This window comes from Manis javanica, chromosome 5, assembly GCF_040802235.1.
Source record: "Manis javanica isolate MJ-LG chromosome 5, MJ_LKY, whole genome shotgun sequence".
NCBI lineage: Eukaryota > Metazoa > Chordata > Mammalia > Pholidota > Manidae > Manis > Manis javanica.
The window spans coordinates 104,539,828-105,116,543 of record NC_133160.1 but is presented as its reverse complement, the minus strand read 5'-3'; the positions used below and the strand labels follow the sequence as shown (position 1 = coordinate 105,116,543).

The 576,716-nt window shown below is 38.1% G+C and overlaps 3 protein-coding genes across 13 annotated transcripts; 1 reads left to right on the top strand and 2 right to left on the bottom strand.

Annotated features, from left to right (window-relative positions):
- Positions 1-27,194: 27,194 nt before the first annotated feature.
- CDS1 (CDP-diacylglycerol synthase 1) lies at positions 27,195-109,820 on the top strand. Of its 3 annotated transcripts, XM_073237359.1 has the most exons (14): positions 27,197-27,863; positions 41,352-41,405; positions 45,049-45,176; positions 47,386-47,482; positions 67,935-68,032; positions 70,391-70,530; positions 82,225-82,283; positions 83,917-83,999; positions 85,301-85,388; positions 87,769-87,837; positions 98,561-98,713; positions 100,087-100,206; positions 102,211-102,314; positions 107,113-109,820. In XM_073237359.1, the coding sequence occupies exons 1-14, from the start codon at positions 27,747-27,749 to the stop codon at positions 107,240-107,242; spliced, it is 1,440 nt and encodes a 479-aa protein (XP_073093460.1). In that variant the 5' UTR covers positions 27,197-27,746; the 3' UTR covers positions 107,243-109,820. The 3 variants fall into 3 exon arrangements, with proteins under 3 accessions (XP_073093461.1, XP_073093460.1, XP_036877046.1); XM_073237360.1 differs by lacking the exon at positions 87,769-87,837 and having other exon boundaries at positions 27,195-27,863; XM_037021151.2 differs by lacking the exon at positions 41,352-41,405 and having other exon boundaries at positions 27,200-27,863.
- Positions 109,821-139,830: 30,010 nt separating this feature from the next.
- Positions 139,831-421,675, bottom strand: WDFY3 (WD repeat and FYVE domain containing 3). 9 transcript variants are annotated; one of them, XM_073237349.1, is made up of 68 exons: positions 420,339-421,675; positions 393,892-393,986; positions 322,311-322,521; positions 314,314-314,437; positions 306,921-306,977; positions 303,278-303,387; positions 299,548-299,709; positions 295,556-295,748; positions 294,026-294,212; positions 292,021-292,187; positions 277,733-278,200; positions 276,769-276,870; positions 274,120-274,313; positions 267,478-267,935; positions 265,960-266,043; positions 261,345-261,522; positions 260,345-260,559; positions 259,045-259,157; positions 256,792-257,023; positions 255,478-255,578; positions 255,116-255,334; positions 251,760-251,941; positions 249,842-250,073; positions 248,351-248,511; positions 245,992-246,103; positions 244,104-244,294; positions 242,839-242,991; positions 230,463-230,536; positions 230,218-230,379; positions 228,766-228,860; positions 225,746-225,866; positions 225,312-225,529; positions 221,839-222,074; positions 220,589-220,723; positions 218,358-218,537; positions 216,696-216,929; positions 210,748-210,847; positions 208,643-208,803; positions 207,393-207,622; positions 206,213-206,322; positions 204,498-204,680; positions 203,523-203,680; positions 202,333-202,410; positions 200,719-200,946; positions 194,214-194,267; positions 191,839-192,007; positions 189,371-189,534; positions 186,738-186,886; positions 185,501-185,621; positions 184,877-184,962; positions 183,267-183,347; positions 181,022-181,076; positions 180,641-180,760; positions 173,643-173,760; positions 172,270-172,376; positions 170,606-170,759; positions 160,749-160,840; positions 160,313-160,525; positions 157,580-157,727; positions 156,387-156,541; positions 155,309-155,467; positions 153,296-153,475; positions 150,186-150,368; positions 147,865-147,961; positions 145,200-145,523; positions 144,559-144,670; positions 143,979-144,176; positions 139,831-141,048 (listed from the first exon to the last, which is right to left on the bottom strand). In XM_073237349.1, exons 3-68 carry the CDS (start codon positions 322,488-322,490, stop codon positions 140,922-140,924), a joined length of 10,644 nt encoding a protein of 3,547 aa, XP_073093450.1. In that variant the 5' UTR covers positions 322,491-322,521; positions 393,892-393,986; positions 420,339-421,675; the 3' UTR covers positions 139,831-140,921. The 9 variants fall into 9 exon arrangements, with proteins under 9 accessions (XP_073093450.1, XP_073093454.1, XP_073093453.1 ...); XM_073237353.1 differs by having other exon boundaries at positions 221,884-222,074; XM_073237352.1 differs by having other exon boundaries at positions 306,921-306,974.
- LOC108386380 (cytochrome c oxidase subunit 6C-like) lies at positions 306,985-309,377 on the bottom strand. The gene has a single exon (XM_073237358.1). The coding sequence runs from the start codon at positions 307,853-307,855 to the stop codon at positions 307,517-307,519; it is 339 nt and encodes a 112-aa protein (XP_073093459.1). The 5' UTR covers positions 307,856-309,377; the 3' UTR covers positions 306,985-307,516.
- Positions 421,676-576,716: the final 155,041 nt, after the last annotated feature.

The window sequence follows — 576,716 nt, the reverse complement described above, 5'->3', positions numbered from 1 at the left end:
AATGGCTACATCAGCGTTTGTTGCACGCAGGGAAAAAGAGAATGTGGGCTGTACCCCGTCAGCGGGGCTTGCCATTGACCTTTGAAGAAGTCAGCTGATCCCAAAAGGAGTGCCCTGCATGTTTTGCAGATCAGCAAACCACCAAGAGGGACCTAGAGCATCTCTTTGCAACCTATGGCCTGTTGCCAGTGATTGAGAGCGATCAAGGAACCCCCTTTATTGGACATGTGTTGCAAGGATGGGTGCAGCAATTAGGAATAAAATGGGCATGGCCTTGGACATTTCAACCGTGGATCAGCGATGTATGGCTCTTCTGTCACCTTGGGGAAAAGGCCTGGAAGCTGGCCTCCTGTGTATTCCTGGAACAATAGAAAAGTGGCCCCCCACAATCACGGTTATTTGCTTCTACAGTCCTTATGTCCTGCATGCACCCCCTGGCTGCAGCTGATGCATGATGGCTGGAATAGATGAGTTTTGGACTTAATCTACATGGGAATTTGAACCTAGCTGAATCCTCTGGTTTGAGAATTATCATGATTGTGTTGCTGTTGTCAAGAAACAAATGCTTAAAGAGAGGCTTGACTTTGTCTAATGTTTGGTAAATGTTTTGTGAGCACTCTAGCATGGTTGTTAGAAATGAGTAAACAAATATAGAAACATATTTTGTGCTTAGGGAGAGATTGTACTGTAAATACATTTACTTAATCTGCAGAGGCTGAATCCTCTGGCTTGAGGATCATCAAGATTTTATTGCTGTTGCTATTGTATGTTCTTAGATTCGTGGGAAGAGGGGGAACAAGTAAATTGTAAGGCGAGATTTCTGGGGGGGTGGCCTGTGGGTAAAATTGTAACATTTCCAGAATATCTCACCTGGCTTTATTACATCTGCCTATCAATAGGTGTTCAGAAGTGGAAATAAGTATGGCTTTAGTGCACTTGCATCATTCCTCAGGGGTGGAGAGAAGTTCGTGTCCATATCAGTGGGTAATTACCTGGGCAAGAAGGGTTTATCTGTCCCAGAGAGGTGAGGCAGGGCTGGTTTCTGGCTTCTGCTGGAGCAGGAAAGAGAGAAACGGCCCCAGAGTGCAGTTTGTGAGCAATAAATGGATTTTAAACTTTATTTCCCTCTTTGATTTCAGTTTTTAGAGGTATTTTGCCCCAGGATTTCCTCTCTTTGGACTTACAATACTGAAAACTGTTTCCTAAAATTCCACAAGAGAATGGGATACAAACAAAACAGAACAACTCCATCTCTGTTAGAAAGTTGAAGGAAATTTGGTACCCTTATGAATCCTTATGAATTATCAGTGGAAGATGTGTCATTGTTGAGAAGGTTTAAGGCATTATTAGTAACTGATAGGACCAGAAAAGCAAAAGTTCTCTGAAAGGAACTGTGGCTGGTGATCAATTTTTAAATACATTCAGAGTCATGTAATGATTATGTAGCTCACATGATTAAGTGAAATTATTTCCCAAAGCAGGTTCTGGGGAACAGCAGTCCTGAGAGATTCTCTTTCCCCAAAGAAGTCTAGGGTTAAATACGGTTGGAAAACACTGCATATTCTTGGAAAACACAGCATGTGAATGACTTTGAGAAGATCTACAATAAGGATAGTTATTCAACTATTAACACATGGTGTCCCAAATTTATTTGACTGGGACCACTTTTTGTTGTAACACTTGCTAAGATCTTTTACGACTGGTGTCCTGCAAACACAGTTCGGCAAATACCTTGTCGTAATAAAGGAAACAAAAGTAACATTTGCTGAGCACTACCATTCATGTCACTTAATCCTTGTAACAACCCCATGGCTAGTATTTCTGGATTTTGGCCACTCTTTCTTTTTGAGATTTTATTAACAGCCCTTACATTCTCAACTCAGGCAGAACTTTCACCACTTGACTGCTATACACAGCACTATCCATGGCTGTTTATGACAGCATTTGTTTTGACTTCAGTTGTGGTATAATTGAATTATTATCAACAAGTTTGGAGACTCCTAAGGCAATTCAAAGACATTTTTCAGTGTCTTCAAACAAAGCTAAAGAGCAGCAACTGAAGACTCAGAGCCTCAAGGCTGATGCTGATGGTGATCGTGGGTCATAGTAATTACAGTTTTTTTTTTCTATTCTTTATTTTTTAGAGAGCCTTTGGCTATCTCATTCTAACAGCCTACATCAACGTTTTGTCCCCTTGAAGGTTTTGCTCTCTCTCCTGCTCTTCAAATCAAACTTCTGAAAAGCATGATCACCACTCACTGTCTTCATTCCTTACCTTTCACTCCTCAACCAACTGCAGTCTGGGTTCTGCTGCAATATTCTTACCAATGTACTCTGAAAAAGGTCACCCGAAACTTCCTAAAGCAATTTTATGGCCATTTTAAAGCTTTTTAATGGGAGAAATTTCAAACATACATAAAATAGACCAACTAGCATAATATATTATTTGTCCCAGGTGCCCATCCCCTAGTTTCAACAATTACCGATTCATAGTCAAGCACTTCTCATCTATACCATTTTGCAGTATTTTGAAGCAAATCCCAGACATTATGTCATTTCATCCTTAAATATTTCAGTATCTGTCTCTAAAAAATAAGAACACTTTTAGAAAAATCATAACCACAGCATTAATGGCCGTTTTCTATTTTTTCTCTCATTCACCCTCTGCATCATTTTAATGCTGACAGTTCCTTTCTCCTCCAAACTTCCCCTGTCTTGTCTTGTCAGTTCTTTCCCTGGATTATTTGATTTCCTGTTTCTCTCCTACCTCTCTAGCTCTGCCACTGTTACTCTTCCTATCTCTCCCACTTTTGAATAGTGTCCCCCCTCTACCCAGCCCCACCTCACACCAGTACTGTCTTGGGCACTCTCATCGTTTTTACTCTTTATCAGAGCTTTTTAAGTTTAATGTGCATAAAAAGCACCTGGAACTAAAACGCAGGTTCTAATTCATTAGGTCCTGGATGGGAACTGAGATTCTGCATTTCAACAAGCTTCCAGGTTACATATTTGATGCTGTTACATTAGTTACCTATTGCTGCAGACAAATTACTCCAAGATGTAACAGCCTAACACAGCAAATGTATTATTTTGTACAGTTTCCGAGAGCTTAGATGGCTCTGGGTCAGGGTTTCAAAAAGGCTGCAGGCGAGATGTTGGCAAGGGCTGTAGTCATCTGAAGCTCCAGTGGGCCTGGAGGACCACCTGCTTCAAGTACAGCTCACCCACAGCACTTTTGGGAGCCCTCAGTTCCTGATGCTGGAGTGGTTTCAGTGTCCTCAGGGCATCACAGCTGACTTCCTGCATAGCTGGTGATTTAAGAGAGCAGAAGAGAAGCCATAACCACAACATCTCTGTAACACGGGGGAAAAATACCTCTAAAACCGAAATCAGGCAAAGGGAGAAATTAAGTTTAAAATTTGTTTATTGCTTACAAACTGCAGTCGGGGCTCACTCTTTCCTGCTCCGGCAGAAGCAAGCAAGACCTCCCCCTAACCTCTCAGGTTCAGAGTTATCCTTTCAGGACAAGAAGCAGTATCACCATCTAAACAGGTGTTCAAGAATCTGAGCATCAGTGACTCTTTTTGTGTAACCTTCACATACCTAATCTTCCTGCATTTTCTGCCTGCTAAATATCACCCCTTTCCCCAACCTGACTGCTCTTGCCTTAGGGTCATATCAGTGAACCTTAAGACAATTTTTCTTAGTCTTTATATCCTAAAATTATTTACATAGTGTAACTCCTGGGGGAAAATCCCAGGGCAAAATAACTTTGAAACTGAAGGCAAATTCTGGCGCCCTAAGACCCCCACCCCTTAAGAGCCAATCATCACCAACACAGAACACGCCCTACCCCTACTCCTTAAAAACATGCTTCCTCACCCACGAGCAGCTGCTCCCTCTCTCCGGGGGCAGTCATTTTTTCTTTCAGATAATAAAATCTCTTGCATGGGCCCATGTCTCCTGAGTCGTTCTGGGGTAAGGAGGGCCGCGGTGAGATACCCTTTCAGAAACTGCAATCAGTCAAAGGGAGAAATTAAAGTGGGAGAAATCCGCTTATTTCTTACTAGCAGTTCCCTTCAGCTCTCCCCTGTGTCCCTGCTGTAGAAGAGGCCCCAACCAACCTCTCCCATCCTGATAAGCCCTTGTTGCCCTTGTAATTACCTATTGATATGGAAATAACCTTTTCTCCTCCCCTTGGAAACACCTATTGATATGGAGATGTACTAAAGCAAGGTGAGAGATTCTGGAAATACTGCAATTTTACCCACACATGGTCACCTAAATTCATTTGAAGCATTACATATATGATAGGCAAGTATCAACCCCAGTGAAGAATTTTTGTATACTTTCTGTGCATTTTTTTTTCTATTTCTCCTACTATTTTGCCTTAAGAACTTTTTTAACATATTTGTCTAAGGACATTTTTAATGAATGCCAGTCTTCTAATATGATTTTATATCATCTTAATACATTTTATATACAATATGATGTTAACCATATTTATGGTTTTTCTTGTTTTTCCTATTTTGAAAGTTTCAAAGACTTTTAGCCATCCAGTTGAGACAGGGACCATGGATGTAGTCACTAGGGTGAGGGCCTCTGGAGGGGGAAGGGCGAGATATCGGCAGTCAGAGCAATGTAACTACATGCAAGGAAACCCTCCTACTAAAACTTTATGTTAAACATTGAGCTCTAGAATCATTCTTCAGTGAAATCAGTTAATATTTCCCAGATAAAGAAGAGTAGCACATGCTTTATTATGCTAACCATTTATAGTCATGTGTAAGGTTTCTTTAGCATACTAAAAGGCCCAGGCCTATGTGCTGTCTTTCTCCTTCAGATCTGATGAAGTGATTTTGCAAACTGGACAACTAATTTAGCAGGTAGGCCCAGGCATAAACAACACAGTAAAAGGCAGGAAGGATTCCACCTTAACGATAAGATTGCATTTTAATACCCCAGAAGTTAAGACGTTAGAAATTCTTAGCTTATTCTTTAGCAAATAATACCTCAGCCCACCTTGGGGGCTGAGCAGGTGGCCTTGTTTCCTGTGCCCCAGACCAAAATGCTGGTATCTCAGGGAGAAATCATCAGAGGAAGTTGCTTGTGTTAGTTAATTCTAAATATTCAGAGACCACTTAACAAGTCCACACCCCTAAGTTTTTTCACGTTCTCGAAAAATCCTCAGCTGCCTATAAAACCCCCCAGACAACGCACCACTACGGACTCTCTTGTCCCCTCCTGGCGTGAGCCGGGAGCTCTGTCCTTTCACTGTATCTCTAAATAAAAGCCTGTACCTTGCTCTCCTGCCTTGACTGTTTGTGAAGCTCATTCTTCAGCTCCACAAACAAGAACCGTGGCATCACAGTGATGCGCTTTTTTTTTTTCAGTTTTTTCATGTATTTATCAAATCTGTGGTCAAATCCAGTATGTCAAGTGTTTTCAATATTCTTGCCATTTTCAAACTTTTTTTCCCTGGTTATGCATATCTTTGCCCACAAAATGGGTTTATTTCATAAATTAGCACATGCTCAGTGTTCATTTCTGATCAGCCTAGTATGCTGAAAGTAAGAGCAAAATGATATTAATGGATACATGCAGTGCAAATTTGGGGTACTGTTTTACTTTTCACACTTTCTAAATCATAAACTAAAACTGGACTTGAAAATATTATTCAGTATAAGCAACATCTTTTAACATAGGTTTTACATAAATATTTTAAAAAACAAAATAGAGCTTATTCTTTCATTTGAAAAATACATACAAATTTTTTAAAAATCAGCCATAATTAGAAGCTGTAAGCCCTGAACAGATCATTTGTCCACTCCCAGTGTAATTCTATTTAACCACAAAACCACAAAATTTGCGTATGTGTTCACATGAATAGGCTATTTCTTGATTTTTCCAAAGCACTATTTTGAAACTGAAATTTTCTCCTTCCTCTTGCTCACTTTCTCTTTCTCTCTTTGTTTTTGTGTATTTGTCCTCTTTCTCTCTTGTCCTAACTGAGGTTTAGTTTACCTATTGCAAAACCCATCATTTTCCATGGCTCCAGTCCTTCACTTCACAAATACATACTGAGCACCTGCTATGAGCCAGGCATTGTTTTAGATGCTAAGAATACAATGGTGAACAAAAGAGAAACAGTGCTCCCATTCCTGGAGCTTATAGTCAGGCAAGGGAGCTAGTTGTTTATAAAATAATGCCATGAATAGATAGAGAATTTCAGACTGTGATTGAAGGAACAAGGTAGAGTGCAATGAGAATCCACTCCACCTAATTTAGCATGCCAAGAGACTGTGGTCTCCTGAGAAGAAGGCATTTTGGGATGGAGGTTTCAGTAGTAGGTAGGAGGTAGCTGTGCAAAGAAAGGAAGTCCCGAGGCACGAAGGAGCTTGCTGCACTTGACGATTAGAAAGGAGCCTGGTGTGGTTGGAGGCCAAGGAGGAAGGAAAGCTGGAGAGGCAGTTGAGGCGGGATCTTGCACAATTGTTAACGTCTCAAGGAGGATGTTGGTCTTTACCTTTTATTAACAATTGAGAAACTATGGAAGAAGTTTAAGTAGGGAAATGACATCTGTGTTTTTAAAATATGCTTGGGCTGCAGCATAATGAATGATTTTGAGAGAGCAAGAATGAAGTAGAGGGACTCTAGGCCAAAACTGATCAGATAAAAAGGTAGCTTGGGCCGGGATGGTGGCACCAGAAGGACACCCTTGACACATTTTCAGGAGGTAGAGTTGCACTGGAAAGGGACTGACTGCATATGGAGGCAATGAGGAAGAAGGATAGAGCCAAAGAGTGGTCATCTAGAGAACAGAATCTAGCAAAAAAATCTACATAGGTACATATAATGATAATTGGAAGGGCAATTTTGTGTGAAGTCTTTCTCAAATCTTTTACGACCTTAAAAAGTGTGTGATATCATCATTCTATTTCTTGAGAGAGGAAAATGAGGCTCAGAGAGTTTTTGTTCTGTCCAGAATGATAGCCACTAGCCACACATGGCCATTTATTTTAAATTAAATTTAAAGGACTAAAAATCAAGTTCTTCTTGCACACCAGCCCCACTGCAAGTACTCAACAGGTATGTGTGGATTATAGCCACCATTTTGGACAGTGCTGAAAACAGAACATTTCCATTCTTGCACAGGTGATACTGGGTAACTTGACCTAAATTATGCAATCTGATCCCATATCTGGTAAGTCATGAAGTAGTGGTTTGAGAGCACATTTCTTTGATCACAAAACTTGTTCTTCCTACCAGCAGGAGAATGGGGACCAAGAATGCTGCTTGATTCTTAGCTAAACATGTCCTACTCAAGGACTCAGGATGGTCTGACCAGGCCAGAACAGATCTGAGAATACAAATGAATGAGCTTAAGGCTTAAGGTGCTAAGCAAGTAGGTCTGATTGAAATAGGAGTTGATGTTGTAGGAAATAAGCAATTACTAATTTGTTGACTTGGGCTATCCATAGTGAACACATAATTCATGGTCTATTTTTAAGAGTGAAAGAGAGCACTGTTAATAATTATGCCAGACAACAGGCAAGAACAGGACTGTACCGAGCACACCTTTGTCACCATACTAATCAGAACGCCGTGCATGATGCAAATACACCAGTCATTTCAAATTTACCTTCATTTTGCACAATTCTTATGTAATTATTCTTTTAGAATAATTAATGACTGCAAGGATATTGAAAACACATTAGTTCTTCATTTTCCTTGAAAAGAGAATTCATTATGTTCCCAAGAAAATGTGTCACTGATACGTGATGTTAAAATAAGAAGAAAATACAGTTACAATCTTTACTCAACAATACCCCTTGCTTGCCAAGTGTTCTTTCTCAACTTTACAGTACCTCAGTTTCCTCGGTTAACTTCCTACTGCTGCATAACAAATTACCCTGAAATGGAGGGGCAGTGTTGCTGGGTGGATCTCGCTCAGCATCTCCATGAGATTGCACTCCAGATGTCAGCTGGTGTTGCAGTCATCTCAAGCTTGGCTGAGGATCTTCTGCAGTCAAGAGGCCTCAGTTCCTCCCTCCATGGGCCTCTTCACACTCTTGCTCTTGATGTGACAACCAGCCAACACCAGAGAAAACAACAAGAAAAAAAATAGAGACAGCCACCAAGATGGAAGCCATAGTGCCATTTCTAACTCAGTCTTGGAAGGGATATAATATCATTTCTGCCATCTATTATTGGTCACACAGACCCACTGGCCCAATTTGAGAGGGGACCATATAAGAGTGCGAATCCCAAGAGGCAAGGATTGGGGGCCATCTTGGAGGCCAGCTACCACAATTACAAATTTTGGATTTCTTATAAAAAAGCAGTCTTTTGTTTTGCTTCAAAAGTATAACAAAAACAGAGCAGGGAATTATCAAATGATTGATGAGTGGATTCCAGATAGATGTTTGCTCTTAGAATAAGGGTCCTGATGAATTACACATTGCATTATGCTCCTGAAATCCTAGAGGAAGAAGTCATTGTATGAGAACAAACTGGCACTGCCACTCAGTTGTCTGTCATACCTTGAGACACCATTGGGGAATAAAAGAATGAAAGAAAAAAGAATGAATGAAAAAAGCAACATATATTACTTGGATGCATTTCATTGACCTGAAACTTAACTAAAAACAGTACTGCAAAAGCACCTCATTGAAAGCTGGGCACATCCTCATTTGAGGCACCTCCCTTTGGGTGAACACAGTGTACAGAATTATATTGCTGAACAGGATTCACCAGATAATCTAGTGCTAGTCCAACCTCATGGCCTTCAGACCCAGAGAGTTTACGAGGCTTATTCAGGTTACATAACTGATTCACGGCAGAAGCAGTGGGGAGAGCATGGTCTCCAAATTTCCAGTTCAGAGTTTGTGCACCTCTTACCAGCAGGGCAAACTTGACCCTCTTACTCAATTTCTGTTGCCTCAGTGACCTCATCTCCAAAATGGAGATAATATTAAAGCCTATCTTCTTAAGGTTGGTAAGGGTAAAACAACCTGAGGATGAAATTGGTCAAGGCATATAAATTAAAATTTTTAAAAATGCTTCTCTTTATTATTATGTCATCCAACATTGGAAATGTAATAAAAGCAAATGGGGTCCTTTTTTAGCAAGAAAGTATATGGCCTGCTGTCTGCTCCTCTGTAGGGACAGCTGAGCAAGGACCTAATCAGGGTCAGTCAAAATGAAGGCTTAAGGAGAGGATTAAGATTAAGCCAGAAAAGCCAGTCCAATGCAAGTGTCCAGTCCAAAGGAGTCCAAGAGTGTATCAGAAGGTGTCTTGGGAGATGGAAAGAAGAGAAGCAAATTCAAGTGGACAAACAGAAAACAGGTTTGTATTAATACCTGAGATGGGTGTTACTTTCTGGAATGTTTTTTGCTATTCCTATTCATGCTTTTGTGGGAAAGCCAAGTTTTTACATTTAAAAAAAATTTCATCATATTTGCATTCTTTTCATTTTTACACAAATAAACATTATGTGGCAAGACACTGATTTTAATTTTGACCTGTGATTTCTGACTCTTAACTATATGATGTTCTGGAAAAAGCAAAACTATGGATATGGTAAAAAGATAGGGGGTTGTTAAGGCATTAGAGGGACAGGCATGAATTGGTAGAACACAGAACTTTTAGAGCAGTGAAATTATTCTGTATGATATTATAATGGTGGATACATGTCATTTTACATTCATCCAAACTCACAGAAAGCACACCACGAAGACTGAACCCTAATGTAAACCACAAACTTCAGATGATAGTGACCTGTCAGTCTGGGCTCAGTGATTGTAACCAATGCAGCCGTCGGGTGTGGGATTTGATAGTGAGAGGGGTGGAGGGTTGGAAGGGGGCAATAAGTATACAAGAACCCTGTAATTTCTGCCCAGTTTAACTGTGCTTCAAAATGCTTCTAAAAATAAGATCTAATTTTTAAGTGATTTTTCTCCTTTTAAGATTTTATTATGAATTTTTTCAAAAGTAGAAAGAAGAGAATGAATCCATCAAGCCAGCTTCCGTAATTAACAATACATGGCCAATCTTGTTTAATCCATACGTCTACTCACTTCCCTCCACCCTTTCCACTGGGTTATTTTGAAACATATTCCAACAATCAAACGATCTCATCAAGCCAGATTAATTTTAGGGATCTGAGAAAGCTTGGAGCAAGCATAGCAGAGATTCCTTGTAACAAAGGCTCCAATGTTCTCACCATTTTCCTTATTATACAATAAGAGCTGAAAATAGAAATTTGAAAATTAGCAGCAATTTATATTCAATCACCTAAATTAATATTATAAATCAGTTCTACATGAATTATTTTACTGTATTTGCCTTTATATTTCTTCCTTTTTTTTTGTCTAAACATTTTTGGATAGTGTTTCCCTAGATACAGTATCTCCATCTTCCCAATCTCCAAGTTGGACTTTTCTATACGCTCCAAACAAAATCTATAAAAATTGAGAAATAACATGACCACCATACTGACAAAGCGAATAACTTATGAAAGCTCTAAAAGAGAAAAAAGTAAAACACTAATAATAGAACAATATCTAAATTTTCTTATGACCCTTTAAGAAGTTTTAAGAAGTAAGGAAAGCCCTCATTTTTATTATCATGTTTTCTTTGGCACCAGGGTATCCCTTTATGGGCAGGGTTGTCATTGAGCCCTCAAGGAAGCTATTATGAGGCTCCACGTGGCCAACAGTCCTGGAATGCTGAAGTCAGTGACCCGAGCTTCCTCAGGGACTAGCTAAGTAACTTCATATGATATGCTTAGGAGCACTGACAATAATATCACTTAATAAATAATGGCAGGGCTAAAGATCTTTTTGATAAATACTATTGAAGGGTATATTACAATAGGGATCTCCATTTAAACATGGCATATTTAATACCATGTTTATCACCACTACCTACCAAGACTCCACAGAAACTACAGGAAGGGAATTACAAAGATATAAAGTCAAAAGAATAAAGAAAAGTGGAGATAAAAAAGAAAGGAAGAAAGAGGAGATGAGAAGAGAGCAGATGAAATGTCAACAAATTTTTGGAAACTCCAAAGTAGATAAATGAATAATAAATGATATAGCAGACCAGAGAAACTGGAATTGAATTAAGCTAGTATAAAGCAAGGTATTTTTCACTACAAGGCACATCCAACTCTTTCTCCTGACCCAGAAAAGATGTGGAAGCACCAGACCCGCCTGCAGGTGGGATGTCGGGTGTAAGGCTCAAAACTGGACGATTGATTGAAAATCTATATAAGGATCAGATATAATTATAAGGAGTTTAAGATCCGTTGCACACCCTAGGTAACCAGGCTAGTACCATTCCCCATTCTGGCAGAAGACAGGTTGATTCTCTTTGAAGCAAGGAGTCCATGGACTTGGAGACAGCAGACACAGCTGAAAGCAGTGGTAAGGGACTGAGTAAAAGTACGAAGAATCTCCATCTCTAAAAGCAGAACTTCCAGATCTACTCCCCTCTACCACAGCTATCTGTATGACTTCCAGAACACAAGAGGCAGACTGCAATCTATCAGTAGAAGACTTGACAGTTTCTCTCTGGGAAAACTGACAAAAAAACAAAAAGGAATATTGATAATTATTCAGGGGCCTCCATTTGATCACACAGTGATGGTGTCCCAAGCCTACCAGGCACAGGATGCCTAGAAGCTTTTAGGGGCCATGCTGCTGGCTGCAGAGCTTCAGAGATTGGCTTTCTGATTGTCCCAGAGATTTCTTAAGCCACTCAATAGTCTTCCACAGATTCCCTTCTCTTTAAATCATCTGGAGGAAATTCTATGGTTTACAACTAAGAATCATGACAAATACTATACAATGAAAAATGGAAGTCTTCCCAGTCATTAAAAGTAGGAAATTCATTGAGTTGTCCTCCTACATAAAGAGCTCCAAAATATATTATTAAACTAAAAAAAAAAAAAGAAAAGATGCAGAATGAAGTGCAATATTCAAAAATAAATAAAATAAAATGTGTAAGAAGGGCCCTTGGGAGTCACTGAAATAAATTAATTTGACAGGATTCCAAAATATCTCCATGTACTGGGAGGCAGATTATCATAGTGAAAAGAACAGAAAACATTGTCATAGTGGAAAGAAGTGTTCAGTATAAAAGAGACCTATTCAAACCCTAGTTTTGTCATTTATTAGGTATTAAGGCTTTGGCAAATCTCTTAGCCTTACCTTCTCTGAAGCTCAGTGTAAGCACATGCAAAATAATGACAACATCTGATGTTGTGTAAGAACTAAAAGTGAATGTAGGTAAAGCTCTGACTATAGCGCCTGGCTGGGAGTAGGCTCTCAATAAGTGGTACCTCACTTAGCTACTGATATTCCTTCCTCTCTTATCTCATGGGCAGAAAACCCTAAATCCTGCTTTGGTTTGCATCATGGGGTGTGTGAGGGATGTGGCGGAAGCCTGGAATGGGCAATGGGTCTGCTTGTCTACCCTGCATCAAAGCTGAATATGGATAACTGGCAATTACACTCTGGGAGTGGGCTCTTAGCATTATGAAAAAGAACTGGCTAGCATTCCTTTCCTCAATTTTCCTCATCCCAGAAGTTCTGGCAATCATCCTGCAAAAATGGACACCCCCTGCCAGTGGAGGGGACAGGCACGGGTCCTTGTGGGAATGGGTTTGAACAGCTAAGCCATCTAGGCTTGAGGTTGTGTGAGTCTAAGTGCCAGCCGGGATGACAATGTAGTGGTAAACTGGAAAGCCAGCAGTGAGCAGGAGGGATCCACCAGAGACCAGAGAGAGCCCACCAGACTCCTCGTAGCCCAGTCACAGATGTGACACTGCCACATCCAGCCAGTTGCTGAGGGTCCACTTCAAAGAAAGGTAAGAACAGGAAAACACAAGAAATCTCCTGTGTAAGCTAGTCCTTAAAAGTTGTGCTTGGGAAAATACTTATGATATAGTATTAAGTGAAGGCAAAAAAATGATTAAAGTACAGTGTATGGAGATATTGTGTGTATGTGTGTGTGTGTGCATATGTCCATAAAGACAATTAACATTGAATACGCCAGAAGATCTGCAATAATTCAAAGTTTAAAGCAAGATCTCAGAGAAAACCAAATCCTGGAAAAAGAATATAACCATTCCTAAGGGTGAGAGTTAATCAAAACACCAACCAAAACCCCGTAAAATTCACTTCAGTTTTTGCCGAAAAATAAAACAAATCGAATTAATCATCCTAGTAGCAATGAGATAAATAACCCATAGGCTCTTAGTGTTCTTGTCCCCCAGCCCTCAGGAGGCCTGCCGCTCCGTGGACTTTGATTCGGATAATAATCTTTAAGATGGTTTCTGGGTGTGTCTGGAGAAGCCAGCAGGGCAGTGAAAGCTGGAACTCCAGAAGCCTACAATTCTTATTTGTGTTTCTCCTTTTACAAAGAAAGCTGATACCCTGAGTTCAGTGTTTTCCTTTGAATTGCAAGGCTCAAGAAGAAAAAAGAAAACTTCTACTGATAAACATATTGGAAAGAGGTTGGAGAAGTTAGGCTGTCATTATCTGTTTTTAACTTCCTCCTGGAAAGAGATACTGTTTGTGCTGATTTTTCAGAAGGGCAATGATCTGTGGCATTGCGAGCGTCTGTGAAAACAGGAATAACGTGTTTAAGTGGTAACATCCTACTAGCTATAATTAAAATAATACTTTTTTCCCCCTGCCCAGCTGAGCCAATGGTACTGAATAACTGGAATGTCTGAATAAAATTGCTAGTGAGAACAGTAAAAAGTCTTAAACACTAGTGTAAATAGAAAGTATTTATTGTTTTATAAATGTCATGCTAACCCTAAAAGGTCAATAGTATTATTCATTCAATTTTGCAGATGAGGAAATAATATTATGGAGATCAAATGACTTGCCCAAAGCCACATGTCTGGACATAAAAGAGCCAGAATTATAAACCAGGGTGGTCTGCGTAGGAAGCCCAGGCTCCTAATCACCAGATGACATGGCCTAATCACAGCCAGCTACTGGAAGCCAGCACCTAAAATGGCTCAAATGGTCGGGTCACCTCTTCTTCACACCCCAAACCTCTCCCTCCACCGCCCCACTTCTTCCTGCCTCACACTGACAAATGATGGCCAAGGACAAGTGTAGAACTATTGAAGTTTACTCTCCTGAGTGCCAATGGACTGAGGGCAGAGAATAGATATTTTCTTTAAAGTATGGGTATTAGGACAAGATTTTAAATAAGCCAGGAGAAACTTGCTCTTTAAAATAATACCATAAATAAATCATTTCTCAGGCAATGAGTGTGTGTGTGTGTGCATTTGCATGTTAATTTGGGCAGATTTTAATTTCTTATGCTTCATCATGCATCCAGACAGACATCCAGCCCACTAGTTCAATGGCTCTGGGGACAGGAAGACTGATTGGTTTCTGCGAAGTGACAGCTTTGAATTCTAAGAATTCTTCACATGGAAAACAGGTGCTTTTGTGATAAGTCATGGTTTACTAAATTATCTTAATCTTTTGCCTTGAAGGTATTTGTGAAATGGTTTCTAATAAGAGTGGTTTCAGGAAATGTTCAAATTGATTTGTATTCCAATGTCCTTCTAGATTCTTGCTCATATTTTATAAATATACATAATCAAACATAAGCACTTTAGATTAGATTATAGTTACTGTGATAGATACACCAGTATCTGTGATTTCTTAAATATTACTTCTCCCTAATGAGATGAAAAATAAACTCCCAAATATATATTCACATACTTTGAAAGTTAGGTACATTTGCCTTTTATGCATCAATTCTGGGTTTTGTACATAGCGTTTATATTAAAGGAAATAGTGTCTGAGAGTGTTGTCAGGGGCAGGAAGGCAGGAATCCTGCCTGTTTCTTCATAGTGTAGCTGTACTTTGTAAGAGAGTCAGCACCAACACTGAAGGGCCTGAATACCACCCTGCCACTGACACTTTCTAGGAATGGAGCTACCTTGGAAGTGTTATTCAGCTTTCTGCATTTCCAGATGAGTGATTTTACAGATCATCCATCTAAAAAATTGGAGATGATTATTGAAGCCTCTACTTGTAAGAGTGCTGATGGTGTTTAATGACTGACAGGTAAAGCAGGTGAACAGTGGATGGCACAACTAAACATTAGCTTTCATTCCTCATAGCTGGATCTCCAACCAGGCTTACAGGAAATAAGTGTTGGCTGAATATATGAATGACAAAGAATCGATTCCTTATATTCCTCATTCGGATTTGTTAATGAGTATAAACCGTATGGCAATTCCATGGTGCTGACATACAGTAGGTACTCTTTACTGTGAAAATGTATAAGGATATTAGATCTGCCAGACTAAAAGAAGGCTAACTTCGGAAAATCACACATATTCTATCCATCTCAACTGCAATCATGTTTGTTTCTGACTGGATATCTTAAGTAATTTTTTATTTAAGAAAAAGGGCCTTAAGTTAGTATGCTGAGTAGTATACAAAGTGAGAAAGGGGATGACTCAATAAACAACTATCTCAGACTTAAACCAGATATTTAAAACTAAAAAAGGAGAGGCTTGAGGGGGACTTGAATAGTTATTTACTTCATTTAAATAAATTTGAAAATTGCAGAATTGACAATAATTTTCAAGCGGACAGATTTAGCCCAGTGAATACTCAAATTCAATGTGAAACCAGGTAGTCATGAGCCACTCAGACTCAAATTACAGCACAAATAAAATTTTGTTCAGTGTTAGCTACATTTTATGCTCCATTCCCTGGGGAATGTGGGAACCCTATCTCCTGTTGCCCATGGAATCAGAGTACTCAGGAAGTGTGGTTTATAAATATCTTCCAGTAAGTTCAAATGGGATAGAATCTCAGAGGCATCATTTTGTACCATTTCTCACTGTGTGCCATTAGTTGCTGGCTGAATTTCTTTGCATTGCCAAGTCTGAGAAAAGATGATCTGAATTCATAGTCTGGTTCAGTTGCCAGATAAAATACTGGTGCCCAGCTTAATTTCTACTTCAAACAAACAGTGAATATTTACTTTTAGTATAAATGTGTTCCAAATACTCTGCATGGGACATACTTATACTAAAAAAAACAGATTATCTGAAATTCAAATTTAACTTGAGGGCCTGTATTTTTATTTGCTAGATCTGGCAATCCTACATTCTGCTCATAATAAGCACATAAACTCTCATTTTCACCACTGCTGCCCTATCTATTCAGGGGAGGAAAGAATACTGGCCTAAGAGGCAGTGGAAAATATTTAGTATTTGTCCTGGCTTTGATCAAAGAGGAAAGGAATGGAGAAGAAGCAAGGAAAATAACATCTACCCCATCAACATTTTTACCTCATTAAGGCAGTCAGCTGTTTTCTACTTTCAACTAAAATCCACTCAAATGAGACTATTGGGCTCTTCAGAAACTTCAGGCCTGTGATGGCTGAGCAGGACAAAGAGGAAAAAGGTTGCAGGAGACCATCATGAAAGGTGTAAGATAGCGTGATTTTTCTCAGAGGCTGAGCCTGCAAGATGGACACAGTGTGGCCCTAGATGATAGAAGGTAATTAGAAGGTAATATCTATTTCACAGTGTGGCCCTAGATGACAGTGGCTTTTTGAAGTTTAGTCCCGTGGAACAAACATATTGCAGAGGAAGAAAGGGGTTGATATTTTTTAACTGCTAAAATGACAGAGCTCACATCCCAACTCCATTATTTAACAACTGTGTGGTTTTGAGTTGCATAATGCCTCTCTGTACCTTCTTTGGGGAATAGTAGATCTGGAGAGTATATAAGAATTCACTAACTACATAAGAGGCATGTAACAGAACCTGGTACACAATTAGGATTATATAATTGCATAGAAACTGTATTCTCAATACATTTTACAGAGTAACGCTTAAGGGCCTGGATACTTGGGTCCCCCAATTGTGATTATATTACCAGTTATGTGATGCCAGACAAATTACATGACCTTACTAAATCAGTTTCCTCATCAGTGAGGACAGGTATCAGTACTTTGATCATATGGTAATAGAGAATTTTAACTGAAATAATGCATGCCATTATTAAAGGTTTACAAATGTTAGCTGTTGTTGTCAATGCTTTTCTTCTTTGGCTCCCATAATGCTACAACGTTCTGATTCTCTTCTTACCTCTGCATCCTTTCTTTGCTTGTGGAGGCTCTGAATTCTTTCCCTTTTCCTGCCCCACCCAGCCCTACTTCTGCACACTCAACGTTTGAGGATGACTGTCCAGCCTCTCTGTTCCAGCCCAGACCTCCTTGCTGGCAATTGCTGAATCTTTCATCTTCAATTTTTGTTTCTGGTCTCATATAACTCCTGTGACCTCAAATTTTTAACTGTAGTTTTACTATCATCTCAAAATGTGCATGTTCAAAATAAAATTCTCAGCTGCCATCCACTGCTGATTTTCTTGGGGTAAGGGAGGACAAGCCACTCTTTCCAATTTCCCTGCTTTTGGCAAACACAGTCATTCTCTAGGAGTCGTAAGGTCAAAACCTTGGAATCATCATTGACACATCCCTTTCTATCATCCTTCATGTCCAGTCAATTACCAAAGCCCTAGGCCACCTACCAAATACATAGAAAGAGAGGAATCCCTGTAAAACAAGAACAAAACCAACATCTTACAAAGATGCATCTGACAAGAAAATAAAATAAATTATTTAAAATCCTCACACCTCCTGCCCCATGTACACATTCCATCTACCCTTCTCAGGAAGGTGGATAATGGTTGGTAATTGGAGTACTTTTGGCTTATCATCTTCAGGATAAAGACTTCTGCATATTTGAAATAGTAGAAGTAGGAAATACAATTGAGAGAGATTGGTTAGAGCTCTGCTGTACTGCATCAAAAGGAGGAGAGGTAGGAGGGTCAAGGGGTAGAGGTTGGGGAGGTGCAAATACTGCCGGGGAGGATGAGGAGGCCCCTGCAGCGATGGATACAGAAGATGAAATACAAGGGAAAATATTAGTAGTGCTGACAACCTCTTCCCTTAAAATGGGACTGGGTTGGGTCCTGGCTCTACCACTGTGATGGTTAATTTTATGTGCCAACTTGACTTGGTTAAGGATGCTCAGATTGTTGGTAAAACATTATTTCTAGGTGTGTCTGTGAGGGTGTTTCCAGAAGATATTAATATTTGAATCTGTAGACTGAGTAAAGAAGATGGTCCTCACCAGTGTGGGTGAGCATCACATAATCCTTTGAGGGTTAATAGAACAATAAGGTGGAGGAAGGGTAAATTTGTTCTCCTGCTTGAGCTGGGATAGCCATTGCCTCCTGCCCTTGTACATGGATGCTCCTGGTACTTGGGTCTTCAGGCTTGATGGGGATTTACACCTTTAGCCTGTTATTCTTGAGTTTTGGGAGTCAGATTGGGACTTAGAACTACTGGCTGCCCTGGTTCTCAAGCTTTTGGCTTTGGGCTGGAATTACACCACCTGGCATCCCTAGGCCTCCAGCTTGCAGGGAGCAAATAGTGGGACTTTTTGACCTCCATAATCCCATAAGTCAATAATTTATAATAAATCTCTTTCTAGAGGGGTATGTCTGATTGGCTTTATTTCTCTGGAGAACTCTGACAAATATATCTACTACTGTATATTTTGTTTTATTTTTGATAATTGAATTTTCCAAGAGCTCTTTCTAAGAGTTCTTTCTCATTCTGTTTTCCTTTTATAGCATTTTGTTCTTATTTTAAAATTTTCTTATGCTTTTTAAACCTTTGCCATGGGGTAATTATTGTTGCTTAGATATCTATAGCTTTGTTTTGCGGCATATTTTCTTTAAATGTCAGGCACCCTTTTTTTCCCCCTTCATATTAAAGAACAAGGTGAAAACATCTGATTGTGGTACTGCATGTGGGAGGGGTTGGTAACAAGGGGACCTTGCTTCAGAGAGCTATATGAGATGCAGGCAGTGGAGGATTTTCTTTTCTCTGCAAAGATCCATTATCTTTAGGGAAATAGTCTCTGATATTTGCCAAGCATTCTGTGCACAAGGATTAGGAAGAGACATGATGGGATGAAGTCAATTGTTCAATACAGTGGCTTCCAACTAAACCCATTTCCAGCTCAAGTCTCATTCCCCATCCTGATAGCTGGCCTATTATTAAAATAATATGCTCCAAGACATACTATTAAGCATAAAGTAACCTATAATATTATGTAGCATGTATGCATTTGCATATGTACTTAAATACATATATAAAAGCATAGAAAAAGATCTGCAAGAAAATCTTGCAAACAATGAATAATGGTTATTCCTAAGAAAAGTAATATTTTTCCAGGAAGAAGGAATGAACAGTTTATATGACTGTATACTTTAGATAATACTGTGTTGTTTAACTTTTTAACTTTGAGTGTATCATCATGTATCATTTGTAATTAAATGTGTGTGTATATATATAGGTAATAAAAAACAAATCCATGTATGGGAATTTCAGTTGGTTCTTATCTTTGAATCCCATAAAGTGTCTGACATTGTAGGTACTCAAATATTTGTTACATAAACAGATGAATATCTATTGAATGAAAACAGACATGTGCTATTATTGCTGCTAAAGTATAATTCTCAATTCATGAATCATAAATCTCGTACAAATATAAAATGAACATGTCAAGGATTTTGCACCATGCATTAGTTAACGAGGGAGCCAGAAAGATATGAAAATTAGTTAAAATGGAATTTTGATTTAAAATGATTTCTGTTTTCTATCAGACAAAATTCACTTACATTGCCATGAACAAGAACCATGTGCAAGGTTATCAGTTTCCCACAAATTAACTTCATCCCTAGAGAATTGCAGAATAGCTTAATTGATCAAAGACAATTGCTCTAGACTGAATGTTTGCATCCCCTCCAAATTCATTTGTGGAAACCCTATCCCCTCAGTGTGATGGTATTAGGAGGTGGGGCCTTGGCATTGATTAAAAGTAGAGGAGGTCGTAAGAGTGGAGTTCTTATGAATGGGATTAGTGACTTTTTTATAAGAGTCATGAGTTTGTTTCTTCTCTATGCTCTCTGCATGTGAGGATACAAGGAGAAATAAGAAGTCTACAACCAGAAAAAGCACTCTCACAAGGACTCAACCATGCTGGCACCATGATCTAGACTTCTAGCCTCCAGAACTGTGAGAGATAAATTCTGTTGTTTATAAGCCACACAGTGTATGATACATTCATTATGGCAGCCTGAGCTGACTAAGACTACAATCAAAGGTGCATCTCCCTATGGTACCAGATGATCCCCAGTGGAGCTGAAAGGCCATGCGCGATACCCACTGCAAGGACAGCCAGGAATCTTTTTTGCTCATTTCCAAAACTATGCATTTTTCTTGACACTGCTATGTTAGCAATCATCTGTTCTCTCGGTGTTTTTAAACACTTGTGAATCTCTTTTTCAGTAAATGTCAATGATTCCATAGTTGTGAGTAATTTCTCTAATCCACACATCTGTGTAGATTGATCCTACCCATGTACTCTTAACAAGATTGCTAAGTGACAAAGTCATCTAAATTTGCTTTGCAGATAAGGTAATTCAAAGTTTTGCCTTATAAAATATCTTAACGTCCTTGTTTTAATGTTTTTATTGCACCACCAACCTGCTCAAATATGCTGGAAATACCTTAGCAAAATCAATTAGTAAGTCACTTTGGCATTTGTTTCCTAAACACAGCAGTTCAGTATTCACAGTCTGAGGGGTATACTGCTAAACCAGGTCTGCTGACAAAACCGAAACTGCACTCTTAGGTCTTTCTTAAGCATCTTAGGCTAACAACCACTACTGGTGTGGCCAAAACTACTCTAATAGATTTGCTGTCCTAGGCTCTTTCCAACTGCCTGGGGTCACAGGGAAGGCCATGGTCCCTTTCCCCTGACACATCAACCCCTCCCAATTAAACACAGAAAAATGCATTAGATACCAAATAATCAAGGCATAAATTATTATTAAGAGGATGGATGAGATTAATCTCTGTAATGATTTGGGATATAATATTAATTTGGGAAGCAAATCAATTAAATCTCTTAAAATATGATAAAAATATTTTTAGTAAATCAAACTGAAAAGAGAGGGGCAACAGACAATAGGTATTACTAAGAATATGTCTAACTTTAAAAGTCTTTTGTAATATACAAAAGTAAAATAGAATGAAATAATTCATTAGTGAATGAAATAATTTTTAAAACATGCTTGCTGGCAATATTTTCCAAACCCAAAATAATTAGCCTTATATAATCTAGCAAAATGTGGGTCTTTTTTTGCTGTTGTTTTCTTTTTGTTTGTTTTGCTATGAAAATAAATAGTTGTGGAAAAAATTTTTGAATTTTTAAAACCTTAATCATATAGAGTTACATATTTAATAAATACCCTGTACTGAAAAAAAATATATATATATATAATTGGGACCATCTAGAAAAATCCAAGGAATGTGATCTTCCTAACCAACAATAGTCAGTCTTTAAGGTGCTGTACTTCATCAACTCCATTAAAACATCATTTAAAAAATGCATCATTGTTGGAGTGAGCATCCAATAATGTAGGTAACAGCTGGATCCCTATGTTGTACACTTGAAACCAATATAATATTGTCTATCAACTATACTTCAATAAAAAATAAAATAAAATAATGCACATTTTATGTACTGCTAAGAAAAATAAAATGTCCAATTAAAATATGGCATGATGTTTTCTTATCACACAACTATAAAACACATTATGATCTCAGAAAGGTTAAATGTAAATTAAAAGGGTATCTTATAAAGAAGAAATATGGTATTTGTTATGTCTTCCAACAGCCATGAACAATAGCTTTAATTTCTCTAATCAGTAAGGCATTTTTCACAAAGAGATCTTACAGCTATTATTGCATCCTAAGGAAATGGCCCCCATTGTGAAAGTAGAAGTAAACAAGAATTTGTGACAAAAAACTAATGGGAAAGTGTGGGCAATGGCAACTGTGGTGCCCAGTGACTGGTGCCCTGAAGTGATGGTGCAAGTGGTGGCCTGTTCCAGTGGGTCTAGCCTTGGTGGCCTCAGCAGGTTAGTCTGAGGTGTGTCTTTGACTGTGGTCCTGGCTGCTGCTTGGCATCTTTCTTTTCTACCAGTTTTCTCTGCTGGGTCTTCTGCTTTCCCAAGAGTTCTGGTGAGCTTCTTAGCATCTTTCCAATGAATTATTTTTTGCCCAAGTCAGCCAGACTTGCATCTAAGAACTTTGACTGATATCTCTGGATGTCAGCAATTTGTTGACCAGAGATAATTGATATAATTTGAAACAAATCAGGGATTCAGTCCTTCTAAGGACAGTTGGCAATCTTATCCACTTATCTAAATGACCACTTCCAAAAAGATATAAATCCAGCCATATACATTAACAAATAGTTGAATCATGCAGTGTCAAAAGCATATGTATATACCCATTCTTTTAGAAGATCATTTATAAAATTATAGAAGGAATATGCTTCCTGTTTTACAAAGGAATTAAATCACCATAATATGGTTTGCTCAGTTACTCTGATTCAGTGAAGAAGCTGAAAATGGAAGGAATTTGGCAGTCATCATATCATAACCAAGATACATGGTAGTAACTGATTTCAGTTAATAATAGGGAATGCCAATTTCACTCATCTTACTACTGCTGCAGGATAAAGCAAAAATTAGTTAATCTGATGGGCTAATGGTTTCTTGGTACTTATTGTGAGGTTGCCCCACCCCATTTCAAGATTCCTACGCACCTCACCAAAGAAATGCCAGCATATCCTTTTTCTAAAGCCTTCCAGGGTGTTGTAGCTTCAGTGAGTTTAGGAGCCAAATATTGTTCTCCTTGAGAAATACAGCTTTCAATAAACGGTAGCAATAGGTAACCTTTGTACAGTGCCTCACTAGGACCTGGCACTGTTCTAAATATTTTAGATGTGTTAACCAATTTAATCTTCATAAGCGTTCTAGGAGGAAAATAGTATTAATTTTATCCTCACTTTATATATGAGAGGGGTCAAGTTACTTGAATGAGGGCACAGTCAGTAGGAGGGAGAGCTAGGACTTGAGCTCAGGTTGACTCCAGAATTCTTGTGCTTGGTTGTTATAACAAGTCACCCCCTCTTAGAATTTGTTTGTTTCTGCTATTACCTATTTACAGTACCTAGTGGACCTGGCAGAACTTAAAGTACAAAAATCTAGGTTTCAATCCCAAATTTCCTCTGCAACCTGGGCAGTTCACCTACTAAAACTCAGATCTTTTCTGCTTGTAGGATAGGAATCATATTTGTCCTGTCTACCTCAGAGGTTGTTGAGTAGAATCAATAAAATAATCTATGTGAAAGTGCCTTTGTAAAGTGTTAAGTGAAGAGTCATTACTTAAACTTTGAATGGGCATGTCAGTAGGATGAAGCTTCAGCCGTGTGTGATGAAATGTTCTATGAAGTCAATTGGGTCACAGCTAGATGATGGAGCTATGACTGGAACCCAGGGCTGCCCATGTATAAAACCCACTCTTCTAACTACACTACTCGCTTCTCTGATACTCTGTCACTCTAAGACTTGATGGTGCACTGTTGTTTTTCTGTGCAGTTTCATTAAAAATAAGAATGTAAGTGAAAATTGTCTTTCAGGGATTTCCCACATAATGTTTCTCTGGTAGGCCTAAATCAGAAATTAAATTAACTGATAGACGGCAACCGAGAAAGACAGAAAGGTAAAGTGATGAGAGCTTTAACCTGAGTGTCCAAGCAACTGGAAACACTTGGCCGAGGAAGATTTCTTCTTCCTGTGACAAGTGGGGGACATTCCAGTCAGGTGCCTTTGAGCCTCTGATGTGGAAAGCAGCTCAAATTCCCTCCTCATCAGCCTGGGAATGCTCTGATAACAGAGAGTTGTAACAGGCCTCTTCATCTCTTATGCTTACTACTTCAGGCAAGTTCTCTCCATCTTTGGGCCAAAGGAGAAGGTAAAAAACAATCAAGCTAAACTAAACACGTGTAAGTTAAAATGTTAGCTCTCTCTATTTTCCCCCTCTAGCAAATCCCTCACTAAGAGTTATGAATCATTTCAGAATCACTGAGCTAGGAAGCCTGGAAATCAGTCAAGAAGTATTGAACATCTCCTATGTGATTAGCCTTCATGTGTGGTGTACATCCTTGGGGTGTACATGATGCCTTTCAGCAGATTAAAACGGTAAAACTTACAGGTGAGACCTCAGGAACCACAGCATTCTGGATTTTGTGTCACTGAACATAAATGTAATCAACTTCGAGAATGTAAGCTCCCTGAATGAAGAAGAAAGAAGATAAAAATGGAAAAGAAAGAAAAGAAAAAAGACACTGAAAATTCAAGAGCACAGAACTCAGTAAGGCCAGCTGTGGTTGACTATATCATAAGATATCTTAAAATGTGTGAGTCATTACTGGACCCCCTTTTTAATACATACTTAATCAATCTGTCTCTTTTTCACAAAAAGTGAATATGGAAGGTACCTAAGGCTAATGTAAATCTTTTTATTAAAAACCACAAAAAATATACCTTTCCCTGATTTTGTTATACCTCTGCCATTCATTCATTTTTTTCATTCACTTCTTCAACAAATATGTTGACTATATGGGAGTGGGGGCCAGCACTGTGGCAAGGGCTTGGTCTCTGAAGATGAATGAACTATGGTGCTTGTGTCTGGGCTCAGTGTAATCATCTGTGGAACGGCAGTAACTATAATGAAGAAGACAGAAATTACTATCCCAGATGAAATACAGAAAGTGGGCCAAGCTTAAGGAAGGGTGAGATAAAGTTTACAGCACTCTATTTTAGCAGCCTCTGCACTGGCCCCACTTTTCCTGGGTCAGGGAATACAATTTCTCTTGTTAGGCTGTTCCGTCTTCTGTTGTTCCCTAATGCCAATTCTCTCTTTTTTCCTCCTGCAGCAAAGGGAGAAGTACATCAAGGAAACTATTGGGTTGCCTGGGGGAAGGGGGAAAAGGAAACCACTGCTTTTTTCTATTAAACAAATGTTTATTAAACACCTGCTATGTGTCAAGTATTGTCCGAAGATGTAGGTATGCAGACATAAGCAGGACACAACAGCTGCCCAGGAGGAGGTTTCATAATGAGGAAGACAAGCAAAATCCCAGACAGCACTGGGGTATGGTAGTGTTCACCAGGATGACTGACATAGTGGGTTAGGAAGGCAGCGCCCTACAACAGAACAACTACTGGAGATCTTGTTTGATGAGAATCAAACCCTTGTATAATTGATCATTTTTAAAGACTTTTCACATGTTACTTCATTTTATTCAATAACAAGTCTAGAGAGTAAAGACAGATGTCACTAGTCTCTAGATGAGGAAACAAAATGAGGCTGTGACCTGCTCAGGGTCACATCAAGTAACAGTCCTGCCTCCAAGTGCTCTTTCCTTTTATTCTGACTCCAAACTTCACCCTATGACCTTGGACAAGTCACTTGGCACTTCTTTGTCATAGCTTCCTCATTTGAGGTGACAGACAGGTGGGGCCTGCATGGCTGTGGAGGGTGCCTTCGCCTGCAGCACTGGGCCTTTGGCCTCATGGCCTCTTGCCACCTGCTCCATAGAGCCAGCGTTTTGCTGCCCTGGCCAGCTGTCCTCAGACTGTCAGTCTGTTCACCCATTCAGTGACTGCGAGGTGCCTTGCTAGGTCTCCTTTTTTTGGGTTATGAAAGAAAGAAAGACTGGATTCTGATAAAGTGAGGCTTTCGTTGCAGAATTATGTGTGAGCTGGAAGGGGCAGTCCTCCCTACTATCCGTTTCATAGCTGGGGACGTTGAGGCTTAATGACCTAACCCAGGATCACACAGCCAGTTAGTGGCATGGGTGGAACTGGAACTCATGCTTAACTTCCATGAAGGTTGAATGGACCAATGGAGCACTTCTAATGTCCCTTTTTGTTGTGTGGGGTGAACTCAGAGATGGAAACTCCATTACTGCTTCCAGCAGCCTCTTCAAATTTATGGTCACTTCTGGTCTTGTCCTCCAAAGAAAGGCAGAACAAGCAATTGACCTCGTGACCCCATAGTCTTCTGTTCCTTAAGGAAAACCACACCATGCTTATCACTCAAAGGACTCATTTTCATATCTTTTATATTTTTTGTTATTCTCCCCATAAGAATAAATGATTTCTCTATATGCCTCTGAAATGTCACCACCCAATCAGAACCCAGGCCTTTAAAGATTTGTTTGGTGAAGTAAAAAGATGTCTTTATACTGTTTTTTAGTGCATCCTATTTTGACTTTTTTTTTGCCTGTTTGTTACTAAATTTTCAGAATAACATTACTTATTTTCAACATGCCAGAAATTACCTTGAGAAATTTGTATTGGCTTTATTTCTACAAAAGTGCCTTCTTGATGCTGCCCTGTTTGTGGTATATCCTGTCTTCCTTTCTCTCTCCCATCTGTCAGCTTGTCAGTAAATGACCAGGTGGCGGATACATGCCAAGAAAACTAATCACCTTTTAACAGGATTTGGAATGGAATTAATTCGGATCTCGTGCACTTCCTGCTCCAGCTTTAGCCGCCCAAGGTTCATGACTGCTCAGAGATTAGCTGGTTGGTAATTGCACCACCCCGGTCCCCCCAACCCAATCTCAGGGTCTGGATTCTCTCTTCGGATCCTCTGCAATGAATTTTGTGGGATTCAATACTAGAGTTTCTCAGAGACAGAGCTTGGGTTTGTGACTGAAATCGGCCAACCCATCCCGGGACGCCCAGTGAGGCAAACGCATCTCCTATTTTCAAGGTGATGACACTGGGTTAGAATGCCGCGAAGTCGATGAGTCTGTCTTGCCAGACAAGTTTCTGCTCCTGGAAGCCTCTGAACCTCGGACACGTCGCGGTGTGTCAAGCTGCTGCGGCCGTGGAGTCAATTGAAGAGATAATGCTGAATGCTGTCAATATTTACCAGGAGCCTGCGGGCAGTTCTTGCAGCCCTCCCAGTTGCTGGCTGACGAGCCCACGCGTTCTCACTCCTCACGCCCAGGGCTGGTGCTGGTCCCGCCTCCACCTTCCTGCTCCTCCCCTGTGCTCCCACCTTTCTCAAAGCCCAACCTGTGTGCTCGCGGAGGTGGGGACGGTGCCCGGGGCCGGCTCCTGACGTCAGCGCTCCGGAGGGAGGCGGGGCTGTGGGAACCGCAGTGCAGCGCAGAGGGGCGGGGCGGGGCCTGCGGCGCGTGACCTGGCTGCGGGAGGCAGGAGCCCGGCGAAAGGTGTGGGGAGGCCGCGGCCGCCGACTCCGGAGTCCGCAGGCGGGGCGGGGAGTGGCAGGGCCCAGGCGGCCGGCGCCCCACGAAGCGTTAAAGCGGGTCACGCTTCCTGCCTCCCTCCCCGCCCCTTCTTCTCCTCCCACCTGGGCCTCTGCGGGGAGACGCGCACCTGGCAACCGGCGGCCGCGCTGGGCCGCGTCCCCGCCTTCCCCGCTGGGTCCAGGCGCCCCGAGCCACCCCCAGGCCCCGGCGCCCGCCCCTCGCCCCTCCGTCGGCGCGGCGCTCCCCGGAGGCTGCCTCGAGCGCTCGTTCGTTGATGCCGTTTTGGGGGTGACCTGACGCGGCAGGGCGCCTCCATGGTGGGGGCGTGTTAGTGGCCGCGGCTTGGCCTGACGTCGAGTGCACGGCTGCGGGGTGGCAGGGCGGCCGGCCGGAGGGACCCCGCGCATCTCGGGTTTCGGGGCGCTGGAGGAGGCAGCCAAGGCCACGCGGGAGCGGGAGATGTTGGAGCTGAGGCACCGGGGAGGCTGCCCTGGCCCCGGGGGAGCGGTGGCGCCGCCACCCGGCGAGGGAGAGGCGGCCGGCGGCGACCACGAAACCGAGAGCACCAGTGACAAAGTAAGTCGAGGCGCGAGAGGCGCACACTCGCGCCTCGCCTGTGTTCTGGTCTGAGCCGGGACGCCTGGGAGCGAGGGCGGGGCCCACGGAATGTCAGGTGAAGCTGTCGGCTCCTGCTGCGCCTCCCCGGCCTGGCATTAGTTCCTCCTTACTCTAGTGGGGTCGAGAACCCGGACTCCAGTGATGGTGTGTTCCCCAGGATGACCGCGACCGCTGGCCCGGATAGCTGGATGATTCAGTTTGCCTGCAGTCTTATTCCCAGTCCAGTGCCCCTCCCTGGGGCTTTGGGGCCCAGCCAAAGTCAGGTTGGGACCTGCCAACCCAGGAGCTGCACTTCTGTAGTTGCTGGCACCTCACACCTCATCTCGGCGGAGGAACAAAGTTAGTAAGGACTGAACTTAAGACATGCACCTTGGGTTCTAACATGTCACTGGATCCTGACGCTGGAGGCCCGGCTTCTCGCGCTCCCCCATCATCACTTTCATTTCCTCTGTACTTTTTCAGTGTAATAGATTTTGGAGGTTTGAGAATATTATACACGTGACACAATTGTAATCCTCCAGGTTCCTTTGAGTTCCTGCCAGACACTGGCAGTTCTGTGTATCAGTAGATTTCATTTCACCTGACACGTTAATTCATGAGGACTTTTAGCTTATATTACCCTTGCTTCACATTTCATAATAAGTAAATGTAATACCACTATTCTGTATAGGTAGAAAAAGACTCAAAGTTCCACTTATTTGAGAAAACTGGTGCAAGTAGTAATTTTTTTTCTTTTAAATGAAGCTTTATGACCTTTTAGACTGGACAATTCGGGATGGTTTCAGAAACTGGGCTCGAGAATAGATTGGTTTAAAAATTCCATTTTATTTTAGAAGCTCAAAGGGCTTAAACTATTCCTAGAAGCATTCTGTTTTGGAAGCAGGTATTGCATTTAAATTATGGAAGTGAAGTGGACTGCCCAAGGTCAAGTCAGTGGCCTTTTGGAACTGGAAGCTGTTTTCTGATTCCCCTTCTCTGGTTTCTGCTGTTGCTGAGACTCACTGTCATCTCTGATTTGGGGAGGGTTCCACTTGAAGCTTGATGGGATGAACTTGATGATACCCACGGTACAAAGCCCTGGTAGGAACATATCACATGATGTCATGAAGTAATAAATTTAACAGTGATTTGAGGACTGAAACTTTAGAATTAGTGGTATGACATTTTTTTTTCTACCCTTGATAGCGGAAGGAATACAATGAGTCTGATAGAATGTGTCAAGGAATTACACAAAACAACAATTTCCATGTACCCAGTGTTGATGTTACAAAGCTAGAAATGGTGGGCTGAAAATAGTCTTTGTGAAAACTGCCTTGGAAACTAAACCAAAAATAGAATTAATTAGGTTGGGATTTGTTTTGTTTTAGCACTCGTATAGTTTAGAATCAAGGAAATACCAGCTTCCCCATGCTGACTTCCTTAACTAGAACATGTTAACAAGCTTTTAATAAGAGAAAACATGTTAAGGAAGCCATGCATAAAAAAATGTTTGATTTTATTTTGTTTCTTAACACCCTAATGTATTTAAAAGGGAAACAACTTCTCTGGTTTGATTTGACTTGTTAGAACTGTTGTCTAACTGTTTGGGACTGGGTTACCTCACTATGTTTCTATTTTTTTATAAACACTGTACTATATCAGTTTTCATGAATACATGCCTGGCTGGAATTTGTTTTCTGAAGGTAGATGTTGCCACATATAACCTGCTCTTCTTAAGATTTCTTAGACAAAATTGAGCGTTTTCAAACAGCATCTCAGTATATTGATGTACTTGAAGCATTTCACAAGGAACTCTTGACTTGGCAAGCATTGAGCCATTGATCTCTCTCCTCTGGCTGTCCTTTCTTATCAGGGTGTATGTTTGAATGCACCTGTATTTCCAGGTCAAGGGCTATTTTAAAATCAGTTTGCACATTGGAAGCTGGTTAATATTTGGTCTGTCTGAACTCCGTATGTGCCTTCTCTGTTCAAGTTTCAGTAAAGGCAAAACTGGTGGGGATAATGAAGAAGTGGAGGAGATACAGTATATTCTGCCATTATAGAACACTCCCATGCTATTTTGTAGTCTTTTTATAATGGTGTTATTAACATGACATTTTTGTGGTTTAGAACTTGGAGACTTATGCTGAGAGACTTATGTACGCCAGAGAATTAGCAGTGAAGAAGAGTTTCTTACTGCAGGGGAATGCTCCCAATTGTTAAGTAATGGGTGGTACTTGAAAGATGACAAGATCAGCCCTCCAAGGAGCCCCTCAGGAGATGTATATTTGAGTTAGGTTTATTAGAAGTCTGAACAAGGCTCATCATTAGCATAGAGGGTGTAGTTGGGCTTTGCATGGAAATAACAAGAAAAGCTGTAAAAGGATGTGGGTGTTGAGCTTGGAATTAAAAGATGCCTAAGTACTCATCAGGTGGACAGGTGTTGGGGAAGGCCAGGCAAACAGGTGGAGCTGTTTCTTCAAACAGCATTCTAGGCAGGGAATGGAAATTTGTTTGAATATCCTGGGGTTGAAGTTGTGCATGTCGGAGAAGTGGGGGCGAGTGCTTTTGTGTCTTGTGAAGGAGGATAGGCCGTGTGCATGGACTGTCGGAGCCACTGTGCAGGTTTTGTAAAGGCTTTAGCCTGTCATTCTAGCAGCAGTCTGGAGAAAGTGTTCGAAGTGGCAGACACTTGCCATGAAGAAAGCGAAGATAGGAGCATATTGCAAATGCTAGGTATGAAATACTGAGGGCTTGTAGTAAGTCTCGTAGAGGCAGGGGAGAAGCGTTGAGAGGGAGGATGTATATTTTAGACAGTGGTGATGGGACCTAGACTAGGGTCATCAGAGGAATAAAAGTAATAAAAGAACCTGCTGGGAGTCATGTTTTGATCACAACTTAAGAGATTTTGGGGAAAGAAGCAAAAATTCTGGGGCAGTTTTGCATGTTAGTAGTGAGCATGGGTGAGTTAGGTTGAATATAAGATTCTGGAAAATAGAGAAGGTAGTTCTAAGTGGTGATGGGAACTGAACTGAAAGGTCCGGTCTGGAGATGATGACTTTGGTTAGGATAGAGAGGGGAGAGAACTGAAGGCAGAGCCTTGGGAGGTGCCTATGTTTAGAGGCGGGTTGGAGATGTAGGGAAGGAACCAAAATAATGAGATCCTAGGAGCTAAGCAGGGTATTGCTTAGAGGATATCATCAATACTATATAGGAATGAGGGTGAGGCATAGGACACTGAGGTTAGAAAAAGGTCTTAGTAGAAGCCAAGTTTGAGGATGAGGAATGTGAGAGCTGAAATATTGGTAGTTATTGTCAGGAAGCGCTGGTGAAAGGGAATACTGGATAGCAGCTGGAGAGGACTGGAGGCTTGAGTGAAAAATCTCCTTTTCCCTGGGGGAAGATGGATATTTGTATGAAAGGAGTCAAGTGAGAGAGAAGGTGCTGAAAAGGACAGGAAGGCTCTAGGAAGAAGAAAGAGACATGGTATGGAGAATCCATGTATTGGTGTATCCATGGAAAGGAAAGAAAGCTTGGAGGGTGGATACAGAAGCATTTTGAAAAGCGCAAGAGGGAAGACCGAAGTGTCTGATGCTTTCAGTTTTCTCAGTAAAGTAGGGTCTCAGAACCAGAGAGTGTCAGGGAGTTTTAGAAACAATTTAGTTCAACCCAATCATTATATATATTTTACAAAATAATGAACTTGCTCTAGAGTGCAGTTGCTATTGCCCCAGCTGACTTAGAGCAGGTGGCAAAACTGAACCAGGCTCATCTCTGACTGGCACAGTGTTGGAGTGTCATTTTTGGGAGTGTGATATGAAATGACCAAGAGGCAATCAATAGAATTGTCAAACCCAGTGAAGAGTCAGTTGAACTAAAGTAACACAAATTTGTTGTGTATGGAATTAGTATCATTCTTAACTCAGTATCAGGATTAGTCACAATAGTTGATGCTTGTAGAATGATTTAGTGTTCACCGAGGACTTCTACATCTTACTTTTGCTTCTTACAACAAGTGTATGTGTTAGGCATAACCCCCAATTAATACCTGAGAATAAGAAAGACACTGGGAGTGATTTTGGCCCAGGAATGCCAGGTCCAGGGTGCCAGAGGAGTGAGTGAGGGGGTGACATACCAAGATTAAAGTGACTGACCACAAGTTATGGTGGGCAGGGAAGTGGACTAAAGCCCAAAGTGGGTTATTGAAGCTCTGGCTGGATTGAGAGGAATTGAGCAATTGGGAGTGAAAGTAAGACCTGAGTTACTGGGCCGGGAGTGTGAGAAGAGGGGGTGCCATGTGGAACTTGTGGCTAGGAAGGGGGAGCACATGTGGAATTGTGAGCTGTCAGACAAGTTCCCTGGCTCATCTGGGGGGCTGCTACTTTGATACAGATTTTAGTTCATGCAGTTGAGGGTGTAACAATCCAGAGGTCGGTTAACTTCTGTCCTTCCCTGTTTGAGACTGTATAGTTTGTTTCATAAGTACTCTAATTTTTTTAAATAAACTTTTAATTTTGGAACTTGTGCTTTTGTAAATTCTTCATTTTGACACACATCACTCCAGGTTGTGTTGGTGTCACTTGTAGGTGTAATAAACATTTCTATTTTTTTTCACCTAAATGTAGACCATTAATAAAATACTAATATTTAGATCTAGACCTGTAGAATACTATTTAAGCTGATAATCCCCAATTATTGATCAGTTGTTAGTATTGTTGTATGGCAGCTGCATCTGGCGAGGTCTCTCCCTACACACCAGGTGAAACCTCAACCTGGGCAGGGGAGGGTTCTTGAGTCTGAATGAGAAAGAATTCTTGGGCGGATGAGACAAATGTAGGTAAGAAAGAATTCATGAAAGTGAGAGTAGCAGTGAATGGCAGCTATTTTGCAGGCTGCAGAGAGCAAGAAAGAACAGAGGGATAAAAGAGGAGCTCATTGAACTCCTGCTCGGCATAGGGAAGATCCCTTGCCAACTCCTGAAGCCAGGGTCACTTGGCATCCAGTGTCCGCTTGAGTCTACACGGCATGGGAACTAAGCCCCTGCCTGCCCAGGATTTGGGGTAGCTGCAGAGCACTGGATGGAGTGAGACTATGTTCTGAGAACTTCCGCTCCCCTACTGGTCTGAAATAAAACAGGGAGAGAGAAGAGGACTGTGTTAAGACTAGAAAGCTGAATGAAATAGTAATGTGACAAAGACATTTACCACCAGAGGTGGAAGGTGGTAAGTTCTTGTCTTTATCATTGAAAGGAGCTGAGAGACAAGGGCAAATGGCTTATCCAACAAGAAAGTTTATTTGATATAAGACAGTGCACACACAGATGGGAATGTGGGTGACCTCACAGAGGAGGCACACTTAAGGATTTAGGGCCTTTTGGGTAGGGGTCAGCATAAGGCATGATGTATACAGGTGATTCATAATTCCTTTGAAGTTTTGTCTTAATAGGGTTACTTAGGTGACTGTGTTTGCCGGGATCTCAGCATTCTTTATTCACATAGATACATTTACACATCGGAGATCTATCTCCTGTCCTGGTTACAAAGTTACTTAATTAAGTGGCTGGAATAAGAGGAAGAAAAGCTATAGATTAAGTTAAAGAATTAACTGGGCCTTTTTTGCAAGCTAAATTGATTTTACAGTGGCATGACCCTTGTCCTATTTTCCTGCCCTACCTCAGTATTATCACCTGATTTCCCATGGTTCTTTTGTCATTTGCAGCATATTCATTTGATTTAACATTTCTTGAATGCTGGCTCCTCAAATATCACCTACCAACCAATTGACTGAACCAATAAGACAAAGTTGAGTTTGTGGCTTCCTGCAGTGAGGGACAACACCACAGAGCTTTGGCAGTCTGGAGTGGGTTCAGGCAAGGCTGGATTTATTGAGAATTGGAAGTTTGGTTCAAGGCAGGTCTTTCAATGCAGGGACGGGATTAGAATTGGGTAAGGACCTTGATGCAACAGTTGGGATTAGTGGCCATAGCCAGGCAGGGACTTTTGAGATAAAGGTTCAAAGAGTCTTAGGAGGAAACTTGTTTGTTGATGCTTAAAGAGTTTGTGTGTCAGTTCTTGTGATGAGCAATGAATTCCAGAGCAAATCTCCAGGAGTAGAATTATGCTACTAAAGATGGTTGAATTCTAAAGTCATGTTAATGTAGGCAGTACACCATGTGGGGGTGAGAGTGGGTAGTTACTTTCTTACATCTTTACAGTATGTTTTATATGGCACTTGGGACTTGTAAAGAGTATCCTGGTGTTACCACATGAATTTTTACTTACTGTTTGTGATTGTGACTTTAATAAAGAGTTTATTTCTTAATGTTTTTGAGAAATTTTACCTTAGGATATCATCAGCTGTATCAAACTTTGTGACTGCAATGGAGTTTTTAGTGCAAACAGTATTTTGTCTGAAATGTACTAGGGAAAAGTGGGACACTTTAAAGTAATACTTTGAAAAACTAGCTTGTAAAGAAAAAATATGACATATACACATTCACAATGATTCTTTATGCAAAAATACATATGCATTTTTGTAAAACAGACTTTTATGTGTTTTTTCATGGGTAGTAAAGCTTAATACAGAGGTTTTATGTGTTTGTTTTCCTTTAATCTGTGTTTGGGGATGTCTTCTTAAAAAAATACAGATTTTAATTCAGTATAAGGAAAATAGGTCATTTAAGAATTTAGACATTTCCCAAGGTTTGTCTTTGTTCTGTGCATTCAGAAAATGGGTGTTGGGTGCCTGCTATATTTGAGTTTCTGACTGAGTGTTCTTTTGTTTCTTATAGCTTCAGAAAAGGGGTGAGGCCAGGATTTGTTTGTTGCTCAACAACTAATTGTAAAATATATAATATATTTTGGATTGTGGACTTTAACTGCATGGAATAAAGATAATAAAGTAATTCATAGGGTGCAAAATACTCACTTGCATATGGTAACCAATTTGAATCTTAACAATTGTGGAGACAAGTAAAATAGCCTTAGTTTACACCTGAGAACACTAAAGTTTAGGAACCTAAATTCCTTTCCCAAATTGCACAGTATTTAGAGCTGCGATTTACCCTAAAATTTTTGACTAAAAAAATGTAAAGGAGAAATTAGGTATGTGGTCCTAAATTTGTAAAATTAAAATACTTAGGAACTTTTTTTTACTGTTACTATGTGGAATTTTTTAAAACTAATTTGGCCTTTCTGAATTTGGCTTGGAACTTTCAGCTAAACTTATAATTCTGTGATTTCAGGCACCCATATTTAAATCAAAATAGTTTCTAGTAATTCCTCACTTATTTTATGATTGATTAAAAGAAATCATTTTTATTTTATAGCTGTGTTTATATACTTGGTTCATTTAATTGAGAGTTATTTCAGAACCTGTTTAATGAGAATGACATCACTTTTGGAAGTGACTCCAGAAAAGGAGATGAACTAATTTCATTAATAACTAATTGGTGGTTGATCATTCCTGAGGTATGCCAAGTTTAGTTATCTTTCTAAATGTTTACTTATTTTCTTGTACACAAGGAGAGTCAAGGTTATTTTTCATATCAAGTTACTGAACGTTTGCTCAAGACTTTGTGAGAACTGTCAAGGTTTTAAGTTTTCTTTTAAATATAAAATCAGAATGCACATGAAGGGAGAAACAAGACTCGAATCTAGTGTGAGGAGCTCATACCTATGGACATTTAAAACTGTTTCTTGCAGACTTGGTGGCCAGGAAGGCAGTGTTGCTTTTCTGCTTCCTGGCAATGCTCGCAGTTGCCTTTATTTTCCAGGACCCAGGGCCAGCTGTTTAAAAGCATTATGTAAGGCCAATGAAACAAGTGTAACTTCATCATCTGACTGGCCCAGGTGGGACCAGGTACCTTGGCAGTTAAGATTGGGCTTACTGCCACCTTCCTATTCCAAGCAGGTTATTTGAAAACAGTGTGGTGCTGTGGAGCAGCAAATATTTACTAAACCTATCTGGGGCTTAACATTTTACCTTGAAATACAAAAATCCAGATCTGAAAAACAAAATTAGACTCATGTTTCTTTCAAGGTTTTGTCTTTTCTTTTCACCCACTGACTGTGTTTGCCCAAGAAAGGCTTTTCTGGGTTGAGGATTTGAACAACTGTGGGACACCGTTGATGTTGAGTTCACTGTAGATGGTGCTCCCTGGAAAGCTGCATGTGGCAGTACTACTTGTAGTAATTTATATTGCTGTTCATAAATATGGAATCAGTACAAAGGGGCCATGATGCAAGGAACCCCAGAGGCACCTAGGGAATCACAGCTTGAATTTTGTATTCAACATTGCCTTCCTTCTCTTGATAGGTTGGCAACATATTTGTATCCCCAAACAGTATATTGTTAGCTTTGACTTTTTTCATAGGTTTTCATTATAAACATTTTTAATGCCATAGAGAAGTTAACAGGCTAATACAATGATCATCAATATATCTGCCACTGGGATTTCACAGCTGTTAAGATTTTGCCAGATTTGCTCCATTTTGCCATATATGTGTATGCAAATACTTTGTTGGTGAGCCATTTGAAAATAAATTGCAGGCCTCATGGCCCTTCCTTTCTAAATATTAAATCATAAATCTCTTTTAAAGACATTATCCTACAAAACCACAATACCATTATCATATCTAAGAAAACTATCAGTAACTTCCTTATCTACATACAATTCATGTTTGAATTTTCCCAATTGACACCAAAATGTCTATTCCCATCTTCCTCCCCCAAACCAAGATGCAGTTTGGGTTTACAATGCAGAAAATATCCAGGGAGGGGTGTAATCATAGTTCATGTACTTGGTTTTCCCTAATACTGGGAACAAGGCAGGAGAGCCATGAGCACTATTTCTCTTAGCCCTAAAAAAGTGATGTACCTCTGAAGAGCCCAGCACTAATAAGATTGCAGATAAAATGCAAATTTGTGATGATAGTAATATTTGACCTTTGAATAAAACTCAAATTTCTAAGTTATTTTGTATTATCCCATGAGATCTTTATTCCTAATTTGGAATTTAACACTTAAATGAAACCATAAGAGTATGATTTTAATGTATAACAGAATTAGGTATCACTGGGGAAAAATCATAATGAGCCAGAAATTTAGGAAAGACTTAAAAGACGTTGAAATTAGATAGGATTAAAATATTGTAATAGCATTTTAGGATTGGCAGAAAATAGAGCAAATGGTTTTTGCAGACCAGGAGAACCAGCCTGATTCCATTTTGGGATAGAGAAACAACTGGTTATCGTTCACTTAGCACATGTTCACCAAGCTCCAGGCTGCAGGTAACTGGTGAGCAAGACTTTGGTGAATGAAGCAGAAATCTGAACATGTGCAATGTGAACTATGGCAGAGGCAGATTGCTTGGGGCATGCAGAGCTGCACAAACTGGGCTGAGGGGCTCTGAGTACAGTTTCTGATCGCTGCTGCAACAGATGGCCACAAATTTACTGTCTTATGGTTCTGGAGGTTGGAAGTCTGAAATGGATCTCACTGGGCTAAAATCAAGGTATTGGCAGGACTTTGTGCCTTCTGGAGGCTCGAAGGCAAAATGTATTTCCTTTCCTCTGTAGCTTCGAGGTGCTGCCTTCTTGCCTTTGTTTGTAGCCCCTTCCTCCTCCTTGAAAGCAGGCATCACTCCATGCTCTGTCATCACATCTCTGACTGAATCTCCTGACTTCTCTTTCACTTTTAAGGGCTCCTGTGATTATGTTAAACTCACCTGGATAATCCTATGGGCTAATATTCCCATCTCAAGGTCAGCTGGTTAGCAAATTTAATTCCATCTGTTATTTTAATTCTCCCTTGCATTGTGACACAACATATTAACAGGTTCCTCAATTAAGACATGGATATCTTTGGGGGCCCTTTATTCTCCTTGACAGGCTCCCTGAAGAAAAGTTTTCTGGAAGTGATAGCTAAAATGAGACCTTAAGGATAAATAGACATTAGCCAGCAAGGCAGAAGAGTGTTAAAGACAGCAGAAGGTCAAGAGGTTAAGACTGTCCACTCTGGGGAGTGCGGGAAGTTTGGTTCTGTGGAGCAGGAAGTGGTAGTGTGGGCGTGCCAGGAGCCCTGGCTGGAGAATAATAAGAGGTTGGATTTGAGCAGTGGGGAGCTCCTTGAAGATTTTAAATGGATAGTTGATGTAATGAGATATCCCTCTTACAAAGGCATTTCATGTGCTGCTGATGCACATTGCGTTTCCTCTGATCCTGGCATTGGGATCTACTGTTGTGGTATAATGCCTGATCAAAATCGTATGGTAGTGCACTGGACCATCCAGTCATCTCTTTCCTGCAGGGATAATAGAACAGGGCTGCAGAGAAAGAGTGGGAGGACCAATCTTTTCCATTTCAGTTTAAATTTGGAAACCATAGAGGCTTAATCATAGTAAGTGTAGAATAAGACATTAGAGCTGATCACTGAAATGATCAAAATCCTAGCTATAGAATACAATGCTATGAAGTCCCTTGACCATTCCTCATCATCACAGAGGTCTTGAACACCCCTGCACGCTGCTCTTGGTTCACAACACTGCTGACTTGCTAGGAAATAAATCAGCCAGTTCCTCTCCCAAGCGCAGATAGAGGCAGTTCTGTTCACTTCCTGTCCTGGGAGAAAGAGAAGGAATCCATGTCTATATGGAAATAAGGAAGGAACAGAGAAAATGCTGAAATGGGAAATATAACCTAATGTTCTTTCAAGTAACAATTGCTTAGATTCAGAATTTTTAAAAGACTGCTTCCTTTTAGGCACAGAACTGTGTCAGTTGAGGGTTTCCTCTTGCTTGTTTGCAATTTTAATGGTGAAGTTGGTACAGGGATCAATGTGAACCTCAATGACCCACCAGGGAGAAGCTGAGTCTAGTGGTCTGACTCATTTTTTAGGGGACCAGGTATAAAATGGGGGGAAGTGTGAGTGATATAATTTATTACTCTCTGTTGAATTCTGAACCACTTTTTCACCTTCACTATCTTGGAGACTTTTCTGTGGAGCCATCATCTTGAATGGACTGGAACCCCATTCCCTTGTTCCTGTCTTTCTAGTTCACAGTATTAGGAAGCACCTGAGTCCTCTTTCCCTGCCCACTGGCCCCTGTGTGCTCTTCAGGAGCCACCGTGAACTGTCAATGATACACAGAATTGACCATACTTACACTTCACAATTTGATAAGTTTTGGCATATATGTGCACCCATGAATTCATTACTGTAAGTCAAGGTGATGAACGTACTCATCACCACCAAAAATTGCTCCTGTCAAAAAGTAATTACCCCCTTAGCCCCAGATAACCACTGATCTGCTTTCTGGGGCCATAGGTGAGTCTGTATTTTCTAGACTTTTATATAAATGCAATACTATACATACATGTATGTACACACACATATGTGTGTGTGTACTTATACATAATGTAAGTACATTTTGTCCGACAGCATAATTATTTTGACATTAATCTGTGTTGCATGTATCAATAGTTCACTTGTTTTTATGGCTGAGTGTATTCCATTGTACAGATGTCGCCTAATTTGTTCTTTTTCCTCTTGCACATTTGAGTTGTTTCTAAGTTTGGAGCTATTACAAATAAAGCTGCCACGAACATTTGTTTATAGGCTTTGGTTGTATACTTCCATTTCTCTTGGATAAATAGCTAGGGATGGAATGACTATGTCATATGGTGGATTTATATTTAACTTCTAAAGAAATTGCCAAATTGTTTTCCAAGGTGGTTGTACTGTTTCATATTCTCATTAGCAGGGTGTGAGAGTTCCAGTTTCTTTACAGCTTCTCCAACACTTGCGATGTTCAGTTTTTTAGGTTTTAGCCACTAATAGATGTATAGTAATATCTTACTGTGGTTTTGATTTGCATTTCCCTAATCATTAGTGATATTAAACATTTTTTCATATGCTTATTTGCTATCTGGGTATTGCCTTTGATGAAATGTCTGTTCAAATATTTTGCCTATGAATTTTAATTGAGTTCACTGTTTTCTTATTCAGTTTTTAGAGTTTTTTATATGTTCTGGGACAAGACCTTTATTTGATATGTGATTTGTAAATATGTTTTTCCACCTATAACTTGTTTTCTCATTCTCTTTAACAATTTCTTTCAAAAGCAGAAAATTTAAATTTTGTTGAATTCTATTTATTAATTTTTTTTTGTGGATCATACTTTTATTGTCATATTTAAGAACTCTTTGCCTAGCCCGAGATCCCAAAGATTTCATGGAAGTTTTAGAGTTTTATTTAAATGTCTCCGACCTATCTTGATGGTGTGAGGTATGGATCAAAGTACTTTCTTTCCCTTTTTGTTTTGGCATATGGATATCCAAATATTCCAGCTACTGAATTACCATAAATAAGTTGATCATATGTATATATATATATATGGGTTTATTTCTGGATTCTCTGTTCTATTGATCATTTTTTCTTCTATACCAATATCATTTCATGGCTTGATTACAGCTTTATAATAACTCTTGAAAACAGGCAATATAAGTCCTGCAACTTTGTTCTTTTTCCAGGCTCTTTTGGTCTTCTAGGTCCTTTGCCTTTTCATATAAACTTTGAAATCAGCCTGTATATTTCTACAAAAAAATGCCTGTTGCGATGTTTATTGGGATTGCATTAAGTCTGTAGATCAATTCGTGGGAGAAATGTCATTTTAATTTTCCATCTTCATGTTTTCAAATCCCAGCTACATTGCTTATAGCTGTGTAAACTTGGGCAGCTTAACTTTTCTGAGCCTAAATTTTTTCACTTACAAAATGGAGGTGATTATTTACCTACCTCTACAGTAATGTGAGGAGTAAATAAGTATATATATATAAAGTGCTTTGCCATTTTTTTCTAAGTAACTTTCACATAGAAATTGAGATTGACAGGGTACTAATTTATTTCTTCAACTATCAGGCATCAAGTACCAGACATATTTTCATTAAAATTTTGTATTTGGAAAAGAGTAGTCCGTAGTAGTCAGAAACCCTTTTTTTACATAGGTGCAGCTGGGGTTCCAAGCAAGGTGGCTTAGCTAATACCACTCAGAGAAAAAGAACATGAGAGAACTTCTTATTTTAATCTTAAATGTTAACATGAGTAGACAGACTCAGTTCATTCAACACGTGTTTATGTAGTGCATAATAAATACTAGCCACTGAACAGGTCCTCTGGTGGCCTCTCAGGATTCGAGTGAGGCCAGTCGATGATATTTCCTCTTCTCACAAAGTTTATGGATTACTAGAAAATACAGACAAGCAAACATCTTTTATTTTTTCCTTTTTTTATGGTTAATGATAATTAAGTGAGATACTGTGTGAAATTAAATGCATGGTAAAAATTTTGTGGATGGGATTATGTTGTTTTTGATTACTGTTATTGACTGTTTTTTCCCCTTGAATCGTTTGTTTTATTGTATTTATTTAATTGAAGTATAGTTGATACAGAATTTTGTATTGGTTTCAGATGTACAACTTCATTGATTTCAACAATTATGTACATTACAGAATGCTCACCACAGTAAGTGTAGTTACTGTCTTGTCACTATACAAAGACATTGCAATATTATTGACTGTTTTCCTTATGCTCTACTTTTCATCCCAGTGTGCTATTTATTTTATAATTGGAAGATTATACTTCTTTATCCCCTTACACCTATTTTGCCCATCTTTCCACTCTCCTCCCCAGTGGCAGCCACAAGTTTGTTCTCTGTATTTATAAGTTTATTTTTGCTTTGTTTGTTTGTGTTAGATTCTACATATAAGTGAAACCATATGGTATTTTGTCTTTCTCTGGCTTATTTCACTTAGCATAATACCTTCTAGATCTGTCCATGTTGTCACAAATGGCAAGATTTCATTCCTTTTTATGGCTGAGTGATATTCCATTGTTGTATATGTACCATATTTATTTATCTATTCATCTATCAATGGATGCATAGGTTGCTTTCAGGTCTTGGCTATTGTAAATAAAGCTGCAGTAAACATAGGAGTGTGTATATTTTTTTGAATTAGTGATTTTGTTTTCTTCAGGTAAATAGCCAGAGGTAGGATTTCTGGGTAGTATGGTATTTCTCTTTTTAATTTTTTGAGGAACATCCATATTGTTTCCCATAGTGACTGTACCAGTTTATATTCCTACCAACATTGTGCAAGGGTTCCTTTTTTTTTCACCTCCTTAACAACACTTGATATTTCTTGTCTTTTTGATACCAACCATTCTGACTAGTGTGAGATGATATCTCACTGTGGTTTTAATTTGTGTTTCTATGATGATTAGTGATGTTGAACACCTTTTCCTGTGTCATCTGTATGTGTTCTTTGGGAAAATGTCTATTCTGGTCCTCTGTCCATTTTTTAATTAGATTATTGGGGTTTTTTGGTGTTGAGTTGTATCAGTTTTTGATATGTTTTGGATATTAACCCCTTGTTGGATATGTCATTTGCAAATATATTCTCCCATTCAAATGGGAGAATGTTACCTTTGTTTTGTTGATGGTTTATTGCGTGCAGAATCTTCTTAGTTTGATGTAGTCCCATTTGTTTACTTTTGCTTTTGTTTCTCTTGCCTGGGGACATATATCCAGGAAAAAAATTGCTAATGCTGATGTTAACTGCATATATTATGTATTTTTAGCAGTTTTATGGTTTCAGTTCATCTGTTAGGTCTTTAATCCATTTTGAGTTTATTTTTGTGTGTAGGTCAAGTGAGTGATCCAGGTTTGATTTGCTTATGTTGAATTTTAGGTGATGCTAGTAGGAAGCCCACCTGGAGATGGCCTGTTGGGAGGTTTACGCAGAGTCATGAGTGAGTAAGAGATGGAGAGAGAAGCTGTGAGGTGTATAGATCACCTGGTGGGTAGTAGGAGAACGTGGGCCCAAGATGTAAGATGGAGGATTGTCATCCTCAGAAGAAGCTTGAAAAGAAGCTCCTAATTTGGCTTTCTTAAACATTTTGAGTAGCTTCTTTCAGCATGCACACTGCGTCATGTCTTTAGTTGATCATTAAAGCATCCCTTCTTTCCCATCATCTCCAATCACACTCTGTTTTCCTTGTCAGGTCTTGCATCTGTGTAGCACAGGATCCATACAAGAAATGCAGAAACACAAGAATCTCTGCTACTAATTCCAGTAATTGAGTAACATTACTCTAAAATGCCACTGTTTAGGAATTATCTGTTTTTCTAGTTATTAGAGTGAAATTGAAGTAGTCTAGTTTAATCTTAAGCTTTTCATTTTGTGTTTCTCTCAGGTATATAAGATAGAAATCAGAAGCTTAATAATAAAAATAAAAGCAGCACAGATTTCTTGAGGAAGTGAAGGGAGGGTCTGGCACATAACCATTATTACCCGTGGACTTTGAAATGGCTTGCTGAAAGCTTTAGTGTTTTGAAGAGCATGATTGGTAGTGCAATGCTTTTTATTTTATGAGGAAACCAAAGGCTGGGTTTCTTCAGGGTTAAGTGATTTGCCTTTTGCCACACTGCCAGTTAGAGTAGAGGTAGAAATGGTACTGACAACTCCATGTATGTTGCTTTATGGAGCCACTCCCAATAGTCACCATCTCTACTACCACTCCCACCACTCTTGGGGCTATTGAAAGTGCAAAAAGAGTAGCGGAGGAAAGAAAAAAAAGGAGATATGTTCTATTGTTCTAGATGTCAAAGTCCTGGCATGTTATACTGACAGCAGATATCCTCACATTTTCAGGGGATGTTTTGTCTTGTGGTTTATTAGTCAGCACCTCTCTCTGTTTGAGCTGTTTTGAGTCCAACTTACTCTCAAAGTCACAGTGGGAATTCGACATGTCTATTTTATTTGTTATTTTTGTTGTAATGACACATTTAATTTCATATTGTTTATAAGAGAGCGATAGTAAATTTATTGTTGCTTTATGAAAACTGAAAGTACTCCTCCCAGGCTAAAATTCTATTTGGTAAGCCACTTAATAGCAATGGGAAGACTTGATTCAGTTAACAATAACTTACTTCTTTTTTGACTTTACTAATCTTTGGTATTACATTAAATGCTGCTGTTTTATGGATGAAGAAGCCAGTTAAAAGGGGTGATGAAATTTGCCAAAACTTTGGCACTGATAAGGGCTGAGTATGGTTTGAAATTCCTAAACATCATGAATTCCTAGGCACTTTCATTCCTAGGATCACTTCTGACCCAACATTCTGCCCAGTGTTCCATCTGCTTGCATTTGCTTCATGAATATTTTCCCTGCACCGCACTTTAGCCCCCTTGCCCCAGTTTCCCCTCTGTAAACCACTCTCCCAAAGCATGTGTGTGTGCAGCACTCTTTACTGAAGGTTGCTGGGGGAATGCACCTACGAGAGGGGTGGACACTATTAAATTACAGCAAAAGGAACAACTTCAAAACTGAGCATTAGGCCACTCTAGTCCTAAAATTCTTTGGCCACTCTATCCCTGGAAGTTCTACAGTGATCATATTGGTCTAAAGGCCCCAGCATATACAGCTTCTTTAATCTTAATCTTTTAATCTTAGAAATCAGTTTGGGTTATAAACATTCTTACCACCAAAGCAAATACTTTTAACATTAGTTACCGATCAGTAAAACAGAGGTGATCATTTCTATTTGACCTACTTCATTGGGATTGGGATTATTTCAAGGATCTAATAAAAATTATAGAAATTAAAATGCTTAAAATGTATAAAAATATATAAATACTAAAAAAATTTTAAATATGTAAGAAAAATGTATGAAATTCTATGCCAGTGTAAGATATTATTCTTGTTTTTGCTGCTTTGATTGTAATTAAAAAAGGGACTGTGAGCAACTGATCAGAATCAACATGAAATTAACACTATGTTCTTCCAGTTAAGTAGCAAAATAATTAATATTTGATTCTTATGGAAAATTTATGATTTGGCTAATACAGAATTTTCTTTTTGTGTCTTTTGTTTAAATTAATCCTTTACATTGATAGATTTTAGCAAAGACAAGCAAAGTTTCCTAACAAGGAAGTGCAACAGTGCTTGGTTATTGAAGATAAGTCAATACATGTTTCTTTGTTTCAAGTTTTGTAACAGAGATTTGACACATTGAACAATAAATAAATGCATTGGCAAGCATGTGTTTTTTTGTTTTTGTTTTTTTCTATTTTGCAATTTGTGATTTTCCTTTTTTTAATTTTAGGAAACAGATATTGATGATAGATATGGAGATTTGGATTCCAGAACAGATTCTGATATTCCAGAAATTCCACCATCCTCAGATAGAACCCCTGAGATCCTCAAGAAAGCTCTATCAGGTTTATCTTCAAGGTATGATTGGATGAAAATGAATAAAATGGGTGCACAAGATAAGTTGTGAGGTTATCCTGGTCTATGTAATATATTTTACTTTAAATTTTGGAACTACGAGAGAGAAGGCTTATGCTTTTTCACCATATGTGAAGCATGGTGCTAAATGTTTGATTTAGCTTGATTTAAATCCTTTCATTTAATCCTTAAAATCTTGTGAAGTATGAGAAAACCAAGTCTGAGAAGTTAATGATGAAGGTTACAATGCTAGGAAGATGTGGACCTGGGATTCTTGCCCAATTTATCAGATTTCTGAAGCTGGTAGTCCATTTACCACATCAGGTTGCCTTTTCTGGTATTATAACATTTACTAAAAAATTCTGTATTCTCTGTTCCCTGTTTTTCAAATGCCAGGCAGAAACAGGTCATATTTTTTTCTTTGAACTAAGTTTGAATTTACTATCCAAAATTCCACAGTCCTTTGCATGTTATATTTGTGCTGTATTTTTAAATGTTTAATTGCCATCAAATTTCAGCTAATTTTATTTTCTTTCTATTGTGTGCTTTAGTAATATGAATTATAAAATTTTTAAAACCAAAATAAATGTAAGCTTTTATCCAAATAAATATGACATCTTAAATGTTAGTATTTAACAGTGTTGTTCTGACTTTTTTGACTCTAACACAGTATGCGATAGATTTTATACCACATCCCAAGAGCACATGAATATATATTATAGTGCTGCAAAAATGTTGTGAAGCAATTCTTGCCATTACTGTATATGATGCCCTCTGATTTCTTTTCTGTGTGACACTGTTCTATGTTATTGAACAAAAGTGCTGGATGTGACTTTAACTAAATAGATTTTACTTCCCAAGGGTCATTAATGAAAAACACTGGGGTAATCTTATCTAGTAAATGTAATATGAATTTTTATGTTTTTAATTTCTAGGAGATAACCATATTAGAATAAATTGGTTCAAAGCGAAGTTTTCATATTTTTTTGATGAACAGAACACATTTTTTTGCTGTCCATTAAGAGCATGATTATTATTTTAATAGTTCTGGATCTCAGTTGTTTTTATGACCTTGTTCACAGATGTGAGCCTAATTTTTTAATTCAGTACTTCTCCCCTGAATACAGTGCATATGTTACTTTACTTAAAGGTAAATCCGGATTTCTTGTAACATAATTAAATGCTGTCATACAAATTAATAGAAATCAAGAAAGTTCCAAAGAAAAAACTTTATTGTGAGTATACTGTAAAACGAGTGTAGAATGAATGAAAGCAGGGAGCAGCAATTTTAGATCAGAACTCATCATCCATACATAGGTGTTATTATGATCATTTTGGATGTTTCATGCAATAACTGCTGATTTTTCCCATGATGCAGCCCCAAAAAGGATGACCGTTTGTAAGGTACACTGGGACTGAAGTGTGAGGCTCCTGGTGGGGGTGGCATTTGGGCACCTCAGGCCCTTACTGGTTGCCAGAGGACTGGGGGAGATCAATTCTTGGCCTGTGAGAACTAGCAGGGTGTACCAGTGGGGAAGCGCTGCTCTAAGGAACAGATAAGGCCCAAGGTAAGCGAATGCTTGGCTATTAAGAGCTCTGTTCCTAATCAAGAAAAGCAGGCAGCATACTTCATGCAAGAGAAGGAAGCGACCTTACGTCTGACCTTGCTCCCTGTGACAGATCTGCCTTTGCTTCTTCCTCATTTTGCTGAAGTCCTTGTGCTCTTTAGTTTCACTTCTGTATCATCCTTCCTTTGCTTTTTCTCATTGGAAGGCCACACTCTCTCTCCATACCACCTTAAAGTCATTACTGTTTTTATCTGCCACCTTATAGGATTGATTATCTTTCCAGAGGGCTTTGCACCTGGCTCCTCCTTCCCTCCCAAATGACCCCTGGTGGGATGTGCACTCATCCACATGGACCACCTCACTGCCTGTACTCGTGATTCATCTTCATTCGTGTTGAACAAAAACTAGTTTGGTTCTTTGTCTAATGTGACTTTTACATTTGGCTCTCGGTGAGAGAACCAGTGCTATGTGGTTGGCTTTTTGGGGTTTGGGGTTTTGTTTTTTATCCTACAATATAAGGGGAAGTAAAGGATTCTTAAAAGTATGTTAGGGAAAATCCCTAAGTCTGGTAACACAGTACTGAAACCATACAAAAAACTCTAAGAACACTTTAAATGCTAATTTTATAAACATTTTATTTTTAGGTGGAAAAACTGGTGGATTCGTGGAATTCTTACTCTCACTATGATTTCATTGTTTTTCCTGATCATCTATATGGGATCCTTTATGCTCATGCTTCTTGTAAGTGTTCCATGTTTTTCTAAGTATCTCTTATTTTCAGCATTGATATTGAGGTAATTTGAGCATGTTGTAAAAAGAAAGGTAATTAAAAACTTTGTAACAGCAAATTTAGTTCCTTAAAGCATCTTCTAGTTCATGAAGTGACCTGGACTAAATTTCTCTGCAAAATGGCCATCCAACATGTTTATTCAGCAGGAACTGAGTATACATAGTAGATATGTGTCTTTTGTCAGACATTGTGCCAAGCATTAGATATAACAGACACACACACTCATGACTTCAACATGTATGACTATTAGCTAGATCCCTAACTTCAGGAAACTCAACCTAATGGCAGAGATTGTAAGTAACCATATGAATAAATAGTATAGAAAATAAGTGGGACAAGTCCCATGATAGAACTGATTGGGAAAGCATAGTGAAAACCTACCTACTCCAGCCTGAGAGAGAGCAGAGGGAAGACTTCCAGAAGAGGTGATACCAAAGCTGAGTCCTGATGAAGCGAATGACAGGGGAAGGCATTCCAAGGTGGGGACATCACGGGCAGGGCATGGAGGTGGTGGGAGAAGACGGTCTGTTGGGGGATTCATACACATGGAGAGTGTCTAGGGATGAAGACAGAGAGGCATGCAGAAGCCATTGTGGGAGTTTGGTAGTTGTGTGTGGGAAACCCAAGAAGTCATGAAGCCAAGTATTTTAAACTTTTAATTCATTCATTTAGCAAATGCTTCTAGGATGCCTGCTGTGTGCTGTTGTGCTGGTTCTGGTGCTGCACAGAAAAATGCACCTGTCTCTGCCCTCATGGAGCTTACTATCTGCACTTTAAAGAATTGATCAGATATAAGACTACAAACTGCAATAAGCACTTGAAAAAAAAAAGACAGTATGCTGTGAGGCCAAAGGGAGAGCCAGGAGACTTTTCAGAGGCATCCAGTATAGCAGATGTGCTAAATCTGAAGGTTGAATAGGAGTCATCGAGGTGAGAGGAAGAAGGAGGGTCACAGCAGAGCATTCCTGTGGGTAAAAGCCTTGATAACTACTTACTGCACTGATGAACAGTGACTGCAATGGGGTGTGGGAGTGGACTTGATAATATGGGTGAATGTAGTAACCACATTGTTTTTCATGTGAAACCTTCATAAGACTGTATATCAATGATACCTTAATAAAAAAAAAGCCTTGATAACTAAAGAAGCATGAAATATTTGAAACCCAAAGTGGTGGGACTGAGAAGGAGAAATGGCTTGTTCAGCAAATTCATCAAGCACTTACTGGGTGCCGAGCAAGGTCTAACACTGAGCAGTGAGCCTGCTGTCACTGCTGTCCAGGTGTGACGGAAGGGAAGGGCCCTCCTCCCAGTCTTCTCAGTCAGACCCTGCTGGGTGCCATGCGTGCCAGTGACCACACTGGCATTGGACTTGGGCATTTAAGGAGTGCGTGTGTGCAGAGGACTTTGCAGTGCTGTGCAGTGAGGGAGCAGGCCTGGGGAAGAAGGGTTTGCATGATGGCAGACAGCTAAGTGAGGCTTGTGGGTGAAGGGACCTTTGAGCAGAACTTGAGGCTCTATCAGGGTGGAGGGAGCACTGAGCAGAGGTCCAGGGGTGTGTCAGAAGAGGTAGATAATGCCCTTTCCCTGGAGCACAGGGCCTTTGGACCTGGAAAAATGCTTAGGGATCAGATTCTGGAGTATTATGTGAAGAGGTTTAGGATTTATCTGTAAAGCATTGAGGAGCCATTGAAAATATTGGGGGTCATTTGAATTATTATCCCCCTTTAGAAGATAGTTTTGATCTAAGACATTGTGAAGCACCAGTGTCCTGCATACATTGACAGGTTGGCTTGGCTGGCTCCCTGTAAGAAGTTACATAGTTTTCCAGACTAAACTGTTTGGTGTGGTAACTAGGGCCAGACTTTGTGGATAGAGACTAATTTTTAACCATTCTATTATGACAAAATTCAGAGCACCTTTAAACACATCTTTGCATATTTGGATTCTGATTTTTTAAAAGAATCATAAGTATTATACTAAAGTATTTGGGCTTTTTTTTCATTTTTTCTTTATGTAACAAATACCATTTTATTACAAGTTGTTTCTTTAGTGAGTTTAATCAGAGAATATTAAAGATTTAGTTAAAAGTAGGTTTGAACTATTATTGCTTTTATTAGGTTTATTGGATATGCATGCACACACATGTACACATGCATACATAAATTTTTTTTCCAGTTTATCTGTCTGTGTATATGTTCTTTTTCTTTAATTTTTTATTAAGGTATTATTGATACACACTCTTATGAAGGTTTCACATGAAAAAACAATGTGGTTGCTACATTTACCCAAATTATCAAGTCCCCACCCATACCCCATCGCAGGCTCTGTCCATCAGTGTAGTAAGAAGCCACAGATTCACTGTTTGCCATGTCTGTGCTACACTGTTTTCCCCGTGACCCCCCACACTGTGTGTACTAAACATACTACCCTTCAGTCCCTTTCTCCCTCCCTCCCCACCTGCCTCCCACACCCCTCCCCTTTGATAACCACTAGTCCCTTCTTAGAGTCTGTGAGTTTGCTGCTATTTTGTTCCTTCAGTTTTGCTTCGTTTTTATACTCCACAAATGAGGAAAATCATTTGGCACTTGTCTTTCTCTGCCTGGTTTATTTCACTGAGCGTAATATCCTCCAGGTCCATCCATGTTGTTGCAAGTGGTAGAATTTGTTTCTTTCTTATGGCTGGATAGTATGCCATTGTGTATATGTACTACCTATTCTTTATCAATTTATCTACTGATAGACACTTAGGTTGCTTCCATATCTTGGCTATTGTAAATAGTGCAATAAACATAGGGGTGCATGTGTCTTTTTGAGTCTGAGAAGTTGTATTCTTTGGGTAAATTCCAGGGAGTGGGATTCCAGAGTCAAATGGTATTTCTATTTTTAGTTTTTTGAGGAACCTCCATATTGCTTTCTACAATGGTTGAACCAGCTTACATTCCCACCAGCAGTGTAGGAGGGTTCTCCTTTCTCCACATCCTCACTAGCATTTGTTGTTTCTATGCTGGCCATCCTTACTGGTGTGAGATGATATCTCATTGTGGTTTTAATTTGCATTTCCCTGATGATTAGTGATGCAGAACATCTTTCCATTTGTGTGTTGGCCATCTGAATTTCTTCTTTGGAGAATTGTCCCTTCATATCCTCTGCCCATTTTTTAATCAGGTTATTTGCTTTTTGGGTGTTGAGGCATGTGAGTTCTTTATATATTTAGGATGTTAACCCCTTGTCAGATATGGGTAAATATGTTCTCCCATACTGTAGGATGCCTTTTTGTTCTGTTGATGGTGTCCTTTGTCGTACAGAAACTTTTTAGTTTGATATAGTCCCATGTGTTCATTTTTTATTTTGTTTCCCTTGCTCGAGGAAATGAGTTCAGGAAGAAGTTGCTCATGCTTATATTCAGGAGATTTTTGCCTATGTTGTCTTCTAAGAGTTTTATGGTTTCATGACTTACATCAAGGCCTTTGATCCATTTCAAGTTTACTTTTGTGTATGGGGTTAAACAATAATCTAGTTTCATTCTCTTGCATGCAGCTGTCCAGTTTTGCCAACACCAGTTATTGAAGAGGCTGTCATTTCCCCATTATATGTCCATGGCTCCTTTATCATATATTAATTGACCATATATGGTTGGGTTTATATCAGGGCTCTCTAGTCTGTTCCATTGGTCTATGGTTCTGTTCTTGTGCCAGTACCAAATTGTCTTGATTACTGTGGCTTTGTAGTAGAGCTTGAAGTTGGAGTGTATAATCTCCCCAGCTTTATTCTTCCTTCTCAGGATTGCTTTAGCTATTTGGGGTCTTTTGTGGTTCCATATTAATTTTAGAACAATTTGCTCTAGTTCATTGAAGAATGCTGTTGGTATTTTGATAGGAACTGCATTGAATCTGTAGATTGCTTTAGGCAGGATGGCCATTTTGACAATATTTATTCTTCCTATCCATTAGCCCGGAATGTGTTTCCATTTATTGGGATCTTCTTTAATTTCTCTCCTGAGTGTCTTGTAGTTTTCAGAGTATAGGTATTTCACTTCCTTGGTTAGGCTTATTCCTAGGTATTTTATTCTTTTTGATGAAACTGTAAATGGAATTGTTTTCCTGATTTCTCTCTCTGCTAGTTCATTGATAGTGTATGGAAGTGCAACAGATTTCTGTGTATTAATTTTGTATCCCGCTACTTTACTGAATTCAGGTATTAGATCTAGTAGTTTTGGAATGGAGTCTTTAGGGTTTTTTATGTACAATATTATGTCATCTGCAAACACAGACAGTTTAACTTTCTTCCTTGCAAATCTGGATGCCTTTTATTTCTTTGTGTTGTCTGATTGCCATGGCTAGGACCTCCAGTACTATGTTGAATTGTGCTTTTCAATGATTGGATCTCCAACCGGAATTCATTCGTGAGTTCTTGAATATTTTTCTATACCTCCGTGAGCATGTTAATGATTTTTATTTTGAAATCCCTTTCAGGAAAATTCATGAGGTTGATTTCTTTCTCAGGTGTTGTATTCATAATTTTACTTTGAACTAGGTTTCTTTGGCATTTCATATTTGTATATGGTGCCCTCTAGTGCCTAGAAGCTCTACTCTCTGGAGCTACTCTGCCCCTGAAGCAATGTCGGGGGTTGCAGGGGAGCAGTATTGGTGCCTGGAGGGAGGAAAGAGCTGTTTTCTGCTTCCTGGCTGCTATGCCTGCTTCCATTGCCAGAACCAGTGGGCCAAGCACACATGTATAAGCCTCTATACTTTGCGTTTATAGTTGTTGTAGAAGGGGCTTCCCTCTGGCTGGCCTTATGCCAGGGTAGGGTTTGCCAGTTTGCTAGCCAGGTGGGGCTGGCCGGGAGAAAGGTGCAGAGACTGCCTATCATGGAAGGGGTACTTCAAGCTGTGTAGCCAGCCAGGGAGCTAGAGCTCCTCAAGATCAAGAAAGTTCCGAAACTGCTGGGCAGAGTGCACCCAGACAATTTTGTCTACCTGTCCTTTCTCCTGAGCAGTAAGCTCTGTGCAAATCCTGCCTCTTTAGCAGCCCTCTTGCTGTTAGGAAGTCTCCCAGACTGCCTACCTTTCTTTTATCCCAGAGTAGCTATGTATGGATCCCTGCTTTCCATAAGCAGCTGGAATCTCAGTCTCTCCAGGTATTCTGCCTCTGTCCAACCCCCTAATCACAAGAGTACCGTGAAAGCACCATGAAAATGTAGGTTTGTGCTCCCAGAGCAGATCTCCAGAGTTAGGTATTCAGCAGTCCCAGGCCTCCACTCCCTCCCTGCTCCGTTTCTCTTCCTCCTTCTGGTGGGCTTGGGTGGGGGAAGGGCTTGGGTTCCACCGGGCCGCAGCTTTGGTATGTTACCCTGTTCCATGAGGTTTACTCTTTTCAGCAGGTGTGTGCAGTTTGGCACAGCCCTCTTTCCTCTTGCTCTTTCAGGATTAGTTGTATTAATTATATTTTCATATTATATGCTGTTTTAGGAGGAAGCCTCTGTCTGTTTCACCTCTCATGCTCCCATCTTTAATCCTTTCTTGTCCATACATACATATATTTATGACATTTCTATTAAGGGAATGTGGATCGGTATACACATATACACACATACTGTTGGTACTTCATTGATATTACTTTTATGTGATTTAAAGTCTTATTTACACTCATATTCCCAACTATGCCATTTATATTTTGGTAAGTACACATTGTTACTTAGCTTGCATTTGCCTTATGTTATCATTACTCAAAAATGACTAATTCGATAAGAGTTTTATGAGAAACTTCTAGGAAATTATAGCAACTATTTAAGATGGAACTCTTACTCATGGTCCTTAAAAAAGAAGCTTTTTTCCTTCTACTTTCTAATTATAGTTCTTTAATTATTACATTACAGCTTGGAATCTGAGTGATAGACTAAAGCATATTTTGATGTAAAGGCAGCTGTGAACATAGAAAATATACTGTAAGAGTGCCCCCCCCAACCTTCTTGAAAAAGCTTATAATGATTAAGTTTTAATTCATATTTTATAATTTACTTTTAAATAGTGTGTTTGTTTTTTTCCCATTGTGAGAGTTATAAAAGTACATTAAAATTACTTTGGAAAATACATAATTTTAAAAAATCACCCCTAACCCTATTATCAACCACCAAAACCCAGTTAATTCCTCAATTTGATGTACTTCTTTTCATCCTTTTTTCTTTTATGTCTTACAAACATAAGCTGTAATCATAATGTGACTAGAATTTTGTGTTCTGCTATTTTTAAACTAAATATCGTACTGAATGTTTTGTGTTGTCCACAGTCTCTGCAACCATCAGCTCTAATACATTCATCTACTCAGTGGAAATGGCATGCATCAAAAGTTATTTGAACCACTGTGGTATTTTTAGACATTCAGGTTATGTTCTGTTTTCATTGTGCATAACACTATTCTGGACATATTAGAATGTAAAGCTTTTATTCACGTGCAGGATTAGTTTCTTTGAATAGATTTCCAAAGTGAAAATAGAATAGGTACTTTATTTGGTAGCCACAGGTACCATAGTTCAAACTCAGCATACCAAATCTGAACTTTGATTCCATCCTAGCAATTCGGCACACATCTGTCCACTTTCCCAAGACTTCACTGGTTTTATTCCGTGTTCCCCTCACTCCCTTAACTTCCCAGTTTCCACAGCCACCAATCCAGTCATTCTACCTCCTCAAGGTCTCTTACCCTATGTACTCCATCGCTCTGCCACAGTTCCAGCTGGGCGGTCATCCACACTCATCTGGGTCCTGCTGTCTTGTGTGCCTTCCTGTCTCTACTCATGTTACCACTCCAGTCAGTTCTTCCCACTCTGTCATCCCCAGACACTCATAGCTGACCATATCCTTCCGGGACCAGCACAGACTCCTTTGTGCTATCTCCTGGGATTCTGTGACCTTGCTTGTCTCTCTACTTCTAACTCCACCTCTGTATTCCAGCAACGCTGAACTGTTTGTAATTCCCTTAACATGTCTCATCTTCTCCCATGTGCGTGAGTGTATATTTCCCAGGTGTATATCCTCCACCTTTGCCCTACCTGTGGCCCAGTCCACTCCTGCCCAGGTTCTTCTTTCTGCCTGTGCTTACATCCATATGGCTGTTTCCATGTGGTGGTGTAGTGGTGTGTATCCTTCCTAATGGACTCTGCCTCTCTGAGAACAGATGCCTGTGTTGTTTCTCTGACTCTTCTCTAGAAAAGTAGGCATTTACATGGTGGTAGCGGCTTTTAAGGCCCTTAGCACATTAACGAGACCAAGTAAGTCCTACCAATATGCACTGGTACCCATGTCAACGTCGTAGAGCATCAGTTTCTCTGTGATTACCCAGCCCTGGAATTTTGAATTTCCAGTCTTTTATTTTCCCAGAATTTTCATATTAATATTACTTACAAGCTGTGATTGACAATTATATAAATATATATGTGTATGCTACTAAAAGTACTTGTTTTCCTTACTCTCAGTAAAATACCATATATATTGTTACCGGTTGTTCTTGGGCCAAAGTGTTCATCCAGCAAACAAATGGCATCAGTGTGTTTGTTATTTTAAAAGCCCTCATTTCCATAAATAGCATTGCTTTGCCTTTTTATCTTAACACCAGCATTGTCTCCATTCTGTGATTAGTTGTATTTAAAAAATGGTATTATATACATAGGTTATTTGAAGGACAATATTTACATTTCTTGTTTTTATATTATAACACATTCATGGCTTTTTCTTAAAGAACTATTTATAGTAGTTTGGCATAATATTTTCTTATCATGGGGCTGAGGGCACACAGTTACATTTTTAAAGTATATGATTGGACATGTAATAGGAGTAGTGGGGAAAAATAGCTTAAGACTATCCTGAGCAGTAGGTTTGGGAAAGCTAAGTTGTGGAGCATTAAAAAGAAATTCCAAAGGGTATCCTTGGGCAGAGTTTAGTAAGCTTTTTCTTTAAAGGACAAGATAGTAATATTTTAGGCTTTAAGGAGCCACATAAGTCTCTTGTCACATAATCTTTTTTTTTTTTTTTTTTTTTTAGGCAAAAAGACACACTGTGTGTGCGTGTTTTATTTAGGGATACAAAAACAAATCAAAAGAAGAGTTCAATAACCAAATGACAGTCAGGACAGGAAGGGCCTGGAATGCCACCAGGGCTCTCTCTCTTGCTCTCTCCTCTCTCTGTTGTTTTTTACTGCAGTTCGGCTTCCTCCGCATGAGATAGCACAGATGCCACAGACAATACCAAAGCCTCATGTTCTATAGCTCTTACCTCCAAGAAGGCCCACCCTTGTTATTTATTTATTTATTTATTTATTTGAGAGGGCATCTCTCATATTTATTGATCAAATGGTTGTTAACAACAATAAAATTCTGTATAGGGGACTCAATGCTCAATGTACAATCATCAATCCACCCCAAGCCTAATTCTCGTCATTCTCCAATCTTCTGAAGCATAACGAACAAGTTCTTACATGGTGAACAAGTTCTTGCATAGTGAATAAGTTCTTACATGGTGAACAGTACAAGGGCAGTCATCACAGAAACTTTCAGTTTTGATCACATATTATGAACTATAAACAGGTCAAATATGAATATTTGTTTGATTTTTATACTTGATTTATATGTGAATCCCACATTTCTCCCTTATTATTATTATTATTATTATTATTATTTTTAATAAAATGCTGAAGTGGTAGGTAGATGCAAGATAAAGGTAGAAAACATAGTTTAGTGCTGTAAGAGAGCAAATTTAGATGATCAGGTGTGTGCCTGTAGACTAAGTGTTAATCCAAGCTAGACAAGGGCAATAAAACATCCACGGATGCAGAAGATTTCTCTCAAAACAGGGGGGGTGAGGTTCTAAGCCTCACCTCTATTGATCCCCAATTTCTCATCTGGTGGCCTCCCTGCGATGGTGCCTGTCTTAGGTTGTTCCTCCCTTGAGGAATCTTACCCGTCTCTGGCTAACCAGTCATGTTCTGGGGCCATACAGGGAAATGTAAAGTTGGTAAGTGAGAGAGAAGAAATATTCTTTGAAAAGGTTAGCTTTTTACTTCTTTGCAGATTTATGCCCTGTGGCTTCTATGCCCAGCACTTATCTCGAGGTATCTTTACCACTTGGAAGAACTGTGATACACGGTAAATTCGATATGAGGCACGAATTCTACTAAAGGGTTGTAATTAGGAAGGAAGAAGAAAAGCTATAGAAGTAGCAGAAGAAAGAAAACATGGGAAGATTGATTATTTCTTTGACATATCTTCTTGTAGAGTAACATAAGCATGTATAGGTTTTAAACTACTAATTAAATTGCGCACATACATTAACATAATAGGAATACAGCTACATAACAAAAGCAGACCTACAATTACCAGCCATCTCCAGTGAAACCAAGAAAACCAATTAGGTACCCTAGGCATTTGTGAAAACTTATCGATGATATGATGGATATTGTCTAACTGAATTTGAATAGTTTGGGAAAAATCAGACAAATTAAAACAACACATTCCTGGGAACTGTTCACATCCCATGTGTTCTTTTAACAGTAGATAGTCTATAGTTGCATGATTTTGGAGCACTGCAACTTGCACTTTTCCTAATTCTTGGTTGAGTTCCGACAGTATAGATCCAATCAAATTTGTTGTTTTACTGTATGCACAGGCCAGCTTAGATATCTCCTTCTTCATTCCAATGGCAAGTTCAGGAACTGGTGGGATGACTGCAGCTACAACTGCAGCAGCGCCAGGATCTTTGTTGAAGTTTTTTGATGTTCATCTTCTGGAATGACTCTTCCAGAGGATGTTGATGTTGGAAGTTCTTCTTCATATCGTATCTTAATTTGTTTTCTGTGTAGCCAAATTAGGCTTTGATCCTCTGCATAAACACAAACAAACCCTTTGCCCACACTTTGATATGACCTTTATACCATTGTGAAGAACCTATTGGAGATCACCAGACAGGAACTGCTTTTATTATTTTTATTTTTATTTTAAGAGAAAGGAATATTTTCAGAAAAATGTACTTCTATAGCTGATTATCTGACACCCTTTGAAAGATCAAAATTAAGGATATGTAAAGCATGCATTAATCATTGATTTGCAGTTAGTTTTTCCTATCAGGGAGTAATCCCCCTTTTCTTTCTCTCTCTTTTTTTTTTTTGTTATCATTAATCTACAATTACATGAAGAATATTATGTTTACTAGGCTTTCCCCTATACCGAGTCCCCCCCCACAAACCCCATTACAGTCACTGTCCATTAGCATAGCAAAATGTTGTGGAATCACTACTTGTCTTCTCTGTGTTGCACAGCCCTCCCCTTTTTCCCACCCACCCCATTATGCATGCTAATCATAATACCCCCTTTCTTCTTCCCCCCACTTATCCCTCCCTACCCACCCATCCTCCCCAGTCCATTTCCCTTTGGTACCTGTTAGTCCATTCTTGGGTTCTGTGATTCTGCTGCTGTTTTGTTCCTTCAGTTTTTCCTTTGTTCTTATACTCCAAAGATGAGTGAAATCATTTGGTATTTCTCTTTCTCCGCTTGGCTTATTTCACTGAGCATAATACCCTCTAGCTCCATCCATGTTGTTGCTAATGGTAGGATTTGTTTTCTTCTTATGGCTGAATAATGTTCCATTGTGTATATGTACCACATCTTCTTTATCCATTCATCTACTGATGGACACTTAGGTTGCTTCCAATTCTTGGCTATTGTAAATAGTGCTGCGATAAACATAGGGGTGCATCTGTCTTTTTCAAACTGGAGTGCTGCATTCTTAGGGTAAATTCCCAGGAGTGGAAATCCTGGGTCAAATGGTAAGTCTATTTTGAGCATTTTGAGGAACCTCCATACTGCTTTTCACAATGGTTGAACTAATTTACATTCCCACCAGCAGTCTTGTCACATAATCTTTGATTTTTTTTTTTTTGAGAGGGCATCTCTCATATTTATTGATCAAATGGTTGTTAACAACAATAAAATTCAGTATAGGGGGGTCAATGCTCAATGTACAATCATTAATCCATCTCAAGCCTAATTCTCGTCAGTCTCCAATCTTCTGAAGCATAACGAACAAGTTGTTACATGGTGAACGAATTCTTACATAGTGAATAAATTCTTACATGGTGAACAGTACAAGGGCCGTCATCACAGAAACTTTCGGTTTTGATCACGCATTATGACCTATAAACAATCAGGTCAAATATGAATATTCGTTTGATTTTTGTACTTGATTTATTTGTTGATCCCACATTTCTCCCTCTATTATTATTATTATTTTTATTTTTAATAAAATGCTGAAGTGGTAGGTAGATGCAAGATAAAGGTAGAAAACATAGTTTAGTGCTGTAAGAGGGCAAATGTAGATGATCAGATAATCAGGTGTGTGCCTATGGACTATGGACTAAGTATTAATCCAGGCTAGACAAGGGCAGCAAGACATCCACGGATGCAGAAGATTTCTCTCAAAGCAGGGGGGGTGAGGTTCTGAGCCTCACCTCTGTTGATCCCCAAATTCTCACCTGATGGCCCCCCTGCGACTGTGCCTGTCTTAGGTTGTTCCTCCCTTGAGGAATCTTACCCGTCTCTGGCTAACCAGTCATCTTCCGGGGCCATACAGGGAAATGTAAAGTTGGTAAGTGAGAGAGAAGCCATATTGTTTGAAAAGGTTAGCTTTTTACTTCTTTGCAGATTTATGCCCTGTGGCTTCTATGCCCAGCACTTGTCTCGAGGTATCTTTACCACCTGGAGGAATTATGATACTCGGTAAATTCGATATGAGGCACGAATTCTATTTAAGGGTTGTAATTAGGAAGGAAGAAGAAAAGCTATAGATGTAGCATATGGAAGGAAACATGGGAGGATTGATTATTTCTTTGACATATCTTCTTGTAGAGTACCTTAAGTATCTGTAGGTTTTAAACTACTAACTAATTTGCACACACATATTAACATAATAGGAATACAGTGACATAAACAAAGCAAATCTATAATTACCATCCATCTCCACTGAAGCCAAGAAAACCATTTAGGCACCCTAGGCATTTGTGAAAATTTATGTATGATATGATGGATATTGTCCAATTGTACTTGAACAGTCTGAGAAAAATCAGACAATTTAAAGCAGCCCATTTCTGGGATCTGTTCACATCCCATATGTTCTTTTAACCGTAGATAGTCTATAGTCATGAGATTTTGGAGTGCTACAGCTTGCACCCCTCCCAACTCCTGGTTGAGTTCCAACAGTACAGATCCGGTCAAATTCGTTGTCTCACTATATGCACATGCCAGCCTAGACATCTCCCTCTTCATTCCTATGGCAAGTCCAGGAGACAGTAGGCTGGATGCAGCCACAACCGCAGCATCGTCCGGATCCCTGTGGAGGCTTTTTGATGATCATCCCCCGGCACAAGTCCTCCAGAGAGTGCTGATGCCGGAAGCTCCTCCTCATATTGTATCTTAGTTTATTTTCTGGGTATCCAAGCTAGGCCTTGATCTTCTGCATAGAAACAAACAGACCCTTTGCCCATACTTTGACATGCCCTCTATACCACTGTACAGAACTCATTGGAGGTCAGCACACAGTAACTGCTTTTTTTTTTTTTATTAAGAGAAAGGAATATTATCAGAAAAGAGTACCTCCATAGCTGATCATCTGACACCCTTTAAGTGATCAACATTAAGGATATTTAAAGCATGCGTTGATCTTTGATTTACCAATAGTCTTATCCTATCAAGAAGTAATCCCCCTTTTCTTTCTTCCTTTTTTTTCTTTTTTTTAATCTTTAATCTACACTTACATGAAGAATACTATGTTTACTATGCTCTCCCCTATACCAAATCCCCCCTAAAAACCACATTACAGTCACTGTCAATCAGCATAGCAAAATGTTGTAGAATCACTACTTGTCCTCTCTGTGTTGTACAGCCTCCCTCCCCTTTCTCCCTCCCCCCCCATGCATGCTAATCTTAATACCCCCTTTCTTCCCCCCCCCTTATCCCTCCCTGCCCACCCATCCTCCCCAGTTCCTTTCCCTTTGGTACCTGTTAGTCCATTTTTGGGTTCTGTAATTCCGCTGCTGTTTTGTTCCTTCAGTTTTTCCTTTGTTCCTATAATTCTCAGATGAGTGAAATCATTTGGTATTTCTCTTTCTCCGCTTGGCTTATTTCACTGAGCATAATACTCTCCAGCTCCATCCATGTTGCTGCAAATGGTTGGATTTTTCCACTTCTTATGGCTGAGTAGTATTCCATTGTGTATATATACCACATCTTCTTTATCCATTCATCTACCGATGGACATTTAGGTTGCTTCCAATTCTTGGCTATTGTAAATAGTGCTGCGATAAACATAGGGGTGCATCTGTCTTTCTCAAACTTGATTGCTGCGTTCTTAGGGTAAATTCCTAGGAGTGGAATTCCTGGGTCAAATGGTAGGTCTGTTTTGAGCATTTTGATGAACCTCCATACTGCTTTCCACAATGGTTGAACTAATTTACATTCCCACCAGCAGTGTAGGAGGGTTCCCCTTTCTCCACAGCCTCTCCAACATTTGTTGTTGTTTGTCTTTTGGATGGCAGCCATCCTTACTGGTGTGAGGTGATACCTCATGGTAGTTTTAATTTGCATTTCTCTGATAATTAGCGATGTGGAGCATCTTTTCATGTGTCTCTTGGCCATCTGTATTTCTTTTTTAGAGAACTGTCTGTTCAGTTCCTCTGCCCATTTTTTAATTGAGTTATTTGTTTTTTGTTTGTTGAGGCATGTGAGCTCTTTATATATTCTGGACGTCAAGCCTTTATCGGATCTGTCATTTTCAAATATATTCTCCCATACTGTAGGGTTCCTTTTTGTTCTATTGATGGTGTCTTTCGCTGTACAGAAGCTTTTCAGCTTAATGTAGTCCCACTTGCTCATTTTTGCTGTTGTTTTCCTTGCCCGGGGAGATATGTTCAAGAAGAGGTCACTTATGTTTATGTCTAAGAGGTTTTTGCCTATGTTTTTTCCAAGAGTTTAATGGTTTCATGACTTACATTCAGGTCTTTGATCCATTTTGAGTTTACCTTTGTATATGGGGTTAGACAATGGTCCAGTTTCATTCTCCTACATGTAGCTGTCCAGTTTTGCCAGCACCATCTGTTGAAGAGACTGTCATTTTGCCATTGTATGTCCATGGCTCCTTTATCAAATATTAATTGACCATATTTGTTTGGGTTAATGTCTGGAGTCTCTAATCTGTTCCACTGGTCTGTGGCTCTGTTCTTGTACCAGTACCAAATTGTCTTGATTACTATGGCTTTGTAGTAGAGCTTGAAGTTGGGGAGTGAGATCCCCCCTACTTTATTCTTCTTTTTCAGGATTGCTTTGGCTATTCGGGGTCTTTGGTGTTCCCATATGAATTTTTGAATTATTTGTTCCAATTCATTGAAGAATGTTGCTGGTAATTTGAGAGGGATTGCATCAAATCTGTATATTGCTTTGGGCAGGATGGCCATTTTGATGATATTAATTCTTCCTAGCCATGAGCATGGGATGAGTTTCCATTTATTAGTGTCCCCTTTAATTTCTCTTAAGAGTGACTTGTAGTTTTCAGGGTATAGGTCATTCGCTTCTTTGGTTAGGTTTATTCCTAGGTATTTTATTCTTTTTGATGCAATGGTGAATGGAATTGTTTTCCTGATTTCTCTTTCTATTGATTCATTGTTAGTGTACAGGAAAGCTACAGATTTCTGTGTGTTAATTTTGTATCCTGCAACTTTGCTGTATTCCGATATCAGTTCTAGTAGTTTTGGAGTGGAGTCTTTAGGGTTTTTTTATGTACAGTATCATATCATCTGCAAATAGTGACAGTTTAACTTCTTCTTTGCCAATCTGGATTCCTTGTATTTCTTTGTTTTGTCTGATTGCCGTGGCTAGGACCTCCAGTACTATGTTAAATAACAGTGGGGAGAGTGCGCATCCCTGTCTGGTTCCTGATCTCAGAGGAAATGCTTGCAGCTTCTCGCTGTTCAGTATAATGCTGGCTGTGGGTTTATCATATATGGTCTTTATTATTTTGAGGTACTTGCCCTCTATTCCCATTTTGCTGAGAGTTTTCATCATGAATGGATGTTGAATTTTGTCAAATGCTTTTTCAGCATCTATGGAGATGATCATGTGGTTTTTGTCTTTCTTTTTGTTGATGTGGTGGATGATGTTGATGGATTTTCGAATGTTGTACCATCCTTGCATCCCTGGGATGAACCCCACTTGGTCATGGTGTATGATCCTTTTGATATACTGTTGAATTCTGTTTGCTAATATTTTATTGAGTATTTTTGCATCTACATTCATCAGGGATATTGGTCTGTAATTTTCTTTTTTGGTGGGGTCTTTGCCTGGTTTTGGTATTAGGGTGATGTTGGCTTCATAGAATGAGTTTGGGAGTATTCCCTCTTCTTCTATTTTTTGGAACACTTTAAGGAGAATGGGTATTATGTCTTCTCTGTGAGTCTGATAAAATTCCGAGGTAAATCCGTCTGGCCCCGGGGTTTTGTTCTTGGGTAGTTTTTTGATTACCGTTTCAATTTCTTTGCTCGTAATTGGTTTGTTTATCTTTTGTGTTTCTTCCTTGGTCAGTCTTGGGAGGTTGTATTTTTCTAGGAAGTTGTCCATTTCCTCTAGGTTTTCCAGCTTGTTGGCATATAGGTTTTCATAGTAGTCTTTAATAATTCTTTGTATTTCTGTGGAGTCTGTCGTGATTTTTCCATTCTCATTTCTGATTATGTTGATTTGTGTTGATTCTCTTTTTCTCTTAATAAGTTGGGCTAGAGGCTTATCTATTTTGTTTATTTTCTCGAAGAACCAGCTCTTGGTTTCGTTGATTTTTGCTATTGTTTTATTCTTCTCAATTTTGTTTATTTCTTCTCTGATCTTTATTATGTCCCTCTTCTGCTGACTTTAGGCCTCATTTGTTCTTCTTTTTCCAGTTTTGATAATTGTGATGTTAGACTATTCATTTGGGATTGTTCTTCCTTCTTCAAGTGTGCCTGGATTGCTATATACTTTCCTCTTACGACTGCTTTCACTGCGTCCCACAGAAGTTGGGGCTTAGTGTTGTTGTTGTCATTTGTTTCTATATATTCCTTGATCTCTATTTTGATTTGTTCATTGATCCATTGATTATTTAGTAGCATGTTGTTAAGCCTCCATGTGTTTGTGAGCCTTTTTGTTTTCTTTGTAGAATTTATTTCTACTTTTATACCTTTGTGGTCTGAAAAATTGGTTGGTAGAATTTCAATATTTTGGAATTTACTGAGGCTCTTTTTGTGAGCTAGTATGTGGTCTATTCTGGAGAATGTTCCATGTGCACTTGAGAAGAATGTATATCCTGTTGCTTTTGGATGTAGAGTTCTATAGATGTCTATTAGGTCCATCTGTTCTAGTGTGTTGTTCAGTGCCTGTGTGTCCTTACTTATTTTCTGCCCAGTGGATCTATCCTTTGGGGTGAGTGGTGTGTTGAAGTCTCCTACAATGAATGCATTGCAGTCTATTTCCCTCTTTAGTTCTGTTAGTATTTGCTTCACATATGCTGGTGCTCCTGCATTGAGTGCATATATGTTTAGAATGGTTGTATCCTCTTGTTGGACTGAGCCCTTTATCATTATGTAGTATCCATCTTTATCTCTTGTTACTTTCTTTGTTTTGAAGTCTATTTTGTCTGATATTAATACTGCAACCCCTGCTTTCTTCTCACTGTTGTTTGCCTGAAATATGTTTTTCCATCCCTTGACTTTTAGTCTATGCTTATCTTTGGGTTTAAGGTGAGTTTCTTGTAAGCAGCATATAGATGGGTCTTGCTTTTTTATCCATTCTATTACTCTATGTCTTTTGATTGGTGCATTAAGTCCATTTACATTTAGCATGACTATTGAGAGATATGTACTTATTGCCATTGCAGGCTTTAGGTTCGTGGTTACCAATGTTCAAGGTTAGCTTCTTTAGTATCTTACTGCTTAACTTAGCTCGCTTATTGAGCTGTTATATACACCATCTGGAGATTCTTTTCTTCTCTCCCTTCTTATTCCTCCTCCTCCATTCTTCATATGTTGTGTGTTTTGTTCTGTGCTCTTTTTAGGGGTCTTCCCATTTAGAGCAGTCCCTGTAGGATGCCCTGCAGAGGTGGCTTGTGGGTAGCAAATTCCCTCAGCTTTTGCTTGTCTGGGAATTGTTTAATCCCGCCATCATATTTAAATGATAGTCGTGCTGGATACAGTATCCTTGGTTCAAGGCCCTTCTGTTTCATTGCATTAAGTATATCATCCCATTCTCTTCTGGCCTGTAGGGTTTCTGTCGAGAAGTCTGATGTTAGCCTGATGAGTTTTCCTTTATAGGTGACCTTTTTCTCTCTAGCTGCCTTTAAAACTCTTTCCTTGTCCTTGATCCTTGCCATTTTAATTACTATGTGTCTTGGTGTTGTCCTCCTTGGATCCTTTCTTTTGGGAGTTCTGTGTAATTCCATGGTCTGTTTGATTATTTCCTCCCCCAGTTTGGGGAAGTTTTCAGCAATTATTTCTTCAAAGAGACTTTCTATCCCTTTTCCTCTTTCTTCTTCTTCTGGTACCCCTATAATACGAATAGTATTCCTTTTGGCTTGGTCACATAGTTCTCTTAGTGTTGTTTCATTCCTGTAGATCCTTTTGTCTCTCTCTATGTCAGCTTCTATACGTTCCTGTTCTCTGGCTTCTATTCCTTCAATGGCCTCTTGCATCTTATCCATTCTGCTTATAAATCCTTCCAGGGATTGTTTCACTTCTGTGATCTCCTTCCTGACATCTGTGATCTCCTTCCGGACTTCATCCCACTGCTCTTGCATTTTTCTCTGCATCTCATCCCATTGCTCTTGCATTTTTCTCTGCATCTCTGTCAGCATGTTCATGATTTTTATTTTGAATTCTTTTTCAGGAGGACTGGTTAGGTCTGTCTCCTTCTCAGGTGTTGTCTCTGTGATCTTTGTCTGCCTGTAGTTTTGCCTTTTTATGGTGATAGAGATAGTTTGCAGAGCTGGTACAAGTGACTGCTGGAAAAGCTTCCCTTCTTGTTGGTTTGTGGCCTTCCTCTCTTGGGAGAATAGGGACCTCTAGTGGCTTGTGCTGGGCAGCTGTGTGCAGACAGGGCTTCTGCTTCCTGCCGGGTTGCTATGGGGTTTATCTCCGCCGTTGCTGTGGGCGTGGCTTGGCTGGGGCTGCTCCTCCAAAATGGTGGAGCCCCGTTGGAGGGGGAGCGGCCGGGAGGCTATTTATCTCCGTAAGGGGCCTCTGTGCTCCCTGCGGCCCAGGGGGTTAGAGTGCCCAGAGATCCCCAGATTCCCTGCCTCTGGTCTAAGTGACCTGTCCTGCCCCTTTAAGACTTCCAAAAAGCACTCTCCAAACAAAACAACAACAGCAACAATGAGAGAGGGAAGAGGAAAAAAAAAAAAAAAAGGAAAAAGCACGCGAGTTTTTTTTTTTTTTGTCCTCATGCGCTGGTCCCAGGCACCCGCTCAGTGGTCCTGCTGTCCTGCCTCCCTAGCACCAGGGTCCCTGTCCCTTCAACGCTTCCAAAAAGCACCCGCCCACCGGTCCCGCAGGGAAAAACGCGCGATATTCTTTGTCCTCAGGCACTGGTCCCAGGCACCCGCTCACCAGTCCCGCCGCCCTGCCTCCCTAGCACCGGGGTCCCTGTCCCTTTAAGGCTTCCAAAAAGCACTCACCAAAAAGAGAAAAAAAAAGGGGAAAAATGCGCAATTTCCTCCGTCCTCAGGTACCGGTCTCAGGCACCCGCCCACCGGTCCTGCAGGGAAAAATGCGGGATAATCTTTGTCCTCAGGTGCTGGTCCCAGGCACCCGCTCACCAGTCCCGCCACCCTGCCTCCCTAGCACCAGGGTCCCTGTCCCTTTAGGGCTTCCAACAAGCACTCGCCAAAAAGAGAAAAAAAAAACAAAGGGGAAAAACATGCAATTTCCTCCGTCCTCAGGCGCTGGTCTCAGGCACCCGCCCACTGGTCCCGCAGGGAAAAATGCGGGATATTCTTTGTCCTCAGGTGCCGGTCCCAGGCACCCACTCACCGGTCCCGCCACCCTGCCTCCCTAGCAACGGGGTCCCTGTCCCTTTAAGGCTTCCAAAAAGCACTCGCCAAAAAAAATACCGCTCCGGTTTCTTTCCACCCACCGGGAGCCTAGGGGAGGGGTGCTCGGGTCCCGCCGGGCCGGGGCTTGTATCTTACCCCCTTTGCATGGCGCTGGGTTCTTGCAGGTGTGGATGTGGTCTGGATGTTGTCCTGTGTCCTGTGGTCTCTATTTTAGGAAGATTTTACTTTGTTATATTTTCATAGCTCTATGTGTTTTTGGGAGGAGATTTCCACTGCTCTACTCACACCGCCATACTGGCTCTGCCCCCCAATCTTTGATTTTTTTTTAACTCTTTAAAAATATAAAAATCCATTGTTGGCTCCAGGGGTGTACAAAAACCAGTCCTTGGGTATACTTTCTAGAGGCTAAAAAAGTTAGTCTGCTATATTTACAACTATTTAAATCTCTTAGTTCATGGTAATAAGTGTTCAACTTGCCATTTGCTCTTTGAGTCTTGGAATTGACTTCAGCTAAGCACTGATAGATTCTCAAGAATTACCTTTGCCCAGATTGGTGGGTGCAGCATTTCAGAGGACTACTACATAGACCATCAGAAAAGGATTTATGAACATAAACCCATTCAGTAGGCATGTTTATATGACGCTTTGCAAATAGAACTGCATAGATGCAATTGAACAGCCTAAGTGGCTGTAAATGTGGAACACTTTGTGACTTGCTAAGGCAGTGTCACTCGGGTTGATAGGGATGGATATGGCTGGCAGTGTGAAAGTTGGCACAAGTGGAGGAATGACCAGACCCAAAGCCCTGGGTGACTGGCAAAGAGGTTTGAGCCATTTGTCCTGACAGTATCTTTATTCTTGGCAAGTACACCAGAATGTATGGTTAAAAAATATATACAAGCAAGCTTTCACATGTGATCATTCTCATAGGGTAACTCAAGAAACAAAATAGACAGAAAGATTGTCCATCTTGAGGTCAACCTCTAGAAATGAAGTAGTAATGAAGGATAAAGCATAGTAAACTGTAACAAACCAGACTATATTTTTCAAAATTTAAACTACAATGCCATCTCCTACCCCAGGAAAGATCTCTGAAAATCTTTTTGAATAAAACATTGGTTTTGCTTATCCCTTTGGGACATCACTTAATTTGAGAGACATTGAATATTGAATATCTGCTCCTAACTTTTAGAATAATTAAAAATGGGTAGGCTAAAGATTCTTAAAATATATATGACAACAAGCTATGTATTCAGTGACTAAGCACAAATGTATTGTTAACATTTTCTTTTGGTTTCAGGTTCTAGGCATTCAAGTGAAATGCTTCCATGAAATTATCACTATAGGATATAGGGTCTATCGTTCTTATGATCTACCATGGTTTAGAACACTAAGCTGGTAAGTAACTTAAAACTGAACTGTGAAAATCTGACTCTTTTCTAAAGTTTGCAAAGGAAGCATCCTGTCGGTATCCATACTGTTGACCTTATAGATTGATTTTGGAGAAAGATAAATAAATATTGATTGATTTTGCAACTGAATTTTAAAAAGAAGAAAATCACCTTTAACTCTCCCATTTCTACACAATTATTTTCAAAGCTCATGTTTTACTCATTGTAGAGCTATCTGATTTATACTGAATATATACGCCATTCTTGTATGCTTTAAAAAAAACCCTCAACATTATATTGGACACATTTTTGTATCCTTTGTAATTGTAATTTTAGCTAAATGTTATGTTTTATAAAATGTTACAAAGATGTGTAATCTTTTGCCTTATTTGTCCTCAGTTGACATGAGACCACACACGCAATTAGATTATCTCCACAAAGACTGAAAGATGAGATAAAAGTTGTGGTTTGTTGTGTTGTTGTTGTGATCAGTGGTTTATATATTTAGGAGGGGAAAGCCCAAGTTGAATGTCTGGCTCCATCACACGCACCCTTCTCCACCCCTGCAAGCTGGCCCACCCGCCCCTGTAGCCACTATGTGGGTTGGGGGGGCAGAGCAATGGGAAGAGGGATGGCCCCCACTTTTGCTGCTCCTGGTTTAATATCCTCTCTGGGCCCCGAGCCCCCATGACATGCAACATGGAGAGTAGTCAGAGGGAAAAGGAAGAGGGGGTAAGTGTGGAAGGCAGCTTGTGAAAGGGGAGGAAGTGTATAAGGTACCCTTGTAAACAGCACCAGCACTTACCAGCCCATGAAATATGGAATATGTACAAATGCATGTAAAATTAGTAAAAAAGAAAATCACCAAATGATGTTAATATTAAGGTTTTGTATCTTTTTTAAGCTTGTTCAGGCATAATTCTTAGTTATCAAGACCTTGACCAGGAAACAGAGTAGTATGATAGTTCGTCATTAACCTAACTGCTGTGCCTTTGAATATAGTTGTTTGATTAGTATCAGCCACAGGAGCCATTGTCCCATTAAAACAAGTATATCACCATAGGGATTTAGAATAGTCAAAAAATAGTTTCTTGATTTTGGTAATAGCTGATTTTCTTTCTAGCACCTTTCTTCACATGTGGCAAAGTATACAGGGAATGTTAGGTAGATGAAGTAGTTGGAGAATAATTAAATACTAAACTATGTAGGATTGATTCTAAGTGTAGAAGAAAAAGGTCAGGATGGGCTCCAGTGATTACAGAAGGCTTCATGGAGAGGATAAGAAAGAAACTATCATTTGGAATAGAGACAAACATTGGATAGAGAAGAGTGTTCTGGGTTGGAAAAGCAGCACCCATCAGGTCTGGATGTGGGCCTGAGAAGACAAAGCCACAGATGGCAAGACCTTCCTGGTCTCCTGAGCAGAAGGCATCTATTAGGGAATAGTGGGCAAAACGTTGGGTTGGTGGCTAGAGTAGGCCCTGGTAGCCTTGTAGAGGAGTCAAAGACAGTTTCCATTGTAGGAGACTAGAAAATGGTAATGCAGCTGATAGAAGTGGGAATATGGTAGTTGCTCTTTATTTGGGAATAGTGGGTCCATTATTCCATCCATGAGGACCAGAGGGAAACCACCCCTTCCCTCTGCTTCTGCTCTCCTAGCTACTTAGGACTTTGCCCTTCAAAGGAGGAGGCATGGAGAACTCTAAGGCAATGTTTCTCAGCCTTTCTTTCTGGCTCATGAAAGCTCCCATCGGCAAAATCTTGTGTGTTCAACCTCTCCCTTGGGGACAGGATATACCAGAGTTGGGGTAGGGGAGGACAGGTAATTTATATAGTTTTAAGTAATTTCTTGTAGAGATTTTTACCTGCTAGTAGCTACCAGGCCCCCCTGCTACCCTTGAAGAATCACCGCTCAACTGGAGTCCATCTGGAGCATTGAGGAGAGGGAGAAAGATGCCAATACATGCTGGGCACTGGGGAGGGAGGTTAGAGGCTGAATTACTTTTCTTTTCCCTGTTGATCTTACTTAGGGCAGGTGGGAATTTGGTTTATATGCTTGATACCATGTGTGTGTGTGTGTGTGTAGGAGATATTTTTCTGCATTGTTTCTTGATTATCTGTCTCTGGCGTTAGATTTTGAACTAAATAGAGGTGTGAGCTATGTTCAGTAAGGTTTTGTTGACTGATAAATTTGAAATAAAATTTGAAACAGGAAAAAGGCATTTTGGTGGAATATGTCCTGAACTGGTCTTCTGAATTTAGTTTTGGTTTTTATGTCATCATCAAATTGTGGAGAATGGTTTTGTTGAGTTTGAGGGGTAAAAAATCTTCAAATATAGAAAAGCTAATTGTTTTGCAATTATAGGTACTTTCTACTATGTGTAAACTACTTTTTCTATGGAGAGACTGTAGCTGATTATTTTGCAACATTTGTTCAAAGAGAAGAGCAACTTCAATTCCTGATTCGCTACCATAGATTTATATCATTTGCCCTCTATCTGGCAGGTAAGTTAAGGAAGATATTCTGTATAGGTATGTAGTAATATATTTTATGTCTTTATTTTTATGTTATTTAAATTCATCCTTAAGAATGTCCTTTGTTACATTTTAATCCAGCTTCTTTTTAATTGTCCCACATATAAAGCTATTTTTTTCATTATAGTCCTAAAAAGCAATTACTCCCTAGTAGTGGTTAAAAAAAAGGTGCTTGCTTAATAGTCACTCAATATATTTGAAAATTTCTTTGCAAATTATAGTAAAGAAACTTTAAATATATAGATTATTAACCAAGTATAATTTATAAGGAGACTTCCACATACATATTGTTTTATTTGTCCCTAGGACATAGAGTTTTCATATAGAACTAATCAGGGTACTTGGTTTCCCTGACATGGGCTATTATATATTCATAATATTCATATGTACATATAAAATATACATATATTATTTATAGTGTGCTATGTCACATGTTTTATTATTTTAGATTAGGAGTCAGATACTTAGGATAAAGTTAGAATTAACACATTTCTCTTCCATAAAAGTTTACCAATCAAAAAAATTTTAAGAAATTTATTTAGATATGTAATTTTTAGTTAATTTTTTTTTCCAATATGAATCCTGGCTCTACTACTTACTAGCTGAATAAACACTGAGAAATTTAATGAATTTATCTGTACCTCAGTTTCTTTGTAAAGCACCTAAAGAGTATTTAGATGTTATTGTTTGTATTTAGATATTTGTTACTCTCATTTTTCACTTTTAAAAGAGGAAATGAAATTATTTGTGAATTTTCAGTTTAGCTTTTAACAGTTATTGTTTTAGCTCTTTGGAGTTCCTCAATAAATTCTTCTCCCATTAGTATAATTTGGAAACAATACAATATGGGTGAATCTATTTCTCATTAAACTAAAAAATATACAGAGTGTATGGAGGAGTATGTCGGTCCTTAAAAAATGTGATTTTATTCAGTAATTAAGATGTTCTTCTTGGTCCTTCTCTAATTAAGGCCTCTTCAAATCCTGGTCTCTTTTGTTTCTGATTCTAGAAAGCCAGAGAGTGACACAATTTGGAATGGTAATAGTAATTTTCAGAGAATCACTTTAGGGGCAGGGGATCTACATTTTCTAGAGTTTTCTTCTTTACAGTCAAGTTTTTGTTCAGTACAGATTTTTGAGTATTCATTTTATTAAAATTATTGCTGATATAGCTAAAGAAAGTGTGTTCTTGGAAGTAGATGTTGAAAAGTGTTTCTGTTCTTCCAAGAGCAAAAGAAGTTCTTCATTTTATGGTAGTCATTTCATTTTAAATTCTCAATTTAGAAGGATTGTCATTATAGACAGATTAATGATGACTGTAACAGCTAAAATTTTGCAGTGAAACTATGTCAAAGTACATTTGTGACATTTTTTTCTTGGTAGAAACTTTGAGTAGTTTCTTTGACTTATCAAACCAAGACATTTGATTTATTTGGTTAAATGTAAGGTAGATTCTGGGATGGATTCTTTACTAATACAGTATCTTCTCAGTTTATATTTAGACTGGCAAGACTTTTCTGGCATTTTGAGTTTAAAAATAATATTAGCAAGAAAAGTGTTTAGAGTGGTTTCTGCTATTGAACCCAACAATTTTATTTTTCACTTCATATGAGTATTCTTATACTTAATAACAAAGTATGCTTCATTAAAACATTAATAATTTATTTCATTAATATATGTCCATTATTTATAAAATCAGATCATTTCAAAAAACTTACAAACAACTCTGCACCCCACCACTTACAGATTTTTTCTATTTTTCTAAGTAATATGTCTATTTCTTCATTTATTTTAGGCATTATCTTTTGCCTTCCTGTTAAAACCTCTCTCTTCTTTACACTCATTTTTTTATCATCATTGTTTACATTACTAAACAGGTTCCTAAAATATCACCTCCTGTAGAACAAACTATCTTGTGAGCACATTTCCATTCTTTTACAACTTTTTGTTTCTCCTGAACTTAATAACTGCTTTACCTTCTCTTTTCCACATCTGTGAATTTTTGTGTAGGAATTTTTTATATTTCCTTTGTGTCTGTGCCATGTCTTTTGGTAGTGCTTTCAAATGTTCACACATATTAGTGTACTAATTCCCTTTTTTTCCTTGAGACCTCTGCCATAGAGAACTCTGAGGTCTTGTTTCTGGACCGGCTCCTTGCATAGCTATCTTCCTTATTTGGCTTCTGCATTTCTTCCATCCTTTGTCTTCCAGTTTCTGGGTTAACACCCTCATTTTGCTGAAGCCTGGCCTCCAAAAATTCCTATGAAATGTGCTTAGAAGGTAAATGTTTTATGTTCATACATTTCTAAAGCTATCTTTATTCTGTCCTCACAGTTGACTGCTTTGGCTGGGATCCCACTTACTTTAGTAGACTTTTACTTAACACTCTCATTTAGAAACCCAGGCCCTTGCCTTTTACTGAACCTTTTCTGTTCAGTTTTCTCTAGAAAATACTACTAGTTGTCTCCAACTTCTCAGCTCTGCTGAAAGTTATTCAGTTTGTTCCCTAGCTTCCAAATCTCGCAGCCACATCTCTTCTTTTTGCCTTGACATTTCTGCAGGTCTCTGCTCTGTGGGTTTCCACCTTAGTTTCTTTTAATGTTATTTTAGTGGGCTACCAGGGTGGAATAGAAGTAAAGTCATGTGATCAAGCTGCCATTTTAAGACAGAAATTCTTAACTTGTATTTTATTCTTCTCTTGGTTTAAAATAGTTTATTTTCTCTCATGGTCCTGTGGATTGGCTGGGCTTCACTAGGCAGTCCTAACAGGGCCTCTCTCACGGTTGCCGCCAGATGGAGGCAGTGCTGGTCATTTAAGTCTTGAGTGGTCCGGGTGTCCGAGATGGCTCACTCTCCTGGCCTCTGTCAGTGCTGACTGTGGACTTGAGCACCTCCATATGCCCATCTGTGGGACCTGGATGTCTTGGTACTGTGGGTGCGCTCTGAATAGGGAGTTTGCCAAAAGTCAAGTGTTTCAAGAATCCTTAACTAGGTTTTTGTTTCTTTTTTTAACTAGTTTTAAAAATGAAAACATATCACATGTCCATAGTAAAATTCAGACTGAAAAAGTAGTATTTGGTGAACTCTCCCTCTGGTCTCAGGGCTGCCTTACTATCTCCAGGGGCTCAGTACTGCTATTGCAGATATTTTTTGAGTATTAAAGCTCAAATGTGTATATCCTCCCATCCCCAACCCCCCATCTTTTTTGCAAATGAAAGCAGACTGTTCCGTGCTTGTTTTTTCCACTTATTAATTACTTATGGATAATTTTATATCAGCACATCTAAATCTATCTAGTCTTTTCCATAACTGCAGTTACGTATATAATGATGTGCATACAACAATATCTGATGGGTACAGTGTCAGAAAATAAGGTGACTACTATTTCTTTGGCTTTCTTTTTTTCCCTTTGTAGTTTGCTATTACTTAGAGTTGAGAATAAGTTCTTCACTGGGTAGATAAAGACAATAATATAATTTATTTTCTTTATGGTTTCTTTTTATACATTTTATACATGATAGCCTCCCAGCCAAGCCTTTTTAGTAATGGTTTGCTTTATATGCTAAACTTCTGGACTACTTTTATAAAATAAGAATCAATATTTCTTCTTTCTTCCAACTGATTTCTGTCATAGAAATAGCTTACCACCACTTACTGTTCTATGCTGTTGGAATCACAGAAGTTCATTAAAAGTTATCAGTGTCATTATTTCAGTAAACATTTGAGTGCTTTCCAAATGTTAGGTACTGTGAATGATGTTGAGGATACAAAGGGAGCTGAGGCTGGCAGCACGCTTTTGAGTCTTGAAAGTACTGAGACATGAGTTGCCTTGCACATTGCTGAACCATGAACAAGGAGCATGAGGAGAGGGAAGGAAGGCCCTGCTGTAGTAGTGGGTGGGAAGAGCTTTAAGAAGAGATGAGAAGTGTTATGAAAGGTAAAGAGCAAACAGACATTTGCCAGGGGTATAGTGGGAAAGGGCAGGACATTCCAGGCAGTGGGAACAGCTATGTAGGCTTGGAAATGAGAGAGGGCTGCATATCCTGGGGCCAGTGGTAGGCATTAAAGGTTGGGAAGGTAGGCAGGAGTCTCATCGTGAGAAGCTTTGCATACCATGGGAAGGGTTGGTCTCTGTCCCTGGGAAACCATTGGAGGATTTTAAGCTAAAAGATAATATAACCAGATTTGTCATTAAATGAAGGATGAGTTGGGAGATTTTAATAGGGTGACCAGAGAGGAAACTGCTACTGTAATTTATACTAAATACAATGAAGGCCTGAACTATTTACGTTGGTATTTAGTACTAAGAGGGCTATAGATTAAAAAATAAAAATACTGTGGGCTGATCTTAGGAACCAACTGCTTTTTATGTCTATAAATGATTGCTATGTCTATAAAATGTCTGTAAATAATTGCTTTTGTATACCAAATTGATTGGTTTAAGAGGTATTTTTTGTTGAGATAATTTTATATTTACATGCAGTTGTAAGAAATAACTGAGACATCCCTTATACACTTTGCCATTTCCACCAGTGGTAATATTTTGCAAAAATACTGTATAATATCATACCAGGACATTGACATTATTACAGTCCTACAAACATACTTTTAAAATGCAGCCTTGTAATAAACAAGGGACTGGGTTAAATGATGAAACTTCCAATATAAATCATATATCATATTTTATAGGTATTATCATTTTACATGTGAACTAAATATAGTCCTGTTAGACTATGAGCACCCATTTTGTGTGTCTGTTTTTTAAATTCCGAGTGCATAGCTCAGGGTCTGGCATGTGGATTTCCAATACACATATACTGGATGAGTGATCACAAGGTTGACAACATGCACATCCTCACAGAGTACTTCTTAGAGATATTTTCTCAGCATCAGTGTTTGGTTGCTGAATCTTGAGATCTTACCAGTGGTTCTTGAAGTGGTTAACAACATTCATAAACTTGGTTTAGCAAATGGAGTCAGACTTTGAAACAGTAAGGGCATAGGAAGCATGCTGTGTTGAGATATTTGTACTTTTCTCTTGAATTATGCTGTGAAAATCTTTGGAATTCTTTTTGTTAAATAATATTCTAAGGTTCCTGTCAAAATTTTAGCTCTGCAGTGGTCAGATGACTTTGGAAAGTATCAGTTTCACTTTGTAGATTTAAAAAACAGACAGCCCAAACTCTGACATTGCATTTTATTAAAATAAAATACAGGTATCTCCAGGTCTGACTCCCTGCACCAAGGCCCATATTCAATGACTTGCTTAATATCATACAAAATAACTCACTGACTAGGACCCAGGAGTCATTATGACATTTAGATATTTTTGTTGTAAAATTAAGTTGACTGATAATAGGGCAAACATTTTCTTTACAATCTAGTTACATTTTAAAAATATCTTGGTAATTTGGATTTGGGGCTCTTTAGAAACCAGAGCAGCCATGTGATCACATGAATAGTAAGTAGTAATGGGTGAATAAGCTTAAGATGTTTGACTCTTAATATCATCACCTTAAAATCTCTTTAGCCAACCAGGGATATGCATATTATATTTCGATTTATTTTTTGCTTTTATTTCTGCATGGCTAATTATTTTGACTCTTTAAAAACCCTTAAGGAGATGGTGTGATTTAAATACATTACTTTGAATTCAAGAAAATCAATAGACATATAAAATTAAATTATAACTAAAATTAATGCATAATTAAGAATTTTTCCTGAACATCTTGAATGTCTTTTATCTCAAAGGATGTTGATGAAATCTTTAGAAGGATATCACCAATAACTGTTCACAAAGATCTGTATCTTCAAAACAACTTACAATTTTTGAATCATGAAATATTTATTTATTCTTTGATTATATATATTCTATATAAAGAATCTAGTAGAATCTATATACATGCTGGTGTTGGTCTACACTTTAAACATACCATCCGGATTAATAGAAAATACTTCCTTACCCTGATAAATTGTTTGGTTGGTTTGATTATGTCTACAGTGCATATTCATTTGAAACTTTTTAAACAACTCAGCTGTAGTCTAGGATCTGAATATGGGCACACATAATGCAGTGTGCTTCTGATTTTATTTAACATGGTGTTTGAAACATTTTGGGGTTTTGATTAGTTAGGTAAGTGTAATGAAGAATATGAAAGAGTGAGGGATGAGTCACTAAGTACTGGTATTTAATCCTGGGTCCATATTAATGTCTGGTTTTTTACTTCAGGACTACATGTGTTTACTGAACTGGTTAATCACCAATAGTAAATTTTAAAACAATTTTATTATTTTTGTTATATCATCTGTCTCTTCAACTTGATTATGAGCTTCTTGAATGGGAATACCTGTCTTATTATATCTTCTTTCTAGTGCATCTTAAGTGCTCAATAAATATTTTTTGATTGTTTTTCTGAAATTCCCTCTCTCCCATCTTTTGGATTTTTCAATGTTTTATTTTCCCTTTTACTTCTCCTATACCTTTAGAAATCTCATTCTTTTTTGTTCCTTTTGAACAAAAGTCCTCTCTTTAGTTTGTTGGGTAAGTGGATCTCCCTAACTATCTGGGGACCCCTTGATACTGAAGAACAGGATGTACGTCTTTCTATGGTCAGCACCAGGCAGAGTGCTGTGAACATAAATGGCGACCAATAGTGTAACTAAACATAAGTATATGAATTTTATATTAGGAAGCTTTTTCAGCGAATACTTTTATTTCCAATGCTGTAACAACTCCAACTTTTTTGGTAGTAAATTATTTTTCATTGAAGTATAGTTGATATACAATCTTATATTAGTTTCAAGTATATAACACAGTGGTTCAACAATGACCCATATTATGAAATCCTCACCCCTACTAGTGTGGTTACTATCTGTCAACATAGAAAGATGTCACAGAATCATTGGCTATATTCTCCATGCTGTACTAACCATCCCCGTGACCAACTTATATTATGATTGAGAATTTTTATGATACTTTATCCCCATCACCCTCCCCAACCACTCACCCTAACCTCTCCCCCATAGTAACCACCAGTCATTTCTCAGTGTCTATGAGTCTACTACTGTTTTGTTCATTTTGTTTGGTTTTTAGATTCCATAAATAACTGAAATCATATGGTATTTGTCATTCTATGCCTGGCTTATTTCACTTTGCATAATACCCTCTAGGTCCATGTATATTGTCCAAACGGCAGGATTTCCTTTTTTTTAATGGCCAAATAACATTTCATTGTGTATATATATATACCACATTTTCTTTATCCATTCATTTATTGATGGATACTTTGGTTGCTTCCATAGCTTGGCTATTGTAAATAATGCAGCAGTAAAAACAGGGGTGTATATGTCTTTTCTAATCAGGGATTTTGTTTTCTTTGGGTAAATTCCTAAAAGTGGAATTACTAGGTTGAATGGTATTTCTATTTTTAGTTTTTTGAAGAACCTCCACACTGATTTACACAGTGGTTGCACCAGTTGACATTCCTACCAACACTGTAGGAGAGTTCCCATTTCTTCACATCCTTTCTAATATTTGTTGTTTTTGTCTTCTGGATACTGGCCATTCTTAACTGGTGTGAATTGGTCTCTTATTGTGGCTTTGATTTGCATTTCCCTGATGATTAGCAATGTGGAGCATCTTTTCATGTGCCTGTTGGCCATCTGTAAAATGTCTGTTCATGTCCTCTGCCCATTTTTTAATCAGGTTATTTACTTTTTTGGTGTTGAGGCATATGAGTTCTTCATATATTTTGAATATTAACCCTTTATTGGATAAATTGTTTACAAATATATTCTTTTATACTGTAGGTTGCCATTTTTTTCTGCTGATAATGTCCTTTGCTATATAGAAGCTTTTTAGTTTGATGTAGTCCCACTTGTCCATTTTTTATTTTGTTTCCCTTCCCTGGGAAGATGTGTCCATGAAAAAATTGCTCAGCTTAAATGTTCCAGAGATTTTTGCCTATGTTTTCATCTAAGAGTTTTATGATTTCATGCCTTACATTTAGATCTTTAATCCATTTTGTTTACTTTTGTGTATGGAGTGGGACAGTAATACAGTTTCATTGTCTTGCATGTAGCTGTCCTGTTTTTCCAGCACCAGTTATTGAAGAGACTGTCTTTTCCCTGTTGTGTTTTCATGACTCCTTTATCATATATTGATTGACCTTATATGTGTGGGTTTACATCTGGGCTCTCTATTCTGTTCCATTGATCTCTGGGTCTCTTCTTGTGCAGTACCATACTGTTTTGATTACTGTAGATGTGTAGTATAGCTTGAAGTCAGGGAGTATTCTTCATCTCTGAGTAGCTCTTTTCAAATCTCTTTGTTGAAATTATCCCTGAGATAGTCAGTACTTTTCTGCAGATCAGTGAACATATTTATGACTGTTACTTTGAAATCTTTATCAAGAATATTTAGCTCTCTTTCTGGTATCTTATCCTGTTCTTTTGTTTGGAACATATGCCTCTGACTCCTCTTTTTGTCTGGATTTCTGTGTTTCTTCCTTTGTGTTGGATGGATCAGCTATGCCTCCTGGTCTAAAGAGTGATGGCTTTGTGAAGAAGGTGTCCTGTGGTGCCCAGAAGCTCAGTACTCTTTACCCTCTGGTGCTTGGTTCTCCTTTGCTGGTGGAGCTGCAGTTGCTATTGGTGGGCTGTGGGTGGGTCTCAGTTTGCCCTTTGGAGGTGGGCGGAGTAGCGTTCAGGGGAGTGCAGCACAGGGGCTGCCAGCAAGGAGGGAGGAGGGTTTGGAGCTGCCTCCTGCAGGTGCCTCCCCAGTTGGGCTGGGAGAGGGCCAAGAAAGCAGGGAAAGCCTCCCTCCATTTGTCAGGCAGCAAAGTCTGACTGCTGCTGGGCTGAGTGGGCCAAATAGGTGGGTTGGCAGGTGTGCAGAGATGTGCCTCAGGGCTGAGCCACCAGTGTGGGGGCTGGAGCATTTGGGACTCCCATGTATGCCTGCCCAGTTGGGCTTCAGGAGGGCTGCGGAAGCATCATCTACCTGCCTTTTCTCCGCCAGAGAGAGCTCCGTCAAACCCCCACCCCTCTGGCACCCAGTCCACTGCTGGTCAATCTTTCAATTTCAATGCCTGTGTTGTGTCTCAGAGGACCAGCAGGGTGTGCTTGTCCTCCACAAGTGGCAGGAGTCTCAGCCTCCCAGAGTGCCCCACCTTGTCTCCCTGGTGTCCAGCCCCATTAATCACCAAAGCCTAGTGCAATGTGGACTCATGTTTCCAGAGCAGATCCAGGGCCAGGCATGCAGGATTCCTGAGTGCTTATCCCTCTCTGCTCCATTCCTCTCCCTCCTGCTTGTGGGCTTGGATGGGGGAGGGCTTGGGTCCTGATTCATCACGACTCTGCCACTTTACCCTTCTGTGTGGCCTTCCCTTTTTCATCAGGTGTAGGTGGTCTGTTCTTCAGTCTTTGGATCATTTGCAGGGTTAGTTCTTTTTGCTGTAGTTATTTCCTTGCTGTGTATGTGGGAGGAGGTGTCTGCTTTGCCTTCCTACACCATCATTTTTTGCTGAAAGTCACAAATCCTTCGATTTTAATTGGAAACATAATCATACAAATATTCTTTGTTAAATCAGGAAAAAGTAAAAACTATGGATCCAAATGTACAAAGTTATCTGTTCCATAGATTTATTGAAATATATAGTATATGTGCATTTTTATACATTTAAGCATAAAATAAACATAGTTATATGGTTGTGAATGAATAAGTTCATGTGTTTTTCATATTGTTTTTCTTTAAAATTAATATTTAACCTTAGAATGCTAGGAAAATAGTTTATTCTTCCCATACTAAATTCAGAGAACTGTACTATCTTAATATATCTCACAGTCAGATAACTATATCTTTTAATAGAGCACCCTAAAAAGTTGCTTGTTATTGGTTGATTTAATGGTGAAATTGGATCATGTAAAAGTGAGTTGCCAAGATTGTTCTGGACAAAATTAGGAAAATATTGAATGATTCTGCTGGTATTTTGTTTGAAGAAATGCTTAAGGATGAATGTGGTATTATATAATTTCAAGAAAGAGAAAACTATCCTTGTTGGAGTAGTATTTATGAGGAGAAAATTCATAGTTAATGACGTTGAGAAGTTCCCAAGGCTGTGCGGGGAGAATCAGAGAGGTCTGTTTGGGCCAAATGGTAGGTTCCAGAGGCACCTGTTTTGCCTCTGCTTTGCTCTTATCTCATTAACCTCTGAACCAAGTTCAATTTATATTCTAATTTATCCATGGACCAATGGCATGAAGCAGCATAAAATTACATTATTACTTGATCAAAATAAGTCTGCTTGCTATATAGAAGAAAAACTTAGAAGCAGTAATATCTTATACCACTGGTAGTTGCAATGCCATGAGTTCTTTGTTTTAATCCCCATCTTCTTTCTTTTTCTCAAGAAAGTAACCATAGGCTTTCAGTTGTACCTGTACTCAGAAAATGTTTTCTTTTGCAGTTCAGTTAGATTACTCTATAGGTGACAAATAGGAGGTGAGGCAGGATCTGGAAACCCTTATGCAGCCCCTTCCTTTCCCATTATTCTTTACACTGACATTTCAAATCAACCATCAAAAAACAGCTAAAGGCAGCTGCTATTTAATTCTTTGGTCATAATAGTATCAACCTTGCTTACTCTAGTAGGTGGAGTAGCCTTGGTAAGTATAACTTAGATGTACATTAGTTGACTGTTTTCTGTCTCAGAGAACTCATTCTTAAATATGCTATAGAATAGAATGCATGGGAGGCTGTTTATCTGAAATTAAACTTGGTTTATCCATTTCCAATGTCTACCTCTATAAAAAAATAAGCTTTAGAAGTTAACTGAAATATTGAGCAAAAATATCTTCATATTGCCTCCCATTACTTTAGTATATGATTAATTTCACTTAATTAGGTAGAATTTTTATTTAGTAAAATTTCATTGTAATAAATTTAAGATATAGACACAAATGCTCTTTGGAAATCTTGAAGTTAATAATATATCTTAACTATAACAATTATAATACGGTTCTGAGAAATTTCAAGTTATTCTTAACCTGATCTTGCTGATAATGGCTTGTGGAGCCATATGGCTCTTGGGGATCAACAGGATCTGAGGGTTTAACTGCTTTCTAGCCCTGTGATCCTCAGTAAATTAATAAAGTCCTTTGCTCGTTTTTCTTCATCTGTAAAATGGAGATAATAGGTACCTACATCATAGAGATATTGGAAGGATTAAATGAGCTAATACTTTTAAAATACTTAGACGAGTCTGGAACATATAAGCGTTCAAAGATGTTAGCTAGCATAGTAATTATTAAATATTTTTATATTACACAGAGATAGAAACATTCTATATATCACTTGATGGGTTGATGTAGCAAATACATTTTATTCAACTGAAATAAAATAAAATAAAAAGTCTGTTTTTCCATATCCACAGAATAGCAAGGGACTAATTCACATAATTAATGTAGAAGATTATTGAATTTGTGCAATGGAATGTATTAGGCATTTTGGTGAATTCAAGAAACTTTTACTTAAAAATGCTTTGAGTGGAGAAATGACATTGAGTTGTGTACCTCCATGTGCTTTAGAAAATTGTCTTATTTGAGCTCAGTGAATCTTATACTTTGTAACAGTTGCACAACAAGTATGTTTTTGGTTCTTAAACAGGTTTCTGCATGTTTGTGCTGAGCTTAGTGAAGAAACATTATCGTTTGCAGTTTTATATGGTATGTATTAACCATTGCTCTGTAGTCCTTACATAGTAAGAGCCTTTGCCTTTACTTTTTATTCTATAGTGAGAAGATACCTAACCTGGTAGCTGATATCTTTCCTAAATGTGAGGAGGGATAGTTCAGTTTTGGGTGACTGTTAAGTACAAAAGTTTGAAGTTGAAAATTTTTTGAGGATTTAAAAATTTTAACTGTTTTCAGCATTTTTAAGAAGCCTTTTCTTTGAATATTTTCAAAGGCTATAAATTAAAATCAAGTGTTTGAATTGTTTCCATAGTTTCCTGAATAGTTGCTAAGTGTGGGAAACATCTACCATATTTTTTTACAGCAGGTAACTCTATTTACTTGCTCTTAGCTTGAGCATAAAGGGAACAAGGAAATATGCTTTGGTAGCTGTTAGTCATACCACTGCATAATTCTTTATGGCCTAAGATATTTTATTCAGTGTATCACTGAACAGTATTCAGTGTCTTGTGAAATTTATAACTGAAAATGATTAACTTATTTCCTTTAAAGGTAGTAATTATAAGAATGCAAAATACAATATTTAGATCTGTGAATTCATGTATTAGTATAACTTATTTTAAATTTGGGGTGTATTTCTTATTCTTTATGTTTTGCCTTTCTCCATTAAAAAATCCTGCTGCCATTATTGCTGGGAAAGTGTAGTATTTCTTAACACTTCTAAACAGTAAAAACTTTTTTACTGAAAATCTAGAAACCATCAAGACAAATTAGAAATAACAGAATCTCCTATGAAAATATAGATGGTGGCTATTGGGAAAAAGCATTTGTACATTTTGAAGCAGCTAGGGTAAAAGAGAATTGGATCTTTTAAGCAGATAAAAATAAAACAAAATAACCAATATATTGTTTGCTGAAATGGGAGATGGGTTTATTATGAATAATTTACAATCCTAAGAATTTTGAGAAATCATTTTATTCCAATCAAAATTACGAAACTAGTACATAGAAACTTTAGCTTTTTTTTGTTTCACATTCTGCTTCTACTTACGATGCTAAAAGTTGTTAAAGTGGTCATCTCTTAGGTCAGGTGGAATTAATAAAACAGAGAGGCCTTTAAAGTTTTGAAATTGAATACTGTCATTAAACAGAGCTGTGAAGATTAACTTTCAGGAAAAGATGGAGTTTTAGGGCGACTGATCCTTAGTGGTTTGAATCATTTGAAGTTAGAAATATCCTTATTAGAAAAAAGTTACTATACTAAACTCTGAAAGGAAAATAGTTTTTAACACTTTTAGTAACTGCAGAATGCAGCTAGAGAAAAATGTTCCTCTCTGAATGCCATAACACCACCATGAATTTCTCATCATTTTAATCTGTTTCAAGATTATGGTTTATTTTTTAGATGTTTATAATTTAGTTGTATATTTCAGTATTGTTTCCATTCCATTTGTGTATAACCCAAGATAAGTGTTTTCATAGTTTTAGGGTTCTAATCAGTACCAAGATGAATATAATTTACTAACAGCATTTATTTTGTATGGCCTTACCTTGCAAAATTTGACCAAAGTTGTGCTAGAAATTTGTGTTTCAAAATTGCTATTACTTCCTGGGCTGCACTGATGAGTTGTGTTCACTAATTGTTATGTTGTTGGGCTATTAACAGTTCGCATGGACTCATGTCACCTTACTGATAACAGTTACTCAGTCACACCTTGTCATCCAAAATCTGTTTGAAGGCATGATATGGTAAGGGGACAGTATTACGCTGCTTTCTACTACTTCATTGCACTTTTAAGGCTCTTTTGTATTGGACAGTGTCTTACAGATTTCTACTAAAATGTACTATTTGTTGTTGTTCTATTCCACTAAAATACCTATGAAATTATCTTAGTGAGTTTTGCCTACTGTTTGACAACTGAAGACAAATCCTTGAAGACAACTGGAAACCTTCCTTATTCAGGTTCCAGATAAAATGCAGAGTCCTCATAAAAGGCCCACCTGGCTGATAACACTTTCAGGTAGCACTACACCTTCAGGTGACTTCTTACAAAGCACAGACTTTATGAAGAGTATATTATTTCTGTGGAATGGAAAACGAATGAAGTGTGCTTGTCAGCAAACAGGGTGCTGTCAGTGCATTTTCTCTAGGCAGAAGTTGGGTAGGTTCAGCTCTGCCATTACATAGGAACAGGTGTCCAGATTTCCAGTGTATGGAGTACTTGCTAAATAGTGGTGACTTGCAGATTCAAAAAGCATTTTTATTAGTTAAAAATCCGTTTAAAATTATAAAAAATATTACTGGTTAAAAATAAGAGTGGAGAAAAACTTTAGATTTTAAGAAACCTGACTATACTTTCCCTACATTTTTAAACTTATTAATTAAAATTTTTTACAGTTGATGGGTTTCATCAAGATAAATTTATTTCCTTGCCAGCATCTTGTTTTTTTACAAAGGTGTGTGTTTGGGGGTGCAAATAATTGGAATCATTTCAAGATTGTCTTCCGCATAGACTTTTAATTGATGGGGGTAGTTACTGTAATTAAGTATGGTACAATTAGTAGGTTTTAATACAACTATAGACTAAGATAAGAGTTGAAATTGTTAATACAAATTCTCTTTAAGGAAAAATAAGGGTTTTGTATAATTTTATCAGATAAAACTGTTTCTAAGTAAATGACTCATTTCCAGTTCAAAAGGTTGCTTTAAAGAAAAATTCTTTATACCATTATAACTGGTTCCTCATATAACTGAAATTGAAAGCCCATAGGGATAGAAATTGGTGACTGAATATAAAATTAAGTTGGTTGATGATTTAATATTTTCCTTAGGAATATTCTCCCAGGAGGTTAGTTTATAGATTATGAATTGCTTATTGTTGAATGGGCAAATTCAGTTGATACTGTTTCTACTGATGATTGGGAAGTGTTAGGCTCTGGACTAGGCTACAGTATAATCCAAAGGGTTATTGCATTGGTTCATTATGAGTCATAACCTGTATAAATATTTACCACTTAATTGGACCTTTTTCTGCCCTTTTTTTTTAAAGGTTCCTTGTTCCAATATCAAGTGTTATCTGCAATGACATAACTGCTTACCTTTTTGGATTTTTTTTTGGGAGAACTCCATTAATAAAGGTAATTGAAAGAAAACACAAGCAAGCCACTACCACAACCTTAAAGATGAGCCACTGGAGAAAATGTCCAACAATTTGGTGCTGTTGCACATTTCTGATGTCAGTGGGGGTTTGATTTTTCCCTGGCTGCACTTGCTAGCAGCTGGTGTAGAGCAGCGAGTTGCATCTCCCCGTGATTGCACCTCGGTTCTTCTTCAGATATGCTGCTGGCTCCTCAGGAAGGACGTGCCTCCTTGCGCAGCTCCTTTCCTCTTTCTACTGGTTTCCTTCCTTCAGTCGCTGTGACCTTTATTCCACCCCCCCCCCCCCCCAGCTGCCTGGTAAATGAGCCTTGATTCTGCTCTCCCCTGAAGGTGTATCATCTACCCCTTTCTTTTTTTAAGGGTACATTCCACCATCTTCACATACTTATGTCCATCTGTAAGAGTTTTAACACCCAAACTCACTTAAAAAAATGAGGCCCTACAATAAAATACCGATAATGCAAGTAAGAAGGAAAGATTAAGGTGAGGGAAAGGCAAATACACGTGAGGAGGCCATGTTGTTTTGCTTTATATTAGTTCTTTTTTCAGTCAGCGGAGGCAAAGAAAAAGACGGGTAAGTTGTATGGGTCTCATTTGTGGGAAGAAAGAAAGAAACCAAGCAACCATTCCTCATGGAAAAAGAGACCTTTTTCTTGAACTGGTTTCTTTTTAAAAATAGGCTAATCACATTGGGGCTTTAGATAGGATTCACTAAGTTCCTATATTGGACAAAGTCCTTAATAATATTCTGACATATATATTAATTGGCTGTTTTGATGTTATTACATGAAGGCAGTTTTGGACTGAGGTAATATTTGTTTAGATAGAAAACCTTCTGTTTGTTCAGAGTGATTAGAAGGGTAGCTTAGCATTCCCAGAAGAGTGCAGGGACCACCTGTTCTTCAAAAAACCTTCCATAAAATTTTCCCCACAGAGGCATCCAGGACAGCATCAGGCTGAGTTGTAGGGATACTGGCAAGCTAGCGATATATACTTTCATCATTTCTAAAGCTGCTTCAGCACAAAAGCAAGTGATTAAGTATTCAAGTCTATACTGGTTGAGAAGTTTTTGGCTTAGGAGGTCTTCAAAGAGGCTGAATGTCTGTAGAAGAATCCCTCTGTCTGAATTTGAGCATAAATTTCTAGTGAATTTATAGGGCTGGATTAGTGATAACATACCCAGATGTAATTATAATAATTAAGCAAGTTAACCCCTAAATCAGCATAATATGAGTCAATTTGGTATTTTAAAATAATCAGCAGGCACGTTTATAGTCAACTCCAACCAACCTCATGACACTAATGCTCGATTATCCTAGGAGAAGGTGTATATCACTCTCCTCTCCATGTCAGAATTGCTGTCAGATTTGTTAAACTATTTCTGCCAACACTTCTGGCTTTGGGCTTTATGAGCATCAGGATGAGAAGTCTGTAAAGAGTTTATGTAGTTGAGACCATCACCTGTTTCTATCTGTAGGAACTTCTGCTACTTATTTGGCTTCTGTTCCCATGTGATCCACTGAAAGCATCATCAGAGGCCATCAGTCATGTCCTGATGAGGAAATCCCTATACATCAGTCATTATCTTAATAGGGCATCCTGGGTAGTTAGCGCTGTTCACTCTAATAAATCTTTTCCTCCTGCCCCTGCACCACAAAGTTCCAGACTTTCCTCCAGATTTCTCTCCTGAATGGCCCATTGACTGAAAAACAATAGCCTGAATCTCAAACAAACAGTATCTGCTCTTAGAGGCACAACCTGTTCCTTTCTTCATGGAGACAGACATAGATTGTGACCAAAGGGAGAAGGATATGTGAGTATTTGTGGAGCAAATACTGTGTCTGGGGCTGTGGAGTATTTTGCCATTTCAGAAAGAAGTCTGGTACACACATGGCATTTTGGGAATACATGAAAATCTGGTTGCTGCAAATTTATTCTAACTTTTGGTCTGTAGTTGGTCAACACAGACCATGTATATTGGAATGAATATATTTTATCCTATTTCAGGAACTAAACTATTATGGGGATTTACATAAGCATAAAAGTAATGGGATAATTAGTATAAAGTTTACAGTCCTTTGAGAGAAAAACAAATAAATTGAGGCTGCAGAAGCAAACGGATATTCACAGTATGTCAAATGTTGGAGGGCTTAATATGTGTTAGATAAACCACCGGCGAGATTTGCACGAATGAATCTGGATCATGGATGAAGGAAAATGAGTTGCAAAGCTATTTCCATAAGAAAAAAGCATGGAGAGATGTACAGGGAATTGTGGTGATTCATTGAAGAGTGCGTATGTTTTTGTGAGTTTTGTGAGTGCAGTTAACTCTTTTAAATTTTATTTGACCTTTTGTAGTTGTCTCCGAAAAAGACCTGGGAAGGATTCATTGGTGGTTTCTTTTCCACAGTCGTGTTTGGATTCATTGTGAGTTTAATTAGGATTTTTACTTTATTTGTATATTGAAAAACAGTAGCAAGTTTATTAGTGTATTCTAAACCTAAAAGAATTAAACCGTAAAATGCTAATAATGTATTTATTGAAACCAATTGAACAGAACCTATTCTGTACCCCAGTAGCTTTCATCCTGGCCTCATATCAGAATCACCTGGAGAGCTAATACAACATCTGTGTCTCAGCCCTAGCCCAGATCAGTTAACTAGCCCAGCTGACTCTAATGTACTGCTTGGCTTGGGACTGCTCCTGTGCTCTTGGGTTTTGGTAGTTCCAACAGCTCTTAGGCCATGTTGGTGATACAGGTGTGGGGACAGGTGGTGGTTTTGAGTAAAAGCAGAGAAGGCAAATACTGTTGAAGAGCTCTGCCTCCTTAACACAAGCCAGCTACTTGGCCTAGTGAGAGCTTACTGCTGTGAGCCCAATATGTGGGAAGAGTTTGTTGAAAATAATTGATGCTCACTTTTAGACTTGAATATTGGGTATTGTTACTATTTTAAAAATTAGTTTACAGTTAAAGAATACAGATTTTTATTGAGATGTCTTGTGAGAACCAATAAACGTACAATAAAATGGTTGGATAATGATAACTATGCACCAAAAATGACTTTGTAATTTTATTTTTTTAAGAGTCTACTCACCTGACAATTCTAGAATATATTCTATAGCCAAATACAGAGTAACTAGTAACAACACGGAGCTTTGAGAGGGAACAAATAAGTAGAAATATGCAAGACTCCTGGGTGGGAAAACCACTATAATTCCTCTGTTTAATTTGTAAATTTAGTTCATTCTCAATGAAAATTCCAATAGAATTTGATAAAATTATTACACTGTTAATGTGGTAGAATATTGATGAGGTGATAATTGATAACTAGAATAATGAAAAATCCAGTCCTGTTCCATGTTTATACATTGCAAAGCTGGGATAATTAGAACATAATACTACAAGAAACTGGTATTATTAAAGACTAATTTAGAAATACTACAAGAATGGCCATATCATTGGATAAAGATAAAGAGCTACCCTATAAGAATGTTTTGCATGAGAAAATGAGGATGGAAATTGTATAGTTTTTTTCATAAATGATTTTGAGGAAACTGGTTGTTTGGAAGCAAAATTAGTATATCATTCCTAGCATCATGCTTGGTGGTCTGTTACCCTTTCTTGAATAATATAACGGGGTAAATGGCTGCAAAAGAAAAGGGATAAACTGTTGTCTAGTAATTTAAATTTGTAATAAGATATTTTGTTTTATGTATCTGCTTCCATAGATGAGAATAGCTAGTTCAAAAAATTGCAGTGATGTGGCCCCGAAAGAATAATTTAGTCAAAGTTTTCTGTGTTGTTTAAGAACAATGGTATTTTTCACCTCTACTATTTTCTTAATAATTTTGAATCACTGCCTGTTTATTAAATTAATGTAGCCTTTATGCATTTGACTTGACCCCTGTATTCTCCCATACATTTATGATTCTTAGCTTCTGTTAACATTAATTATGTGTAAATGTAATGAAGGTAAAACCTTGCCCTGATGCTTGTCTGCATGTTCACAACAGCTTTTATCTTCCCCTTCCCTCTTTTGTAGTCATACAGAGATTATAATCTCATGATTTCCAAATCCTTTCTGTTTTCTAGTAGCTTTTTTTTTTGTATCATTAATCTACAATTACATGAGGGACATTATGTTTACTAGACTCCTCCTACCACCAAGGCCCCCACTCCACATACCCCACCACAGTCAGTCCATCAGTGTAGTAAGATGCTGTAGAATTACTACTTGTCTTCTCTGTGTTGTACAGCCCTCCCTGTGCCCCCCCATTATGCATGCTAATCATAACGCCCCCTTTCTTCACCACCCTCCCCTACCTTATCCCTCCCTTCCCACCCATCCTCCCTGGTCCCTTTCCCTTTGGTAACTGTTAGTCTATTCTTGGGTTCTGTGAGTCTGCTGCTGTTCTGCTCCTTCAGTTTTTTCTTTGTTTTTATACTCCACAGATGAGTGAAATCATTTGATACTTGTCTTTCTCCGCCTGGCTTATTTCACTGAGCATAATTCCCTCTAGCTCCATCCATGTTGTTGCAAATGGTAGGATTTGTTTTCTTCTTATGGCTGAATAATATTCCATTGTGTATATATACCTCATCTTCTTTATCCATTCATCTACTGATGGACACTTAGGTTGCTTCCATTTCTTGGCTATTGTAAATAGTACTGCGATACACATAGGGGTGCATATGTCTTTCTCAAACTGAGCTGCTGCATTCTTAGGGTAAATTCCTAGAAGTGGAATTCCTGGGTCAAATGGTATTTCTATTTTGAACTTTTTGAGGAACCTCCATACTGCTTTCCACAATGGTTGAACTAATTTATATTCCCACCAGCAGTGTAGGAGGGTTCCCCTTTCTCCACATCCTCGCCAACATTTGTTGTTTGTCTTTTGGGTGGTGGTGATCCTTACTGGTGTGAGGTGATATCTCACTGTGGTTTTAATTTGCATTTCTCTGATGATTAGGATGTGGAGCATCTTTTCATGTGTCTGTTGACCATCTGAATTTCTTTGGAGAAGTGTGTGTTCAGATCCTGTGCCCATTTTTTAATTGGATTATTTGCTTTTTGTTTGTTGAGGTGTGTGAACTCTTTATATATTTTGGATGTCAAAGCCTTATCGTATCTGTCATTTATGAAAATATTCTCTCATACTGTAGGATGCCTTTTTGTTCTATTAATGGTGTCCTTTGCTGTACAGAAGTTTTTCAGCTTGATATAGTCCCACTTGTTCATTTCTGCTCTTGTTTTCCTTGCCCGGAGAGATATGTTTGTGAAGAAGCCGCTCATATTTATGTCCAAGAGAATTTTGCCTATTTTTTTTCTAAGAGTTTTATGGTTTCATGACTTACATTCAGGTCTTTGATCCATTTTGAGTTTACTTTTATATATGGGGTTCGACAATGGTCCAGTTTCATTCTCCTACATGTAGCTGTCCAGTTTTGCCAGCACCATCTGTTGAAGAGACTGTCATTTTGCCATTGTATGTCCATGGCTCCTTTATCAAATATTAATTGACCATATATGTCTGGGTTAATGTCTGGATTCTCTAGTCTGTTCCATTGGTCTGTGGCTCTGTTCTTGTGCCAGTACCAAATTGTCTTGGTTACTATGGCTTTGTAGTAGAGCTTGAAGTTGGGGAGTGAGATTCCCCCCTACTTTCTTCTTCTTTCTCAGGATTGCTTTGGCTATTCGGGGTCTTTGGTGTTTCCATATGAATTTTTGAATTATTTGTTCCAGTTCATTGAAAAATGTTGCTGGTAGTTTCATAGGGATTGCATCAAATCTGTATATTGCTTTAGGCAGGATGGCCATTTTGACGATATTAATTCTTCTTAGCCACGAGCATGGGATGAGTTTCCATCTGTTAGTGTCCCCTTGAATTTCTCTTAAGAGTGACTTGTAGTTTTCAGAGTATAAGTCTTTCACTTCTTTGGTTAGGTTTATTCCTAGGTATTTTATTCTTTTTGATGCAATGGTGAATGGAATTGTTTTCCTGATTTCTCTTTCTGTTGGTTCATTGTTAGTGTATAGGAAAGCAACAGATTTCTGTGTGTTACTTTTGTATCCTGCAACTTTGCTGTATTCCGATATCAGTTCTAGTAGTTTTGGGGTGGAGTCTTTAGGGTTTTTTATGTACAGTATCATGTCATCTGCAAATAGTGACAGTTTAACTTCTTCTTTACCAATCTGGATTCCTTGTATTTCTTTATTTTGTCTGATTGCTGTGGCTAGGACTTCCAGTACTACGTTGAATAACAGTGGGAAGAGTGGGCATCCCTGTCTTGTTCCCGATCTCGGAGGAAATGCTTGCAGCTTCTCGCTGTTCAGTATAATGCTGGCTGTGGGTTTATCATATACGGCCTTTATTATGTTGAGGTACTTGCCGTCTATTCCCATTTTGCTGAGAGTTTTCATCATGAATGGATGTTGAATTTTGTCAAATGCTTTTTCAGCATCTATGGAGATGATCATGTGGTTTTTGTCTTTCTTTTTGTTGATGTGGTGGATGATGTTGATGGATTTTTGAATGTTGTACCATCCTTGCATCCCTGGGATGAATCCCACTTGGTCATGGTGTATAATCCTTTTGATGTATTTTTGAATTCGGTTTGCTAATATTTTGTTGAGTATTTTTGCATCTACATTCATCAGGGATATTGGTCTGTACTGTTCTTTTTTGGTGGGGTCTTTGCCTGGTTTTGGTATTAGGGTGATGTTAGCTTCATAGAATGAGTTTGGGAGTATCCCCTCCTCTTCTTTTTTTTGGAAAACTTTAAGGAGAATCGGTATTACATCTTCCCTGTATGTCTGATAAAATTCTGAGGTGAATCCATCTGGCCTGGGGATTTTGTTCTTTGGTAGTTTTTTGATTACTGCTTCAATTTTGTTGCTGGTAATTGGTCTGTTTAGATTTTCTGTTTCTTTCTGGGTCAGTCTTGAAAGGTTGTATTTTTCTAGGAAGTTGTCGATTTCTTCTAGGTTTTCCAGCTTGTTAGCATATAGGTTTTCATAGTAGTCTCTAAATAATTCTTTGTATTTCTGTGGGGTCCGTCATGATTTTTCCTTTCTTGTTTCTGATTCTGTTGATTTGTGTTGACTCTCTTTTCCTCTTAATAAGTCTGGCTAGAGGTTTATCTATTTTGTTTATTTTTGTCGAAGAACCAGCTCTTGGTTTCATTGATTTTTGCTATTGTTTTATTCTTCTCAATTTTATTTATTTCTTCTCTGATCTTTATTATGTCTCTCCTTCTGCTGACCTTAGGCCTCATTTGTTCTTCTTTTTCCAATTTCGATAATTGTGACATTAGACTATTCATTTGGGATTGTTCTTCCTTTTTAAATATGCCTGGATTGCTATATACTTTCCTCTTAAGACTGCTTTTGTTGTGTCCCACAGTAGTTGGGGCTTTGTGTTGTCGTTTGTTTCCATATATTGCTGGATCTCCATTTTGATTTGGTCATTGATCCATTGCTTATTTAGGAGTGTGTTGTTAAGCCTCCATGTGTTTGTGAGCCTTTTTGCTTTCTTTGTACAGTTTATTTCTAGTTTTATGCCTTTGTGGTATGAAAAGTTGGTTGGTAGGATTTCAATCTTTTGGAATTTACTGAGGCTCTTTTTGTGGCCTACTATGTGGTCTATTCTGGAGAATGTTCCATGTGCACTTGAGAAGAATGTGTATCCTGTTGCTTTTGGATGTAGAGTTCTATAGATGTCTATTAGGTCCATCTGTTCTAGTGTGTTGTTCAGTGCCTCTGTGTCCTTACTTATTTTCTGTCTGGTGGATCTCTCCTTTGGAGTGAGTGGTGTGTTGAAGTCTCCTAGAATGAACTATTTCCTCCCGTAGTTCTGTTAGTATTTGTTTCAGGTATGCTGGTGCTCCTGTATTGGGTGCATATATATTTATAATAGTTATATCCTCTTGTTGGACTGAGCCCTTTATCATTATGTAATGTCCTTCTTTATCTTTTGTTACTTTCTTTATTTTGAAGTCTGTTTTGTCTGATACCAGAATTGCAACACGTACTTTCTTCTCTCTGTTGTTTGCATGAAATATCTTTTTCCATCCCTTGACTTTAAGTCTGTGCATGTCTTTGGGTTTGAGGTGAGTCCCTTGTAAGCAGCATATGGATGGATCTTGCTTTTTTATCCATTCTATTAGTCTGTGTCTTTTGATTGGTGCATTCAGTCCATTTACATTTAGGGTGATTATTGAAAGGTATGTACTTATTGCCATTGTAGGCTTTCAGTTTGTGGTTACCAATGGTTCAGGGTTAGCTTCTTTACTATCTTACTGTCTAACTCAACTCGCTTATTGAGCTATTATAAACACGGTCTGATGATTCTTTATTTCTCTCCCTTCTTATTCCTCCTCCTCCCTTCTTCATATGTTGGGTGTTTTGTTTTGTGCTCTTTTTAGGAGTGCTCCCATCTAGAGCAGTCCCTGTAGGATGCCCTGTAGAGGTGGTTTGTGGGAGGCAAATTCCCTCAACTTTTGCTTGTCTGGGAATTGTTTAATCCCTCCTTCATATTTAAATGATATTCGTGCTGGATACAGTAGTCTTGGTTCGAGGCCCTTCTGTTTCATTGCATTAAGTATATCATGCCATTCTCTTCTGGCCTGTAGGGTTTATGTTGAGAAGTCTGATGATATCCTGATGGGTTTTCCTTTGTAGGTAGCCTTTTTTTTCTCTCAGATTGCCTTTAATACTTTGTCCTTGTCTTTGATCTTTGCCATTTTAATTATTATGTGTCTTGGTGTGGCCCTCCTTGGATCCCTTGTCATGGGAGTTCTGTGTACCTCTGTGGTCTGAGAGGCCATTTCTTCCCCTAGTTTGGGGAAGTTTTCGGCAATTATTTATTCAAAGACACTTTCTATCCCTTTTTCTCTCTCTTCTTCTGGTACCCCTATAATGTGGATATTGTTATGTTTTGATTGTTCACTCAGCTCTCTCAGAATTCTTTCATTCCTGGAGATCCTTTTATCTCTCTCTGCATCAGCTTCTCTGCATTCCTGTTCTGTTTTCTAGTCCATTAATGGTCTCTTGCATCTTGTCCATTCTGTTTTGAAGTCCTTCCAGAGCTTGTTTTATTTCTGTATTCTCCTTCCTTAGTTCTTGCATATTTCTCTGCAAGTCCATCAGCATGGTTATGACTTTTGTTTTGACTTCTTTTTCAGGAAGACTGGTTAAATCTATCTCCCCAAGTTCCTTCTCAGGGGAAGATGTAGCAGATGCCGAAGCTGTCTGGGTTAGTCTTGTCTGGATCACATTTTTTTGCCTTTTCATGTTGACAGGTGCTATTGACTGTCAGCTGGGAGGGCCAAACTTTTCACTTGCTACTGGCCTTTCTTTACTGGGACAACTGCGACCCCTAGAGGCTTGTGTTGGGTAATTGTGTGTAGGCTGGGTCTTTGTGTCTTGCCCAGCTGGTATGGAGGAAGCTCCCTTTCTGAGGGCGGGGCCTGCCTTAGGCTGCTTCTCTGCTTTCGCAGCACCCAGAGGGGTAATGGATGGGGGGGCTGTTTGGCTGTTTACCTCCGTGAGGGCTCTCAGAGCTGTTGCCCAGGGGGTTAGTGCACCCGGTTTTCCCTGTAATTTCCAGCCACTGGGCTGTGACTTGTGTTGTTTCCGTCCAGCTGTTATGTCCCTGTCCCTTTAAGACTCTCAAAAAGCACTCGCTTTTCTTTGTCACAGGGGCATCAGCTTCGGAACCCGCTCAGAGGTCTTGCTGCCCTGTTTCCCTAGTTTCCAGCCCTCCACGCATGCACTGTGTCTGCGCTCTGCTATGGGTGGCTGGGGCTGGGTGTTTAGCAGTCCTGGGCTCCCTCTCCCTCCCACTGGGAGCTGAGGGGAGGCGTGCTCGGGTCCCACCAGGACGGGGGTTGTATCTTACCCCTTTCACCAGCTGGGCTCTCGCACGTGTGGATGTAGTCTGGCTCTTGTCCTGTGTCTTCTGGTCTCTCCTCTCTTTTAGGATTAGTTGTATTTGTTGTATTTTCAAAAATATATGTTTTTGGGAGGAGATTCCCACTGTCCTACTCACACCACCATGTTGGCTCCCTTTTTGTTTTCTTTGTACAATTTATTTCTAGTTTTATACCTTTGTGATCTGAGAAGTTTGTTGGTAGAATTTCAATCTTTTTGAATTTACTGAGGCTCTTTTTGTGGCCTAGTATGTGGTCTATTCTGGAGAATGTTGCATGTGCACTTGAGAAGAATGTGTATCCTGCTGCTTTTGGGTGTAGAGTTCTGTAGATGTCTGTTAGGTCCATCTGTTCTAGTGTGTTGTTCAGTGCCTCTGTGTCCTTACTTATTTTCTGTCTGGTGGATCTGTCCTTTGGAGTGAGTGGTGTGTTGAAGTCTCCTAGAATGAATGCATTCTATTTCCTCCTGTAGTTCTGTTAGTATTTGTTTCAGGTATGTTGGTGCTCCTGTATTGGGTGCATATATATTTATAATAGTTATATCCTCTTGTTGGACTGACCCCTTTACCATTATGTAATGTCCTCCTTTATCTCTTGTTACTTTCTTTGTTTTGAAGTCTATTTTGTCTGATACTAGTACTGCAACACCTGCTTTTTGTCCCTATTGTTTGCATGAAATATCTTTTTCCATCCCTTCACTTTTAGTCTTTGTATGTCTTTTGGTTTGAGGTGAGTCTCTTGTAAACAGTATATAGATGGGTCTTGCTTTTTTATCCATTCTATTACTCTGTGTCTTTTGATTGGTGCATTCAGACCATTTACATTTAGGGTGATTATTGAAAGACATTTATTTATTGCCATTGCAGGCTTTAGATTCATGGTTACGAAAGGTTCAAGGGTAGCTTCTTTAGTATCTAACCAACTAACTTAATTCACTTATTAAGCGATCATAAACACAGTGTGATGATTCTTTATTTCTCTCCCTTCTTATTCTTCCTCCTCCATTGTTTGTATGTTAGGTGTTTTATTCTGTACTCTTTTGTGTTTCCTTTGACTGCTTTTGTGAATAGTTGATTTTATTTTTTGCCTTTAGTTAGTATTTGGTTCGTCTGCTTTCTTTGCTGTGATTTTATTTTCTCTGGTGACATCTATTTAGCCTTAGGAGTGCTTCCATCTAGAGCATTCCCTTTAAAATATCCTGTATTGGTGGTTTGTGGGAGGCAAATTCCCTCAACTTTTGCTTGTCTGGAAATTGTTTAATCACTCCTACATACTTAAATGATAATCTTGCTGGTTACAGTATCTTTGGTTCAAGGTCCTTCTGTTTCATTGGATTAAATATATCATGCCATTCTCTTCTGGCCTGTAGGGTTTCTGTTGAGAAGTGTGATGATAGCCTGATGGGTTTTCCTTTGTAGGTGACCTTTTTTCTCTCTCTGGCTGCCTTGAATACTCTGTCCTTGTCCATGATCTTTGCTATTTTCATTATTATAAATCTTGGTATTGTCCTCCTTGGGTCCCTTGTGTTGGGAGTTCTGTGGGCTTTCATGGTCTGATAGAGTATTTCCTCCCCCAGTTTGGGGAAGTTTTCAGCAATTATTTCTTCAAAGACACTTTCCCTTTTTCTCTTTCTTCTTCTTCTGCTACCCCTATAATGTAAATATTGTTCCATTTGGATTGGTCACACAGGTTTCTTAATATGCTTCATTCCTGGAGATCCTTTTCTCTCTCCCTGCCTCAGCTTCTCTGTATTCTTGTTCTCTAATTTCTATTCCATTAACAGTCTCTTGCACCTCATCCAGTTTTCTCTTAAGTTCTTCCAGAGATTGTTTCATTTCTGTGATCTCCCTCCTGACTTTAACCCTTAGCTCTTGCATATTTCTCTGTAGGTCCATCAGCATGGTTATAACCTTTATTTTGAATTCTTTTTCAGGAAGATTGGTTATATCTATCTCCCCAGGCCTTCTCTCTGGGGTTGTCTGGGTGATTCTTGACTGGACCAGATTATTCTGCCTTTTCATGGCAATAGAGGTAGTCGTAGGCAGGTGGTGTGTATGTCAGCTGGGAGAACAAAGTCCTTTCCTGCTTGCTGGTCACCTTGCCCTTCTCCGCTGCCTGTGTTGTTTACCCACACACCGGGAGGAGCCTCTGGGCCATCCCTGGAGCTGCTGTGAGCAGGGCAGCCCTCAGGGTAGCCCAGAGCCCTGCGGGGTGTGGCAGGCACACCGCGTGTGTTCTCTTGCAAGAACGCCACCCTTTCGCGCCTTGCTCCCACTTCCTCTGTCTGTGCTGGGTAGCTGTGCATCTGTGGCAGTCTCAGGGTCTGTCTCAGGCAGCTGTGTGCTGGAAGAAGACTCTGGGAGGTTGCTGTGGGTGCAACCACTGTCTGGCCGCTCCGCCACTGTGGCGGGGCAGTGCTGGCTGGGGGCAACGAATGGCAGGCTGCTTATTGCCGTCAGGGGCTTTAAGGCTGTGTTGCCACCCAGGAGGTTAGGGTGCCTGAAGTTCTTCAGGATTCCCAGCCTGCTGGGCTGAGTGTGCCAGGATGATTCCATCCAGCTGTTTAACCCCTATCCCTTTAAGTTTCAAAATGCACTTGCTTTTCTTTTGTCCCAGGGGAGCCGGCTGTGGGGACCCAGTCGCAGATTTTACTCTTCTGTTTCTCCAATATCCAGCACACCATGCAATGTGCGTCTGTCTTCCCAGTGCAGATTACTAGGGCTGGTTATTTAGCTGTCCTGGGCTTCCACTCCATCCCCACTCTGATTCTTTTCCTCCCGCTCTCCCGCTAGTGAGCTGGGGTTGGGGGAGTGCTCAAGTCCCATTGGGTCATGGCTTTGTGTCTTACCCTTTTCATGAGACGCTGAGTTCTCGCAGATGTAGATGTAGCCTGGCTGGTGTCCTGTATCTTCTGGTCTCTCTGTTAGGCATTTGTTGTATTTTCAAAAATACATATGGTTTTGGGAGGAGATTTCTGCTGCCCTACTTATGCTGCCATCTTGGCTCCTCCTCTCTCAATTCTCTAGTAGCTTTTCAAAGTCTTCTATTGTGCCAGTCATGACCATTTAACTTTTAAGATACATAGCAAAATAGGAATGCAGAGAAATTTTGGTATTCTATCTGTGACTTTTTTTGACACACACATGTGCATATTTATTTATATATATATATATGTATTTTTTCATTCAGTGTTTCACAAACCCTTGCCTTGTTATGCAGGCTGCCTATGTGTTATCCAAATACCAGTACTTCGTCTGCCCAGTGGAATACCGAAGCGATATAAACTCCTTCGTTACAGAATGCGAACCCTCAGAACTTTTCCAGCTTCAGAGTTATTCACTTCCTCCCTTTCTAAAGGCAGTGTTGAGACGGGTAAGATAAACATGCCTAGGGATCCTCTATCTCAAAGATTAAGCTTCCTTTAAAAGTAGAATTAAGATTTTTATAAGAAATTGATTTCTGAAGAATTTTTAACTCAGAACTTTTAGTTTAATACAGAAGTGGTTTCACTGTTTCCTTAGCATCAGCTATATATTCTATCTCCTTGTGATTTCCCTTTCTTGAACATAAAATGAATATTACTATCACAAACCAGTTCCTTAGATTTTTACAAATCAAATGGGTTAAAATGAGTTTCACATGAAACTGGTTTGAATTGACTCAATTTAAAACTTAATTAAGATTCACTAGCTCAAAGATTTCCTGATTTTTAGGGGAACTTTACCAGTACAGAAAGCTGTACTTCTAAAAATCAGTTTCCCTTCCAAAAGCACACTGAAGCCATTTAAAGGCAACACTAGGTCTCTCACTGAAGGATACTGACATGCTGCTGTCTGGTAGAACCCTGCTGATGTGTGCCATCAGGACTGGAGGGTGGTTGGTTAGAGTGAGGAATCGAATGTGTATTTGTGCATGCATACCCATGTATCTGAAACATTTTTAACAAAAGTCCCTATTTTTGAGAAGCAGGTTAACCAACAATTATTTCTCTTGTTGAATGAGTGTTCAGTACATGGATTCCAAGAATTTTCAATGTCCAAACCATCTGTTACCTGCTGTAAAACTTTTTGATACTGACAGTCTTGATTAGACCAAGGCCATTGCTTGAGAACAGTTCCAAAGATTGGTGTTCCCAGAGATTTTTCTTAAACCATACCTGTTATGCATTGTCTACAATTTGTAGTTTTAATTTGTTTAAAGTGGAACAAGAACTAAGAATTTATGAAATAATTTCAGAATATATCTCAATATTTACAATTCCCTCCTCACATCTTCTATGATCATCTTGCTGATGCTCACTTTGGTAGTCCTTTTAGGCAACTTAAAAGAAGGACCAACTTTTCCCTCATTTTGTCATATAAAATTAAAATGAAAATACATTATAATTACAAAAAGTACTACTGGTAAAAAACAAATTCATAAATGAACTGATTCTTGGTAAGCCTGCAACTCAAGTGTTGTAGAAGTGTCTAGATGAACTAGAAAGTAGCCTATTAGCTGCAAGAGCTTAGTGTGCCAGGTGCTATCATTGTGCGTACTTAGAGAATGGAGAATTATGGCCAAGTAGAGCATGGTAATGAGAGCTTACAATATGTTTTTCTCCATAATTCTGAAAGTTTGTGAAACTAACAAAAATGTGATATATGCTTTGACTTACTGTTTATATCATGGTTCTTAGTTTAGGTGGCCTGCTCAAATACAATTTTAAGGCAGTTTAACCCCCCAACCCTTTTTTTCCTTTTCAGGAAACAGTAAGCTTGTATCCTTTCCAGATACATAGCATTGCTCTTTCAACGTTTGCATCTTTGATTGGCCCATTCGGAGGCTTCTTTGCCAGTGGATTCAAAAGAGCTTTCAAAATCAAGGTGTGTGTTTAGATTCTTTGTTACATTTTTAGAGAATATAATTAGGAAATACAGTTGGAATATGGTTCTCTGTTGGTCCTACACAACCCGTAGGCAAAAACTTTTACAAACTATGGCCACACAGAAATGCTTGCTGGCTGATTTGCATGTGTTCCTTCTTTTTGGGTTTTTGTATGTCATAGAAACACAGTTTAAAGTGTCTTGCCAATCTCATTTATAGAAATGGCATGTTTCCCATAATGTGGGAACAAACACAGAATCTTCGTCCTTTAAGTGCTCATCCTAGAATCCAGCCATGAATTGTCTGAAGTTTAGTATCTTGCCACGATCTCACTGAAGCACAGGCGAGAAAGCCTCGGGATATGTAACTGCTGGAGGTTGGGGTTGGCAAACTCTGAATAAAGGCCAGACCATACATTTATAATCCTATCACAACTACTCAACTCTGCCACCGTAGTGTGAAAGCCCCATGGACAGTGTACAATGAATGGGCATGGCTGGGTTTTAGTAAAATTTTATTTGCTTAAACAGGCAGTGGGCTAGATTTGGTCAATGGGACAGTTTGCTGATTCCTTTCCCAGATACTTAAAATTATCCCCACATTTTAAGTTTTAGATTCTCATAAATAAAGTGATACATTATTATCTCAGCTCTCCTCACATGGCCTAAGTTAGGATGCAATATTGTGCCATTAGGAGTTAGAGAGTGGCTACTGAAGGTGGGGTGGTCAGGCAGGCTTCTCTGAGGAGGTGGCATTTGAGCTGGGATCTGAGAAAAGGAGAGTCCTACAGAGAAGTCTAAGGAGGGAGCTCCACTGAGTCAAAGGAGTTCAGAGAAGCTCAGTCTTGCTTGAAGGGCAGCAAGAACGGTGTGGCTATGGTAGAGAGTAGATCAGTCTGCAGAGGCTGGTGGAACCAGATCATGTAGGGCCCAAGGAGCCAGGGAAATAAACTCATTGAACACCTGGAGAGGGAAAGATACTCTGTTAGGTGTAATGCAATATAGAAACATGTGTAAGATGGTATCCCTGTTCCCAAATGCTCACCACCGACTAGCGGAGATATTAACTGTCCACAAAGAACCACAGCCACAGCCACACATGACAAGTGTCCTAGGAAGGCTGCCAACAGCAGAGGAGAATTGAGTCATCAATTTGACTTTCTTGTAAGTTCAGTTAGTATGGAAGAGAAGGAAGGAAATGGGTTGGCAAAAATTAACCAAAGAATTTTTCAATAATTGTTTCAAACAGTGAAATGTTATATTTAGAATGATATTTCTTTTATGGTCTCCAGTCCAAGGTATCTTGTTGAATGGTGAGACTTTTTTGCATGTGTGAAATGAAGGTGTAATTGCTAATGCATTTTAGATATTTTTAGCTTGCCTGAGTAAAACAGAGGAGCAATTAGTCCTTTCCATTTGCTGGGTACTCAGACATGTGGATATGTCTCTACAAAGTCAATTTGCAGAGGCTTACTAACCATTCCCTCGATTTGGCCACTTAATGGACTGAAGTGTCCCAAAAGAACTACTTTCATTTTCTCTTTACCCTAAAACTTAAGAAGAAAAAATAATCATCACAGGAGTAAAATGTCTATTTCAGAGTAAGATATGAGGATAAACATGAGTTAGAACCAATTTTACATCTATCAACAACACTAAAATAGCTCCCTAAATAGTTAAACAGAAAAGTAGGTTATAACCATAGTAGATTAGTAAGAGCTGATAGCACTTTTAATTTCAAAAAGTTTTATTAACTACAAAGTGTTAGTCCTAGATTTAATATTTAATTGCTGTTATTTGAATGCTGCTGGTCAACTTGGTAATCATTCTAATATGGGCATATACTGGAAAGATGTGATTTTAATCTGTTGCACATGTTTTAATAAGTTTGTATTTAGTGGGGAAATCCAGTGGTAGAGTCTATAATGCCAAAGAGACATTTACAGATAGGAGTTTTATAGCAAGTGATTTTTAAAAAAATTGCTAATATGTTTGTTTCTGAAGGATTTTGCAAACACCATACCTGGACATGGCGGAATAATGGACAGATTTGATTGTCAGTATTTGATGGCAACTTTTGTTCATGTGTACATCACAAGTTTTATAAGGTATTTTTAGACTTTTAAAAACTGATTTATTAGATGATTTCTTTGAGTTCTCATCTTCATGGGCATTAGTTTGAATGAGTCACTCTTTCTGTCATTGGTAATCTATAATACCAAAAGGGAATGGTGGGCCCTGGAGTTATGTCACACTTTAGCCCTGAGCAGTATGGTTAAATTATAATAACTTAACATACATTTGAACAATTTAAAAAAACAACAGTGTATGCCATGATCTTTAATAGCACTGAGTTAAAATCCAGTTATGTGGTGCTGGATTGGAGCATCAGAAGACTTAATTTCTCAACTGTGGGTATTACAATGATAGTGAATACCAAGAATTAAAAAGGAGAGGGATGTTATAATTTATCCAGTCCACCAGTTATTACTTGAGTGTCTATTATGTGTTGGGGAATATCCTGGTCATGGGTATAGCAGAGAACAAACCCAACAAGTCCCTGCCCTCAGAGCTTACATTTGTATTGGGGAGTTGGAGGAAGGAGGGGAAGAAGCAGAGAATAAGCAAATAAATATAGTGCGTTCAGTGGGTTAAGTGCCATGGAGAAGAATAAAACAGGCTAGAAGAATAAAGCTAGAAGAATAAATATGTGGGGTATGAGGAGAGGTGGGGTGAGTGAGGGGTATTGCTGTTTTATTCAGGGTGGTTTATTCTCTTTTATTCTTTAATAAAAGCTTAATGTTGTAGATCTGCTCTGAAATGCCAGTTAGGGGTGGGAAAGCTAACCATAGCAACCATGTGAACTTCATGGTGTCTCTGCTAATTAATGTCTGAGCCATAGAAAACATGGATTTCCTTTGTAGAGTTATTTGGAGTGAAAGTCCTGATTTTAAATCCCTAAGTACACATTATATGTGTATACCCATAGCAGCATGAAAATTTTTGTATTGACTTTTATTTTTCTTGAGCAATCTATTAGTTTTTTCTATTTCATCCATCTTTTCAAAGTATCAGATGCTCGCGTTGGTAACTTCCTATGTTGTGTATTTGTTTTGTGTCTCCCTGCAGGTCAGGTTCACCTTTCATCCATTCCCCTTTCTTTAGGTTGTTTGTTATTCTGCCTGGAGCTTCTTGAGATAAAACTTAAATATATTAGACAAGAAAGCTGAAAATCAATGATCTAAAACTACGAATTTCCTCTTAATACTGCTTTATTATCACCCTACACATTGCATTTGTATCTTATTCTGTTACAAGTATTTACTAATTTCTAGTGTTATTTTTTCTTTGACATGTAGATTATTTAGAAGTATATTGATTAGTTTTCAGACAAATGTAGATTTTCATTCTCTTCGCTTTGATTTTTTGCTTTTCTCCAGTAGAAATATAGTTAATATACAGTATTATATTGGTTTCAGCTGTACAACAGTGATTCAACAATTATATTCACTGCAGGTGCTTACCACAGTGTAGTTATGTCACCATACAAAGTTATTGCAATATTATTGACTATATTGCCTATGCTATATTTTTCATCCCTGTGACTTATTTCTTCAATAATTGGAAGTTTGTTTTTCTTTCTTCTTTTCCTCCATGATAACCACCAGTTTGTTCATCATGTTATGAGTCTATTTTGTTCTTCATTTGTTTTATTTTTTTAGATTCCACAAATAAGTGAAATCATATGCTATTTGTCTTTGTCTGACTTATTTCACTTAGCATAATACCCTCTAGGTCCATCCATGTTGTCACAGATGGCAAGGTTTTATTCTTTTTTTATGGTTGAGTAATATTCTTTTGTGTATAATATACCATGTCTTTATTTATTGATGGAGCCTTAGCTTGTTTCCGTATCTTGGCTATTGTAAATAATGCTGTGATAAACATAGGGGGGCATATTATCTTTTCAAGTTAGTGATTTTGTTGTCTTTGGTTAAGTTCCCAGAAGTGGAATTCTGGGTAGTATGGTATTTTTAATTTTTTGAGGAACGCCCATACCTCTTGCCACAATGCCCGCACCAATTTACATTCCCACTGCAGTGTAGGAGGGCTCCCTTTTCTCCACATCCTCGCCAATAGTTGTTGTTCTTATCTTTTTGGCAACAGCCATCCTGACTAGGGGGATGTGATACCACATTATGGTACTGATGTGCATGTCCCTGATGATTAGTGGAGTATCTTTTCATATGTCTGTTGGCCATCTGTATGTCTTTGGAAAAATGTTTGGGTTCTCTACCCATTTTTTAGTTGGATTAATTGTTTTTTGGTGTTGGGTTTGGTGAGTTCTTGATGTTTTGGATATTAATCCCTTGTTGGATATATCATTTGCAAATATATTCTCCCATTCAGTAGGTTGTCTTTTTGTTTTGTTGATGGTTTCCTTTGCAGTGCAGAAGCTCGTTTCATGTATTCCACTTGTCTATTTTTGCTTTTGTTGCCCATGCCTGGGGAGACATCCAGAAAAAAATTACTAATGCCAGTGTTCAGGAGTTTACTGCGTGTGCTTTCTTGTAGGAGTTTTATGGTTTAGGTCTTTTATTTAGATCTTCAGTCCATTTCAAGTTTATTTTTGTGTCTGGTGTAAGACAGTGGTCCAGTCTCATTCTTTTGCATATAGTTGTCCAACAGAAAACATGCTCTTTATTATTTGAGTATTTCATATTTGTTGCAACTTGCCTTATGTCCCAGCATGTTGTCTGTTCGGTATGTGTTTCATGTGCAACTGAAATGAATGTGCATTCTTCAGTTTCTGGATATGATATTATATATGCCAATTAGGTGAAGTTTAAGTAAATCTTCTGTACTGATTTTCTGGTTTGTTTTTTCCATCTGTTCATTCTATCAGTTTGTCTATAAACTGACAAAGAGTTTTGTCGATTTTTAGTACTGTCAGTTTTTGCTTTATATATTTCGAGGTTGTCTGAGCTGTACATACATTTAGGACTGTCATATTTGTTTCCCTGTTGAATCACTCCTAATGTTATTGCACAATATCCTTCTTTATATACTAGTTGCTTATAGCCTATTTTGTCAGATATTAGAACAGTACATAAGTCTTCTTTTGGTCAGTGTTTGCATAATACTTCTTTGTCCTCTTATTTATAGCATTCCTTTATGCTTACATTTAAAGTGTGTATTTCTCTTGTGACAAGCATATAGTGGATTTTGTTTTTTAGAATCTAGTTGACAGTCTTTGTATTTTTAATTGGAGTACTTAACTCATTTACTTAGTGATAATTTGAATATTAATAATTAGTGATTAAATCCTTGGACCTCTTTATTTTCAGAACATGGAAGCTTTAGGGCATAAATTTTTTTTTAACCTGCTGTTCTCTCAGTAGAGAGCAATCATGCTGAGCCATGTTGCCCGCCATTTGGAAACAAACACTTAGATGGTAAAAATACAGTGCTAGTGCCAGAATGTGACTAGCTGGGAGCCCCTGCTGACATAATTTTGCATTTAGCTGAACTTGCTAGAAAAGCCTTCCTTTTCTCTGTGGGCCCCTATGCTGGATTTATGTTATGAAGTTGCTGAATCTTTTGAAGAAATGTAAGACAAGCTGTGTCTTGAATAGACTGGCTGTGAGAGACATACGGCTTCTGTTTTTAGCAAATGAGTTGAGTCCATGCATGAAGGTGACCCAGGGATGGCTAATGCTCACTATTCTGCAGTTCTTTAAATCAAATATTTTCCATTGTGATATCACTATATAGTAGACATTTCTTTATTACTGGATTTTCTACTTCCTGTAATTCCATTTGAACAGTCCTTATTAGTCATCAATTTAGTTACCCATGTAACTGTTGCAGAATTCTGTGCCATTCTCCACATATTACTGTCTCGCTTTTTCCCCATTAGGTTTTACTCATCACTCTTCACAAAAAGTAAACCATACTCTGCTTTTCTTATTCAAAGGGACTATAGAAATTGCAAAGAACAGTATACACACAGTAAAATCTGAATTTGACAAAACTAGCACTTAGAAAATCACATATGTGAGCTCTAGCTTATAAATGGGTTGAGTTCTAGAGTCCAGGTGTGGGAAATCGCAGTCCCCTGACTGGCACAGGGTCACAGCAGTGAGAGGGGGAGGGTGGGAGTCCTGGCCAAGACCTCTTCCGACCCAGAGTGCACTACTGAAGGCTGGAGCAGGGATGTCGGAGCTGCTCACTGGAGGAAGCTGCTTGAGGAGAGGTCTCTTGCCCTCCTTTCGTCTAGAGCAGATCTGCTTTTTTTTTGTTGTTTCCTGTATTGAGAGCTGACCTAAGGCTTTCTTTGAATGAATGCTGGGGTAGCTATTTCAGATCCTGGGTAAGGGCTTCAGTGCCAGGCTTAGGACCTTTGTGTTCTGTCTCTTGAATGTTCATTTCCCCAGGGAACTATGAACAAAATACCTTCCATTGTCTGAAGTTTCTTAGAAGATAAAAATTTTAAAGTGTATTTTCTTGTCCCCTTTGGATTTATCCTGATCCATCAGGAATTTTGCTCCTGTCCTTACAGGAGTTTTCGTGTTGTGTCCAACCAGTCTCATGACCCATTATTTATCCCCACCTGTAACTCAAGTTGCCCTTTTGAGAACTTAGGTCTGCACCCCTTAAATTGCCTACTGTTGTTCCTGGGTTTTGTGTTTGTGAGATGTACACCTCTCAGTGCAGTGTAGTTCCGTGTTTTTTCTCCCTTGACACTAACGTTGGGTTTTGCAGTGAGTTCTGAGCAAGAGTTGTTTCAATTCTGTGAAGATTGCTACTCTACACTTAAATCCATGGTTTATTTAAATTGCAATTCTGTACTTCCTTTAGCTGTCTTAAAATAGTGCAACTTTGATTTTTCTGCTTTGTTGTCAGGGGTCCCAATCCCAGCAAAGTGCTCCAGCAGTTGTTGGTGCTCCAACCAGAACAGCAGTTAAATATATATAAGACCCTGAAGACCCATCTCATTGAGAAGGGGATCCTGCAGCCCACCTTGAAGGTGTAACTGGATCCAGAAAGGAAAGAACTGTCAATAAAGAATTCTACAGAAAAGCACTGATAGATGAACTTATTTAATTATTTAAAATGCAACAGATTGAAGTTTTACAGACATGAATGCTTCTTCTCTGAAATTACTGTGGATATTTAACACTTACTTGCTCTAAGTTAAGAAATAAGTAGCAAATTGTTGGCAAAATATCCTGTACTTCTTCTAAAGTGTATTTGCTGATGTGAACTTCCTTCCCCTTACTTGCTAGGTTTTGTAATTTTAAAGATTTAGTGTTTTAAAGAGTCAAACAGTATAAAATAAGTGAAATGAGATGTCTTAAGATTGCACCTGCCAGTGTGCCCTTTACACAAATATTTACTTTTGCACTTGGAACTGCTCTTAATTTTAGCAAAATATTTTGAGTAAGGCACAAGAGGACGTTATTTCTCCTGTAGTCCCTCTTCTTTAAACTGAAGTATTTTCTGAGGGGCTGATCTGGCCCCCCCACTCACGAAAAAAATGTCCACTTCTCAAAGAAGTAATCATTTGCCAAGGAAGAACTTTGAGGTAAGTTCAAAATTCAAGAGAGGGAGGCTTGAATTTTCTACCATTATTGGCCTGCTAGAGCAAGTAGACATCATACACTACTTCTGATAAAATTGTTTGGAAAAACAAGACCTCACAAAAACTTTCAGGAGAAACCAAGGGGAATTCTGCTGTGAAGAATGTAATGTACATATTCCCCCACAGGCTATCTCAACAGATGATGGTGCGGGAGGCAACCTAAGACAGTGACAGGTGGCACAGGCCACCTCTTGGTTCTCTGCCAACTGGTTTCCCTAACTAACTTCTGGATCTGTAAGCACGTAAGATCAGTAGAGAGGGTAGCAACCGGGATGATAGCTGAAGCCAAGAAGAGGGTTCTCGGCCAAGCTCAAGTGGCCTGTCTGCAGAAGAGGCTGTGCACATCTGTGCCCTAGGTGCCTCCTTCCCAGTTCCCTATGTACCCCCTGGACCCTCACCAAGAAGGAAGATCTGCCTGGAGACCCAGTCTCAGAACAACTCCACGGTAGCAGCTAATATTCGTTTCATTTCTCTTTCACATTATGTCATAAAATCTGAGAACATCAGCTGGTTATTTTATTTTCTTCCAAGAAGGAAAATCAAGCAGAAGTGATTCCCACCAAGAACAAAAAGCACACAAATGTCAAGCCTTTCCTTTGGTGGACTGGACACTGTAACCAGATAAGAAATTTATTCTCTTCAGTGAATGTAAATAAAATACCATTGCTAAGTGATCTCTACAAACGTATATATTGTACTGAACAGCACTAAACCTTTCAAAATTGGCTGGAGGTCCTTGGCTAAATGTTCAGAGAGGAAAAATATATTTTTAAAAGAGTAAATATTTTGGTCTAAATCAGAAATGGCTCTCAATTATTTTGTATTTCTGTTCTACTACAGCTAAAATAAAAGATTATAGATATGCCTGGTTCCTACAGATGTAATATGTAACTAGCAGTTTTATCATGTCATGTGTACTGCATGGTTATAGTATAGTTGAACTTGGTACCAAGAGTCTACTTTCTTGGCATGCATTCAGTAGATTTATCATCAGCACTGGATGTGCTCAGTCAGTGATGTCACACTGCTCCATAAAAACCTAGAGTTGGCACTGGATGTTTCTGCAGGAGGGAATGACCACTTGTAAGATCAGGCTACCTGCAAGTTAAATTTTCAACATCTCTTCTTATTTTTATTTGCTTCATTTATAGCTCCAAATGTTGATCATAAAAAAAATAAATGAAAATGTTATGATAGGAACTTATGTTGAAAGCTTGAGATTTACATGATAAGAATTCCTTGGAGATACACAGTTCCTTCCATATTCTTATTTAAAATGATGGGTGAGGCCCTGCAATACAGAATTACAAGAAAGCACTACTGAATACATGTATTATAAAATCAACATTATTTTAAACAAAAAAGGAAACAAAATATTTGGGGTTACAATAGTAGCTTTCCTCAAATGTGCTTTTAGAGTTGGGTGTACATTACTCCATATGTAAAAAAGTAAATTCTTACTTTTAACAGTTCTAAAGATGGACCTTTTCAGTGTACTTTTATAGCACATATATTAAAATACAATATATTTTAGCAAAAAATTGCCATAAAACCCTGACTTTGATCATTTTTATATTTGCACTGTGAAGAGGGTTATTTGTAGCAAGGTGATAGAAGAAAAAAATCGAGTTTAGAAAGTTCCTTCATAGTAATGGCTAATTGTTCCATACTTGCTATTTTTGGAGGTACTCTGATGGTACTAACTGCTTGACTTTTTAACCTGCGGGATGCAAATGGTTCCTCAGTGTTTCCCTCCTTGTGGTGGTGTGTATACATTTACTGTCTGAGAATGAAAGACCCCCTCCCTTTTTTCTCATTTATTGTATCTTGTACTTTGAACGAAGTGTCACTTTGTCAGTGGAAAAGTAGAAACTGTATATATATTGTATATGGGCGTGATAGCTTATATGTCAATCAGTTCTTTGAATCTTTTACTGAGATAGGAAAATAAATCATATTTTGACTTTGTTGTGCTGTTTTCTCATTGGAGACGAAACATTCATTCAACTAGTGCTTACAAAATGACAACAGATGTATGTAAGGATTGCATATTGTATATATTCCATCACCAGTAGGTACAGCAACCAGTAGGGCCGAGCATGGATGCGCTCTGGTGATGGTTGGACATGCGTGTTTTTTGGGAGGTGGTGCCCTCTTAACAGAGTCCTGAATGTCTGTCCTTGCCACAGCTTGTAATTACACACTTCTTGTGGCTCTCTGATGAATGGAACATTATCTGATGATGGGCCTCATGAGAGTTTGAAGCTGTGTGGAGGCTGAATGGCATCAGTATTAATTGGCCATTGTGTTCTTAGTATCTGGCTCAGTGCCAGCACTCCCTAGGCCCTCAAGCTTCTGAACAAATGAATGGGTTTGGTGTCTGAAGACCCAGCTATGCACATTCCCACTTGTTTGTCTTGGACAGCCTTTCTCCACCCATCCCAGTTTTCACTTAGTATGCTCTAAGATCATTCATTATTCCTAGTTCCTAGGATTGTTTTTTTAAGGATTAAATGAAAACTCATATGCACATGCCTTGATTTGTGTCCAGGAAAGAGAAGCTGATTAGTAATCCTTAGTTTCTTTCCTCCTTCCTATCTGCTCCTCTCCTCTGGGAAGTAACAGTTTGATATGGCCCAGAAAAAAGGTAACCACATCTTTGGCTGCATCTGATTTACATGGTGTTAAGTGTCCCTTGATTGGTAGACAGCCCATCAGTTCACCTCAGCAAATCTCGAACATACACCAGGTACTTTGCATTGTGCTTTGTTCTGGCACTAAGACAAACGTTAGAACCAGAAGTTCTTCACCTCATCACAGAGCGGGAGACGGAGGTAAATGCCACACGAGGTAGACTATTGATCAGGGTGAGGACAAATGTACAGACCAGGTGTGGGAGACAACGGTAGACTCCCCTTCTGCCTCCTTGGAGTTGTCTGTCTACTAGATAGTCCACAGCCACATCTGTCTTCCTCGTTCCTGAGACTTTCATGAAAGTTTAGAATTCACTCTTGGAGGAGGGACTCTGGGCATTTGTATATAATGGCTGAAAATAAGAAGGTCGAGACAATTTAACCAAAATCAGAAGTCTGTTCCACCTAAACCCTGTTGTCTTCCTTTTCCTATCAGAAGGGGAGAGAAGCTTCCTGAGTCATCAGATAGCCTTGGGCGTCATTTCGTCGGGGATGACGAATGGAACATTCTCTGATGATGGCAAAGATAGTTTCCAAAAGCTGAGAGAATATGGCCTGGTTCTGTTAATTTTTACAAAGATTTGGGTGGGTAAAACAAAAGACTGGTTGCCGAGAAATAAAAAGCAGTGAGGGCATTAAAGATGGCAGCATGAGAGGAGAGACAGAGGCTTCCTCCTAAAACTGGATACAATTAGAATATTTAATTGGCGCAATTAATCCTGACAGGGCAACAGGAAAGAGGATGCATCAGACTGCACACACCTGGAGAAAAGAGCAGACCTCAGTGAACGGGGTAACGTATCAGAGCCGCGGCTCCGCGGGACCCAAGCCCCTCCCCCACCCCAGCTCATGGGGGGGAGGGGAGGGGACAAATGGAGCAGGGAGGGAGTGGAAGGCTTGGGACTGCTGAATACCTAGCTCTGGAGCTGGGAGCACAAACCTACATTTCATGGTGCTTTCATGAGACTCACATGGCTACCGGGTTGGAAAGTTAATACAGGCAGAGTTCCTGGGGAGACTGGGATTCCCACTGCTTGTGGAAAGCAGGGATCCATATCGGGCTGCTCTGGGACAAAAACTTATACCTGTCTGACCCGCCCACTGGCTCAGGCAGTGGAGACAGGCACAGCAGCCAGGAGGTGGGGAAGAGATCTTTCCTCCCCTCAGGCACCAGTACCACTCTCCTGCGACCCCTGACATTGCTTCAGGGACTCAGCAGCTCCACAATAGAGCTTCTGGACACTAGAGGGCGCCATATACAAACATGAAATGCCAAAGGAACCTTGTCCAGAGTAAAATTGTTAATACAACTCCCAAGAAAGATTTAAATGATATGGACCTCGTGACTCTTCCTGAAAGGGAGTTCAAAATAAAAATACTCAACATCCTAATGGAGGTACGGAAAGACATCCAAGAACTCAGAAATGAATTCAGGTCAGAGATCCAATCGTTAAAGAACACAATGGAGGGTATTAAAAGCAGGTTGGATATGGTGGAGGAGACAATAAATGAAATAGAAACTAGAGAAGAGGAATACAAAGAAGCTGAGGAACAGAGAAAAAAGGATCTCTAAAAATGAAAGAATATTGAGAGAACTCTGTGACCAATCCAAGCAGAAGAATATTCGCATTATACGGATACCAGAAGAAGAAGAGAGAGAAAAAGGGATAGAAAGTGTCTTTGAGGAGGTAGTTGCTGAAAACTTCCCCAATCTGGGGAAGGAGATAGTCTCTCAGGCCATGGAGATCCACAGATCCCCCTACACAAGGGACCCAAGGAAGACAACACCAAGACACATAGTAATTAAAATGGGAAAGATTAAGGATAAGGACAGACTGTTAAAAGCAGCCAGAGAGAGAAATAAGATCACATACAAAGAAAAGCCCATCAGGCTAACATCAGACTTCTCAGCAGAAACCTTATAGGCCAGAAGGGAGTGGTATGATGTATTTAATGCCATGAAGCAGAAGGGCCTAGAACCAAGATTACTTTATCTGGTGAGATTATCATTTAAATTTGAAGGAGGGATTAAACAATTTCCAGATAAGCAAAAGCTGAGAGAGTTTACCTCCCACAAACCATCTCTGCAGTCTATTTTGGAGGGACTGCTATAGATGGAAGTGTTCCTAGGGTTGGATAGCTGTCACTGGAGGTAGTAAAATCATGGTAGGGAGGGTGATTGCGAGGCAAATGCAAAATTAAATAGACTATCCCCAAAGCCAATCAAGGGATAGAGAAAAAGTATAAAATCTGATACCTAATATATAAAGAATGAAGGAGGAAGAAAAAGGAGGAGAAATAGAAAAGAACCTTTAGATTGTGTTTGTAACAGCATACTAAGTGAGTTAAGTTAGACTCTTAGATAGTAAGGAAAGTACCCTGGAACCTTTGTTAACCATGAATCTAAAGCCTGAAATGGCAATAAGTACATACCTATCGATAATCACCCTAAATGTAAATGGACTGAATGCACCAATCAAAAGACATAGAGTCACTGAATGGATAAAAAAACAAGACCCATCTATATGCTGCTTACAAGAGACTCACCTCAAACCCAAAGACATGCACAGACTAAAAGTCAAAGGATGGAAAGGGATATTTCATGCAAACAATAGGGACAAAAAAGCAGGAGTTGCAGTACTACTATCAGACAAAATAGACTTCAAAACAAAGAAAGTAACAAGAGATAAAGAAGGACATTACATAATGATAAAGGGGTCAGTCCAACAAGAAGATATAACCATTATAAATACATATGCACCCAACACAAGAGCACCAGCATATGTGAAACAAATACTAACAGAACTAAAGAGGGAAATAGACTGCAATGCATTCATTTTAGGAGACTTCAACACACCATTCACTCCAAAGGACAGATCCACCAGATAGAAAATAAGTGAGGACACAGAGGCACTGAACAACACACTAGAACAGATGGACCTAATAGACATCTATAGAACTCTACACCCAAAAGCAACAGGATACACATTCTTCTCAAGTGCACATGGAACATTCTCCAGAATAGACCACATACTAGGCCACAAAAAGAGCCTCAGTAAATTCAAAAAGACTGAAATCCTACCAACCAACTTTTCAGACCACAAAGGTATAAAACTAGAAATAAATTGTACCAAGAAAGCAAAAAGGCTCACAAACACATGGAGGCTTAACAACACGCTTCTAAATAGTCAATGGATCAATGACCAAATTAAATTGGAGACCCAGCAATATATGGAAATAAGTGACAACAACAACACAAAACCCCAACTACTGTGGGACGCAGCTGAAGCAATCTTAAGATGAAAGTATATAGCAATCCAGGCATGTTTAAAGAAGGAAGAACAAACCTGAATGAATAGTCTAACATCACAATTATAAAAATTGGAAAAAGAAGAACAAATGAGGCCTAAAGTCAGCAGAAGGAGGGACATAATAAAGATAAGAGAAGAAATAAACAAAATTGAGAAGAATAAAACAATAGAAAAAAATCAATGAAACCAAGAGCTGGTTCTTTGAGAAAATAAACAAAATAGATAAACCCCTAGCCAGACTTATCAAGAAAAAAGAGAGTCTACACACATAAACAGAATCAGAAATGAGAAAGGAAACATCATGACGTACCCAACAGAAATACAAAGAATTATTAGAGACTACTATGAAAACCTATATGCTAACAAGCTGGAAAACCTAGAAGAAATGGACAACTTCCTAGAAAAATACAACCTTCCAAGACTGACCAAGGAAGAAACACAAAATCTAAATAAACCAATTACCAGCAAAGAAATTGAAGCAGTAATCAAAAAACTATCCAAGAAAAAAAACCCCTGAGCCAGATGGATTTACCTCAGAATTTTATCAGACATACAGAGAAGATATAATACCCATTCTCCTTAAAGTTTTCCAAAAAATAGAAGAGGAGGGAATACTCCCAAACTTGTTCTATGAAGCCAATATCACCCTAATACCAAAACCAGGCAAAGACCCAACCAAAAAAGAACAGTACAGACCAATATCCCAGATGAATGTAGAAGCAAAAATACTCAATAAAATATTAGCAAACAGAATTCAAAAATATATCAAAAGGATCATACACCACTACCAAGTGGGATTCATCACAGGGATGCAAGGATGGTACAACATTCGAAAATCCATCAACATCATCCACCACATCAACAAAAAGAAAGACAAAAACCACATGATCATCTCCATAGATGCTGAAAAAGCATTTGACAAAATTCAACATCCATTCATGATAAAAACTCTCAGCAAAATGGGAATAGAGGGCAAGTACCTCAACATAATAAAGGCCATATATGACAAGCTCACAGCCAACATCATACTTAACAGTGAGAAGCTGAAAGCTTTTCCTCTAAGATTGGGAACAAGACAGGGATGTCCACACTCCCCGCTGTTATTCAACATAGTACTGGAAGTCCTAGCCACGGCAATCAGACAAAACAAAGAAATACAAGGAATCCAGATTGGTAAAGAAGAAGTTAAACGGTCACTGTTTGGAGATAACATGATATTGTACATAAAAAACTCTAAAGACTCCACTTCAAAACTACTAGAACTGATATCAGAATACAGCAAAGTTGCAGGATACAAAATTAACACACAGAAATCTATGGCTTTCCTATACACTAACAATGAGCCAATAGAAAGAGAAATTAGGAAAACAATTCCATTCACAATTGCATCAAAAAGAATAAAATACCTAGGAATAAACCTAACCAAAGAAGTGAATGACCTATACCCTGAAAACTATAAGACACTGTTTAGAGAAGTTAAAGAGGACACTAACAAATAGAAACTCATCCCATGCTCTTGGCTAGGAAGAATTAATATCGTCAAAATGGCCATCCTGCCCAAAGCAATATACAGATTTAATGCAATCCCTATCAAATTACCAACAACATTCTTCAACGAACTGGAACAAATAGTTCAAAAATTTATATGGAAACACCAAAGACTCCGAATAGCCAAAGCAATCCTGAGAAAGAAGAATAAAGTGGCAGGGATCTCACTCCCCAACTTCAAGCTCTACTACAAAGCCATAGTAATCAAGACAATTTGGTACTGGCACAAGAACAGAGCCACAGACCAGTGGAACAGATTAGAGACTCCAGACATTAACCCAAACATATACGCTCAATTAATATTCGATAACAGAGCCATGGACATACAATGGGGAAATGACAGCCTCTTCAACAGATGGTGCTGGCAGAACTGGACAGCTACATGTAAGACAATGAAACTGGATCACTGTCTAACCCCATACACAAAAGTAAATTCAAAATGGATCAAAGACCTGAATGTAAGTCATGAAACCATAAAACTCTTAGAAAAAAACATAGGCAAAAATCTCTTGGATGTGAACATTAGCGACTTCTTCATGAACATATCTCCCCGGACAAGGAAAACAAAAGCAAAAATGAACAAGTGGGACTATATCAAGCTGAAAAGCTTCTGTACAGCAAAGGACACCATCAATATGTCGCGTGCCCTGTCCTCGCCGGCAAGAACAGCATGCAACAACAGCAGGATTCTTCTGCAGAAAGCTTTATTCTTCAGCTCTTTGTGAAACAAATGAGTTGGGCAGGACCCAGAGGGGAAGGAGAGGCTTGCTTATATAGTTCTCATGCTCTGACCTGGTTGGTGCGGCTCCATATGCCTTATTAGCATAACCATTTGGTGGGTCTCATTGGTCCTTATGCCAAGGCGCAATTAGCATGTAGTTTAGTGGTGTGGGATGATTTGTCATTAGGAAGTTCGGGGCCTTCCGGCTGCCCTGCATGGGGCGCTATTTTCTGAGCGCGGCTGCCAACATCTCCCCCTTTTTTGTCTAACAGAAGCTCAAGGCGGAACTTGCCAGCAGAGGCGGAGACAGAGGCCTGACCTCCATCATACTTCCTGATGCCCCCTTTTTGGAGAGGGGTTCTGGGCATCTACCCCTATGCAGTCAGGCATGCCTCTCAGAGGGGTCCAAGACCTCTTGCAGTGCTTTGCCTCGCATCCTCTGGCTGGCGTTGGGACCGCTTGGTACAAAGGGTTTGGACCCTTTTTCTCAACCCTCTTGCACCATGAGCTTCTTAAAGAAAGCTGTGATTAAGCATTGAGGTACTCGGGCCTGGTGCAGTGCCACATGGGCTCAGGGTGCAAGAGCTACCTCAAGCTAAAGCCGAGCTTCCTTCTTAAGCATGTTGAGCCACACTTGGGGAGAGGCGCCAACGTCTATCGCCATTAGGGCTTGAGCAAGGATCACCTTGTCCTGCTTATGTTGGTTGCGGAGTCTGCATAACAACCAGAGTAAGAGCATGAGACCTCCAAGCAGGAACACGCCCATCCCAGCCATGCCCGCCCACTCCTTGACGTGGGAGAGAGCTCTGAGGAACCAGGAAGAGAGTCCTTCCGCTACGGAGATATCTAGACGGGTGGAGTTGATGTGGATAATTTCTCGCCGCAGCTCTTCTAGTGTCCCATCGAAGTCTTGGGACCAGTTTCCTGAAAGATACTGGGACAGGTCTTGTGACAGATTAGCTGCCCGTGTAAAATTTTTATATTGAATGCTAGTGATGCAGAGGGCACGATATTTCCGCTCACATCCCAACTGGGCCATTTGCCAGAGCACCTCCATTTGTTCCTCCACGAGATCTATGCGTTGATTGAGGATCATTATTCCTCCTTTCAGTTTGCCATCAAGTGTGGACTGTTGGTCCAGGGCAGAAGCTACTGAGGCTGCAAGGTTATTGAGCTCTGTAGCCGATTTGATGGAGGTGTCTAAAGCTATACCAGCGGCGGTGGCTGCGACCGCGGTCGCGGAGATCAGGAGCACTATGGCGGCTGTAACACCGAAATCACGCCTTTCTCGAAACAGAGTCATGGTGTTAGGGGCGTCTACGGGAACAGGGACCCAACGGGGGATGCGGACTACCAAAGCATTGGTAAAGTTACGCGCATCCCAACACTGAGACAGAAAGCAGGTTTCATTGGAGCAGGAGTCAAAGCTACTATTGGATAAGATAAACAGAAATGGGGGGTATACGCATACTGGAGAAGGTGGAAAAAGGGAATTAGGTGACTCTGGACCTGATTTTGCTGAACACGTGTAGTTCTCGTTGTTATGGGTCATGATCATGTTCCAGTGTGCGCGCATGTGGTTATTCTCGCACCAAAAGGTGATATTTTTTACACCGATTCCCCCACCCTGGAGGGCGGAAAAGGGGGAGAGGTCAGTACACGAGCCATTGACTCCACACAGCATCCATTTATGGAAGGGGTTCATGCTCAGCTGCTGACGAAACTCGCCTTCGAGCACCTTTACTGGCCACCAAGCCTCATTGGCTGGCCGTCCCTCCATATCTGGGGAGATGGTAAACTCCTGCCTCTCAGTTGCCCACGTTACTACAGTTGACTGACAGTCAGTCCAGGGCCACAGCTCTCCCTCATAGTCGCCCACACAATGGGAGGCATATTTGGGTTGACGAGGCCTGTCGGTGGAATTGTTCCTGGGAGAGTGTACAAATGTGCCATTGATCCAGAGAACCATCTGGTGGATAGTCATGTTCTTATAGGACGGGCTCCCTTCCTTATTAGGCCCTTCAAATTTAGCTGACATAACGGGGAGGCTACTGGCCTCTAGAATTATGTCACTGAACCATCCGTATTTCCTCCGTTTCAGGGAGATACAGCCAGCTAGATTCTGAGTGGTGAAGCATAATGACCCATTAGTTACGAAGGATCGGTTTTCTCCCAGGGGAGCTACTAGGGTGTCTTTAACTAAGTAGGGCAAGTTCATACTAGTATTGGTAGTGAAAAAGCGCGGAAAAACGGCTGCATTGAAACGGACAGGCATAGGCTTAGGAAAGGCAGACAGGATTCCCCATCTCAATACTCCCTGAGTCGGGGTCTCCAGTGTCAGGAGCAGGGTCAGGAGGTACAGCGAAGTCATCTCCTTTGTTTAGGACTTTCCTCGTTAGGCGCTCCGGGATCCAGAAGGGATTTTCTTCACCCTGGGGGAAAACACACACAGCTCCCCTGGATCTGATTATGATTGGATCCGGGCCCTTCCATTGGTTAGATAACACGTCCTTCCATTTTACTAGTTCTTGTGGGTCTTTTGGCCACTGATTATGGCGATCCGCTGCTGTATGGCTTTGAGCATCCAGATTCAAAAAATTTATAGTGAAAAGTGCTAGGGCTATGGCAGTTTTTGGTGTGGGGGGTATATCTTCAATTCCCGCTTTTTGTTTAAGTAAATAGGATTTGAGCGTGCGGTTCGCGCGTTCCACAATCCCTTGACCCTGTGGGTTGTAGGGAAGGCCAGTGATATGTTTTATCCCCATGTGATGACAAAATTGAGCAAATTTTGTAGAGGTATAGGCTGGGCCATTGTCTGTTTTCAGAATCTGTGGTAACCCCCATGCGCTCCAAGCTTCAAGGCAGTGCTGGATGACATGGGAAGCTTTCTCTCCTGACAATGGGGAGGCAAAGATGACTCCTGAACAAGTATCCACGGATACATGTACATATTTCAGTTTCCCAAAAGACGAAATATGCGTCACATCCATTTGCCAAACTTGTAAAGGCCTAATACCTCTGGGGTTGATCCCAACATGAGGTGTGGGAAGGAAGCTGCAGCAATGTTGGCAGCTAAGGACAATGTTCCTAGCTTCGGCCCTGGTTATGCTAAACCGCTTGCGCAGTGTTTCGGCAGTGACATGAAATTGTGTATGGAATTTTGAAGCTGTGGTGATAGGGTCTAGCAGGGGAAAAGCTATATTTCTGGTTGCGAGGTCTGCCAGGTGGTTGCCTTGGGTCATAGGCCCGGGAAGGCCTGAATGTGCTCTGATATGAGTTATATACAAAGGAGATTGCCTATGAAGTAGTGCTGATTGTATCTGTTTGAACAAAGTGGCTACTGGGCTGGACGCTTTGATTAGCCCGGCCACTTCTAGAGATTTGACTGCATTAACTACATAACAGGAGTCAGACACAATATTTAAAGGTTCAGGAAAGATTTGTAGGACCTCTAAGACTATGCGACATTCCACTATTTGTGGAGTGTCAGGCGTGTAGCCTTTTGTCACAACTTTGCCATCATGGACATAGGCACCTGTGCCTGTCTTAGACCCGTCCGTGTAAACTGTTTTTCCATGAGGCAGCGGGGTTAGGCTAGTGACCCGAGGAAATACTAGGAGATGATTTTTGGCGAAGTTGATGAGGGGATGTTTAGGGAAATGATTATCAAAGGTTCCTGAGAAACTGTAAGCAAGTATGGCCCAATCATCGTTCATAGCACATAATACTTGTATCTGTTCTACGCTGTAAGGGGTTATAATTTTAGCTGGAGCCTCTCCGAAATGTGTCATGGAGGTTTTTACTCCTCTCAAAGCAAGTTTGGCCACGGCTGCTGGATAGTACTCTATTGTCCTAGCCTGAGAGGCTTGGGGATGAATCCAGATCAGTGGGCCGTGCTGCCATAAGACTGCTGTTGGCAGCTCTGGGGTGGGAAGGACACACAACTCAAAGGGTTCATTCGATTGCACTCTATTTAATTGTGCTGTCATCAAAGCCTGTTCTACTTTGCGAATGGCTTGTAATGCCTCAGGTGTGAGGGAGCGCGGTGACGTTAGTTGTGGGTCTCCTTCTAGGGTTTTAAATAGTGGAGTCAATTCAGTGGTGGGTATCTTTAAGTATGGGCGCAACCAATTAATATCCCCTAGGAGTTTTTGGAAGTCATTCAAATTTCGCAATTGATTATGTCTTATCTCAAGCTTTTGGGGGCAAATTACATCTGTGTAAATGGTTGCTCCTAGGAATTTGCTAACACTAGATTTTTGGACCTTCTCGCTTGCTATATTCAGTCTCCAATTTTCTAGGGATCTAGTGAGATCTATATATGCTTCTTCTATTTCCGCTGGTTGTGGGGAGCAAAGAAGGATGTCATCCATGTAATGGATGATCTTTAGCGTGGGATAGGTCTTACGAATTGGGTCTAGCGCTCGCTGAACGTACAGTTGACATATGGTGGGGCTATTTGCCATTCCTTGAGGGAGGACCTTCCACTGAAATCTGGCATCGGGTTGTTCATGGTTAATAGCTGGCAAAGTAAAAGCAAATCTTTCCCTGTCCTTGGAGCTTAGAGGTATAGAAAAGAAACAATCTTTAATATCTATTATGAGCACTTTCCATTCTTTGGGTAAGGCAGAGAGGAGTGGCAGTCCCCGTTGTACGGGTCCAAGCATTCTCATTTGAGCATTTACTGCTCTCAGATCATGAAGCAACCTCCATGATCCTGACTTTTTCCTGATTACAAATATGGGTGTGTTCCATGGGGACACAGAGGGTTCTAGGTGTCCCACTTGGAGCTGCTCTTGCACTAAGCAATGAGCTGCTTCTAATTTTTCAGAGGATAGGGGCCACTGAGGAACCCATACGGCCTCCTCTGTGAGCCAAGGTATGGGCATGGCATCTTCAATGGCCCCTATGAAAAACCCAGGCCGTGACGGTCATTCTTTACTTTGGGCAGGATGGGCTCTATGTGTCCCTGTTGGTGTTTCCCCAGCCCCTTGCCAGGGATGTATCCCATGTCCATCATCATGCCTTGGGCGGGGGTGGAGTATTCATTAATGAGTTTGAGGCCTAAGTCTCTCATGACATCCCTCCCCCATAAATTGACCGGTAGAGGGAGTACATAAGGGGTGACTGTACCCTCTTGTCCTTCAGGGGCTCGCCATTTCAATGGTTTGGCACTAATTGAAGGGCTTGACTCATATCCTAAACCTTGTAATGAATGTGAGGATTGGGTCACAGGCCACTTGGAGGGCCACCAGGTTGCAGAGATAATACTTTTATCTGCTCCAGTGTCTAGGATTCCCTCAAAGCTCTTTCCCTCTATTTGAAGAGTTAATTTTGGTCTGTCTGCTAAATCTAATACTATGAAGGCTGAATCCCAGTCAGAGGAGCCGAAGCCCCTTTCTCCCCTCTCCGTGTTGGTAGCAGGATAATTGGCGTGGAGACTAGGTAAAACTAAGAGCTGGGCTATGCGGTCTCCTGGGGATATAGGATAGATTCCTCTGGGAGCCGAACACATGATTTTTACCTGTCCTTCATAATCTTGATCTATGACTCCGGGATGAACTACCAGGCCTTTCAATGCAGCAGAAGAGCGCCCTAGGAGTAACCCAATGGTATTTGGTGGTAGGGGGCCTTTAAAGTCTGAAGGGATAGGCTGAACTCCCATCTGTGGAGTCAACACTATTCTGGTGGTGGCACGGATGTCCAATCCCGCGGAACCTGAAGTGGCTCTCCTTGGGGGGCCTGGTTGTTCCCGAATGACACTTGCGTGCTGGTTGCCCCATATATTTGCGGGCCCTGGTGACGGGGGCCCCTCTGGGCGTTTTTTGGCAACTCTAAGGGTTTCCCTTCTATATCTTTAATAGACCGGCACTCATTAGCCCAATGCCTGCCTTTCTTACACTTAGGGCACAACTCAGGGGTCTTTTGGGTTGTTTGTTCTGAAGCTGGGCTCCTACACTCTCTCTTTATATGTCCTAATTTCCCGCATTGAAAGCATTTGATACTTCTGTTAGTGATCCTGGCTTGTTTGTGGCTCTGTAATATGGCCGCGGCTAGGCCCGCATTGGTGAGTGGCCCTCCTATTTCTCTACAGGCTTTCAACCAGGCATGTATCCCTTTTTGTTTCCAGGGTGTTATCGCCTGTCTGCATTCCTTGGTACATTGTTCAAACACTAATTGCTCCACTAGGGGCATTGCTTGTTCTTGATCTCCAAATATTCTGCCTGCGGCCTCTATCATACGAGCGACAAAGTCAGAAAATGGCTCGCTCAGCCCCTGAATAATTTTTGTCAAATTGCCTGATACTTCTCCTTTGTTGGTGAGGGCTTTCCATGCCTTGGCGGCGCACGTGTTTATTTGTGCATATACCTGTAAGGGGAAGGCGGTCTGGTCGGCTACCCACTGTCCTTGGCCCGTCAGCATATCATATGACCATGCAGGCTGTCCTTCGGCCGCGTTTGCGCGTGCCTGGGTCATGCTGATATCATGCCACAATGCCTTCCATTCTATGTATTGCCCCATACTAGAAAGGCATGCCTTAGTTACATATTGCCAGTCTGCGGGTGTCATGGCTGTCTCTGTTAATCTCTCAACTTGTGCTATGGTATAGTTAGCACTGACTCCATAAGCCCGAACGGATTCTGCTAACTCCTTAACTTGTTTATGGCTCAGGGGCTGATGAGAGCGTACACCGTTATCCTCAAATACAGGAAACATTTGTCTAATTGCCTGAAGAGTATCTGGGTGGCAAAAGGAGAGTGCGCCACTCACGTAAGGTGGCGGGGCAAAGGGCGTCTGGGGACACCCTGCTTTTATTTTTTCCTTGGTCCGCTTTTCAACTTTGCTGGTTCCCTTACTTCTACACTCTGCGGTTTTATTTTCTTCCCCTTCCTCTGCGGATGCTAATTCCTCCTCAGATTCCCTGTTGGAGAGTTGGAGGTCCCTCAACTCTTTCCAGGGGTATTTACTATTTTCTCCGAGGCGATTGTCACTCGCTTCTCGGGGCTCTTTCGCTTTTGCCCTAGGCGGGCTTTCTCCCTCACTCTGAGGTTTCTTTACCTTCGTTTTTGTGGCCTTTTTTCGGCCGCGCGCGCTCTCTGTTTCCCGTTCCGTTTCTGACATGCTCTCTTGGATATCTGTCAATGCTCTCTGACCTTCTTTTATTACCTTTTCACATCTCTCATCTTGCAGACAAGCTCTAATCAGTTTCCAGAGGGGCCTGGTGCCTCCCCTCAGGCTACCCTCCTCCTCCTCTCTATCAAGATCTTTCCCCAGTTTGTCCCAGCTCGGGATTGAGAGGGACCCTGAACAAATGAACCAGGGGGCCACACGGTCTATCTCCTTCACAAAAGATCCTAAGACTTTGCTGGAGACCTTCAAGTTTCGCTCTTTGAGAGCTGTCTGCAGCGCCGTGACTAATGACGGTGCATTCCCCATGGTGCCTCCTTATTTACAGAGAACCATCAACCATCATCCTAAAAAGCAGGGGCCTCTCGGAACTTACCCCTCCGGGCTTTCTTCTGACCTGCAGTTCTGAATCCTCTCCAGATGTCTGAAGGGTCCTCCCTGTGCCGGTGATGTTCTGGTTCCCGGGTTTCGGCACCACTTGTCGCGTGCCCTGTCCTCGCCGGCAAGAACAGCATGCAACAACAGCAGGATTCTTCTGCAGAAAGCTTTATTCTTCAGCTCTTTGTGAAACAAATGAGTTGGGCAGGACCCAGAGGGGAAGGAGAGGCTTGCTTATATAGTTCTCATGCTCTGACCTGGTTGGTGCGGCTCCATATGCCTTATTAGCATAACCATTTGGTGGGTCTCATTGGTCCTTATGCCAAGGCGCAATTAGCATGTAGTTTAGTGGTGTGGGATGATTTGTCATTAGGAAGTTCGGGGCCTTCCGGCTGCCCTGCATGGGGCGCTATTTTCTGAGCGCGGCTGCCAACATCAATAGAACAAAAAGGTACCCTACAGTATGGGAGAATATTTTCGTAAATGACAAATCCGATAAAAGCTTGACATCAAGAATATATAAAGAGCTCATGCTCATGCTCAACAAACAAAAAACAAATAATCTAATTTAAAAATGGGCAGAGGAGCTGAACAGACAATTCTCCAAAGAAGAAATTCAGATGGCCAACAGATACATGAAAAGATGCTCCACATCGCTAGTTATCAGAGAAATGCAAATTAAAACCACAATGAGATATCACCTCACACCAGTAAGGATGGCCGCCATCCAAAAGACAAACAACAACAAATGTTGGCGAGGTTGTGGAGAAAGGGGAACCCTCCTACACTGCTGGTGTGAAGGTAAATTAGTTCAACCCTTGTGGAAAGCAATATGGAGGTTCCTCAAAATGCTCAAAATAGACTTACCATTTGACCCAGGAATTCCACTTCTAGGAATTTACCGTAAGGATGCAGCACTCCAGTTTGAAAAAGACAGATGCACCCCTATGTTTATCGCAGCACTATTTACAATAGCCAAGAAATGGAAGCAACCTTAGTGTCCATCAGTAGATGAATGGATAAAGAAGAGGTGGTACATTTACAGAATGGAATATTATGCAGCCATAAGAAGAAAACAAATCCTACCATTTGCAACAACATAGATGGAGCTAGAGCGTATTATGCTCAGTGAAATAAGCCAAGCAGAGAAAGACAAATACCAAATGGTTTCACTTATCTGTGGAGTATAAGAACAAAAGAAAAACTGAAGGAACAAAACAGCAGCAGAATCACAGAACCCAAGAATAGACTAACAGTTACCAAAGGGAAAGAGACTGGGGAGAATGGGAGGGTAGGGAGGGATAAGGGGCGGGAAGAAAGGGGGTATTATGATTAGCGTGTGTAATGTGGGGGGTGGGGGAAAGGGGAGGGCTTTGCAACACAGAGAAGACAAGTACTGATTCTACAACATCTTACTATGCTGATGGACAGTGACTGTAATGCGGTTTGTGGGGGAGACTTGGGGTAGGGGAGAGCCTAGTAAACATAATGTTCTTCAAAAAAATAAAAATAATTTTAAAAGAAAGCAGCGAGGGGCAGTCTGCTTGAAGATGTCCTCTTAGGGAGAGAAGGAAACCTCACACTGTGCTCTGTCACTCACAGCGGAGCAGGGGCGAGGGAGTGGAGGTTTAAAGCTGTCACTGTATCTACGTGGTTTTCTATTGAAGAATGAGCAAAGACAGGACCTAGAAGAATGATAAATTTGGAGAACATTCTTAAGTAGTTTTAAAATGTGTTTCTGATTGGTTTTAATAAGTCTCAAAACCTTGTGAAGAAACCTGAGGCTTCAGCTAATACAGGTAAGACAGACACTTTGAATTGTGTGCTATTCTATTTCTCTTTTGTCAACAGCATTATTGTGATACAGTTTACATACCAGAGCATGTACAGTTGTCACCATGTCCAGTTGGAGAATTTTCCAAGAAGTTCCCTGGTGCTTATTTGCAGTTAATCCCCACTCTAACCCCCAGCCTTAGGCAAGCACTTTCTGTCTCTATATTTGCCTTTCCTGGACATCCCATATAAACAAAATCATTCTCAATGTACTGTTTTGCATCTGGCATATTTTACATGTATCAGTATTCATTCCTTTTTATTAATATAATATCTCACTGACCCATTTACCAGTTGGTTGACATTTGGGTTATTTACTATTTCTGGTTCTTAGGGAAAATGTGGCTATGAATATTTGTGGACATGTCTTTGGGCATGTATTCATTTCTCTCAGATTCCTAGAGGTGTAATTGCTGGGTCATATGAAAAGTTGATGTTAAATTTTTCAAGAAATTACTGACTGTAAGAAATTACAACCTTCATTGCTGTCTGCAGTGTACAAGGGATCTAGCTTCTCTACTTCCTCACCAAACCCCAGCATGTCTGTCTTTTTAAGATAGCCATTCTGTCTAGTTGGTGTGTAAAGGTATTGCAAGTGGGTTTTAGTTTGCATTTCTCTAACAGCTAATAGCATTGAACATTTCTTCATGTGCTTATTTGCCATTTACATATTTTCCTTGTTGAAATGTCTATCCGTATCTTTGTTCATTTTTACATGGAGGTTTTTCCTTCTAATTGAGTTATATGGTATGTCCTGTATACAAATCCATTGTCAGATAATAGAACTGGGAAAGATTTTCTCCCAGGCTGTCTCTTCTTGTTGCATTTTTTTTTCATTCTTGAGATTTTAAGAGCAGTTTAAAGTTTACAGCAAAATCAAAGAGAAAGTACAGAGATTTCCCATATACTCTGCTCTGCTTCTCACCATTCCCTCCACATGCAATAGTCTCTCCCATCAACATAACTGGCTGGGATGGTGTATTTGTTACAACTGATGAACTTACACCAACACAATACTATCACCCAAAGTACACAGTTTATATTGTTTCATTCTTGGGGTGCATTCTCTGGATTTGGACAAATATATAGTGACATGTATCCATAATTATGGCATCATACACTTTCACTGCCCTAAAAATCCTCTGTGCTTCCTGTTTTCATTCCTTTCCCCGATTCCAAGCCCTGATCTTTTTACCAACTCCATAGTTTTGCCCTTTCCAGAATATAATCTAGCTGGAATCATACAGTATGTAGTCTTTTCAGATTGACTTCTTTCACTTTGTAATATGCATTTACGATTCTTCCCTGTCTTTTCATGGCTTCATAGCTCCTTTCTTCTTGGCACTGAATGATACTCCATTGTTTGGATGTGCCACGGCTTTATTACCCACTCAACTACTGAAGGACCATCTTGGTTGCTTCCAAATTTAGCAATTATGAATAAAGCTGCTGTAAACATCGGTGTGCAGGTTTTTAGGTGGATGTAAGTTTTCAATTCCTTTGGGTAAATACCAAAAATTGTAGGTATGACCTTTGGGTCATATGGTAAAAGTATGTTTAATTTTGCAAGAAACTGTCAAACTTCTTCCCAGGTGACTTGTACTATTTTGCATCTTACCAGCAATAAGGATAGATGCTTGTTCCACATCTTCACCAGTATTTTATTTTGTTGATGTTCTGGATTTGGGGCACTCTAGGTATGTAGTGTTTTAACTTGCATTTCTCTGATGGTAGGGTAGAGAATGTGGAGCACCTATTCATATGCTTATTTTCCATTCTGTATAGTTTATTTGTTGAAGTGTCTGTTAAGGTCTTTGGCCCACTTTTTAATCAGGTGCTTGTTTTCTTATTGTTGAGTTTTAAGAGTTCTTGCTATATTTTGGTTGACAGTCCTTTATCTGTTGTGTCTTTTGCAAATATTTTCTGCCAGTCTGTGACTTGTCTTCTCTTTTTCCTATCTTTTGAAAGACAAGTTTTTAATTTTAATGAAGTCCAGTTTATCAATTATTTCATGGACTGCACTTTTGATGTTCTAACTATGATGTAGTTATATGTAGTATGTAGCTCCTATGTAGTTAATATTATTTATTAACTATGATGCAACAACTTAGATGTTCTCATTGCCATGTCCAAGGTCATCTAGGTTTTCCATTATATTCTACTTTTATAGTTTTGCATTTTACATTTAGGTTTATCAGCCATTTTGACTTAATTTTTTGTGAAAGGTGTAAGGTCTGTGTCTCAAATCATTTTTGTGTATGTGGATGTCCAGTTATTCCCACACCATTTGTTAAGACTATCTTTGCTCCATTGTCAAAGATCACTTGATTTTATTTATGCGCTTCTGTTTCTGGGCTTTTGTATTTTGTTCCACTGATCTATTATCTGTTCATTTACCAATGTTACTCTTTATTATTGTAGATTGTATAGTGCCAGTCTTCCAACTATGTTCTCCTATATTGTGTTGGCTTTTCTGGATCTTTTGTCTTTCTATATAAACTTTAGCATCAGTTTATTGATACTGATACAATAAATTGCTGGGATATTGATGGATATTACATTGAGTCTATAAATCAAGTTGGTAAAAACTGACATCTTGACAATATTGAGTCTTCTTATCCATGAACATGGGCTATCTCTCCATTTATTTCTTTGATTTTATCTATCAGTGTTGTGTAGTTTTCATCATAGGAAGTTTGTACATATTTTGTCAGGTTTATACCTAAATATTTTAGTTTTGAAAAGTGCTAATGTAAGTGACATTGTGTTTTCAATTTCAAATTCTACTTGTTCATTACTGGTATATAGGAAAGTCATTGACTTTTTTATATTATTCTTATATCATGCAACCTTTCAATAATTGCTTATTAGGTCCAGGAGTTTTTTTGATAAATTTTTTTCAGATTTCCTACATACAATCATGTCATTTGTCAACAAAGACAGTTTTTATGTATTTTTTTCCAAACTGTGTACTTTTTTTGGTCTTACTGCATTAGCTAGAACTTCCATTGGGATGTTGAAAAGGAGTGGTGAGGGGGTATCTTGACCTTGTAGCTGATTTTAATGGTAAAACTTGGGTTTTTCTCACCATTATCTATGATTTTACCTCTAGAATTTTTGTCTTTATCAAGTTGAGGAAGTTTCCCTCTAATCTTAGTTTACTGAGTTTTTATCATGAATGGATGTTTGGTTTTATAAAATGCTTTTTTCCATCTACTGAAATGATAGTTTTTTCCCCTCTATTGATGTGATAGATTACATTAACTAATTTTCAAATGTTGCACTAGTCTTGCATACTTAGGATAAATCCCACTTGGTTATGGTGTATAATTTCTTTTTATAAATTGTTGGATGTGATTTGCTGATATTCTGTTGAGGATTTTTGCATCTATGTTCATGAGTGAGATACTGGTCTGTAGTTTTCTTGTAATGTCTTTGGTTTTGGTGTTAGGGTATGCTGGCCACATGGAATGAGGAAGTATTCTGCTTCTATCCTCTGAAAGAAATCATAGAGAATTGGTTTTATTTCCTCCTTAAATGTTTGGCAGAATGTACCAGTGAACCTATACAGGCCTGGTGCTTTTAGGAAGGTTATTAATTATTGATTCAATTTCTTTAATAGATACAGACATATTCAATTTATTTCTTCCTGTGTGAATTTGGGCAAATTGTAGCTTTCAAGAAGTTGGTCCATTTCATCTAGCTCATCAAATTTGTAGGCACAGAGTTGTTCATAGTGTTACTTTATTATCCTTCTAATTTCTATAGGATTCATAGTAATGTCCTTTTCTGATATTAATAATTTGTGTCTCCTCTCTCTTCCTCCCTCTCTCTACACCCCTACCCCCTCCACCCCAGTCTCCCTTTCTTAGTCTGGTAGAGGCTTATTAATTTTATCGATATTTTCAAAGAACCAGATTTTGGTTTCATTGATTTTGTTTTCAACTTCATTGAATTTTTCTTTTTTTTTTTTCAGGAGAGCAAGTGAGAGGCTTTATTTAGAGATAAAGTGAGAGAGGATGGAGCTCCTGTCTCACACCAGGAGGAGAAAAGAGAGCCCCCTCAACTTCACTGATTTCTACTCAATACCTTATTCTTTCTTTCCTTCAGTTTACTTTGAATTTAATTTGCTCTTCTTTTTTCTATTTTCACAAAGTGGAAACCGAATTTTTATTTTATTTTCTAACATATACATTCACTGGTACCAATTTCCCTCCAAGCACTAGTTTCACTGTATCCCATAAGTTTTGATAAATTGTTATTTTCATTTTCATTTAGCTCAAAATATTTGAAAACTTCTCTTGAGATTTCTTCTTTGGCTGGTACATTTTTAGAAATATGGAATTTAATCTCCATGTAGGGATTTTCCTGTATTTATTTCTAGTTATTTTTATTTCTAGGATTTTCCTGTATTGATTTCTCTTGTGGTCTGATAGCAGACATTATATGATTTCTATCTTTTCAGTAAGCTATGTTTTATGGCTCAGAATGTGGTCTATCTTGGTGAATGTTCCATGTGAGCTTGAGAACAATTGGTGTTATTACTGGTTTTCTGCCTGCTAGACCTATTTCTGATAGTGGCATGTTCAAGTCTCTAACTATGATAATGAATTCACCTGATCTCCTTGTAGTTCTATTAGTGTTTGCCTCACAGTTTGATACTCTTATTATTAGGTACATGGCTTGACTTTATTTCTTAATGGTGTCTTTTGAAGTTTGGTACCTTTTAATTTTGATGATGTTCAATTAATCAGTTCTGTCCATTGAGGATCCTATGGGCAGCCTCAGGGTTAGCCGGAGGGAGTATGTGGATCACCTACACCTTCTCCAGGTTTCCATTGCACATGTGCATAGCCATATCCAGGAGTATGCCTGGTCCAATACAATTCTAGGCTTATGGGGCTCTCTCTACTCTCTGCTGAGATTGTCACTCTCACTGAAAACTTCACTGGGTACAAGCATCATCCACTGTTTCAAATTGGGTGAATCCTCTGACTGCTGGGGGTCCTCACAGTTCTGCCCTGCTCTGAGAAAACCTCCATGCCAACTAAGCTGACAGTGGAATGAGAGCAGCCTGGGGAAAAAACCCCAGAATCCCACAGTACAGCAGTTTTTCAAGCATAAATGCTTCTCAGATTGTTGTATATCCTTCTTCGATTTCTATAGCATGGAAATAATTTTGTCCAGCTTTATATATCCTTTCTGGAGAGAGGCTATGCCAACCTCTCCCTCAGCCTAGATGGAAATCTTAGCTTGGCAATTCTATGCTATAATAGGAAGAGAAGGGATAGGTCTCAATCCAAGTATGACACCCTCAGGTGAGGAGGAGTGATCATGTGTACACACTAATATGAAATAAAATTAAAACCAGGACCAAAAGAACTTCACAGAAGTTCTGAGAATCTTTACATACACACTCTTGCCCTCATAGCCATTTCCAGGTTACCTGGGGAGCCCCTGCGGTAGGGGCTGTGACTGTGGTATGCAGCAGGAGGGCCCGCACCTTGGCTGCAGCTGGGCAGGCAGCGAAGAGACGACAGGAGAAACCCAAGAGGCCCAGAGACTCCGGTGCACTTGGAGGCTGTTGGTGCAGGCTGTCACTGTCCCCTTGCTTACCAGAAACCTTCCTGAAAGCCCACTGGAAGGCAGCCTATCTGGAGACATATTAGATATCAAAGACACATTTTAATGAGGACCTGTAGGTGGCAGAGAGGACCTGGGTTGGCTGACACTGTTCCCTGACAACAAGAACTGACTGTGCACACTGTGGGAGGGAATATAAAATGGGGCAACTGTTTTGGAAAACAGTTTGGCAGTTTCTCAAAATGTTAACATAGAGCTCCTAGCACCCAGCAATTCCACTCTTACGTATATACCCAAGAGAAGTGAAGACACCCATCCACACAAAAACCTGGACATGTTTACAGCAGCATTATTCATAACAGTAAATATGGCAATGACCTAGGTTACCCACCAAGTAGTGAGTGGATAGGAAAATTGGATCCACCCACACAATGGTCTAAACTACTTGACAATACAAGGAACAAAGTTCTTATATGTGCTACAATATGGATGAACCTCAAAAATATGTGAAGTGAAATAAGACTGTCATTAAAGACCCCATATTGCATGATTTCATTATACAGAATTGCCCAGAATAGGCAAATCTATAGACAGTAAGTAGATCAGTAGTTGCTAGGGGTTGGGGACAGGGAGGAGCATGGCAAGTGACTACCGATGGGGTGAGGTTTCTTTTGGGGTGATCAATGATTTCTACAATTAGATCGTGCTGATAGTGACACAGCTCTGCACTGATGAATTTTATAGTATGATACTTATATCTTAATGTTGTTTAAAAAACCTGATTAGAGAATCTCTAATGATGGGATCCAGGCTTGGAAAGGGTCAGGGAAGGGCTGCCAGCTGACTGCATATCTGGGGACCTCACACCCGATCCAGCTACCCTCCTGGGACCACCTGATGAGCAGCCCTGAGGGGTGGGGACTGCTCTGGAACACGGAAGCCTCCCGGTTAGGCTGGGCTAGGAGGGCAGGCCTCCTTCTCTGGCATCGCTGCGGAGACCACATGGCTTCTGTCCCAGGCTGGCAGGCAGGTAGTGTGCCTTGCTCAAGGGAGGTCATCAAGCACTAATGAACTTTGAATGTTTAAGATCAAACCCCAGTGAGTCTGAAACACAAGTGATTACGTATGTGGAATGTTCAAGCCTCAAATTCAACACAAGAAAGATGATTTAAGATTCCCACAAAAGCAGATTATATTGCAATTGAAGACCTGTAACATTATGCTAACTGAAATAAGGCAGAGAAGGACAAGCACAGTATGATTCCACTTATATGAGGTATCAAAGGTAGTCAAACTCACAGAAGTAGAGTGTAGAATGGTGTTCACCAGGGGCCAGGAACAGGAGTAAATGGGGAGAGGCTGTTCTACTAGCATAAAGTTTAGTTAGGCAAGATGAACAAGCTTAGAGACCTGAGGTACAACATTGAACCTTTAGTTAACATACTGTATTGTACACTTAAAATTATTTAAGAGAGTCAATGTCATTTCTACATTACTTTCGTTACTACAGTAAAAACAGTTGGAAGTTGATAAGTCACGGGCTGCCTTGATTCAACAAATTCCCTGAGCAGCTACTCTGCTAGGCACAGTTGTGATAAGAACAGACAAATCTCAGCCTTCAAGCAGCTTACATTTTACTGGGGAGACACCACAAACAAGTAATACCCGGCATGTCAGATTGCGGCAGATGCTATAGGGAAGCACAGAGCAGACAGAAGGGTGACCAGGGGGCACGTGGGGCAGGCAAAGCGCACACCCTGCAGCATGGTCAGGCAAGCCCTCCCTGAGAAGGTGACAGTTGAAAAAAGACTGAAGCAGGTGAGGGAGGAATAAGAGCACATGAGGATCCAGATTCTCACAGGCAGAGGTTAGAGATGGGGTGAAGCCTGGCCTGTGGGAAAGCGGGTAAGGGGGAAAGAGGTTTGGAGTCGGCGGGGTTTTCAGCAGACTGTTGATCGGGCATCTTAGTCAATAGCATTGACTGCGGCAGGTGCACGCAGAAGTACAGCAACCACAGCCAGGCCTCAGGCTGCGGGAGGGGTGGTGTCATGGAGAAATCACTCTCACTGTTTCTCAGCAAACCTAAATTCAAGCAGGAGTACCCATATTTAAAAGGAGGAAGATAAATTATGATTGGTGTACATGGTGTGCAGGGGTCACGGGGAAGACAGTGTAGCACAGAGAAGACATGTAGCGACTCCTCTGTGGCATCTTACTACGCTGATGGGCAATGACTTTGATGGGGGGTTGGGGGGACTTGCTAATATGAGTGAATGTAGTAACCACAATGTTTTTCATGTGAAACCTTTATAAAAGTGTATCAATGAAACCTTAAAAAAAACAGGAATGCATTTCTACTATCTGATAATCAAAATAATAAAAGGAGGAAGATGAAAATCAGTGGCACGACACCTACACAAAACAAAAGGAGGCAGGTGAGAAGATAGGAAAATACTTGCGAAGGACTAAGAATCCAGTCTGAGGAAAAACAACCCGAATACAAGAGAATTTTCTGAGGCTTTGGATTATATAAGTTAGAAGAATATGAATTTAATAGATAAAAGAGGAGATGATAAAATAACAGAATATGACAATGAAGATTGAGAGCTAAGAACACAAACTGTGAAGGCAGTGTCTTTCTTGTTAGAAAGAGGAAGAAAATGGAACAGACTTGCTGAAAGCTGAATTATAGAAACCCACACAGACAAGCCTATTGTTTATAGGCTAGAAAGTTCTTGAAGAGGGCAGTTATGTCATTTCTGTCTCACCCTCAAGGCCCACTAGAGTATGTACTAGCATTAATACAGAAATTGCTGCCTTAGGAGAAGGAAAAATAAACCTCCAAGTTTGGTGGATCGAAGCTTGAACCACAGGCATGCTTGATGACACCATTTCAGTAGGTCTTTGTTTCTTCTTTTTGGCAGAATCAGCCTGCAGAGCCAGACTGGGAGGATCCTTAAGTTTACAACCAGTGTCTTCAGGCTGACCTCCAGGGTTTATTTCTCTCTAACCAGGTTGCAAAGGAGTGGCTTCCTTTTCTTTACAGAAATAGCATTTTAAGGGCATAGCTTTTGAAATTTGTAGTAGTGCTTGAGGGCAAGTTCATAAACGAGTTTTCTTTAAGTAACTGTCCTCTGCTCTGGAATGCAGCTTGTAACTTTCCTTTGTTGTTACTGAGCAGAAAGTGTGATAGCTTAAGGTCAAGGTTGAGATTCGAATGTTTTATTTTCTTGATAAAGCAGAGCATGGTTATGCATGGATGATACTGAAATAACATCCTAAGGTCATTTTCACTGGAAAAACAGAAAAAGGGAAATGCAAACCGGGAACCGTTTGTCAGAGCACTGGCCTGGGAGTCTGGAAGTTCGGGGGAAGCGCTGGGAATTAACATTCACACGAAGCAGGGCTTTGGGAACCAACCACCTCTCTGAGTCCCCTTCCTCTGGCGCTAAAAGGGGGTTTGGGCAGGATGATTTCTAAGGGCTCTTCCCACACTAACATTCTGCCTGCTGTGTAGCTGGTTAAAGAGGCTTTTAAATTGCTTTATTTAGGCTTTTAAAAATGTTTTAGTGAATCACTTCTTTTATGTTCATATTTCCAAATTAACACAACATATTGAAAATATAATTGTCAAGCACTGCTGTCCTGGATATAGTACCTGCATGTCCTGTAGGTATTTGAGTCTTGACTGAAATATGACTAAAAAAAGACCTTTTTAGAAACTGGCACTTCAGAGACTGCTCCTGGTCTTTGCGCTGCCTTGGGCCATGCCGGTGCCAGTCCAGCCGCAGGATCGCCCGACACGCCCCGTCTTGCACTTGGCGGCTTTCAACGGGAGCCCAGCTGAACGGGAGGCCTGTGATCAGCAACACTGTTTTCAAGTGAGATGCATACATGCTACTTCCCATGTAGATAATGTCCCACACACCTTCTCTTTGGGGCTAGTGCTTCTTAAAGTCTGCTTCACAGACCCCTGGGGGTCCTGGGCGCCTTTTGTGGGGTCTGCAAGATGAAGACTGCTTTCATTATAATACCACAACACAGTATGCATTTTTTCGCTGCCTCGGTATTTACACCGAACTGAGGTACAAGAAGCAATGGTGAGTGAAGCAGCTGGGATCACAGCGAATCAGAAGTAGCACCCACCGGCTTGCCCCACCCTGATGTCCTTCCTTACCAAGCACCCGCAATAAAAATAGTGCCCGTCGCACTTCAGAATGTCCTTGGAAAGGTAGCAGAAATCAGTAGTTTCATTCAATGTGGAACTTGAAGCTGTGTGATGCAAAATGAGCAGTACCCTAGGCTCCGCACCCTTGGCGACCCTGTTTGTCTCCCAAGCCTCGGTGCAAGTGTGCTGGGGCCCAGCCAGCAGCTGCAGACCAGCTCTGCTTAAAGGAATAACCGACACATCGCAGTTCTTGGCAGAAATGTTCTTTGATAAAGTGTGTCTGTGGCTTCAAAGAAAACAGCAAACAGATTTACTGCCAAGGATAACATTTTAGGCTTTAAGCAAAAATTCTCTTTTTGGAAAACTTTTTTCCACAAGTGTGACTTGGAATTTCCTGGACTATTTTATATATGATGTGTTTAAAATTTTTTTTATAATGAAATACGTCAGTTCTTGTAATAGCTATGTACACTACAATAGTATTAGTGATGTAGTTCACTACTACATCAGTGAACCAAGATTATCTAAATGACCAATGCATGCCATAAAATATGCACGGGTAAAAGATGCATTTGAAGTGCAAGGGAGACCAATGGATTTTAAGGTAACAGTATGTGAAGCTCACTGAAGTTTCAAATGCCGTATAGTGATCAATCCTTAAGAAACTATCATTTAAGGAACAATGATCCAAACAGGATATTAAAATATCCCTTTTCCAACCACGTACCTGTGTGAAGCTGGATTTTCCTCATGCACTTCAACCAAAACGAGGTTTCACAAAAGACTGGACGAATCCACCTGTGTCCAATTAAGCCAGACATTAAAGAGATTTGCAAAGTATAATTCCACTCTCTTCACTAATTTGGGGGGTGGGGCTTGGAAGGTGTTTTTCTCATAGAAGTATGTAACTGATATTACTATATAATGGTTTCATCAGTTTTTTTTTAATGAATTTATAGACATATCAAATTTCAGTTTTGATTTCTAATACAATGACTGCAGATACAAACCATACAAGCAAAAGCAGTTGGGAGTCCTTGATGATTTTTAAGGACCCAAAGGTCCTAAAGACCAAAAAGTTAGAGGCACTATCTTCAGCCCCGCCCACCCTCACAGGCAGCTAGTGACAGGGGGGCTACCATGGGGGGCTTCCACCCTTTACAAGCCCGGGCCAGCTGCAGCCTTGGTCTCTGAATTCCTAGGCCAGGCTCTCCCAAACACCACGCTGTCTCTGAGTGTGGTAGCTTGGCTTGCCACTTCTAGCGAATAGTCAAAAGGAACCACAAATAAAAGGGAGCTTTGAACGGGCAGGGGAAATGCGGAGAGTGATGAGGTAGAACCGCCTAAGCCGATGCTAGGCTGACTCCATTGCACACTTCCTCTGTTGTCCCCAGTGAGGGGTGAAGAGGAAACATTTTTTTGAAGATGAGAAACAAATGGCAGAAAAGGGACTTACTTATTGAGAGTTTCATGTTTGTCCTTTAAACACTGACCGCGTTTGTGCACTGCCCATCTTGACTGCAGCTCTTCCCGAGGTCATTAGAACTATGAGAGGGGCTGCATTAAAGAAATGGGAACCACCCTACATTTTCTCCCTTACCACTTTTTTTTTTTTAACAAACATCTGTTGTCTTAGCAGTTCTTGGCATTCCTACATCTTCCACCTCTAAGGTAGAGTTGCATTGAGGTGGAATCTGTAAAAAGCACAATATCCTCAAATTTAGGATTCTGCTCTTCAAGCTAAAAATTAACTGAGATTTTTTTATCTTTAGAAGGAGGAAAAGTCACTAAAGCAGGGTAAACATATACTGTGTTTTCTACATTCTCCTTTACGGGGAAGGCAGTTTTAAAACCAAATAAAGCAGCAGCAATAAAAATGGATTTGGGACTTCTAATACTCTCAGATTGAAGACTGAACTGGAAAGAGTAGCTGGTGAGAGTGGGAGCTGTGCCTCAGGAATGTGGCAGGACAGGAGAATACTCATGACGGGAACATGGTAGGGGCAGGAGACAGATGATGCACTGTTGCTTACTTTTTGTAATACGATGGGCAGGGTTTAAGGCTCAGGGAAAAAAGAGCCAAACCCATCGACGTGGTCTTTGTCCACAGGTCTGTTCAGGTGTGAGGGTCTTGTCTCCCAGAAGTCACTTGCCTCTCCTTGCAGCCGTCCACACCCACTCATCAGCCCTGGAATCCAGCACAGTTTGTAAGCTCAGAGTGCAGAAAGCCTGGTTTTAAAACACGGATTAAACTACAACTTGAACCAGGTCCTAACAGACAACATGTCTGTAAAGCAGGGATTGTAAGCAGGTACTTCTAAAAGGTATATTCAGAACTACACAAGAACCACACAAAATTTAGGGAATCAGCAGACCTAAGTTTTGTTTTGTTTTTCCTTCCTTGAAGAACTGGCTTAAAAACAACTTTTTTTTGGGGTGGTAAATAGTAGGTATTTATTTGAAATGAAAAAAAAAAAAGTACCTGGACTATTGCATTTCATCATGTATTGTAATTGTGTTACTCTACCTTTTTGCGTCAGACAGATATACATTGAACATTCAGTTATCACAGAGTGCACACGAGATAGTAATTCTTCAGGCCTTTTACATAACCACCAAGGAACAGGTATTGGATTCTGCAATATAGTACAAAGTCCACAATAAATCCAGTCTTAGCCAGTATCTTCAATTTACTTCTGTTGCTGTACAAATAATTGGCCATTACTAGGGCTTACAAGTTAATAACAGGACAAAAAAATATACATCGCACTGACACAAAAAGTCAGTTGTGTTAATAGTCATGCAACAAGTAACCAAACTTGCTGAAATTAAAAATACTTTCTAAAAACAGTTTTAACGGCATAAATATTTTATACACAGTTCATTTACCAAAACAAAATGTATTTAAATGATACAAAGCAAAAATAAGATTCTACCAACTTTACACATAAGAAAGTGCAAAATAACTTATCGAGAGTGTTTTGCTCTTATCCAGATGGATGGCTGCTATGGGCAGATGTTCTCATCAGAAGCATGACATTACAGCGACATGACAGCTGCATCTGACACATAAATGTTAGAAAACATGGATGGACGATGGGTGGATGGACAGAGGGATGGACTACAAAGGTCAGGCAGGAGCCCTGTGCGGTGCTCTTGGAGAAAGAAGACACACCGCAAAAAGGCAGACACATGTGCTGAGAATGTATGTTGGTGAACAAATTGACCCGGAACACAGGACACCCAGAGGAACAACTAGTTTGTGTATACGAGTGTACTTGTATGTGTGAGTGATCTGTGACTTCTGCACTAGAAGCAAAAAGAAAAGGAACCCCACAGAACGAAGCGGCTGCCCACAGCACCAGCTGCCAGAGGAAGTACTGTCATGAGGGTTTGGTTTCCACTTAGTAGTTATGGAAGTGGTGTTGGAAAGTTTCAAAGTGTTCATCCCATATAACTGCATATTACATAGAGGAATAACCTTCAAGTAACCACATATACACACTCATATATTCAAGTCTTTAAAGAACACCTCTGCCATTGGGTTTGGGGTAAACAGGGTTCATGGACACACGGAGGATGCTTCTTTTAAAAAGTGTAGAATAACACTGCTACAAGTCTTCTACAGGGTGGGACAGGGGCAAAGCCCACAGCCATGTGATAGCACAATTCCTGCAACTGTGAAACATCCAGCGTTACTTATCAGAATTGAAGTAGGATTGGCGGGTGGGGGGAAGTGGGAGGGGAGGGGGAGTAAGACACAAAAGGAAAACAGAACACAGCTTTTCTTCAAGTTAAAGTATTAATGCCAATAATCCTTTTATGTTAACAAGTATATCTGAACTTTTAGAAATGGAAGTGTTTTAATCAGTTTTGATATGTGATCATAAATAGACTGTAGGCTCAAACCTAAGTAAATAAAAGTTTAAATTTAGTAAGCATAAGGCACTAAAGCAGCCTTTGTATTTTCTCTTGGAGACCTAGTTATCAGGAAGAACAAATCTGTTCTTAAGCTGGTTTCAGCCCATTAGGTACAAGATTACTATTGTACCAATGCCTATTTTTGAATGCATGTGCATATATGTGCATTTTAGTGCATAAGTGTGCCTGTCACCAGGGCCTAAAGATGAGAATTTGGGCAAGCCAAAGCCACTGTCCTTTGTATGATACCTCCATGAGAGTGTGAAGGCCTGTTCTTCCTTTCTTGGGCCATAAATGATTCTACATTTTTCAAATCACAGGGCTTTAAGAATTGTTCATAATATTATCACTAAATATCTGAAAATGTTAAAATCTAGATTAACTGTTTCATTTGTTTTATATATATATACATATATATATGTACATAACACACATTTTTAAAAAATTCCACCACCAAAGCCTTTTTTCTGTAAACTAAACTTATCTCTTAGCCCCTACCAGCTTTAGTCTCCCTGGATTTGTGTGTTCTGTATCCAACTAGTAGAACAAATTAAATAACTAAATATTAAAATACTGTAATTATATTCATAGCAAAAACAAAAAAATAGACATTGATACAGTATAAATCTCACTGTTTTCAGGTAGATGGCATTAAATGGTAAAGATTAATTATATTATAAGCAGTTCTGACATGATCCAGTTTTACAACAAGGTTTATTATGTTACTTCTATACACTTTTTTCTTTTTTACCCTTTTTGAAAATAAGTTATAGTAGAACATTAGTGTCACCAAAGACACATACTAATTATGTTCTATGCAAAAGAAGCTAATTTGGGTTACATGCAAATATATTTCCATTCCTTGAGGCAGGGCCGTGTCCTGCAGGGCATAGATCGCCTGACCACCACTGCGATGCCGAGAAGGTGCTCTACGACCAACTGGCAGTCCCGACAGACTTTAGCAAGCAGCCTCATGACACGGGAACAACACTAAGGTGGTAAGTAACCACGTGCAAGATGCCCCAATATTCCCAGGGTGCCTTACAACGGGACTCTTATTCTCCCACACTGTTCCCTAAAGAAGGTCCATGTTATTTTGGTTACTAGCCTAGTTAAAGTAGAGATACTGCAGGCAACTTGAAAGAAAGAAAGGATATCAGGTACACAGGCTGGGTTTGAAAGGGGGAAAAAAAAAAGACCACAGATAATGTCTTTGAGGATTTAAAAAAACATATTTATAATCAATTGGTGAGCGATGTCAGACAAACCATAAGTAGTTCACTGAGTTAGTGGTTTAGTTTGAAGTCTCATGTTACAAGCAATTAAGTCCTTATTTAGAAAAAAAGGCCTTTACACCTATTTACAATATACAGTTACTTGCAAAGAAGTCAGATTTACAACCATTTTCTAAAAGCCTCTTTTTGCTGTTGTTGGTTTTTCCAAATAAGGATGAGTAGCTCTACAAAAATGAGACGCAAGAAAAGACAGTTAATAAGTGAGGATTTTCTCTTGGAGACAGCAATTGTTAACAGGGAGAATCAGAAATTGAAAATGTTGCTCCTACAAACCACCTCATATTCTTCTTGTGCTGTTCACCTGAATAGTGTCTGCCCCTCTACTGTACTCTACACCTGTTTATTCAATGATCCCTTTGAAATCAATCCTTCACACACGTGGTATGAAGAGATGTGTAAACAGAGCCTGTTCTGATGCCTTCCGCGCTGAGCAGTGACAGGGAATCAGGAAGGGCGTCTACAGACCACGGTCTCCCATCAGCCTGCTGACTTCAGCAATTCCGAGGCCCATCTTCAGAAGAACCCCTCTCGTGCTGTAAGTTGTAGTAACAGTTCTGACAAACACGTACTGGGGATGAGATTTTCAAGCGTTTGATTTCTGATTGGAACCGACTGCACCTAAAGGAAAGACAAAATCAAGCAGTTACAAGTCCTCTCCATGTCTTATCACTGTGCCGAGAAATACTCATTTGAAAACCAAATGGACCACACGGACAGCTTGCAGGGCAATGCCAAGGATCACGCTGGTTCATGTCACGTGGTGGACCAAGGACCAAAAGGAATGATATTATTTGTTTCAGTCCACAAAGAAAAGTAATTATTAGAGCAAGGCAAGCTATTTCTATGGCTGAAGAGAATTAAAAAGAAGTGCCGCTCTTCCTACAGGATGAAGCCCAGGGGTCTGACTGCCCAGTGGCCATTCTCCCTGTGCGGCCCATGCCCTGTGGGCCTGGGAGGCACGCCCAAGTCTTACTTGGAGCCTTTATCTCTTGGCAGAAGACAACTTACTACCCACTTAAAAGACACTCTCCTCACTATCAAGTTCCTTTGGGCTTTTAAACAGTGATCCACTCTTCAGTCATTTCTTAAAACAGGCAGTTTGGCTTTTCTGTCTGGTCCACACATTCTCATTTTCTATTTATCTTGACAGAATTCCTTGAAGTAGACTATATTTAAGAGATGCTCAAAGTATTTAGTAAGTATTCCTATTCCTGGAATAAAGCAGGGTGTGACCTTGGATATGGCACTTAATCACTTTAAGCTTGGCTTTTCACAAGACTGAAATAGAGTGGTCTATTTCCTCCATGAATCTACCAGGAAAAGTGTCCAGAAATAAATGAAGTGCTGCCAGCTTACAGGGCTTGAAGAGATGCTGTTGGGCTCTGAGGAGACCCCCAGGAGTGCTGACAAGCTCTCTCAGCACCTGGAGGGTCTGCATTTCAGGGCAGGGTGACAGCCTCCTGGACGGCTTCTTCGGTGCCTGCTCTATCCTAACCAAGCACTGTTTGGTAGGTTTTTCAAATAAAGCCTCCATCCAATGCCTGATAGCAGTGGATGATTTAAATAATTACTTATATTCAAACAATATTTTGAAAATAAAATGCTACAAAGAACAGATGTGTGCCAGGGTACATACGGTGGTACTGACTATCAGAAATTACTAGGTCACCAGATTCCACAGAATGGGCTTCACAAAGCATAGAACCATAAGACAGAGTGCTCTGCCAGCTCCACAGAAATTCCTCTAAGGACGGGCTGGCACCAACACTGTGGCTACCTCATCTTGAATCAGACATCCCAAGAGGAAATGTTTAAGACATTAACCTGAAAAAAAAATTAATAATTGTAACACCTTTTACTGAACACCTATACTGCCAGACTCTGCATTAGTACTTTATAAAACTCGTATACATGATTTCACTGAGTTCTCTCAACACCTCTGTGAGTATGAGGTATAATTACCCACATTTTACAGATGAGGAAACGGAAGCTCAGAGGATCAGTAAGTTGCCTGAGATGACACAATGGACAGCACCCAGTGAGCAAACGAGTGTAAACCCAAACACCACATCCTTTCCAGTAAGTCAATGCCCAGAAAACCTCAACAACTGGCTTAGAAACAGTTACACAATTCGTGTTTTCTGGAAAGCATCTCCATAGTAAGGCAGTACAAGTGCTGGGGACTGCTGCCTCTGGACCTTTCCTGTTTTCTGCCATGGAAAGTCTATAGGCCCCCTGTGTAAGACGGAGATGACATCCAGGTCAAAGGTGATGGGACAATGAGCTGACTTTTCATACGGGGGAAATAAAAAAGAGCCTGCCCCATACCATACCCATAATAAATTCCAAATGGATTTGGACCTAAAGACCTCAATGTGAAAAACAAAACTTCGAAACCTTTAAAGAAAATTAGAAAGGCTCTTTTTATGATCTCACGACAGGGGCAGATTTTTTTTAAGGTAGAAAAAAGCAGAAGTCATAATAAGTGATAAATGTGATATCAAAATTAAAAACTTGAGTGAGAAAAAAACATATGAAAAGTTAAAACACAAGTCACAGACTGGTGGAAGCTATGTGGCAAGACTTAACGACAAAGGATTAGAGCCCAGAATATACATAAAGAACTCAAGTAGGGAATAAAAAGACACAAAACCTAAGAAAAAAATGGCCCAAGTTACTACCCAAAAGGAAATTCAAACAGCCAATAAACAAAAGAAGTTCCACCTCACTAGCACTATAAGTTGAAAAAACAAAGGACTACTGCAAATGTGAAAACATTTCAAAATACCAAGTACAAATAAGAACTGGGAGGCCTGCATGTCTTGCTGGAGGTAGTGGAGGCTAACAATGCTGTTCTGGACAGTAATTTGGCAACATTCAGTTAAGCTCAAGAGCATGTGTATGACTGATTAATTCCATTGAGGTCTCTCCTCTGAAGAAACTCCACCTGATGAGTTAGAGAGCATTTATTAGCATGTGCATGGCAGCTAATAAATAATTGTTGATAGGGAATAAAATGGAAGAATCCCTTAAAAGTCCAGCACAAGGGAAGTAGATAAATTCTGATATATTCATATAAAATACGTGACAGCAATTAAAATGAAAATATTTGAATAGTTATTACATGGATGGATTTCAGAACCAATGCTGAGTAAACAAAGCGAGTTACAGATGGTGGACAGTACACTAACTGTAAAACTGCACACACACAAAGCTGTAGTACTGTGCATATGGGTGACCACACGCACTCAAAGTATAACATGGAGAAGAGATGGGGCTGGGAGGGCACAAAGAAGACTTCAAACAAATCTACGTTTTACAGGCAAAGATGAAACAGTATCACCCTCCCGTTCAGAGCCATGGGGGACTAGGTATTTCCGATGACTGTTTTTGTATTTTTCAATGCGACCGGAGTATTTCACAATTGCAATAAAAGAGAGGCAGTGGAGACTGGCTTACACTGAGCCAGAAGCCTGTGGCAGAGGCCCCAAGCACATCGGAGCCTCTGTGCCAAACCCACGGAAATAAAAGCTTGGAGCACATCTTACTTCTGGCAGAAGAGCTGCCCGCAGTTCCTGCAATGGTGCCGTCTTTCTGTCAGAGAAAAGCGCACCGAACAGCCCGAACAGCTGTCGCCGCCTTCATCCTTCACCCAGTGGTCAGCGGCAGAACGGCCCGGCTGGTCACTCACAGACCAGCTGAAAACTCGGCCTCGACTGTCACCAACCAGGATCCTACTGTGATCCCTGCAGAGACATGACACAGAGCCACCTCAGGGGAGGCCTCGGCACGGCCACGTGCGCACGAGCCGTCACTCTGGAGGGCCTCAGAGGGTTCCAGTGGGCGTGTGCGGTTGGGGGGGCGTGTGTACGAAGAGACCAAAACAGAACTGAGCCCAAATTTACACTTCCATCTCAAACTTCTCTGGATCAAAGACTGCCATATCTTTGAAGAACAAAGCTTTGTTTTAAATTTGGAATTAAAATGCACACACTGTCAGGTTTCTTCTTTGTGTTTGGGCCATGTAAGATAATGCAAATGAAACCTGTTTTCCCCCAAGACCTGCTGTGCGTGGGCGAAGTCAACGACTCCCTTGGGAAGAGGAGCAGGAGAAGGGCTGACACTCACTTGGAGACGCCCAGGGCGGTGATCTCTGCCGGGTGTGCGTTGTCCTTCCGATCGAAGGCGGTGTGCATAGTGAGCTTGCTCCTGAACACCAGCTGACGCTCCCACCGGTACCCTGGAATGGGAGAGGGCAAGGCAGGACACACTCAAGGGTGAGAAGCCACCATTTGGTAGGTGTATCCTAATTTATGGCGCTCTGAAAAGTTAAGGCGCTGCAACACGCAGTAGAGCAGCTTTTCCACTTCACCCACAAAGACAATATATAGAGGAGGGGAAATCTTCAATGCAAGAAGATATAATTTCTCCAACTGAGAACCTTGTTTCTAACTTCAACATAGTTACCCATAACACAGTTTTATTTATTTATCTGTAAGCAATAACTTGTCTGTTTTTCAAAAGATTTCATGACTTGTGAATGAATATGAAGTTTCTGGTTTGAGATGTTTCTCTTTTAAAAATTCCCCACATATTGCAAAGACCATTGTGGGACAGAATCTTTAAGTCCACTTCACACAAGAGGAAACTTAAGAGGCCTTCTCTGTGGGTGGTCCACGTGACAGGGATGGGCATGGGGAGAGCTAGAGTCCACCGCCTCCAACCCTCCATCCACAGGAGCAAGAAATAGACACCAGACTTCAAGTTACCAGGCTTCAATCGGCTGTAATTCCGCATTTCAATGGGACTGAGGTGGGGGTGGCTAAGGGGACCCTGCAGATGGGCTCTGGTCTGGCCCTCTGAATAGTTCACGAATATGAAGCCGTCTTTCTCATCCAGACTGAGCTGGTCAGACCAGCGCCTGGAGTCATCAGAGCCACTGTCAGTACACCAGACGGCTGTTGCTCGGCAAGAGGCTGCCCGGGGCCTGTGGCTGGTGCTGCTGGGCTGGCTGGGTGTCTCCTTGGGATCCTGGATAATGCTCTGCTCATCTGCTTCTGAATCGCTGCTGTCCTCGTCCTGGGCTTCGTGCCCTGGGTAATGCATTTGAAAATCAAGAAACACACACACGTACCATAGTTAGACCCAGCTTTGCCCCACTGGTATTTTAGTACTACCAGTTAAGATGTAATAGACATAGTATTTTATTCTAAATATGACAATAAAAGAAAAAAGTTGCCAGAATTTTCAGCTAGATTACATACAGTAAAAAAAGAGGTAGATACTCTGAGTTCATAGAATGCTTTGGCCAAAATCCTCAGCCTGGTCTTCATTCTTTCACAATCTGGCCCAAACCTGCCTTTGCGCATCTCTCCACCGGCCTCCTGCTCCCCACTACAGACAGCCCTCTCCACGCAGCCCTGCTCCTCCTCATGGCTAATTCTGCACGTGCTGTTAGACCTATGTAGACTCATCTTCTTATCTCTGTGTATTCTGATGTTACCTATCTTTCAGTGCACAGTTCAAACACTCCTTTCTTTAAAATCTTACTTGATTCCTGCAGCAGAAAGCTAATACTCCATTTCTTCTGAACCCCATTAACATTTGTATGCTTCTCATGTATTTGAAATTCTCACCCCAAACCATGACTTTTGGACATTCTTTCTACAAGACAGTGGCAGTGTGAGAGGGGACCCCAAGAAAGTGCCTTCCATAAAGTGGTCAATGTAAGTAACAACATATATGAATGAATTGCTCATGAACGTTTTAATTTAGGATTTTATTTTTCCCCCTTTTTGTCATTTTGTCTTTTTCCATCTTTGTTATTTTGCATTTCCTCACATCAACTCCCTACTTTGCAATAAAGTCTACTAGTGGGAAAATCTGTTAGAAATAAATGTATGTAACTGGAAAAAAGCAGAGAGACCAAGTACAAATTCGCAGGTACCAGCACACTATACATACATCATTTTTAGCAAGACAAACAATTTGTCTCTCTTCTACTCATTAACACTAGTAGTCTACGTGACTAATTTGAGTAAATTTTTTCCCCCAGCCCAATGGCTTACAATCATAAGCTTTAAGGTCTTCAAACAAGCAGACTTGGGAACAGCTCTGATTTCCAGTGAACCACTGGCTTCCCTTCCCTTTCACCCAGGCAACTGCTCTTAAGCTCTACCATCTCTGCTCTGTCCAAAGCCAATCTTTCCCTGTGAGCTACTTTCCCCTCCACCACTTCTGCCAGACTCTGTCCACAACACAAACATATATGGAGGAAAAAGACATACAGAAGTCTGTCTTCCCTGAATTTGAACCACTCATCTATCTCACTTACCCCATCTTCCACTGTTATTCATGTAAAAGCTTTGTTAAGGGAAGGGAAAGTGACCTACTTCTCACTGGACCACTTAATCAAATGTCTGACACATAATAGGTAAACTCAAATACTTACTGAACTGAACTGAATTTTTATGCCCCCAAACACCCAGATGGCCTTTTCAATGAACTGTAACTGACAATGTAGAAATTTATATGCATTAAAATAATACAAATATTAAAATGTCCTGCCCTTCAGCTCATCTGTTTTCTGGCAAAGAGTATAAACTACTTCAGCTTACAAAGAGAAGTGATTTGTGCCTTTCTGATAGTAAGCTTTTTCCCTTAGTAAGTCTCTCATATTGTCAAACTTACGGTGCATTCTCTGTGTGTAAAACGTTAACCACAATGAGATAATCCAAAGGTCAAACTTAAAAACACTGCTCCTTTCTGATAAATCTTTTTTCCCAATTTTTCTAAATCAAAATTGGGTAACTTCTCTGGAGACTAGCAACCCAAAGTGGGTCTCAGGCTGGTTCTATGATATTGATTCTAATAATTTTGTAAAGAAATAATCTATCTTTATATTCCACTGAAAAATTTGAAGTGCTTCACAACAGTTAACAGACCTCAGAGCACCAGGTTTCTGTTGGAATGAGCAGGCCCTTCCTGAGCAGACCCAGCTGGGGGCACTCGTCTGCCTCTGTGAAGTGTGCAAACACGATCAGCCACCTTGTCATCTAGCCTAAGCCTGCTGAGATATAGGTGGGACAAATGTGGGACTGAGGGCTGCCTCGTGTCCATACTGTGCCCTCCATATCTGCTTCTTACTTTAGAACTGAAGGCCCAAGCTTCTGGTACTTCAGAAAGCTAATCACTCTATTAACTAGGGGCAAGGGAAGCCGAGCATGGGACGGTAGCACACAGAGGGTTGCCCAGCGGACTAGAGGAAGGTTTGCAAGCTGGCCCTGCTACCTCCCCCAGCAGGCAACAGACTGCTTCTGCCAGCAACGCTCAACCTTGACCTACTGTTTATGTTGTTTGCTCTAAGTTTATTTGTGACTTACCAAAAAAAGGATATGAAAACCATGAAATAACTTTTTAGAAAGTATTAAATACCTATTTGTGCTTCTGGACAGTCTTCCTGCATTTCTAGGACTTCAACAGGCTCGGGAGCTGGTGTTTCAGGAACTTGCAAAAATTCCATTCTCCAAAACTGAATTTAAGTAAATATAAAAAACCCAAACAAACAGTTAAACAGCTTTCAGAAACAATTTACATGGTACTGGATAAAGAGGGACTTTTGGGGTTAAATAGATAACTTAGTTTCTATTATTGCGCTGAGGTAGATTTCCCTGTATCTTCAAAAATGAGGCAGGAGACTGTCTACACATAACAGTGCTTCCCCAACTGTGTTCCATGAGATGTTAACGGGTGTTCCACGGTGGAGGGAAAAGGCTGTGGTCAAGTTTGAAAAACACAGCTCAACTAAGTACATTTTTTGTATCCTACAAAAGCCTCTCGGAGCCTGGTGTATATGCTCTAAACCTCCCAGAAGGCACACAGTAAGCGGGATCCCCAGTGGATTTGGCTGTGAGGTTTTCAGTGACATCTCACAGATGGACTGATCTGAAGTGCTGCTCAGGTACAGCAGCCTTGGGTACAGCCTCATGGTCACTCAGCCTACAACTGCGACCGTTAGGGCAGCAATTAGCTGCTCTCTGCTTTTGCATTTTGTTTTGCTGACCCTTTCTTTAATTTTACTTTTAGCTGTAAAATGGGTTTAAAAACTTTTTATATTGTATAATTGACATATTGTATTAGTTTCATATATACAACATGGCAATTCAACATTTATATACATTACAAAATGCTCACCATGATAACTAGAGCTACCACCTTCACCATACAAAGTTATTACAATATTACTGACTATATTTCTTAAGCTGTACTTTTTATCCCTGTGACTTAATTCATTTTGTAACTGGTAGTTTGTACCTCTATATCCCGTTCACGTATTTCTCCAACCCCATACTCCCATTCTCTCTGGCAATCACCAGTATTTATGAGTCTATTTCTGGGGTCTTGTTCTTTTGTTTTTTAGATTCCATCTGTGAGTGAAATCATATGGTACTTCTTTCTCAGACTTATCTTACTTAGCAGAATACCTTCTATGTCCATCTATGTAGTTGCAAATGGTGAGCCTTCATTCTTTTTTATGGCAGAGTAACATTACACTATATAGATGAACCACATCTTTATCCATTCATCTATCGATGGACACTTAATGCTGCTTCCTTATCTTGACTATTTTAAATAGTGCTGCAATAAACAGGGGTGCATAAATCTTTTCAAATTACTTTGTTTTCTTTAGGTAATTCCCAGAAGTGGAATTACTGGGCTGTATGGTTTTCCTACTTTTAATTTTTCAGGAGCCTCCATACTGCTTTCCACAGTAGCTGCCCCAACTGACATTCCCACCAATAGTGCAGAAGGGTTCCCCCTTTCTCCATGTCCTTATCAACACTTTTTTTTTCATCATTAATCTACAATTACATGAGCAACATTATGGTTACTAGACTCCCCCCATCATCAAGTCCCCACCACATATCCCATTACAGCCTTATCATCACTTTTTTTTTGTATTTTTGACATTAGCCATTCTGATAGGTGTGAGGTGATATTCCATTGTGGTTTGATTCGCATTTCCACGATGATTAATGGCACTGAGCATCTTTTAATGTATCTGTTGTCTATCTATATGCCTTCTTTTGGAAAAGTATCTACTCAGGTTGTCTGTGAGTTACTACTCTCTGCTTTTACAAAGAGCACAGTTAAAGAAAACAGGCACAGAGAAAAATCTCCTGAGAGAGAAAAATGAAATATCTGAAAACCCTACAAAGGTAAATGTTCTGTGGATTCTATTTTCTGCAGAAGCCCAACACATAAAAAAACTAAGAAATGGATAAACTCTCTAGGATTCAAGTGAAATTATCTAGGATTCTAGACAGGGAATGGATGACCTGAGGCCTCTGGAAGTATTTTCTAGTTCTGTGAATCTTTGCAGAGAAGAGACGGTCCCTGTTTTCCCTATAAAGACATCTGATGAGCTGAAAAGCCAGTACTTTTACAATTTACACTTTTAGCAGTCCTCGTGTGATACAGGAATCGCCTTTGGGTAATCTTCTGTGTTATGCTTTCAAATGGTCAGCTGCACTAACAGATCTACTTAATGGGAATAAAAGCAGCTGAGTCCCTAACATTCCCATCCATGTCTGACACAGTGACCAAGGCTTGTTTGGCTCTGAGTGACAGTTTGTAAATAATATTATAATCTGTTCCGGTATTTTCAGCTGTGGAAGTTGAAGTTGAACTGAGCTTCATGTTTCAGGTGAACTGACGCAGCAAACACCTAAGGCGTTTCCTCCCAGCTGACTTACCCGGACCACGCCATCTGAGTGTCCTGTTACTATGACGTTCTGCGTATCCCATTCGTTCATCTCTGACACACAGCAGCAGATGATCTGTTGGCTCCTACCTGTGAATGTGTTTACACTCACGATAGGGTTCCCATTGATGCTCCACACATGGATGTAAGTGCCAGCACAGGACACAATGTCCCCCTGTGAATGGAAGGAAAACTCTTCACACTTGTTGCTCCCTTCCTATCACAGTCCTTTTTCAGAAACAAATTCTATGCTTGGCTTGATATCAAAAACCTTAGTCATTCAACTAGCCACTGGGTACGTTCTGAGGTAGCCTGGAATTCAGTGCTTGCTGACTCAAAAAAATACCCTTGACAGAGGCCTCTTAAAGAATTCAAAGTTGAGTGGATGCTGTGGCCAAGGTGATCTCAAGTGAAAACAAAGGCAAGAGCACTTCTACTCTCAGTTTGTTCCCCAGAACACTGCTTAGTGATGTTTTTCCCTGTCAAAGTCATCTGCAATCTAAGGAGAAGAGCAACTACTCTTCTACCTCCCACTGTTTACAAAATCTACTTATACCTTTCATTTGGAGGCAGGAATCTATCTCCATTTAGTTTTACAAAATGAGTCTGACTACCAACATCACATGGTAGAAGAGAAATCTTTCAGTCAAGACACAGTTGTCTCTCTCTCTTCAATAAATGAAAAGAGAACCTTGGTAACAATATGTCCTTTTTGAAAATTTGTATTCACAGCAGTAGGGGGAATGAAGAAAAAAGAAAACTGGTATATTGGTCACTCCTTGGCCAACTGAATAAACCTTAAGACGCCCTGTGCTGATAACTCACACTTCCACAAGTTCCAAAGACAGAAAAGAACAAGCTTCTCCCTCAAGTTCTACCAGGTCGGGCTCTACCCAACCTGGTAAGAATACACCCACTGTTGTTAGAGGAATTAAGATACTTTCAATAGAATCTACTGAGTGACAGCTGGTGGGACAGACACTTTGACATTTCACTTCACACTCAGAATCACCTGTGAGATCAGCTATGACTAGCCCTGCCTCATACAGGATGAAACTAAGGCACAAAGAGCTTAAGTACCTGGCGTAATATCAAGAAGATGTGAACCCAGTTCTTTCTGGCCCCAAAGTTTACACACCATTCCATGCCACCGCTCCTTTCCCTCAGCCTGACTGCCGTGATGGTGGTACTGTCTTTAGGAATGACCTAGTGAATTTTAGCATAGCCATCAGGCAGACAAGAAATTATAGTAACTGGAAGATGATCATCAAACACAGAGGGAAACTAGAAGCTGAACAGCAGCACCAATTCAAGAAAGAAGCTACGGGGAAGGCAGAGGCGGCCTGATAAAGGGCCTGGGGCTTTTCCACACCACTGCCTGTGCCGATCTTGCTCCTGTTCTCTTCCCTCTGCTCTTCTACCAAGATGGCAAGAACCACACCAAAACACAAACACAAATAATACTGAGCAAAGCACTGCTGTGACCACCTGTCAGCCACTGAACCACCTCTGATGATGTCAGCAGCGGAGCTTTAAGCTGCTCCATGCTGCATGACGGCAGACTTGCTCCAGTTACTCCTCGGTGCCTCAACTAGAGTGCGTTAGAGCAAACCCTGTGGTTACGAGGGCTGAGCAGCAAGAGGAGGAATTAAGGGCAGCTGCAAAGCAGCTTAAGCCCAAAATGTACACTGAAGTAAAGTTGACTTGATATTGGCTATAAAAATACAACAGAAATAGGAATCTTTTCCTGAGTTTAGAGCTTACAAATGCATCTTAAAAAGGAAAAAGGAAACACTGCTGCAGTGTTTGCAGCAGCTGCGGCAATCCAGTGGGCGTGCGGTCACTCGCTGAACACCCACTGGGGAGAAAACTCTCCGTAGTTAGTTAAGAACCACCTCAAAACAAAGTGCTTGAAATAGTTCAGGTAAAGGACTGGACTTGGAGCATCACTGCCTGATCAGAGTGGTTCTGCTGCACTGACATTTTCATAAAGCTCTTAGGAATAAACGTTTGCAGGACCAACCAACAGGGTTTTTCTAAAAACACTGTAAACCTCTCAAATACACCCAGAGTGATTTGACTCTCTTACCCCTACTTACTGCCAACTCTGATCACTCCTACTCCTATCAGACGCTCCAGTGCGATTCACAAGAACTGATTTTCTCTTTTTCCTTTTACTGCGACTACAAGCATTTAATTAAAGCATAGTGCTTAGTATCTTCTGGTAGAAATTAAAGACGTAGCAACTCTCAAAAGGAAAGCTGTGTAGGTGATGATAGGATGGGGCTGGAACTACTCAGTGTCATGTGGCTGACTCTGAGCAGGGCTAAAGGTAAGGGTGGGAGTAGTATGTATAGCTAAGCAGTGATGGGGTGAGGGAGGGGCATGTTTTGGTTGATTTGCAAGACAGATCTGCACATGTGGGCTTCCTCAGTCTATGAAAGTGATGCCTGGTTCCTTGGACACAGAGATCTGTCTTCGTAAACCTACCCTTAGCTTGCCTGCACACTAAAAGGCATTAGCAATGATTACCTTCCCATTGCCCCACTTCAGGTGGGCTGGGTCTGCAGAGGGGCTCCTAGGCCTGTGCATTTATTTTATGATAAATTTTTATTTTATGAGACTTTTTTAATGTACTTATATATAAAATATTTATTTATGAGAAGAGATATCATTTGATAATTTCGGTATCTTTTTTGAAAATAATTCTATAATAATTTTTCTCGTTTGTGTACCCAAATGTTGCTTTTCATTTTACATAATAGTTTGAATATATTTATAAAAATTTCAACACAATTTTAACATTCTGAACAGGTCCTACAAATGTGTTTTTAAAAAAGCCTATTCTAGAATTTTTGTTTTCAACAAAGTCTTGTTCTTTAATGTATGCAGCAATGAATGGATTTTAAGACAAAATTGCTCTCCAGATTACAAACTTCAATATCCATTTGCTTTTGCAAACAACATATAAATCAAGGAAAATGTAGTAGCTTTTATAAAACAAGTGCCTATCAACTTAGAAGACAGAGTCACTTTTTATTTACATTAGCCAAAACTACTTGTTTTCCTAAACATAAACCAAGTAGACAACTGATGACTTACTGTTAATTCATTGATACAAAGAGCAGAAACTGGAGCTCGGTGGCCTCGGAGCTGGGTTAGAAACGACAGTTTGTTCAGATCCCAAATGATACAGGTTCGGTCACGAGACCCGCTGACGATTATGTGATAGGCTAACGATGCTGTGGCACAGGTGACAGTGTCAGTGTGGCCAAGTAAGGCCTAGAAAGGAGAACAGAGAAACCAGGCTGGTCACAGGGACAGAGCTGCGGGAGGGATCCCTGAAGGTCGCGTGCACTGGGAGGTGACAGCAGCGCAGGGAAGGCGCAAGTGCGTGAGCAGGGCGGTCTGCCATCTTCCTTCTCCTCTCGCCCACTCTCCGAGCCTCATCCCACAGGGAGGAGAGAGAAGTCTAGGGGGGGCCTCTGGAGGCTCTACTCTCCATTTTTACATTACTTCGTTCCTGGACTTGTTCATTCCTTAGAAGGCAGGCAGAATAGCACTGCGACTCAGTGTGGGTTTCTCCAGGCCATTTTCACATGGGCGTGTATCAGTTATGGTCCCCAAAGCACAGATTTTAAACTCCGCATCAATTCTTTCATGCCATGAACTATTAGTCTTAAGAAACTACAACTGAGTCAATTTTTAAAAAACAAACAAACTGTGAGGACTATGGTCCTTCCTAGAGGAAATAGGTTCTTATGTGTCTTATGTGTCTGCTGAGCTGTTAATGAACTGGAGGCACCTGGGCATCTGCTGCACCCACGAGGAACAAAAACTTTTATGGTAAATTCACTCACAAACTAGAATAAGAACTCTTCCCTTTTGCTGGAATATGAAGAGAAACAGGATCCAAAGAAATGGCAATGTGGGAAAACACGTATTTTGAAGAAAAAGATTCAGATTCTGTTAGGAGTCTAAAATAATGAATTGGCTTAAAATTTTGGTTATACAGGTATCCTTATTGTATGCTTAGCAAATCCCGGAGGGTTTTTAATAAGTGTTTTAAGTAAGAAGCGATTTTACTGAGGGTTATGACACACTAGCTTCAAAGCCTATTTTCTAAATTAAAAACATTATAAGCAGGAGAGTTTGGATCAACAAACTACACTGTCAACACTGCACCTGCTCTTCGGTACTGTATCTTTTTATGTGGTTTGTCTTTAGCTCCAGCAACCAGTGAAGTTCTGGCCTACAGAGATGGCTGATGGTGTTAAGTACAAGGGGTCCCATTTTTTCCACACATAGTTAAGACACCACTGTTTGAATTTGGCTTTAAAATAGCTTTGGAGTCACACAGGACTAAATTTACATCCTTGATTTTCCAAGTGTGACTTGGGCATTTGTCTTAACTACTCTAAGCTTTGTTTTATTTTTCAGGTACAAAAAGGGCTAATCACTACCTTGCAGGATTGGATTGGAGTTTTACATTTATAAACACCCAGCACAGTGGGTGTTCAATAAATGGTAGATATTATGATACAAATTAAAAAACAGATGTATATGCCATTAAATAAAAAACTTTATGGTAAATTCACTCACAAATCAAATATTAAAAGTTGATAGCCTAATTATAAAAGGAATCTTGCTTTAAGTAAAAATTTATAATAGTCAGTACAAAGTGATCAAAAGTACATATTCTACTGAATACATTCATGAGTTTTTTATGTCCTTAAGGGAAAAATGAAACTATCAAAGATTTAGTGAAAAGAAATTAGTTGAATCAATAGCAAATACAATTTTGTTTGCAAAAGTTCTATTTACATATAACTTCTGAGAAATACTTAATATATTAAAATATATATTATCTAAAATATATACTAAAAACATATACTTCAGCTTGCTTCAAATATTAAAAACAGACCAGCTTAGATCACTTTTAGAAATAGTGTCTTCTGATTTCATTCCCTTTTTTTTTTCCAGACCATAAAAAGAACATATATTTTGGTTTTGGCCATTATGTCTATATTACCCTGGAATTATGGAAGCTTTTTAGTTTCTCTAGAGTGTAGGCCGTGGAGACGGAACACATCCCTCCTCCATATGCTCTGTTACCTGTTTGAGGGTGAGGGCCTTCGCCTTCTCCTTGGAGGTGCCCATCTCCCACACACACACCACTGTGCTTGTTCCACCCGTGATGACCAATTTGGGGTTGGGGCAGATTGCACAGAGAATCTGGCCCCACTCAGACAAACATTCGTAAACAACCACTGCCTGTAGAATGAAACAGATGTAAGACACACACGCCGCCAAGTACTACAAACTCGTGAAACACAAGGAGCATATTGAGTGAGGGGAAGCCTCTCTGCAGGCACATCGCCGGCAAACACCCCTGGACATCCTGGGCTGGTTTCACTTTAGCAACATTTCTGCTGGGGCTCTCCTCTGGACAACCCTCTACAGCCTTCCAACTCTAGTTACTGCTAAGCACTGTAATGAAAAGGGCTTTGCTCATAATGGGGTGGGTCTCAAGTTTCCCCAGTCTGGGGAAAATGCTGTTCAGATGGTGTGATATTATGTAAACGCAGGTGATAACCTGGTAAAAGGATGTGTCTGCTGTACCAGTCAGAATGTAGAAGGAAAGCATCACAGACACCGTCTACGAGAATGTTAACTAAACAGAACTGTTAACAGTGTAACACCCAGACTTGCACAGACTACACGCCTAAGGCATCCAGGAAGGGACTGTCAGAGGGCAAACGCAGGACACTAAAGGACCACTACAATCTGCCTCTCCATGAGACATGTACAGACTCTGTTGCTTGGGGAGGGGGGTGACAGGTTTTCTCCAGCCACTTGAGAATACTGACATGCTAAGTGGGCCAGATGTGACTCACCAAAAGGAGGCTCTTTTGGTTGGCAGAAATGCTGAATACCTGCTGGTTAAAGCCTTCTGGAGGAATTCTTTGAGCGGGAAGGAAACTGCCAGCCCCTGGGATACAACTTCCCAAAGGAAGCCTGTTCCGCAGGAACATGCCTTGTGCACTCGCTACTTCACCCGGATGTGATGCAGGGACGCCCTACTTCCACTGGGCTGGGGAGGAACAGCCGGCAAGCCCCTGGCCTGGACTTACCCACCCCCATTAAGCAGGATAAGATGGGACTGAGTGAGTGAGCAAGAAATAGTGCAAACCTTGTCTGACTCGTAGGTTCCCAGCCGGCAGCTGAGGTCTGCATAGCCCCAAGCCAAAGTTTTGTTCCAGGTTGGTGGGATGAGAACCTTATTCTGTTCGACTGCAAGAATGCCTTTGTCTGTGCACACTATCTGTCCCACAGGCTCTTTGAGCTCTATGAAAAACAAATCAACACCTTTAGAATATGGACAGGTAACATGAACTTCATTATCCCACAGTGGATGGTGAGGTAATCTCCAGTGTTCATACAAATCAAGCACGCTGACACCTACATGAAGACAAATTGACCTTAGAGGTAGAGCCTGGCTTTTGAGTCTCTTGCAGGACCTGCGGGGTGGATGCTGACCCTGACCGCTGTTCTGCGGGGCTTCCTGCCGTCTGGACACTCGTGGGTTTGGCTCCCAGCGAGCAAGCCTGCTTTCTTGATCATGAGGATGAGCACACTGTGACCTGCGATGCTCCCCAGGATGCCACACAAAGACCTGCCATCAATCCAGGCCTTGAGCACATCCTAAGTTGTACCCAGTCCTCAGACGTCCTAGAGGAAGGCCATGACATTCCCCAAGAGCCCAGAAATCTGCTGATCACACCAGTGCTCCAGTGCTGGGCAGTGACCAAAGTGGCACAGGGCAGGGCCTATGTAATGAAGCAAAATGGCATAGAGGTGGTAGCCAATCCAATTAGACTTTGACACTACACTTTTTGGATTTAAATGACAACTTCAAAACTTTGTAAAACATTTTTTCACTCTAAAGGGAAAAAAAATCTACTTGAAAAAGTACCTTTAGATAACTCATGTTAACAGTTAAAAGACGTCCTGAGTTGGCATATTAAAAATGCAGTCTTCTTATGGCTATTTCCAAATTGGCAGAACCTATATATGTGAAGACAACAGAAGTTTTTCTACATAATTAATATAAAGTTGAGCTATAAGATTGGTATATTGGAGTTTTCACTATGTTAGCAAGAAGAAGAAACTGGTTTGGTTCCTTCTAATGAAAAATTCAACAGGCCAAAAAAAGAAAGCGAAAGAAACAGGACGAAAATCTAACAAGTATTTGGTGATTTATCACAGAAAGTCTAACACTATAAATTACAGTACTGTTCAAGAGCAAATATGTTATTGCTAAACTAGGATTATTAAACAGTCCCACAGAATCATGAATCAAAAGCTTATTTCCTCTCATCTTACCCTTGACAGGTGTGAGAGAAGGCCTCAAGTTGTCTAGATGATGGAAAAAGATCTTGTCACTTGTAGATCCTGGCAGGACAGAGACTCCTGCATTGTCTCCGTTGAGTCGACTCCTTACTCGCTTTGGTGGGTGAGGCTTTTTAAATAACTGGTATGAGAGAAGGTGACACATTTTATAATGAAAGCTAACATTTATTAAGCCCTTTATAGTATGTGCCAATATTATGTTGTTATTTCATTTAAACTTCACAACAACCATGAGGTACTGTATTACCACATTTGACATCTGAGGAAAGGAATTTAAAGAGGCTCAGAAGGTTGCCCGAGATCTCAGACCGCAGGAAGTAGGGACAGAGCTATGACCCTAAAAATCTGGATTCACATCATGGTCTATGCTGCTCTGATTTCATGATAACTGTTTAAAAGTAAGCCACTCTAACTCAAACTGTAGTCGACTGACAATTATTTCCAATGATGTTCAAAAATTCATTAGTTCTTTATAGCCTGACACTTTTCTGTGCCACTGAGGGCAGGCAGGCATTCTCTCTAATTGGCCTATTTCTGGCTTCAACCTGGCCTTTCTCTGTGCCACTTCATTTTGGTGTCTTTTAGGTGCTACTAATTTGCAAAAACTGTCAACACTGTTGCCTTCTTTTATGCAAAACTGTAAAGGAGAAAAAGGAAGTGCAACCTTTTCTACAGGATTAAAATGAAACAATGTACATTTAAGATTATTATTTTTCAAATACTATATAGTTCTTCAAATTAGGCATAGAGTCACTTCTGTTGGAAAACTGGTATTCAAGGGAAGATCTTTAGAAAACTTTAGATGAAATGAAATTTAAGATGACTGCAACACCATCACACTCTGAATTTGACATTCTGGATTTCTAGGAGAAAAAAATGCTTTCTATAGAGAAATATATATATTTTTTAGGCACCCAAACCTTTAAATATATTGTTCTTATTTTATCTACATGCAGGGGCAAAGAGTCAGAGTTCTTTTATTTTTTATAAATGTTAACAATGACACAGACTCTGAAGTTGTATAAAAAGGTCCATATGCTTTAGAGCATGTTTATGAATGAACATTTATTGTCGAACTTTTATATGAGGACCTAAGGTGGAATCCTATGCCTGGACAGATGTATAAAGATGAATGGAAATGGTGATCATAAAACCTAGATTTTCTAGGATGGCTACACAGTTCACCCTTGAATAACATGTGTTTGAACTGCGAGGGTCCACTTACACACACATTTTTTTCAATAATTACATTTGATAATTTTTTGGATATTTGCAACAGTTTGAAAAAAACATTTTTTCTAGCTTACTTCGTGGGAAGAATATAGTATAATGCATATAACATATAAAATACATGTTAATCAACTACTTACGTTATGATAAGGCTTCCAGTCAACAATGAGCTATTAGTAGTCAGGGAGTCAAAAGTTATATGTAAATTTTAGACTGCACGGGCCGTCAGCGCCCTTAAACTCCTGAATTGTTCAATGATCAAATGTACTTGGAAGTACTACTAGTAACTGGAAGGTCTGGGAAGTGTCGGCATCCACTGTTAGCTCCCAGGCCAAAAAGTGGAATAAAAATCCCGTGACAGTGCATGTCTTGATCTTTTTGTTCAGAATATTTGTGTCAGAGTTCAAAACAGTTTCCTGTGCTTGTAACCCTCAGAAAAAAGAAAAGGTTTAACTACGATTCTTCAGCTATGATCAGTTTATCACAAGCACTTTGCTTTAAAAGTGGATATGGCTCTTCCCTTGGCAGACAGACTGCAGTGTGAGTGCTGCTGTTACAGGCCACCCCACCAGCATGGCTTCCCCATGGAAAGGCTGGGCCATTGTTCTGTGTGCTCCCAACCTGCACGCCTGCAAACCTACGGAAAAGGAGTCCAGGAGAGAGCTCTGAAGCAGGAGCAGACAAGGACAGCTAGGGCCAAAGCACAGAGCCCACAGCACTGGGAAGGTGAGTGGTTTGAATGGACCAGCAAAGCATGCCTCCTCCATACTGCCCTGGTCACTCCTGGCAGGCCCTGGACGTGGGGATGAAAGAAAGGCTGGTGCCACTTCACCAAGCATGCTCATGACTAGCAGTGAGAAACTACAGCATCTGGGTGCTCAGAGGCTGAGCTGCTGGCTTTCCTCTCCAATGCCAAGACGTTCGTTAGACAGCTAGCGCAGGACTGGCTTCAGGCATTCCCGTGGCATGTATGCTCCCTTCACAGCAGTTCCACCCACAGCAATAATCCAGTCCAACCTCCACTGTCTGTTCCCTGAACCACTGTAAGAGCTTCCTGGATAGACTCCTGCTCCCAATTTGGCTCCCCTACAGTGTGTGCCTGTATGAGACTAAAGACAGAATGGTCTTCAGAATCTAAACATGAACATGTCATTTCTCTGCTTAAACTGAGCCCTGGCTTCCCAACGGCCATGGGACAAAACCCCATCTCTGTGTATTCTGTGGCCCCCGAGAACCCATCTGCTTCCCTGACTGTGCTCTTCTTCTCGTCCTCCTGCCAGGTCTCTGCAGACACAGGAAAGCATGTAAGGTAAAATACTCTTTTTAAAAAGAGCCATAATCTAGGAACTTGGACATAGTCCTTCATTAAAAACTTAGTCTAAACTTAGTTATTATATGATCATTCATAACCCACAGAAATATTACAGAGTTTAAAAAATGAAGAGATCATTAGTGGTAACAAAAGAACATCCATACCTGTTTAGGGATCTGACCAAAGTTATTAATGAACCCTATGGTGGCTGTCTCCTTTAGTGGGTCATTTATGTTGTAGATATCCACTTGACCCTCATAAAAAAGATGATGGAAGACATTTACAGCTTCTACTGCAGCAGGGCCTTGCTGTTTATAGCCAAAGATTAAGTCAATCCACTCATGCAAATGGGCACTCACATAATCACATTCCAAAGCCTGTAATTTCAAAAGACAGGTTCAGTTATAGACTAACTTTTATTACTTCTTCAGAAAGTAAAAGAATTGGCCAGTGGTCAAGAGAAACTAGAACAACTAAAAGTCATAAAACAATATTAGTAACTTGAAAAAACAAGGGATATATTGTTCAAGGTCTTCTCTTTGTATCGTGGGTGATGACCCAGGGAGATCTAATCCCAGCTGCAGAGGGCACTCCCATTACCTCGCGGTGGACTCTGATGAATTCTCGTGGGTCTCCTTTTGCCCAAGGTGGGAGGATGACATCTCCAAGCTTGGTGCCATTTTGTTTACAGCCTGTGTAATTGGATACAAAAAGAAAAGGAAAGGATGGGATAAATGGTAGCTTCACATTAAACTAACATAGAAATAGTGGGTTAGATTCATTACCAGAACTATGAAATTTTATCACCAGAAAGGACCCTCGGAGGTCATCTGCTCTGGTATTTCCTTAAGACTGCTCCTTAGAGAATTCCCTCAGAGAGACTAGTAAATGTCAGCAGAACTGAGAGGCCCCCACTGTCAAATCAACTTAGGAAAATGCTGAGTTATGTAAATTTAAATACCTTTCTTCCTACAAGATTCCTCGGAGGCTCTGCCCCTCTCTAGAAGGGATATTAGACCAATCCTTCTGAAATTTAATTGATCACAGGATTCCTTTTTAGGGAAACATTCTGTGGGGCTAGTGTTTTGTTTGGAAAAAACACTCAAATTCAATCCCCTCAGGACTGCTCATTTACCATTTCTCTAAAATCTTCTTTCATTTAGATTTTTCAGAATGCTTAAGGCTTGGTGAGTCATGAGCAGGTAACCAGTACTGAACTTCCTGTCTTCATGTTTTGGCATAATTTTGCCACTCACATCAAGGAAGTACTGAAGGTTGCCTACCTCCTTGGTCATTTTCAGTGTGAACACTATCTTAGGAGGAAATGAGAAGTACCACAGTCTCATAGAGATACCTGTAATACACATGCCTTCTTGTATTTCCGAATTTTAAATTCTTAAGAGATTTCTGTAGAACTGACATACATTTTGCTATAAGGATTCTCATTAAAAAGATAAAATCTGAAACATAACTTTTTGCTGTTGGTATATCATTTAACAGGAAAAACCCTTGGAAAGGTGTGGGGACTACCTGGCAGAAACAATTCATATCAAGTGGTATTTATTCCATGTAATTTGCAATTCTGAGTCATAGCCAGATAATTTCTAACATATTAAAGAAGCCATCACCTAGGAAATCTATCCACAACAAAACACATTAAATGGGACTGGCATCTGATAAAACAGGTTCTTCTTCTTTTTTTAATGTAACAACAAAAAGTTAACTTCAGCTTATACTTTTCCTAGGCACAAACCAGACAATCATTGTAAAAAGATGACTCTATAAACAGTAATGCTGACTCACTAGCTTAATAGAAGTTGGCTAAATAAACAGTTGTATTAAGAATTTTCATGTCTATTTCAAGTGCAACTGTTCAAATTTTAGAGGACACAAAGGCAATTCTAAGTGAGGGCTGATAAAAATATTTCCCTAAAAAATCTTGTTTTCATCGTTATTTGATTGCTTATTTATAATGTGTATTAAGTGATAGACACAAAAAGTAGTTTACTATTTAAAGGAATGTTTTGACTTGGATGGAAAAATTACCCTATGACTTAAGAAAAAAAAATAGCCCCTCCCACCCTTTCACAGCTCACTCCAATCCCCTTGAAATGCCCTTGAGGCTTAATTATTTTTATAAGAAGCAAGTAATAATCCCCAGACTACCTGAGATATAATCAACTTAAAAAATTTTTGCTCATACTCCCTAAATATCTGTAATATGATTTTATTTTATCAGCACTATTTGCAATTTTAAATGTCATTTAAAGGGAACAGTCCATAGAAAACCCTGGGTCTGATTGAGATCCCCTGCAGCTCCCCTTCATGTATAGCCAAGGCTGTAAAGACCAGAAGACCAAGGGGGTATGTTACTTACTGCAGACACAGGATAAAAACCCAAGTGCTTTTTCTTTCACATCATTTACTATCTTTTCCATATGGAGAGCCACAGCGCTTTTTGTTTTATTTTTTTAACTTAAATTCAATTTACTTAACATAAAATCAGCCATTTTAAAGTGAACAATTTAGTGGCACTTAGTACATTCACAATGTTGTGCAATCACCACCTCTATCTAGTCCTAAAACATTTTCACTACCAAGAGAGAAATCTTGTACCCATTAAACAGACAATAATCATTCCTCTTGCCCCCAGTCCCTGAGAACCAGCAATTTGTACTCTGTGTCTGTTACCTATTCGGGACAGTCCATATAAATGACATTATACATTCTGTGATGTCGTGTGTCTGGCTTCTGTTGCTGAGCATACTGTTTGTGAGAATCATCCATGCTGTAGCACTTATCAGTATTTCAGACTTCGTACAGCTGAATAATATTCCATCATATGTATGTTCCACAAGGTACCCACTGATAAACATATGTATTGTTTCTATCACTTGGCTAGTGTGAATTATACTTCTATGAACACGTGTGCACGTGTTCTTGCTTGAGTCCCTTTTCAGCTCTTTTAGACATATACCTCAGTGTGGAAATGCTAGGTCATATGGTAATTCTATGTTTAACTTTCTGAGGAACCATCAAACTGCATTCCACAGCAGCTGAACCATTTTATATTCCCACCTTCAATATACGAGAGTTCTTTCTCCACATTCCCACTATTCCTTATGATTTTGTTTGTGTGAGTTTTCATTTTTTTATTATCGCTATCCTAATGTATGTGAAATGGTACCTCACTATAGTTTTTTTTATTAAGGTATCATTGATATACCCTCTTATGAAGGTTTCACATGAGAAACATTGTGGTCACTACATTCACCCATATTATCAAGTACACCCCCCGCACCGCCCCACTTAAATCACTGTCCACCTGTGTATTAAGATGTGATAGACTTGCCCCTGCTTGTCTTCCCTGTGACCCCCTTACATTGTGTCTGGTAACCATAATGTTCCTTAATCGCCTTCTCCCTCCCTTCACACCCACCCTCCCTAGTCCCTTTCCCTTTGATAATTGTTAGTCCATTTTTCGGTTCCGTGAGTCTGCCACTGTTTTCTTCCTTCAGTTTTGCTTTGTGGTTATATTCCACAGATGAGTGAAATCATTTGGTACTTGCTTTCTCCACCTGGCTTAGTTCACTGAGCATAATACCCTCTAGCTCAACCCATGTTGTTGCAAGTGGGAGGATTTGTTTCCTTCTTATGGCTGAATAGTATTCCACTGTGTATATATACCACCTTTTCTTTATCCATTCAACTACTGATGGATACTTGGGTTGCTTCCGTATCTTGGCTATTGTAAATAGTGCTGCAATAAACATAGGGGTGTACCTGTCTTTTTGAATCAGGGATCTTGTTTTCTTCTGTCAAATTCCTAGGAGTGGAATTCCAGGGTCAAATGGTATTTCTATTTTTACTTTTGTGAGGAACCTCCATATTGCTTTCCACAATGGTTAACTAATTTACATTCCCACCAGCAGTGTAGGAGGGTTCCCCTTCCTCCACATCCTCGCCAGCATTTGTTGTTCCTTGTCTTCTGGATGTTGGCCATCCTAACTGATGTGAGGCAGTATGTCCTTGTAGTTTAAATTTGCATTTCCCTGATGATTAGCGATGTGGAGCATCTTTTCATGTGCTTATTGGCCATTCAAACTTCGTCTTTGGAAAAGTGTCTGCTCAGATCCACTGCCCTTTTTTTTTTTTTTGCTATCATTAATCTACAATTACATGAGGAACATTATGTTTACTAAACTTCCTCCATCACCAAGTTCCCCCCACATGCCCCATTGCAGTCACTGTCCATCAGCATAGTAAGATGCTGTAGAATCACTACTTGTATTCTCTGTGTTGTACAGCCTTCCCGGTGCCTGCCCCCCGCCCCCATATTATGCATGCTAATCATAATGCCCCCTTATCCCATCCATCCTCCCTGGTCCCTTTCCCTTTAGTAACCGTCAGTCCATTCTTGGGTTCTGTTAGTCTGCGGCAGTTTTGCTCCTTCAGTTTTTTTCTTTGTTCTTATAGTCCACAGATGAGTGAAATCATTTGATACTTGTCTTTCTCTGCCTGGCTTATTTCACTGAGCATAATACCCTCTAGCTCCATCCATGTTGTTGCAAATTGTAGGATTTGTTTTCTTCTTATGGCTGAATAATATTCCATTGTGTATATGTATCACATTTTCTTTATCCATTCATCTACTGATGGACACTTAGGTTGCTTCCAGTTCTTGGCTATTGTAAATAGTGCTGCAATAAACATAGGGGTGCATCTGTCTTTTTCAAATTGGGCTGCTGCATTCTCAGGGTAAATTCCTAGGAGTGGAATTCCTGGGTCAAATGATATTTCTATTTCTAGTTTGTTGAGGAATCTCCATACTGCTCTCCACAATGATTCAACTAAGTTACATTCCCACCAGCAGTATGGGAGAATATATTCCCCACCAGTGTAGGAGGGTTCCCCTTTCTCCACATCCTCGCCAACATTTGTTGTTGTTTGTCTTTTGGATGGTGGCGATCCTTACTGGTGTGAGGTGATATCTCATTGTGGTTTTAATTTGCATTTCTCTGATGACTAGTGATGTGGAGCATCTTTTCATGTGTCTGTTGGTCATCTGAATTTCTTCTTTGGAGAACAGTCTGTTCAGTTTCTCTGACATTTTTTTTTGTTTTGGTATCATTAATCTACAATTATATGAGGAACATTATGTTTACTAGACTCCCCCATCATCAAGCCCCCCCACAAACTACATTACAGTCACTGTCCATCAGCGTAGTAAGATGCTGCAGAATCACTACTTGTCTTCTCTATGTTGCACAGCCCTCCCCATGCCCCTCCAAAACATTACACATGCTAATTGTAATGCGCCCTTTCTTTTTCCCCCCTCTTATCTCTCCCTTCCCACCCATTCTCCCCAGTCCCTTTCCCTTTAGTAACTGTTAGTCCATTCTTGGGTTCTGTGTTTCTGCTGCTGTTTTGTTCCTTCAGTTTTTTCCTTGTTCTTATACTCCACATATGAGTGAAATCATTTGGTACTTGTCTTTCTCCGCCTGGCTTATTTCACTGAGCATAATACCCTCTTGCTCCATCCATGTTGCAAATGGTAGGACTTGTTTTTTCTAATGGCTGAATAATATTCCATTGTGTATATGGATCACATCTTCTTTATCCACTCATCTACTGATGGACAGTTAGGTTACTTACATTTCTTGGCTACTGTAAATAGTACTGCAATAAACATAGGGCTGCGTATCTCTTTTTCAAATTTGGCTGCTGCATTCTTAGGGTAAATTCCAAGAAGTGGAATTCCTGGGTCAAATGGTATTTCTTCTTTGACCTTTTTGAGGAACCTCTATATTGCTTTCCACAATGGTTGAACTAATTTACATTCCCACCAGCAGTGTAAGAGGGTTCCCCTTTCTCCACAACCTCGCCAACATTTGTTGTTGTTTGTCTTTTGGGTGGTGGTGATCCTTACTGGTGTGAGGTGATATCTCACTGTGGTTTTAATTTGCATTTCTCTGATGATTAGCGATGTGGAGCATATTTTCATGTCCCTGTTGGCCATCCGAATTTCTTCTTTGGAGAAGTGTCTGTTCAGCTCCTCTGCCCATTTTTTAATTGGATTATTTGCTTTTTGTTTGTTGAGGTGCATGAGCTCTTTATATATTTTGGGTGTCGACCCTTTATTGGATCTGTCATTTATGAATATATTCTCCCATACTGTAGGATGTCTTTTTGCTCTGTTGGTGGTGTCCTTTGCTGTACAGAAGCTTTTCAGTTTGATGTAGTCTCACTTGTTCCTTTTTGGTTTTGTTTCCCTTGCCAAGGGAGATATGTTCATGAAGAAGTTGCTCATGTTTATGTCCAAGAGATTTTTGCCTATGTTTTATTCTAAGTTTTATGGTTTCATGGCTTACATTCAGGTCTTTGATCCATTTTGAAATTACTTTTGTGTATGGGGTTAGACAATGATCCAGTTTCATTGTCTTACATGTAGCTGCCCATTTTTCCCAACCCCAGCTATTGTAGAGGCTGTCATTTCCTTACTGCATGTTCTATGGCTCCTTTATCATATATTAATTGACCATATATGTTTGGGTTAATATCTGGACTCTCTATTCTGTTCCAGTGGTCTGTGGCTCTGTTCTTGTGCCAGTACCAAAGTATTTTGATTGCTATGGCTTTGTAGTAGAGCTTGAAGTTGGGGAGTGTAATCCCCCCAGCTTTGTTCTTCCTTCTCAGGATTGCTTTGGCTATTCGGGGTCTTTTGTGGTTCCATATGAATTATAGAATGATTTGTTCTAGTTTGTTGAAGAATGCTGTTGGTATTTTGATAGGAACTGCATTGAATCTTTAGATTGCTTTAGGCAGGATGGCGATTTTGACATTATTAATTCTTCCTATCCGTGAGCATGGGATGTATTTCCATTTATTGGTTTCTTCTTTAATTTCTCTCATGAGTATCTTGTAGTTTTCAGTACAGGTCTTTTACCTCCTTGGTTAGATTTATCCCTAGGTATTTTATTCTTTTTGATGCAATTGTGAATGGAATTTTTGCCTGATTTCTCTTTGTGTTAGTTCATCATTAGTATATAGGAATGTAACAGGTTTCTGTGTATTGATTTGGCATCCTGCAACTTTGTTGAATTCAGTTACTAGTTCTAGTAGTTTTGGGGTGGATTCTTTAAGGTATTTTATGTACAATATCATGTCATCTGCAAACAGTGACAGTTTAACTTCTTCCTTACCAATCTGGATGCCTTTTATTTCTTTGTGTCGTCTGATTGCTGTGGCGAGGACCTCCAATACTATGCTGAATAGAAGTGGGGAGAGTGGGCATCCTTGTCTTATTCCTGATCTTAGAGGAAAAGCTTTCAGCTTCTTGCTGTTAAGCATAATGTTGGCTGTGTGTTTGTCATATATGGTCTTTATTATGTTGAGGTACTTGCCCTCTGTACCCATTTTCTTGAGAGTTTTTATCATGAATGGATGTTGAATTTTGTCAAAGGCTTTTTCTGCATCTATGGAGATGATCGTGAGATTTTTGTCCTTTTTGTTGATGTGGTGGATGATGTTGATGGATTTTCAAATATTGTACCATCCTTGCCATCCACTGAATAAATCCTATTTGATCATAATGTATGATCTTTCTTCTTCATTTTTGAATTTGGTTCACTAATATTTCGTTGAGTATTTTTGCACCTACGTTCATCAGTGATATTGGTCTGTAATTTTCTTTTTTTGTGGTGTCTTTGCCTGGTATTAGAGTGATGCTGGCATCATAGAATGAGTTTGGAAGTAATCCCTCATCTTCTACTTTTTGGAAAACTTTAAGGAGGATGGGTATTAGGTCTTCACTAAATGTTTGAGAAAATTCAGCGATGAAGCCATCTGGTCCAGGGGTTTTGTTCTTAGGTAGTTTTTTGATTTCCAACTGAATTTCATTGTTGGTAATTGGTCTGTTCAAATTTTCTGTTTCTTCAGGGGTCAGCCTTGAAAGGCTATATTTTTCTAGAAAGGTTTCATTTCTTTTAGGTTTTCCAATTTGTTAGCATATAGTTTTTCATAGTATTCTCTATAATTCTTTATATTTCTGTGGTGTCCATAGTGATCCTTCCTTTCTCATTTCTGATTCTGTTTATGTATGTACAGTCTCTTTTTTCCTTGGTAAGTCTGGCTAGGGGTTTATCTTTTTTTTTAATTTTCTCGAAATACCAGCTTCTAGTTTCATTGATTCTTTCTATTGCTTTATTCTTCTCAATTTTATTTATTTTTGCTTTGATATTAATTATGCCCCTCTTTCTACTGACTCTGGGCTTCATTTGTTCTTCTTTTTCTAGTTTCATTAATTGTGAGTTTAGACTGTTCATATTGGATCGTTCTTTCCTGAGGTAGGCCTGTATTGCAATATAGTTTCTTCTTAGAACAGCCTTTGCTGCGTCCCACAGGTTTTGGGGTGTTAAGTTATTGTTTCCATTTTTCTTCATATATTGCCTGGTTTGTTTTTATTTGGTCATTAATCCATTGATTATTTAGGAGCATGTTGTTAAGCTTCCATGTGTTTGTGGGCTTTTTTCTTTTCTTTGTATAATTTACTTCTAGTTTCATACTTTTGTGGTCTGAGAAGCTCATTGGTACAATTTCAATCCTTTTGAATTTACTGAGGCTCTTTTTGTGGCTTAGTATGTGATCTATTCTGGCTTCATTGTATTTTTTATTTGCATTTCCCTAATGACTTATGATTTTCAACATCTCTTCATGTCCTTACTAGCCTCCTGCTTAACTTCTTTGGAGAAACATCTCTTCAGGTCCTTTGCCCAGTTTTTAATTGGGTTTTTATCTGTTCTTTGTTGAGTTTTAAGAATTCTTTATATTCTGGATGTTAGGTCCTTAAAAGATGCATTATCTGCAAATATTTTCTCCCATTCTGTAGGTTTCCTTCATAATTTTTTTATAATGTCTTTGGATTTAGAGTTTTAAATTCTGATCAGGTCCAACTCAACTGTTTTTGTTGTTGCTGCTTGTGCGTTTGATAGCCTATCTAAGAATCTGTTGCCAAATACAAGATCATGAAAATTTAACCCTATGTTTTCTTTGAAGGCTTGTAGCTTTAGCTCTTGTATGTAAATAGTGTTTTTTAACATGTGATTTCATGGAGAGAAGATGATTCGTTGTGAAGGTGAGCATGAAAAAGATACATGACCGTTCTTTATTTAAAGTGGATCATTTGGTTTGGTTTGGAAGTGGTCTGATCTAAGACAGTTTTGCAACACAGATTATTATAATTGATCAAGTGTTTCTGGAGAACTGGGCTCTCCTTTTTTTCTGCACTTCTCCATGTTTGTCTCTTTGAAAGTGGTGTCCCTAGGGAAAAGGGTAGCATTCTCTGAATTTGAATTTTAAATGAACATAATAAAACACTTAGGTGAATTCATATTCAAATGTTGCATACACATTTGTTGGTTTCTATTCTATTTCATCAAGGAACCACGACTCTTTCCAACTGTAAGTCCTAGAACTTTGTGTCTAGCTGTTCAGGGCTGAACTCCATGCCCAATCAGAGGTAAGAGCACTCTCAGTACTTCTGCTAGGGTTATTGAGAGGCCCTATTATCTTTCCCATTGGACCTGCAGCTATAATTTCACAAAGTTAGAGCTTCTGATAATTAAATACATGAAAATTATTTTTAAAAAAAACCACTTAAAAAAGACAAATTTCTCAAATGTATTGGATATGAGTATTTGAATTCTCTATTAGCAAAACTTTTTGAGGTAGGATGGTAATGATTTATATAGGTTGAACTCAAATATGGCATGATACAAGGCATGAAAAATCTGATCTGTTTCTAAATTAGAAACAATGGGATTTTAATATGCTTTAAAATAAATATTCAGAAACATAAATCAGCAAATTGTGTTTTAAGAAACTGTAGTGGAATTCAAATCTACTTCTTGTAATTGCTGGATAATATAAAAGAACAGAGTACTGATGAAATTTCTCTCCTTTTAGTAAATGTTGATTTTGTTCTGTTTTTCAAGAAAATAGTACCCTAAAAGGATAAAGAAAAGGCATTTATGTTGTTATTCTGATATTCTAATTTTAAAACGTATTAGCATGGAAGCTAAGAATGCCTCAGGCAATATAGAAGAGTAAAACAATATTCGAAAAAAATTTGGATATACCACTGTTGGTTATTAATTTCAGTTGTAATAATGTTCAATTGAATTTTTATCTCATCTTTGTTTTCACTGAAATAAAAATATGCTGACCATTAGGTGTCATCTGTGTCAATTTAAAAATTTTCCAAGACTCTAGATTTGAAACATAAATTTGGAGCATCAATCTACTTTTCTTTGTATATTTACTCCACACACCCAATCACAGTAAATAACAACAGCTGAAACCACCAGGAAATGTGTACAATAGATAATTTTCAGAAAAGTGACTTACTATTGGACCTTCACTGGTTAATGTTCCTGAGACAGTGCCATAGCTTTACATACCTAGATCAAAGTTGTTGGAATTGAACAGGAATTCTGGCAAATAAAAAAATTCTGGGATAAGTTCTTTTACGTCTGCCATGTTGTGCTTTGATGCTGAATACCAGGCCTCACGCACACTGTGAAACATCCGGTCAGCCAGGTCAAAGTGGCCTCCCTGCGGACAGAGTGAGAAGGCACCTCTCTGTTAGAGAACCATTTCCACCTTCTGTCAAGCTTAACAGCTTGAAAACCCCAAATAAATGTTTGGTGATAATTCAATTTCCCATAATCCTATGTCAAATACATAAAATGTTCAATAATCTCAAAAAGAAAACTAATTCTCTTTGGAGTACTCCTTACAAAGGATGCTCAATATGTTTGTTTTGTAATCAAAGTGAAATCCCAATATAAGGACTTTAAAAAGTCATTTAAAGAAATACTAGTTTTTGGAGAGAGGACAATACTATAAGGACATATAAATTTTTCTATACTTTGATGACACTCTCTTAAAAAAATAAATAAAAGATTCTAATTAACCCTCCACAGTTGGAAATATTCAAGTTATATATGTGTTTGTCCAATTTTATAAATTAATATGACATTTAAGTTTTCACACCAGTAAGAATTAAGTGGCGAACTATAAGGTGATCAAAAGTTATAGATTAATAAAACAAATTCAAATAGAAAAGGGGTTTCTTTTGATTATCCAGCTGACAGATATACCACCTCCTTCCTCAAATTCCGTATGCTGTGTTTTAAGAGAACATAGTGTATTTGCCATTATGATGAAGTTCACTGTGGGGAAACACTGAAGTCCATATGATGGACTCCAAAACCTACAATTTGGCCCATTATCTCTGACCTCATCTTCTATGACCTTCCCCATACTTACTCTGTTCCAAACACATTGGCCTCCTTATTGTTCCTTAAACATCTCAAGCACACGCCTAACTTAGGGCTCTCGCAGGCACTGTACCCTCTGCCTAGAAAACACTTTCTGCGGGTATCTGCATGAGTAACTCCCTCGCCTCCTTCAAGTTATTGTGCAGATGTTATCTGTTCAAGGAGACCTACTTTGACCACTCTACATAACACTGCACTGTGCCTTCTCCAACCTCCCAGTCCCCAAACTTCCCATCCCCTTCTTTGATTCTCTATTTTTCTGATATTCTTCAACAATTATAATGTACTCATTTATTGTGTTTGTCTTGCTCAACAAAAACAAGATAAGCTCCTTAAGGCAGGGCTTTTGTGTTTATTCACTGACATGCTCCAAGCACCTAGAATAAGTAGTGCCTGATACATAGTATGCATTCAATAAATATTTGCTGAAGGAAGAGAATATGGAGAAAAAGTTACAGTAAAGAAGAGAGCAAATGAGCCAGACTACATTACTCTTGTTTTAATGTTTGCTAAATTCAGCCAGTTGAGGCTGAGTTCCATATACCTGGCTGGAAACCATACACTGCTAGCTTATCTGACAAAAGGACCCTGCACATGTTTACTGTACACAGAGTCTAGTTTGTTCATCAATTTGGCTCAGCAAAATTTCACTTTAATTATGTTGTACTAATTTTGTGATTAAAACTTCACAGGGCTTCTTGTAAAGCAAGCTAACATTATAAAAAAAGAAACCATTTTAAATAGAAAGTTTAAGTGGAAAAAATCTAAATTTAGAGTTTTACCTGTAGCCTTAAGAATATCTGTGTGAAAGGTTCCATCCTTACTAGGTATGAAGCCACAATCATTGCAGATGAATAGTGGGTCCCATAGTGGTAAGCTGGTGTTTCTCCTATTCAAGAAAATTAAAGCATAATTGAAAACCAAACAGTGTATATGAAAAACAAAATTGGTATTAATAGGCTTGGAAATGCAAATGTATATATTAACTACATTACTAACTGCAGTTTGCACTGGCATTTGTAGCATGAAAGCTTTATGATGACACTCTAACCTTCACTTATATACTGGGCAGTCATCCAAAGTATCGATAATTTAATGCCTTTCCCCCAAAACTTGGCACATCTAGCAATTCATGTTCTGAGGCTTATTGTAGTAATGAACTCTTAAAGCCAATCATCTTCCACTAAAGCAGGATATTGACTTATAGCTACTTTTAGTAGGTTCTGGCTTTGCAATGGCATTTAAGGGTACAGCTGACTCTAAACAATATGGGTTTGAACTGTGTGGGTCCATTTAAATGTGATTGTTTTTACAAAATAAATACATTTGAGATTTGTGAAAATTTGACAAAAATTTTTTTCTCAACCTTATTTTAAGAATACAAAATACTATATATGTAACATATAAAATATGTGCTAATTGACTGTTTATGTTATTAGTAAGGCTTCCAGCCAATAGCAGACTATCAGTAGTTAAGTTCTAGGGGAATCAAAAGTTTTACGTAGATTTTCAACAGTATGGGGAGTCAGCACCCCCTATCCCCATGTTTTTCAAAGATTGACTGTATTTCTGTCTATGAATATTATGCAATTTTTGTTCCACATTCTCCTTGGAAGAGAAAAAAATAAAAAAAGATTCCACACAGGGACTATTGTTAGGCTTAGGTTTCGTTTTTACCCCTTTCTTATTTTGCCTATTTGAGAGGGGACACATGTAAACATTAAACATAATAAATCATAGGTAAACTTACAGTGTTTTAAGAAGGTAGTTTATTATTATTATTTTTAATACAGAAGAGTTCCAAAAACTGCCTCATATAATTAAAAGAGAGTCAGTAAAGGATAGTTCCTGGCTTAAGCACAATTAGAGATAAAGGCAGGTTATAATGGGAAATTTCTACCCTATACAAACATACCTAGTTTTCTGCCAATACCTGACAAGCTACCTAAAAATCCCTTCCAAACCATGGCTACCAGTTGGCATGCAAAATCTGATTTTTCTACTCTGATAGTTGTACATATATGTGCATACATAATATAATAGATGTAATAATATATAAGCAATTTGGAGAAAACTGCAAGGATATCAGACCACCAGATAATGGCTTACTTTTGAAACTCAGGTACCAAGTCCAATGACAAGAAAAGTTACTTACCATTAGGGTCTTCCCAATCTTTATACCGTTTCTTATACTGAGCTAATCGTTCATCCGTCTGTGCTCCCATTGGCTTAGCCAGGTTTCTAAATGTTTTGGGATTAGTAAGGTCTACCTCCTAAAATACAAACAAAATCAAGTCGTAATTACTATATACTTTCTATTCTCACCAATGTAGATACAGTGGTTATAGCAGAAAATGAGGATTTATAAATGATTTATAAACGTACTAGAATGTGGGGTCACACTGGCAGAACTGGACCCCCAAAACAAAGTTAGGTACCTCTGGTTATCCACACTTAAAAAACAGTCAAATGGCAGGGCTCTCTTGTCCCCTCCTGGCATGAGCCAGGAGCTCTGTCCTCTCACTGTATCTCTCAATAAAAGCCTCTCAGCCTCTCCCTAGCTCTCCTACCTTGGGTGTTTGCTAAATAAATTCTTCAACTCTGCAAACAAGAACCCTGGCATCATTTTTTGGGGCTCGTCTGGGATAACTTCAGAGGTATCAGCATCAGAGCCTGCCTTTTCTTTCACTGTCCTTATAGAAGGCAGCCATCTACGGCACTCAAAATCGGATGTTAATCTGCCACTTAAATGGGACTAACCCGGATGCCATTCTCTAAGTCTCGAGTGACAGGCTCCTCTGTGTCTCCCTCAGTGGATCCCCCGTCTCCCTTGGGAGCTGGGAAAGTCAGCTGACTGGAGGCCAGGATTCCCTTTCAGAGGCTCTCCTTGGATGCGAGGGACTGAGGAAGGCTGTGGGCAACTGCCAGATTCTAGGCTGAGGCATCTCAAAGGTCCACGTGTCTGGAATCAGACCCCGACAGCCCGACTGGGTATCTGTGAGGAGTGTCTCTCTCTCTTTCTGACTTCCAGCCTGCCTCTTCAGGCTGCCCTGGCCTCAGTGAGGCAGGGGGAATCCCTAACTCTCTCCTAACTTCATGAATCTCACGGAACCGGATGCTCACCATCGCAAGGTAGGAGATCCACGCTTTGCTCTTATTCCTGACTAAATGCTGTACTTTTTATCTCATAAAAATGTGTCTGGGCACCCATTAGCCACTTAAAAGATGATTAGCATCGGCTACTAGTCTTAATTCTCGGGTGAAGGGTTTCCTGGTGTCTGCCGCTCCTTGATCCCCTGCCTCCGTACGGACAGGAATGTCACGGAGTGGTTGAGCCAATTTCCTACTTTCCTATCCTAATCTGCGGACTCTGAGGGCAGCCGGGACTAGTAGACGGTGGTCCTGGATCTTGGCTCCAGCTGATTGATCCGATGGCGCTGAGTGAACCTCCGGCTAGGCTGCTGTCTATGCAAGACTCGCAGATGACACCTGGTGTCTTGTCTTACAGATCAGATTTCTTACAGTGGGTGACTAGCAGGATAATTACCATGCAGAGGCAAAAACTGGTGTTTAAGAGTACAGACACACCCAAATGTCCATGGGAGCCTCTGAATTTTATCTCAGGCTTTGGAAAAAGTTCCCCTGTTCCTCATTCAAAGCAATTCTCTTTGGCCTGCACTATTTTCTCCTGTGTAATGTAAATGAAGTCTGTGAAGTAATCAAGCTGAAACCTTGAGCCCAACATGTAAATGGCTCTATTCTAACCTCCCTTCCTTAGAGGCAGTCATCCTGGGGCTAGGCATTTCCTTTTCTGCAGCCCCCAGAGAAGGGAAACAGGCTTGTGACTCTGACCAAGGCTCTGGTAGACAGAGATCACACAGTCCCCTCCACTTATCCGACAGGCAGGGGGCTCTCAAGGAAGTGTCTTATCTTCTGCACACAAGCCTGGCCTCAATACAAACTCTCTGATTAGAGAGGCTTGGCCCCTGAGAGAAGTGTGCAATATAATAAGGTTATGCAGTTAAATTTATTTCGCCACAAGGAAAATAGTCAAAAGTCCTGTGGACTATTACAATATAAAATTGGGCATTCTAAAACTTTCAGAAAATTCTAATAGAAAATATTAAGCATTAATGCTAATTTAAGGAGCTGAAATTGACATGTCCTTATGGTTATCATCTGCTTAAGTTTACCGAAAGCCACTTAAGTTGATGTTATCTGTTAAATCTTTCAAGAAAAAGTGCTTTAAAAGAGGTTGACTTTGTCTAATGTTTAGTGAAGATTTTCTGAGTAATTTAGCATGGTTGTTAAGGAATGAGTAAACTATGTAAGTGTAGCAAGTGAACATCTTAATAATAGTGTGTTACGGTGTGTATACCTACAAACAGCCTGAGAATCTTTGTGGTAATCTAAAACCTTAAAGTTTTGCTAAGTTGAGTAGACATATTTTGTGCTTAAAGATTGTGCTGTAAAGCACATGGTTCCAGAAATTATAAAATGTGTTCATAAATTTGTCAATCTAAAGAATGCTATTGTAACAGTTTACAATAGCCTACTTCTCAGTGTTCACTGAAAATTAAAGTTCCTGATGGTTTTATGTTCTAATTAAAGCTACTTAAAATAATAAGGAAAACATTTCTGCATGCTAAAGAATGTGTCTTTGATAAAAGAAGGTAACTTTGTTCTAAAGTATAGCTGTTTATTTAAAGAGGGAGAACTCTGAATGTAAAAAGAAGGTTGTAGAAAGTTTGTGGAATAATTTAATATGGTCATGCTATGTGAAATTAAAGCAAATGAATCTTAGTATCAAGTGCACAGCAAAACTAAATTTTTTTTTGTAAAAAGGAAAAAGTTTTTTTGAACTATTTGTCTGCTCTCAATGTTGAATGATTGCAAAGTGTTTTCTAATTGTTTTATCAAAGTTTAGATGAGTGGTCTGAGTACTTAAAAAAATAAGATCTTAATATTAAAAGGACTAAAAACTAAGTTTTGCTAATAACTGTGTAACTTCTGTATTTGCCTTTAAAATTTATTGTCATTCTGGTTAAACAGGTAAGTATAGTTTCATAGTAACCTATGATTCTATTTAGGCTATTTAGGCAAGTGCCTTAAAAATTTTCTTTTGACAGCTTCCCAAAATCAAATTCAAAAAGGTGTCTTTACTTCTAGTTAACTCTGATGTTTTCCAGAGGGCCACTGAAACATGTCAGAGGAATTTTTTCTCCTCAATGGGGAAAACAGTTGGCTAATTTGGCTTATTTACCTGCTTAATTATCTGGAAAGTACTGTCAAAGGGAATGATGCTAAACTTTGTTACTCAATGTTTTATGTTACAGAAATATCCAAATTTCCTTATGTCAACTGTCTTACAGTAAGTTTTCATCAGATCTTTAACCAGTCATTTGTAAGTCTTATAATTTATAGTCATTATTTTATTACTCCTAAACTCGTTAAGAACTAAATTCCAGCAGAGCAAGTATCCTAAACTAGTAAAGAACTAGATTCCACCAAAGCAAGAATTAGTTACATAAGATTAAGGAGACTAAGGAAAATAATTTTATGACTTGTTTCAAATGTTGCTGATAAAGTGTTTTAAAACTGTTTCTCTTAAGATGACAACAGTTTAGTTAATGACACCTTTATAAGCAGAATTGAATTATTTATTTTTCTCTGTACCTGATCCCTCCAGAATTTAAAACTGTCAGTGAATATTTTTATATTTTATGGCAGTATGTTTATTTGCATAAGCTCAATGAGAATCTGCCTTCCTTGTAACAGGACCAATTAAAAACACTGGTTATATTACCAAGGCTTTCACTGGAATGTCATACCTGAGAGACACGTGCGTAACCTCAGATATAAAGAAGACAGCTTTAAGGAACTTAGATTGACTTTATAGAGCCAACAAAGCCACTTGGAAGAACTGACCTGGTACATTGCTTACAGGGTTCCCAGCAGCCTTACCAGGTGAGTAAAGGAAGGTCACTTTATGGCAGGTGCAGGAACCTCGGAATGCCTTGGGGACCTCGAGAAGAGAGTAATTCACCCAAATCTACAGGTACTGCAGGCAAAACCTGATGGCAAGTCTGGCTTGGCTTTCTGGCCTCAAGAGGACTTTAAAAGTCCAGTCTAAAGTTCCTATAAAAAGTTCCAGCAAGGTACATTTAAAAGATCCTATGTAATCAATTGCTCTTCTTGCTGCACTTATGCAAATCATCAAGCTAAGTGTTAATTATTTTCTTAATCTGGTTACTTCTAATAAAAATGAGGGTGATTTTTAGAGTATTGTTTCAATAATGCAGACTTATCTATACTAAAACCTAATACTAGTCATTGGGACATAGACTAAATCCAGAATTCTAGTTTCTCCAAGGTCTTTAGATATGATTCTACAGATATTTTAGTTTCCTCTTATCATTTCAATTAAAGTTTTACTGTTTCTAGTCCTCATATTCAGCCATGCATTCTTAATCTCATCAAGTTTGTCCTTCCATAATGGAAAATTCAACTCCAGATGTTGCTACTTAACCTAATAACACGATTTGTTCTATCTTGCCTAGAAGTGATAAAACTGCAAATAGTAATAGAAATGGAACCCAGAATAAAAGTGCCCATCTTCTGAGGCCCTCTCAACCAACCAGTGAGGGAGACCTAACTGCACTCCTTACTGCGCCACCCTCTCAGCATGAAGCAGCCAGAGCGGTCGTCACCCCCTTTCCCTGGCAGTAGCTAGGGTCTCTTTCTGTAGAAGGGGGAATGAGACAGGGACCTTGGGTGTAGTCAGAGTAGAGTGAGGGCCTCTGGAAAAAGCAAGGCAAGATATTTACAGTCAGAGCAATGTAATAAAGTGCAAATTAGTCCCTATTGAAACTGTGTGAAGCATTATGCAAAGTCAAGGTCACTCTAATTCTCCAGGGTAAAGATAGAAGACTAGGAATATAGACATCTTCAGTGAGACCAGTTAATGCTCAAAAAGCCAGGAGTAACTTGGCCTGGAATGTTTGAGTGTTCCACAAATAAAGAAGGGTATCTCAGCATAACCAGTGACTTCACTGTATCTCAACTATAAACAGCCCTAGCAAACAGACAGCAACCCAGTCCACCTTGGGGGCAGGGCAGGTAGTATAAGTCTGCACCCCTAACCCTTTATCCACATTCCTGAAAATCTTCAACCGACTATAAATCTCCTAGACAACACACCATCATGGGCCTCTTGTCTCCTCCTGGCGCAAGCCAGGAGGCTCTGTCCTCTCACTGTGTCTCTCAATAAAAGCCTCTCCGTGGCTCTCCTAAAAAACAACAAAAAAACAGTCAAATGGCAGTTTGTTAACTGATACAGTATGAAGACAACTGCCTCGGAAATTTAGTGTTCACAGAGAAAGGCACTCAAGACCCAGGCCTGGAGGTGAGCAGTAAGAGGAACAGCCTCTGCTGGTCTTGGCAAGGGGACAGACAGCAGAAACTGACTGTACACAGCAGCTCTGGTCGTCTATGCCCTCCATTGCCCACATAACTGGAAGATCAAATCTCCTCTCCTCTGTTTCACTCCAACTTCACTTCTGAGCATTTTCTCCTTAGAGGTGGTCAGGAAGTGAATAACTAGAGCACCTAGGATTTCATCACCTCTAAAAGACAACATCATACTAGACCAAGTGACTTCCAAATGACACGGAATCCTTCAAACCAGAGATTATTTTAAAAGCTCACCTCTAGCTGGGCTAATTCATATGTTCAAAAGAAAACCACAATTTACCTCCTGAGGGTTTTAAAAGTAGAAATTTGAAATATATACCCATGGGATATTTAATCTGTATCCTTTTTATAGGACATTATGGCTGATCAATTTTTCCAAAGTTGTATTTTAAAAGTCTTGGGCAGAAGAAATGTATGCACATCAGGTCAGTATATTTGTCAAAAATCTTTATGCAAAATTCATCATTAATACATTTCTGGTTAATTCAAAAAACACTCAGGTGGAAGGCAGCTATGTTCACCACTATACCACCAACACAAGCGCCAAGTATAAAAATCAAATGAATAATCATATCTGACTTGATTGTTTATAGTTCATGATGCGTGATCAAAACCAAAAGTTTCTGTGATATGACTGCCCTTGCACTGTTCACCACGTAAGAACTTACTCACTATGTAAGAACTTGTTCACCATGTAAGAACTTGTTCGTTATGCTTCAGAAGATTGGAGACTGTTGAGAATTAGGCTTGGGGTTGATTAATGATTGTGCATTGAGTCCCCTATACAGAATTTTATTGTTGTTAACAACCATTTGATCAATGAATATGAGAGATGCCCTCTCAAAATAAAAAAAAAATAAAAAGAACCATTCAGGTGTATACTAAGTACCAGGGGCACTGTTCTAGAGGTTGGGATTGGGAATTGAGAGCTACATGAGACAGTCTTCGTGCTCAATAACCTCATAGTTCAGTAGGGTCAGACAAAAGTCATGATTGCAACACACTGGAAAAGAAAATACCACTAGACAACTACAGGGCAGTGTGGGAGCAGTGGGACCAGAGGAGTGAGGAGGAGGAGGAGGAGAGAAAGGACAGAAGGCTCCCTGGATGTAACACCTGAGTGTGTCCTCCAGGATAAAATGCGCTGGCCAGCTGAACCCGCAGGTGGCAGAGAAGATACACATGGGCGCTGGGGGAGAATTCCAGACAGGGGGAGTAGCACCTGCCAAGCTACTGAAAGGCACAAGGAGGGAAGTGGTAGCCCTGAATAGCAGTCCTGGGAGTACGAAGGGGATATATATGTAGGAGTTGCTTTGTAAGGGCTTTTTAGGTTTTAAATCCTCTCCAAATTGTGATGATGAGTCACTGAATAATTTTAAACAGAGGGATGACTCCATTAGATTCGTTTTTTTGAATCTGGAAGCAATGTAGAGGACAAAGTGATATCCACCAGTGGATACAAATTAATCAGCACTTAAGGGAACCAAATAGATATTCTGAATAATATCTAAGAAGGTGACCAATTACCTGTACTTTGCACAAGTTCAAGCTAAAACTCTCATCTTTGTGGAATAACTGCCTGCTGAGAACTTTATAAAACAAATAGAATATCTGAGCAATTGTAGTATCTTTTAATTACTTTTGAAAATGTGTACTATTTACACACAATCTGAGACTTACCTCTGAGTCATAATCTGCAAGGATCCAGGGGAAGACAGGGTACTGCATGAGATCATTATAGGATCTGCCAGCCAAAGTGTTCAGATGCATTAAATACTGGAAGTTGCTGATTTCACCTCTCTTGGGAAAGATAGAGATTCATTTAGACCAATCAATTATTTCTACTATGTTCACTTTTTAAAATGTTATATGCAAAATGAGGCAAAGGACAGTTTCTTCTTACAGATTTCAGAATGAACTGTTTTTTTTCCTAGAAAGAACAGAAACATAGCACTTTTCCTATGGTATATATGTTATGGATTATTAAAGTGATTTTAACTATATGATTTATGCTGTCTAACTATAAATTCCAAAGGAACCTGACATTTTTATTAAGCTTACCTCCCATCTCTGAGTCACAGACTTCTCTCCAACCAAAGTGCTAAGCAACCCAGATCTAAAAACAACAAATAATTAAATAAACTGTAGGCAGTGTAATTTTAAATTTGAGTAATTACAAAGTTGAAAACTTTAAGTCACCTGATCCAGACTTCTTCAAACTATGGAGGACTGATCAGTGGGTCATGAAGTTTGTTTAGTGGGTTGTGATCAACATTTGAAATATGAAATAACCACAGACTCAAAGTAAAGGGAAGAGAACATGGAAGGCATTATATATAGTAAAGGAAAATATTTCACTGAATTTTGTTCTAGTGTTTGTAACAGTTTGTGTGACTTGGGATGCAATGTAGTGGACATCATTTCAACTGTGGGTTATGACAAATGAATTAGAAAGACACTGATCTAGTCCAACCTTTTACCTTTTCCAATAATCCTTACATAAACATATTTAAAGACATTAAATTGGAGTAACTGAAATAGTACAGTATATTTTGTACCTAAAAGGTATATGGCCCATTTCCTAACAGAGATGTTGAAAAAGTGATTGAAAATATTAATAATTTATGACAGGAAGGACTGCTATTCAGGTCATTTAAAATTATGGACTTTTTTGAATAGCAAACTTTCCTAGAGTGCTATTAAAAAACTTCTTAACATTCAACAGCTTTGTAATGTTGATAATTAATAATGTGAAGATGGCATATTTGTCACTGAACCAGCATTTACCTATACTTTTTGTCTGTACGGAAATTAATAGATTTTTAAACCTTAGTTCATAAACATCCAGCTCACTAATATAGATACTGCTTTCCACATCTAGATAAATTCTTCTCATCAGCCAAATTGAATACAAAGAATACTATCCCTGGTAAAAAAAGCTATGATCACCCCTGAACTTTATAAGATGATTAAAGTTGGAAATGAATTTCTAGTTCTTGACTTTGAGCTTTCAAAAGTCATAAGCATAGAAAGTACCAAGAACAGTGAAACAGCAAATGGAAAATTATTTGGCCAGGTGAAAGTACCAGCAATTTGATTGCAAGTAGAAAAAAGGTTCAACGTGCTCTAAGGGAGCCTGTCATTTCCTGTATTTATCTTCACAACACAAATGAAGGAACAGGCATGTTTCCAAGGTTAACAAAAGCATATACTTGGCATTTATATTTGTTAAACCTCAGCTAAAGAAAAATAAAAGCAAAACTTAAAGAAAAATATACAAATGTAATATATTTGGATATACAGACTGGAATAAAATCTTATTTCCAAATTATAGAAACCCTGGTAAAGCTTTAAGTCATATTGTTGCATGCTGTTATGATTAATTTATAGCCCAAAATCATTACTTCTTTTCCAGTGTATTATAAGGGGCTACCAGTTCCTGAAGGCTGTATATGGGGCTGGGTATATGGATTCCTGAAAAGGCATATCATCCAGAAAGACTTTAGGTTAAAAGAAGCTGAAAAGAGCATAAAGGAATCACTGATAGGTTTGAACATATTCAACTGGAGGTTTAAACATCAAAAAACAAAGTTAAGAGGAAAATTGGGTAATTTGCAATAAGTATGCCAAGCAAAGGAGATACATTACAGAGAAAAATCCCACATAGACTAATAAGAACTCAGAAGAGATATTAACTAGATTTACTGTGATGACTTCACAATATACACAAATATTGGAACATTATATTGTACATCTGAAACTAACATGTTGTATGTCAATTATATCTTGATTAAAAAAACAACATCCACCCCCCTACACACACACACAAAAAGAACTCAGGGAAAAAATGGGCACCACTATGGATCATTCACAAAGGAGGATTTTAAATGGCTAACCAACATGAACAGAGCTCAAGATTACTAATACTGAAAGAAATGCACATTATGGAGAAAGCATTTTATAAAATCTGTAAAAATTAAAATGTAATATAAAAAGCTGACAAGCATCTACTGAGATAAGTAAACTTATCCACTCATGGTGGAATATAAACATATAATTTTTATGGCAATCAAGTTGGTGTTGTGTATCAAAAGCCTTAAAATTCATCCCCTCTATTTTACTTAAGGGGACTTTCCCCTAAAATTATAATGAGGAATCACACTTGCAGTATTATTAACAAGGAAACCTGATAAAGATGAAATTATCCACACAAAAAGAAGAATGCTTTATACATATGATAGTTTAGTAAGTAAAAGTAATGTTTCTGAAGTATTTTTAAACTATAAGGAAGAAGCAAACAACTTACCCCTGCTCCACACTTGTGTTTGGTCGTTGCCCAGACACAGACTCTGAACTGTCAGTCAAAGAAGGCACTACAGCCAAAAACCTAGAAAATTTAAAAATAGCATAAAATTGGAAATGAAGTCTTGGTCAGGATCTATTGGGAGCCTAAGAAAGGATGATTCATTTAGGTCTTAATTGTTGCATTTACCCCTCCACTACCCAGTAAATGACAGACAATGGGAGCGTACAGTAATGAGAACACTCTGTTAAAAAAGGGTGAGATGTTGGCTTCCAATGCCAAATATAAAGGGCCACAGCAAAATCTGTCACTCTGGGTTTTTACTGATGTTGCCATATTACCAGAAGAAAGAGCCTTGCAACATCGATTCACAGGAATTGAGTTAAATGAATGAAATCCTAAAGAGGGATTAACAGCTAAATGTTCACATGGCAGCAAGGGATGAGGGCTGAACAAATGACAAAGCAGAGACATCACTAAAGAAATTAAGACACAGACAAGAGAAGAACCTTCCTGTGACAGAGATTTAAAAAAGCTCCCAAGGTCAACATATATTTTTTAAAAGCAAAAGAGAAATATGGGGAAATTCTTGGAACGGAGATGGTCCTTGAACCTGGCACACACTATCTCAGAGGAAGACACTCATTTCCTTAACAGCTTCTCGTTATGAAGAACAGATAATTTCCTAGTGTTGAAAACACTATCATCTTTAGAAATGAGTAAGGTAGCTAAAGTTTCAGTCATTTTTCTTAGCACTTCCCATATGTGAAAGGAGTTTTGGATGACCAGTCACCAGCTTCAGGCACTTTACTTGAAGAACCACTTCATTCCCATGCACTCACAGGTATTATTACTGTATCGCAATTACAAGCAATGCTGTTTGGCCTTAGTCATTCCCAATGGAGGTCATTTGAAATACAAAATTTCCCTTATTAGACGGTTTGCTGGGATCTCTATTACCTTTCAAAGAACAAGAGAAGGGCTCTCCTATCTTGATCAATTCATAAAAGGCTTATCAGCCATGTATTTAACAGAAATATCTTTGAGCACCATGTACATGTACTTTTCTTTTACAAGGTAAATCAGAAACACACTTACCAAAAATAAAATATGGTCAGACTAGATTAACTGCTTTATTTGGCTGTGTTATTTTTTCAAGGGTGAAAGTATCCTGTTTCCCTTCCAAGGCCAGACAAAGTCTCATGTGACTAAAGTTCCTAAGGAACTCAGTCTATGCATTCAACAGCAAGGCACAGCATAGTCTTCTTTTTGGTAAATATGAAAGAAGCCTATTTTGAGCCTGAAGTATTATTTTTTTGATTACAGTTTCATCATCCTTTTATATTTAGAGACATGGGGCTTAAGAGAGAAAAATGGCTTTTGCTGATATCTACTATTAAGTTACCAGAAGGAAAAATGGTATTTCTCAAGAGAATAACATCATTTTAAAAGCTAGTTAGAATTATGTTTCAAGAGGTTGGAAAAAATGAAACAAACATTTTCTTCAAAGAAGTCAATTCACTAATCTGATTCTAGTTGTTTAGAAACTAGGTGAACTAGTACTAGTTTTCCTTCCATCTCTTCCCATATAAAGTATTCCTAATAAACAATACCTTTGATAAACTTTATTTCTAATTCCTTTCTGAAAGGCAAGGAGGTAATTCCGTCCATCTCCAGAGAAAACTTCCACAGCAATAGGCTGAAATGAGCAGAGAGAAAAAGCATTAAGGAAAAAACAGTAAGGTCATATATTAACTTTCCACTATGAATTTCTACAGTGTTTAAGAAGTTTACTAGTCTGAAGAATATTTTGAGTGAAGAATTTTCAGATTACAAAATAAACTGAGCCAACTAATTCTTAATTTGTTTTGCTCAATTTGCTTCTAAAATCTTTAATAGAATAATGATAAAACAAAGTATTTATAAAATTATCATTTTGTATAATGGTACTATGTAATTTCTATATTAAAAGACAATTATATACTGTTAATATGGAGAGTTATAGGGAAAATGGATAACAAAGATATCACTCAAGAGTTAAATTGTGCTTAGTAAGAAAGTGATACATTATACATTGTTATGCAACCCGTGTGGCACGACTCTGTCTATCATACGACCAAATCTAGGGATAATGTGGATTCTATAGAGGGTTTTCACAGCATGTATCAGTTTTAAAATAATACATTCTCTGAATAAAGGAATCTGACAGAACATTCAGTACTACTAAATCCACCCACCTGCAGGAGATACCTCCTCTTATGTACTTCCCTGATATCTTCATATGCAAAAATGCTGCATGTCCTCCTGAGCTGGCTGGGGCCTTGCCTGGCCCCTCTTGGGATGATGGGCTCATGCATACTATGGGCAGCCGGAAGAAGGGAGGTGAACAAACACACGGCAAAACATGAATTCACTGTTCAACAAAGAGTATGTTATTTTCAACATATGAATGCGAGTGGGGAACAACATATCAGAATATTCAGTTAAAAAAATGTTTAAGAGGGTAATCTGTCAGCTACTCAGCATACAAGGAAACCCCTCTGATGAATGTAATTTTTAAAATCCCATTAGTGCTATAAGGGCCAATATATCTACAAGCACAGCAGGCACGGTGCCTAGACTGACATACTTCTGGGGCTCAAGAAAATGTTTGAATTTTTTTAGTATCAGAAGAAAAAAATCATACTTTTAGTCAGAATATCTTAAAATATGAATATATTAATCTTTAAATCAACAGTCCCAAAATATAATTTTTAGCATTTTTATATAGAGGAAGGGACCCAGGACAGTCATAATGTGGCCCTGATTGTTGCTGAAGGTAATTATTTGAAGTCTCCCCCAGGGACAAACTAAGGAGACCATGTGAACATTCACCAGTGTTAGGGGCTCAAAATGTAAATGTTAAAGGAAGACAATATTGACTTCCTAAGCCTTAAGCCTTTTATCTTCCTCTTAGCTTTGTCTTCTGTCTTTGGGTTTTCCATTACCTATTCTCATGTCCATCATAGGACTGGTAGACGAAAAGAAGGATGGATAAAAAGTTAATTTCTGCCTGAACTTCAGTCACCCTGGTCCTAGGGTATCCAGAGGGCATGGACAATCTTCCATTTGCTATTTTGCAGGTTCTTGTATTTTCTCTACAACTGTGCTTACACTGAAAATATTTTTAAAAAGGATAATGTGCAAATTCAGAATAAGTTTATAAATATTAGATTATAGTACAAGGAATGAGGTATCTAATGCTGTTAATGCACAGCAATAAATTTTTATTTAGTTTTCATTTTGATAAATATGGTAAATTTTTCCTATATTACCTTGAAATAATTGTTAACCTTAATGGAATATTTAATAACAGATGCACACAAACTGAGAGACAACATGACTTAAAACACAATTTTTGTGTTAAAAAAAGAAACCATGTAAATATACTGCTTTCTAAAGATAGCTGTACCTTTTTTCTCTTCATTTACTTACTTTGGAGGTAAGGTTTCAATATCTCTTATTTCCCTGGTTGCTGTCATTGTAAATCCATCAATCACATAAAAATGCTCTTTACCAAAAAGAAGTAGCCCCTCACTGGTATCTAGGCCCTGGACTCGAGCAGAGCGGTACATGTGTTGGATCTATAAAGAAAACCATTAATCCAGCTTTAAAAAAAAAATTCAGGTAATTTTTTTGATATAATTTAAATAAAATGTTTTCAAACATGGGCAAATAGGATTCTACCAAGATATGACTCTTATGGCACCCCAAAATTAAACCTGAGGTATTCAAAAACAATCAGTTCTGACCGCAGTCTGACCTTCAACTGACGTCAGTAAAAGCAAACAGCCACTTAATCTTATTTGTCCACTTCCTGTCCATCCACCCATTCATCCATCCATCTAATCCATTTCTCCCAATATTCACAGAGTATGCACTGGGTGCCAGGCACATATGCACGAGGGTCTGCACGTGATGAACAAGTTGGATAAGGAGGAAGACACAGTCACAACAAACTTGGCAGGAAAGGGAACTGAGACAGACATGTAAGGAGGTCGGGACTGTATCCTTTGTGCAGACCTAGCAATCTTGAGCAAATTCCTACTCTGTCACTTAGTTGTAGATATAGCCAAATACCTTAATTTCTGTGAGCCTCTGTGTCTTCATTTGTAAATCTCAAATACACATTGGTTTGTTGTGAGAGTTAGCAAGATAATGCATATAATTATGTTAGGAAGTGTTGACTGTCTTGCCTTCCACTCAGCTCTTTCCTCTTTTTCAACAACAGCTCCTGGAAGTGGACCTGGGGAATCTGTCCCTACTATTCCCTCCCCACCTGGATCCTGCCTGCCTGGCAGACTGCTGTGCTGCTGTAAAAAGCCAAACTTGGCAGAAGTTGTATTTTCTTCATAGGAGGGAGGAGCTGCTAAATTTCTCAGTGTTAAGTATTGTTTACTTTCCAACGGGTAGGATTTAGTTCTCAGTAAAAATTCTTTCTTACTTAAACTCAGCTCAATATGAGTCAAGGAAAAAAAAATCAGCAACTACACCAGAGTCAAACAAATGTCAAATAAATATCAGCTTTGAATACATTTTCTATACTATTCAAACTTAAAGCAATTAGGACAAAAACTGTACTGATGAGTCAAAGGGTTAAAAAATGACATTAAAAAACATTTTGTGCAACATGCAAATATAAGTCAATTTTCAATGACACACTTGAACTACTTCAATGATAAAATAAAGATTACAGGGAAAATACTGATGTTCTTTTAAAATAACTATTGTAGTGTTATATACATACAGAAAATAATTATTTCATAAATACACAGCTCCATGAATTTTCAATGCCAAAAATATGGTACAACAAGCATCTGGATCAAGAAAAAGAACATTCCCAAGACCCCAGAAGCCTCTCTTGTGCTTCATTCAGATTTAATGTCCTTTTGTAGTTACATGAATTTTTTTTTTGTATTTGCATTCAAGATTAATTAGGCCAAATATCTGAACAGAATTTTAAAAATGATGGCCTAATTTCTGGTAACTACTTCTTAGTGGGTAAGATTTCAAGAGTTATGTACCAACATCTAATATAAAAGGCAAACAGAATAACATTTAAAAAGTGATACTCACTACTCATTCATTCATTTATCCTTTTATTTACTCAGTCAGTCACTCATTCATTCAAAGCTTTATTGGGTGTCCATTAGGTAATCAGAGCTGTGTAAAGCAATGGGATAAGAATAGAAAACAGTGCCTCCCTATAAGGAGCTCCCTATTTAAGGGAAGAGACAGACGCAAGAACAAATAATCATGACATGACGGAATACAGCGATATGTACAAGGCATTATAAAGCACAGAGGAGGAGTACTAACCAAGCCTGAGCGGGCGAGACAGTCAAGGAAAGCTTCCTACAGTCAAGTATTAAAGACATCCAGATAAATGAGGCTGTATCAAATGGGACTTACTAGAGGTTATGCGAGTGATGGAGAAAGGGGTATTTTTGTAGGAAACACAATGGGTAAGGCACAGAGTAAAGAAACAACATCATCAATGTAGTGACCTGCAAGGCATCCCGTGCTACAAGGGGGCACAGGCTTCTGGGCAGAATCAGGAAAAAGGCTGGAGAGGCCAGCAGGGTGTAGGACGGGGACAGAGAAGCAGGAAGGTTAAGGTAGTCTCTGGGAATGAAGGAGAGAAGGGATTAAATACAAGGCTGAGAGGGTGTACAGATGGGCTAAAGCTGCTTGTGGGCGGTGACTGGAATTACAAAGGTGCAGAAAAACATAACAAGGACAGATTTTGGAATAGGTTATACACATGGGCTTGGAACAGAGAAATAGAGCAAGAACTTCAGTCTAATAAAGAGTATAGAGGAAGAATGAAATTGGTGTCAACTGTTAATATTGTATCTGATGAAACTTTCTGCTGTTTAGTGTGCTCAGGTCAGAAAATCTTGCAAATAAGGGAAGCAGAGTACTAAACCCAAAAGGTTGCTTAACACTAATACTGTATTTCATTATAGAGGCTAAAACATTTATCTTCTCCCACCAGATAAATATCCTAACTAGTCAATGGCAACAGATTACTTACACACAATCTTTACTTTTTAGAAGCACAATACCTTTTCTCCGTCCTCCAACAGGCGCAGTAGGGTGGCATTGTCTGTTTTCTCCTCCTCTTCTATAGAGCTGCCTTCAGCAATCTGCTCTTGCAGCTGCTCCTGGTTCTCCTCATCTCCTCCGTCAGGTGCGGATCGAGCCCGTTTTAGAGGAGGCTTGACTAGACCTGCGGGAGGATAATAACCAGGAGAGCCATGTGGCCTCGTGCGGGCCATTTGGGGAGTTTAGTCCCATGTGGTCCCTCCTGTATATTTCCCATTTGAGATAACTCTGGGGAACAAGAGCAAGGCAGCACAGTTCAGTAGTTAACACAGGCCCTGGAGTTAAATAGGCAGGTGAATGATATGCCCTCTCTGAATCTTAGCTTTCTCATTTATAAAACTGGGACAAAAATACTATCAAAGAGGACTGCTGGAGGACTAAAAATGAGGTAATGCATGTCAAGTGCTTAGCATCATACCTGATAAAGAGTAAATTTCAAGTGTCACACAATAACAATGAACAGAAGCTTAGCACAACTGATGGTAAGGACAGTGCTGCTTATGGCCAGGCGTCACTGAGGGGATATTATGAATAAATAATGGATTACTATCAGAAACAACAATAAAGACAGCAAATTATAAACATGATTATAAGAGATACCACACACTTGGAGGGCCCATGAGAACTCCTTCATGGCTCATGTCACAAGTGGCAGTTGGGTCACTCATACATGAACAAATCTGATCAAATCATCAGGTCATAAAGAGCATAATTCTTTATAATACAGGGACAGATCATTTAATTTACAGATTAAGATAACACTTTATTGCTTATATTTTGATGATTTTATTATCACAGGAGGTAACATTAAAATCACTTGATGAGATTCCAAAGTATGAGAAGCATTCAAAATAAACTCTAAATCCCATATTTAATTAATGTTTTTATTTTAGTTCTACCATAAAAAGTCATGTTAGACGTACCAATGATAGTTGTTCTAAAAATTCTGGGAAAAGCAAAAGTTAGTCTGTTAGAGTCTTATCCTTGCACGTTATCAGAGGTTCTTCTTTGCCCTATTTTCACATATGAAAAAGCATAATAAGTAAACAAGAGAGACCAAGTCCCACTGAGAACATCCAAAGGGAGAAAAAGCTTACTGCTGCATTACTTTTAGTCTAATGACTGAAAATCTCCAACTCTTAAGTCTAGCAAAACACCTTGCATATTACTCAGGTCACAACAATATTGTGTGGTTTTGGGCTCAATGAGACATTAGGAATATGAGGTAAAGAGAAGTTGAAGTGCCAATGATCTAAATACAAGTCATCTGACTAACTCTGGATTGCATCTTGGGTTATATTATATCCAGTAAATACAGCTTTGGATCCATCTCAATAACTGCTCATGGAATGTCAAGAAAAATCAATAGAACTGTAAACTCTGATTAAGTTTCAAGGATTCTATGATAACATTAAATCAATTATAAAATGTGTAGTAAGTCATGATCATGAGAAAGAATAGGTGGATTATAATAATAGGAAAAATGGATCACTATTTTCGATGGAGTTTTTTTGTTGACATGGTCATATACTATTAGTTTTTTAATCAATGGGATCTGAAACTAATTTTTAATTTACAGTTCTTAATTTACATTCTGGAACTTTAGTTATAGAATATGCCAAGACTTTTGAATTTATGGTCAAAGGCTTAAAAAAAGTTTAAACAGCAGATTTACTTATTCAACATGAGTGGAATTCCCATTTTGTGCTAGGCATGTGTCAAAAGCTATAAAGAGAGAAGAAAAATAATATTTGCCTCTGAGAAACTTAGAATTTAGAAAAACAGTGAAAAATCACTGAATTTGCTGTAAGAGATATGAGTAAAGTACTAGCAGTGGACAGAGGAGCTGGAAAAGGTTCAGGGAAGGAGTTTCTGTTATCTGACCAGTGCTCTTGAGATGAGATATGGTTTGTTAAAAGTCGAAATCATGCAGAGGCTGTTGGAAGAGGGCAGAAGGCATATGTATGTAAAAGGACAGAATCAAAAAGTCCATGGCCATTTTAATCCAATTTATCATCTTATGTATGTTTACTAAACTCATTAAGTATAGGTTTGGACTAATCTGTCTTAGCTCATAGGAAGAAAGATCATTATTTCTTACGGCTGGCTAACATGCAGTAATGACATATCTGGTAGTTGCTTTAATTTTGTAAGTATGTATCTAGTTATTGGGGGCCTTAACTTGAAATATCAGGTGCCACTGAGAATTCTGAATACAATAAAAAAATTATCAAGCCAGTGGCACGTAACATTTATATGAAGTCTTTTTTAGTTCTGATATAGAAATCAATCTTTATGAAGACATAGAAAATGTATGGTTATTTTAAAGGTTGGCCCTACTCTTTACAGTAGCTCTTATTTTCATATAAACTCAAATATAAGAATGCTCTGAAATGATCGTTAATTAAAATCAAAGAGAAAGTCTGACCTTTGACTTTAGCGATAGTGTCTTCACCATGTTCTGGTTCTTGCTGAGTGGCTTCACCTTCTGAACTCTCTACAATGGCATCTTGGACAATGGCTGGATTGCCAGAGGCCAGGCGCATGTAGTATTCTTTACTGTCATAACTTATGGCTCTTCTGTACCGAGCAGGTTTCTAAGAAATAACAAAAGGACTCAGATAATTATCTTCACGAATTAAAATATCAGCTTCCTGAGGGAAGGTATGGTGTCAAGATTTCTTTATGTGTTACCTTATTTTAGGGATTTTTAATAGACTGTATTTATACACAGTCAGTCGATAGACTTTTGGGTCAAGTTTCTCTATTTTCAAATTCCACTGATTTTTAAAAAGATAATATAAAACAACAAAACTCACAGTTTTATTCTTCCTAAAATAGAAATAAATCGCCTCTAGTCAAGTAATATTTCCAGGTTAGTATAGTACAGCCTCACTGATTTATCACAAAACCTTCCCACGTGGTAATACAAGAATGATAAGGCCCAGTGTTGGAGAGCATCAAGCTGCAAGGGGATGTCTTGTCTGTGAGGAGCCTGGAACTTTGCTTCTACCCCAAGTAAAGTGAGTAGGTCAGGCCTAAAGGGCCATCCATTCAGTTGGGGTCATCTGTGCAAGCATATACTTCTGATACTTGGAAGCACAGACTCAGAACTGCCCTGTCCTTTTCCATATTGCAGATCTCCCTGGAACTCAGGAACTGGCCCAAACCTCCACAGAACTAAGCTGCAGGCTAGCTGGCGCTCCCTGATTGACCCATTACCCTGAGCTGCTATTTCCACTTTGCTGAAACATCCTTATTGCTTATTGGGTAAAAGAGTATCAAAAACTTTCTAACTAAATAAGTATGTCTAGAACATACAGGAGTCCATTTTGAGGGAGAAATTAATTACCTAGACACATAAGAAAAATTTAAGCTTTTGGCATATAAGAGCATTTCTTTTTCAGAACAATGCTTATCCTAAAAACAAGTTCTCCTATTAACCTTTTAAAATTTTTTATCTTAAACCATAAGGTAATGAAAAATTGAGGTCTAAAATTTCCTACAAAAATGTAAAACCATAGGGAAGTTTATATGTATATAGGTTTCTTGATCACAATTAGATCCAAACTTTGGATTAAAAAGATGGGAGTTTGAAATGTGCTTAAAAATCTTCTCTTTCTAAACTTTTATTTTTCCTTTCCTATGAATATCTAAATGAAAGTATTCTATCAACCTGCTCTTCAACTCAAGTAGTCAATACATATGGCCCAGAATAATGCTTATTTCAAGCAAGACTTAAAAAAAAAATTCCAATTTTAAAGAGGAAAACAAGTGTGCGACTATTGGAAATTTAGATTGAAACAGTGAACTAGTCTGAGATAAAAAGATACCTAACTGAAGCCATAGTTGCCCTTCTTTTAACTTCAGGTACAGAAAGTGAGCTGCAGGCTAACTAAGGAATGGTATACAGCAAATGTAAATTGAAACCTATTATGTAACATAGGGAAGTATTAAGATGATATAAAATGTTACAATTATGGAAGAATTAATCTGATGAACAAACTATTAAGAATACTGCAATATTTTTGAAATGAAGTAAACTTTGTATAAAAATTCTTCTCATGAAGTATAACAATTATCTTCAACTCAAAATTGTTCATTTGTAAAAAGATGATAGCATAGTTAGTGATGGGCATGACAATGAATTTAATACATGTGGGACAACATCTACTTGGTTACTGACTTAAACTTGGAACTATAAGCATTTTTCCCTAAATATTTTAAAGTACATTTCTGTGTTACAAAGAACTACTTTTTTTAAAACTGCATTAAGTATTCAATCTTTCTGGAAAAAGAAAACCATTATAAAATTTTAAACTAATTAAAATTGTATTTATAAAAATGATCATACATTGTTAGTTTCCAGTAGTTCCTTCTGATTCAAAAAATAATTAAAAGAGGATACTCTTGCAACCTCAAAATACACACTGTTTAGTATCTAGAAGAATAAAATGAGTAATTGAAAAGAAAAGTTGAAGGTGGCGGGCTGCCCATTACTAACATGCATCAGAACTTGTTAGCTTATGCGTGTTGCAATTCACGTTTTACGGTGAGAGCAGTGAATACTCAGCCTGTTAGTGAGCAACATACAGACCCCTGAAAGCTAATTAGAAGAACAAAGCCGAGAAAGACTAAAGGATCTCTCAACATGAGTGAAACCAACCTTTCAACTGCAAGGAACTTACAGAAAGAACAAATTGAAAGTCAATCTTTGAAGTTAGTCTATTCTATCATGCACTAAAAAAAACAACAGAAAAACCTGCAAGTATTTTGCATTCTTTTAGGTAATTTGTGTTTTACCTTTTGAGGAATGATATCATCGGGTGCCTCAGGCTGTTTAGTTGGGATCTCAGACTGAAAACAGGGTATTAAGTATAGAAACATCAGAAAAAATTAACAAAGAACAACACAAAAATAAAATTTTCTTGAGGATTCGATGAAATATGGAAGACGTATTCACTCAAAACTGATATGATATTCTGAGCTGCTTGAGATAATCACTCAGCACCTTTGACTGTTTTCTCCATTATCAAAAGTAGTCTTAAAGTAAAACTTAAGTACACTAAAATTCTCAAAGCTACTGAACAGGACAGACTTAAAAATCACACAGGCAAAACTTCAGCACCAGTGTCACAGATCATATACAGGCAACAACTTAAATGGATTCAAAAGGTAAAAACTGAGAACCAGACGATAGAACCTAATGCTAGCTAGTATCTTTCACCTACCTTTCACTGTGCTTATCTCTAGATCTGTTTTGTACAGGAGCAATACTGGTATTACCTACAATACCCCATGCCGGGAGTCAGTCAGTGCTGGTAAGAACACATCCTCCCATAGAAGCCTGAGGACCTCCTTCCTTCACTATCTTCACAGCTGTGACCCCAGAAAGGCTGAAGGCAGAAGGGAGACTGGACCATCAGCCTCTAAAATAAACTTTTTATGAAGGAGTACTTTTTAAGATATTATGTGGTTGCTTTATATTTTATTCTCAGAATAAAATCCGGAATAACAAGAACACAATTTCTGTTGTGCGCTGTAGCGTGTGGCTTATGCATGTAAACACATAGATAGCTACAAATGTTTGCTTCTGTAGGCAAAACAAACACTGGACTACTGGGCATAATCTCAAATACTTCACATGGTTTTAGTAAACCTTTCTCTTTAAAAGCAAACTTTAAAAAGCATATTCTTATACTGAAAGACCTTTAAAATACACATAACACATCCTTTGTCTTGGTAAAGGTTTGGGTTAAATAGTATGTATTATACATTTGTTAATACTGAATGGTACACTTCAGATTTGTGTATTTCAATGTATATGAAATTTATGACAATAAAAAAAGAAGTATAAATGTATCAAACTATAATTATTGATATACAAGTGGAAGTGTTTAGGGGTGACACTGCATATAATTTTGAAGTTAATTAAAAAAAAAAAACCAAGATAGATGCTGGGTAGGTAATGTGACAAACCAATATAGCAAAATGGACCAATTAATACTGTCAAGCCCATCTTGCTGTCCACCATATAATCCCCAACCAGAACATGGGCAGGCAGGGTCTGACCAGTATACCCCTGTGCATTCCCTATGTAGACCAGCACAGTGCTGGTTTAAAACTTATTTGATCCTTGATCCACTGACTGAGATTCTTATTTTACTAAAAGGCACAGCATTCAAGGGCAAAGATATATGTTATACTAATAATCTTAGCGTTATTACACCTCTCTCAAAATTTTTAAAACTACATTCGCATAGAAATCTAAATTTCTCAAAGTCGTAATTTCTAGGAAATAACTTTATAGTCCCTTTACTTCAAAATTTTCTGTAATACTGGCAATGGAAATCCTGAATTAGAGAAGCTGTTTAGTTTCTCTAAGTTCTGTGGCACCTATGTATTATATACAAATATATGTGGAGGCAGCTACAAGAGACTCTGTTCACTAGAAAAGGAGCCCTCTTTTAAGTCATTTTTCCCTTCTGCCCTGAACAGCCCAAAATTAGGCACTGGGGTGTTTTCCCAATGATATTTGCAAAGAACAGTAAATATGCTTGAGATTATTAACTGGTGAGAATAAAGGGATTACAAAATTAAAATCTGATTTTAGTATTAAAATATGATTTTTTTAAAAATGGCAAAATAGGGAATCTTATTCTCCATTCTCAGGATTCAGAGTAAGATGAAACAATTGGTTAAAACAACAAAACTTTGTATTTTCATCATATCCCAGCCTCGTATCTTAACAATATCTATACTTGATACTACCACTTAAAATATACTTATAGTACAATTTAGTATAGCTATTATAGTTAAGAAAATTAATCCCCAAGAAAAGTCATTGTGCAAAGAGGATAAATTATTTTCATATGAAAATTTTCATATGAAAATAGTTTTCCACATGTACCTAATTTTCTCAGGACAAAAATAATTGCAACTACTGATGCTCCTGTTAAAATAATTTCAGTTGATAAACTTTCAGAGCTTTTATGTCTGTGGAAAATGAAACACTAGAATACGTTCTATTTTCTATAAACAAACATCCAATTTAAAAATTTAAAAAAAAATTGAGAAGAACAGTTCAAAACTGAACAGGTAAGCTATGTTTTACATAGTAAGTAGTATTATCAAGGGTTAAGAAATAAAACACTAATGACTAACAGAATAATCATTTGATTAATTTCTAATACATTAAAGATTTTAAAACAAGAAAACTTAATCATCACTGTATTCCTTTAGCTTAAGCATTGGACTAAAAATTCACATGTTAATTATATACAATTATTAATAAATAAGGCAAAAGAGCAAATCATTTGCCCTTGCTACACATAAAACCTGTTTTACAAATCCAGAGGCTTCAAAAGCAATTTTTAGGTTGGCATATACCTGTTATGTACTTTTTTTTATAAACACGAATGCAAGGAAAGCAACACATTTACAGGTGTGGAAAGAGAATCAGTGATTGATCTCAAACTCTGGGAGGTGATGTTTAATATAATTCAGGGCTGAGGAGGATTTACTATGAAGTTAGTGAAGCTTAAACTTTAACAGGCCTCAGTTCCTATGGGTGTCTTTCAAAACCCTGGAAGAGGGGCCCTAGTAATTTGTATTCTTTTCTTACGGGGTGCTCCCTCAAGTTATATAAACTTCAGGACCCATAAAATGTGGCTCTTGCTCTCTTTCAGTGGCAACATTTCATGATTAGGAGAATTCTATAGGTTGCTAAATGGGAAGCAATGGAAAAAACTGTATAACTTAAGAGAGAGAGAGAGCTGGTAGTCTATTCACTCAACATTAATTACGTTCTAGATACTCTGTTAGCATTAGAGAGACAAAACCTAGGATATGGTTTCTGCCTGGAGGAAGTTCACTGTCTACGTGTAATGCCACAAAACCACTAAAGATCATAATCTTTTCTTTCTCAAAAGTGATTTAACTTCTAAGGAACTGTCAGCGTATCCTCAGTATACCTTACTTATACTTAGTAGATGTGACCTAGAAGGGGATCCTTAACTTTTTTAGATTTCTATTCTTCATCTGTAAAATTGGGATAATAATATTATATATACTTTGGAGGGCTGTCATGAGATGTAATGAAACTGCATATAAACTGCTCTGCAGAGCACTGAGCTCACTGTGCCTTTTAAATAGAACTGACTCTTGAACAAGAGGGTCAAGGGCACTTATCCCCAGCCTGTGAAATAAAAAATCTGCAGATAACTTTTGAGTTCCCAAAAACTTAACTACTAATAGCCTACTGTGGTCTGGAAGTCTTACTGGCAACATAAACAGTTAATAACACATATTTTGTATGTTATATATATTATGTACTGTGTTCCCACAATAAATTAAGTTAAAGAAAAGTGTTTTTCAAATTGCCACAAGTCTCCAAAAAAAATTTTCCAATATATTTGTTGAAAAAAATCCATGTATAAGTGGACCCGTGCAGTTCAAACCTGTGTTGTTCAAGGGTCAACAGCAGTATTTGCTCTTGTTTTTTGATTTCACAATAAAAATCAGCGGAGTAGCAGTTGCTTCTACTTTTTGGAAGTTTCCTTCCTATCAGTATTGCCAGACTGTATACTTTCAAATTTACAAAAGATTTTGAGCTAGCAAAATCAAAATAATTATTCATTCAGAAAATTTCATTAGAGCAGATTAACCTTGATTCATGTAAGAACTAAGCAGCATGAATTCCACATTCAGTAATCGTCTCCCTATCCCATCCGCTTTTCCCTTTTTTGGTAAATGTATCTCCAACATTTCTCGACTGCTTTGTATTTCCTGCTTTGTATTTCCCAATATGGAATCCATCTGGTTAAAAAATAAGTTCCATATGGTACATACTTATTTCTAAGACTGTTTAAATTTCATACGCCGGTGAACTACTTTTCTTAGATAAACACTAATGATAGTAAGGTTGTTAATATGAACCCTGGATAGGTTATTATTTTGTTCTTATCTGATACAGAAGTTTAAATATACTTTTGTCAAACAAATGACATTGATACAAAGAAGGAAAGGAGAAGGCAAGATAAAAATATTATGGTTACGTAACTCAAAGTATATGGCTCAGTTAAATAAAAATCTCAAAAATATATGCCTCAGTTAAATAAAAACAGTGAGTTGGTCACATATTTAAGAGAGCACATTCATCTTATATTTTAGTATTGCTTGAATGGATTCAATTTAAATGAGTGTTGACTCAACAAGAAATATTTTATCAAATTGATACAGGCTTAAATTCTTATTTATTGGGGGGAAAAAGTAAGAATTTAGAGATTGTACTGCTTGTCTGTTCTGACAAAAGTAGGTGCTATAAAAGGCTACAGATATATATGGGCATATTAACCTTTTTACCTTGTGTGCTAGGTATTAGAAATCAGTATTTGGAGTTACAGCTGTACCAAGTAAGGCACCTTGACAGAATGGAACAGCTTTGAGAAAAGTAAACTCTAAGGAGCTATGTTGAAAATTCTTAACTATGTAACAGTCTCTAAAACCTATATTCTAAGTAGGATCAGGACAGAGGTGAAATCAATGAGTACAAGATAAATGGAGCCGGGGTTTTGGCAGAGACAAAAAAGGCTCTGGAATAATGTAAGGTGCCTCACATCTGAACTACTTATTAGAAGAACCATGTTCCAAGTCTACTCTGTTATGTCAATTTCTTCAATTATTGAGAGAATAAAATAAAAAGTCAAGAATGTGAAAGTATTTAAACCATGAAGATCTTTGAAATGATGTTTTTAATAAAATATAATACAACTTCTATACTGGGCAGTGTTTGGACTTTATGACCTCTCAGATTCTAAAATCCTATTAACCAAATATTCAAGAAGAACAAACACAAAAAGTTCTTCAATGGATGACTCTTTGTAGCGATCTGAGCTTCTAACTGGGTATAGTTAAGAGGCAGCTAAATACCAGCGTGAAACAAAACGTGGAATACATTCCTTGGACATGGGTTAATCATCAGGCACAGTGTGGTCAGGTTTTTGGGGAGGGAAAGAATCTCAGAACAATACTTTCCAGACTATATGTTTTAGAAGTTATAATACTGATTTTTTTTTTTGAAAGTTTAAATGACAGTGAAGAAAGGCAAGAGACTTTTATCAAAGAGAAGTACAGATTTAAAAAAAAAAGGGCATAACACTGGTCTAAAGTCAGGGATTCTCTAGAGCTCCCTTGTCCGGTACAGGAGCTGCTATCCCCAGGTGGCCACTGAGCCCAGGAAATGCGGCTCATCTGTGATATGCTGTTCATGTAAAATACATATTGCATTTTGAAGACAAGGTACAAATAAAGGTAAAATATTTCATAAATAATGTTTTTATAATTGATGACATATTGAAATGATAGTATTAGGAAGCTAGATGAGATTATCTGTGAGATTCCCTTTCAATTCCCAAAGCTGTGGTTCTATGACAAGACTGAATTTCTAAGGAGGAAAGCACCCTGCATTTCGGAGGCAAGGCATTACTGTTGGACACTGAAGAGTTGGATTACCATTTAGAAATGTGAGAATTTTCAGAATTAAATTTAGTGGATGTTATACTCTCATGTTTTCTTTTCTTAAATTTGTAGTAACTTTATTGGGAAAGACTATTATTTTCCCAAACTTAAAAACACGTTCCTTGGAACATTATCAACTTAGACAAAAGCTTTCTGGTCATATGCAAAAACATGGATGAAAGCCTTAGAAGGGTAACTTGTCTGAATTAAAAAAAAAATGTAAACAAATGGTGTTTGCTTTAAACCCATGGAATCAGTGATGAAGAGTCTCCAAGTAAATGGTATGATCTACATATTCAGGCTATTTTTCTTTAGCTGCTCTCTGTTTCCTCAAAGAATATTGCTTAGTGCCAATATTTATTTTCTTAACTTTCACTTATACTGTGCTTATTTTGTGCACACTATTCCAAGTACTTCACTAATTTTAACTAACCTAATCCTCTTAACAGCTTTTGAAATGATCATAGCTGTTATTTTCTCCATTTTAGGCATGAGGAAACAGAAACCTAAAGTGGTAAAGTGATCCGTGTGAGGCCACCCAGCTAGTAAGGTGGCAGAGCCACATTTTAAACCCGGCAGAAGATGTAAACCACTTCACTACGACGTCTTCCTGCTGCACTGACCCATCTTTTTCACTTCACTGCCACCACTCTGGTGTTACCAATTTAATATAGTTTACTGGATTTCCTAAATTAGATATTTTAGGTAGTTGACCTAATAAGAAAAAAGCTTCCAACAAAGAAGAAAAACTTGCAAGAGCCATTACAAACATTTAATTCTGCACACTCACCGCCACATTCGCCTCTTGTTCTGTTTCCGGCACATAAGGGTAATGGTTATAAAACATATCATTTCGCACCATTTTTTTCCTCATTCTGCAGGGCCCTTCTGTCATCTCCAACATCCATTTGTCTAGATGGGAACCGATGGGGGGACCCCACAACCCTCGCTCCCGCAAGAGCTCGTACTCGATTTGGCACCACTCTTCTGTCACGTACTTCAGGGCATTCTGCTGGCGCTACAGGGAGGGGGTCAAGGTTGGTTTTCAAGCACAAGGAGGAGTAACAATTAAAAGTCTACAAGTAACTTAAAACCAAGTTAGTATTTAGAAACAAAACCAATCCATATCATTTCGGTCAATTACAAAAGTAAAATTACATTTATTTACAGTTAAAGCAAGCTACTGATTTTGTGAGACTGTGGGTTTTTATGGTAGTCCAAGATGATTATTTTAGCACCAATGAAATGACAGATATGTACAGGGGTAAATGTGCAGTACATATAAACAGAGAATTGAAGGAACTATGTTATTTGGGCACAGAAAAGATGGCAATATTACTTATGAAAATATATTGAAATGGTTAGTATGAATTAATAGAGAAACATGGTAATTTAAGGATGAATCCCCCCCATCCACCCTCAAATAAAATAGCTACTAGAACATGGATAGGAGAGAAGCTAGAAAATCATGGTAACATTTCCAAAGATTTTAGGTAAATATAAACATGGAACTCTGACAGGGAACTTGACATTCCTATCAAAATAAAAGAAAAACCATTTTTCAACTGGCCACTAGGATATAACCAAACTGTTTTACTTAAATGAAAATGTACCTCTTGCTGTTAAATACGAAGATGTGTAACACTTCAACTGTAGATGATTATAACTTATTTAACGATTCATGAACTATAAGTACATGATTTAAGTCTAAGAATAAGCATCTCTTTATACCACTAACAGTGAAGAATGAATAATCTTGAAATTACATGACATTGTGGTAGTATGTACGTGTTCCTGGCAGGGCGGGGAATCCCCTATAACAACTAAGGATCTACACTTATGCCCAAAAAAGATTAGCAGCTTTTCACTCAGAAATCTTTAACAGACCTAAATCAGCCACTCTGGAAATAAAATATTTAGGATAAGTTAAGTGATTATGAATTCACCAAGGGGATCTCATTGAATTTATTCCTTACTGACATAATCAGCAAGCACCAGTAACAGAAAATAACAACTTTATCTTTCAGTATTTTAGAGCTTTAAGAAACTTAAGACTGTGATGCACATTTTCATAGTCTCCTTAACTCTGAAAGAGGGATCTTTCTTATACTCTAATTTTTATGATGAACAAACACATGCAGTATGTAAGGAGTGAATGTCAACATGATTCAGAATTCCAGTTTGTTGCTTTTAAATGCAGTTTTCCTATACAAAGTTCAAATTTTTAAATCTTAAAACCAATGGCCAAAGTAGCTGCTGGCAGGGAGAATTTAAAACACCACCTGATGCTGAATGTAGTTCAGCAGGTTATCCTTAAGAGAGGTGGAAAGATATCAGGAGAAACCAAGTCCTTACTCACTCAAGGGATGCAAAACAGGCCATTATTACGGTTATGAATTCTTACCTCCTGATATTCCTTATATTGTGTGTCTACTAAGTCACGAACAACAGCAATATGTGTAAACATCCACTGAGAAATCTCCTAACAATGGATGGAAAAAAGAGTCTTAATATTTCATAAATTTTCCTGGAAAAATGTTAACTAGCTTTAAAATAATGTTGAACAATGAGTTAAAATTCTGTTAAAGGCAGCCCTTCAAAAGACACAAGAAACTTTGCAATGTACATTAGATGATGAACTGAACAGAGGCTTGTGTGATGGACACCCACCTGGCCCTGCCATCCCTGCCGTGCCCTCTCTAGGAGGGGCCTGCTGCTGAGGCTGCTGGGAGTGCTCTCAGCACCCTCGGAGGGGCTCCTCAAGTGCAGAGCTGCCAGGGCAGTGCACAGCCAGTGACCAGCTGGCTGATGGAGGGAAGTAGGCTTAGTCCTTCCAGCTCAGTACAGCTGAACTCTGACAGGCCATACTGGCTCCAGCACTCTACCGAGGTCAGCTGAGGCTGTCATCAGACCTGCACTGTAGCCTGGCATTTCCCTGTGACCAGTTCTGCTTACTTCGGTTCTCTTCCACAAATATTGACCTCAAGATTTCCTCTAATAAACACCCTGTACTCTTCACGTCCTCTCAGAGTATCCTTACTGGGGAATCCAGCATGAAGGCAGCATGGAATGACTGACACACATGGTTTCTCTCAGACCCTTCTCACAGCTGCCACTAAGATTCTGGGATGGCAAAGGCAGTGTGATGTGGAAGGAATTAATGCTGGAGGTAGTCATGAGTTAAAAAAAAATCAATCACAAGATTTTATACAAGATTATATACAAGAATATAAAAATATCAAATGCCATTTTGTTCTGCAATTGCTTTAAAATGTATATAATTACAACAATACTATTTATAGTTTGGAAAAATTGGGGGAAAATTTACTAGAACCTGATCATATATCACTATCGGAATCCCATGTCCACTTATGATATGGATGTAAATTCACAATACTCATAACGCAACTTATCTTAATAAAATGGGATAAGTTCCCATATTCTGCGTTATTTCCATTTCTCCTCTAAGGCAAAAATGCAGAAAGTTCCATTTCAAATTTTATGCTTCTACATGTTAGTTTATTATATACAATGCTACAACTAAACCTTGAAATATAACTTTATTAATATCATCAACGAAACCAAATCATGTACCTGGATGGAAAGACTGTGTTTGTTAAGACCACTTTCCTTTCGATTCCTTCTTGATCCTGTTAACTTGGAAAGACCAAAGCCACTGCTGACACGGGACAGTTTGGATTGCGTGGTGGGCACTAGAGCTTCGCCTCGGCTTATGCATTTCTTTTCATGGGCTATGTAATTAAAATTAGATTATTTTACAATTTCTTCATATATCTGTTAGTCTTACTTTTAACACCTTTGCATCATGGTTACAAAGCACAATTCTGTAGTTATCAAAGCAGCTTACATTACCGACAGACATTCTCTTAGATATCATACATTTACTTGTTGGTAATCTTTATGAGGATAGCTGCTTGACAATATTATACTACTTGAGCTTACATTTGGCTGAAACTTCACAGCTTTGCAATAACATGCAAATTTATTTTGGCTGTAATCAGTTTGTATTAATTGAAAATCTTTGGTACTGGGCATACTTAGGAACTTAAAGTGTTTTGCATTTTAAAAAGGTGGTATGGTACATATACTGTATACTAAACAGTAGACCATCAGAGGGTCTAGGGTAAAAAACCATAATTTAACTCATTAATTTTTCTGCAGGAAAATATGTGAATATTCATACCAAGTAGGATAGATATAGGTAGGTGAGGTATTGCTACCAAGTAATTTCTGTCACCAAATTAAGGGAAAAAACCTTGGTTTTCAGGGTTTTTTGAATTTCATAATTATAGTAGAGATTTTGGACTCACAGCCAAGATACTGAACACACTAGAGCTGTAAGCAAAGTGTAATTTTCCAAGCTCATAGATGCCTGACATGTAACATACCTCAGATGAAAAGCCAAATCTCAGTGTAAGTATTCAGAATGAGCCACACTGTAATGATTTTCATTTCTACTGCTGTCAATATCCTTTTGAGAAAGTTTTCATTACATATTAAAGTGCACCTCTGTACAACTGTTTGTAGTCACAGGTTAGACTTTCTTACCCAAATGATTCTGCCAGCACTTCAAGCCAGCCTCTTCAATGAGGGGCCGTGCTATAGCTATGTCCACGTGGCCCCTTTCGTTCACAGGTAGAGTGACTTTGAAAAGCTCCTCCAGAACTTGTTTCTTACTATGAATCAGTTCAGTCCAAACTCTGTTGACAGCTTTTATGAGAAGCTGACGCCCTAGGAAACGTAAAAAAGCAACTGATGAAGGACACAATACATAAGCAGTATTTTTCTTCATACTTTACATCTAAGAATTTCAACTATTGTACTTAATTGTCAAAAAACTGCTTCATATCATATCCAGCTCAGTAAAAAGGATTATTCACATAACCAAAACTGTGGTTGGCTCCTTGGAGAACTTAAAAAAAATCTTTATATTCATGCAAAAAAGATTGCATTCTTACTACATACACATTTCATTGTCTGGATTCTTCTACATGCAAAAATAATTTATTCCACGTTTAAATGTAATTTTTAGATTTGAATCCTTAAATTCAAAATTAAGTTAGCTCCTGTTTATTTTGCAAAAGGAAAGAAATACTTATTAAAATATAAAGGAATTTTCCTATTAAATTCCATTTTGCTTTGGACGCCTTGCTAACTGGACTCCACATTCAGACCAGTGAATCTTTTTAGCAAGCACCAGAATAACCTAGAGGACTTAGTACAACACTGATGGTCTCTACCCCCAGAATTTCCTGATTCAGTGGATCTGAATGAGTCCAACACATTTTGCTTTTCTGACAAATTACCAAAGGATGCCGATGTTAGCCTGAGCACCTTGCTTTGAGAACCAATGTTCTAGACTGTCAACTCCTCAGGGGGTAGAAACAATCACCGTGTCCAGTGTATGGATTCAAGAAATTTTAGTGAAGGGACAGGAACAGATTAATGCGTAGTGAGTCAAAGAATGCATGCTGGACATCCAAAGGATAAAATCAGAGGGAGAACTACTACATTGTATTACTGTTGGGGAAACAAATAATACCATAATTACCTGATCTTTCCTATTCAACATGGAAATCAGACAGCAACCAACCCAAAGACTTCAATGCACAATACTTACAAAAATCAGTGGGAAAACTAGGTTTAAAGAATAAAAATGGTCATACCGACAAGACCATCTATCTCAAGCAATGTCTGCCTCTAATGGGATATGCCTAATACAACAATAGGCAGTTCTCTCTCTCTCTCTTTTTCCAATCAGGGTTTATTTTATTAATTTTATTTAAGTATAGCTGATACACAATCTTATATTAGTTTCATGTATATAACACAGTGGTTCAACAGGTACCCATATGATTAAATCCTCACCCCCTACTACTGAAGTTATTATCTATTAGCATGGAAGATGTTACAGAATCACAGGCTATTTTCTCCATGCTGTACATCCCCGTGAACAGGCAGCTCTTAATGGCAAATGCCAAGTTAGTATTTGCACTGGTACTTGTGCAAAGGTAAGTATCAGTCTCCCAGGGTTATTCTGAAATGCTGAGGGCTAGCAGGGTCAGTGGTTAGTGGCTTACCCATGAGGACATGAGGAGATACGAAGCTAGCATGTTGGTGGGCACACTGGTGTATGGTGGGTATGTCCTACTAGGTGACTGGCTGTTAATGTTGGCAGTTTCTGAAGTCAGTCTGTTTTGGTGTGTTTTGAAAATCGGAAATGAATGAGTGGAGAGAAAAGGAAAAAAAATGGAGGTAATTACCTTCACTAATATCTTGGCTGTAACCACCATCTGGTTCAATGTCAGAGGGGATCATAATGTGCCATGTAGTCATGCGGGCTTCTGCTTCCAGACCAAATCCATCCACATTGCTGAAAAATTCCAGTCAGTTTAAACTATATGATGGAAATTATGGTAGCTGAAAACTCTAATGACTAAGAATTACTCCGCAGACACAAGTACATGCTGGCTCTGTCACAAAGTTCCATGACTGGCAGACAGAAGTTCAGCAGACACACAAAGAACATCTAGTGTATTATGAAAGTGCCATTTTTAAGGGGTGATCTCCCCAATCCACCGAAGTGTAATTAAACTACAGCATCAAGATGAACATTACAAAAAGTTCTTTAAGCATATTCTCCTCACAGGCCTCCCCTCCAGTCCCTTAACTCATCACTCTTTGCTCAGGAGCAATGAAATACTTGCAGCTTCCCAAACATGCCATATCTTTTCCTCCCCCGGGCAACCACATAGATATGCTTTTTCCTACGTCAATCATTCTTCCTTGGCTCGTTTCTGGAGGGTTAGCCTCCTTCTCACCCAGGTTCAAGTTGTACCTCAGCAGGTTATGTCTTCAAGGTTAGGAGCACCTGTGAAGTGCTCTAGAAGCACCATACTTCCAGGAGAGCACTTAGCTTAGCACACCTGGTTTGTCTAGCTTAGTTGTCTGTCTTCCCTTCTAGAATGCATGCTTCAAGACCCTGCTACAGGGCTTTCTTACTCACATGCCATCCCAGTCCCTAACTGAATGCCTGGCTCCCAACAGACACTACAGACATATCTGTCAAGGCAATCAATAGAAAAATAATGATTTACCCATTTAACACATACCACAGCACTTATTCATTGCATTCTTTTCTTTTCACCCCATTTAACCTCTAATAATGTGTATTTTATTTATACTTTAAAAGCGAACTTTCTTTTAAAAAATTACATATGACATAAGGTGATTAATAAGAAACTTAAAGATACAGAAAATTAAAGGAAAAAAAATGCTCATTTCATTGCAAAAATGCAACACTTATGTTTGTCCTTTGCATGAAGTTTTAAAACTGAGACTCAAGGAAAAGAAATGTCACTATCAAAAAGTAGAATGAAGGGTTCTGGTGAAAAAAATACCAAACACAAATTCTAGGTGACAAACTGAACCTAAAAGATTTACCTGCCAACATGTAGATTAATAAGGCAGTGAGCCAGACAGCTAATGAATTCTTGGTCATGGTTCCCGGGTCCCAGGATCAGGTTCCTGTTTACAGTTAGAACTCTGAGTGAATCCAGGAGAGCTACTTGCTGTGGAACAGTTTTGTGTGCCCGAGAGAACTGGTATAAGATGGTCCTATTCAGGCAGTGGTAAACTGCATCCAGTGACAGTCCCTGTGATCTTCGTTTTGACTGAAGATATGAAAGATGCTTTATTTAGTAAAATGGACACAAATAAAAGATTTGCTTATCATTCACGTGTGACCATTAGGTTTATTATGTACCAGATGCCATGCTGAGCACTGGGTGCTAAGTTAAAAATAACAAGCTCTTGCTATAATGAAGTTCAGAACCCAAGAGACACATAAACATAATTTAATGAGATGCTATGTACAAATGCACATTCCAGTGAGAAGAGCTGCCAACACTCTTGTGGGGCAGAGCAACCTGAGAACATGAGAAAGTGCCAGCTGGGTAGAGCTGCCTACTACACAAGTTTTGTTAGGGTGAAGAGTCTCTATTCAAAATTACTTTGAAAAGTTATCTTAAATGTTAGTCAAAAGCTTTTTCTGACATTCTCGTTTCATGCCCTCACGTGAGAATTTTTCTCTTTGGCTTAAATACAGTTTTAGCTCCAAAAAAATCCTTAGGTGGCACGAAAGAATCTATGCACCATATGCTAATAACACATACTTAACACTATTTTCTACTTTCTACATTGTATGTTGAATAAGATTAATCACTTGTGCCAAACCAGGCCAATATTCCTTTGCCCAAGGCACCATAAACACTAAGATGACATCTTCAGAGACAGAAGGACTAAAATGGCCCTTATAAAGATCCAATTATAGGAAGAGACTATTCCTTTAATACCAACTCTTCATGCTGCAAACCTTTACAGTTTTACATACTGTAAAAACCTATCAATCATATTAACTTCAGGTATTTAAACCAAAAGGAAGCTATCTAGCTATCTTGGTAGCGAAGAGTGATACCAATGAGAGCCCACAGCTGAGAGAATAGGCAGCGTTACAAGGGACACACAAGCACCTATTCTCAGATTCTACTCACTTGTAATAAGCTGAGCTTTATATTAATTGTTAACATTCATTTTCTTATTAGTTACACTTATTTCCAACAACTTTGACACTTTAGGCAAAGTTTTTCAGCAGGAAAACATGTATTCCACAACTCATAGTGATAATGGATTACCTGTGCAATTAGTTGAATTATAAAATCTATAAGAAGTTTAGATTCTTTGTTGAACATGCCTTGCCAAAGCTTGTCCACCACACGTTGTGTGAAATAAAACACATTGTTCACCAATACCTGGTAGCTTCCCCCACTGGTAATAGGCAGAGATGCATCTTCCCCTAAGTTCCAGCAAGAAAAAAAATGTCTAAGAAAATGGGTATCAACCAGCACAAGACCAGATCTGCAAATAATTCAGGTGAAGGCAAAATGAGTACACCCCCTAGATTAAAAAATAAGACCACTAACTCTTATGTACTAGCTTAAGAAAATGATGCTCACGGCCAGAAATCATGATAAATGTTGAAAGAAATCACTTTCACAGGATAAAAGTGTTATGGATTGAGACTCCAAAGTCTCTTACTGCCTTAAGAGTCTGAGGTAAGCAAACAGCTTGAATTCTCAGTGACAGATGGTCTCTGAGAAAAATAAAGTCAGTTCATCAGCTGTAAATTGATTCTGTGAAACTAAACAAAGGGTAAAACAAACCATCAAACAAAACTCTGTATTTTGGAGTATACCTTTAATTAAGCACAGTGAAGTAATATGGGCAAAAGAGCTTCAGACGAACTGGGAAAAAGGAACTATAATCACTAGTGGTGGTGCCAAGGGGTACCTTTTGCCTTGATTACCATCATGATTACCATTGCACTGTTTCTCTTCTCAAGGCTGTCTCAGTGTCTTCAGTGTGTTTGCTATGAATATACTGCAGCAAGACTAATCCTCCAAGCTCCTCCTCCTGACCACAATGTTCTCCTTAAGACCCTTCTTCCTAGAAATTCTGGAGCCTCCATTGATTGTGATTTTTTTCCCCACCTAACTCTAAACTATTTCATACACAAAACTGCCTTTTATGTGTTTATGTATTAAGACTAATACTACATAAGACTAAAGTGACAAAAACAAATACAAAAGTTTGACTTGACACACGCTTGCTAAGACAAAACTAATGATTCCTTGGCAAATTTACTTTGCAAAAAAAGAGATAATTTAATAGCATGGAGGTTCTATCATTAACATCATTACTAGGAACTCAGCAACAAATAGCTAAGTCATTACTTCTCCTTTGAATTCTATCATTGTTCATATATATGTTACTTAGCTTCACTGTAAGTATATTGTTTTGTATTTTTACTGTATCTAGATAAACATACACTGAAAAAAAATGATAGTGTGTTTTGAATTTATGTCCTGGAAGCCACTCTAAAGAACATATACAAACCTATGACCCAACAGTTCCTCTTACAGGTCTATATCCAACAGCTATGTATAAATACTGTGCACATGGGCTGACCAACCAACAGGGTAAGTTTACAGCAGCTTTATCTCTAATTGTCTCAAAGTGGAAATTATCAATTGTCCGTCATCAGCAAGACAGGTAAATTTATATATTCACATGACAGAATACTACATAGGGATGAAAATAAATCGACTTTTGCTACATGCAACATGAATAAATCTCAAAAATATAATGTTGAGTGTATGAAGCTAGACTAAAAAGAATACACATCATGTGATTCCATTTATGCAAGTTCAAAAGCAGGCAAAATTAATCTCTTGTTTAGAAGTTGGGACAGTGACTGGGTTGAGAGTGACTGGGTTAGGGCAGGAGGGCAGTCTCTGGGGTGTTGGCAGTTAGCTTCTATCTCTGTGGTCTCACACTGGCATGCTGTCTGAGTGGTAATTCAGGGAGCTCTATATCTATAATTTATTTGTAAGCATATTATAGTAAATTAATTGGAAGGTATAACATATTCATAATACAACCTATTCATGAAATATGGTTTTTAGAACATTTTTTTTTCTTTCCTTGTCCTCTTCCTGCCACCTCTGGGTGTACAGATATGAACAAGCATCTGAAGTTCTTCTTGTGGCTGATTCTTTATCCCAGATTCAAAGGGAGAAGCTGGACAGGACTTTCTCTCATTAGAGAAAAATACAAGTTAAGAGAGGGAAAAAATGTGAAGATGAAGATAAAGTTAGAAAGGAGATATACTTGGGGTTTAAAAAGAGAAGGAGAGTGATTACAGGTACTTTCACAAAGTGAAAAAAAAACATCGCATTACCCAATAACACATCAGCGGCAAGCAAATGATCCATCACACTATCCAAAATGTAAGTCTGAAATTCTTTTTGCTGAGTTCTTGTAGATCTTTCAGGGGATGCCTAATCAATAAAATTTAAAATTAGAAACAGAACCAACTAAACAAAGACAAGTATTACAAAACTATAAAATTTTAAAAACCTACTGACAAATAAAAAAATATGAGAGATGGTATATATATGATTATACTTTTTCTCTTGTTTTTCTGATCACAGAATAAAAAAAAACAAACCTGACACACTTGAATATTTTCCTCCAAAAAATAGTATTCTAAACATTTTAAGTATTTAATAAATATTTAATAGTTTATTATTATAACCTCACTTCCAAGACAGCTGTAAATTTATTATGAGACTATAAATCATAAAGCCATTAAAACAAACACAAAAGCTCAGGAATCTAGTAATCAAAAGGGTAAAGTCAATGGGGAAAGAAATATTTAAATCAAAAAATTAATTAAGCACACAATTTAGCTCTGAACTTCCTAGGTATCAAGGAGAAAAACAAGACAGTATTGTTCACAAAGCATTTTATTTTCTACAAAGGAAGCACACACTAACACATTGTTATCAAGGATGTTTTCCTAAAATTGTTCTAAGGAATGTTCTCTGTGGGTTTTTATAAAGAGGACAATGAATAACCCTGTTAACAGTCTTCACAGTATTAAATATTTCACAATTTTTACAGTATAAAGATGATTTTAAAAGTTATCTTGAATAAAAGCTTAGGGCCTAAAGCTAAACTACAGTCCTTTGATGGCATTTCTATGGGTAATTAGGGTAATACAGTTCAGGTACATAACTTTCAAGTTCTAACTTGAGTCATGGTGAAACACTAAAAACACAGAGATGAAAGGTAAGAAAGATCCCTTTGTCATCCTTCTCAAATGCTAGTATCTTTAGCTGGCTTTTGATAGGAGTTGTATATTGGAACAATTCAACAAGTTTATATAAAGTTGTTTCTTGAAAAAAAAAAAGAGATCTGTATGTTCTAGATACATAGTATAGCGTTAATGCTATCCTAGGCATACTACTCAACAGGCACAACATTAATGCTTTGCAAGTGAAATTAAAGAACATATTTCTTCTTACACAGATCCAAGACTATGTTTATGACCATGATACAGAAGTAGACTTTAGACCACTGCTCTGCTTTCTGCATTTAAGATTAAAATTTGCTCCATTTAGAAAAACCATTTCTTTTTACCTTTTTTTCAATATGGTACTATTAAATATTTTAAAGGAGCAGTTAAAAATCTCAATTCTGTGTTTAGATCAAAGATATTACTCTAAGGATTTGAAAACCAACAGCTAAACCAAAATTCTAATGAACATTTTCCTGTTTTGCTGATAAGACATTATTTAAAAATGATATAATATGGGATTAATAATAGTTAAAAGAATATTGGTGCTTAGGAGTTCCGTTTGGTATTAGAATAACTTGGGGAAAAGTGAAGGACATATCACATTGGTTTTAATCTTCATAAATTTTCCTATGCAGTTGAACAGATGAATGCAATAGTCAGCAAGAGAGTTGTGGCCAAACCCTGCCTCTGCCTCATGCTGAGAGTGACTTTGAGAACCCAGCCCTACCAACTGAAGGGAAACAGAGAACTTCTAAGTGATAAGCAGCAGACTGATAGGTCACCAGATCAGAGATCATTTTATAAAACAGCCTGAGTGATCAAAATTTACTAAGGAGTAAGGCCCTCCACTTTCAGAAAGATTTAAGCACCACTGAAGACAGCAGTGTTCCTTCAGGATCATAATCAACTCAAGAAGGGTAATGGGACAGATAAGCAGTAATGAGTAGGGTTTATCACATATTAACTAGACAGTTTTGGAGTCTGCAAAAGAGACTATAGAACAGAGAGAAGTAGCTTGACCAGTCAACAATATTTATTTGTGCTTAAAATTATAAATATTCTTTTGTATTCTATAAGCATGTAAGCCTGGCTCGGTCACCAATAGGCATTTGATCCTGTGATTCCTCTCATTCAAGTGGTTACATGAGTGATCATGACCCAGAATTTACACTTGTTATTGGTTTTAATTGCTGAGTTCAAATGCTCTAGCTGAGATTTATAGTAACCTTACTTTTCAAGGACTTCAGACTTTATGAAGGCATGCACAGTTGTCTCAGAGGTGCTTGTTTTTTTTTAAAACAATTAAGGGATTACTATTACATACCAAACACAGTAGTTGCTTTTATACACGTTATCTCAATCTGCAAAAAAATCTCTCTGAAGTAGATACCATACCCGTTTTAGAGATAAGGTAACTGAGGCTTCAAGAGGTTAAGTCACTTGGTCAAGCACAAGTAGGATTCAAACCCCAGTTTCTTTGATGCCAAAGTACTAGGCCTCACCTGCTATATACCATACTCTTGGGGCTCTACTAACAATCTCCATGTGGAAGTTATACAAGAGCAACTCTGCTGCAATCTCCTTCACATTCTTTTAGCCCAGGAGACAACCAGAGTGAGTTCAGGGCAGAGTGAAGAGAGGATAAGCACTAAGGTCTGCTCTAGCCTCTGGCTGTCAGATCCTTCTTCCCTGAAAACAGTGCAGCCAGCCAACATCACCAATCTTTAAAGACTCACAGCCTCTTTTCTGAAGCCTGGGGACACCACACAGAATCTTCACACGCACCCAGGTACCTGCAGCCTCGGTGACAGCCCTGAAGCTCTGGGGGCCTTCTGCTCTGTGTCTGTAATGGTCTGAAGCCTTTAAAGAAGAGGATTTGGGGATTCTTCCCTCTGACTGCAGGATTCCTCAGACCAACTTTCTTCTCTGCTGTTTTATAGTGCTCTCTTTGCCCACTTTTGCCACTCTTCTTTTTTGTGCCAGGCACTGTGTATGAATCCCAAGTATAACAACTTACTTAATTCTCATAATAGTTGGCCGAGACTGTTTCTATTTTAATACTATTTTTAAAATGGGCCAACTGTAAGGGGTAAAGAGAACTGAGCTTGGCCATACAGCTATAACTATCACACATTTAATTTCTCAAAGTAGTTTTTGCTGAGTGATTTACATTTATTTAACTCTTACAACAATCATCCAGGGGAATCTGTGTGAGTGAGAGTGTGTGTGTGTGCGCGCGCGTGTGTGTGTGTCTGTGTATCTTATTCCCCAGAGAACTAATTTACCTCAGTGAGATTAAAATGATTATATAGTAAACAACAGGGACACAATTCAAACCAGGTATTTCTCACTCCAAATCCCCTGCTTTTTCTATTACACCACACTGCCTCCCATGTATCTGGCCTCAGCGTCACACTCAAGCCACTCTACACAAATGGGAATCTTTTACTTTGACAGACTGCTAATAAAGTAACTTCACATGTTCTTTGGTAGATAGGACCAGGTAGATTCTCATATGATGAAATTCCAACAATCACAGACTGAAGATGGACCGGCTCAAGCGTACTGAACTGGACTGAAGAGCAGTTGGTTCAGACCCCTTTCCTCAGGTAGGTAAGACATACAATAATTCACTTTTTGAATTTCGTCAGAGACAAAGTCTTCGTCATCATAACAATCAAAATCAAATGTAGTTTATTTCTTTACACCACAGGAAGACATAGAGTGCAGTAATATTTTCACTAAATATTTTTTGTATGTGTATTCTGTAAATGTGCATTAGATTTGAAGTTCCTCAAAGTATTAAGTTAGTTTTTAAAAGAAAATTTCTCTTATTAGATGGTATTGCACCTTCCTGTTTGAGAACCGCCAGGGATGTAATTACAGTTAAGTGATTTGAAAACACTTAAAAGAACACATCAAATTAGCACTGTGCTAATTTGGTGAGAGGAAAGGACACATGCAAGTTGGTCCCTAACTTTAAGGCCTTTGTAATCTACCAGTGAGCGCCACTACCTCTCCCTGAAATATAACCCTTGCATTGCACCAGTTCCCTAGTACAATCAGACACAATTCCACTATTGGGCAAATTAGCACCCACATGATGAGAATGTTACTTCAAGGTTTATATATGTTATGTGAAATTTTCCCTACTGATAAACACAGAAAACCAAAATAGATGACATTTATATCATTTATCCATGGTCGTTAATTAGCTTTTAGGGATTCTAAAAGACTGAAAATGCTGTTACCAGATTATACATACACTTACCCCAACTTCCACATATATGTATTTTACTTTTTGGCTCAGTTATGCCTTCTTACACACACCTCTTCTGAACTTTATTCTGTTATTTTCTGATTATCATTTTATTTTGCACAGAATGCTTCAAACTCTTACCCAATACCCTAAGAAACTGGCCCTCTCTTATTTTTGAAGTTTCCGAAGAGGACAAGCTCTACCAGGCATGCTTTTAAATTCTATCACAAGGATTCTAGACGAAATAACTATTTTTCTGCCAATATCAAACATTGTGATCCTGTTTAAACTGTTAAGCATGACTGGTACTTAAATCAAATAAGCAATGTCTTTCAATTGACCAAACAGACATTTTCATGAGTAAGATTAAAAACATCAGCTGTGGGTTTAAAGTTTCAAATAAGAAGATAACTGTATTAGCCACTAGAGGGAGCAAAGAGCAGGTTTAGTTGTCAAGCTGTTGAGAAAAGGTAGAAGTTGCTCAGAAAGAAAAGTCATCTGTTCTGATTGAATCTTTCATGAAACATTATTTTCAGAACTTTGGCATATACTGCCTAACCCTATTTATATGAATTGGCCAAAAGAATATGAATATATAGGCTACTAATTTTACATTAAATTTCCTTTCTGTGATCTTTATTTTTTCTTGAGATTTTTCTAGGTGAACATTGGGTTTTTAGGGATGGACAATTCCTAAACCCAGCAGTGTGGCCACTTCAGGGCTCATTTTCTGATGCACCAGCTGATTCGCATCACTTATCGAGCAAGTGCAATGCACTAAATGTTTATCCCACACCTCCTGCCCCACACCCACAGTTCAAGGGCAAGCCCTAATTCTCAATGTGATAGGAGTAAGGGGGAGAGCCTTTAGGATGTAATTAGGTTTAGATGAGGTCACCAGGGTAGACCCTTCTGCGGGGATTTTTGCTCTTATAAGAAAAGGAACAAACACCAGAGCTCGCTTGTGCTCTCACTCAGCCATGTGAGACAGCGAGGCAGCCATCTGCTAGACTGGCACCTTGATAGCAGAGGCCACCAGCACCTGGCCCCTTGATAGCAGACTTCTCCGTCTCCAGAATTGTGAGAAATAAATGTCTGTTTTCAGCCACTCAGTCAATGGTATTTTGTCCTACCAGCCTGAGCTGACCAAGATATAGCAAGCAACCTGGACGTTTGCTGCCTGAAGTAAATCCAGGAAGTGCCTATGGAACTCCTACTAGGTACAATGAATTTATGTCATAAGCTGCAATGGGTACTAAGAGTAGCAATACCAGCAATGATACTTAAGAGGGAGTTATAAGCTGAGGAGACAATGCTGCTGTAAATGTCTAGGGAAGGAGTTGGCATGCTAAAGCCCATGGGTCACATCCACCCTGTGCCTGTTTTTGTAGATAAAGTTTTACTGGAACAGTTATGCTTATTCATTTATGTATGGCTGCTTTCTAGCTACAATGGCAGAGGTGAATAATTGTGACAGACTGTATGGCCTGCAAAATGTAAAATACTATTTGGCCCTTTACAGAAAAGTTTGTAAATTCCTGGTCTAGGAAAATGGTAATAAAGGACTGAATCAGGGACATACTTGCAAAAAATGTAATGAAGAGAAACAAATTGGTAGGGTACATGGTACATCTGGGATAAAAAATTCCCATAGCCCATGTTATGTTCTGCTATACAACCCAGAATTAGAAATCTGAAAGGTATTCTGCATAAAACTTGCTTGGTTACTAATGTTCTAATCATAGAAACAATGCCAAAGAAAAGAAATGCATTTCTTAGTCTTTACCTCCAACAAAAGATCAATTAGTGGAGTCTGCTTGCTGGCAGGGGTAAGACAGAGGTTGTCTATTATTAAGACCCGCATGAAATCAAAAACGAACTTTTTAGCTGGGTGGTTGGTCAGATACGTCTTGGCGCCCACATTGCAGTACTCTGACTGGCTCCTGTTCATCCCTGTGTCTGCTGCAAAGGCTTTAAATTCTTCTGCTGGAGATCCTACTTCATCATCGAGATCAGTCACCTGGTAATATCAAGTGGAAATACATGCTAGTCACATTCAATTTTGGTATTTTTACTTCTGCATCTCCCAAAAACCAAACTATAGAGCAACAGTATTTTCTTTCAACATTTACCTCCTACTAAGCTACTCAATGATTACCCCACTTTGTTTTACTTGACCCTCCTTTCAAGATAGTGATCAGGTACAGTATGTCACAGTTACTCAACACATGCTTCTAATATCAAACTACTGACTGGCCACTAACCATGTATCTGTTTTATGTTGAATTTTATTTCTATTATGGAAAACTACATTTAAAATAAACTAAATGATGAGAATGACTGTACCTGCATATTTGAAATATACCTACTGAGAAGCCAAAAGTCAAATAATTTCAGATAAAGATCTGGCATAATGATAACACCTAGGACTGACCCATTTCTGCAGCTTAAAAAAAAACCAAAAACAAAACAACAACATAACTAGTGTCAATTCTGAGCCACTAGGAAAAAGAAGATGGAATAGAAGAGAGATTACAAGATGTTGACAAGGAAGACATTGAGATATTATTGAAAGTCTATTTTAACCAAAAAGGAAGATTATAAAATTATAAACAAGTCAGAGTTTTAAGGTCATATGCTGTACTTGTCTTAAAAACTGCCACAATTTTAGAATGAATAATTCACCTTTATACATGAAGAAAAATTAATATGAAGGTAGGTTTTTAAAAAAATGTCTTAAATTTTTTTATCAAAGAATAGTTGATATACAGTATTATATTGGCTTCAAAAGAACTCCAGGTCCTAGAGTAGATGGTGGAAATAGGGAAAACATCATAAAATTCTGAAGTACTCTGGAGGAAAGACTCTTATTTGGGCTTGTTTGAAAGGACAAAAGAAGCATCAATCCTATATATGTTTACAGTGTATTAAATTAGTACAGAATATGAAAAATTCAAGTTGGACAAAATAAGAATTGAATGGAAAAGACAAACATATTTCATTTTTTATAAAGATAACCAATCCCATAATTTATTTGCAAAGACTAAAGATAGGAAATGCCTCATTCCTGAGGTAAATAGAGATAAATTGGTCTGATTGGTCGGACTGGAGTTCTGTAACCTGGGAAGAACATTTCACAACTACATAGCTATCATCACATTAAAGTAAGAAATGGATCTACAACAACTTGGGGAGGGAAGTTACTAAAAACGGACTTAGAAGAATATGATAAATGAAAACAGAGGTAGAGTTCACTACTATTTCAGGGGAAAGCAGGAGAGTTGGTGGGGGGGGGGGGTCAGATGCCAGATGGTGATATAAGAGGTGAAGCAGAGAGTCATGGGGCTGTGACGTGGTCAGAAGCTTCAAAGAATGGCAAAAAAAAAAAAATCTGCTAACCATTGGAGCAGACTAATTGCAGTTTGACATTTTCCTCCCCCTTTCCTACCATCTCCGAGTAAGGGCGGATGTTGAAGGGGAAGACGGTTGCTGCTAGAGCGCACAGGAAATCAGGGCTCATCCACATGGAGGCCAGGTCTGGGACGTTGTGATATAAGTATCTGAAGAACTGCATCAGGGTCACCGGGTATTCTCGGAGCCAAGATCCCTCCTCTTCTGACTGCCAAGGCTGCCGCAGGGACAGGAAAATAAACGGTATGTTAAAGACACTGACACTAAAAATTACTTTAAACTCCAAGATATCTCACTCTTCCTTGGAGTACTCACAGCTCCATCCATAACTGGAGTCAGTGGTTTTGATTTTCATTATTCGGCATGACTACAGCCCACAGCGGCTGTGTCACCAACAGAGCTCCCCATCCTCCAGCCCGCCAGAGTAGGGAGTGAGGTAAAAGATGGGGAAGTTACTGCGCTTCTCTGAGCCTCACTCTGTAACATGTAAAATGACAAGAATAGTGCTCTTAACCATTCAGCAATGTGATACTGTGATTTATAATAAGAAATACATATGTGGTTTTTGTCCCATTCCTGGCACAGAGCTCCAGCACCCTTAGAATTTCCTAAGTGATGAGAGCCATCCCAGTGCCTTTTTGGCGGTCAGAACAGCCCCTTTCAACCACAACCAAGTTAATGCTACTGAGGTGACTCTGGGGAAGCATGTGAGGATAGAGTCGCCCAGGGGAACCAAACCATATGATCAGGAGGTTGGAACCTTCAGCCCAAAAGCTCAACATCCCCCAGCCTCCAGGAGGGGAATGGGGACTGGAGATTTCGCTCAAGCACTAAATGACCAATGATTTAATCAGTTGTGTCTACATAATGAAGCATCCATAAAAAAACAGAAGGAGAGGGTTCAGAGAGCTTCTGGGCTGGTGAATACATGGAGGTGCTGGAAAAACACAGGTTGGAGAGGACATGGAAGCTCCATACCCCTTCCTACATACCTTACCCTATGAAGCTCTTCCATCTGGCTGCTCCTGAGTCCTATCCTTTTATCATAAACTAGTGATCTAGTAAGCAAAATGTTCACCCAAAGTGCCAGTAACAACCTGGACTTGTGATTGGTGTCTGGTAAGTCTTGTGGGACTGAGCCCTTAACGTCTGGGATCTGATGCTATCGGCAGATAGACAGTGTCAGGACAGAACTGAACTGTGGGACACCCAGTTTGTGTGGCAACTCCCCTCTACCCCCCAACATATTTGATGACTTGAAGCATCAGAAGTAAAGCAGTATTGTAGCAGAATACTGAGAATAGAGAAGACACACAAGAGTGTGTTTTTCCTTAAGAGCAAAACAACAGAAACAATTACAGAAAAGTTAAGAAAAACTAATATATTTGAATAATGCCTACCTTCTGATACTTGCCCACAGAACGGTGTTTTTTTAAAATCTTAGATTTGTTTTGTATTTGTCTATGAATAGGAACCAAAACAAAACTCCCCAAACATTCTAAATTAATACATTTAATCATAATGTTTTCTAAGATTGCATAAGAATAGCTTTGACTAAGAATAGTTAGGTGCTAGGAATCCAAAGTGTCTCATTAATAATTCCTCTTACAATGTGGTCCTGAATTGTGTAAACAAATTAAGTCATTATTCACAGTATTCCTAGAAGATAGGTACATACATTTTCTCATTCAGTCTTTCAATTCTTCATATCTAAGAAAAAATTAGAAAAACCAAAAATAGATATAAAATAAACTAGCCCTAACATTAACCTCTAAATCAAAGTGTTTTAGAAGTTCAAATGATGTGTTATTTTAATGACATATACTACAATAAATATTCATTATATATGTGTATACATTGTAATGTGTGTTTTATAGCATTAACATCAGTTAACAATCACAAAGCACTTACTATATACTAAATACTCGTTAGTGCTTTGTGTATACATTAATTCATTAAATCCTCACAGCAACCCTAAGAGATAAAATTCTATTATAACTAGCATTTTATCCATGAGGAAAATGAGGCACATAGAAGCTAGTATGTCTGAAGTACCAGAGATGGGGTCCGAACCCAGGCGGGGCTCCAGAGGCCATGGTCTTAACAACTGTGCTATCTGTCCTTACAGGAGGGATAACAAAACAGAGTTAAGTTTCCAGAGACCATGCAGTAAATAGGTAGTTATGATACCAAAGGCATCCTCTATGTAAAAAAAAATACCACAGGCAGGAGGATCTGTCAAGAAGCAACCTCGCTCAGTAAACTTACTGAGTTGAGCATGCTGCGGAGCATTCCCAGTAATAAAAAAGCAGCTTCTGTGCACACGTTGTGGATAGAAGAGACCACAGTTCCACAGGAGGCAGGGACTCCAAAGATAAATGTCCAAATGGAATCTAAATCAAACTGCAGAGGTAAAAGTGAATAAAGATTAGCCACTGTTGATTTTTTTCAGGAGAGACCCTCATGAGTTCTAATATTCTAAAATTTCTTCGAAACTAATTCATGCTTTTGATAAAGAGTAAAAGACCAGAACTTCTCCCTTGTATATTTAAAACTCATTATTACATTTATGAAGAATATGTGAATACTATCCATCATCCTTTCTTAGATTCCTATGCTAACAACATTGTTTTCCACTTTCTTTCTCTAAAGAAAACCAAAAAATAAAATATATGCCAGAAGATGAAATAACAGAACTGATGATTTTAAACAGGATTTAACAGTACACCCAATTCACTTTTAGATTATATACAGATAAGATCTGACAAAATAAAAATCAGTTGAGATTTATTCACAGCAGTTTTATGTAACACTTTACGATGTGGTACCATGCTTATTTTGAAAATTACATAACCAATCAAACTCTAAGCATGAATCTGTATCTTGATTTAAGGTAAGGATATAGATTTTGTGTTTTAATTTAAAAGGTTTTGTCAATTGCTAGAACTGATCTGAATTGCATTTGGTACAATGATGGAAGTAGAGTTCAATTCCAAAGTAAATTCCTACCCTTGCCATGCCACAAAAATAAGCTATGTACAGGTACCCACAAGTCTTCACCATTAGAAATCAAAGAAAGCCTTACTGTTTGCCTAATGTGGATATTCTCTTTCATTAAGAAATTCAAAATATTTTTCTCATCAGAACTTATACTAAGAATCCTGTCACACCCACCCAAGTAATTTATGGCATACATTACACCCCATTTTTAATTTCACAAAAACGAAATTATATTTCTAGATTAAAAAAATTACATAACTCAAAATAATTTTTTAGATTACCAATATAATCCAAAGTCTTTTATGCACATATAATCACAGAGTAACCATAAAGAAAAAAAGACCAAATGGGGAGAAAGGACCTCTGGAAAAATTTTCTATGGGATTTTCAGATTTTTCTGTCCTAAACAAAATCCGAAATGTCAGAAAGGGATGGAATCAATTGTGATTAACCCCTAACCCTATGGTGATTTTTTTGGTGTGTTTAATTACATTTATACCTTACTAGATAATTCCTACCTGGCAACCCTGCTTACATCGGCTGCTGGTGACAGGCACACTGACCTGCAGGTTCTCAGGCAGCTCACTAACTGGCTGCTGCAGAAACAATGCCATGAGAAGAAAATAGAGAGCGGGGACATTAGTGTGTTTGGGAAGGAATGACTGGAGAACTGGAAAACCAGGAGAATGACAGGCATCCCGGTTAATCTCCCTGACCGTTGATCTCCCACCGGCACTCCTGCCCACATTGAATCCTAAAAGAGGAAATTTAACAGTAAGTATAAAACTAATCATCAACTACCACACTACATTAACAAAAGGAGTAATTCAGTATATGTAACATTTCCATCCAGAACACTCATATTAATATAGTCAATTAACTACTCAATTGCTAAAATTAATCTGTGAGTCACAAGTTTTACTTTACTATGTCTTTGACTTAAGCAAGCCTATCTACTAGGATATAGGTCTTGAAAACATAGCTGACACAGTCAGATATGAGAGGTAATATAAATTCTACTCTTAAAAGAATTATCTCAAAAGAGCTCTCACATTTCCCTAAGAAGGTAAAATGCAAAATATAAGCAAAATTCAGGATGCTACAAAAATGTAACTTAAAAATATAATTGCTACAATATACTTAATATATTTCGATTATCCAGAAAACCATGATAAAACTAGCTAACCTAAAATAATCTACAAATTTAAAGACCAAGTGAATAAGCAAAAGAATCTTTTCTTACAGCATGGTCTGTAATTCTGATGGAAGGTTGCCCAGCAATGGGACAGCAAATCTGAGCTCGCTGTGACTGTGGCTACCTGAACATCCAGAGCCCTTTCTAGAAATAGAGCTCTACCAGGAAATGGTTGTTTCTTATTACTGTAGGTTACAGCATCAACCTATCAATCCTGTTTCCTCAGTTACATAACTAATTTCAGGAGCCAGCTCAAGCGTTTAGTTCTTTTGCCACCCAAACCTAGTAGAGTGCTCAATGCAGGATAAACAGTGGCCAGTCTCAAAGGAAGACCTTAGTGAAATGATTAAGTAAGCACATACTTGATACCATTTATATAAAAGAGAAATTTGTGTCCAGGTGGCATTTAAAATATTTTATCCTAACCAACTGCTCAGTGTGATGTGAATTCATCTTTTGATGTGTGCTCTTCTAACAAAAATTTTTACAGCAATCTATGAACATTTTTCATCTCATTTCTTAAACACAGTGAACATGTGAATTAGAAATTGCTACTATCCTTTTTGTAACATAAAAAATACGCAATTTGTTGAAAGTTGTGAAGTTAATGAGTGGTGGCACTAGGACTTGTTCCTGGCATCACTCTTTTAGAGCCTATAAGGTATTCTGCAGCCCTTGGCCTTCTTAATGACATCGCCACATTTCTGAAAGACTGGCTGCATTAGGACACTGGGTGATTTTGTTAACAGTGAATTCTAAATGAATTTCTAAGTTTAAAAAACTCTAGAGCTTTAAGAGCTTTTGAATAAGAAATCAAAAGACAAAGCATATTTTACACATTAACTAGGAAATAAATTTTGATTAAACTACAGGTCCTTAATGAAAACCAATAGTGGCATTTACCTTCCTAAATTCTCATACTCTGTTTTTCCCTATAATTACTCTTAAGGAATACTTAATATGTTACAACATACACACACACACACACACAAATATATATGGTGTATATACACACATATGATTGAGATAGATACTCAGACAAAATGAAATTGTGAATCATCTTTAAATTAAACACCTAAATTTCTCATTCTGAACCAGAGCAGTATATGCACGGTGTAAGCAGGTATCAATGAAGGACAAAGAAATTCTAAGGTATGAAGTTAGGACGCTCAGACAGTAAAAGCACATTTTTATGATGTGAAGTGATGTAGGGCAGGAGGAAAGATAAGACTAACAGAAGACAAATACTTACACATTATTACTATCTGACTCAGGAACCTTATGTATGTAACAGTCTTAACTTCCTAGTTAAGGAAATTAATCCTTAATGTGTATTTGTCAGGCTTACTTCCCATAAAACAGAACCTATATACCATAAAATATACTTTTCTCTGGAATCATTAAGGCCAAATGAGATGATATATGCTAAGGAATCTTGCAACATGAAAGACTGTGCTATATGGATCTTAGGTGTTATAACTATTGCAGTGTTTGGCCTTCAATGAGAAGCAATGCTGTCAATTAGCACTTAAAACTCTCATATTCAGTTGTGCTTTCTCACTGTTTATTCTGTAAGTAGCTATTATTAAAGTCATTAAACTAAGTTTCTTGCTACCAAACTGTTTTATAATAATAATGTTTGTAGGCTATATTCCTCCCCTTAGAGTCAATGCATATCTATGAAGATAATTTAAAATGCACATTTTAAAGCAGACAATTTTGAGAAATCATTTGTTGAGTTTTTCTTCACATAGTTTCTTCAGACATTTCCCACATGTGAAATGACAACAATCCTATGCTGTAAGCTGTCTTATCATTTGCTTCAATATTTGACAAAGTAGTGCAGATAGCACTGAAGTCCTGATACTTTTATTTTTTTTTAAGTTGCACATTAAATTCTAATCCCTAATTTCCTCACTTGACAAGACAAAGTCGGTATAGTCTTGATGTTTGTTGCACAATACAATTATATAAGATTTTGACTGTAATAAGGACAAATATATTTTTTAAATACTTTAAGAACTGAATTACTATAATTTTCAGTAAAAACATTATCTTAAATATCTATTTTTTAAAGTAAGATCATTAGTATGAGCAAAAATATAGTAGCTCAAATGAATTTAACATAGGAAAGTATAATTTCTATACTTAAACATTTAGTTCTGTGTTTGAAACAGCATAAAACTAGTTGTGTTTTGGCTGAATAAGGGGCTTTGGCTGAAACTGAGCTTGAATCCTCGAGTGGCAGTATAACCTAAATGTTAAGAAAGTATACGCTTTGGATCTGAGCAACCTGGATTCAAATTTTGACACCCCTTAGCTGGTGAGTGACTTCACCCCTATGTCTTTGCTTTCTCGTGTAAAATGCATATGACAGGTAACATTTACACCTTGTAGGGTTATGGTGAAAATGAAATAAGTAATTGTGGAAATCAAAGTATTTAGTAACTAGCACAGAATAAGAACTCAAAATACTAATCATTATTAATTCAATTCTGATAATTAGTAAACTATTTATATAGAGATCAGAAAAGGAAATATACAACAAAAAGATCACAAGGAATTTCCTTGAATTTTCACATCTTAATATCCTGTTTCTGACTTGTTTGTTTGATTTGCAATTTAAAAAGCCAAATTTGAACCTTTATAAGCTTTTTATCTTTCATTAATTCATGATAAACTTATGATTCTTACTGCTTGTCAGATTAACTGAAGAGTATAATCTTACATAAGGCTTAAAAATAAAACAAAACACAACAGCCTATTTTAAAGCCACAGACTGTGGAAGTCGCATACCTAACACAGTTCCGATCTTATTAGTTAAGACAGAATCCGTCTGCTCCAGCCACCCCCCACCGCTGAGTCCCTCCTTAAACTTGATAAGCACAGACTGATTGCTCAGCAGGACAACGAGGACCCTCACGGCCGCTGTGACTGTGGTGGGGTGCAAGTGCTCCTCCATGAACATCGTGATCCAGTCAAAACCCAGGGTCTTGACCAGTTCTTCACAAGCTCTGTTCAAAAAAACAGATTAAAAGATAAGACGAAACACACTGATTTCAAGGATTATGACCTCAAGTTACAAAGAAAAATAAGATTATGTTTTATATAAATTTCAGGGTCTATAAAAAAATCTATTATATTATATTGTCAATGGCAATTCTTTCATCTACTATGGATTAACTAGTAAGAACAACTGGTACCATCAATTCTGAAAAGATTTTACTTACTGCAAATTAATGCTTGTCTTTTCTTTAGATGTGTAAACTAGTTTTAGCAAGATATCTAGAAGTCTGTTCCTCAAAAGTATAAGATTAGCAGATACAAGACCTCCGAATTCTTCTTCAGTTCCTACAATGAAAATAAATACATTAAATTGCTCTAGCAGATAAACTACGATAAAAAAGCCAACACTGTTTCAGATAATCTGAATGGAAAATAAAACTTTAAGAAAATACTTTCTCTAGGAATACTTTTCATTAAAGTGGGTAACAAAAAGGGCCTATTAAATCCTTTCTCTTTGGAATCTTGAAAATTGTTCATTTATATCTGACATTATTCTAAACAAGTGACTATAAAGTCTGTGAGCCCTTTTTACATTAATATTCCACTCCTTTACCAATGGGGGGTGGTAATCAAATATGGATCACGTGATTAAAATAGTCCAAATCCTTAATTTCCACATTATTTTTGAAGGACATAAATAAATTTACCAGTTAAAATAGGAAGCATATTAAGTAAATATGATTCATAAAGGAAAGTTAGAATTAAATAGCATACAAGAGAAGCAAAAGGCATTCAAATGCACAACAGAAATAAGAAAGGGGAGGAAAACAGTAAGCTTATGGTTCTCAATGGACAGTGGCTGGGAACACAGAGGACTGAGCATCAATGGCCCAGTGTTCTAGGTCTAATTCTGACACTGACAGGCTATGGAAAATAAAACTTTAAGAAAATACTTTCTCTAGGAATACTTTTCATTAAATCACATTAAATAAATCACAATCCACATGCTTTCCCTTATTCCAGAATTAAAGCTCAAGCTAAATTTTACCTACCATGTTTATATGCTTTTACTTGTCTGGGCAAGGGGCTGTTTTTACCTTTAAACACTATTGTTTCAAAATGCTAATTTAGTGTCTTTATTATTGGGGAGGGTGCTTTAAGCTTACCAAGGGGAGCTCATGATTATCTCCCCTTCTAAGATGCATAGGACCCATCAATTTATAAATTTCCTTATGGAAGCATATTACACAACCTAAATCAATACAGGAATTATTTCCTTTTTTCAATTATTTCCTTTCAATAAAATGACAATCTACACAGAAATGAACAATTCTCCTTAGTTTTTATGTCTGGCTTTCTTTCAGTTATGCTTCTCCTAATTTTTAAATATTGTTTAAGACAATTAACTCTGAAAAGAATTTCCAGGTTAACTTCTTCCCACTCAATATGATACTTCATTCCATACTGCATTGCCTTTTATGTTATTTATTTCATTTTGCAGTGATTATTATTATCACCATTCAGCAACATTCAAACCATTTTCTTTTTTGTAGGTATGCTCTGAATACTGTGTAAGCTATTAGAAAGAAAAAAGTATGGTTTTACATAATTGGAACATATTATACTTAATATAGTCTTCAGTTTGTAGCAAATAAACAATAAATGTTATATATTAACAAGACCAGCAATGTGTTTCTGATTTCCTCTATTATTTTAAAGGGCAGTGATGTGATGAGGAGAAGACTAATCAACCTGTCAGGTGAACAAAAAAATTGGCAATTTATACATCTTTCCCACTACGGTCTTAACTAACGGAATTTTTATAGTACTTGCTGTGGTTACTGAATTCAAATGGTCAAGAAGAAATACAGAGAATAGAGAAATATTTTCCTACATATTTTTTATACTTGAAATAGATGCATCATGTTTCCAAAGATTTTTAAAGTACTTTTTGCTTTCTAGTTCCTGTTTAATTGGCATATATTAATTCAGAACTTAAATACAATCTTTGCATATGGTAGAAAGATACAGTGGTTAAAAGCTTAGAATGTTGGTGCGGACTACTTGAATTCAAATGCAGTAGCATGCTCTCAGGTGAGTTTCTTCTGCTTAACCCTTCTGGGGTTCAGTTTTTTTCCTTGTAAAATTGGGATAACAACAGTACCTATTTCATAAGGTTCATAATATTACAGGAAGCACCTGAACAGTGCATGGCAGATATTAAGCACTCAGTGTTATCCACTGATTTGATCTTTATGCTCCCCATCCACTGCAACTTGCTTTACCAAAGAAATGTCAACCAAATAAGTAGGCAGTAGTTTAAGCAGTCATTGGTCTTCTGTGATATGTAGGAAGTCACTTAGCCTCTCAAATCTCTTAGTTTCTCCTTTGAAAAACATGTTTATACCATTTCTCTTCTTACTCAGAAAGCACTGGAGAGGCTGTGCTCTGGATAGTACAGCCAACATGGAGAACTTCTTTATGGGGCACTGAAGTAAGAGTCTTCTTCTTCACCCTCAGGTTGCAAGTGTTGTAAGGGTGTAAAGGAAATCATTTATATGATATTATTTTGGAATAACATAACAGGATAAAAATGTAAATAATGCTGAACAAATATAGATATTCTGAATTTAATTACAGGTCAATCTAAAAGGTACTTTTCAATGCTTTCCAAGAAAATCTCCTGTCCTAGAATACATAACAGGAAAAATATATTGGGAAAAAAAATGCACCAAATGAGGTAAATTAAAAGGAAAAAAATTGTCACAGGTCCATAATCTCAAAACTTATGAAATCACTGTTATATAAAATAATTGTAGGAAAATGTTCTTTCCTTAAGTGACTACTAAATATTTAACAGAGAAATGAAAATAATAGTAATATAGATATAATTCACATCAGCAAGTGACTGTTTCTGAAGAGACATATAGAAACTTATAAAAATCAAAAACTATTCAGAAATCACAGAGTAAGAGTCTGATATTTAAAGGAACATTTCTATGAATTCTCTAAAAACAGGAAACTATTTTATTTCTAGTAAAATACATACCCTGTTAAACTCTGTAGGTAATTCTGTACTTGTGCACACTGTACTGGCTTGATTAAACACGAACACATTTGTGAAAGACCAAAGCAAGTAATGTAAGGAGAAAAGTAACATAATAGTATCACATATAATTTACGTCTACCTGTGCCAGATGAAAATAAGGTAGTCATTAGTTGTCAAGTTCCAGCATTGACTCACCAGTGTCAAGCTTCTCTTCGTGCTTTATTTCCATAACTACAAATTTCTCACAAACTGCAAAGGTTGGTAAAGTAGAAGAAATAAACTGGCCAAACCTTTAAATACAAGAAAAAAAGGTGATGGATTTTATTTTTTCTCTCCTTAAAACACAGCAAAAATGTGAAAAAAAAAAAAAATGAAATGAAAAACATAAAATAGTATTTCTCATTTTAACTCATCTTATACAGACCTTTAAGTGATTACATTTGGTTTACTTCCCTTAGGACCATTACAATTAACATTAAATATGTTATTATATTTTAAAGTACAGGGAAGAATATATGTTTCCAGAAATATGAGTCCTTTAATGCACTAAGGTAAATGATTTCAAGGACCAAACAGCATGATCAAAATTAGAATGTCCTAACATTATCTACATGAATCCACAGTAGCCTTGTAGTTAAGAGCTTGGGTTTTGGAAACACAGGTTGAAGTTTAAATCCTGGCTTTATCAAGTTTTCGTTACTTGAGGCAAGTAGCTTAACCTCCCTAGGCCTTGGTTTCTTAATTTGTAGAGAAAAATTAAAAACTTGATAGGTTTCAGAGACAATTTTAGCAAACTGATCATTATAGTATTAAGGTAAGATCTAAATTATTGTTCATAACAACAATCTCCAAAATTTTTAGACTCTAGTTTTAAATCTGTCATCAAGTTAAAAAAAATGTTTTCAAGGTAAATCACATAAAAACGAGTGATTTACATGCTGTACAGAGTACAAATTAGTCTCCTTGGAATGCTGTAATAAGTGGGTGTGGTTTTACCTGACACTTGTGCAATTACAAGAAAAGTGGTAGTCAAGTCCAGTTCAAACAATTCTCTACTAGGAAAATACTCTGGTTAGTTTTTTTCCTTCCTTTTTCAGTTACGATGGGAATTACCAAGTGAATTGTAGAACATTTCTACAGACAGTCCATGAATAGGCATTACACCATATTTCACATTAGCAGCAAAATCAACCTTACATCACATAAAAGGTCTGAATATACAAAAGTAAAATATCACCATCTGTTTGGGTGGTAGAGAGTAAGTATAAAGGAGAGGGCATGTCCACTATGGGTGTGTGCCTGTGCGTGTGTGTGTGTGTGTGTGTGTACACTTGTACACATATCTTTGAGAAGTACCAGGGCTTGGGGAAGAGGGACCAAGAACTCCTCTGTTGAACGGTTTCTTTGGGCTCATACCCACATCCTTTCTCACCTATATTTTATTATACACCAATGGTAACAACTGGGTTTGCTTTATAAAGGTAAGATACTGAGACACGCATGTTTTCTGTGCCTTACAAATATCCTGAAGAGTATTAACATTGTAGGTGTTAAAGAGGCATAGGAACCAATTACACTCATCTCATTCATTTTCACTTCACTGGTACTCTTAGTTAATAAACAGACAAATACAGAAATTTTCAATACCTGAGCAGATCATTGCTATTGGGAAAACCTTGCAGCAAGAAGCTCAAAACATTACTGATAGCAGCAATGGTAGGCTGGGATAAAGACATATCTCGAAGGGTCAGTAGCAGCTTTGGGATTAGCTGGAATTCCCTCATTAATTTGGCATTCTTTGATGCTTCACTATAAAAGAAAGAAGACGTTATACACTATACTATCATCTCTTCCATAGCTGAACAACTCATTACATCATTATTAACTGATACCTGGACTCTGTGAGCAGCTCAATAAAATGTTCAAACAAGGAAAGATGAAGTTCATAGGGCGCATGGAGCCAGACCTACAATAAAAAGAAAGAATAGTGATATATTTTGGGTTAAAAAGTATTCAAAATGCCAATCAAACAGCACAAATGCAGTATACCAACTTACTTCACTTACATAATTAACTGAATATAACCACTTTACTAATTTTTGCTTAGTGAAGTCCTATAAAAACTGCTTGCATTTAGGACTTCAGGTTCTACTGATAAAGGAATAATTGCTATTATAATTACCCTCTCAGTAAACAATCAGAAAGGCAAGCTTCCCTGGGCTCACTGACTGAGTACTTTTAATGAATATTCAACAAAATACACTAGACAGAATGAATACTGAATGCTATATATGGAATACAAGGACTGAATGACTGGAATCCTGTGTGGGTCCAAAACGGGAAATACCACTGCAAAGCAGTACACCCAGCAATTCCTGGAATTCACAAAGGGCTGAGTTCTTGTCTGCACTCTGACCAATCAGAATGCAGAGACTCTGTAATACACAGAGAGCTGGGGAGGGGGACTCAAAAGTATAATACCCAGTAGTGGGGCCTATTAGTACTGTACGCCAGGTTACTCTAGGTTTATCCTAACAAAGCTTAAAAGCAACCAGAAGGATCAAGATAACTGCAACACCAGAGCAAAGTTCAACACTCTTTTAAAGGAATACAACAAAATCTAGCACTCAACAATGTAGCATTTAGCACCCAGTCAAAAATAACCACGCATGCAAAGGGAAAAATATGACCCATAAGTAGGAGAACATTCAGTTATTATGAATAGCCCAGAAATGACAGAGACGATGAAATTTTCACAACCTTACATAAACTATTAAAAATGTGCCCCCATATGTTAAAGAATGTAACAAAGAAAGATCAACATGACGATGAAAGAAATGGAAGATAAAAACAAAGATGCAAAATGAACTTCTACAGATGAAAAATATCTAAAATGAGAAATACACTGGATAAGAGTAATAGCAGATTAGACACTGCAAAAAAAAATTCAGTGAACTTCAAGACTTAACAATAGAAACTTTTCAAAATGAAGCATGAGAAAAATACTGAAAAAAAAATGACTAGATAGAGCATTAGTGACCTGACCCATGGGACAGTATCAAGCAATCTAGGATATGTGGAATTGGAGTTTAGGAAAGGTTGGGGGTGGGCACCAGGAAACACAATACATGAAATAACAGCTCAAAAATTTCCAATTTGATGAAAATGACAAACTCACAGACCTAAAAATGCCAAGAAACTCCAAGTAGAAGAAACAGAGCAGATAATGGAGTGACTGACATCTTTGAAGTATGAAGAGTAAGGAAATATCAATTAGAATTCTATGGAAAAATCCTTCAAAAAAGTAAAAAGACTGACAGGAGAATTTTTTGCTAGTAGATAGGCACTACAAGAAATGTTGAAGAAAGTTCATCAGGATTAAGAATTACACAAGATGAAATCTGGATCTACACTGAGGAATGAGGAACTCCATGAACTTGACATATATGGGCAAATACAGAAGAATTTTTAAAATGTCTTTAAAAGATAACTATGTAAAACAAAAATAAAGTATTGTGCGGATTATGAACATAGAAATGTCTGACAATAAGAGCACAAAGGACAGGAAGAGAGAGATGGAGGTACACTGTTGAAAAGATTTTATAGTATAGGCAAAATGATATACTTTGTGAACATAGATAATAGTTATTCATGTATAAGTTCTAGAATAACTGCTAAAACAAAATGCTTGTACGCTCTGACAATTATTTCACTTATACTTGCCAAATGACTCCTTAAAAACAGGGTGAATTGGGGGGCGGAGCCAGGATGGCAGCGTGAGTAGAGCAGTGGAAATCTCCTCCCAAAAACACATAGAGCTATGAAAATATAACAAAGAAAACTCTTCCTAAAATAGAGACCAGAGGACACAGGACAACATCCAGACCACATCCACACGTGCAAGAACCCAGCGCCTTGCGAAGTGGGTAAGATACAAGCCCTGGCCCGGCGGGACACGAGCACCCCTCCCCCCGGCTCCCGGATGGTGGAAAGAAACCGGAGCAGTTTTTTTTTTTGGCGAGTGCTTTGTGGAAGCCTTAAAGGGACAGGGACCCCGGTGCTAAGGAGGCAGGGCGACGGGACCGGTGAGCGGGTGCCTGGGACCAGCACCTGAGGACAAAGACTATTGGGCGTTTTCCCTATGGGACCGGTAGGCGGGTGCCTGAGTGGCGCCTGAGGACGGAGGAAATCGCGCGTGTTTCACCTTTTTTTTTCTCTTTTTCGCGAGTGCTTTTTGGAAGCCTTAAGGGGACAGGGACCCCGGTGGTAGGGAGGCAGAGCAGCAGGACCGGTGAGTGGGTGCCTGGGACCGGCGCCTGAGGACAAAGAATATCGCACGTTTTTCCCTGCAAGACTGGTGGGCAGGTGCCTGAGACCGGCGCCTGAGGACAGAGGAAATCGCATAATTTTCCGCTTTTTTTTTTTCTCTTTTTGGCGAGTGCTTTTTGGAAGCCTTAAAGGGACAGGGACCCCGGTGCTAGGGAGGCAGGGCGGCGGGACCGGTGAGCGGGTGCCTACGACCGGCGCCTGAGGACAAAGAATATAACGCATTTTTCCCTGCGGGACAGGTAGGAAGGTGCCTGAGACTGGCGCCTGAGGACGGAGGAAATCGTGCATTTTTCCCCCCCTTTTTTTTTCACTTTTTGCTGAGTGCTTTTTCGAAGCCTTAAAGGGACAGGGACCCCGGTGTTAGGGAGGCAGAGCAGCAGGACCGGTGAGCGGGTGCCTGGGACCGGCGCCTCAGGACAAAGAATATTGCACGTTTTTCCCTGTGGGACCGGTGGGCAGGTGCTTTTTGGAAACCTTGAAGGGACAGGGACCCCGGTGCTAGGGAGGCAGGGCAGCAGGACTAGTGAGCGGGTGCCTGGGACCGGCGCCTGAGGAAAAAAAAGAAAAATCATGTGTTTTTTTCTTTTTTTTTCTGTTACCTCTCTCATTGTTGCTGTTGTTGTTTTGCTTTAGAGAGTGCTTTTTGGAAGTCTTAAAGGGGCAGGACAGGACACTTAGACCAGAGGCAGGGAATCTGGGGATCTCTGGGCACTCTAACCCCCTGGGCAGCAGGAAGCACAGAGGCCCCTTACGGAGATAAATAGCCTCCCGGCCGCTGCCCCTCCAACGGGGCTCCACCACTTTGGAGGAGGAGCCCCTGCCAGGTCACACCCACAGCAACAGCAGAGATAAACTCCATAGCAAACGGACAGGTAGCAGAACCACTGTCTGTGCACAGCTGACAAGCATACGCCACTAGAAGTCGCTATTCTCCCAGGAGAGGAAGGCCACAAACCAACAAGAAGGGAAGCTCTTCCAGCGGTAACTCGTACTAAGTCTGCAAACTATCTCTATCACCATGAAAAGGCAAAACTACAGGCAGACAAAGATCACAGAGACAACACCTGAGAAGGAGACAGACCTAACCAGTCCTCCTGAAAAAGAATTCAAAATAAAAATCATGAACATGCTGACAGAGATGCACAGAAAAATGCAAGAGCAATGGGATGAAGTCTGGAGGGAGATCACAGATGTCAGGAAGGAGATCACAGAAGTGAAACAATCCCTGGAAGGATTTATAAGCAGAATGGATAAGATGCCAGAGACCTTGAAGGAATAGAAGCCAGAGAACAGGAACGTATACAAGCTGACATAGAGAGAGATAAAAGGATCTCCAGGAATGAAACAACACTAAGAGAACTTTGTAACCAATCCAAAAGGAATAATATTCGTATTATAGGGGTACCAGAAGAAGAAGAAAGAGGAAAAGGGATAGAAAGTCTCTTTGAAGAAATAATTGCTGAAAACTTCCCCAAACTGGGGGAGGAAATAATCGAACAGACCATGGAATTACACAGAACCCCCAACAGAAAGGATCCAAGGAGGACAACACCAAGACACATAGTAATTAAAATGGCAAGGATCAAGGACAAGGAAAGAGTTTTAAAGGCAGCTAGAGAGAAAAAGGTCACCTCTAAAGGAAAATCCATCACGCTAACATCAGACTTCTCAACAGAAACCTACAGGCCAGAAGAGAATGGCATGATATACTTAATGCAATGAAACAGAAGGGCCTTGAACCAAGGATACTATATCCAGCACAACTATCATTTAAATATGATGGCGGGATTAAACAATTCCCAGACAAGCAAAAGCTGAGGGAATTTGCTTCCCACAAACCACCTCTACAGAGCATCCTACAGGGACTGCTCTAGATGGGAGCACTCCTAAAAAGAGCACAGAACAAAACACACAACATATGAAGAATGCAGGAGGAGGAATAAGAAGGGAGAGAAGAAAAGAATCTCCAGACAGTGTATATAACAGCTCAATAAGCAAGCTAAGTTAGGCAGTAAGATACTAAAGAAGCTAACCTTGAACCTTTGGTAACCACGAATCTAAAGCCTGCAATGGCAATAAGTACATATCTCTCAATAGTCACCCTAAATGTAAATAGACTTAATGCACCAATCAAAAGACACAGAGTAATAGAATGGATAAAAGAGCAAGACCCATCTATATGCTGTTTGCAATAAACTCACATTAAACCCAAAGACAAGCATAGACTAAAAGACAAGGGATGGAAAAACATATTTCAGGCAAACAACAGTGAGAAGAAAGTAGGGGTTGCAGTACTAGTATCAGACAAAATAGACTTCAAAACAAAGAAAGTAACAAGAGATAAAGAAGGACACGACATAATGATAAAGGGCTCAGTCGAACAAGAGGATATAACCATTCTAAATATATATGCACCCAATACAGGAGCACCAGCATACGTGAAGCAAATACTAACAGAACTAAAGAGGGAAATAGACTGCAATGCATTCATTGTAGGAGACTTCAACACACCACTCACCCCAAAGGATAGATCCACCGGGCAGAAAATAAGTAAGGACACACAGGCACTGAACAACACACTCGAACAGATGGACCTAATAGACATCTATTGAACTCTACATCCAAAAGCAACAGGATACACATTCTTCTCAAGTGCACATGGAACATTCTCCAGAATAGACCACATACAAGCTCACAAAAACAGCCTCAGTAAATTCCAAAATATTGAAATTCTACCAACCAATTTTTCAGACCACAAAGGTATAAAACTAGAAATAAATTCTACAAAGAAAACAAAAAGGCTCACAAACACATGGAGGCTTAACAACATGCTTCTAAATAATCAATGGATCAATGAACAAATCAAAACAGAGATCAAGGAATATATAGAAAGAAATGACAACAACAACACTAAGCCCCAACTTCTGTGGGACGCAGTGAAAGCAGTCTTTAGAGGAAAGTATATAGTAATCCAGGCACACTTGAAGAAGGAAGAACAATCCCAAATGAATAGTCTAACATCACAATTATCAAACTGGAAAAAGAAGAACAAATGAGGCCTAAAGTCAGCAGAAGGAGGGACATAATAAAGATCAGAGAAGAAATAAACAAAATTGAGAAGAATAAAACAGGAGCAAACATCAACGAAACCAAGAGCTGGTTCTTAGACAAAATAAACAAAATAGATAAGCCACTAGCCAAACTTATTAAGAGAAAAAGAGAATCAACACAAATCAACATAATCAGAAATGAGAATGGAAAAATCATGACAGACTCCACAAAAATACAAAGAATTATTAAAGACTACTAGGAAAACCTATATGCCAACCAGCTGGAAAACCTAGAAGAAATGGACAACTTCCTAGAAAAATACAAACTCCCAAGACTGACCAAGGAAGAAACACAAAAGTTAAACAAACCAATTATGAGCAAAGAAATTGAAACGGTAATCAAAAAACTACCCAAGAACAAAACCCCGGGGCCGGACGGATTTACCTCAGAATTTTATCAGACACATAGAGAAGACATAATACCCATTCTCCTTAAAGTGTTCCAAAAAATAGAAGAAGAGGGAATACTCCCAAACTTGTTCTATGAAGCCAACATCACCCTAATACCAAAACCAGGCAAAGACCCCACCAAAAAAGAAAATTACAGACCAATATCCCTGATGAATGTAGATGCAAAAATACTCAATAAAATATTAGCAAACAGAATTCAACAGTATATCAAAAGGATCATACACCATGACCAAGTGGGATTCATCCCAGGGATGCAAGGATGGTACAACATTCGAAAATCCATCAACATCATCCACCACATCAACAAAAAGAAAGACAAAAACCACATGATCATCTCCATAGATGCTGAAAAAGCATTTGACAAAATTCAACATCCATTCATGATAAAAACTCTCATCAAAATGGGAATAGAGGGCAAGTACCTCAACATAATAAAGGCCATATATGATAAACCCACAGCCAGCATTATACTGAACAGCGAGAAGCTGAAAGCATTTCCTCTGAGATCGGGAACAAGACAGGGATGCCCACTCTCCCCACTGTTATTTAACATAGTACTGGAGGTCCTAGCCACGGCAATCAGACAAAACAAAGAAATACAAGGAATCCACACTGGGAAAGAAGAAGTTAAACTGTCACTATTTGCAGATGATATGATACTGTACATAAAAAACCCTAAAGACTCCACTCCAAAACTACTAGAACTGATATCGGAATACAGCAAAGTTGCAGGATACAAAATTCACACACAGAAATCTGTAGCTTTCTTATACACTAACAATGAATCAATAGAAAGAGAAATCAGGAAAACAATTGCATTCACCATTGCATCAAAAAGAATAAAATACCTAGGAATAAACCTAACCAAAGAAGTGAAAGACTTATACTCTGAAAACTACAAGTCACTCTTAAGAGAAATTAAAGGGGACACTAATAAATTGAAACTCATCCCATGCTCATGGCTAGGAAGAATTAATATCATCAAAATGGCCATCCTGCCCAAAGCAATATACAGATTTGATGCAATCCCTCTCAAATTACCAGCAACATTCTTCAATGAATTGGAACAAATAATTCAAAAATTCATATGGAAACACCAAAGACCCCGAATAGCCAAAGCAATCCTGAAAAAGAAGAATAAAGTAGGGGGGATCTCACTCCCCAACTTCAAGCTCTACTACAAAGCCATAGTAATCAAGACAATTTGGTACTGGCACAAAAACAGAGCCACAAACCAGTGGAACAGATTAGAGACTCCAGAAATTAACCCAAACATATATGGTCAATTAATATTTGATAAAGGAGCCATGGACATACAATGGCAAAATGACAGTCTCTTCAACAGATGGTGCTGGCAAAACTGGACAGCTACATGTAGGAGAATGAAACTGGACCTTTGTCTAACCCCATATACAAAGGTAAACTCAAAATGGATCAAAGACCTGAATGTAAGTCATGAAACCATTAAACTCTTGGAAAAAAACATAGGCAAAAACCTCTTAGACATAAACATGAGTGACCTCTTCTTGAACATATCTCCCCGGGCAAGGAAAACAACAGCAAAAATGAGCAAGTGGGACTACATTAAGCTGAAAAGCTTCTGTACAGCGAAAGACACTATCAATAGAACAAAAAGGAACCCTACAGTATGGGAGAATATATTTGAAAATGACAGATCTGATAAAGGCTTGACGTCCACAATATATAAAGAGCTCACACACCTCAACAAACAAAAAACAAATAACCCAATTAAAAAATGAGCAGAGGAACTGAACAAACAGTTCTCTAAAAAAGAAATACAGATGGCCAACAGACACATGAAAAGATGCTCCACATCGCTAATTATCAGAGAAATGCAAATTAAAACTACAATGAGGTATCACCTCACACCAGTAAGGATAGCTGCCATCCAAAACACAAACAACAACAAATGTTGGAGAGGCTGTGGAGAAAGGGGAACCCTCCTACACTGCTGGTGGGAATGTAAAATAGTTCAACCATGGTGGAAAGCAGTATGGAGGTTCATCAAAATGCTCAAAACAGACCTACCATTTGACCCAGGAATTCCACTCCTAGGAATTTACCCTAAGAACGCAGCAATCAAGTTTGAGAAAGACAGATGCACCCCTATGTTTATCGCAGCACTATTTACAATAGCCAAGAATTGGAAGCAACCTAAATGTCCATCGGTAGATGAATGGATAAAGAAGATGTGGTACATATACACAATGGAATACTACTCAGTCATAAGAAGTGGAAAAATCCAACCATTTGCAGCAACATGGATGGAGCTGGAGAGTATTATGCTCAGTGAAATAAGCCAAGTGGAGAAAGAGAAATACCAAATGATTTCACTCATCTGAGGAGTATAAGTACAAAGGAAAAACTGAAGGAACAAAACAGCAGCGGAATTACAGAACCCAAAAATGGACTAACAGGTACCAAAGGGAAAGGAACTGGGGAGGATGGGTGGGCAGGGAGGGATAAGGGGGGGAAGAAGGGGGGTATTAAGATTAGTATGCATGAGGGGGGAGGGAGAAAGGGGAGGGTGGGCTGTACAACACAGAGAGGACAAGTAGTGATTCTACAACATTTTGCTAAGTTGATGGACAGTAACAGTAATGTGGTTGTTAGGGGGGACCTGATATAGGGGAGAGCATAGTAAACGTAGTATTCTTCATGTAAGTGTAGATTAAAGATTAAAAAAAAAAAAAAAGAAAGAAAGAAAGAAAGAAAAGGGGGATTACTCCTTGATAGGATAAAACTATTGGTAAATCAAAGATCAACGCATGCTTTAAATATCCTTAATATTGATCACTTAAAGGGTGTCAGATGATCAGCTATGGAGGTACTCTTTTCTGAAAAGAAAGCATTTCCTGTGTGCTGACCTCCAATGAGTTCTGCACAGTGGTATAGAGGGCATGTCAAAGGGTGGGCAAAGGGTCTGTTTGTTTCTATGCAGAAGATCAAGGCCTAGCTTGGATACCCAGAAATGAACTAAGATACGATATGAGGAGGAGCTTCCAGCCAGCACTCTCTGGAGGACTTGTGCCAGGGGGATTATCAGCAAAAAGCCTCCACAGGGATCTGGGCGATGCTGCAGTTGTGGCTGCATCCACCCCACCGTTTCCTGGACTTGCCATTGGAATTAGGAGGGAGATGTCTAGGCTGGCATGTGCATACAGTGAGACAACGAATTTGACCAGATCTGTACTGTTGGAACTCAACCAGGAGTTGGGAGGGGTGGAAGGTGTAGCACTCCAAAATCTTATGACTATAGACTATCTACGGTTAAAAGGACATATGGGAGGTGAACAGATCCCAGAAATGGGCTACTTTAATTTGTCTGATTTCTCTCAGACTGTTCAAGTACAGTTGGACAATATCCATCATATCATAGACAAATTTTCACAAATGCCTAGGGTGCGTAAATGGTTTTCTTGGCTTCACTGGAAATGGAATGGTAATTATAGATTTGCTTTGTTTATGTGACCGTATTCCTATTAAGTTAATAAGTGAGCGCAAATTAGTTGGTAGTTTAAAACCTATACATGCTTAAGGTACTTTCCAAGAAGATATGTCAAAGAAATAATCAATCCTCCCATGTTTTCTTCCATATGCTACCTCTATAGCTTTTCATCTTCCTTCCTAATTACAACCCTTAAATAGCATTTGTGCCTCATATTGAATTTACCGAGTGTATCATAATTCCTCCAGGTGGTAAAGATACCTCGAGACAAGTGCTGGGCATAGAAGCCACAGGGCATAAATCTGCAAAGAAGTAAAAAGCTAACCTTTTCAAACAATATGGCTTCTCTCTCACTTACCAACTTTACATTTCCCTGTATGGCCCCGGAAGATGACTGGTTAGCCAGAGACGGGTAAGATTCCTCAAGGGAGGAACAACCTAAGACAGGCACAGTCGCAGGGGGGCCATCAGGTGAGAAATTGGGGATCAACAGAGGTGAGGCTCAGAACCTCACCCCCCCTGCTTTGAGAGAAATCTTCTGCATCCATGGATGTTTTGCTGCCCTTGTCTAGCTTGGATTAATACTTAGTCCATAGGCACAGATCTGGTCATCTACATTTGCCCTCTTACAGCACTAAACTATGTTTTCTACCTTTATCTTGCATCTACCTACCACTTCAGCATTTTATTAAAAATAAAAATAATAATAATAATAAAGGGAGAAATGTGGGATCAACATATAAATCAAGTATAAAAATCAAACGAATATTCATATTTGACCTGATTGTTTATAGTTCATAATGCGTGATCAAAACCGAAAGTTTCTGTGATGACTGCCCTTGTACTGTTCACCATATAAGAATTTATTCACTATGTAAGAATTCGTTCACCATGTAAGAACTTGTGAACTTGTTTGTTATGCTTCAGAAGATTGGAGACTGACGAGAATTAGGCTTGAGATGGATTACTGATTGTACATTGAGCATTGACCCCCCCTATACTGAATTTTATTGTTGTTAACAACCATTTGATCAGTAACTATGAGAGATGCCCTCTCAAAAAAAATAATAAACAAAAAAAAACAGGGTGAATTAAGTACTTACAGGCTACTGTGGTTTGGAATAACTAGGAATGCTAGATGAAGCCATAAAGTGAGTAAGGTAATTAAAATGAAGCCGCAATTTGTCAAGAAACTAGATTTCTGATATTTGTATGTTAGACTTTAAGCAGAAATTTGAAACTAAGGATAATCCTTGATTTAAATATATTGATTACCAGATAAAAACAAAGCCAGGCTTGGTTTATATCATAAAGGAATAATTGCTATGATAATCTCTCCTCATTTTTTCCATGTATCTTTATCTCTGTGCTTTCACAAGTTCTTAATTTTCTTTTTGAATAAGTGACATGATGAGACCTTAAAAATGAGGTCAAAAGATACAGGAGTGAGAAAGGGGGAAAGAAGTGATAGTTGTCCTAGCAGGTAAGAGGAGACTTGACATAAGGGCTTGGATTGGGATGTAGCAGGAGAAACAAAGAAGGTGGACTAAATGAAATAGGGAAGTATGATTTATAAAGCCTAATATCATACTGTTCATTAACAGGAAGAGGGAAGCTGATTTTTCAATTTCAAACCTGGGTGACTGGGGGAATGGCGGTCTTATTAATAGAAAAAGAACTTAGAGGGAAGAACTAATTTGAGAAGGATGTTAAGTTCAGTTTAGGTGTTGCTGGGACATAAAAATGGAAATGTTGAGTAAGAAGTTAGAAATAGGTTTGGAATTTCTAACTAGATATTTCTAACTACATAAATTTCTAACTAGATAAAGCTAGAGATTTAGATTTGAGAATCCGCTCTGCAGAGACGAGTCTGTGAGGCTGGGTGAGAATCTACAGAGGGAAAGAAAACAACAAATAAAGGAAAAGATTAAGAAGCACAGTTAGTTACTTTTATATAAAATAATGGAAATTTCATAGATAGAAAATTATGGGGACAGAGTGAGAAAAGTAAGAACCAGACAGTGGTGCCTAAAAGCTAGCACAAGAACTCCGAGATGCAAGATGATGGAGACAGGCTGACCTGTGCCTTGAGAGCCACAGGTGCTAAGACGTGAGCATGGGCCAAGCTGCTAATAAGCTCTCAGAATAGTGTCAGTAAACCCAGAAGGGCACAGTCTGTTTGTTAGGGATTTAAAATAACTGGTAAGTCAACTTTCAGTAGTTATGAGGAAGAAGAATTAGGGCCTTGACATAGGAGCTGGCAGATGGTAGGTGCCCGCCTCATTCGGGACAGCACAGACACAAAGGGGAGGAGACAGACCTGATCTCTGGCTCTCTGGCACAGACAGAGCCTGAGTCTCACAGGCAGAGGGTGGGGGGTGTGTGTGTGTGTGTGTGTGTGTGTTTAGTGGGGGGCTGTGGGTTGAAGTATATAGTGACAGATATGCAAAGTGCTGTGAACAAGGAGTTTAAATGGGGAGAGGATACATGGACACATGGGATTAAGTGGTGCCTTGAGAAGACAGAGTGGAAGCTCTTATGGTAGTAAGGCCAGAGTAAGGAAATCTTATTTTGGTGAAATGAATGGTATTTTACTGTGTAGCTCCTATTAACCAAAATTTCCAGTCTAGCCCCTATTTATTGAGAAAAAATTTCTATCAGATTTGACAACTATGTTTGCCTCAGGTAGTGCCAGAGGCAGCAGCCAGTGAACTGTCGTCTGGTCTATGCACTGTACCACGTCACTTCTATGCTCTTCGTAAAATCCTATATCCCTGGGGAGAAGGAACCCATTCATTACCCTACTTCTTGTATTTTACTAATGACACTAACACAAGCATAATAAAATGGCAGAACTTAGAAATAAAATTATTTAAGAGTTAACTCCATCAATATACAGAGTAAGAAATAGATGAACTGATCATACATTACCAGTGTTTATATACATACTTCAAAATCACAAAGTAGATCCTGGAACGCAGTTGAATTTGGAATAATGGAGGTTTCATGTCCACTATCAACAGTTCCCACCAAGGAAAAAGTCAGATGGAGAATGTGGCTGTTAAGAAGGGAGCGTTTCTTCTTAAGCAGCATTGCCAGCAACTAAAGGAGAGCAAAACCAAATGCCTGTTGTCAATCATTCTCTATCTGCAGATAGAGATATACATACTGAAGAACCCTATGGAGAGCAATTCCTGAGATTCCTAAACTGATTTCTATATTTTTATTATGGCAATATAGCATTAGAGGAAAGCAGGGTAACCCCATCACTTTATTACTAAAATATCCACTTTTACATAAGCCCTTTGAATTTACATGTAAGTACTTAAATTGTGGCCATTATGTGTATACAATTATCTACTGTTTTTCTCTACCTAACATTTTATCAAATGGATTTTTTCTTTTGCAACAGTCTTCATAATTACAATTTTAAAAGATTGAATGATATTCTATGGGATGGTTAAACTACTATTACTTACACTCTGTTGGAACATTTAAGTCATTTCTATTTTTTCATGATAAACAATGCTGCAATAAAAATTTTTTAAGTTTTGCAAAACAAAACGTCTACCAAAGTAGTGTGGTTAAATGTACTAAAAACAGTAAACTGTTTAATGGTTGTTTCTCTTCTAGTAAATAACTTTCTGCCTAAACCTACTAGAGATTGTAGATACATGAACACTGCATATTTTTTATCCCCCGAGTTTTCAGGAATAGCAATGCCACACACATTATATAGTGGCTCTCAGATCCCCTAGCAGGGTACAAGATGACCGGGTATAGAGGGAAGAGACAAGGAAACCATGGAGAGTTACTACCGATTTGGTGGCAGTATCTACAGCAGGATACATGGACACATGGACCATATTTCATTTTCACTCCTACTTCCATAAAGAAAAGTAACTGCAACTAACAAAGAGTTGTTCTAAAAATATATTCAAATACATCAAAGCTACATGGAAATAATGAACCCTAATTCAAAGGTTTATTAAGTGAGATTTGATGAGATAGGAGAAAAAGGATGAATCAAAATAAAAAAAACAACTAATCATCTCATCTGAAGTATGTGAGTTTTATTAAAAGCTACTGACTTTCTAAGTTTTCTTGGACAACACAATTCTTCCAGAGTGTGAAAAGGTATGAATAATAATGAAAATTGGGAGGTTTTTTTTTAATGCAAAATTAAGTGAAAACAAAGCTTTATGCTTACAAACCTGGTAGCCCTTGATTCTTTCCATTTCTTTGCTGGCTAATGGGTTACTCCTGACCACACAAACCAGGGCCTTGACCGCTGCATACAGCCCTTCCACATCGGAGGCCATGGCCACCAGGCCCAGGATGGCTGCAGCACCACCAATGTACTGCAAAGTAGTGGCAACAGGCTTGGGGACAAATATTCTTACTCCTGATTAAAAGACAGTGAAAGATATTTAAAATGAATTCCCCATGTAAATAAGAACTGAAAAAATCATTGTTACGTATTTAATTGTAAGTTACACTTAACAAAAAACGAACTACTATCCTAAAAAGAAAATTCTACAAAAAAACTCAAGGCAGAATTTGGAAGAAGGCCCTAAATGCTAATGCACACACTGTCAGAGAAGAGCTGGGAATAAGGAGCGAGTAGGCAAGAGCTGGTCTGAGAACAAGCACAAAGGCTACCACTGCGTGGCTTTGGCCAACTCACAGAAGCTGTGGGGAGGCATTTCCCAAGTGAGTGAGAATGCTTTCCTAGGTAACGTTGGGAATGAAATGGGGGAAAGCAAAAGCATTTTAACCCCATGAACTGGGGAGTGGGGCGGAGAAGTCATCCCGGTGAGGATGAAGGATTCCCCATGCAGAAGCCAAGCAGAGCACACTACCGACCATCACTCAAAGCTCCTCCTAATTATGTGATCTGAGTAAATAGGTCATCAGTAACCCCAGAAAAGCATAATTATGTGGAAACACAGTACTGGAACTAATGTGTCAATAAAAAAAAAAAAAAATTCACATTTATTTCTTAACCTTATTTTTTAAAAAAGGCATTGTTTGAATGTCTGTCTACTCAGCAAGATTTGAGCTTTTTAAAAATAAAACTAATATGGATTACTTTCTATGTGCTTTGCAGCATTTATTATACTTTCATATATTATGGCACTGGATTTTGAAAACTACCTTCTAAGGTAGTGAGGGCCAGTATTACTAGCTTATAGATAAGCAAACTGAAGTCCACAGCACTCCAAATGCTGACATAAAGCCACACAATGACAGAACAGGGGCTAGAACCTAATCTCTGAATGCCTCATCCACAGATCTTCCTACTCTCCCAGGGCTACTGGGAAGGACACAGAGAAATGCTCAGCAAATATTTGAACTGAATAAAGAAAATCTGCCATGTACTTGAGCACAAAGGACACTTCTATCAATGCAACGTGGTCAAAAAAGAAGATAAAGTTATGTGTACATCACTGAGACAATAAAGATTGCCAAGGATTGATAAACATGTAGGATTCTGACAGGCACAACACTTTTGTTACTCTAAACAGGAACCAATATTACAGTACTGACTTGCTCATTAAAATATATAATCACTGCTCATGAATTTTGAATGACCCGATTTATGTCTCAGATTCTACTTGGCCAAAAAAATCAAGTCTTTTTAAGCAGAACTCAGGCAGAAGGATCTGCAGATCACCCACCAGCTCTAACTTACTACTGTGGAGCCCCAGTGCTTATACTCAGGAGCCCTTCTTGCTAGCTCATCTCCAAGTAACAGAGGCACTCATGAGACCCACCACTGCTGCACATGATCACAAAACAATCATCAGTATTTCTAAGTCTGTATGTCTGTCCCTTAAGGGAGTGTGAAATTATACACAAGTATGTAGTCAGTGCTCATCAGTTAAAAGAGGGAAAAAGTTAATGGGATTTTATAAAAGGTTGTAATTTTTAAAGTTGACTGGAGTTTGAGATTGTTACATTAATCTCTAAATATTGAGAGAACGTTACAGGTCAGCACTATAAAGTAACAACGTAAATACCACCCCTGCTGTGAGGAAAGTGATTGCAGAACTGCAGGCAAGTAAAGAAGTTTGGAACAACAGAGACAATGCGACTCACCCAAGTACCCAATCAAGGTAGCCCCAACTGTCCGGGCAGGTCCACTCAGGTGTCCTGCTGAATTGTGGATCACCTTCACAGGAGTGGCATTCTCATGGGAGGAAATGCCTAACTGAAGAACAGGAAAGGAAAACATGTAACTATAGAAGAACAGTCTGAACATTTTGACTGGTAAAGAAAGAACAAGATTTGATTAGTGACATGTCTTCTCTCTCTCCCTTTACCAGAACATTAAAAGACATGAGCATTCATGTTTTTTAATGTATAAATACTTCCAAAGGTGTGGAAACTAATAGAAATAAGTTAAATATAATCTACGGAGATAAAGATGGTGAGGGGGACTTGGGAAACAGCTTCAGGGGTTTTTCTGAATGAAATTCTGTCAGTTATAAGGTTCTCATGACTCACTGCCTCACAGTGTCTCTCATCAGTGAACATGTATTTGCTTAGGTCTATATCCAAGTAAACATCACACAGATGTATCCAAGAGTTTACAGACAAAACATGAGTACATAAAAGGAATGTTAAATTTTGTGCACACATTCAATGTGCTTTCAAAGCAAATACTAGCACAAGACTTTCTTTTGTTACCTGTAGAACTACATTTATGTATAGTTTATGTTCCTTGGAAGATGGTGGGTGTATTTACAGACAAACCTCTGCTCAAGAGTCATCAACACTTACTATTCCCAAATCCTTTCTTCCAGTCTCTTGATTTCCATCCCTCAGGCTTTGCCTCTAATCAGCCAAAACAACTCTTCAAGCCCCTTGATGACTTCCACCTTGCTGAACCCAAAGTCCTCAGTTCTCAGTCCTAATCTTTCTTGACTGTTCTAGTACATTTGCCCCAGTGAATCACGGATTTCAGCAACTCCAGAGTTCTCCTAGCTTTTCTCCTTTCTTGCTGGCTGCTACTTCTCAGTCTTCCGTGCTGGTTCTTCATCTCCCCAACTCCATGACCCTGGGACATCCCAGGTCTCAGTCTGTAAACCTCTTCGCTAGCTACATCTGCACTTTGGTGAATGCATCTAGTCTCATGGCTTGAAACACTACCTCTGAATATCCGTAACATTCAAACCTCTTCCCTGGATCCAGATTCCTTTTTCCAATGGCAAAGATCTCTAATATGCTTCTCAAACTTCTCCGAAACATATTTCTCAATATTCCCTCCCCAAACTACTCTTCCTGTAGTTTTCTTCAGATCAGAAAAAGTAACTCCATTTTCCCAGTTGTTAGAGCAAAAAACCTTAGAGTTATCCTTGACTACTTTCTTTCTCACATTTTACATCCAATCACCAAAAACTGTTAGCATGATCTGCAACTATACCTCAAATCTGATCACTTCCTAGCACGGCCACTGCTATCTGGAGTACCCCACTCTAACCACCATCATCTCTCCTATGAATTATTGCACTGGCCTCAAAACTGGTTTCCCTGCTTCTACCTTTTGCGTCCCTTCAATCTATTCTCAGAAGTCATAGTGATCCTGGTTAAAAAATAAGCCACATTCCATTCCTATGTCTGGAACCCTATAGTGCTTCTCATCTCACTCAGTTAAAGCCAATGCTTTTACAACTTCTTATAAGTCTGAACAATGTAGTCCCCATTAACTATGTGAGTTCCTCTCTCCACCCAGGCCTCCTGTCATTTTGCTTTATCCACATCTGCGTCTCTCACAGGCATGCACTTTCCTCAGGGCTTGTATTTCTGGAATACAACCCCCTCCCCTTACAGGTACATCCCATTCTCCATAGGTATATGCCGTTCTCCACAGTCTCATGACCTGCTGCCTCATCTCTTTCAAGCATGCTCAAATTTCACTTCTTAGTGAAATCTTCCCTCACCTTCCTACTTAAACCTACAAGCCTGTCTCTTTCCCCCTCCATTTGATTTTTCTGCATAGCACTCTTTACCTTCCAAAATGTGTATAATTTAGGTTCTTAGTTATTATTTTCTATTTCTTCTACTAGAATGTAAGAACTGTAAAGGCAGGAATTTTCTTTATCCACTGTTATGTCCTGTACAAAATGGCACCTGACACATAGTAGGTGATCCATAAAAAAAGTTAAGTTATAGTCTTAAAAACAGCAATTGTTTTTAGTTTCTGATGTTTAATTTCTTAATTGCCAATGAAAATATAAGAATATAAGCCATGCACTAAGAAGGAAGTTTTTCTAAGTTAAGCTAAATATTTAAATATATTTTGGCTTAAATGCAAAGCCAAAGAAACTAAATATAGACAATACATGAGAGGCAATGCTATCAGCTACTACTCAGACTTGGGTGGTACCCACGACGAAACTGAAGCATCTTTCTAGTGAGAATCAGCCACAACTTACCAGGAAATCATTCTGCTTACCTGCTTAGCAATGGCTTTGCTGTCCAATTTGTTGTAAACTTTCCGAATTCTTGCCACTGTCAGGGAAGACACAGAGAGTGTATAGAGGCCAAATGACACCTTTTCCTCTGGTACTAATGACACAGGAGATGGGACGACACCTTCGGATTTTGCATCCTTACCTTCAAAAAATGAATAATCCTTCTAAAAATCATCAGTATTTCTCCTTTTCCTAACACAAATGTTTTATTCTTAGTAACATTTTAAATCAGTAGACTTCAAAATCTACTAAAGAGGAACAAGGGAGCTGAATTTAAAAGCTATCTTATTTCATTTTCAGCTCTTCATTTATTTAGAAATAGAAGTCATCTAGTCATAGAACTTTAAATTCCAAGTTTTACTCTTAAAATATGCTTACCATGTAGCATAAAAGGAAAGAGTTTTAACTGTTATCAAACAAATCACACACTTCCCTCAAGTTCAAAGGAAAAAGAATGACAGTGAGTGGAATGAGACCGGCGGCACTCTGTGTCCTCGCTGGTGAGACCCTCACATATGCCTCTCTATGTTCCTCCAAACAACAAGGCAGGGTAGTTAAGAACACATGTTTTGGAGCTAGATGGCTTACATTTCAATCTGCTTTACCACCTGAAGATGTGTGACCTATGAATCTCTGTGCCTCAGTTTCCTCATCTACAAAATGGGGATGATAACAATAGTACCTAAGGTCCAGTGCTTCAAGGAGATGAATAAATACATGTGAATGGCTCAGAACAGCTAAGGCCTTCATGCACATTAAGTTACTTGGAACATACCACAGTGCTCTGTAAGTGGTAGCTTTTATTAGACACTATCAAAACCATGAACTTGAGTGAGAGGCGAATTACTGAGCCATAGGATTTTACCACTGACAATACAGTCACAGTAACTCTTCTGAGAACTTGGACAGAATGAGAACTAGGGAATGGAGACATCACGGGAAGGAATGCTAGAAAGGAATCGTAGCTTAACATCAGTTCCTTTGTTTCTTAGTTCCTTTTGGGAGGGAGGATAACAAGCAGTGGACTGTAGGAGTAAGGGAATGAGGAAAACTGATGTTAACTGGTCTATCCTTAAGATTGTGTGTGTGTTTTGTGGATCTGTCCTCCCTTCCTTTGACCAGAGTACATACACACTTGAAACTGCTTCATGTAATACAAAAAAATTATAGAAAGAGAAGGTTGAGGTTAGACTTACAGAAAGTATACACCTACATCTTGGATCCAGTAAGAGAAATTGGAAAATTAGTGATCAAGCATGAAGACAAAAGTCAAGAAAGTACAGTATGATCAGCAGAAGAGAGCATTTTGAATAGGAGCAACGGATAAATAATATGCTAAAGAAAAGGTGAGGAGAAAGCCCTTTTATTAAGATAAACAATGTGTAACCTTATATACACATATGCACTTACTCATGCATCTACGCTGCAGTTGAGATTTATAAAATTTTAAGAACAAAGAATAAGTTACTCACATGGCATACATACAGCCTGAAAGCTCCCAACATAATTTGGTCCTAGTTCATAAATGGTAGTAACATTTGAAGGAGGTAAAACTTCTTCCAGAAAATGTGTGGGTCCCAGGCGCCAAACCAATGAAGCAATTTGGCGTTGGGCAGGTGGAGTACCAATGTACGCATAGACTGTGCTAACCACTGGGGGATTTGCAGAACCGGACCCCCCAGGAGTACTGTGAACATAATGAAGCTGTAAAGAAAATGAAAGAAAATGTGTGAAATATGACAAAAGGAAAAACATTTTCCCCAGGGAAATAACCACTGGTTGTATTTTCATTATCCCAACAAGGTCATACAACTTTACGAATGTGCAAAAGCAATTGGGCTGAAAAACGTAAGGGCAGACCAGGATTCTGGAAGTCAGAAATTTGTTATCCAACTCTCTAGTACAGATATCCTCCCTAATTCTAGAAAGGTCCACATTCAAACATAAGGATACTGTTATTGTCTGGTTGGTTTACAAATCAAATTAATCACGTTTTGATGAAATTTTTTGGGGGGTTGATTTAAAAAGACAGCTTTCCAATTATGGGATTTAAGTAGTCTGAAATTAGATATGTTACCTTCAGTGTGAGTCTGTTAAATAAAATTATTCATGAAAAGTGTTTTATAATTGGTAAAGTGCTATAAAAAATTAGAAAAATGAATAGTCTATTATACATTATAATAAGTACACATATTTCAATCTCAATGTAAAATACATTCCCAGATTTGAAATTACACTACTGTTTACTGACAAGGTGCTTAAAAATATAAAGAGTATAAGAGAGAAGGAAATCAAGTAGTTCTTGTGGTAAAGGGAACTTTCATCACTTGGTGGAATGGAGGACACTTCCATCGATTGTCTGGTCATTACACATCCTGGCTCCAAATCACATCTATTATTCCATGTATTAAAGAACAGATCCTGATGATGTTAATAGTATGAGTGTGAAGACCAAAAGTTCACAGGACTGTGATTTCTTAGGCACAGTGATGATGACAATGTAAATATATCAAGAAAAAATCTCCCATGTCTCGAATCTAGAAGCCGAGGACATTTATATTTTCAATAATACTAAAAACAGCAAAGGGGCAACCTACTGGGGAATCTACAAACCTATTTCAAATGCAATCATGTATACATAAGAAAAATAAATTACTGTCTGCACAGACTGCAACTGGGTTTATCACATTGAAACATAATGTCACAATAACAGCATTATGCACTCAAGGAAGATGCTGACTTCACTGCTTTTTCCACTTTAATTCACACAAAAAGACAAACTTTGCCTTTGCTGCTTCTGAGCACTATCACTGTAAAAATGCGTACCACATTTTAGAGGTTAAAGAATTTGAAGATTCTGAGTTCAGTAGAAAGTAACTAGCAGCATTCACCCTGATTCAAAAAGGAACTCCCAATTCTTTACTGGTTACTTCAACTTCCTTGTCTCTCTTCTGACTACTATGTAATAGCTACCTAGGTTAATGTAGGCACTCATTCCATCAACACACAGTAAGGGACCACTACTTATCAGGGGCTGATCAGGATCATCAGAAAACAAAGACAATAAAAACAATGCAGATCCAAAGTCCAGAATCTACTGGACTGCATACAGTAATAACAATGAAGTGACAAAATAGCATGTTCATCATTTATTTAGGCATTCCTCAACTGGTGCAACTATGTGGCAGAGTGCTGATTCTCCAGTGAGGTAACAGGAGTTAGTTAGCCACACGACTCTAATGGATTGGTCTAATGGGTATGAAAGGTTAATTTAAAACAACGAGAGTAACTTTTAAAAATCCCTGCAAACACACACACACAGACATAAACACACCCAGCCCTAAACTACCCTGTAAAGCAGCTGAGATCTACGAGCACAAGTGTGTTTACCTTCACAGTGCTGACAAGCTGTCCATCAATATAGAGGGCCGCAGTACTGTTTTTCAGCATGCCTTTGCTCATCACCAGAACCAGATGATGCCACTGGCCCTCAACTATAAGTTCTCCACATCGAAAGCGAGCACAGCATGGGAGAATTTCATAAAAAGAGGATTCTTCACTAAAATCATCAACTAAAATAAAGAGGGCAAAAAAACTCAACATCATCCTCATTCTAACAACCATTCATATCTAGACCTTGACTTTATGTTAGAATAACATGATAATATAAATGAAAACACCCTGTTTTTCAATAACTAACTGGGGTGATAAGTACAAACTGGAAGATATTTTGCTTTCTTTTGCTCCAGATACAGTTATAATCAAAATGAAGTTATAATGGCTAATAAAATAAGAACTAAAATAAAACAGATTAATAAAGTTAAAATAGACAACAAAAAGAGACGAATTGATTATTATTACCTGTCATGGTCTGTTTATAAAGGTCTGTTCAAATTCTAGAACATGCATTTGATTATAGCATTGGTTAGAAAAAGAAGCAAAAAAAATTAACTTTATTCTTGCTCTATGCTCTGCTCAATGATACAAGTGGCTAATGAACTGTTCTTAGTCTGTGGTTTTACTGCCCTGACCCTCTGCTTGACAATAGCTGGAGGTAAAGAGGTGATTTATGGAATGGAGAGGTACTTGTTGATCTAAGTTTCCTGCTTCACCAGAATGTTTTCTAACATTCTGCAATCACTTCCTGACTACAATCTGGCTTCTCTCTGCTACCCAGTAGGCTGACAGATCATGCTAGGAAATAATGGGTTTATATTAATTTAATCTTAATGTTAGGCTAATTAAAAATTACCTTTTCTAAGTATTCAAGAAGGGGTGGGATAGCAGTGAAAATCTGCATGTTAAAACTCATTCCTAGCCCTCCACCCAAAAAATAAAAAAAAACAAGCTAATCTGTAACCATGTCACTTAAAGCAAATCTACCATTTTACAGTACAAACTCTTATAAGTGAATATACCACACGTTAAAAGTTTAAATTATATGTAGAACTACAAATATACTATTAATTTCAATTTTGGGAATCTGAAAATTATCTGCATATACTGAAATGCCAAAATTATATTTTAAAATGACAATTAAGAATATACACTATTGATGAGTTAAGACTACTACAAAGGCAGAATCTTATCTACAGATGACCTAATGTAGAAACAACTGAGTAACAACTAGGCACAAAGTAGTGTCAAACAGCTTTGCAAGGTCTGGTGTAATGAATCAAGGAATATTAAAAATAAGATAAAAGGCATGGGTGAAACTAGGAACCCCCCCACTCCCGCCTCCTTTCCCTGATGAATATACTGAAACTTCTCGAGGATTGTAGAAGATACTAGTTGTAAAAATTCTCTGAGTCTCTTACTCTGACTCAGGCTTACAATTAATTCATGTCTACCATTCAGTGGTATGTGTCAGGATATTGTGGTGAGCCAACTGGTTTCTGAGGACTCTTAATTAGCTAGGCATCTTAACCAGCTACAGCTGTTCAAAGGATGGAATCTTACAGTATTAACATGATTTACAGTACTCATGTATGTTACTGTAACTTCTGGTGATATATGGGCTATGATACTCTTGCAAATTATATTCAGTCAAAATGATAATTTGAAAATATTCTCATAGTTCATTGAAATACCCCTAGATCCATTCCTTAACTTTCCCAATAAATTCTATACTCTTTCCAAATTTTCCATTATTATTTACTTTTCTCACTTCTTCCCTTTTAAACCATCTATATATTTTTCCCTTTATTTTTCTTCTCACTCATTCATTTATATTTTTTAATATTTGTGAGCCTAATATGTGCTAGGAACTGTTTTAGGGGACATGGCTACCTAGATTACAAATAACACTGGGTGTAGGAGCTTACAGTTCCAGCATGGTAGACAAAACAAAGAATTAAAATCCATGAAGTCCAGATAAATGATAAAGAATATTAAACAGGGCCTATGACCAGAGGTGTAGGGAGAAAGGGAAGATCCAAAGAATATTAAGGGGGCAGAATACATTAAGACTTAGTGGAAGGAATGGTATTTTCAAGGTTGACTTAGGGTTTCTAGCTGGGCTAAATAGCAGTACAAGACAGGACAACAGGAGATGCAGGTTTTGTAAATAAGAAACATTACAGAGATGTTTACAGTAGATTATTCATACGAAGATGTCTAATATGCAGTTGGAAATATGAGGACAAAGCCTGGAACACACAAAAATTTTAATTTCAGAATCCCTGAGACAAAAAGATATAAAGCTAACAGAAACATGTTTTTTTTTTCTCATGAAGAGCAGGTTAAGTGCAAAGATTGAAGACTACTATCTTTGCAGGGTGCTGATTTTAGGGGAAAGATGGAAGAGAAAGCTGTTGAAGGAAACTGCAAAAAAGAAGTCAGAGAAATAGTGAAAGAACAAGAGAGTAGACATCCTTAATTGCAAGACTAGAGACAGTTTTAATTAGGAGGAAAATATCAATGGGACCAAATAACACAAAAGAGGCAAATAAAGTATCCTAACAAGAATTTTAGAGCAATTACTGTATTGATGCCTAATTTTGTGCTACATGATGAGGAACACCGAGAAGCCCTAAAATCTAATTGGGGAGCTAGTATTCATATTTAATTATTATGTGAATACCAACCACATGTGAAGCAATATATGGTACTTAGTTAAGACAAAATTAGAAGATGATAAAGAAAAGATGTATATTTATATATAAATGCTTATATTCAGAGCAGATAAAATTCAGTAAGTTGAAATTTATATTTTATGTAATTTACACCATTAAGGAAGATCTTCAATGTTTTGAGTTTAAAGTTCTATCGTATAGCAATGTAACATTATGACATGTTAGAGAGAATTAGAATTGTTAAAGAGTATGTATTAAGTCTTGAAGGTAAGTGATGGATAAAGTAATTAAAATGTTATTGTGTCTAGCACAGAGTGGCACATATGGTAGGCAGGTGCTCAATGAATATTTATTAGTTAAGAAGAATTCACAGCCAATGAAAATCCTTACTAAAATATATCAAACAAGCAATCTGCTCTCCTAGCAAAAGCTGTTATTTTTTGGCAAGTAGAGATGAATCCTTATTTTAGGAGCTCTCTCCAGTGTTTTCTATCTAAGTCTCTTTTGCAAGTGCCTTAAAATTCACTGGGAAACAATATTTAAGATTTCACATAACCTGTTCTACCCTGTAATTTAAAATGGAAAACAATTACTAGCTGTATCTTAAACATGAATATTCAAATGAAGTTTAATACTTTTAATAAATCACAAGAAGCAAAAGAAGATACTGACCATAGTTTTGGAGTAGTTCCTCTTTGGTGGAAACAATCAGAGATCGGTCTTTTGCTGACAGAACTATCGCAAGGCACACGTAATGCTGCTCAGAGGAATTTGCTCGGCGCACAACAGTAAGAAGTCTGACAGGGTGGTTATTTGGGGGAGAACTAAAATGTTCAATACAAAACCAGCTAGAATAGCTTAAGCCAGATGGAGGAGGGAAAAACCTTTCACCTAAGAATAGAAAAATAACAATGGAAGAGTTTGTGCCAATTTTTATTCACATTTTAAAAAGCAGCTAAAAAAGCAATGAACTCTAAGAAATATATATAATCTCCTAAAAAAACAACCTCATAAGCAAAGAAAGTAATAATTACCGGAACCAATGCCACTGATCACAGCACAATCAGTGAGACCTGTTGTTACGGCATTGTTTGTAGGGGCGTTATGAGGGGCCAAACTGGGCAAGAAGAGGCAGCTATTAAAGAAAAGATGAGACATACATATTAGAGACCAACTGTTTCCAACTCTTATCATTATGCCCTCACTACAGTGAAATGAACTGCCATTTTTCAAGGGTAACTAGAGATAGGAGATCATGGAATACTGGTTGCCTAACAAAATCCCTCCCTTCTTTTAATTATGAGGGAGTAGCAAAAGATAAACATTAAAAATTTCTGATAGCATCATTTTTCATTTAAATTACAATTTACAAAGTATATTTATATACCTTATTAAATTATAATTTAATAAGTATAATTTACATATAGTAAAAATGCATCAATGTATATAACTCTTGTTTAAGACATTGGAATAATTTCATAACCACAGAAAAATTCCCTTGTGTTCCTTTTCCAGGGAGTCACTCTCCTGTTACCACTGTCTGATTAATTTTGCCTATTCCCAAATATGTTTTAATCCACTGTTTGGTAAGAACCCACGAAAATGTTCTTAAAATACAATTTGTAGTTTTAGGTCAATGTATAAGAATCCCATAAACAACCAGTATAGACAGAGATCTGTTCTATTAGCATCTGTGTCTATTTCAAGGCTGAAGGACTCTAAAACACTATATATATTCTTCATTGCTTCTGCTACTAGAGCCTTTTCTGCCACTTGAAATTGATAGTCACTGGATATTTACAATCTATAAGATACTAAGCTAGGTACTTAAAGGGAAAGAAGATGATAAAACCCAGTTAAAGAGTTTTTAATCTAACTTCCACTTGCATATTATCTATAAATTTACTATACTGAATCAGGGGTTGGCAAGCATTTTCTGGAAAGTGCCAGACCATAAGTATTTCACATATTGCAAACCAGATAGTCTCCACAACTCAACTCTGCCACTCTACTATGAAAGCTGCCAGAGACAAGACATACAAATGAGTGTGGCTCTATTACAGTAAAACTTTATTTACAGAACATAAAACAAAATTTCCAAAAACAGATCTGGGCCATGAGTCTCAGACTGCTGACTCCTTTACTACATCAATTTATTTAGTACAATAAATAATTAAAAATAATTTAATCTAAAAATCTTAAAATAACAGGCTCAAAGAACTCATCGTTTGAAAATATATAGCATTATAGTATACTTTAATCAGTAGATTTAAAACCAAAGATCTATTTGTCAAAGGCAAGCATGAGGCATAAAATAATAAGGCTTTGCTACCTTGAAAATTCCTTACCCAAACCCTTCAAGGGATGTGTCAAACTCAACAAAAGCTGGAGTAACTGATGACCCATGAAGTCTGATGTCATGTGGGGTTGTCATGGAGACCAGACACTTTACCCTGGTCAAAGGTACAGTACTTCCTTCTGCAGATTTTACCAGGCTCTTGCTTATCCGGTAATGGTTATCTTCATGCAAGCTGAAAACATTATCAGAACCCAGACCTTCCACAGATGTGATCATACTACCTGTTAAGTCAAAGAAAATCTCTTGGGAAAAATCTCATGTTGATTGCTAAAATAATGACATTACAAAGCTGACTTATTTTGAAATACCACTCTTCAGTTTGAAAATACAATAATTTTAAACACCAAAGCTATTATCCAGTTTTAATGTACTTTACAGTAATTTTTAAACTTAAATAGCATGTGTTTCCTTTTTTAGTTATTACTAAAGTAATAAACACATGGCAAAAGTATGGGAAATACAGAGTAGAAATAATAAAAATTACCAGTAACCATTATCTAAGGGATTGCTACAGTGTACTTTTATTATAAATTACATGTATAATGAACGTATTTTTGATTCACTGAATGTTTGAAGTATTAAATGTTTATAAAACCAGACTTTTCTATCACAAAATTATTTATTATTTCTCTTTGAGAAGGAAGTAAAATATCCTACAAGCATTATAATAGAAAGAAACAGGTCATCTTTCTCATAAAAAATATCATAAATAGCAGAAACTTGTCTCTCCCATCTTACCCCATTTTTAGGTCTTCCATTAAAACTATTAAAATTAAATGTAATAACAAAAGTGCTTAAATTTAAAAATACCTATATGCATATAAACAGTAATCATTTCAAGAATTAAAAGAAAAATTTTTAATAAACTTCTATTTTTCAGGAATAATTACAAATGGAGAAAATATTCCCTCTCAAGATAAACTACATAAATGTAACTATTGCCCTCTTAAATGTGCTAAGCATTCAGGCCACCATAAGAAATATTTCAATATTCTTTTAGAGAAAGGAACTCCTTTTATTTCTACTATTTGCAAAGGAAATCACAATTCAATTCTAACTATGTAAAGTACAAAAAAAAAACAACAAAAATACAAATCTACATTATTTGACATGACATACATTAATCGACATGAAAACCTGCAATACTTCTGTTTTCCAATATAACTGTGTTGGGGCTAAAGAGATCTTAAAAGTTTCCAAAATACAGTATTCACTAGTCACTGATAATAATCTGCAGGAAGAAAAATTAAGATTGAAATAATGGTTGGAGGTTGTCTAATCCCTGATTCTCACCTGAAAAAAACCAGGGGTTGAACTCAATGATCACTGCATCCTTTCAGAGCAGCCAGTCTACTTTTCTAAGTTTATTCTTTCCTGCTGCATTAGTAATGGTCACATCAATCCGTCAAAACAAATGCCTCATCTCTATGGCTAGCAATGATACAGAATGAATTGTAAAGTAAAAAAATGAACCAAAGAACAGGATTAACAATGGCTGGAAATCCAGTGCAAGTGATTCCCATGCACCTGAGCTTTCTACTGAGAAGCCTCCCTCCCTACGGACTCTGCACCAATTCTTGCCAATGTGCTGGGATGTCAAAGCCCACATGCACACCAAAAACACCTCACTTCTAAGTTCACTGATTGCCTTTCCTCCAACGAGCTCTGCTGCTACTTCACTCCAGAGCTATAGTCTGGGGCATGGACTTTTTCTTTGCTCTTTTCACTGCTCCAATTTTGATTGTATTCACTTATCCACCCGACCAGCTTCTCCCAAACCCTCCAGTTCTCTCATTCCTTTCCTCTCACTCCATTTCCTTTTTGGCCTAGTCATTATTTTCCAGTCCAGTGATAAATCTCTTTTATCCCAGCCTATCACTAGCTGCTTGGCTTCACTTCTTTCCGTATCCATACTATACTCTTAGATGTAGCTCAACTACTTTTCTCAGTATTTTTAATTCTGTGTCTCCCTTAGCAGAAACTGCCTAATTAGCAGCAATTGTGCACCTAATTCTCATCTCTTCCAGATTGCTTAATTACATCAATGATTTATTCCCTGGCCCCATTTGTCCCCTTCTTCAGTCAACCAACCACATTTTGTGTTTCTCCATTTAAGTAACAACACACAACAACAAAGCCTTCTCTTACTCTAATAATCAAACTTCTTAAAATAATATTCATCCCCCAGATGATTTTCATTTATAAAATAAACCAAAAACAGGAACTTCAAAGGTCAACTTACTTCTCATCTCTGGCTCATAACTCAGTGAACTTGGTTTGTGGACCCTATATTGTTTTAACAATTTTTTGTCCCAGGCACCACAATTTAATGGACTTGCCAAACGCAAAAATTCCCTAAAGAAGAGAAAAGGCAGTTATTCCTTGAGTGAGAAACATTACTGTGTGGGTTTTTCTTAACCCACCATTAGTTTAGAGACAGTTAAAAAACATAAATCACAAATAAAGTCCAACCATTTTTAAGAAAGTTCCAAACATTTTTATAAAAAAGGAGTACTTTAACAGCAGAGAAAAATTATAAAGAGAGCTGTTTATATTCTGAAAGTGACAAGGCAAATGACTATATTTTTTGTAAGGAGGGACAAGATGACTTACATTATCAAATGTTTGGATATTTTTCAAAATGTTGTTTCATTCCTAAAACTGAGTGTGCTACTTCACTTGCATTAAGAAAGGTTTTATTTAAGTATGTATTTCTTGGATAGTGACACTATACAAGGTATACCCATACTAAGGAATAATACTCAACAAAAAAACAAACTATTGACACATAACAATTTGGACGCATCTCAAAGGCATTGTAAGTTAAAAAAAGCCTATCTCAAAAGGTCATTATGTATAATTTCATTCATATAACATTCTCAAAGTGACCAAATTATGGAGATGAAAAACAAATTAGAAGTTTTGAGGGGCTAGGATGGTGGTGATTAGAGGAGTGGATGAAGCACTAGGGAGGTCTTTGCGACACCCCGATTGTGCGGTGGTTAACATATATCTAGGATAAGTGGATAAGTAACAGAACAGGGACTATAGCAGGTATTGTACCAATATCAGTTTCTTCGTTTTGATGTTATTACTATAGTTACTTAAGATGTGACCACTGGAGGAGACTTAGGAAAGGCTCACAGAACCTATCTGACCTATCTTTACAACTTTCTCTGAATAGCTATTTAAAAATAAAAAATTTAAAGAATTATTTCTTAAAAGAATCCTTATATATGAAGAGTTCTTAAATATAAAGTAGATGCAAATCATAAAAATTTCACTTTATTTTTAAAGGTAAGTGAAGAGTTCACTAGATTCAAGTGGAAGAAATGATCAATGGACAGAAACATCTTTTGTTTACTAACAACGAGATTTATCTGTTTTTTAAGCATTTTGCCTATTATTTTGGTGTGTTTTGTTTTTTGCCCATAGATACCTGAATATACATCTATGAAAGTAAGAACTCTTGAAATTAAGACTCTGGGAACTGCCATTACTAATTGTGGCTTATTTGTATGTGAAAAGGAGAATGTACTGACCTGAGTACCATGGGCTCCAGAGCCTGAGAGGCTAATCGCTCAAACATCCGCTGGAGGGGTGGGTGCAGAGAGTGGTCCTCATCGGCCAGCGCAGCACTACACCGCTGCAGCAGCCGGGCATGAAGCCCCGCTTCACACATGACCTGCTGGTTTCTTTCTGTGTGCACCAGGGATTGTAAAATGTTTGCCACAGCAAGTTGAAGGTCCAAAGCATGCTAGAATTAACAAAGAAATATATGCTACCAGGGCATTCTTAGTAAGATAGGTGATAATTCTCTCCCCATGTAGCACACCTTTTGATAAATAGGTCTCTCCATGCTTCGTGCTACATTCAGATGGATAAGGCAGCTGGCTGAGGGTGATGCAACAACTCCAGAACAGGGCTCGCTAAGCTCTCCCTCTTCTTATTTTACTACAAGCGTAACCAGCTGGACTCCATTCTCTTTCAAGTCTTTTGTATTACATGACTATGTAACTAATGGTATTACTATTTTTGTAGAAATAATGGGTGGAGACTTATTCATGGTGGGTCAGTAACCAGTTTAAAGGAAGGCCTGCTGTTGACATTTGTGACATTTTAGGCTTTAAAGCCCAGACAACACTTGAACAAAATAAGTCACCCAAACTCCAATTCACCCGAACTCAATTGCTATTCAGTCAAAACAGAAAAATAGCCTCCAAGTGATATCTTCAGTCATTTTTCTTTTTGTACTATTTATTAACAATTCCCACTGCTGAGCTGGATTTCCAGAGAAACAGATTTTAGCACCAGATGTCTTGGTTGCATTTGTAACAAATGAACTGTATTCTAAAACATACATATCTACCATTCATGAAGAAAGTTAGGACTCAAACAGAAAAATCTGCTTTCTTTCCTTTACCTACTTAAGTACCGACACATCACCCTTCCCATCTTCCTGGGCCCGCTCCCCTGATCACGCAGCCACACACAGGCCAGTCCACTCCTTATAGACGGGGAAGAGCTAACGTCCATGCTTACTTCTGGCTGTGTCACTGACCCAACAGAGGCCAGGAGGTCCAACATAGCGAGCATGGCTCCAGGGTGGATGACGACGGCATCTGAACTCGGGAAAGAGGAAGTTGCCACAGGCAGTTTCAGGTCAGTAGCATTTTTAGGAGGGTAAGTGGGAGGAGTTGAAACAGAATGATATGCATGCCTATAAAAAAGAAGGGTAATTTGGTGTTTAATTCTAACCACATTTTCTGTACATTTTCTTCATCTTCTGTTACCTTTATCCACGATAAGCAAAAAAGCCTTGTAATTCATATTTACATTACAAAACACTTTAAGGTAGGAGATAAAAAAAGCAATGTATTACCAATTATTAATGTCACATACAGACAATTTAACTATCAATTCTTCTGGGTTTTTATATGTCTTCACCATTTCCTATTTGGATTGTTTCATTGAAGAATGGCACATAATGACTACTGCTAACACTGCACTATAGTATATCTGAAAGTTGCTAAACGAGTAGATCCTAAAAGTTCTCATTGTGAGGATAAAAACATTTTTCTTCCCCTTGTATCTGTATGAGATGATGGATGCTAGTGAAACTTACTGTGGTAATCATTTTGCAAGATACATAAGTCATTGTGCTACACACCTTAAACCTACAGAGTGCTGTATGTCAATTATAGCTCAATAAAGCTGGGGGAAAATGGCACCGTACATACTGGAAGATGTAAGAGTAGGTGAAGGCATAGTTAAAACTATAGGAAAGGTGATAATTCTGATAACAGGTGATGAGAGTGTAAGTAAAATCCCTCAAGAGATTTTTATTTTGAAACTACCTGTTTGTTTTTTTTAACCTTTCCTTAAACCATAGGTAAAATAATCAAGACTAACAAGATCAAAGTGGCCTACTTTATAATGGGGTCAACTGAGTCAGGGTTGGCTCAGAATCTTGGCTACCTGACAATGAATATATTAGCATCAAGGAGTTTTCCTTTAGCTTCTTGGAGCTACATTCATTTCCTTTTGCATTATCCTCCCTACCACTGAAAATATTCATCGCAATTTTTAAGAACTTAGAAAGCATGTTTTACACAGTAAGTTTCTTTGAGTTAGAAAGCCTAGACATGTCCTGAACATACATTTCTTCTCATCAATGACCCCCACTTTCTATTTCATATTCTTCTTCTACAATTTATGAGTTTTGCACATTTTGTATCTCAGCACGAGGAAACAGATGCTTGGGGCTTCAGCCTATGGGAGCTCTTTGTTCTGATGAATCAGTTCCAGCTTGATTTGTCTAAGGTGGAGCTCTGTCTCCAAGAGCAGTACAGTTTCAGCTCTCTGGCACAAGAGCAGCTTGGCAAACAGACGCTTTAAGTCATTGATTTAGTAGCAAAGAATTGGCACTGCATGTTTAAAAAAAAACATATCATTCTCTTTTTAAGAGATTCTAGGAAAGTACTGTTTCCTTTATAAAAAAGGACACGGACTCTCCTAGTTTATTTAAAGTCAGCATATCTTTTCACCCACTCATTTTTTCACTCCTTATTTTTATTTTTTTGCTGTTTTTGTTTAGAAAGATTTCATTTCTAAACAAAGGTAGATTTCTAAATGCTTATTACCAATAGTATCCTCTTTCTACATTGCTCCCTTTATCTTTAAAATATTTTAAATTAAATATTTCAGTTATTTTTTAAAATATTTTTAAATTATTCTTTAAAATATATTGTTTTAAATATTCTACCTAGAAAAAAGATTTGTTAATTCCTCTATAATAGGAATCTGTAACCATTAAAACATTTTGTAAAAATTGTTTTCATTACAGACAAGAAAAGCCCAAATTTGAGGAAAAAATAGATTATAGTTATATATTTTAGTTATAGGCCTTCCAAACTATTTGAGTTGGCTGATTTAATATAGATTTGAACTTAAATTATGGATATACAAGGACTTTATGTCTTTGGCAGCCAAACTGTTTACTAATACTAGCTATTACAGTAGTAAAGGTTTTGATCTTAAGAAAATAATATTCTGATACAGGAATTACATTCATCCTCAAACTAGAAAAATATTGCAGACACTATAGGAATCTAAATCATGATTATTAACTAAAATTAAGTCTACTTAACAGGCATCATATAACAATTCTTACTAAGTGACTTAGGTATCAACACAGACATGTATTACTACTTTTTCAATTTAAAAATCATGGTAAGCTTATTAAATGGAAAATTCCCAAGCAAGACCGAACCGTTTGCAAAGACAGTATAAAAGTGACATTTCAAAATTCAGTGAATTTTGTTACAATTACTTTTAAAACCTACAGCAACTGCTACTTGAAATATAAAGACTTATCTACCTCTGTTGGTATATATATTTAAATATTTAAATTCTGAATTTCCTTTGCCTTAATTATCATCAAGTGTGTACAGGCAAGACTAAGTAATGGACACCATGTCTGAATGGTAACTAGTACTTTCCACCCTTTTCTCCATTGCAGACATTCTAGAGAGTCTTGGTTATTACTTTGTTTTCACTTCCTCAAACTCTGATTGAATATTGTATGGCTTTTAATTCTGTTCTAGTAGTCCTGAACAATACTGAAAAATTATTAATTTTAGTTTTCCAAATATGAAGTTTCCTAATTTTTTTCTCCAATTCTTAAAATAGTTAAGAGAAGAATCTCTGGGATTTCACAAGTATCACAAGCTCTGAACTTCCCCAGTATCTGAATACACCACAAGCCATAATAACTAATACAACATTGGTTTCTCCTTTTGCCAACAAAAATATATTTTGCCACAACATGTCCATGAGCTTATATAATTTTTTGAGATGTTTCATAGATATTCTAATTTCAAAAGTTCATATTTGAGAAAAACATTGTATTCTTTATTAGCTTATGATTCTTATCACTGAGCAAAATGTATGTAATCAGACCAGAATGGCAGCCTGAAAATGTCAACATTGATCTTATTATTAGTGTGAACAGTACTGGGAGCATCCTTGAGGTACCATCAACTTGTAAGTCTGATTAGAATTCCCAAGGATAAGAGTCACTCAACTCTGCTGATTCAGTGACAGCTTTCCCCTTAAGTCAAAGACATGGCATTGTTACATGCAGCTGTGTTGCAAATTTGACAAAAGGCCTTAAATAATTCTTTAGAACACAGAAAAAATGCTGTCTTCTCTTTGACAAATTACCATTTAAATAAATAGTAACGTCTGATGGATTTTTTTTTCAAAAATATGTATTCCTTTAATCTACAAATTTCTATTTGAAGTATGATTTTTGGCTAATACTCGAAAGGGTTAAATATTTTTAAAGACAGCAATTGTAAAGCCTTACCATTTACGATAGAATTGTAAATGTGATTTTCCAAAAATTAAAACTATTAGTAATTGAAACTATTTCTAAAATAGTTCTGTGGGGTAGTAGTTCTATGGGATAGTGGATACACATGAATCTTCAAGCAGCAAGAATACCTTCTACTTCATTCTTTAGCAACAGAAAATATACTAGGTGAACTTAATTCTTGAATTAAGAATTGCTCTTAAAAAAATAGTAGTTTTTAAATACAAAATATTGAACAACATTAAATTTAAGACTATTCTGAACTATGCCATGATTTACTGGAAGAAAATGAGCTGTAAGCCCTGGTGTAAATTTAAAAGAAAAAGGAAAATTCAACTCCATGTACCTAATGTTACTATCGCAATACACTGAAATACAGAATCTGTAACAAATTAGTTTTAGTTTATAGTAACTCCAACTATATTCAAGATTCAAAATCTGAATAGCAACAAAATTAAACAACACAGCAGAACCTAAGAACCTCATTTTTAAGAAACCACAATCGAAGAATATTAATACAAGACTTAAGGACTTGACCTTGGTTATGAGGAAAAAAGGGGAAGAAGAGTATTTGGTGCCAACTGCACAGAGTATGACCACTCTTAAGTACAGGTTGCAAATGGAATCTTAAATGGATCTTAATTGTACTCCAGTCGATCAACTGCTGGTTCTTTATATTCATAAATTTTATATATGACATAGACTAGATCAGCTTAGAAAGAGATTTATACAGAACTGATGAAAGCCAACAGCTGGCGTGGGTGTTTTATTCACTTTTTCAAAGGTTGGCTATGACAAGCCTTCTTAACAGCATCACATTTCAACTGGTTGAACCTGGTTGAGAAAATGCATTTCCTTGCCAGCGCTGTGATGCTCACTTTGGAGTAACAGTACAAACCAAAGAATGATGATCCCAACCACATATAAAGGAAAAAGGAAAAGTAGAAAAGTACTCCACCTAAAGGAGCACTAAATCCTCATTTCTAAAGAAACTTTAATAAAAGATATGCCTGCTCTCAAAGCAAAATGTGTACCTTAGTCTATAATACAGCTGAATGATAGAACTCTACATGTCCTTTGTGTCTTCATAGCATCAACACAGTTTACTCTCATAAATGTACTCAGGAGAAGTTGACAATTTGAAAACCTAAAAAAATTAAAAGATCAACTAGCCAAAAAAAAAGGAAGTTACAAAGCACAATAACTATATTAACATATAATTAAGCACAGAAGAAAAAAACCCACACAAAAAAAGATTCACATCTGTTATAAGATCAGTACCTTTTCCTGGACAAAGCTGGTGTACCCCAAGGAGAGGGGAGAGAAGACTCACTTGTCAGGCAAGGAGGGATCTGTTCTGCACGACTACAGACAACAAAACAGACAGGGTGGTTTAGAGAGGTTAGAAGAGAACACCAAGTTGGCAGTTGGTTAGTTTCACAAGAAATACCAGTTAAAAAGTTTAATAAGGAACATCCTCCATTCTCCGCAGGAACAAGGAACAAGACTACAACACATGCACTGAGGGAAACAGAGAAGCATGCTTAAGGCAGGTGCTTATCCACTAAGGTGAACATTTAACACAGAGTTAAACAGAGTGCTCTAGCCCTGTTTCTGACAAAGTGAACTAAAAATTAGGTATACTTAACTAACCAGAAAGTAGAAAACAAGGGAAAAGAGGTTAAATCTAAACATACAAATTTCAATTTTAAACAGCTTATTTCTTGAACACTACACTATCTCATGTTTCCTATAAATTGATAACATAAATGCATTTTTATTTAAAGATGGGAAAAATTGGAAAACAATTTTATTACCTATATTACCTGCACTTTCTTATCTAAGTATTAAGGTCTAAGAAATATCTCGGTATATACTTCAAAGTAGGTATTCCATAGACGTAAAGCCTAGCAGAGCTCTATCTAATAGTTATGTGCTTTATTTATGGGGGCAATATAGAAACAATTGATTTACTTCATGAAATAAAACTATGGTTAACTGCAAAAGTGATAATGGTTGGGACAAATTTGCAGCATGACTACTCAACATGATTTTCAAAGTGGGAATTTAATCGAAAACACAGTGTAAGAACTGAAAGTAAGCTATTTAGGTAAAGGGCACTCCTACAATCTCCCTTATAATGCTAGATTCCCATATCACAGATTTTATCACCATATAATTGTTTATTTAGGTGTCTGTATTTAAGCTAAATGATGGCCATGACCAAGGCAGTCTTGTGCTGAGCTGAACCCTCAAGGCCCAGCACAATTACTTGGCACAGGAAAGGTGTTCATTAAGTACTCATCAACAAAGGAAATGAGTAAATGAATCTGGTGGAGTCTTGAACTATTAATTAATGTCTCTTAGGAAGCTCTATCATTTCTCAACAATTATAAAATGTTGAGAATGGTTATGAATGTTGAGAATAAATCATCTGTCTGAAAATACATAATCACAACCATGTTCTGTTGATAAATAGTATCAGTAAGTCTATACCTAATGTTGAAAATAAAGAAGAAAAAGATAACAATACTTAACACCATTAAAGTGACTTCATAGAAACTGTTTCATTAAGTGTATTAAGAATTAACTGACCCTGGGTTTACAAATAATACACAAATGTCCATGTTGGAAAACTTAACATCAGAACAATAGTAATATGCACAAATAAAGTGAAAGACAGGCAAATAAAAGATTCATTTGTTTTCATTTTCATTCAGGTTAACTTATCATTCAAGCCTTAATGTTGAAGTCATACTTAGTACTCCCTTTAATTCAGAGCACAGAGCAGAGCCATACCTGTCAAAAGTATCTGTGGCAACTTTGTAGAGATAAATAAAGAGTTTACTGCAGTGCCGTAAAGTGGGTGACACCGAGTCTATGGAGATCGTGTCTTCCTCTAAAAGTCTTTGAAATGGTTGTGTATTTGAGGGAAAGACATTCATAGGGTTTATTTTTCTTAGGTCTGAAAAGCAGCCAAGAAATCGAACAGCATCTGCCAACTTCTCATACTGAATCTCTGTCTTGAAGAAATGAGAGTTGGCTGGCTCATAGCGCATTGCTGCAGTCAATGTGCAGAACACCGTGTGGAGAAGTTCAAACACTTGATTCTGGTTCACTTTCTCCCAGCCATTCTTGGGTGGTGAGCTCAAAGATCTTTCCATGGCAACAAGCAAGGACGTAATGTACACAAATCCTCCAACTTTCCTAAAAACTGTTCTTGAACGATGGCTTTCTCGAAGGACTGATAGGAGGGCCTATAAAGGAAAGAAAAAAAAAACCCAAAATTTATCATTCGAATTAAAAAAATAAAATGTCAAAGGAGAACACCATTCTGTGAACATCTGATATATTTGTCATTTATCCAATAGTCCTATGACTCTATAAATTATTTTACTAAAATATTTTACTAATTTAAAAATGCCATATTAAAAGAAGAAAACTTTCATTGACACTACCATATATTTCCTTTGACAGAATAAGGCTGTATCCAAATCCTCGCTGAAAAGCTTTTCCTATGTCTTTGATGGATGACAACATCACTGAATTCATGATTTTTACAAGATAATTTTATTAAGTAAAAGATATATTCTAGTATAATTTTACACAATCATGAACACTTAAGACTGTGCATGTATACAAACTGATTTATTCTAGAAAGGATCAAAGAGATGGTTATGGCAGATAAAACATGAAATATTTCAGTTCATAAAGTGACCATATCCTGATGCTTTGGAAAGAGGAATCACTTCAGAGGACTTAGCTCCAAGCATGCTCTTTCTCAGAATAGCTGTAAATGCTAAGAATTAACACCTGAAAGCCATACAAGTAAAATGATCTTTTACAACTATCAGTTATTTCCTGGACTGTCCACACTAAAAGCAACAAATTATGAAACTATCTCACATAGTTTTATACAGCATTCACTATGTAGTAGGCACTTAAGTGTTGTTATACATTAGCTTATTTAATCCTCTCCATGATCCTATGAATTAAGCACTATTATCCCCATTTTATAGATGAGGAATTAAGGCCCAGTGTGGTTAAATAACTTGCCAAAGAATATATAGCTTACTTAATGGCAAGGGCAGGATTTAAATGCAGGCTGCTGGATTCCCTTGCTCAGGCCCTTACCCATGACACTATACTGCCTAAATCAGCAATATGCAATCTGTTTACAGACCCATGGGCAGCTTTTCCCTGTTTCAGCAACTGGTAACACCACAAGTACCTAATATTAAGACAGAATTTATAATATCCCCAATCATAACATTTAATACAATTATTATTAAAATATCTCAGACATTTATAATGATATTTGAAGAAAGGAAAGGCTAAATATTAATATATATATTTACCATATTGAAATATATTGCTTTAGGAATTAGGAAAATTTTATTGTATGTACCTACACCTTAATTTATTATTTTGAAAGACAGGAACTATGCAATCTGTATATGCAAATAAAATTTAGAAATATGACATATTCTATTACTATGCAACAAGACACTTCCCTTTTAATAGGATTTGGTAATGATACAGTTTCCGTATCCTGTCAGACTTAAAAAACTGTACTTATGCAGGGGGGCCATCAGGAGAGATGAGGCTTAGAACCTCACCCTCCCTGTTTTGAGAGAAATCTTCTGCATCCGTGGATGTTTTGTTGCCCTTGTCTAGCTTGGTTTAATACTTAGTCTATAGGCACAGACCTGATCACCTACATTTGCCCTCTTACAGCACTAAATTATGTTTTCTACCTTTATCTTGCATCTACCTACCACTTCAGCATTTTATTAAAAAATAATAGTAATAAGGGAGAAATGTGGGATTCACATATAAATCAAGTATAAAAATCAAACGAATAATCATATCTGACTCGATTGTTTATAGTTCATGATGCGTGATCAAAACTGAAAGTTTCTGTGATGAATGCCCTTGCACTCTTCACCATGTAAGGACTTATTCACTGTGTAAGACCTTGTTCACCATGTAAGAACTTGTTTGTTATGCTTCAGAAGATTGGAAACTGTTGAGATATAGGCTTGGGGCTGATTAATGACTGTGCATTGAGTCCCCTATACAGAATTTTAATGTTGTTAACAACCATTTGATCAATAAATATGAGAGATGCCCTCTCAAAAACATAAAATAAAATAAAATAAAATAAAATAAAATAAAATAAAATAAAATAAAATAAAATAAAATAAAATAAAATAACATAAAATAACATAATAAAATAAAATAAAATAAAATAAAATAAAATAAAATAAAATAAAATAAAATGAAATGAAAGTAGTTATGAAAAACAAAAACAAACAAACAAAAAAACTGTACTTATGGTTGCAATTATCAGTTCGGATCAACACAAGACTTCACAACTTTTTCCTATTTTTACACCTTATAACCTAGACTGGAGATAAAATGCAAGCACTGTGTGAGAGAGAATGCCAGGGTTGAAATTCTGACTCCCACATTAAAAAGTGTTTTACCACGTTCAGTTACTTAACCTTTCTGGGTCAGAATTTCCTGTGTGTGTAATAACTTGTTTCACAGGAAATACAGGTAAAATTCTTAGCAGAGTTCCTGGCATATAATACAAGCCCATCACCATTATTACCTTCACAACGTAGTTGGGGAGAAACAGGAAAAGAATTATCTTATATATTAGGAAGGATAAATTCAGAGTTAAAGTAATATGTACAAAATCACCTAGCTGGTGAGAATTATGACATGGGTTAGGAAAGCCATGCTTATTAATCTTTAGCCCAGTACTCTTTAGCATGTACCTCTGGGTAAGTCTACTACACTACTTCAAAACCTGCCCTCTGTTGACACTCTGACATTATCACAGTATAACATAAGTACATGAAAATTTTCAAATACCATGAATAAGTTAATATCCTGCTTAAATCAGTAATTAATGGTAAGTAGCAAACACCAAAATTACAATGAGATGTAGATGCTAGGTGGTTAATTAGACAAAACATCAGCTATGTTATCTACATTTACATAAATATAACGCATATAACTCAAATTTGTGCATAAGCAGAATTTTAAAATACTACATACATGTCATGGAATTTTGGGTTTATGCACAAATAATTACAAATAAATTATACAGGCCTACGATTGTATCAGTTGAATGGAGGCACTGAGAAGCAGTTCTAAATGCAGCAAAAATGGAAACAGGGGTTCCAAATTCTCCTCACTACTGTTCTCAGTGAGGTGGAATGAACAGCCAGCTCATTCTGGTTGTTCAGAACCAACTGTTATATTTTTGGAATTTTGCATGACAGTGGTTGAAACACAAGAATAATTAAAAAATGAAGTTCTATAAATTAATAACTAAAAAAATATTTTAAAAACAAAAATAAATCCTTAAAACTCATAATTCTTATTTATTTTCAATATTTTATTACTACCTGTGCTCTTGAGATACTACATAATGGGATGCTATTGTAAATCTCTTCCCAATCCACATTAGTTGCCTGCAATAGGTCAAGTGGGAGTATTCACGCCACGGAAATCAGTAAATGCAACACATCAGGACTGTCCTCCCTTACCTCCCCCAGTCTGAGAGTCAGTACGGCCACTGACCAAAACAACACTGCCTTAAAATTACGGGTCAGCCAACTCTTCTTGTAGGCTTTACCAGTGTTTTACAAACCCAATTTTAAAAGGTAGGTACCAAGAAAGGAGGAAAATGTATCTTTAAAATGCTGGCAACCTTAACACCCTTTGAAGTCACTTGTTTTTTTCCCCAACAATCCCTCCAAATGTCCAAATGTTCTCCAACAGAACCATACATGTAGGTTTCCTTCTTGTTTTAAGAGAAAACTGTGGTCAGGTTAATCTGGCTTTTAAAATAAAATTAAAAATTATCATAATCAAACAAGAGGAAATAAATAATAAAGAAAAGAATGCTAACTTCTCATCATGAGACATTAATTGAATAAACAAGTTAATAAAAGAAATGCCTGCCTGTGGGAGGCAGCTGTCCACTCTCTGACGGCAGTGGCAGGAATGAGGTGAGGGCACCAGGAGGGGAAGTCAGAGTTCAAGAGCACGGTGCCCTGAGGGCCCTGGAGGTCAGGGTAAAGACCCCGGCTTTCTTTCTGCTATTATTACTTTGACATCATTTTTGACTTCAAGAAAAACTGCCAGAAGAGTTAACCATAGTTTTAAATCACTTAAAACTACCAACAGATGTTAGTAGCAAAAGAGTAATACTGACATAAAAATTCCCAGGAGGGAGGTGGAGCCAAGATGGCAGCATGAGTAGAGCAGCGGAAATCTCCTCCCAAAACCACATATATTTATGAAAATATAACAAAGACAACTCTTCCTAGAAGAGAGACCAGAAGACACAGGACAACATCCAGACCACATCCAGACCACATCCACACCTGCAAGAACCCAGCGCCTCACGAAGAGGGTAAGATACAAGCCCCAGCCCGGCGGGACCTGAGCGCCCCACACCCCAGCTCCAGGTGGGAGGAGAGGAGTCCAAGCGGGGAGGGAGAGGGAGCCCAGGACTGCTAAACACCCAGCCCTAGCCATCCACACCAGAGCGCAGACACAGTGCATGCGTGGGGTCCTGGATACTAGGGAAACAGGACAGTAAGACCTGTGAGTGGGTCCCTGCGGCTGGCGCCCTGGGGACAAAGAAAAGCGAGTGCTTTTTGGAAGTCTTAAAGGGACAGGGATCCCACAGCCGGACAGAAGTGTCCTGGGACACTTAGTCCAGCAGCAGGGAATCTGGGGAACTCTGGGCACTCTAACCCCCTGGGCAGCAGGGAGCACGGAGGCCCCTCACAGAGATAAATAGCCTCCCAGATGCTCCCCCTCCAACATGGCTCCACCATATCGGAGCAGCAGCCAGAGGCAGGCCACGCCCAGAGCAACAGCGGAGATAAACTCTATAGCAGCCGGGCAGGAATCAGAAGCCCTGCCTACGCGCAGCTGCTCAGCATAAGCCACTAGAAGTCGCTGTTCTCCCAGGACAGGAAGGTCACAAACCAAAAAGAAGGAAAGTTCTTCCAGCTGTCACTTGTGCCAGCTCTGCAAACTATCTCTATCACCATGAAAAGGCAAAATTTCAGGCAGACAAAGATAACAGAGACAACACTTGAGAAGGAGACAGACCTAACCAGTCTTCCTGAAAAAGAATTCAAAATAAAAATCATAAACATGCTGATGGAGATGCAGAGAAATATACAAGAGCTAAGGGATGAAGTCCGGAGGGAGATTACAGACGCCCGGAAAGAGATTACAGAAGTGAAACAAACTCTGGAAGGATTTATGAGCAGAATAGATAAGATGCAAGAGGCCATTGATGGAATAGAAACCAGAGAACAGCAACGCATAGAAGCTGACACAGAGAGAGATAAAAGGATCTCCAGGAATGAAACAATATTAAGAGAACTGTGTGACCAATCCAAAAGGAACAGTATCCGTATTATAGGGGTACCATTAGAAGAGAGAGAAAAAAAGGGATAGAAAGTGTCTTTGAAGAAACAATTGCTGAAAAATTCCCCAAACTGGGGGAGGAAATAATCGAACAGACCACAGAAATACACAGAACTCCCAACAGAAAGGACCCAAGGAGGGCAATACCAAGACACATAATAATTAAAATGGCAAAGATCAAGGACAAGGAAAGAGTTTTAAAGGCACCTAGAGAGAAAAAGGTCACCTATAAAGGAAAACCCATCAGGCTATCATCAGACTTCTCGATTGAAACCTTACAGGGCAGAAGAGAATGGCATGATATATTTAATGCAATGAAACAGAAGGGCCTTGAACCAAGGATACTGTATCCACCACAATTATCATTTAAATATGATGGAGGGATTAAACAATTCCCAGATAAGCAAAAGTTGAGGGAATTTGCCTCCCACACACCACCTCTACAGGGTATTTTAGAGGGACTGTTCTAGACGGGAGCACTCCTAAGACTAAACAGATGTCACCAGAGAAAATAAAATCACAGCAAAGAAAGCAGACCAACCAAATACTAACTAAAGGCAAAAAAAAAATCAACTACCCACTAAAAGCAGTTAAAGGAAACATGAAAGAGCACAGAATAAAACAACCAACATATAAAGAATGGAGGAGAAATAAGAAGGGAGAGAAGAAAAGAATCTCCAGACAGTGTATATAACAGCTCAATAAGCGAGCTAAGTTAGGCAGTAAGATACTAAAGAGGCTAACCTTGAACCTTTGGTAACCAGGAAACTAAAGCCTGCAATGGCAATAAGTACATCTCTCTCAATAGTCACCCTAAATGTAAATGGACCGAATGCACCAATCAAAAGACACAGAGTAATAGAATGGATAAAAAAGCAAGATCCATCTATATGCTGCTTACAAGAAACTCACCTCAAACCCAAAGACATGCACAGACTAAAAGAGTAATACTGTCACACCTATTGAACTTACTCTTAGGATATCCGTCTTCAACTGCAGGTCTGTTGGTGGGGCTGAATGCATTAGCCCCAGGAGGGTGCCCATGTCATCGTCCCCGTTGGGAGAGAGCACCAGCTGCTGGATGATCATCAGGGCATGCTGCCGGCACTGAGGGTACTTCACTATATTATGTGCACATCTTGCACCTCCAAATTCTCGGAAAATACCTTAAAAGAGGGAGAAAAAGGAACATGGATTACAGTAAAACTTTTGAAGACAAGTCGTATGAATTAAAATTTGATCTTTTTTTTAGGAAGAGAAATGCAAAAGAATGCAAATAAAACTACCTAGCCATTTCACCTTTTATAGAACTGCACTGTGGGATGCCGGGCCATGGCACATGCAGATCCTCTCTGCATTCCCTTGGGGCATAATGCCCTGATATGGTCACCGTGCCCAAATTCTCCAACTTTAGAACATTCTAGGAATTCTCCAAATCTAGAAATTTCATACGTGAACACCTAAGAGACTCCAAATTTTTATGTAAAAGCTTTAAGCTGAACAGTGCTTGAAATCAATTTATGTAAAAGACTTTTAGATGAACAATACCCCAAGGGAGTTTTAAACTGAACAAGGCTTCCAAAATTATAGCAAGAAAGGAGTGGAATTATTCTATGATGAGAAAAATTACAAGGAACCAAACTTTCTAGTTAGCTATTAACAAAAAAGGCAAACTCTATAGTAGAAAGCATCATTGTTTGGCTCTGAAGACTTTTATGTGGATTTATTTAATCTTCATCCCCTATTGTACAGACAAGGAAATGAGACATACAGACGTTAGTAATGTGGCCAAGGTCACACAGCTAGCAAGCAGCTGAGTAGAACTGATGCCTAGATAGCCCAGCTTTAAAGCCTGTGCTCCTGCCCATGAGTGATAATGCTCTCACATCACATTCCACCTACAAGTAAAAAAAAAAAAAATGGACCAAGTGACCTAAATCACTAATTAGTATTTCCTCCAATGTAACGGTCCAATCCCTTATGCTTTTAGAGTAACTTGTGTATGCCATGGTTATACTAGTTTATATCAAATGGTCTTAGTCTTATTTGTTTACATGTTTGGTCCCTCATTAAACCAGCTTTCCTTAGCTTTCAACGATTCCTGAGTGAATAAATGTGTTTTGCTATAGTGGCTACTGTCCTCTCTATTTAGTGACTTTCTATTTTTTCAGCCTTAGAACAGTTATATGACCTTGAAGTAAGTATAAGTTAAACGCTGGAGATTTAGCACATAGAAGGCCATGTTTACTTCCTGGTTGCCAGTTAGTGCCCGTTAGATAATCATAATGGCTAATATTTTCTAAATACTTGTTACAAGGAAAGCACTGTGCTGTAGGTGCCTGAGATCACACAGCTAGTGACATCTTTCTTGACAGGGAAAACACAGTCAGTCAGATCTCTGTGAAAAGTTTTAGTCATGTAGAGTAAGTGCTCCATTAGAGTTGTTCAGACCCTTCCTGTGTAACTGTGTCATGTCATTAAAAGCTAATTTGCCAAATAAATTCCTGTTAGTACATCCTTATTATATTTCTCACTATCTCAGCTAACTAAACTTAGTTCTTGGAAATAAGATTATGCATTATAGCCAAATAGTTAATACCATAACCATTAAACTTCACCAGTTATTACCTGAATTACTTACTAAATTTATAAAACTCTGTCTTGGCATGTGTTAAGCTATATTTAAATAATTATATAACTACATGTTTACCTCTCTCTCCACCAGATTGTAATTCCTTTGAGGCAAGAATTATTTTATCTTTGTGTCTCTGCTCTGGTGCTTGGGACACACAATATATTTTAAATATATTAAATATTGAGTTCCTCTGCAATCAGACAAATAGGCAGGCATTTGTGCATTCGCTACTCCCTCCCTCCCTCCCTTCCTCCCTCCCCTCCTTCCTTCCTTCATGTGTGGCTTCCCATAACACTTAAAATACAATTCAAGTTCCTCAGCATAGCCTAAAAATTGTGTATGATCTCGGCCCAACCTACTCATCACATACTCCTCTCATGTATTGACACTGTTGTCTGTGAGGTTTTGATGGTGGCTAGAATTTCAAGTGATCTTTTAAAAAGCAAGAGTGATATTTATAAATATAGTTGGACTGCCAATGATAGGTAGAAAGGACTGAAGAGAAGTTGAGACTAAAGATAAAGCAAAAGATTTAATGAATCCAATTTACCCAGGAGAGGGAAGTTTTATTAGAGAATAATTTTTCAGTATTTTCCTAAGGTTGTAGCATTATAATATTCTTAACATGAATTACTAAGAAAATTAAGAAGATCACCATATGAATCAAGTATTTTAGAAAATACTGAAATAAGCAAAATTATTCAACTAAGAGCCTATATTATGTAAATGAAAAATAGAATAAACACAAAGCATGCTATAAAAAGAATTAAAAACAAGAACATATTTTGAAGTAATAATGCTATTTTGTCATTAATATACTTATAAAGGTCAAAAGTATTGCATTTCTAGAGAGATGATAGCACCATCACTGAATCCATAGTTTTTTCTCTATGTGATACGAGCATTTCAGAGGCAAGAATCATTAGAAAAGATATAATCAGAGATACTGTCCTGCCAAAGCTTTTGCTAGTAGCTTTTCTGATCACCTGCATTTGTGTTGGATCCTTGAAGAAGCGCTGTCAGAGTCTCCATCACCAACAAAGCCAGGTGCTTCTGGTCTTCAATGGAACTGTTATTTCTTGAGTCCCCTAAGACAAAGAATCAGAGGTTCAAATCACCAAAGTTATGAGCTAAGTTTTTCTTGATTCAGTTTTGTTTTAATAATTTAAATATTATTTCATTAATACTCACTTTTACTGCTAATAGAACAGATATAATACAACCTTTAAAAATGAACACATGTCCACCAGCTACCAAACATAAGGTTAAAATCAATGTTTACAGACTTTGGTGTGGCCAGAAAGTTATCTCAAAAATATTCAGAAGGAAAATGCCAATCAAAGTTAAATGTATCCATTTCACATGGCTTTCCTAATCAAGGAAATCAACAGGAGAATGCTAGATAGTAATGCACCAAAGAGAAAGAAAAGTTTATGCATAGTGCTATCTCTTCAACTTGTATTCAATTCATTCAACATATTTAACATTTACTAAGTGCCACATACTACTACGCTCTTATCAGATTTACAAGGACAAAAAACATAAAATTTGAGGCACCTAATGATCATTAATGTGTGTATACATAACAACAGTAAAGAGATATATATTTATTTCCTCTCTATAATGCATAAAAACATTTTGAAGCATCAAAACATCCCAATTGTTTCTAGAAGCTTTTTTATTCCCTCACAGAAATAGAGAGATGTAGATACTAGTTTTTACTTCAAATTTTCTTGCACCACAATGACATATTTCTAGGCTGCCACCCCTCCCCCAGTTCTCTAACAGAAGTTGAATGAACAAGTTATCTCTGGGAAATATTTGGAAGAATGTCACAGTAATGCACAGTAGGTCACTAAAACCCATAGCCAAATAAAAGGCAAAAATGAACAGAACACCCTGCCCAAACCCTTTTCTCAAATCAAAATAAAATGACAGAAAATACTTTACCTTGTTCACTCAGTGCCTGAGTTGGATCCTTCAGGAGGGCAGCATATTTGTGCAAAAGGTTTACCATGACCTCCAGAAGGCCCACCTCCCTGAATACATCTTTGAATATGTAGTCATGTCGTGTGAACTTAAGAAGTGTTTTCATCGCAATAATGCTACAGTGGTAAGAAGAGCTAGATTTTAGGAGGATGCTAACACTAATAAGTTCTTTACAAGGAATATAATTTAAGCTAAAAACGACAAACTCCAGCATCTCAAAGTATTTGTTTTGTACTTCTGGGAGTTTAGAGATCTTTTCTGCAAACTGTGACAATGTGTGCTGTGACTCTAAGATGAAATAATTGGCATTGTCAGCCATGTAAATATTTGTGATAGCATCAAGGATGATTTGGGCAAGGAAGTTGGTTTTTGCTTTTAAAAATGCATTCTGAAGAACTGCAAAGGCCTGGATGTTTCTCACACTGTGACCTAAAACAGAAAACAAGAACACAAAAGTAGGTGCTATGTGATATTTTAGTCATGGCAAACTAGTCTATTTAAACAGACCATGAAGTGTAAAATTATCAACTATTTACTAAGAACATGTCCTTTTACCACAAAAGGTCTCAACTGTTCTTCATCAGGTTCAGCCTTTTAATTAAAAATAAACAGATTACACTTTTAATGCATCATTATGAATATTTCAACTCAAGAATAGTGTATGTTGAAACACTGGACTGCTTTAGAGAGAGTAAAGCGTAATACAAAGTCAGAGTTTTTGAAATATGCATGGGTTATACTTTTTTACTACCTGTAAGATTGACCTTGACTGTAAGAACAGTTACCTCTCAATCAGAAAGGACTTTCAGGCTCAAGAAGTAATAGGCCCCAGAGCAGCAAGACTGACAACAAGAAAATAGGAGGGTGAAAATTTTCTTAAGTTCCAGTTTTCCCTTTAAAAGTACAACACTAGAACGTTCAGAAATTTTAATTTGGAATGTTTTGTTTAGTTTTCAAGCTTTAATACATTTGTTAAAGCAATTTATGGCTAGCTACTAGCTGTATTTTTAAACATCTTGCTTTCAAAAACAAATCTGCATACATGGCCCTTGTGAGGCAAATCGGTAACAATAATAATGAAGAAATTTTCACAGAAATAATTTGAGGCACATAAAAACAAGTATTTGCCTCTAAAAATTGTCCCCGGGTTCATAACTATTAGGAGTATACAGCAAAAAATTAACACAGAACCTAACAAATTAAGTTGGATTTTAGAAAGAGGATTAAACAGAACTAGGTAAAATACAGCATGGGTTAGAAAGGCTGCTCAGAAATCCTGGCTTGGACATTATCTGAAAAATACAAAGATTTCAAAAAGGTCTTCGGAAAAATGCAAAGATTTCAAAACTTTACTTCAGGTCCTTATTAATAGAATGCTTGTTCTTTCCGAAGACACCGTCACTTTTTTTACTACCTGCAGGTTGCCACAAAAACAAGCTTACACAGACTGACGGACATACAAATGTAAAAGGTCTGACTACACATGACAGAAAGGTGACAATAAGGTTAAAGAATAACTCTAGCCAATATTTTACATCTTTCAGTTAAGAGACAATATCAATTTTCACTACAAAGAAAAGAGTAAAACAAAGCTGAATTTAAGGTAATACCAGAAAATTTAGATTTTCCCAAGTTTCATCATTATTTGGTTTCAATTCATGTCACTGACAAAAGATAAGGCCTATTAATAATCAATCCCAAGAACAAATTGTCTACCACAAAGAGCTGAATTGAATACAATGTATAAACATACACAATTAAATGTCAGATGTGGTCATCTTTGCATACAAAGGTAACATGAGAAATATGGTGGTTAGGGGAACATTTGGGTCTTAGTAATTCCTTTTTATTGTAATGAATCTGCTCTGATTCATCTTTAATCCTATTTGTTATCCAATTCATTTACAAACTATTAGCATGTAATTGAAAGTGGTTGCTCATAGTAAATGACCAAGAAACATAGAGACTTCATGATGGGCTTTAAGGGCAGAACATTGACCAACAGAATGGCCAATCAGTCTGACACTAGTTGTGAAATTCGGTCATTTTCTGTGACTAACCTAGAAATGATTTTCTGTTTGTGATGTTATTTCCAAATTTAGTAATTCTTATGTACAATAGAACTAAACAGAATCTGATAATCTGGTTTTCTGAAAGGAGAAAATATCTAAAGGAATGGCTGAATAATAATAATACCAAAATAAACGGCCTATAAGTTTGAAGTGTATTTTGAATTCTGATGTTATCAGGAATAGTTATTCAGCACTGTGATAGCCATTAAATTCCTACAATATTCAATTAGGAAGGAAGAATAACAAATCTAAAAATAACTTGAATCACTGTGTTGCATATTTGAAACCAATATAGTATTGTATATCAACCATATTTCAATAAAAAAATAATTAAAAGACTGTACTCTATGACACATAAATGCTCTAACATTTTAATTAAACATGTATCCTGCATAAGTTTCAATTTTTGCAGGAACTGACTTTAATCTGTTTTACGGAGACAAAGGTAAAGTGAGAAACTCATTCAAAAAGATGTAAATCAACATCTCATTACTCTCAAGATCATATGAGCAGAAACAAAAGAAATGAATCTGGAATTTAAAGATATCCATATATACAGCAAAGAACAGAGCTTTCCTGTTTTCAGAATCTAATGTAAAATGTAAAAGTGAATGTTTGATAAATGAGACTAAATAATACAAGCATTAAGAGAAATGGAGTAAATAAAGGTCTAAAAAAAGAAATCCAAGAATTCATTTGGTAAGTAGACACTGAATATTATTTTTCGGATTCTAAGTCACCAGAATTAGATTCTATGCGACACTGCAGAGGACAGATCTGAACAGAGATGAATGGAAAGGGGAACAGTCAAAGAGGCACCTGTGGTAGTCCATGTGAATGGCCTATGAACCTCAACTGAGGTAGTGGCAGTAGGGCTGGTAAAGAAGAGAGGAATCAGCAAATGTTCCAGAAGTGTAAGAGTGAATTACACGTGTAATGTGTAATGCTTTAATGGGTAATGCATAAATTACACATGTGAGTAACCAATCAGAATAGAGGCTGGCAACTGACAAGCCACAAGGTTACACTCTGCAAGCCAGCTGACCGGCACCCCAGCCACATTCGCATCCAGCATTTACCAAGTGGAACAAGAGCTTCTTCAACGAAGGCCCATGCTGAAGACTGCAAGGCACTTCAGTTACTAGTTGGAACAAAAATACACAAAAGGGAAGGTAACACATTATCCTTTTATACCTTTTAAATTGGTGCTTCCAGAATTAATGTGTTAAAAGGAAACTTACAAAGGTGAAGTCACAGAAGCATTTTGAAAAAGACAGGCATGATCTTTTCTTGTGAAGACATAGTCTTTATAAAAAGTATTTTAAAAACACTGTTGAGGGAACAAATTAGCAAGCTACAGAGAGCTATGAATTACAGAGCACAACCTTGCAAAGGTGTTTCTAGAATAGCTAAGATAAAATTTAACCACCATGGAGTCATTAAACAGAAGGCATATTTCTTAAAGGAAAGGACTGCAACATTTTAAAATCTTTCTTTAGAAAAATATCTGGCAGTAAGGATACAAAGTTTTATAAGAGCTCTTGCTATGCAATAAAGAAACAGAAGTCATTTTCAGGCTTTAACTTATGCAAACAGACATGTTTACCAGCTTCATTAATAACTCAAGTTTACTTTTTCTTTTAAATTTCTATTTCTACACTGTTGCATGTGATAAAAAATAAGGTAGGTAAACTATATCTATGTATAGAGCAACATAAAGCAAATACATTCATGTTTCCTCTCTTACATGTAACTACCAATGAGTGTGTAAAAATTCTCTGCTACCAGGAATTTTCATAAATGAAGGGAAAACAAGGAAAATATTCCCCAAATTACTCTGAATAATTGATAAAAAGTAAGTTAAATATTGTCAAATATGTCAGAATGGTCACAGATATAATTTATAAATAGTCCAAACTAAAAAGTTAAAATTTGTGAAGGATTATTCCTGCCTTGGTCTATCACTGCTACACACAACACAGTCACAACTGGCTTTCCTCATCTCCATTCCTGTGCAATGGTCCATCATGTCTTTTCTAAAACTAGATTAATAAGAAATGCATCCCCAGCCAAAAAAGACACTAAAACTAATCATCAAATGTAAAGGCATAGGTAAAAAAGGATATTTTTAAAAGTAACTGCATTTGTATAAACAAGCAACAAGCAATCCAAAATGAAGTGAGCAGCTTTATTTACACCAGTATCAAAAATAATAAAATACCTAAGGACAAAGTTAACAGAACAAAGACCTATGTGATGTACACTATAAAACAGTGCTGAGAGAAAACAGACCCAAACAAACAGAAAACTATATATTCATGGATTGGAGGCCTCAATATTGTTAAAATGTCAATTCTCCACAAATTGATCTATAAATTAAATGTCTTCCCAAACAATATCTCATTTTTTCTTGTTTTCAATAATTGATGTGATTACTAAATTTATAAAAGGAGCTCAAAGGGTGAGGCTCAGAACCTCACCACCCCCTGCTTTGAGAGAAATCTTCTGCATCTGTGGATGTCTTGCTGCCCTTGTCTAGCCTGGATTAATACTTAGTCCATAGGCACACACCTGACCATCTGATCATCTACATTTGCCCTCTTAAGGCACTAAACTATGTTTTCTACCTTTATCTTGCATCTACCTACCACTTCAGCATTTTATTAAAAATAAAAATAATAATAATAATAGGAGAAATGTGGGATCAACATATAAACCAAGTACAAAAATCAAACGAATATTCATATTTGACCTGATTGTTTATAGGTCATAATGCATGATCAAAACCGAAAGTTTCTGTGATGAATGCCCTTGTACTGTTCACCATGTAAGAATTTATTCACTATGTAAGAATTCGTTCACCATGTAAGAACTTGTTCGTTATGCTTCAGAAGATTGGAGACTGACGAGAATTAGGCTTGAGATGGATTAATGATTGTACATTGAGCGTTGACCCCCCTATACTGAATTTTATTGTTGTTAACAACCATTTGATCAATAAATATGAGAGATGCCCTCTCAAAAAAATAAATAAATAAATAAAATAAAAATAAAAGGAGCTCAAAGGACCCAGAATATCCCAAATAATTTTGAAAAGGAGGAACAAAATTAGACAATGTAATGACTTTATTTCAAGACTTACTTTAAAGATAGTAATCAAGACCATGTAGTATTGGCTTAAGGATAGACACACTAATCAAGGGAGGAGCACTGAGAAAGAGTCCCAAATATAAGGCCTTTTCAACAAAGGGTCCTGGCACACTTTGATGTCCATATTTAAAAAAAAACTTTAAAACTTTACTTCCTACCATGTGCAAAAATTAACTTAAAACATATCATATACTTTAATGCAAGAGTTAAGATATGAAAATCCTAGAAGAAAACACAGATTTTAGCTAATTTAGGTTAATATTTCTTAAATATCAAGCAAAAGCCACAAAATACTGTTTAAACGATCATTTGGATTTCATCAAAATTAAAAACTTCTGTTCTTCATAAGATTCTACTAAGGAAAGTCAAGACTAGGAGAATATACTTACAGAAATATAGATCATATAAAGTACTTATCCAGAATATGTGAAGAACTCTTAAAATTTAAAATGAAACAAGAAGATTCCTATCAGTGGCACAAGATCTGAACCAATATAGATATATATAAGGCAAATAAGGTCATGAAAAGAAGCTCAAAATCATTTAGAAAAATGCAAATTTAAAAGCAATTACATACTTCTACACATTCATTAGAATATCTAAAATTAAAAAGATTTTTATACTACCAATACAGCAACATTACCAAACGTTGCTGAGGGTATAAAGCAAACTTCCATACATTGCTCATGTGAATGCAAGTGGGATAGCCACTTGAGAAAGCAGCTGGGCAGTTAACGTCTCATAAAGCTGAACATACATGTACCTATGACCCAGCAATGTTTGAAAATAAGTGTCCATGCAAACACTTGTTTTACAGGAATGTTCCTAGTAGCAAAGGAGAACAAGGAAATTTTTTTTAGAAGAATGGGAATATTTTATATTATAATTATGGAGGTGAGTACACCATATATTTATCAAAACTCATCAAATTCAACACTTAAAATGAGTAATTTTAATATATACAAATTAAGCCCTTTTTGGAGACCAAAAAAAAAGATATTCCATATTCTCTTCATGTGGAATAGAAGTATCTCCTTTGGTCTGTACAATACCCTAAAGAGCAAGAGTTTTTAATCTTAGATATTCTAGTGAGTATGTCGTAGTATCCATTCATTTATAGATTATCACATCGATTTTTCTGAAGAAGAAAATAATATTTAAAAAAGTTAAGTCAGGGAGTGAAGCCAAGATGGACACGTGAGTAGTTCAGTGGAAATCTCCTCACAAAAACATATATATTTATGAAAATACAATAAATACAACTACTCCTAAAAGAGACACCAGTGGATACAGTACAAGAGCCAGGATACATCTACATCTGCGAGAACTCAATATCACACAGAGGGGGTAAGATACAAGCCGTGGCCCGGTGGGACCCAAACACCCACCTCACCCCAGAACCCGGAGGGAAGAAAGGAGTCAGTACAGGAAAGGAGTGAAAGCCCAGGACTGCTAAACAACCACCTCTAGAAATACGCACCCAGAGCGCAGACACAAGGTGCATGGGGTGCTAGATATTAGAGAAATGGAAAAGCAAAATCTGTGGGCAGGTCCCCGCAACCGGCGCCCCTGAGACAAAAGAAAAGCGAGTGCTTTTTGCAAGTCTTAAAGAGACAGGGACCCCACAGCTGGACGAAGTCATCCCGGCACACTTAGCCAGCAGCTGGGAATCCCGGGGAACTTAAGGCACCCTAACCACCCGGGCGGCAACGCAGTTCTGAAGCCCCTCACAGCACTAAGCAGCCTGCCAGTCATTCCCCCAACTGGCGCAGACCCTGACACACCAGCCCAGTAGTGGGAGATCGGCAGCATGCATCAGGCACAGCAGTACCAGAGGGGACTGGGAGTGGCACGCATGCACTGGCAGCGCCAGAGGGAACTGGGAATGGCATGCGCGAGCCTGCCGCGGCGGTGACTGAGCAGCCCAGGAGCTGCCCACCTGCGCCGACTCTAGCGGCGCCAGAGGGGCCTGGGAGAGGCCCATGCGCACCTGCAGTAGTGCAGAGGGAGCAGCCACGCACCCAGCAGCTGACCGGAATCACAGCCCGACGCACAACCGCCTGGGCCAGACCCAAAGGCCGCTGCCAGCACACAGCTGCCTGGCAGGGGTGCTGCTATCGCGGAGGAGTGCACCTGGTGACCCTGCCACTCCACGCAGGGCTCTGTGATGCTCTGACGAAGACCCCGCCCGCAGCACTTCAGGGGATTAACCTGGTGGCTGCTCTGGGACTGCGGGTAACTGACACAGGCAGCACAGAATGGCAAGGTGTCCAGCAAGCAGGAAAGGACTTTCTTCTCCCAGCAGACACACCCGCAATCTGTCTACAGCCATCGCTATCACCATGAAAAGGCAGAAAAATTTAGTCCAGTCCAAAATAATCCAGACAACCCCTGAGAGAGGATCTGCACAGACAGACCTAACCAGTCTCCCTGAAAAAGAATTCAAAATAAAAATCATAAAAACGCTGATGGATCTACAGACAAATATGCAAGAGCTAAAGGAGTACAGAGGGAGACTACAGAAATAAAACAATCTTTGAAAGGACTTAAAAGCAGAATGGACGGGATGCAAGACTCCATTAATGGAATAGAAACCAGAGAACAGGAACGCATAGAAGCTGACGCAGAGAGAGATAAAAGGATCTCCAGAAATGAAATAATACAAAGAGAACTGTGTGACCAATCCAAAAGGAACAATATCTGCATTATAGGGATACCAGAAGAAGAAGAGAGAGGAAAAAGGGATAGAAAGTGTCTTTGAAGAAATAATTGCTGAGAACTTCCCCAAACTGGGGGAGGAAATAGTTGCTCAGACCACTGAAGCACACAGAACTCCCGACAGAAGGAACCCAAAGAGGACAACAGCAAGACACATAATAATTAAAATGGCAAAGATCAAGGACAAGGACAGAGTTTTAAAGGCAGCCAGAGAGAGAAAAAAGGTTACCTACAAAAGAAAACCCATCAGGTTATCATCAGACTTCTCAACAGAAACCTTACAGGCCAGAAGAGAATGGCATGATATATTTAATTCAATGAAACAGAAGGGCCTTGAACCAAGGACACTGTATCCAGCATGATTATCATTTAAACATGAAGGAGGGATTAAAAAATCCCCAGACAAGCAAAAGGTCACGAAATTTGCGTCCCACAAACCACCTCTACAGGGTATTTTAGAAGGACTGCTCTAGATGGGAGCACTCCTAAAAAGAGCACAAAACAAAACACCCAACATATGAAGAATGGAGGAGGAATAAGAAGGGATAGAAATTAAGAATCATGAGACAGTGTTTATAATAGCTCAATAAGCAAGTTAGACAGTAATGTAGTAAAGAAGCTAACCTTGAACCTTTGGTAACCACAAACTTAAAGCCTGCAATGGCAATAAGTACATATCTTTCTATTATCACCCTAAATGCAAATGGACTGAATGCACCAATCAAAAGACACAGAGTAACAGAATGGATAAAAAAGCAAGACCCATCCATACGCTGCTTACAAGAGACTCACCTCAAACCCAAAGACATGCACAGATTAAAAGTCAAGGAATGGAGAAAGATATTTCATGCAAACAACAGAGAGAAAAAAGCAGGAGTTGCAATACTAGTATCCGACAAAACATAGACTTCAAGATAAAGAAAGTAACAAGAGATATAGAATGACATTACATAATGATAAGGGCTCAGTCCAACAGGAGGATATAACCATTAGCACCCAATACAGGAGCACCAACATATGTGAAACAAATACTAACAGAATAAAAGGAGGAAATAGAATGGAATGCATTCATTTTGGAAGACTTCAACACACCACCCACTCCAAAACGACAGATCCACCAGACAAAAAATAAGTAAGGACACAGAGGCACTGAACAACACACTAGAACAGATGGACCTAATAGACATCTATAGAACTCTACAGCCAAAATCAACAGGATACACATTCTTCTCAAGTGCACATGGAATATTCTCCAGAATAGACCCCATACTAGGCCACAAAAAGAGCCTCAGTATATTCCAAAAGACTGAAATCCTACTAACCAACTTTTCAGACCACAAAGGTATAAAACTAGAAATAAATTGTACAAAGAAAGCAAAAAGGCTCACAAACACATGGAGGCTTAACAACATGCTCCTAAATAATCAATGGATCAACAACCAAATTAAAATGGAGATCCAGCAATATATGAAAACAAATGACAACAACAACACAGCCCCAACCTCTGTGGGACACAGTGAAAGCAGTCTTAAGAGGAAAGTATACAGCAATCCAGGCACATTTAAAGAAGGAAGAACAATCCCAAATGAATAGTCTAATGTCACAATTATCAAAATTGGAAAAAGGAGAACAAATGAGGCGTAAAGACAGAAGGAGGGACACAATAAATTTCAGAGAAGAAATAAATAAAATTGAGAAGAATAAAACAATAGAAAAAATCAATGAAACCAAGAGCTGGTTCTCTGAGAAAATAAACAAAATAGACAAGCCCCTAGCCAAACTTATTAAGAGAAAAAGATAATCAACACACATCAACAGAATCAGAAATGAGAAAGGAAAAATCACAATGGACCCCACAGATATACAAAGATTTATTAGAGAATACTATGAAAGCTGGAAAACCTAGGAGAAATGGACAACTTCTTAGAAAAATACAACATTCCAAGACTGACCAAGAAAGAAACAGAAAATCTAAACAAACTAATTACAAGCAAAGAAATTAAAGAGGTAATAAAAAAACTACCCAAGAACAAAACCCCTGGACCAGATGGATTTACCTCGGAATTTTATCAGACATACAGAGAAGATATAATACCCATTCTTCTTAAAGTTTTCCAAAAAATAGAAGAGGAGGGAATACTCCCAAACTCATTCTATGAAGCCAACATCACCCTAATACCAAAACCAAGTAAAGACCCCACCAAGAAAGAAAATTACAGACCAATATCCCTGATGAACATAGATGCAAAAATACTCAACAAAATATCAGCAAACCTAATTAAAAAATACATCAAAAGAATCATACACCATGACCAAGTAGGATTTATCCCAGAGATGCAAGGATGGTACAACATTTGAAAATCCATAAACATCATCCACCACATCAACAAATAGAAGGACAGAAACCACATGATTATCTCCATAGATGCTGAAAAAGCATTTGACAAAATTCAACATCCACTCATGATAAAAACTCTCAACAAAATGGGCATAGAGGGAAAGTACCTCAACGAACATAATAAAGGCCATATATGATAAACCCACAGCTAACATCATAGTGAACAGTGAGAAGCTGAAAGCTTTTCCTCTGAGATCGGGAACAAGACAGAGATGCCCACTCTCCCCACTGTTATTTAACATAGTATTGAAGGTCCTAGCCACGGCAATTAGACAAAACAAAGAAATAAAGGAATTCAGATTGGTAAAGAAGAAGTTAAACTGTCAATATTTGCAGATGACATGATACTGTACATAAAAAACCCTAAAGACTCCACTCCAAAACTACTAGAACTAATATTGGAATTCAGCGAAGTTGCAGGATAGAAAATTAACACACAGAAATCTGTGGCTTTCCTATACACTAACCATGAACTAACAGAAAGAGAAATCAGGAAAACAATTCCATTCACAATAGCATCAAAAAGAATAAAACACCTAGGAATAAACCTAACCAAGGAAGTGAAAGACCTATACCCTAAAAACTACAAGACACTCTTAAGAGAAATTAAGGGGGACACTAACAAATGGAAACTCATCCCATGCTCCTGGCTAGGAAGAATTAATATCACCAAAATGGCCATCCTGCCCAAAGCAATATACAGATTCGATGCAATCCCTATCAAATTACCAACAGCATTCTTCAATGAACTGGAACAAATAGTTCAAAAATTCATATGGAACTACCAAAGACCCCGAATAGCCAAAGCAATCCTGAGAAGGAAGAATAAAGTTGGGGGGATCTCACTCCCCAACTTCAAGCTCTATTACAAAGCCACAGTAATCAAGACAATTTGGTACTGGCACAAGAACAGAGCCACAGACCAGTGGAACAGAATATAGACTCCAGAAATTAACCCAAACATATATGGTCAATTAATATACGATAAAGGAGCCATGGACATACAATGGGGAAATGACAGTCTCTTCAACAGATGGTCCTGGCAAAACTGGACAGCTACATGTAAGGTAATGAAACTGGATCACTGTCTAACCTCATATACAAAAGTAAATTCGAAATGGATCAAAGACCTGAATGTAAGTCATGAAACCATAAAACTCTTAGAAAAAAACACAGGCAAAAATCTCTTGGACATAAACATGAGTGACTTCTTCATGAACATATCTCCCTGGGCAAGGATAACAAGAGCAAAAATGAACAGGTGGGACTATATGAAGCTAAAAAGCTTCTGTACAGCAATGGACATCATCAATAGAACAAAAAGGTATCCTACAGTATGGGAGATTATATTCATAAATGATAGATCCGATAAAGGGTTGACATCCAAAATATCTAAAGAGCTCACACACCTCAACAAACAAAAAGCAAATAATCCAATTAAAAAATGGCAGAGGAGCTGAGCAGACAGTTCTCCAAAGAAGAAATTCAGATGGCCAACAGGCACCGGAAAAGATGCTCCACATCATTAGTTATCAGAGAAATGCAAATTAAAACCATAATGAGATATCACCTCACACCAGTAAGGATCGCCACCATCCAAACAACAAGCAACAACAAATGTTGGCAAGGTTGTGGAGAAAGGGGAACCCTCCTACACTGTTGGTGGGAATGTAAATTAGTTCAACCATTGTGGAAGCAGTATGGAGGTTCCTCAAAATGCTTAAAATAGAAATACCATTTGACCCAGGAATTCTACTTCCAGGAATTTACCCTAAGAATGCAGCAGCCCAGTTTGAAAAAGACATATGCACCCCTATGTTTATCGCAGCACTATTTATAATAGCCAAGAAATGGAAGCAACCTAGGCGTCCATCAGTAGATGAATGGATAAAGATGTGGTACATATACACAATGGAATATTATTCAGCCATAAGAAGAAAACAAATCCTACCATTTGCAACAACATGGATGAAGCTAGAGGGTATTATACTCAGTGAAATAAGCCAGGCTGAGAAAGACAAGTACCAAATGATTTCACTAACATGTGGAGTATAAGAACAAAGAAAAATTGAAGGAACAGAATAGTAGCAGAATCACAGAACCCATGAATGGACTAACAGTTACCAAAGGGAAAGGGACTGGGGAGGATGGGTGGGAAGGGTAGGATAAGGGCAGGGAAAAAGAAAGGGGGCATTACAGTTAGCATGTATAATGTGGGGGTGGGTACGGGGTGGGCTCTACAACACAGAGAAGACAAGTAGTGATTTTACAGCATCTTACTACACTGATGGACAGTGACTGTGAAGGGGTATGTTGGGGGGACTTGGTAACAGGGGAGCCTAGTAAACATAATGTTCTTCATGTAACTGTAGATTAATGATACCAAAATTTAAAAAAGTACAAAGAAACAGACAAAACTAAATTTAATAATATACTTTATTGAGCTCAGTTAATCTGAAATATATCATTTCAACATGGCATTCATTAAAAATGTTAATGAGGTAAAAAAAAAGGTTAAGTCACTAATGGTCACTTGAATTCTGACTCAGGGCAACATTCTTTCTAGTAACCTTGCTTTCTAGACATTATGTCACTGGATTCTCAGAAAAATATATAAGCTAGATTATTATTTATTATCCTCATCAGAGGTGAGACAACACCACACAGGCATATGAGGAAGGTTAATTTGTTACATTAATTCTCTCATTACAAAATTATATATATAATTACATAATTAGCTATTATGCCTGTGTCATGACCAGATGCATTAACCAAATGAAATAACAATAAAGTCTAAAAGAGGAAGTACACTGCTAAGCTATTTTTAAAGTAACTCCTAGAAAGAGTTAATTATGGAATAGTCAAGCTAGATTTATTAATCAGAAAATTTTTTGAAATCCCTATTTTTTCTTAGATAAAATAAAGCCTTGAATTACTCAGTAAGAAATAACAAGTTCTATACAACCTACACACGGAGGGTACACCTTATCGCAGTGTCTGATGACTCCAACCTAAGTCATAACTTTTCAATATAATTTTCTCCATTAAATTAAATTTAGGATCTTCTAGTAAATTCATATATTCTCTGACTTAAAAACTCATAACTGCTGATTACTATATCATAAAATATATAATGTGCTGTGAAATTTAAATAACCAGCCATATTAATATTTTTTGCTAGTTGATATTTATATGAAATATCATAACTGAACTGAACACTTAGGAAGTAATAATCATGTATAAGAAACTGTTAGACACATCCAGGCTCAGATTCTTTCAGAATGGTTATTACGCATTTTAGAAAATTAAATAAACTGTAAAACTAGCCTGCATTCTGATGTAATTAAATGTTATTAACTATAGAATAATTTTTCATAGTAAAAGATACCAAGCAGCTGAGGAGTCAGGAAATCTCAACTATAAAATTTATTCTCTGAAGTTCAAAAGAAATAATGTAATTTCCTTGTACCTACATTTGTTAACTTTTAAATAAAATAGAGAAGCCTTTGCACCTGGTTCTTTCTATATATACATATATATCACATTAGAGAGAGGCATACAGAACAGTGTGAGAATCAAGTGCCATCCAAAGTGGATATGTGCGGAGTGCCGACATTCAAAAGAAGCATATTTGGATTAATAAGTTGTTTGAATATTAAAACAAAATACAAAAATATAAATTTCATTGTTTGATTCTGTGATATTTTTCCAGTATTATTTTCAAGTATTTGATCTGCTAAAGACTGTTACTCAAGAAATTACATCATAAAAAGCACAAACTTTAATGAAAAACAGGGTATTACCTTTATATAAGTAACATGAAGAGCAATGAAGTCAGACAAATTTATTCTTTCTCTATTTTTTTGAATCAGGGGAATCAGACTGGGGAGGAGAAAAAAAAAAAGACTCACCTTTGCCTGCAGGTTGAGGTACTGCAAATCCAGGCAATAAAAAGGGTGCCCCCGTCGTAATACCAGCTGGTTTTAGTTCATTGACACCGTATGTTGTTAGGGAAGTTATCAGATTAACCAGATCTTTCAAGGCATCTTTGGATTCTGCCTCTTTTGCTTGTTCCAATCTAGGAAAAGTATGATTCAGCAAAAATGTTTTCTTTTTGTTGTACTCTCAAATTTAATGCAGAAAGAAATTTTCAATTTTTATATGCAATAATAAATGTATAAAGTACTCCATTTCTTCTCCTATTGTTAAAAAAATCTACAAATTTTATTATAAGCCATTATGGTATATTTGAAAGAATATTACACCAACAGTCAGAAGACATGTTATAAATGTTGATTTTCCTGCTAGCAGTGACATTTTACATAAATCACTAATCTTTGGTAGAAGTGTCTATAAAATTAAAATATTTAAATAGCTTTTAAGTTCCTGAAAGCCCTAAGGTTATATAAAACTTCAGTTTTCAACCAAAAAGCTTACTAATCACTTCTATTTTCTCTGTTAATAGTTTTTAAAAATGATTTCCTTGATAAGAGTTCTAAGACTTTCTCTGTATTTCACTAATTCAGGTACTCTCACTAGAGTACATTTAAATAAAGTTCTGAGGGTCTAACAATTTCTGAAAAAATCTTAATTCCTTTAAAAGAAAACTTCAGTCACTATGGGATTATCTTTTGACTGTGGCTTTACTGAGAACACAAAATGGGGTACAAAACTATCTCTTTTAAATAATAAGATTTATTGAGGCTTCCCCCCATCAGCACTAATTATTCTTATTAAAATAAACCTGGAGAATGCACAAAAGTAGAAAAGAAAATATATGCTTAACCTCAAACCTCTTGGACACTTTTAATATCCTGACATTTTTTAAATTTCTCTTTTTCTAATGTGGTATGTTTTATTTTAGTAAGTTATTTTCACATCATAGACAGAATTCTGTAACCTATTTTGTTCACCTACCAGTGTTATACACATGCTTCTCCGTTAGTATAAGCTCTCCATAGATGTTTACAATGGCCATGGAGAGCCATCCACTGATTTGGGCCAGAGGGAGGTAGGACAGCTATTATAAAGGAGCACTAACACACATAAAATTTTGTCTATATTTATAATTACATATTTAGAATCACTAACCATAGGTGAAATTATTGTTTCTAACAGTATCAACATTTTTGAGGCTCTTAATAGTATTTGGTCAACCTGCCTTCTCAAAGGATTACACCAATTACTAGGATTATACCTAGTAATGTGAAATAGTTATTTCATCAACTTTCATGTCCTCATTTGTAGGCTACAGTACATATGTGAAATTACATTCTTGGGGGTTGCCTAATAGTAACTAATGGCAACTACATTAACTAGTGTTAGGAATAAGTTTACAAAATAATAGTTTACAATAGATTAAATGATCTATAAATAACCAATGGCCCAGGAACAATTAGTGAGGCATGAGTATCTTCTTCCTAGTAGATTTGTAACCAGCCATTTTCCCAGGATATACACGGAACTTTTGGCATGAAAAAGGAGGCTAAGGAAACATTTTAGATTGACTAATTTGTTTTATATATACAATCTGTATAATTATTCTTGCTATTAACTATATTAATAACAACACTGAAATTACTAATTACTAAAAAGAAAAATATAATTAAGAAGAGTTTATGTTTAGGTAGATGTTAATTAGTTCATCTAAACTCCTCTCCCTCAGCTACAAAAGAGCAGATTTATTCTTCACATCTAACACCGATTCCACCATGTCTAAGTCTGTATTTGCCAATTTAATTCTAAATTCACTTTATGTATTCTGCTGACAGAAAAGGAATAAAAGTAACTGACTAAAGCCAAGAAAATAAAGTATACATGACTGATTCTTTCCTATAACCCTAAACCATATTGCTTCCTTTGATGAAAAAGATTGAGAAGACATTTAAAATATATTCTTAACCTGTGAGGTTTTACCTAAGCAAGAGATCACAAAGGAAATTATATCCTTGCCATATTCGAAAATCATCCAAAAGAGTTTGGGAGACATCACTGGAATCTTTGAGGAAACAAGAAAGCCCAGCAAACATTTCAACAATTTCTAGGGGAGACAGGTCATCTGATTGCTGCATATTCTGAACACATGTAGATAAACATTCTTTTTCTGTAAGAAAAAATAATTAAATATATACTCTATCAATTGCTTAAGAAAATTTTCTTTACTCTTAACTGGTATGTAATGACACATTAAATAAAACATTTATATCTTAGTGTATCTATAAAATACTGTAAGATAAATGTTACACTTTCTAAAAGTAAATGTAACATTCAACTCATTAGGAAAGCTCTGCCTCTAAGTAGTAAACAAAGGGTAATATAAGAAGTATTGAAAAATAATTGACGTTTATTATAGTTTTTACATCATGTTTGGATGTTATATTATTAAACAAAATTATTTCCTACTGCCAAATGACTTTCTTGTTTTTTATATTAATATAGTAAAAAGATGGGGAAAAAAACTATCTCCTAAGTTTAGGAAGAAAAATCCAGTCATTAGTTAAAAGTACAAATTAAGAGTGAATAGAGAACAGTGAGATACAAAAATACTTCAGGAAATAAAATTTTAAAAGTTATGTTTGTACTCACTATTAAAACACAGTTGAACCCCATCATTGACTTTGGAGATTGGAGGCATTTCTGAGAAGACTTTCCCTCTCGTATCTTAAATATAATTTGCCCTAAAGAAACCCAGTATCACATAACAAAAGCTAGAAGGATTTAACATAGAAATGGAGGCAAGAAACATTTAACGACTAACTGATGTTAGGTAAGTAAGTGAACAAGTAGTTGTATTAAAAATTATTTTGAAAAATTTTCAGATGTGTGTGTATAAAACAAAGTTTCATTATGTGGAAGTTTCATATATATAAACAGAATTCAGGATTACTATGTGTAACATTCACATGCATACATCACACACACACACATAATGAATAGAGTTTTTGAGATGCTATAACTGTCTCCTACTTAGACATTTTAAAGAATAGTTGATACTCACACATAATTTAAACAGAATGGACCATTTCTCCTTAGTACTGATAAAAATCCACCTAATTTCATTTATGCTGCATTGGACAGATTATTATTTGTCTACTAATGAAATATTTTCAGAAAGACTTCTAAGTAAAACATCTCAAAAAAGAAACTTTTTTGTTTTAGTAAACAAGGAGGGAAGAATAGGCTATGACACAGAACTTATATTATGATTGAACATTTACATGACGAAATTATGCTAACTCATACATATCTACTGTTAGAATATGAGAATTTCTTACATTTCAATTGCCTCACAAATAAAAAAAATTTTTTTTCCTCCTGGCAAATATAGTTTTCAATTTAAAACAATTTTGGAGAACCGGGAGATAAAAATAAATTTGTCATCCTATGAGGAAGAGAAAATGGAAGAAATTTAGAGCACCTAAAATGAATACATAAAGAGATATTTACCATGAATATACTTCACTACATTGACGCTAAGTCCATGCCGGGAGATGGTCATAAGGACTTCTCCAGCACTCTTTCTCCAAGGCAGGTTATAGGGAGGGCACCAAGAGGTTATTGCACTGAATAAAAGCTGGAGATCATCTTTTTGAGCCAGCTCCTCTGCTGGAGAAACAAAACTGCAGAGTTTCACTAAAATCTAAAAAACAAAACAAAACAAAGGTGTATATAAATAAATGAATGGATAGGGAAAGGGAGGCGCTAACAAAGGACTAGATCTGATTATTAAAAACTGGAAGTTCAGGGTTAATACTGAGTGATATCATTAAAGCCACAGTCATGAGTGATTTAACTTAGGCAGCAATTTAAAAAAACCTCTATAATTTAGAAGTATGTTATGGTTAAACAGTAAACCACCCCTATTTTTATCAGCTTATTTCTTTTTCCAAATGTTCTGCATTTACTATCTACTCTTCATCACGGTACTTTTGCTTACCTTACCCTGAAAGGGCATGAATCAACAGCACCTTTCAAGGTCAACATTTTAGTTTTCTAATTTACTTCTTTAATTCTTGGTTTTTCATTGGTGAAATGTAGTTTTCTTCTCTAAAAAGGGTTGTTTCAGGGAGATGGGAAAGTAAAACCAGTGTTCAAAAGTAAAAGTATTTTCAAATTAGTCCAATTTCTGCTAAGTAGAAGGGAGTGATAAAATCACCTTCATTCAGAAATATCTTTCAGTTATGTTCAGTACCTAAAAATACTCTAAATCCTGGCTTTCAAGAAGATTCAGAACTCCTTAAACTCTGGAATGAGAACTAATTCCTTAACTATGACTTGCAAAATATACATTACACAAGTGCTCACAGCACTAAGAGCCTGCTACTTGGGGAATTCAGCTCTGGCTTCTGTCCTCTATGGCTTTTTTTATTCTTCTCCCAATTCAGTGTCAGGATAAGTTAACTTTTCATCTCTGCGGTAAATTTCCTCATCTAAATTTTAATATCTATAATTTGAGTAAAATAACTACAATTTATTAAAGTTTTATTCTCTTTTGAAGGAAAAATGCTTCATGAAATTTGAGTATTTCAGTATCTGTGGAGAAACTGCTAAACAGAAAAAGGTATTTGAATATCATGTTTTGCCTGAGAAAGAGATCTTGCTATTCCTAATTTACTTCAATGAAAAATTTACTTAAGTACAAGAGCTTTCTAATTCATAGCTACCAGATATCAGGAAGGAAAAAAAAAAGACTAAGAATTCAGAGAAACAAAGTATTTATAAAATTAGTAAATACAGGCATCCCTCCATTGGCCCCAAAATGCTCAGAGAAACTATTGGATACCAAATGTCCATTAACATGGGTAATGTAAGTGTCTTTTCCCATGTGTCACACGAAACAAAAAGTATTTATGAAAGTAGTCAATTAAAGCAAAATACAGACACACACACATATATATACAAATATATGCTCATAACAGTATAATATTGATTATATGCTTCATTGGTTCTTACACTGCTCTTACACAATTAGAGGAATGGATGTCTTTTCTCTAATTTATAACATAAAAACAAATCCAAAAATAAAATACTTTTTCTAAATCAAATCTTTCTCAAAAATAAACTAGATTTAATTCCTTGAATTTACTGACTCTTACAGTAACTTCTTCTTAATCTTTAAGGGCTAAAGGATTCTTACACATGATCTAGTACTTATACATTTCACACAGTAGAAAGCTGGAGAATCTACATTTCATTCCTTTTTTGTCCATACACTAACCACTTCTATTTTGCCTACATGAAGCAGAACCAACTGCTAGGGTCCCAGGAAACCATCTGTCACATAATATAAACAAAGGGATTCCATCTATCATAAACCCTGTGTATTCTGAAAACAGTGAATAGGTTTGTCTCCATTGGTTTTCTAGACAAAACGATAAAAACAAAGTCCAGTCTGTGATGAGGAACTAAAAAAAGGAAGTGATGCAGTGAAGCAGCTCTGGACGAAGTGGCAGGACACTCGGGTTCTGCTGTGGATGGCAGAACAGCTATCAATTTGCGTAACGTAAATTGGTGAGCTCCATTTAAATTCTTGAGTTCCTTTTGGCCTTAACATTCAATGACTCCAGTGAGCTGAAATGAATCCCACATTAGCGGAAAATCAGCACTCACTGCTTTCAGGTATAGAAAAAATTTTTTTTAGTTTTTGAAGAAATCTCTGCTATACTTACTAGTATTCAGTATGTAAAATTCACTTCCATTTATTGCCTGAGACACTAATTAGTTTTTTTTAGAAGGGCTTTATTGAAATGGAGCTCCTAGTCTAATTAGACTAACCCACTACACATCAGCAATGCCTTGAAGCAGCGTTAATTCCTATGTGGTTTTTTTCCTTTATTTATTCCCATTGCTTTTCTCTCCCAGTGTAACTCCTGCGTCAGATAAAACTGAGTTCTAATCCTACTGCTGCCATTTATTTGCTCACATCACCGTTTTGGGCAGAAACAAAAGCTCTAAAGTCATGAGATGTCTTGCAAATTATATGAGGTAATATGTTAGCCACCAACACCAATGCATCGAATAAATTGAGTATTCAATAAATATTTGTTGAATTGGTATTTTAGTCCTATCTTTTCCTTTCTAAAACTGACATAATTTCTCTCTCCCCTGTCCTTTCACTGCTAGCACCACTACAAAGCTGGGTCATTCCTGTAGTAAAGATCCCAGTAATGAGGTGCAAAGGTCATCTGCACCAGCCTCTACAAGCTGGCCCCAAGTCTACCACAAATCCAGTGGTCGGTGGCTCCTCCCCATGCCCCCCACCTCGCCAACCAGCCTTCTCTCTTCTTCCTACTGTCACTGACAGGTTGTGGTAATGGCAGCCATCAGAGGGACCTTAATTTCAGGTTTACTACATCCTAAGCAGAGAAACACAGCTTTGTGCATTATTTCATTTGATCCTCACAAAAACCCTTTAGGTAGGTATCATTATGCTCATTTAGAGGTAAGACATCTACATCTTAGGTTAAGTAATTGCACAGAACTGGATTCAAACAGGTGCAGGGTTTTTTTTTTATTGAGGTAAAAACATGTAACATAAAATTTACTCACTTAATCATTCTGAAGTATAGATACAGTTGTGTTAGCTATCTGCACTTTGTTAAGCGACATACCTCTGGAACATTTTCATCTTGCAAAACTGAAACTCTACACCCACTGTACAACTCCTCATTTCCCCCACTCCCGACCCCTGACAACTGTCATTCTACTTTCTAAGAGTTTGATCTTTGGAGACATGTAATATATTGGAAACATACAGTATTTGTCTTTTTTTTGTGTCAAACTTTTTGAAAGCACTTTTTAGTCCCACGGACAGACTATGTTTTCTAAATGTTTGTAGTTTGCTTGTTTTGAAAAATTTCTCCCAAGAAAGGATATCAATATGATGACAGTATTTCCAGGCTGGCTAACAATAACATAGGTCTAGTTGAGCCTCTGTGAAGCACTGATGCCATTTAAAGAAGAGTGACAACAGGGGAAAAGATTTTACAGGCAGGGAGCAGAGGTGGCAGCGTACACCAAAACAAACTTTACAAAGAAATATTTATAGGCTAAGGACTTCCTGTATACAGACAGTAACAAAACAATTCCTTGACATTATTACCCAATTACCCCCTTGAAATATTACCCAAAACTTAATATGATTGTCAATAAAAGTTTTCTTGTTTAGTTCACTTTGGAGATGTTATGTTATTGCTATATCAAAGGTAACTGTAAAGTTGAATCTCTTCAGAGAAACAGACTTATTTCTCACTCAACTATTCCTCAAAAGAAAAGTACAGATTCAAGAAATGTGACAATTATATGAGAAAAATTCAACTTAGTATAAACTGCATGAAATACTATAGGAAATGGAAGCAGGCAGAACATGTACTTAAGGAGTACACCTGGTCCCCTCTAAGTAGAGTGGTATAGACGGCAGGAAACAGCACCTTCCGTACCTGTACAAAAACTTTCTGGAGTAGTCCACGACGTTCTGCTAGAGGTAGCTCATTCTGTGCACCTCCAACTGCCTCAGGCACATGTGGAAGGTCAAAAAACAGATATAGACATTTAACCAGGGTGGAAGGCACTGACATCGTTGTCATGCAGTCCACGGTTTTCTGGAAAACAAACCAATAAATGAGTGAATAAACAGAAAAACCTTACTGTAAGTGGTACAGCTAAGTAAATTCACAAATTTTAAGCCAGAAATCAAATCACTTACTCACAAATTTTAAGCCAGAAAATTGTATGTTAACAAAATACCTCTTTAAATGCCAGAAAACTTCAAAAAAAAAAAAAAAAAAAGGACTCCATGCCAACAAATACTACTTTCCCACTTGGATAAATTTTCTTTAATCAAATATTGAGATGTGCTTGTTATCAGTTAAGGTTTTTATTAGGTTTTCTACTTATTTATTAAGAGGCAGCATGTTTCAAAGAAGATAAGCTATAGGATTTAGAAAAGAGTAACTTAACCATGAACTTGGGCAAAGTTATCACTGGACCTCACTTTCTCTTCTTAGGATTACTATACTCCTTATGATAAATAAAAGGGTTACATAAGATAACAAATTAAAAGAGGTACACTAAATTACATCTAAGTAGTTGCTTTACTATCACTTTCATTCTTATTGTGGATTCTTGGGGCTGGCAGGACACGAGGGATAGAGCCATCACTGACACAAAACATCTCTACATTATTTTCAAAGATTCCCAGAGGAGGACATTGCCAACCTTATGGTGAACACAGCAGTACTGTAAAGAAGTATATTATAATAATTATCAAAATTGCTCTACAGTGCAGTTTGGAATAATAAGTTTTACCATACTAGAGATATCAGGTTGGCATCACCTATAGGTTAGCTTATTAACTTTTTCATCAAGCGTTTCCTGCATGCCTGGCTTGTGTCTGGCAGTGTGCTGGGAGCTGGGCACGCAAAGACAAAGCATCCCTGCACCTCAGAAGGGGTGTCTTACAAGCAGAACCAGGTTCATCAGTAACTACAATTGAATCTCTTAAGGGTAACAGTGATATTACCTACAGGCTAATATAAAAGGGAATGATCTACACTGCCAGGAGTAGAATGGAAAAGTGTAGGAATTAAAATAAGAGGGGAAAGATCATCTGGAAGATAGAAAGGAGGTTAGACCATATGATATAGTATGTTTCAGGAACCTAAGTCCAAAATTGCTGGCTCCTGAAAAGCCACAATAATAATGTCTTATCTTTGACGAGTCTTTATTATGTAACAGGCATAAGGCTAAGCACTTTAAATACATTATCTTCTCTATTTCTCAAACAACCATATGAGGTCATTACTGTATGATCCTTACTTTACAAATGAAGCAACTGAGACACATTGCACACTCTGCCTTTGGTTAGAGGGCTAAGTGGTCCACATGTGTATATGTGCTCAATGACCTATGCCAATGTCTCTCATTCTAGTTTACTTTTAGTTTGCTGGCACTGGAGACACAATGAAGTGTTATAAAGAATAGAACCAGATTTCAGAAAAGTAGCTGGTGGTAGTAGATATCATAAATTAGATATAAAGAGCAGGAAGGCCAGGGTAATTAGGAAACTAAAACAGAAAGCCAAATAATGAGAAGTGGAGCCGAACTAATGCAGTAGCAGGATGATGAGAGGAGAGACTAGAACAATCCCTTGCAAGATGTGGTCCCTTTCTACATACCCAGTATCATTTCCTGTCTCTAATATTAAAAAATCCTCTACTCTTTCCACTTACGATTTATTATTTCTAGTACATCGCATGTTCAGTTTAAATGTTTGCTCATGTCTGAAATTTTTCTTAAATCCTCATCTTTCCTCCTCTGCTTTCCTACAAAACTTCTAACACATTTCTATTTGAATAGCACTACATATACCCCATTATTGCATTTTATAGTATTATCTTCATCCACTTCATCTCTGTCATATACATTCTGATTCAGGACCATGTTTAGTCATTTTTGCATCTCACTGCTGCCAAGAGAAAATGGCATGAAAAAAAAAAAGCTCAAAGCATAACCCTGATTTTTCTTTTAAAGTGTCTCTTTTTCAGCTAAATTATTACTAGTTTTCTCTTCCCATTAACCAAAGTATGATTTTTCATTTTCATCTTATAACTGACAGATTAAAACACAACTTGGTATCCAAACTGGTAGTTGGCAAAATCTGTTATTTGTTTTAAGTTATTAAGTTTCTCCTGATTCTTTTCTTATAGTTTTAGTCTATCCATCTGTGCAAGTTTAAATTAATCCACATTTACTGACTTCCTACTCTGTGTTAGGTAATACGGTAGGACACAGTCTCTGCCCACCACTGAGAAAGAGAAATGTAGCATCTGTAGAAAATGTGAATAAAACTTAGAAATATTCCAGTTAAAAATTATTATTTACATGCTATTCTAAACCAAACCAAATTTTGGTAAAGTAATATAGAGGAATTTAAAACTACCATCAGTGGCAAATGAAATTGGCATTTTAATAGTTATCTGGTATGGTCACAGATATATGGAAATAATGGTCCACCTTAGAATTATTTGAAGGTTACTTAGGGTGCATAAACATCTCCATTTGTCCAGGACTGAGGGACTTCCTGGGATATGGGCTTCTACGCTAAAACTCGGTAAGTCCCAGGTAAGTCAGGACTAGTTGGTCTGATTACTTTTCTGATGTTAAAAACAAAACAAAACAAAACAAAACAAAACAAAACAAAACAAAACACAAAACAAAACAAAACAAGAACAGGAAACAGGCCACTCCAAGGAAGAAAAGTCTACGTGGTACTTTGGGCTAATGACTAGTTTCAGGACACAGTTACTAAGAAATACGCCTTATTTCTGCTGTGACTTGTCACCATATTATGACTGGTACCACAGTCACCTTTGTAAATTCCATTACTAAATGATGTGAGTTGTTTGAAAGCCACTTATAATTTAGACAACAGCCACTCACAAGATTGGTACTCACTTTGATAGGTAAGTTTTACTCTGGATTTTAGAAGGTTAAATAAACTTCCTTCATTCCCTAAAATATTACAGGCCAAAAATCAGGTATCCAAACATCTCATAAATGAGTGCATTCAGCATATATCATGACAGATGTTTAAAGCTGATGGGGTGTATTGAGGTTGGGGAGCAATCTCCAGAATAAATTAAGTGGGAAGGGAATATATATAATCCTGAAGACGGCAAATTTTCTTATTTTCTATGAAAATTAGAAAAATTTAAAGCATTTCCCAAGTCATTTATTCTCATTAGCTAAGCAACCTTAGATGAACCTTAGATGATTCTTCTAATCCAATGTTTCCCTGACATGGGTTACAAAAGTGTAGGGGGCTGAGCCTGATGGAACCAGAGCTCCCAGGCTACTCGCCTGCAGCCACAGTCAGTTCACCTCTCTGCCCAGTGAGCTGTATGAATGGTATATTCTATGTGTGTTATGACATGACAAAGATGGAAACCCCTGCTCTAAGTTAGGCATTTTCTCTTTTGTAAAATGCATAAAGCATTAAGCTCCTCATAGAGATGTTGTGAGAATCATGAAATAATGTGTAAGAAGAATTAGAAAATACCATGATTAACATAAAATATTATTTAGATATGAGGACAAAGTTAACTTCACAATATCCCTAGAGGATAAAAAAAGAGGTTAAATTATCAAATAAGAAAACAAAGAACTCACCTGACCAGAGGATGCTAACAAATTAATTGTCGTCAGAAGCATCCAACCTCTACTGGCTTCTTCACTCTGATTGATTTCTAGGAACTGGACTATGGCCCGACTTGCAGCTTCTATAAAACCAAAGGAAAGCCATTATTTGGGAGGGAAATCATAAATCATACATAAAAATTTCTCCTTAAAACCTACAAAGAAATGATCATTTACTAAGAACATCTTTTATATAAGCACTATCAGATGCTCTATGTAAGACATGTTAAAAAGAGCAATGTCTTAATAGTATACACCTAGACCCTTACAGCATATCATCATATCAACACAAAAATGTAAACACTAACCTACATATTCTAGGGAAAGGCATCTCATGAACTAGTCAAAAACATTCATGGAAAAGGTAAAATTTGAGCTAAACCTGTCTGGAAAACAAATTTATGTTTGTCTGGAAGTGGGAGGAGGAAAGGGCACAGGGATCCCACGAACACAGTATAAAAACAAAAGTATAGCTAGAGGAATGAGCCTAATATGTACAGATCAAGATGAAGAACTGTAATAATGCTGGGTTATATTCTAGAAGAGCTTATATTGAGAATTAGAGTCTAATATCAACAATGATAGAAAACTGATGTCTATTTATGAAGGAAGGTAAGCTAAGGACTGTATCCGACTCCACAAAAGGGAGAAAGTAGAAGATGAAAGGATTATTCTACAACTACTCATTTAGGAGTGATGTATATGCCAACTGGAAGGGCAAAGAGACTGGGGCAGGTAGCAAATTAGGAGGCTACCTCAGTGATACACACATGGGGTGACTTGAGTACCTGACAGTAAGAACAGAGAAACAGTAAGAGAGTCGCTCATGGAACTGCAGTGCTGGAAGAATCTTTAAAGTAAATTTAGTTGGTTATGTTTTTAGAGATAAGGGAAAATGTGTAAATCCCTAACCACAGACTTAATTTCATCAGCACAAAGTTCATCCACTTTTATACTGACAACTAACATACATTAGTGTTGCTGGAAAATAAGACCAATCTGTTCACTCCAAACTAACCTGTTAAGTTACTAATGTACACTTAACACATACCATAAAGATGTAGGAAGTAGAATAAATACAATCTAGACTATCTTAGTGGTATTTGTTTCTTCCATTTAAGTCAATTAAGATAAAGGTGGTTATTAAGTAAAAGAATGCATACAAGACATACATATGGTACTGTGTTGGGCATATTTCATCCTTATATACTTCTGTTTGAAGGAATATTTTAAAAGGAAATTTTTTTCAAGTTATTTTTACCAAATCTTAACTATGTAACAAGTATAGTTTTAAGTACTAGTAGATTTAGCTCACTTTACAAGAACCTTAGGAGTAATTTTCTATTATTATGCCTCCTATAACAATATAAATTGAGAAACAAAGAAGACAATTTGCCTAGAGTCACAAAGTTAGTTAGTGAAAGAACTTATATTCAGCCTCTGTACCCCATAAAGGACAGTGATTTAAAAAATCTTTTTTACTGGAAAAGAGGGAAGCCTGGCTTATTTCTAATATTCAACATCTCATGAGTGTTGAAATTACTATCTTTGTATGTTCACTGATTTGTAATCTCTCACCTCTCTAGAAAATAAACACCATGGGATCAAACTCCTCTGCTTTATTTACCATCTATCTCCATAGTGAAACACATTGCTGGCACTAAGTGAGCACTCAATAAACATCTGTTAAATGAATGAATAAATCAACATAGGAAGATCAAAGAAGGACACACTGAGATCAATTTTCTATGAACATCAACAGGTTTGGATTTACTATGGTTAATAGAGATTTCTGAAAGTTGTGAAAAGGGGAGTGACACAATGAAAGCAATGTTCAAGGCTGATAAAATTGTGAAGGCCTCATTAGAGAGGAAACAGATAAAATAATAAATACCACCAAGAAACCTTCAGCAATTAGTTTGCAACCACTGGTGAAAATTGACCTGCAAATTTTTCTTGCAAGCCTATAATGGACACAGACATTTGCTACATAACGTGAGACTTCTTTCCTTAGAATTAAATGCTCATGTAAGGAAGTCAACTTCTTCACAGTTAGTTAAAATTCTTAAAGGCTGACATGCTATGCTTTCATTTCCTAGGTGTCTTCATGATTAGGCACTTTCGTATTAAATTGTGCATTTCCAATTTCATAACTAAACATTTTTAAAAAAAACAACTTGCAATCTTCAAATCATTTCATAGTTAGGTCAATGTAAAATCCTATTTCATAAAAAAAATTGATTAGTAAATGAACTGGTTAATACCACCTCGGCTGCTCACAGAGGGGGGAAAAATTGAAGAACCAAATCTACTTTAAAGGAAGAAAAAAGCTGTATTTCTGGTACAAAAGCTATAAACCTATGGATCAGATACACATTGGTGAATTTGGATTCCATCAGTTTTATTTAACATAACACTATTAACATTACAAGAAAACTGAACAAAAAAGAAATTGGACCAATATGTATTTTTGCTGCTATTCAGTAAGTTGTCAACTATAAACAATGAACTAATGCTTATTTTAAGAACCAAAACACCAAAACTGTAGTCTTGGCTTCAAACAGTTCTATTTTTTTCATCAATGGAAGGCATTTACACAAACTTGTGGTTTCTTCTGTTTTAGTTGATAGTGAATATCATGGTATTCCTCAAGATAAAAGACAAGTAATAGATTTTTTAAACCCAATGTTCTATTTATTATTAACCATTACAATAGTTTGATGGATTGCTATACTTATTAAATCAGGTCATACATGTGAAAATAAAACTTGTAAAGGATCAAGGCAGCATAATTATTAACAGTATCTCTTTAACAACTCTATCAAAATAATAATGACTACTCTTTTTAGGTAGAGAAGATGTAAATTACATCATCAATAACGCAGTATATTACCTGGCTTTGAGTTATATGCTCACACAGATATAGAGTTTTAGATAAGTGGCTGTGGTTGAATGATATGGGAGCAATCCAAGCTCATTAACAGAATAAACTATTTAGTCAATGAAAAAGTCCTAGTCAAAATAAATACTGTATTGGATCTTTCCATTTCACTAATGTTTAACAATTACAAATACAACTTAAGGTTATGAGAGTTAATGAAAGAAACATTAATATTAACCCATCTTGAGCGTTGCCAATCATATGATTCAAGCTTTAGCTTTCACACTGCATTTCAAAACATTTAGTTAGACTATATATAGAAACAAAGTTAGTAAAGAACATTATTAGCTTAAAGGAGAAACGAATGTATACAATTAAAGAAAACTAATTAAGTTCCAGTGCACTAAACGAATATAAGTGGAGAATACAGGTGAATTCAGTTAGATGGTATTAACAAATCAGAATGTAAGATTTGTTAACAGTAAGTGCAATACAACAATATTTCCTCTGCAGATTCCATACTCAATTTCAAGCTTATGCTTTAGGATGATAATATGAGACACATTTATAGTATTATGCTTCTTCTTTCATAAACAACAAAAGCCCGAGCCCTAAGCCTGTCCCATCCCAAAGGAAAACTTGCACAAGTGAGTCAGAAAAGCAATATTAGAACTCATAGCTCCCATGCTTCTTTCCACTTGGTCATACATAACCACACCTTGGCAATGAAATTACCTGAAGGTGTTGTGGCTTGGAAATCCTTGGAAGGCAGCGGGGCACACTGTTTTTCTGCTTAAAAAAAAAAAAGGCTGTGTTGTCTAACTGGAAATTCATTACATTATACTAACCCCACGACAGATGCCGCACAAGATGCCAAGCATGGTCAGCATGACCCAGCTTCTCCAGCACCAGGCTGCCATCCAAGGGGATCGCACCACTGTGTTTAACAGTGACACCTAGTGTGCAGCAAGGTCAGTAATAGTAAACTGAAGATACTATTTTTATTCAGGTGGGAATTTTTTGCTTCAGTGATGTAAATCAGCCATGTGCTGTCAGAATTAAGCAGATTGCATGGTTGAGCTTAACAAGAAGAAGAGATGGGAAAAAAATCTTGAGCTACACCCTGTACACAATATGGGCACAATATCATGTATTTTCTCAAATTAGTTGAGTGGCAATAGATATTTTGTCTTCCACAGTGTATATTAACTATTTATTTATCAAGGGGAACTATTCTTTACCCCAAATATTCAAGTTTCATAGTTCAGGAACACAGATCAGTAAAAAACTTCCATGGAATGCAACCTAAATAAATTCTTCACATTCTAAAATCACTTTGCATTCTGAAAGATACCAGCCTTGCTCATCTCCTCAAAATCTTTCATGGAATCACAATTTCTGTAGAAATCTGCATATGCCTTCTTTCTTGGTTCAGCCACAGCGAACTTACAGAAAGCTGCAACCCCCAGGGATACAATAAATTCTCTGACAATATGAAACCACAGGCACTTGGCCAGAAGGCCTTGCATCTGAGGTTTCGTCAAAGCACTGGAAGCCATGGTAATTTTTATCCCCGACACCAAAGACCCTCCTAACCTACGAGAAAATGGATGGCGCTTGGGCAGAGCACAGGCATAGAAAAGGCAATATATATTTTTAACAAAAGCCATACAGAGGCAACAACCAAGAGAGAATTACTGGAGACAGAGAAAGAACTAGAACTGGGAAGTTGCCCTAATGTCTTATAAATCAGTCTGTGTATCTAGCCTAAATGTTGATATTCCTTAAAAGTTCCCATTTTCACAAACTTCTGATGGATAGATTTAAAAAGCAGAATTGCAGATAAGCATGTCTTCCTATTGAGATATCTACAATCCATGTTAGAAGTCATCTGAGAAAAAGACTTGACACATAAGTGCTGATTAGGTGACAAACCAAAAAACAAGGATTTCACACCAAATTCAGGAGTCCTGTAAGAATAATCTTATGCTAATACACAACAAATACAGCTAATTTTCATATGAATAATAGGGGATTCTTTTGGAGTAAAATTATGTGCATGTAAATTATAAGAAAATTACTTACAGTGATAGCTTCCTGTAAAATAAAAGGGAGGTAAGGTATTGAAAGCAGCCAAATTCATAGAAGCAGAAAGTAAAATGGTGGCTGTCAACAGCTGGGAGGAGGAAGAAATGGGGAGTTAGCTTGTTTCAATGAATACAAAGTTACAGTTGTGCAGAAGGAAAAAGTTCTAGAGATCTGCTGTGCTTACAGTTAACTATACTGTACACTTAAGAATTTGCCTAGGGTAGGTGCCATGTTATATGTTTTTTAATCAGAATAAAAATCAATCATTTGTGGGGGGTACTTGGTGATGGGGGAGTCTGGTGGACATAGTGTTCCTCATGTGGTTGTGGATTGATGGTACCAAAAAAAAAAAAAATCAATCAGAAAATAAAGATGAGATATATAAGAGGTGAGATGACTAAGGATGTACCTAGATCCTGAAAATCAAAAAAAATTTTTACTAGTAAAGTCAAAAGATAAAAAAAGACTCTGTAAAAGTAGTTGTGATAGCATCACTGACCAAAAGAAACTTCCAATGTTCAAGATTAAAGTAAAAGAAGAGATCACGGATTCCCACAGCCAGGGTTCTTTAAGGCTGACTGAAGAGATAGTCTAAAATTAGGCTGTTTTCTCTTAAACATCAATAAGGCTGGGTTTTTTTCATACTACTCCAATTCTCAAAGAACCAAAATAAAACAGACAACTCCTTTGTCAAAAATCAGTAAAAGTGTATTAGTACCTCATCTAGAAGCACAAGTAGTCTTCTAGGTGACACAGGATGAGCACAAGAGACAATGGAATTAAATAAGTAAATGAACAAGATACTTTCAGATGCTGACAATGCTACAAAGTAAGTGTTCAGTATGACTGAATACTAACTCGTGTGGGGATGGAGTATAAAAGATCTATTTGAGACAGGGTGATTTAAAAAGGTTCCTCTTGTGGAGATACAATCTACACAAATTAAATCTTAATTCAATGGATTCTAAAGTTAATGAATTTGAAAAGTTTAAAATTAAAAATAATATGGAATTACACGATATGAAAAAAATATCTTTAAAATACCTGGGAAGCAAGATGTCACCAATGGAGGAAGGTAGATGAGGGGCACAAGGGTCCCTTTGTACTTACATTTGCACCTTCCTGTGAATCTGTAATTATTTCAAGATGAAAAGTTAAAAAATAAATTGTGCAACTATTATTGTGATTAACAATGAGACATTTTCTACTTCATCTGAGATAACTTTCTTTATGTCTAACAATTGCCTTATGTATGTAAAATCTTAAGGGGAAAAACAAATCTCCAATGTAGAAAAATGTTTTCTACAACCATGCAGATAAGGTATTTAAAAATACAGCAACAGAGAAAGCAAGTATTAATACAGTTCTAGGAATATTTTTATTCTAATATAGCAATATCACTCAAGAAAGAAAATGCAATGACAGAACTCTATGTAACAGAGAAATTTCTCTTCATGTTAACCTGTTTAAAATAGCTAAGAAGGCAAAAAAAAACAAACCTTATACTTAAGACCAGCTTCTCACTTCTTCAAGGGAATTGAACTCAGGAAAATTACAAAGCATGCAGGCCCATTTTGGGTAGAGAAGGGAGAAAACAGGGTAAGAAGTTATCTTAAACTATCTTATCATCTTTCACTGGACTTGCTACAAAGACTGAAATATAATTAAAGCTGTCTCATTTCAAAATCCATACACCAATTCATATAACATACTTCTGAATAAAGGATTTACTTCTAATATTTTAATGGCTGTTGCTCCAAAGACTGGACAATGGGCTCCAATTAAAGATAGAAGGTTGAGCCCATGCATTTATCTCTGCTCTCCCTTGAAGCCCCACTGCTATGGACTGAATTGCGTCCCCCTGTTCCCCACATTCCTATGTTGAAGCCTGACTCCTAATGCAACTTATTTTGGAGGTGAAGCCTTTGGGAGATAATTAGGTTTAGGTGAGGTCATAAGGGTGAGGTCCCCATGGTGAGATTAATGCCCTTTTAAGAAGTGACACCAGAACTCTTTCTCTCCTCCAAGTGAGGCCACACACAGAGAAGGTGCCACCTGCACACCAGGAGGGGAGATCTCACCAGACCGTGATCATTCTGGCACTCTGAGCTTAGACTTTTTCAGGTTCCAGAACTGTGAAGAAAAATTTATGTTATCTAAGCCACTGGTCTACTGTATTTTGTTACAACAGCCAAAGCAAACTAATACACCCACTAAAATAGTTTTAAAAGGCTTTTTTAAAAAGCCTAAACTCATAAGAACAGAGAGAATAGGAAAGATGAAAACAACAAAATTCTGAGTACTAAAATAGCACAGAGATTACTGGTAACTCATTCAGCAAACTCTAGAACCTTAATTTAAATCAGGTCCAATGAAAATGGAAAAGCAAATGAACACCAGAACCTCCAAGAGGCTCAGGAATAGGTGGCACTAGGTACCTTTGGAAGCAGAGGTAAATGTGAGACTGTCGACAGAAGGACTGTGAAAGTACGTTTAAGAGCAGCTAGACCCCCAGGTCCCCACTATTATGTGGGGACAAGACTGGAGGTTTATGCACTGGGAAAAGTGAGAGAGGGTATTTGGCCTGGAGTAGGAGTAAGGGGATGAGGCACAGCTGTGGGCTCACAGAAGTACAAAAGAAACTTATATACTGAGTGATGAGGGTCCTCAGATTATTCCCCTACTTGACTTCCAAAGTGGTGAGAGTCAGGTATGTATCTTCTTAGTTAGCAGAGACTGGCATTCTCTGGAGACTGCGTCCTTCAGGGAAGACAGTCAACAGAAAAGTCCAGTAAGAGCACATTGTGCTGAAGTCTGCAGTTTCAAGCTCAACCCACAATTACAGAGTTACCCAGCAGCTTTCTAAAGCTTCATTCTTACATGGGACAAAAGGCCAATGTGAGGTAATTATCTGACATAAGTGACAGAGACAAAAAAAAAGAAGAAACTAACAAAAAAGGCTACCTGAATGAAACAGACTATTTAGGGAGACAAAAACCCAAAAGAAACCAACACACCTTGGTGACCTACAAAGAGATGAAAGAATAAACCCCAATTAAAAAGTTTAAAGCACTTAAAAATTAAAATTATAATGTCAAAAATTTAAAAAACTCCATAGAAAGGATGATGATAAAAACTGAAGAGCTCTTTGAGCAAGTAGAGTCAAAAACCACAAACAGAAAATAAGAGAGGAAAGAAAAGAAAAATAGAGGAAGTTTCAGGAGTACATTTGCCTAGAAAGAGAAAAAGAGTTGGAGGATAAACAATGCATGAAACTTTCCCCAAATTAAAGGATATTAACTCCAGACTAAAAGAGACCAGTAAGTACTCAGCATAACGCAGAGAAATACGCCCACTCCGAGGCGTGCCCCATGACATTTTAGAACAGGAGGGCCAAAGAGAGAGGATCCTAAATGCTTCTAGAAAAGTCAACAGGTCACTAAGAAAGAAGCAAGAATCTAGGCAGCTACAGATTTCTCAACAGCAGTAAACGACTAGAGTATCTGATGGAGAAAGAATTCTCAGATCCTGAGAGAAAATGATTTCCAGCCTAGAACCTGATAACCACTGTGAGGAGTACCAATGTACTGCACGCTGCAAGAGTTCCCAAGGTGACCCTGAGGGCTCGCCCTGGGCTGCCTAGAGAAGGACACTGACCAGGAGTGCTGCTGCACCTACACTCAACTTCCCACGACAATGGTTTTTGGCCACTCTCTGGGTAGGAGGACCTGTAACTTCCTTCCTGTAAGCCTCAAAGTGTCCTGAGACTAAACAGCTGACAATCACAAACAACTCCCGTAAACATCCAGCAGATACTCAAACCGGTACTCAAACAGCCTAGACCACTGTGTGTGTCTCCACGGGTTAATGAGGACTGCATCATGCGTGTACTTTAGGAACTGGGCGGGTCCTCTTAAGCACACTTCTCTGTGAGAGACTGAGGATGGTTAACCTGTGCTTCTTTTTTTTCCTTTTCTTGACCTCTGGCTTTTTAAGTTTCTCCTTTCTGCAATTAAGCCACACGATATGATGTGATAGGATCTGTTCTAAGCCCTGGTACCTCAAAGACTTCAGCCCAAAGGCATGCCCTTCCTTGGTGAAGAGCAAGGAACCCACCTTACAAAGCAACAGTCAAAGAAATCTTCACTCACTGGATTTCTGAAATAAATAAATAAATAAACAAACCCCAAACCAAAAATGTTAACTCCCCTCCATCCTTTCTCATGAAGGGGCTGGAAAAAATGCTTAAACAAAACTAAGATAATTTGAGAAAAAATGATATGAGATTTAGGAAAACAGCCTCCATCTCAAAGTAGAAAGGCATCCCAGGAAGATGTGAGTGGAGATGTAAAAAGGACAGTGGTGCGCCTGGCCTAGAGAACTATCTGCTACAGACTAACGCAGGCCAGAAGGCTCTAGAAGAGCTATTTGCAAGAAGGTGAAACTCAAAGACCATCTGATATCTTCAATTATATTGAGGAGAGATTCAGAAAAGTGGAAACAGGTGATGAATGTCTGATAAAAATGTAAAAAACAATAGGTAAATGCTAACTCTTATGGGGGGGCAGCAGTTTTCAAGAAAAGTAATCATAGGATGTCATATGGCTCATCTTAGAATAGTGTTTCAGTCACAATAATATAATGAATACTGATCTAAATTCAATAATGATAGCACAATATTGGAGGGGTAGAGGAAGTGTGAATGTGTGGGGTAGTCGTGGTGAAGTTAAAAGAAGAAAAGTCTCATTTTCTCTTGTGGCAAGTCAGAAGATAGTACCTAACTGTGAAAATTCAAGGGCACATACTCTAAGTGTGTTATTTAGAGACAGAGGTAAATATAAAAAAATTTAAGGGTTAATAAGTGATTGCCTCTCAGGAGTAAAGAATGGAGTAAAGATCAGAACCCAGATGGTGGAAGGGAGATGCTGTTTTTTTAATAAGTCGTTTAACTATTCTACCCTTAAAACTATGTGCTAATATAATTTTAATCAAAAATCAAAAATAAATTGATAAAAAAGGATTATATACAAAGGCATTACTGTTACTAATGGAAAAATAATAACCTGATGGGCTGAAAAATGGTTTTCCAAAGAAAACATTAGATACAGAACTTAAATTAACTTTTCAGTCTAATACTTCAATGAGAGCTCTCTCACTCAAACCACCATTAAAAAAACAAAATAAAACAAAATTTAAGATAAAATCCCTCATACTTATTACTAATTTAGAAAATGACTGATGGTGATTAAAAATTAAGAAACCTATTTTAATCTTCTGCAAAAGGGATGATAATTAATGATATTTAAGATTATTTATGAATAATAGCTATTCTGGTAGCATTCATAAGAGGCCTACTGTACATAAAGCACTGTGATCAAGACTGTAGGTTACATAAAGACCCCTGAAGAGTTTATGGTCTAATAGGAAGATACAGACACACGTACAAAGACACACACACACAAAGACTACTGCATTGAGAAACAGAAAGTAGTTTAGGAGAGAAAGCTATTTTTTTGATTAAGGAAATCAAGAAACATTCCATCAACGAATTATAACTTAATCCAAGTTTGGAAGATTCTGACATACTGATATGGGGTAAGATTCTCCTTTCTAGGTGAAACATAAATAAAGGATAGAAATAATAATATAGACATGTCTGATCATAAGCAGCTCAGTTTGGTTGATATATAGAAAAGGAAAAAAGAAAAAAAAAGGGTAGGCTAAAAAAATATGTATGGCCAGATGCTGTGTATGGTATGAATGTCATGCTAAGAATTCAGATTTTGTTCAGAAGGAATCAAGAGTGTTGTTAAAAGGGCTGGCATGGAGGTCATAGGTCCAAGGAGAGCAGCTTTGTATCCTTCCTGAAATTAAAAGACAGTGAGACCAATAGAAGCATGTGATGTAAGAATGGGAATGGGCACAGGGGACTGAAATTCATGTGCTTAGAATCAGGTCAATTTTCTACTTAATTTTAATAGAACTTGTACGAAACTGTCCATTCAACTAAATCCGTTTTTGCTGGTTTCTGTGAACATACCTGTGGACTTGTTTGATGCTCTCCTTCGAATTTCTGTCACCATCAGTCTTGAGACTTGAGTTGTGAACTGCAGAAGATCAGAAAATTTTTCTGTCATTGTATTTGGCGGAGCATTTCCAAAAACCTGTGGATGAGGAAAATAATTTTAATGAAGCATTGCCAACTTTTAAATTTTATTCTGTGCATTTCAAAGTGTGTTATGACTTGAAAATCAAGTCAAAAAAGTATGCTTACAGTTACATCTGATTAAAATACAACCCTTGCAATAAATCACATCTAGCCACATTTCCTTATACATATTAAATAATTTGTTGAGTGAAAAATTAAATAAATGAAATCTAAAAACCAAAGACTAGTTTTCTATAAAATTTTAATCAATCTTACTAATAAACTTTAGAAAATACCATTTTTCTCAGAGGAAATCTAAATTAAGAATTTAGAGAAAAATGGTACAGTTCTTTGATGGTACACAGATAAATCTGCTTTTCACCATCTGAAAAGTCCTAGACTGAATATAGACTCATCTTGTGGCTCAGAATTTCTAAATTCTAACCACAATAATTCTCAAAACAAGATCGTTAGGGAAACAACTAGAATAAATAAAATGAATGAGGTCATGAAATATACATGTTTTAACGAAAACCTAAGACAAATGAACTTTAGAAGAAATAACTCTTAAAGATAAACCAGTGTAGGTTCACAAAGAAAATAAGAAAATGAAACCTGGATGACTGTCATATGAAAATGGTATTATAATGGCTATGTAACTAGATAAATTTTGAAATATTGTTTTAAAAAATGTGCTTCATATCTAGAAGAAAATTCTGTGCCTTCTAAAACTATTATGGTATCTATTATAATACTAATCACACAGTTTTTATTCTTATTATCCGTTTAAATGTCACTACAAAGGGAGGAAACCCACCTTGCTCAACTTTGCATTCTGTAGCAAGCCAGCACCCTGCCTTTTATGGGGATGGCCCCTAAATATGGCTGTTCATTTATATGCTGCCTGCCCTATTCCCAACCAAATTCTAGAGGACATTTAGGCAACACTGAAGGACACATAAACTATAACATGAGAATATAATCAAAAGTAAGAAAGAAAACAAAAACAAGGAAATAAAAAACCAAGGCTAGGGAATGGACTGGAAAAAGAGTAAATACAAATCTAAAACCAGAAGACCTATAATTTGCCCTATTTTGGTCATAAATCCTGATTCAAGTATACAAAAAAGAAAATCTAGTCAATTACATGGCTCACACCATCCTTAGGTAAGAAAAGTACACGTTAAGGAAGTACCTCTATTCTTCACATCATAAAAATTTACTTCCAAGTATCCTGATAAAAGATTATTACTTAAAATGTAATATCTTTGTAATAGAAATGTTTCTTACACTTTTATAACAGATAAACTAGTGGTTCTTATAACCTCCCTCAAATTGACCTGGAACTACCAAACAAATACAGGGTATACTTCTGTCCAAGTATTTAAATCTTTGTATCTAAGTCTTTTTATTGACTTGACACAGGATTAATTTTAAATTACCTCAAAGAATAAATAAGCTTGTACTTTTCAAGAAATTCTCAATAAACTTTTTTTTTCTGTTGAGATTTTGATAAATGTTGTGTGCTTACAGTTAAAAACTGTGTCACCTATTAAATGAGACCCATATTCTTCAGCAACCTGGAAACAGGTTAGAAATTCAGAAGCCTAAAAATGACACATGCTCGAACAACCATTCTTCCACTCACAGATGATATGTAACTGTTTGGTGAAGGTTTTGTAAAACAATTGTGTATTTTCTCAGGTAATTAATTAGGCGTTTTGTCAAACTAATTAAAATTTAAAGTAGGTAAGTATTCCTATTACTCAAAATATAATGATACATACTTTGCTCTGAAGAATTATTAAGAGCTATTTTATTCCTTATAGTTATTAAGACAACTTTGTAAAATAAATAAATCACTTTTTAGACAGTACAAAGATATGGTTATTCAAGCAGTCTTCATGCTGTTAAAAATGCATCTAACTTTCCACACAATCCTGATACTTACTGCTTTATTTCCACAGGAAATTTTTTCAAAAGATAAATCATGCTTGGATTGACCAATCTAAAATTACACTTATGGAAAAAGGACTATGTTCTATTTCTAGTCTGAAATGAACAACTATTGCTTTCTTGACATAAGCAATTTTTAGTCTAGTGATCCAACACCATTGACTGACTCATTCCTCATTCTTCCATGCATAAATATTTAATGATCTCATGTATATGCCAGACAATATCTGGAATCATGAATACAAAGGGAAATAGAGCAAATTATGATTCCTGTACTCCTGGAGACATACATTAAACAAGTTAATGTAAAAATGAAAATTATGGTAGATACTGATGTGTCATAAAGGAAATAAACAGAGCAACCGAAATGCAATGCCTGGAGTGGGGAAAGATTGTCAGAAAAGGTCTCTCTGGGATGATACTGAACAATGAGAAAAAGTCACAAAGGGAAGAGGGTTCTGGGCAGTGAGAAGAGCTGCTGTGCTAAGAACTCAATGTGGTCCTGAGATTGGGACAGGTGAGGAATACAAAGCATAGGGAAGCTGACTGTTCTGAATGAGAGAGGAAATGATATAAGATAAGGTTGGAGAGGTAGAGACTAAAACATGAATCTGACATTTCAGATAAGGCTAAATGTATCAGGCAGCAAAGAGTAGATTTTGCTTGTGACTGACATCAATAATTAAGTCTAAAAATATTAGCTATGTATTCATCACCTTTCACAGATAGTGTTATACTTGAGTATACAATGCTTCAATCATGTACTTAAATGTGTGCCCTAGAGGACGGAGCATGGAGCTGGAAGTCAGGAGGCTTGGATTCCCTTCATCCTCAGAGACTACAAATTTTTCTGATTCTTAGTTTCCTCAACTGCCAAGGAGGAGAGCTGAGTAAGTGACTGGTAAGCAATACATTCAACTCAGAAAGGACAATTCCATAATAGTTATGTGACATTCTTAACTCAGACTGGAAAAGAAAAAACACAGTACTGAGGAACAAATATGACTTTTAATAAATTCAGTAAAAATAATGATTACCATATAATGACCATTTACGTGCTTAGCAGTATTCGAACATTTGACGTGTAATGTCACTTAAATCTCATAAAAACCTATACAGTATTCCCATTTTATTGATAAGGAAATTAGGGGTTAGAGAGGTTAAACAACTTAAGCTAGGATGTGGTAGAGAAAATTTAAAACTAGGTCTGCCTGATTCCAAGCCATGTTCTTAATCACTCAGTACTATGTTGTCTCAATTAAACTTTGCACGCAGACCTATAGCTGTCACTTTGCAAAGTATTCATCTTAAGAGGGAAGAGAATGCTTTGACGTTTTTAGACAGATCCTTTTTAATATCCATCTAAATAAATTTCAGAAATCTCCCTGGTACTTCCTCAACTATTTTTGGTATGCTTGGGGAGCACAAATTAGTGATGCTATCTAATGGCATGAATAAAGTAAAGGCTCAATATGTGTTTGTTGCTGAATGAAGCTACTCAATAAAAATTTATTAAATATGACTAATAAATGAGAGCTTGAAATTTTAAGTTTTCTAAATTGTGTCCTGTTTCCTAAATACATGTAATATCTAAAATTGAGTTAGAGTACTAACCATCTACTTGAATAATTTGCTATATAAAGTATATTTTAAAATTAACTATGTGAAGATGCAATTGCATCATTTCATATTGTAAATGAGTTAAGATTTCTTATCAATAATATTAATAATTAGGGAAACACTTTTATAATCTTGTTTCTAAGAAGGACAACCTTAGGGGAGAAGAAAGTGAAGAGTGCCTAACTCAGTCCCCTTCCCTCCTTTCTTTCCTGTGGGATATGCCTGCTTCACGAGAACAACACTGTCTTCTGCTCTGGCTGTGGCTTGCAACTGTCAGTTTGGCCAACGACTGGGTAAGCAAATATAACAATTTCAGGGGTGAATTTAGCAAGCCCTTTGTTGCACAGTCCTAAGCTACATTCTCTACTATCAACTGTATTGGTATTATAGAATGAGTAACAAAGCTGTATGTAAGTAAACATAAAGCTGCACATATGTAAATAGTTCATCTTTCTGACTCCCAATCTGTCACTCATTTGGTTCTAAATGTGACCATCCTTCCTCTAAAGCCAACAATTCAAAAAGTAAATGTCACCTATAACAGATTAAAAAAAAGTCACTGTATTCAACTTGGATGCTTCTCAAATATAAATTAGAATATAAAGATGAAAAACAAGGGGAGTTACTAAAAGAAGAGCTAGTTAGTAAAGATTGTATTTTAAAATGAGGTATGATAACAGACACCGAAGTAATTAACAATGGCCGTTAATTTTTAATGACTAAAATGCTGTTTATTTTTGAATAAGCCTAAACCAAGTACTTTCTCTATAAACTTTTGTTCTTTGTTAATTATTTTTAAGAATGCTGGATAAACAGTGTTCAGTTATTCCCAGACTCCACCATATTCTTTCAGTTGGAAGGATCTGTGGGAGGAGGACAGCAGCAGTCTCCCTGCAGACCTGCGATGAGGGCCACAGGCGGCAGCTCAAGGATCCAGCATGGGGCCTGGCCCAGAAAAGGGAATCAACACATGTCATTTCTCAACCTGTGTGTCTTAAAGGCAAAAACCACACACTGAAAAAACACTACTGAGCACATTTTAAAACAATTCTGCAAATAGATGCCTATATCTACCAGTAATATGGTTTATTTGCCATTTAGCATGAATCAAGCAGTGTCAAAAGCCAATAGTACAATTCGATTTTAGCAATCATGGCAGGAACTCTAGAACCACACTGAGCTATTCATTCATCAAACCTCTTTCTTACTAGAAGACAATGTTCATGTATATACGGTCAAACATTAAATATGGCTTTAAATTTCAAAATTTAATGGATGTGATAATATCTTACCTAAGGACAATTCTATAATATTCCAAAGAACATAATTTATATATTTGTTTAAACTGATCACAATGGTACAAAAATAACCTATCTTTTCATTAGTTAAAGCCAAATGACCTTTGTATTTAAATCACTCATTATATTAGAGGTTGAAGGCAATGCATCTATATGTGCTTTTTAATCAGCCAATTAAAGACTTCAACACAAAAGAATAGTTAGACTTATGACAACACAAGAGAATTTAGTCAAACAGACTACGCAATGAGAATAATCACTAAAGCATCTCAAATCTACTTTTTTAAAAAACCAAATACTTGCACTATTCTTCTAATCTTAAGAATCAATTGAACTGACTATGGAAGCCTACCTATTGAAATACACTGGCTACACATGCAGGATAATACTTATTAATTTCCAAACCATCACAATTTCCTTAAGTCCCCTAACCCAAACTACCTACTCCAGGCTCTCAACAGACCTGTGGACCTGTTGATGACTACAGAGAATAAAGGTTATCAAGCAAGATTCTTATTCAAATTCCCACTACCTTAACTACAAATTTATATTCATACCCAACAAAATATGCTTTCTTACAGGATGAGGTGTCTTTCTTGGGCTCAAGGCTCACTCACCCACCCATTTGTAATTTGACTCTATGCTCTCCTTCCCCAATCAATATGAAAATTTTCTAATTTCCCCCTCTGTTGGTTTCTTCCCTTCTCTTTATAAGCATGCCCAGATCTCTTCCATCTTTAAAAACAAAGCAAAATACTAGAAGCATACGAACAAAACCACTCTCATTGCCAAGTTTACATCCATCGATCTCTTTTGTTCTCTTTTCTCTCAAATGTTTACAAGTCCAGTATGTTCTTACTATCTCTTCTCATCTCCCATTCACTCAACTCACTATTTTCTGGTTCTGCCATTTTAATAACTTCCAAACTGGCAAATCTCATGACTATTTTTCAGTCCTCATTTTACTGGGTCTCTCTGTTGCATGTGATGCTGCTGACTGCTCTCCTTACAACTTTTATCTCTTGAGTTCTACAACCACCCTCTCCTGATTCTTTCTGTACTGCCATTGACCAGCTCTGGTTTTGAATCCTTTATGAGTTTCCCTTCTTTCATTAAACGTTCATATTCTAGATGGTTCATCCTTAGCGTACTGATCTTCTTACTTGGCAGTATGAGCCATGAGTAATCTCTTGTGCCCTTCCAGGGTTTCAATTACCACATCTCTGCCAATGAGTCCCAAACGTAGGTATCCAAATCCCCTTACCTGAGCTTCTAACTGCCCACTGAATCCCTTCACTTGGAAAGATCACAAATAGTTCAGACATCATGGTCCAAACTAAATCTATCCCCTAAACCTTTCTTTCTCAGCTACTGGGAAAAATACTCACCCACTTTCCCAAATTAGAAACCTAGGAGATAGCCTTGCCTTGGCCCCTTTTACTCTTTATTCTATTGCTTAAAATATTTCATTGGCTCTGTATGCCTACAGGAAAGAAGTATTAGCTCTTTACTTGACAAACAAATCTGTCATGATATCCTTCCTATCAATCTTAACAGTCTTACTTTTGGTCCCTCCTTGACATAAAATCAACTTGGACTGCTTATAGATGTTGGCATATATTAAAATGTTTGTTGCCTTTGACCTTGACTCATGCTTTAACTTCTTGCTCTAATTACCTTCTTAGTTAATTTAGCCCAGTTTTCCAATCTAGCTAATGCTTATCTTTTAAGGACCCAAGTATCACATCACATCTTTAGGGAGACCTCCCTGCCTTGATCCCCACAGACTTTAGATAAAAAGTCTCTTCAAGGCTGACTTTCAGTGCCAAAAGAGCTAAAAGAGCTAAAAATGACAGCAGCAATTAGCAGCAGAAAGCAGCAGGGCACTATAAGCCTATGGGATTCTTTGCCTTTTTAAAACTACATACTTGTATATCTGTGAAAATATTATAAAAATCCCCCCCAAGATTGCTACATGAATTTGACAAAATACATTAAAACATTGACTCTAGACTCTCTAGGGCCTTTAACTATCTTTTTTCAAAATCTCTTATAGAAAACCTGTCAAACAGCACAGTGACCTGGGATGATTCTTTCAAGCGCACAAACCACTTGCGTGATTACACCATGTGGTTCAATAAACTGTAACTGCAAAAAATTACAGAGATAACAAGTGGTAATTGACAATATATCCCTCTTCTGAAATTCAATCATTAGAGAACTTTTTAAAAAATGCTCAAAAATGCTCAGTCTTGTAGATGAATGGATAAAAAGATGTGGTACATACACACAACAGAATACTATTCAGCCATAAGAAAGAAACAAATCCTACCATTTGCAACAACATTGATGGAGCTGGAGGACATTATGCTCAGTGAAATAAACCAGGCAGAGAAAGACAAGTGCCAAATGATTTCCCTCATTTGTGGAATATAACAATGAAGCAAAACTGAAGGAACAAAATAGCAGCCGACTCACAGACTCCAAGGGACTAGTGGTTACCAAAGAGGAGGGGTGCGGGAGGCCGGGTGGGAAGGGAGGGAAATGACGATTGAGGGGTACTATGTTCAGTACACATGGTGTGGGGGTCACGGGGAAAACAGTGTAGCACAGAGAAGGCAAACAGTGAATCTGTGGCATCTTACTACACTGATGGACAGTGCCTGCGATGGGGTATGGGTGGGGACTTGATAATATGGGTAAATGTAGTTACCACCTTGTTTTTTCATGTGAAACCTTCATAAGAGTGTATATCAACAATACCTTAATAAAAAAAAATTTTTAATGCTCAGTCTTCTTTTTTTATCTGTTAGAACTAAGTGGAGTTCTTTCTGACTAGGTCTCTTATCAAGTAGCACTGTTTCATAGCAAACTGAAAGATGGACTAAAAACATTGCTCTTCTTAAAAACTAACTCATTCTATCAATTTCTTCCTAATTGTGACTTATTATAAACCTAAGATTCCTACCACACCTAAGATTCCTGGAAGCCCTGGGCTTGGCAGCCTGGACATACCCTGTTAAACACCGGCAGCATCATGTACAGCTTCTCTTCTTGCTCCTTCTGCGTCATGTGACGGGGAGGATGGCACAGCTCGGTGAAGAGGCGGCGGAGGTGCATCAGTCCTAAGGCATTGTCTTGCGGGCTGCATTCTTCCTGCCTCGGCCGCCCCATGATCCTCTTCACCATGTTCATCTTGGCTGGCTGGTGATGAGCACTTCTAATTCTGCAGGAAGATGTTCAGACACAGTCAAAACATCACCGTCTTCACCAGGTCAAGGGTGTACGAAGAACTTATAAAAAGTTTGAAAAATAGAAAATTCTGTCAAAGACAATTTTTCTACTTCTTTCAACAGAAAAGATAGAGAGGCAAGCTAATTTTGATAAATCTCCCTAAATGATAAATTGGAATCATGGTCCCCACTGTTCCCACTGGCTTTGCCACAACATGTGTAGAATGTAAAACATTAACTGGACAATTAACAAATGCTTCCAACTAAGTTGGTCATATCAAGATCAACAAATAAAAGGATCATAACTCTTACTATCAATATGTAATAACTCTCAGTACTTAGTAGCTGGGCATACGTGAAAAGAATAAAAGAACAGGAAGTTCAAAACAACAAAAAACAAAATTTTTCTGTTTAGTTATTTAATTTTTTTTCTAGATGAAGGATTATACTTTGGATAACTACTGAAGAGTTTATGTTATAGTTTGAAAAGTATGCAAATTAAATAAAATGACACCCCAATATATTTTACAGATCATAAGAAGACAGTGAAAATTGCCATACAACTTAAGACCACTTTTTCAAAATAGTCTGAAATCCTCTGGCAGGTCAGGTTAATACATTAAGTGGGTCAGGATGAGAATTTTTTTTTTAATGAAAGAGAATAGAAGATATTGAGATACATATAGTGGGGCAATTACTATTTCATGATACTTATTTTAGGTAAATTATGTATACTAAATCACAATGTAAAATGTATTCCTGGCTAGATCTTCAGCTAATAAATAAATAAATAAACCAACCACTGAGCTAGAATACATACCAACATCAATAATACTAAGCTTTTAAAGAGCATCATGGTATCTTTTCAACTACCACTAATTCTGCCAGCAATCAGCTGATTTTGACACAAAAATGCGTTATCTTACAGAAGGAACCTAGGAAGGCTGGGAGAACTTTATGGATATACAGAATGTAGATGAAAGGCAATCTGCTTTTAACCTATAGAAAAGCAGGAATAACCTGAAGATTAACTTTCTAATTTCACTGTATAACCACTCAAACCAGTATGCCATTTCTTAAGAGAAGGAAGACTACTGCAAGGCTAGAGCTTTACTTACTAACCATCTGTCTACTGATTATTAAAACTATGGGAAGAACTAGCATTTTAAACATGCTCATCCTTCAGAATTTTGGGTAGATTTCATTATTTCACTATGGGGCACGTGCTTAGGAACTCTACCTTGACAGTAACAGGAGGCCATGACATGATTAAGCACAGGCAAGGAGCAGAAAGACTCCCACCTAGAGCTCTGCCAGTTGGATTGTCTATGCTGAGTGACAGCTGTGCAAAGAGCACTCAATATACCCTAAGGTGTCCAGTCACAGGGAGGAATGCTTAGTCACAGAAGTAAAGGGCTGAGGAGAACTATAAACTACAAAATGGCAAATGAAAGCCCAGTTCAAGCTGCTTACCATATTTCATTCTTGGAAAATAAGTAAGTCTTCTAAATATAAATGTAAAGATCTCAACAAATGCACTCAACATTCAAGTAGCTGAAAAATTAAACAAAGTGAATTATAAAACTTTTGTAAATTAGATAAAATTTTACATTACACATTATCTGTGCTCTTTTTGCTTAGCCCATAGCTAAAGTTCATAATCTAGAGTGTGTGGATAGGATTTAGGGATTCATGATCCTGTAACGCTTCAAAGCACTTTCAGACAATCTCCTTTGCACCTCATTCCAACTTAAGGGGGCCAAAGAAAGCATTAATTCTACCTTTAAATGACACCCAAGACAAAAACTTGCATAAAATCTCCCAGTGAAAAAGAACTGGGGAGAATCCAGGCCTCCTACCTCCTGGTCAAGTGTCCTTCCTAGCTAATCCATACTCATGTGCCTATTTTACATTACAGAATTCTTGGAAACTGTGACTCTATGCAGCATATTTATTTATTGGGCATAAAGTAGCAATTAAACTTGGAAAGAAACCTTTCAGTTTTCCTTAAGACAAACTAAACTGTCAACTTTTACTTCTCAGTGATGGAAAAAAGATTCACATTCCTTCTTTTCACCTAATTTACCAAGACACAAGCATGATTGCTGAGGACTGACTCATCTGCACTTCAATGTTTAGATTTTTAATTCAAGTATCACTGATATATAATCTTATGTCAATTTCAAATGTACAACACAGTGGTTCAACAGTTACCCATATTATTAAATCCTCACCCCCTCAAGGGTGGTTACTGTCTATTAATGTAGTAAGATACAGAATCATTAACTGTATTCTCTGTGCTGTACTACCATCCCCGTGACCAACTTACATTGCAAATGCAAATTATTGTGCTCTTTTACCCTCTTTCTCCCCTACCCCAGCTGAAAGGAAAGGAGCGACACACAGCAGCAATTCACCGGAGAGTTCTGCTTTATTAGGGAAAGGTGCTGGTTTATATAGGAGGGGGCATGAATTGATTGAGGTGTCACTTCTACGGGGCTGGTGGCTGTTGGCTAGGTGCTGGGATTGGGAGGGGGGCGAGAGGTGATTGGGCTTCAGGTGGCGCCGGCGGGAACTGAGGACCCCGAAGAGAAGCTGGAAGTTTGCCATCTTACTGGTGGGGACCCTTCACCAGCCCTCCCCAACCCCTCCTGCTTGGTAACCACTACTCCCTTCTCAGTGTCTATGAGTCTACTGCTATTTTGTTCCTTCTGTTTTGCTTTGTTTTTATACTCCACAAATAAGTGAAATCATATGGTATTTGTCTTTTTTCCACCTGGCTTATTTCACTGAGCATAATACCCTCTAGATTCATCCAGTTGTTGCAAATGGAAGTTTTCATTTCTTTTCATGGCTGAATGATATGCCATTGTGTATAAGTACCATATCTTCTTTATCCATTCATCTATTGATGGACAGTTTGGTTGCTTCCATATCTTGGCTATTGCAAACAGTGTAGTGCTAAACACAGGGGTGCACATGTCTTTTCGAATCAGGGATTTTGTTTTCTTCAGTTAAATTCCTAGGAGTGGAATTCCTGGGTCAAATGGTCTTTCTATTTTTAGCTTTTTGAGGAACCTCCATATTGCTTTCCACAATAGTTGTACCAATTCAATGCTTAAAGTATAATTCAGACCTCTTTTTAATTGAAATACAGTTGACACATTATATTGGTTTCAGGTGTACCACACAGTGACTCAACGAGAGCTATCATGTTTAAAATACTCTTCAGTAGTGTTAGAGTAGATAAGAATAGGTACTTTTCAGTGAAACCTGTACAGACATGGCCATGTGATAGGTTACTTCAGGTGAAAGGCTCTTAACCCATTTGAATCTTAGGTTTCTCTCATCTGTAAAATCTTTTCTCACTTTTTTTGTAATGCATACAAATAACATTATTTCTGTAAATGCTGCACATTAATTACATTCAGTAATTGTTTTTGTTTTCTTCCTTTAACTTGATCGTGAAACTTAATTCCTTTTCATTTACATTTTTGTTTTATAAGCAAGTACGGAAAAGGAAACAGCTCAAGCCCTTACAGGACAATGTTTTAGTGGCTTACAAAATAACACATTAAGGGGAGAATTCCTTCTAACTGGATGCTCCACAGGAAGTTTATAAGGTAATCAAATAGAAGAGACATATAAAATGTAATAATGAGGAGGACAAATCCTAGAATGATTATTTTGGGAGTAATGTTACTACGGGTTTTCAAAATATTTATAAAGATTATTCTGTGTAAGAACTAGTTTTCTAATACAAGCAAAACTCTATTTTGCTTCACAAGAGAAAAGTGTTTGTACTGCCAACAGGGGGTTATTTAAATAGCAATGAGATAATTGCTGCAATGAGCCCAGACGGTATTTCTTCTTCCAGTCTCTCCTGTTAATGCTTGAAAATTCCAGACACTTTAACCTTCCCAGCCCAAAATCCTTTAAACAGTTTGCCATTATTTAAATTATAGAAGGGTACAACTAAATTTTAAAACATGTTTGTTAGTTACTATCCTAACAAAGGTGCTGCCTTTGAGAAGCTCAGTTAACAACCAAAAATAGCTTTTCTAAGTAACCCTCAATGAGAGAATAAATAAATAGCTCACTTGGCTAAGGAAAATCTTATACTTTCATCAAAGAATTAAAAGAAGTTTCTCAGGTTTATTTTTCTTAAATTTTGTGGGGAAAAAAACATCCTGTATCTTCTGTTAAGAGTAAAAGCAAAATGTCTTACAGTTTTGAGGAGTGAAGGCAAAACTCTGAGAAGATCCCAACAAACAGTATATGCCCCAGCAATCTAACACAGAAATTGAAAAAGAAATTACAGTGCTGAGTTAAAATTTAAAATTTCTATCTGCTGAAGCATTGTTTTTTGCCTTTAAGAGACTGTCATTATCAGAGTTTTAGCATCCAGGAACCAAGGAAGATCTGAGAAAGATCCTTCCAGGTCTGGCTGAGGGTCAGAGAATAATTACTGGGAAATGCTTCCAGAGCATTCTCCATAACAAACGCCTACTCTCTAGGATAAAACTCTTTTCCAGGGCCCTGTCTCACCTGAGGGAAGGGCATTTCTCCCACTTGTCCCTACAGCCTTCCAGACTCAACAAAGCGGGTGGGGGTTGGGAGGTGGCAGACAGCTGAGGGAAGCAACAGCCCGGGAGAAACACTGTGAAGGTCATAGCCCAGGGGTAGGCCCACTAAAACACTTAGATTTAATCAAAATTACAGGTTTTCTAAGAACTGTTAGGTTACATCATCCAGGGATTATCCTATTAACCTTCTAACCAACCCCTCCACTGCCCTGTTTTTTTTTTCTTCCAAAATGCCCAGTGCACCAGGGACCTTGGATCAAACCAGTTAAACCCACTGCTACAAGTCCGTTCCAAGAAGTAGCCCCCAGACCAAGGTTACACCTGTGCAGAAACCAGGAGTGCCTGAGAATTCCCTCTGATTCATTTTACTAGTAAATTCTACCCACTAGGAAAGGTGTTTTTCACTATTTTTTAATGTGAGTTTGTGGGAAATATGGAGATTTCTGACCAGGATTTGTGCCTGGCCTTAATAGCGCCCAGTGTATAGGAGCCTGTTTGCACATCTATGGGATGTTTACCGGAGACAGAACAGCTGGTCAGTCACGGGAGTACCTGCCCAGAGGAGGGGTAGAGAGAAGATACCCATTCTATTATCTCCCTGTGTTCCTGGTACGTAACTGGTCAGGTGTCTGCAAGTCACCAAAGACCCGCCCACAGAGTTCCTCCCGAGTGAGGTGCAGGGAGGTAGCACGGCTGGGAGAGTGGGAGTGAGGAGAGACTAGGACCCGCTGCCAGGAGAATAAACCCCCTTCTAAATCCCCCATTTCCTGCCTTGCCTTAATTCCTCTCATTGATTCATAGAGAACTTTTCCCCGGGTGGGGCACTCCCTCCTCCCAGAGCAAGAGTATGTTATAGCATGTGGCAAACAGGCAGGAGAGCCTCAGAAACCTCCCTTCTACATACAACCCACGACCTGTCTACTTGTACATATACATGAGTTTCTAGCTTAAACACCTCCCACTAGCCCTTTGAGGAGGCAGAGCTTTGGAAATCATTCTTCTGTCTTTACAGGTAAAAATACAACTATTCTTCCAACAATTCTTGGTGTGTTCCTTTGGTTTAGACACTCCATGCAGCAAACCCACTGCATTCCACAACAGAATCAAAAAGAAATAGTAGAAATCAAAAGCACTGCAACAATGCTTTTGAAAGTGCTCCTTTGGAAGAAAACTGCTTCTTTCAACAGCAGACTGGACGTAGACAAGGAAACAGTAAGCTTGAAGGTAAGTCAACAGAAACTTCCAGAAGGAGAAGCGAGAAGACAGCAGTGGCATATATGAAGTAATAATATATGAAGTGGCTAAGAACTCTGCAAAATTACTGACACCACAGATGCAGGAAGCTCAGAGAATATCAAGAAACATAAATACCTAAAAGATTACATTTAGATCATTTAGATCATATTCAAACCACAGAAAATCAAAGATAAGGAAAGAATTTTGAAAGAGGGGTGGGGGGAAGGGAAACATATATAAAAGAACAAGGATAAATTCCAAAACATGCAAGCAAGAAGACAAGGGAGGAAAATACTGTGAGTGTTGGAAGAAAAAGCTACCAATCTAAAATTCTATATCCAATTAAATTATCCCTCAAGGAAAGAATTTCTCAGATAATCAAAAATGTGGAAACTTATTGTGAGAAGACCTGTGAAAAACATTAAAAATTCTTCAGGGAGAAAAAATGGTACAGGTCTAAAATTATATTTACATAACAAAAGGGAAGAATGCCAAAGGAATAAATGAAGGTAAAATAAAATCTTTGCATGTTATCCTTAACTGATCTAAAAGATCATTTAAAAACTAATGTTAATAATGTATTAGATGATCATAGTTTATGAATTAGATGAATGACAGCAAGTTCTTAAGGATGCAAAGACAGAATTGGAATACTGTTATAAGATACACTACTTCAGGAATAACTTATTTGAAGGCAGATAAGGATTAGTGGAAAATGTATGCTCTAGGGCATCCACTAAAAATTAAACGAACATTAAACGGTATGTGAAGAAAAGAGATAAAAGAAAATCATATAAAATGATCAGTTAAAACCAGAAGAGGCAGAGGGAGGAGATGTAGGAAAACAGAACAAATAAAACAAACAGAAAAGTTACAAACATGACAGATACTCATCAAGTCTATCAATAATTGCTTTAAATGTGAATGGTCTAAATGCACCAATTAAAAGACAGAGAATGTCAGAGTGGATTAAAAATACATCTCAACTATATGGTGTTCTACAAGAAAGCCACTTTAAATAAAAACAAGGCTAAAAGTAAAGAGATGGAGAAAGATGACATACCATGCTAACTGCAATCAAAAGAAAGCTGCAGTGGCTATATTAATTTTAGACAACACTCTTTAGAACAAGGAAAAATGTCAGGAATAAAGAGGGGTATTATATACTGACAAAGGGGTAAATTCTCCAAGAAGACACAACAATCCTATGCCTAACTAACCTACATGAGACAAAAACTGATGGAATTAAAGGGAAGAGACAAATCCACAATTACAGTTGGAGACTTCCATTACTTTCCTACAATAATAGATCAAGTGTGCAAGAAATCAATACAGATACAGTTTACTTAACAGTAGTATCAGTCAACCAGACCTACAGTTGGTATGTACACTCCATCCCACAAAAGCAGAATACATTCTTCTCTTACTCACATGTAACATAAACCAAGACAAATCACACATTGGCCATAAACACACCCTAACAAACTTAAAAGAATAGAAATCATACAAAGGATGCCTTCAGATCACAATGGAATTAAACAGGAAATCAGTAACTGAAGACAGGTGGAAAAACTTCCAATATCTGAAATTAAACAACACACTCTTATATAACACAAGACTAATAAACATAAAGATAAATTATTTTCATACAAAAAAGTATGAAAATACAACTTAACAAAATGTATATAATGCAGCGAAGCTCTTCTTAGAGGAAAATTTTTAGCACTATATGCATATAGTACAAAAGAAGAGAACAACTAAAAATAACCTAAGTTTCCATCTTAGGAAACTGAAACAAAGCAATTTAAACTTGAAGTGAAAGGAAGAAATAGTAACAAATTAGGATAAATACCAATGTAATTGGAATCAAGCAAACAGAGCAAATCAAGGAGACCAAAAGTTGATTCTTGGAAATGACTGATAAAATGAGTCTGCATCTCACTACCATATGACTAGTGTCCCTATCTTGAGTGCACCTTTCCTAGAGTTCCTAAATTATCTTCTGAAAAACAAAGCAGGTATCATAACCACTCTCTGACTTAAAACCTCTGTTGATTCCCTATTGGCTAAGAATAAAGTGAAGCACCTTAGTCTACCTTAGTCTAATATCTAAATCTTTATGTACTCGGGTCCCAGGCATATTTCCAGCCTCCACTCCCATTAAGCCACATCTTTGGCTATAAATTCTACCACTCTGATAATATCTCATGGCCCCGCTGGGTTCGTTAAACTCTCTGCAGACTTGTATATTGATTCATCTCTCTGCCAAGGATGCCTCCTCTTCCACTTTTCTTAGCAGCCTTGAATCTCAGCAGTAAGGTCACGTTTCAAAGACGTCTTTCCCAAACTTCCAGGCAGAGTTTGTTGTACTTTTATTCTACGATAGTATTTCAGTTACTGTCTGTTACAGAATATTCATCATTTAACAAGAGACAGTGTAACACAGCGGTTACACAGGCTTTGCAATTAATTGCCTGGGTTCAAATCCTAGCTGCATCAGTTGTGTAACTCACACAGGTCAGTTACCATCTTTGTGTAAAAAATAGTAGCTGCCAGAACCTACCTCTTAATGCGGCCATAGTGTAATTCTCCAGATGAGTTACTACATGGAAAGCACTTAATGGATTAATATCAGACACATGTGCTCAGTAAGTGACAGCTATTATCACTGTTATTCTATTGTTACATACACACACCAGTAAGTGGACATCTACTCCCATTAATCTGCAATTTCTTTAATGGTGGGAACCAGATCTTACTTAACTCCGAATCTCTAGTCCATAGTAGGTGAAAGATGAATGAATGTTAAAAGACTTACATACATAGGGTCATATACTTAGCAAGTGATAGCATCAGATTTTATGTCCACATATCCTGAATTCTGGGTGTGCTAGTTTTACTCTTCCTCACAAAAATTACATATTACACATAAAATTTTTTAAGCTTAAAATTTACATATCCAAGTTTTCATCATATAGGAAGTCTTCCCAGTTCTTAAACATCTCCAGAAAAAATTCACATTAAAAATGATTTATTCTAAATGGAAAAACTACCAATTTGCTTAAAGATCACTTTTGCTGTTTAGTTATCAGTATCTCTTGTTAAACTAGGAATTCTAGTTAAACTAGGAGCAGGCTGTGCTCTCCAAATTCTTAAAACCTAGCAGAGGACAGTACATGTAGAAATGAATCAATGTTAGGACTGATTCTCACAGCTTTAAGAGCAAGCACAAATTTCAAGACTCTTCATGATCTGGACCATGTCTTTATCTAACCCTATTTATCTCCCACCTTTCCACTTTACCCATACCTAGTATTGTGCAGCCCCCACCCCACCCCCGCTGTGCTTTCACACACCTGAGACCCTCTCCTGGAGGGCCCCCTCCCTCTCCAGCTCTTCTACATTTAGCTAACTACTAATCATCCTTTAAATCTTAGCTCAACTGTCCCTCTTCTAGAAGCATTCCCTAATCTCCCAGTTTGAAAGAGATGCTCCCTTCTTTGTTACCACACATGGTCTTGGGCATATCTTTATAACTGCATTTCTCACATTGTTATGAAACTTTTATTTTGTTTATCTTTTCCCAACACTGGACAAATAATATAAGATTACGGAGGGCAGGGCAAAGATCATGCCCTATTCAACTCCCCTCCAACTATCTAACATGGTACCTAACAAATAAGAGACAATATCTAACATGGTGCCTAACAAATAAGGCAATAAATGATAGATAAATGAGTAAAAAGTGACCAACAAAGTTTAGAAGAATAAATTAGAGAGCTCAAACCAATGAAAAGTTAAGGTGATTTACAACAGGCTAAAGGGGGAGAATTTCCTCTTAAATTCCTTCTGTTTATTTTGAAACAAGGCTTAGAGGATGACTTTGTTCTTTATGGTTTGTTTAAATTCAATTTTATTACTTGAAAAAGTAATAAACCATTATCACAAGACCGGTTTTTTGGGGAGGTAGTGGGTACCTGTTAGGAAAGAGTATAAAACCTAAATGTGATTTATTCCCACTAGGATGTTTAAACATTTTAACAGTAAGGTATTAAAACAAAGGGCCATGTGGTGGAAGCTGCTCACGCTGAGAGTGGGGTGGGGGAATTGATAAGGGCCTGGCAATACCTGTTTGAGTTTTTCAAAACCTACCAATAAAATTAAGACATGTAAAGGAAAGATATAACTGGCTTAGGCGACGTCTGGGAAAGAATGTGAACCCTGTAGTACTCAGCCAAACAGGAACCAGGGAAGGGACTCGCGTACTAGGAGATAAATTATTGGCACCAAACTCCCCAAGTGTAACTGCCCACCGGACAACCGATCTTGCAAGACAGTCATTAAAGCCTCGCTCCGCTGTTCTCTTTGCCTCCGTGTCCACTTATTGAATTTGGACCAGTGAGTGTGCTTCTCACAGTACCCCACAGTGTATTTTTTTAAGTATTCAGGGAAAACTGGTATAAATTCAGAAAGTTAAGAACTATGAGTGTGAAGGCAGGGGAAGAAGGAAAAAAATCACTACTAAGACGTAGGTTTGGCTGGTTAGCGGATGATGACAAAACAAAAGGCAACAAACCAGAATCCTCCACAGGGAACGGATGTATCAAGGACATGCTGGGCACAAGGAACATCCGAGAGAGGAAGTCAGCTTACTAAGTGTCAACAACAAATCATTACTGAATGAGCAGGGGCATACACGGTGGTCTGTCTGAAAGTAATGAAAAAGGTGACAAATGCAAAAGATTGTGCAGAATTATGTTAGTAAAACCTCACAAATGAATAAAAAGTAATAATATCAACAAAATAATAAAGGTAAACTAAATGTTGGCTTCTTCATAGACTGGTTATACAGTAATGAGGGTTTTAATAGTGAATTCTTATTTTTATTCTTTTCAAAATATCAAAATTTATATATTTGGATAAATTTTGCTCTACCACTTAGTTACCTCAGAAGGCTATGTACACATAATGATGCTGACATGGTTCAAAATACTTTTTAAAATTCCTCTTTAAAGACTGCTTTCAGAGCATTTTATAAGCTTCATCTAAAAACCAGTGTCATCATTTATTATGTTTTACCAAAAATGGAATTACCCAGCTTGCTCATTTGCTTTAGTTTCCAAACTTCCTCCAAATGACTTTTGCCTATGACTAAATATCAAATCCTTTCAAAAGACTGAAAATCCACCACTAATAATCAAAAGATTGCATTGCAAACTCTGCAGCAGATTATAGGAAAAAAAATTCTAAGTAGATTCTGAACGATGGTATTGCTGAAATTTAATTCCTTTAGTGTCTGTCTCCTATATGCAAGACACTGTCAGGGTGCCAACTCCAGTTTTCACCCCCTCTAAGGTATGGCTATATTCATTTTTCTAAAATTCCCAACAGATCACTACACAACCTTCCTTAAAAGTCACATGATTGCTTGCAATGGGATGGAGTCAAAACCCTAAGCAAAATATAAAATGCTGCTCAAAATCTGCTGTTAACCTAATTTTAAGCTGTCTTCTGCAATATCCTCCCCTCATTCTATACTCATACCACATTATCTGACTGCTCTTCCTTGAACATGACACAGTTTCAAACCCTTGATGCTTTTCCCACCTGCTTGAAATGGCCTCGTCAGAATTTTTTTTTTTTTACTGCCACGCAACTTATCATGGTCAATTCCTGACTTTACTTAATCCAAAAGCAATTTAAACATATCTCCATAGTAGTAACTTGATCACTGATTCAAAGAAATTTTTATTTAGCACTCCCCATGCCATCTGAGTCTCTCTCTGTTGCAGCCACCTAGCCTTGCTTTCATTAGCCCATGTTCACCATGTCCTTGCCACCACAGCAATTAAGACACTAATCTGAAAAATGAAGCTAAAAATATTTAGAAGAAAATGTTGGAAAATATCTTTGTAGCCTCAGGGTAAGGAAGAATGTCTTCAAAAAAAAACAAAACAAAACACTAAATACCCAAAACTGATCTCAACAAAATCTAAAGCTGTACATGAAAAATGTACAGAAGTACAAGTCACAGAACTAGGAATGAAATATAAGCAACAACTATAATAAACACAAAAGCATTAGATCCAAAATATGCAAAGAATGACTACAAATCAATGCAAGAAGGCAAACCACCCAACAGAAAAATGGACAAAAGACAAAAGGGAAAGGAAAATTAATGACCACAAATATATGAAAGTCTGCATCTCATCAATAATGAAGGAAATGAAAATTACATATTAATTTTGACAGCTCTTTGGTCTCTGTTGTATGAACGTTCATTCATTTACCCCGTATGTCTGTCTGTCTGTGCCGCTGCCTATCATCCATCCACTCCACACACATAAACTCATTTGTATGCATGTCAAGTCTCTCCACCAGATTTGTGTTAACAGTCAACAGCCAAAAACCTAGTCTCATGCCATCTGAGGCTATTTCTCAACCTACCACTGGTATAGTAAAAACATCTTAGGATTTATGGCGGTACCTCCAGTAAACAGGCAGCTCCACTATCCCTTGAAAAGGAACCTAGTGTGAGGCCAGTGACCTATGTTCTTTATATTCTAACTTCTTAGTGTTTGCCATCTACCTGACATACTGAAGATGATTATTAAATATTTTATGGATGGCTGAATGGATAGCTGGATGGATAGTGAGGCAGGAAATCTTCCTGCTGATACCTTATTTATTAACTTTTTCATAAATTTCCCTATCCATATTATTTTAAGTACTCTTTATTCACTTAATATAGGTGTAGGAATGAAAACAATTAGGAACTTATGAAATCTTAAAGGAACAGACTTTAAAATATAGAAGGTGGTATTCATCTGAATCTTAAGGACAAAAAAATTCTTTATTACTGGATATAACACTGTCCTAATTGGAGTATTATTATTTTCCTTATATTTTTGCACTCATCTACAAACGCAATATAAAAATGTATTTATATTCTCACAGCTGAGAGGTCCATTCTCACTAAAGGGGTTGAGGGATGGGAGTTGAATAGTAAAGGGGAGGAAGGAAAGGAAAAAAGAATAAGAAAACAACATTTCTCTAGCCTTCCACCTCACCAGAACATAAGAATGATTACCACAAACAGCCATGTCCTAATTACATCATTCCGCTATTGATCACATGTAGCCTATTTTAAAAATGCCTTTGGGGAAGAATGAGAGAAATGCTATTCTTATCAGTTAGCTATTTAATACACTTTGTAAAACCATCTAAAACAATAACAATGATATTTTTAATATATTGTCTTTTATTCTAGGAAAATGAGTTGCTAACATGAGTGATTTTGCTAAGTACAACTCATATTAGCAACTCATTTTCCTAGAATAAAAGACAACTTTTATTTACACTATTTTTCTTGTAACAGTCTCATCCTCCTCTTAGGAGAAATGCCATGTAATAAATATATGAAATACTCCCTTGAACAAACTGGCACAGAATCCCTGACGATGGGAAGATGAGTGTTTCCTAGGTTTGTTAATTTTTTTAACGTTCCATAATAAAGCCACTCATTATTTTGGGGACTTATCTAAAAAAAGCAATGATTTTTATTTCAAAACAGGAGGATCAAGCACACCTAGCTGTTACTCTGTTCCATATCCTTTTGTGTTTTATAATTAAAATCTCAAATAGGGCTGGGGGACAAGGCTAAAGGCTATATACAATTAAAATCTAGTTGTGCTATCTGCTAGCAGGCTTAGCATTTGGAGGTTAAAATTAAATACAGAACCTATTCATTTTTTTGAATCCAATTGCTTTAACATACATGATAAGCTATAAGAAATAAAATTTTCTGTAAATAAAGGAAATTAAATTTCATTTTGTCATTTAACTTCCCCCTAGAGAGTACATAAAACATTCCAAAAATCCAGTGGATTGAGCAAAATTTTCTTGGTAGGGAACAGAAGCATGCAAAAACTTAGGAGTCAAGAAAATAAAGGTTACTTTTCTACTTTGTTTTTCTTTTTGAAATTGCATAAATCAAAGTTTTCTAGGTAAAAGCTGAGTCAGCTGATTTTGGTTTATGCATACATTTTGTTCCTAGTAGAACATACATAAATTCATTCAAAAATACTGAGGCTACATCAACCTCTTTCAAAAATACTGAGGACTACATCAACTCTAAGTACTTGAAATATTTGAACTGGTTTTTCAAATTATTCCTATAATGCAACTTGCTATTATTTATCCAGGTTAAAAAAAATCTTCATTTGTCTTTTATTTTTGAATAATTAAAAGTTTTTATACCAGTTAATATACTCTCAAATTTCAGGTAACAACTCATTTAATTTCAAATCCAAATTTCTCCTAAAAAACAAAATTTAGTACTTTAACAAAATGGGAGTAAAAACACCCATGAAGCAATTATATTTAAAGAAGCATATTTAAAGTTCTAATACAATTAATATTTAAGGAAACCAATCAAGAATTTCCAATACACATTTCAAGGATCATAATTGTTATTAAAGTGTTAAACATAATATGGATGTCTTTAAGGAAGACAAGAGGTAACAATGAAACTTAAATATTAAATTATATAGTTAAAAATTTTGAAAATAACCATGGTAATAAAACCAGTGGCTGACCAACATCAAGAACAGACCAACCAAGGTGCAGATGTGAGAGCTCAGAAACAGACCTATGTATGTACTGGGATTAATGTACAATAAATTTCACAGGAAACTGTGTGTCTGCTATGTAACTGTACTGGGAAACTGACTCACCTTTAGAATAAAATTAGAATCTTACCTAAAGCCATATATAAAGGTGAGTTCAAGAAAGATTAAAGCTCCAATAATGACAGGTAAAACTGTAAAGTTGAGAAGAAAATAGATGAGGCTATCTTTATGAATCAGGTAAGAATGTCTTAAGTATAAATTCAAACCTGCAAACCACATGCAACAACAAATTATGTTTACATCAAAATTAAATATTTCAAATCAGCAAAGAACACTGTGAACCAAGCAAAAGGTGAGATAACACAATGGGAAAAGATGTGAAATGTGTTAAACTGCAGAGGCTATAATTTAGAATTTATAAGGAATTCCTAAATCAACAAGAAAATCACAGCAATCCCAATAGCAATCCCAATAAGAAAAGATACAAACAAGAAATCCAGAAGGCCAAATATATCAGGAGATATTTTAATTTACTTTATTATCAATGAAATGCACACTAAAATAAGGACATGTCACTTTATACCTATTACATTAGCAACAAGCAGAAAGCTGGAAAATACCCTGTCATCTTGGACATGTGGACAGGACCCACATATCTGACTGATGGGAAAATAGACTAGTAGAGGACTATAGGACAGTTTGCATTACTTAATCTTGCATTCTGCTCCTCAGCATATATCCCAAAGAAATTCCCGTAAGCAAGCACTTGCTGTTGAGAGGTCCAATCCCTGGCTATCATGAAGAAAATGAAATGAGTAAAACAGGGTTAATGCACAATCATACATATTCATTTAAAAGTATGTATTTCACATGGATGTGTCTTAAAAATGTAGTGATGAATGAAATGAACTAAGAAATAGGATGAGATATATATATATATATATTACAATGCCATTTTTTTAAAAGTAGAAATCCACACAAAAAACAAGTGTTTTGCAAGAACATATACAAATGAAAGATAACATTTCATTATTCATAATGGTTGTGCTTGTCCTTATTTAAATTACAGTACTTTGAAGGAAATAACTACCCTGTATTACTTTGTAATGCTTCTGACTTTAAATTTAGCCCAACAAATTACTGTCTTATGTAAATAAGAACTATGTATTTACATTAGACAACTAAAATACTTAAAACTATTTCATTTCTTAAATGAGTCTCAATTGAACTATATTTAAATCAGATACAAGGACTTCTTTTCCAAAGTGATTCTTAGCTATTCATCAATTTGGCCTTTTTATTCCTTTTAATCTTCTGATATTAAAAAATTCCCTTAAAGGAAACTATCTGCTCTGTAAGTAACAAAAAAAACTCAACTATGTATGTAGGAATATTCTGCAGAAAAAAAAAGTTCTAGAACACTGGTAACTGCTAGAATGGCACAAACTAAATAAATAAAGTCCAACAGATTAGACAATCCAACCTCTTGGGGAGGAGAGGATTTTGAGCCATAACTTGGCAAGAATAAGGAAAGAGGACCTCAGAGAGGGAAGAGCCAGACCAGTCAATTTCCATCAGATCCAGAGAGAGTCCAGTGTCATAGAGAAAAGGGGAAAAACTGGGGTCTTTAGTACATCAAAATAAATTGTGCAGTTTTTAATGACAAAACAAACCTGAGCTTATTCCAATCCTCAGACAAGCCTACGCCTAGTCTCTATCAGTAAAAAATCACATTGGGAATACCAAGATGGTTCTGTAGTGTTCAATAACCTAAACTTGACTTTAATAAAAGCAACTTCCTATTAGAATTTTGGCATCATTACAACTTTGACATAATCTCCCATTCTTTCTAGATAATAATTTTGGGTCAGAATGATGACTTCTGCCCTATAATATTCTTAATCACGAGTAAATTGTTAGCTATTATGCTAGGTAGATCCTTGAGATACAGTGGTGAGTATCAACAACAACTTGCACATGTGACATTTACCATTTGTTAAGAAACAACTCTTCTAAGATAATACGTGATCTCATAAGGCTTAGAATCTGGGTTTGGTACAGGGGATGTGTGTTCTACCAGGGAAGCACCAGGTACTAGGGAAAAGTATACAGTGGGGGAAAACTATCTATCTGCATGGTGGCAAGGCTGTGGGGAAGATGAGTGTCAGGAAAAAAAGTACATTTTTTAATGATTTTCAAGAACAGAAGAAAAGAAATGGAGTTTACCAGACTATCCACAGGCTATTCTAGCCAATCAGGGTTTTTTTTTCAGCTTTATCCTCTGCATGTTAATTCTTTACACACAAACTTCTCTGCACATTGGTTTGTAATCAGTTTTTCCAAGGGGAAAACACCAGCCATTCTGTTCTTGAATCATTTTAAGAGTCTAAAGGGACAACATCAGCAATTAGTAGCCAGGGCTGGAGTTAACCCCTAAGAAACTTGTTTCCTGCCTCTGCGTCAGTTTTTGTCTAGGAAATACATACTTAAGATCCATAGCCAAGTACAAAGCTACGTATTCTCACATAAATTTATTATTTCCTACCACAAAATGGTATAATGCCTATTTTATAAATGAAGAAACTGAAGTTCAGAAAAGTTAAAGCAACTTGCCAGAAAAGATCTAATAAACTAGCATTGGTTTGAAATTTGAATTCAAGACACCTTAAGTCCAAGTCCAAGTCCAGTGCTTATTATCCTGTTAAATAGAGGCTGCATCTTAGCTTTTCTGAAATAATTTTATTTATGAAGGCAATTGCAATTGTATTATCCAGCTATTTCAAGCAATGATAGTACTATTTGTTCTTTCCTGAAACATTTGGACAAAATTATCCCCATGTATTTTTGTCCCCAAGTAGTTCAACACACAGAACCCATGCTTACTCTGTGTGTCTTCCACCAAGGGTGTAACCAGACTGGCAGGAAATATGATTCATGAGCAAAATCCTGGCAGAGAATTCTTAGTATCTCTAGATTCATCTGACACACAGGGAAATGGTACATACACCTAACCACATTGTCTTTTCCTTTGAGTTTCCTGTTCTCTTCAATTCTAGTCTTCCCCAATCCTCATATCATGCATATAAACACTAACTCCAAATATGCAATAATGTCAAAATACTAAGGAAATAAGTTCCTGGCAGAACTGATGAAAGTAAAGTACAAATTAAAAAATATTAATAGCAATTAAGAGCAACAATGAATTACCTAATTAAATGTGTTTGGAGCAATTTTTTCATTAAAAAAATGAGGTAATAACCTTAGAAAAAATTCATTGCAAAATCAACAGAAACTGTTCATCTTATTCTTCTGTGAATAAATGCTTTTATTTTTTTTAATAAAATGATCACTTTTGATTTAAGAGAAACTCAAATTTCATACTTTATCGGCATATGCACTATAAACATAAATGTAAACTACTTCTGCCTTGTCTACTACTTTTCACCTTACTCTTAGGCTAAGCTAAGAGGTGTGGTGGATCCAGTTCATGAGAGCTGTTGGCTGAATTTTCAGAAATTGGGGTGAGTCAAATGTCAAACCAGTAGTAGCTTTGAAATCAGCCATGGTGAGAATATTTATACCAAAGAAATCAATACTAAAAATTAGGGTTTGGGGTTTATTTTTTTTTCTGAACAGCCAGTTTATTAGCATGCTACTTGTACTCAAGTCCTGCCTAGCACTTCAGAAGCTGGCATTTTATCTACTTCATTACACCTCTTCTTTTTCTCTTTAAACTCTGATTTTGTGCTTTTATTTATTTTTTTCCAAGGCCAAACCCTGAAAGAATTTAGACTTAACCTCAAAGAGTTAGGATATTATGACTAAGGATCTAATTTAAAAATATTCCTTCACCAAAGTATTCTCACAGGAAATGTTTCCCTGTGTCCTTATCTGATTGGCCTGATTTAGCACACTCTGCTACTTTAAAGGCAAAGTTTCTATTCCTAGTGAGGTTGCTAAGAGCAAATTTTGATTCCCTGATAGGAATATTTTGCTTGAAGCCTATACATATGTTCCTCATAAAACATAAATGTATATAATGTCAATACTAAAATTTCTTGTCTTTTGAGAGTAATAAATTGTACAGTGTTGCATATATAACAGAGAAACCTTTTACATTAAATATGAATCAATATTATTCAAAAGAATAGAGGATAAAATCTGTTAGTCTGCTTTTACTAAAGACACAAACTGAAGAGGCTGTAACTTCTGTAAAGGCAATGAGAACTGAATTAGAATGCTTAAATGTTCTCAGTATGTGAAGTAATATTTCTGGCTGGATTCATTACATACTGCATTACAGAGTCAAGCAACAGACTAGCAAGAGTAGATGTTAATACTAAGATGTCTGGAGTCAAACAGACATGGCTCTTAATTCTGTTCCTCTGCTCACCATCTGTGTGACTTCAGGAAAGTAAATCAAACTACCCAAAACTACATTTCCTTAACTGTAAAATAGACATAGCTGTAGTTCTGGCTTAATAGTATTGTAAGAAAAGAATGTCAGAAAAATATATGCTATGCGACTATCACCTAAACAGATAATCATGTATAGTTATGTGATTAAAATTAGTTACAGCTGAACCAATCAGTGATTCTAAAATAGAAAAAAAATTATTTTAACGAACAAAGTTAGAGACCATCTGTTTCAAATTCTGATAGTCAGTAAATGATAAATATGGCAGGGACTGGAGCTCAACATCGTTATAACCTGCTAATATAACATGCCCTCATATACTACAGTGGTTGTGAAGCAAACAGCAGGGTTTGCACAGAATCCTATGTAAATAGGTGTTTTCTTGCAATTTAAGTTCAGCCAATCAAACTTACTGGCTCAAATTTTGGAAGGCAGAAGTGAAGCAGAGACCACACTCTTGCTGACAGTTACGTTTTTTCGCTGCAGTATTAGCAGATATCTTAGTATCAGTAATTACTCCCCTGGTTGCGAGGAGCGGGGTGTGATACATGCTTTAGTTGGCCACACTGGCAGCATGGCTAACAGCAAGCAGCAGGAAAGGTAGCTTCCTGATATGGCACTGAGAGTTATTCTAGAACAAGAGGTGGCAAATGTTTTCTCTTAAGGGCCAGATAACAAATATTTTACCATGTGGTTTCTGTTGAAACTACTCAACTCTGCCACTGTAGTGTGAAAGCACAGACAATAAGTAAATGAGTAAAAATGTGGCTGTGTTCCTATAAAATTTCATTATCAATGAAATATGAATTTCATATAATATTTAGGTGCCACAAAACATTATTTGTTTTTTGATTTGTTTTTTATCCATTTAAAAATGCAAACAACACTCTTAACGGGAGGGACATAATAAACAATTTAGGCCAGATTTCGCCTGTAGGCCATGTTTTGCTAACCCCTACAGCAGCCTCCTGATCCGCAGAGAAAGCAGCAACTCCCTTATGGCACAGCTCTGTGGTAGAGCACCAGTAGGTGTTTGTAAAAGGTAAACCATTAACCTAAAATTTGTTTCTTCAGCCCTTTCCTTTCCTCTGTAAGCCATAAATAATACCCTGTAAGCACCTTCCTGCTTAAACTGGCTAGAATAGATTCTTTTTTCTGCAACTAAATCTAATTCATAGTGCTACCACACATTCTTTAATATCAAATACCCAGTGTTCAAATGGTCATTTATTTCATAAATGTCATTTTTATAGTTATTTTATATGAATCAGGATCAAAATAAGGAACAATTACCGCTACCTGTTGCTAATGTCTCTTAAGCCTCTCACCATGGATCTTCCAGTTTATAGGTGGCATAAGAATTAATTCTATGTTGCCAACTAGAAGATATGTGTGTTCATCTGTTTAAAAATTTATTCAACAAGTATCTATTAAGCAACCATTATGTGCCAAGAAGTGTTCTAAGTGTTAGGAACACAGAGGAGGAAGGGAGGCCTACTAAATACATGTCCTTTTGGAGCTTAGATTCTGGTAGAGGAGAGAAAAGTCAATCAATCAAACTAGAGGCCTGGTGGTGAAATGACTACAAAGAAAATTAAGTAAGCTTTGAAAACAGGATGTTCACAGGGTGGCTGTTTGACTCTACATGGTCTAGGAATGCTTTTCTAAAGAGTTAATGCTAGAACAGAAACTGAATGAAGGAGCAAGTCGTACAAATTTCTAGGGGAAGAATTTTCCAGACTGAGGGACAAGCAAAACAAAGGCTTAGGGTAAGGTGCTTAGCATGCTCAAAGCACTGTAATAAAACCAGTATGTCTGAAGCAGAGAGAGAAGGGGAAAGTTAAGCTGTTGACTGTCTGACTGTCTGCACCGTGATTCCATATTTACTTCTTTCAGTTGCTTTGTATCAATTGATGCCAAGGCAACAGTTCTGTACATGAGCTGCTCCACTCTGCTGCTTCTTCCAACTACAGTCTGCATAAAAAGGTGCACCTGTGTCTTTTCCTGCAGCTTCATCTTGCCTTGCCACTCTGTAGTTCCCATGGCCACCTCCTTTGGGAGAACTCTGTGTCATGTTTTGGACGTTTGCATACTTACTCAGTTTGTTCTAAAGTTTGCACTGTTCAACAGCACTTCTCACAGTCTGAGGCTTGGATTGTGGGTTTCTCCTCATTTCAGTAAAGTTGAAAGATTACTTCCCTATTCTTTATTCTTTTTAGTTATGTTCAGTTAGCAATTAGAAAGGAGGAAAGAATACAACCACTTTTACTCAATTATCTTTACATGGAAATCCTTTATCTTCACCACTTTTACTCAATTATCTTTACATGGAAATCCTTTATCTTCTCTACTGTAGATAAATTTAGGTATCCATTAAGAATATGTACATCTGATATCGTACGTAAAAAACCCTAAAGACTCCACTCCAAAACTACTAGAACTGATATTGGAATACAGCAAAGTTGCAGGATACAAAATAGACAAACAGAAATCTCTGGCTTTCCTATACATTAACAATGAACCAATAGAAAGAGAAATCAGGAAAACAATTCCATTCACAATTGCATCAAAAAGAATAAAATACCTAGGAATAAACCTAACCAAAGAAGTGAAAGACCTATACCCTGAAAACTATAAGACACTCTTAGGAGAAATTAAAAAGGACACTAACAAATGGAAATTCATCCCATGCTCTTGGCTAGGAAGAATTAATATCGTCAAAATGAACATCCTGCCCAAAGCAATATACAGATTTGATGCAATCCCTATAAAATTACCAACAAAATTCTTCAACGAACTGGAACAAATAGTTCAAAAATTCATATGGAAACACCAAAGACCCCAAATAGCCAAAACAATTCTAAGAAGGAAGAATAAAGTGGGGGGGGGGGATCTCGCTCCCCAACTTCAAGCTCTACTACAAAGCCACAGTAATCAAGACAATTTGGTACTGGCACAAGAACAGAGCCACAGACCAGTGGAAAAGAATAGACACTCCAGACATTAACCCAAACATATATGGTCAATTAACATATGATAAAGGAGCCACAGACATACAATGGGGAAATGACAGTCTCTTCAACAGATGGTGCTGGCAAAACTGGACAGCTACACGTAAGAGAATGAAACTGGATCACTGTCTAACCCATACACAAAACTAAATTCGAAATGGATCAAAGACCTGAATGTAAGTCATGAAACCATAAAACTCTTAGAAAAAAACATAGGCAAAAATCTCTTGGACATAAACATGAGCGACTTCTTCATGAACATATCTCCCTGGGCAAGGGAAACAAAAGCAAAAATGAACAAGTGGGACTACATCAAGCTGAGAAGCTTCTGTACAGCAAAGAACACCATCAATAGAACAAAAAGGTATCCTACAGTATGGGAGAATATATTCGTAAATGACAGATCCGATAAAGGCTTGACATCCAAAATATATAAAGAGTTCACACACCTCAACAAACAAAAAGCAAATAATCCAATTAAAAAATAGGCAAAGGAGCTGAGCAGACAGTTCTCCAAAGAAGAAATTCAGATGGCCAACAGGCACCTGAAAAGATGCTCCACATCACTAGTTATCAGAGAAATGCAAATTAAAACCACAATGAGATATCACCTCACACCAGTAAGGATGGCTACCATCCAAAAGACAAACAACAACAAATGTTGGCGAGGTTGTGGAGAAAGGGGAACCCTCCTACACTGCTGGTGGGAATGTAAATTAGCTCGACCACTGTGGAAAGCAGTATGGAGGTTCCTCAAAATGCTCAAAATAGACATACCATTTGACCCAGCAATTCCACTTCTAGGAATTTACCCTAAGAATGCAGCAGCCCAGTTTGAAAAAGACAGATGCACCCTTATGTTTATCGCAGCACTACTTACAATAGCCAAGAAATGGAAGCAACCTAAGTGTCCATCAGTAGATGAATGGATAAAGAAGAGGTGGTACATATACACAATGGAATATTATTCAGCCATAAGAAGAAACCAAATCCTACTATTTGCAACAACATGGATGGAGCTAGAGGGTATTATGCTCAGTGAAATAAACCAAGTGGAGAAAGACAAATACCAAATGATTTTACTCATCTGTGGAGTATAAGAACAGAGAAAAACTGAAGGAACAAAACAGCAGCAGAATCACAGAATCCATGAATGGACTAACAGTTACCAAAGGGAAAGGGACTGGAGAGAATGGGAGAAAAGAAAGGGGGTATTACAATTAGCATGTATAATGTGGAGGGGGGGACTGGGGAGGGCTGTGCAACACAGAGAAGACAAGTAGTGATTCTACAACATCTTATTACGCTGATGGACAGTGACTGTAATGGGGTGTGTGGGGGGTACTTGGTGAAGGGGGGACCCTAGTAAACAATGTTCTTCATGTAATTGTAGATTAATGATAACAAAAAAAAAGAATATGCACATCTATAAAAAGGTAGAATTTTAATTTCCCATTCCCTGCATTTTCTGACTTGAAAATCTGAGAAATTATCGACCACTGAACTCTTTAAAGTGACAACTACTGTTTTGGAAAAGTTAGCAGAGAATCCATTTTAAGTGTTTATTAAAGTAGCTAGTCGGAATATAAAATTGGCAACTACAGTTAATGTACTATGATACTTACAGTTAAGCTAAGAAACAAAACACCAATAGGTATTAATATCCAAACGAATACACGAATCATTTATATCATTGAAAAATGACAGAATTTATGTTAAATAAACACAGCATTATTATTTTCAAGAACATAAGCTAGTTTATGTTATTAATAAAGGCTTACTTTGGTTTTTAATTTTAAACAACAATCAAAACGTCTCATACCATATAAAAACTATTCTTCTGAATCATCTAAAGGTACTTTAAAAATACGAGCTTTTAGATAGGTAAACATTCTCCTCAATCTCAGTTATACAACTTAGTAAACCCTTTCTTTCTAAGTGTAACATTTAGTTTAGCACTTAATCAATTATCAAAAACATTGAATTAGTGGGTTCAAATGATTATAAATTAAGAGTACAAATATTCTGTATGTGTTAACTTTTATTCCTTATTCATTTACTAATACTTTTTACATCCAGGTACTTGGCTAGGTGTTAGCCAAAGAAAGATAAACAGACATGTTCTAGCCTCTAGAGGCTCATAGTTAAGCTGAAAGATATTATAGAAGTAATGCACTGAGTGCTCTAATAAACAATAAATAAGTAAACAAGATGTGATAAAAACACAGAAAAAGAAATATATAACTATCTGTAGAAAGGGTAACATTTGAATTAAGGCTTGGAAACTGAACAGGAGTTCATTTCACTAACAATGGGTCAGATTTTATTTATAGGAAAGAAATCATATTATACATAAGAGAAGGCACAATTATGCTGTTGTGTCCTGCTGGTAGGCTGGCACAGCTGAAATACAGGGAAAATGTGGGGAGAAGCTGGAGATGAAGCTTGCATAGAATATGTAGACATGGGCAAATCACAAAAGGTCCTACACACTAGAACATCATTAAACTACTGATAAATATGTTGAGAAAGTATTTCGAGACACAGTGTGAAGTCTGCAATGGATAGTGTAATGATACCCCAGTGATAAAAGCAGTGCCAGTTAAGGTAGAGGTGAGGAACATTACTGATATGGGATTTAGGCATCCATGTTGACATGAGAAATGTCAAAAACAGAGGATGGATTAACTAACAATCTGGGAATGGGAAGTTGGTCAGTTCAAAGGAAGAGATGGAGACTAAGATTTCCAGGTTGAGTGACTGGAAGAATGGTAGTGCCATTAACTAAGTCAGAAAATAGAGTAAAGGACTAAGAATTACTGGGAAAGAATGTTTAAAAAGACAAATTTGACCATCATGAAATTAAAAGGCCAAAAGAAAATGTAAAGCAAAATAAAAACCCAGGACTTGGGTTCAAGAGAGGAAAAAATCAGATGCATAAACCTAAATAACACATCTAAAACAAAAAGAAATGTACCAAATAAGGAGAGATCTTTAATTTTCATGACTGTGAGGATGTGTTCTATTTGCTAGATAGAAAAAACTGTAAGGATACTTGAAAACCTAAGAAAAAAAAAACATTTTTAGTTATTGTAATTTAATATATGCATGGGGTTAAAAAGAAACATACTTAAAAGGATATACAGTTAAAGTAAATATCCCACCACTGGGCCCCAGTTGACCTTCCCAGAATCAATCATTCCCAAATACTTGAATATTTTTGCAAAGATATGCTACATGTGTATAGGCATATAGATGTACATGCAATATGCATGCTCCTTTAAACTGCTTATTAAAACAATTCTCAAGAAGATAATTTTTTATTTTCTAAATATTAACCAAATTTATGTTAGCCCTAAAAATCAAGTCATTTAAAACAATCTTAATTTACATTTAAGATGTCAGTAAATATTAAAAACAAAACTCCACTAATTTCTCTTCCTATCCACTGGCTTTTAGGGAATTCCTTGTATAACAGATTCTGAATGTGAGCACAATGAGGATATTTTATTCAAGACTTGAAATCTGGGCTCAAACTAGAGAGAGCACGCAGAGGGAGGGAGATAATAAATTCGTGTCTATTTCAGAATATGCTCCTTTACACAGCTATCCCAGATCCACTAGCAGTTTTCAACCCTGATTGGACATCAAACCAATTAGGGACCTTTAAAAAAGATTCTGATGCCAAGAACAACCTCCATTCAAATCCAAATCTCTGGGGCTGGAGACTGCATGTTGTTTTCAGATTCCCCAGCGGATTCTAATAGGCACCCAGGGATGAGAACCACTGCTACAGAAACTTGAGATCCGATTCTATGGAGGTCACCATTAACCTTTTATCTTGTTACTGTTCAAGTATGGGAAATGTACTTTTAAAATTCATGGGCAAAGGTGGCACTAAATCAATATTCTAATGCAGGACAAAGTGACACAGGAGATCCCACAGTGCAGCACTCAATAGGTCCTCATCACACATTCAATAGACAAGTCTAAAAGTCCAGGACAGACCTGTTCTAGATACTGCATTGTGGAAGAAACAGGATCAAATGGTGAAAATCACTTTAAATTTTGCTGAATTACAAAGAAGTTAAATACTTAAAGATAACCAAACCTTTACTTAAATTTATTAACTCAACAGCCAGATACAACAAACTTGGCTGCAAAAATTCAGAAGCAGGGTGCACAAAAAAAGTAACATACCCAAAGCTCTTTCATATGAATTCTAAACGACAGGACATAGAAGAGCTTACACCCATTTCATTCTCTTACATGGAACAGTGTCCAGTTTTGTCAACACCAGTTGTTGAGGAGGCTTTCATTTCCCCATTGTATAGCCATAGATCTTTTATCATATATTAATTGGCTGTGTACGTGTGATTTTATATGAGGGCTCTCTATTCTGTTCCACTGATCTATGGGTCTGTTTTTGTGAAAGTATCAAATTTTTTTGATAACAGTGGCTTTGTAGTAGAGCTTGAAGTCGGGGAGCATAATCCCCCCAGCTTTATTCTTCTTTCTCAGGATTGCTTTGGCTATTCGGGGACTTTTGTGGTTCCATACGAATTTTAGGACTATTTCCTCTGGTTCGTTGAAGAATGCTGTTGGTACTTTGATAGGAATTGCAGCAAATCTGTAGATTGATTTAGGCAGAATGGCCATTTTGACAATATTAATTCTTCCTATCCAGGAGCATGGGATGTGTTTCCATTTACTGATATCTTCTTTAATTTCTCTAAAACAGTGTCTTCCAGTTTTGAGGGTATAGTTCTTTCACCTTCTTATAGGTTTCTTCCAAGATATTTTATTCTTTTTGATGCAATTGTGAATGGAATTGTTTTCCTGATTTCTCTTTCTGCTAGTTCATCGTTAGTGTATAGGAATGCAACAGATTTCTATGTATTAATTTTGTATCCTGCAACTTGGCTGAATTCAGTTAGTTCTAGTAGTTTTGGAGTGGATTCCTTAGGGTTTTCTATGTACAAAACCATGTCATCTGCCAATAGGGACAGTTTAATTTCTTCTTACCAATCTGGATGCCTCTTATTTCTTTGTGTTGTCTGATTGCCGTGGCTAGGAGTCCCAGTACTATGTTGAATAAAAGTGGAGAAAGTGAGCATCCTTGTCTTGTTTCTGATCTTAAAGAAAAGGCTTTCAGATTCTCGCTGTTAAGTGTGATGTTGGCTGTGGTTTTGTCATATATGGCCTTTATTATGTTGAAGTACTTGCCCTCTGTACCCATTTTGTTGAGAGTTTTTATCATGAATGGGTGTTGAATTTTGTCAAATGCTATATCAGCATCTATGGAGATGATCGTGTGGTTTTTGTCCTTCTTTATATTGATGTGGTGTATGATGATGGATTTTCTAATACTGTACCATACTTGTATCCCTGGAATAAATCCTATTTGATCATAATGTATGTTCTTTTTGATGTATTTTTGAATTTGGTTTGCTAATATTTTGTTGAGTATTTTTGCATCTATGTTCATCAGGGATATTGGTCTATAATTTTCTTTCTTTGTGGTGTCTTTGCCTGGTTTTGGTATTAGTGATGCTGGCGTCATAGAATTAGTTTGGAATTATTTCCTCCTCTTCTACTTTTTGGAAAACTTTAAGGAGAATGGGTATTATGTCTTCTCTATATGTCTGATACAATTCAGCGGTGAAACCATCTGGGCCAGGGTTTTTGTTCTTAGGTAGATTTTTGATTTACGATTCAATTTCATTGCTGGTAATTGGTCTGTTCAGATTTTGTTTCTTCCTGGGTCAGTCTTAGAAGGTTTTATTTTCTATGAAGTTATCCATTTCTTCTAGGTTATCCAATTTGTTAGCATATAATTTTTCACAGTATTCTCTAATAATTATTTGTATTTCCATAGTGTCTGTAGTGATTTTACATTTCTCATTTCTGATTTTGTTTGTGTGTGTGCACTCTCTCTTTTTCTTAGTAAGTCTGGCTAGGGGTTTATCTATCTTGTTTATTTTCTCAAAGAACCAGCTCCTTCCTTCATTGATTCTTTCTGTTGTTTTGGTCTTCACAACTTTTTTTTTTGAACTTGGTGAAGATACCACCCAGGCAACAGTAGCCGTTCTTTCCAAACTGCAGGCCCAAATTCCCTGCACGATAATTTTTCAATTTTTCAATTTTTTAAATTTTGGTATCATTAATGTACAATTACTTGAACATTATGATTACTAGACTCCCCCTATTATCAAGTCCCCTGCATATACCCCATTAGTCACTGTCCATCAGCATAGTAAGATTCTATAGAATCATTACTTGTCTTCTCTGTATATACTGCCTTTCCCGTGTTCCCCCCCTACCTGCTACATTGTGTGCTAATAGATCGTAATACCCCTTTTCCCTTTATCCCTCCCTTCCCACCTATCCTCCCAAGTCCCTTTTCGTTTGGTGACTGTTAGTCCATTCTTGGGTTCTGTGAGTCTGCTCCTATTTTGTTCCTTCAGTTTTTGCTTTGTTCTTATACTCCACAGATGAGTGAAATGATTTGGTACTTGTCTTTCTCCACCTGGCTTATTTCACTGAGCATAATACCCTCTAGCTCCATCCATGTTGTTGCAAATGGTTGGATTTGTTTTCTTCTTATGGCTGAATAATATTCCATTGTATATATGTACCACCTCTTTTTTATCCATTCATCTACTGATGGACACCGAGGTTGCTTCCATTTCTTGGAAATGGAAAATAAAACCTTTCTTGGCTACTGTAAATAGTGCTGTGATAAACATAGGGGTGCATATGTGTTTTTCAAACTGGACTCCTGCATTCTTCAGGTAAATTCCTAGGAGTGGAATTCCGGGGTCAAATGGTATTTCTCTTTTGAGTTTTTTGAGGAACCTCCATACTGTAGTCTTCGCAATTTTATTTATCTCTGCTTTGATCTTTATTATGTCCCTCCTTCTACTGACTTTGGGCCTCATTTATTCTTTTTTTAGTTTCATTAATTTTAAGTTTAGACTGTTCATTTTGGATTGTTCTTCTTTCTTAAGGTAAGCCTGAATTGCAATATAGTTCCCTCTTAGCATGGCCTTCGCTGTGTCCCACAGGTTTTGGGGTATTTGAGTTGTTGTTTTCATTTTTCTCTCCATATATTGCTAGATATGTGTTCATTTGGTCATTGATCCATTGATTATTTAGGAGCATGCTGTAAAGCCTCCATGTGTTTGTGGGCTCTTTCATTTTCTTTGCAGAATTTATTTCTAGTTTCTTACCTTTGTGGTCTGAGAAGTTGGTTGTTACAATTTCAATCTTTGATTTACAGAGGTGCTTTTTGTGGCCTAGTATATGATCTATTCTGGAAAATGTTCCATGTGTACTTGAGAAGAATGTGTGTCCAACTGCTTTTGGGTGAGGTATTCTGTAGATGTCCATTAGGTCCATCTGTTCTAAATGTGTTGTTCACTGCCTGTCTCCTTACTTATTTTCTATCTGGTTGATCTGTCGTTCAGAGTGAGTGGTGTGTTGAAGTCTCCTAGAACGAATACATTGCATTCTATTTCCCCTTTTAACTCTGTTAGTATTTGTTTCACATATGTAGGTGCCCCTATGTTGGTTGCACAGATATTTATAATGGTTATATCCTCTTGTTGGACTGACCCCTTTTATCATTATGTAATGTCCTTCTTTTTCTCTTGTTACTTTGTTTTGAAATCAATTTTGTTTGATACAAGTACTGCAACTCCTGCTTTCTTCTATTATTTGCATGAAATATCTTTTTCCACCCCTTCACTTTTAGTCTGTGTATGTCTTTGGGTTTGAAGTGAGTCTCTTTTAAGCTCCATATAGATGGGTCTTGCTTTTTTATCCATTCCATAACTCTGCCTTTTGATTGGTGTATTCAGTACATTTATATTTATAGTGATTATCAATAGATATGTACTTACTGCCATTGCAGGCTTTAGACTTACGTTTACCAAAGGTTCAATCTAACTTAACTCACCACACTATTTCAAACACAATCTAAAGGTTCTTTTTCTCCCTTTTTTTCCTCCTCTTTTTATATATTAGGTGTCATATTCTGTTCTCTTTGTGAATCCATTGGCTGACTTTGTTGTTGGCTGATTTAATTTTGCATTTGCTTAGTAATTAATTGGTCTACTTCCTTTAATGTGTTTTTATTTTCTCTGGTGGCTGCTATTTTGCTTTAGGAGCACTTCCATCTAGAGCAGTCCCTTCAAAACACACTGTAGAGACGGCTTGTGGGAGGTAAATTCCCTCAACTTTTCATATCTGGAAATTGTTTAATCCCTCCTTCAAATTTAAATAATAATCTTGCCCTGTACAGTATTCTTGGTTCAAGGCCCTTCCATTTTATTGCATTAAATATATCATGCCACTCCCTTCTGGCCTGTAAGGTGTCTGCTGAGAAGTCTAATGATAGTCTGATGGGCTTTCCCTTTTATGTGGTATTTTTTCTCTCTCTGGCTACTTTTAACACTGTGTCCTTGTCCTTGATCTTCACCAGTTGAATTATTATATGTCTTGATGTTGTCTTTCTAAGGTCTCTTGTGTGGGGAGATCAGTGCACTTCCATGACCTGAAAGACTATTTCCTTCCCTAGATTGGGAAAGTTTTCAGCAATTATTTCCTCAAAGAGACTTTCAATCCCTTTTTGTCTCTTCTTCTTCTTCTTCTTCTTCTGGTACCCACATAATGCGAATATTCTTCTCTTTGGATTGGTTACACAGTTCTCTTACTTTTCATTCATTCCTAGAGATACCTTTTTCTCTGTGTGCCTCAGCTTCTTTGTTTTCCTGTTTTCTAATTTCTATTTCATTTACCATCTCCTCTATTCATCTAATCTACTTTTAAATTCCTCCATTGTATATGTTTCATTTCAGATACTGTACTTTGCAAAGTTTCAATTTCTTGAATTCCTGCCTGAGGTCTTGAATATTTTTCTGTAGCTCCATGAGCATATTTATGATATTTATTTTGAAATCTTTATCAGGAGGATTGGTGATTTCAGTTTCACTTGGCCTTTTTTCTGATGTTTGAGGGACTCTGGTTTGCACAAAATTCTTTCGCCATTTCATAATTCTAATGATTATTATGGAATGATTATTTTGTGTAGGCGGTGCCCTCTAGTGTCCAGGCACTCTACTCTCACGGGGGTCACAGGTGCGCAGTGGCAGCACCTGCCAGGAGGAAAGAGCTTTTTCCTGCTTCCTGGCCACAGTGCCTGTCTTCGCTGCCAGGTCCAGCAGGCCAAGCGTGCAGTGGGAGCTTCTGCATTATACCCCTGTAGCTGCCATAGGCAGGGCCGCCTCTTGCTGGCCTGGCACAATGGCGGGAGCTGTAGGTGTGCGAACTGAAGCCAGCCAGGAGGAGGGACAAACAGGCTGCATATCACAGTGGGGGCCTCAGCACTGCATTGCTTGCCAGGGGGATGGAATGTCTGAGGCCCCTGAAAGTTCCCAACCCACTTGGCTGAGTGTGCCAGGATGACTTCGTCCACCTGCCCTTTCTCCAGAGCTGCAACCTCTTTGTAATCCTTGCCCCTTAGCCACCTTCTCAGTGTTGAGAAGTCTTTCAAAGTGCCCCCTTTCTTTTGTCTTGGAATGGTAGGTTGTGGTACCTGTTCACAAGTGGCTGGAATCTCAGTCTCTCTGAGTATTCTGCCCGTCTTTGCTTTCCAACCCCTCTAATCTCCAGAGCACCATGTAATGTGGGTTCATGCTACTGGAGCAGATCTCCCGGGGTGGGTGTTTAGCAATCCTCAGATTATACTTCCTCCCTGCTCCATTTTTCTTCCTCCTACCTGTGAGCTAGGGCTGAGGGAGGGTTTGGGTTCCATCGGATTGCAGCTTTGCTACTTTACCCTTTTCTGTGAGGTCTTTTTTCCCCTGATATTGGCTGGCTGTTGCAGTCTTCTGGTCACTCTTTCAGGATTAGTTGTCTTTGCTGTATTTTCATGTTATCTGTGGTTTGGGGACAACGTTTCTGCTTCACTTCTCATGCCACCATCTTTTGCCTTGCCTTCCCAAATAGTAAATTTTTATAATAAGCATATATTAACAGTAGCACTTTCCAGCTACAGACACAACCTTTCAACTATTTCACCAATACAAGTGGAACTACAAATAGTACAAAATGTTCTTCCACCTCTGTAATGATGTCATGGTCCTGGGGCTTCACTGCTTTTTCAGAAGAGCAAAACTATTCATAAATCATAACCAGAAATATGTAACTCCTTTGCTTTATTCATCATCTCCAGCTTTATCACCTACTGTTATAGCCAAGATTCTTTGCCTCACTTTCAATCCCAAATCCCTGCTTTTGTGGCAATGGGAATTCCAATACAATACTACTTAGGAAAAGCTAATTCTGCATCCCCCAGACAAAAAACAAAACAAACAGGAACAGCATTCCAAAGAAAGTGCTGTTCCTTCAAAGAACTCCAAGAACATGGGTGTAAACCTAAGCTTTAAAACCTACCTGTCACTGAGAACTCACACAAAACAAAGTCTGAGTTTGGTGTGGGAAAAATGAACACTTCTAAATAGACAGCACATCATTGTGTGATGGTTGCCTATCCAGTTATACTCAACTTCTAGAATAAAATTAACTGATTGACTTATTGAAAAGCCTAGCAGCTCTCACTGTGATTATTTGTTCCTCATACGTCCTTGAAAGGACTCTCTCCCTGAGATGTCCCATCACACCTTAAGTGAGTTTAAAAAAATGCCTGACTTGACGTCCAGAATATATAAAGAGCTCACATGCCTCAACAAACAAAAAACAAATAACCCAATTAAAAAATGGGCAGAGGAACTGAACAGACAGTTCTCTAAAAAAGAAATACAGATGGCCAACAGACACATGAAAAGATGCTCCACATCACTAATTATCAGAGAAATGCAAATTAAAACTACAATCAGGTATCACCTCACACCAGTAAGGATAGCTGCCATCCAAAAGACAAACAACAACAAATGTTAGCGAGGCTGTGGAGAAAGGGGAACCCTCCTACACTGCTGGTGGGAATGTAAATTAGTTCAACCATTGTGGAAAGCAGTATGGAGGTTCATCAAAATGCTCAAAACAGACCTACCATTTGAGCCAAGGAATTTCACTCCTAGGAATTTACCCTAAGAACGCAGCAATCAGGTTTGAGAAAGACAGATGCATCCCTATGTTTATCGCAGCACTATTTACAATAGCCAAGAATTGGAAGCAACCTAAATGTCCATCGGTAGATGAATGGATAAAGAAGATGTGGTACATATACACAATGGAATACTACTCAGCCATAAGAGGGAAATTCCTACCATTTGCAGCAACATGGATGGAGCTGGAGAGTATAATGCTCAGTGAAATAAGCCAAGTGGAGAAAGAGAAATACCAAATGATTTCACTCATCTGTGGAGTATAAGAACAAAGGAAAAACTGCAGGAACAAAACAGCAGTGGAATTACAGAATCCAAAAATGGACTAACAGGTACCAAAGGGAAAGGAACTGGGGAGGATGGGTGGGCAGGGGGGGATACAGGGGGGGAAGAAGAAGGGGGGTATTAAGATTAGCATGCATAGTGGGGGGAGGGAGGGCTGTACAACACAGAGAGGACAAGTAGTGATTCTACATTTTGCTATGCTGATGGACAGTGACCGTAATGTGGTTTTTAGGGGGGACCTGATACAGGGGAGAGCATAGTAAACATAGTATTCTTCATGTAAGTGTAGATTAAAGATTAAAAAAAAAAATCAGTTCCTGTGTGCTGACCTCCAATGAGTTCTACACAGTGGTATAGAGGGCACGTCAAAGTGTGGGCAAAGGGTCTGTTTGTTTCTATGCAGAAGATCAAGGCCTAGCTTGGCTACCCAGAAAATGAACTAAGATACAATATGAGGAGGAGCTTCCGGCATCAGCACTCTCTGGAGGACTCGTGCCGGGGGATGAGCATCAAAAAGCCTCCACAGGGATCCGGGCGATGCTGCGGTTGTGGCTGCGTCCACCCCACCGTTTCCTGGACTTGCCATTGGAATGAGGAGGGAGATGTCTAGGCTGGCATGTGCATACAGTGAGACAACGAATTTGACCGGATCTGTACTGTTGGAACTCAACCAGGAGTTGGGAGGGGTGCAAGTTGTAGCGCTCCAAAATCTTACAACTATAGACTATCTATGGTTAAAAGAACATATGGGATGTGAACAGATCCCAGAAATGGGTTGCTTTAATTTGTCTGACTTCTCTCAGACTGTTCAAGTACAGTTGGACAATATCCATCATATCATAGACAAATTTTCACAAATGCCTAGGGTGCCTAAATGGTTTTCTTGGCTTCACTGGAGATGGTTGGTAATTATAGATTTGCTTTGTTTATGTCACCGTATTCCTATTATGTTAATATGTGTGCGCAAGTTAGTTAGTAGTTTAAAACTTATACGTACTTAAGGTACTCTACAAGAAGATATGTCAAAGAAATAATCAATCCTCCCATGTTTTCTTCCATATGCTACCTCTATAGCTTTTCTTCTTCCTTTCTAATTACAACCCTTAAATAGAATTCGTGCCTCATATCGAATTTACCGTGTATCACAGTTCTTCCAAGTGGTAAAGATACCTCGAGATAAGTGCTGGGCATAGAAGCCACAGGGCATAAATCTGCAAAGAAGTAAAAAGCTAACCTTTTCAAACAATATGGCTTCTCTCTCACTTACCAACTTCACATCTCCCTGTCTGGCCCCAGAAGATGACTGGTTAGCCAGAGACGGGTAAGATTCCTCAAGGGAGGAACAACCTAAGACAGGCACAGTTGCAGGGGGGCCATCAGGTAAGAAATTGGGGAACAACAGTGTGAAGCTTAGAACCTCACCCCCCCTGTGTTGAGAGAAAGCTTCTGCATCCATGGATGTTTTATTGCCCTTGTCTAGCTCGGATTAGCACATAGTCTACAGGCACACACCTGATCATCTACAATTGCTCTCTTACAACACTAAACTATGTTTTCTACCTTTATCTTGCATCTACCTACCACTTCAGCAGTTTATTAAAAATAAAAATAATAATAATAATAAAGGGAGAAATGTGGGATCCACATATAAATCAAGTATAAAAATCAAACGAATATTCATATTTGACCTGATTGTTTATAGTTCATAATGCGTGATCAAAACCGAAAGTTTCTGTGATGAATGCCCTTGTACTGTTCACCATGTAAGAACTTATTCACTATGTAAGAATTCGTTCACCATGTAAGAACTTGTTCGTTATCCTTCAGAAGATTGGAGACTGAAGAGAACTAGGTTTGAGATGGATTAATGACTGTGCATTGAGCATTGACCCCCCTCTACAGAATTTTATTGTTGCTAACAACCATTTGATCAATAAATATGAGAGATGCCCTCTCAAAAAAAAAAAAAATGCCTGAAAGATGGGTATGTGCTTTTTCTTGAAGAAAAAAATCCATATACATAAAAGTAGAAGGCAAAAAAAAAAAATAAACAATAAAATAAATAAATAAAAGTAGAAGGCAAATAGATTCTCAGTGTAAGACAAAACTAAAGCTTATGTCATCATAAATTATGTAAACCTGATGTGTGAACTATCAGGCCTTAGTTCATCAATATTACCTAATTCAAATGTTAATAAGTTCAGTATTTAAATATCAATAAACTGGCAGTTTCTTACCAAGGCAAACCTATATTTGTCATGTATCCAGCAAACCCCATTCTTAAGTATTTACCACAGAACATGGGTTGGCAAATTATGACCATGTGCCATATCTGGCCCACCTGCTGTTTTGTAAATAAAGTCTTATTGGAACATAGCCACACCTATTAGTTTCTGTGTTATGCATGGCTGCCTTCATACTACAAGAGCAGAGTTATCTACAACAGAGATTATATGGCCTAAAATGTATAGCCTATCTGGACCTTTACAAAAAATGTTTGCTGATCCTTACACTGGAGAAATTATAGCTAATGATCACACAAAATCCATACACAAAGTTTACAACATCTCTATTCATTACAGATAAAAAATGATAACCAAAATGTCCTTCAACAGGTTAATGGATATACAAAACATGGCACATGTATACAACTCAACAATAAAAGTGAATATTGATACATACCATAACGTGGATGATTCTCACACACATTATACTCAATGAAAGAAATCAGTCTCTAACGGTTATATGCTATATGATTCCATTTCTATGGCATTCTTAAAAACAGGAAATTATATTGATGAAGATGGATTAGTCACTGCCAAGGGTTAGAGGTTGGAGGGAGAGTATAACTATAAAGGGATAGGACAAGAAGTTTTTTGGGGTAAGTTGTATACGTATCAAAGTTCACAGAGCTTTTTACCAAAAAAAGGTAAATTTTACTGCATAACAACTTAAAAAATTATAAAACAATATGATAATTTAAACAGCAGAGTGAACTAACAAGGAAAGAGTTTCTAAAAATTCAGGGAAAAGAATGAGAGGGAGATCAGATCAGAAAGGTGAGTTCTGGGTCACCCACTCTGGGGTTTTATTCCTGGCGTTATCAACAATTCACTATAAGGCATTAAATCAATAATCCATCTCAGTATTTCTTTGTGATTTTTGTACACACAGTTTGCCAGAGGATATCTGAGGGTGAATATAAAATCTTGAGGGCAATACTTACCCTGTCAAATATGACATACTACATGAAGAAATACTGCAATTCAAGTTATCTCAGAACACCTCTATTCTGCTCTCCAGATTAGCCATAAATATAAAGTTGTAGTTTCTATCATAGCTGTCAGCCCTTTCTACACACTCACATTTTCTTACTCTGCCTCAAAGCTCTCCTACATCTCCAAGCTGTGTAGAAAATCTGGCATTTTATTCCAAACACACATTCAAAGCCTCTACTGTGCATGTTTTAGTTCTGTACATGGTTTGCAATTTTCTTTTGAGCAACCAGACCCACAGACTTCCCCTGAGCCACCAGTAAACTAACTGCCTCCCAGAATTAATAAAGATAAACCTGGCAAATACAAAATAATTTTCAGGGAAAATATGAGGTATGATTTAGTGCTTTCAAGACCAAGAATAAAAACAATTGAGAAATATTGTATAAATTAGTTTACTTTGTGAATCCAATAGGTTAAAAATATGAAATATGAAAAACTGGAAGATAAAGATCCCCATACCAGTAAAAACACCCAAACAAATCACTTCTATTGTGTACAATTAATAGACCATGTCTCAAGTTAAAATGTGGAAAACAAAGAACTGAGGAGTGACTGCTAATACACAGAACTTTTCTACCAGCATCAAAGAGAAGAAAACTTTTTAAAGGGCAAAATAAATTTTTCATGACAGAAAGCAAAACCTCTAGCTTTTTGTGGTATTTTAAGAAGTCAACAAATTCTTAGACACTTGCACTTGCAAAAGGAGGAGCCTATCTCCCATCATGGGAAATGGGGGACTCACTTCTAACAAACAGAATGTAGGGAGTAACACTATGTACCTTCCAAGACTAGGTCATTTTCAAAAGCTCAAGTCCTAGCTCTGCCATTTACAGTAATTCCTCTTTCAGGTCTACTGTCAGGATTAGAGATAACATATGTAAAAAAAAAAGCCTTTTACTTGGTGCCAGGATATTAGAAGCTTAACAAATAGCTTCTAAGCAATTGATTAGAGCCTCAAAGTCTCCTGGAAGATGGGAATTATCAACATTTAAAGATGAAAAAGCTTAGTATGTTATTAAATGAATCAAAGTTATAAACTGCTGATATCAAATCAAACCACAAAGAGTATAAAGACATTTAGAAAATCTTTTTGCTTTCCATTAGGTCGAATCAAATGAAATGCCATTTTTATTAGGTCAGAAAGGGTAGAGTACCTGCAATTTTATATGGTTAAACCTAACAATTATCGAAAAGAAATACAGGTGGGCATAGAAATATTCCTAAATAAGCATTTTCTTATTATTAAAAGTTGAAATGAATTTGTATCTCAGAAGCTACTGTATAACAAAAATTGAAGCTAAAATTGCTACATAATGATACAGTCAGTTTTTTAATAGCCATTTTCATTTGTCAGTTATTAACCCAGTCTATTCTGAGATCAAGCAAAAGTTCAATGTATTTGTATACAGTTATAGCACTCTCATCATAAAGATCACTAGGAGGCACTGAAAGTGAAAGAAACGATGTAGAAGCAAGCCATTTATTCACCTGAACAGGTCACAGATTTTAGTTTATGGAATTCAAAACATGTTTTTCAATGAACAACAGAACACTTCCTCCAAATCGGACAAAAGATGGGTCTTATAAAAATTGGGAGAAAGTTTGGGAAGTTGGCACCCTGAGACAAAAATACAAACTCCCATTCATTTAATTAACATGTACTGAGAGCCAGATACTAGACAGCTGCCATGAGGTAAACACAGATAAAAGACTAGTACTTTAAATATATCCATGGTAAAAAGGAGAAAATATTCCTTATGAGCTTCTTTTTTATTTATCATTTTCAGTGGCAAATTATTCTGACCTAATTAAATTCAATAGTGATGGATGTATTTCTAAATATCACATAACTTATGCTTGAAATCATATTTTATCAATGACACTTAAAACAAGTTCTAGGTATTCACTTAATCTTCAAAACAGTACTCTGAAAAACGTACATTTTATAGAAGAGAAAATTGAGGCACACAGTGGTTAAGGAACTATCCTGAGGTCACAAGACTAGTTAGGTGGTAGAGCCTTGATTTAATCAGGCTGCCTGGCTCCAGAGTTAGTGCTTTTAATGATTTCCTCATGTTACCGCTCATGTTCAACTTCGTTATGTTACCTCTCAGATTCCATTTTATTAGCATGGATCCAAATGTAGTCAAATTTCTGGTTCCAATCCTGACACTAAAGGCAGAGGACTGAATGAAAATAAACAAACTATTCTTCTCATCCACAGTATTAAAAACTCTGACTCATTAACCTGTTAATAGTTTTTTCACAGGTTGTAATTTATCTATGAACTAATAAACTTTGAACTGACATATCATTGTTAGAGTAAGTAGCAAACTTGAATCAAAGATATGACCTTGAGCTAGGCATAAATAGATGAAATGGATCAAGCAACTGATGCAAACAAAAAGAAAATTTTAAGTACAGAATACATAGGCAAAGGCTCACAGACGATCTAGGAGGACTATTATTGGAAGTGAATGTTTCAAAAAGTAATTTGATGATTGTAATGTTCTACTATGAGTTGGCAAACCGCAACTTATGGGCTAAATTCTTCCTGCAGCCTGGTTTTTGTAAATAAAGTTTTACTGGAACATAGCAATGCTCATTTGTATTGTCTAAGGCTGCTTTGTGCCATAACAGCAGAGCTGAATAGCTGCAAAAGACATCAGATGGCCCACAAAGCCTAATATATTCAGAGTGGGGCCTTTAACAGAAAGTTTTCTGACCTCCATGCTCTACTTAACAACAAATGTAGAAAACAAATGTAAAAAACATGATCTGATCTTTTTAAAAAGCTGATTCTTGACATAAGCATATATTAATATCAAATGCATTCTGTGGCTAGAAACCTGAAGTTGAAGGGTGCGGGTAAAATTGTAACATTTCCAGAATATCTCACCTGGCTTTAGTGCATTTGCATATACTTAGGGGTGGAGAGAAATTACCTGGGCAACGGAGGGCATGTCTGAATCTGAGAGGTTAAGGGGAGGGGCCTGCTTGTTTACATGCTTGCTTCTTCCTGAGCAGGGGAGAGAGACCACGCTGGACAGCAGTTTGTAAGCAATAAATGGGTTTTAAACTTGATTTCTCCCTTTGACTGATTTTGGTTTTTAGAGGTATTTTGCCCTGGATTTCCCCTCCCTAGACTTACAGCTGGCAGAAGTCAGCAGGAATCCTCTGAATATGAAATCTGTCATAAAGGGTGTGACCTTTGGGAGGGCTGCCCCTGTGGATGGTGGGGAGGCCCCAATAGAAATGCAGCGACAGAGAGCGCCGCTTCACCTTCAGTATCCCTGCAGCTGTGGGGCTTCCAATTTAGGAACCCCTAGTAGGGAATTGGTCTAGGGTAAAGTACCACTAAAGGGGTGGGGCCTTCCCCAGAACTGAGGAAGGGTGGAAACACCGGAAGCTGCAGAATTAGCCGTCCATGATTTGGAAGACTGCTAAGAGACCTTAGGGGACTGTGTAGCAAGTGGCATGGTAGGGTCTCTTTACATGGAGATAGTGGAAAATGTTATACAGGAGAAAGAGGATTATTGAGAGGGTTAGCGAGAAGAGAGAGGGACTTAGGCGGGAGAGAGACACACTTCAGCATTGCTTGGAGGAGCTGGACAATAACCTATGTGATGCTATAAAGGAGAGAGACAGTTACTGAAAAGACAGGTCACGCTCCTAGAAGACTCCTTAGCAGCAAGGGGGAGGCAGCAGGAAAAGCCACGTTGCAAGAGGCCATGGAGGAGGGGGAGGAGGAAAGAGTGGTGCCTTCAGCCCTGGAAATGGTGGAGGCAGGGCCACTGGCAGATCTGCTACCCAGGCCACCACTGGAGGTACCATCTTCTCCTCTTTTAAAGGCCTGCCCAGCTGTAATTAAGAAAATATGAAACAACTGTGGGCTCCTCTAGGGGAGGAGCAGCCCCCTCCCCAAGTTGTGGAGCACACCATGCTCCACCCCTATACCCAGGATGAGCTGGCGGACAGGAGTGTCTGGTGTAGGCAGAGGTCATTGCAACCTCTGCCTACATGGCTTTTACATCTCTGGGATTGGGGGTGGAAAACAGTGTTATGTCGGGTACTGAGATGAGTAGAATGGCTTCCCTGATAACTCACCCTTCCCTCCGGCAGCAGTTGCAAAATGCCCGTCACACCTCAGGGAATCAGACACTCCTAGAATGGCTGACAGCTGCCATGAGGGTAGTTTGGCCTAACCAGGGTGATTTGTGATATTTTCTCAGTAGTTGGAAAATGTATGCAGAGCTTCAATAGGTACTGCGGGAATTGGGTATGAAAAATATCATCCATAATATGGACCCCCAGAGCCCTGATGAGGAGGTGTTCACTATAGGAATGAGAAATCTGGTGCTGCACACAGCTCCCACATCTTTCTTTGGGTCCTTAGTGAATACTCTTGCCCCCCGCGTCCCCCACCTAGGGCAACCCATAAGTGAGTCTGCTCATACTTTAGCAGATCTGGGGGAAGTCGAAACAATAAGGGCACGGAGGGAAGTATGGGGCACGGAGGGAAGTACAGGACACGACTGAAAGGAGAAGTACAAACGGCCCCATGAAGGTCTCGAGGACCCAGATGTGGGTTGATTTAATAAAGGCCAGGGTAGTGAAAGAAAAACTCGATAGGCAGCCCAATAGAATTGGACACGAATTGAAGCCAGAGCAGCAGCTCCAGCTCCTGAGGTCCAGGACATGGAAACCAGAGTCAAGGCCTCATGCCCAACCTGTGTCCCTGCAAAACTTCCTGGGAGACAGTACTCAGGATTTGCCTGAGCCCACAATACCCCCCAGGAGAATGATTGGGTATTGTGGTTTGACTGGGGAGGGGGGTTAAAGTCCCCACCTTGGGGGACATGGTGGGGACCAGAAGTCACATGTAGAATTACCAATTCATTGGTCTCCTATGAATATACAGTGTGTTCTGGTGCTGGTAGACACAGGAGCTGGGTGTTCCTTGATTCACAACAACCCTGAGTATTTTCCTGGGACCCCTGCTGTGACAGATGGGTATGGGGGTAAGGCAATTAGAATGAAGAAAGCCCAAATCTCACTGGGGATAGGTAGGGTGTTTACCCCCAAAGAAATATACTGTGTACATTTCTCCCATCCCTGAATGTATTTTGGGGGTAAAATATTCTGCAGGGCCTGTGGTTACAGACTACTGCAGGTGAGTTCAGACTGAGAGTACATGTGGTAACGGCAGTTCTGAGGGGACATGCTTGGCACCCACCTGTAGCTCTGCCTGTACCTCGGTGGGTGACAAATATTAAGCAGCATAAATTGTCAGGGGAGCACAAGGAAATTGGAGGAACTCTACAGGAGCTGGAGAGGGTGGGCATCATAAAGCCCATTCATTTCCCCAGTGTGGCCAGTGAGAATGCCAGATGGCTCCTGGTGTATGACTATGGACTACAGGGAACTGAATAAAGTCACACTCCCTTTGCATGCTGCTGTCCCCTCGATAGCAGACATTCTGGACACCCTCAGCCATGAGCTGGGAAGGTGTCATGTAGTAGACCTTGCTAATGCTTTCTTCTTTATTGACATAGCACAGGAAAGCCAGGAACAGTTTGCCTTCACATGGGAAGGCCGGCAGTGGACATTCACTGTCCTTCCATAGGGATACCTCCACAGTCCCACCATCTGCCATGGGCTTGTAGCCCAGGACTTGGCCACATGGAAGAAACTGCAAGAAGTGGAGTTGTATCACTACATTGATGACATTATGCTCACATCTGATTCTCTTGCAGTTTTAGAAGGGGCAGGTCCTAAACTGTTGCAACATCTACAGGAAAAAGGATGGGCTGTGAACAGCACGAAGGTTCAGGGCCCTGGTTTGCCTGTGAAATTTTTGGGGGTTGTCTGGTCAGGTAAAACTAAAGTTGTTCCTGAAGCAGTCATAGACAAGATCCAGGCTTTCCCCAACCCTACCACTGTAGCAGTATTACAATAGTTTTGGGGTCTTTTGGGCTACTGGAGAGCGTTTATCCCACACTTGGCACAAATTCTGAAGCCCTTATACCGATTGGTATGAAAGGGCATCAGGTGGGACTGGGATGAGAGATGTGCAGCTGCTTTTACTGCTGCCAAGCAGGCAGTCAAGGCCGTACAGGCCTTGCATGTAATGGACTCATCAAGGTCCTGTGAACTAGATGTTCACGTAACCAAAGATGGTTATAGCTGGGGTCTTTGGCAGCAGCTTGAATGGACATGCCAACCTACTGGATTCTGGTCACAACTATGGAAAGGAGCAGAGATCTGGTACACCTTGATAGAGAAGCAACTGGCTGCTGTGTACCACACCTTGCTGGCTACAGAGCCCATTGCTGGAAAAGCTCCGACCAAGGTAATAACCACCTATGACATCGTGGGGTGGGTGAAGACTGGACCCGAAGGCCATGGAGTGGCATGGCACAGACACCTACACTGGCCAAATGGGATGCATATTTACAGCAGCACAGTGGCCTCTCTACTAGCCCCATAAGTGTAGAACTCCAACGCTCTTCCCAGTGACTTATACCAGTGGAAAGCAGGAAGAACTTGCTTTTCAGCCCTTGGTAGCTGAGATTCCTTACGAGGGAAAAGCCCCTATACCTCAAGATGCTTGGTACGTAGACGGCTCTAGCCGTGGGCAGCACCCAAAGTGGAGGGCTGTTGCTTTCCATCCTAAGACTGAGACAATATGGATGGAGGATGGAGAGGGGAAAAGCAGCCAATGGGCTGAGTTGCAGGCAGTATGGCTTGTGATCACCCAGGGGCCCTCCCCCATAGTTGTCTGCACTGACAGCTGGGCTGTCTGTCAGGGCTTGACCCTGTGGCTACTGACATGGTATCATGTCAACTGGATGGTTGGTCGCTAGCCCCTTTGGGGGCAAGAGTTGTGGCAAGACCTATGGGCCTCTGGTCAGACTAAGACTGTTACTATACATCATGTGACTGGCCATTTGCCTTTGGCATCCCCAGGGAATGATGCAGACACACTGGCCCAGGTGCACCGGCTAGAAGAGAAGTCTGCCTCTGATGTAGCCCAATGGCTACACCAGCGTTTGTTGCACATGGGGCAAAAGAAAATGTGGGCTGTAGCCCATAGGTGGGGCTTGCCACTGACCTTTGAAGAAGTCAGCAGAGCCCGGAAGGAGTGCCTTGTGTGCTCTAAGAGGGACTTACATCAAGTCCCACAGCAACATGGGACAATAGTAAGAGGGCCAATACCCCTTGTCAGGTGGCAAATATTGGGCCTCTGCCATTATAAGAAGGATATCGGTATGCCATGACTTGTGTGGACATGGCTACTGGACTACTGGTTGCTTTTCCTGCATGTCGTGCAGATCAGCAAACCACCAAGAGGAGCCTGGAGCATCTCTTTGCAGCCTGTAGTTGGCCGCAGGTGATTAAGAGTGATCAAGGCACCCACTTTACTGGACATGCTTTACAAGAATGGGTGCAGCGATTAGGAATAAAGTGGAAATTTCATGTACTATATAATCCTACCAGGGCAGACATAATAGAGAGGTACAACAGTTTGTTGAAATTTGGCCTGAAGTAGGACACCAGTAGTCTAACGGGGTTGGTCAGTTCGCCTATGGACGGTGCTGTGGCATTTGAATGAGTACCCATGTAAAGGAGCTTTGACCCCTGTGGATATGCTCACACACATTGCTGCCTTTCCCATACAATTGTACGTCCAAATCAAAGAACAGTTATTGGAGGCAGGATATGGCCAGCAGAGTAACATCCTGCTGCCAGCCCCTACTACATTCAACCCTGGAGACACTGATATGGACCTGGCCCTGGACATTTCGACAAAAATTCCAGACACCACCAATTATAAGACTAATATTATCTTATGTATCACCAAGAAAAAATACTTTCAATCAAAAAATGATGATAAATTTCCTATCACATCTACTGTAAGATGATTCTAGTTTCAAAATTCTGCATATAGGAAGAACATGTGCACCTTAAAATAGATGAGATATAGTGTACCATTCTACAATGATATAAATTCACAAGTAAAAGGTAATAGGGTTGCAATACATCTACTAGACAGGATTTTCTACTTTGTCAAATGGACAAGGGTTTCTCTGTAACACTTTGCCAATATCTCTACGAATAAAGAAATATTAATGGAAAACAAAGAACTAAGGTTTTGGAAACTGTCCCACATGTAAGGCACTTATAGGTAAGGAGATCCACTGTTAAGTCCCATTGTACAACCATGTCAATTACTCCAAAACATTAGTGGCCTTATTGGGTACATTTAGGTGACAGAAGACTGAAATAATACATGTGGAATAAATGTTTTCCTTTGATATTAGACACATTAGATATGATCACATTATTTCAAAATAGCATAACACCTCTATTTTTCCACAGAAGCACATACATGAAAAGTTCGTTGAGTCCCTGTTTTTCTTTGGAGAAAGGAAGGGAGTGGGAGGGGAGACGAAAGAGACAGAGAGTGGGTAGGAAGGACAAATTAGAAGCCAACCTCACAGATACAAATTTACCATTTTATTTTTGCCTTCAAAGTATTAGATTACCTAATTTTATATCTGACAATGAATAAATACACAATTGAGAATTCTATAACTACAAAGCTTTAATACATAATGGAAATAGTTTTTATAAATACTGTTTTAATTCATTCTCCTACTCAATTAGACTTCAAAAATATTTCAAAATAAACCTTTAACTTAGTGTTTCATTATGTATGTATGTATTTATGTGTAATATGTCTGTATCTAACATATAAGAATAAGGGGAATATGTACATTAAATATAACACCTGTTTGAAAGTGGCTCTTCTGCTCTTAAGACAATGGAAGTTAAAATAAAAGAATACTGAGTATTTACTAAGTACCAGACACTGTCCTAGGTACTTTAGATAAATTCATTTAACCTTCAAAACAACTCTGCTCTTACTACCTTTAGCAGATAATAAAACAGACTCAGAGAGGTAAAATTCAAAAGTCACACCTCTGGTTAAGTGGCTTAGTTATTCCTTCAATAAATGGCTAGGTAGAGATTTAAACACCTTTCTCGTATGACAACCTGTTGCCAAATTTACTTAAAAGGTCCTTAATATGTATCAAATAGAAATAAACCAAACTTTCCCAAGCTGCCATTTTGTCTTTTTTTTTTTTTTTTACAAAGAAAACAACAATGTTGCCCATGTATGCAAATTCTAAAAGCTGGCTCCTAGGGCATTCCCTCCCCAGAAAGCTCTCATCTCTTTCACAACTTCTGTACAACATCTGTGTATATCCTCTCAAATCTCAGAGTTCCAGGATTGTGTAACTGTTTGCCATCTGACATGTCTACTGGATGACTTACAGACATCAAAAAATTAACACTGTCAAAAATCAAGTCTTGATTTGTCTTCACACTGACCTCCAACCTGATTTAAGCATATTACCATTCACTGGTCTGCTCAAACCAGAACCTGGGTATTATCCTCACTTTCCTTCTCTGTCACACTTCATGTCAAGTCCCATTAGTTCTATTTACAAACTAGATCTCAAATCTATTCCTTTTCTGTGGGTAAAATTACAGTATTTTCAGAATCTCTTGCCTGGCCTTAGTGCATCTCCATATCAATAGGTGTTTCCAAGGGGAGGAAAAGAATAGCCATGTCCATATTAATAGGTGATTACAGGGTAGGGGGAGCAAGGGTGTATCTGCACCAAAGAGGTTTGGTGGGGTCCCGTTTTACAGTCAAGTCTCTAGAGACATAGCCGAGCAGAAGTGGATGACTGCTTGTAAGCAATAAACAGTTTCTCCAACTTTATTTCTCCCTTTGACTGATTTTGGCTTCAAAGGTAATTTGTCCCGGTCTGGGAACTTATTCCCCCAACCCCACCCCAGAGCTACATCTTCTCTTCCATCACTATAGATGAAGCTGCTATCATCATTCATCTGGACTTAATATAATGTCCTCCTCATTATTTTTTTGTTACCTTTTCTCTTTTTGTAACTTCCAAATCCTTCAATAGTTTTCAATGTGTTGATTGAAATCTATATTCCGTATTGTGACACCTTAAGCTTTAGATAATATTATCTTTCTACTTCTCAAACTTCATTCCACTCTACCTCTGGGTATATCCAGGCCGCCTTTCAACTCCTCAAACACCAACTGTTCACACTGCAAAGCATTCCCTCTTCCTCTAACTCCTCGCAGGGTTAAATCCTGTGGTTCTCAGCTTCAAGGTCACCTAAACTGAGGAGTCTTTTCTGACAATGTAGAAATACCTCGTCTTCCCATAATCTTCTATCACTTCACCTTCCTCATCTCTTCCATAGACAGTACTCATCACTGTTGGGAAATATGTACTGATTAACAGAAATATTTATTGTTTATTATCTGTTTTCCACCAGATCATTAACTCCAAGTGAACAAGAATATATCTGTTCTATTCACTGATATATACCCAGAACCTAGTAAGATGTCTGGCACATATCAGATAGTGTGGGTAAAATTGAAGAATTTCCAGAATCTCTTGCCTGGCTTTAGTGCATTTCCATATTAACAGGTGTTCCTAAGGGGTGGAGAGAAGTAGTTCATCTCCATATCAATGGGTAATTACCTGGATGACTGAGGGTTTATCTGAACCTGAGAGGTTGGGGGAGGTCTCGCTTGCTTCCCCAGAAGCAAGAAAGAGGGCTCACAGACGCAGTTTGTAAGCAATAAACAGGTTTTAAACTTTATTTCTCCCTTTGACTGATTTCGGTTTTAGAGGTATCTTGCCCAGGGATGTCCTCTCCCCGGAGTTACAATTAGAAACTCCAATTTTTCTTGAGTAAGTTATGTATATTAGGCTAAAAAGACTAATTTTCGTACAACTGATTTAAACTGTTTAAAGCTACAAGTTTAAAAGTATCACTTTCTCTCTTAAAAATGTATCAACACAGCTCAGATATTTGATTTTTAGAAGACCTGCAATAAGCCTTAAAAGTAGTGAATTCTGTGTCACATTCATTTTATAGGCAATACAGAACTTAAGAAATGACATTATTTTTTAAATCCAGAATCTATGTGAAAGAGTTACAATAAAATTATGAATATTTAGATAATAATTAACTCATTGTGGGTAAAATTATAATATTTCCAGAATGTCTCGCCTGGCTCTAGTACATCTGCATATCAACAGGCGCTCATGGGTGGAGAGAAGTATGGCTTTAGGGCATTTGCATCATTCCTCAGGGTGGAGAGAAGTTCATCTCAGTATCAGTGGGTAATTACCTGGGCAACTGAGGGCATGTCTGAACCTGAGAGGTTAAGGGGAGGGGCCTGCTTGTTTACGTGCTTGCTTCTTCTTGAGCAGGGGAGAGAGACGGCCCTAGGCTGCAGTTTGTAAACAATAAATGGGTTGTAAATAAATGGCTTGTAAACTTAATTTCTCCCTTTGACTGATTTCGGTTTTTAGAGGTATTTTGCCCCAGGATTTCCTTTCCCCGGACTTACATTCATTCAATTGGATTTATGTGCAATCTAGTTAATTTGCAATTAATAAAAACAAGTATAATATTTTAATAAAAGCATACTGTTAAAATTTATTTACATTTTGGACAAACGTATTTGTCTTGCCAATGGCTTCAGCCCGGGCACAGCGTGACCAAAGAAATTGACCACAAAACACTCTTTGGGGTGAAAGGGTCTTACCCACTCCAGGATTCTCACCTAACAATCTACACTTTTTCAATTTTCTACAATGGTCCCTGTGTGAGAAAGCTAGAGCACTGTAACCAGATTCCACCAGTGAGGATCCTGGCCATACGAACCCCAACTTCCCCACACTGGTAACATGCAATAGCAACAGCAATAAAATCTTGATAATCCTCAAACCAGAGGATTCAGCCTATGCAGATTAAGTAAATGTACTTCACAGCACAAACTCTCACTAAGCACAAAATACGTTTCTACACTTGTTTACTCATTCCTAACAATCATGCCAGATTGCTCACAAAACTTTTACCAAACATTAGACAAAGTCAAGCCTCTCTTTAAACATTATTTTCTTGACAACAGCAACACAATCATAATTCTCAAGCCAGAGGATTCAGCTAGGTTCGAAGTCCCATACAGATTAAGTCCAAAGCTCATTCATTCCAGCCATCACGTGGCTGCTGCAGCCAGGGGGCGCATCCAGGACACAAAGACTGTAGAAGAAAATAATCATGATTGTTGGGGGCCAGTTTGCTGTTATTACAGAAATACACAGGTCAGCTTCCAGGCCTTTTCCCCAAGGTGCCAGAAGAGCCAGTCATCGCTGGTCCATGTGTTGAAATGTCCAGGGCCACGTCCATTTTACTCCAGTAAGTCCAGTAGCTGTGTCCACACAAGTCTTCGCATCTGACACAGGTAGAGGCCCAATATAGTCTATCTGGCACCTGACGAGGGGTATAGGCCCCTTAGCTGTTTCAACATGTGGCCTCTGGTCACCCCCTGGTCCCTCAGGGCAGATACCTTGAACTTCCCCTCAGTCAAACTGTGTTCCCCAATCACCTTCCTGTGTGGGCTCAAGTGAGGTTGGCTCGTTTTCCAGCAGGAATTCTTGCAAACACACAGGTGGGACCCGTGACTCTGTCTCTGACCTCTGCCTCTTTGGTCTTAACGACTGGAACTGCTGCTCTGGTTTCAGCTGTTGCCATAGCTCTAGTAAGATCCTATTGGACTTCCCATCTAATTTCTTTCCATCTGCTCCTGCCATATTAAATCAACCCACATCTGGTTCCTCGTAACCTTCATAGGGCCCTGTAAATTCTTCTTGTGAGTAACAGGTCTTCTTTCTTTCCAGATTCTCGTTGCTTCTGCCTCTCCTAAGTCTGCTATTGTACATGTCACCTTGCTTATGGGCTGCCCTAAGTGAGGGGAAAGAATGGCCACTAGAGACCCAAAGAGGGATGTAGGAGCTGTTTGAAGTACAATATTTCTCATCCCAGTAGTGAAAACCTCTTCATCTGGGCCATAATTGTCTAGACTATAGATGGCATTTCTTATGCCTAGCTCTTGTAGCACCTGTTGGAGCTCAGCATATGTCTGCCGTCTAACAGGAGAGGATGGCAGATCACCCAAACTGGGCTACACAGCACAAAGTACAGTCATAAGCCAATCGAGGAGGGGGTGACTCCCTGGGGTCTGATGTGCATTTTGTAATCGCTGCCTCAAGGCAGGCTGCACTGTCAGGGAAGACAGCTTTCCCATCTCTGATCCCGACAGAACAATTCCATCCACCCCCTAAGTCCCACAGATGCAGGAGCCAAGCTGACTCTCAGGGCTTCTGTCCAAACCAGGAGCCCAAATCCACCAGCTCAGCCTGAGTACAGGGGCAGAGCATAGAGTGCTCCATGACTTGGGGAGGGGGCTGCTCCTCTCCTTGGGGAACTTTCAGCTGCTGGGTCTTTATTTTCTTTACAACCACTGGATGTGCTTTCAATACAGGAGGTGCCAGTGCCTCCGGCACCACCCCTTCATCCTTCCCCAGCTCCTCCATTTCTGGGGCTGGTGGCAACTTTCTCTCCTCTCCCCCAAGTGCCTCCTCTGCTACAGCCTTTACCTTTTCTACTGTGCCTCACAGCAATGCTACCTCAGTCTTCAGAAGCTCTCTTACCTTCAGCTCAATGCTGCACAGCTGCTGTTCTTGTGCCATCCCCACCTGTACTTCCCTCAGGAATTCATCCTTTTCCTTGATGGCCTCTTCCTCCTTCAGAACACCTGGCAGCGCTGCCGTCTCATCTCCAATGGCTCCTTGCTGCCGTTGCTCTCATGCTGCCTCCTCCCACATCCAGGCCATCTCCTTCCTCAGGGAATCCACAGGTTTGCAGTTCAGGTTCTCATGCCGCCTCCTCCCGCATCAATACCATCTCTATCCTTAGGGCATCCACAGAAGTCTGCAGCTCGTGTTCTCGTGCCACCTCTTGCAACAATGCCACTTCCCTCCTCAGGAAATCTACTGAAGTTTGCAGCTCACGTTCTCATGCTGTCATTTCTTGGGTCTCCTCTGTAGACCTTTTTAAGACTGTGAGAAGCAGCCAACCAACAGTCCCCGCTGCCTCACGGGCACTCTGCTTCTCAAAGGCTCTGCTTACTATATTAAGAGCCACCCCTATTGCCTCAGGTGTCACCTCCACTTGCCTCCAGTCCTGGGGTGGGGCCCAGTCCTCTAGGAGGCAAGCCACCTCAGACCACATACCCATTGGGGATGATCCACTGTCTCCCCATTCACAGGGGTAGCCCACTGAAGTACCCCTCCATAAGGGCAGCCTGTCTTCCCTTGATCAACAGTGAACCCTACCGACTACGCCAATTGTTTTGCCAATGGGTTTCAGCCCGGTCAAGTTCGCTATAGATTCAGTATGACCAAAGAAATTGACTGCAAAACGCTCTTTGGGGTGAAAGGGTCTTCCAAAACTGCCCTCTGGCCCTTCTCTCTCTCTCCTGCTCAAGCAGCAACAACACCAGCCCTCCCCCTCACCTTTCAGGTACAGATAAGCCCTCTGTTGCCCAGGTAATCACCCACTGATGAAAGATGCAAATGCACTAAAGCCTACTTCTTTACACCTCTGAATGCCTGTTGATATGCAGATGTACCAAAGCCAGGCGAGATATCCTGGAAATATTACAATTTTACCCACAGTATTTTATAAAGGAAATGACCTATTTTGGTTGGGTTCGAGGATGAATCATAAATTCCTGTTCTACTCTGTGGTGGTTGTGAAATATATCCACAAATTCTTTGATACTCCTCCCTTCAAAGACAGTCTCCTCATATGAGTTATATTCAGTGACATGTTTCTCAGGAATAGAATGTAGTCGCAGTGTGTGTCAGAAAAGACACCGACTCCTTCCTGCTCTCTCTCGACTGATCACTCAGTCCAGAGGAAGCTGACTCCCACCTCGTGAGGGCAGTCATGAGCATACTCAAGTCGTCCCATGAAGGGACCCAAGTCAATAGGAACTGGAACCAATGAGTCCTGCTTACAGCCAGCAAGGAACAGGCCTTCTGTCCACAGCCATGTTAGTGTGCCATCCTGAAAGGATCCTCAAGACCCAGTCAAGCTTTAGCTTCATGACTACAACCTCATGAGAGATTCTAAGTCAGAACCACCCAGCTAAACCACTCCTGAGAGCCTGACCCACAGAAACTGTGATAACAAATGCTTTTTTTTTCAAGCTACTAAATTTTAGGGTAATTTATATCACAGCAATAGGTAACTACTATACACTCATTCACTCTTTCAGTAAATATAAATCTGTGCCTATTATGTCCCAGTCACCATGCTCTACAGACAACTGGAAAAATAAGATGTTATAACTACCCAGAGGGAAGAGAAATTAAGTAGTCTGGCAATACAATGGAGGTGCTCTAGAGGCAATACAATGGAGGTGCTCTAGAAAGGTACATACAAGACCCTAACTGAATACTTAGCACAATACCAGATTTCGAAAGAAGGGAGAGGAAGATAAGGGAAGGATGCTGCTGCAGGAGGAGAGTGGATGTGGGCATATTTATCTACATGTAAGGAGTGAGGAAAGCCTAATAACACATGAAGGGACTAAAGGTACAAGCACTGGCTAGATAAAGAAATGTGTTATATGCCATATTCTGAGGCAACAGAAAGACACTGAGAATTTCAAAAAGTAGAGTAAGAAAATCAGATCTGCATTCTAAGAGGAGGACTCTTCATGAAGTACAGAAAAGGGTTTCAAAGGAGCTTTTTCTAATCCAGACAGTTAAGAGGAAACTGCAGCTCTTCACTTTAAGTAGGATGATGGTCTGAAATATGTTAGCAATAAGCAGGACAAAAAGTACTAGGGGAAATCAATACATATTAAGAAGTTAAGTATAAAAAAATAGGACCTCATGATTGTATTTGAAATTAAATTTTATCAATATCTCAAAATTCTAAAAAAGGAAAGTCACAGTAATATGCAAATATTTAGAATGAAAGAAAAATCTTAGTTGTTTTTTATGGCATACCTTCAAAAATTTAAAAAATCACCAGCACATTCTGAAAATGGCAATATACTTTAAAATTATGACTGTCCTAAAAAAAACTGGAGATGTAAAGTCAACATGAAGGCATAAGCAGTTTTGTATCATGTTAACACACCTAATCTAAAACCTCAATCATCACTTATAGCTATTAAGTCCAACTCTTCATATATTTCTAACTTTTATTGCCAATATCAAGTATAGCTCTATTTTTTTTCACTTTAAGATAGAAGGATTAAGAGAATATTGTATTACCTCTCCTTGAGTACGTGAGTCAGGTTATGTCAAAATACAACTCACTGTTCTTATTTGGCTCTTCTGTTTTTCTAAGATTGAAATGAAACTTCAGGACTCCAAGTCCTCATAAATTTTCAACATAGAACTGGCTCTAAGCTATAATATAAACTCCTTTAGGACAGAGATCCTGTTTTAAAACATTTTTCTCTTCCTAGCACTGAGCTCATGGCATCTAGGTCACAACAGAAAATTTTTAAATATTTATTGAACTGATTTACCCTAAACAAATACTAGCAGTCTGTTATCACAAACACACACCTACCTACCTACCTACCTACAACACTTACTGATGAAATGATGTCTGAGGTTTATTTCAAAATAATGCAGGATAGAAAACAGTGCATGTGGATATACATAAAACAATTCTGGCCATGAAATAACCTTACTAATTGTGAGACTTATCAGAAAAACGTCAAAGTAAGCAATTGAGTTTGGGGAGCAATCTTATTTTACGTAATAGTTCATGAGATAAAATCAATTTGCAACAAACTTAGGTTAAATTGCTTTTTCTCAGAGGCTTTGCCTTTAATTTATAATTCAGTATTTGTGTAACATTTTTACTTCATAATTCTAAGTCCCACATAATTTATTTAGGAACTACAGTTAAAATATTGGGAGAAGTATTTTTTTATAATAAAGGGAAGGTAATACAAAGTTTATGTGAAAAAAATGAAAATAAAATCTGTGTATTTTCACAAGAGAAGAAAATAACATCTGATGTTACAATTTTCTAATCATTGTTGCAGTCTTAAAGGACACAAAATTAAGTTATATATTTCTAACATCTAGAAAGCCTAATAAATACAGGCATTCAGTTATGGCTTAAAAATTAAGAGTCTTAACATTACTAGATCCTCACTGAAAATGTTCCTCACAAAATACCAGTACTCTCTTTTTTATGAAATTCCTAGAGTTTCATTAGTAGACTACTTCTGGAAATAAAAGTGATATTTAACATGAAATTAAAGGATCACTTACTAGATTACATAAATAAATGGTTCTTCCTATTCTTTTTAGTCTTTCTGTGAGCCAAGTTTACAAGCAACATTTCACTTTTTGTCTCCATGTTTCTCACTCTCATTTCCAAAGAAAGTGCAATACCAATTAAGTAACTCCAAACTTGCTTGTTTTAATATATTAATTTTCCTAACTCCAGGATTCATTATAAAGTTGGTATTTACAGTTCTTTTTGGAGTACTGTTAACTAAGTGAAATTATTAAAAGCAAATTTTAAAGATATCTATTAGAAATATTTTAAAAGGCACATATTAAAATGATAAAATAATCAATTAAAAATAAAACATTTAATGCAGTATTCAGAACAATGTTGTTCTGGCATAAGGATGGACCTATAGACCAATGGAAAAGAATAGAGAGTCCAGAAAAAAACCTTCACATATATGCCCTGTTGACATTTAACAAGGGAAGCAAGATTCTTCAACGCAGAAAGGACTTTAAAAAAGAAAAATGGTTCTGGGAAAACTGGAAATCCATATGCAAAAATATGAAGTTAGACCTTTACCTTACACCATATACAAAAATTAACTTTAAATAGATCACAGGACCAATTTAAAAGCTAAAACTATAAAACTCTCACAAGAAAACTTGGGATCAATTCTTCATGACCTGGGATCTGGGAATGATTTCTTAAATAGGACACCAAAATGACAGGTATCAAAAAAATAAATAGATAAATTGGACTCTGTAGAAATTAAAAACTTCTGTGCATCCAGAGAAGTCAAGTAGTGACTCTAAAGCATCTTACTATGCTGATGGAGAGTGACTACAATGGAGTGTGTGGGGGGGACTTGAAATTACTGGTGAATGTAATAACCACAATGTTGCTCATGTGAAACCTTTAGAAGACTGTATATCAATGCTACCTTAATAAAAAAAAAACTTTTGTGCAAAGGACACTATGAAGTGAGTAAAGAGATAACCCAAAGAAGAAAATATTTGCATATCATATCTCTGAGTAGGGCTTAATATCCAGAACACATGGAAAACAGGACCCTACAACTCAACATCCAAAAGATAGGCCAATGAAAAAAATGGGCGAAGGAAGTGAACAGACATTTCACCAAAGAAGATATACAGTCTATGAAATACAAAAACACATGAAAAACAGCTCAGTATCATTAGTCATCAAGAAAATGTACAACAAAAAACATGAGATACTACTTCAAATCCACTAGGAAGGCTATAATCAAAAAAAATGGAAAAAAACAAGTGCCAGCAAGGATGTGGAGAGAACAAAATACTTGTGTAGTGCTGGCGAGAATGTAAAATGGTGCAACTACTGTGGAAAACAGTATTGCAGTTCCTCAAAATATTAAACAGTTACCACATGACCCAGAATTCCACTCCTAGGTATATACCCAAAAGAACTGAAAACAGGGTCAAACAGATACTTGTATTCTAATGTTCATAGCAGCAGTTTACATAATAGCAAAAGGCAGAAATAACCAAAGTGACCATCAATAGATTAACAGATAAACAAAATGTGATATGTATACATATACATGGAGTATTACTCAGCCATAAACAGGAATAAAGTTCTGATACATGCTATGACATGAATTGAACCTTGGAAACATACCTTGAAATATGTCAGACACAAAAGGAAGGATAAATACTGTATGATCAATTTATATGAAATATATAGAATATGGACATTCAAAGTAGAATAAAGGATACTCGAGGTCAGGAGAAAAGAGAATGGGGAATTATTGCTTAATGAGTACTGAGTTTCTGTTTGGGATGATGAAAAAGTTCCAGAAATAATGCTGTGGCTACACAACATTTGGAATGTACATAAGGTCACTAAACTGTATCCTTATAAATAGTTAAAAAGATTAATTTCAGGTTATGCATATTTCACCAAGATTTTTTTAAATGAAGCATTTAAGATTCAGCATTACTCAACAATTTAATTAGATCTAAAGCCTATCACAACAAAATTTTCAGACCAACACGAACTGCTATAGTACTACCTTCAAAGTATATATATCCAACATTAATATCAAGCATCCAGTTCTACTGGCCATACTAAAAGAGATGTCTATAAAGTAATCCAAATGAAGGATTTTTGTTTTTACAGCAAGAACTTAGCATTCAAGACAAGCTAAACTCACAAACACTACATGGAAATGAAAACCAAGTTCATTGTGAGTTTGAAGTCTTTAGTTCCTATTTCCACATCTACAACTCTTTTTAAGCATGAAAAAAATGTTCATTCAAATTTTTAATAATCAAAACTCTAAAATTTCTAGATAGTAGAAACTTAAAGTGTGCAAAAGTCTTAACAGGACTGGGGGAAAAGGTCTTAATTGTATACGCGCTCAACTTTACAATATGTCTCATGATTTTGGCAAGTAGCACAAAACTAATCATTTGTCATGCTGTTTTCTAATCGGGAATGCTACTGTTTTCCAAAAACTAATGAAGAACAACTGTTTCATAATAAACTTCATCCTGAAATTACATTTGATGTTCCTAATCCACAAAAATATAGCTTTATCAAAACTGAAGGAGAAAAACAGCAGCAGACTCACAGACTCCAAGAAGGAACTAGCAGTCACCAAAGGGAAAGGGGTTAGGAGAGTGGGTGGAGAGAGAGGGAGATGGGGATTAAGGGGCCCTATAATTAGCAAACACAATATAGGTAGGTCACGGGGAAGACAGCACAGCACAGAGCAGACACGTAATGACTCTGTAGCATCTTACTACGCTGATGGACAGTGACTGCAATGGGGGTGGTGGTGAGGACTTACATGGGTGAATGTTGAAACCACAATGTTGCTCATGTGAAATCTTCATAAGATTGTATATCAATGATATCTAAATTTTTAAAAAAAGGATAGCTTTGTCATACAGTTAGGGGTAAGATACTAATCACAAGCAGATTATGTTTTATCATCATGAAGGATAGCTATAAGAAAACCATCTCTTTTGTATATAAGCTCTAATTTTAGAAGAGGAATGAACAATGTCACAAACTAAAGCAAAACAGGAAAACACAAAAATGACAATTACGAAATACAAAGTGCAAACAAAAGGTTAACATTTAGTCCATTAAGTTAAGTTTATAAGAAGCAGGCACAGGAAAAATAATGAATACAGACTTGTGTGCAACATTTACCTGTGATTATACCAGTCCTTTTCATCCACTACTTGCCAGCAAGCACTTTATCTTGCCACGATTCCTACCACCAGTTATCCTCAGTGAAAAAAGAAACCAAATGTGGACTTGACTTATGCAAACGATTTGTAATCATTATGTGGAGAATTCACTGCATTTCCTTCCTGCCTCTGTCAAAGCATTTTCCAAAGAATACTGATATTCTCAATATATGGTTACTGGCAAGTGACTGGTCAGCTTCTACTAAAGGAGGGGGAAAGCAATTCTAAAACTCTAATGTACTTCAACTGGGTTTTGATGTTATCAAGAATGTTATTCCAGACAGAATACAGGCCTTTAAAATAAAATGAAGGAATATGGGAGCTTTTGTGATTTCTAGCCATTCTTTCAAACTAGTAAGAGACTCTTGATAAATTGAAAATGAATATGCTGAATCATAACAATTTCCAATTAAAAACAAAACAATTTCCACAGAGGCTCTCAAGTGAAAGCAATAAGATTTCAGTTTAAAGTAACTGTAGTATAAAGAAAGTTCCTTTAAAGAAATTGGGAATTTTTGAGTACTTTCTATGTTAATGTTTAGACTCTGGCTAGTGAATATAACTGTTTCTTAGATTCAATGACAAAAGATATTTGTTGATTCTACTCTGGTAACAATGAACATGGAAAACATGAATATATATACACATACAAATATATATGTATACAGTAAATAGTGTTTACTTTGATTTGACATAAGAGATGTAACTTTTAATGCATCCATCAACCAGATCTCTTTTGAGTTATTTCAGTGATACATGGCAACGTATTTTTGTCTCTGATCTACCGTCTTTCTCACCTTTGTTTCTATACACTTCAGATTTGTAGAGATGGTGGAGTTACAGAAATCAGAAAGAGGTCAGGTCTGGTGCCAAGATCATTGAAAAAAGGCCAGAGAGCCTGGGAGGCCAGTTGGCCAAAGCCTACGAGGCTAGTCCAAACTTCTCTCTTTAACTCACAAGGACTGAAACCCATAAACCTAGGTCATTGTGCATAGGAGCTTTAAAAGAATAGATAATTACTGTAGCTAGATGAAAGGTATTTAAGTGCTAATTGTATAGACATTTAAAATTTTCTGCAATAAAAAGTTAAAAGTAAAATAGGCATATTCTATGTATAAAGTAGATTAGTGTGGTTCAGGATTTAAAATGTAAAATTGTGGGTCAGTGATAAATACAGCATACAGAATTATCCCTATTTATCTGATATAGGTAACTACCTCATTCCCTTACTATTAAACTGAGCAAATTAATTTCAAATTCATTATGTTTTGTAACTATAATTCAAAATGCCAAGGCAATAACAGAGATGATTAATAAATATGACTATGCAAAAACATTTTTTAAATCTTTGAATGGCAAAAAAAAAAATTAAGAAATGATTAAAGACAAATGAGAACACTGGGAGAAAATATCTACAAATTTGTATTATAGATAATGAGCCAATATTCCTAATACATAGAGACCTTAATAACCGAAGGAAAAAAAGACCAAAAATCCTAGAGAAAAAATGGGGAAAGACATGTATAGATAACCCCACCTATATGTATATATGACTCATATATCTAAAAGATAGAATTAACTCACAAGAAAAATGCTCATTAAAACTACATTGAGATACTATTTCTTTGCCCTTCAGGTTGGCAAAGATTCAAAAGCTTAACAATATACTTTCTTAGTAAGGTTGTCAAGAAACAGGCACTCTCATACTAGAAACCATCTGGATATATTAGCAGACAGGATGAATAAACTGACACATATACACAAAGAATGAAGACAACCTCTGTGAATAGATATGGAATGATTTCTAGGTGTATTTTTCAGGGAAAACAGCTAAGTGCCAAAGTACTTATATAGATAGCATGCTACTCTTTGCGTTAGACAAAAAAGGAAATAAGAAAACATACATATATCTGCTTATCATTACAAAGAAAAAAAATCAGAAGGATAATCAAGAAACTAATGGAGTTAGTTACCTAAAAGAGTGGGGTGTTGTTTTTGTTTTCTGTTTTTATATAAGTGAAGCAATTTTGAAACTATTTTACATTAAGAGCAAAGGAGTAAAAAAAGTTGGTACTGTTAGGAGTCCATGTTCTCAATATAGGAAAAGAACTGGAGGAACTTGTACTTCTAAAATAGGTATCTATGTTCAAACATCTATTATCTATGTAACATGAGCATATGCATGCAAATGTGCACATACATATATATGTATGCAAATATAACAATACACAAATATTTTCTAGCTTTGTCCTGATAGGGCCAAGAAGCAAAGCTCTCCAGCAGCAACATAGATGATGAGTGTCCAGATCTTTATTCCTACTACCATTCCCCATTCCCCACTAAGAGGCACAAGGGCTCCTCACAAATGAGTAACTCCAAGGCTTGGCAGAAAAGGTAGAGGATGAGTCTTATTACTAATAACAGAATTAATATAAAGTGCTCAAAAAAGAAAGAAAAGAAAAATGGTAGATGTATGTAAAAAGCCAGAGGAGCCAGTATCAAGAAAGAGGGTCCCACTGGGTGAGATGTGGGACAATTTGAGGACCAAAATACTTAAGGACAGAAATTAATTGTTAATCACTGGGGAAAAAACAGGAACCCATGAGTTCAATAATAAACATAACAGAACATACAGATAGAGAAAAAGGGCTCTTCAGTAGAATGCTGGATAAAGACCAGTGAAAGTAGAGGGAGTGCTTGGGTTTGGGAAAAAAAATCATCATTTTACAACCATAGAAGTAAAGATTGGCTCAAGAAAGTTATCATCAATGGATCCTACAAATGGGGAAAGAAATTTTGATGAGGAGTAGGATATTTTAATTGCCTTAAAGTGTCTTCTTACAGATTGCTTATTAGCTGTAATACAGGAGTATAGTAACTATGTAGTGGAGAAATCAGACAATGAAACAGGTGGTCAAAATTTATATCACAAATGAGATGCAGATGGACATTGTTACTTCCAGAAAAGATGTGCTAGGAAAAACATCCCTTATGTAATATTAATCCAGGAATGCATAACCTGGGTCTTATCAAGAGGAAGCATCAGATAAACCAAAGATAAGGAATACTCGTAAAAATTAAAAAAAAAAAAAAGAAAGAAAAGGATGACTGTATACTTTCAAAATAATAAATGACAAAGTAAGGTTGAAGGATTACTTCAAATTTTAAAAAAACTAAAGACATAACACCTAATTGCAATATAGGACCACAAACTAAATTCTGTCCTGGAGGTAAAGAAACTTGCAATAAAGGACATTTATTTAATCCAGTGACAAAATTGGAAAATGACTGATACATTAAATAGAAGTAATATAACAATGTTAAATCTACTAAAGTTTTTAGACTATTATATAAGAGATTATCCTTATTCTTGGGAAATCCACTCTAAGGTATTGAGGACTAAAGGGCTATGATTTATTCAATGTAACTTCAAGTGGCTCAATGAAAAGAACACATACATGCATGTATGTGTATTTATAAATATATACACAGAAATAGTCATTCATAAAGTAAACAGTAAAGCATTTGGGACAAAAGATAGGTGAATCTGGATAGAGGGCAGATGGATATATTCTTTATTTTTGCAATTTTTCTGCAAGTTTGAAATTATTTGCCAAAAAAATATTATTACGTTCAAAATCTAACACATTAGTTTTCTCCCTCAATTTTTTTCTTCTGTAATTAATACACTGCTGAGCAGGATGAGTGTCAACAAGTCATCCAGCTAGAAACTTAGCAGTTAACCTAAATTACCCAATGGTTCCAATTCATTTCCTTCCTTTCCTGAAACTCCCAAACCAAAAATCAAGCATGTCCTAAGGGAATCACATATATATCCTTCTTTCTCCAATCACACTGAATTGGTTCACTACTCATTTAGCATCTTTCATCTGATTTACTACTACAACCTACTAATGATCAACCCTTCCTCAGTCTTGGCTCTAAACCACTCTATACAATGCTACCAAGTGCCCTCCCCAAATGAAATCTGATCATGTCACTCTGTATTTCTCAGCTGGTCCTGAATATAGATAGTTAAGAATTTACTGGATCAATTTAAAAATCCAAGCTTTGATGAAATATATTACGTTGGATCTTGAAAAGTAAATAAGCAAAAATCATTGCCCACAGACATTAAAACAAGTAGAACACAACTGTAAACTTAAGTCATGAAACACCCGTAGGAAGCTTTTTGGACCCAGTATTAACACAACTGCTAATAAGCAATATATCCAGTGCCTCTTACACAAATAACATGGAACAGGACCTCTGGAAAAAGAGGTTATTAAAAGGAAGGAATGAAGGAAAAAGAAAAAGTAGGGAATAGAAGGAAGAGTAGCATATTCAAAAGTTGGGGATGAAACAGTAGAGAAGATAAGAGAAAATAAGGGAAAAGAAGAAAGGTCTATTCTCCTACGATTTCATAGTAAAACAGAGATTCTCTAGTATGGCAACATTTTGAGAATTAACACACCCCCTCTCCATTGTTCTTAATGGAACAGCAAACTGAACATAATCTGAGAAAAGTTATTTATGACTTTGTGACTGACATTTTATCAGAAGTTACTTGAAAGCAGTATTATTCATAATCAAAATGTATTCTATGATTACTAAAAAATATAAGCAAACATGGAATCATGTTTCTACTGCTTTCATTTTGTAGATTTTAAAAATTTCTCAGTTTGATTTTTAAAATTTCTCAATATGTAACATTACATAAAACTATGTACATATATAACAAACATGTGTATGTTAGTTATAAAATACATATTAATATCTGTATTCTAGGATCCCACTTGAATACAGCAGCAATGTAGATTTATCTATATCTGAAGCTTGTGTATCTATATCTGAAGATTTTCAACATCAATAATAGATTTAAAGGAACTTTTATGGTGAACTTCAAGCTGCACAATACAAATAAAACATTTTATTTTATCAATATAAACATTTCTTAGTATTCTGTACAAAGAATATAAAATACAAAAGATGACAAATACACATTAAGGAGTTCACTGAATGATTTAGTTCCTAAGAGCAAAAAGCTTACTTCTTAGAGCTCTTTTCCAGTTCACAGCAATTCTTATTATTTTCCTGGAACTGGAACATTTCTATGAACCAGTTCTTTCAGGAGGTAAAAACAAGATCAACAAGGAAGAAAATCAACAGAAGTAATGAAGATTAAATAAATCTCAGAATGGCCTCCTCTCCCCACAAAGAGTTTTGTTTTAATCACTTCATTCATTTAGTCTTTTTATAATAGGTAACATGTCCTTCAAATTTTAATTTAAAAATCTTTACTTTGTATGTTTGTGTAGGAAAGAGGAAAGGGATGGAGAAAGACAGAATCAAAACAAAGATCAATTCAGTTTACAGATGGGCTCTTTTGCTTGGGCTTCTATAGATCTAAACATGTAAATACACAGCCTATAGAACAGCGGGAAATTTTATATACAACAAAGCTGTTGAATTTATTCTCCATACATATTGCTTAAAGAATTAAATGATAGCTAAACATGGCAGTGTTTGACCTATCTTCAATTCCACTGGGAAATGTGCTCAGAGACCTTGGCACTTATAAGGGCACTCTGTCTGCCTCTTTATGTTTTGTAATGATGAGGGAAAAGGAAATCATTCTAGCCTTTTGTTGAAAAGATAATGAGATCCTTAATGAAGTCCTTACCAATCTGTAATTCTAGTAACAGATACTCTTAGTGGTTGGTTCTAAATACTATGTCCCAAGCTATCAAAATTTCCAATTGGATAACAGATTAATAATCCTTAATTCTATGAGTTAGACAGTATTTTTCCTACCATCAAACTGTAAAAACTTTAACCAGCTTATTTTTGCTCTTGTATACAAATTTTTTTAAATAAAACAAATCCCTGCAAGCTACATTAAAAGCAAAAGAAGATTCTGGCTATAAATGCTCACCTAGCTCCCCACTGATTTTACTTCACAAGCCTGAAATCAATGAATCATTTTTCTATACACAAAAGCAAATTATAAATTTTTTCAACTTACTTATTCTATTTTCCTAAAAAGCAAATTTCTTTCATGTTATTTTATGGCATTTACAGGGTATTTCCTAGGAAACCATCACTGCAAAAATGTCTTCAATATAAAATAAAAGGAAATACATACATGACTTCATATCCATATTCTATTTCCTAGTCATTCCTGTAAAAGACTTTATTCTTTACAAAGGGATTTCACATTTATTTGCCCACTTTAGTGGATTCGCATTATAATCCTTTGGCAAGAAAAACAACAGATGTCAGGTAACTACCATATGCCAAGCCCTGCACTCAGCATTTTACATGAATTATCTCCTTAATTCTAATAATCATACGAGACTGATACCAACCAACCCCATTTCTACAGAAAAGAACACTTGAGAGTTGGAGATGTTAAGCAGTCCAAGGTCACATGCTAGTAACAAGAGAATCAGGCTGCTTTAGAAACAGGTCTGTGTAACTCCAAAGCCTCTGTCCTTTCACTTACACTATGCTGCTTCATCTTCACAAAGGAGAACAGTCAGAGGCTAAGGTACTTAAAAAAGGCTGCTTGGCTTATATGTGGTAGAACAAGGTGTCAATCTAAGTAGGATCTTCCAATTCTGAAACTCTTACTACTAGAGAGTACCTACACAATCATTCTAACACATACAGATATAGCCAAAGTATAAAACCTTGGCTTCAAATTTTCCCCTGAAAATCAGCAAGAAACAGTACGATATATTAATATAACACCAGTACTTCCATAGAAACCTGGTAAAAAGGCCCTCTTGTCTTTCCAAGGGCAGCTAAGGTTGCCGGGCTCACTGTGCCTCCCTGCAATCAGTGTAGAAAATCCAAATTAGTCTTCTTTAGTTCAACCACTCAGCCAAAGAACATCTAACCCGTGAGGTGCTGGGGATGGGGATATTCCAAACACTCCTCTCTTTATCAAGTAACTCACCTGCCACTGTCCTCAGCGCCATAATGCATTCTCTTTAACCTCTTTGTTTCCTATTCTTTTCCTAACTTTTTCTCCATTAACCTGAAAGAACCCTTTCTTAATTATAGTCATTTGTTAACCTTAACCCAGTAATAACTACTTCCAGTCACTATTCAATTCCCCTGGAAAATTTTCTTACATAACTTAGGTGGCTTCCTGCTTCTGTAAGAGGAATATTTTCCAACTTCACTGGGCAGACACCAAGAAGAAACAAATGCAGAATGTGGATTTTTCTAAGAAAACTCCTGTGCATTTTCTTCAGAAGGTTACTATCATTCAACAAGAAAGAAAAAAAAAAGAAAGAGAAAAAGGACAGGCAAAACTAATCTAGATTTTAAAAGAATAAAGAGACACAAGCAAATGTAACGTGTGGGCCTTAACTAGATTTTTGCTGGGAAAAAGCTATATAAGAAATCTAGGAAGAACTGGAGAATCTGGATATGGGTTTAACATGACACTATAGAATTACTGTTATTTCCTTATATATGGTAACAACATAGTGGTCATGTAGAAGAATGCCCTTATTTCCAGGAAGCATGTGTTGAATTATTTCTGAGTAAAGTGTAATAATGACTGAAATTACTTTGAAATGGTTCAGAGATGCCATACTTGCTCTCTGAAATGTATATAAACACAATGAGAATATATGTGGCAAACCACTGGTAACTGTTGAATCAAAGTTGAAGCTATCTGGATGTCCACTGTATTATACATTAAACTTTTCTGTATGTTTGAAATTTTCAAATGCGAAGTTCGGTTAAAAGGAGTGTGATAAAACCACTGAGCAGTCTCCACTTGCTTTTAGGTTTCTAGCATTTTTGATAGAGTAGAAATAAGAAACTTCCTAATGGTCTACAAAGTGCTAACTGCTAAATCTTAGCTAGGTTAAAGTAAGAAGGACACACAAAACTGTGACCACTTCTTTTTCCTCTATAACCAAATGTATTTTACATCACTAACACAGCTGATAAGTACTTAAACATAAAATCATATAAAATTTTCCCATGTTACCAACGATGAAAATTCATGGAGGTATTATTGTATGTTCCTAAACCACACACATAGTTTACAATGTCCGTTAGAACATCTTGTATTAAGGTAAACAAAAGGTAAAAGAACAAAATATATTTCAAAAATATATATATAATTCCAAAAAATTATTTGTTTATACCTTACATAATCTCATAGATGTTCTCCTTTCTGCTAATTCTGTGACAGACTTTTTTTTATTCTTAAAAGGCTCAATCACCTTCAGAGGCCCAGTGCTCAGGCAAATCATACAGAAAGAGGACTATAAGGAACCTAAATAAAAAGTAAAAAGAAAAGCTAACATCACATTTTTTTGTTGGAACACCCAAGAGAGTTTGTTTAAATTTTTTAAGGACCTATGCTTCTTCAAAATACAGTTATAATACACGACTGAAAACTTCATTTAATTCACAAGCCATTTTTGACTATTAAATTAGACTTAAAATGTATTCTCATTGACGGCTTATAAATTATGAACTGTGGAAAATAAGTTTGCCACAAAATTCCAACACCCACAAGGTACGAAAAAACAGAGCTATCTCTAATCAATGACTTCAGAATGTATCAAACCTTAAAATCTCAAAAATCTTTGCACATTTAATGGTTTGCTTCTGTTACTATTATAAAGGTACTTATTTCCTTCCTGGACAAGCCCTTCCAAGATCATCTGCCTTTTTCCCCACTGAATGAATAGGAAAGTCTGTTGTGAACACATAACTGGTCCTTCCAATGACAGCTGACTGAGCAGTGCTGGACATCCTTCATAACAGGAGACAAATGGATGCTCTATCCTAGCAAGTCAGAATATGACAACCAAGATAATTAGCTATGGGGGCCAAGAGCTAGATGAACTTACCAATGACAACTGACCACTGCATATTGATTAAGAAAGCAAAAAATAACTTGGCAGAGAGAAACAAATGCAAAAGTACAAGCAACTCTAGAAAAAAAAATGGAGAATAAGGACCCACAAATATTCAACTCCCCAGAAGCCTGGCTGTACTTCTGGTATTTTTGTTCTATAGTATTTGATATCAGGACAACTGTTCTCAAAATAATTTTCTAGAAAGACAGAAAAAAAAAAAGAAAGAACACCTATGCAGGTTCAGAACTTCCAAAGGAAATGAACAGTTGAATTAGTATACTAAATATCAAAAACATGACTAGGATGTAGCAAAGACTGGGATTCAATTACTTATGAATCAACAGATTCTTCCTCAAAATAGAATATTACTCATACACAGGGTCACCTGAGAAGGTAAAACCATTCTGCTCCAAACATTTTTTGTTAGTATATACTTTCTTACTTTTTTCAGCAATAGAATAAAATATCTGAAGCCCATGTTTAACATAATGAACATCATTTGTGGGGGGCTACTGTCATCAAATATAAATTCAAATATAGTAAGAATGCTTCATATTATTTTAGGGATAAGAAATAAGTAGTGTGTTTCTTCATGTATGTAAGAGAGGTAGTGTAGCATAACAGGTGAATGCCTGTTTCCTGGAGCCAGACTCCTAGGTTAGAATCCTGGCTGTCATTTCCTTGTTCTGTGACCTTGGACAAGTTATTTCTCATGTCTGTTTCTAACATCATAAAATTAGTATAAGAATACAGTCAATCTCAAACACCAAATGATTTTCCTAGTTTGTGGAGTATAACAACGAAGCAAAACTGAAGGACAAAACAGCAGAAGACTTGCAACCTCCAAGAAGAGACTAACGGTTACCAAAGGGGAGGGTGGGGGTAGAGGGAGGGTGAAGGGGATTGAGGGGTATTATGATTAGTACACGTGGTATGGGGGAGACAGTATAGCACCAAGAAGACAAGTAGTGACTCTGTGGCATCTTACTATACTGATGGACAGTGACTGCAGGGGCATGAGGTGGGGGGACTCAATAATATGGGTGAATGTAGTAACAACATTGTTTTTCATGTGAAACCTTCATAAGAGTGTGTATCAATGATACCTTAATCTAAAAAAAAAAGAATACAGTCAATCTCATAGGGTTAGGAAGAATAAATTATGTAATATATTAAAAAACCTAGGAAACAGTAAATGTTAGCTATTATTTTTATTATCATTATTCAGGGTAAGGAGGTGGATTTCATACATCTCTGACATTGTAAAACTGAATTCCTTAAAAAAGCTATTCTTTAGCAGGCCTGAGAAATGAAAAACATAAAAATGCATGATACAAAAAACAAAAGATGAAGATATGCTCACAGTAAAAAAAAAAAAAAGGTGATTCCTACAGCAGGGCCTCTGCAACAATAAATTAAGAGGTGTTCCTTCATGAGGGATAGCTTGCCTTTTGATAAATTTTGTAAAAGCTTTCCTTCAACAACCCCTGACTATAAAAGGAAGCCCTGTCCTCAAACACCCACTCAGAAGAGCAAAGCATCAGGACAATCTGCTGAAGTTGGAAGAAGGTAAAAATCTTTGAAAGTTTCATTTGTTTGTTTTTTCATTTAAACATATTCTTAAAAACTAAACTGAATCTTAACTCTGATTGCAAAGAGTGAATTTTCAACCATGACTAGTTCAGAGGTAAGTATAAAAATTCACTCTTATGGGGCTTTTTGAAGTATTTTTGGACCAGGCAATTATACAGCTACAAAGAGCGGGAGATACAGTAAAGAGAAAAACAATTCTTGCATCATGGACACATGATACATGACCTGCTTCCTAAAAACATGTAGTAAGACCAAAAACAAAAAACCAAACTGAAAAGGTCAAAAAATTATGTGGAAGGAAACACAGGCAGACCCTTAAAAATAACTTCAACTACTTGGAGGAGGAAAGAACCAAAATATTCTAATGTTTATAAGAAAATCCAAAATGAAGAGGAAAAAATTTAAAAGCAAAAAAAATTTTAAAGAACCTGTACTTCCTTCCCAGTACATTTTGAACTCATTTTTTTTAAACATTCTACACTTCAGCATACAGATAATACACATATTCACAATAATCCTTCATTCAGTCAAAAAATACTGTATCTTTACTTTCAAAATATGATTCTGGCCTAGATTCTCTGAGGTTCCTTCCTGACTTCACACAAAAAAGATAATAAAACAGTTTGGAGCTTATATATATTTCAGATCCACCACCACCACCCACACATTTCTTCTCCTCTTTCTGCTTTATTTATGTTGTATAACACTTTTCATGTTACAAACATTCAAGGAGAGCAGCAGCCTTCTCCATTTATATAAAGCACCAAAAAACATACCAGGCAAAGGTAAAGCTGATGTATCACCAAATTAGGAGCCAAATGTACATGAGTAGGAGACTTCCTTCTAAATTCTCTATTTCGCCAGACTCAGGCATAGGTCCTTTTTCTAAAGAGAGTTTTGTTTTCTTGGGATGCTACGCTGTGGCCACAGTCATCTCAGATGACTACCCTTCAAGGTACCCTGCAGTAGAGGGCTTCATTCATAAAACCGAGTGCAAGAGACAATCCTACCATGGGAACACAGACCAAGGTGACATGTTTTACACAACTATGAAAAGGCATCCCCTCTCCCAGTCCTCTCCACGAGGTTAAAACAAAAACAAAACAAAAAAACAGAAGAAAGTGGCTAGTGGTTAAAGTTTAAAAAGAAGATAAAAATGAAATTCAACATCCTAGTGTTCCCAATTAAAAACCTTATGTATCTCCTGAGACTTAGAGCAAAAAACAGCATATTTATTTCCTCCATTTCCACTTTCCTCTGCTTTCTATGTCAGTATTCAAGCAGTAGCTCTAAACTCCTTTTTTATGCAAACTCTATGCTATTAACCCCCTCCCCAAAAAAAGGCTATATACTAATAAAATGTATAATCATCTAAACACTAAGAGTTACTATTATCAGTAGCAGGACATCAATTGTTTATATTCTAACCATCAAATATTCAGAAATAAAACAGACTTAAGGCTGATGCTTGTAACAATGACAGCTGACATAAATTTAACTTCTACTTACTACGTGCCAGACTCAGTGTTCAGCAGTTAACAAGCATTACTTCATTTAACCCTTGGATACTTCTATTAAATACTATTAATAAACCATTTTACAGGTGAGAAAATAAGAAAAGAGATTAAGAAATTTGTACAAGGGCAAATAGCTGTAAGAATGACACCATGATAAACCTGGAAATGTGACTAAGTGTGGGACCTTAACCAAAACACATATTACACAACAGGTTTTCACTCTTGTATTTGTTTTATAATTTCTTTATCATACTGTCAATAAAGGTCACATAATCTGTCCCCAAAACAAGAGCCAAATAAGAGATACTCAGTCAGAAATCAATTCAATGATGTAGTTATAGAAACCTCAACCTATAGTCAATAAATGAAAACTGTAAGGAAAAAAAAGAAAGTTTCACAAGAGATAAAGTATGATTAAATTCATTTATATTTAAGTCCCAAACTTTAGGTATCACTTCTTGAAATAAAGGAAGAATGAGTTAAATTTTAAAATCCCAATATTCTAATTAGTACTGTTATTTTACTTTTCAACTTTTATTTCTTCTGATTATAAAAACTTCTTGAACTTCAAATTTCAGCCCCACATTACATATATGTGTACTTTTTATATTGTATTGAGTTCACTTCCCTGAACTTTTTAAATTCTCTCAATATGTTTCTGGAAAGAATACATTTTACATAGACTTTAATTTCTGGGTAATATTTTTCTAAACCGTGAAATATATAAAACTATTTTCCTCACTGAGTCCAAGCCCAAAATCTAGTCATAAGTCTATCTATTCCCAAAAGTTTTCATAATAAAAAGAAGGCAAATTATAAACAAAATTCTCGGTTCAGTATCCTGGTAACACAGGATCCTAAAGGATTAAGTTAGAATTTCCTCTTTGACATCATCAATGCAACAGAGTTTTGTAATAAAAAAATTACCATTTGTTCAGATATCAGAATGCATTCCTTAGTCCACTCTACAAGTATCAAAGAGAAGTCTTAAATTTAAAATTCTGTATTAAACTACATCCTGCTAACAAGAAGGGATTTCACATAGAAATCCTATTGAATTCATTATTACTTAACTTCTATAGAGTTATGAAATGATTTAAACTTCCAAACCTAGTCAGAGTTAAAAATAAGTCTCATCATTTCTAATAATGAGGTATTTCACAGGTCTACTAAAATATATTTTATATATACATATGTAATGCACAAAAAATTATAAGAAACCTCTTATAAAATTCAGTCATGTAATCAGATGCTTCAGAAGTATATGCTCAATCTATTCTAATGGAGTTGTTTAAAACAATCTTTTCTCAATGACTTTGAAATTGGACAAAATTTACTGAAGTTTACCAAACAAATGTTACTCCATGCAGAACATATACCTTAGATTAACTCATACAGATAATGCCAACTTGGTCAAATCGCACTTCCAGAAATACAACTTCCAAAATTAAGATTACAAAAATGAATCCATAGTAATACTTGCCAAGCATTTCTTCATCAATGTGAATATTGAAAAATGCTAGCTTGTAGATACAGTATATATGACTGGCCACTACATTCTGTAAGAGTAACTTTGTAATTGGACATTTCCCTTTAACCAATTTAGTGTAGTAAATATCCTCACAAATGTCTGATAATTTCTAACAAGTAATAATAAGTTAGTTCTTAAAATGTGGCCACAGAAAGGCTGATAAAATTAAAGTAATCTTAATAATCTATGACTTCTCACTTTCAAATTTTCTTAGAGAAATAAGGGTAGGCGTTGGGAGACTTTATGAGGAATAGCACAACTCACCACAGTGAAAAGTCAGATACCACTTGAAGAATTAACTCTACATAGAACCAAAAAGTAATTGATTTAATGAAAGGAAACAAAACAAACTCCCCTTTGCTTTAAAAAAATGAAAAGAAAAAAAGAAGTAAATGAAGATAAAAGTTGTATTTTTTTTATATAAAGGTGAGGGGCTACTTTCTGATTACAAAGCTATATGTCACAAGAGTGACAAACTTCTGTTTAAAGTTAAAGACTAAAGTTTTCTGAATAATACTAAGCAATTTATGTATTTTTCCACTAAGCATACTTTATTCTTTCTTTATTCTTATATACTATTGTGGGAGCTTCAAATGGGCTTCCCATGAAAATATGAAGAAAGATTAAGAAATCAGTGGTAAAGAAGGATTGAAACCCAGCTCAGAATTCTGAGTCACAGTTCAGTGGTCTTGCTCCAACGCAACAATGCAGCAAAGACTATCATGATTCTCGTTCCTGGCCCCTTGTTCAACAGGCAAAACAGTCCTAAGACTGACCTGATTCACTGCTCTGGGCTGGCATGAACCTGCGTAGAAACAACAGGAGCGGCAGGCACTTTCTTCCTGAAGCAGATGTGGAGAAGTATTTATACCTGTGACGAAAGAAAGGAAAAGAAAACCCAGTTTATTTTCAGAATATGTCTTAGCATCATGAATTGCTCATTATCTACTGATTCTCTATCTCCTTATTTGTTGCCAATGGTTTAATATGGAACACACGACACACTTTAAGATAGATAAAATATGCTATTCAAAATCAATAAAGAATATGGACTCATTTAGAGTCGGTATCTAGAAACCATCTTGTTCAGCTTCTTCTCACTGAGACCTGGAAAAATTCTGCAAAGAATCAATGATAGAACCATTATTTAGTGGCAGAGACAGGTTCACAACCTAATTTTTCCACCTTCTAGTCCAGTATTCATTTTCACATCATAGATCAATTTGTGTCTTTTTGATCTGAGCAGAAAAGAAAAAAAAACATTATTTCTCAGGTGTATTTAAGATAATGTGGTACAGGGCTCAACTGTTTGTTCTAAATTAAAATCAGAAAACATTGCTTCTTCACTCAATTTTATACCCAACCTCAAGTTATTAGCATGTTCTATATTGGATATTTAAATGTTTTTTATTTACCACTCAGCATTTCAATATGAAAACACTATTATATGAATCATGAGATCTTATTTCTGGTCTCTTAATTTGGCTCTCAACATGTTCTATATCTTAATCAACTACTTCTTTGGTCCCAAAGCTCCTTTATTCAAAAGTGAGAAGCTTGAACTAATTCCCACAGACCTTCTAACTCTAAAATGTTATGTCTAAAAATAGCTTTATCTTTTAGCAACATCTGATTTTTTAAGCAGCTATGTTTTGTCATATATTTGTTACTCTTTGATCATATTATTACAATAGTTCAAACATAATCAGTAATATTGCCTTCAAATATACAATTATCATTCAAAAACATATGTAACAATAACTTAGTTTTGCTATCTCACTTCTTACTGAGTAAGAACCCAGCTACAAGTGGAAGGAAAAGTAAATGATATTAAAAATCTACCTCGGTGGTGGTTTCTCAGAAAAATCCTGAATTATTTTCTCAAATCATTCATTTAGTTATTTATCCAAAAGTTGTTATTAAGTGACTTGCTAGATGGCAGACACAGGCTTAATCAGATAGAAGACCTTTTTTTTATTCCAAGAGAAAAAAAATTTTAATTGTTTTTTATTGTGGTTCATACAATGAAATAGAAGACGTTAAAACAAGATACTTCTAGTGAAATACAGTGACATTAGGAATTCAAGTGGCAGTGAGGCAGTCGGTAGAGGTGATGTGTCCTAAATTGTGACTTCAGATTAAACCTTCCCTGTTTTTTAGTATATTGTTATGTACAACAATTATTTGTAAAATGTTTTAAATTCAAAGCAAAATAATAGAATGAACATCCAGGTACCTCCCACCCAATGCAAGACCCTGAATGTAAGTACTGTTTATGTTTTGCTGATTTGCTCCTGCCTATCCCATGCCCCACCCCTCCCATCCTTCTGTCCCCTCAAACAGCTATCCTGTATTTTATGTTTATCATTCATTTGCTTTTTAAAAAGTATTACATACACACACACACACACACACATCCCCCAACAACAGTGTTACATTCTGTTTTTGAATTATGTAAAAATGATATTCAATGGCTCCCGTCTTCTGGGAATTTTTTTTTATTCAAGACTCATCCATGTTGTTGTGTATAGGTGTAATTCATCCACTTTCACTGAATTATTCTGCCTTTGTTAATGTACCATAAGCGAATTATCCACTCTCTTCACAACAGCATCATCTTATCTTCCCCCAGGTTTTGTTTTTTGGGTTTTTTTGTTATTATGAAAGTTTCTGTTACGGAAGTTCTTAAAGGCCTCTCCCTGTGCCCCATGTGCCTGGGAGCTGGGGAACATACATATGTTCAATTTCTCCTCAGGATGCCGACTTTTATTTTCCCCAAAGTGTGTTCAGTAATTTAAATCCCACCAGCAAGAGGGAATTGATATTGATCCACATCCTCTCTAACAGTTAGTAATGCAAACTTCTTAATTGAGATATAAAATGGCATCTAATTGTGGTGATAATTTGCATTTTCCTGCTGATTAATGATACTGGGCATTTCTTCAGGTTTACTGGCTAACTCAGGTTTCCTCTTTTATGAAATGCCTATTTATATGTTTTGCTCATTTCTTCCTCAGGTATTTGCCCTTTACAGTTCATAGAAATTTTATGTATTTTGGATGATTATTTGGTTTTATCCGTTTTGAATTACCAGGTACAGCGAAGTATTGAGATAGAGAAGCAGAAGCAGAAACATGAGGAGACCAGTTAGAAATGGAAGCTGTAAGCTAGAGCACCAATGTTTTTCTCAATCCATTCTGGTATACTATGCAATCCAGAGAGGTCTTACAGTGCCAGAAAAATCTAAATATTATATAATTGATCTGTTTTATAATCTTTATTATAATATAAATTCGGCAAAGGACAAATGCTTTGACATGGTTTCAGAGCATTCTAATTGCATTACGCAATATAATTTAGGTATCAGTTTTTACACAAAACACAATTTAGACAGAGTTTTTATTTAATCCAGACATTTCACATGTTTTTTATTTCATGCTTTGGTTGCCTCCAACAGTAAGTTAGTTATATTGTCCAAGGGATGAGTTTGAATGTATATGCACATAGGTATGAAAGCTCAATTTCAAAACTAAATTATACAAATTACAACACCATAGACCTGGATTCCAGACTTGGCACAATTAGCTACACCTCTGTGGCCTAACTATGTCTGTAAGTTAGTTTTCTTTACCTTACATGAAAATTGTACTGTGTACGTTCTAAGAACTTTTGAATTACACTCTTTGGCTTGAAGATAAGTAAGAAAAAAACAATTCCAGACAGCCCCAAAAGGGTTTTGTGAAACTCTTAGCAAGTATTTATACAAATTAGACAGACTAAAGAGTAACAGAAAGTTAACTAGAAAAAAAAAAAATTTAACAGGCAGGACTATAACCCTCCTAAGGCTTCTCAGGACTCTCTGCAGATTACCTGATGATCATCATACAGGAAAAAAATCCAGTCATATAAAATCTGAATGACTCTGCAATATGGCCTTCCTATATAACCAATCAGAGGAGAATTTCCAGAACCACACTTACCCACTCACCTAAATCTGTATCCTTCCACTGTGCTTGAACTTTCTGTGACCACATCAAAGTCTAACTCTTCCACTTTGATAGCAGATGTTATGACCCTACTGTTCAAGGACATTGCTCTAGTAAGTCCCATTTCTGTCTCTTAAATCAATTCCTAATCCCCTTATAATAAAACAAAACCATTGGTATATATGTGCATGTGTATATATATATTTTTAATACATGCAAATAATTTCCAATGTATATAAATAAATATATTGTATGTGTAAGTATATAAATATATTTCATATATATTTCCAATCATTAGAAAAGAACAAAAGTTTTAACCCCACAAGCCCCACATTGTTATGGTCAATTTCTCTGATTCTCTTTTCAGCAAAAGGTCACAAGAATTGTCCAAATTGTCTTCAAGTATTCTTCAATTCAAATTCAATATACTCTTAATAGACTTGGGGACCCTACTATACCACTGAAACTTGAAGGTCACCAATTACCTACACACTGTGAAAGCCAAAGGCCAGGCAGTTCTCATCTTTCTTGACCTATCTGCAACATTTGGCATGACTCATCAAGCTTGGATATACTCCACCTGGCTTCCGGAACAAGTACTTTCCTGGGTTCTACTGGTTTCATCCTATCTCACTGGCCACTCTTTCTCAGCCTTCTTTGTTTCTCCTCTTCTCACTGATTACTAAAGTTCTTACCCTCTCTGACATGTCAGCAAATACTACTGCTTCTATCTACAAAACATACCCAGTATTTGACCATTTCTCATCACCTACACAGAGATTTTGGGCAGAACAGTAACTATCACTTCTCACTTAGATTTTTTCCAGTTCAGTAAATGGCTTCCTAAACTTATACCTTGCCCTATTTTAGTCCTTCCTTATCAAAGCAGCCAGAGTGATCCTGAAAATCTTCCATTATAATGTAACGTTTTTGCCAAAAAATCTCACAATGACTTCTCGTCTCATAGTAAATGCCAAAGTCTTTAAAATAGCATAAAAGAACCTATATAATTTGGCCCCCATTACTTCTGACCTCATTTCCTATTGACCTTTTTGCTATTCCTTACACAAAGGCTAGGCATACTCCTGCCTCAGGCCCTTTACACTTGCTATTCTCTGTCTAGATGCTTTTCCCAGAGATGATCTCCACATGCCTCACTCCCTTGCTATCTTCAGATCCCTGCTCAAATGTCTCCTGGCTGAGTCTTTTCTAATCACTCTATTTAAACCTGAAACAATTCTGCTCCCAGCATCCCTACCACACTCCCCTGATTTGGTTTTCTCCCATGCTACTCACATTAATTTCACTTCTTTTCTTGTTTGTCTACATCCCCCCCAACAAAAACGTAAAAGCCATGAGGGCAAAAGAACTTTGTTCTGTTTGGTGCTGTCAATGCCTAGAAAGGGTTTGGCACATAGTGGGTATGCAATAAGCATTTTTTGAATAAACAAACAATTGCTCTTACATCTAAAATGACAATCTGAGTTTACAAAAGAAAATAATCCAAATAATCAGAGGCAACAGCTAGATTCTCAATGCAATTAATCAGTCTAATATTTCTTAAACAGATAAATAGCAACAACAACTCTAAAAACTTCAGTAGATGCAGCTAATATTTCCAGAATCTCAAAGTAATCATTGTAGTAAACAGTTTCCCCCCAAAATTAGGTTTTACACACTGGCTGTCCACAGCCAGAATGGTGACACTTATTTTTCCACTAAATCCTTTCATATTAAACAATAGTTGGTTTGCAGAGCCACACCACCAACACATAAGAAAATATTACAAAAATGTTCATTCTAAACTGATTCCAGACAAAGAACCAAGCTCTTTATAAATAAGGAGAGTCTACAAATAAATGGCAGATATTTTTAAATGTTTTAAATATTTTGTTTGGAATTAATTTCAAACTTACAGAAAGGTTGTAAGTGTAAGAATACAAAAATTACCCTTATACCCAAAGTCACCAACTGTTAATATTATCCTCTTTGTTTTATCGTCTGTGTTCACTGCTGTCTTGCACTTTCCTTTCTGTTCACAGAGACAAACACACTCACAGTTCTGTTTTCTAAACCAAATGAGGATTAAATTATATACATCATGGCCCTTTGATCCTTTGCTTCAATGTCCATTTCCTAAGAAAATTTACTTTTTTAACCACATTTATTTTCAGTAATATGTATTATTACAGTATTTTTATTTACTGTAGGATTAGTATTCCAAATTTATCGATTGGTCCAATAATTTCCTTTTATATAGTACTTTCCCCCAACCCAGTATAGGATCCAGTCTAGGGTCAGGTACTGCAGTTAGTGTTTCTCTCTCTTAAGCCTGATTTTAATTTGGAACATATCCACAGACTTTTTTTTTTTTTAAAGAAGACGGCCCCCTCCCCTTTTTATTGGGTCATGTTTCTCATGTGTGGTTTGTGCAATGCCTCCTCATGATTAGATTCGGGCTATGCAGTCTTGGCCAAAACACTACATAGATGATGATGTGTCCCTCAGGGTGTCATATCTGGAATAACATGATATCGATCTGTCCCATGCTGTTGTTGGATTTCACCAATGCATAATCCCTACTTTATGCTTTGCAAATAAGAGAGTTTATGGGGAAACACTTTAACACTGTGGAAATATCCTGCTCATCAGTATTTCTCCTTGATTTTTTTTTATTCTTGCCCTGTCTAATCTTTAATAGCAGCAAAATGATGACTTTCTGAGTCTAGAATTCAGAATTCTATTGTAAGCAAAAGAGCTCCTTTCTCTATTTATTAATTTATCAGCTTATTATCATTATGGATAATGAATCAATGGTTCATCATTCATTATTATACTTATTTGAGGATAAAATTATTTCAGATTGGGCCAGAGGAAATCCAACAGACTTCTTGTGACATGCTCCCATTTTTTTAAAAAACATTTTCTCATTTTTCTAGCATTTAAAGGAAAAAAAAAAAATTACACAGGTTCTCCTGGTATGTATCCTGCCCAGGCCTGCATCAGTCACTTCTCTGAGGAACTCTGGTTCCTTTGTGTTGCAAATATAATGAGAAACCAAGATTTGGGAATTAGGTGTGCTCATTTGCTTCTTTACTTCTTAGCCTTTTGTTGCACAGGGCTACCAGGAAATACATGCATGTATATACTCACATGTACACAAATATATGTACACATAGATGTTCATACATACATATACATACACATCATACACATATATGAACTAGTTTCAAAAATAATAAATTCATACTTTCAGTTCCAATCCATCCCCACATGATTCATTTTTGCTTTTTCCCACTTCATATTTATATATCCCTTCTGCCTCAAGCCTGGCTCCAACAAACTCAAAACATTTACTCAATCCACAATACACTTAAGAAGAACCAGAGTTGACTTGTCTTCAACACTACAAAAAATAACTCTTAATAAAAGAATTCAGGATTTGTTTGCAGTCCCTCCCTCCAACCTCTGCCAAGCTTAGGGTAAACAGTCAAGTATTGTGTTAATACTAGATTCTACTAGATTCACTCTTTCTTCCCTCCAGTGTAGGTACACTATTAATGTAAAAAAAAAAAAAAAAAAAGCAATCAAATTTATTTGCTTTGGTAGTTTAGGATTATCCCCATTCCTATCCTTATTTTGAATATGGAGGATAATAAGCTTTGAAAAGTCAAACTATACAAAACTATATAAAAAGGTATACTTTGAGAAGTGCCATTCCTTCCCATAAATCTTTGGTCCCATTACCTTCTACCACCGCTTCTTTTTGCAAAGGCAAGCAGATACATTTCTAAACCAATTAAGGATAAATTATATATATCATGGCCCTTTGCCCCTTTGCTTCAAAGTCCATTTCCTAACAAAATTCACTTTTTTAGCTGAAACACATTTATTTTCAGTAATATGAATATTATTGCATGTTTTACAGCCCCCTTCCTTTTTCTACACAAAATATAGCAAACTACATTAACCAGCTCAATTCTAAGCAAAAGAAGCTCTACTCAAAGTTGTATCTTACCCAAAGTAATATCTTAATACCAAGATCAAAGACATTAAGAGAAATGGAGACTAGAAATCCAATATCCCTTGTGAACACAGATGCAAAAAATTTTAACAAAACAATAGCAATATATAAAAAGGATATTACATCATGACCCAATGGAGTTTATCTTAGAAATGCAAAGCTGATTCAACATTTGAAAACTAACCAATATAATTCACCAGGTCAACAGAAAAAAGAAGAAAAACCATATGATAATCTCAACAGAGACAAAAAAAAAATTGACAATACTCAGCATCCATTCTTTAAAAACTCTCAGTAAACTAGGAACAGAATGGAGCTTAACCTGATAAATGGCATCCTGAAAACAAAATACAGCTACAACACATTTAATGGTGGAAGATTGAATGTTCTTTGATGTTATACTGGAAGTCCTAGCCAGTGCTATAAGGTATGAAAAAGAAATAAAAGGCATACATTACAACAGAAGAAATGAATCTGTCTTTATTACAGGCAATGTGACTGTCTATATAGAAAACTCCAAAAGAATCTACTAAAAATATTAGATTTTTTTTTAACTGAAGGTAAACCTACTAGGTTTATGAGGGAATTTAGCAAGGCTGTAGTATACAAAGTTCAATATAAAAAGATAAATGTGTTTCCACATACCAACAATGAAACAACTGCAAATTATGTGTATATATATATATATATTGCTTTTTATAACCACCCAAAAACATGAAATGCTTAAAGATAAATCTAACAAACTATGTGCAAGATTTGTATTCTGAAAACTATAAAACACTGATGACACAAATCAAAGATGACCTGACTGAATGAAGAGATATACCATGATCACAGACAGGGACACTCGACATAGTTAAGGTATCACTTCTCTTCAAATTTATTTACAGACGCAATGCAATTCCAATAAAAATTCTGGTACACTTTTTATTTTGGAAAATGACAAGATGACTCTAAAATATATACAAAAAAAGAAGGAAAGTAAAGTAGCCAAAACAAAACAAAGTCGAAGTACTCATATTACCTGACATCAAGATTCATTACAGGATAATACATTATGATAATATAATAATTATAATGCAAATTATAATTTGTATGCAGGATACAAAATTAATATACAGAAATCTGTTGCATTGCTATATACTAATAATGAACAGAGAGAAATATTTTTTTAATTCCATTTATAACTGCATCAAAAAGAGTGAAATACCTAGGAATAAATTTAACCAAGGTGAAAGACCTAGCCTCTGAAAACTGTGAGATATTGATGAAACTGAAGACAACAAAAATAAATGAAAGATATATTATGCTTATGAATTCAAAGACTGTTAAAATGCCCATTCTATTCAAAGCAACCTACAGAGTCAATGCAATCCCTATCAAAATACTAATGACATTTTTCACAGAACTAGAACAAATAACCCTAAATTTTATATGGAACCACAAACAATTCCTAAAAGCCAAAACAATCTTGAGAAAGAACAACACTGCAGGTATTGCCCCCCGTAACCTGATTCTAAACTAAACTACAAAGCTATTGTAAACAAACAGTATGGTACTGGCTCAAGAACAGGTGCAGGATCACTGGAACAGAATAAAGAGCCGAGAAACAAACCCATAATTATATAGTCAATTAATCTACGACAAAGGAAGCAAGACTATATAACATGGAAAAGACAGTCTCTTCAAGATATGGTGCTGGGAAAACTGGACAGCTACATGCAAAAAGAATGATACCGGACCACTGTCTTACACAATACATAAACTCAAAATGGATTAAAGATTTAAATGTAAGACCTGAAACCATAAAACTCCTAAAAGAAACAAAGGTAGTAAACTCTTGGACACTGGTCTTAGCAACTCTTCTGGTTTATGTCCCCTCAGGCAAGGACAAAAAAAGCACGAATCAACAAATGGGACTACATCAAACCAGAAAGTTTTTGCATAGCAAAGGAAAATATCAACACAACAAAAAGGTAAACTACTGAATGGGAGAACATGTCTGCAAATCATATGTCTGATAAGGGGTTAATATCCAAAATATATAAAGAACTTCAACTCAACACCAAACATCAAAGAGGACTGGAACAGACATTTCTCCAAAAACAGAGAAGGCAGACATATGAAAAGATGCTTAACATTACTAATTATCAAGGAAATGCAAACTGAAAACACAATAAGATATTACCTCACACCTGTCAGAATGGCTATTATCAAAAAGACAATAAATAACAAGTGCTGGCAAAGATGTAGAGAAAGGAAACTTTTGTGCACTGTCAGTGGGAATATAAATTGGTACAGACACTATAGAAAACAACAGATTGGTTCTCAAGAAATTAAAAATACAATTACCATACAATCCAGCTTTTCCATCTCTGGGTATTTACCAAAGAAAACAAAAACACTAATTCAAAAAGATATATGCTCTCTATGTTCACTGCAGTATTGCTTACAATAGCCAAGATAGGGAAGCAACCTAAGTTCACTAATGGATGAATGGGTAAAGAAGATGTGGTATAAATACACAATGGAGTACTGCTCAGCCATAAAAAAGAATGAAACCTTACCATTTGTGACAACATGGATGGACCTAGAAAGTATTATGCTAAGTGACATAAGTCAGACAGAGAAAGACAAATACCCTATGATATCACTTATATGTGGAATCTCAAAAAACAAAACAAAACTGAAACAGACTCATAAACACAGAGAGAAAACTGGTTGTTGCCAGAGGGGAGAGGGGCAGGGGGATGAGCAAAGAGGTGAAGGGAATTAAAGGTATAAACTTCCAGTTATAAAATAAATCACAGAGATATGAAGTACAGCGCAGTGAATATAATTAATAATACTGTAATAGGTTTTATGGTGACATGGTAACTAGACTTACACATTATGAAATGAACACCATATTTATTATAAAGCTACAGTAATCAAGACACTGTAGTTGAGGTGAAAGAAGAGACAGATCAATGGAAAAGAATAGAGATTAAAGAAACAGAAATACACATATATGGTCAATTGATTTTTGACAAAAAAAAATGTCAAGCAATTCAAAGGAGAAAGGAAAAACTTTTCACCACATGGTGATAGAACTGGACATCCACATTCAAAACCAAACCAAAAGAATCTCAATTAACTCATACACTACATCACATCAAAACTTAACTCAAACTGGTTAATACACCCCAATGCAGAACCTAGAACTATAAAACTTCTAGAAGAAAACAGTGCAAAATCATTGTGACTTTGGGTGAGGCAAAAAATTCTGATAAAAAAAAACTAACTGGATTTTATCAAAATTAACTTCTCTTTAAAAGACACAGTTTAAAAATGAAATGAAGCCACAAACTGGGAGAAAGTATTCATAAGATAAAAGATAAAGATATATATATATCCAAATACGTAAATTATCTGTATAGTATATATCAAAAATATATAAAGAACTCTAATTACTTAATAAGCAACCTAATTTTAAAAAGGCAAAAAATGTCAGTTTTTCTTAAAAAACAGATATAGGTAGCAATCAAGCATATGAAAGGTTATTCAGTATCATTAGTTATTCATGAAAAGCAAATTAAAACCGTAAGAATTAATGCTGCTATAAATATTAGCTTTTTTATGGACATATGCTTTCCCTTCTCTTGGAAATATATACTAAGAATGGAATTCATAGTTCATAAGGAGTAGGTCTAACTTTATAAGAAACTAACCAACTGTTTGCTAAAGGGACTATACCGTTTCACCAGCAATGTATGAGAGGAAACTTCTAGTTGCTCCACACCCTCATCAATCTTGACATTGTCAGACTATTAGCTATGTTAGTTTGTATGTCCTAGTATCACCCTATGGTTTTAATTTGCATTTCCTTGATGATCAGTGACACTGAGCATCTTTCTCTGTGGTATATACTAGCTATTCATGTATCCTTGGTGAAATGTGTGTAGAAATCCTTTGTCCATTTTTTGACAGGGTTGTCTTATTGTGAGAGTTCTTAGATATTCTAGTTCAAATCCTTTGCCAGATACATGTTTTGCAAATATTTTCCCCAGCCTGTGCCATTTTTTTTTTAAATGGTACAGCATGTTCATTTTGGGAAAATTCATTGAGCTGTACACTTGATGAGTTCTTCACTTATATGTATATTGAAGGAATCGTTTTTTTAAAAAAAGATAATGGCCTGCTCTTTGAAAGGTAACAAAATGATTATCAACTAGTAAATAGTCAGAATGATGTAATCTGGCCGGCACATACTAAAAAATAGAAAATACATTCTTATACTCCTAGTTAAGAGCCCTTCATAAGATTGGGTTGCTATCAGATGCCCAGATATGAAAACTAAAATTAGCAAGGGAGAATAACATGTTGAAGGACTCCTTCCTGCAATTCCTATTGCAATTTGGTTTTTGAAGTAGATATTTCAGATTGTGATATACTATTTGTTACATAGTTTTAAATGGAAATTTTATGTTGATGAGAAATGCAAAGAAGACTAAACTTCAGTGTAATTACATGAAAAAGTAATTTATGCAATGACTTCCAGTAAGCATCTGAATGTCAAATATATATGCTATAAAAAAAAGAGAAAAAAGGGCAGTATATAAGCTTTTGTTGACAGCACTATTAGCTTTATATGTAAGCACTGATTATTGGTCCTTAATCATACTGAAATTATCTGTAACTTTAAGAAACAAATGCTGGCATTTTTCACATTAATGAAAGCACATGCTTAGTAGTATAAAATGTCAAGTAAAACACATTTTTTGAAGTTGCTCTCCACCACAATACTAACTCTTCTCTTAACCCATGCCCGTAAGATAGTCATTAGCAAGTCTGGTATGCACTTTTTCAGACATTTCCTAGGCTCAAATGAGCACATAATGTCCATACATATGCACACGAACTTTCATAAACTTAGACTATATGATATTTTAGAATTCTATAAAGCAAAATAAAAAATTTTTAAATGAGGCTTTTATGGTTGAGGAATTATAACAGAACTCAAAGGGAAAATATCCGAGCCAATTAAGACAAAAATAAGTTAAAATTAAAAACAGTCATTGGCTGTGGCTTAAAATCTCACTTCAGTGTTGAGAATTTACAGATACATTACTACTTCTGTAGTAGACACTTCTTAAGAGTGGCTACAATCCTTCCCTTCTCTGTGCCATGATCAATGGCCTTTAAGGAAAAGATGGGTGGAAAAAATGATAGGGCAGATTCAGGGAGTGGCTATTTGAATGAACCTCTCACAATGGGGCCATAACCTAAAAAAAAAATCCCTCATCAGAATCCTGTCACTGCCAAAGCAAACAAATCAAAATATAAAGACTCTTAATAATTGGGTGGATGACCCACACCACAGTCAAAGCCAGTGCAGTCCTTGCTCAGTAGCTTTAAGGTGGCAGGAGAAGCAGATATACAAGAGATCAAATACACTAAGACTGACCTCACTGCCACAACTGCTGGGAACCCATTTGCCCTAGTACCTCTTAGCAGGCAAATTACAATAAGCTCCTTGGATATCAGAAACGGTGATGGCTGGTCCTCACTGTGAGACACCAATTCTGAATTTGCCACTGGTTAGCACGCTATGCAAGACTGAGTGCTTCATATAAATCACACGGCCTGTGATCCAGGAATTCACATCAAATGGCAAAGAGCCTCTTTACTGTTATCAAATACTCTTATTCAGATGCAGCTGTCTTTACAGTAGGAAGAAACAGCTTCTTGAAGCTTACCACTTGGTGCTCCAACTAAAAACTTCTAAATTTGGGTGTGGTTCTGCAGGACATACCAGCTCTGAACCACAACCAATATATGCTGTTTCCCAGCCTCAGAATACACTGGATATGGGAACCAAATGGTAACAGTGATGTCTTTTCTACTCAAAGTTTTACTTCTTAAGGACTCTGGAATCTGCTGATCTTAAAGTTTTAGGAAGAAATACTTAGACCAAGAGACAAAATAACTGCTTTACTGTTTTCAAAGATGAGCTTTATTGTGTTTAGTTTGATTTCCTCATGACAGAACAAACAAAAGTGGAGGTACAGAACTGGATGGGAGTGAATGTCCCTGACAATCGAGGGGGGAAGTGAGGTTGCTTCTACACCTTTGAGGGCTCCAAAGACCATGAGAGGAACACAGGGGAGTCCCTGGAGTACCTTCTGGTAGTAGTATGGAAAGGGCTGAGGTCTGCAGAAGACTATCACAATTCCATACATCTGAACTACAAGGAGCTCAGACCCTCTCAAGAATGAAAGACCAGGTCAGCTTGTTAGGAACAACCCTGATAAACCAAGATATTTGAAATGTGAAGTGAAACAGGTCAGGGTGTGTGCACTGGTGCAAAAACTAAGGATTGTAGCCACCATTTCCTTATTAGTTACTATGTATGTATAGCACTTTGGTCTCTCCCTTTAAATGCATTTTCTTTTTATTTTTAATCATGTAGATGGCAAGTTAGTAGGAATTAAATTTGGGTTGTCAAATACCAAGAAGGTCACAGCAGAACCAAGGCAGCATGATGTTTTGACCAGAATCAGTGGTCCTGTGACCCTGCCTCTGGATGTGGCATCTCAGCTTGCATTCAGATTTTCTCCCACCAGAAAAAACTACATCAAAAGGGGTTATCTCAACAAACAGCAGGTTATCTACATTGTATAAGTGGGGAAGGGAAAGAAGAGAAGGGAAAAGGAGTGGTTAAACTACCAAAGGGTGAGATGTTCTACATACCTCCAAGGAGCGCTGCCCAGCTTTTGATTTCCCCTTCGTGAATGGGCCCCCGCACACAGGGGTAGACCCCTAGGGCTATTACTATACATCAAACCTGGGGTTCCTTGGCTCTGGGAGATAGATACATGACCCAAAAGGGCCAATCTAATCCTTTCTTGTTGGAATACAAAAACTGAAAAGACAAAGGGGAGAGACTATACTTGGAGAGTGAAATCACATTAACGGTAGGGGTCTAGAAAGAAGGTATAAAAACTGCTAATAAGATTTCCTAGAGCTCCTGTAGTTTCTTCTGATCAAGCCCCATTTGTTTATACGTCATTATTCAATTTCCAGTATGGGTTCCAAAGACGCCCTTTGCTCTCCCTTAAGCTGACTAGTGACTAAAGAATATCAGCTGACTACAACTCAAAAAATGCTAACATGACTTTTTTTATTTTTGTGTTTGTGCTTTTTTTTTTCTTAAAGTATCATTGATATACACCTTATGAAGGTTTCAAGTGAAGTACATTGTGGTTTCAACATTCACCCATATTACCAAGTCCTCACCACCCCCCCATTGCAGCCACTGTCCATCAGCATAGTAAGATACTACCGAGTCATTACTTGCCTTTGTGCTGTACTGCCGTCCCTGTGACCTACCTATGTTGTGAGAGCTAATTATAGTGCTCCTTAATCCCCTTCTCCCTCCCTCCCACCCATCCTCCCTAACCCCTTCCCTTTGGTAACCGCTAGTCCCTTCTTGGAGTCTGTGAGTCTGCTGCTGTTTTGTTCGTTCAGTTTTGCTTTGTTGTTACACTCCACAAATGAATGAAGTCATTTGGTACTTGTTTTTCTCCGCCTGGCTTATTTCACTGAGCATAATACCCACTAGCTCTACTCATAACATGATTTCTTCTAGAAAGTATAAAAGGTATAGAAGGTTCTCATTTTAATGTCAAATGATCATAATTACACATTTTCCCTGTTTCCTCTTACCCCACTCAAAAACGTGAACTCCTAGCATAGTGTTCTTTTGCCTTCAGAATTGTGACATTAGAACCCTCATTCCTAACATATGTATTCATATCCTCTATTTTGCAAGAAAGCATATTTTACTCCAAAGCTTGTTTGTTCATTTTAGCAGCAGTTCCCTGTTAAGACATTACTATGAAACATCAGTTCTCTGCATCTCGTGATGCCATACCAGTGCCAATACAGCAAACTAAATGATTACTGATTAACTACAGAAATGGATTTGTTTCTGAAAAGATACTTTATAGCATATAAAAGCATGTCAAACCCAGCCTGTTTTTTTCTCTCCATGGACCTTGCTTCTACAGTCACTTGAATCCTAGATCACCAACAAGGACTTAAGCAGTTTTAGCCCCATATTCAATTGTGGATCGAATCATCAGTAATATGAACTCACCCAGCCTTTAAACCCTAGGTTAGAAGACAAGGGTTCCCAGTTTGTTCTGATACTCACTCTGTTCTACTCTTACCCTTTCTGCTGGTCTAGCTTTGTTTATACCTCAGTTATTAAAACTAAACTTCTTTTTTGACACTTTTGGAGGGCTCTAGTCTGATCCCAGGGTAACCTTTTTAAGAAAGATGAAATACTCTTCTCCAAGCGGTGACTAGAAATCACTAGCATAGTCATATCCAAAGACATCCCCCACCCCGCCCAACTACAGGGCTGCACGTGGCTGGTAATGGTAGCCTTAATGCCTTTCCAACAGCTGCTCTGTCTTGTCGGGCTTCCCCACACCCTCCTCAAAGTATAAACACCTATGCCAACCCGTGTGGTTGCTTAGGTTATACAACCTCACACAAGCTGGGAATCACTGAACGTTTTTACCCTGGTGACTCAGTTTTAAATCTAGGTCGCTGTGCAAAAGGAAGTGGAGAACACAAATGAGTATGTTGACAGCACCCTCCATTAATATTTATTGTGTAACTAAAGCAAAGTCAAAAGATTTTCTGCTCTTTTATATATGGTAAATGAAGAAACTAGACTTTGGAAATATTTCCAAGTCTGACTAGGTCCAGCACTGCATCTGCTAGACTGAATGACCTAAGGCAGAACAATTCCCCTTTACATAGAAGGCTCTTTATTTTCTCTCTCTTCCCTCTCTTTCCCCCCTTTTTCCTATGGGGTAGCCATTTACCCACAGTATCCTTTCCCTTCTTCATCCAGCCTTTTCTTTAAGTCCACACCAAGCTACTTCATGTCACAATAATTTTGTCAATACTATTTCACTCAGGGATTAATATAAATACTTTAAACACTGGAACTTCAGAAATAATAAAACAGGAATATATCAGTTGTCATTTTGACCAAAGAGATAGATAAGTTATCTAACTTATTTGTAGACTTAGAAAAAATGAAATATATAAAGCACCTCTGTCATTAACCCAACAGGTCAAATGATAATTAAAAAGAGTACATGCTCAGGAAGATGTATGTAGTACCATTTTTGTGGTGACTTAGATGTAAAATGGCTCAGGAGCAAAAGCAAGGTTTTCATGTTAAAAATGTTTTTCCTAAACATTTGACTTTATTCCTAATCCTTATCTTCATTAGCTAAGTATTAAAATTAGGCTTTTTTTTTTTTCCCCAGGAAACCTCATCTGATTGATACTGAAATCAATTGACATATTCATTCTCTGTAATTCTGACATAAGTTCCATGGTCTTCAACAAGGAAATTCCACTAATCCCCCTGAAATTCGGATTAAACATCATCTTAAGGGTCCCCTAATCATTTCAACTAAAAGTAATCTTTCTCCTCACTAAGTGCTCACAGAACGGCTGTACCTCACAGACTAATCACATACTGTGCAATTATTTATGCATTTATCTTACCTTCACTATATTATCAAGTTATTGAGAGAAGAACTATCCATGTCTTTAACACCCACGTAGCTAACTCCCATATTACCCAGTATGGCACACATTTTTAATAAATATTCAGGAAAAAATTACAGAATTATTAATATATTATTAATGTTAGCATCATTGAAAAGTATATTCACATCAATCATTTTGGAAATAAGAACTAGGTTACCAAAGCAAGTTTAATCTTTCATATTTGATCTGATTTAGTCACTAGTCATTACATAAATAAATCAAGCTAAATAAAATTACTAGACAATCAATACACAAGGATTTTTCTAAAATAAGTGATACAGTGTTTATTTTTATCTCAGACTTGGTTACTAACTATGGCATTTATTACCTAAATCACCTAATATTGTGTTTTAAAGAGCAATGTGTCACAGAGAAAGAACCTGGGCTTTGCAGTCAGAGAGACCTGGGCTTTAACCAGGGAGAAGATTTCTAGGGTGAAGGGAATAGAGAAACATAATAAACCATGTATTATCATTCTTTCACTTGATAATGAACAGTCCTAGAATTCTTAAAAGTAAACATTTATTTTCTTAAGACTTACATAATTTTCTGACATGCTTACTACCTAAGTATACTTAATCACTCGACAAATGCTTATTGAAGGCCAATTATATGCCTATGTGTACATGTTTAGAGAGCGAATAAAATTTGCAGAAATACATTATACAGTATGTGGTAATGTTCTACAGCTGTTTATTCAACTCCACTATAAATACCCTTTCTACTTTTCCAAAAGTTCCTCTTTATTCAGCATAGTGATAGCAGGTATTGAACAACTACCTCTTGACAAACTGTTCAGTATTTCTTTATATTGTTAGATATAAGAATGAAAGTTCCTAGTAAGCAAATATTGTAGTGATTAAAGAAGTCCAGCAAAGAGGAATTAAGAAGAATGTAACTGAAATTTTACATGACTATATCCAGGGTTGTGAATGAACTACCCAGTGAAAAAATAACCAGCCATTTTTTGCCTAGTTACCTGACCCCTTCTATAGGAAATGCAGGAAAAAAACATACCCTTGGTCGGCTGGTTATGGAAACAAAGCATAGGATCTGAATTTGTACACCTTAATCACTTTACCCTGTGAGGTGAACAAAAATATCAACATTCTTGTGTTGGGCAACATTTTTCAAAATGAGCAAGATCATTATGCTTTTAGTAATAAAATGCAAATTAGTATTGCATTATAGTTATGTAAGGTATTACCACTGGGTGAAGTGTACAAGGAACTGTAGTATTTTGCAACTTCCTGTAAGTTATAATTACTTCAAAATTTAAAGAACTACCAGTAAGGTAATGCAGTTGAATAAATGTTAGAGAAATCATGATAAATAAATTGCTTTTCTAAATTCAAACACTCAAAATATACTAAGAGACTTGGATATTATAAGAAGATATTTCTGAGATTCTTTTTACAGTGTTGAGTTCTATATACAATAATTAATCACTTCTTAAATTATGCAATTTATAAAGCAAAATTTTACATATGTGGATGTTTTATTTAGAGCAAGGCAAAAAACCTACAAGGTTCTACGCAGATAAACAAATTAATTGTTCCCCATGAAGAAAATAACAGATACTACAAAATAATTTTGGCACGACTTTTTAATATCAGATTATGGCTGTGTATCAGGTTCCTATTTTTCTTAGGCTAACATTAAATTAACTGACCTCCCTAAGTCCATACTGGCTGGAGAAGAGGAAAAACAAGGTAGTAAAAAACATCATATAGGTAGAGGAAGTTGGATCTGGTATTTAAAAATGTAGCCAATTCATCAAGTGTTGATGACATACCTACTGCACATGTCAAAAATCACCCCGTCACATGATCCCTCTCACAACACAGGTAACAAGGGCTTAAGAACTGAAGAAAGTGAAAAGAATTAGTGTCAGAACTCAATTATCACTATTATCTAAGGGACCTGGAGTGGAAAGGACTGCCAACAGATGACCAGCTCAAAGTAGCACAGCTCTCTAGTGCAGAGGTAGAACAAGAATTCAAATCTCTTCACTTTCGGGCCTCTGAAGTATCATTATAAATAGACACTTGTCTTTTATAGACAGGAATAATGAATGTTTTAAAGGGATTAGGCCATACACAAAAGAACAGAGCAACTGTTATTAGTTTATTACTTTTTTTGTAATCCTCAATTAGTCTTCTAAACTCCAAAATCCAAGTTTAGTGCTTTAAATCCACTGTAGCTAAATGAGCATCTGATTGATTTAAAGTTACTAAACTTGCAACTTCATCAAAATGCATTATTACAGTACTACCTATGCCTGTTCTCTTTACTAAGTTAAGATTCTATTTTCTTAAGGCTTAGGCTTAAAAGAATCAGGTCAGAATAACAGAAAGAGTTGTCAGCTGTCACAGTCCACCCACAGGTCTCAAGCCTGTTCGGGTACTGCAGTACCTGATCACCATGGTGCTCTTTTGTGGAATATCACAAAAAATGATATATTTAACTTAAAATAACTAAATACATTAATATTGTGCCAAGTCATACACTAATACAAACAGAAGCAGGTGACAAAATTTTTTCTAAAAGCCTTATGGGAGAAAACTTGCACCTAAATTATTAACAATTTCCCTTGACATAAGAAAACCAATGCATAAATTTAATAGTAAGACCACTCTATTAGAGAAAGAAAATGAAAGCCCTACTCATGCATAACCGTTAAAACAGAAATAAAAAAAACCCAAACCCCAAAGAAAAACTCAGCACTTAGTAAAATTATAGTTTAGTTAGTCAAAATACAAACAGTACCCACATTAAGTGAGCTAAGATATACAACAAACTATTTCATATACTAAAAAACAGCAAGGCCTACCATCACTAGCTTCTCACAATGAATTACAACACTATGGAAGATCAATAATCCAATATTTATGATCTGTTATACACAAGACAGTCTATACCCAGTGATTTCTGGTTAAATAAAAAGAGAGGAAAAATGACTCATATCAGTAACAGACATTAAATGTTTTGCCTCAAGTCTTACAGCTTCTGCAGATACACCGTTTAGGATCTACGAACATCCTTCCCCTGCAGGCTCAAAAACATGCAGCTAGGTACTAGGGGATCAGACAGGATGTGGAAGCCTGAGATATAAGGACTGAGGGCTTTGGAGTTACCAGTAACTAGGAGTTCTAGGTTTAAGATGGTACCTAGATGCTCCAGGGTCAAAGGTCTATGCTGGAGCCTGGCCTTCTCCAGACTCATGGGTGAGCACAAAAAATCCTAAGCCCTACACCAACAGTAAGGTGAACACACACCTGGAGCTGCATATTTAACCAGATGAAACATACTAAGGAAGAGAGTTGACTTTATTTCTGCTACTAGACTGTACACTCTGCAGGGTTCCTGCCTGAGTTGTTTATAGAAGTGATATTCTAGACCTATCAGTGTCTTATTTATTAGGGACTCAAGGGCCTAGTAATAAAGTAAAAAAATCTCACCCAAGAAAGGAAAACAAAGTGTGAATGAACCATAATATCACGTAGTTTACCCTATTTCACTTGGAGAGAAACTGTCTACATGTTTTTATTATTCTTTTGTTTGTAATGAATGAGTGAATGCATTTCCTACATATTTGGCATTTCTTGAGCATGTGACTGGAGGAAGATAAAGCCGTAGGGAAACATTTAAGGGATTGAGGGAAGCTTGACCATAGGTTTAAGGGAAGCAAAAGAAGGAAAAGAACATAGGCTAGCATATGGATGTACAACTCATTCACTGAGTATTACTGAGCACCTATTATGTGCAACTCACTGCCCCAGCACTGAATGTACAGCAGTCAGCAGAACAGAGATAATCCATGTCCACATGAGCTAGCAGTCACTATGCAATCCTGTTGGGTATCTCCTACCCAGCTTTCAATGCCTAATCCTGTTTTCAGCAATTAAATAATTCAACAGACATTAGTTCAATGAAATGGGAATCGAAGGTTTAAAAAACATCTAGGACCTCAGCCAAGGGAAAAGAGACAAACAAACAAAGCAGATACAAAGTAGGGGTATGACCGAGTCTTAGAGGGAACATAGGGGCGGGCCTACCAAAGCACTATTCTGGGTAGAAAGAATGGCTAAAGGGTGGGAAAGAGAAGCATACTTCAGAAACTTCAAGTAGGACACAAAAATGCATCTCTGTCCATGCAGAGAACTCACTCTAGATTCAAATTCACTGAGCTCACCACACTGAGCCTGCATGATCTGCCAGTGCCTCCACCATCCTCACCTCATCTTTGATCTCCCTCCAGCCAACACCTTGCTGTTTTCTGAACAGGTCAGGTCAAGCACCCTCCTGCTTCAGGGCCTTGGCACTACTCTCTCTCAGATCTAAAACTCTCACTCCCTCTAGTGCTTCAAGTCTGCTCAAATGTCACCATATAAGACAGGACTTCTCATACAGCCCTCTACAAATGGCAACCCCACCCACATCTCAGCACCCTAGTACTTCCTCAGCTCCTTCACCTAGCTTATGTTTCTCCACAGCACTCATTACCAACCAACAACATACACTTGTTGTCCATCCCTCAACAGGATTTAATCTCGATTACCTATGACACTGCAGAGCAGATAGGAGACATTCATATCTTTTTTTTTTTAATTATGAATAAATAAGTGGCTGTCAGAGATGAGACTAGAGAAAAGCTGAAGCCAGGTCACACAAAGCTTTGTGTAGACTATGACCCCAAGCTTCAATGGCTCTATGATAATGACATAGGATCTATTAAAAAGATTTTAAGCAGGCAAATGAAAAGATGCTCCACATCACTAATTACCAGGGAAAGACAAATTAAAACCACAATGAGATATCACTTCACACCAGTTAGGATGGCCAACACCCAAAAGACAAGGAACAACAAATGCTGGTGAGGATGCGGAGAAAGGGGAACCTTCCTACACTGCTAGTGGGAATGAATGTCAATTAGTTCAACCGTTGTGGAAAGCAGTATGGAGGTGCCTCAAAGAACTAAAAATAGAAGTACCATTTGACCCAGGAATTCCACTTCTAGGAATTTACCCTAAGAATGCAGCAGCCCAGTCTGAAAAAGATAGATGCACGCCTATGTTTATCGCAGCACTATTTACAATAGCCAAGATATGGAAGCAACCTAAGTGTCCATCAGTAGATGAATGGATAAAGAAGATGTGGTACATTACACAATGGAATATTATTCAGCCATAAGAAAACAAATCCTACCACTTGCATCAACATGGATGGAGCTAGAGGGTATCATGCTCAATGAAATAAGCCAGGCAGAGAAAGACAAATATAAAATGATTTCCCTCATTTGCGGAGTGTAACAACAAAGCAAAACTGAAGGAACAAAACAGCAGCAGACTCACAGACTCCATGAAGGGACTAACAGTAACCAAAGGGAAGTGGGTAGAAAGGGTGGGTGTAGAGGGAGAAGAGGATAAAAGGGCATTATGATTAGCACACATAATGTAGGTAGGTCATGGGGAAGGCAGTACAGCACAGAGAGGACAAGTACTGACAATGTAGCATCTTACTACACTGATGGACACTGACTACAATGGGGTTGGGGGGGGGCTTGATAATATGGGTGAATGTTGTAACCACAATGTTGCTCACGTGAAACCTTCATGAGAGTGTATATCAATACCTTAATTTAAAGAAAAAAGATTTTAAGCAAGGGGAAAAGGTGCATATTAAAAAGACCACAACTTAATATTTTGTTAAGATTAAAAAAGAAAAGGGAATTCATTTTGAATGAGGAGTGACAGTGGAGTTAAAGAAAGCATTTAGAAGACCAGAAGACCACTGTAATACTTCAGCAGAGAAATATGGGCCTCCGTAAAGGCCTTGAGGAAGAGGGGTCGAACCGAAGAAATGTTTAGAAGAGAAAAACAATTGGACCTGATGCTTAACTGGATGTGGAAACTGAGGAAGACCGAGGAGTGGAAAACCATGCCCAGCTTTCCATCTAGTGACAAAATAGATGATAATGGCATTTACTCACGTTGAGAAGTTGGGAAGGGAAGACATTTTGGGGGAAAGAGTGAGTAAAGGGTTGGATATGTTGAGGCTGACATGCCTGTGTAATATCTCAGTCAGTATGAATCCTAAGGTTTGGGCTGGTAAAGAAAAGAGATTTAAAGATGTATGTTTGATATTAAAATATCACAAATGTATTATTTTTAAGTTGTATTTAAATGATTAGCCTTCAAATGTGTTGTTGCTTCTTAAGAAAAACTAAAAACCACTGTATGTCCCAGAAAAGAATGAGTGCTCTGAATGTCATTTATAATTAGTACACATTAGTATAAAACAAGTAATACTTGACAAACTTGATGATAGCAATAAAAATCAAATACATTTAATCAGGAATATACATTACAATATTAAATGAAAATCAGCTTTCTAAATATTGAAAAATAATTCTACAATCATTTCTGTATTAATGCTTCTTATAAGACCTGGGATGAATTCAAAGATGTGGTTGAATTATTTCAGTCCACCTTCTGTAAGTCAAAGTAGAAGCTGAACAAATGCTTTTTATTTTTTAATTCTAACTTTTTAAAGAGACAAAGCTTTATCTAGCTATTTTTTAAAGCTAAATTCTAAACAATGTTAACAGCTAAGTATTAGAATTCCCTAATGATTCCTTTTTAAAAAGCAATTCTAAAACATTATAGACAATTGGACAAGAAACTCAGAAATATCTTTTGAGTGCTACAACCTTCATAGTGAAATCATGTCGGGTGACCAAGCCAAAACAAAAGATTAGTTAGCATTATCTGTCATAAACTTCCTATGCTGGTTCAAATACTACTGAAAATGAGAATTAAGAAGTCAAAAACATTAAAGGAGACCACTACACATATAATATATGGCTAAAATTTTAATAACTGACAATAGTAAGTGTTAGCAAGGATGCAAAACAACTGCATCTTACATCACTGGTAAGAATACTAGTATAGGTATTTTGTAAAACAGTCTGGTAGTTAAATATTAGTTAGAATAATTAGAATAATGATTGCATTAATTAGAATAATGATTGCCAGGGACTGGGGGGCAGAGGGAGAGGACCGACTACAAAATGACATGAGAAAAATATTTGGTGTGATAGAAATGTTTTACATCTTGATTATGGAGGTGATTATCCAACTATATACATTTGTCAAAATTACTGCATGTAAATTATACTTCAATAAGCCTATGAAAAGATGAGGAGTCATTTATCTCTTAATAACTTATAGATGATAAATGCATTATACAGACAAAGGGGGAACTGGACTTTTCAGTAGAAATATCAGGAAGGCAGATTTTAACTCACATAAATAGAAAAATATTTAAATTGTTGAAAAAAGAAGTGAACTTGTAATCACAGGAAGTGTTAAAATCAGAGGTTGGATAATCCTGCCCAAGGGTATTGTAGAAACAGCCCCACTCTGGGTGTGATTTCAGCTCAGTATCATTAAATGAGGTTAGTATAACTAAAATTTCTTCCTACCTGGGAGTCAGTGGCTCTAAAATTCCATGATACTGTGTTACGATAATCTCAGATCTATTTTTCAATTTTAACAAAACATCAATTACTCATTTTAACATCAGGCAAGTGCTATCTGATTCAAAACCCAGCACAGTCTTGTAAGGAGTGCTGGCTCTCTTTAGATAGTCCTGGTTAAAATGCTGGCCCCACCAATAGCTGTGTGACTTTGACCAAGTGTCTATTTCCTTATATGTAAAATGGGATTAACATTTTTTCCTGAGGTTTCAATAAGAATGCATGAAAAATGATTTCTATGTGGTAAACTTTCAGTGAAAAACACTTTTTTAGCCATAACTGGAAGTTAAGGATATAAATTATCAAATCCAACCCAAAAAATTTTAACTCTCCAAATATACAGGAGACCTATTCTTTAATTATATATCCAGTGGTTCATAATCTTTTGTAGTCAGATCTTTCTGAGAATGTTTTGATTCCATGGACTGTTTACCCAGAGAAAAAGCAAATACATGCTACATTCTGCATATGATTTCTGAGGATTCAAGAACCCTCTGAAGCACATGCCTGAAATTAAGAATGTTTGGAGTAAACTTAAAATTGCTAAATTGAGCAGTGGAGAATTCAGCTAATGAAATACTACATTGTCATTTACTTTTTAAAAAAACAGACTTTGCAAGAAAGACCAAATCATGTTTTCTAATTCTTAACTTTTTGCAGGAAGTTTAAATTAGAAACATAAGATTTTCTACATGAATCGATTTCACCTCAGAAAAACTAGTAGTAGAAACCTATTTCTGGCAGCTTAAGAACGGTTCAAAGTATAAGATGCACTATCAGTGCTTAAATATTGTAGGAAGAGTTCTCAAGTCAGCCTAACGCAGCATGTACTTTTAATATAAAAAACATACCAAGCTATTTTCTATGCTTAGAGTCCCATTATAAAGTTTTGTTTTTTTAAGTGGGATTTATTTTCTGCTAGACCTATTCACTAATATCACATCCGGTGGGTTTTTGGATGTTTTGGGCAACGTATTGATTCTGTTTTGTTGTTTGTTAGTTAGCCTGATGGTGGAACCTAATTGTTTTAAACCTGATATTAAATAATTCTAACCTTTAAATATGATGCTTTCTCAAAGCAAAAGGTTTTGCTTTTCTTAATTATCTGGTTTTCAGACTAGAATAACTACTCTGTACTAATCAACTCATGCCCATTACTGAACAAAAAATAGTTTTTCGTACGCACTAGCACCATTTTCCCACAGGGAACAACCATTTTTAGGGCACTGGAAGTAAAGGCAAGGGTTCACATATATATAGTAAACAACCTTTCAATCTGGTTTTATCAGATTATTTCAGTGAAAGAACACCTGATACTGTAGATCTCAGAATTCAATGGTAACAATCGATGAAACGCGCTGCACCTGATGATCAGACACCGACGGCTTTTGGTCCGAAAGGTCGTACTGCTTTTAAACCCCTCAACCGTGAATGTTTACGATGCCACCACATCGCGTGTACAAGAGAATAAAAAGGCAAACACACACCCCAGGAGCCTCCCTGGTTGGTTCCATCAATGAAGGGTTTCCAGTTTAGGGCGCTGGGAAAGCAGAGCTCGGGATTAAGCCAGGAGAGGCCTGCAGCCCCGGAGACGGCGCCCGAGGGATGGAGGCCTCTCCGGGCGGCGCCCCAGCGCGGGGGGTCCGGGAGCGGAGACCCCCGCCGGGTCGCGGCGGAGCCCGGGCCGGACCCCTATCCCTGAACCGCCAGGTTACGCCCCCCGCTGCTTACTAGAGGCAACGTCCAGCCCTGTCCTCCCCCACTCCCCGAAATTCCCCAGCATCCCTGCCCACCACCCGTGACCCGACCGCGACCACGACGGCGCCCTCTCCAGGCCGCAGTGGAGGACACAGGCCCGGCCGCCCGCCTCGGCGACGGCTGAGGGGCAGCGCGGCACCGGGGGAACGGCGGCACCGGGGGAACGGCGGCTGGGCCGCGCGGTCTGTCCACAGGGACAGCGGGCGAAGGGCCGCGAGCGGGCAGCGCCTCCGCCCCGCACGAACAAAGCAGCCGCGGTGCGCTGGGAGCGGGGTGGGGGCAGGGGGCACTCACCGGAGGCGGGCGGGCCTGGCCCGGGACTCCGGCCGCTGGCGACGGGCGCGGCGGGGCCCGGGAGCCCCGCGGCGGGGGCCGGGCCGCTGGCCTGGCCGGATTCCGCGGCCGCGAGGTGCGGGGACCGGGCCGCCGGGACGGGCACGGCGCTAGGCGGCGGGGGCTGCGACGCCGCCGCCTTCGCCTCCTCCCGCCCGGGTCCCTGCTCCCCCGCGCCCTCCTCCTCGCTGGGTCCCCGCCGCCGCCGCCGCCTCAGCCTCGGCGCTCCTCGGGCTTCTCTCCATCAAGGCCGGGCCGACCCGCAGGGACCGCTCCGGAAAGTGAGGGGTTGCTGTTTCCCGCAGCTGCTGGTGGCCATCTTTAATCCTCCTCCTCCGCCGCCGCCACCGCCGGCTTTCTCCACCTCCCGCCGGCTGCCTGACTGACTGCCTCTGGATCCTCCTCTTTCCCCTCCTGCTCCTCCTACTAAGCCGGCCGCAGAAGCTGCAGCTGCTCTTCCTCTGTCCGCTGCCTTTCCTTCCTCTTTCCTTACTTCCTTCCCTCCCCTCTGCTTCCCGCTTTTCCCTCACCCTTACTGGCTGATTTCGTCCCTTTTGCAGGCAGTGGGCGCTGGCTTCGCTCAGCTCGAGTTTGGCCCCCGTTTTCACTCCTTACCCTCTACCCCCTTCCCTGCCCGCAGCGACCCGTTTCCGTCCCTCGGAGCACTGCTCCTCTGCCGAGGTTTTCACCCTCCTCTGCCAGTTTCTCAAAAGGACTCAGCTGAGAAAGGTCAGCTGGGTTCTGCTCTTCTTGACCCTACGACCCATTTGCTGGATGCTGTAAGATAGCGACGGAAGAACGGGAGGCTGCGTTAATTTTACTCCAGCTGGAGTACAAAAGAGCTGCCCACGCTAGCTGTTTCACTACGCAGCGTTAAAACTCCCGGATCCTGTTGTGTTGGACTCTGGCCCATTGTTGGACCGAGGAGTGGAAGAGCCCGATCTCAAATATTGCCATCTGTGCGTGACCTTGAGCTGGTCGCTTTAGGATTTTAGGGGTGTTTTTTTTTTCCTTCCTGTGAAGGGCACTATTTATACCTTTGCAACCCTAAGAAACAGTGTTTAGACCAAATTGGCACCTAGAATTGCCAAGTGATCATCGGTTTGCCCCTCTGCTGTTTGTTCCCAAACAATCCAGGGGACAGTTTGGGGCCATGCTTCAGTTCTGGCAATGGAGGCAAACTGAGTCAGCAATTATGAGTGGACTACCTTAAACCAGCTTGGAGTGGGGAAGTGGTAATACCATTCTAATGACAAACTTGTTTTTCCTAACACTGCAATCTACAGAAGCTTGTGAATTTCCTCTTAATAAAGATGAAGTAAGCTGGACTTGCTGTTTGCTATGGTTCAGCCACTTTGCTTTTGGCAGTTTGGACCCACTTGGAAGGATTCACTCACTTATTACAAGGTTCAGCGACAAACAGAGATTATTTATTATATGTGAGCACTTGGCCAGGGGAGGTCACAGTTCCTTTGGGACAGTGGTTATGAAAGAAAAAAAAAAAAAGGCGCCTTACCCTTCCAGTGTAAGACCACTAGAAGTGTTCAAAGATTATTCCCTTCAACAAGCCAAATAGGAGGAGAAACATTTGAAAACACCTATTCTGCTTTAAATTGAGTAATTTTTTAAAGTTCAAAACTAACATTGTTACAAGAATGTGTTTCAAAGCTTTCTGAAAATATGTCAAACCCAAAAATACATTTTAATAAAAAACAGTAGTATGCTTTGGGGAGCAGGGAGGTAGTAGGGTTCTAAATTTTGTCTTTGAGCCTCACAAAGTACCCTGTACCCAGTTAGGTTCCAGATTTCTGTTGCCACTTCACAATACCAGCAATTCTGTTTGAAATCAACAAGCAACATCTGCATCTAAAACTCTTAAACCCGGATCAAATCTTTGAGACAGCTTTGTATAATACATTTTGGAATAAATTAAACTATATGGTGTGAATGTCTTTGTGGGGGCATCTTTTTTACCTTCTGGTGTTTATTCTAAAGCTTTTGTGTTTCTGTACTATTGCTAGGGGGAAAAAATCACAAAATTCTTGACTTAACTATTTCCTTATAAAAGGGCATACTTGCAGGGAAAAAAAAGATAACATTAATATAGAGTGAGTGAAAAAATCGGCTGACTTCTTTTAAACACTGAGACCAGCATGAATTTTAAAAGGAGGATTTTCAATTAAATAGGAGATTTCAGGAATCATATCATAGTTTTATTTACACTGAAGAAAGAGGAGCTCTAAATTTTAAAATTCAACCGTACTTTAATTAAAAGTATTTTCTGTTGAAAGAAACAATGCAATAAATTTCATTGTTAGATCAGTAGGCAAATGCAGCAGTTTCTTGCTAATGTCTTACAAACAAAATGTCACAAAGGTTTTTCAGTGATCTATGCAAAAATGTAGCAAGCTGTTTTCTTTTTCACTGAAGTCATGTAAACATAAGCACTGAAATAATAAATACTACCAAGAAAAATCAGACCCTTCACTTCTTTGCAGCTGACTTCTTTGCAGCTCTATTTCATATCACTCCTTACCTTCTTTAGTCTTTGTTGCTGGCTAAGTGTAGTTTCTCTGTCATCTTATGGTTCGGGTATTTTCAAAAAGGTCAGATCAGGTTCTCCTGCAACATGATTATTACTTATTAAGTATTCACTCCAGATAAACTCAAGGTCCTCTATAAAACAAAGAATGTGTAAAAGTGGGATAAGCCCTTTGTGCAGAGGCCAGATGGAAAGGGATTGAGGCATGTGCAGCAAACTCCTCTGGGAATAGAGGACAAACAGGAAGGGCTATTTCTAAGCAAAGCCTAGTCCCTAACTTATACAATTCATGAATAAGGTGATTGTGGAGAATTAACAATGAAGGGGATATCTCTAACAGCAAACAAAACCCATATTTGTTTTTAACATGACTGAAAATTCTATGAACACAAATAAAGCATAACTTTATATGAAAGAAGATGGAGACAAAAGGCTCATGAAAAATAATAGAAAGAGAAAGAAATTTAAAAAATAATAGAAAAGCAATATTGGAAGACTGGTAGCAAATCTGGAAGGACAAATAAGACATATTGACAATTTGCTATTTTAAGCAATTGTTTTCTTTACATTTGCTTTTGAGACTAAAGAATTTAAACTTAGGCAAGTAGAATTATCCCACATATAAGCATAAGATATTTATTACCAGGATACAGAGTGCTAAATTATGCTGGAACACAAAAATTAAAAAGAGTTGAGGCTCAATCGACATATTTTTAAATTACATAATTTAAAATATACATCCATTTTCCCAGGCTATTAGGTACAACAATAGAAATGCCATGTTGTTTCTCCTTCTTTGAAAGGGTCAGATGGAAAATAAACAAGGCGAGCAAATGAAAGTCTCTGGAGATCATGGGAAGTGAATGACTATAGAAACCATATTCTACACAAGAATATAGTTTTGGGTAAATAAATACTCAGTTTTATTCTCATAATCTTTTCAAAAAGACAATAATATTTCTATTCCACATCTCCTTTTGATGGACTGTCTAAATATCAAGTGAATAATGACAAAGCCATATTTATCTGCACTGATTGAAATTTAGATCATTCTTCACTCCTCAATTTAGAGAACTCCTTATAATTAACTGATGAGCTGTCCTCCAGACCAGGCCATTTAGAGTCATTATTGCACTCTAATTGGGGAGAGATGCTTTTAGAAAGTTCCAATTAGAGACTTTTTCTGTTCTTTTTATAAATACACTTGAAGGAGGTTCTGAAGCATTTGTTTTGTTTTTTGGGGGTAGCAGGTTGTAGCTTCGTGTTATTGTTTTCGTGTTTTCACCTATGTAAATAATACACAAGTTATTTTAAATTTCAAAGAGTAACATGACCACACGAGGAAACTGAATAGGAACAGTTTTTGCTTTTGCTCATCATGTTTGTAATTATAATATAAAAAAAGGCTTTTGAACACTTCATTATTAATGTATTTATACAAAGAGTGTGAAGGCCCCTCTTCATCTTCAATTCCTTCAGATTTCTTTATGGAAAGTTCAGACTTTTAAAATCAGTATCTTGACAGTGTTTTTACAAGTTAAATATATTAGTCCAAATAGTAGATTTATTTCGTTCATTAAAAAACCTTGGCCAAAAAAAAAATTCAAGTGGCTTATTATAGACCATTTAGTACATTATCTTGTGGCACTCTGAATAAAACCCAAATCTCCTGACTCACTCTCAAGTTCCAAAACTTCAGAGTTCAAAGGATTAATCTTACAGGGGGGAAACTGAAAGCCAGTAAAACTTCTAAGTGTACCACATTAGTTTACATATAATTTAAATTTTATTCCCAGAAGTTCTGTTCATCATTGATCTTTTTCAGAAATAAAGCTAAGGAACAAAGTAGAATAAACTGTGCTTTCCTATTGTTTGCAAAAATGAGAACAATTGTTTTCAATAAACCAAGTAAAGAACAAATTGAAAAAGAATTTTAGAACATTCAAGTTGACTAAAAAAATGTGTGAATTATTATTTTAGTCTAAACCAGCCCCCTTCTATATTTATAGGTCAAAAAGTATAGAGTTAATTCTCAAAACAGTGTAATTTAATAGATTCTATCTAAATTATGAAAGTCTGAAGTCTCAAGACTCAGGAGAGAGAAATCTCTATTAGCTAAATAAAGTAAAATACTGCCATCTGCTGATCAGAATGAAAAAAATAGTTGGTTTTTGACACTTCGGTAAGTAGATACTGGAATTCAAGAAACCACTATTAATTTATTCCATGTCTTTCAATCACGCTAAAAAGTACTATGCTGGGTGATGCAAAATTAATAAGTCTGCTATATAAAATTTAGGATTATATTCTGTACTAGCATGTGGTGGTCGTGGCTCTTAGCATTATTTTAAAGCTGGCCAACAGTAAATCGGATCACATCTGTAATGTAGCCACATTTGGTTAAAATGTAAATGATTAAATAAAGTTATTAACTGGGAATTTTGAATTTGGTAGATTTTATATAAATATATTTGTTTATAAATGTATAACCATGCTAAATATAATTCAGAAAACAGAAAATTTTTAAGTTTGATTCTTGATCTGATTATTCACCTTGCAAATATTTGAGCAGCTGCTATGCCAGAAACTTGGTTATCTGCAAGAGACAAATAATATCTAGCATATGCCTTGTGTAGTTCACAGCCTATAGGTTGATGCAAACCAGAAATTATAATGTCTTAAGAACTATAACAGAAGCATACACAGGATGGTACAGAAATACCTCATTCTGCTCTAGTGGGACACAGTATTATTATGAGCAAAGCATATAAATTGAGGTCTATAAGTATTTGCTCCTGTCTTCAATTGCTATAAACAACTCTTGGTCTTGTGCAAGAGCTGTCTTTTAAAACTTTCTCCCCAAGTGCTGTTTTTGTTCTATTGCTTTACTCAGAAAGACAGATCTGTAACACTTCTTTATTCCCTGCATCAAATCTGTTACCAAGTATTGGTAATTTTACTCTCTAAATATCTCTCAAACATTAACACTTATTTCCATTTTCTCTGGCACTTCCTAGTCTCACTTTTACAACTGCAGTCACCTCATATTTGGTCTTCCCATATTCACATGGACCCCTTCCAATCTATTGTTTCCACTTAAAAATGCTCAGTGGTTCTTAGGACCTGGCATGGTTGGTTCACCATAGATCTCTCTAGTGTCAGCTCCTACCATGACTTCTTGCACTTTCTCTGCTGCTATCACCCTGGCCTGCTTTCAGTCCGTCTTTCTGAGCAGGCTGTCTTTGCCACAGGGCGTTTGCACAGTCTACTTCATTCTTCACCTGCCTTAAAGAAGCCTTCATTGAACTACCTAAGTCACAAAATCCCACCATTAAAAACTTTTCTAGAAGCAGTCAGCTTTCCTACATAGCACTATCACAGATGCAATTTTATAGTTTTATATGTTATTACCTAATTTGTCTGTAAATCCAATGAGGACAATGAATGTGTCCGTTTTCACTCTTTCCTGTTTCAGTTTTACCAACACCATTTTGCATTTCCATTCACGTAGAAAAGTTTTAAGTCAAGCAATTAAGAACTATCATGATTTCATCAGGTATGCTAATAAAAGGGATGAATAAAATAAACTTGATTATTGATGATTCCAAACACATACTATTTTATATAGTGTTCCATATCTTATTGGAACACTAATTTAGTTTAATATTTTTTTTCCTGCTTCTTTCCCATATATCATGATAAGATAAGAAAACATATTTGTTTTAAGATTGCCTGGTAGGTCTAGTTATCTCAGTCAGGATGCTCACTAATTTGGGAGTGCACTGTCTTCAGGACAATATCATCTTGGAAGAAGAACTACAAATAAAGTTAAACATGGACCTAATTTGTTCTAGGTCAGCCCCATCACTGAAATGTTTTCTGCTTCCTCTTTTGTTCTTCCTTGTCTCCTGACAGTTCTGCCGTCAGTATGTGTCTTTAAAAATCAATTTCCCTTTTTACTGCACTTGTGAAACTTCCAGCCAATAGGATGGAAGTAGAGGGACACAATGATAAAGAAATCAACCAAAAACATAACTTGTAATTTCTTTTTCAAAGAAATTTTCTCAATAGCTGTGTTCCTACATAGAACCAGGCACTACTAAATAGATTTCTATCTTCTTGCCTTGTCAAGATGTTAAATCATTCTAAATTCAAATTGAGGAATATGAAGTCAATTATACTATATATATATATATATATATATATAATATCAAATATTCGTATTTCTTTAAATAAATCCAAGTTCAATTTAATGATATTCTGTGATGTTTAATTTTATGTGTCAATTTGACTGGACCCTGGGGTGCCCAGATATTTAAAAATTATTTTGGGTGTGTCTGTGAGAATGCTGCTGGATGAGTTTAACATTTCAATCATCAGACTGAGGAAAGCAGACTGCCCCCACTAATGCGGGTGAGCCTCATCCAATCTGTGGAAAGCCTGGACTAGAACAAAATAGGCAGAGTAAAGGAGAACTTGCTCTCTGTATGACTGTATTCGAGCTGGGGCACTGGTGTTCTGCTCTCAGGCTTGGATTCAGACTACAGCTACACCATTGACTCTTCCGGGTCTCCAACTTGCTGACTACAGAGCTTGGGACTTCTCAGCCTCCTTAACTGTGTGAGCCAATTCCTTACAATGAATCTCTTCATTGTATCTATAGATTTTATCTATAGCTTTAGTATTGGTTCTGTTTCTCTGGAAAACCCAAACATTTTTACACTATTTAAACATTGTTATGTTGATTGATTTTAGTTTTAAATTCCATGCAATTTTATCTTACATATCCATCTATTTATAAAATAAGAATGAATACACTCACACACACACACACACAATGATCCTGGGTCCTTTACACATGTCCAAGTTTCTTCTTCATTCACCTGAAGGGGAGGAATCTCCCAATCTCCTCATTTTTTTTCCTCCAAACTTTTCAAAGGAATGGCCTATCAATGCTCCATTTATACTCAGTTTCTCCACTCAAATCCCTAACAGTCATTCAATTGCCTGTTACTTTAGCACTCGTTTGAAACTGTTTTACCAAAGTCACCAATACCTCATAATACAGCATAAAATAATTTCTATCTTATACTTGAGGTTCTCTATCCTTCTTTTGGAAATGCTGATACTTTATACCCTGAGAGTTCCTGCTTCCTTAGTTTATATGATACGGCTACTTTCTGGCTTCTCTCAAGTTCTGCACTCATTCTTTCTGTTTCCCTCACCAAACTGGTTTCTTCTGCCTGACTCTTACAGTTATTGCTCTCCAAGGTGACACTGTCGTTCCACTGCTCCTTTCAGTAATTCTTATGCATTTGATTCTATGCACTGATTATTTAACTTGATAGCCCCATCTTAGATCTTTCCTCACACTTTCAGCCTCATTTCCGATTACCTGATACTTTATACACAACTCTCTAAAACTGAAATATTATCTTCTGCTAAACTTATTTTACTCCTATTTCTTACATCTCAGTTGTAGTAGTCTTCATTTAACTTTCTTTTTGAATGAAAATGTTGGCTTAATGGATCAATGTCTGTGACATATGGAGGGTGTATTCAGTTGCATTATTGTTTGCAATCACACTTGACCCTTTAGCAATGAGGGAGTTAAGGGCACTGAGAAGTTGAAAATCCATGTATAACATTTGACTCCTTCAAAACTTAACTAATAATTGATAGAATCCGGACCTGAGTACCACCTTTTAAATAGGTCCACACACCATCTGAGAGAGACCTAGGTTTCATCTTACCTAGGCTGCAAGCATTCTCCAGAGGACACATCGGGAAGCCACAAGCCTACTTCTCCCCTGACCCCTCCCCTAAAAAGCCTCTAGACCTGTTAAAGACCCATTTTTTCCTTTGTTCTTCTGACCAGAACAGAGAGGTCCCTCTCAGGTTTGGCAATAAACCTGCTTGGACTGTTGAGTTTGCATTCCCTCTTTTTTCTTTCATCTATCCCCTCTTTTTCTTTCAATAGCCTATTGTAACCAGAAGCCCTCACTGATAACATAAACACTTGCGTAACATATATTTAGTATGTTATATGTATTATATTCTGTATTCTTACAGTAAAGCAAGCTAGAGAAAGAAAATGTTTTTTAAAATTACTGTAAATATACAAAAAAATTTCCAATATATTTGTTGAAAAATTTCTGCATTTAAGTGGTCCCATGCAGTTCAAACCTGTGCTGTTCAAGAATCAAATGTGTATTGTTTACAAGTATTTGCTGTCCATCTCTAAGGGACAATTGTACTTCTCTGCCTTATGGACAACAGATTTGACCATGTGATTTGCTCTGGCCAATAAAATGCAAACCTAATGACTGTGTCACTTCCTAGCAGCTACTTAAGAGCCAGAACATAGTTTGCTGTTCTCTTTTGCCCTATGCTGGGGTGACCAGCAATATTTTAGATGCTCCATCAGCCTACGTGCTGGCATAAAGATGAAGCCAACCTGCCAGGAAATAGTAGCATGACTGAAAATAAAGTTTTAATATTATTGTCAAAGACAGATAGTAACCGCACTAGTGGGGGTGATTATTTATAATATCGTAACTGTTGAACCACTGTGTTGTATACTTGAAACCAGTATAAGATTATATATCAATAATACTTCAACTTAAAAAAAAGATTATAGTCATTGAAATTTGGGGGTCACTTGTTAACATAACACATGCTAGCCTATACTGACTTCTGAGACTGGAGAAGTTACAAAGGATTTTATATCTATCTATGTAATTAATAATGTGTAAAGGCAAAGAAAGACATTCTCAGATATGCAGGTCCTATCAGACAAACCTTTATATGATTTTTAAAAATAGGTGTCTTAAATATTTCACCAAAAAGTGAAATATGAAGCAAAATCAAGAGCTAATGGGAAATGAAGGTTTGAAAAGGCTGACTACAAACACTGAAACTTGATAAAAGAGTGATATCTAAAAAAATTGTCAGAAATCTGCTTATGAACTGAATGCAAACATAAAAATTCTTAAAAGGAAAGCAATATAGAATATTAATATCCTAACACCTTGGACCTAAATTCCATATTTTATTAGTAAAGACTGATAGGGAAAAGTTTACTAAATTCATTGTATATATAGAATTGAAAATATACTATTTTACTCTCAACTCTGAATATTGTAGAAGTGGAAGTTAAAAAAATATGTTAAAATTCTTAAAGATAGTTTAGTAAAGGCTTTTAGTTAATGATAGCAAAAAAGAGGAATTTTTATTTCATTCCCCTCCTTGAAATAATGAAAAAATTGTAAAACTAGGTATGGGGGGGAAAACCCCATCTTTAATGAAACAAGGAAATGATATGACCCTAAATTACAAAATAGGAGACAGTCCTATTTTTACCAAGAAATGAAGTGAAATGAAAGAAGAGGCTTAGTGCTGAGAACCAAAGTATGCCCTCTCTAACCTTGAGAAGAACACAAGATTTCTCTCAGAGGAAGAGGTACAATCCTTAAAGACTATGATTCAAGTAAGATCTGGGCCTGGAGGAACCTCAGAAAAAGTTGAAGTTTAGTCTGCAGATGTGGTAGAACTACAGAAGACACCAGACTGGCATGCTGTCTTTACGGCCTTCATCTTGTTCTCTGAGCCAAGGAGACCATTAGAGCTAAAGAAGGGTGAGGACAGGAAGAGAAAATACAGCAGTCTTATATCACTCCCCACCCCTAAATGAATTTTTGCTAATGACTCACTGGTAAGTACTATGTGTCATGGTGACCACTAGCTTGTAAGGAAGGCAGCGGAAACAAATAACAGTATAGCTTCTGCCATAGAGACAGGCAAGGGATAAAGGTGAGTGAATATGTAATTTCTGCAAATATGGAAAAGAAGAAAGGAATAAAGGAAGGGAGGAAGAAAGAAGGAAGGAAGGAAGGGAGGGAGGGAGAGAGGAAGGAAGGAAGATAGAAAGAATCAGGATGGAATCTAAGAATTTAAAAAAAAACCTAAAATAAAGAGAAAAGATAAATGAACTGCAAAAGAAGAGCACACAATGCAAGATAAATTACCTAATAAATAGGCCAATAGTTATATATTCCTCATCACCCCTCTAGTGGTTTGAATAGTGTCCCTCTCAAATTCATTCTACTGAGAACCTCAGAATGTGACCTTATTAGGAAATAAGTCTTTTCAGATGTAATCGGTTTAGATGAAGTCATACTGGATTATGGTGCACCTTAAACTCAATGACTGATATCCTTATAAGAAGAGGAAAAGACACAAGTAGGAGAGAAGGCCATATGACAGTGGAGGCGGAAATTGGAGTGATGTGTCTGTCAGCCAAAGAATGCCCTAAATTTCAGGGAGCCCCCAGAAGCTACAAAAATGCAAAGAAGGATTCTTCTTTAGGTCCTTCAGAGGTAGAATAACTCCACTGACATCTTGCTTTCAGACTTCTAGTCTCCAGAACTATGAATCAATAAATTTCTGTTGTTTCAAATCACCCAATTTATGTAACTTTGTTTTGGCAACCCTATGAAACTAATATAGTCTCTAATAAACTACATACAACAACATGAATGTGGTAGAAAGATTCTAGGGAGGCCCCTATGACTCCTGCCTCTTAGTTTTTATGCCCTTGTATTATCTTTTTCCTTGAATGTAGGTAAGATGTATGATTTTCTTCTAGCCAATAAAATTCAATAGAATAGGATAGGAGGATGTATATGTGATTATATTACACAAGATAGTAACCCATCTTGTTAGAAGACTCTCTTGTTGGCTTTGAAGAAGTAAGCTCCATGCCATATGGACAGGGCCACAAAGAAGGGATGTGGGGGTACAATCACCAGAAAGAAAATGAGGCCCTCAGTCTGGCAGCCTGCAAGGAACTAAAATCTTCAAACAATCATGTTGAGTTGGGGAGCTAATTCTTCCCCAGTCAAGCCTCAGGGGAGACAACAGCCCTGATGGACACCTTGATTGCAGCCTTGTGAGACTTTGAAGCAAAAGACCCCACTAAGCTGTGCTCAGACCCCTGCCCCACAGAAATTGTGAGATAACAAGTATGTGTTGTTTTAAGTCACTAAATTTTTGATAATATTATTATGCAGTACATAACTACTACAGTGCCTTCTGTAGGAGAGCTCAAAGAAGAGAGTCAAGAATTCAAAATAATGTAGGGCTTTAGAGGAGGGAAATATTGAGATGGAAAACCTCAGAGAATAAATGAAAGAGATAAAAACCCCATTAGAAAAATACAGTAAAATAAAAGAAAAAAAGGACTGAATAAATATACAGTCTAAAGAAATCACATAATAAAAAATGAAAAAATACAGCAATATCATAATAAATAGATTTGATATTTAAAAAACACATATAGGCATAAGAAAGAAAATAGATTTGCAGAAGAAATAGAAGCTGAGGAAAAATAATAGAACAAATAGAGTTAAATAAATAACAAAAAACAAATTAGATGGCATTTTCTGGAAAATGAAGACCAGAATTTGCTGATCGAAAAAGCAAACTCTGTCCAAGAGAAAAACTGATGTGAAATGATGTCCTAAAAACCATCCTGCTACCAAAAGTATCCAAGTTATTGAATTTTAAAAATAAAGAGAATTCTATGGAAATTCTGTGCAGAAAAGCAAGGAGTACTCAAGGTGAAAAAAAATCCGGCTGTCCTTGGATTTCCCCACAGTAATACTTGAATGCCAGGAAACAGTGGAACAGTGTGTATAAATTGCCGAGGGAAAGAAAGTATGACTCTAAAATGTATCCATAGCCAAGTTATGCTTCAACTATGAAGAGAAAGACAAATATTCTTAAGGGTACAGAAACTCAGGGAGTTCATTGCCCACAGGCGTTCTTGAAGAAAAAAAGTATATCAGTGAAATTCAATCAACTAAGAGGTGTATAGAAACAGAACTCAAGAAAAAATTAGCTGAGGTGAAAGGACTGATGTGAACACTGAGTCCCTTTACATGTAAAGCCACCACTAAAAAGTGTCAAGAATTTTGACTGCAGTATGAAACGTAAATGTTATGAATGTTGATATTATAAAATTAATGAGTAACACAAATCTAGGAGGTGGTTATGGAAGAAACTGTAAATGCACAAACATTTCCAACCTCCAAATAAAAAGCCTATGGATACTGTGTAAAGTTGTAATAAGTACTGATTTAGGAAGTCATGACCCCAATTTCCTAACAGTTTTTTTGACTCTAGAGAAAATTTTTAGAAATTTTGTATTTGTAGTGAAGAAACACTTCAAGATCACCAACTCCTCAGCTTCACTTCATTTTCTTCTTTCCTTAAATTAAATTTTAACTGAATAATTCATCAAAAAAATCCTTCACCCATTTGTAAGATTCTAGTTGCATAATTGATTATAGAAAAGTAAAATTATGCTACCAAGTTTAATAATGGCTATTTTGGGGAGAATTTGGGATAAATCTTGCATAACTCCTTTGCATTTTTGGAAATTGTTTTTTCAGATTTTTAAATCATGTTACTTTTATAAAACTAACTTTTCTTATAAATAAGACCTGTTAAGTACTAGCAGAATTAAAAATATAATTTATACATCTAATAAAAAAAAAGAGAAGATAAAATAAATTAGTGATTGAATAAATGTCTATATCTATATTTATCTACATACTGTTTCTACAGAAATATATATGGAATGAAATGATGTAGTATGTCTACAGAGTACTGTGCAACAAAATACTGGACAAATACAAGCAAAAGGAAAGCATGATTACTATATGAAATAAATGCATTTGAGGGCAAAAAAAACCACCTACATTAAATAAGTTTTATAAAAAATAAATTAGACAACTCACAATGAAAATATAACAACAAACTCCATGTGTATTATCATATGTTAAGCAAAAGCTATTTGAATAGAAGAAGAAATTGGCAGAAATACAAATGAAAGAATTTAATTTAGAGTAGGGAAAAATTTTTTAAATATACAAAATACAAATAAAATTGATTTGCCCCCTACAAGCAAAAAATATAATTTTTCAGTGCCCAAGAACATCTGTAAAACTTGGTTATATATTAAGTTAAAAAAAATTACAACAATTTCTAAAAGAGGCCATATTCTCAGACCATATGCAATAAAACTAGATTAATAAAAAGTAACAAATTTAAAAAAAAAGAAAAGAAAGAGGAGAAAGAAAGAGACACTATTCAATCTCTTGGAAATAATACTTTGCTGAAGAATCATTGGCTAAAAGAGGAAATGAAACCTGCAATTATATACTAGTTAGGTATTCACAACAACAGTACTAGGTATGAAAATACGGATTGGACCCAAAGCTGCTCTCAGAGAAAAATGTATATACTCTTAAAAAAGAAAAGAAATAAAGGAAAGAAGATAAAAGGGAAGGAAGGAAGGAAGAGGGAAGGAAGAAAGGAAAAGAATGAAATATTATCTTTTAAAACCAAGAAAAGTAACAAAGGGTAATCATATAGGGAAACGGAATGACTAAAAATAAATCAGATCTTAACGAATTAGAAAATAGGAGGGCTAGGCAGCAATTAGCTTTCGGAAACAGAAACTATTCTACTGTCAACAGAAATGGATTAATGCAATAAATTTGGTACTTACACAATTTTGGAAGGGCTGGAGAATCAGGCTTTCCCCTGGGCCTTCAGGGATTTGCTGAAAAGGACTGATGGACTGCACTGCTAGCTTTAATCTTGCCACATCAAGAAGATGGGGACTTAGGGGGCTACAACAGGAATGGCTGAATTCAAGAAAACAATTGGCAGAAATACAAATGAGAGAATTTAATTTAGAGTAGGGAAAATTTTTTTTAAATCTTTTTATTTTTTTATAAATCTTAATTATTAAATTTTTATATATTAACTTATATATAACAAAGTATTATTTCCAAGAAATCGAATAGTGTCTCTTTCTTTCTCCTCTTTCTTTCTTTTCTTTTTTTTTAAATTGGTTACTTTTTATTAATCTAGTTTTACTGCATATGGTCTGAGAATATGGTCTAATCTTTTAGAAATTGTTGTAATTGTTTTTAACTTAATATATAAAATTCCACAGAAATGAGGAATCTTGAATCAGAAGCTACCACTGCTACCATTTATAATTTCCTCTTTGCTACTCACAACTGAGCTTTGCTCTTACAGAAAAACCCACTATCCCTATAGCTGGGACAGACAGCAGCAGCTGGGTGAAATGGAACCTGTTCCATGCAACCCCACCTCAAAAGGATCTGCAAAATGAGGTTTTTAGGTTTTCAGATGCTACGATACAGAAGAGTGACATTAAAACTGGGTTGGAATGGTTAGTGAATACCAGTTACCTCTAACTACCGCAATAGCTAGTATTTCCAGGCACTGGTTTAAGCAAGTTACATTATTAACTGATTTAATCTACATAATATCCATACAAGTTTGGTACAATTATTAACCTTTAGTTTACAGGCAAGGAGCATACATGTAGAAAGCAAATAACTTACCCCAAGTCTCATGGTAAAGAGCTGATTAAGGATTCAAATACAGTTGGCCCTTGGATAACATGGGTTTGAATGTGTGGGTCCACATGTATGTGAATTTTTTTTCAATAAACATATGTAATACAATATGTGTAATAAAATAAAGGAAAGCTTTGTTGTAGATTTGTGACAATTTGAAAAAACATTTTCTTTTCGCTAGTACACATAACATGCAAAATATGTGTTAATAGACTCTTTAGATTCTTGTTAAGCCTTTTCTGGTCAGTAGCAGGCTATTAGAAGTTTTGGGGGAATCAAAAGTTATATGTGGATTTTTGACTGCATGGGTAAGTTGGGGGGGATGGCGAGTGCCCCTAACCCCTTGTGTTATTCAAAATTCACTTGTGCAGTAAGTCTCTGACTGTAGAACTTGCACTTCAAATTGTCACATTCAACACTTGTTTCTTTCTTTTTAAAGGACCAGCAAATTAATTTTATTTTTTAATATCAAAGTTAATGGATAAAAGAAAAGAGCAAAAAAATTGAATATATGCCATTACAAATTAGGGGTTCTACCACAGAGACAGAGGAGAAAACAAATGCTACATGATGGTATTGGTGGTATCTTAATGGCATTAAATTCATAAATCTTAATGAAATGGATATTTCTAAGAAAATATAATAGTCCAAAACAATGATCCAAAGCAAAAATGAATTTGGAAACCTGAGTGTACCACAGTGGAAAATGGCCATCCCCACAAAAAAGTATAAGACCGAGACAGTTTTATAAGCCACTATTGTAGAATCCTCCAGGAACAGAAATTTCTGTACCATTGTGCCATTTGTAAAATTTCTAAGCCAGCCATGCTATCAGGTATAGTGAAAACAGCACATTGTTTTTCTATAGTTCAACTTAACCACATTGAAAACAGCCACATTATTTCAGGGCCCTCATTATAGCCAGAAAAATAATCATTTGCAGGTAGACATAATTCCCTTCATTTCCTGTCCCTCTGAGGATAGCACCTACCCGTGGGTTCAGTTCTCAGTTATAGGCATCTCTCCTCAGTGTCACCTGCTGAGTCCAGGCTGGCCTTACCTGGTTTCCAGTCATGTGTTCTGTCTTCTGCCCAATTCCCTCTCCCACCTGTTGACCTCTACAGTCTTCTTTGCATTCGAACTACCAGAAAGAAAAACATTTGGCTGCTCTCTCATCCCTTCATAGCATATAAGGGGGCTGTCTGTGAGTCTGCCTCACTCCAGGCCTCCTAGACGTGGGGCAGAGGCTTTACTCAGCTGTCTCATACTGGGTGTGGGTGAGGAACTCTTTTCAGCTCAGCCTCTTGAATGTACAACAGTCCTGAAGCTGAGTGCAGACCTCTTCTAGTCTCAGATCCCCAATAATTCTGGGGAAAGCATCATCAACCCCTCTCTCCCATAAGAGTTAAAGGATCAGAACACGGGCCCACATGGCAGGGCGAGGGAGGGCTGGGCTTTCCTTAGAGGCTGCACCAGCCCCCACATCTTGCTTCCTCACGATCTCTAGTGAGGATGGAGAGAGCACAAAGAAAGGCCCTGCACTGACAGAAAACAGAGTCAGGAATGTGGTGGGCAGGAATGCATGTGCGTGCCTTGTCAAAATGTATCTTTCTTAAACCTAGACTTGGGCCTTTGTCCTTCAAAACTAAGAACTTGATGCTTTTGTTTCTGCTTCCACTGTGATAGGAAATTGAAGGAGGAAAAGTGTTTGCTGAACTTGAGGCCTAATAGCAACCATCACCACTATTTAAACCATTCTTGAAAATAAAGATGAAAAATTGTAAAGTTCCACTTTTACCAATTTATCATATTATGAATACAGATAACATGCAAAAGATCTAAATAAAATAATAGCATATCCTAACAATTTGTTAAAAAAATCATAGACCATGACAAGGTTGTATTCCAGTTACATATTTGTGACTTGATTATATTTTTGTGTAATTGTTTGTATTTAACAAACATGTATTGGGCAAGCCACTTTGTGAGGGCGTGTGGAACATAAAATACAGAGGCACATAAAATACGTGGCACAGACCTAAAGGATCTTAAAATCTGGTTGAAGAGCCAGATGTAACTAATTCATGATATGTATATGAAATATTTAAAGATAGTACATTAGTTTTTCAATTGAATTATATAAATATGCTCTAGGTGTTTACAGAATGTCAGATCACTTTACTGTAGAGGGATAGGGGAGGGATTTACAAAGAGGGGTAATATGATTTCAATTTTAAAAGATAAGTTGGACATTTATGGAGTGAGAATATTTCAGGCAGTCAGTAGAGCAGGTAAAGTTATGAAGGAAAGAAAGCTGAATACATACATGTTTGTTATACACTGAGTGAATTTTCTGTAATAAAAGTGAAATGTTACAGATTTTGAGACACTATGAGTTAAAAATTGTACTCCAGAGGTAATACTGATTTAAAAGGTATGTTATGTATCCTTTAACACATTCAGCTGGTAAAACAGCTTGGAGTATCTCAGCCTACTTAAGGAACAAACACTCTTGCTCTGTGTGAGTGATGAGATTTATCGATTGTAAATTCAGTGTATGCTTCCTTCACACAGAAACCACCAGAGTGCAGTTTAAGCTCCCAGTCTACTTTCTGTTGGCTTTATTTCTCTCATGTCTTGGCTACAAAAATGGTCAACTCTTCTGCCATCCACTTTATCTCTATTTTCTAAACCCAGCCCATGGATTCTTTATTATTATTATTATTATTATTATTATTATTATTATTATTATTATTATTATTATTATATTCATCAAGGTGTTCTCAATCAGTCTACAATGGAGATAAGATTGTTGCTAAAAATTATACAGGGTAAAATCGTGGATATTGAAATTCACAAAATTAACTTGAAACGGGAGAAATAACTGCTCTGCATTGATTGAAAGATTTTTTGTTGTTTTCTCATGTAAACAGGAACAGTTTTTCTGAGCTGTTAGATTCCTTGAGACTCAAAGACCAAATGTTTATAGTTGCTTATATATACCATATGGTTACAGGGAGCCCCCCACACAGCTCCAGAGACAGAAATGCATAGCTGGTTTTAGATAGAAAACACTTTCTCTACTCAGGACGTACTGACAGAGGAAGACTTATCTATTTTCACTACTTCTTGGCCACTCTTCTCACTTTCCATCTCTCCATGCCCCTGCCAGGAGGTCATATATTCTTCCCTCTACTTCTCCTGCCTACTAAGTCTCTGTTGCTACTCTTTATCTCTTCCTAGAGGGCGTTACAAAAATGTCTGCTACTTTGCATTTGCTTCGCCTCTTTTTTCTTTTCTCAATTTCCAGTTTCCTCCTTTGATATTTTTCCTAACATATTGTACTGACTGCCTAAATATTTTTTGATTGGTTGGTTCTGCATAATACAAAAGAGTTACTGACTCTATTTAAACAATAATGAGAATTCTGATTTCCTGCAAGCCTAAGTAACGAAAAGATACACTCTTGTATGACAAACTGAGAAAATAAATACCTTATCTTATTAGATTGTTTCCACTGAGATGCAAATGAAACAAGTGATAGATCACTACCATCAACTAAATTACAAACACTGCTTAGGTTTCTGATGATTATTATTATATCTAACTATTTTTTGCTGTTGTTTTAAAAATTACTCTCTTGGTCAAAGGGAGCCTGAAAAATGCCCACTGGATCAATAATGTTTATTTTAACCTGACTGCATCTCTTAACAGTGGTTGCAAATACATTAAATGTTGGTTTGAGTGGGGCTGCATCAGGGTATAAGGGGGTCAACTCCAGCATAAAGAGCAGCAGTCACAGAATAGCCATACTACCTTGTACCCCACTTCTATTAACAGGTAAGTGATGGGTTCTACATAGTTCAAAATGTGAAAATCTGAATTTTGTAGTTATTTTAATTCATTTTATTTTTTCTTAGTTATGTGAGGCTATGTTAGACTCACTCCCTTGCTGAATTATACCCTCATCCTTACCATGGTGTCATGGTAGGCAAAGTGGACTCTTAATTCAAAAGATTGAGGTGTTCCTCTGAAATTTTAGAAGTAGGATGAAATGAACTAAGTAACTGATTTTATGTGAGCATTGGTCCTTTGTTTATGTCTGCATTATAGGTTTATTAAATTAGTTGTTTTTCTGTCTTTTTAATTCACCAGATTAAAAAAAATTCAAGGACCATATCTTATTCTCCTCTCTGTACAGAGTCTGGAACATTGGTAATGCTCAGTATATACCTGATTAGTAAATAATTGAGTGGCTATGGATGGAAGAGCTGGGAACAAGGGAGGAGAAAAGGCATTTCCATGAGTTTACGGTGTGACAAAAGAGAGAGAGGAAGGAAAAAGCAAAGCATATTTTGAATAAATACATTTCTCCAGCTTGGTTGAAAGTTGTAATACATATGTTAGGAAGGGTTGAATGTGTTCAAATTTGAGTCCCAGTTTGGATTCCAGATTTGGGAGCTTCGATCTTTTTTCTATAGACAGTAGGAAGTTTGAACTATTTGTAACAGGAGAATGACATGGGGGAAACCATGCTTTAGGAAGATTACCTGAAGAATTCAAGAGGGACTGTGGAGGGAGGGATTGGAGGTTGGAAGGTTAGGGAAGAGACTGAAATATAAAAAAAAGTAAGGCATGAACTAGACTGATAGCACCAGAATAGAAGGTAGGGATGATGGAAGGTATGTTTTGAAGGAAGAATCATCAGGAATTTTGTTGTTTGGGTTGGTAGAGCAAAGGAAAACTATGTGAAAGTTGACTTTCTGATTCAGAGTCAGAATAACAAAAACACTGTTAGTTCCATTGCCAGTAACAGAGGAAAATAGTGCCGGGTGAGGGGAAGGCATTGGAAATAGGATTTAGAAACCTTAATTTTAAAGAGATTGGGAAATATATGAGTACAAATAACCCTCACAAGTTAAAGACGAGGGACTAAAACTCTGAGGAAATAACTGGATAAGAAAATAAACATTTGGCAGTAGTCTGTGAAAGGTGGTAGCTGAGTTTTAGAGAGTAGAAGAAATCTCTAAGAGATACTGGGAGAACAGTAGAAATAAAAATTAAATTTTGGGATTATTTATGTTAAATTTGGTCATTTGCAGACAATGTACATGGAAAAAATAAGATTATCAAATTAATGTTTACAATTATACCCACATTATCAAACAAGTTAATTTGGTTGTCACCTTTTAAAATAAATACCTTTAATTGACTTAAACTAAATTGGTTGAACTAAGGATGATTTAAGACATTCCATCCATCCTTCATAGTGACAGTAGGAGATATTTTGAATCTTAGACTTGGATGATATTTTATTTATTATTTCACTCATCTCCTATACATATTCTGTATGAATATTATAATGACCTTAGAGAAAATTTATTACTTGACAGTTTTGGCATTCCATTATATTATAATATCAGAACATCTTTTCTCCCCTCCTCCCAGTTTTGTTATGATAATAGGACATGGTAACATCAAAATGTTTTAAAAGTCTAAGAAACAGCTAAGCTTTTATACAAATAAAAATATGGAGATCATTTCATACAATTCTTTAACTCATCTATGTCTGCATACCCCATGGGATTATAACTCTCACTGAAATGTTTATTGGTATTAACTAATAGTTACATATTGTTTCATAATAAATTTCTAAGTAATGTTTAATTTGATGTTAATGGTAAACCTTTCAGCATGTTATTATTTTTATTATAATTACCATCTTTTTATTATAATTACCATATTCTAGATGAATAAAATGAAGTTTGGAAAGGTTAAATAACTTTCCTAGAATTTTCTTTCTTTTCATTCCAAAGGCTCATGGGCCTCCCAGTGGTCTCTAATCAATGAATAAAGAGGTGCACAAAAAATCTACTAGAGGTGAGAAACAATGATCGCTTCTATATTTTAAATATAAAAGTAATACAGAAGCTAAATTTTACTGATATTTAATATACAGAGTGACCATTACAGGCCGAACAGTCTATATGTCAGGTGGGCAAGCTCCCTGGCCCTTTGGGTGCAGGAGGTATCTAGAGGGAAGTGTAGTAGCAGATGACATTGTAGAGGCCCCCTTTCTTGTTTGCTCATTCACAGTGCATCAATCATGTCACACAGCAGCTTGCATGTGCCTGTGTGAGAGGACTCAGGAATCATATTACCCATTTTTAACTAAACTCATCTTCATGAAATGTACAAATGACAGATTCCTGTAAAGAAAATGCCAGTTGGAATGAAGACTAGCAGAGCGTAGGGAAGCAGACAAGAAAATAGCAGAACTGCCACTTCTTTCACTTCTAATATGAGGTTTATACCAGCCATTTTACAGGATCAAATAATGATCTGAAGAGCAGTTTTTAACAATCAAGAATACCATTTAAAATATAGATTTATATCCATTGTCATTATTCATGAATACCACATATGGTGTATATATTCTTTTTTTTTTCTTTTGGTATCATTAATACACAATTCCATAAGCAACATTGTGGTTACTAGACTCCCCCCATTATCAAGTCCCCACCACATACCCCATTACAGTCACTGTCCATCAGCATAGTAAGATGCTATTTGTCTTCTCTGTGCTATACTGCCTTCCCTGTGCACCCCCCCACCGCTGCAAATTATGTGTCCTAATCATAATGCTCCTTATTCCCCTTATCTCTCTCTTCCCACCCATCCTCCCCAGTTCCTTTCCCTTTGGTAATTGTTAGTCCATTCCTGGGTTCTGTGAGTCTGCTGCTGTTTTGTTCCTTCAGTTTTTGCTTTGTTCTTTTTTTTTTTTAACTTTATTTTGGTATCATTAATCTACAATTACATGAAGGACATTATGTTTACTAGGCTCCCCCCTTCACAAAGTCCCCCCCCCCACATCCCCGTTCACAGTTACTGTCCATCAACATAGTAAGATGCTGTAAAATCACTACTTGTCTTCTCTGTGTTGCACAGCCCTCCCTGTGCCCCCCCCACACTATACATGCTAATCGTAATGCTCCCTTTCTTTTTTTCCCACCCTTATCCCTCCTTTCCCACCCATCCTCCCCAGTCCCTTTCCGTTGGTAACTTAGTCCATTCTTGGGTTCTGTGCTTTTGCTGCTGTTTTGTTCCTTCAGTTTTCTTTTGTTCTTATACTCCACAAATGAGTGAAATCATTTGGGACTTGTCTTTCTATGCCTGGCTTATTTCATTGAGCATAATACCCTCTAGCTCCACCCACGTTGTTGCAAATGGTACGGTTTGTTTTCTTCTTGTGGCTGAATAATATTCCATTGTGTATATGTACCACCTCTTCTTTATCCATTCATCTACTGATGGACACTTAGTTTGCTGACCTTTCTTGGCTATTGTAAACAGTGCTGTGATAAACATAGGTGTGCATATGTCTTCTTCAAACTGGGCTGCTGCATTCTTAGGGTAAATTCCTAGGAGTAGAAATCCTGGGTCAAATGGTATTTCTATTTTGAGGTTTTTGAGGAACCTCCATACTGCTTTCCACAATGGTTGAACTAATTTACATTTCTACCAGCAGGAAGGAGGTTTCCCATTTCTCCACATTTGTTGTTGTTAGTCTTTTGGATGGTGGCCATCCTAACTGGTGTGAGGTGACATCTCATTGTGGTTTTAATTGTGTTTCTCTGATAATTAGGATGTGGAGCATCTTTTCATGTGCCTGTTAGCCATCTGAATTTCTTCTTTGGAGAAGTGTCTATTCAGATCATCTGCCCATTTTTTAATTGGATTATTTGCTTTTTGTTTGTTGAGGTGCATGAGCTCTTTATATATTTTTGATGTCAACCCCTTATCAGATATGTCACTTATGAATATATTCTCCCATACTGTAGGATGCCTTTTTGTTCTACTGATGGTGTCCTTTGCTGTACAGAAGCTTTTCAGCTTGATATAGTCCCACTTATTCATTTTTGCTTTTGTTTCCCTTGACTGGGGAGACATGTTCATGAAGAAGTTGCTCATGTTTGCATTCAAAAGAGTTTGGCCTGTTTTCTTCTAGGAATTTTATGGTTTCATGACTTACATTCAGGTCTTTGACCATTTCAAGTATACTTTTGTGTGTGGAATTAGACAGTAATCCAGTTTCATTCTCTTACATGTAGCTGTCCTGTTTTGTCAACACCAGCTGTTGAAGAGGCTGTCATTTCCCCATTTTATATCCATGGCTACTTTATTGCATATTAATTGACCACATATGCTTGGGTTAATATCTGGACTCTCTATTCTGTTCCACTGGTCTGTGGGTCTGTTCTTGTGCCAGTACCAAATTGTCTTGATTACTGTGGCTTTGTAGTAGAGCTTGAAGTCAGGGAGCATAATTTCCCCTGCTTTATCCTTCCTTCTCAGGATTGCTTTGGCTATTTGGTTTTTTTTGTAATTCCATATGAATTTTAGAACTATTTGTTCCAGTTCATTGAAGAATGCTTTTGGTATTTTAATAGAGATTGCATTGAATATGTAGATTGCTTTAGGCAGGATGGCCATTTTGATAATATTAATTCTTCCTACCCAAGAGCATGGGATGAATTTCCATTTATTAGTGTCCTCTTTGATTTCTCTTCAGAGTGTCTTGTAGTTTTCAGGGTATAGGTCTTTCACTTCCTTGGTTAGGTTTATTCCTAGGTATTTTATTCTTTTTGATTCAATTGTGAATGGAATTGTTTTCCTGATATCTCTCTCTGCTAGTTCACTGTTAGTGTATAGGAATGCAACAGATTTCGGTCTATTAATTTTGTGTCCTACAACTTTGCTGAATTCAGATATTAGATCTAGTAGTTTTGGAGTGGATTCTTTATGGTTTTTTATGTACAATATCATGTCATCTGCAAACAGTGACAGTTTAACTTCTTCCTTGCCAATCTGGATGCCTTTTATGTCTTTGTGTTGTCTGCTTGCTGTGGTGAGGACATCCAGAACTATGTTTAATAAAAGTGGAGAGAGTGAGAATACTTGTCTTGTTCTCGATCTTGAAGAAAAGGCTTTCAGATTCTCACTGTTAAGTATGATGTTGACTGTGAGTTTGTCATATATGGCCTTTATTATTTGAGGTACTTGACCTCTGTATCCATTTTGTTGAGAGTTTTTATCATGAATGAATGTTGAATGCTTTTTCAGCATCTATGGAGATGATCATATGGTTTCTGTCCTTCTTTTTGTTGATGTGGTGGATGACGTTGATGTATTTTCTAATATTGTACCATCCTTGCATCCCTGGAATAAATCCTACTTCATCATGGTGGATGATCTTTTTGATACATTTTTGAATTCAGTTTGCTAATGTTTTGTTGAGTATTTTTGCATCTATGTTCATCAGGGATATTCATCTGTAATTTTCTTTTTTTGTGGGGTCTTTGCCTGGTTTTGGTATTAGAGTGATGCTGGCATCATGGAATGAATTTGAAAGTATTCCCTACTCTTCTACTTTTTGGAAAACTTTAAGGAGGATGGGTATTAGGGCTTTACTAAATGTTTGGTAAAATTCAGTGGTGACGCCATCTGGTCCAGGTACTTTGTTCTTAGGTAGGTTTTTGATTACCAGGTCAATTTCATTGCTGGTAATCGGTCTGTTCAGATATTCAGTTTCTTTCTGAGTCAGCCTTGGAAGGTTGTATTTTTCTAGAAAGTTGTCCATTTCTTCTAGGTTATCCAGTTTGTTAGCATATAATTTTTCATAGTATTCTCTAATAATTCTTTGTATTTCTGTGGTGTCTGTAGTGAATTTTCCTTTCTCATTTCTGATTCTGTTTATTGTGTAGACTCTTTTTTCTTGATAAGTCTGGCTAGAGGTTTATCTGTTTTGTTTATTTTCTTGAAGAACTAGCTCCTGCTTTCATTGATTCTTTCTATTATTTTATTCTTCTCTATTTTATTTATTTCTTCTCTAATCTTTATTATGTCCCTCCTTATACTTACTTTGGGCCTCATTTTTTCTTCTTTTTCTCCTTTTGTTAATTGTGAGTTTACACTGCACATATGGGATTGTTCTTCTTTCCTGAGGTAGGCTTGTGTTGCATGCAATACACTTGCCTCTTAATATGGCCTTCACTGCATCCCACAGATTTTGTGGTGTTGAATTACTGTTGTCATTTGTCTCCATATATTGCTTTATCTCTGTTTTTATTTGGTCTTTGATCCATTGGCTATTTAGGGGCATGTTGTGGAGGCTCCATGTGTTTGTGGGTTTTTTCATTTTCTTTGCATAATTTATTCCTAGTTTCATACCTTTGTGGTCTGAGAAGCTGGTTGATACAATTTCAATCATTTTGAATTTACTGAGGCTCTTTTTGTGGCCTAGTATATGATCTATTCTTGAAAGTGTTCCATGTACACTTGAGAAGAATGTGTATCCTGCTGCTTTTGGGTGTAGAATTCTGTAGATGTCTGTTAGGTTCATCTGTTCTAATGTTTTGTTCAGTGCGTCTGTTTCCTCACATATTTTCTGTCTGGTTGATCTGTCCTTTGGAGTCATTAGAGTGTTGAAGTCTCCTAGAATGAATGCATTGCATTCTATTTCCCCTTTTCATTCTGTTAGTATTTGTTTCACATATGTAGGTGCTCCTGTGTTGGGTGCATAGATATTTACAATGGTTATATCTTCTTGCTGGATTGACCCCTTTATCATTATGTAATGTCCTTCTTTGTCTCTCATGACTTTCTTTGTTTTTAAGTCTATTTTGTCTGATACAAGTACTGCAACTCCTCCTTTTTTCTCCCTATTAGTTGCATGAAATATCTTTTTCCATCCCTTCACTTTTAGTCTGTGTATGTCTTTGGGTTTGAAGTGAGTCTCTTGTAGGCAGCAGATAGATGGGTATTGTTTTTTATCTAGTCAGTGACTCTATGTCTTTTGATTGGTGCATTTAGACCATTTACATTTAGGGTGATTATCAATAGGAATGTACTTATTGCCATTACAGGGTTTAGATTTGCAGTTAGTAAAGGTTGAAGGGTAACTTCCTTGCTATCTAAGAGTCTAACTTAACTCACTTAGTATGCTATTAGAAACACAATCTAAAGGTTCTTTTTTTTTCTCCTCCTTTTTCTTCCTCCTCCATTCGTTACGTATTAGGTGTCATATTCTGTACTCTTTGTCTATCCCTTGACTAATTTTGGGGATAGTTGATTTAATTTTGCATTTGCTTAGTAATTAGCTGTCCTACTTTCTTTACTGTGGTTTTATTACCCCTGGTGACAGCTGTTTAGCCTTAGGAACACTTCTTTCTATAGCAGTCCCTCCAAAATACACTGTAGAGACAGTTTGTGGGAGGTAAATTCTCTCAGTTTTTTCTTATCTGGAAATTCTTTGATCTCTCCTTCTAATTTAAATGATAAACTTGCTGGATAAAGTAATCTTGGTTCCAGGCCCTTTTGCTTCATTGCATTAAATATATCATTCCACTCCCTTCTGGCCTGTAAGGTTTCTGCTGAGAAGTCTGATCATAGCCTGATGGGCTTTCCTTTGTATGTGATCTTTTTTCTCTCTCTGGCTGCTGTTAATAATATGTCTGTATCCTTGATCTTTGCCATTTTAATTATTATATGTCTTGGTGTTGTCTTCATTGGGTCTCTTGTGTTGGGAGATCTGTGCACCTCCATGGCCTGAGACACTATCTCCTTCCCCAGATTGGGTAGCAATTACCTCCTCAAAGACACTTTCAATACTTTTTTCTCTCTTTTCTACTTCTGGTACCTGTATAATGTGAATATTGTTCTGGTTGGATTGGTCCCACACTTCTCTCAATATTCTTTCATTCCTAGAGATCCTTTTTCCTCTCTCTGCCTCAGCTTCTTTGTATTCCTCTTCTCTAATTTCTATTTCATTTAACATCTCCTCCAGTGTATCTAATCTGCTTTTAAAACCCTCCATTGTATTCCTTAAGGATTTGATATCTCACCAGAATTCGTTTCTGAGTTCTTGAATATTTTCCTTTACCTCTGTGAGCATGTTTATGATTTTTATTTTGAAATCTCTTTCAGGAAGATTGATGAGATCAGTTTCATTTGACTCTTTTTCTGGTGTTTGTAGGTTTTTTGTTTGAATCCGGTTCCTTTGATGTTTCATACTTGTATGTGGCACCCTCTAGTGCCCAGAAACTCTACTCTCTGGAGCTGCTCAGTCCCTGGAGCGATGTCAAGGGTTGTAGGGAAGCAGTGTTGGTGACTGGGGGGAAGAAAGAGCTGTTTTCTGCTTCCTGGCTGCTATGCCTGTCTCCACTACCTGAACCAGTGGGCCGAGCACACAGGTGTAAGCCTCTATGCTTTGTGATTGTAGTTGGTGTAGGCAGGGCTTCCCTTTGGCTGGCCTGATGCCAGGGCAGGGGCTGACAGTTTGTGAGCTAGGGTGGGCTGGCTGGGAGGAAGGCACAGCAGGCTGCATGTCATGGTGGGGGCCTTGGAGCTGTGTATCCAGCCAGGGGGATGGAGTGCCTGGAGCTCCTGAAAGTTCCCAACCTGCTGGGCAGAGTGTGCTCAGACAATTTTGTCTACCTGTCCTTTCTCCTGAGCAGTAAGCTCTGTGCAATCCTTGCCCCTTCAGCAGCCCTCTCACTGTTAGGAAGTCTCTCAGACTGCCCACCTTCATTTTGTCCCACAGCAGCTGAACATGGATCCCTGTTTTCCACAAGTGGCTAGAATCTCAGTCTCTCCAGGTATTCCACCTGTCTTAGCCTTCCAACACCACTAATCACTGGAGCACCATGCAATGTAGGTTCGTGCTCCCAGAGCAGATCTCCAGGGCTAGATGTTCAGCACTCACAGGCCTCCACTCCCTCTCTGCTGCATTTCTTTTCCTCCTGCTCGTGAGCTGGGGTGGGGGAAGGGCTTGGGCCCCATCAGGCCATGGCTTCGGAACATTACCCTGTTCTGTGAGGCCTGTTCTTTTCTCCAAGTGTATGCAGTGTGGCGGAGCCTTCTTTCCTGTTGATGTTTCAGGATTAGTTGTATTAATTATATTTTTGTTTATATACACCTCTCATGCTGCCTCCCACAGTTTCTATATAAAGCTCTTGAAAGTCTATGGTAGAAAAATGGGAAAGAGGCAGTAAGTAGAAATCCATAATTAGAAGAACCACAAATAGTTGATGAACTTGGAAAGATGCTCACATTTCACAATAATTCATTTTCAAATTACAAAAAGTAAAGATTTCCAAAAATGATTGTCCCATTGTGGAACAGACTGCAGGCAAATGGAACTTCGAACAATGCTGAAGGAACTACAGCTTGGTGCAAGCTTTCTGGATAGCAATAAAAAATCACACTCATACTGTATTAGGCATTGGGGTTGCAAATGATTCCCAGTCTGAGGTGAATGCCTATCTTCATGGGTCTGTCTGTAAGTCCAACATTTATTCTAAGATTCTTTGAATATTTTCTATATGCAGTGACTTAAATAAGATAAAAGTTTACTTCTTTATCTCTACTCCATGTAATCATCAAGGGCAAAGATTAACCAAGAGATCCTGCCACCTCATAAGGCACTGTTGACATGTGCATGGTCAAAGCTAGCAACTTTTAATTGGCAGGATGAAGGGAAAAACCATGTGAGAGACATGGCCAATGTTGTGGCACCAGCTCTTGAAGTGGCTATATCACTTCTACTCATATTCTCTGCAGGGAAAGCTAGTAAATGTAGATTAGTGGGGCAGCCTTGTGTAAGAAGGAGAAGAAAATAGATCTAATAGTTTCTAGTAATCTCTACCATAATTTTGACCCACTAACTTTCCTTCTAAGAATTTAATTTGAAAACCTATGGATGCTCCCAAAGATTTACCCACAAGTATCCCAGCTTTGTGCATAATTGCAAAAATAGGAATAAATACGAAAGCCCAAAACAGTGGATTACTTAGGTTATTATGCATTTTTATGAGGGGGCACTCTGTATCCCTTAAAATGATGTAGTGAATGTATTAATGACAACAAAGTCCAGAGCTATAGTAGAAGTGTTTGAGGAACTCATCTAGCTCATAATTACTTTACATTAAACTACTGTAACTGTTTTAGGTGGATTTTAGGTAACCATTTTCATATCAAGTGATACTATTGTAGTAATTCCTGATATTTGGATGAAGGATAATTTCAAACATATTTCCTCTCAATAATTTGACTAAGATATTCAGAAAGTGTACATCTGTTATTTTGGGTGTTGGGGTTTCAAGATGATACCCAGTTGGAGCTGAATGCCTGTCTTCCTGGGTTTGTCCATAAATCTTACTTTGATTCTAAGATTCTTTGAATATTTTGTGTTTCTTGTAGCCCAATGGTCCCTAAGAAAAACATATATTTTTACCTAAAAAACAAAGCAGTTTATAAAAGGTATGGGCAGTATAATCCCTCTTTAAGAAAAGATAAATGCATACAAAAAAGTTTGACAACAATGATATCCCTGGATGGTGGCATCACAATTGATTTTTATTTTCTTTATTCTATTAATCTCTATTCTCTGAACTTTCTACAATAAATATGTTTTTTTTTCTTTTTGGAAAAAATGAATAGCATTTTCATTTAGCTTGACAGAATAGTGAAAATTGGTATTTGGTAACTTCACTATCCATCGGCACATTAGTCTATTCTTATTTCTGGGTATCACGTCCATGAGAAGCTCAGGCAGAATTTATCAGGATAGAACAATTGAAAAATTGCCATATGGGAAATTACAGGCTCTGCATTTTATGGATTTATTGAAAACATTACTGTGTTAAATATTTGTAAAGTTTAATCTAATTTGCCTTTATAATCCTCATTGTTAGTTTAAGGGGTGAGGAGAATTGCAAGGAGATGTGATAGTAATGAAATCAGACACTAATGTAACATTTGTTTCTGGATTTGTCCAACAGAGGGGAAAATTTTCAAAGAATGAGACTTGTAATGAAAATGATTGAAACCTGAATACATATGCACAAAACACAGACATTGTTTTGCATAATCTGCATGAGCCCTCCAACAAAGGTAATAATTTGAGCCTCTTTATGAGGTGGCATGCTGTGTTTTTGGCAAAGAAATAGAAAGACAATAAGAATTAGAATAATAATTAAGTTATAGAAAAACCATTTTTAAAATAGCTGTAACACCTTGCAACTTTAGTGGCAATTCTATCCCTGATGCAAAATAAATCATGTATTAGACTTTCAGCCTCCACAGTGAATTCTTTATCAGTATCACAAATTTAGAATATGTAAAAATATCAGCACCATTGTCCCACCTTAACAACGTAATACCTCAGTTCATCTCCCCATGCTGGTGTTCTGTAAGAGCAGATTTAGAGAGTCCTAGAACAAATTAACAAATGTTATTTAATAGAAGGCTTTATGAGGGGATAAAATATATTTTGTTAGGGAATAATGATTTGTTTTGCAGACATTGAGTTATGGATGATTGAACTTGCCTAAGTCATCTTCCCGTATTAGTTCCTTTTGTCAATTTCATTTTCTTTATTTCTACTGTTAGGCAGGGAAATAGATATGAGAGGGGTGGAAAGAGAAAAGGCCAGGAAAGTCCACTAAAAAGACCCAATAATTAACCAATTAAAGCTCAAAAAGCCAGGAGCAACTTGGCCTAGAAAATTTGAATATTCCCCAGATAAAAGAGGGTACCTCAGCATAGTCCATGTCTTTACTGTGTTGATTTTGCAGGCCCAGCTTATTTTTTAACTTTACCTGTGTGCTGTTTTTTCTCTTCTTCGGCCCTACTCAAGTGGTTTGCAACCAAGGCAACTAATTTAGCACTCAGGCCCTGCTGTAAACAACATAGTAAAAGGCAGGAAGGATTCCATCTTAAAGATTGTATTTTAATACCCAGGAAGTTGAGAAGGAAGATTCTTAACTTACTCTTTATTAAACAGACAATAACTCAGCCCACCTTGGGGGCTGGACAGGTGGTCTTGTTTGATATGCTGGTAGATGCCTGTATCTGTATCCCAGGGAGAAATCAGAGCAGGAAGTTCCCTGTGTTAAGTTAATTTTAAGTATTCAAAGACCACTTAAAAAGTCTGCACCCTCAGCCCTTAGTCATATCCCTGAAGAATCCTTAAAATGAGGAACCCCCAATCTTTTGGGACACTCCTCTCTCTGAGGTCACCCACACTTTCTAAGTGCATAACATTTCAATCTTAAACTTTCTCTCTCCAACCTTTCAGGGTGCCTCTCCTCACTGAGGTGGCCTGTACATTTTCTCTCTTTAACTTTAAATAAAACTTTTACTTTGCTTCACTACCATGTCTCTGCCCTTAAATTCTTTGTTGCAGCAGGGACAAGGACTGAGGAAGATACACAGTGCTCGCCCGACACTACCATTTACACTTAACAGATCAGCATTATCTGTGATTTGTTCCAGCATTACTAAATGTCTAAAATTTGCAGGACACTGGCTTGGGAATAGAAGGGATACAAATATATCATTTTTGCCTTCAAGGGATTTGTAATATAGATAAAGAAAAATTGCTAAAATGTAAAGAAATAATGTAATTAATACATTCAGAAATAATTCATCAACATTTTTCTAGTTCATTAGATTTGTAATTTCAATGTAAATGTGAAGAATTTACTCTTGTCACAATGTAAAGACGTATTCTTTTACTTTAATCTTCAGAAAAAGCATCACAGATTATTGTATTTTAAGATGAACAAAAAGTTAGAAGTTTATTAACTTTTTGAAGTAAAGCTGTAATTCAGAGGAGCTTTGGAATACACTAACTTTTGTCTGTTATTTTAATTAAGCACCTACAACAATCATTGCATTTTAATGATCAAAATGGACAGTTATTATGTCATGTCACATAGTGGAAGTATGAGATTATTCCTCAGTGCTTTCTGTAGAAGGTAAATGTCATTGACCAATTAACCCCAAAGGGCAAGGCTGATGATGGAAGGACAGCAGAAAAGTAGGACATCATGTTGCTCTCCCCTTGAATGCTACTTCTCTTCTCACTATTGCACTATGACCTATAGTGTTGAGGAGTTCACCTAGAGGATGTGGCCACTGGTTGACCTGCCAGCTGAATCCAGACATTGGTGGCTCACCACCCCATCCTTTGTACTTGAAATGTAGATTCCTGCCAGTGTTACAGCACTAGGAGCCACTTTAAGGTATAGCCTTGAGAAAGAAATGTGTTTTTGAGACCATCTGGACTGCATATGTGACTGAACCCAGTTAAAGCCTCTTTAAAGTTTTAAGATTTGGTGGGTGAGTGAGGAGGTCTAGATGAGTTTTGTGTGTAAGTTCCCTTGCTTAGTAAACCTGCTACTTACCAGTTTGAAGCGGCCTAACTCTTTCTTAGTTCACTTCTTGCCATCCATGTACTACGGCTAGTTTCAGATTTCACCTGGGAAGCTCACAAGGGCACAAACCAGCAACTGGAGAACCAGCCAGGAGGGTCTGCCTCTCTCTTTCATCTCTCCTGCCCTCCAAGTACCAGAGCCGGTTTAGAAGTTCATCTGAAGAACATCTGAGCTTCCAAAATAATATATGGTAAAACAGTTTTGTTTTGTTTCATATTTTTAACTGAAGTGTTCAGATAAATATCCTAAAGCACTACAAAGTTGGACAGCAGAGAGTTTTCACTTTAATTAAATTTACTCCTATATTCTACTGACAAGTGATGAAGCCTTACTTTAAGACTATTCTCATCTGCCTTCCCAATTTGTTCTCCTCTCACTATCCTCTTACCTCAGTCCCTTCATCAAGTACTTCCCTTTCTTGTGTCCTGATGACTCCCTGGGGACACTCCAACTCTTTCCATGTGACAGGAAAACCTTAATGGAGTCCTGGTCCCAGAGCGTTTCCTGACTCTTACCAGCATTCTTGCCACAAACTCTAGTGGGCAAAGGCTTTGCTTCCACCTAGGGGTCTCCCGGCCTGAAGGGACAGCAGGAGTCGGCTCTCTGGAGCAGCAGCTGGGTTTGCAGATGCTCTGACTTTGCCTCAGACTCTCCACCCACAATGGCTGAGGCTGTTTTCCTTCCTGAATTTGCCAATGCACAAACATGCCTTACCGATCTTAGTTTTCTTCTGGAAACCAATCTGTTTTCAACATGAAAAATTTAGATTCTTCCTATGACTGTGTTTTCAATACTAAGCTTGAGGAAGCAGTAGTGTAAAAGTAATTAAACAAGCTGGCTATTAGACCAAGGTGGCTCTCTAATGCCCTGGCAGCCTGTGTAAAGAAAACCTAAGCTGGCATCATTCTTGTAAATGCCTCAAGGCTGGGAAATCGAAACCCAGGGATAACCAGACACAAATGGCCAACTACACTTTTCCAAATACAACAACTGGTTAAGCTATAAATATCAAATAATTTCCTTGCTTTGCTCCAGCATCTGTCTATAAAAGCCTTTCTCCTCCCCCCTATTGGTGGAGCGCTTCTAACCACTTACAGTTTGGTGCTGCCTGATTTGAATCAACATATGCTCAGATAAGCTCTTCAAAATTAGTGTGTTTCAGCTAATCTTTTAACTGTCGTGTGCTGTTACTGTGCTAAGGAAACAATCCCCTAGAAGGCATAGAAGACACACTATTTATGTAGGCATTTAATAATGCTGGACTTGGTCAGAAACACTACCAATGTTTTAAGTCTGGGTGCAGTTTTCTTCCTGATGGTTAAGTGATGAATTTCAATCATGTTGCCCCCAAAATATTAACCTCATGCAACACATCAATATATTTCCAAGAGAGAAACCTGGGAGTCAGTTTTCTCTCTTCTTGTCAAGTCCAGTTTGCCATTATTTCTAGTACTTCTACTTTATAGCTATCTCATGAAGCTTCTTTTTTCAACCCCTTTCATACACTATAAGACTCACAAAATGCATTCTAAATTTTATATAGCACTGAATGCAAGGCATTTTATCATCTGACCCTTGTCTACCTACTTGGTGGCCTCGTTTGTAGCTACTCCTCATTGTGGTCATGAAAATGCCACACTCAAGTTTCCTTTTGCAGGGAGCAAAATTGACTGATGGCTCTTGTGGTCCAATATTAAACTCTGTTGAGTAAATGGAGGGCTTGTTCTGCAGCATCTGATATTTCTGCTCCATTCTTAGGGCTTCTAGGCTGCTTTTAAAACTTGGCCACTGGGGGGGGGTCTCTTCTTTGTTTTATATGGTCTCATTCTTCCTTATCATTTACCTTTGCCTCAGAGTAACCTCATGAAATAAAAGTTAGATCCTTCACACTACAAGCATCTGCTTATTGAAAGTTTACAGTGTAGCAGGCACTTGGGACATGTTAATAATGAAGACAGGAAAAAACAAAGACAAAAGTCCTGCCTTGTAGAGCTTAAGTTGTAAATGGGGGAGATAGACAATAACTAATAAACACAATATATAAGTTTATAAAATAAAGTAGGTAAAAAGATGGTATATACTGCAGAACAAAAGTGTGCAGGGAGGCGGAGCCAGGATGGTGGCATGAGTAGAGCAGTGGAAATCTCCTCCCAAAAACACATAGAGCTATGAAAATATAACAAAGAAAAATCTTCCTAAAATAGAGACCACAGGACACAGGACAACATCCAGACCACATCCACACCTGCAAGAACCCAGTGCCTTGTGAAGGGGGTAAGATACAAGCCCCGGCCCAGCAGGACCCGAGCGCCCCTTCCCCCGGCTCCCGGCGGGTGGAAAGAAACCAGAGCGGTTTTTTTTTTTGGCGAGTGCTTTTTGGAAGCCTTAAAGGGACAGGGCCCCTGTTGCTAGGGAGGCAGGGTGGCGGGACCGGTGAGTGGGTGCCTGGGACCGCTGCCTGAGGACAAAGAATATCCCGCATTTTTCCCTGCAGGACCGGTGGGCGGGTGCCTGAGACTGGCGCCTGAGGACGGAGGAAATCATGCGTTTTTCCCCTTTTTTTTCTCTTTTTGGCGAGCACTTTTTGGAAGCCTTAAAGGGACAGGGACCCTGGTGCTAGGTAGGCAGGGCGGCGGGACTGGTGAGCGGGTGCCTGGGACCGGCGCCTGAGGACAAAGAATATCGCGCGTTTTTCCCTGCGGGACCGGTGGACGGGTGCTTTTTGGAAGCCTTGAAGGGACAGGGACCCTGGTGCTAGGGAGACAGGGCAGCAGGACCAGTGAGTGGGTGCCTGGGACCGGCGCCTGAGGACAAAAAAAATCGGGTGATTTTTCCTTTTTTTTTTCTTTTTTCTTTTTTCTGTTTCCTCTCATTGTTGCTGTTGTTGTTTTAGTTTGGAGAGTGCTTTCTGGAAGTCTTAAAGGGGCAGGACAGGTCACATAGACCAGAGGCAGGGAATCTGGGGATCTCTGGGCACTCTAACCCCCTGGGCACCAGGGAGCACAGAGGCCCCTTATGGAGATAAATAGCCTCCCGGCTGCTCCCCCTCCAATGGGGCTCCACCATTTTGGAGGAGCAGCCTCAGCCAGGTCACGCCCACAGCAACAGCGGAGATAAACCCCATAGCAAATGGGCAGGAAGCAGAAGCCCTGTCTGCACACAGCTGCCCAGCACAAGCCACTAGAGGTCGCTGTTCTCCCAACAGAGGAAGGCCACAAACCAACAAGAAGGGAAGCTCTTCCAGCCATCACTCGTACCAGCTCTGCAAACTATCTCTATCACCATGAAAAGACAAAACTACAGGCAGACAAAGATCACAGAGACAACACCTGAGAAGGAGACAGACCTAACCAGTCCTCCTGAAAAAGAATTCAAAATAAAAATAATGAACATGCTGACAGAGAAGCAGAGAAAAATGCAAGAGCAATGGGATGAGATGCAGAGCAAAGTGCAAGAGCAGTGGGATGAAGTCCGGAAGGAGATCACAGATGTCAGGAAGGAGATCACAGAAGTGAAATAATCCCTGGAAGGATTTATAAGCAGAATGGATAAGATGCAAGAGGCCATTGAAGGAACAGAAGCCAGAGAACAGGAACGTATAGAAGCTGACATAGAGAGAGATAAAAGGATCTCCAGGAATGAAACAACACTAAGAGAACTATGTGACCAAGCCAAAAGGAATAATATTTGTATTATAGGGATACCAGAAGAAGAAGAAAGAGGAAAAGGGATAGAAGGTCTCTTTGAAGAAATAATTGCTGAAAACTTCCCCAAACTGGGGGAGGAAATAATCAAACAGACCATGGAATTACACAGAACCCCCAACAGAAAGGATCCAAGGAGGACAACAACAAGACACATAGTAATAAAAATGGCAAGGATCAAGGACAAGCAAAGAGTTTTAAAGGCAGCTAGAGAGAAAAAGGTCACCTCTAAAGGAAAACCCATCAGGCTAACATCAGACTTCTCGACAGAAACCCTACAGGCCAGAAGAGAATGCCATGATATACTTAATGCAATGAAACAGAAGGGCCTTGAACCAAGGATACTGTATCCAGCACGACTATCATTTAAATATGATGGCGGGATTAAACAATTCCCAGACAAGCAAAAGCTGAGGGAATTTGCTTCCCACAAACCACCTCTACAGGGCATCCGACAGGGACTGCTCTAGATGGGAGCACCCCTAAAAAGAGCACAGAACAAAACACACAACATACGAAGAATGGAGGAGGAGGAATAAGAAGGGAGAGAAGAAAAGAATCTCCAGACACTGTATATAACAGCTCAATAAGTGAGCTAAGTTAGGCAGTAAGATACTAAAGAAGCTAACCTTGAACCTTTGGTAACCACGAATCTAAAGCCTGCAATGGCAATAAGTACATATCTCTCAATAGTCACCCTAAATGTAAATGAACTTAATGCACTAATCAAAAGACACAGAGTAATAGAATGGATAAAAAAGCAAGACCCATCTATATGCTACTTACAAGAAACTCACCTCAAGCCCAAAGACAGGCACAGTCTAAAAGTCAAGGGATGGAAAAACATATTTCAAGCAAACAACACTGAGAAGAAAGCAGGGGTTGCAATACTATTATCAGACAAAATAGACTTCAAAACAAAGAAAGTAACAAGAGATAAAGAAGGACACTACATAATGAAAAAGGGCTCAGTCCAACAAGAGGATATAACCATTCTAAATATATATGCACCCAATACAGGAGCACCAGCATATGTGAAGCAAATACTAACAGAACTAAAGAGGGAAATAGACTGCAATGCATTCATTGTAGGAGACTTCAACACACCACTCACCCCAAAGGATAGATCCACCAGGCAGAAAATAAGTAAGGACACACAGGCACTGAACAACACACTAGAACAGATGGACCTATTAGACATTTATAGAACTCTATATCCAAAAGCAACAGGATATACATTCTTCTCAAGTGCACATGGAACATTCTCCAGAATAGACCACATACTAGCTCACAAAAAGAGCCTCAGTAAATTCCAAAATATTGAAATTCTACCAACCAATTTTTCAGACCACAAAGGTATAAAAGTAGAAATAAATTCTACAAAGAAAACAAAAAGGCTCACAAACACATGGAGGCTTAACAACATGCTACTAAATAATCAATGGATCAATGAACAAATCAAAATAGAGATCAAAGAATATATAGAAACAAATGACAACAACAACACTAAGCCCCAACTTCTGTGGGACGCAGCAAAAGCAGTCTTAAGAGGAAAGTATATAGCAATCCAGGCACACTTGAAGAAGGAAGAACAATCTCAAATGAATAGTCTAACATCACAATTATCAAAACTGGAAAAAGAAGAACAAATGAGGCCTAAAGTCAGCAGAAGGAGGGACATAATAAAGATCAGAGAAGAAATAAACAAAATTGAGAAGAATAAAACAATAGCAAAAATCAACGAAACCAAGAGCTGGTTCTTCGAGAAAATAAACAAAATAGATAAGCCTCTAGCCCAACTAATTAAGAGAAAAAGAGAATCAACACAAATCAACATAATCAGAAATGAGAATGGAAAAATCACGACAGACTCCACAGAAATACAAAGAATTATTAAAGACTACTATGAAAACCTATATGCCAACAAGCTGGAAAACCTAGAAGAAATGGACAACTTCCTAGAAAAATACAACCTCCCAAGACTGACCAAGGAAGAAACACAAAAGTTAAACAAACCAATTATGAGCAAAGAAATTGAAACGGTAATCAAAAAACTACCCAAGAACAAAACCCCGGGGCCGGACGGATTTCCCTCGGAATTTTATCAGACACACAGAAAAGACATAATACCCATTCTCCTCAAAGTGTTCCACAAAATAGAAGAAGAGGGAATACTCCCAAACTCATTCTATGAAGCCAACATCACCCTAATACCAAAACCAGGAAAAGACCCCACCAAAAAAGAAAATTACAGACCAATATCCCTGATGAATGTAGATGCAAAAATACTCAATAAAATATTAGCAAACAGAAATCAACAGTATATCAAAAGGATCATACACCATGACCAAGTGGGGTTCATCCCAGGGATGCAAGGATGGTATAACATTCGAAAATCCATCAACATCATCCACCACATCAACAAAAAGAAAGACAAAAACCACATGATCATCTCCATAGATGCTGAAAAAGCATTTGACAAAATTCAACATCCATTCATGATAAAAACTCTCATCAAAATGGGAATAGAGGGCAAGTACCTCAACATAATAAAGGCCATATATGATAAACCCACAGCCAGCATTATACTGAACAGCGAGAAGCTGAAAGCATTTCCTCTGAGATCGGGAACCAGACAGGGATGCCCACTCTTCCCACTGTTATTTAACATAGTACTGGAGGTCCTAGCCACGGCAATCAGACAAAACAAAGAAATACAAGGAATCCAGATTGGTAAAGAAGAAGTTAAACTGTCACTATTTGCAGATGATATGATACTGTACATAAAAAACCCTAAAGACTCCACTCCAAAACTACGAGAAGTGATATCGGAATACAGCAAAGTTGCAGGATACAAAATTAACACACAGAAATCTGTAGCTTTCCTATACACTAACAACGAATCAATAGAAAGAGAAATCAGGAAAACAATTCCATTCACCATTGCATCAAAAAGAATAAAATACCTAGGAATAAAGCTAACCAAAGAAGTAAAAGACTTATACTCTGAAAACTACAAGTCACTCTTAAGAGAAATTAAAGGGGACACTAATAAATGGAAACTCATCCCATGCTCATGGCTAGGAAGAATTAATATCGTCAAAATGGCCATCCTGCCCAAAGCAATATACAGATTTGATGCAATCCCTCTCAAATTACCAGCAACATTCTTCAATGAATTGGAACAAATAATTCAAAAATTCATATGGAAACACCAAAGATCCCGAATAGCCAAAGCAATCCTGAAAAAGAAGAATAAAGTAGGGGGGGATCTCACTCCCCAACTTCAAGCTCTACTACAAAGCCATAGTAATCAAGACAATTTGGTACTGGCACAAGAACAGAGCCAGAGACCAGTGGAACAGATTAGAGACTCCAGAAATTAACCTAAACATATACGGTCAATTAATATTTGATAAAGGAGCCATGGACATACAATGGCAAAATGACAGTCTCTTCAACAGATGGTGCTGGCAAAACTGGATAGCTACATGTAGGAGAATGAAACTGGACCATTGTCTAACCCCATATACAAAGGTAAACTCAAAATGGATCAAAGACCTGAATGTAACTCATGAAACCATTAAACTCTTGGAAAAAAACATAGGCAAATACCTCTTAGGCATAAACATGAGTGACCTCTTCTTGAACATATCTCCCCGGGCAAGGAAAACAACAGCAAAAATGAGCAAGTGGGACTACATTAAGCTGAAAAGCTTCTGTACAGTGAAAGACACCATCAATAGAACAAAAAGGAACCCTACAGTATGGGAGAATATATTTGAAAATGACAGATCCGATAAAAGCTTGACGTCCAGAATGTATAAAGAGCTCACACGCCTCAACAAACAAAAAACAAATAACCCAATTAAAAAATGGGCAGAGGAACTGAACAAACAGTTCTCTAAAAAAGAAATACAGATGGCCAAGAGACACATGAAAAGATGCTCCACATTGCTAATTATCAAGAGAAATGCAAATTAAAACTACAATGAGGTATCACCTCACACCAGTAAGGATAGTTGCCATCCAAAAGACAAACAACAACAAATGTTGGCGAGGCTGTAGAGAAAGGGGAACCCTCCTACACTGCTGGTGGGAATGTAAATTAGTCCAACTGTTGTGGATAGCAGTATGGAGGTTCATCAAAATGCTCAAAATAGACCTACCATTTGACCCAGGAATTCCACTCCTAGGAATTTACCCTAAGAACGCAGCAATCAAGTTTGAGAAAGACTGATGCACCCCTATGTTTATCGCAGCCCTATTTACAATAGCCAAGAATTGGAAGCAACCTAAATGTCCATCGGTAGATGAATGGATAAAGAAGATGTGGTACATGTACACAATGGAATACTACTCAGCCATAAGAAGTGGAAAAATCCAACCATTTGCAGCAACATGGATGGAGCTGGAGAGTATTATGCTCAGTGAAATAAGCCAAGCAGAGAAAGAGAAATACCAAATGATTTCACTCATCTGAGGAGTATAGGAACAAAGGAAAAACTGAAGGAACAAAACAGCAGCGGAATTACAGATACCCAAAAATGGACTAACAGGTACCAAAGGGAAAGGAACTGGTGAGGATGGGTGGGCATGGAGGGATAAGGTGGGGGAAGAAGAAGGGGGGTATTAAGATTAACATGCATGGGGGGGAGGGAGAAAGGGGAGGGTGGGCTGCACAACACAGAGAGGACAAGTAGTGACTCTACAACATTTTGCTAAGCTCATGGACAGTAACAGTAATGTGGTTGTTAGGGGCGACCTGATATAGGGGAGAGCATAGTAAACATAGTATTCTTCATGTAAGTGTAGATTAAAAATTAAAAAAAAAAAAAAAGAAAGAAAGAAAGAAAGAAAGAAAGAAAGAAAGAAAGAAAGAAAGAAAGAAAGAAAGAAAGAAAGAAAGAAAGAAAAGGGGGATTACTCCTTGATAGGATAAAACTATTGGTAAATCAAAGATCAACGCATGCTTTAAATATCCTTAATGTTGATCACTTAAAGGGTGTCAGATGATCAGCTATGGAAGTACTCTTTTCTGATAATATTCCTTTCTCTTAATAAAAAAAAAAAAAAAGCAGTTACTGTGTGCTGACCTCCAATGAGTTCTGCACAGTGGTATAGAGGGCATGTCAAAATGTGGGCAAAGGGTCTGTTTGTTTCTATGCAGAAGATCAAGGCCTAGCTTGGATACCCAGAAAATGAACTAAGATACGATATGAGGAGGAGCTTCCGGCATCAGCACTCTCTGGAGGTCTTGTGCCGGGGGACGATCATCAAAAAGCCTCCACAGGGATCCGGACGATGCTGCGGTGGTGGCTGCATCCAGTCCACCGTCTCCTGGACTTGCCATAGGAATGAGGAGGGAGATGTCTAGGCTGGCATGTGCATACAGTGAGACAACGAATTTGACAGAATCTGTACTGTTGGAACTCAGCCAGGAGTTGGGAGGTGTGCAAGTTGTAGCACTCCAAAATCTCATGACTATAGACTATCTATGGTTAAAAGAACATATGGGATGTGAACAGATCCCAGAAATGGGCTGCTTTAATTTGTCTGATTTTTCTCAGACTGTTCAAGTACAGTTGGACAATATCCATCATATCATAGATAAATTTTCACAAATGCCTAGGGTGCCTAAATGGTTTTCTTGGTTTCACTGGAGATGGATGGTAATTATAGATTTGCTTTGTTTATGTCACCGTATTCCTATTATGTTAATATGTGTGTGCAAATTAGTTAGTAGTTTAAAACCTATACACACTTAAGGTATTCTACAAGAAGATATGTCAAAGAAATAATCAGTCCTCCCATGTTTCCTTCCATATGCTACATCTATAGCTTTTCTTCTTCCTTCCTAATTACAACCCTTAAATAGAATTCGTGCCTCATATCGAATTTAGCGAGTATCATAATTTCTCCAGGTGGTAAAGATACCTCGAGACAAGTGGTGGGCATAGAAGCCACTGGGCATAAATCTGCAAAGAAGTAAAAAGCTAATCTTTTCAAACAATATGGCTTCTCTCTCACTTACCAACTTTACATTTTCCTGTATGGCCCCGGAAGATGACTGGTTAGCCAGAGATGGGTAAGATTCCTCAAGGGAGGAACAACCTAAGACAGGCACAGTCGCAGGGGGGCCATCAGGTGGGAATTTGGGGATCAACAGAGGTGAGGCTCAGAACCTCACCGCCCCTGCTTTGAGAGAAATCTTCTGCATCCATGGATGTCTTGCTGCCCTTGTCTAGCCTGGATTAATACTCAGTCCATAGGCACACACCTGATCATCTGATCATCTACATTTGCCCTCTTATAGCACTAAACTATGTTTTCTACCTTTATCTTGCATCTACCTACCACTTTAGCATTTTATTAAAAATAAAAATAATAATAATAATAGAGGGAGAAATGTGGGATCAACATATAAATCAAGTACAAAAATCAAACGAATATTCATATTTGACCTGATTGTTTATAGATCATAATACGTGATCAAAACCGAAAGTTTCTGTGATGAATGCCCTTGTACTGTTCACCATGCAAGAATTTATTCACTATGTAAGAATTCGTTCACCATGTAAGAGCTTGTTCGTTATGCTTCAGAAGATTGGAGACTGACGAGAATTAGGCTTGAGATGGATTAATGATTGTAAATTGAGCATTGACCCCCCTATACTGAATTTTATTGTTGTTAACAACCATTTGATCAATAAATATGAGAGATGCCCTCTAAAAAAAAAAAAAAAAAAAGTGTGCAGGGTAAGACACATCTGGAATGTGTATGGGGATGAGGGTGGGTGAGTTGCTATTTTAAATAATTTTGATATCAATCAATCTTTAAAACCCCCTTATCACTCTGCAAAGTTTAATATCGGATTGGACTACAAGGGCCCACACGATCTGATCCCTATCATTTCTTTGACCTCATCTCATGATTATTTCCCCCTTCCCCCTCTATCTGGCTACACTGGCTTCCTTGCTGTTTCTAGAACTGCCGGGGTCCAGCTCCAGCTCAAGGGTGTGATGCCCGAAAGGATGAAATGGAGTTGGTGCACGGAGAGACAGGACATGGAGTCAGTTGGAGGAGGTCTCTTTACAAAGTGCCGATGACATCTTTATTTATACCATTTTGCACAAGGATATGATTATTTTTTATTTGTTCTTTTGATTAATAAGTATTGGCTAGCTTTTTCTTTCTATTTCCTTCTGCTCTATACATGGTTAGCCAAGTGTCAGACAGGTGACCTTTCTCTGTTCCTTGACCTAAGCTTTTCTTAGCAACATGTACTCTATTGTGTTTCTCGTTTCTATGCAAAGTGGTTTCTAAGTAATGCATGTGACCGCAGAAGCATGCAGCATGTAGCAGTGACTATGGAGTCCATCAGCGCAGGGTGAAATACAGGCCACTCACTGCTATAGTTAGCTATACAGGTATCATCATCTATATTTCTAATGCAACTTGTACATTTTATCTCCTCATAATGTTTATTCTATCGTAGGTAGATGCAAGATAAAGATAGAAAGCATGATTTAGTGCTGTAAGAAGGCAAGTGTAGATGATCAGGCCTGTGCCTATAGACTAGGTATTAATCCAAGCCAGACAAGGACAACAAAACATCCACGGATGCAGAAGATTTCTCTCAAAACAGGGGGGGGTGAGGTTCTAAGCCTCACCTCTGTTGGTCCCCATTTTCTCACCTGATGGCCCTCCTGTGACTGGGCCTGTCTTAGGTTGTTCTTCTCTTGAGGAATCTTACCCGTCTCTGGCTAATCAGCCATCTTCCGGGGCCAGACAGGGAGATGTAAAGCTGGTAAGTGAGAGGGAAGTAATATTCTTCGAAAAGGTTAGCTTTTCACTTCTTTGCAGGTTTATGCTCCTGGCTTCTATGCTCAGCACTTGTCTTGAGGTATCTTTACCACTTGGAAGAATTATGGTACTTGGTAATTTCATGTATGAGGCACGAATTCTAGTAAAGGGCTGCAATTAGGAAGGAAGAAGAAAAGCTATAGAAGTAGCAGATAGAAGAAAACATGAGAAGATTGATTAAGTGTCAGACAGGGTTATTCCATTCGGTATTCTCCCATAACTCTATTTCTCTAATCTTCCTATAAAACTCTTTATCACTAATTTCACTAGCATTGTAAAAAAGGGGGGCATTCCCACTTAGGTGGAGATGGGATAGTCAGTGTTTGACTAGCTACCTGCAGGTTTCAATATTCCATGCCAAGATTGCCATCTGGCCTCTGGTATTTCATTCTTCATGAGCACTGTCCTGAAAAGCTTCTTGGAAGTTTATGTTCTCCTCCTTTCCATGCTGCTTATCAAAGGTTAGCTTAGTCTTTGGCAAAAATGCCAGCAAAAGCAAAGCCAATAGTATAATGGAGAAAAACAAACTCAAGGTGGGTAATAAGGGGGGCCAGCTGTGAAGGCTCCTGCTTTGCGGGGGTCTTCCTCCAGCCTGAGCTTCACTACACAGCTTGAGTAGCATGGCTCCCACCATGGAACAGTTCAGACATACTTCTACCTCTGGAGGGAACAATCTTCTACCAGATATCCACAGAGCTGGATTTCTTATCATGTTAATATTCTCAAATGCTACTTTCTCAGTGAGACGGTTTACACCCACTTTATTGTAAATTGTTCTTTTATCCCCTATAATCTTTCTCCCATCTTTCTGATCTGATTTCTTTTCCTCAGCTGCAGGTATATGTTTATGTAATGTACTATGTAATATACTTGTTTATTGTCTGCCTGTTTTTCCCCGGAGTGTAAGCTCCACGAGGGCAGTGTTCTACTGTGCCTGCTGCAACTTACCAGGTATTCAATAAATATCTGTTGAATGGGTGATAAAGGAGAAAATGTCTGAGCCTGGATCAAAGTGGAGAACCTGAAAGGTGGTTGCAGATGGCATCAGTCTTTTTACAACTTGAGATCTATAGGATAAAATAATCTTAGATAATATTCTTAAATTCATGAGCATTCAATTACTTCCTTAGCCTGCAGAAATTCTTTTTACCACATAATAACTGCATCACCCGGGCAGCTTTGAGGATCATGATGTCACCATTCTTTGCTCTGTTGCATCTCAGTGGCCAGCTTATTGTCATTTGCTAAGAGATCACCTAATATATATTCAAACATCTAGGAAGACAATTTTTGTTGGCCTCATAACCACAGAAACGAGATTGTACCAGTTGCTAATTTCTGTCTCAAGTTAAGATTACTGGCATTGGAATTAAATTAATACCTGTACATGTGATTTTATCATTTTCCATTAACTATGAAATTTTGGTTTTGAAAATTCATTAGAACAGAGAGATAGAACTTCATGCACTGCAGAATCTCAGTTGTTATTGCTACTTTCTCTCCCCAACTAGGATTACTGCTAACATTGATATTATGTTTATTATTTTTGTTTCTATATGACATGCTTTTACTATTTTCTACTAACCATGGAATCTTGGTTTTGATATTTATCACAGCAGGAAGAACATTCACACACTACTGTATCTCAGTTGTAATCAGCATATGGGCATATGACCATATTATAGCAAGAAGCTGTGACTTCCAGATTCTGGGAATGGATGCTGTAGGCTGATTTTTATTCTGCTTATCTCCCATAGAGATTAGGTTGTTATGTAGAACATGCAGGTCATCATTTTGGGCATGAAACAGAATTGGTTACTCAGTCATGGACATAATAAAGTCTTATGCAAGACAAAGCTAGCATAATTTAATACTGTACTTGAAAGAAAAAAGGGGATGTGAACTCAACAGTCTAAGCAGTTTATTGCTAAACCTGAAAGGGACCCCTCTGTTCTGGCCAGCAAAACAACAGAAAAGGACTTTCCAACAGGCCAAGAGGCTTTTTATGGCCAGGGTTTTTGGGGGCTCTTTGAGGGGATGGATCAGGGAAAGGTGGGCTTGTGGCTTGCTGACGTGTCCTCTGGAGAATGCTTGTATCCTAGGTAAGATGACACCTAGGTCTCTCTGAGATGGTGGGTGGGCTTATTCAAAAGGCGATTCTCAGGTCTGGATTCTATCAGTACTTAGGAAGTTTTAAAGTATATTAAAATTCTACCATTCCTGTCAAACTGTATTTTAAATATCATTATATAAGATATCTAGCTCATGTTTTGTTTATTTCCTTGACTTACCTTAGCTGGTCTATCTCATAATTAGGAATTTTAAATTTGTTATTTAGAAACTATTGGATCCCCATAATTTCCCCTTTATTTGCTGTCTTCTTAATAATTTTGTTTTTTTAGCTGTAGGTCCCTGGAATTTTCTAGATGAATACTATTAATCCAAGCCTCTAAATTCTCTGGGAACTGGTTATCAATATCAGATGTGTCATTTTGGTGTTCCAGTCTTTTAAAAATAACACATCTGTGTTATGTTTCATGTATTCTCTATATTACTTTCATCAAAATGGCTCTCTTTTAATTAGTTTACTTGACAATATACTTGTTTGAATACACATTACTGTTTCATCTGGGTGGGCCAATTTAATAGGTAAATTTTCATCACAGCTGTTAAAATTAATATTAGCAAATCTGGGCACCAGAGTAGATAAGAAAAGGGGATATCTCTGAATTCAACTGAGTTGAGGCATTATTTATAGGGAGATTCTATTTAACCTAAACATCAATGTTGATAAGGGTCAGTCTCTTTCTAGCTGTTAGTTTTTTGGCTCTTTTATATTGTAACTTAAAAACATTTTGGAGGACAGGAAAGACTTACTAACATTTCTCTATTGGGCTATTAGAGATTTATACATCCAAGGGAAAGAGCCTTCTAGTGGAAAGCTTGATATTTGTGAAAGATGGCATTCATTATTCAAACATTCAACAAATATTTATTAAGAACCTATGATATGTTAGGTAATGATCTAGTAACTGATTACACAAGAAATAGAGCCTTGTCTATCATGGAGCTAATAAGTGAAGACAACATAAAAGAACTTACAAATACATGATAATTCTGGTAGCAATAAGTCCTATAAAAAACCCTAGGGAATATTACAGTGACTGGGACAATTTTGATGGAGTTGATGGACCCAGAGGAAATGACATTAGAGCTGAGACTAAAAAATAAGCAAAACAAGGCATGCAAAAATCCAAGAAAGTAATGGTATGACTGGATTAAGGGACTGTATGGTATAAAATCAGGTGGGAGAGATAAGCAATGGCCAGATCATGGGTGGCCTTGTGGCCTATAGCAAGGTATTTGTCTTTTATTCTTATTATAACTGAAAACCAGAGTTTTGAGCAAGGGAGAGATATAATATGATGGATTCTAAAAAGATTATTCTGGTCTCAGTGGGGAACATGGAGAAGGGAGTGTGGGTAAAGTTGCAGTATTTCCAGAATCTCTCGCCTGGGCTTAGTCCATCTCCATATCAATAGGTGACTACAAGTGGGGGAGAGCAAGATGTCTAGACCAGAGAGGTTGGGTGGGGTCCCTTTTTATAGCTTGGTCGCAAGAGAATGGGCGAGCAGAAGTGGACGACTGCTTGTAAGCAATAAATGTGTTTCTCCCACTTTATTTCTTGCTTTGACTGTTTTCAGTTTCAAAGGTAATTTTCCCCAGGCTGGAAAATATTTTCTCCCTGTAGTTACAGGAATAATGTGGATACCTTGCCCCTATCATGAGGGGAAAACAGGCAGTAGCATCGGCAAGAATGAAGGTCACCATACCTCTTTACATACTTTAGAATCGGAAAATGTGGACTTGTTAGGTAGAAAGCAGCCGGGGAAGGTGAAGATAAGGTTCAAGGAAAAAAACTGTTCAGTTAAGGGTCCCTCCTGAAGACAACAAAGGCTTTGCTGGGAGATAACATCCTTGCCTATGGGAACTGTAACTCCGGGGGTTGAGGGGAGGCAGAAATCCCAGGGGAAAATACCTTTGAGACCGAAATCAAAGGGAGAAATAAAGTTTAAGGAACCCATTTATTTCTTGCAAGCAGCCATTCAATCTCTCTCTTGACCAGGCTGCAGCAGAAGAGAGCACTCTAGCCAAACTCTCCAGTCCAGATAAACCCTTACACGCCCTTGTAATCTTATTGATATGTAGATGAACTAAATCTCTCCACCCCTTGGAAACACCTACTGATATGCAGATGACCTAAAGCCAGGCAAGAGATTCTGGAAATATTGCAGTCTTACCCACAGGGACCAGGTCAAACTGGCCCCAACCAGATCACAATGCAGGCACAATCAAACAAAACTAAGAACCACCCAAAACACCCTTCATTATAATCTCATTAAAGGAAAATTGTGGTTTTGCTCAACAACCACCACCTCCACCCCTTCGGTGGGCTTTTCTGTGTACATTTTGGGAAAAGGCATGTGCACTAAGCAGAATGAGTGTGTGTAACTAGAACTGCCAATCAAATGACCTCACCCTGTTTGGGTAAAATTGTAGTATTTCCAGAATGTCTCGCCTGGCTTTAGTACATCTGTATATCAACAGGCGCTCAAGGGTAGAGAGAAGTATGGCTTTAGTAAATTTGCATCATTCCTTAGGGGTGGAGGGAAGTTCATCTCAGTATCAGTGGCTAATTACCTGGGCAGCCGGAGAGCCTATCTGGACCTGAGAGGTGAGGGGAGTGCCAGTTTTGTTTCTGCTGGAGCAGGAAAGAGAGAAGGCCCCGGACTGCAGTTTGTAAGCAGAAAATGGATTTTAAACTATTTCTCCCTTTGACTGATTTCGGTTTTAGAGTATTTTGTCCCAGGATTTCCTCTCCCTGAACTTATACCCTGTCAATTAAAGACGTGCCTCCTGGCTAGGTCATGATAAATAGACCCTCCTCTAAAAGATCCAGTCCTTTGTCTACCTAGACTTTGGCTAGTTCCTCCCTTGGAGTGCATTCAAATAAAATCTCGCTCTGTTTGCTGCTGTGTCTATTTTATTCAGGGACTGTTTCAACAGGGAAAAAGAGATCCCAGTATAGATGGGGGCCCAGTTCTGAATACAGTAAGGACAAGTGGGAGATTTATAGCCAAGGAAGGTGGGGAAGCAGTATATGAAAAATTACCAAAATGAAACATCAGAGGTAAAGGATGATTCTAGTTAAACTGACTTGACAGGATTCTTGCTGAAGATGAGCCACGGTGATCACAGATCATGTAGGAGACAGTGAGAGATCAGGAATTTGATCAGATATTGATGTGTTCAAATATAGTGGGTGTGGTATTCTCTCTAAATTGACTTAACAAGATTCTTGCTAACCTGGACAATTCAGGACCAACAAGGAGGGACACTGAAGCCCAAGGTCAAAGTCTAGTTGAGAAGATGGCGTAGCCTGACTAAAGTTTGGTGAACGAGATGGTCTTTGTCAACCAGGAAGAAATAATCACATATGTATGCATTGCTACTTCTTCACTGCTAACATTAATAGGAAGGATGAATGTTTTGTAGACTACAGGGTCCAGGGAAAATCAAACAAAGATTTTTATTCACAGCAATAGCATTAGGCAGATATTCAAGGCAATCTTAAGGGGAAAAGAAAATGTTATAGGAAAGCCACATGCAATTTTTGAAGGAAATATTAAAAGAAGAAGCAATAGAGTTATACCTTTAATACCTTGGTGACCTGGGAAGCAGTGGGTAAGTATTTTCAGAATCACTAAGGGTTCCACTTTATTCTAAGAAAATAAATTATGGTACATGCTGCATTCACAATCCTTGCACCACTCTACCTACATCCTTCACCTCCATAGTCAAAGCATATTTGAAAAAGAAGAGCCCAAACAGCCATATTTTATATCAGATGTTCCTGCCCCTTTGGCTGTAGGTATTGGATTAGGAATATTTCATCTAATGGCAACCAGTGCATAGATCTCACTACATGCACGATTAAACACAAAATGATGATTTGGGGCCAATTACATTCGTACTTACATTTACATGAGCTGAGAAAAGAGAATCAGGCAGTTAATAGTGAAAATGAAGCTGACAGAAAAATAGATAGAAGCCCATGAAATAGATTTTGGGCCATGTATAAGGGATTAGACTGAAGAGTATGAAAGGTCAGGGCAATCTAAGTTATGAACAGAGGCTATTGGGGGAGAAAAGTTCTAGAATATAGTGAGAAAAGAACTAAATTAGTTGGTATAATAGATTCAAGATGGCTTCAAATTCTTTGACACTTTGTCCTACCAAAGATGAGGTCTATATCTTCTCCCTTTTGATCCTTTCCTTTTTTCTTTTGACTGCTTGACCAATAAAGTATAGTGGAAATAACCATATGCTATTTTGGATTCTCAAGAGATTATTAGCTTCCAATTTCTGTTTCTTTGAATACTTGCTCTAGGAAACAAATCAACATGCTATGCCTTGAGGAAGGCTCACAGAGAGGCCCATGTGGAGAGCTAAGACCCCTCTCAATTTCTCAATAGCTTCAGATGAGCTCCCAGCCAAGAGCAGAACCAACTTGCCAGTCACATGTTAAGCCACCATGGAAGTGGGTGCTCCAGATGCAACTGAGCTGTCCAACCTGACACCACGTGGACCAGGATATAGACATTTCCATTCAGCTATGCCCAAATTGTGGATTCAGGAGCAAATAAATGGCTGATATTAGTACTTCTATCTTTAATTGTGGTGAAATACATGTAACATAAAATGTATCATCTTAACCATTTTACAATTCAGTGTCATTAAATGTACTTACATTGTGTGCAATTGTCACCATTCATCTCCAGAACTCTTTTCATCTTGCAAACCTGAAATTATACCCATTAAACAAGAACTCCCCTTCCTCTCTCCCTCCATCCCTGGAAACCACCATTCTACTTTATGTCTCTATGAATCTGACTACTCTAGATCCCTCATGTAAGTGGAATCATTTAATATTTGTCTTTTTGTGACTGGCTTATTTCACTTAGCATAATGTCCTCAGCAGTCATCCACATTGTAGCATGTGTCAAAATTTCTTTCCTTTTTAAGGCTGAATAATATTTCATTGTATGTAAGTACCACATTTTGCTCAGTTATTCATCCACTGATAAACACTTGGGTTGCTTCCACCTTTTGATTATTGTCAATAATGCTGCTGTGAACACAGATGTAGAAATTGTCATAGCTACCCTTCCCTGTATATTTGAGTTAGATATGTGGATTATAAAAAGTGCTACTATGTGGAGGGGTTTAATGTGTGTATGTTACATGTATTTCTGTGCATTACACAGACTGTAGGAGCTTAGAACAACTGTTTTTAATCACAGATGCATATTTGTATTACTTGGAGACCTTTCAAAAATACCCATGCTCAGGTACTACCCAACACCACCAAGTTAGAATATCTGAGGATGGAATTCCAACAAAGATATTTTTTTAAAGCTCTCCAGATGATTTTAATGAGTGCTAGCACAGAGAATAACTGGACAGATTAGATACTATGTTGGTACGTTTTACAGATTTTGCACAAAGCCCACTACACTTGGAGTGCTCTCCGAACATTAAGGATGCCTCTATGGACTAGGTCGTTTAGTAACAGATGGGGCCTCAGTTAGATAGGTAGCCACTCTATTTTATAGTGCTTTCAGTTTCCAAGTTCGCACAGATAAGATGAACAGTATCCATGACAACGGCAGAGGTGATTCATCCATTCCCTAGTTTTCTACTTTTTGAGACATTTGTTCCTTAGGATAACATTGGGGGCAGCTCTTATGCTCTATCAGTCATTTGGCATAGCTGGTGATTTGACCATTTCTTCATCTATACTGTTTTAACATTCTAATCCTAAGGCTATGCCTAATGTGTGATACCAGTTCACAAATGCTTTAGAAAACTGGCAGGATAGTTGCATGGTTATGATGAAATATACTGATTGATTAATTTACTCTTTAAGCATTTGCTGACTGTTTCAGGATCAATTCAAGGATCTTAAATTCTAAGTGAAGGTGTTAGTACCCTATTTTATCCTATCAAATCTATTTTATGACTTAGGGTTTCTCATTTACATATGGCACTGCGTTAGTCAAGGTTCTCCAGAACAACAGAATAGGATGCACATATATAAACACAGATTTATTATAAGGAACTGGCTCACATGATTATGGAGGCTGGTAAGTCCAAATCTGCAGTGTGGGCCAACAGGCACAGAGCCAGGAAAGCTGATGTTCCAGTTCTACTCCAAAGGCTGGCAGTGCTGAGACCCAGGAAAGCTGAGAGTGCAGATGACATCCCAAGGCCATTTGCTAGAAAATTCCCTCTTGCCTGAGGAGGCAGGTCTTTTTGTTCTATTTAGGCCTTCAACTGATTACATGAGGTCTGTAGGAGGGCAGTTTGTTTATTCAAGGTTCATTGTATGTTAATCTTATCCAAAAAGACCCTCTAAACTGACACATAAAATTAACCATCACAGAAGCTTAGAACCCATTGTGATAGTGACGGAGATGGTGATAGTGACATGATGGTGGTGGTGGCGGTGACGGTGATGCTGGTGGTGGCGGTGATGGTGATGGTGATGGTGGCAGTGATGGTGATGGTGACATGGCACTGGCAGTGATGTGATGGTGATGGTAGGTACAGTATACTGAGTGCTTACCATGTGCCAGACACTGTGCTACTCAGTTTATACTCTTTGATCTGCACATCAGTCCTATGAAGGAACCACTGCTATCATCATACAGAGGAGGAACATGAGACATGAGTTAAGTATCCTCCTCAAACCACACAGCAGGGGTAGGTCCTGTGATTTATACTCAGAACCGCCTGACTCATAGTCTTTGTCCTTCATAAAGGGTCACAAAGATTTTGTGGGGGAAGTTTTCTTTCTGCTATCCTATGAAGTATACTGTTAATGGGAAATGATACTTTGTTGTACCTTACAAAGGACAAATTTTCATCATTTGCAAAGTTTCATTTAATACTAACTTGAAATGCCATGGGTGATTGCATTCTAATACTTTAAATTCATAGCAAAAACCTGTCTTTTTCCACTGGAAAATTTTCATTAAAAGTAAGTGTGCCTCTGTTTCCTCCTATTTAAAGTCAAGAGGAGCTGCTTGTCCCTGTAGGTTTGTAAAGTGCCCTGAGATCCTCAGGCGACGACTACCCCACATAGGGGTGGTGGTGGTATGCTGACTCAAATAATTGAGTCAATTAATTTAATCCCCCCGATCAGTGTAAAACGTTAATATAGCTTCTCTGCCGTTCTGACTTAATTGCATTGGTCATATTATGAGCATAAAAGTGATGTTGTTGGAGAGAGCTGTGCTGAAAATCAGTTGGAATGGGAATTATGATATATTACCTGTCATAAGAACTGAGAAACTTGAGTGAATCACATACATCATTTTCCAGTACAGTATACCTTTTTATCTTTCATGGCCCTGGTTCACTTAACATTTATTTTAACTAGCTTTTTAGTTAACTAGCAATCATTCATTCAAAAACCTTCGTTCAAGTATTTCTAATGCAACGGCTGGACAGCTAACGCCTGTTCAGAACTGCATGAAGCAGTTCCCCGCACAGCGCACCTGTCCTCGCTCCTCTTGTGAGACGGAGCATGGTAACTCTTCACATACGGACTTACTATTTTTGTCCATGTTTCTACTCCTTTTCAAAAGTTACTTTTTCTTTAAGGTAATTGTGTTTTTGAAGCTAAAGATCCAGGCTCCCATCAGAAATAACTTAATAACTGATCATTTCCAAAATGTATGGTTTTCACTGCAATTTTCCCACTTGGTCTTTCTATTTCAGTCTGTGAGATTAATTTTTACCACATGTAATTTTTTAGTTTAATGAATCAATATTATATTGGTTCTTGTTATTTACTTCAGAAAGCATCAATTATCAGATCAGAGTATCAGATTTTGGAACACTGTGAGAAAATGTTACATGACGAGAAGAAAAACTTTATTAAGTTTTATCTTGGTACTTAAATGAAGTGTTAGATGTGAGAAGATCATATTTTAAAGGCATGTGAGAGTCTTTAGAAAAGTGATTCAAACCTAACCAGCCAATGCTTGCCTAGCCTAGGCCCTACATGTGACAAAAATAATTGTAGTTGGAAATATCTATGACAGGTGTGAGGCCGCTTACTGAGCTGGTTTTCCTTCTGCTGTTTAAAGAGAAGTATTGTATTCACCTTTTGCGCTGACCATACTATGCTTTGCTTTGCAAAATGGTTGTTGATTAACTGCCAACTCATTGCCCATATGTTGGACTCTGTAAAGTAGTAAGTTATGCTATCATAAGGACTGTGGATATAGAAAGGTTTCAGGCAGTTTTAGCAAGTTCACTTCATTTTTATTGATACTTAACATCAACATTCTTGGAGACTTGAGCATTATTATCTGTTTTAGCATTATATAGAGATCTTTCTGTATTTTTCTGACAAATGCAGTGATTATGAACACAAGAAAAATTAATTTGTATGTGCTGAAGGCTTGCAGATCCTCATATCTTTATTTTATTAAACACTTTCGAAGTTAATGAGAGAATCTCTTGCTGACCTTTTGAGGAACATTTTCTATATCCCCAATTTCCACTTGTCTACCTAGCTTTCTCTACTCCATTCCAATAAAAGGGGAAATACTGAATGGGATTCATAAGGACATTATACAGGTCACATTTTTAGGAGTGGAGCCTAAGCAGGTGGGGAATATATGGAATAGCATGCTTTTGTTCTCCCCTTTCTCAGCTTTCTGTGTAGTTGAGGCATATTTTATTTGACAAAATAAGATCTGAGAATTGAGCTTAATGATAAAGTGGAAATAAACAGAGTAGACTTTCCAAATCAGGGTTCTTCAGGCCTGGGTAGTGTACAAAATGAGTTTTCTACAAAGTCTAATCTAGAAAATTGGGGTTGACATGGGGATTTATGGCAGGATCCAGGCAGTAATGAAGGTTGACTTTTTTGGCTCATCTTTTGTGTATATACCTTCCTTATGAAATTTGCAGGGAGAAGTGGGGTAAGGCAGGTTGGGGTGTTTATGTATCCTAGAAAAAGATCACTGTAATGCCATTTTAATTTTGTTTTAATGACATGCATTTAATTATTACATTTATCTAGTGTCTTAATGGACTTCCATTGCAGGCGCACTAAAGTAGCCTCAAATTAAGCCCACTCTATTAATTCCTACCTGTAAACCCAAGCCATAGTTTTGCATCTTACTATTTCGATTCAGTGAAAGATCATACATGCCTTTCTTAGAGAAAAGAGAGGGGATGGGGAAACATATCGACTTAGTAGAAGGTTCATCTTTAGAGTGATGGACTGATCAGTAAACCTGGAATCTGATCTCTGGGGAATAGATAGGAATGGAGGTGAAAAGGTAAAGAGCATGTGTTTTCACTGGAGGTCAGAATTCTTTACTCTAGATGTGGCCTTCTAGATGTGGCCTAAATAATAGTACCCAGCACAAACAAGCATAATAAATAGTGAAACACAGCACAACACCCTCAAAGTGATACAACACTTACTCTTGAGTTCCCTCCCCTACCCAGTGTGAACCTGACAGAAAATACAATTACATTTGGAAATAGAAAAGCAAATAGTATGTTAAATACACCCAAGGAAGAGTTTCTGATCTATCCTATTATTTTAGAGAGAAAGAAACAAGTTTCTTTTACTCAATATTGACATTACTTTTCCATTCCTTTCCTAAACGTGAACACTCGCCATTCCTCATTTGTCAGGTATCAGGTTAACTTAATTAATCTTAGATACTCTAGTGAAGATACACAAACACTTGATAATGTTTATTGAAAAATTTCTATGTGCTATTCATTCTATTACACTCTTGTTTAATTTTCATGACCACTGTGCGACTAACTTCACAAATTAGGAATCTTAGGCTTTGAGGTATTAGTGTTTTGGAGGTCAAACAACTAGTAAGTGACAGCCCCAGGATCCTTTCTCAGGACTGTCAAACTACAGTCAGCCTTCCTGTTTTCTGTCTCTGTTGTATACATACATTAGCATGGTATAATTTTCTATTTGAAATATTTGGTTCTGTTATGAAAATTTTGTTTTGCTGGGCAGATGTTCTCCCAGATATTTGCATTCCAATTATATACAATTCATCAGGATTTTTAAATAAGTGTGGTATTCTTTGGATGCTAAACTCTTGTGAAAAATAATTAAAATTCTTATTTTTTCCCTACTGAGAAGTTTCTACAGTTTTCCTGCTTAAATATCTGTACAAAATCACATTCTTTGAGTTCTCTGTATTTTTTTGTGGAGTATATAATTGTCCTTAGATATTAACCCAGGTATTTCATTTAATTTGGATCTGAAATAGACACAGTCTTGCATATAAGATCTAAAGCTTAAAGTCTTTCATGAACTCATTTTGGGAAATAGTTCTATATGGCTGGAACAGGGAACCCATGAGGGTGTAGAGAAATAAAGATGTGGGTGCAAAGGTAGACTGGGACCAGTTTGTAATATGGCCTCCGTGTAAGCCTTGTTGGAACAGTGTTGCTTTCAGCTGCTGAATACCCTACACTTTCAAATTACTCTGTACTAGGCACAGAGTAGGTGCTTATTTAACTTTGAGGGGAAATAAACTCTGGCTAAACAACAAGTTTTAATAGAACATCATTAAGAATCAGAGATGGATTAATGTCTTAATATTATTATTTTTAAGCTTAAAACATTTTTAATGAATTATCTGCAAAAGAGAGTTTAGTAAAGGAAACAAAGTATATGCAAATGAATAAATACTACAGATATAATCAAGTACAAAAAAGTGTTAAGTAGTCAAATACCTACATTATTTGGCTAACATGGCTCACAATACTATACCCAGGTATGTAGGCCTAGGTCAAATGGTCTAATACTTGACCAGTGGTTTTTTTTTTTTAATTCAAGTATCATTGATATACAATCTTATGTTGGTTTCAAAAACACAACATAGTGGTTCAACAGTTACTTGTATTATTAAATCCTCACTCCCTCTAGTGCAGGTACCATTTATCAACATAGAAAGATGTTACAGAATCATTGACTATATTCTCCATGTTGTAGTACCATAAATTATCTGCAAAAGAATTAGAGTTTAGTAAAGGAAACAAAGTATAGGCAGGTGAGTAAATACTACAAATATAATCAAGCTTTTTCTTAATACTATTTTTAGTATCAAAACTACTTTCATGAGGAAAACATAAAGGGATACTGGAGAATGATTAACTTTAAATTAGACGGTAATAGAATGGGGATTAAAGATGGCAGTGTGAGAGGTGAGACAGAGGCTTCCTCCTAAAACCACACACAATTCAAAAATATAGTTGGTGCAACTACTCCTGAGAGAGCAACAGGAAAGAGGACCATGCCAGACTGCATACACCTGGAGAAAAGAGCAGACCTCACGGAACAGGGTAACGTACCAAAGCTGTGGCCCGGCAGGACCCAAGCCCTTCCCCCACCCCAGTTCACCAGCAGGAGGAAGAGAAACGGAGCAGGGAGGGAGTGGAGGCATGGGAATGCTGAATACCTAACTCTGGAGATTTGCTCTGGGAGCACAAACCTACATTTCATGGTGCTTTCAAGATACTCACATGATTACTGGGTTGGAAAGTTCAGACAGGCAGAATTCCTGGAGAGACTGAGATTCCAGCTGCTTGTGGAAAGCAGGGATCCATGTCCGGCTGCTCTGGGACAAAAGCTTATACCTGTGTGCTTGGCTCACTGGCTCAGGCAGTGGAGACAGGCATAGCATTCAGGAAGCAGCAAACAGCTCTTTCCTCCTCCAGGCACCAATACCGCTCCCCTGCGATCCCCGACATTGCTTCAGGGGCTGAGCAGCTGCAGAGAGCAGAGCTTCTGGACACTAGGGGGCGCCATATACAAATATGAAATGCCAAAGGGACCTGGTCCAGAGTAAAATTAATATTTAACTCCGGAGAAAGATTTAAATGACATGGACCTTATGACTCTTCCTGAAAGGGAGTTCAAAATAAAAATCATCAACATGCTAATGGAGGTATGGAAAGATATCCAAGAACTCAGGAATGAACTCAGGTTGGAGATCCAATTGTTGAAGAGCACAATGAAGGGTATTAAAAGCAGGTTGGATACCATGGAGGAGACGATAAATGAAATAGAAACTAGAGAGGAGAAATACAAAGAAGCTGAGGCACAGAGAGAAAAAAAGATCTCTAAGAATGAAAGAATATTGAGAGAACTGTGTGACCAATACAAACGGAACAATATTTGCATTATACAGATATCAGAAGAAGAAGAAGAGAGAGAAAGGGATAGAAAGTGTCTTTGAGAAGGTAAATGCTGAAAAATTCCCCAATCTGGGGAAGGAGATAGTCTCTCAGGCCATGGAGATTCACAGACCTCCCAACACAAGGGACCCAAGGAAAACAACACCAAGACATATAGTAAGAAAATTGGCAAAGATCAAGGATAAGGACAGGCTATTAAAAGCAGCCAGAGAGAGAAATAAGATCACATACAAAGGAAAGCCCATCAGGTTAACATCAGACTTCTCAGCAGAAACCTTATAGGCCAGAAGGGAGTGGTATGATGTACTTAATGCAATGAAGCAGAAGGGCCTGGAACCAAGATTACTTTATCTGGAAAGATTGTTATTTAAATTTGAAGGAGGGATTAAACAATTTCCAGATAAGCAAAAGCTGAGAGAATTTACCTCCCACAAATGTACAGTCTATTTCGGAGGGACTGCTATAGATGGAAGTGTTCCTAAGGTTCCATAGCTGCCACCAGAGGTAATAAAACAATTGTAAAGAAAGTAGAACAGCTAATTACTAAGCAAATGAAAAATTAAATTAACTATCCCCAAAGTCAATCAAGGGATAGACAAAGAATACAGAATATGATAACTAATATATAAAGAATGGAGGAGGAAGAAAAAGGAGGAGAAAAAGAAAAGAACCTTTAGATTGTGTTTGTAACAGCATCTTAAGTGAGTTAAGTTAGACTCTTAGATAGTAAGGAAATTAACCTTGGACCTTTGGTAACCACGAATCTAAAGCCTGCAACGGCAACAAGTACATACCTATCGATAATCACTCTAAATGTAAATGGTCTGAATACACCAATCAAAAGACATAGAATCACTGAATGGATAAAAAACAAGACCCATCTATATGCTGCCTACAAGAGACTCACTTTAAACCCAAAGACATACATAGACTAAAAGTGAAGGGATGGAAAAAGATATTTCATGCAACTAACAGACAGAAAAAAGCAGGAGTTGCAGTACTTGTATCAGACAAAATAAACTTCAAAACAAAGAGAGTCACAATAGACAAAGAAGGACATTACATAATGATAAAGAGGTCAATCCAACAAGAAGATATAACCATTATAAATATCTATGCTCCCAACACAGGGGCACCCACATATCTGAAACAAATACTAACAGAATTAAAAGGGAAAATAGAATGCAATGCATTCATTCTAGGAGACTTAAATGCTCCACTCACTCTGAAGACAGATCAACCAGACAGAACATAAGTAAGGAGACAGAGGCACTGTACAACACAATAGAACAGATGGACCTAACAGACATCTACAGAACTCTACACCCAAAAGCAGCAGGATATACATTCTTCTCAAGTGCACATGGAACACTTTCAAGAATAGATCATATACTAGGCCGCAAAAAGAGCCTCAGTAAATTCAAAAAGATTGAAATTGTACCAACCAGTTTCTCAGACCACAAAGGTATGAAACTAGAAATAAATTACACAAAGAAAATGAAAAATTCCACAAACATGTGGAGGCTTCACAATATGCTCCTAAATAACCAATGGATCAATGACCAAATAAAAACAGAGATCAAGCAATATATGGGGACAAATGACAACAATAATTCAACACCACAAAATCTGTGGGATGCAGCCAAGGCTGTGCTAAGAGGAAAGTATCTTGCAATATACACCTACCTCAGGAAAGAAGAAATCCCATATAAGCAGTCTAAACTCACAATTAATGAAACTAGAGAAAGAACAACAAATGAAGCCCAAAGTCAGTAGAAGGAGGGACATAATAAAGATTAGAGCAGAAATAAATAAATTTGAGAAGAATAAAACAATAGAATGAATCAATGAAAGCAAGTACTGGTTCTTCGAGAAAATAAACAAAACAGATAAAGCCCTAGCCAGAGTTATCAAGAAAAAAAGAAAGTCTACACACATAAACAGAATCAGAAATGAGAAAGGAAAATTCACTATGACACCACAGAAATACAAACAATAATTAGAGAATACTATGAACAATAATACGCTAAAACACAGGACAACCTAGAAGAAATAGACAACATTCTAGAAAAATACAATCTTCCAAGGATGACCAAGGAAGAAACAGAAAATCTGAACAAACCAATTACCAGCAATGAAATTGAACTGGTAATCAAAAACCTACCTAAGAACAAAACCACTGGACCAGATGGCTTTACCACAGAATTTTTTTTTTTTTTTTTTTTGAGAGGGCATCTCTCATATTTATTGATCAAATGGTTGTTAACAACAATAAAATTCAGTATAGGGGGGTCAACGCTCAATGTACAATCATTAATCCATCTCAAGCCTAATTCTCGTCAGTCTCCAATCTTCTGAAGCATAACAAAGAAGTTCTTACATGGTGAACGAATTCTTACATAGTGAATAAATTCTTACATGGTGAACAGTACAAGGGCAGTCATCACAGAAACTTTCGGTTTTGATCATGCAATATGACCTATAAACAATCAGGTCAAATATGAATATTCGTTTGATTTTTGTACTTGATCTATATGTTGATCCCCCATTTCTCCTACTATTATTATTATTTTTATTTTTAATAAAATGCTGAAGTGGTAGGTAGATGCAAGATAAAGGTAGAAAACATAGTTTAGTGCTGTAAGAAGGCAAATGTAGATGATCAGATGATCAGGTGTGTGCCTATGGACTAAGTATTAATCCAGGCTAGACAAGGGCATCAAGACATCCACGGATGCAGAAGATTTCTCTCAAAGCAGGGGGGGTGAGGTTCTGAGCCTCACCTCTGTTGATCCCCAAATTCTCACCTGATGGCCCCCCTGCGACTGTGCCTGTCTTAGGTTGTTCCTCCCTTGAGGAATCTTACCCGTCTCTGGCTAACCAGTCATCTTCTGGGGCCATACAGGGAAATGTAAAGTTGGTAAGTGAGAGAGAAGCCATATTGTTTGCAAAGGTTAGCTTTTTACTTCTTTGCAGATTTATGCCCTGTGGCTTCTATGCCCAGCACTTGTCTCAAGGTATCTTTACCACCTGGAGGAATTATGATACTCGGTAAATTCGATATGAGGCACGAATTCTATTTAAGGGTTGTAATTAGGAAGGAAGAAGAAAAGCTATAGATGTAGCATACGAAGGAAACTTGGGAGGATTGATTATTTCTTTGACATATCTTCTTGTGTAGTACCTTAAGTATGTATGGGTTTTAAACTACTAACTAATTTGCACACATATATTAACATAATAGGAATACGGTGACATAAACAAAGCAAATCTATAATTACCATCCATCTCCAGTGAAGCCAAGAAAACCATTTAGGCACCCTAGGCATTTGTGAAAATTTATCTATGATATGATGGATATTGTCCAACTGTACTTGAACCATCAGACAAATTAAAGCAGCCCATTTCTGGGATCTGCTCACATCCCATATGTTCTTTTAACCATAGATAGTCTATAGTCATGAGATTTTGGAGTGCTGCAACTTGCACCCCTCCCAACTCCTGGTTGAGTTCCAACAGTACAGATCCGGTCAAATTCGTTGTCTCACTGTATGCACATGCCAGCCTAGACATCTCCCTCCTCATTCTTATGGCAAGTCCAGGAGATGGTGGGCTGGATGCAGCCACAACCGCAGCATCGTCCGGATCCCTGTGGAGGCTTTTTGATGATCATATCGTATCTTAGTTCATTTTCTGGGTATCCAAGCTAGGCCTTGATCTCCTGCATAGAAACAAACAGACCCTTTGCCCACACTTTGACATGCCCTCTATACCACTGTGCAGAACTCATTGGAGGTCAGCACACAGTAACTGCTTTTTTTTTTTTTTTTTAAATTAAGAGAAAGGAATATTATCAGAAAAGAGTACCTCCATAGCTGATCATCTGACACCCTTTAAGTGATCAACATTAAGGATATTTAAAGTATGCGTTGATCTTTGATTTACCAATAGTTTTATCCTGTTAAGGAGTAATCCCCCTTTTTCTTCTTTCTTTCTTTCTTTTTTTTTTTTTTTTTTTTTTTAAATTTTTAATCTACACTTACATGAAGAATACTATGTTTACTATGCTCTCCCCTATATCAGGTCCCCCCTAACAACCACATTACGGTTACTGTCCATCAGCTTAGCAAAATGTTGTAGAGTCACTACTTGTCCTCTCTGTGTTGTGCAGCCCACCCTCCCCTTCTTCCCTCCCCCCCATGCATGCTAATCTTAATACCCCCTTTCTTCTTCCCCCCCTTATCCCTCCATGCCCACCCATCCTCACCAGTTCCTTTCCCTTTGGTACCTGTTAGTCCATTTTTGGGTATCTGTAATTCCGCTGCTGTTTTGTTCCTTCAGTTTTTCCTTTGTTCCTATACTCCTCAGATGAGTGAAATCATTTGGTATTTCTCTTTCTCTGCTTGGCTTATTTCACTGAGCATAATACTCTCCAGCTCCATCCATGTTGCTGCAAATGGTTGGATTTTTCCACTTCTTATGGCTGAGTAGTATTCCATTGTGTATATGTACCACATCTTCTTTATCCATTCATCTACCGATGGACATTTAGGTTGCTTCCAATTCTTGGCTATTGTAAATAGTGCTGTGATAAACATAGGAGTGCATCTGTCTTTCTCAAACTTGATTGCTGCATTCTTAGGGTAAATTCCTAGGAGTGGAATTCCTGGGTCAAATGGTAGGTCTGTTTTGAGCATTTTGATGCACCTCCATACTGCTTTCCACAATGGTTGAACTAATTTACATTCCCACCAGCAGTGTAGGAGGGTTCCCCTTTCTCCACAGCCTCGCCAACATTTGTTGTTGTTTGTCTTTTGGATGGCAGCTATCCTTACTGGTGTGAGGTGATACCTCATTGTAGTTTTAATTTGCATTTCTCTGATAATTAGCGATGTGGAGCATCTTTTCATGTGTCTCTTGGCCATCTGTATTTCTTTTTTGGAGAACTGTCTGTTCAGTTCCTCTGCCCATTTTTTAATTGGGTTATTTGTTTTTTGTTTGTTGAGGCGTGTGAGCTCTTTATATATTCTGGACGTCAAGCCTTTATCGGATCTGTCATTTTCAAATATATTCTCCCATACTGTAGGGTTCCTTTTTGTTCTATTGATGGTGTCTTTCGCTGTACAGAAGCTTTTCAGCTTAATGTAGTCCCACTTGCTCATTTTTGCTGTTGTTTTCCTTGCCCGGGGAGATATGTTCAAGAAGAGATCACTCATGTTTATGTCTAAGAGGTTTTTGCCTATGTTTTTTTCCAAGAGTTTAATTTTACCACAGAATTTTATTAAACATTTAGTGAAAACCTAATACCCATTCTCCTTAAAGTTATCCAAAAAATAGAAGAGGAGGGAATACTTCCAAACTCATTCTATGAGGCTAGCATCACTCTAATACCAAAACCAGGCAAAGACACCACAACAAAAGAAAATTACAGACCAATATCCCTGACAAACATAGATGCAAAAATACCCAACAAAATATTAGCAAGCCAAATTCAAAAATACATCAAAACCATCATGGTCAAGTAGGATTTATGCCAGGGATGCAAGGATGGTACAGCATTAGAAAATCCATCAACATCATCCACCACATCAGTAAAAAGAAGGACAAAAACCACATGATCATCTCCATAGATGCTGAAAATGCATTTGACAAAATTCACCATCCATTCATGGTAAAAACTGTCAGCAAAATGGGTATAGAGGGCAAGTACCTCAACATAATAAAGACCATATACGATAAACCCACTGCCAACATTATACTTAATAGCAAGAAGATGAAAGCTTTTCCTTTAAGATCAGGAACAAAGCAAGGATGCTAACTCTCCCCACTTTTATTCAACACAGTACTGGAGGTCCCAGCCACAGCAATCAGACAACACAAAGAAACAAAAGGCATCCAGATTGGCAAGGAAAAAGTTAAGCTGTCCCTGTTTGCAGATGACATGATATTCTACATAAAAAACCCTAAATAATCCACTCCAAAACAACTAGATTGAATATCTGATTTCAGCAAAGTTGCAGGATACATAATTAATACAGAAATCAGTGGCATTCCTATACACTAACAATGAACTAGCAGAGAGAGAAATCAGGAAAACAATTCCATTCACAATTGAATCAAAAAGAATAAAATGCCTAGGAATAAACCTAACCAAGGAAGTGAAAGATCTATACTCTGAAAACTACAAGACACTCATGAGAGATATTAAAAAAGATACCAATAAATGGAAACGTATCCCATGCTCATGGATAGGAATAATTAATATTGTCAAAATGGCCATCCTGCCTAAAGCAATCTATACATTCAATACAATTCCTATCAAAACAGCATTCTTCAGTGAACTAGAGAAAATAATCCTAAAACTCATATGGAATCACAAAAGACCTAGAATAGCCAAAGCAATCCTGAGAAGGAAGAAGAAAGCATGGGGAATTACACTCCCCAACTTCAAGCTCTAGTACAAAGCCACAATAATCAAGACAATTTGGTACTGGTGCAAGAACAGACCCATAGACCAATGGAACAGACTAGAGAGCCCTGATACAAATCCAAGCATATGTGGTCAATTAATATATGATAAAGAAGCCGTGGACATACAATGGGGAAATGATAGCCTCTTCAACAGCTGGTGTTGGCAAAACTGGACAGCAGCATGCAAGAGAATGAAACTGGATTATTGTTTAATTCCATACACAAAAGTAAACTTGAAATGGATTAAAGACTTGAATGTAAGTCATGAAACCATAAAACTCTTAGAAGACAACATAGGCAAACATCTCCTGAATATAAGCATGAGCAACTACTTCCTGAATGCATCTCCTTGAGAAAGGGAAACAAAAGCAAAAATGAACTCATGGGACTACATCAAAATAAAAAGTTTTTGTACAGCAAAGGACATCATCAACAAAACAAAAAGGCATCCTACAGTATGGGAAAATATATTTGTAAACGACATATCCAACAAGGGGTTAACATCCAAAATATATAAAGCACTTGTACACCTCAACACCCAAAAAGCAAATAACCTGATTAACAAATGGGCAGAGGATGGTTAACAAATGAAGAGACAGTTCTCCAAAGAAGAAATTCAGATGGCCAGCAGACACATGAAAAGATGATGCACATCACTAATCATCAGAGAAATGTAAATTAAAACCACAATGAGATATCACCTCACACCAGTAAGGATCGCCACCATCGAAAAGACTAAGAACAACAAATGCTGGCAAGGATGAAGAGAAAGGGGAACCCTCCTACACTGCTGGTGGGAATGTAAGCTAGTTCAACCATTGTGGAAAGCAATATGGAAGTTCCTCAAAAAACTAAAAATATAAATATAAATACCATTTGACCCAAGAATCCCTCTCCTTGGAATTTACCCAAAGAATACAACTTCTCAGATTCAAAAAGACATACGCACCCTATGTTTATTGCAGCACTTTTTACAATAGCCAAGATATGGAAGCAGTAGATGAATGGATAAAGAAGAGGTGGTACATATACACAATGGAATACTATTCAGCCATAAGAAAGAAACAGATCCTACCATTTGCAACAACATGGATGGAGCTGGAGGACATTATGCTCAGTGAAATAAGCCAGGTGGAGAAAGAAAAATGCCAAATGATTTCCCTCATTTGTGGAGTATTACAATGAAGCAAAACTAAAAGAACAAAATGGCAGGAGACTCAGAGACTCCAAGAATGAACTAGTGGTTACCAAAGGGGAGGGGTGTGGGAGGGTGGGTGGGGAGGGATGGAGAAGGGGACTGTGGGGTATTATATTTAGTACAAATGGTGTGGAGAATCACAGGGAGAACGAGAACAGTGTATCACAGAGAAGGGCATAGTGGATCTCTGGCATCTTGCTCCACTGATGGTCAGTGACTGCATTGGGGTATGGGTGGGGACTTGATTATATTGGTATATGTAGTAACCACATTGTTTTTTCATGTGAATCCTTCATAAGAGTGTATATCAATCATACCTTAATAAAATATTAAAAGAAAAATTAGTAATATAAGGAAGAACAAGGTTTCTGGAATAACAGTTAAGGTTGTGTCTAGTCACAGGCGTCTCAAGAAATGTCAAGTAAATTAATAACACTATGAATGAAAAGTATGTAGTGTATGCATGTGTGGGTGTGTATGTGCACACCCTTATGCAGATCATACTAGTAAAGGACCAATAGGTAAAAAAAATGAATTTTAATGTATTGAAAAATATTCACATGAAACTCAAAATTTAACTTTGCAAAAACCTAATGGGAAGCCAAACTCAACAAAGCTTATTCTTTGTTTTTTTTCACTGCTCTAAAGCCTTTTGACAGCTTCCTTGAAATCTCAAGTTCCCCAATGCAGTACTGTAATATTAGGGAAGAAAATCTGAAAGGTGGTGTTGAAGCATAATTAGCATTTAACTGGATGTGAATGCAAGCATGAAGCAATATCCCAGGGGTAGCAAATGTGAAAAATACTTAATGAAGGAGAGAAAAGTAATGATGATGAGAACAAAAAAAAGATAACACTTTTAGACTTTTGGTTCTAAAGTCTTTAAAATAGCAATGAAATTTTCAGTAACAGAGTGGCTTGTGGGACACCAGAATACTTCTTTTTTGTCTGGTTCTTGGAAAAGTAATCATGGAGGTAATGGGTGAGCAAAATTTTGCAAAACAAAAATTTTAAACCACACCATCTGTAGCTCCAGGAGATGGGTATTGCCAGCCCAGAGTGAATCCCCTATGAAACCGGTGAAACAGAAATAAGTCTAAGGAAAAAGTAGGTTGGAAGAAAGGCTTTCTATTGCTTATAGCTTGCTTGAATTCACTGGCCAGGCTTGGAACCAACCCTCTCCTTTGGCCCTGGCTTGTGCTCTACTTTGCCCACCCCTTCTGGGAGGAGCTGCATTGGTGGGTCCTTGGTGACTGGTAGATGCCAGACTGATTACATACCAGGAATGGTGGGGAGGAGAAGAGTAGAGAGCTCGCTGTGAGGGCAGAACTGGGGAGACAGCGGAAGGAGATGGATGTGGCTGGGGCTAGATAGCAAATTCAAGCAAGCTGTGACAATAAAAAGTTTTCCTCTCAACCTACTCTTTCCCTTGACTTATTTTGGTTTCACCAGTTTCATAGGGGATTCATACTGAACCAGGAATACCCTTCCCCCCAGAGCTACACCTGGCATAGTTGGCAGGATGTTGCTCTGCTGGTCATATCTTGGCTTCAATAATTCATCTTTGGTTTGCACATGTGATTGTCTAGGAGAGGCAGCAATGTTTGTCAGCAAGTCAGCAGGGCTCACTGCTCCCTTCTGGGGCTTCTCATTCAAACGCCATAACACTGTCCACAAATGGACTGACCAGACCCATAGACTGTTGGTGTTTGATTTCAGGCCATATTTCAACAAACTATTGTACCTATCATGCCTGCCATGATAGAGCTATATGGTACTTGAAACTTCCACCTTATCTCTAACTGCTGCATCATTCTTGTAATTCATGTACAGTAAAGTGGGTGCGTTGATCACTCTCAATCACCTGTGGTTGGCTATAGGCTGCCAGGAGACACTCTAGGCTCCTTTTGGTCATTTGCTGATCTGCATAACATGCAGGAAAAGCAACCAACAGTAGCTGTGTCCACACAAGTCAGGCATACTGGTATCTTTCTGATATGGGCAGAGGTACAGTCAGGTGCTTAGCATATCTCCTCAGAACTGCCTTTATTACATGTACCCTCAGTCTGAACTCACCTGCAGTGGTCTGTAACCACAGGCTCTGCAGGATATCCTCCCCCAATATACATTCAGGGATGGGAGAAATAAACAGTTACTCCTCTGAGGGTAAACACCTTATTCCCAATGGGATTTGGGCTTTCTTCACTCTAATTGCCTTACCCCCATAGTCATCTATCACAGCAGGGGTCCCAGGAAACTGCTCTTAATAAATGAGAGAACATTCAGCTCCTGGGTCCACCAGTGTCAGGAAACATTGCACATTCACAGGGGACCAATGTATTGTTTATTCTACATGTGGCCTCCAGTCCCCGCCATGTCCGCCAATGTGGGGGCCTTGGCCTCTGCCTCAGTCAAACCGCTGCACCCAGTTGCACTCCTGTGGGAGTGGGGACCCAGGCAGGGTCTGGGTACTCTCCCCGAGAAAGTCCTGCAAGTACATGGGCCAGACATGGGACTTTGCCTCTGACTTCCATGTCTCGGACCTCGGTGGCTGGAACTGCTGCTCTTCTTTTAACTGATTCCACAGCTCTAGCAAGGTTCTGTTGGGCTGTGCATCAAATTTCTCTTTCAATGCTCTGCCTTTATCAAATCAACCCACACTGGGTCATCGAGACCTTAACAGGGCCCTTTGAACCTTTTCTTTCAGTTGCAGACTGTATTTCCTTCTGTGCTTTCATTATTTCAACCTCCCTCAGATCTGCTATAGTACAAGTAACCTTACTTATGGGTTGCCCTATGTGAGTGGCAAGAAGCCACTAGGGACCCAAAGAGGGTCATGGGAGCTGTATGGAGCGCCAGATTTCTCATCCCCATGGTGAGCAGCTCCTCATGAGGTCCCTGAGGGTCCATATTATAGATGATACTTTTCATGCCCACCTCCCATAAAACCTGCTGGAGCTCTGCATGTGGGGCAATATGGTTAATCACCCTTATTAGGCCAAATTGCCTGGAGGGCTGCAGCCAGCCAATCCAAAAGTGCATGATTCCTTGGGGTCTGATGAGCATTTTGTAACCTCTGTCAGACAAAGGGGTGAGTCATCAGGGAAGCCAGTTTACCTATTTCTGACTCAGACAGAATAATATCCTCTAGTCCTAAATCCCAAAGACGCAAAAGCCATGTAGGCAGAGGCTCTGAGGGCTTCTGTTGAAGCTGGGTGCTTAAATCCACCAGCTCAGCCTGGGTATTGGGGCAGAGCATGGAGGGCTTCACAACCTGAGGATGGGGCTGCTCTTCTTCCTGAGGAACCTGTGGTTGTTATGTCTTTATTTTCTTAACCACTGCTGGGTGGGCTCTCAGTACCAGAGGGACTGGAGCCTCAGGTAGTGGCCTTTGCAACAGTTTCACCCTCAGCCACACCTCCTCATCATCCCCAGCTCCTCTACCATCTCTGGAGCTGAAGGCACCACCCCTTCCTTCACCTCCTTGATGAGCTCACATTTTTCTGCTGTCTTCTCCCTTATCACTAATATGTCTCTCAGCAGTGTGACCTCAGTTTTTAACAGCTTTCATTCCCTTTTCAGAGGATCCCACATCTCATCTTCCTGTTCTTCCAATCCATGCTGAAGTGCATCTCTCTCCTTAGTAACTCTTTCCAATGCACGAGAAACAGCCACCTCACTTTTCCGGCTGGCTCATAGCCACTCAGTTCCCCTAAGGAGTCCCCAATTTTGCAGAGGGCTAACTCCACTGCCTCTGGCGTCCCCAGTTCTGGGGAGGAGCCTACTCCTTAAGAGACACTTTACCCCAGATCACATCCCCACTGGGGAATCCCAGGTGAACCCCCACCACCCACAGGGGGGCCCAAGGGTATTTCCTCAGCATCTCTAAGGGCAGCCTGCCCAAATATCACACCCATGAAGACAGATTTTGGGTTCACTGGATCCTACCAACTTACACCAGGTGTTGTTCCAGGGGAAAGGGTGTTCTTGGGGTGTGATGAATCCCTATAAAAATGGTTTCTCCCAACCTATCCTTTCCCTTAACTTATTTTGTTTTCACTGGTTTCATAGGGGATTTTCCCTGGCACTGGAACACCTATTCCCCTGGAGCAACACCATCTTCCCTTCATTCCTCAATGTTTATGTGATCTCACTCCATATGAATTTCATCTCCTGCGGGTGTCTCAAGCCAGCTTTAGAGCCTGTGCCTAAAGTTAAACCTTAAGTGGGCAGAGTTTTCTAGCATCGTGATGAACATGGTGGAGTTTGCTTTCGTTAGGAAAATCAAATAAAAGGAAGGTAACATTTTAATTTTGTTAAGTCCTTAATTCAGTTTAAAATCATACCACTTTATGGGAGAAAAATACTTAAATTCTCCACCTCCAGTCTTGATCTTTTCCAAATACTGTAGTGCCACATGTTTTGTGGGTCTATGACCTTTCTGTTTACGCATTCCTCTAAGACTTTGTACCCTTCTGTCAATGACTTTGTACTCTCCCAGTTAACTGACACTCTGGTAACACATTTTGGAATAATATTCCCTTCTCCTTTTTTCTCTGTTTACAGCTTTTTACTTTGTCTCAGTAATTTTCCTACCAGAACTTAAATACTTAAAAAATCTACTTAAAAATTAAATAGCTAAAGAGAGAGACGGAGCCAAGATGGTGGCGTGAGTAGAGCAGCGGAAATCTCCTCCCAAAACCACATGTATCTATGAAAATATAACAAAGACAACTCTTCCTAAAATAGAGACCAGAGGACACAGGACAACATCCAGACCACATCCACACATGTGAGAACCCAGCGCCTCATGAAGGGGGTAAGATACAAGCCCTGGCCCGGCAGGACCCGAGCACCCCACTCCCTGGCCCCTGGCCGGTGGAGAGGAGCCTGCAGGGAGGGAGAGAGAGCCCAGGACTGCTGAACACCGAGCCCTAGGATTCCGGACCAGAGTGCAGACACAGTGCATGCGTGGGGTCCTGGATACTAGGGAAACAGGGCGGCAGGACCGGTGAGCAGGTGCCTGAGGCTGACGCTGGAGAACAAAGAAACAGGAGCGGTTTTTTTTTGGCAAGTGCTTTTTGGAAGCCTTAAAGGGACAGGGACCCCAATACTAGGGAAACAGGGCAACAAGACCAGTGAGCGGGTGCCTGACACTGGAGCCTGAGGACAAAGAAAATCACGTGTTTTTCCCTTTTTTTTTTTTCCTCTTTCGTTGTTGCTGTTGTTGTTTTGGTTTGGAGAGTGCTTTTTGGAAGTCTTAAAGGGGAAGGACAGGACACTTAGCCCAGAGGCAGGGAATCTGGGGATCTCTGGGCACTCTAACCCCCTGGGCAACAGGGAGCACAGAGGCCCATTACAGATATAAATAGCCTCCCAACCGCTCCCCCTCCAAAGGGGCTCCACAATTTTGGAGGAGCAGCCCCAGCCAGGCCACACCCATAGCAACAGTGGAGATAAACTCCATAGCAACCGGGAAGATAGCAGAAGCCCTGTTTGCGCACAGCTGACAAGCATAAGCCACTAGAGGACGCTATTCTCCCAGGAGACGAAGGCCACAAACCAACAAGAAGGAAAGCTCTTCCAGCTGTCACTCATACCAGCTCTGCAAACTATCTCTATCACCTTGAAAAGGCAAAACTACAGGCAGACAAAGATCACAGAGACAACACCTGAGAAGGAGACAGACCTAACCAGTCCTCCTGAAAAAGAATTCAAAATAAAAATCATGAACATGCTGACAGAGATGTAGAGAAAAATGCAAGAGCAATGGGATGAGATGCAGAGAAAAATGCAAGAGCAATGGGATGAAGTCCAGAGGGGGATCACAGATGTCAGAAAGGAGATCACAGAAGTGAAACAAACCCTGGAAGGATTTATAAGCAGAATGGATAAGATGCAAGAGGCCATTGAATGAATAGAAACCAGAGAACAGGAACATATAGAAGCTGACATAGAGAGAGATAAAAGGATCTCCAGGAACGAAACAACACTAAGAGAATTATGTGACCAATCCAAAAGGAATAATATTCGTATTATAGGGGTACCAGAAGAAGAAGAAAGAGGAAAAGGGATAGAAAGTCTCTTTGAAGAAATAATTGCTGAAAACTTCCCCAAACTGGGGGAGGAAATAATCGAAATACACAGAACCCCCAACAGAAAGGATCCAAGGAGGACAACACCAAGACACATAATAATTAAAATGGCAAGGATCAAGGACAAGGAAAGAGTTTTAAAGTCAGCTAGAGAGAAAAATGTCACCTCTAAAGGAAAACCCATCAGGCTAACATCAGACTTCTCGACAGAAACCCTACAGGCCAGAAGAGAATGGCATGATATATTTAATGCAATGAAACAGAAGGGCCTTGAACCAAGGATACTGTATCCAGCATAACTATCATTTAAATAAGATGGCGGGATTAAACAATTCCAAGACAAGCAAAAGCTGAGGGAATTTGTTTCCCACAAACCACCTCTACAGGGCATCTTACAGGGACTGCTCTAGATGGGAGCACTCGTAAAAAGAGCACAGAACAAAACACAGAACAGATGAAGAATGGAGGAGGAGGAATAAGAAGGGAGAGAAGAAAAGAATTTCCAGACAGTGTATATAACAGCTCAATAAGTGAGCTAAGTTAGGCAGTAAGATTCTAAAGAAGCTAACCTTGAACCTTTGGTAACCACAAATCTAAAGCCTGCAATGGCAATAAGTACATATCTCTTAATAGTCACCCTAAATGTAAATGGACTTAATGCACCAATCAAAAGACACAGAGTAATAGAATGGATAAAAAAGCAAGACCCATCTATATGCTGCTTACAAGAAACTCACCTCAAGCCCAAAGACAGGCACAGTCTAAAAGTCAAGGAATGGAAAAACATATTTCAAGCAAACAGCAGTGAAAAGAAGGCAGGGGTTGCAGTACTAATATCAGACAAAATAGACTTCAAAACAAAGAAAGTAACAAGAGATAAAGAAGGACACTACATAATGATAAAGGGCTCAGTCCAACAAGAGGATATAACCATTCTAAATATATATGCATCCAACACAGGAGCACCAGCATTTGTGAAACAAATACTAACAGAACTAAAGAGGGAAATAGACTGCAATGCATTCATTTAGGAGACTTCAACACACCACTCACCCCAAAGGATAGATCCACCGGGCAGAAAATAAGTAAGGAGACACAGGCACTGTACAACACACTAGAACTGATGGACCTAATAGACATCTATAGATCTCTACATCCAAAAGCAACAGGATATACATTCTTCTCAAATGCACATGGAACATTCTCCAGAATAGACCACATACTAGCTCACAAAAAGGGTCTCAGTAAATTCCAAAATATTGAAATTCAACCAACCAATTTTTCAGACCACAAAGGTATAAAACTAGAAATAAATTCTACAAAGAAAGCAAAAAGGCTCACAAAGACATGGAGGCTTAACAACATGCTTCTAAATAATCAATGGATCAATGAACAAATCAAAATAGAGATCAAGGAATATACAGAAACAAATGACAACAACAACACTAAGTCCCAACTTTTGTGGGACGCAGCGAAAGCAGTCTTAAGAGCAAAGTATATAGCAATCCAGGCACACTTGAAGAAGGAAGAACAATCCCAAATGAATAGTCTAACATCACAATTATCGAAACTGGAAAAAGAAGAACAAATGAGGCCTAAAGTCAGCAGATGGAGGGACATAATAAAGATCAGAGAAGAAATAAACAAAATTGAGAAGAATAAAACAATAGCAAAAATCAATGAAACCAAGAGCTGGTTCTTTGAGAAAATAAACAAAATAGATAAGCCTCTAGCCAAACTTATTAAGAGAAAAAGAGAATCAACACAAATCAACAGCATCAGAAATGAGAACAGAATAATCACTCCACAGAAATACAAAGAATTATTAAAGACTACTATAAAAAACTATATGCCAACAAGCTGGAAAACATAGAAGAAATGGACAACTTCCTAGAAAAATACAACCTCCCAAGAGTGACCAAGGAAGAAACACAAAAGTTAAACAAACCAATTACGAGCAAATAAATTGAAATGGTAATCAAAAAACTACCCAAGAACAAATCCCCGGGGCCGGACGGATTTACCTCAGAATTTTATCAGACACACAGAGAAGACATAATACCCATTCTCCTTAAAGTGTTCCACAAAATAGAAGAAAAGGGAATACTCCCAAACTCATTCTATGAAGCCAACATCACCCTAATACCAAAACCAGGCAAAGACCCCACCAAAAAAGAAAATTACAGACCAATATCCCTGATGAATGTAGATGCAAAAATACTCAATAAAATATTAGCAAACAGAATTCAACAGTATATCGAAAGGATCATACACCATGACCAAGTGGGGTTCATCCCAGGGATGCAAGGATGGTACAACATTCGAAAATCCATCAACATCATCCACCACATCAACAAAAAGAAAGACAAAAACCACATGATCATCTCCATAGATGCTGAAAAAGCATTTGACAAAATTCAACATCCATTCATGATAAAAACTCTCATCAAAATGGGAATAGAGGGCAAGTACCTCAACATAATAAAGGCCATATATGATAAACCCACAGCCAGCATTATACTGAACAGCGAGAAGCTGAAAGCATTTCCTCTGAGATCGGGAACCAGACAGGGATGCCCACTCTCCCCACTGTTATTTAACATAGTACTGGAGGTCCTAGCCACGGCAATCAGACAAAACAAAGAAATACAAGGAATCCAGATTGGTAAAGAAGAAGTTAAACTGTCACTATTTGCAGATGATATGATACTGTACATAAAAAACCCTAAAGACTCCACTCCAAAACTCCTAGAACTGATATGAGAATACAGCAAAGTTGCAGGATACAAAATTCACACACAGAAATCTGTAGCTTTCCTATACACTAACAATGAACCAATAGAAAGAGAAATAAGGAAAACAATTCCATTCACCACTGCATCAAAAAGAATAAAATACCTTGGAATAAACCTAACCAAAGAAGCGAATGACCTATACCCTGAAAACTACAAGTCACTCTTAAGAGAAATTAAAGGGGACACTAACAAATGGAAACTCATCCCATGCTCATGGCTAGGAAGAATTAATATCGTCAAAATGGCCATCCTGCCCAAAGCAATATACAGATATGATGCAATCCCTCTCAAATTACCAGCAACATTCTTCAATGAATTGGAACAAATAATTCAAAAATTCATATGGAAACACCAAAGACCCCGAATAGCCAAAGCAATCCTGAAAAAGAAGAATAAAGTAGGGGGGATCTCACTCCCCAACTTCAGGCTCTACTACAAAGCCATAGTAATCAAGACAATTTGGTACTGGCACAAGAACAGAGCCAGAGACCAGTGGAACAGATTAGAGACTCCAGAAATTAACCTAAACATATACGGTCAATTAATATTTGATAAAGGAGCCATGGACATACAATGGCAAAATGACAGTCTCTTCAACAGATGGTGCTGGCAAAACTGGACAGCTACATGTAGGAGAATGAAACTGGACCATTGTCTAACCCCATATACAAAGGTAAACTCAAAATGGATCAAAGACCTGAATGTAACTCATGAAACCATTAAACTCTTGGAAAAAAACATAGGCAAATACCTCTTAGGCATAAACATGAGTGACCTCTTCTTGAACATATCTCCCCGGGCAAGGAAAACAACAGCAAAAATGAGCAAGTGGGACTACATTAAGCTGAAAAGCTTCTGTACAGCAAAAGACACCATCAATAGAACAAAAAGGAACCAAAAAGGAACAAAAAGGAACATCCAGAATATATAAAGAGCTCACACGCCTCAACAAACAAAAAACAAATAACCCAATTAAAAAATGGGCAGAGGAACTGAACAAACAGTTCTCTAAAAAAGAAATACAGATGGCCAAGAGACACATGAAAAGATGCTCCACATCGCTAATTATCAGAGAAATGCAAATTAAAACTACAATGAGGTATCACCTCACACCAGTAAGGATAGCTGCCATCCAAAAGACAAACAACAACAAATGTTGGCGAGGCTGTGGAGAAAGGAGAACCCTCCTACACTGCTGGTGGGAATGTAAATTAGTCCAACCGTTGTGGAAAGCAGTATGGAGGTTCATCAAAATGCTCAAAACAGACCTACCATTTGACCCAGGAATTCCACTCCTAGGAATTTACCCTAGGAACGCAGCAATCAAGTTTGAGAAAGACAGATGCACCCCTATGTTTATCGCAGCCCTATTTACAATAGCCAAGAATTGGAAGCAACCTAAATGTCCATCGGTAGATGAATGGATAAAGAAGATGTGGTACATATACAGAATGGAATACTACTCAGCCATAAGAAGTGGAAAAATCCAACCATTTGCAGCAACATGGATGGAACTGGAGAGTATTATGCTCAGTGAAATAAGCCAAGTGGAGAAAGAGAAATACCAAATGATTTCACTCATCTGAGGAGTATAGGAACAAAGGAAAAACTGAAGGAACAAAACAGCAGCGGAATTACAGAATCCAAAAATGGACTAACAGGTAACAAAGGGAAAGGAACTGGGGAGGATGGGTGGGCAGGGAGGGATAAGGTGGGGGAAGAAGAAGGGGGGTATTAAGATTAGCATGCATGGGGGGGAGGGAGACAGGGGAGGGAAGGCTGTACAACACAGAGAGGACAAGTAGTGATTCTACAACATTTTGCTATGCTGATAGACAGTGACTGTAATGTGGTTTTTAGGGGGGACTTGGTATAGGGAAGAGCATAGTAAACATAGTATTCTTCATGTAAGTGTAGATTAAAGATTAAAACAAAAAGAAAGAAAGAAAGAAAAGGGGGATTACTCCGTGATAGGATAAAACTAACTGTAAATCAACGATTAATTCATGCTTTAAATATCCTTAATTTTGATCACTTAAAGGGTGTCAGATGATCGGCTATGGAGGTACTCTTTTCTGGTAATATTCCTTTCTGTTAATAAAAATAAAAATAAAAATAAGAAATAAAAAAAAAAAGCAGTTCCTGTGTGCTGACCTCCAATGAGTTCTACACAGTGGTATAGAGGGCATGTCAAAGTGTGGGCAAAGGGTCTGTTTGTTTTTATGCAGAAGATCAAGGCCTAGCTTGGCTACCCAGAAAATGAACTAAGATATGATATGGGGATGAGCTTCCAGCATCAGCACTCTCTGGAGGACTCGTGCCGGGGGATGAGCATCAAAAAGCCTCCACAGGGATCCGGGCGATGCTGCGGTTGTGGCTGTGTCCATCTCACCTTTTCCTGGACTTGCCATTGGAATGAGGAGGGAGATGTCTAGGCTGGCGTGTGCATACAGTGAGACAACGAATTTGAGTGGATCTGTACTGTTGGAACTCAACCAGGAGTTGCGAGGGGTGCAAGTTGTAGCGCTCCAAAATCTTACGACTATAGACTATCTACGGTTAAAAGAACATATGGGATGTGATCAGATCCCAGAAATGGGCTGCTTTAATTTGTCTGATTTCTCTCAGACTGTTCAAGCACAGTTGGACAATATCCATCATATCATAGACAAATTCTCACAAATGCCTACGGTGCCTAACTGGTTTTCTTGGCTTCACTGGAGATGGCTGGTAATTATAGATTTGCTTAGTTTATGTCACCATATTCCTATTATGTTAATATGTGTGCGCAAGTTAGTTAGTAGTTTAAAACCTATACATACTTAAGGTACTCTACAAGAAGATATGTCAAAGAAATAATCAATCCTCCTATGTTTTCTTCCATATGCTATCTCTATAGCTTTTCTTCTTCCTTCCTAATTACAACCCTTAAATAGAATTCGTGCCTCATATCGAATTTGCCGAGCATCATAATTCCTCCAGGTGGTAAAGATACCTCGAGACAAGTGCTGGGAATAGAAGCCACAGGGCATAAATCTGCAAAGAAGTAAAAAGCTAACCTTTTCAAACAATATGGCTTCTCTCTCACTTACCAACTTTACATCTCCCTGTCTGGCCCCGGAAGATGACTGGTTAGCCAGAGACAGCTAAGATTCCTAATGGAGGAACAACCTAAGACAGGCACAGTCGCAGGGGTGCCATCAGGTGAGAAATTGGGGATCAACAGTGGTGAGGTTTAGAACCTTACCCCCCCTGTTTTGAGAGAAATCTTCTGCATCCGTGGATGTTTTAAGGCCCTTGTCTAGCTTGGATTAACACATAGTCTACAGGCACACACCCGATCATCTACAATTGCTCTCTTACAACACTAAACTATGTTTTCTACCTTTATCTTGCATCTACCTACCACTTCAGCATTTTATTAAAAATAAAAATAAAAATAATAATAGTAATAGGAGAAATGTGGGATCAACATATAAATCAAGTCCAAAAATCAAACGAATATTCATATTTGACCTGATTGTTTATAGGTCATATTGCATGATCAAAACCGAAAGTTTCTGTGATGACTGCCCTTGTACTGTTCACCATGTAAGAATTTATTCACTATGTAAGAATTCGTTCACCATGTAAGAACTTGTTCGTTATGCTTCAGAAGATTGGAGACTGACGAGAATTAGGCTTGAGATGGATTAATGATTGTACATTGAGCGTTGACCCCCCTATACTGAATTTTATTGTTGTTAACAACCATTTGATCAATAAATATGAGAGATGCCCTCTCAAAAAAAAAAAAATAATAATAATAATAATAAAGGGAGAAATGTGGGATCCACATATAAATCAAGTATAAAAATCAAACAAATATTCATATTTGACCTGATTGTTTATAGTTCATAATGCGTGATCAAAACCAAAAGTTTCTGTGATGAATGCCCTTGTACTGTTCACCATGTAAGAACTTATTCACTATGTAAGAATTCGTTCACCATGTAAGAACTTGTTCGTTATGCTTCAGAAGATTGGAGACTGACGAGAATTAGGCTTCAGATGGATTAATGATTGTGCATTGAGCATTGACCCACCTATACAGAATTTTATTGTTGTTAACAACCATTTGATCAATAAATATGAGAGATGCCCTCTCAAAAAAAAAACATACATGATAAAGGGACTTCAAATATATTTGTATTAAATATTGCAATAAAAACATAGTAATGCTAATATATAAAAAAAAATTAAATAGCTAAATAGTTCCATTCTTATTGCTCTACTCTGAATTGTCTTCACTAATTAATTGCTTATCCAAAATATTCTTCAGGAAAATGAAGGTAACAGTATGGTTGTTTTGAATGAAATAATGTATGCAAGAGTATGTAGCATATAGTAGATGCTTAGTAAATGGTATTTATTAATACATTCCCTGTTGAAAAGTTTTACTGCCTCCAGAATAAAGCCTAGAAACTCAGACTGATGCTTCAGATTACGTGATTTTGGCCCTAACTACCCATATCAAATTATTTTCTACTAATCTTTATTATTTAATTACACAAATCTCTTTATGGCACCAATGGGCCATATTTATTCCAATATCTTGGGCAACATTCCTGCTCTTTGTTCTTAGAGGCTGTGACTTCCTCTGTTGAATCGTATGCTGCAAGTTTCAACTCCAGTCTCACTATCTCAAGGGAACTTTCTTCAACTGTTCTAGGTGCAGCGGATATGGCAATGAATGAGGTAGACACTGTTTTTGCTCTCACGAAGCTGACACTCCAGTGGGGGAACAGAAAATGATCAGTTCAACAAAGAAATAAATAAAATGTGGTATATGTGCACAATAAAGTATCATTCAGACTTAAAAAGGAGGATAATTCTGACATATGCTGCAACATGGATAAGACTTGAGGACATCATGCTAAGTTAAGTCAGAAAGAAAAATAGTGCATGATTCTACTTATATGAGGTGCCTAGACTGGTCAAATTTGTAGAAACAGCAAGCAGAATGGGATTGCCAGGAGCTGTAGCTGTAGAAATGGGGAGTTGTTCAGTGAGTATAGAGTTTCGGTTTCAGCAGATCAATTTGTTCTAGAGGTCTGTTGCACAATATGCATTAGTGAACACTACTGTACTGTCCACTTAGAAATGATTAAGATGGTAATTTTATACTAAAAGTCTCTTTTACCACAACAAATAAGAGAAATTATTGAGACAATCTCAGCTACTTATAAGTACTAATAAGAAAATAAACTAGGAGAACAGGATAGTTACTGGGAGGCAATGTTCCTTTAAGAAGCCCCTCTGAGGGAGTGACTTTTGAGCTGAGATCTGAATGATGATGTGGGTCATGACAGTCAGAAGAATGGTAAGGGCAAAGGTCATGAGACTGAAACAAGTTTGTCCTATTTAAGGGAGAGGAGGAAGGCAACATTCAGAGAGCAGGCAATCTGCTGAGGAAGGTAGACATTAGATTCTGTAGGGACTGGTGGGCTGCAGAAAGGGGACTGATTTTTATTTAAGTGCAATAGAAATTCATTAGACTTTTAAGCCGTGGATGAACTGATCTGATCTACAGTTTTCAAGAAGTCAGTTAGTTGTAATGAGGAAACTAACTCAGGGAGGAAAATATAAGAGCTGAAACACCAGTTATAATTTACTGCACTAGGGAAGATTCTGGTGTAATACTTTTAGAGTAAGAAAAGCACTTACTCTGGAAAAGATTATGGTGACTTGCATTTGAGCTGGGGAGTGAGGTAGTCAGGATTGGGATATATATATATATATTTTTTTTTTTATTTAAATTTTTAAATTTTGTTATTATTAATCTACAATTACATGAAGAACATTATGTTTACTAGGCTCCCCCCATCACCAAGTCCCCCCCACATACCCCATTACAATCACTGTCCATCAGCATAGTAAGATGCTGTAGAATCACTACTCATCTTTTCTGTGTACATCTTCTCTGTGTACAGCCCTCCCCATACCCTCCCCACATTATTCATGCTAATTGTAATGCCCCCTTTCTTTTTCCCTGCCCTTATCCCTCCCTTCCCACCCATCCTCCCCAGTCCCTTTCTCTTAGGTAACTGTTAGTCTACTCTTGGGTTCTGTGATTCTGCTGCTGTTTTGTTCCTTCAGTTTTTCTTTGTTTTTATACTTCACATATGAGTGAAATCATTTGGTACTTGTCTTTCTCTGCCTGACTTATTTCACTGAACATAATACCCTCTAGCTCCATCCATGTTGTTGTAAATGGTAGGATATATTTTGACATAGTGATAATGGATTTGTAGATGGATTGGATGTGAGGGATGTCTAGAGAAGAATCAAGGATGACTTCTATAATATTGACCTGGACAAATGGGGAAAACTGGGAGAGAAACAGGTTTGGGTTTGAAGGAGAAAGAAGTTAAGGGTTCAGGTATAGCTTTATTAAGGTTTATTTTTTTTAGACCTTTGTATTAAGATATAAGTAGAATACCATGGAATTCAGACATTTAAAGTGTACAATTCAAGGATTTTTTAGTATTTTCAGAGAGCCATGTAATCATCACCACAATCTAAGTTTAGAACATTTTATTACTTCATAAAGAAACCTGTACCTATTCCCTAGGCAACCACTAACCTACTTTTTGTCTCTACAATTTCTCCAATCTTGGCATTCATATTAAAGAATGCTACAATATGTGGCTTTTAATGGGTGGATTCTTTCAAATAACTTATTGGTTTCAAATGTTATACATGCTGTAGTTTGTATCAATCAGTACGTCAATCCTTGTTTTTTTCTGAATAATATTCCACTGTAGGGATAGACCACACTTTGTTTATCGATTCATCAGTTTATGGACATTTGTGTTATTCCTACATTTTGGCTATTGTGAATAATGCTGTTATGGGTGTTGTGTACAGAGTTTTTGTTTGGACCTATGTTTTCATTTCTCTTTAGGATGTAACCCAAGAGTAGAATTTATGGGTTGTACAGTAAATCTATTTTTAACATTTTGAGAAATTGCTAAACTATTTTCCAAAGTGGCAGACCTTTTACATTCCCACCAAAATGAATGAGGGTTCTAATTCCTCCGCATCCATGTCAACACTTGTTATTATCTATATTTTTCATTGTACCCATATTAGCGGCTAAGTAAGCTTAACTTACCTTTTTGTCCTTTTGTCATTTTTGCTTTTAGTGTCATATCTAAGAAATGGCCAGGTTAAATTTTAATTACCTATTAGACATCCAAATGGAGCTAGTAGACAGCTGCTATATGATAGTCTGGATTTCAAAGGAGAGATCAAATTGGATAGAAATTGGGGAACAATAAGTATAAAGGTAGTATTTAAAACCCTAGGCCTTGATAGGATCACTCAGAGAAGTAGGCATGTCCTGAAGGATACAGTTCATAAAGGTTAATGTCAAAGTTTCTCCATTTTGAAGTGACAGTTTTTCCATCTAAATATAACATAGGGTGAACTGTATCAGTGAATTCACAAATTTATCAGCTATTTGGATTTCTTTTAGAATAGGCCTCAGATCTGGATGGTAAGTTGTTATGTGTATGGGATGTTATTCATATTTTAATATACATGAACAACTCAGTGACCTTACATTATTGAAGATTAATAATTTCTCATCATAAAGAAAGAAATTTTATGTTACTCATTTAATGAGATCTATATGCATTATTTTTGTCTGTGAGATACCTGGCAAAGAAAAGTCACCATAAAGATACAGTACTAATCATGAATTTATTAAAAATCTTTAAAGTAACAATTAATAGGGCTTGAGTAAAACAAGAATTTTGTTTTGCTTGTTTTACTCAACTTTACTGAAGTATAATTTACATAAAATTAAATATATCCTTTTCATGTTTGGTATGTTTGGGCAAATATGTTCACTCAAAATAGTCACCAGCCACAATCAAGATACGAACATTTCAATAGCCTCTAAAGTTAATTTGGGGCTTTTTGCTCCTTTAGATCATCTCTACATCCCCAGCCCTATGAAACCACTAATTTACTTTCTGTCGCCATGGATATTGATTTTTTTCATATTACTGACTAATAATTTACATACAAGATAATGCATCCACTTTAAGTGTGCAGTTTGCTACAGCCATTGATTTTTAACAAGTAAAATTATTGTCTCTATGTTTTGTTTTGATTTCTTAGCTGTAGTTACTGAACTTAAAAAAAAAGAGCCTACCAATCATTTGGTTATATAGGAAAGCATGAAATACATTCATTTGTCTTCTATATACACAGATTCACAGAGTCACTTCACACTTTCTGCACACAAGCCACATTACATCACAATATTCTTGATTCATAAACTATTAATGAAAAAATTGTTAATACGACTGCTAGAGAAAAAGCAGATATAAAACTAAGCTACTGATTTAGAACCAAGCTTTTAGCTACTGCCACACACCCATGAATCGTAAGTTCTCTGAAATATGGATATTAATGGTAATTCTAGCTAATCATTCCTATAAAATTATTTTAAGGAAGGTGGAGTATAAATCTTAAGTAAACAAATGAATAATACACAGTTGGTGATTTAATGGTTGATGTGTGTGGGAGAGGATGGCTATAGTACATGTTACTCAGGGACTTCCACAAATGATTCAATTCTGAAAAAGCTCATTTGAAGCTATTAGCATGTTTTATGAGTTATTGATTTTGAAACGTCTTCCTAGCTTGGCAAGAAAATTAGATCTTAGAGGACAATGCCAGCTAATGCTTTTTATCGGGTAGGGTAGATAATGGTTTAAGTGCAGTCCAGTTCACTGAATACGGAAAAAATAGAATGGTTTTCTACAGTGTGGTGTCCCAATTTGTATGTGAGTTACAGTAATAAATGCTGGTAGAAAATTATTATAGCTTAGAAATTTGGAGCCATTGATAAGATTTTCAGGGAGGGGCTCCTAAACCATTGAAAAATTGAAAATAAACAAGGATAGCAATTGTACAATCAATGGCTAGCCATTAATTAATAGCCATATCACTTTTTTGAACAAGCATGTATTGTGAACGTGTTCCATATGAATCACTGCCTAAAGCCACAGTGATACGCAGGTGAAGGAGGGCTTCTTCCTCTCCAACTCCCACTTTACACAGGCAGGAGAGAGGGAACGCATTTGAAATCGCGATTGTAACAGAGATTGCTAAATTCAGGAGAGAACTATGTCTAGAGTGCCATGGCAGCAGGGATAAAGAACACTGGATTTACCCTGGGAGAATTAGAAAAAACTTTCCAAAGGTGATATTTTTGTTAAGTCAAATAGGACTAGCAGAAGTTAGCCAGAAAAAGGAAACAGTCTTTTTGGCTGCATTCCTAAGAAACCTCCCATGATTAAAAGTCACATTAAAACTGCTTCAATGGAAAAAGATAAGATGTTAGAAAGCCTCAAGATTATAATACTTAAGTTTTTTTTTCTACTGTAGAAATTTCAATAATAAGGATATCTCTATTGTTATAAGGATACTTTTTTAAGGAACAAAAACATCGAAGTTGGCAAAATCAAAACTAAACATTCTCTTATTTACTATTTGGTTGATGCAGCCTGGTTCCCTCTGTGCGGAGTGCCTGCTGCATTTATCATAGCCGCCAAAGGTGAACAAAGGAACCCCAGGACAGACGTCCAAGGGAAGATGCTGGCAGAGCACCAGCCATGTGCTCAAAGCAGTCATGTGTTTCTAGGCTTTGTCTGCGTGAGTTTTTCCCCCTCTATAGTAAGCTATTAATTCCCAATAGAGATTGACTTAGAATCAATAGTAGTTTACACAATGCAAAGTAGGTTTTATAATTAATTGATTATATTTGATTCCCATTATAAAAGCTTGTTCTGTTTGGTATGATTGGAGCCAAAAATACATCTGAGGGTATGTTAAGAGTGAGGCTGGACAAGTGGCCAGATCCTGGGGGTCTTTGTGTACCCAGCTAAGTAATTTGGATTTTATCCTGAAAGCAATAGAGGGAGATTGACTGATGAATTTCAGGGAGGGCTGAGAGATAGCACATGATTTGAATTTAGAAAAAAGCCCCCTGGCAGTGGTGTGAAATATAGATTGGAGTGGAGAGAGACCAATAAGAGGCTATTAGGATAATCAGGGCCTAAAGTAAGGCGGTAAGAAAGCAAAGGAAGGAACAATTCCGAGAGATAAGAACATTGAGTGATTTTACTTAGTGACAAACTGCATGTGCTTGGATGTGTTTGTGAGTGTGTCAGTGTATGTGGCAATGTGTGTGACTGCATAGAGAGTGTTTAAATTAATTCCTGTCTTTCTGATTTAGGGCTGCCAGGTGAGATAAGAAAGACCAGAGGAGAGGCAGGAACAGGATTTCTGTAGGGGAGTGGTGGAGGAGGATGGCTCATGCATGAATTTAAGGTCTATATGGGATATGGAAGAGAATATACTCAGTTGGCAGGCCTGAAAATCAGGGAAAACCAGGAAAACCAGGGAATTATGTTCAACAGATACAGGAGTTTAGAAAATAAAATTCAACTTCAATTTTTTATTAAAATAAAACAAACATAAAGTTAAAATAATCTAATATCCATAATGGTTTGTAAAGAAAAATCATGATTATAGGGTAGCAGTTATCAATTCATTGCCTTTCATTTCCAATTCCATCCCTCACTGCCTGCTCTGAAGTAATGCACCTGGACCCTCGAAACATTTCTCCTTTGCAGCAAGCAGAGTGAAAAGCTTTCACAGTCAAGGGTGCTGGAAGGACAGTGCAAGAGGAGAGAGTTCTCTTATTGACTCCTGTCTGCTCCTTCATTCAGCTCCTGCGGCATGGTCGGCTTCTGAAGGACCAGGGCAGAGACTATGGGCAGCCTCCTCCAGCTCTGGGCTTTTGCTGCGTGTGCAGCTTCTCCAGCACACAGTGCCAGTGGCTTCCCTGGACACCTCTGGCAGCTTTGCAGCAAGTTCCTAGGTTTGGTATCTCCCTGTAAATGGCTTTCTGATGAATGCCTTCCTCTGGCACCTCAGAGGGTAGATTTCCAGCCAGCTCCAGATGACAGATTTCCAGAAAATTCCCCTGGCATGGCACCACAGTGAATTCTTTGTCATCCAATGAGTCAGAGCTGTGCTCTCTGTGCAAGGTCTGGATCTCAGCTCTGGGAATGGACTTTCCCAAGCACTCTTGCTCAGCTCTAGATGTAGCGGCTGCTCTTTAATCTGCTATTCCTGTATTCTTAAAAGTTCTCTTTAGTTCTTATTAGTCAATCTTCTGTTCCCTCAATTCCTAGTAGCACTTTATATTTAACCTTCCAGCTTCAAAAGACTAGAATGTTTCTCTCTCCTGATTGGACTCTGGTTGATAGTTATCTTTTCTACTCCTCCACAAACATAATGCCACTTTATAGAGGCAACAATTATTACTCTCTTTTACTATTTCTCATTTCAATTGTATGTTTTTTTGGCTGTTCTAAGATTAGTGATGATTTAGGGTATTGCCACATCACTTCCCTTCCATTCTACCTTCTGCCATCTGTCTCTCCTCCCCTTGGTACTAATATCTTTCTCAGTTTCGCCACAGCCACCCTGAAACTACAAACAACATACGTAATCCTTAAATCTTATTCTATTACCTGAAGAAAGTATTTTTTTCTTGTCTACCAACCTTGTAAAGTGAGAACATTTCCATTTAACTTCTTTGCTTCACCTTTTGGCCCCCATTTCACCTCCCTATATGTATCAGCTCCAATTTTAATTATACTCTTATCTAGATTAGAATGAATCATATGTAGGCAAATTCTTAACAATAAAAGCAAACAGGTAGCATTCATATTATTTCAGTTTAAAAGAAATTGCTCAGTGAGCCAAATGATGCCCTACGATTATATTTCATTCTTTAAGTTTATGATGTCAGGATCCAGTGTCATCCAAAAGAGAAAAAACCTAGTATCAAGTTCAAAAGAATTCTTTTTGTTATTTATTCAAATCATGTTTTAGTATGCTTCAGATTTAAGCTGCTTTTCTTTTATACCTTTTTGTCTTGTAAGTGCTGATTTATCTCTTTCTCTTATATGCATTATGCATTATGAGCATATATGCACATAGTCAAGTTTTTGCAAGCCCTCATCAGTACTATAAAGTGTATTGAATTTTTTCCTATCTCTTTTCCCCTTAGAGACCTCCCTCTCAGAGCTTTCCATCTCCTTTTCCATTTTATACTCTATGCCAGCTGAGCAGCCCCAAAATTCTCTTCACTGCTTTTTTTCCAAATTGATGTCTTCCTTCCTTCCTTCCTTCCTTCCTTCCTTCCTTCCTTCCTTCCTTCCTTCCTTCCTTCCTTCCTTCCTTCCTTCTTCCTTCCTTCCTTCCCTCCTTCCCTCCTGCCTCCCTCCCTCCCTTCCTTTCCTCCTCCCTCCCTCCCTCCCTTCCTTCCTTCCCTCCTTCCCTCCTTCCTTCCTTCCTCCCTCCCTCCCTCCCTCCCTTCCTCCCTTCCTTCCTTCCTTCCTTCCTTCCTTCCTTCCTTCCTTCCTTCCTTCCTTCCTTCCTTCCTTCCTTCCTTCTTTCCTTCCTTCCTTCCCTCCTTCCTTCTTTCTTCTTTTGTTATGGTTCACTTCCTTGTTTTGCTGGAGCATATCCTGCAACAAGTTTCTAAGAGGAGATTTGGTATATGTAAATTTTAAGAGTTCTTACATGTTTGAAAATGTTCATATTTTGTTGCCATATTTTATTATTTTACTAGGTAGAATGCAATAAGTTAAGGTATTTTTTTCCCTCAGAACTCTGAGGACACTGCATCATTATGTTCTGATATCCAATATTGCTTATAAGAAGCCTAAAGCTATAACTTTCAGAGTTTTCTTTTTATTCTTAGTCTCATGAACATTAACAATAATGTATCTCTGATGAAGCAGAGGGGAGATGATATGACTGAGTGTCGGACACTTTTTCACTTATTCTGCCTACAACACAATTGGCCCATGCTGCTTATTCCATGCTGCTTCATCAGTTAGCATTCTGCATCTATTTTTTGTCTCCTTATAAATTTGTTGAAATATCTCATGTGTGTTGTCCCCTGTGCTGGATAGTCTCCATTTGTCTCTTGAGATTCACTTTCCACCCTTTTCTATCCTTTTGCATGCCTTGAGAGGGCGGTGTTAATGGACAGCAGCAAGAAGCTCCTTTGCCCTCTGGTTTTCAGTAGTTGGATTTGGTCAATCAAAGGCACCAGTAGTACATTGGAATATGGGAAGAAGGTAAAGTTGATGTATGACATATTTATCCTGTTTTTCTTGGTGTTCTATTTTTTTTATTAAAGTATCATTGATATACAGTGTTATGATGGTTTCATATAAGCAACACAGTGGTTTCAACATTCACCCATATTATCAAGTCTACACCCTCCACCCCACATTGCAGTCACTGTACATCAGCTAGAAAGATGCTATAGAGTCATTACTTGTCTTCTCCATGCTGTACTGCCTTCCCTGTCACCTACCTATATTGTGATAGCTAATTATATTGCCCCTTAATCCCCTTCTCCCTCCCCATCCCCTTCCCTTTAGTAACCACTAGTTCCTTCTTGGAGTCTCTGAGTGTGCTGCTGATTTGTTTCTTCGATTTTGCTTTGTTGTAATACTCCACAATTGAGTGAAATCATTTGGTACTTGTCTCTCCACCTGGCTTATTTCACTGATCATAATACCCTCTAGCTCCATCCATGTTGTTGCAAATGGTAGGATTTGTTTTCTTCTTATGGCTGAATAGTATTCCATTGTGTATATGTATCACCTCTTCTTTATCCATTCATCTATTGATGGACACTTAGGTTGCTTTCATTTCTTGGCTATTGTAAATAGTGCCATGACAAACATAGGGTGCATATGTCTTTTTGAATCAGAGATATTGTTTTCTTCGGGTAATCCTAGGATTGGAATTAGTTGATGAAATGGTATTTCTATTTTTAGTTTTTTGAGGAACCACCATATTGCTTTCCACAATAGTTGAACCAATTTACCTTTCCACCAACAGTGTAGGAGTGTTGATGTAGTTATTCTTATGGAAACCTCCCTGCTGGGTCATATATGGACAGTGGTTGTGTTTCTCTGCAGAAGATCACAGCTTCTACTTAACAAGTATTAATAAGGTCCAACAAGTGTGTTTTTGGAACTGCTCCTTCTTCTTGCCCCTTTAGATCTAGGAAGAGTAATTGCTTCACACTGTTCCTGGACTCTGGGTCCCTCATTACTTATTGGAGTCCTTGTATCACTGACCACACTTTTGTATGTTGTATATATCTTAAGCTCTCATCAATACCCATTTTGGGGGTACTATTTGGTATTTATGAAGAACCCGATTCATATAGTGTCCCCTGTCATTTTCTTCTTGCTAGATGAAAATAAACATGCAGAGAAGAGATCGATGTTTCTGCTTAATCTCTCATTATGACTGGTAGTTGAGAATATTGGTGAATCAGAATCATAATATAGGAAAATAAGAATATAAATGATAGTTGATGTTTGGATCCTTGGACAAGATTATTCAAGATTGTGTTTTGGAGTGCAAGTTGCATTTTTACCTATCTTGTCAGTGCCTATATTAGTAATTTACTTTTAAGAAGTTAATCAACTGAATGTCAGAAAATTTACAGAGTTTAACCCAAACTGAGTATTAAAGGAAATATTTTTTAACAACTTACTGGTCTTGAGTAACACTTGATAAATAACTGGTTAATTTTGAAGATATTCCATTCATGAGTAAGGAAATTCAATTTTTGGAGATTTTAGGTTGATCTCCTATTACCTTTTTGTACCTTCAAAGTTTCTTGTTACTATGTAGAAATTAATGCCATTTATTTTGAAAATCTAGCTGAAATTTTAATAATTACTTCTGCTGTAATTAATAATATATAAGCATTCTAAAGGGGCATATACACAACAGAACTGCTTTCTTATGCTCATTTTAAGGAAATACTAGGAATAGTGGAATTTATGTGTATTGGAAAAATGTGAGAGGTCCCAGAAACTTTATAGAGAAGGATAAGTCAAGGTTCATCCTACTAGAAAGTTAAATTCACAGTCACGATTGATTGAAGAATACATAAGGCAGATACCTCTGATCTACATGTTATTCTTGCTAGTCTGCCATTGCATCATTTTCTAACACTCTCAAAATTCTCCTTATTCAAGTTATTGCTTCAGTTATGTAATGAAGTTGGGGAGGCAAGGAAGAAGAATGGGCACAGCATGGTGGTGGTAAGTGGCTACTCCAAAATTCTTAAGTCTACTCTTTGGGGTCAAGATGAATCACATATGCATAAAATAAAATTGCCTCTTCCCCAACAGAGGTTAAGACAGAGGTGGTACATTGGGTTAAGAGTGTTTTACCTCTAGTTTTCTATCTTCATAAGGAGCCCTATAAATTCATCTTTCCCTATCTGCCAGTAGTCATAGCCTATCAGAATCCATATCATATCTACTGGGACTACTCTATTATTCAATTGATGCCTATTTATGTCAGCCACCAAAGGAGTCCCCAGACATCCAGGTCACCTCTCCACTTCCACACCCTAATTCCCATTGATTTCCAGCCCCCGCCCCCAACTCTGTTCTCTTTCCCCATCTTTCTCCAACTCTTAAGATTCTTCCATGGTGCCCTCTGGAATTTCAGTTCCATTGGAAATAAAATCTCCTGTGTTTTCAACCCATTTTGTGAATTTTTCTTTCATCGTCCTGTTCTAAAACAAACTTGGCTCTTCTGTGAAGTTTCTGCTTCTTTGACATTCATCTCCAGTGATGGCTGCTTTTACCTGCAGCTCTCTCACCACTGGCTCTGTGGATACAGGACTTCTTGCTCCTTATTAATGCTTCCAGACCATTATTCTGAGTCCCTACCTACTGCTTCTCAACACTGAACTCATGCCATCAGATTGTATCCTTAATTACCCTATTGTTGCCATCATTTACTGATTCTTTAGTTTTTTCTTCTTATTTTCTATGGTTTTACACATGGCTCTTTCTTGATTTCTCCAAAACACTCCTCCTAATTCTTTCTAATTTTAATATGGACACAAGGAGTCCTTCCAACACACTGATGTCCAGTCTACTGCAACCTCTCACTCTCATGGTTACATCCCAGACTTTGTGACTACCAATAAATGTGAACTCTCCATAATCTTAATTTCTCATATCTACTCTAACCAGCCTCTCCTCCCAGCTCTAATCCAGCCATCCTTTGACTTCTAAAGGGACCTACAGGTCATTGATCTACCACCTTTAAACTGTTTCCTAGGTGACACCTTCATTATCCTTCCCAGCCTAATTCATGAGCAATCCTAATTCTCTCACATTTACTCTCGACTCCATTGCCCCATCTCTCCCTTCATTGAACGCTTCATGAAACTACAGCTGGGTTAGCTTTTTCCTTCTTTGAGTCTACAATCATATAGCTAAGGATTGCTGGAGAAAAACTTGCAACCATACTGACTAACCTCACTTCAAATTTAATAAATAAACCTTAAGGGAGTCCTTAATGCTGTCAGGCAATCATAGTGGCCCATTCAGTCTCCCATTCTGCTACACAACTGTTTCACATTTCTCCTCTACCCTTAAATACACAACCCCTTCTTTCTTGTCATCATTCTCAACTTCCTTGAAAAGGAAATTCAAGCAATAAAAAGAGAACTTCCACAGTTTGTCCAGCACCATATCTAGTAGTATCTAAAAATGGTCAGACTTTGCTTTCCTGCCTATTGCTACAAATAAGCTATCAGTCCTCTATCTAGAATCCATCCATCCTCTTATGTATTTGATCCCTTTTTGTCTTGCTACAACAGATAATGATTTAACAATTCTTCTGTCTTCCACATATTTTCTTTGCTCTCTCTTACATCTTTCCCATCAACACATAAACATACTGTTAATTTCTCTCCTCTAAAATAAAACTTTCTCTTGGCCTCATTGTCTCACCAGTTACCCACCTTTTCTTTAATCCTTATTGCTGCAAAACTCCTGAGAGGAGTTGTAAACTCATACCAATCAGCATGTCCTTGCTTTTAGGCTTGTTCCAAAGAAGTGACTTCTTTCAAGGCAACCAGTGATTTCCATATCACTAATTACTAAATCTGGTGGCCAGTCCCCAGCCCTCATCTTTTTTACCTGTTAGCACATTTGACATAGTTGATGATGCTGTATTCCTTGATTCAATTCACTTTGTTTCCATTATACCACTCTCTTTTGGTTTTCCTCATACCTCAAGGTTAACTCCTTCGTCTCTTATGATTCTTTTCTCTAAACCTGTCAGTTAGGGTGCTTTAGGATTGAGTTCTTTTCATTCCTTGATCCTTTTTTTTTCTTCTATCAATTTTCATTTAATGCTGTCCTCTAGTACAAGCCCAGGGTTTCTAAGTACAGATTTTCCCCTGAACTCTAGGTTCACGTTTATATGACCTCCTACTAGACATCTCCACATTGGACATCTAAAAATCAGCATGTTAAAGATTGAACTACGAATCCCCTCCCCTCTACCCATAGCCTTTACCATTTTGGTTGTTGGCAATTCTATCCTCATGCTTAGTTGCTTAAGTCAAGATTCTTGAAATTATCTTTGATTTCATTTTGCCTCCAGTAGCCTATGTCCATTAAGAAATCTTTTGGCTTTGCTTTCAAATATATTTAGAATCCAAAGTCCTTATAATTGTCTCTGAGTCCCTGGACACTCTGGCCCTTATATCTGACTCACTCACCTACTCTTTTCCCATCTACTACATGCAGAAAGCTATGAGGAGAGCCATGCTGGCTTCTTTATGTCCTTCCAGCATGCATGGAATCTTTCCTGTAAGGGACTTTTTTCAACTGTTCTCTTTCTCTAGAGTAGTCTCCTCCAAGATTTGCAGGCGGTTTAAGCTTTTGCTAAAACATCACCTTCTGGAAGAAACCTACTTCAAATACCTTGATCCCCCAAAAACTCCTTATCTCCCTTAGCCTGCTATATATAGTTCAGATATGAGAACTTTTCCTCTGAAGAGCCTCTTCCTTTTTGATCTCTATTTCCCAAACCAAAGATTTGCAGAATATTTCAAGGGAATATGTTTACTCCAAAGTAATTTGTACATGTGTATTTTAGACTATTATGAGGTCACTTAGCTGAAGCGGGATAGATAATATACAATTCTGAAAGCTTTCTTGAAATGTAATTAAAGTATCAATTATGCAAATTCTTAGAGACTTAGGCACTATGGTAGATACAGGGTAAGAAGAGAGATGACTATTGTCCCAATAATGGTAATTACTAGCATTTATAGGGAACTTTCAATATTTCAGCTACTGTGAATTACTAATATTTACTGAGTGCACAGTAAATGTCAGGCATTTTTCTAAACACTTCACATAAATGTTATTTAAGCCTCACAGTAATATCAAGAGGTAGGTACTAATATATCTCCCACTAGTGGCTTTATGGAGAGAATTATGAAAGTGGAATGTAGGCAAACGCAGAAGCAAGGACACACAGGCTTGACAATTATATTCCGTGCTCCTGATTTCTCATCCTATCCAAAACTGTGACTTGAGAATCTTCAGGAGCTATGGATCAAGAGAGAAAACAAAGGAGCTAACAGAAGTGGTCAGTGTCAGAAGAAGGCAACTTGAGGCAGAAACCACAGAAACATTCAGAGAGGGTTTCAGCAGGGTTATGTTTAGTGGCTGTTATACCATCTTTTACTTCTAGCAAATGTAAGTGTTCATCACAAAAAAGCCTTATAAGTGGAAGTTTCTCCTAAAATTCTGAGAATAGGGAGAAAGGCCAGTACCCTGGAGCAGAATAGGAAGTAGAATGTATAAAACCTAGTCAGAGACTCATGAATGAACCAGGAATGCTGGAAGGAGGGAAAAATAAGGGTGAAAAGGGTTAGCAGACCAAGGCCTGGGATCAATCACAATTTTGCCATGTGCATCTTCATTTTCTGTCCAACATGTGAAACCTTGCTACTATCAGTCCCTGAGCACAGGTGAGTAAAGTGCATGATAGCAGCCTCAATTTCATGCTCGTTACTGATTCTCCTCTACCTTGGCCAAGGTAAATGAAGCGAATCAATGTTCTTATCCTCCACTCCCCTTTGTCAAGCTACCCCACATTCAGTCTGTGAGGATGCAAAGAGCTCGGATGACAATGAAAAGACACTATCGCATCTTTTGATATCCAAAGGTGTGAGATATTTTGATGCGTATTTCATCTTGATGCTCTTCTGTGCTGTGGTTGTACTTCATGGGAAGGATTAAGGCTCCAGGAATGATTAATCAGTAACTAACTCACCCTTTAATTGGAATGGCAGCTTGGGTCTGAGAATGATACTGCAGGTTCAAGGCCCTTTGTTTATGAAGGATTTTATTAATTTGAAAAATCTACTTGTTTCCACATAAACCTACAAGGTTCTGAAGATGAGCTGCTGTTCTGAAGATGAGCAGTGGAGCTTGGATAACTCCTATAAGGTCGTAAGAGAAGTTAGTGGCTTACTCACGATGAGAACTCACAGTACTTGTTTCACCAGATTGTTGTCCTTTGAGTCACAGAATTATAGTGACAAATGCAATGACCAGAGATAATGTGTAAGAAGTGAGATAGTCATAGAATTCTGTTGATGCAAAAAGCTGGAAGACAAAAGGGGCCACTATTCATGCAACACAGTCTGTGCCATTTTTCATTGTTTTTTTGGGCTGTCCCTATTGCCTGGCTGCTGTCCTTGCTTTTAGGCTTGTCAGGTTACTCCTGAACAGGGCTTGACATTCCCATGATGTTTCATGTGTCCGGGTTTTATACTCAGAGGGCACATGATGAGTGGATGATTAAGCACATCGAATAGGATCAAAACACAGTAGTGGTTTTAACAATTTCATTCTGCCTCTCCTTTTTAGACTCTTATGAGATACATTGCTCTATTGAGAGAGAAGGACATTGAGGGTGAGAACAAGGGAGACTAATCTATTATTTTACTTGATTTCCTGATGCGGTGACTAACAAAGGGAGCTCTTTTTATGTTAGGCATGTGAATCATAGGCAAAGCCTGAGGTGGGGTCAGAAAAAAAGTGCAGGCTTTATGATCTAGAGAAGGGAATTACTTTACTCAGATTTGATTCTGAAGATCTCAAAGGAAGGTTGTCATTGTCACATTCCAACTGCCATCCCAACCAGGAGTGGTTGGAGTGAACAAAGGCAAGGGTAGTGGTGAAAGCTCTGTAACAAAATAGACTGAAGGGCTGGCCTCTGAGTGCTGGCAGGGACCCTGCTTGCGGACAGACACAAGGCAGGACTAACCTATACAGAGCAACAGCCCTTTGGATGCATGTGTGGGAGGATTAGGAAACATTTCTTACCTGTGCATGTCAAGAGTAAGTACAATAAGTAGGAAAAAGGGAAAATGCATAATAAGTGTAGAAAAAGCCTTGGGAGTCCCATGTCAAGTCAAGAGAGTACAAAGGAAAGTTGTCCAGCCTGCCCTCCTTTTTTGAGGGAAAAAATAATCTATGAGACTATTTAATTATAGCAGTTCATCATTGCTGAATTTTTCCTGCAGATAGGACAATTAGCAACAAGATATTTGGGGGGAAGGAGAGAAAACTGGCTAGGTTAGTCCCACTCCTTTTTTTTTCCCATGGTGCCTTCTATGACCACCGTAACTATGTCAACAATATTTCAGTAGTCTATCTTCTTATCTATACCCCCGACAGATGAAGGCTTTCTAAGGGCAGGACTCTTGTCTGCTTGTTTAGTGTGGTATCTCCAGTGCCTGGCACACTAAATGATTTTTGGCTGTCCAAAGGTGAATGTTGGATCAAGAAAAGGGATTGTAGAGACAGGAGGAAAAGTCAAGTTTTGTTTCCCATATCTAATCCTATGGTACCCTTTTAAGAGATATACAGTGTATAATTAAGATCCAGACCCCTAGGTTACAAATACATGCTGTCATCTCTAAGCTGTGCCATCATGTCATCGTGGGATACTCCTTAGCCTTATCTGTGAATGGGGCCAATAATATTCACATTAGTGGATATATCAGGGATATAATTTTGGCTGCATGTACAGAAAGCCTAAATAAAAGTAGTTCAAATAAGGGTTTATCTTTTACTACCTAATGAGAAGTCAACTGGACAAGAAAGAGGTAGTACCGGATGTTGTATGTCTACTCTGAAATCATGACCAAGGATCTTTCCACCCTTCCTTGTAGTTAGCCTTGAAGTGTGACTTTTACTATGGTGTAGATAAAATGAAAGTTCCTGTGGCCAGGATTCTCCCCTGGCCCTGGCTGGCTAGATCACTCCACACACGTGGGTAATATGTTGCTATTGACTCTATATAGAGAGCTCTGCCCAGTGTTCTGGGCAACATGATGGCATGGCTGCAAGGCTGCTGGAGAGCAGAGAAGAGGCTGGAGTGGTGGCAGTGCTGAGGACAGAGACTGAGATGGCTGCAGGGGTAGAGAGGCCCAGAGGGCGGCTGTGTGGGCTGAGAGGCCCAGAGGCAGAGACCAGCTTGCTGCATGCAGACTTGCTCTGAGTGAATGGGATTTTGTTGTTGTTGTTGTTGTTTTTATTATTATTATTTTTTTATTTTGGTATCATTAATCTACAATTACATGAAGAACATTATGTTTACTAGGCTCACCCCTTGAGTGAATGGGATTTTAGTAATTGACCTGCCACCATGGAAATAAAGTTGGGTATAACCCTTTCATTCCAATAATGTTCTACTGTCACATTGAATCCACATTGAACTTTCCTGGGGCTGGAGCCAATTGGCAAGACATATAGTCACCCAGTGGCTGCTGGAGCTCCAACTGTTGCACCTGCTCTCCAGATTAACAAAAGTGAACTCCACATGACAGCAATTTACCTCCCTTTAAAGGAGATTTCTCAGAAGTTTCAACCCAAAACAGATTTGTAACTCACTGGGGAGAACTATGTCACATGAATCCCCCATCAGAATAGGAGTTTGGAAAATATGTTCTTTCTTTTATTTGGGCACACTGCTACTCCCAAAATAAAAAGGATTATGTTGGTAAGAAAGAAGTGGAAATTGGATATTGGACAGATAACTAATAGTGTTGGAGCAGGTGAAGACACACACAATAGGCACTCAGGAAATGTTGCTGTACTCACATTTAAATTAGGCTTGCAGTTGTAACTGAAAGTATGTATAAATATATACAAAAATGTGGATATGTGAAGCTGAACTTTGTATTTATAGAATATAGCATTTTTTGGGTGGCTTCCCAGCTCATGATAATGACTAATGTTGACATGGTATTTACTCTGAACCTGGATCTTTTTAAAAATTCTTTTTTTTAAGGTATTATTGATATACACTCTTATGAAGGTTTCACATGAAAAAACAATATGGTTACTACATTTACCCATATTATCAAGTCCCCACCCATACCCCAATGCAGTGACTGTCTATTAGTGTAGTAAGATGCCACAGAGTCACTATTTGCCTTCTCCGTGCTACACTCTTTTCCCTGTTATCCCCCACACTATGTGTACTAAACATAATACCCCTCAATCCCCTTCTCTCCCCTACCCGCCCTCCCACACCCATCCCTTTTGGTAACCACTAGTTCATTCTTGGAGTCTCTGAGTCTCCTGCCATTTTGTTCTTTTAGTTTTGCTTCATTGTAATACTCCACAAATGAGGGAAATCATTTGGCATTTTTCTTTCTCCACCTGGCTTATTTCACTGAGCATAATGTCCTCCAGCTCCATCCATGTTGTTGCAAATGGTAGGATCTGTTTCTTTCTTATGGCTGAATAGTATTCCATTGTGTATATGTACCACCTCTTCTTTATCCATTCATCTACTGCTTCCATATCTTGGCTATTGTAAAAAGTGCTGCAATAAACATGGGGTGCGTATGTCTTTTTGAATCTGAGAAGTTGTATTCTTTCGGTAAATTCCAAGGAGAGGGATTCCTGGGTCAAATGGTATTTATATTTTTAGTTTTTTGAGGAACTTCCATATTGCTTTCCACAATGGTTGAACTAGCTTACATTCCCACCAGCAGTGTAGGAGGGTTCCCCTTTCTCTGCATCCTTGCCAGCAATTGTTGTTCTTAGTCTTTTGGATGGTAGCGATCCTTATGGGTGTGAGGTGATATCTCATTGTGGTTTCAATTTGCATTTCCCTGATGATTAGTGATGTGGAGCATCTTTTCATGTGTCTGCTGGCCATCTGAATTTCTTCTCTGGAGAAGTGTCTGTTCAGCTCCTCTGCCCATTTGTTAATCAGGTTATTTGCTTTTTGGGTGTTGAGTCATGTGAGTTCTTTATATATTTTGGATGTTAACCCCTTGTCAGATATGTCATTTACAAATATATTCTCCCATACTGTAGGATGCCTTTTTGTTCTGTTGATGGTGTCCTTTGCCATACAGAAACTTTTTATTTTGATGTAGTCTCATCATTTCATTTTTGCTTTTGTTTCCTTTGCTCGAGGAGATGCATTCAGGAAGAAGTTGCTCGTGCTTATATTCAGGAGATTTTTGCCTATGTTGACTTCTAAGAGTTTTATGGTTTCATGACTTACATTCAGGTCTTTGATCCATTTTGAGTTTACTTTTGTGTATGGGGTTAAACAATAATCCAGTTTCATTCTCTTGCGTGTAGCTGTCCAGTTTTGTCAAAACCAGCTGTTGAAGAGCCTGTCATTTCCCCATTGTATGTCTGGAGCTTCTTTATCATATATTAATTGACCATATATGGTTGGGTTTATATCAGGGCTCTCTAGTCTGTTCCACTGGTCTGTGGCTCTGTTCTTGTGCCAGTACCAAATTGTCTTGATTACTCTGGCTTTGTAGTAGAGCTTGAAGTTGGAAAGTGAGATCCCCCCTGCTTTATTCTTCCTTCTCAGGATTTCTTTGGCTATTTGGGGTCATTTGTGGTTCTATATGAATTTTTGAACTATTCGTTCCAGTTCGTTAAAGAATGCTGTTAGTATTTTGATAAGGATTGCATGGAATCTGTAGATGGCTTTAGGCATTATGGCCATTTTGACAATATTAATTCTTCCTATCCATGAGCATTGGATGTGTTTCCATGAACCTGGATCTTAAGATGCATTCGTTCATTTAACCCTTAACCACAACTCTGAGTAGTTAATGCTATAGTTTCACTTTGTGGATGAGGAAACTTGAGAGTTAAGTATGATGCTACCACAACCTTGAGTGGTAGAGTTATGTAAGAATGAAACTCAGCTGTTCCACTTTCAGTCAGTGCTCTTAATCACCAATATAAGTGAGAGAATGTCTTCCAATATAAGCAAATTTGAAAAAACTAATTTCCTTAAAAAATTTCCCAGTTCCCTAGGTGCAATAAGTTAACTATGAATCTTATAAAATCATTTAAGCTTGTTGAGTCTCTGTGATACCATGTGAAAAATAAGGGGAATAAGTAGCAGATGGTGATATCTGTTAGAACATAAATCCAATAAGGGAAAAAGAGTACCGTTTTTCTGGCTGCATGAAGTGCCTAACTTAGTGTCTCAAATTATGCAAGTATTTGGCAAATCACATTTGTTAGCGAAGCCCACACTTTGACTTTCCCAGCTAGCAAGCCTCAACATATAAATATGCTGCAACTTAAGGGCTTCCTTTACAGATGGAACTGAAATTCTCATCTTTAGTCAAAATGAGAACATGCTGTTTATAAACACATTTAAAGCTGAATGATCATAAATCAAATGGCTGAAAAGAAAAGGCACATATAATCAGATTTCATGTATATAGCATACATACATATACATGTTTATATTTTGTATGTATATATTACAAACACTCGTGCTTATAAAAAAAACAGCCTGATTAGTTTTAGAACATCTGTTGGGAGAAAAGGACATTACCAAGGCACCTTTCAATGAAGACACAGATGGTAGGTCGTGATTATGAAGAAAAGCTGTTACCTACTACACAAGGTCAGGCAAAACAAAGCTTTGAGCTCTTTCAGTGTTAGGCTGAAGGCAATTGAAATGCAAATGGAGAGGCAAGAAGGAGGTTGCAGTTACTGCAGCTGGACTCACCAGTGACCAAATAATTGTCAGTATCAACCCTGTCTGCAAAGCCCGCAAAGAGCGGTGGTGGCCCTTACCTCCTTCTTCCTTTCTCTTGCCAACCTCTCACCGAGGAGCAGCAGGGTGGGCGGCACAACCCGTGACTGCTTCTAGTCGGAAGGGGAATCAGCAGGTGGGTTCTCAGAAACAGGTTCAGGAGCTGAGGACTAGAGATTTTTATCGTAATTAACCCTGGGGGTGCTACTCTTCCCGTTGTCCCCTCCTTTGTATTTTGCTAGTTAATGCCAAAAATGTTGATTCTTCACTCTGCCCTTAAAGAAGCCCTTCTGCCAGGGCTGGTGGCTACCCGCCTCGGCCCTGCTCTCAGGAGTCAGTAAGTATTTTTCCGGCTGTTTTGCATCTTTTCCTGTGGATTTCTTGATTGTGGTTGGTGTTTTTTCTTCGGGTGTGGACATCTACTGTCATGAAAATGACCCTGAGGGCCCACTGAAGGCTGACAATTGTACGCAAGCCCTCTGGGGGGTCACTGAGGGGGTCATAGGTGACCACTCTTTGAAGGGCTGTGAGGGAGACATTCGCTGCTCTCAGGGAGGGGGAACCCCACAGAGCACCAAGTCTCCACCAAGAGTATCACTGTAACATATTAATGTTGTTTTTATTATTGAAATTATTAGAGCAACAATTGTAGCAACACAAAATCATAAAAGTATGGGAAATCAACTAACTGTCGTTTGATTTTAGTAGAGGAGAGAAGCTTTTTTATCTTGTTTTCTTGTTGCTTTGTAGTTTTTGAAAATGCGTGTAATATCTTAAACTATATATTTCCCCATGGCTACCAGAGATGAATGAATTCAACAAGGGGCAGCGACACCTATTTATTTTTTCCTTTTAATAGTTTTACTTGGTGTGTTTTGTTAAAACTTAGTAAAAGATATACACGGATGTTTGAAATTTTTCAAACATCTGTTTTTTAAGCTGTATAAAATATATTTTCAAGGCGGGAACCAAGATGGCGGCGTGAGTAGAGCAGTGGAAATCTCCTCCCAAAAACACATAGAGCTATGAAAATATAACAAAGAAAAATCTTCCTAAAATAGAGACCACAGGACACAGGACAACATCCAGACCACATCCACACCTGCAAGAACCCAGCGCCTTGTGAAGGGGGTAAGATACAAGCCCCAGCCCGGCGGGACCCGAGCGCCCCTCCCCCCGGCTCCCGGCGGGTGGAGAGAAACCGGAGCAGTTTTTTTTTTTGGCGAGCGCTTTTTGGAAGCCTTAGAGGGACGGGCCCCCGTTGCTGGGGAGGCAGGGTGGCGGGACCGGTGAGGAGGAGCCTGGGAACGGCGCCGGAGGACAAAGAATATCCCGCGTTTCTCCCTGCGAGACCTGGGGGCGGGTGCCTGAGACCGGTGCCTGAGGACAGAGGAGGTCGCGCGTTTTTCCCCTTTTTTTTTTTTCTCTTTTCGGCAAGCGCTTTTTGGAAGCCTTGAAGGGACGGGGACCCCAGTGCTAGGGAGGCACGGTGGCGGGACTGGTGAGCGGGTGGCTGGGACCGGCGCCTGAGGACAAAGAATATCCCCCGTTTTTCCCTGCGGGACCGGTGGGCGGGTGCCTGAGACCGGCACTTGAGGACAGAGGAAATCGCGCGTTTTTCCCCTTTTTTTTTTCTCTTTTCTGCGAGTGCTTTTTGGAAGCCTAAAAGGGACAGGGACCCCGGTGCTAGGGAGGCAGGGCGGCGGGACTGGTGAGCGGGTGCCTGGGACCGGCACCTGAGGACAAAGAATATCCCGCATATTTCCCTGTGGGACCGGTGGGTGGGTGCCTGAGACCAGCACCTGAGGACGGAAGAAATCGCGCGTTTTTCCCCTTTTTTTTTCTCTCTTTTTGCCAAGTGCTTTTTGGAAGCCTTGAAGGGACAGGGACCCCGGTGCTAGGGAGGCAGGGCGGCGGGACTGGTGAGCGGGTGCGTGGGACCAGTGCCTGAGGACCAAGAATATTGAGCGTTCCTTCCCTGCGGGACCGGTGGGTGGGTGCTTTTTGGAAGCCTTGAAAGGACAGGGACCCTGGTGCTAGGGAGACAGGGCAGCAGGACCAGTGCGCGGGTGCCTGGGACCGGCACCTGAGGAAAAAAAAAAAAAAAATCGCGTGTTTTTTCTTTTTTTTTTCCTTTCTGTTCCCTCTCTCATTGTTGCTGTTGTTGTTTTGGTTTGGAGAGTGCTTTTTGGAAATCTTAAAGGGGCAGGATAGGTCACTTAGACCAGAAGCAGGGAATCTGGGGATCTCTGGGCACTCTAACCCCCTGGGCAGCAGGGAGCACAGAGGCCCCTTACGGAGATAAATAGTCTCCTGGCTGCTCCCCCTCTAACGGGGCTCCACCATTTTGGAGGAACAGCCCCAGCCAGGCCAAGCCCACAGCAACAGTGGAGATAAACCCCAAAGCAACTGGGCAGGAAGCAGAAGCCCTGTCTGCGCACAGCTGCCCAGCACAAGCCACTAGAGGTCGCTATTCTCCCAGGAAAAGGCTACAAACCAACAAGAAGGGAAGCTCTTCCAGCGGTCACTTGTACCAGCTCTGCAGACTATCTCTATCACCATGAAAAGGCAAAACTACAGGCAGACAAAGATCACAGAGACAACACCTGAGAAGGAGACAGACCTAACTAGTCCTCCTGAAAAAGAATTCAAAATAAAAATCATGAACATGCTGACAGAGATGCAGAAAAAAATGCAAGATCAATGGGATGAGATGCAGAGAAAAATGCAAGAGCAGTGGGATGAGATGCAGAGAAAAATGCAAGAGCAGTGGGATGAAGTCTGGAAGGAGATCACAGATGTCAGGAAAGAGATCACAGAAGTGAAACAATCCCTGGAAGGATTTATAAGCAGAATGGATAAGATGCAAGAGGCCATTGAAGGAATAGAAGCCAGAGAACAGGAACGTATAGAAGCTGACATAGAGAGAGATAAAAGGATCTCCAGGAATGAAACAACACTAAGAGAAATATGTGACCAATACAAAAGGAAAAACATTCGTATTATAGGGATACCAGAAGAGGAAGAAAGAGGAAAAGGGATAGAAAGTGTCTTTGAAGAAATAATTGCTGAAAACTTCCCCAAACTGGGGGAGGAAATAATCGAACAGACCATGGAATTATACAGAACCCCCAACAGAAAGGATCCAAGGAGGACAACACCAAGACACATAATAATTAAAATGGCAAGGATCAAGGACAAGGAAAGAGTTTTAAAGGCAGCTAGAGAGAAAAAGGTCACCTATAAAGGAAAACCAATCAGGCTAACATCAGACTTCTCAACAGAAACCCTACAGGCCAGAAGAGAATGGCATGATATACTTAATGCAATGAAACAGAAGGGCCTTGAACCAAGGATACTGTATCCAGCACGACTATCATTTAAATATGATGGTGGGATCAAACAATTCCCAGACAAGCAAAAGCTGAGGGAATTTGCTTCCCACAAACCACCTCTACAGGGCATCCTACAGGGACTGCTCTAGATGGGAGCACCCCTAAAAAGAGCACAGAACAAAACACACAACATATGAAGAAGGGAGGAGGAGGAATAAGAAGGGAGAGAAGAAAAGACTCTCCAGACAGTGTATATAACAGCTCAATAAGCGAGCTAAGTTAGGCAGTAAGATACTAAAGAAGCTAACCTTGAACCTTTGGTAACCCCGAATCTAAAGCCTGCAATGGCAATAAGTACATATCTTTCAATAGTCACCCTAAATGTAAATGGACTTAATGCACCAATCAAAAGACATAGAGTAATAGAATGGATAAAAAAGCAAGACCCATCTATATGCTGCTTACAAGAAACTCACCTTAAACCCAAAGATAAGCATAGACTAAAAGTCAAGGGATGGAAAAACATATTTCAGGCAAACAACAGTGAGAAGAAAGCAGGGGTTGCAGTACTAATATCAGACAAAATAGACTTCAAAACAAAGAAAGTAACAAGAGATAAAGAAGGCCACTACATAATGATAAAGGGCTTAGTCCAACAAGAGGATATAACCATTCTAAATATATATGCACCCAATACAGGAGCACCAGCATATGTGAAGCAAATACTAACAGAACTAAAGAGGGAAATAGACTGCAATGCATTCATTGTAGGAGACTTCAACACACCACTCACCCCAAAGGATAGATCCACCGGGCAGAAAATAAGTAAAGACACACAGGCACTGAACAACACACTAAAACAGATGGACCTAATAGACATCTATAGAACTTTACATCCAAAAGCATCAGGATATACATTCTTCTCAAGTGCACATGGAACATTCTCCAGAATAGACCACATACTAGCTCACAAAAAGAGCCTCAGTAAATTCCACAATATTGAAATTCTACCAACCAATTTTTCAGACCACAAAGGTATGAAAGTAGAAATAAATTCTACAAAGAAAACAAAAAGGCTCACAAACACATGGAGGCTTAACAACATGCTACTAAATAATCAATGGATCAATGAACAAATCAAAATAGAGATCAAGGAATATATAGAAACAAATGACAACAACAACACTAAGCCCCAACTTCTGTGGGATGCAGCGAAAGCAGTCTTAAGAGGAAAGTATATAGCAATCCAGGCACACTTGAAGAAGGAAGAACAATCCCAAATGAATAGTCTAACATCACAATTATTAAAACTGGAAAAAGAAGAACAAATGAGGCCTAAAGTCAGCAGAAGGAGGGACATAATAAAGATCAGAGAAGAAATAAACAAAATTGAGAAGAATAAAACAATAGCAAAAATCAACGAAACCAAGAGCTGGTTCTTTGAGAAAATAAACAAAATAGATAAGCCTCTAGCCCAACTTATTAAGAGAAAAAGAGAGTCAACACAAATCAACATAATCAGAAATGAGAATGGAAAAATCACGACAGACTCCACAGAAATACAAAGAATTATTAAAGACTACTATGAAAACCTATATGCCAACAAGCTGGAAAACCTAGAAGAAATGGACAACTTCCTAGAAAAATACAACCTCCCAAGACTGACCAAGGAAGAAACACAAAAGTTAAACAAACCAATTACAAGCAAAGAAATTGAAACAGTAATCAAAAAACTACCCAAGAACAAAACCCCGGGGCCGGACGGATTTACCTCGGAATTTTATCAGACACACAGAGAAGACATAATACCCATTCTCCTTAAAGTGTTCCACAAAATAGAAGAAGAGGGAATACTCCCAAACTCATTCTATGAAGCCAACATCACCCTAATACCAAAACCAGGCAAAGACCCCACCAAAAAAGAAAATTACAGACCAATATCCCTGATGAACGTAGATGCAAAAATACTCAATAAAATATTAGCAAACAGAATTCAACAGTATATCAAAAGGATCATACACCATGACCAAGTGGGGTTCATCCCAGGGATGCAAGGATGGTACAACATTCGAAAATCCATCAACATCATCCACCACATCAACAAAAAGAAAGACAAAAACCACATGATCATCTCCATAGATGCTGAAAAAGCATTTGACAAAATTCAACATCCATTCATGATAAAAACTCTCAGCAAAATGGGAATAGAGGGCAAGTACCTCAACATAATAAAGGCCATATATGATAAACCCACAGCCAGCATTATACTGAACAGCGAGAAGCTGAAAGCATTTCCACTGAGATCGGGAACCAGACAGGGATGCCCACTCTCCCCACTGTTATTTAACATAGTACTGGAGGTCCTAGCCACGGCAATCAGACAAAACAAAGAAATACAAGGAATCCAGATTGGTAAAGAAGAAGTTAAACTGTCACTATTTGCAGATGATATGATACTGTACATAAAAAACCCTAAAGACTCCACTCCAAAACTACTAGAACTGATATCGGAATACAGCAAAGTTGCAGGATACAAAATCAACACACAGAAATCTGTAGCTTTCCTATACACTAACAACGAATCAATAGAAAGAGAAATCAGGAAAACAATTCCATTCACCATTGCATCAAAAAGAATAAAATACCTAGGAATAAACCTAACCAAGGAAGTGAAAGACTTATACTCTGAAAACTACAAGTCACTCTTAAGAGAAATTAAAGGGGACACTAATAAATGGAAACTCATCCCATGCTCATGGCTAGGAAGAATTAATATCGTCAAAATGGCCATCCTGCCGAAAGCAATATACAAATTTGATGCAATCCCTCTCAAATTACCAGCAACATTCTTCAATGAATTGGAACAAATAATTCAAAAATTTATATGGAAACACCAAAGACCCCGAATAGCCAAAGCAATCCTGAAAAAGAAGAATAAAGTAGGGGGGATCTCACTCCCCAACTTCAAGCTCTACTACAAAGCCATAGTAATCAAGACAATTTGGTACTGGCACAAGAACAGAGCCACAGACCAGTGGAACAGATTAGAGACCCCAGAAATTAACCCAAACATATATGGTCAATTAATATTTGATAAAGGAGCCATGGACATACAATGGCAAAATGACAGTCTCTTCAACAGATGGTGCTGGCAAAACTGGACAGCTACATGTAGGAGAATGAAACTGGACCATTGTCTAACCCCATATACAAAGGTAAACTCAAAATGGATCAAAGACCTGAATGTAAGTCACGAAACCATTAAACTCTTGGAAAAAAACATAGGCAAAAACCTCTTAGACATAAACATGAGTGATCTCTTCTTGAACATATCTCCCCGGGCAAGGAAAACAACAGCAAAAATGAGCAAGTGGGACTACATTAAGCTGAAAAGCTTCTGTACAGCGAAAGACACCATCAATAGAACAAAAAGGAACCCTACAGTATGGGAGAATATATTTGAAAATGACAGATCTGATAAAGGCTTGACGTCCAGAATATATAAAGAGCTCACACGCCTCAACAAACAAAAAACAAATAACCCAATTAAAAAATGGGCAGAGGAACTGAACAGAAAGTTCTCCAAAAAAGAAATACAGATGGCCAAGAGACACATGAAAAGATGCTCCACATCGCTAATTATCAGAGAAATGCAAATTAAAACTACAATGAGGTATCACCTCACACCAGTAAGGATAGCTGCCATCCAAAAGACAAACAACAACAAATGTTGGCGAGGCTGTGGAGAAAGGGGAACCCTCCTACACTGCTGGTGGGAATGTAAATTAGTTCAACCATTGTGGAAAGCAGTATGGAGGTGCATCAAAATGCTCAAAACAGACCTACCATTTGACCCAGGAATTCCACTCCTAGGAATTTACCCTAAGAACGCAGCAATCAAGTTTGAGAAAGACAGATGCACTCCTATGTTTATCGCAGCACTATTTACAATAGCCAAGAATTGGAAGCAACCTAAATGTCCATCTGTAGATGAATGGATAAAGAAGATGTGGTACATATACACAATGGAATACTACTCAGCCATAAGAAGTGGAAAAATCCAACCATTTGCAGCAACATGGATGGAGCTGGAGAGTATTATGCTCAGTGAAATAAGCCAAGCGGAGAAAGAGAAATACCAAATGATTTCACTCATCTGAGGAGTATAGGAACAAAGGAAAAACTGAAGGAACAAAACAGCAGCAGAATTACAGAACCCAAAAATGGACTAACAGGTACCAAAGGGAAAGGAACTGGGGAGGATGGGTGGGCAGGGAGGGGTAAGGTGGGGGAAGAAAAAGGGGGGTATTAAGATTAGCATGCATGGGGGCGAGGGAGAAAGGGGAGGGTGGGCTGCACAACACAGAGAGGACAAGTAGTGACTCTACAACATTTTGCTAAGCTGATGGACAGTAACCGTAATGTGGTTGTTAGGGGGGACCTGATATAGGGGAGAGCATAGTAAACATAGTATTCTTCAGGTAAGTGTAGATTAAAAATTAAAAAAAAAAAAAAAAAAGAAAGAAAGAAAGAAAAGGGGGATTACTCCTTAACAGGATAAAACTATTGGTAAATCAAAGATCAACGCATGCTTTAAATATCCTTAATGTTGATCACTTAAAGGGTGTCAGATGATCAGCTATGGAGGTACTCTTTTCTGATAATATTCCTTTCTCTTAATTAAAAAAAAAAAAAAAAAAAAAAAAAGCAGTTACTGTGTGCTGACCTCCAATGAGTTCTGCACAGTGGTATAGAGGGCATGTCAAAGTGTGGGCAAAGGGTCTGTTTGTTTCTACGCAGAAGATCAAGGCCTAGCTTGGATACCCAGAAAATGAACTAAGATACGATATGAGGAGGAGCTTCCGGCATCAGCACTCTCTGGAGGACTCGTGCCGGGGGATGATCATCAAAAAGCCTCCACAGGGATCCGGACGATGCTGCGGTTGTGGCTGCATCCAGCCCACCGTCTCCTGGACTTGCCATAAGAAGGAGGAGGGAGATGTCTAGGCTGGCATGTGCATACAGTGAGACAACGAATTTGACTGGATCTGTACTGTTGGAACTCAACCAGGAGTTGGGAGGGGTGCAAGTTGTAGCACTCCAAAATCTCATGACTATAGACTATCTATGGTTAAAAGAACATATGGGATGTGAACAGATCCCAGAAATGGGCTGCTTTAATTTGTCTGATGGTTCAAGTACAGTTGGAAAATATCCATCATATCATAGATAAATTTTCACAAATGCCTAGGGTGCCTAAATGGTTTTCTTGGCTTCACTGGAGATGGCTGGTAATTATAGATTTGCTTTGTTTATGTCACCGTATTCCTATTATGTCAATATGTGTGTGCAAATTAGTTAGTAGTTTAAAACCTATACATACTTAAGGTACTATACAAGAAGATATGTCAAAGAAATAATCAATCCTCCCAAGTTTCCTTCATATGCTACATCTATAGCTTTTCTTCTTCCTTCCTAATTACAAACTTTAAATAGAATTCGTGCCTCATATCGAATTTACCGAGTATCATAATTCCTCCAGGTGGTAAAGATACCTCGAGACAAGTGCTGGGCATAGAAACCACAGGGCATAAATCTGCAAAGAAGTAAAAAGCTAACCTTTGCAAACAATATGGCTTCTCTCTCACTTACCAACTTTACATTTCCCTGTATGGCCCCGGAAGATGACTGGTTAGCCAGAGACGGGTAAGATTCCTCAAGGGAGGAACAACCTAAGACAGGCACAGTCGCAGGGGGGCCATCAGGTGAGAATTTGGGGATCAACAGAGGTGAGGCTCAGAACCTCACCCCCCCTGCTTTGAGAGAAATCTTCTGCATCCGTGGATGTCTTGCTGCCCTTGTCTAGCCTGGATTAATACTTAGTCCATAGGCACACACCTGATCATCTGATCATCTACATTTGCCTTCTTACAGCACTAAACTATGTTTTCTACCTTTATCTTGCATCTACCTACCACTTCAGCATTTTATTAAAAATAAAAATAATAATAATAATAGGAGAAATGTGGGATCAACATATAAATCAAGTACAAAAATCAAATGAATATTCATATTTGACCTGATGGTTTATAGGTCATATTGCATGATCAAAACCGAAAGTTTCTGTAATGACTGCCCTTGTACTGTTCACCATGTAAGAATTTATTCACTCTGTAAGAATTCGTTCACCATGTAAGAACTTGTTCGTTATGCTTCAGAAGATTGGAGACTGACGAGAATTAGGCTTGAGATGGATTAATGATTGTACATTGAGCATTGACCCCCCTATACTGAATTTTATTGTTGTTAACAACCATTTGATCAATAAATATGAGAGATGCCCTCTCAAAAAAAACAAAAAAAAACAAAAAAAAACAAAACAAAACAAAAAAATATATTTTCATAGCATTGGGATTTTTATGTGAGCAAGACTACTCAAATGTATTTCCATGGGAACAGGATAAAAATTGAGTAGGTTAGTTAAATCTGATTATTAAAAAAAACAACTAGTTATGTATTTTGGGGCATTTCAGTTCTTAGTGCCTTTTTGCCCTTTAGAAACACCAACACCTCATTGATTTTGATGATATTAGCTAGCAATTCATCAGTTTAGTCTGGGTGAAACTTTTTCTAGCCAGGGCTTAAATCAGAGGTAGAGAATATAGGTTGAAATAACAGATTGTAAAAAAAATGTTTCAAAGAATAATGAGAATACATTGTTTTTTAACTATTCACTCATTGCCTACCCAGAAATAATTGGGAAGCACATTTGCATTCAAACAGCCTGGGGGCTTCTAAGCTTTTCACTTTACCTCATGATGAGTGACACTTCATTCAACAAATATGTATTGAAAACCTATTTGTCCTAGGAACTGTGGTTGGCTATAGAGAGAATAAATCAGATCTCCATTGTCAGAGAGCTCCAAGCCCAGTCATGTGATAGATAGGAAATAAATTACAATAAAAGTAGTTAATGTTCTTGTAGGTGTATGAACAAGACGTCGTGTAGGTCACTGTTATAGGCGTTAAAAAAGGCTTATGGATTTACTCAGGAGGTGAGGTTTAAGGGGTTTTGAAGGAGGAATGAGAGGTTTTGGGGCAATGAGGTAACAAACAGCACATGCAACAGAAGGCATAAGGAGATCAGAACGCAGGGGCCTGTGACATAAGGACCTGGTATGTCCTTGTGGGAGGTGACCCAGAGTGTGCGTGGCTGTGACAAGGGTTCAGCGATGGTGGAGTGGAAGAGACAAGTCTGGAAAGGTAGGTTGGGATCCAACCCCTCAGGGCCTATAGTCCCTCTCCTCTGGCCTCAGGAGCACTCTGGGGATCAAAGTTTGAGAAGCAGCAGGCCAGTGGGGAAAGCATGGAACATCATTTCTGAAGCTTTCTGATCTAGTTTGTGTAAAATGGTGTAATAGTACCTACCTCTCCATACTAATGGGAAAAAGAATTTAGGAAAAACATGTAAAGTGCCAAGCAACTTGGTACATTGTTGACTTAAGTACCTTCCTTTCCCTCTTAAAATGCTATTTACAGGAATCCTCCAGGAGCTGTTTTTGTAAGTGAGCAAATCCTTTACCTGAGTCTTTCTGTTTGTTTGTTTTGTAAATATGTATTGTGACTTGAATTATCCATAAATTGCAGTAACCTTCTAAATTCCTTTGATTATAGAAACATGAAAATCAAAAGATTTGGATCTTTAGGCTGAATTTGATCTATCTGATGCAGAATGGACTTAACTCATGCAAAGATTTTGCAAAATCTCCTCTTAGTCCTTTTTTTTCAAGAACTAGAAATAACAGGTTTCCTAGCTGGCTCCTATGGGGATCTCTGAGGGATTAATTAAATAATGTATGCAAAAGAGATCCATACAAAAATAATAATAATGTCACACAAAGCCCTAATCAGGGTTAATGTGACTTAGGTTATTTTAATTCTTAATACTTTGGCACATTTCAATGATCTTTTGTTGGAATAGAAATCTTTAGATGATAATGCAAGTGTGTAAAAGTGATAAATTCTCAATTCTAAACCTAGTTCAGAGTTTATTCTTTTTCATTTGTTATAGTTAGGCTTTGTGGTGGAGCTAAATCAATACCTTTTATATTTACTTTATTAAACCCCAGCACTCTGCATTTTGGCCAGGATTCATTGGTCGGTTACTATGTTGGCAGATAGTACATCTTTTAACTATTTTCAAAATAGTTCTACATTCTTAGAGAATTATGTTAGTTTGTCATATACATAAGGGCTACTTGCTGATATGTAATCTTTTTCAAAATTTTTCTTTCTTATTTTATTTTATTTATATTTATTATTTTTTATTTTGGTATCATGAATATACACTTACATGAACAACATTGTGGTTACTAGATATCGCCCATTGTCAAGTCCCCACTGAAGGGTCCCCACCAGTAAGATGGCAAACTTCCGGCTTCTCTTCGGGGTCCTCAGTTCCCGCCGGCGCCACCTGAAGCCCAATCACCTCTCGCCCCCCCTCCCAATCCCAGCACCTAGCCAACAGCCACCAGCCCCGTAGAAGTGACACCTCAATCAATTCATGCCCCCTCCTATATAACCCAGCACCTTTCCCTAACAAAGCGGAACTCTCCGGTGAATTGCTGCTATGTATCGCTCCTTTCCTTTCATTGGTGCCGAAACCCGGGAGATGGGACACCCCAACTGGGCCCCGTCTTCCCCCGACACCAGCAGCAGCTTGCCCTCGTCCTCTTTTTCCGGCGCTGGCTCATCACACTCACCACTCCTCTCTGGCCTTTAGGTAAGTTTTCCCCCCGGAGTGGGCCACTCTTCCCCGAGCTATCGCAGTGCCATTGACCGTGATCGTCCGGCAAGGCCCTGACACTCGGGGATGAGGAGGGAACGCTCCCCACCTCAGGCCTTCACGGCTGCGGCGGACCCTCAGGCCCCTCCTCCAAAAGCCATAAATCCCTGCCTCAAGCCTTTACGGCTGCGGCGGACGCTCAGGCCCCTCCTCCGACAGTCAAACGCATTCACCATCCCTTCCATCAGTGCTGAAAGGTTTTAAGCAAAATTTCCCCAGGGTGGGCCACTCTTCCCCGAGCTATCGCAGTGCCATTGACCGTGATCGTCCGGCAAGGCCCTGACGCTCAGGGATGAGGAGGGAACTCTCCCCGCCTCAGGCCTTCACGGCTGCGGCGGACCCTCAGGCCCCTCCCCAAACAGCCATAAATCCCCACCTCAAGCCTTTATGGCTGTGGCGGACGCTCAAGCCCCTCCTCCGACAGTCATAAATCCCCGCCTCAGGCCTTCACGGCTGCGGCTGACTCTCAGGCACCCCCCTCCAACAGCCATAAACGAGGTGACTCCTTTGTGGATGAGAACGCTCCCTTTCCCCCCCTCCTCCTTCTGCTCCGTCCGCCGAAAACGCCTAGCGCTAGGTACCTCGTGACTCCGGCACTCTGCCTTCTTAGGGAAGTCTGGGTGACAACCCACACTTCCCAAGAAATTCCAACTCGTATATGAGTTTCCGCAGACCACCAAGGATCATCGGGGATGCCCTTTGTCTCCTTGTGGTCTGCTTCCAGTCCAAGGATCTCCGTTCGTCTTCCCCTGTTTGTCTCCTTCTCTGTCCTTTAGCCATGGGAGCCTCCTCATCCCTCCCTGAAAGTTCACCTCTTGAATGCCTGCTTAAGCATCTGGCTACCCTCTCCCTGATGCCTGATATAAAACCAAAACTTCTCCGTAAATATTGCTCCCAAGATTGGCCGACATACCCCCTAGACAATAAAAACCAATGGCCTGCAGGGGGAACTCTTGATCCTAACATCACTCGCGATCTTTTTAACTACTGCCAGCGCCTGAAAAAATGGAAGGAGATTCCCTATATCGAAGCTTTCCGCCTCCTCTCCCCGCCCCCTCCCAAGTTCTCCTAGCCTGCAAGCCGCCGCCCCCGCAGAAGCCTCCCGTTCACTCCCTTCCCCTTCTTCTCCTACAACAGCCCTTCTCCCTTCCTTCCCCAACCATCTCCTCCCCCATCTCACCTCCTCCACCTTCATTCCCTGCAGATTAAGCCTGAGCCTTTCAGCCCCCCTTTAACTAGGTCCCAGGGGCCTCCTCCGTCTTTGCCCTCATCACCTGTTTTTCCCCTGTTAGGGACCGCCTTTGTCTTCTCACATGTTTGTAGAGAGAATGGGAAAGCACCTCCCCCCATGTCTGAACGCAGCATGGGAAAGCACAAGCTAGAGAACAACCTGTGCAGTCCTTAGAAGTTATCTGTCCACAAAAACATATCTTGCCAAGACTCCTCACTTTGAAAATAGGGAGACCTTGAAGATGTGTAGAAACACCGCCCCTGCTTCTAGCTATGCCCTTCCCCCACTTGCCGATGTGGCAGGAATAGAAAACAATGCATTCCATAAGCAATTAACTGGAGCCCTGCTGTAGCTCAGTAGAGCATGGGACTCTTAACCTCAGAGTCATGAGTTCAAGCCCAACTAAAGCAGCAGAGGCAAGCAGCTGGGCTGCTAGCTGGCGACATGTGGGTCCGATTCTATCTTTCAAGCCCAACTAAAGCAGCAGTGGCAAGCAGCTGGGCTGCTAACTGGCGACATGTGAGTCTGATTCTATCTTTCAAGCCCAACTAAAGCAGCAGAGGCAAGCAGCTGGGCTGCTAGCTGGCGACATGTAGATCCGATTCTATCTTTCTTTATTTTCTTTGCCCCCCTTCTGCACTTCAGGACCTGCTCAACTAGGCATGGCTAGACCGCGTCACTCCCCCACAGACTGAGCCAGAACACTTCAGTCCCCCTCAGACTCAGTCCCGAGAGCCTCCCAAAATTATCGCCCCCCCCCTCCGGGAGGTAGCAGGATCCGAAGGCAGTGTGCGCATTCATATCCCTTTCTCCTTAAGAGATTTAGCCCAACTAGAGAAACGCCTAAGTTCCTTTTCCACTGATCCCATGACATACATCAGGGAGTTTCAATAGACCCTCCAGTCTTACAGCCTCACACATCATGACATTTTCATGCTCCTGGCCAATACGCTCCTCCCTGAAGAGCGTAGATGAGTTTAGGACTTCGCCCAAATGCAGGCTACTGAAACCCACAGGACTGACCCCACCTATCCCCCTGGCCCCACTGCTGTCCCCGAACAAGACCCACACTGAAATTATAACACCGCCATGAGTCTCCGCTCTCGAGATATTTTTGCCTCCTGCTTAATAGCAGGTCTGAAAAAGGGCAGCTTGTAAAGTAGTCAATTTTCAAAAGCTCCAAGACATAATTCAAAAGAGAGATGAAATCCCCTCTGAGTTCTTAGACAGACTCACTCAAGCCCTATTACAGTATACCAGCCTGGACCCAGAAACACCTGAAGGAAGACATGTCCTTATGACATACTTCCTAGCTCAAGGCTACCCCGACATTAAAGCTAAACTCAAAAAGTTAGAACAGGGCCCCGCTACCCCACAGACTGAGATCCTAACAGTGGCCTTTAAAGTCTTCCATAAGCGGGAGGAGGAGAAAGAATGCCGTAAACAAAAGGCTGATCAGGCCAATTTCCAGATGTTGGCCCAGCTGATAAAACCACAACCTGGGCGCCCCTCTACAAACAAGCCCCCCCAAGAGCTTGTTTCAAGTGCAGAAAAGAGGGACATTGGTCAAGGGCATGCCCCTCCCCCAGATCTCCTACCACCCCATGCCCCAGATGCCACAAAAAGGGCCACTGGGGGTCTGATTGCCCAACCACCCGAAGGGGAGGCTGGACGAACAACCCCCATCCTAAGCCCGCCGTAGTGGGGCTGGCAGAAGAAGACTGATGGGGCCCGGGGGCTTCTCACCCGACCATTTCCATCACCAAACAGGAGCCCAGGGTTACTTTAACAGTAGACGGTCACCCCATCTCCTTCCTCCTAGATACAGGAGCCACCTTCTCAGTCTTGTGAGAATACCGGGGCCCTACCACACCAGCCATTACTCCTATAGTCAGAGTAGGAGGTAAACAGATTTTCCCATTAAACCCCCCACCCACCCTTTTATGCACAATCCAAGACAATCCCATACCTTTCTCCCACTCCTTCCTGGTTATGCCCCAGTGTCCCATCCCTTTACTAGGACGAGACATCCTTTCCCTCCTCCACGTTTCCATAACTATATCCACTCCCACAGCCCCCAGTACTCCCTTTCTGATGGCCCTCATAGCCAACGACCCCCCTCTACCCAATGAAAGCTCCGGTTCTGCCCTCATACACCCTGTAAATCCCAAAGTTTGGGACATTACAAGCCCCTCCGTGGCCCTATGTCCCCCTGCCTCTATCAAATTATGTGACCCCTCTCAGTATATCTGTCAGGCCCAATACCCCCTAACCACTTCAGCCCTCATAGGCCTCCAACCCATCATTCAAGCAGACCCACTCACTCCCCATTTAATACCCCCATATTAGCTGTTAAAAAAACCAACGGATCTTGCCGCCTTGTCCAAGACCTTCGCCTCATCAACATAGCCATTGTCCCTATCCATCCCTTAGTTCCAAATCCATACAGCCTCAGCATCCCACTTCTCAGTCCTAGATCTCAAAGACCCATTTTTCTATCCCTCTAGACCCCTGCTCCCAAGATTTTTTCATCTTCACCTGGACGGACCCATACTCAAGACATTCTAAACAACTCACTTGGTCAGTTTTGCCACAAAGCTTCCGAGATAGTCCCCATATTTTTAGACAGGTCCTAGCTCAGGACCTCAAACAGTTTCATCATGATACACTCCAAGTCCACCTTATAATACATAGACAATCTTCTACTCTGCAGTCTCTCGTGGGAACAGTCTCAACTTGACACTGCCTCCCTACTTAACTTTCTAGCTTCCAGAAGTTACCGAGTATCCCCCGTCAAAGCTCAAATCTCTTCCCCTCCTATCACTTACCTCAGATTCCTTCTATCTCAACAAAGAAAGTCCATTACCTTAGACAGAAAATGGCTCCTCTCTGACCTGCCCATTCCCAAAACCAAGACAAAAATCCTTTCCTTTCTAGGCCCTTTCTAAGCCTAGCTAGATATTTTAGAATGTAGATCCCTAACTTCTCCCTGCACCCTGTTGGCAAGACCCCTATAAAACCTCAGCAAGAGCCCCCCTAAAAAACCATTATCCTCCTCACCCCGACACTCCTTCATTAAGCTCTGTCAAGTCCTTGTGGAAGCCCCAGCTCTCCATCTTCCTGATTTGTCGAAGCCCTTCTCATTATACATTCATGAGAGGTCCAGTCAAGCTCTAAGAGTCCTAGGCCAATATTATGGCCCATCCTTTGTCCCCCAGTAGCTTGTCTCTCCAAGCAATTAGACCCCACAGCTCGGGGATGAGCCCCCTGCCTACGAGCATTAGCCGCTAGACAGCTCTTGCAGGAAAAAGCTCATAAACTGACATTCAGGGCGCCCCTTACCATTCTGTCCCCACATCACCTAAAAGATCTCTTAACCTACAAAAGTTTACAGACTCTCCCTCCCTCCAGACTCCTGACCTTACTGTCCTCTTTCCTCCAAAATCCCGTTCACCTCCTTTGCCATCCATACCCGAATCATGACTTTTTCCTCCTTTACTGCTCTCTCGCCTTTTTTTCCTCATTCCTATTGTCTTCCCCACCACCCCAGCCTCCTTTGTGTGGCGATTCAAAGTCAGAGAGACTTATACACAGCATCAAACAAAAGTTACTGCCCTCATTGCCACACCAGACTGCCCTCTGAAAAGCTGCTCTGAGCCTTTATACCTCCACTTTCCTCCCTCCCCGAAGTGTTCACTAGCAGCTACCCTTATTCTCCCTACCTCTGCTTCCTCTATGACCAAAAACAAGCCTATTGCAGGTGATAGCCAGACACCTACGGGGGATGTCCCTACCGGTCTTGTGCAATTAACTACATGAGTAACTTCCAGTACCCACAGTATTACTCTTCCAACCGTTTCATGAAATATCCCAACGGCTCATTCTCCTTATCAATCCCAGATCCCTGGGACTCTCGATGAGCTGCCAGAGTCACAGCCTCAGTTTACTATAGGGGGGTCCTCGACCCCCACAGTACCCTTCATATCTCTCAAAAGTATGTTCCCTCTCATTCCCAGATCTCTCAAGTTGCATCAGATATCGGACATTCCGAAAAAGTCATTATCCATACTCTTGATAGTGCCTCTTCATCTTCTTATCCCCGCCCCTCTTCCCATTTCTCCTACTCTTCAGTACAGCTCATTCAGGACACCACCATCTTTCTCAACCGCACCCTTAACACAGCCAATAGTTTCTTGTGCGCATCACTACAGCGCCCACTGCTGGCCGCCATGCCCCTTAATATTTCCAACTACTCCTTCCATGCAGAAGGACAACCCCTCTGCCCCCTGGCAGACATACCCCTATGGGAACCAGAATAGCAGATATTCTCACCATCCACCACTGTGTAGGCCCAACTCCACCCCCCTCCAGCGCACTTCACTGCCTCTCTATCTACACCCCTACCTCCAGCTCTAAGACTTTTATGCAACCGGGACACTTCTTTTGGTGTAATGGCAGTCTTTTCAACTCAGTGCCTCTCAACTCCGATACACCCTGCATTCTCGTCACCCTAATCCCACAGTTTACACTTTACAGCATGGCAGAATTTCTTGAGCTCCAACCTCCCTTGCCCTCGCGCACAAAAAGAGCTGCTTTCCTTCCCATCATGGTCAGTAGCTCTTTGATCACCTCAGCCATTGGGACAGGGTTTTCGGGGGAAGCCTTGGGTCACTCTCTATAGGCAGTTAGAGATCTCAACGCCAAACTTGAGGGAGCCCTGACATCCATTGCCGATTCCCTAGCCTCTCTCCAAAGACAGGTCACTTCGCTAGCTAAAGTCACCCTTCAAAACCGGCGGGCCCTAGATCTGCTTACAGCCGAGAAGGGTGGCACCTGCGTCTTCCTCTGGGAAGAGTGCTGCTATTACATCAACAAATCTGGCATTGTAGAAACTGACATTACCAAACTCACCGACCTTGCCTCCAGTCTCCACTCTGCTTCCAATTCCAACCCATTCTCGTCAATACTAACAAACTCCCTCCTCACCTGGCTCTGGCCCATTGCAGGCCCCATAATAATCATTCTTCTCGCCTGTCTCTTCTTACCCTGTATAATAAAGTTCATCAAATCCCAAGTCGGAAAAATCTCTAATCAAGCTTTCAACCAGCTTTTACTCAGGAACTACCAGCTTCTGGCCACAGAAGATCCCTCACCCTCACGTGACCTCCTCACCGCACGCTGAGATGGACCCCTCTCTCCACTGGAAACTGTTCCTGGAAACAATAGCCGCAGACGCCTGGCTCCTGACACCCATATCCTCTTGGCCAATCTATAGTTACAGGGAACCTTCATTGATTTCCAAACCTGAAGAAGTCCACATCTACTCGTCCTTACTGCGGGGAGTCCTATCAACCCTTTCCTCCCAATCCTCAAGCCCTCACTCCCTTCTCCGCCCCTGTTCAGCAGGAAGCAGCCAGAGAGAAAGCAACGTCCACAAACCCATAGAGGAGAAAGGGGGGAATGAAGGGTCCCCACCAGTAAGATGGCAAACTTCCGGCTTCTCTTCGGGGTCCTCAGTTCCCGCCAGCACCACCTGAAGCCCAATCACCTCTCGCCCCCCTCCCAATCCCAGCACCTAGCCAACAGCCAACAGCCCCGTAGAAGTGACACCTCAATCAATTCATGCCCCCTTCTATATAACCCAGCACCTTTCCCTAATAAAGCGGAACTCTCCAGTGAATTGCTGCTATGTATCGCTCCTTTCCTTTCACCCACCACATACCCCTTTACAGTCACCGTCCATCTGATTCATAATCTTACTGTAAGAATGATGACTGATAAAGTTCACAGTTAAATTAAGAGGGAGCTTTCTCTGATGTTACACGTTTATGTGGGTTTTAGTAATTGCTCTACCTCAGTTGGTTTCATGAGCAGCAGCTGTTTTCTTTCTGTTTGTGATTTTAGTAATGATTACTTTGTCCTTGATTGCTGCTGTACATCCATCTGTTAGCCTCAGGAAATCCCTTGTGTTGCTGTAAATTAGGCCATAATCAGTACATTTTAGGGTGTGAAGTGTAGTTCTGCCCAGTGGTGAGTTTATAGAGGTTGTAATCACTCAGGTTGTTACTGGACAGCAGTATAAATAACTTGTATGGACAATTCTTTTTCTCCTCTCTTTTGTAGTAGGCAGAGTATTTCAGTTGTGATATTAGATGTTGCAGAAGATCTGTTGCCATTTTATTACATGGCAACAGTATCTTTTAGAATTTGCTTGAAACTTTTATAATACAGTAAAATAGAATCATGGTTTATATATTGCTTTAATTTCATTGCTTTAACTGAGAGGTTTTAATATCTTCACAGGGAAACAATGCTTTTCAATTGAATGACAGTAACATTAGTATCAACAGTCATTGTGTTTGTAAAAAGAGTTCAGTGACAAATGCTTGGCATTTAATTTAGCAGTAGTTTGTTCTGACATCAAAGAGAAACTATGTGGAAAGCCTGAACAGTTTATATGGAATTTATTTGTTTTATTATTCACCTCTAATGTGTCTTGTAATTTGACTTTTGTGGTAGCTATACAATACTAAAGTAAAACAAAATCAAAATGAGATATTTACCTATGACAACACATTCTCTTGGAAGCAATTTTAAAGTAAATATAATGATAAAAAGGAAAAATCTCTTTGTTATGCTGATGACTTTAATTGGTAATTACAAGTCATTTTTTATTTTTAGATGCTTATTAAATCCTTGCTTCAATCTGCATTTTTCTACTTTATGTTCTCAAATGAAAAAAAAAGTCTCTTTAAGGGATCTGTTCTATCTCCATATGATGGTGATAGAATTTCCTAAAGGAAAATGAAAATTTTCTGAAAGGATATTGACTGTTAAAATATATACCCAACAACACCAAATACTTATTTCCTGGGTCCTTGACAAAGAATGAATGAACAAATATTTACCGAGTGTCTTCTATGGACCCAGCCCAGTTCTAGGCATGGAAGATGCAGCAAGAAACCAAAGTTGCTGCTTTTATGAGCTTATGTCCTATAACCCAGATTGGTCTCCTGCTCAATACTTTTCCAAAACCCAATTGACAGAAGGGCTAATTGGACTATAGTAATGATCATTGTTTTCACAAAGGGGGAAACTCTGACTAATGGTTGATTTCAAATTTCTGTATTTTAAATGATATGAAAGTTTCACTAGGAATTAGATCACAGTCATGTGGTCATGTTGGGAAGCTCCATGGGCCCCTATGGAATGAAAGTTTGCTCATCAAAACTCTAAATAGTATAAGTCAGTGGCTCTTAAACTTTAGAACACATTTGAAACAACTTTAGAGATTGTCTATTGCAGATTCCTGACCCCTCTTGGAGAAATTCAGATTCTGTAGATTAGAAATGTGCTTGGGAATCTGCCTGTTTAACAAGCAACAGGGGTTCTGATGTCTGATGATGGTGGTACCTCAACCATAGTTTGAGAAACACTTGTTTTTAGGTTTTATATATGTGGCACTTATTGATATTATAGACTTAATCTAATTATTAGTAATTGCTACTAAAATTACAAACTTATTGACAACCTTAGCTTTTCCCTGGTGTAGATAAGATATGTGACCCATGTCAGAATTTGATTTTAGCATGAGATGTTAGAAATGTTTACTTTGAATATTTTATCCTAGTGGATAATGTTAAATGTGTAACTGGTCCTGTTTTCCTTTCCTTTTGGGATACAGGCAGCTTTGCCTTAAATTAATAAATGAACAATAGTTGTAAATTTAATCATCATAGATACTCTAATTCACACCATCCTCTCCTTCCCATCCCTGAAGTCTATAATTGTCTCTTCCAACTTAATATTTCTCTATGGTTCTGATGATGAACTTTTATTCATATTTTGTAATTGCAATCCTCTAAACAGCCGTAAATACTCTGTGGAATGAGCTAGGTTATGAGCAAAATACTTCATAATTCAGATTTTTATTAATACAGACAAATGTTTCTTCCAACTTAGTCTAATTTCAGTACCACTATGCTAAAGAGGACAGCTAGTTTCCTATTTTGTAGTAATCATATTTTTGAAATTTGTATTCAGTTAGGAAATACTGAGAAAGTGGTTAATAAATATTATTATTTGTAATAACCATCACCCCTGAGCATCCTTGGTTATGCAAATATGACATGAAAGAGGCAGTGTGCTGAGGTGGACCATCCTGGACCAAGAATCAGGAGCCTGGGATTTAGTCCTAGTTCTATTTATAATCACCTACACATTTAGATCACAACCTCTTTGAATTTCTGGTTTTCCCTCCATGAAATTACATGGTTTGGAGTAAATAATCTCTAGGGCCCTTTCAGCCTTATTTACATGTTAATGTAATTTCCTTAAGATTTATATGATATTAACTCTTTTTTAGGTAAAAAACAGGTAAAAGCATATATCTAAATTGGATATCTTTATTTAGACGATCCAGCCTCAAGAACTGATTCTGACGTATGAAATGGGCCAGTTTTAATCTCGTGTAAAGTGTTTCTTACCAATGAGACTAAAAGCACAGATGAGTGTTGTTGACACCTCCAATCCCTGCCTATTTCATAGTAGCTATACAAAAGAGGATATGGGAATGCATGTATACTTTATCAAGAAAATTCAATTACATTCAGACACATGTAAAGTGTGTCTCAATGTTTTTCTCCCTAATTCTCCCATACCTGTTCTAGCCTTCCACACACTTAATCCTGCTCATTCACTTGATTCTTCACAGCAGACCTGAGATGGAGATTACGAACTATTGTCATGGTGATTTTCTGATGATAACTTCTGAGAAATTGAAGTCAGGCTGTAGGATGTTTATCTCTCCTGCAATTGCTCACTTAAAAGAGTAGGCTTATAAAAACATTTTTGATGACTCAAAAATACACTTCCAGCATGCAGTGTGATAGCCTTGATGAGAACATTAAAGTATTCAAGGCCTCCCAATTGAATTTGCTGCATATATGATGCAATCTTGTTGCCTAGAGAGGGGGATACAAAACATTTTCAGCATTTACAATGGCTGGAACATTGTTTGTTTCTACTATGACAAACCTTCAGAGGGAGTTGAAGCTGTCAGAATATGCCCAGAAGCAGCTTAGTTTTTAGACATCTGGTTAGTGAAAAGATCTCTAGTCCAAAGCATACAAATCAGAGACAGCACTAATTAATCCTTTTTTTTCCCCCCTTACTGCACTGGGACAGTAAGAATTGTCATCAAGAGGAATGGCCATGCAATATTTTATTAACATGTGCATGTTCTTTGTCAAGCTTATAGCTCTTAAAAAAATGTGTGTCTTCAATAGTGGAGTCCTAGGGACCACATTAGAGGAATATAAATAATTGCAGCTGAAATCTGTGCCCCATTTTTTGTTTCTATTTTGACATTCCATAAAAGATATTCACCAGTGATTAGATGGCAAATTATTTCTTGAGGATTGTCAGGAGCAGTCTTTTAGCAGAGTAGCTGGGGCAATCGCAAACTTGCCATTTAAAAACTATTTTTGGGCCTATGTATCTCCCACTGCAGTGTGCACAGAGATTTGTTACACTTGGTCTCAAGCCCTTAGGGAACTGGGGAGACAAGGCATCAGCTCGTAACAGTGTGATTAATGTAAGTAAGAACTGCCATGGATTCAGGAAGTGCTGAGGGAATGACTTAGACAATAAATGCTGAATGTAGAGGATGAACAAATTATGTAGAGAGGAGCAATCAGGGAGGCTGTTATTGAGGAGTGTGACCTTTTCAGCTGTTTGTAATTTTTATGGCTGGTGAGGAAGGGATGGGATATTTCCCACAAGCAAATGGTGTGTGCAATATTAAAGTGAGGGGAAGGTGGAAATGCAAGGACTAAATCAGACCTGCTTATAGAGTGGGGTTTGGTGACTGTAGAGGGATTCTGGGAGATGACAGTGGAAAGATAGATTGATGCAGATGATAAATCATTCAAAGGCTGGCTCAGTAGTTTGAGTTCTGTGCTATCAGTGACGGAGAACAATCAAGCAGGAGGAAAGCAATCATTTTGGAAAATCCTATTGTAAAATACAGGAAGACTAGAGCAGTGGTTTCCAAAGTGTGGTTCTGCAGGCCCCTGGGCATCCCCCAGATCTTTTTAGGGATCTCTGAGATCAAAACTTTTCATACTAACACTAAAACATTATTTACCTTTTCACCATGTTGATATTTGCTCTGATGATGCAAAGCTGTGGTGGGTAAAACTACTAGCCTTTTTGTGTAAATCAAGGCAGTGGCACCAAACGGGGCCTGTAGTCATAAGATTGTTTATCACCACACTTGCAGTGCCAGTTTTGCTTAATAATGTCCCTTTGAAGTAGTAAAAATGTTTATTAAATCCCAACCCTTGAACATGTATCTTTTCAGTGTTCTTTGTGACAAGGTGGAAGTATGCATAAAGCATTTTGCTGCATACTGAAATATGGTTTTTGTAAGGAAATGCACTTGTTTTAAGATAAACTGACCTGGCCACTTTTAAAACATTTTTTATGAAATACCATTTTTATTTAAGAGAAAGGCAAACTATGGTCATTTAGATTAGATATTTAGTAGACAAGTTCTCAGAAACAAAGTGACTCTGGAGATCTTGTTCACAACATGGTAACTATAGTTAATAATAATGTATTGTATACTTGAAAATTGCTGAGTGATCTCACGTGGTTTCAACAAACACGTAAAAAAGCTAAATATGTGAGGTGATGATGGATAAGTTAGTTTGATTGGGGGAATGGTTTCTGTCTCACCCAGGGGTTTCAACCCTGGGCAAGTTCATTCTGGATTCAGTGAGACAGAATAACAACAGAACGCTGGGGGGTAAAAAGGGGCTCTTACCAAGCTTTAGTCTCTGTCTCTAACTCAGCCTCTGCCCCAGGCTCTGCCCTGACTCCAGCCTCTGCTCCCCTCTCTCCTGCTCTTACTCTCTTCTTTAGGCTCTGCTCTTAGGCCTGGGGAGTCTCTTTTTATAGCAATACCAGGCAGTAATGGCTTATCACCTACAGGTATACAAATGTGTACCTTTTACATGTTTTACAAGCATTGTATATATACAGTGGGTGAAATTAGGGTTAGGTGAGAATCCTGGCTATGGAACTTTCATTTCCCTACAGTTTCACATTGTGTACATATATCAAAACATCATGTTGTAGAATACCAAAGCATGTTGTAGACCTTAAGTGTACATTATGTTTATTTGTCAATCACACCCTAGCAAAGCTGGAAAAAAGTGAAATTTGCTAATCAAAAACAAAGTGAGCTTGTCATGTCAAAGAAAACAGCTGACAGTATTTGTTGTCAATGACAAAATTTGAGCTTTCAGATGAAAAGTAGAATTTTGGGAAATGTTCATCCACCACAGTGATGTTGACAGCTCTCCTGTGCATAGAGATGTTCTGAATGAGATCAGTACTGATACAAACAAACGTGACTTTTCTTTGTAGAATGAGATTTGTCAACATTTGGAAAATCTGTGTAATTCATTGAAATAACTTTCTGAGTGACCAATGCATGATGTTAGACAATAATATGCAAAAAAAGATTGCATTCAAATTTCAAGACAAACCATGAAATTTAATGTATCTGAGTTCAAACAATTCTGTGATATGGTTTTATATTCCATATTGCAACCAACTTTTAAGAAATTATCACTTGTTGAGTTGTGCTGGCAATATTAAAGAAATATCCATGATGGTCTAAAAGGATATTAAAGTATCACACTTTTTTTCATCCACACATTTGTGTGAGGTGGGATTTTTAAAAATATACTTCAAGCACAACAGCATATTGCAGCAGATTGCAGGATACAAGTCTCTTACCAAGTCATTGACTATATAGATCTGTAAAAATGTGAAACAATAGCATTTGCTCACTACATTTTATTTGTGACTTAGAAATACAATTATTTTCATAAAAATGTGTAATTTGTGTTTATATTTAGTAGGTTTATTAATTTTCAAATGAATTTCTCAAAACTCTAATTTTAAAATGAAAAGTTTGTAAAACTTTCAATTTTAATTTCCAATTCAATAAATATGAACAACTATGACCTAAATAAAAGGACCTACCCCAAAGTTTTTTTGTTTTTTTTTTGGAGAGCTGGAAAAGGTTTAATACATACAACAGTTGTTTACAAGCTGTGACTTTCACACCAGTAAAAACAAACATGCATTTATGTTGTCCTTGATTTTTGGTGCAACTTATACATAAAGATTACATCGGTTAGTTTGTACTTTTAAAAATAATAAATCGATCATATGTACAATTAAATTTACAACTGAAAGCAAGTTAATCCATTGGTATGATATGACTACAACTTAGTGGACCAGCAGAGAATATTCTAAGACTTCTATCCCTCCTATAACCAGACTGGAAATACACTGAAAGGACACCCTCTAGCCTTCACTTAAATGGAACTTCTTAACTTCAAAGACGTAGGGTGCAAAAGAAAAGTATTGATTACACAGTTACAATTATATGGACTTCAAGTGTAAAGATGAGAGAAAAACAATACAACATATTAACCCCCACATATATAATTAAAATAAATATATATTTAATTCCAAGTGCATATGATAATCAACATTATGGGGGGAAAGGGCCTCAGAAACATTTACTCTGAAACTATTTTAATACCAAGTTATTCCTTACGACCTGGTCTAGTCTCCTTAAAGTACCTTTAAAATGGCTCCAGCTGCTGGGTGCCCCAGGTCTGCTCAGTCTGACATCCCAAGGCACCGAAGGGCTAGGTTCCCCCCCAACCCAACCCCTCAGTTACTGTGAGGGTTAAATGAGCTAATACAAATGAAACCTTCAGAACAAAAAATGCTACATAGTGAATACTCATAAGTGTTTTAACTTATCATTATTATGTTACCTTTTACTACTTGATAGTTCCTTAAGAAGAACTAGGTGATTTGTAGTGAAACTCAAGAGATTCGTGTCTTTCAGAGAGCATGTACCTGAGCATTGGCATTGGAGCAGGATGGTTGCTGCTCCCTTTTATCTTGTGAATTTCACTTGAGTGTCTCTCACTGGTAGATTATAACCCAGAACCATGCCTGAAAGAGAATCTGGGCAATAGTGTTCCCTGGCTTTTGGCCCCTATTATACAGGAGAGCAGAGAATTTTCTTTCCTAAACTAATGGGCATTGTATTTATTTAGTTATCTTTTAAAGTAAAGTATCATTGATATACAATCTTATATTGGTTTCAAATGTACAACACAGTGTTTCAACAGTTACGCATATTATTAAATCTTCACCCCCTGTAGTGTGGTCACTATCAATGTAGAAAGATGTTACAGAGTCATCGACTGTATTCTCCATGCTGTACTACTGTCCCAGTGACTAACTTATATTGTGATTGAGAATTATTGTGCCCTTTTATCCCTCTCTCCTTATGCTCTCCACCTGACCCAAACGCTCCCCACTGGTAATCACTAGTCACTTCTCAGTGTCTTTAGTCTACTGCTGTTTTGTTCCTTCTGTTTTGCTTTGTTTTTATATTCCACAAATAAATGAAATCCTATGCTATTTGTCATTCTCTACCTGGCTTATTTCACTGAGCACAATACCCTCTAGATCCATCCATGTTGTTGCAAATGGTGGGATTTCTTTTCTTTTTATGGCTGAATAACATTCCATTGTGTATATGTAGTGTTGGATTCTCCCAGAGGAGGATGCCGCCCCAAATCACTCACGAAAGGCATCTCTTGATGCAATAAGCAAGAGGAATTTATTCAGGAACCAGCTAGCTGGGGTCCAAGTTAGCCCGAAGCAGCGGGTCTCAACAAGGACCCTGAGCACACAAAGCCAGAAGGTTTTATAGCATTTTCAAAGGGGGCAACATTTTCTACAATCACAATATAGTGTTTTTTCATAGACACATAAATCTTTGGCTGGGGCCACATCCTGGGGTCTGGTTAGATAAGATTACCTTCGGAATGTTTAGGGTGGTTCTAGCAAGATAAGCTTGGTGTGTATGATTAACTGATTTGAGGTCAGCTAATTAAAGGTCACTACATTTAACACTGGCTGACTAACTTGTTTTTCAAGATTCTAATAATTTTCCTCCTTCTAGGTTAGGGGGTGGTATTTAAGCCTTTAAGATGGCTGTACTTATGCTAACTTTTGATTTTTCAGATCCTACATTTCCCCACTTCTCTTTAGGGGCATTCCAATCATGGAATGTTTGTGTCTCCTTGTTGGGTGAGTGAATGATATTGTTGCTTCAATATCAGTACATGAACAGCACTCACTCTTTCTCTAACAAAAGTTATCAGCTGATTTAGTATGCAGGGTCCTAAAGTGAGGAGTAACACAAGGATGAGTAAGGGCCTAGCCAGAGTGGATATCAGGGTTGTAAACTACGGGGACCTAGTGAACCAGGATTCAAATAGCCCTTGGCCTGCTTCTCGTTCTCTCTTTCTCTGGTCTAGCCTTTCCCTAAGCTTTGACATTGAATCTCTTACTATTTCGGAATGATCTGCATAAAAGCAGCATTTTTCTTTTAAAGCTGCACACAGTCCTCTTTCTTTTAGGAACAGCAGATCCAGCCCTCGTCTATTCTGCAAGACTACTTCAGAGAGGGAAGTCAGAGATTCTTCAAGTTTTGTAATGGATTGCTCTATGGTCTTTAAGTCTTCATCAATAGCTGTCCTTAGTCCTTCATAATGTTGGTTCCCTTGGACAATAGCGGCTGCCCCCGTTCTCACTCTGGCTGCGACTCCTATCTCTAACAACACAGCTAAGGTCAGCGAGACCGGCTCTCTCTTATATCTATGCCTAGGTTCAAATTCAGCTACGAATGAGAGATCATCATGATACATCAACCTGGGCACCAGCTGAACCATGATACAGAAATCACGGGAGGAGTTGAAGGCGGAAGTGGAGACACATGGGGTTAGTCCAGTATTACAAGCCCACCATCCCTCGGGAGGAGGGATTAAATACCTGTTTTTACCGGGGAAGGCTATGGGTATGGTCTCATTCTTTCTTCTACAGATAGAGACTCTAGCTGCTGCTAGGGAAAAGGGGTGATGACCGCTCTGGCTGCTTCGTGCTGAGAAGGGGGCGCAGTAAAGGGTGCAGCTAGGTCTCCATCACTGGTCAGTTGAGAGGGCCTCAGAAGGCTGGCGCTTCTATTCTGGGTTTCATTTCTATTACTATTTGCAGTTTTGTGGCTTCTAGGCAAGATAAAACAAATTGTGTTATTAGGTTATGTAGCAACATCTGGAGTTGGATTTTTTATTCTGGAAGGAGGCTGCATTATTGAAACAATACTTCTCTCTAAAATCACTCTCATTTTTACTAGAAGTAACTAGGTTAAGAAAATAATTAACAGCTGGCTTGATTATTTGCACAGGTGCAGCAAGAAGAGCAATTGATTACACAGGCTCTTTTAAATATGCTTTGCTGGAACTTTTTGTAAGGAATTTCAGATTGAACTTTTAAAGGCCTCTTGAGGCCAGACAGCCAAGCCAGACTTGCCATCAGGCTTTGCCTGCAGTACCTGTAGATTTGGATGAATTCTTCTCTTCTCGAGGTCTCTGCACCTGCCAGGAAGTGACCTTCTTTACTCACCTGGTAAGGCTGCTGGGAACTCTGTAAGCAAGGTACCAGGCCAGTTCTTCCAAGGGGCTTTGTTGGCTTTATAAAGTCAATCTTAGTTCCTAAAAGTTGTTCACATCTGAGTCTATACACATGTCTCTCAGGTATGACATTCCAGTCAAAGCCCTGGTAGTATAACCAGTGTTCTTAAGTAGTCTTCTCACAAGGAAAGCAGATTCTTATTGAACTCGTGCAAATAAACATACTGCCATGGAATACAAAAACAGTCACTGAAAATTTTTAAACTCTGGAGGGATCAAGTAGAGAGAAGGACGTTTCAATTCTGCTCATAAAGATAGTCATTTACTAAACTGTTGTCAGTTTAAGAGAACAAGGTTAAAACACTTTATCAGCAACATTTGAAACAAAAAGACACAAAATCATTTTCTTTAGTTTATGTAAACTTATGTAACTAATACCTGTTCTGCTCAAATCTAGTTCTTTATTAGTTTAGGAATAAAACTGACTATAAATGACAAAACACTTACAAATGACAATGGTTAAAGATCTGATGAGAGCTTACTGTAAGACAGTTGACATAAGTAAATTCTGATATTTCTGTAATACAAAACGTTTACTAACAAAATTTAGCATCATTCTCTTTGACAGTGCTTTTCTGGTAAATATATATATATATATATCAGATAAACAAGCCAAACCAGTCAAATACTTTCTCCAATGAGAAAAAAATCTTCTGACATGTTCCAGGGGCCCTCTGGAACATGTCAGAGTTAACTAGAGGTAAAAGCACTTTTTTGCATTTAATTCTATTAGAACTGTCTATCATTACACATTTATTATCTATATACCCAGCACAGTAAACGAGATACTTTAAAAAGGTGGGGCAGCAGGGGAGACTGCTGCTGTCAGTTTAAAAGACAATATATAGAAAGTCAAAATAATTCTAGGTTACTAAGCATTCTTGAGAGAATGGTAGCAGATGGTAGATTCCTCTGCTTTCATCTTCAGGAAGGGAAAAAAAAGCTACAATAAGAATTCACATTTAGCTGAAGAAACTGTCTAAACTGAAGGCAGAGTATAATATCACCAGGCATACAAAAGACCTGTTAGAGATACATACGAAGAATGAATATGGCTATAGTCAAATTCAACTTAAAAGTTTAAGCAGAATCTCAAATTTAAATGTCTCTTTCTTTCACACAGATATTCAGATATGACCAGAAATATGCTTTGAGATGAAAGAGATCAGGCATTTTACCTCTTCATTTAGGGATTGAGAAATGATGACTTTTGGCTTTCTAACCAGCCATTTTATTCATGGCGTCAATAGTGGGTTGTGGTGACATGGAAATGTATGCTGGATATTTGGATGGTTTAAAGATTACATACAATCAATAGCTTACAAACAGTGAAAAATAATAACATAACTCAGCATAAGTGTCCAAGACCAGATACAAAAAAGCAGAGAACATGCTTAAGTCTACAGGTCTTCCCTGAAAGCTTCAAGAATGTTTTACCCTTTAATAGTAGATATAAGCTGCTATGCAAATTCTATTAAAAGCTCTAAGATCATTTGCATTAAAAAATATGGAGAGTCCCCCATGTTTTTTTTTAAAACATACAGCATATAAATTAAACAAGAAGACCTGGTGGTTGTCAAAAAAATCTATTACAACCTTTCTCAAAAGTGGTCACACATTTGTCCATCTAAACTTTTACAGTGAAACCTGTTTTTCTGGGAGAAACATAATCTTGTCCAGATTCTACAGTTTAATTTTTAAGAATAAATTTTGGTTTGTTAACTAAGTGCATTTAATCAGCTGAAAAAAGCTTTGTTACCATTCTGCTTAGGATAAATTAAGAAAACAAATAATCAGTAACAACTTTAATCATTTGTTGGTTAGAGATTTTTCCACTTATAAAAATATATGGAATAAATAATTCAATTTCTCAGGCCATGCAATCATTTTCAATAACAAAATATTTCAAAGGCAAATAAAGGTTATACAGTTGTTAACAAACTTTAGCTTTTAGTCTTTTTAATATTACGATTTCATGGCAACTCACTGAGACTTTAAGCATGAGAAACTGCTTTGATCTTTCAACATTAAGAGCAGACTAACAGTTAAAGAAAACTGTTTAACTGGAAACGAGATTCTAATTTTGCTGTGCACTTGATACCAAGACTTACTCGCTTCAATTTCACATAGCATGACTATACTAACTCTTCCACAAGCCTTCTACAACTTTCTTTTTACATTCAGTGTTACATTTTCTCTTTATTGCACTTCAGAACAATCACTCACTTTTACTTTCAACAAAACGAATTTCCGTTCTTTACACTTTCTCTCATTAAAACATACATCCTCCAGCATAGAGAAATGCCCTCTCCATCAGTTCTAACCAGAACTCAAAACTATTAGAAACTTCAACCTCCAGTGAACACTGAGAAGCAGGACACTGCAAACTGTCAAACCAACATTCCCTAGACTGACAAACTTATGAACACATTCTACAATTTCTGCAACCATGAGCTTCACAGCACAATCTCCCAGCAAACACAGAGCACATCTTCTCAACTTACCAAAACTCTAAGGCTTTAAGTTACTACAAAGATTCTCAGGCTGCAGGTAGGCATACACACTGCAACACACAATTAAAAAGGTGTTCACTTGCCACACTTATCCAGCTCACCTACCTGCAACAACTACGCTAGCTTATTCACAAGACCCCCACTGAACACTAGACAAAGCCAAGCTTCTAAGCATTCTATTCTTAAAAGATTTAGCAGATAACATGACTCAAATGACTCTAGGTAAACTCAGGCAGCCGACAACTACCAAGACATGCCCGCTTTAGGCAAACTCAAATTAACATTAATGCTTAACACTTTTTTATCAGGTTTTCTGGAAGTTTTAGAATACTCAATTTTCACAAGCGCTTGTTTTTAAATCAATTTCATTAATACCATCCGGAGGTAGAAAGATATATTCATTTACACACTTAGGGGGTTGTCTGAGTCTGTCTCATTGTCAATATAACAATTATTAGGCACGTGAAAGACACAAAAAACAGAGACACACACAGATTAGACACACAGCGGCCGCTTTTTGTTTTTTCTCAGATTCTCAAACAGAAACCAAAAGGAATCAGAGGGTTGATACTCTCGGTGCCCAAAAATCAACCCTATCTCATCAGGTTCACTTTGCCGGAAAAACAGACGGGAGGCTACCAGGCGTCCCTGGCCTCCCAACCTCCCCGAGGCGTCCCCCAGGGTTGCAGCCTGCGGTGCTCCTAGTACGTCTACTGACCGTAGTCTCGACCCCTTTACGGGATTGGGACAGCTGCCAGACAACGGGTACCCTTTCAGAATTCCGACCGGTCTTACTGAAAAACAGAAAACAGAACACAGACAAACCAAGGCGCCACTAATCTTACCTCTTCCTCCAAGAGCGACTTCGGGAGTGAAGTGGGGTGAGCGCATGATCCCGGACGAGCCCCTAAATGTTGGATTCTCCCAGAGGAGGACGCCGCCCCAAATCACTCACGAAAGGCGTCTCTTGATGCAATAAGCAAGAGGAATTTATTCAGGAACCAGCTAGCTGGGGTCCAAGATAGCCCGAAGCAGCGGGTCTCAACAAGGACCCTGAGCACACAAAGCCAGAAGGTTTTATAGCATTTTCAAAGGGGGCAACATTTTCTACAATCACAATACAGTGTTTTTTCATAGACACATAAATCTTTGGCTGGGGCCACATCCTGGGGTCTGGTTAGATAAGATTACCTTCGGAATGTTTAGGGTGGTTCTAGCAAGATAAGCTTGGTGTGTATGATTAACTGATTTGAGGTCAGCTAATTAAAGGTCACTACATTTAACACTGACTGACTAACTTGTTTTTCAAGATTCTAATAATTTTCCTCCTTCTAGGTTAGGGGGTGGTATTTAAGCCTTTAAGATGGCTGTACTTATGCTAACTTTTGATTTTTCAGATCCTACAGTAGCACATCTTTTTTATCCATTCATCTCTTGATTGATACTTAGGTTGCTCCATATCTTAGATATTGCAGATAGTGTGGTGATAAACATCGGGGTGCATATACTTTTTGAATCAAGGCTTTTGTTTTCTTGGGTAAATTCCTAAAAGTGAAATTACTAGATTAAATGGTATTTCTATTTTTGGCTTTTTGAGGAAACTTCTGTGGGTAAAATTGCAAAATTTCCAGAATTTCTCTCCTGGCCTTAGTGTATCTCCATATCAATAGGTGTTTCCAATGGGTAGAGAGAAGTACTTCATCTCCATATGAATAGGTAGTTACAAGGTGGGTGGGGAGTGCATGCACTTGTACCAGAGAGGTTTGCTGTGGTCTTTTGAAACCCGGGTCCTGAAGACATGGGTGAGCAGGAGCAGATGACTGCTTATAAGCAATAAATGGGTTTCTCCCACTTTATTTCTCCCTTTAACTGATTTCAGCCTCAAAGGTTTATTTGCCCCATGCTGGGAACATATTTTCCCCCATGAAGTTACACCTCCATACTGCTTTCTTTAGTGGTTGCACCAACTTACATTCCCACCAGCAGTGTAGGAGGGTTCTCATTTCCTGCATTCTTGCCAACATTTTTTATTTCTTGTCTTTTGGATACTGGCTATTCTAACTAATGTGAGGTGATATCTCATTGTGGTTTTAATTTGCATTTTAATGATGATTAGCTATGTGGAGCATCTTTTCATGTACTTGTTGGCCATTTGTATTTCTTTGGAGAAATGTCTCTTCAGGTCCTCTGCCCAACTAATGGACATTTTAAAACTCCAAAGGAGATGAACTTATGCTTTCCAACCATATTTGATATATATTTTTTTCCTCTGGATCATTTATTTTCCATGGAATACTGGGGAAAGGAAGAATATTGTTTTCTTTGAGCTCAGTAAGTACTGGGCTCAATAAGGCATTGATGCATGTTGGCATTGATGGACTAGAGTCAGTAAGCATCAAATTTCACAGAATCAGTGCTTGAATTCTTGTGATGCACTCAGTCTTCTGGGAACACAGGACATTTCAACATTTGGAAACAATGGGAAACTGCTGATTTGTAAATAACTTCCCATTACCTGAAGTTTTCAACCCTAGTCACAGTCAACTGGTGTAACATTCATAAAATGATTCTGCAACTGTAATATCATACTGTAGTTGAATTTTGAACAGAGGTGGATTATCTAATTAGTGAGTTATCAGTATGAATCAGTTATCACTATCCCTTTCATTTTTCATTCCTTATTTGATCCAATAAATACATACATACATGTAGTATGTGTGTGTGTATGGATAGATAGGTAGCAGGTAGATAGGTAGTGAGAGCATCAGATGATAGTGCCTACTATCAGGTACCAGGCATGCTGCTAGACATGGAAACATAAAAATAGTAGAGAAGACTTATTCTTGCTCTCAAGGACTGTACATACAGTCAAGTTTAGTGAATTCTATTTGTGGAGAAAATGGGAGTTTCTGACCAGAATTCCCACCTGGCCTTAATAGCATCCATTGTGTATAGAATAAGAGCCTGTTTGTACATTTATGTCATGCTTACCAGTGACAGAACAGCTGGTCAGTCACGGGAGTACCGGCCCAGGGAAGGGGTGGAGAGGAATTGCCCATTCTGTCATCCCCTCAGTTTCTGGTATGTAGTTGGTCTGGTGTCCACCGGTCAGCAGAGACCCACCTGCAGAGTTCCTGCTGGTGCTAGAGGTGGGGAAGTGTGTCGCTGGGGGAGCTGTGAGGGAGGAGAGACTGAGACCTACTGCTGTGAGAATAGCCCCTCCTTTAAGGCCCCAACTTCTTGCCCTTGCCTTAATTCGATCTCATTGAATGCACAGGAAACTTGCCCAGGCAGGGAACTTTCTCCTCCTGGAGCAACACCTTTTTTTTCCTACTCTGTCCCTTTTGTTGTTTATTGAAAGCTTAGTGGGTGAACGACAGAAAGCTCAAAATATGACTGAAATAAGCATTCCTTATAACTTTTTAAAAACAGTTTTATTGGAAATATTAGCTCATTTTCATTAAAAAGAGGTAGAAGTCTGTAAGGAAAATGGAAATTTCACAGCCAGGATTCTTACCTGATTCTAGTATCGTCCATTGTATACACGTGATGAGGTAATACTTAGCCTGCTGCACAGGTGCCTGCTTATATACCCGTGGCAGTAAGACTTTTTAGCAGATGATGGCATAATGTGAGAAATTTCCTTAGAGTCATTAATTTAAGTAGGAAACCAAGAATTTCAAGTTGTCTTTTTCAGAGCTGAAATCATATTTGTTGGTATTGTTAAGTTGTAAGACCAAATTCTATCACTAGGTGGCATGAGTTGCAAGTTGAAAGGCAATAATATTAGCAGATACAAAATAAATATCTGACTTATACCTGTACCTTAGCTTACTTTTGTACATACACATATTAATCTTGGAAACTCTCACTAGGTAAAATATGATTTTTGTTTGGATCTTTTCTTATGAAATACATCTAGTAAAATAGGAAACAAGGCATTAAGCTCTTTATTTAAGAAAAATTAAAGAATAATAGTCAAAAAAATACTTTTTATTGACTGAAGTCATTGGCCATTGAGTTAAAAAATTAGAGGGCAGGTACAGGGCATATGGGATTTTTTTTCTTTTTCATTTATAGTCAAACAATTCAGCAAACGAATTTCTCTCTTTCAGTTAAAATATTGACCCAATGTACTAAAGCTCTGATTTTTAAAGCCTTGTAGAATTAGAGACAGGCTAACATGTGAATTTGAAATCTGGTGATTAGGAAGTATTTTGAATGGTCTTACACCTGCAGGTAAAACATTAAATTATACTACTATTCTTGTTTAGTAAACTTTTTAATGTTTTAAAAAGCCCTTCATAATATTTTGATATGCAAATTATTGGGCCTGATTTCAATTTGAGTCAAATTCCAACTAATAATATTACACCTATAAACCTTCTTAACAGCCCATAACATTAAACTGAAAACAGAATTCTTAAAAAAAAAAAATTGAAGGAAATAAAGGTAAGTAAAGTTAGCTCCAGGCAAAACTTCCCTGTGGGGGGATTAATTCCTCTCTCTGGTGTCCCGCAGGAATTAAAATAGATGGTTCTCTTCTTTCCTGTTCACTTTTGGAAAGTCCCTTCTCCCAGCTGTTGCTCATCCTGCTCTTCCCCAGCTGCTCCACATTCACCCCTGTGGGTGCTCAGCAGACTCATTAAATTGTACATTCATCAAAACATGCCTAATCTATGTGTCATCCTCTTGGAGTCAGACGTTTGAGTTCTTTCTCAAACAGGCTAATTAAGAAACCAACCCATTCATGAATGGGGACTAGGGTTTAATGGGAGAACTAGCTCAGCTTTGTTTATTTCTCTTAAATAAAGTGCATTTTCATAGAGGTTCTGCTGGTCAAGATTTGAGCAGAAAACAGTAAGCATATGCAATGGGCTAAGTGGAGAGAACATCCACCAGTGGTAGGAAACACCTTGGGACTGTCGGCAGCAGGGAAACCATTACCAGCCCTTTGCCATGGAGTGTTTGGCCTTCCATGGGGAACTGCAGACATTAGCAGAAGAATGCCATCACTACAGACTTGAAGCTCCACACTGTTGGTGGTGGTGGTGGTGTATGTGTGTTGTTAAAAGGTAAAATGAGGCACACTAAACATTTTAGGAGTTTATGTAAGCAAAACTCAATTCAAACTGGGCAGCGTCCAGTTAGCCAATAGAAAGGAGCTCCAAGGAGCTGTACAGATGGAAGGCTTTTATCAGCAGAAGGGAGCTGGATGAGGAAGTTATACTAGCCAAAAAGCAGGTTGACATTGCAAAGTAACTTTCCTTTAGGGCATGGCAAGGATCCACCAGGCAGACTACTGACTTGTACTGATCAGGCAATTCCTGACTGACTGGATTAAGATTCCAATTCTGAGAGAGCCAAAACTAATCAAGTTAAGTTCTGGTTTGGTGATGTGGAGCTTAGCATGAGTGATTCTATTTTGGGCCTGTTTTTTATTTTTTAAACCTACCTTTGATCAGACTCTCATCCTGAGAGACCCAATAAAAAATTTAAGGCATTCCACTATTTCCAGCTACCCCTTTGGAATTCTTGCAGTTTTTCCTTTATCTCTGTGGTATTCATAGGTCATGACACTGGGTTCACATTCTTTAAATTGGTCATTCTCTTTGTTCCTTTGCTGATGTTCTGTTCTTGAAGAGATTGTTTGTTTGGTGGTTAGTGACTGTGGCCATGCATTTAAAACATTTGAGAGGATACAGAGCACCCAGGAGGTCACTGGGATTATTACAAGCAGGATAATTTCCACTGTCTAGAGTGTACTTCAGAGCCATGGACCCCAGGGCCTAGGCCAATCATGATCAAGTAAGTCAGAAAAAGACTGTTGAAGGAGTCACTTTCATAAGCTAATGGACTTGGTCAGTTATCTTACGTAGCTGAGTCTCAGCTTCGCCAGAAGTGTTAACCCAGACGCAGGAAGTGGTGTTGGTCACAGCACAGACACTTCCTTGCCCCACTAAAAGATAATCAAGGGAGAAGGCTGTGGTGGGCAGAACTACGGGATCACCAGCACTGTGGCAAATCCAGCAGTCATTTGGAGGTTGGATTACCACACCCCTTAAAACGACCTGAGATGTATGAACAATGACAGTATCTTTTAAGGCCAGAGCAAGACAAAAGGTGAACAAAAGAGTCATAAAGGCCTTCATGATGTAAGAATTAGGAAAAAGATGGTCAGAGAAGGAAGGAGGAATGGAAAGTATTCTTGATCTGACGTTTTAGGACGACACCATCTACTTTGGTGTTGGCTGCTTCTCCCAGCATTAGCACCGGATGAGATGTCAGGTGGAGCCTTCTTTGGTTTGGACGTCTTGTAATTTGGCCGCAGTGTCAGTGGTCCTGAGTACTTGCTAGGGCTCATGAATCTTACTTTTGCAAAAGCAGCAGAGTAAAATAGTTACTATTTGTAAATGACAAAAGATTTAAAAATGCCCATGGTTAAAGATTTGATGAGAGTTTATTACAATGAAATTGATAAGGAAATCTATTTTTTTCTGTGATACATAATACTTTAATAACTGGAGTTGTGAATGATAACATTTTACTAGGGCATGTCAGGTTTTAGAAATTTCATGCCTTTTCTGGAACATTATATTAATGACAAGCATCCATAAAAATATAACCAAAGAAGGCTTATCACCACTTTTTTGACCATGCTTCCCATGTAATTTAACATAGCAAATAAATTAACTTAACATCTCTTAAAAGGTGGGAGACAAATCCTTTGAGGTCAAAAAGACTCCATTTACAGTTTGATTTTGGAAAGTTGTCCAAACATCAAAAGGTTTGAATATTTGACTAAATAGGATCACACATCATTATGAAATAAAACTCAATTATCTATTTAACCAAAGTGACAATAGAAAATGTTAAAGGCAAATACAGAAGGTTACATAGTTGTGAACAAAATTTAGCTCTTTAAATATTGAGAAGACTGGGTTTTCTTAACTTATAAGGACCTGATAAAGCCAATGTGAAGCACTATAAATTATTTTGGTAAGACACAGTATCTGTGATTTACAGGTAAATTATGTAAAAGATTAAAACAAACCTTTCACAATCTCTTATCAAGAGCAGACTAATAAAGAAAATGTCCTTTTAACAGAGAGACAACCAACTTCTAATTTTGTTCCGGTGTACCTTTGATATTAAAAACCATTTAAAATATAAATAAAGCCATCTCAACCGTAGTCAGCTTGGCCATATGTAAGATTCCTTTTCCAAGAGTTGTTTTCTACAAATCTTCTACAAAGTTTTTTACATTTGTTTATATTTTGTCCAATTTTTGTCCCTTTTCTCATTCTGCAACAGTCATTTTACTTTTCTTACCTACTTTTAATATACAGTTGTTTCCTTTCATTGTTCTTATTTCTAAGTAGTTTTAATTACATACATTGATAAGAATTCCTTATCATTAGAGTTCTTTATTTATAGTTAAAAACTAAGAAGTAAATAACTATGGGTTGTCTCTTACACTACATTCTATGGATTGGCAAATTTATAAATACATTTCATAATTTCTAGAATTATATTTTCTTACAGTAGAATTTTCAATGTAGCATAAGACACATTTACTGATGAACCCAAATATCTTTAGTTCCTTTGTAATATGAAGTCAGAATTGGAGATTAACTTGTATGTAGTAACTAATGTTTCAATACTGTATCTTATTCAATGATCTAAATATTAAATGAATAGCTAACATTTAACTTATTTCAGTAAAGTTTTAAGGTTTCAACTACCAAAGATTTTGGAAGATATTTTTAAGCAGTCATACCATAAGACATAATTATTATTAAAAATTTCATTTATAATTTTTATTTTAGTTACATCTATTTAATTCATTCATTCTTAAAAATTATGTTTAGATTTGCCATGAAAATTTTATGAGACTTTAAACAGATAACTACCACCTTAGATTATCTTTCTTACTGACAAAATCTGTAACAGAAATAACAGGAATTCATTTGACATTTAATAAACTTAGGTAGAATAAAAGTGTTATATTTAATGCTGATAACTCTAACGACATGCCTGCTTTAGTTAAACCAACAAACTTACACTAGCTTTTATTTACTGAAGATTATCCTCCATCATGTGAGCTTGAAAAATATTTGGGTTAGCTCTGATATTTCTTAGAGTACAGTTGATTTATATAAATGCCTGTTTGTCTTTAAGCCATTTAAATAGAGCCTTTTACAAATTAATTTTGACCATACCATCTGAAGGTAGAAAAAAATACCACACATTTATAAAATACATACAGAAACATACAGATAGATGCATTCAGGGATCTTACAGCTTCCATTTAAAAATTTTAGCCATGACAGAGGTATAATGCAAAACTTACTAGTTTATAACAGCACCGTTAGATGCAAATCATGTTTCTGGCATATGGAATGAGTTAAATTTACCTGCTCAGATGGAAGATGGCTAGAACCTTTTACTAATATTTGTGGAAGAGACCTCTAAGATTTCTCATAAGTCTAGTTTTCAGAATAGCCTTTCCATTACTTTTCTCCTTCTGATAAGAATTACCTTGGTTCCTAGAGAAGACCAGGTAAAATACATGTCTAAAAGCACAGAGAAAGAATGCAAGTTCCACTGTAAAGGATTTTTGTTCCCTAAGTCCAGATATTTTACAATATCTGCAAGCTTTTTGAAATAAATGGGGCAGATTTTGGGGTGGGTAGGCTTTGAATTGTTCTTAGAACCACATTTCTGTTGTTGTAAAGACTAGGTTTATAAGACAAGTATAGTTGTTTACAATTCCTCAAAATGGGTTGCTACTTGAATGCTATTAAGAGGCTGACGGACTCATCCAACTACCTTATCCTCAGTTTGCCTCTTTATTTTAGGGAGGTCTTCAGGTAGGCTGCAAATCACAAGATCCCTGTGTGCTAGTTCAGAGTTGTGTGTATTTAGATTGCTTTAGTAAATCCTTCCACAAAAGGCTCCAGAAGTTTTTCTTTCTCTTTGGGTGCATAGTTTCATTTTAGCTTAGGGGAGAAGGCCTGAAAAAATTCAGGCTCTGACTATCAGCTTCCAATTGGGCCAACTTCTGGCCATATAGCTACTTAAACAACAACAGCACAACTATTTTGTCAGGTTTCATCTGGAGCAAACAGTAAATATTCCTGGCAGCATTGAACAACCCCTTGGACCCAAGAGGTGTCCCCAAAGAGGGTGTAAAAGATACCACCCTCCCAAGATCCAGAGCTACTTCCAAAGATAACTAAAAGATAGACTTAGACAATTCCCCTGAGAGCTGGCATCCGTGGTAGGATCTCAGATGCAAATGCAGTACAACCTACATTTCTGCCCAGCCATATTTAACCACAAATTTGTGTTTGGTCATATTTTGGGGGCCCCCAACTTGATGGTTGCTAAGACAAGTTCTCAGGACACAAAACAAGATAAACAAGAAGACAGTAGTTGTCCCAGCAGAGGAAGGACCAACAACCAGTGAGTAGCCAAAAGCAAATTAATGAGTTATGGTTCAAATACAAATGTTTTCTTGCCTGCCAATCTGAATTTGGAAAGGAAGGGGCAGTGTGACAGTTTGCCTTTCCCTCTTGGCCAAGCACCAGAGATACAGATCTGGGAATGCTGTCTCTGGTGAGAATTCTCATCCTTTGATGGCTTTGGCCAGTTTTCCCAGAATCTCATTTGCAGCCTTCGGAGTGAGCACTGTGTTACATACAGTGGGAAAATCATTTTCCCTCTGTCTTTTATGGTGAGTGCTTGGCTGAGAACCCTTTTTCTCTAGGGCACCTCATAAATGGATATGCTTATCTAGGTTGAAAGGTCCCCACTATGGCCACTGTAATTCACGCTTATTTTTATAAGGTTAACCAACTTGTTCAGCCTTAAGATAAAATTTTATTCACCCAAAGCCTCACACTGGCTCCTGTCCAGCTTATGTTGGGTCCAGTCTGACTTTGGCCAGTTTCTGGACCTAGACCAGAAAAAGAAATGCTCAAAGAAAGTTTGAAAGGTCATAATACAAAAGCTTCATAGCTAGGATCTGAGAGGGGTGCACCCACCACCTCCAGAGAACAATTCTGCTCTACTGGCTCTTAAATAAAAAAAATTAAAACACAAAGGAGGTTTTCTTGTTTCTTCTTCCCTGGCCCAGATTGTTCTTCTATGAGCAAAGATTACCAGGACCCCAGAGAATCTCATAGTAAAGACTTAGAAATGCTTCACCACCCCTGTTTACTAGTTTACTGAGGAGAAATTTTAGAACTAATTAGGATTTTGGTCACCCTCTGACTTTGGCCCTCAGATTCTCCTGGTACTTAACACCAGGTTGCTGAGCATCTGGGGTAAAACTGGGTCATCCTTGGTCCTCTGACTTTTTACTTAAACTTTCTTTAGACAAATTTATGTAAGCCCATTGCCCCAGCTACCAGATATACACATATAACCCTCAGTTAAAACATTCTCTTTTGATTCAAGCACAACTACCTCATAATCTAATCTCCTTTTCAGATAATGCCACTACAACCTACCTGTGAATAATCCTGCATGCCACCATCTTCTGCATATCTCAGTAAATCATTAATTTCCATTTACATCTTCAAAACTGCTGGAACATGCCCTCTCCTCTCCATGCTGTTTGGGTCAGATAATTTCCCCACACTGGTGGTGTGCTCTGGTCTTACTGAAGTACTTGCTTTTCTCATTTTCGTGTTAGCCTCTCCATCTCTTCATTTTATCTGCTTTCATTAATTAGCTCAAATGTCAATGCCTTGTGATGTGAAGCCATGATTGATTCCCCAGGTAAACTCCAAACTTCTCTCTTGGTTCCTATAGTGCTTTGACCATATTTCTCATACATTCTAGCAATTATTATTGTATTATACTTGCTTATTTCTATATAAGTCTCCCCACAGTCCTGAAACTCTTTACGAGTTGGGACTTTGTCTTCATATATAGGTATCCTAAACATTCCGAATCAGCACTGAATAAACATGAATTACTAAGTAAGTGATTATATGCATGTAGGACCATCCCCCTTGGCATGGAAGTGAAACATTCATATTCCGGTGGTGAGATCTAATCGAATGGTTTACCCAAGGGGAGGCTGGGAAATATAGTCTAACTGCAGTCCCATGTTTGATGACCATGTTTGATGACTAGCTGGCTTGTGTGCCATAGGAACTATGTTATTAGAGGATATGTATTTGGAAATGTTAGCTGCTCCCTTTAAATAAAAATTTCTATCATTATGTAGTGAATCCTGATCATTTTTGCCTTAATGTCTTTTTCTGTCTAATATCAATAAAGCTGTACCAGATTTCCTTTGACTGATTTTTATCTGGAACTTGTTTTTTATTATTAAAAATTCTATATCTTTACACCAATTATTTAGATGTGTCTTGTAAAGAGCATATAGCTGAATTACTTTTTCTAACAGCTTTATTGAGATATAATTCATATACCACACAATTCAACCATTTAAAAGGTACAATTCAATGGCTTTTAATATATTCACAGTTAAGCACCCATCACCACAATTTGAGAGCATTTCATTAGCCTACAAAGATAACCCACATACTTAACCATAACTCTGTAATTTCTGTACCCCCCCCATCCCTCAACTATTAACCTACTTTCTGTCTTTATAGATTTGCCTATTCTGGACATTTCATATAAAAGAATCATCCAATATGTGGTCCTTTGTTACTGGTTTCTTTCAGTTATCACATCTTCAAGGTTCAACCAACATTGCAGCATATATCAGTATTTCATTTCTTTTATTGCCAAAAAATATTCCACATTATGTTTATCCATTCATCAGCTGAGGAACATACTTCTATACCCAGACTAACTATCACTTTAAAAAAAACTTTTTTAATAAGGTATGATTGATACATACTCTTATGAAGGTTTCACATGAAAAAACAATGTGGTTACTACATTTACCCATATTATCAAGTCCCCACCCATACACCCCAATGCAGTCATGAATTATTTTTTATAAATCCAACATGACAATCTTTCCTTATTGGTAAATTTAAACATTTAAGTTCAAATCTTACACTTAATGTAACTTATGACATTTTTGGATTTCATTCCTCCTTATTTTATAGTTTCTGTTTGTCTTTTTATATGACTCTTTTCCATTCCTACTACCTTTAGATAGATCAAGATTTAAAAAATTTAAGTTTTTCCTTATGGGTATGTGTATCATTACTTTCCTGGCTAATGCCAAACTTTTCCAAAATGCTTTACCAATTTATACTCCTATCAGCAGTGTATGAGAATTTTCTTTGCTTTACATTCTCAACAGCACTTGATATTGTTTGGCTGCTATTATTTTTGGCAATTTAGGAGGTGTGCAATGGTATCTTAATGTGTTTTAATTTGCATTTATCTGTTTACTGGTGAGGTTGATCTTTTCATATATTTAGTGGCCAGTAATATCCTTCTTCCTTCTTCCCTAAAGTGTTCATATCTTTAGCTCTTTTTTTCCCCCCTATTAGGTGGCTTGTTTCTTTCACATAAATCAGCAGCAGTTCTCTATGTTTTTTCTGTGCTAGTCCTTTGCCAATCTTATGTGTTGCAAATGTTTTTTTCCACTTTGTTGCTCATTTCCTTCTCTTTCTGTGGTGTCTTTTGATGAAGAGTTTTTTATTTTAACATACTTAAATTTATCATTCTTTTCTTTGTGCTTAGTAACTTTTGTATCTTAAATATCTTTCCCTCCTCTGAAATGTAAGGATATTTTCCTGTATTATCTTCTGAAAGCTTTATGGTTTGCTTTTCCCATAGGTCTTCAATTTACTTTGAAGTGGCATTAGTCTGAGGCAGGATACAGGGCTTTTCTTAAATGAAGATACCATATTACTCTAGATCATTTATTTATAATTTGTGATAACACTACCTCTCCCCCAGTTTCTAATGACACCTCCATCATATATCATATTTCCCTCAAGTAAGAACTCTGTCCTAATTTCTAATGACACCTATGTCATGTATCATGTATGTTAAATTCTGGGCACTCTTTTTGTTTCCTTGGTCTGTTTTTCTAGCACTGCAGCATTACTAAACAGCCATATTTACTCTATCCAGCTTTATGATAAATGCTGCTATCTTATGGCAAATTTCTTTCTAATCCATCCATGTAGCCTTAAAATGTAAGGTTCTAGGTCCCAGGAGTCAGTACCTGCCCTCAGGCAGGATTCATATCACACTGTATTCCTGGTTCTTTTTCATTTCACAGCTTCTGAGGATTTCCTTTACTTTTTGGATTCTTAGCTATGTATTCAAATGAATATTTATTCCAAGTCATCTTGCATTGTTTTTTTCTTTGTCTGGAAAGATGTTTAAGGCTATCTTGTTCTCCATATTGCCAGAGGCCATGCCTCCTCCACTTGACAAGGAGAAACAACCTGCTTTAAAGAGTATTTCCAAATTTTAAGAGGAAATATTGCTCTAAAAATTTTGCATGAGCATGAACATGGAGAGGAGGATGGGGAAGAGAAGTTTAGTTTTATGACTTACCCCCATTATCATGCAATCAGTTATCCCCAGATCTAGATAGTCCCTACTAATTAAAATATTGCATCTAGCAGGAATATTTTCATAGAGATATTTAATAGCTGACCATGACTTTTTTTCTATAACAAATATTTAGTAAATTATTTTTGGTTGACTAACTGATGATAGTATTTCAGAAGAAGTCAACTTGTTAAAGGAAAAATTTATATAATCCTTTTCATGTGCCAGACACTATTTCAAATATAAATATTGGCTCATTAATACTCATACAACTCAATGAAGTAGGTAGTATTATAAAAGATGTATTAAAGGAGACATGAAATTATTAAATTAGATTGCCTAACATCAAAGCTGGTAAGTGGCGGAGCAGGGATTTGAATCCAGATGGCTCGGCTTCAGAGTCAGCATTTCTAATCACAATACTTTGCAAATTCAGCTTGTTTTTCCAGAATTTGTTGTCTCCCATAGGAGATAGAATTCTTACTGATAAAAAATGATAATAAAGTCTGAAGAGAGAAGTAAGAAATCATGTAAAGTTATTTCTATAAATCTATACTATTTGTCTTTTACAATCTTATTAGTGTATGATTCACATTAATTTGGCAGTGGGAAATGGACTATAGCATGCTCATCTTCTATATTATTCATTCATCATTTTTGAGGACTGGTTATGTGGGAAGAATTTTGCTACATTCGGAGGTTAAAAATACGAATAAGTTAGGCCTTCCCTCCAATTCTCACTTCTAGAGTCTAGCAGAAAGTTTGCCAGAAAGGCAGAAGTGGGTTCTGTTGAATAGGGTACATCTCTGTAGGAACTTCCTTAAATCTGCACAATTGGAGGTTGGAAGTGTAAGAGAAAAAGGTAAATATATATAAAAGAAGGAAAGCAGGAAGATGAAGTGTTTGACCGTTTGCCTCTTCCTGTTTCACCTGTGCTGGCAGCCTATTTCCATGTTTCTGGGATGGAGCCCAAGGATTTCTGTTCCCTCTGCTTTGAGCACTGCAGACAAGATGTGGATGTGATAGACAATTTGAGCATGTTAGTTTCAGGGAAACTGATGAGAAAAGAAAAAGCAATTGACACATCTCAGAGCTCACTAATTATCGTTTTCCTGGAATGTGAAAAAGGGAAAGCACAATGGCAGAATGTTCTAAGGTAATAAGGCAACAGATTATCTGCAGTGTGAACATGGCTGTTATGACTTGTTATTCCAGTGGTGTAATCAACTCATATGTGACCCTAAACAATTGCTGCTTGGGCATTTTCACTACCTAATTCCCAGAATTGTAAAATAAGAGCAAAAACAAACTGAAGTCAATCAAAGTATCAAAACCCAGGGCTGATAATAGAGCATAGGTCCTCTGAGTTTTTAGTGGCAAGTTCTGTATTTTTGTAGGTAAATACTTTCAGAAAAATCCACACAATATGCTTTCATATAGAGTTTACTCTTTTAGCCCATAATCAGTCATATAGTTTCTTGATTTCTATTACAGTTACAGGGATAGTTCTATATTATTCTTTCCATTCATTCCCTTTCCTTTTGTGACAAATACCATGCAGAGGACTATTAAGTGATATTCTGGCAAGATAAAACACTTATATAAATTTATTTAATTAGAAGAACATTATTATTGTATTTTTGTACTAAAGAAAATATATTTGTCATTGCACTTGTTATATGTTATATTAGAGACCACATAGAAAAATTTTAGGAAAATGGACAAAATAATTAGGCCAAAGCTTGCAAAGAAATGTATATTGAAATAACAATTCTTAAGGGGATATTAGTAACATGATTTATTAGTGAGATGAAACAAAAAGAGAGCAGGAGCATCTTAATAATCAGGAAAGCTAATGGAACTAATGTTTGCATCATTTTAAAAGTGGTTCAAAGGGCCTGGAAGCCATCCCTCTTGCAGCTTTGTGCATGATTCTGAACCTTATATGACAGGAATGGTAATGAAGCATCAGTAAAGAGAGCCATGGTGATGAAAGATCTTTAGGTCACAGCTCCTTGCAGAGATTCAAAAAATGAAGTCTGTGTTCACTCTTGAGAAGGGAAATGAAAGGTGAACATACTAATGCAGGTAAAGTTTGGAGTATAGGAAAGGCATATGAAAGGAACCTGCTCAAGGATATAGTAGTTCAAAAGCAAGAGGGCATGAAATAGAACAAAGAAGGGACTGAAGTTTATAGAATGAGTGTAGTTCAGATGTGGAACTAATGGCCAAAGGTGGCCATGGAATTTTCCATTTAGGAAGAAGGAATTTATTATATACTCAGGTAACATCATGGAACAAATTGGAGGATGTTGTAAGTGTTGTAACTATGACCTAGATGTTCTTTTATGAAGAACTTCTATGTCTTGGAGCATATCTTATAGATAGTTTGTTCAGAAGTAATGGATCACATCTATTAGGCAGCTTGACAGTATGTTATATGCAGCATTTAGTTCATTGTTTATGGTCAGTTGTTGTATATATGAAATTATATTTTGAAGTTTTTATAAGCACATTTATATGCTGGCATAGAAACCTGTCAGTAGAGAAAATTGTATTTTACTAACTATATAATGAATAAAAATACATACAGGAGATAGGTAGATCTGGGAGGAGACTAGAGGTCAATTTACTCTGACTACTTTCTTGGTTAAATGAAAGTAAACTGCATGTACATGAAATGTGTTTCTCTGAGCTACACCAGCTTAAGGGTAAAAATGTACTTATATTAATTACAATAAACTATGTTTTTTCTGGATTTTTTACCACCTTCTATTCTGTATTCCCATTACTCCGCATATGTCTTCTATACCTTTCTGGGTTTCTATAGGGGATGTGTCTTGTGATCTCACAAATATGACTTTTTAATTATTGCAGGCTATGGAAAGGCATTTTGATAGCGGCTTCTGTGTCCACAGCCACCTCCTAGACGTAACCACTGGGTATCACCACCAAGTGCAAATCCTGCCGTTGGATGTCCTAGGGCAGTATCGTCTATGTGGGACCTTTTCTGAAATGGGGACCCCCAGCCATTCTCCCCTGCAGAGGTGGGAGAGTGTCTCTCTCTCCCATGTTGGGTTTTGTTTGGCCATGTGGATACCAAACTGGTGCTTCCTTGGTCAAGAAACTTAAGAGGTTTTAATGAAAGATCATATGTGTGTGTGTGTGTGTGTGTATATATATGATATATAATAATAAAAAATATATAATATGTTATGTGGTATATATATTAATTTAACATAACTAGGATAGCATAACTAGGATTGAGTCAGTGGGTCAGGGAAATTGCTTATGATAAACACTTACCAAGGGGCTTCTTTCTTAGTCCTGAATGCAAATGGGTTTCTATATTTTCTTCTTACACCCCTTCCCCTAATTCTGTCAGATAAATTTAGACATATCTGAAGCCCAGAAATGAACTAGTCATATAAAACCTGGGAGATCAGGTTGAATGAAGAATCTTCAAAAAAAAATTAAGGAGAAGAGGTAGAGGAGAAATAGAAGTTGAAGAAGAAACAGGCATAAAAGAAAAAAAGAAGTAAAGATTCAAAGCAAACAGTAAGCTAGTCTCCCATTCTATTTTCCTCCCTTTCTCCATACTGGTCTTTCATTAATACTGTAACTCTGACGTTTCTTAGTTTAATATTCAACATTTGCTTCCTTTTGGTATCAAAATCTGTTATTTCTTGTCAGATGGAATCAACTATATCTCACCAAAATCTTTACATTTTACACTTTAGATAGTAGATGCAATTTCATGGTTTAAATGAAATTCCATTTTAATTAGTGACTACCAAACAGGCATCCAGCTTGATTCTCTTTTTATATCTGAAAGAATGCCAGAAGTGTGCCCCTTTGGTTGCTGAAGAGAAAGAAATTCTCTTTATAGCTCTTCTCAATTCTCTTGTTCCCTGCCTTATAATATTTTGTTGGTGGCTGGCTGCATCTTTATAATTCAATTTTCCATGGTATAAATTTTTTTCCCTTGGAAGTAAGTTGCCGTTTCAATTGAGTAGATCTTTTCCACAGATGTTTCAATGACACCAACAAAACTTGTGAGCCGACAAACACTGGCAGGACTTGACTATGGACTTCACTTCCTCTGATTTCTGGAAGGGAGGGCTGTACAACCTCACAGACAAGGCCAGGCTAGCCCCTAATGCCAGGACACTGGGAAATTTCTAAAGCTAGAATAGCTTTCTGTTCTCAAAAAGGAGAAGCATATCATGTTCATTTTCTGATGACCTTAGCTGCAGAGTCAACACTTACTGTAAATAGCAAAATTAAGAAGGTTAGGGTGTTTCCTGTCATCATTAACACCTACTGGAGAATTTAAGGGAGTCCAGTTTTAAAGCTGAGATAATTGTAATTCGCATGCATATAAGTTGTAATGAATAATACAAGTGATCTCTTGTGCATTTTGACTGTTTTGCCCCAGTGGTAATAACTATAGTGTAATAACAGCCATGATATAATATACAAGATGAAAGCCCAGGAGTGCAGTTTTTGGCTGCCCGGTTGTTGAGCCTTTAGTTTGATAAGAAACTGCCAGTTGTTTTTCACAATGGCTGATCATTTTACAGTCCCACCGCTATATCTGGGTGATCCAGTGTCTGAACATAGCCTTGCCAGCCGTGGTTGTGTCACTTTTTAACTTTTTCCATTAGGTGTGTAGCGATATTACATTGTAGTTTTAATTTCTATTTCCTTAATGGATAATGGTATTGAACATCTTTCCATGTGCTCATTTGCCCTCTGTATATCCTCTTCATATGGGCTTTCACAGAGCAAAATTTTAAGTTTTGATGAGGTCCAACTTAGTAGTTTTTCTTTTTATGAGCTGTACTTTGGTGCCAATTCCAAGAACTCCACCTAACCCCAGATGCCAAAGAATTTCTCTTGTGTATTTTTCCCCTTAAAGTTTTACAGTTTCAGGTTTTATATTTAAGTTTATGATCTATTTTGAGTTAATTTTTGTATAAGCTGTAAGATTTAAATCAATGTATATTTATGTTGTGCCTATAAATGTCCAATTGCTGCATAATCATTTGTTGAAAAGGTTATCCCTCCTGCATTGAATTGTTTTTATAGTGTATTTATGTTGGTCCATTTTGGGGTCCTCTATTATGTTTCATTGATCTATGCATTTATGACTAAGTCTATTTTGATCTAATTTGATGAGTGAACACACACAAAATGAATTCACTATGACTTTTTTTGGGGGTGGTCTTAAACACATAAGGGTTTATTTTGACATGGCTGCACTATGACTTATTTTTAAGATCAGTAGTTTTATGGCCATTCTAGATATTTCTTGTTTTTAAAAACTAAACTGGCAAATCTAAAACCAGTATAACAAAAATAACTAAAATGTATTGGGGGTTGTTATTTGCCAGGTACTATTCTAAGTATTTTCTTTTGTATCATTTAATTTGCGTAATGATGCTGAGCAGTAGGTGCTATCCTTATTTTATAGATGAAGAAACTGAAGCATAGAAGCTTAAAGGTTTTACAGCTCTTAAGTTAGAATGTGCTCTATGACTTCGGAAATAGTACTATTATTCATAATACTAGATAAACTCTTACAGAAGGGTATATGTTTATAGTATGTAGAAGCCCAGGTAATAATCCTCTTGAAATCTATCTTTCAAAGTCATTATGAAAGTTTGCATCTCCATTTGCTGAGATGCTTATCTACTCTGAAGATTAATTTGTAATTTAGAAATAAAAAGGGCACAGAATTTTTTGAAAGACGTTTTTGAATGATAATTATACAACTTCACTTTCCCTTGCTACTTGATGACCTTTACTTTGAAAATATTTACCTTATTTTTGCATTAATTCTAATCAAAAGCATGAAAGGGAAAGGTGATTATCTTTAGGACCCTAGACACTGTATTGACCTATTTCTTCATGGCTTTATTTAAATTATACTTTGTATACGTAGGAATTGTGGCATTAATCCATTTATAAATGAGCTAAGTTTTTTTTTCTTCTTTTAGTAGTGAAAAGAAAAATGACTTTTCCATAAAGCCCTTTCCACTTGGATGTTTAATGAAAAATTTATGAAGCTCTTTAAATGTATATATTGAAAAGTCCTTGTCAATATTATGAAAGCATTGTTTTTCTTCCAAGGACTTTAAATGATTATTTTTGTTGCATAAGTTATTTTCTCTTTAGTACTGTGACTTTTTTTTCACTTTCATGATGGTATTGACATTTGGCATTTTTCTGTTATTATCTATTAGTAGTTGTGGTAGGCTAATAATGGCTCCATCAAAGGTATCCATGTCATAATCCCTGGAATTTGTGAGCGTTACCTTCTATGGCAAAAAGGACTTGGCAGATGTGATTAAGTTAGGGAATCGGAGATGGGAAGATTATCCTGGATGATTTGGGTAGGCCATAAATGTAATCACAAGAGACTTCATGAGAGGAGGGGTGGAGGATTTTTGTGAAGAAATAGTGATGATGGCAACAAGAGATTGAAGCAGGGCAAGGAAGGAGTTATGAGCCAAGGAATGCAGACGGCTTCCAGAAGCTGGGAGCAGACCAGAGAATGAATTTTCCCTAGAGGCTCCCAAAGGAATCAGCCCTACCAACACCTTGATTTTTACCAGTAAAACTGACTTCATACTTCTTATCTCCAGAACTGTGAGGGAATAAATTTAGGTTGTTTTAAGCTTTCAAGTTCGTGGTTACAGCAACTGTAGGAAACTAGTTACGGTAGTCTTCTCGTGGAAATGTGGAAGTACAGTCTGATTTGAAACATATTGAGGCCAGAAATTCCTGACATTGAGTTTAAGGTGGTTGACAACACAATTATTTCCCCTTTTGATATGGACATCTTTGAAAGGGTGGCCTGCTGTCCTTCTGAGGTCAGGGGACCTAGGGAGAGGAGAGGCTGGGGGCTGGCTCCAAGGGAGGGGCTGGCAAGGCTGGGGCAGGACAAGTCAGGGAGATTTCAAGATACAGGTCAGGGGAAGAGTTCTTATTTGACAAGCCAAAGTTTTAAGGGAAAAGAAAGCTAAAGGGCAATGTACAGAGACAGTAGAAAAACAAGAAAAGTGTAGCAGAGGGTCAGTGGAAGGAGAGGCTGAGCTAGGAGAGGCTGTACAAGTTGGCGTCAGTTAAAGCCTCCCCAGATGATGGACTGGAATGGCTGGAGGTTACTTTCTCTTTGGTTGCCTGGTGTGTAAACTGTAAATTATGTCCATCAGAAAAGCACACACATGAATGTCTGCAGTTACCTGATGCCTCCCTTGTTCCTTAAGGAGCTGCCACCTAGATTCTGTGATCAGTGCTGCTGATCACAAAACCACCTGTTCATAGGAGACGAGAAAACCTTATGCCCTCCTCTGCCCTTTAAACATTAGTCTAGGAGTGGGGACATGGCATCAGTGGTCTGCTTACTGCAAGTGAGGGCATCCCCACCTGGCCTCAGCCTCTAGGGTACGAATACACAATATACCAGTAGCAAATCTCTTCCTAAGAGAACATTTTGGTCAAAGATGGGCCTATTGCAGACCTGGACATGATCTACCACAGAAGCTCTCCAAGTGTTAAAGAATAATATTTAATAAAAATTCCATTTCACATTCCCATTTTCTTAGTAATTGAGTTTATGCTGAAGGAGTTTTCGTCCTTTATTTCCCCAATAAACAGAAGAGGATTCACTCACTTTTGAATTTGTAGTTTTTTTCAGAGAAAAAGGGAAAGCAAGGGGGCGGAGCCAGGATGGTGGCGTGAGTAGAGCAGTGGAAATCTCCTCCCCAAAACACATAGAGCTATGAAAATATACCAAAGAAAAATCTTCCTAAAATAGAGACCACAGGACACAGGACAACATCCAGACCACATCCACACCTGCAAGAACCCAGCGCCTTGCGAAGGGGGTAAGATACAAGCCCCGGCCCGGCGGGACCCGAGCGCCCCTCCCCCCGGCTCCCGGCGGGTGGAAAGAAACCGGTGCGGTTTTTTTTGGCGAGTGCTTTTTGGAAGCCTTAAAGGGACGGGCCCCCGTTGCTAGGGAGGCAGGGTGGCGGGACCGGTGAGCAGGTGCCTGGGACCGGCACCTGAGGACAAAAAATATCCCGCGTTTCTCCCTGCGGGACCGGCGGGCGGGTGCCTGAGACGGGCGCCTGAGGACGGAGGAAATCGCGCGTTTTTCCCCTTTTTTTTTTCTCTTTTTTGCGAGTGCTTTTTGGAAGCCTACAAGGGACAGGGACCCCGGTGCTAGGGAGGCAGGGCGGCGGGACTGGTGAGTGGGTGCCTGGGAACGGCGCCTGAGGACAAAGAATATCGCGCGTTTTTCCCTGTGGGACCGGTGGGCGGGTGCCTGAGACCGGCACCTGAGGACGGAGGAAATCGCGCATTTTTCCCCTTTTTTTCTCTCTTTTTGGCGAGTGCTTTTTGGAAGCCTTAAAGGGACAGGGACCCCGGTGCTAGGGAGGCATGGCGGCGGGACTGGTGAGCGGGTGCCTGGGACCAGTGCCTGAGGACAAAGAATATCGAGCGTTCCTTCCCTGCGGGACCGGTGGGTGGGTGCTTTTTGGAAGCCTTGAAAGGACAGGGACCCTGGTGCTAGGGAGACAGGGCAGCAGGACCAGTGAGCGGGTGCCTGGGACCGGCACCTGAGGACAAAAAAAAAAAAAAAATCGTGTGTTTTTTCCTTTTTTTTTTCCTTTCTCTTCCCTCTTTCATTGTTGCTGTTGTTGTTTTGGTTTGGAGAGTGCTTTTTGGAAGTCTTAAAGGGGCAGGACAGGTCACTTAGACCAGAGGCAGGGAATCTGGGGATCTCTGGGCACTCTAACCCCCTGGGCAGCAGGGAGCACAGAGGCCCCTTACGGAGATAAATAGCCTCCTGGCTGCTCCCCCTCCAACGGGGCTCCACCATTTTGGAGGAACAGCCCCAGCCAGGCCAAGCCCACAGCAACAGTGGAGATAAACCCCAAAGCAACTGGGCAGGAAGCAGAAGCCCTGTCTGCGCACAGCTGCCCAGCACAAGCCACTAGAGGTCGCTATTCTCCCAGGAAAAGGCCACAAACGAACAAGAAGGGAAGCTCTTCCAGCGGTCACTTGTACCAGCTCTGCAAATTATCTCTATCACCATGAAAAGGCAAAACTACAGGCAGACAAAGATTACAGAGACAACACCTGAGAGGGAGACAGACCTAAATAGTCCTCCTGAAAAAGAATTCAAAATAAAAATAATGAACATGCTGACAGAGATGCAGAGAAAAATGCAAGAGCAATGGGATGAGATGCAGAGAAAAATGCAAGAGCAGTGGGATGAGATGCAGAGAAAAATGCAAGAGCAGTGGGATGAAGTCCGGAAGGAGATCACAGATGTCAGGAAGGAGATCACAGAAGTGAAACAATCCCTGGAAGGAATTATAAGCAGAATGGATAAGATGCAAGAGGCCATTGAAGGAATAGAAGAGAGAGAACAGGAACGTATAGAAGCTGACATAGAGAGAGATAAAAGGATCTCCAGGAATGAAACAACACTAAGAGAACTATGTGACCAAGCCAAAAGGAATAATATTCGTATTATAGGGGTACCAGAAGAGGAAGAAAGAGGAAAAGGGATAGAAAGTCTCTTTGAAGAAATAATTGCTGAAAACTTCCCCAAACTGGGGGAGGAAATAATCGAACAGACCATGGAATTACACAGAACCCCCAACAGAAAGGATCCAAGGAGGACAACACCAAGACACATAGTAATTAAAATGGCAAGGATCAAGGACAAGGAAAGAGTTTTAAAGGCAGCTAGAGAGAAAAAGGTCACCTATAAAGGAAAACCCATCAGGCTAATATCAGACTTCTCGACAGAAACCCTACAGGCCAGAAGAGAATGGCATGATATACTTAATGCAATGAAACAGAAGGGCCTTGAACCAAGGATACTGTATCCAGCACGACTATCATTTAAATATGATGGCAGGATTAAACAATTCCCAGACAAGCAAAAGCTGAGGGAATTTGCTTCCCACAAACCACCTCTACAGGGCATCCTACAGGGACTGTTCTAGATGGGAGCACCCCTAAAAAGAGCACAGAACAAAACACACAACATATGAAGAATGGAGGAGGAGGAATAAGAAGGGAGAGAAGAAAAGAATCTCCAGACAGTGTATATAACAGCTCAATAAGCGAGCTAAGTTAGGCAGTAAGATACTAAAGAAGCTAACCTTGAACCTTTGGTAACCACGAATCTAAAGCCTGCAATGGCAATAAGTACATATCTCTCAATAGTCACCCTAAATGTAAATGGACTTAATGCACCAATCAAAAGACATAGAGTAATAGAATGGATAAAAAAGCAAGACCCATCTATATGCTGCTTACAAGAAACTCACCTTAAACCCAAAGATAAGCATAGACTAAAAGTCAAGAGATGGAAAAACATATTTCAGGCAAACAACAGTGAGAAGAAAGCAGGGGTTGCAGTACTAATATCAGACAAAATAGACTTCAAAACAAAGAAAGTAACAAGAGATAAAGAAGGATACTACATAATGATAAAGGGCTCAGTCCAACAAGAGGATATAACCATTCTAAATATATATGCACCCAATACAGGAGCACCAGCATATGTGAAGCAAATACTAACAGAACTAAAGAGGGAAATAGACTGCAATGCATTCATTGTAGGAGACTTCAACACACCTCTCACCCCAAAGGATAGATCCACCGAAATCTATCCTTTCTGCTGAAAATAAGTAAAGACACACAGGCACTGAACAACACACTAGAACAGATGGACCTAATAGACATCTATAGAACTCTACATCCAAAAGCAACAGGATATACATTCTTCTCAAGTGCACATGGAACATTCTCCAGAATAGACCACATACTAGCTCACAAAAAGAGCCTCAGTAAATTCCAAAATATTGAAATTCTACCAACCAATTTTTCAGACCACAAAGGTATGAAAGTAGAAATAAATTCTACAAAGAAAACAAAAAGGCTCACAAACACATGGAGGCTTAACAACATGCTACTATATAATCAATGGATCAATGAACAAATCAAAATAGAGATCAAGGAATATATAGAAACAAATGACAACAACAACACTAAGCCCCAACTTCTGTGGGACGCAGCAAAAGCAGTCTTAAGAGGAAAGTATATAGCAATCCAGGCACACTTGAAGAAGGAAGAACAATCCCAAATGAATAGTCTAACATCACAATTATTAAAACTGGAAAAAGAAGAACAAATGAGGCCTAAAGTCAGCAGAAGGAGGGACATAATAAAGATCAGAGAAGAAATAAACAAAATTGAGAAGAATAAAACAATAGCAAAAATCAACGAAACCAAGAGCTGGTTCTTCGAGAAAATAAACAAAATAGATAAGCCTCTAGCCCAACTTATTAAGAGAAAAAGAGAGTCAACACAAATCAACATAATCAGAAATGAGAATGGAAAAATTACGACAGACTCCACAGAAATACAAAGAATTAT

Coding starts and splice junctions, on each gene's coding strand:
- LOC108386380 (XM_073237358.1), bottom strand. CDS start 307,855: ATGGCTTTTGTTAAAAATATATATTGCCTTTTCTATGCCTGTGCTCTG.
- CDS1 (XM_073237359.1), top strand. CDS start 27,747: ATGTTGGAGCTGAGGCACCGGGGAGGCTGCCCTGGCCCCGGGGGAGCG. Junction 41,406..45,048: donor ATTACAGAATGCTCACCACA/GTAAGTGTAGTT, acceptor TTTTAATTTTAG/GAAACAGATATTGATGATAG. Junction 82,284..83,916: donor ATCGTTTGCAGTTTTATATG/GTATGTATTAAC, acceptor GGCTATTAACAG/TTCGCATGGACTCATGTCAC.
- WDFY3 (XM_073237349.1), bottom strand. CDS start 322,490: ATGAACATGGTGAAGAGGATCATGGGGCGGCCGAGGCAGGAAGAATGC. Junction 222,075..225,311: donor TAAGATCGGAACTGTGTTAG/GTATGCGACTTC, acceptor TTCCTCTTTTAG/GATTCAATGTGGGCAGGAGT. Junction 160,526..160,748: donor TCATCAGAGTCCACCGCGAG/GTAATGGGAGTG, acceptor TTGAAATTACAG/GCTTTGGAATGTGATTATGT.